General features: G+C 41.4%; 6 protein-coding genes, 4 long non-coding RNA genes, 1 other non-coding gene and 2 pseudogenes across 28 annotated transcripts in view; 7 read left to right on the top strand and 6 right to left on the bottom strand.

Annotated features, from left to right (window-relative positions):
• SYNPR (synaptoporin) overlaps positions 1-223,908 on the top strand; it is a 314,626-nt gene extending 90,718 nt beyond the window's left edge. The window contains exons 3-7 of one of the 2 annotated variants that reach the window (XR_014063914.1): positions 77,790-77,914; positions 157,677-157,875; positions 205,401-205,592; positions 216,260-216,354; positions 223,882-223,908. Coding sequence is in view for 1 of the 2 variants with exons in the window: in XM_081524531.1 (XP_081380657.1) it covers positions 77,790-77,914; positions 157,677-157,875; positions 205,401-205,592; positions 209,904-210,161 (774 nt within the window). In the remaining variant the exon portion in view is untranslated. Of the gene's footprint in view, positions 1-77,789; positions 77,915-157,676; positions 157,876-205,400; positions 205,593-209,903; positions 211,576-216,259; positions 216,355-223,881 lie in introns of those variants that run through there. The other variant, XM_081524531.1, reaches the window with a different exon arrangement.
• Positions 133,922-134,508, top strand: LOC145519791 (high mobility group protein B3 pseudogene; annotated as a pseudogene).
• A 4,011-nt stretch (positions 223,909-227,919) lies between the features above and the next one.
• Positions 227,920-242,335, top strand: SNTN (sentan, cilia apical structure protein). The gene is made up of 4 exons (XM_081524546.1): positions 227,920-228,029; positions 229,504-229,538; positions 237,839-237,978; positions 242,122-242,335. Exons 1-4 carry the CDS (start codon positions 227,920-227,922, stop codon positions 242,278-242,280), a joined length of 444 nt encoding a protein of 147 aa, XP_081380672.1. The 3' UTR covers positions 242,281-242,335.
• Positions 242,336-244,811: 2,476 nt separating this feature from the next.
• LOC145519795 (uncharacterized) lies at positions 244,812-311,367 on the top strand. 2 transcript variants are annotated; one of them, XR_014063922.1, is made up of 7 exons: positions 244,812-244,868; positions 255,010-255,094; positions 258,460-258,573; positions 276,151-276,327; positions 283,108-283,192; positions 284,706-284,864; positions 302,102-302,282. It is a non-coding gene; the product is annotated as an uncharacterized LOC145519795 (long non-coding RNA). The 2 variants fall into 2 exon arrangements; XR_014063921.1 differs by lacking the exons at positions 283,108-283,192; positions 284,706-284,864 and adding an exon at positions 311,315-311,367 and having other exon boundaries at positions 302,102-302,225.
• Positions 257,372-311,104, bottom strand: LOC145519796 (uncharacterized). Of its 4 annotated transcripts, XR_014063923.1 has the most exons (8): positions 310,915-311,104; positions 308,480-308,658; positions 299,776-299,868; positions 290,911-291,156; positions 288,891-288,910; positions 288,721-288,785; positions 287,245-287,331; positions 285,682-286,165 (listed from the first exon to the last, which is right to left on the bottom strand). It is a non-coding gene; the product is annotated as an uncharacterized LOC145519796 (long non-coding RNA). The 4 variants fall into 4 exon arrangements; XR_014063924.1 differs by lacking the exon at positions 285,682-286,165 and adding an exon at positions 257,372-257,477 and having other exon boundaries at positions 287,245-288,785; XR_014063925.1 differs by lacking the exons at positions 290,911-291,156; positions 310,915-311,104 and adding an exon at positions 309,944-310,084 and having other exon boundaries at positions 287,245-288,785.
• Positions 311,368-331,284: 19,917 nt separating the features above from the next.
• Positions 331,285-368,498, top strand: C9H3orf49 (chromosome 9 C3orf49 homolog). Its single transcript, XM_081524532.1, is given in 6 exon segments — positions 331,285-331,371; positions 356,035-356,218; positions 358,281-358,594; positions 362,339-362,463; positions 365,863-365,976; positions 366,428-368,498. Coding segments are annotated over 5 exon segments (876 nt in total). The 5' UTR covers positions 331,285-331,371; positions 356,035-356,093; the 3' UTR covers positions 366,626-368,498.
• On the bottom strand, positions 338,128-338,945 carry LOC145519789 (large ribosomal subunit protein uL30 pseudogene; annotated as a pseudogene). Its single transcript, XR_014063915.1, has one exon. The product of XR_014063915.1 is annotated as a large ribosomal subunit protein uL30 pseudogene (transcript).
• On the bottom strand, positions 367,591-387,409 carry THOC7 (THO complex subunit 7). 9 transcript variants are annotated; one of them, XM_081524537.1, is made up of 9 exons: positions 386,951-387,050; positions 381,363-381,431; positions 373,024-373,141; positions 372,165-372,292; positions 371,662-371,748; positions 370,041-370,098; positions 368,692-368,758; positions 368,536-368,605; positions 367,591-367,922 (listed from the first exon to the last, which is right to left on the bottom strand). In XM_081524537.1, the coding sequence occupies exons 2-9, from the start codon at positions 381,367-381,369 to the stop codon at positions 367,855-367,857; spliced, it is 603 nt and encodes a 200-aa protein (XP_081380663.1). In that variant the 5' UTR covers positions 381,370-381,431; positions 386,951-387,050; the 3' UTR covers positions 367,591-367,854. The 9 variants fall into 9 exon arrangements, with proteins under 9 accessions (XP_081380663.1, XP_081380666.1, XP_081380667.1 ...); XM_081524540.1 differs by having other exon boundaries at positions 381,363-381,475; positions 386,951-387,030; XM_081524541.1 differs by having other exon boundaries at positions 381,363-381,394; positions 386,951-386,981.
• A 20,083-nt stretch (positions 387,410-407,492) lies between these two features.
• ATXN7 (ataxin 7) lies at positions 407,493-546,991 on the top strand. 2 transcript variants are annotated; one of them, XM_081524522.1, is made up of 25 exons: positions 428,358-428,437; positions 428,845-429,156; positions 429,379-429,447; positions 471,820-471,924; positions 500,084-500,333; positions 502,396-502,655; positions 503,123-503,205; positions 507,917-508,182; positions 509,640-509,838; positions 510,143-510,264; positions 514,323-515,313; positions 522,139-522,226; positions 522,313-522,347; positions 522,842-522,940; positions 523,486-523,638; positions 524,475-524,626; positions 526,617-526,687; positions 527,487-527,614; positions 542,503-542,593; positions 543,194-543,335; positions 543,632-543,751; positions 544,128-544,267; positions 545,310-545,539; positions 546,218-546,307; positions 546,421-546,991. In XM_081524522.1, the coding sequence occupies exons 2-14, from the start codon at positions 428,856-428,858 to the stop codon at positions 522,914-522,916; spliced, it is 2,844 nt and encodes a 947-aa protein (XP_081380648.1). In that variant the 5' UTR covers positions 428,358-428,437; positions 428,845-428,855; the 3' UTR covers positions 522,917-522,940; positions 523,486-523,638; positions 524,475-524,626; positions 526,617-526,687; positions 527,487-527,614; positions 542,503-542,593; positions 543,194-543,335; positions 543,632-543,751; positions 544,128-544,267; positions 545,310-545,539; positions 546,218-546,307; positions 546,421-546,991. The 2 variants fall into 2 exon arrangements, with proteins under 2 accessions (XP_081380649.1, XP_081380648.1); XM_081524523.1 differs by lacking the exons at positions 428,358-428,437; positions 522,139-522,226; positions 522,313-522,347; ... (10 more) ...; positions 546,218-546,307; positions 546,421-546,991 and adding exons at positions 407,493-407,670; positions 415,358-415,456 and having other exon boundaries at positions 428,845-428,890; positions 428,979-429,156; positions 514,323-520,398.
• Positions 421,824-427,236, bottom strand: LOC145519805 (uncharacterized). Its single transcript, XR_014063937.1, has 2 exons — positions 424,610-427,236; positions 421,824-422,216 (listed from the first exon to the last, which is right to left on the bottom strand). It is a non-coding gene; the product is annotated as an uncharacterized LOC145519805 (long non-coding RNA).
• On the bottom strand, positions 451,154-461,188 carry LOC145519801 (uncharacterized). Its single transcript, XR_014063933.1, has 4 exons — positions 461,094-461,188; positions 458,306-458,371; positions 454,786-454,944; positions 451,154-452,306 (listed from the first exon to the last, which is right to left on the bottom strand). It is a non-coding gene; the product is annotated as an uncharacterized LOC145519801 (long non-coding RNA).
• On the bottom strand, positions 544,628-562,194 carry PSMD6 (proteasome 26S subunit, non-ATPase 6). 3 transcript variants are annotated; one of them, XM_081524529.1, is made up of 8 exons: positions 561,638-562,194; positions 561,154-561,359; positions 558,320-558,465; positions 557,835-558,054; positions 557,617-557,725; positions 547,783-547,951; positions 544,987-545,064; positions 544,628-544,837 (listed from the first exon to the last, which is right to left on the bottom strand). In XM_081524529.1, the coding sequence occupies exons 2-8, from the start codon at positions 561,355-561,357 to the stop codon at positions 544,741-544,743; spliced, it is 1,023 nt and encodes a 340-aa protein (XP_081380655.1). In that variant the 5' UTR covers positions 561,358-561,359; positions 561,638-562,194; the 3' UTR covers positions 544,628-544,740. The 3 variants fall into 3 exon arrangements, with proteins under 3 accessions (XP_081380655.1, XP_081380653.1, XP_081380654.1); XM_081524527.1 differs by having other exon boundaries at positions 561,998-562,194; XM_081524528.1 differs by having other exon boundaries at positions 562,115-562,194.
• A 1,487-nt stretch (positions 562,195-563,681) lies between these two features.
• LOC145522123 (small nucleolar RNA SNORA58) lies at positions 563,682-563,816 on the top strand. Its single transcript, XR_014065935.1, has one exon. It is a non-coding gene; the product is annotated as a small nucleolar RNA SNORA58 (small nucleolar RNA).
• The last annotated feature ends 12,900 nt before the right edge of the window (positions 563,817-576,716 follow it).

Raw genomic sequence — 576,716 nt, 5'->3', positions numbered from 1 at the left:
TTCAACAGATATTTGCTGCAGACCTATCAGGTGTTGCATATCAAGAAAGAGGAGTAGGCAGTAATCCACACCGTTATTTGGTAGCTTTCCTAAGGAAAAGGACATACCGGCATTGGTATTAGTGGCTCTCTACCACAGCTACTGCAGTGTGGGTGATCCCTCACCTCTACCAGTTGAGAAATGTGGTTGACATACAGTGATGAAGAAGAGAAGCTCAGACCCTGTCCATGACCATCTATGGGAGGTCTTCAGAAACCAATGGGCACAATCAGTAGTCTACTAGAAGAAATACCTGAAACTATGGATCACATGGATGGTATGCAACAACGGTTAAGGAAACGTTCTGGGAAGAAATGAACTATTGACTGATAGGAAGGTGGTAACAAATTCAGGGGGCAAGAGTGAACATCTGATGCAGAGCCCTGAAGGCAAGAGTGTGGTACCCACCCAAGGAAGTGAAAACAGTTCTGTAAGGCTAGATCATAAAGGATGGAGGAGGTTTTGTTTAGTGTCACGTTCAGATAAGTTCAGGACCCTGTGAAAGCCAGGAGTTTTTCTCCAGAGCAATCAGAAGCAGATAAAGGGTGTTCAGCAAGAGTGAAGAGATCGGATTAACCTTTGAGGAGGCTCTTTCAGGCTGAGTGGTTTGGTAAGACCAAGATTGTCAGCAGGGAGAGTGGTTAGGTCATTCCTTCCTGTGAGATGCTGGGTAGAAGATAGGGGTGGCTGGCTCTGAGGGATAGAAAACAATAAATGGGATTTGAAGAGAGCTTTAAGTAACAGAAACCGCAAAACTTGGTTCACTATAGCTTGAATCCTGTGATACTGGGGAACATTTTGATGTGCTGAATTCAACAATAATAACCAAGTTAGGTGGCAGGGCTGGGGTTTAGGTGCTGGCAGTTTGACTCCAGAGCCCATGCCCTTGCTGGAAATAAATGGAGACCAATAATGGGATTCATATAACATCTGAGTCTTGAGGTATATGGGTTAATAGTGTTTTCTTTTGTTTTTTTTTTACTACCAATGCTCTGTACTTGTCAGGACCAATATCCTTGGGTTTTCAGTGAGATTTATTCCTTTTGCTGTGGAGAAAACATAGATTTAGGATGAGAAGGAGGAAAAGGGACAAAATCAATTATTTTACGGCATGCTCATGAGCTAGGTATCCAGTACTTTACCTGTGCCAGGTACTTTTCTAGGTGCTTCATTTTTATTCCTCACCCTGCCATTTGCAGGGGATATGTTATCTTTAATCTTCCAAGCAACTCTAGGAGGCAGACAGTGTGTGATGGATTCAGAACCTGAGATTGACCGTGATTTAGCTTTATGTGGTTTAGGTCTTTCCTCTTGGACAGGCCAGAGCCCAGCCTGGCACTTTTCTCTTTTCAGAGCATGCTGCTGCCTCTCAAGGAGAAAAGGAAGACAGATGTGCAAGGCAGGTAGATGGTGAGGCAAAAAGAAACAAGGATGCAAAAATCAGAGAAGAAAAGGAAAGCTTTATTGAGTGTAGAATTTGGAACTGGGCAGTCTCACAAGCAGGTATCATTAGAATAACAGAATTCTCCTTTCTTCAAGTTGGTGCCAAGTTCCTTGATAGGGGGGTAGTGTGTTCTGTAGCTTTAGTGCTCCGCTTTGAACTCTACAACAATTAAACGTCAGGACCAGTACAGAAGTTCCAGTCTAGATATTTTTACTGCTGGTAGAAATGGTTGGTGCCTTTGAATTGTTAAAGATCAGTCCTTGTTGAATAATTGAGAGTCCAAGGAATGTTAGCTCGCCTCTGAATTTCCTTGGAGTAGACGATATCTAGACTCAGTTCATCTGTTCCTAGTCCCAGGATCTTAAAATTGGAGGACTGAAGCACTGGCAGTTTAAATGGTTTATTTACTTATCAAGAGTTACACATGTCCCTGGTGGTCAAGCTTACACAAAGTTGTCTCTGTTGCATCTTGGCTTTCAATGGAGCAGTCACCAGAACTGTTCACAGCTGCAGCAGCAATAATCTATTGCAGCACAGACTAGGGTGGTTCATGAGTAGTAATGCTATGTCTGGATGGTTTCTTTATCCATGTGATTAATAGAAAGTATAATTTACAGTAAGCTCTGAAAAAAAAATGCTTGGGTGAATGAAAGGTAACAAAAATGAGGAGCAGTTTTTCCCTATATGGTAGAAAGGCGGTGGTCATCTAGTGCTCAAGCCTCTGGATGCTGAGGTCAGATTGTTTAAGTTCAGATCATCCCAGCTGCCAGTTTGGCAGTTAGCTCTCTTGACTTCAGTTTTCTCATCTCTAAAGTGGAGATAATACCATTGTAAGATATTCCACTCAAAGTGCTTAATAGGGCCTGATGTATGGTTAGTGCTCAATATGTTAGCTGTTACTTACTTGTCAGCTCTAACAACTTACAAACGAAATGCCTTACTTGGTAATTTTACACAATTTTGCAAAAATACCTTTGCTCAAGAGAAAAAAAAAAGGAATACACATGCATAAATCATTATTTTGAGAGGTGGATCCATAGCTGCAGTCTAGTCTTGTTGGGGAGCAAAACCAATGAAATGAGTAGAAGGGATGCCTTGCTCAGTCATGTCCAACTCTTTGCCACCCTGTAGATCAAAGTTTGCCACGCTCCTCTGACCATGGGATTCTCCAGGAAAGAACATAGGAGTAGGTTATCATTCCCTCCTCCAGGGAATCTTCCTGACCCAGGGATCAAACCCACGTTTCCTGCAGTTCCTGCATTGGCAGCAGATTCCTTACCGCTGAGCCACCTGGGTAGAAGGGGTACTCAGATGCTGAACTGTAATCCACAGTGGGTGTCTCCACTTTCTCAGCCAAATACAGATATTAGGGCTCTCCTGTCAACAGCACCTGGCTTTCAGAAGGTTAGAGTCCCCAGGTCATTCGAGGGTGTCCACTTGGGTTGGGGTCAGCAAAGACACTGGACATACTAAGGGTACCTTTCTGTTGAGTGATTCACAGGCATCTTTAGCAAACTGGCTAACTGGTCTTCTGAGAAAGGCGACGTGATACGCTCACGGGAGTTCATAGGCTTTGGCTTGACTCCCCCTTGGCTGCCCACAGAGAGCCTCTGCAGTCTCCCTGCTGACCCCATCAGCCTCTCCTCTTCATGGAGTCTCTCCTGTGTGACTCTGCCAACCTCCCTTAGAATTCTGAGCCCCTCTACTCTCTCATCTACCCCCTGGGGCTGAGTGACCCTTAGTTTGTCTCCCTACAGATGGATCAATCTGCAGCTCCCTTTTTTCTTGTTCAGATAAGGTCACAGCATAAACCCCATCTCCTTGCTTCGTTCCTCAGAGGCTTCCATTTTGATTCTCAAAAGCTCTTCTCTCAACAGCATTCCTTACATATCAAAAGTCATAGTTTCAGAGCTATTGTTTCTGATGTTAGCTTGAAGAACACATTTTGGAATTCAGAAACACTGAACATCAATTTTTTGTTGTTGTTGTTCTCTTTACATTTATGCTGTAACTACACCAGTTCTTCTTGAGGCATTGTGGTGCTTCAGATGGACATAATCAAGGGAGGGAATAAAAGCACAGTGACTGATGCCTCAAGATCATGTCTTGCTGTATTATATCCACTCATTCTGAGTCCCACTTTCAGGTTTCAGCAAGTTGCTTCCTGTCTTTGACTCTGTGCTGACATTGATCCCTGCGCTCTGCTGTGTTACCCTAATGAAGATGTAAAACAGGACCAGGGTAATGGCAGTTTCCTGAAGTTCACACTCATTCTTTTCAACATCTTTTGGTCCTTATTTTACAGATGAGGAAACTGAGATTCAGAAAAGTCAAAGCCATCATTTTTGCTGTTTATCATATATTTTTCAGCTCCCCTTTTAAGTGCTGTTCTGCTCCCTTGGTATTAAGTGTATTTACATAGTTTACTTTAGTAAATAAATTATGAGAAGTGGTACATGTTATGTATGGGTGGAAGCTCTGAGAGCCAATGCACAATTCACCATGCTTTCTTTCTTTGTGCTTCAGCATCATTCCAGGTGATGGAAACTTGATTCAGTTAAATGCTAGAATAAGGATGACGTAGAGCACAGCCCTGTCTAACCTTCAGTGGACAGGTAGCAACATGCAAGAAAGAAAACTTCCTTATTTTAAGCCATTGGGTTTTCAGGTTGTTTGTTAACCGAACTTGACCTTAATCATCCTGATTCATATAGATGTCATTCATTCATGCACTTATTTATCCAACAAATAATTAGTGAATATCTACTTTGCCAGATGATGGGCTAGATATTGCAAAAGCAAATCATGGTCCTTATTGTTATAACCTCTGATACTTTGTCCACCAAAGTCATGCAGTTAATAAAATGAGTAAGTTGGGTTTCATACTTAAACCATTGGATTCCAGAGTTTGTGCTCTGAAATGCTGCATTCTACTATCTTAAATAGAAATTTCTAGAGTAGTTTGCAACTGACTTTAAAAAACGTCTTTCAGGGGCTAGATCTTGTCTATCTTAGCATAGTAGGCTGAATTCCTCATGTGTTGTCAGTTGAGTTGTACTGGACAAAGTAAATAGACTTACCATCAAACAGAGACTGAACAAGATGCTGAAATTTTGGCCTTGTTTTAGGGGAATGGCATCCGTCCTGTTTTCTGGGTGTCTAGCATCTTTTAAATTTGCTATTATGTTTACAGGATTTTCCCACTTGCTGGTTCTGTGCAACAAGTATATAGAAACATATCACAATTCTCCACCAAGCACATTCACCCCCTCTAGACTGTAATTCAGAAATGAGCAATCAGAGGGAAAAGGCTTACTGTGGAATCTGCTTAGCTGATGAGGGGAAAGAGAGAGCTCCCTGGTGTTGAGAGCAGGGCTAGCGGGGCTGAGTGCCTGCCATTTGTGTCACATCTGTAATGAGGCTGCAGTGTTGAAAGTGGCTCATTCCATAGTACCGGTGCTAGGGGGAGCAGCGTTCTTCTCATCAGGCTAGTTCTGGAACATGATTTGAGACATTATTCCTAGAAATTTGGCTTTAAGCCCAGTTCTCTAAACGTCCCAATAATTCTGTGAGCTAGCCGCTATCCTTTAATGAACTTGTTTTCTGCTTAATCAGCCACAATCAGCTTCTGCTTCTTGCAGGGAAGAACCCCAACTGATGCTGTGTGGAAGCTGAGTCAGAAAAGTTTCAAGCCAGATCCTGGGGAAGGAAAGCAGCAAATGACTAACCTAAAGATGTGTGGGTGGATAGAGAATTAAAGTCTAGGAAATCTGAGATCAAAGGTGGGAAGATTGAAAAGGAGGTGAGCCTCAGGTTCCCCATGCACAAATTGGGGTGAACAGCATCCTTCTCCAGGCCTATGGCTCTTAGACCTGTTCATTCAGTCATTGAACAAATATTTATGGAACACATACTGTGTGCTTGACCCCTTCTCTGGATGGTGGAAGATGTAATGGTGGATAAACAGCATAATCCCAATAGTTTTGTGTAATGGAAAAGCTGGCCCTAATCAAATGATCACACTAATGAGCAGATACATAATTACAAAAGGATAATAAAATAATGTGATACTGCATGCAAATAATAGGATGATATGAGCAAGTGTGGGAGAGTAGAGAGCCTTCCCGAGGAAGTGATTTTGGAACTGAGATCAGAAGAGTAGGGACAAGCAGTGGGTGGGACACAGCAGAAGAACATTCCAGGAGATGTAAGCAGCATGTGCCAGAGACAGGCTGAACATGGTCTATCTGAAGCACTATAAAGCTGATGAGATTGAAGGGAACAGAAAAGGTGATAATGGAGTGAGATAAAGCTGAGTTAGGGAGGACACTGTAGAGTTCAAAAGCTCAGTTAAAGATTTTGATCTTTTCCCTGAAATCAATAGGAGGCTGTTGAAGAGTTTTAGGCTGTGGGCTAACACTGTCAGATTTGCATTCTGAAATGCCATGCTGATTATAGTAGGGATAGTATATGTGGTCCGAGAGTGGCTTGAATATGAGAAAGTGAATTAGGAGCCTATTGCAATCATCTAGGCATGAGCGGGTTACTAGATCTGGCTGGGGCATTGGCAAGAGAGAGGGAAAAAGGTAGAGTAATGAGAGAGATGGAGAAGAGGAGAATCAATGAGCTACACAATGAACTAACATAATGTAATTTGTGGATCTCAGCTTCTCTGACTTGGACAATTTATGAAGAACCGTTGGAATGACATAAGTTTTGGCCACAAAAGAGCAGGGACAGTACATGCTGAGATAGGGGTGTCTTTGTAACATTCAAGGGAGGACAGGAAGTACATAGATCGTTGAATATGCAAATCTGAAACTTTGTGAAGAGTTTTGCACCAGAGATATCTCTCTACTCATCTTAAAGTCAGAATGTTCTGTTAGTCCCATATCCCTAATTTGTCTCCCCTTCCCTCTGTTTGCTTTTTTGTGTCTGAGTCTATTTCTGGTTTGCATATACATTCATATGTATTAATTTTTAGATTCTACAAATATGTGATACCATATAGTGTTTGTCTTTCTCGGTCTGCCTTATTTCACTAAGCAAAATACTCTCTAGGTTCATCCAAATTGCTGCAAATGTCAATGTTTCATTCCTTTTACAGCTGAGTAATTTTTAAAATATTCCATCGTATATATTTATGACACATTTTCTTATCCTATATATATATAAAGTAGATAAGGGATAAGCATATACTATATAGTACGGGGAATTATACCTATTATCATGTAATAATCTGTAATGGAATATAATTTGTAAAAATACTGAATCACTATACTGTATACCTGAAACTAGCATAATATCATAAATAAATTATACTTCAATTAAAGGTAAATGAATAAAACTTTAAAAACCACACAAAACTGGGGAGAAAAAAAAAACAGAATCTTCTGAAGCTACCATCTGACTATATCCAGACTGAAAAACCCATTTATTTGATGCAGGGGTTTTTTTGTATTTATTTATTAATTTGGCTGCACCAGGTTCTAGCAGTGGCATGCAGGATCTAGTTCCTGACCAGGAATCAAGCCCCTGCATTGGGAGCATGGAGTCCTAGCCACTGAACCCCCAGGGAAGTCCCTATTCAAGCCTGTCTCATCGAGCATAGACCTAGCACCAAGTGTGGGCATAAAGGGAAAGAAAGAGTACACGCTGACTTAGAGGAGCGTATAGTGTAGTTGAGAATTAGAAGGGTCAAGACGCAAGCATAATAAAATGTAAGCAATGGAGGTATGGATAGAAGTCTTTGAAAAGACACATTTGGAGGTGTATTTTAGGGTTCACGTATAGGTATGAGTAGTATTCTGGGAACTGGGGACAGTGCTGCAAATGCTTAGAGACATCTGACAGTACATTGTTCTTAAGGAATCACCAGTATTATTAGGTAAGGCTGAAGTAAGGGAATTGGGGACTGGGCAGTAGTAGAAGCTAAGGCTAGAGATTTAGGCAGAATCCTGGTATCAACCACCCTATAAACATTTATAATTGTAACCTAAAGATTGCCAGTTGTCACAGAATCATTTCAAGTATGGGATAATGGAATCAGATTTGTGTCTTACATAGATTACTCAGCCAAAGTCTTGGTGGACGGCTTTAGCAAGAGATCGATCTGGAATATGCAGACTTGCTCTCCACCTCTTTTTGATAGAGGATTTTGTATTTATTCATGCCTTTAGGGTTCCAAGTGTCTATATCATTATCTTATCTCATTTGAATCATAGCAATGAGAAAATGCTGCAAATCAATGTACTATTATACTTCATCTTTTTCGTGGTTAAATTAGATAGTGATCACAAAATGACATTGACTTGCTCACTTGTTAGAAGCCATAAAATAACCTTCCTCATTAAACAACCATTTTCTCATCACAAAGGAAATTTGTAACAAGGTACAGTGTGTCTTTAATCTCTCCTTAATTGATGTGTATTACCTTCTATCATATCCCATGATTCACGATGTCTTGACTGTAGGTGACAACTATAAAGGCCCTTTATCTTTCTGCCACAATTTGCCAAAGGTTTAGAGGGTAGCTTTTGGAGGTAAACGTTTGGATTTGTTTGGGCTTAATTTAAATAATGAGTAAATAATTGAGAACAAATTCTAAGAAGGAGTCCCTGAAAGCTTCTGTAATGTCTTATTGGACCCACCAATAAAGCAAGATAGAAAATTAAGTTTTGTTATTTACACAAAAGCCAGTTTCTATTCCTTCACTGACACAGGCAATGAGGACAAAAATTAAGACAAGATTCTTGGAACAAATAGAACCCAAGTACCACTTCAACAGAGAACAGCTTTGCTAAACTAGAACTTCCAAGAGCAATACTATGGATGTTTCTGGCTTATGCTGTTCAAATCACTATGAGCTCTTGTCTTGTGTATGTTGTTACCTGTTAAGTTGCTGGCAGTTGCTGCTCACAGAAATTTCTGCTTGGGAAAGAGCTAAGGATCTAAGGGACTGGGATCAACACCAAGTGTGTTTTCCACTCTGCTCTGATGCTAATGGTTCTAGTGCTATGGAAGTTACGGGGGACTTGAACATCAACAAAGAAATGATCTTTTAAAAGCAAGGCGCTGCAGTATCATCAAATAAAGACATTTCTTACTTTATTCTTTTTTAGTGACAATTGAAGGTGAGAATAAATTCCAAGAAAAAAACAAAACAAAACATATGTATCTCAGAAATAAAAACAAAGACCCATTGGTAACTTGAGTCTTTTGATTGACAACCTCTCTTATGAAGCCGATATTGTGAATAAAATAATGATTCTTATGTGGGAAGAAAAACAAAGGAGGCTTACAGTGACTTAATAACAGCTTTCTACTGGCTAAATAGCTGAAAAAATATAGTTGACAGGAATTAGTCTTGTGTATCTTTTTCTTAAAAACATTAAACATTCAATACCTTAAAAATAAAAACATGCACACAATAGAAACCCATCTGATGAATTCTTTAGTCTTTGGAGTTTCATTAAGCTATGAATGTTTCACCTCAGCCTGGGTTCTAAGTCTGTTGAACTGGAAGAAGTGTAAAAGGAGACTTTGCTTGGCAAATCTGCCAAGTGCCTTCATCATGGGAACAATGACAATAAGATGTCAGCAATGCTGGAGTGAGGGGAGGGAAACAAAAAACACAAAACCCATTTCTGCCTCTTCATTATTGCAATTTAGAAATATTGTGAATATTCAAGGTGATTACAGAAACTTTCAAAACCGTCTACTACTAATGAAAAACTGGAAAATTTATTCACTAAGTATTTTGATTGCAGCCATGAAATTAAAAGATGCTTACTCCTTGGAAGGAAGGTTATGACCAACCTAGATAGCATATTTAAAAGCAGAGACATTACTTTGCCAACAAAGGTCTGTCTAGTCAAGGCTATGGTTTTTCCAGTGGTCATGTATGGATGTGAGAGTTGAACAGTGAAGAAAGATGGGTGCCAAAGAATTGATGCTTTTGAACTGTGGTGTTGGAGAAGACTCTTGAGAGTCCCTTGGACTGCAAGGAGATCCAACCAGTCCATCCTAAAGGAGATCAGTCTTGGGTGTTCATTGGAAGGACTGATGTTGAAGCTTAAACTCCAATACTTTGGCCACCTCATGTGAAGAGTTGACTCATTGGAAAAGACCCTGATGCTGGGAAGGATTGGGGGCAGGAGGAGAAGGGGATGATGGAGGATGAGATGGCTGGATGGCATCACCGACTCGATGGACATGGGTTTGAGTGGACTCCGGGAGTTGGTGATGGACAGGGAGGCCTGGCATGCTGCGATTCATGGGATCGCAAAGAGTCGGAGACAACTGAGCGACTGAACTGAACTGAAGTATTTTGAAACAATCAAGATCAAATCCACATGCTATTGAGGTGGGTTGTTTTTTGAAGTTAAAAGAAAATGTTTTTTGGGTGGAGAATATGAGAGTCTGGTTGCTGAATGTATAAACAGCAGCTTTTCAGGTAAGATATATGGTAATTCAAGCAGTAACATTTGCACATGACGTTATTTAGCCAACATGTTCATGCTTCACTCTTCCCTTATATATAGGTGTATAATTTGAAATTTACCACTTGCTAACTGACAGTAAGGTAGTTAAGTATTTTCTTTTCTCTCTAAGCAGTGAATATTTCCTAAACTCAGTGGTGTGTGCAGGAGTCTTGTTCTGGTTCCCAGGAGCCAATGGTCAAATTTTCAGAGACTTTGTGAGCTGGTTGTTATTTTTAAACATGGTCATTTTTTTTTAATTAAATCATACAGACTTAGAATTGAATAAGTTATATTGGATGGGAGGGGAGTTTGTGGGAGAATTGATATATGTATGTGTATGGCTGAGTCCTTTTGCTGTTCACCTGAAACTGTCACAACATTGTTTGTTAATTGGCTATACCCCGATAACAAAATAAAGAGTTTGTTGTTGTTCAGTCTCTAAGTCACGTCCAACTCTTTGTGACCCCCTGAACTGCAGCACGCCAGGCTTTCCTGTCCTTCACTATCTCCTGGAGTTTGCTCAAACTCACATCCATTGAGTCAGTGATTCTATCCAACCATCTCATCATCTGTTGCCCCCTGTCTTTCCCAGCATCTGGGTCTTTTCCAATGAGTTGGCTCTTTGCATCAGGTGGCCAAAGTATTGAAGCTCTAGCGTCAGTCTTTCCAATGAATATTCAGGGTTGATTTCCTGTATGATTGACTGGTTTGATCTCCTAGCTGTCCAAGGGCCACTCAAGAGTCTTCTCCAGCACAACAGTTGAAAAACATCAATTCTTTGGTGCTCAGCCTTCTTTATGGTTCAAGTCTCATGTCCATACATGGCTACTGGAAAAACCATAGCTTTGCCTATGGAGGCCTTTTTTGGGAAAGTGATATCTCTGCTTTTTAACACACTGTCTGGGTTTGTCATAACTTTCCTTCCAAGGAACAAGCATCTTTTAATTTTGTGGCTGCAGTCACTATCCATTTAAGACATAACAACAATAAATAAAAATCTATTATGTCAAAAAAAAGAATTGAATAGGTTATATTAGAAAAAGAATAAACACTTAAAAGTCACCATTTTCTAATTATTTCACTACATCTCACTGTAATCTATACTCTTAGAGTTATTCTTGTGTGTTGTTATTATTACATTTCAGTTCACATGACTCTATGTAGTAAGAAGCTTGGCATGATATTATACTTCATTCTGCTTTATATGAGTATGTGTATGTCTCGCTGCATAGACACACTCATATTCAGGATATGTATTAAACATGCCTAAAGTATGAATGTTGTCACTGTTCTCAGTCTTTCCACCCAATAATCTGGAAAATCTTATTTGCCCAGATTTTAGGCCCATGATCCACTAAGATTTAATGAAATAGTTGGTTTAATAGCACCTTAATAGCTTGTATTCATGTTTTAGGACTTTTTTTTTTGACATCAATCATTTTTAAAGCCTTTATTGAATTTGTTACAGTATTACTTCTGTTTTATGTTTCGGTTTTTTGGATGCAAAGCATTTGGGATCTTAGCTTCCCCACCAGAGATCAAACTTGCACCGCTTGCATTGGAAGGCGAAGTCTTAACCTCTGGACTGCCAGGGAAGTCCCTTTGTATATATTTTACATTTTGTCTTGAAGGGCAATGTTTATGTACCTGTACATTCTTTCTACTTTGTCTAGAGTTCCTCCATATGCATCCTGAAAAGGAATTGTACCTCAGTAGTATGTCGCCAGTCAAACTCTTATTTATTGGAGCCTTTATGGGAGGGGTCCTAGCCTGCCCCTCGGAGGCTCTGTAAATAATTAGACGGTGTAAGTAGTGGAAAGCCTACTGGATGTGGACTCAGCCCATCTAAGTTCTAGGTTCAGTCCTTTCTCTAGGTCACTGAGTCAACCTGGACTAGACGTTTCGCTGCCTTAACCTCAAAATTGCTAAAACCATCAAAACATAAGTAGGACTAGACAAACTCTGAGATCACTTACAGCTCACACTCTGTGATGTCAGATATTTAGAGCTAGAAAGTAATTCCCAGGCACATTTTTTACTGCCCTGCCTACTCTCATGGGCTAAAGGAGTGTGGTGCAAGGGAAGAGAGTTAAACTGAGAGTCTTGTGGGGACAGAGCCACCCCAGAGGTTGAAAACTGGCAGCCCTCATGTTGTATCAGGTCTCAAGCCTGGTAGTTTGTCCTATACAATGTTTAGTATTTTTAAATATTATTTACCAATGTTTAAAAGTCAAAATTTCATTTCAAAGTTTGGATTGCCAAGTTTTCTTGAAAAATGAAAAGATTTAACAACCTTAGTCTCCACATTTCCTGATTTCAATGAGATCAGACATGTAGGAATAGCTGCCCCAGTTCAGCAGGTCAGGGACTTTATAGGATATCTATACTTTGAATACCGACTATACAAGATGATTTTCCAGGAAAGACATATGGAATTCTCATATAAGGATCACAACAATCTACTTGCTAAACGCAAGATAGAGAAAAGATCTTTGTAGACATCAGTTTATTAATAGTACTAGGAGTAGGTTCATTTGCTTTGTTGAAAGCAGTCCACTTGGTGAAATTCCAGTTTCTTCACATTAAAACTTTCCTAGGGAAATAGCTGTAATGGTTTGCATAAAATTTTAAGATCATATCTACATAGGAATAAATCTAACAAAGGAAGTATAAGATCTTTATGGGAAAAAATGCAAAATGTTATTAAGACATCTAAAAGAAGACAAGAAAAATTGGTTAGATTTTTAAAAATGCCCATGGGTGAGAAGACTCAATATTGTAAAGATGCAAATTTCTCCAAATTGGTCTATAAATTCAGTGTAATTCAAATACAAAAAATGCATCAACTGCTTTTAGGTAAATTTATTCTCCATTTTATCTGAAGAAGTAAAATCCAGGAAAGGCCAAGATAATTCTGAAAGAGAGGGTGAAAGAGAAGCAAATGTTATAAATGTCATATGAAGCTTATTGCAAAGATACTATAATTAAAACAGTATCTTATTGGTTCATTAATAATCAAATATACCAGTGCATCAGAATAGAAAGCTTAAAAATAGACCCATGTTTATATGGGAATTGCTTATCTGACACTGAAAATCAGTGGAATAAAGATGAACTATTTGATAAGTAGAGTTAAGGAAATTGGCTTTCTTTAGAGAAAAAATTATTCTATTCCTATCTTCCTTCATACAAAAATAAACTCCAAAAATATTAAAGATGTTAATGGGAAAAACAAAACTCTAAAACTCTCATAAAAGATTAGGAGAACATCTTTTTAACAGGTCTGGTAGGGGTTTCTTAAAACAAGTAACAAAAACAAACTTTAAGATAAATAAAGCTGTCATTCTCTGTGATGTGGTCTCTGCTGCTGCTGCTAAGTCGCTTCAGTAGTGTCCGACTCTGTGCAACCCCATAGACGGCAGCCCACCAGGCTCCCCCGTCCCTGGGATTCTCCAGGCAAGAACACTGGAGTGGGTTGCCATTTCCTTCTCCAATGCATGAAAGGGAAAAGTGAAAGTGAAGTCGCTCAGTCACGTCCGACTCTTCGCAACCCCATGGACTGCAGCCTACCAGGCCCCTCCGTCCATGGGATTTTCCAGGCAAGAGTACTGGAGTGGGTTGCCATTGCCTTCTCGGGATGTGATCTCTACAACACTGCAATTTGGTTCTTCTTGTCTGCTTTTTCCAATCTCTGTAACTTCTTTCTCTTTACTTGGGCTTTATTAAAATTTACATTTTATACGACAAAGGATATCTTAAAGGAGACAGTTAAGGAGAAGGAAAGGAGAAAGTAAAAGGACAAAGTTAAAGGGGGACAGTCACCTTCAAAAAGACATTTTCAACATGTATAACGATAAGCAAAGAACCTGCATTCAGAATATATCAAGAACTTTTACAAATCAGTGAGGGAAAAAAACGTGAAATAACCCAATAGAAAAAACACAGAAGATAGTGGGCAATAAAATATGCAAAGATAATCACTCTAACCAGTAATCAAGAAAATTCCAATTAAAATAAGATAAATAAAAACATATTTCCACTTGTGGTTTTATTTGTAATTGCCCCCCAAAATGAAAACTATCCAAATGTCTCTTAATGTATAGACAAAAGGTGGTACATCCATCCACTGAATAGAGGGGAACTAAGTATTGAAATACAACAAAATGAGTGAATCTGAAATATTATTATGCTGAGTGAAAATCCAGACCCAAAAGAGCAAACATATATGGAATGATTCCATTAATTTTAAAAAGATCTAGAAAATGCAAACTAATCTATGGTAAAATAAAGCAAATCAACCTGATATATTCCTTTTCCATTACTGCAACACATTTATTATGTCACAGTTCTCATGGGATAGCAATTAGCTGGGTTATCTGCTTAAGCTGGAATCAGAGCTGCAAACTCTTTTGAGGCTCTGGGTCCTCTTTCAAGCTCTCTGGTTGCTGGCAGAATTCAGTCCTTGCAGCTATAGGATTGAGCCCCTAAACTCTGTAGGGAAGCTGTCATTCTCTGTGATGTGGTCTCTGCTGCTGCTGCTAAGTCGCTTCAGTAGTGTCCGACTCTGTGCAACCCCATAGACGGCAGCCCACCAGGCTCCCCCGTCCCTGGGATTCTCCAGGCAAGAACACTGGAGTGGGTTGCCATTTCCTTCTCCAATGCATGAGAGGGAAAAGTGAAAGTGAAGTCGCTCAGTCATGTCCGACTCTTCGCAACCCCATGGACTGCAGCATACCAGGCCCCTCCGTCCATGGGATTTTCCAGGCAAGAGTACTGGAGTGGGTTGCCATTGCCTTCTCGGGATGTGATCTCTACAACACTGCAATTTGGTTCTTCTTGTCTGCTTTTTCCAATCTCTGTAACTTCTTTCTCTAATCTTTTGAACCTCTTGCAAAAGACTCACATGATTAGATCAGACCCAACTGGGATGACCAACTTAATCAAGTAAATCAACTTGATTGGAGCCCTTAAGTCAACTGATGAGGAACCTTAATTATATTTTCAAAATCTCTTCACTTTTGCCGCATAGGTAATCACTGGAGTGCTGTTCCATCTTGTACACAGGTCCCATTCACATTCAAGGTAAGAGGATTACACAGCATATGTACCAGGATTGGGGAAATGAGAGCCATCTTAGAATTTTATTACATGATGGTGATGAGGGAAGTGCAGAAGTTGATACGTGGAAAAAGGTACATATTATTCCATTTTACTATAACTATTTTATTCTTATTTCCTCAGATGTGTTTGTAAAAGGTAAGAAAACCAAAGTATCGAGAATCCGTATTTATTTATTTATTTTTAAGCAAGCTTGAATTGTCTCAGTTTAATACACCAGTAGCCCAGGACAGTTTAAATTGTCTCAATTTAACACACCAGTGGCCCAGGACAGGTTTATAATCCCCCTATTCAGTTCAGTTCAGTCTCTCAGATGTGTCCGACTCTTTGCGACCCCATGAATTGCAGCATGCCAGGCCTCCCTGTCCATCAGCAACTCCCGGAGTCTACCCAGACCCATGTCCACTGAGTCAGTGATGCCATCCAGCCATCTCATACTCTGTCATCCCCTTCTCCTCCTGCCCCCAATCCTTCCCAGCATTAGGGTCTTTTTCAGTGAGTCAACTCTTCACATGAGGTGGCCAAAGTATTGGAGTTTCAGCTTCAACATCAGTCCTTCCAATGAACACCCAAGACTGATCTCCTTTAGGATGGACTGGTTGGATCTTCTTGCAGTCCAAGGGACTCTCAAGAGTCTTCTCCAACACCACAGTTCAAAAGCATCAATTCTTCGGTGCTCAGCTTTCTTCACCATCCAAATCTCACATCCATACATGACCACTGGAAAAACCATAGCCTTGACTAGACAGACCTTTGTTGGCAAAGTAATTGTCTCTGCTTTTAAATATGCTATCTAGGTTGGCCATAACCTTCCTTCTAAGGAGTAAGCGTCTTTTAATTTCACGGCTGCAATCACCATCAGCAGTGATTTTGGAGCCCAAAAAAATAAAGTCAGCCACTGTTTCCACTGTTTCCCCATCTATTTCCCATGAAGTGATGGGACCAGATGCCATTATCTTAGTTTTCTGAATGCTGAGCTTTAAGCCAACTTTTTCACTCTCCTCTTTCACTGTTATCAAGAGGCTCTTTAGTTCTTCTTTGTTTTCTGCCATAAGGGTGGGGTTATCCGCATATCTGAGGTTATTGATATTTCTCCTGGCAATCTTGATTTCAGCTTGTGTTTCTTTCAGCCCAATGTTTCTCATGACATACTCTGCATGTAAGTTAAATAAGCAGGGTGACAATATACAGCCTTGACGTACTCCTTTTCCTATTTGGAACCAGTCTGTTGTTCCATGTCCAGTTCTAACTGTTGCTTCCTGACCTGGATACAGGTTTCTCAAGAGACAGGTCAGATGGTCTGGTATTCCCATTTCTTTAAGAAATTTCCACAGAATAATCCCCCTATTGACAAACAAAAAAAACCGTACACAGTGGTAACAGTCCTTTTGACAATATGAGACTCTGGAGAGTAAAGGGATATCCTAAGGTATACTAGACATTATGCTTATGATGGAGAATTTTCTCTCCCACTCTTCATAAATCCAAAGCCAAATGTCATTATACCATCCTCTATCCAGTGAGAGAGATCAAAGGAAAAAATGTATATGCTGGTATCTTCTTCCTTCAGCCGAATTGAAGGAGGGAACCAAGGAGAAAGCAAGAGCCCTGGGTATAAATATTTAATAACACAGTGATATTTCTTACTAGTGTATGTGCAGGATCCCAGTCACATTAGCTCCATCCTCTTAGGAGGGAGGAGAGGGAAAAAGCAGAGTCTGCCTGCCTCTCTCTGTGGTTCATCTATAAAATGAAATGATGTGCCATTGGAAAGTCCTGCTTTCACAGGCTAGTACATGGGATGGGGGGATACTTAGGATATATATAACCATCAGAAGGGGAAGGCAGGATTAAATCCTATTTTCAGGGTAATCTACCTTTTGGTTAAAAAAAAAAAGAAGTAAATATTTATTTGCATAGAAGAAAGGCTAGAAGAAACAACTCTTCACCAAAAGAGTAGTCATCTTAATGGTGGAATTCAGTGAATACTCTTCTGCATTTTTCAGACTATAATAGACATAATTTGAAAGAGAATGAAAAGAGACAGGTGTAAGTTAATTTATTATTATAGGTATTTGCACTAGGAATCATTAAAGGCAAACATGAAGGTAGCTTACAGCTCTAGCAGAGGCCTCACCACATAAATAATTCATATCAAGGTACTCCTCTGACAATTAGAACCACCATTTTTGAACTCTTACTGTGTCCAGGAACATTTCCAAGCACTTGGTAGAGAATATCTTATTTATTCTTTGTAGCAACTTCATAAAGACCTATTCACTCTGGCCTAGTTACTACATGCTTAGGTTCCAGAATCATCCTGCCTAGTTTCAAATTCAGGCTTATCCCTCACTGCTCATATGACCTAGATGAGTTAACCCCTCTGAGCCTCAGTACCTGCAATTGTAAAGTGGGAATAATAATAGCCCTTGCAGCATAGAGTTATAGTAAGTAATAGATGAAATAACGGAAACAGAGTCCATAAAATATCTCGACATATGGTAAACAAGTGTGCTGCAGTTATTCCCATTATATAGATGAAGACATTAGGGCTCAGAGAAGCTGAGTTTTTTTCCAAGGCCACTTGCCTCTAAGGAGAGAAGCCTTCAAACACTTGTCTTCTCAAGTGTTAAGCGTTTAATCATTATAGTAGGATTTACTTTCTTTGGTGAGTCCATGGAGCTTAACACTTTGCAGATAATTAACTTAGGCTGTAAGTTTTCCTTTTGTCTTGTAAATAATTTGACTTGCTTTGAGCTGGAAGTCAACTTCCAAATCAATTTAAAATAATGTTTTAAACAACTCTAAAACCCCATCGAACTTTCTAGGTCTACCAAAATAAGTATTATTGTTGTGATGTCTATCTCAACAGCTGCATTTCTTAAGGAAACCACATGACAAAAGAATGTCTTCCCAAGCCTCAAATTTGGAAGACCAAACAAATCTTATGTTATTTGTTTGAAAGGATAAGTCATATGGAGCAGTAAGCTCTTTATCTTAAAACAAAAAAAAAGTATTACAAAGTTTCAAAGAGACAATAAAATTTAAAAGAATTTGTTATCTTGATTTTATTTACTGCTTTAAAAAAAAAAAAACCCCAAAACACTGAGCTCTATGTTGATATATAAGATAAACCAGTTCTTGATATATTTCAACTTGTCTGAAAGTCAGTTACTTTGGTTGCAGTTCCCAGAATATATTCTCAGTGAAGAATAAAAGATATATTCAGATTAATCATTTCCCTAGTGTATAATGTTATGTATCAGCAAGGATGAGGTAGAGACTGGCCTTGGGAAGAAAAGTAAGTGCTTAGAGCAAGAGTCTCAGCAGATTTCTGTCCTTTGATCAACTCAAGATTACTCTCCCAGTTGTAAGACATATGAAACAGTGGCTAAGAAGTCCTAAGGCATGAGTTCCAATCCCAGCTCAGCCATTGCTTGACTCCTTCAGGAAATTTGAGCTTCTTCTTTCATTTTTTTTTTGGTCTTAATCTTCCACCTGAAAAATGAGGAGGAGGTGGATAATAAGGCAGTGGTCCCCCAAACTGGCTGTATAGCAGAATCACACCAGCAAAATCTTAAAATTTATAGATTCTTGGGCCCAACTCCAGACCTGCTGCATCAAAATTTATGGCTTTCTGGCTCTTGAGAATCTGCATATTAAATAAGTTCATTGGCTTACTCTTGTACACCCACTTAGTTTTCAGCAGGCACTGATGTTTGGAAACCATGATGCTGGTGATTTCTGATTTACAAGCTCCAGGACAGTTTGACTGTTGTAGAACACTGATTGTTGCAGTGCTTCCTCATCTCAAAAATAGCTATATAGATGGAATGAATGGAAGCTGAGTAAAACCATAATTCCCTGTAAGCACTGGTTTCCTCAGATCGATTGTTGTCTATCTGCTTATTTATATTTAATGTATGATATTGTGATATCACAAGAAATATATGTTCTGGTCTTTATCTTCACTTCCTTATGCAGATCCTAAAACCTTGTAAATTTCCGAGTGATGGAGTGATCAGATTGTCTTACACAGAGCTCCTAAATGCCTTGCGGTTCCCTGACTGATAGGAATGACTTTTGTTCTCATGAGGCATTTTGGCAGGCTCTGAGATAGCTTTGGGTTGGGGGCTGGTCACCAGAAAAATCAAATCTTAATGAGAAGCTTGAAACTTTCAGCCCCTCTCCCCAACCTCCAGGAACTGGAAAAGGACTAAAGATTTGAGTTAATAATTCATCATGCCTGTGTGATGAAACCTCCATAAAAACCCCTAAATGATGGGATTTAAAGAACTCCTGGGTTTGTGGCTGCATCTACATGCTGGAAGAATAGCATACTCGAACTCCCTAGGAATAGAAGTACCTGTACTCAGCATCTTCCCAGACCTTGCCCTATGTACCTCTTCATCTGGCTGTTCACTTACATCCTTGTTAATATCCTTTACAATAAACAGTAATGGCAAGTGTTTCTCTAAGTTCTGTGAGCTATTACAGCAAATTAGAAGACCAGTAACATGTGCTCATTGTGCTGCATCATTGCCTCTCCTAAGTAATGGTAGACAACTTAAATATCCAGTAATAGAGGAAATATTTAAAGAAATCTTTGTATATCCATTATATAAAATATCAGAGGACCATTAAAAAGCATGAGTTATAACATGATTACTACTAGATCAACTCTGTGCATGCACATTTTGTCAGCTATTTCTGCATAACAAACTACATAAAACTCAGTGCTTAAAACAGTAGACGTTTACTATTTCTCATTGATCTGTGGCTAAACAGGCTTGCTGGTGATCAGCTGGGCTTGCTCTTGTGACTATTGCCAGCTGTCAAGTCAGCCAGAGACTCACAAGTCTAGAACTACTTCATGGCCAAATTTAGTGGTCAGCTGGCTTTTGGCTGGGCAATGGGAGTAACTAGACCATGGTCTTTTCCAGATCATTCATCAAGTGATCCCAGCATTATTCACATGCTTGCTTGGAAAACTTCCAAGAGAGTGGAAACTGAGACCAGGCACAACTTCACTCTACCACGTTCTATTGGCTACAGCAAGTTACTGGTGAACCCAGATTCACACAGTCCAGAAATGCACTCTATTTCTTACATAAGAAGAGCTGCAAAATCTCATTGAAGGAGTGTGGGTGAAAGGAATAAGCATCACTTTTTTGGCATCAGTGTACCACAGATATGAACAAGAACTGGACAACCTATTTTAAAAAGGCAAAGAACTAAGGTTGACAAGTTAGGGATGTGGGCTTTTATTCCTTTTCCTTTATATCTTTGTTATTTCATGTAGGAAGTTACAACATTGTTGAAAAGCAAAAACACAGTAAGGAGAGCCAAAGTGAAAGTAAGATAAACCATTTCATTACTCACTATACTGAGAGAATTGGGTCCATACTTTGCATATCACAAGCCAATCAATAAAGCTTTCTGTAATGTCTGCAAGTGCGTAACAATGGAAAGATCCTGAAATTGCCAAAGCAAAGTAGCTCTCTAAGATATATCCAATGGCCTTAATCTCAAGTAGTATTTAGCTATGAACTTTCCAATTATTCTTAGCACTTCTGCACACTCTGTATATTACCAGGGCTGGCACCATCTCAGATCTGTAGCAATCTCCGGAACCCCTAGGGAAGTATTCTTTCTTAATTGCTCTGATTTCTGATAGTTGAAGTTTTGCCTGTTTAAGAACCAAAATTTTGGTTCCTTTTTTTAAAAAAAGACTATTTTGAACAGAAGTCTTTAGAAGTATAAGTTGTTCATGTCCCGTTTTAAAATAGAGTTAATAAAAACCGTTTGAACATAACATAGTTTTTGACAGTATTGTTCTTTGCTGTAACGCAATGACATCTTCAGAGCTTTGTGGAGCAAAGTAGGGTTTCTTTGCCCTTATATAAAATATTCTGAGAATATTATGCTTTCAAGTTCTCGTTTATGCTCTTTTTATTGTTTCTGTTCTGTCTCTTGCTCCCATGGGTTCTAAGTGTGCCTGCCTTTGACAGTTTGTTCCATTTTACTTGGCTTCTTCTAATATGCTGGCATCTTAGAAAAACCCACTTTATTAAGATTGTTTGTAGAATAAGAGTAATTATGCTCTGAGCAAGGATCGGGAAACCTCTAACCTGAGTAAGGCACATGAACTTTAGTGTACAGAAGCTTGGTGACATGTCCTTGGCTGCTTTTCTTGGTCTTGCCTCTAACCAAGAAAAGACAAGAGCCAGATCTGAGAATCCAAGGCACATTGTATCCAAAGCACATTATCAGGTGCCAAGGAGGTAAAGATATGAGTGACCTGAATGAATAAATAAAATACATCTAGATGGGCTCACAGTGCTTAGGATATTAGCATTCCACAACCCTATTTTGCCAAAGGCTAGTTTGTCACATAAATTATGAACTTTTTCAAAGCATTGTGAAATATTAAGGCAAGTATCATACAGACATTTCAGTCACTATAGAAGAAGAGAAAATGGAGATGAGAAAAGATCCCACTAGATCAATGTGTCCCTGTAAAATGTGGTGGATAATATCTAACTGACAGGTTTATTGTGAGGGTTCATTATAACCCTCAGTTAGGACATGTAAACTGAAAGCTTATTATGAAAAGAATTATATATAGGGCAAGGCTTGGATTCAAATCTTGATTTCATCACATATTAAGTAGGTTTTTGCTTATCCCTATTTTCTTTTCTGGAGAATAAGGCTAAAGCCTGCCTTGCAGTTTTGTTGGAAGAATAAAATAAAAGAACCTAAGTGCTCCGCACAGTGCCTGGAAATAGTAAAGTGAAGGTGAAAGTGAAATCGTTCAGCCATTTTCGACTCTTTGGGACTCCATGGATTGCCTGCCAGGCTCCTCTGTCCATGGGGTTTTCCAGGCAAGAATACTGGAGTGGGTTGCCATTTCCTTCTCCAGGGGATCTTCCTGACCCAGAGATTGAACGCAGGTCTCCTGCACTGCAGGCAGACTCTTAACCATCTGAGCCACTTAGGAAGCTCCTGAAATAGTGAGTGCTCCACAAATACCAGCTTCTTTCTCTTTTTCCTCTCCACCTAAGGGGTGACAAATAAGCTAGGTTTTGAAGGATGAGTAGGAGTTCACAAACCAAACCAAATAGCCAATCCCCAATAGGGAAAGAGGCTTTTTAATAAAGAATATGGGAAGATTTGCTTCTGGAAGTAGTGGGTGATAAATAAAGATGTTGTCCTTCTTGGCAGAGCCAACAGTGGTTCTTTTATTTCTTACTGTGTCTTCAGTGATGCTAGTTCCCTCACTAGTGGATCTGTCACCTCATCTATATCACCTCCCTAGTGAAACATTACTTGAGCCCTCATTGCAATCAGACAGTATTGGGCCTTTATGAAGGACAGAGAGGAAGATGCTAGAAATCCATAACACTGAATGAACTAACAGAATTTTGAAATTGTACAAAGAGGAACAGTATATCCCTTCCACTATCATATGCCCAGGGTCTGAAGGCAAAGCATAGGGAAGAAGCTTGAAATCACTTTATAGGCATTTAGTGAGCACTCATCACTTGTAAAATGTTGGTTTAAAAGGGAAAGACAAACGTGAAGATGGCTAACTGTGAATTAGACCAAAGGAAATAAAGACTATCAATGAAAAAAAGTAAAATGGGTAGCAGAGGCAATTGCATTGGTCTCTGAAGAGCACATAGGGTTGTGTTTATCCAAGAGGAAAAGTGATGGCATTTTATTGGAGGCAACAGCACAAGCAAAGGGACAAGGCATTAAAGCAAACACTTGACAAGAGAAGCTTAGTCAGGTCCATAAATCACCAAGCCCCTTGAAAACCAAACATAAATTAAAAAACCATGCAGGAAAAACAGACCCAGAACCAGCATAGTCTTTCTTTGATTCCCTCATAGAAGAGTCATGGTTTCCTTCTTCCCTTTTATTTCCTTTCCTGCTGGTGACTCAGTCCTTTCAAAGATCCCGTGCAGGCTCTGGAGCAGTCAGTGTCAAGCCCACACCCTATCCACGGGCATTCACTGCTCCAACACAGGCCCTTGGCATCCTCCTTCAAGGACCCAGCTTCTCAGCCTGAGGGCTTCAGCCCCTCCAGTGGGATTGGCAGGGGATTTAATGCTTGCGGGAGCTGGAAACGGGTTGGAAAATAACCAGGCCAGCCTCCTGCACCTCATTAATGCACTCTTTGCTAGCTACCTTCACCTCCCCAACTCAGTCCCTCCTTGTCTTTCCTGGAATCACCTTCTGAATAAACTTCTTGCACTTAGAGCATTGCCTCAGTAGAAAGCTTGATGGAGAGGGCAGCTGAAGACAGCTTGTTCTGGAGAGGGTTGGGCCTATTTGATGGGAGTGGGCAGGATCCAGGCTGATTCTGGGAAATGGCTCAAGGCTCATTTTTGTTGATGGGGGACTTTTTTTTTTTTAAGTTAGCTGTATTTTAAGAAGGACAAAATGAGTTAATTCATATGGAGTGTTCAGACCAGGGCCTGGCACATAAGTATCTGCCTTGGTCATTGTTGTCATTACCTTTGTATTGTTTCCCCCCCTTGTCTTTTTGGGTGAGAGTGTGCTTACTGAAAGAGGAAAACTTAAGACAGAAAAGAGGTATGAGGAATCCCATTCCCACCTCCATGACACAGATTCCAGAGGCAGATTTTCATTCTGGAGGTGAGACTCCTCTTCCTTCTCAGAGTCGTGTTGAATATGGATCTTGCCTCGTGGAACAAGCACCATGGCTGATGATAATTTACTCCAAACACTGGCTTCATCCACTGTACAGGGGTTGCTAACACCCATGCCTTATCAAATTCCCACTGGGGAGAAGGAGATGGGGACCCTTCTGATTTGTGATTCAGGAGGTCTGATTTTGAAACAGGTAATTCCTCTTGTCACCTGAGCTGCTTGAGTCCAAATGTGCAGCTGGGTTTAAGAACCACACTTCTCAGTGGCTTTGATCCCCAGGATCCACATCCCAGAGTATTGTGGTAAGGCAACGGCACCCCACTCCAGTACTCTTGCCTGGAAATTCCCATGAATGGAGGAGCCTGGTGGGCTGCCGTCCATGGGGTCGCTGAGAGTTGGACATGACTGAGCGACTTCACTTTTACTTTTCACTTTCATGCATTGGAGAAGGAAATGGGAACCCACTCCAGTGTTCTTGCCTGGAGAATCCCAGGGACGGGGGAGCCTGGTGGGCTGCCATCTATGGTGTCGCACAGAGTTGGACACGACTGAAACGACTTAGCAGCAGCAGCAGCAGCAACAGAAAGAGTAGACTCTTTTTTTTCAAACAGAATATAAGGCTGACTTCCGCTATACTACTACAGCTAATGTCAGAACAAGTTGTGTTTCTCATCTCTTACAGGGAGTTTCTGTGCTGACACTTCCATAGAGCTGGGAGGAAAAGGGCTGCTCTTAGAGTTGTGATAAGTGACATTCTGGAAATATCAGAATGTCCTGTTCTTCAGCTCCACTCTCTTAATTTGTATCATTTAACAACTCAGGGATGGTTTACGAAGAAACTAACATTTTAAGAGAGACATTGGTAAATCAGTCTATTTTAAAAATAGATGCACAGCTGAAAAAGAAAACTGGTTTCTCTCTGTGTGCCTGCACATGGCATGTTGCATTGTTCTAAGCCGGCTTGCAATAATAAATAATCAAGTAATACAGGAAGTATGGTTGTGTATTATGTTTCTGGAGGCAGACATTGAGCACAGACAGTTAAGAGTTACTCTGTATAGTGTTGTAAATTTCAGTTCTCAGAGTATTTTCACCAAAGAAGTCTTGTGTTGGCATCACAGCTGCCCTGTGGGATAGCCAAGGCTGCAACATCTTTCATGGTAGTCCTGAATCCAAGGATTTGGGTAAAATATAAATGAAGATTGCAGGAAGCATCCCCAGAGAGGGGGATCTTTTTGGTCTGTAAAATTTTAAGAGATTGGCCAAAAGAATTGGCCAAAAAGACCATTTGTTTTAAGTCAAATGGCCAAATTGCATATCATAGTAATCCAGAGACACTTCTGGCAGAAGACATGCTCAGGCCAAAGAGAGAGGTTTTTCGAAAATTTCAGAAGCCCTTAAATTGAAGTAATGCCTCAGGTCTCTTTGATGGACCCCATTCTCTTGCTGTTCCTCATGTAACCAGTCACATCGCCAAATTGGGGCGGGGTTGGGAAGGTGGGAGCAGAGTGGGGGGAATAGTTTCAGATAGAATCATAGGCAGATAGCCCATGACTAGAATTTTTGGAACTTCTTGGCTCTCATGTTACAAATTCTACATTTTGTAAAATACATGGAGTAGACGCAGATGTCGTTCTCTTTCCTACCAATGCCGTATTTTATTAAGAGTTGGAATTTGGTGTAGATTTTGGAGGCATGTTTGCTGGGAAGGAAAGGAAAACCAGGAAGCCGTTTTGCAGGCATTAAATTCTTAAATCTCTTTGGCCTTAAGCATTTGCAGCAAGAGAGAGTACATGACACTTGTGTTGTTATAATTACCATCCAGGCTTCCTTCCCTGTTACTTATAACATGCTAGTATCATCACTATTATTCCCATTTTACAGGTGAAGAAATTGAAGTTTAGAAAGACTAAAAGGGGCCCACAAGTGTACACACTTGGCCATGACGCCTCTCTTTGTGGGGAACCCATCAATGAAGTCATGTGGCTCATGACCTGGTTTACTATCCATTTCTCAGTGGACTGTGCAAGAATATTGAAAATGATCTCCATGTTTTTAATTCCCTCCCTCTTATGACATTACCAACAAGACTCATGTAAAAATTGGACCTCAGGGATTCTTTCTGATATAAAGTCTTAATCCTTAATCATAGCAACAGCTATCCATCTTGTGGATCCACACGAGGCTTTAAGTAATATGTGTCAGGAACAGCCAAACTTGTAAGCTGATGGAGCTCTATTATTTATAAAAATGGTAGGAAGACATAGAGCTGAGTCTTTGCTCTCTCTGGTTAGAATTATGGACGTGGGCTTAAGGAAGTTTATTCACTTTCTCTTCTTGATTTAGCAAAGATGTATTTAGTACCTATAGCAGTAAAGAATCCACTTGCAACGCAGGAGACACTGGAGATGCAGGTTCAATCCCTGGGTTGGGAAGATCCCCTGGAGCAGGAAATGGCAACCCACTCTGGTATTCTTCCCTGAAAAATTCCATTGACAGAGGAGCCTAGCAGGCTAAAGTCCATGGGGTCACAAAGAGGTGGACATGAGTGGGCATGGGTGCACACACAGGCAAAGCAGTATTGGGTACTATGCAATAATTAGCAGGAAGAATGATTCTGCTGTCTAGAGGTTTCTGGTGAGACTATTTTTAAACATCTACACCAGAACAGCTTCCCTTGTGGCTCAGCTGGTAAAGAATCCGCCTGCAGTGAGGGAGACCTGGGTTCGATCTCTGGGTTGGGAAGATTCCCTGGAGAAGGGAAAGGCTACCCACTTCAGTATTCTGGTCTGGAGAATTCCATGGACAGTATAGTCTGTGGGGTTGCAAAGAGTCAGACATGACTGAGCGACTTTCACTTTCACACAAGAACAGCAGGTATTATGATCAGAAATTATGCCATTAAACTACATCATCACTTTTGTTTTCCAGTAAATATAAGCTCAGTCAGAGAAATGATGGTCAGCTACCCACTCTGTTCAGTTCAGTTCAGTTGCTCAGTCGTGTCTGACTCTTTGCAACCCCATGAACCGCAGCATACCAGGCCTCCCTGTCCATCACCAACTCCCAGAGTTTACCCACACTCATGTCCATTGAGTCAGTGATTCCATCCAGCCATCTCATCCTCTGTCATCCCCTTCTCCTCCTGCCTTCAATCTTTTCCAACATCAGGGTCTTTTCAAATGAGTCAGCTCTTCGAATCAGGTGGCCAAAGGATTGGAGTTTCAGCTTCAGCATCAGTCCTTCCAATGAACACCCAGGACTGATCTCCTTTAGGATGGACTGGTTGGATCTCCTTGCACTCCAAGGGACTCTCAAGAGTCTTCTCCAACACCACAGTTCAAAAGCATCAATTCTTTGGCACTCAGCTTTCTTTGTAGTCCAACTCTCACATCCATACATGACTACTGGAAAAAACATAGTCTTGACTAGACAGACCTTTGTTGACAAAGTTATGTCTCTGCTTTTTAATATGCTCTCTAGGTTGGTCCAAATATGGCTTCTCCTAGAATAGTTTTCTTTCTAGCTCTCTTTGATCACTAGATCCATTAAGTTTTCTTTCCTTTTTATGTGGACTATTCCATTCAAAATTATTATACAGTTCTGGTCTTTAACTGTCCTGTGTCAAACCCATCAATTCGGATACAGATAGATATAAATGTGATGACTTTATCTCCCCGTGCACTGCGGGTGGCCTGCCAGGCATCCCCTGATGTGCGCTGCAGCGATGCAGAAGGCAAGAGGAGATGAGACCTACTTCCAGAGGAGCAGTCTGTTCTGCACTCATCTCACATGCTAGTAAAGTAATGCTCAAAATTCTCCAAGCCAGGCTTCAGCAATACGTGAACCATGAACTTCCAGATGTTCAAGGTGGTTTTAGAAAAGGCAGAGGAACCAGAGATCAAATTGCCAATATCCGCTGGATCATCGAAAAAGCAAGAGAGTTCCAGAAAAACATCTATTTCTGCTTTATTGACTATGCCAAAGCCTTTGACTGTGTGGATCACAATAAACTGTGGAAAATTCTGAAAGAGATGGGAATACCAGATGATCTGACCTGTCTCTTGAGAAACCTGTATGCAGCTCAGGAAGCAACAGTTAGAACTGGACATGGAACAACAGACTGGTTCCAAATAGGAAAAGGAGTACGTCAAGGCTGTATATTGTCACCCTGCTTGTTTAACTTATATGCAGAGTACATCATGAGAAATGCTGGGCTGGAAGAAACACAAGCTGGAATCAAGATTGCCGGGAGAAATATCAATAACCTCAGATATGCAGATGACACCACCCTTATGGCAGAGAGTGAAGAAGAACTAAAAAGCCTCTTGATGAAGGTGAAGGAGGAGAGTGAAAAAGTTGGCTTAAAGCTCAACGTTCAGAAAACTAAGATCATGGCATCTGGTCCCATCACTCCATGGGAAATAGATGGGGAAACAGTGGAAACAGTGTCAGACTTTATTTTTGGGGGCTCCAGAATCACTGCTGATGGTGATTGCAGCCATGAAATTAAAAGACGCTTACTCCTTGGAAGGAAGGTTATGGCCAACCTAGATAGCATGTTTAAAAGCAGAGACATTACTTTGCCAACAAAAGTCCGTCTAGTCAAGGCTATGGTTTTTCCAGTGGTCATGTATGGATGTGAGAGTTGGACGGTGAAGAAAGCTGAGCGCCGCAGAATTGATGCTTTTGAGCTGTGGTGTTGGAGAAGACTCTTGAGAGTCCCTTGGACTGCAAGGAGATCCAATCAATTCATCCTAAAAGAGATCAATCCTGGGTGTTTATTGGAAGGTCTGATGTTGAAGCTGAAACTCCAATACTTTGGCCACCTGATGCGAAGAGTTGACTCATTGGAAAAGACCCTAATACTGGGTAGGATTGGGGGCGGGAGGAGAAGGGGACGACAGAGGATGAGATGGTTGGATGGCATCACTGACTCGATGAACATGGGTTTGGGTAGACTCCGGGAGTTGGTGATGGACAGGGAGGCCTGGCATGCTGCAATTCATGGGTCGCAAAGAGTCGGACACGACTGAGCGACTGAACTGAACTGAACTAGGTTGGTCATAACTTTCCTTCCAAGGAGTAAGCATCTTTTAATTTCATGGCTGCAATCACCATCAGCATTATTTTGGAGCCCCAAAAAATGTCAGCCACTGTTTCCACTGTTTCCCCATCTATTTGCTATGAAGTGATGGGACCGGATGCCATGATCTTAGTTTACTGAATGTTAAGATTTAGGCCAACTTTTTCACTCTCCTCTTTCACTTTCATCAAGAGGCTCTTTAGTTCTTCTTCACTTTCTGCCATAAGGATGGTGTCATCTGCATATCTGAGGTTATTGATATTTCTCCCGGCAATCTTGATTCCAGCTTGTGTTTCTTCCAGCCCAGCATTTCTCATGATGTACTCTGCATATAGGTTAAATAAGCAAGGTGACAATATACAGCCTTGACGTACTCCTTTTCCTATTTGGAACCAGTCTGTTGTTCCATGTCCAGTTCTAACTGTTGCTTCCTGACCTTCATACAGGTTTCTCAAGAGGCAGGTCAGGTGGTCTGGTATTCCCATCTCTTTCAGAATTTTCCACAGTTTATTGTGATCCACACAGTCAAAGGCTTTGGCATAGTCAATAAAGCAGAAATAGATGTTTTTCTGGAACTCTCTCACTTTTTTGATGATCCAGCGGATATTGGCAATTTGATCTCTGGTTCCTCTGCCTTTTCTAAAACCACCTTGAACATCTGGAAGTTCACAGTTCACGTATTGCTGAAGCCTGGCTTGGAGAATTTTGAGCATTATTTTACTACCGTGTGAGATGAGTGCAGTTGTCAGGTAGTGATTATTCTTTGGCATTGCCTTTCTTTGGGATTGGAACGAAAACTGACCTTTTCCGGTCCTGTGGCTACTGCTGAGTTTTCCAAATTTGCTGGCATATTGAGTGCAGCACTTTCACAGCATCGTCTTTCAGGATTTGAAATAGCTCAACTGGAATTCCATCACCTCCACTAGCTCTGTTCGTAGTGATACTTCCTAAGGCCCACTTGACTTCACATTTCAGGATGTCTGGCTCTAGGTGAGTGATCACACCATTGTGATTATCTGGGTCATGAAGATCCTTTTTGTACAGTTCTTCTGTGTATTCTTGCCACCTCTTTTTAATATCTTCTGCTTCTGTTAGGTCCATTCCATTTCTGTCCTTTATTGAGCCTATCTTTGCATGAAATGCTCTGTTGGTATCTCTAATTTTCTTGACGAGATCTCTAGTCTTTCCTATTCTATTGTTTTGCTCTATTTCTTTGCATTGATCGCTGAGGAAGGCTTTCTTATCTCTCCTTGCTATTCTTTGGAACTCTGCATTCAAATGGGTATATCTTTCCTTTTCTCCTTTGCTTTTTGCTTTTCTTCGTTTCACAGCTATTTGTAAGGCCTCTTCAGACAGCCATTTTGCTTTTTTACATTTCTTTTTCTCAGGGATCGTCTTGACCCATGTCTTCTGTACAGTGTCACGAACCTCCGTCCATAGTTCATCAGGCACTCTGTCTATCAGATCTAGTCCCTTAAATCTATTTCTCCCTTCCACTATATAATCATAAGGGATTTGATTTAGGTCATACCTGAATGGTCTAGTGGTTTTCCCCACTTTCTTCAATTTAAGTCTGAATTTTGTATGTATATACTAAAATATACCCGCTTTGTATGTATATGCTAAAACTGCACACATTAGCAATGCTGGTAGTAAGATTTACAGCTGGAACTTCTGAGTCAGACAGACTCGGTTCAAACCCTACTTCTAACAGTTTTTAGCTTTGCCTATTTGGATAAGTTCTGAACTGTACTAAACTTTAGCTTCCTCATTGATAAAATGAAAATTACAATACATTCTAGGTCAGAGAGGTGAAAGGTAATCAATCATATGAGATCAGGTATCTGTTGTGTTTATTACCATCATGGCTGGTATCTGGTAGCTTAATAGGAAGAAAACAAATATAAAGTTGCATTGTTACAACATCTCCGCCCCTCAGTCTCACTTGATCCAGATACAGTAAGTCCTCTATATACAAATGAGTTCTGTTCCAAGAGCACATTTATAAGTTCATTTTGTTTATAAGTCCAACAAAGTTAGCCTAGGTATCCAACTAACCCAATTGGCTATATACTGCTGCTTTCCTTTTTGCTTCCAGACATACTGAGCTTCGGTAAAGACACTGTAATGCTGTACTCTATACAGTTGTTGCTGAGTCACTCAGTCATGTCTGACTTTTTTACGACCCTATGGACTGAAGCCCACCAGGCTCCTCTGTCCATGGGATTTTCCAGGCAAGAATACCGGAGTGGGTTGCCATTTCCTTCTCCAAGGTTCCTGACTTACGCAGATAAATCAGAAAGATCCTCAGAACCTATTGGCAGGGACCATGTTTATCTTTTTCACCACTTTATCCACAGAACTTGGGCTTCCCTGGTGGCTCAGTGTTAAAGAATCTGCCTGCCAATGCAGGAAACCTGAGTTTGATCCCTGGATTTGAAGATCCCCTGGAGAAGGAAATGGCAACCCACCCTAGTATTCTTGCCTGGGAAATCCCATGGACAGAGAATCCTTGTAGGCTACAGACCATGGGATCACAAAAGAGTTGGACACAACTTAGCGACTAAACAACAACAATCCACAGAATTTAGCACATGCCTGGCATATAGCACTCACCACATGAACAATTGTTGAACTGAAATTTTTAGAATGTTGAATAATTGTCCTTCCTTTGGGAAAATATCAAAGTTCTCATTGATTTGAGATTATTCTTTTCTATTGAAAACATGAGCCCTGACTAGGCTTTAGCTGTGCTATATAGAACCTGAGTCCCCTTCCCTCCAGAGTTAGTTTTTCTGGGATATTGAAGAAGTTTCTAAAGGTACTCAATCCCTCTATTGGCTTGAAGTATTTGATTAGAGTAGGAATGCAAGCAGAAATTACCTAGCTTATAATAACACTGGAGTTATTGCCTAAGGTCCAGGAGATCATGGTTGAATATTGGGGAATTCCTAGTATGCCCCCCATGAAGTGTCAGTAGGAAGCAACTCTCCAAAGACCTGCTCTGTAGACTGAGTAGATTGACCCATTTCCTATGAATATTCAGAAATGCAGACACTCGAAGCCAGTTCAACAAATACTTACTTACTTTAAACTTTATGCCTGAGTTTCATTCCTATACCTCCCTCATATTCCAGAGAGGAAAATCTGGTTAAGTCTTTCTGAACATGGCATGGGCTGTCCTTTCCTTTCTGAAATGTGACAAGCTCTTCCCTCTAGAGGAAAAATGAAAGAGCCAGGCAATCATCTCTATAAAGCAAACAGAAGCTGGCAAAGAGTATCAAGATGTAAGTGTCTCCACATTGTTAGATATCATATATTTGCTTGTATTTAAACTCTGCATGCAGTAGTTTATAAACACTTGATCTTATAGGTGATGGAGAGTGAAAACAGTATGTGGAGTAAGGAACTCTGATCCCCCACCTGTTTGTATAGTGAGGTTCTAGGTAGGAAAGAGCTGGCGCACTCAAACTAGGTGATTAAGGAGAGTTTTGTTTTTTAAAGGAGGAAGTTTTATATATATATATATATATATATATATATATATATTTAAACAGGAGTAGGCAGAACTTAACTAAAGCGAAAAGCAGTGGTGTCTAAGCAGCACCTTGAGGATAGAAACTGAAAGGAGCTGTTAGCATCCCAGGCCTGAAGGATCAAGTGGGTGTAGGGACGGGAGGGGAGAGACAGAAAGAGAGACAGAGGAAGTGTGTGGAGAAGGCACCTTCACAGCACCTGTAGTGTTTGCCAGAGAGGTAGAAGCAACTTAGATGCACATCAATAGGGACCAAGAGAATAACTGCCCAGACCTCAGTTTCCTCTCACCGTCTGACTTCCTGGCAGTGCTTCCCATTGACTGCCCCTCCATTGGGAAGCCTCAGAGATGAGCACTGATGTGGTCTAGTGGTCCATGGAGACGTGGTCCAGTTAGGTGGACACCGAATGGGTGGGAAAAGGGAGCTGTAGGGACATACAGAAGCTGTCCAGTACAGTGTCTGTCCCCAGATCCTGTGTCTTCCTGCATTCAACAAATTGTCTTTGCTTGGCTATTCTGTGCCAGGCATTTTGCTTTGGAGGATACAGAGATGAATATGATGTGATCCTGCTTAGATGCACAGTCTTCAGAGACTGTGTCAACCTTTTTTCACTTGCTATTTTTTGTTTTGTTTTATTATTTTTAAAATTTATTTTTATCGAAGTACAGTTGATTTACAATGTTTAAGGTGTGCAGTAACTTTAGTTATATATATGTGTGTGTATATACATATATACATATATGTGTATATATATGTATATATATATATATATATATATATAGAGAGAGAGAGAGAGAGAGAGAGAGAGAGAGACCTACTCAGATTCTTTTCCATTATAGGTTATTATAAGATACTGACTATAGTTTCCTATGCCATACAGTAGGTTTCTGCTGTTTATCTATTTTATATATACTAGTGTGTATCTGTTAATCCCAAATTGCTTATTTATCCCTCTTCCTCCTTTTCCCCTTTGGTAACCAGAAGTTTGTTTTCTCTGTCTGTTTCACTTGCAGTTTTCACTATCATGTGTGGCCCTTATCCTCCCACTATCATTTGAGGCTACACTTCCACCCAAACATCCAAACGCTCCTCAAACCTTATTCTACTATATTTCTTAGCTTTTTTTTGTTTCCACACACTTTTCATCTGTGTCAACTTCTTTCTGTTTGCCAGCCTTAAACTTGACTGAGGAAAGCTAGTAACCTAATAAATGTTCAAATGTTACTGATATTATTTTATTACACTAGGTATTTGAAAAAGAAAAAAGATAAAGTTGGAGGAAATTACTCTTTTTCCTTCAAGAAAAATTTTAAAAAAGAGGTCTAGAAATTTCTCCCCTGATCCTCTCTACATCCACATTAGAATAAATAAGTAAATAACTGCATTTTACTCCTGCTAGGAGCTGTTTGCAGTCAGAGTAAGGAAGGCACAATTAAAGATTTCAAGGCTGTTCCATGAGTGGATTGGATGTAAGTGCTCTCATTGCTATGGCTCAAAAGATTTGAAATTGTTTTGGGAGCTAAATGGAAGAAACTTAGCTAACACCCTCGGCCATTTATTTGTGTGGCCAGAGTAGCCTTCTTGTCTTTGATTACCTTGCTCCTCCTACAGCAGCGGAGGGAGAGATTCTCATGGTGCTGGAATTTTCCTCTCAGTGTTTGCTAAATGCTTAGAAAGCTAGACCTCCCACTGTCTAAACTTGAAGCAAACAGGCCTGAAAGGACCCCTTCTGAGAAGCCAGATGTTTGGACATAGAAGCTGTAAGGAAAAAGAACTGTTGCATTTGCCAGGAGGCATGTCCACCAAAAGGGAGACTAGCATTTCAGGTCAGGAAAAAAAAAAAAATTCATCTGAAGTTGTCTGAAGGCCACACTCAGTTGAAAGATCAGAGTTGAAGACCTGACCATATTGGAAATTAGCATTGCTAATGATGTTTGCAGAGAATCACGGATTGTTTTCATCTATTTTACTTTCTCTATAGACACCTAACTTAGAGAACACTGGACTATTTTGAATAGTCTAATAATGATAAATGTTATTTTTAAGGCAGTAGTGACAATAGTAATATCATTTTTTTCAAAATAAAAACTATCAAACAATGGCGTATTGCTTTCTTCTTGTCAGTTCCAGTGGCATATTGGAGAAGGTGGTAGCCGACCATCTCAGCTGTCTGCTAGAATGGAGGGAAGGGCAGTCTAAGTGGCTGGCTCTCAGGACTGTTTGTTTTCTGATGACAGTCAGGTATGCAAATATCCATGTGAGTCTAGAAGAATTGAACCCTGGGCACCCACGCTTCTATAGAACATCTGCTCAGAATGGTTTACAGAAGGAGCTCTCCACTATCTTTGACATGGCCTCCATTTAAATCAACATAATACAGAAGTCCACAACCTTTCAAGAAGATTCCCCAAATGAGGAAGTACAAACAGTCTGTGTCCATTAATATGAGTGAATCAGTCACCTCTGTTCACCTGCATTACATTTCAAGGCTAAGCTCTTTCGAGAAGCAGGTTTCTTTGCCTCTGTGTCAACGCTGAGCTGTTCTTGTGTTGATTAATCGATTCATGCATGAGATGTTATTAAATGTCTACTATGTGCCACACATTCTCTTAAACACTGAGAATATGGTATTATGCAAAACAAACATACTTCCTGTTTTCTCAGAGGTTATCTCATAGTAAAAGAAGATAATCAATAATTAAACAAACAAGTAAATAAGAACAAATCAGGCAATAAGAAGTACAAAAACCCGTATTTCACACACACACCCCAACACCACCATCACCACTACAACAAAAATAAAGGGCAATGTGAAAGGGAGTGATGGGGAGATAGAAAGGATGTTTTTAGGTGTGGTGGTTAGGGAAGAAGGACCCTCTGGAGCAGTGGTCCCCAACCTTTTTGGTACTAGGGACCAATTTTGTGAAAGAAAAACTTTCCATGGAGTGAGCTGGAGCAGGGATGGTTTCTAGATGATTGGAGCACATTACATTTATTGTGCACTTTATTTCTATTATTATCACATCAGCTCCACATCAGATCATCAGGCACTAGATTGCAGAGGTTGAGGACCCCTGCTCTAAAGAGTGGACAGTAGAACCCACTATCCAGTGACAAAGGAAGAGAGCAGGCAAAGATCTGAGGAAAGAATGTTCCAGGCAAAAGAAACAGCAAGTGAGAAGGCAGTAAAGGCTAGTGTGACTGAAGAGTAGGGAAGGAAAGGGTTGGAAAATAGATAAAAAGGCAGGTGGTAGCCAGGTCACATCAGGATTTGAAGACACAATAAAGAGTTTGAGTTTTACTTGAAGCCTATTGGACAACAATGGAAATTTTTTTTTTCAAATGAGCGATCTAATCTATATTCTTAGTAGCTCAATCTGGACAACATGGAGAATGATTCCGTGGGATAGGAGTAAAGACAGGGAGGTCAGTTGGGGATCTATTGCAGTAGCCCAGCTGAGAGATAAGGGGAGAGAAGAGGTGTCAGGAGAGCCAGAGAGAGTGTTGATGTTTTATCTTGAACAAAATAGGAGGCATGAAGAGCTCACCCCAGCAGCAGGATAGAATCAAGCCCTTAGTCTTAGAATTTTATCTAGTCAACGTTGACCCAGAAAGCCCTTTAGAGACTTCAGTGGAAACCCTTCCATTTAACTTGAGAAAACCTGAAAGATGGGTAAATGAAGGGACATACCCAGGGTCACTGGACAGGCCACTGGCAATCCCAAAGCTGGCCCTTGCACTGCCCATCTACCAGGGGTTAAATAAGGTCAAGTCCACACAGAATGCAGGAGAGCCCAGATTGGGGCTTTGGCAGCTTGGTAGACCTTCTTTCTATTCCTGGGCTTCCCAGTCTCTGTGATATGAATCCATGTACTAGGGAGAGTTGTGGAGTCATTTCAGGGTCCAGGAATCCATGTGTGGATTCTGCACACCCTAGACCCTGAGTAAATGAAAGTGTAAATGCCACAATGTGGTGTCTATAACAGAGAGGTTAATGCCTTGGCACCTGGCATTCAGCTGGCTTTGAACTGTGACTTTATGTTATTGACTGTCGCCTTTGGACTTAATTCTTTGCATCTTGGTTTCCTCTTTTTAAACCAGAGTGAAAATTGTTTCGTGAGGCCCACCCATGATAACCGCTTATACAGAACAACAACAGAAACTTAGACAAGTTGCTGACACAAGCAGATACTTAGGAAATATTTGGCATTGTTATATGGAAGACAGAACTTTTTTTTCTTTTCCTGGAAGTAGGGCTCTTAATATTCAAAACGCTGATAAAAATGACTCACCTGTCCACCTGAAGAAACTGTAAAGTGTGCTTGTGCCCCACAGGTGGGTGGCTGTAACTGCGTGTCTTTAACTTACTGGAACACTGCTGATCACCAGCTGCCTGGCAGGAGCTGTGGCCTTTAGCAAAGGGGCCTTATTCCTTCAGTCAGCCTTTCATTCATTTATTCCACAAATGCTTACTGAAAGCTAATGGAAATGCCAGGTGGTTCTCAGTCTTTGGGGTTTTTTTGCTTGCTTTTTCTGTGTTCATTTGCTTAATTTACTCCCCTGTGTAACTTCTCTTCTTGAAATGCAGTGGTTTTTCAGTTGCCAGGTGAGGTGCGGCAGTGAGGATTGTACAGGTAGGGGGTGGAATGAGTTTCCTATCAGAATTTCAAAGGGGCCACCTACAGGCTGAAGCTTTCATGCGTCTCCTGGAGGGCGACCTGTGAGGAGCAGGAACATCACAGGAAGAGGTGGAGACAGGCGGCTGGAGGATGCTGAGCCCAAGTTGTACCTGAGTTGAAATATTGTAGCCATTTTTCATTTACTCCCCACCCCTCTCCACTAACAGCTCTGTGAGGTGTTAGTGTGCCCATTTCAAAAAGGGTAAACTGAGGCTTGGAGACCTCAGATACTTCCCAAGTTACAGAACGAGGCAATGGAAGACTGAGGCTGGAACCCTGACTCCTCATCAGGTTTGGTTGGTTTGGTTGGTCCCCTGACCTCCTCGAGCTGTTATTGTGTGTTTAGAAGAGGAAAAACAGGAGGAAGGAGATGATGACTGTCACGATGCTTGTCGTGCTGGTGCTAGTGTGTGTGAGACAGAGAAAGGGACCCAAGGAAAGACTCAGGACGGATTCTGAATTAATAACCACCAATAAAAAGTCTAGCCAGCTGAAGGGAGCTTCAGTCGGGCCATGACTGATCGCACAAAAGATGAAGCAGAGGTGCCTGGGCCAGCCTCACACTGTTCTTGTCCCCAGAGGAATCCTGAAGTAGGGAGCTTGCCGGGAAAGAGGCCTGTGGGTTTCTCCCTCCTTTGCTGTGGTGCAGACCCCCGAGAGAAGGGCCCCAGGAAGCTGGCGTGGAGAACATCTAACCTTTGGGAGCCTCCCCACGAATTCACTACCCATACCCCCCAAATACGCTGTCTTGGGATGACGTGGATGCTTTCAGGGTCACCTCCCTCCCACAGAGGCCCATTTGTAGATAAAGCAGACCCAGGTCACACAGAAACCTTTCAAAACCTGCCAGGGAGACTCTAAGTCACGCTCCTGGGACAGATAAGCCACCAAGTCATCATTTGTCCCTTTCCCCAGTAGCCAGAGCCTGAAAAGCCTGTCTTCTGATGCCATCACCTTCCTCACTATTTAGGGTTATGGTATGAATTTCCCAAACAGGGATCAGGCATCACATCCAGACTTTTCCATAAAAACGTGGGCAATTTTTAAAACAAATACCTACCCATTTCCCTAATCTATGCAAATCTATTCATAAGGATTTTCTAAAACCACGCTTCCCCCATGCACCCCAGACACAATAAAATCCCAGCTCCTTTTGATTTCCCAGTTTGTTTTTAAGCACTGGGTGAAGGGAGGAGGGGGCTTGCAGAGTCTAGGGGGAGCCCGTGCTCCCGGGGTGATGCAGGCAGCTTACTGAAAGAAGCCAGTCCTGCATTTGCAGCTGGGAGCAAAAAGCCAAGTGTGGGACGGTAACCACCTCCCACAAAGCAGGCAGCCTCACACCAGAGGGAAGTATCAGGTTGCTGTACTTCGGCTGTGGGTTGTCACTGTCTAATAATATGACCGTTTTGCCATCTCTCTGCAAATAAGGCAGAAGCTGCTACCTGATTGGTATAACATCTCACTTACCCTCCTCATTGATTTTCTCGTTCTCCTCCTTTGCTTCATAAAAAGAGGGACCAGTGGCTTGTGCTGTGGACAGAGAAGCTTGATTTTTAGTATGAGACAGCCTCTATTTTGTTTCAGGAGAGGGAAGTTGGATTATCAATTCTTTTGTAAATGTGTATGGTGATATTTGCTCCGGTAAGTTTCTATCTCTCTTGATTTACAGCTGGCTGTGTGTGTTTGCATAGATTTAGACTGTACAGTCACTTATCTTTCTAAATATCATTTTTTGAAATCTTTAGTGATAATGTCTTTTTTTTTTTCTTACTTTGCTTGCTTGTATTCATCTGTTTAAACCAAAGAGCTGTGCTGTGTGGTAGTCTGATGCTTATCTTAGTTGTTCAAGAATGTGTTGGGTGTCTTTGAACATAGTAAGGAAACTATTAAAGCAAACTTATATCTGGCTTCATAAAAATGTAATGTCATTCTGCCTCCCACCAGGAGTGTTTAATGTCTTAAGTATATTCGTTGTGCCATAACCTGCCTGCATACTTTTTAATTAAAGTTTCTTCCTTAGTGTCAGAGCAAGAATTTCTTAAACTCCATAAATAGCTGATAAATATTGTGTGCTGTGCAAAAAGGGGTATGCTGATTTCATGAGGTCTTAAGCCAGAGTAGGATGGATGAGTTTTCTCTTAAGATCAGGTACATGCACCTTGAAAAGAACTGAATTTATGGAAGTGTTCAGATCATTACTCCAGAATTCTGTGAAAAGATCTAATCATAAGTGGCTGTTGCTTCTCTTCTGTCTTTCTTTGCACTGTGTATTTGTGCCACCATCTGTCAAATGTCCAGCCCTGGCTCTCCTGTTTCTATATCTGATGCTGATCAAGAGAAAAGTTGCTGTTATTAAATTCATATTAGTGCAAACCCATGATCTGCTCACCACTGCTGGTTATGGTTTTTAAAAGGCATTACCTGGTTAACTGCTTAACTGCTTTTTTTTTTTCCTTTTTTCCAGAAAGTGTTAAAGGATCTGAATTCTTTGTTGTTAATTCAGAAGTCTGAGAGAAAGTCTATCAATATAATTATCCTAGACAGAGATGATAAGATGATTAAGTAATTGCTCTAATGGAAACAAACTGAGGCTTTCATCTTCTCTTTTTGTTACACAGACAACAAATCTGCATTGTCTTTTTTTCATTGTGAAATGGATTAGAGAATATATTTATAATGAAAGTTAAAGCATCGTTGAATAAGAAGCAAGAGGGGTGGTTCTGTTTTTCAGAAATTCTGAAAGTAAAATTGGGAATGTCATTTGTGCATAGACCTCTTAGGCATAGAATCTTTTCCATGAGAGCCATGATTCAGATCCTGAGTTAGTCTAGGAGCAGCTCATGGAAATATAGTGTCTAGGAATCTGGAAATGTGGTCCTCACATCTCCTTCTTTTGAGCATTCAGCCCCTCACACACTCTTTGCAAGCTGGAATGAAACTACTCATTCTGACAAACAGAGTTTTAAACTTAGGTTAATTGTGTTCCACCTCAAAAATCCTCCAATAATTAAAAAAAAAAAAAAGCTATTGTATATTTTTAAAAAATCCTCCAAACCCATATGAACTTACATTGCCTCTTATTAGTCGAATAGGCATGTTCCTAATGCCAACAGCATTAGATGGCATAAACCCTCACTGGAACCAAGTGTTCCTTAGCTGTTAATTTGTTGAAAAAAGAAAGCTTTAATCCTTAGGCTGTTGGCATTTAGTGCTAAGTAAACTCAACAGCACAGAACATCTGTCTTCATCTTCCCAACACCCACTCTCCCAATGGATCCCTTAATATTTTTGTCATCTTTCTCTTTATGTGGCTGTCGTAACAGGTTATGTACAAAATTGTTAGGTGTAAAAAGAGTTGATTGTCTTCTGAAGCTGTTCAGTAATAGAAATGAATGCAGATGTGAGGGGGTGGCACCCTGCAGGTGAGAGCATCTTGTCCTCCAGGTTGCCGGTTGACAAAACTGTTAGGGCTCCAAGCAGGCTCACATCCACTGACAGAGGAAGAGCAATGGGGCATCTGTGTCTTGAAGACATCAAGACCTTTTGTGTGACTGAGGATTAGTGTGCCTGGTCTTAAAAGTATCCCTTTGGAGAAGTCCAGAATGCCATAGCCCCCCAGTAATGTTGTAATCTCTTCCAATGAATAGAAATCTGTGCCACATTGGAAATAACAAAGGGAATTTTTATTTCACAATGAGACCATTTATTCTGTTTAGCAAGATAAACAATGCAGCCGTCATTTCCATTCAGTAAGTGCCTACTGTATGCTTGGCACTGTGCTAAACACTTTGCATGGCTTCTTTCCTTGAATCTTCACAGCCGTCCCAGGATGGAGATCACATTACCTCCCCGTTTTACAGATAAGAAAACAGAGACAGAGGGCGAATTTGAGGCACAAACACAGTGATAATGATGAAACTCAGAGCCAGGCAGACTCATTCCGGAGTCGAGCTCTTCATCGTTACCCTCAGTCATAGTTTCACTTCCTCAGTACAATCTACGGCCAGCTCCTAGTCTGCAGTGATTTGCAGGGGCTTACAATAACACACCATATTTTATTAGTGCTTTTCTCTCTTCTAAAACTGCATAGCCTCCTTCTCAGGCTGTGCTTTTGTGACTACAGCAAATTATGTATTTGTAACTGGAGAATGTGTATTGTATTTCCACTCAACTACAAAGATGTGGATGTGATGAAAGGGAGCCAGCCTAGGGAGAGCTATATGCAGTAGTGGCTAAATTAAGGTAGCTTTTTAAATTGATCATAAGAAATCCATCCCTTTGCTTTTCAGTCTTTCGAACATAGAATCAAAATAAAGATGCAATGATAACATACATATCAATACTTCAAGGCATCTGGTTTGTCACCAATGGAAAATATAAAAAGCAGTTACTGCTGAATTGATGTATTTGTGGAGGATTTGTAGAATTCTCGCCTTTTTTAAACTCACCCTCAGCATTATTTTTGTGCATTTTGTGGTCAGCTGAAAAGCACTGAGGTGGCTCTTCAGGTAGAATATTGCAAAGCATCTATACCACCTGAGTAATTAAAAAATGAAAACAGCTGCCAGTAAGAATGATGAGAAGCGTGACAAAGTTGAAATTCAGAGGTCCCAGATGCGTTCTTTTGCATCTGAGCACTGAACCCCCTATTTGAAATACATTTAAGCCAATAAAATTCAAATGGATCTTTTGGGAGGAAAATGCAACTGACATAGAATCAATGTGTTTGAAATTTCTCCCCCACTGGCAGTTTTCAGGCTAGAGGCAGGGCACACCTTTCATAAGGTGAACCTGTGAAATGCTGCATTTTTTTCCCACAATGAGAGAGAAAGGATTGTGATGGATGAAAATGTTGCTAGAAGAGAGAGAACTGAGCTTAGGACACTCTTGCTCTGTTTCACCCCAAACCAGAGGGATCTAAAAACACAAACAAACAAATAAACAAAAACAACCCATCCCAAACTGGGAGGATTAAAAGTCCAGTTTTGAATTGTTGACGCAATATTGACTTCTTGGTGTGGCCTACTGCATCTACTAGTGATAGCTTTTGAGTTACTTTTAGTGAATTAAGAGTTCAGAGTACAGTACCCAATAAGATGTTTCCAGAATGATAGTCATTTTTTTCAGAGGCAAGGTTAGTAACTATCAGTTCTCTATTACCTCTTTTCCTTGCTCTTAAAAACTAATAATTGTGTGGTTGGTTAATCGGGGTGTTGTATTACAGCCAGTGAGGAAAAAGAAATTTAAATCAATCTGCTTTTTCCAACAGCATTTATGAGTTTTAAATATATGAACAATCATCACATGAGCACTTTTAAAGACATAACGTTGTTTGCATCCACAGTGCTCATCAGATATAGCCTTACCCCTTCAAACTAGAGACAGTTTTATTAAGTGTTATCATATGTCAGTCTTCATCCTCAAGATAGATGTTTCTTCCCAGAGGTGACCAAATCTAATATAAATCACATAGAGATTGTATTTCATCTTACCTATGTTCCCTTCTGCCTTTTCTTTGGCTGTGGATGTGTGTACTTAATCATGTTGATCCTTGAGAGCTTAAAAACGATCTATTAAGTATGGAGGAAGCATCTGGTGTTAAGACATAATGAGTGTTGGATGAGGCTTGAATTTGTCATCAAACATACTAAGCTAGTGTACAAACAGAGCTGGTGGTCCTGTTCCATACTTGTCTAAGAAAATGGAATCAGGGAGAATTTTGAGCCTGAAAGGAACACATGAACTATTCTGTCTTTCAGGAGAAACTCTTGGTCATTGGTGTGCCTTTAAATGTTTAAAGATTAAGGTTGAATCGAAAATGGAAACACCTCAGTCTCTCTACTCTGCAGACTAATGGATCTGCATAATTAATATATTTTACAGTGATCATTTTTTAACACAGATTCTAGCCAAAAGCCTTAATGGGAAATGGTTCCTGGGAAACTTCAAACGCATTCTCCTTTGGCTTCTGGAAAGCTTATTCCCAACACAGGGCAGTCAGTTCACTAGGAAGCTCTGGGTTGGCCAATATAAGTGTGTAATCATGTCATTAGGGTTTTTTGGGGGGACTGGAAGGTTGGGGGTAAAAAGTTTCTATTGATAGTCACCATGTGACTTCCTCAGCCCTGCTTACAGAATCTTTAAATCCTCCCAAAGTACCACGCATTGTCTCCGTGTAGGCTTTCTGGCAAAGACATGACAAATATTTTAGGCTTGTTTTATTTCTGGTAAAACATGGCCTTAAGAACATTCATGCCCAATATAGATTATTATTGTGAGGACTGTGTAAGTCGCCATGTTGATGTCCACACCTCAAAGATGAACCCATATATCTTTATCTAGTTTTGGATAAAAGAAGAAAAGGGATGTAATTTTTCAAAACCTATGACATTCAATTTGCCTTCCTATAAAATTGAATGGCTGAGACCAAAAATATTTTTTTTAATTGAGGGCAGATTTGAGGGAAGGCTTGGAGTGTGACTTCACCAGGCTATTCTTACATTCAGCTAATATTTAAGGATGCCTGCCACATGCCAGGTAGCCTGCTAGGCATGGGAGATGCGGTGATGAACAGATAGACAAAATATCTGTGCTCCTAGAACTAAATGCCTTCATTTTCCACTTTCTCATCTAAACCTAGTTTCTCTTTCATGGCCCAGGATGTGTCTTTCTAAAAGCATAATTGAACTGTTCTAGTAAAACGTTTGCAGGAAAGATGTGCTTTTGGTCCTATCTGTTCAGGCTCGGTGAAGGAATGAGGGTGAATCCATTTATTTAGTGATGTGATTACTGTCTGGCTGAAATGGAGTGCTCTGAAGGAGGTAGTTGAGGAAGGCCTTCAGTTGTGCCTTCTAAGCATTATTTATCGCTCCCAGGTATCCTCAGATTTGATAGGCTATTCTTACTCTTACCTGACTTTGGAAGAGAAAAGAAAGAAGCTCTGACAGAACAGAAAAGTAAAGAAGCTAGAGGAGTAGATAGAGAGGGTGCCTAGAGGATATAAGATTTTCACTGGCAGTATCAATTAGTTCTGTCTGGCATTATCGAGTTCTCTGTGGGTGTTCATTCATGTTCATTCATTCAGAAAACATGTATATATATTGGGTGTCTACTTTATGCCACGTACAGCTCTAGGTGCTAGAACACAGAAATACATAAGATACACTACCTTCTAAAACTCACGCAGGATTTCTCAACTTTGACACTGTTAATATTTTTGGCCCAGATAATTCATTGATGTGAGGGCTGTTATATGCATTATAGGGTGTTTAGCTATATCTCTTGGCTCTACCCACTAGATGTCAGTAGCCAGCTGCCCCCCAATACACCACCAAGTTGTGAGAACCAAACTTACTTCCAGGCAATGCCAAGTAACCTCTTAAAAGAAACTGAGTACTCACCACCAGTTTTGATGGAACCTTCCCTGAACGTATCTACTTTTCTGACTTTCAGATACTCTGCTGCATGGTTTACTCTAAGATTCTTAAGTGGTTTTCCCCAAATACTCTGTGCAACTTGTCTAACAAAGATAAATAAGGCATCTCTAAGTCTTTGTTTTTACTACCATATTCATTTTTTCTGTATAGCACTTTACCACCATGCTCACTTGCCTTACATTGTCTTACTGAATTTCAGAAATCAACAAAAGAGGAAATGGAAAATATCATAACCTTTTAATAGATGAACAAATGAACATTTAAAATCGTTCTATGCCCAAATGCTTGCAACTGATAATGGACAGAACCTAGATTCACACTCATATGTCCTGAATCAAAAATCTAGAGTTTGTCTATTGATAAAGTTTAGTGAGAAAATAAAGATAGGTATGTCTAAAGCACACAGGTTCTGTTTGAGGTTGTTTGGGAAATAATGGCAGTGTAGCAGCAGATGGAGGTCCACAGGCTTGACTTCTTACGCACTCTTTGTTAATTGGGTGGTTTGCACTCAGTGCACATAGTAAATAGCAGCATCCCTCCCTCATCCTTATCCTCAGTTGCTCACGGAGTGTGGAGTGATACATGGCAAAAGCCACAGGAAGCCTTAGAGATCAGTCTAGCAGAGTGGTTGGAGCACAGGTTTTGAAGTCAGATATACCTACTTTGTGAGTCAGCATCCCAGCAGGAAGAGATGACATCCTCAAACCATCTGACAGTGACAGTAAAATATTAAACCTTAATTTCTTTAAGTCAGAAAATTGAAGCCCTGTAAGGTGAGTTGCGTTTCTCCAGGCCCAATGGTGAATTCAGTGCAGAAAGATGATAACAGCAGAGCTCAGTTGTACTTCCAGCCCAGTGAGCTGAAGAATCATTTCAGATGGAGAAAGGCCGGTTTATGGACCTGGGACATATGAGAAATACATGTGTTCTGAGTTATTACCAAGTGTCTGGGTGCCTGAGATTGGACCCTAGTTTTCTAATTGGGTATGCCCAAGAATTTAGGGGGTTAGTTTAACCATATTTCAGCCTCTTTAGAGGCTACAGGAAACATTGAGCCCCTGAATGGATCTAAAAAGTGTCATAGACATGGAGAACACATTAAAGACAGGTAGTAGTTTGCAGTGGTGCTCTTCACATTTACTCACGAGCTTGGATTGATGTAGGGCTTTCCCAGATGAGGGAACCTGGACCCACATCCTTGATCATCTGATGACTAACTGTTAAAAGATATCTGTCACTAGTGAGACCTTTGTCACTTTTGCCAAGATAAAAGGCATTCCAAGCATATTGTCCTAGTAGAATGCCCATCAGGAAAGCTGTCTTCTGCCTACATTGTCTTAAAGAACTGAACTTAGAAGGAGAGGAAGTATTATAGATCCAAATCCTGGCTCTGCCACTTTTAAGTATGCTTGGTCTTAGACAATGCATTAGCCTTCTCTGGGCCTCAGTTCTCTTCATCTGTGAAATGGGAATAATAGGTCCCTTCTCCAGGGTTCTGCAGAGGATCGCTTTCATATATGCTGTGAGAAAACCCTTTTGAGACCACACAGACTGGACAGTAGGATCACTGTTTCCTTCCCTCTCTAATCCAAGTCCGCGCTGCTGTCCGTTTTCACTCAGTGCCCTTGATGAGTGCAAGAGGTGAGGGGGAATGTTTTCCCTAGTCTACCAAGAAAATGACTGCAGTAATGGGATGGGTCTAAAGCAGTCTAGAAATGGTTCCCTGGGTAATTCCATCTCAAGGGGAGATTTATGTCCATATTATAAATTGCAGAGACAGAGTATCTTCAGTGAAGAATAACCATAATAAAACCAAATGCAATATGGATAAAGCAATTCCCTATGATCAGCTCAGCTCAAAGAATTCTTTTGTATTTCCCTTTCTACTTCCTCGAAACCCTTTCCCTGCCATCTGTTCTGGCATAACCCATTCATTGTGAGAGGTTGGAAAAAGGGGCGTTCACACAACCTCTGACGTAATAATTGTGTGGCCTTAACCCTCTCGTCCCTCCACATGATCCCAAAAGTCCCTCGGACAAACTGCCAGATCCCAGTTTTTTTCCTCCGTGAAGATCAAAGTTCAGGAAAGCCTCTTGCTGCCTTCTCTGAGTTTCTCATTGGCCCCTGATGTATGAAGTCAAAGGCTTCTCATTTATCATATTTTATTTCATTTTAAAAAATTTTATTGGAGTATAGTTGCTTTACAATGTGTGTTAGTTTCTGCTGTATAGCAAAGTGATTCAGCTATACGTATACATATATCCCCTTTTTTGGATTTCCTTCCCATTTAGGTCACCACAGAGCATTGATTAGAGTTCCCTAATCAATACACTATTGATTAGAGTACTATATACTAGGCTCTCATTCATTATCTATTTTATACATAGTCTCATATTTTATTTACCTCAATGCATCTCTGGACGTATTTTATCTGAAAACTCGGTTAACTCATACTTTTTCCGGGAACATGCTCTGACTGATATTTATAAATTCCTCATTCTTTCATGCACTGGAGAAGGAAATGGCAACCCACTCCAGTGTTCTTGCCTGGAGAATCCCAGGGACGGGGCAGCCTGTTGGGCTGACGTCTATGGGGTCGCACAGAGTCGGACACGACTGACGCGACTTAGCAGCAGCAGCAGCAGCAGCAGCATTCTCCAAGGAATTTGGAAGACACCCCCTGCAAACCTCCCCCAGACCAGTTTCCCAATATGGTTGCCTTTTCTCTCTCCCACTGCTTCTATGCTCTAAGAGAGTGTTTCTCAATCCTTTCCCCTCCCTGTGGATCTCTTCAAGAAGGCAAGAATGTTTTCTCTATCATTCCCTCTTTCATTTGTTCATACACTCCTTCATTTATGTTTCTGTTGTATTTATTGAGCAGCAACTGTGTGCCAGGTGTGGTGTTAAGATGCAGGATACAGAGGTGACTAAAGCAGATGTCATCCCTACTTTCCTAAGATTCGGTGTCTAATGGGGAAGAGGTAATTTAAAAGCCCCTCAAAAGTGACTTAATTATAATTGTAGTAAGTGCTAAAAATAAAAGCTAAGCCATCTTGGGTGCTAATTATGTGACAGGCACGACTCCAAGTGTTTCATGAATATTAATTCATTTAATCCTTATAATGTCTCTTTAAGGAAGTTCACAGAGGGAAGGATTAGAGCCCATAAAATCCTGAAGGGTATGGACTCCTTTCATAAGACTAGGAATATCAGAATGAGGGTCACACAGCAGTATGCTAAGAGTTCACGTATCTGACAATTAGACAGCACTTACTGTTCCCCAGGCATTGTGCTCTGGATCTCACACAGTCTAATCCTTCCCAGCAGCATCCTGAGGGATCACTATTAGTATTTTCAGGATAGGGTAAAGGAGATGTAGATGTAGCTACTTATTCAAGATCACACATTTTATAAGTGGTGATTCTGAAACTATAAGTTGGGTGTTTTGGACCCCAACCTGGGCTCTTAAACACAGATAACCCGTGAAAGCCTGATTAGGACATTCCTCATTTAGTTCATATTCTTGAAAATACTCAACAATAGGGACAGAGTAAGAAATACAGTGATCCTTCTTGGAGTAAATTAGAGCTTGTGGGACCAGGAGTGTTGCATCCTTAAATATGCTAAAATCCTTGGGCATGTTTCAAGAGGGACAACTAGCTGCTTCTGCAGCTTCCTATTCAAAGGATGGGATGAGGACAGCAAGCATTGGTATTGCCTAGGAGCTTGTTAGAAATGCAGAATCTCCAGTTGCACTCCATACTACTGAATATCACAATCCACATTTTTATGATCTCCACATGGTTCACGTGTACACTTACAAGGTCAGCTCTAGAACAAGTTAAAAAACTGGGCTTCCAGCTGTGGTTGTGATGTGAACTGACCAGTTGTTTGATCTCCCCGATTTTCATTGTTCTGTGTCTTCAGTGGGGATGACTCCAACCCTCCACATGGATGGAATCGAGGGTCACCCCATAGAAAAGCTTGGAGCTATTAAGAAGGAAGGTTCTCTAGAAGCTCTAAGTCTCTCTTTTATCTCCAGGATTGTTTTTTTCTAGGCATTGACCACCTACATCAGAATCACCTGAGAAATTTATTTTAAGTGATGCTTAGATTAAAGGTAGACTCCTCAAAACAGCAATAAATGCGAAAATATATGATGTAACAATGTCTTCAAACACCAAGAGAAAACAACTGTCTAATTAACACTGAGTATCTTTCCTAAGGTATTTATCCAGAACAAGGATGCGGTAAAGACATTGCCAGATAAACATTAAATCACATTTAATTTTTACATTTAATTAATCTTCTTTGGGGAGAAACTATCTCTGTGGAATGGTCCATCTGAACCCTGGTTTCAAATTCTGGCTCCCAATCCCCACTAGCTGTGTAACTTTTAATTAAGTGACCTATTTCTGTTTGTGAGGAAAGAAGTGAGGAAAGAATTCTCAGGGGGATTGGCAGGGGGATGGAGGTGCTATTTTGAGGTTCTCAATAGTATATATAAGTGTGTGACATACAGTACTACACTAAATAAAATGTAATTATTATTGTTAGTTGTTGAGTGAAATTTTGTGAGATCACTACCCTAAAATTATCTATATAATCATGACATAATTATGAAACTAAAGGCTAGTTGTTATAAAGGAAAAGCTACTTTGAATATTTTAGAAGTGATGTTTAGATGGTTAGATAGCATCACCAACTCAATAGGTATGAGTTTGAGCAAACTCTGGGAGATAGTGAGGGACAGGGGAGCCTGCTGTGCTGCCATCCATGGGGTCACAAAGAGTTTGACATGGCTTAGCGACTGAGCAACAGCAATGGTCACTTCTCACAACACTCATTCATATATTTATTCATTCAACAAACATTTAAGATTCTACTAAGTGTGAGTAACTTCCACAGACCCTGGAAATGCAGCAGCCTGATGTGTCACTCAGTGAGATGGAGATGGGGGACAGACAGGAAAGGAAAGAAAATGGTAGGTCATGGAAAGAGCCGTGGAGAAATATAGATCAGGTGGAGAGGATGAACTGTTCTTTCTAACCGTATTTTTATGAATCAAACTAAACAATAAATATATCAAGGGAAACCTCCAGAAATGTTTTAGAAGTGTATGTAACTATTTTTCATATTTGTGAATTTTAGGATTTTTCTCTTTAGGTTTTCTTAAAAATGAAGAGTCAGCCTGTTGGAAAATCTCAAATCAGTTCAAGACTTGATGACCAGTGGTACCACCTTTCCATCTTCCTAAAACTTGACAAAGTCATGCATCATTTCATGTGGTACTAACAGTAACCCCAGGAAATAAATACGTTAGCTATATATTGAGTTTTCTATCAAGGTAGGGAAACTATGGCCCAGAAAAACCATTTCAATTGACTAGAGATTTACCTCTGGTACATGAAGATACACAGATCCTCTCTCCTCGAATTCAACGTGGACTCTACAATAAGACCTCTCCTTATTTGACAATCTCTGCAAAACCTTGTAAAATAAAGGTCAGGGCTCTAGGATATTTAATGCAGTGTAGGGACTTGTTGAGGCTATTTTAAGTTTAAGGTCTTACCATTATCTAAATATGAAGGTGCTGAGAATGAAGATGGAATAAATAATATAATGGCAAATGGAATTGATGAGGCATGGAACATCAGCTTCAAAACAGTTTAGAACAAAACGCATTTGTCAAAGCAACTTAAGTTTTAAAATGGGCTTTTAAAGCATTTTATTCCTAATACCTCTCCCTTAACATTTTCTGATTAAAATTCAGAAACAGTTTATTTTTACTGACTCGAAATTGTAGTTACATCCTAATGAATTCTACCAGCTGAACATGCAAATGTGCCTTGAAGATATAACATCCCTCCTTCTCATTCTGTTGCTAATTCACAGACAATGCTACAAGAACTGTAGTAATAAAATATTAGACATAATATATTAAAAGAGAAATATATTAGAAATGGATCTAACTTTTATGTAAACTGTTTCAGCTTAGAAAACAGTTGGGCTCCATTGGAGCCCTATTCACCTCTGGACTGTAGAACAGCCTCATTAATTTTCTCATCTTATAACACTGAGGTTAAAATTCACGTTACACTGTTCAAACTCTGCTTGCAGCTATTTCTCTAATGAAACAATGAAATTTTCTACAGTCATAATTGGTTATGTTTTTGTTACTCACACACACAGTTCTACATTTTCCCCCAACTACACACAGAATATGATTCAGGAAACAATAGGAAACACCCAGCGTATTCAGCCGTCCTTGATGGCAGAACGATATAGTACGCAAGGTTTGCTAATGTGTGTGGCCCCGAAGTCCTGGCAGTGCAAATATTTATCCAGAAATGTGTCAACTTAAGTATAAGATAAGATAGTCAGTTAAAAAGAAATTGGTTCATAAATAATGCGGTGTGATTGAAGGGCAATTTTCCTCATAATAATGATTTTAAAGACAGTAATGTTCTGAAAGCTCTTTAGCCTCTTTCTTCCAGCTCCTCACAGAAAAGAGCTATATAGTTCATCATGGTGAGCCTTGATGTCTGCCATGTGCAGATGGGCTGGTGGTAGAAATTAGAACATATCAACAGTAGAGAGACCTGGGCATAAGGTTTTTGTCAAGTTAGGTGAATAAACTCTATAGAGGGGCTGTGCAACATTGCACCATGGTCACCCGTAATATATTGTACACTTAAAAATTTATTAAGAAGGTAGAGCTCATATTAAGTGCTCTATCCAAAATTTAAAAATAGAGTAGAGGGACCTAATGGTGTTAGAAAATGCTAATATTTTATATTTTGCAAACACAGTAGAAACTCTTAAAAGAAACTCACTCATTGCACTTGTAGGATTTATCACTGTTCTTTATTCCCTCTTTAAAAAAAAAAAAAGTGTTAATTCCTGTACATGTTGAATTTTTGTGGTAAGTTGGTACAGCCACGCTCTGCTGAACCCACTAACTGATTTGTGTATTTATTCACACAGTAAGCTAGTTGTATGCTATGCTATGCTAAGTCGCTTCAGTCGTGTCCGACTCTGTGCGACCCCAGAGACGGCAGCTCACCAGGCTCCGCCGTCCCTAGGATTCTCCAGGCAAGAATACTGGAGTGGGTTGCCATTTCTTTCTCCAGTGCATGAAAGGGAAAAGTGAAAGTGAAGTCGCTCAGTCGTGTCCGACTCTTAGCGACCTCATGGACTGTAGCCTACCAGGCTCCTCCGTCCATGGGATTTTCCAGGCAAGAGTACTGGAGTGGGGTGCCATTGCCTTCTCCAAAGCTAGTTGTACTAAACCTCAAAAAACATGCCCCCATTTTTTTCTTATTTTGTTTTGTATATAGTTATGTGTGTGTGTGTGTGCATGTGCCTGTGTCTGTATCTTCAAATAATGTCAATATTAAATGCCAGTTGTTTTATCCTATTCCCATTTAATTGTTTACTCTGAAATAGATGTTGAATATCAAGGCCCTGTTCTTTTTACTGTCACTCCCTCATGTCTGAGTCATGATGCTTGGCCACGAGTAGACCCTCAGTAAATGTTTGTTGAATGAATAAGAGACAACCATGTAGAATTTGCTTTCTCAGCAGGTACATTCTGTCACATCAGTACTTTTACAACTCCTCAGGTGAACCCGCTCTCCAGCCCGCTGATTGCTCTTTGTTCTTGTGTGTGTGTGTGTGTGTGTGTGTGTGTTTGGATTGGTTTGCCTTGTTTATCTGTTTAACCGTGTTTATTTTTTATTGAAGTATAGTTGATTTACAATATTATATTAGTTTTAGGTATACAGCATTGTAATTCAGTATTTTACAGGTTATTCTCCATTAAGTTATTATGAGATAATGGCAATACTTTCCTGTGTTATACAATAAATCCTGTTGCTTATCTCTTTTATACATAGTAGTTTGTATCTCTTATTCCCATACCCCATATTTGCCCCTCCCTCTTTCCCTCTCCGGTTGGTAGCCACTTCTCGCTTTGGTTTTGTTGGTTTGTTTTCCTCTGCCTTGAGGTCCTTTTCCTCAAGTCCATCCTGAAACCCCTCTCAGCTCTTATAAGATTGGGACTGTCTGTCCACCCCAGATGAGGACCAAACACAAATACTGACCAATACTGCCTTGGATTTTCTGCCAAAACTGGAAGACCCAGGTGAGCTTCCCTCTTTGCTGGGGGGCACCTCAGCAGCAGTCTCCTCTGGGTTGCGTTGCACAGCCAGCCCAGCTTGGGGTTCAGTCAGTACTGTTTATTGCCCTGGGCCTTTGCTCATTTTCCTTATCTGCAGTTGTCATTCTCCAAGCTAAAGATGCCTTCTCTAGCTCGCCTCAGAGTACCTTTCCGGGAGTTACCTGAGGCTCTGATACGCACCCAAGCTTTCTTGTTTTCCTTCTCCGAGGACAAGAATTAGCCTCCTGAGATACTCCTCAGTGTTTTCTCTTTATCCAAACTCTGACTTGCCGAGGGTAATGTGGAATTCCAGTGAGGTTTTTTTTTTTTTTATTCTAGTCACTTCATTCTCTTGAATTGATATTTCCACTTAAAATGGTTCTTTTTTTATTATTTCATTTTTCTTCCTTAAAGTCCTAATAGGTCATTGTTTTTCCCCTAAGAACTTAAGGACATGTGAGAACTCACCAGATCATAGCAGGAGAAACCCAGAAGGCTCATTTTAATGAGTTGTGCAGTGAAGTTTCTTACATCTGCTAAAATAAATTAGGTCAAAATAAGATTGAAGAGAGCTTCAAGTGCCCCGGCATCTAACAAACTGACTTGATTAGCTAGAAAACAGGAAGAAGTAGAAAGAGCTTGTAGAATAAGAAAGTCATTAAACTCCTGCACTTAATAAAGGGTCCAAAATCTCAGTGGAGCAAATTCGAATTTGCATTACCTTAGAAAGAGAGAAAAGGTTCCCTGAGAAATTACACAAGCCCACAGAGCTCAAACCCGTTTATGGGCACATTGACTATCTGACTAGTATTAGTCCAGGAAAGGTGAAGTCTTTACTCCCTTGGTAGTGTTCATGCCTGGCAAATGGAAGGTTACATAATTAGATGCTTTAGGTATTACTAAGCACAATAAATGTTGTATTCACTTGACTGTCTTCTCTTTGTTTACTCTAAGTGGAAGAAATTTCAACAAACTTCTTATGAATCATTCTCTCCTTTCAAGACCCTCAATATTATTCTCACCTGGTCTACTCCTAATCCTAGTTGTGCATGCACCTTTTGTGAAAATCATGGTATTTGGGGCCCTAAAACTTTGTTTTTGATATATGATAAGGTAGTTGAGTTGTTACATTAATAATGCTGCATAAAATCTACTAACAAGTTTCAATCCTCCTTGAATTTTTGTGATTAACTTACATAGCACTCCCCTCTATTTTTGTCTTTCTTCTCTCTCTCTCTCTCCTCCTCTCTCCTCCCTCCATCATAGAATTTACGTATCAGTTAGTTTTTGCTGCATAACAAACCACCCCAGAACTTCATGGCTTGAATCCTCACTGTTTATGTAGTTCATGATTCTGTGGGGTCAGCAAGCTGACCTGAGCTCAGCTGAGTAGTATGTCTACTGGTCTAGACCAGCTCATTCATCATGCATCTGTGGCCATTGTCTAGTTAACAAGCTGATTCTCTTTCTAGAGAACCCTTCATCCACTTTTATACCTTCTTCAGTCAACTCTATCTTGGGGGTGATTTAATTGATGTTCACTCTTCCATCAAACTGTAAGGTCCTTGAAGACAGAAAGCCTCTACTTTTGTTCTTCAGTGCATTTACTAAACATAAGAGTGTCTGGTGCATGTTAAACACTCAATAAATAATATATTTGAAGGAGAAAATGGATGAAAAAAATGCCTGAATGAATGAATGAATGACCATGTATTTTCTAGACCTGTGCTCATGCATAAATATGCAATAGATGTGGTTTCTGCCTTTAAGTATTTAAATCCTTATTAGGAGGAGGTATTGATATATAAATTATAAAGTATAAAGAGTCCAATAGAAGCTTAAAGATAGAAGGGACAATTTTCCCTTGTAGTGGAGGGAAAGAAGGACAGGGAATGTGTACTAGTTTCCTGCTGCCACAATGACCACAAATTACCACAGACTTTATGACAAAATAACAGAAGTTTATCTTAGAGTTCTAGAGGTGAGAAATCCTTAAAATCAAGGTGTCTTTGGGCCGCATTCCTTCTGGAGTCTCTAGGGAAGAATTATCTTTCTTTGCTTTTTCCCAACTTATAGAGTCTTCTCCTGCATTTCTTGTGGCCCCTTCTTCTAGCTTCAAACCCAGTAGCCTGGTTCAGCCATCTTCACATTCTCTCTGTCTCCCTCTCTCACCTCTGCTTTTGTCATCACATCATCTCCTCTAACCTGACCTACCTGTCTCTCTCTTATAAGGAGAGGGAGCTTGTGCTTGCATTGAACCCACCCAGATAATCCAGTATAATCTCCCCGTATCAGGGTCCTTAATTTAATTATATTTGCCAACACTTTTTTTATCGTGTATGATAATTATGTGGTAGGAGATTAGTATGTGGATATCTTTTGCAGGGGGTGGGGGGTCGTTATTCTGTCTACCGCAAAATTATAAAGGAGTGCTATAGAGATTTCCCTGTCGGTCCAGTGGTTAAGACTCAGTACTTCCAATGCCGAGGGCAGAAGTTCGATCCCTGATGGGCCGCATTCCGCATAGCATAGCCAATCAATCAGTAAAGGAGTGATACAAGAATAGCTTCATGGAGACAGTGGCACTTGAACTGAGTCTTTAACATAAAAATAATGAAGGTACTGTAGGAAAAGACAGACATATGTGAAGGCTTATAGGCAAAGAATGGCTAATAATTCGGTACTGTGGGTTGTAAGTAATTTTTTGTTCACAGGAAATAATAAGAGATGAGGCCAGAGAGGGAGGCACAGGCCTGAAGACAGAAGGCCTTGCCTACTTTATCTGGTATGCAAAGGCAGGCCATTCAGTGGTGATAATGGGAAAAGGGAGGCAAGTCAAACTTGCATTGTGGAAAGATAGGCCTTGCAGCAGAATAGAGCCTAGACATCCTAGGGTGAGATTCGAAGCAGGTACAGTTGATAGGTGATCACACCATTACTCTGAGCCAGTGGTGATGGTGGCCTGGACCAAAGCAATAGCAAGTGAATAGAGAAGCTCTGGTCAATATCAGGAATGCAGAACCGACAAAGCCAGGTGACTGAACCGATGAGATGAAGGAGGAATACAGGAGGGTTCTCAGGTTTTTTACTTTGATGATGGGACAGAAGGAGGTACCATGGGCTGAGATGGAAGATATCTCAGAGGAGACCGTTCCCGTGGATTTTTGGAGTCATCTTAAAAGGAACACAGCCTTTAAATACTCATTAAACCCAGAGTCTTATTGCCCTACCAGGTAAATGGATTTGTTATTTCATTCCCAGTGTTTCACTGAACGTATAGCATTAAGAAATGAGAACATTATGATAATCATGATCATTAGATATCTGCTTCCCATGAAGCAAGCTCTCTATTATCCAGTTCTTTCTATTAACACTTCCCTCTGGCATTTGTTGACCACTTCTTTCCAGGGAACATAAACACATCAGCCGATAAAAGCCATATGCCACAGCTTCCTCCTTTTACTTGAGCAAGTCTGACACCTTTTTACATCTTTGTTCTGACCTTTTTCTGGGCTTGTGTCAAAACATCGCTTCTCATCCTTTGGTGAGAACCCCACAGACCATTGGTTCTCTTAGGATTTTGTATTCCATCCCAGCATCTGCCAGATATGATAGTAAGGTTCAGTGAGATCAAAAGAGCCTGGGTGCCTCCAGGTTCTCATCCAAGGACAGTTTCTGCTTGTCTTTGATAGCTTCAAGGTAGAGATGAAGTTCAAAAGGAGAATGTCCCTGGATTTGGCTAAGAATTCATCTCAGACAGTCTGGGGTTTGACCCATGGCTTTACTAGGTACTCTCTGTATAATATAAAAATTCCCATGTTATGACCCTCAGTTTCTCCATTGCAGAACGAGGATAGTACCTACCTTGCAGGCATGTTGGGGTGATCATTTGAGATAATGCATGGAAAGCACTTTGTCCAAGTCTGGATGCAGGAAATAAATTACTTGGAATAAATAAAAAGCAGATGTCATACGGTAAATGCAGACTCCTAATGAAGACCTGCCTGGTCCTGCCTCAAGCCTCATGTCATACTATTCCTCACACAAGACAGCTGCAACAGCTTCATTTCATTCTTCCAATATGCCAGGCTCTGATCCTTATAATCTTCTGCCTGGGATGCTCCCTCCATCTATCTGTAACTGCTCCCAAGGTGAGCTTCTATTTAGTCTTTAGGGCTTGAGTGTTCTCTCCTTAAAGAAGCCTTCCCTGTTCACCTTATCACCTAAGGAAGCTCCACAGTTATTCCATCACTGTATCTTCTCATGTCTTCATTTCCTTTATTACAATTTTAGATGAGTTTATTCATTTATTGCATGTTGCTCCCATCGTAGTTTAACCTCCAGGAGAACAGCATCAATACTATCAAGATGTGTCTATCTCTCTGTCTATCTATGTATCTCTAGCACCTATACACCTGGCACTTAGTAGGTAGACAATAAATGTTAAATTTAGATTTTTTTTTTTTTTTAAGGAAAAAATTCACAGACTTCTGATAAAATTGCCTTGGATAAAAGACGGCTCCAAGAAAAGCCATATTTCAAATAAAACCTCCAGTTCAGTGCTGTGAATTTATACTCATTAACATCTAATTTAGGTTGCTGAGTTACCCTTTTTTCCCAGATCATAGGGAACCACCTTCCTTAGAGTCATTGGTAACAGAGGTCACTAAGCTACCCTTCCTGAACTGTGTGTTGATGGGAAATGAGCTGGGACTTGTCTCTTTCAAATAATGATATCCTCTCACATCTATTATGACCAGGAAGAGATGAAAACATGAGACTGGGAAAGGATATTTCTTGCATACTTCAGTGTGCATCCATTAAAATATGCATTTCCAACCAATCTCTGCTGAGGAAGCCAAACACTGTAAGGTACGAGGTTCTCCCATTGGCCTCTCAGGCATGCCTTTCAGTTTCCTGTAAGGGAAAATGTGCTGGTGGGCAGCATCCAGATCCAGTGCCATCAGGGAAGTGGGTGGAGGTCATGGTCTGCTATTCCTGCTGGGATCCTCTGCTCTGCAGACACAAAAGTTCTGCTGCCACAGCCACTGCTAACCACATTCCTCAGAGATCAGGTTATTCCATTAGAAATCAATTCCATGCCACACAGAGTCACCGAGGTCTCCTGTGTGCCAGTAGGTTTCCCGAAAGGTTCTGCCTCTTCTAGAGTTGAGGGAATAAGAGGAAGCTGCTGGTTACTGTGGAGCATCGTATACTTTACCTTTACAGTGAACTGATTTTCTTTCAGGTTAAGCCCCCTTTTAAGAAGCAGCCTGTCCCCCTCCCCCCTGCCTCAAATAAGTCTAGATCCAGCATTTTCATAGTAGTCAGATTTCTGGTGCATATGGAATTAGATAAAGACATAATTCTAAAAGAAGTGATTTATGATGAGTGTTGGGGAAATTTGGAAGAAGTGGAATCAGAAACCTCAGTTGGCAGGGGACAGGGGAAGGGGGGTGCCTTGGAAGGAGTACTTTTCTGAAAGACAACTGTTGAAAGAATGTGAAGGCCAGGTTTTAGTAGGAGGTATAGATGATCTGTCACCAGCTGTGGCACCTGGTAAGTTGTGCTTCTCTTTAAGAGCCTGAGATCCTTATCATTGGATTTGGTTTATTAGGGAGCCTCCAAGGGTCTCTGAATGCACAGATTCTATACGGTAATTTTTAAATACATTTGGAGATGAGAATTTCCCTGCAAAGTAAGTCCATCACCTTCAGTAGGTTCCCAAAGAGTAAACAGAGGTCCAACACTGCTCCCCAGGTATTCCCCCAGGTCATCCCATCAGGTGACCTTAGATGACCACTATCACCTTTTTCCCAAAACAGAATGGGAAATTATCTTATTCCAGCTTCCAAGATGATCCCACACCTCAGAATGTTGTCATTTAATTATTATAACTCTTAATCTATTTTTGTCATAGTTTCTGCTTTCTTTCCCATATCGCTTCAAATTTGGTGTGGATGGCTTTTTTTCTAAGTTCTAGTTCTACTTATTTCTCATCAGACTCTTACTTAAACCCCTTCTGGTGGACACCCCCCTCCCAACCAGGTGCTTTAATATAAACTTGTGGGCTCTGCTCTGATTGGAGGGAGATGAGGGGTGTATTTCCATTTGTCAGTAAATTACTCTGAAATGCCTACTATGACCTAAGTATTGTGTTTACGCTGATGACAGTTCTGACATGTTGGTCTTTACCTTTATCAAAGAACTTTGACTCTGCTATTCTGTCCTCCTTTTTTAGCTTCTTTCTGTGTGTATCTGATATGTCCCAGAGGTGTGCTCTGGGTGTACTTGCACGAATTGAGGAGATTATTTAATTTACAGACATGATGTGAGTACTGCTACAGTATAAGGGATGCAAAGACAACCAAGAGATAGCCTCTGCCCTCAGAGGGCTTCCCCTTGCCAAGCAAGGCAAGTAGCACCATGGCATTGTGCCCTTTTTTAATTCTCATTTCATTTTTAGTTCATTTCTTTCTACCTCTTCAGTAGGTAGTCAAACTTCCTTTCCTAGTTCCTCAAATTCCTAATCTCCTCCTTTACTTCCCTTCATTATTTGCTTTCACTTACTTATCCATCTTCTACGTAGGTCTGCTCACCTTTCCTCCTTTCCAATTCAGTGTGATTCCCTGGAGCCCCTCCAGTGTGTACTTCCTGTCTCTTAGAGGAAGAACTATCCCTCACACTCATAAAATGCATGTTTATTGGGCATCTACTACTGGCAAAGCAGTTTTTACTTACATTTCTATTCCCACATCTTCCAGTTTTCTCTAGCCCATGAAAATTTCTTCTTTTAGAATTGTGTCACTTTTTTTTTTTTTCCTGGCATAACCATCTTTGCATCCCATGAACACATAAGATGACTGTCTGCTGGTATTTTACCCTTGCTAGATGTGTTAAAAAGTAATTTAAGTTCAACTTGGGAGCCAGAAGCTAAAATGTTTAGAAAAGGTCACTCTGTCTTTCAGTTCCACAGTCACTACATGGCTACATATTTGCAGTGCTGGAGTTGGGATAATATCTCTTTTTGTACTTATGGGTGTGGTCTGTATGAACTCCACTTAACAACATTAGTACTCACAAACTAAAGCCAATCTATTGAATATTATGTACATAATATTTTATATATTTTATTACTTTTTGAATTTAATCAGTAGAAAGACATTATTGAATGATGTTGGGAATTTTTGTCTTGTTGTCTAGGAAATAATGTCCTTTACATGGAATGTATAGTCTTTTAGGCTGTGGTGATCTTTTGTCTCATTAAAACAATGAGATAAAGCTGCTCTCTCATAATGGGGCAGAACTAAATGGATTCTTGGAATAATCGATAAAAGATTATTAAGAAAGAAAAGAGAATATATTTTCCTCTAAGTCCTGCAGTATCATAATAATAAAATGGAATGAGACTTCCTTACTTTTAAAATTGATCCTCTCAGAAATTTTAAGATTATTCTTAAATACCCTTTAAAAAAACCTTGAAAACTGTTAAGGTATATGTTAGATTTTTAAAACTATTGAATTTTGACTATACATCAACATGTATATTTAGTTTATAATATGGTTTCAGTTTGTAAAAATTTTTAATAATGCAAAATTTGAAACATATAAAAAAACAAGAATAATATAATCAGCCTCCTTTTCCTTATCATTTGAACTCATAAGTAACAGTATTCCTTTTATACCCCCAATAATTACCCTCTCCCCAATCATCAGATCATTTAACATATAATAAATTGGTGTGTATCTCTCAAAGGTATTGAAAATAAAAACGCTAAATACTGTTTCACCTATCTAAAAAATGAGCAATAGTTCAATGTCATCAAAGATCTATAAATTTCCAAATATCTTAATCTCATGATTTTTTTAAGTTTCCTGAAATCTGGATTTTTGATATATCTATGAAGACCTTTTAACCCATAAGCTCTTCTCTGTACATTTTTGTAATTTGTTGCTGTTATTCTTGAACAAATGGATGTTTTCACCTGAAGAGTTTCTCAGGGTCTGGATTTTGCTCATTTCATCCTTGTGATGTCGTCTTACACGTGTCCTTCCCTTGCCTGTATTTTTTATAAATTGGCAGTTGGACATAGAAACTTGATCAAATCCAGGTGGGCTTTTTTGTTGTTGTTGTTGTTGTTTTTGCAAAATACTTCAAAATTGGTGAGATCCTCTCCCGTGAGAGACACATAATATCTAGCTGCCTCTCTTTTGTGTTATCAGTTATCAGTGCTTAGATTAATTCACTAAGGGTTGTGTCTTAGCTTGGGCTGCTATAACAAAGTACCACAGATTGGGTGACTTAAAAATTAGAAATTCGTTTCTCACAGTTCTGAAGGCTGACAAGTCCGAGATCAACATGCTTGCAAGGTAGATTTCATTCTCAGGCTTCTTCTCTTGACTGTACGTGGCTGCCACCTTGCTGTGTGCTCATATGATCTTTCCTAAGCCCAAAATGTGATTTTTATTTATTTTTTTAATTTTTTAATTGAAGGATAATTGCTTTATAGAATTTTGTGGTTTTCTGTCATATGTCAACAAGAATCAGCCATAGGTATGCCCGTATCCCTTCCCTCCCCAACCTACCTCCCATCTCCCTCGCCACCCCACCATTCAGCCTGTCACAGAGCCCCTGTTTGAGTTCCCTGAGTCATACAGCAAATTCCCATTGGCTATCTATTTTACATATGGTATGGTAAATTTCTATGTTACGCTCTCCATACATCTCCTTTTCTCCCTCCTCCCTTCCCCCCATGTCCATAGATCTGTTCTCTCTGTCTGATTCTTCATTGCTGGTGTTTCTTCTTTTAAGAACAGTAATCCTATGGGATCAGAGTCCCACCCTTAACCTCATTTAACTCAAATTACTTCCTTAGAGGCAACAACCCCCAATACAGCCGTACTGGGGGTTAGGTATTCAACATATGAATGCTGCTGCTGCTGCTGCTAAGTCGCTTTAGTCGTTTACGACCCTGCGCGACCCCAGAGACGACAGCCCACCAGACTCCTCCGTCCCTGGGATTCTCCAGGCAAGAATACTGGAGTGGGTTGCCAGTTCCTTCTCCAATGCATGCATGCATGCTAAGTCGCTTCAGTCGTGTCCGACCTGTGCAACCCTATGGACAGCAGCCCACCAGGCTCCTCTGTCCACAGGATTCTCTAGGCAAGAATACTGGAGTGGGATGCCATGTCCTTCTCCTGACATATGAATGGGGTGTGTGTAAATAGTCAGTCCATAATAGGTTGCAAAATGGTGATATCCTAATTCTATTACCCCTTCTTCATTATTAGGTGAATAGTTCTATGAAAGGAAACTTCCTCTTCTCTACTGTTAATAAGGTCACATACTAGTAGCATTCTTTTTAAATATTATTTATTTTTAATTAGAGGATAATTGCTTTCCAATGTTGTGTTGGTTTCTGCTGTACAACAACATGAATCAGCTATAAATGTGCATATATCCCCTCCCTCTTGAGTCTCCTTCCCACCCTTCTCAGTCATTACAGAGCCCCGAGCTGAGGTCCCTGTGCTATACAGCAGATTCCCACTAGCTACTATTTTACACATGATAGTGTATATATGCCAATCCTACTCTCTCAATTCATCCCCCTCTCCTTCCCTTGCTGTGTCCACAAATCTGTTCTCTGTGTGTGTGTCTCTATTCATGCCCTGCTAACATTCTTAAAGAAAAGGCAAGATAAAAGATTGATGCTTCCCTCTTTCAGTGACTAGTTTTCTTAAGTAGATTTGCTCACTAGTATCCTCTAACAGTGACCAATTAGATTTTTATGATTAATTGTCCTTTTACTATAGTTTTGAACTCATGGATGCAAACTGTTATTCTCTATGTAGCCTTGGATGAGTCATTTAACCACTCTGAGCCATGGTTTACCCAGCTCTGAAATGGGGCTGATGGTGATACCTACCTCACAGAGTTATGAGATTTTAATAAAATAATGTCTGCAAAGCATATTGTAGTCATTAAAGACAAATCTATTGCTGGACACAGATAAAAGCCCCTAGATAGCAGCAGCAGTTGTGTTGTTATGATTAGGACTATAATGGGAAAGTATTACTTTAGAATATACTTCCAACTGTTCCTCTAGAACGTCTCCTCCAGTATTTTGGGTATTTTTCAAATTAATATATGCTCCCTTTCAACTGCCTATTTCAAGCTTGCTTCTTCATATATAATCAAAATAATACATGGTAGCAAGTTCCCTGTTATTCCAGAGGTGATTTGATGATTATGCATTTTGTTTGGGAGATCAGACATTGATTCCCAGGTCAAGGATCAGAACCATCAGAACTTCACAAATATCTTGAAATATGAACAGGAGAGAGTTGCAACTTGTAAGTGAGATGTGCAAAGCAAGTAAAATGTAGAAAGACCATCAAATCTTTCAACATAGTTATTTGCATGTTTTAAAATTCTGGCAATAAAAGGTTTTATGACTGTTCTGGGTTTCTACGTTTTAGTTCCTGAACTTAAATATGATGCCTGTTTATATTCTTGGCTTGTACTTTGTAAGCCCTGGATTTTATTTAAAATAGCCACAAGCACAAAACATGCAAAACAAACAAGAAAGATCAACTCTCACTGTCCTTTTTATGGGACCCTGTGCTTGTCTTTTCATTAAAGTTTAAGACAAATTTTTTTGTTGTTTTAATTTAAGGAGAGGGGATGAGAGAAACTTTGAGCCATGCAGTCTAATGAAAAGAATTGATTGAATGTGACCAGTTGGTTATGGATCAAGATTTTTCTTCCCCCCTCAAAATCCTGCATTATTCTAATTTGCTTGATGGATATAAATATAACTGTAGTTCTTGAAATGTTCAGTTTTTAAAGAAGACACATCAAATACACTGAATTCATTCAGAACAGAATCCAAACTTGACTTTTAGTTTATATTTAGAGACCTGGTAACTAAAACCTCCTCTTAAAAAGAAAAATGCACTTAAAGGATTGCCACTTTAGGTTGTTTTTTTTCTTTTTTTTTTAATGCTAAATATTCTACATTATCATGAAAGCATGGCTTCTGGCAAGGAATCATTCATGCCAGCATGTTCTATACATGTTATTGAATTGCAGAGCAGTGACAGTGTTCCATGCGTTTATCTTGCTCTAATTTTCCTATCAAGCAAAAATGTGGAATTAAGGTATCTATCAGTGATTTCTTCAGTGATTTAAGATCAGATTTCTCCAGAAAAATGTCAAGTTCAAATACACTACAATAGGCAAGAAATTAATTCATAAGACTCTCAAATCAGCTGTCAGAGAAATGGTTTAATTCTAGGTGAAAAGCTCTAGGGACTTTTTATTTTTTCTTGTTATTCTATTATGATGGATTATGAGAGAATTAGAGTTGATTCCTTTAAACACAGTGACCATCACTGAATCTGATGAAAGATGAGTTAACACTTTTACTCAGTAAAGTTTGACACATATGTAAACCATATGTTCCCATGGCATATTTTGAAATATTCTTACCTTGATTGTAGACAGTGATTTTTTCAAAATATTTTAATCAGTGAGCAAGTAAAAAATGTGATTCCACTTACATTTTCTGTAAAAGTAAATAACTTTTTAATAAAAGATTCTTTAAATTCTAAGATACTTTATAATTTTCAAGTTTCACATATAGCATTTCATACAATCCCATAATCATTCTTTCTCCACCTACCCTTATATTGCCCCCCAAAATATAAATAACTTGAAGGTATTATTGAAGATAATTCTGAAGGAGAGTGAATTTTCTTTGATTTTACATTTTTTTCATCAAAATGAATGTTAAAAACAGCATAGCCATCTAATGATAGGCCTGAATTTACTTTGCTCAAGTTATCCAGAGGCTGTCTAAATTTACAGTTTTAATAAAATCTTATTTTTGATTGAAGTGTATTGATTAATAATATTATGTTAGTTTCAAGTGTACAGCAAAGTGATTCAGTTGCATATATTTTTTCAGATTATTTTCCTTTATAGGTTTTTGCAAGATATTGAATATAATTCCCTGTGCTATACAGTAAATCCTCATTGCTTATCTATTTTATGTATAGTAGTTTGTGTATGTTAATCACATACTCCTAATTTGTCCTTCCCACCCCTTCTCCCCTTTGGTAATGGTGAGTTTGCTTTAATAAAATTTTTTTTTTTTTAATACATTTATTTATTTTAGTTGGGGGCTAATTACTTTACAATATTGTAATAGTTTTTGCCATACATTGACATGAATCAGCCATGGGTTTACATGTGTTCCCCTTCCTGGACCCCCCACCCACCTCCCTCCCCATCCCATCCCTCTGGGTCATCCCATTGCCCCGGCCCTGAGCCCTTGTCTCATGCATCGAACATGGAATGGTGTTCTGTTTCACATATGATAATATACATGTTTCAATGCTATTCTCCCAGAACGTCTCACCCTCACCTTCTCCCTCAGAGTCCATAAAATTGTTCTACGCATCTGTGTCTCTTATTCTGTCTCGCATATAGGGTTATCGTTACCATCTTTCAAATTCCATATATATGCATTAGTATACTGTATTGTTGTTTTTCTTTCTGGCTTACTTCACTCTGTATAATGGGCTCCAGTTTCATCCATCTCAGTAGAACCGATTCAAATGTATTTTTTTAATGGCTGAGTAATATTCCATTGTGTATATGTACCACAGCTTCCTTATCCATTCGTCTGCTGATGGACATCTAGGTTGCTTCCATGTCCTGGCTATTGTAAACAGTGTTTTTTTAGTTATAAAAGTTACACATGCTTATTAGAAGAAATTGAAGCAATGTAAAAAGAATTAAAAATGATATTCTGCTTCCATCATTCACTCCTCAGTGTTAACAACTGATGATACTACAGCACAACCTTTCAAAACCTTTTCATATCCATTACAAATGTGCATATGTATAAATACTTCCTTTTACAAAAATGCGATGCACATGTGTCATACTTGGCAGTTTGCCTTTTTTTTTTGCCTTCCATGAGATTACATATAACTTTCTATATGTATACTTTTCAACTATTACATAATAGTTCATTGAATACCTAAAAACTTTATTTGGTTAAATTGTTAACAGGCATGAAGATTGTTTCCAATTTATTTTCACTATTTCAGTCATGTGTTTTACTTTAAAGATTTGGGTACGTCTTTATGTGAGAAAATACAATTCTGACAGAAATTTATATTTCATTTCATGGACAAGTGTTAAATTTAGCTTATAAGACACACAGAAAGAACTCTCTGGGTACTGTCCAGGGAAAAGGAAATGACTGGATGCTGAATGGGCTTGACTATGCTATCTTGCCTTTATAAAATGTCATGAATGCTTGTTTTACTTCTGCATTTTTCTCCTATTAATTTCTGGAGCAGACAGTGGTGACTGGCTGACTAAACAACCATGCCCAGCCATTGTACCATTGCCGACCTCCCCTCTGCAGCCGAGGAAAGCTAAATATTCACTTCCTAGGTTCCCATGTAGCTAAGGATGTTCTGGAAATGCAGCAGCCAATTTTTGGTGATGAGGCAGAGACCACAGGAAATAGAGATGTTGGCTCAGACATCATCATACAAATAGCCACCTAGTTCTGGACTTCTCAATACCTATGAAAAACAAAGTCCTTTTTGTTTAAGCCACTATACATCAAGATTTCTGTTACCTGTGTGCAAATACTGTACTAACTGATCCATCTCCAGGTTGCAGGTTTATGCTAATGAAGGTGGAAACTTCTTCTGCTATATTGATAATTTTGGATTCTCCTGCAGGGAGACTGGGAAATTTCATGAACAGAGGAGCCTGGCAGGCTACAATCCATAGGATCACGAAGAGTCGGACACAACTGAACGCATGTACACACACACACACACTTCTGCAGGGCCTGGTCAGAATTCCTCAGGTGATAGTATGAAATACCAGTTTTATGAGGCTACCTTTGCTTGGGAAGATTTCATATAAATCACAAAACAGCTAGAAGGGCATAGTATCCAATTTTTGATATGTAGCCTGAAATGGAAAGCAGCATGGAAGGTATTGGAGCTGGTTAAGAACACAGATAGTTATATACAATGACAAGAAAAAGCATACAGCTCTATAGGAGAGAGCTTTTTGACAATGGTTTTCAGTGCTTCCAAATAAGATAGAATTATATTGTCTTCCAGGGATGACCTGCAGTTTTTATCTTCACAGGAAGGTCTCTTCTGAGGTTTTACAGGGCTGTTCACAAAAACCTTCTGGGTCAGAGTGTTGCAGTAACCATAAACCGATGACCAGAGTAGGTACTTGGTCAATTTCTTTGGAAAAATCCAATTATCAGCAGAAGAAGAAACACTAAAAGAAAGAAGAATTGGGTCAAAATGAGTAGAAATGGAACATTAAGTTTTAGAGGTGTTCCATCAGTCAGCTAAGGGCCGCCTGGGCAGCCCATGGGGTATGAGGGAAGCCACAGTTAATCAAACACTCTTTCTATACCAGAAAATATCCTGACAGTATGTATTCTTTGCTTTTTCAGGGCTACTAGAGAGTAATCAGCTCCTTTAAACAACTGTGTTCTCGGAAGTGCTCCTCAGGGGTGCTAAGGACCAGTGGCTCATCAACCCAAGACAGGTCATAAAAGGAGAAGGGACAAGAGGGAGGGGTTCATCAGAGGAAGTTGGAGAGGCAGGAACTGGGTGTCTTTAACTTAAAAGCTGCTGAATGATGGACAGGAGTGTGAGGGACTTCCCACCCACCGTGAGTAGCTGACAATTAGGAGGAAAGTCTTGTTAAATGTAATTGGCAGAACTACTCCTGGAAGGCTTCTCCAGCATTCTTACCATCCAAGATTCTCAGTCCTTCCCCCATGATGACCTGTGATGCTGCAGAACAAAGTCTTGTAATGTCGAGGCAAGATCTGTGAGCTACCACTGGCATCCATTTGTATGATCAGGGCTTTGTCTTATAAATGCTTCATTTAGTCCTCCCTTGGCTTTCTGAGCATTGTTGGCTGTAACTAGCCCATGATTGATTTTAGTCTTTCTATAGTCTGCTCCAGCCAAGTGAGACACCCTTCATAGCCCTGGGAGAACTGGGACGGATGAAGATAAATTTTAGAGAAAGGCAGATCCAAGTTCAAACCATGACTACTTCACGTACCAATAACCCATGTAATCTTGGCATGCTGTTTGACCCAGTTTCCTCAAGCGTAAAATGAGGGATTATGTTTCTTTCCACTTCAGAGGGGGTTGTTGAGAGGATTAAATGAGTTCATATAAATAATGTATTTACTGAAGGGACTGGCCTAGAGGATCAAGTGTGGTTGATTTTTTATTACTATCATCATCATTTTCGTGGCAATCATCATCACCATCACGATGTTTATTACTCTGGGCTTCAGTGTCAGGGTACACATTTCCAAGTCCTTCATCCTCTCATCTTCTCTTGTGCCTTCACTGTGTGTTCATTCACTTGACAGCATTCATGAGCCACCTACCATGTTTTGGCACAAACGTACACAGAAAGTTGAGCAGTAGTCCTGCTGGCATAGCGTTTGCAAGTTTTCTGGGGATGTAAGCCAGTTATTCATCTTCTAGCACCTAGATTTGCTCTCTCTCCATCCACACCCTCAAGTCCAACCAGTGTGGCCTTTCTGAAATTTCTATTGGTCATACCCCTCCCTGGCCAATAACCCAGCCCCCTCCTAAAACCCCGGTTTCTCCTGGGTTTCTGTAAGGGCCAGATAGTAAATAGGTTTGCCTTTCAGACCATAGGGTCTCTTATTTCAATACTCAGTTCTCTCATTGAAACCTGAAAGCAACCATAGACTGCATGTGTGAATGAATATATGTGGCTTGACATGGCCCAGGGGCCATAGTTTTGAGATCCTTGCTACATCAGACCTGGCATATCCCTGCCGCCTCCTGAATAGAGTCTCAGCTTTCTTCTCATCTTACAGTGTCTGTTCCTGTCCTGTCAGCCGCACGGCTCAGATATGCCTTACTCGTTCACTTGAGTGTCATTGATTTGCTTCTCTCTCTGCCTGAAACACTCATTTTCTCCCTCTTACCCAGCTAAACCTGGCATGCTTGCCTGGCGTCTGCTTAGCTGTCCATTCCTCGAGATTCCACTCCTCATGTCTCTCCACTCCTCTGCAAACAGACTCCACATTTTCCTCCGGGGCTCCAGTGACTGCCACCACCAAAAAGCATGGTCACCATACCTGTTCATCCACTTGTCCGCATTCCCAAATAGATAGCAAGTTCCCTGGAGGTGACGGTGTGCTTACTTGCTAAGTTGCTTCAGTCATGTCCAACTCTTCGCGACCCTATGGACTGTAGGCTGCCGGGCTCACTGTCTATGGGATTCTCCAGGCAAGAATACTGGAGTGGGTTGACATTTCCTTCTCCAGGGGATTTTCCTGACCCAGGGATCAAACCTGCATCTCCTGTGTCTCCTGCATTGCAGGGAGATTCTTTACCACTAGCCACCGGGAAAGCCCAGAGGTGGCAGAGGGAAATATATTTATATATTTTAGTCAACAAGTGTTTAGGGAGCACCCACTTAGTGCCAAGAGCTGAGATTCATCAGTAAAGACGTGGGTGTTACCTTTCCTCAGAGAAGTGGCCAGGCAAAACATAAACAGGTGAATGCATAGTGCCAAACACAGATTTTTAAATGTCTGCTCAGGTAAATAGCAACAGAAGTGAATAATGAGAGTGAGAGTGGGGGTGGGCTGGGGTCAGGTGCCCTCCTCTAGACAGCGTAGTCCAAGAAGACTTTCTGTTTGCAGAAGATCTCCGCTTATTTGGAAAAAGCTACAGAGATGAGAGTGTGTCTAGCTGTAAGCTGAGGGGCACGAGCTAAGGTGTGCTGAGTGGTACCCATCCTTTCATTAATACAGTCCTAGGGCCATTGCAGTGTGTGGAGAACAATTGGTACTTGGTCAGTGTTTAGTAACTATCTCAGTTGCATTTCCCAAAAGCAGATCCTGAGACTTGCTTTTGGGAAATGCAAGAATGTAGGCTCAACAAGGTGACCTGAGAGATGATGCCAGGAAGCACAATGATGAGAGAGGAAAAGGAAGACTCCAACCACAGGTGTCATTCATGAGCAGCTTTGCTATAGGCAGTAGGGCTCAATCCCATCGGAAGAAACTGGATTAAAACACACCTCAGAATTTCCCCACAGACAGAGAAGGACACTTGGGGGATTTGTCCACCAATTTCCATCCCACATTGTTTGGAAACTGACGTGAAGTTGGTCCCTGGAACCTTGCACCATGCCCCAGTCACAGGCTGTGTCCCTGCTGCCTGAGATAGCCCTCAACAGAGAGAATTGAATGTTTAGGGAGGAACTTTTGATGCATATGAGGACTGTCCCCCTGACACTGCAGGTGGCCTGTAGTGAGTGCGGAGGAGATCCTAAGCAAAGTATCAACAGCTTTTCTTACAATAACTAAATCAGTAAGTAAATAATAAGTGATTGAATGTATACAACAAATGAATGAATGAATAATTGAAGTGAAATCAGTCAAATAAACCCAAGGTGAGTGATATGAAATAAGAGGAAATATGAGATATGGAATAAGAGGAAATGTGAAATAAGAGAAGTGAACCATTGAAATCAGCCCCGGGTTCTTGCTCCAGGGGAGAGTCAAGGAAAGTCCTTTGGTTGCTGTGGTGTGCTCAAGTGCAGCTGACTCTGCGGTTCTCTTCCCAGTCAAGTTTCAGAGATGTTATTTTGGTGACTTAGAATTGGCCAAGGTGGAAGTATTTACACCAGGGAAATTGGCAAATGCTGTATAAGTCAAAGCTGTATCTGTGGAGCTCTGATTGCCAGCACACACAGCTTGGTGTTAAGAAAAATACCACTACTTGGTCCCAATCACCCAGTCTCTTTCTAGCCAGGCTCCTTACTCTCACTTATTTCTTCCAAGGGATCTTTCTTGCCAGAGATTGGGCATCAGACCTTGGAAGGTGTCCCCTCCCTGACTTCACTGAAGACCACAGTCCCCATGAGAGTCATTAATCAGTCTGATTTCCTGTCCTCCTCCAACCTATTGCTTTCCACTATGCCTTGCAAATTAACCAGAAGGATTAATAGCAGCTTTCACTGATATTCCTTGTGTGGTGCAATTAATTCAGAGGAGGTAGCTGCTTGCCCTCTTTCCAGGAGAAAACCTTTGGTATTTTAACTGTGTGAAGGTATTCCTGTTATGAGGAATTTTGGTTTGTGGATGCTTATTAAGCCAGAAAGTGCATGGCAGTGCTTCTGTTCTCTTTCACCTGGATGCATTCCTTATTAACTGCATGCAAGGGAAATCTCTGCTGGCTAATTTCATTCATTTAGAGAGTAACTTTTGTTGTTAGGAACAGAGCCATAGATCATCCAGGACAGCAGTGAAATGAAAGTTCATCGTAGGAGATTTATTTTACTCTCCTGGACTTCCCTGGTGGCTCAGAGGTTAAAGCGTCTGCCTCCAATGCAGGAGACCCGGGTTCGATCCATGGGTCGGGAAGATCCCCTGGAGAAGGAAATGGCAACCCACTCCAGTATTCTTGCCTGGAGAATCCCATGGACGGAGGAGCCTGGTAGGCCACAGTCCATGGGGTCGCAAAGAGTCGGACACGACTGAGCGACTTCACTCTAGTGGGAAAGCTTTGAGTTTCTCACCAGTAAGTTTGATGTTAGCTATTTGAACTAGAGGGAAGTGAGTGATTGGGCCAGTGGTTATGATATTGATTATCTGAGGTTGTGCCGGAGGCTGAAGTGTCTGCTCCATTTGAGGAGAATTGGAAAGATGGCAACACAGAACTATTTTTTTCTTTTTTTAATTTTTATTGAAATATAGTTGATTTACAATATTGTGTTAGTATCAGTTATACAGCAAAATGACTCAGTTACCTATGTGTTGAAAAAAAAATATATATATATATAACGTATAAGTTTTTAGATTCTTTTCCACTGTAGGTTATTACAGGATATTGAATAGAGTTCCCTGGCTGAGTAATATACACATACATACAATGGAATATTACTCATATATAAATAATATCTTCTTTATCTATCCTTCTGTTGATGGACATTTAGGTTGCTTCCATATTCTGGCTATTGCAAATAGTGCTTTGATGAATATTGGGTTACATATATCTTTTCCAGTTGTGGTTTTCTCCAGATATCTGCCTAGAAATACACCCGCTAGATAATACACTAACTCTGTTTTTAATTTTTTAAGGAACCTCCTCATTCTTCTTTATAGTGGCTACACCTGTTTACATTCCCACCAACAGTGTAGAATGGTTCCCCTTTCTCCACCTCCCCGGCATTTGTTATTTGTAGACTTTTTGATGATGGCCATTCTGAGTGAACTTTTATAATTTCACTTGATTTGGGTAAATGAACTTTTGCCCCTGGACTGTGCCCTTGATGTCTAGGAAGGTGAGTAAGTACACCACATTACCAAAAAGAAGGCACAGGTTTGGTTGAGGATGAACACAGAGCCCGGAGCTTATAGAAGCTCACGCACGTACACATGCATACACGGAAACACAGTGTCATTAATCTGTCATCATGCTGCATATAGCCTAGAGAGCTGGCCTCAGATGGAGTTTTTCTCTCAGACTCTTCTCCCTCCTGAGCCTTCCAGGACCCACCCTCAACTCTCCCTCCACCCTGGCTGCATAACACCAAGTTTTTCCATCTCTTCCATCTCCCAAGAGAGGATATCATCTGTCTTAGGAATCAGCATTAGTCTCTCAGTCTAACATCTACAAGACATAGGGACCATCCTCTCGCTAATATCCATGGCCTCTCTAAGCAACACTTGTCAAGCTGAGAAAGTCTATGTCCCTTTACAACATCTTCCACAATTCTAAAATCCCCCACCCCACCAAGAGTGAAAAGAGGAAAGAAGGGAGGGAGAGAAGAGAGAAGGAAGGGAAGGAGGAAAGGGAAGAAAGAAGGAAAGGAGAAAGAGAGAGTATATTACCCCTCCTCCTTAGCAGTAGGTTTGCAGTATGTGTTTGTGAGTCACTGATGAGCAACATGGAAAACCTCAGGCCACTGCAGCACCACGATGCATCTCTGGTCAAAGAAGTATGGACCATTTGACAATCCTTCTATCCATGTGGTCAAAAATTGTTCTTCCTGTTATTCTAGAGCTAATTAGAAGACTGGTGACAGAGGGAATTTACAGACCAGGATTCCAGTTCCAGCTCTGCTCTTGCTGAGTTTAAGACAAATGGATTTTCTTCTCTAGTTCTTAATTTCTTCAATAGTGTGGTGATAGGGGAGGGTAGGGGAAGGAGAAGGAAGAGGAGGGACACACTTTAATGATTTATTGAGAGCTGAGCCTGATGCTTTGTGTGTGTTCTCTCAGTTGACGTACACAAATCCACATGAGGTAAATTACTGTCAACCTCAATTCACCATCCAGCTGCCACATTGGCTTTCCATTGGCTCCTTAAACTTGTCAAGCCTTTCCTTCCTTAGCGCTTTCACTTAAGCTGTGCCCTCCGTACCCAGGGCTTCTCTCCACACCACCCTCCATTGCCTGTGGCTTTCTCACTTTCATCTTCAAGGTCTTAGCATAAATGTGACATCCTCAAATATAACACCCTGGTCTGGAAGATGTCCCCCAGAACACAATTTGTAATTATGTTATTTGTATGTTCTTTTAATTCTGTCCCAACCCCCATCCAGCATTAAACTTCAGAGTAGGCAGGGACCTACTTTTTCTTTGTCTTTTCTCTAACTTTTTACCTTTCTGTTTCCCACCATCTGGCACCTGGTAAATACACCATTAAACAGCTGCTGAATGAGCCGGTGAATTAGTCCTGATTTAGTGGATATAGGAATGAGGTTGGGAGAAGTTAAATATCTTGCTTGGTGTCAGGCAGCTAGAAGCTGGACTCAGGCTCAGGTCTGCCTGACTCTGGAACTGCTCCCATCTACCACCTAGGGTGGAGTTATTGGGTGGACTTCCAACTTCCAAGATTTCCAAAGTTCCATCTGACTCCACATTTCTCTACAACACTAAGAGAATTTCAGATCCCTAAAGGACTTCCATTTCCCTCTCCTCACTCTGTCCTGATGTATCCTAATTACAGGACCAGGTTCCTGGCTGATATACTGTGAAAGAGTTAATCTCACTCTCCCAGATATTTCACTTTCCAAACTATCCCTATAATGTTATTCACTCAGCAGGACCTGACTCTTCCTGTGTTGTACAGACGTTATCTGTTTAATCCTCACCAAACCCACGTGAGTTTCATATCAGTCACACAGTGTGATTTCTCTTTAATCAGTGAGGACTGTGGGGAATGCAAGGTAACCAGAAAGCCCATAGTTAACATATTTAACTCAAGTTCAATGTCTTATGTTTTCAGAGCTCATAGACGTTAAAAGAAAAAGTAGTTGTGTGTGTGGTTTCAATACTCTGATGCCTTCCTCTACACATCAAATATTTTGAGCTAAATATGTAATTTTAATACAAAATTATCTTTCCGTCTTAAGTTCACTGCATGGTAGTATTAATAATATTTTACTGTATGTAAGGTGCTTTAATATAAGATGAAAAGCCAAAAGTAGTTTCTTTGCAGCCATTAAGCACTGAATTTGAAGGATTTATCTTTGGGTTTTTTACCTCTAAATCACTCCAGTTTAATGTTACAGGGGATTTTAAAGAATACTACTGCTTGAAATCCTTATGCTATCCTGCCACACTTTTAATATAGGATTATTAAGCTTCACACACAAACTGTCGTTGTCAAAAGGAAATATGATTACATATGTTAAGTGCTGGACATGATAGCTAGCCCATTGTGGGTACTTAATAAAGCCAACAACAGATAATTTCTCCTAACCTTTTCACGTACAAGTGTTGATTACGCACTGAGGACTCTTGCCCAAGAGAAGTACACATGTGTAAATACCGCACAAATCTGCATAGATTCAGAGAAGACTGCACATAAATACATACTCTATCTCATTTTCTTCTCTCAGTGATTTGGGAGGACACAGAGGATATTGCTGTTGTACAGATGAGGAAAGGGCGATCTCCACATCCTACCACAGGGCTCTGGACCCTGCTACTCCATTCTTTCCTTTGGAAGAAACCAACCGTACTAAAGATGCTATCATGACATGGCACAAAGGACTATGCCATCCAGTATTGTATGATGAAACCTAGATTTAAGCATTGAACAATTAAAATCATGTCCTCCTTATTCCTACCAATACTAAGAGCTGACAGAAAGAGAACATTTGGTCATGAACAAATCCATATCGCAGGGATACAGATCTGAGTCCTGTCAGCCTTGGTGTTCTGTGCGTATCACTCTCAGATTTCATGATGGGTTGGAGTACCTTCTAAATGTCTCCTCAAGTCCTATCAGTGATATAAACTAGGAAGGAAACCTAACAAAGGAAAAAAGATAAGATTTTTTGAAATGCTTGTGTGTTGGTTCACTGGGGCTGATGGTCATATAGATTTACCTAGGGAGGAAGTCTAAACTTCTTGTTTTATGTCCTGCAAGATCTTACCAAAATCTCATACACATTTATTTACAGTAATAGCTCTTGTCCGCATTTATTGAGTGCTTTTTCTGTGCCAGGATCTGTTCTAAGTACTTTACACACATTAACACAGATAAACACATTTTGCTTTTACTACATCTATGATATCATTTGGTCAAGTTGTTTGTATTTTAAATTACTGGATTTAAAAACCAATAACTTGGTGGATTCTGGATCAAGATGGCAGAGTAGGAAAATCCTGAGCTCATCTCCTTCCACAGACACACAAAATCTAGGACTACCTACAGAACAACTGTCACTGAGAATAACCTGCAGACTAGTAGAACAGGTTTTCTTAAACTAAGAATCTATAAGGAAAAGGCCACATCAAGTTGGGTCAAAAGAACAGAAGCATGATCTAGTGAGAACCTACCCACAGAGGGAGGAATATCACAGCCATGGCAGTTTCCTCTGTGGAGCAAGGGCTTTGAGCCCCACATTGGGCTCCCCAGCTTGGTCACCTGCACCAGGAAGACGAGCCTCTGTAACATCTGACTTTAGAGGGGCTTATGTCCAGGAAAGCTGGAGGCCTGTCAGAAACTGAGACTGTGTTCTTAGAGAGTGTACACACACACGCTCACTGCTCAAAGTCTCAGCACAGAGACAGCAGCTTAAAAAGCACCCGTGTCATAGGGAAAGAGATTCACTGACTAAATTTAGGGCATGTGCTGGAGGGATGGAGATCTGGTGGAGCTTTCTCCAGAACAGAAACACTGGCAGGTGCCATTTAAAAAAAAAAAAAAAAAACCTCTCCCTCTTCCTAGTGGGCACAACCGTGGTGTGTACCACTTCTGTCACTCTCCATCAACTGAACTAATACCATGTGCGCCAACCTGGTATATCCCTGAGGACCTACCCTGCCTGTCCCACCTGCCCCAGCTGGCTCCTCCAAAGCAGCTGCAGTCACGTTCCACCAACAGGCAATCCCATCTGACACTGGCACCCCTCCAAGGTGGCTCCTGCTCCAGGGGTCCAGTCCCACATACCAGCAGACCCACAATAGCCTCACTTGGGCCTTGAAGCCACTTCAGAGTTAAAGATACACACAGAAAATGAAAGAATAGGAGAAGATACTCTATGCAAGTGGAAACAGAAAGAACGCTGGAGTATCCATACTTATATCAGATGAAATAGACTTTAAAACAAAGATTGCAAAAGGGGACAAAGAAAAGCATTACCTAATAATAAAAAAGACCAAAAATAAAGCAAATATTAACAGACAAAAAAAGGAGAAATTGACAGCAATACAATAATTGTAGGGGACTTTAACACCCCATTTATGTCAATGGAGAGATCATCCAGGCAGAAAATCAATAAGAAAACATTGGCCTTAAATGACACATTATAGCATATTGATTTAATATATAAATACAGATTATTCCATCCCAAAAGAACAGGATACACACTTTTCTCATATACACTTAAGAATATTCTTCAGGATAGATCGCATGTTAGACTACAAAACCCTTACACAGTAATTCCTCTCACTACACAAAGTGAGCTGGTGTTGCTAATGGGAACCCAAGCTACTATAAGAAGGTGAATTCCAAAGTTAAAATAACTTGAGGTATTACAGAAATGAGCAGGACATTCTTTTGAATTTAGCCAAACTAAGTGGGCAAAGTTTGGTATTTGTTTTCTTCCCATCTTAGGGCATCACCCTCCCAGATATATCTTCTTTCTCTGGAAGACTTCTTAGAGTTCCTGCTTCTAATTTTCACTGCCTGATTACCATAGATGCATGTTTTATGCTAGGATAGACTGACATTAGTTGGTCATCAGTTGAACCTTTTAATAGTTGACTCTAGAAAGAGCAAGTAAAACAGGGATGAAACCACCAAGGATGCTTTGAGGTTGACATATACTTAGATGTTGTGCTCTGGAATAGCACATTTTAGGTAATCTCCACTTCCTCCACCCATCAACCCTAAAATTCTTTGTGCATTTTTAAAAATCTGTATTATTCCAAAAGACAAAACATATGTTTTGCAGAAAATACAGATAACCAAAAAGAAGGAAGCAAGAAAATATCTGAAATTCTTCCCATTTGGAGATAGCCATCATTAATCCCTCAGTGTGTAGCTTTGCAGACACTTTGATGTAAGATTACATCTCTACCTTCTGAAGTATGACAGTTCTTTACACAGATGCTGTTGTTCAGTCACTAAGTTGTGTCTGACTCTTTGCAACCCCATGGACTGCAGCAGACCAGGCTTTCCTGTCCTTCACTAGCTCCCAAAGATTGCTCAAGTTCATGTCCGTTGAGTCGGTGATGCTGGCTAACCATCTTTACACAGATATTTGATCTCAAATGCAGATATTTTGTTCTTGTATTTAATTTTTCCGCGAGCAAAATTACTCCAGCTTTCCAGGCAATTTTTCACACCCCACCATCCCACTCTCCATCATCATCCTGGCCTTCATTCCAGCTTAAATCAAATATGATGCCATACTTAGACGGCCATACTTGCCATTTTAACCTCTCCAGTGTAGACACTAACCTCCTATTGACATATTTCATGAGATCAACACCATTCTAATAGCTGCTTTCTCTATTCTTTCTTTATTCTCCCCAGCTTTTTGCAATCTTTGCATTTGCAACATGCGGTGGCTATTCTGGAGGCCTGCGGCTGAGTGTGGACTGTGCCAACAAGACGGAAAGTGACCTTAGCATTGACGTGGCGTTTGCCTATCCATTCAGGTAAGGAATGGTGCCTTCTCACAGAGAGGCAGGGAACTTTCTTCCTTCTGTGGTTTCTTTTAAAAAAAGGGGCAATCTCCCAGGAATTTCTGGGTAAAAAGAAAGGATTTTCTCTGAGCCTGCAAAATGCCCAAATAAGTAAAATGCCCATCCAGCACTCTACCCTGGGAAAAGTTACTCTCTGAGAGTTGTAGCTTCAAACCAGAATGAACTCTTCTCCCCAACCCAAACTGCTACAAATGGCCCAGTGTTGGAGTCTTATCAATATGGAGACCTCAGTTAGACAATTCCTTCCTCCCCATCCATAGTTTCATGAGTTCTCTCAAATTTTCTCTAAAATTGTGTGGTCACCTTTCATTTCATTTCAACTATGCAATCCTGGCTGATAATATGTTTAATAGTATTAATAGCTAATAGTGTTTCCATGTGCTAGACATTGTGCTTATCTTTTCACCTGTTTAATCTCATTAAGTCATCACAGTGACCTTGTAAGGGGAGTACAGGTATCATCACCATTTCAAATGAGGAAACTGAGGTACAGGTACATTTGCCCACATTCCCTTGGTCGGTAAGTGGCAGAGTCAGTGTTTGAGCCTACCCAGGGTATGCCCAGAGCTCACATCTCTATGCCTATACTTAAGTTGCTTGAGATAATTCTTTCAACCTTTTTATAAATTCTTGATGAAAGATAAGACCTGTCTATAAAATAATGGCTATATATATATACCCACCAAGATTTTTCCCAAGTCAGACATCTTGTGGTTATGATCCAAAGTGGATTAACTGAAATAAAAATTTAAATGATTTGTTTCTGTAAAACTACCAAATGCTTGGTACCAGAAAACTGGTGTGATTTTTGAGAACAACTTTCAACATAATATCTTGGCTTCTTATTAATATACTCTCCTGTGTGTACTTCAATTTAGCAAACATTTGTCAAACAGTCATTTTGTGCCAGACACAGTGCTGGCTCTGGAAATACAGAGAAAGGTAGAAATTTGCTCCTAAAAACTTTTCTTAAATAGGTAAGTACAGTGTTTTCCAAAATCTTTCCCATGGAGCCCTAGATATTTAATATTTCTAAAAAGAAAGGAAGAGAGGAAGAAAGTAAGAGGAAAGGGATGGAGAATAGGAGGGAGTGGGGATAAAGAGCTGGAGAATCATTAAATGATTTGATAAAATAAGTTTAAGAAATACTTCTTAGCACTTTGCCCTTTTAATACACATTTTGAATCATCAAGAACACAATGTTTCTCCAAATGTATTTCACCACAGAAAGCCTTTCTCACTGAGCATCTCAGAAGATAAATATATAATGGAACACATCCTTAATATATCGATCTAGTGAACTTTTCCTAGTCTAAAACAAAAATGTCTCAGTTCACAGGCAATGAATCACACAGACGTGGCATTTATACCAATGTATTAAACGGTTTTTAAGAATTGTACAATAATACAAGTTACAAATACCTCTGCTCAAGTAGATACTCTCCTAATAAACTAATAAGAGACTCCAAAGCAGAGAAATACTAAGCATAGGATGCCTGGTAAATTAGTAATAAGAGTTTCCTATGCCAGTGGTAGTTGGGGTAGGAATGTCTGACATGTCTGAAGGTTCTGGAGGAACTCCGTGGCTTTAGTGTTGAATGACTCAGGCGATGTGTGCATACTGCTCAACAAAGGGGATCTAGGAGAAGAGAGGAGAATTGCCACTGGTCGTGACTGAATGGGGGAAGGAGTTAAGGAAAGACAGAGAAAATAATAAGGAAAATTGTTTTAAAGTGAAGACAATAAATTTGGGTTTGATGATGCCAGGTTTGAGGTATTTTCTATCAAGAGGTTTCATGCTGAAATCCCGTATAAGGAGTGAGAGGGGAGCCTGCAAATGCGGCTTCAAGAGTCATAATCATGGAGTGAAAAATAGGTCCTGAACAAAAATAGGTCATCAAGAGAAATAGAAGAGTAGGCACACAGGGCTAAGCAATGGATGATGTCCACATGTAGAAGAAATGAAGAAGGAGAGGAATAACTGAGGGAGAAGAAGAGCCAAAAGGAAAAGAGAGAGGACCACGGGGCAAGCATAGGCTTCGTGAAAAATAGGGATATGTCATGCATGAGTGATACCACTCAGCACTTCAGAGAAGTCCAGAAGTGAAAACTAAAAGGCCAGTGGATGGAACAAATGGGAGTCATTGAGGAGTTTCATGAGATATTTCAGTAGGAAAGAAAGCATGCCAGACTGTTGGAGAATGGAAAATAGAATTTGGTATTTTTCCCTCAAACAAGTAAAATGCAAAATGCTAAGGATCAAACCATTTTTCCTTAAGCCTGTATGAGATGATGTTTGTGAAGAAAGAGAGCAAGGTTATTAATGACCTCTTTGTAGAGAAGGTGTTCATCTCTGCTTCTGGAAAGTCATCAGCTATTGAGTGGCATGGTGATAAACTTGCCACCTTGGCTAGACAGCAATAAAGGTTTCCATAATAAAGGTATGAAAATCTTCCATCATTTGAGAACAACTGAATATAGAGAATAATAGCAGATTCATCATAAAAATAAATTAAGTTGTTATGTCACTTTTATGTCTGGAGACACCCATCAGAATAAAAAATAATAAAGTTTTCTATCAATTTCAAGCATTCTTATAGATACGGGATTGGTACTCCTTGCTTTAGATAATTAACAAAATTGTCCTTGATTAATTTATCCTAAGGCACCAGAGATACAGAGAAAACAATGTGTATGAAAGTATTTATTGTTGAATTATTCTGAGTACTTCAAAATTAGAAATAACTTCTGTGTCCAAAAATAAGAAATCAGTTAAATAAAATGTGATAGGCAACCACTAAAAGTCATTTTTTCAAATACCATGTAAGGACATGAAATGCTCCTAGCATTTTATTAAGAGAAAAGCAGAATACAGAACTATATATATACATATATGTATATATATACACATACACACATATATGTATATAATGTATATATGTGTGTATATAATGATTCCAATTTTGTTTTAGTTTCTACTAGCTGACCGTAAGACTATAGCATATATATAGACTATATATATGAATATATATACATGTATATATGTGTATGTATATATATATAATGATTCCAATTTTGTTTTAGTTTATACTGGCTGACTACAGGACTATAGCTTATATATAGACTATATATATATATATATATACACATATATATGTGTATGTGTGTGTATATATATATAATGACTCCAATTTTTAGTTTATACTGGCTGACTATAGGCCTATAGCACATACTGACATTGCCCATACGTATCAGTTACTCACAATTCACACCTACACCTACACTTTTTATTGTAAGCCCATGTGGCTGTTAAAGGGCTTTCTCTAGTCACAGGAACCCGTTTGGTTGGTATGCAGGGCAGGCCAGAAATGCTGGGGAGTTAATGACTCCTTGAGCTGCTCTCATCCAATGACAAGTGTGAGCTGGAGGATAAATATCCCAAATTCCTCACCTCTCTTGGGCTACCACACTAAGCCCTCTCTCAGAAGTGCCCAACAGGATAGCTCCACCCACAGTGGAAATGTGTTCATTAACACACCTTTTCTTATCTGTTTTCCCTTTCCTCTCTCTGTCCACTGCCCTATTGGTGTTTCCAAAGATGAATCTTCCAAAAACAAGTTGCACTCAAACCTTGATCTCAGGGTCTGCTTCCCAGTAATCTATCTAAGACAGTACCATTATGTGAATTATTTGAATGGATGAATGGGTGGGTGGGTAGATAGATAGGTAGGAAGTAAAGATAGATGATAGATAGATCCCTATTTCCTCCCACTGTAAATCATGTTGAACACTGCTTCAAATTGGTCAGAAACTAAAACCTTAGTCCAGAACATCTCCTTTAGTGCTTTTCAGTTCAGGTTTCAAAGTTGAAGACACCTTTGGTTTTCTTCATTCATGGTATCTTATCACGCATGATAGGTCTTTTCCAAATGACAATCATAGTACATATACTTCAGCCTTAGCTTATGAAAATTAAATGATTGCTGAAAGTTGGGAGGTGATCCATTGAGGTCCCCCAAATTAATTTTGCTTAAGAGGTACTCTATAATCAGTCTACTGCATTTGTAATAGACTCAAATATTCTCCACATTTGGTGATTAGTCACATAACTTTTCATTTGGGATAACAACAAAAGCTATGTCGTATTTATAGAGATTCTGTCATGATCACTGTATTAAAATGTTCACTTATTTCCATTTCTAGGTGGTGAGATTATGAGTACTTCAAATATTCTTTGTATACTTGTCCACATTTTCCAGATTTTCTGCAACAAGCTTTATGATTTTTTATACTGTGAATCTACTGAAGAAACATAATGTAGCTTGAACTATAGAGATGAAACTTTGGAATTTACTTACTGTCTTTTTTGAGAGTATTACTCTCTTTCCTTATCTATAAAACAGAGACAGTGTTACCTGTTTCATAGTGGTGTTGCATTAAATGAATCATATATAGGAAATGGTGTAAGCAAGGCCTGGCACTCACAAAGTTCTCTTTTAGTGTATTGTTTTTACTTTCATTATCAAGAAAAGGTAATTAAAAATAGAGAGCTGAGGAAGATAATTATTCTAGTTAATTTGCAAAATTACCCTCAAGATAATATGTTGGTTATATTTTACCCAGAATGGAAGCTTCCCCATCTCTCTCTCTCCAAATATGCAGACATTAAAAGAGTGAGTACATATTGAACTATTTCACATTTATTAACTGGCTTTAACTCCTTGAAGCTTATTTGGGTTGCCCTGGAAGGTATTCTTATCCATCCTCCTTTTTTTTTTTTCTCTTTCATTAAACTAATGGGAGCATGAAAGCCTTCGAAAGTACAGAACAATGGAAAAGGCTCACTGGCACAAGCATGATTTTCCCAGGGTTATTTGGTGTGAGTAGAAGGGAGAATGAGACTGTGAATCTGATCTTTGTGATCCTTGAGACAGAATCTGATGGTGGGTCTTCCATGTTGAAGGAAAGGGTCGCTGGGACTGTTTGCTGGCCACTGGCTGCCCAGCACTGTATGGAGAACAGAAACACTCTTTATGACTCTGGCCACTTGCTCTGACTCGCACACTTCTTTGTGGAACATAGAGTCAGATGGAGGTTAATGCCAAGAAAGCTGTGAAGTTTAGGCCATTATCTGGTAATGCTGGCTCTGTCATGGGGAAAAGCATTTTTTCCCTAAGATCTTCACCCTAGAGCAATGGTGATAAACTTTCTTTTTTACCATGAGGGCAAAATTGGGAAAAATAAAAATGTTAAGAACTGTATTTTTTTTATATCTTGTGTTTAGGAAATGCTGCATTTGCAATTACATTTAAAAATGTGTTTATTGTTTCTCATTACCAGCTGGTTTCACTCTTTTTTGACTAAGATTTCAGAAACTTGAGCTTCCCCGATGGTTCAGCTGGTAAAGAATCTGCCTGCAGTGCAGGAGATACAGGAGATGTGGGTTCAATCCCTGGGTGGGGAAGAGCCCCTGGAGGAGGAAATGGCAGCCCACTCCAGTGTTCTGGAGAATTCCATGGACAGAAGAGCCTGGAGGGGTCTTCTTTGCAGCCCATGAGGTTGCAAAGAGTCGGACACAACTGAGCGACTTACACACACACGCTTCAGAAACTTTATAACTATAGTATCTCATGTTAATTTTGTGCCTTACAGTAAATTGTGGATGTGATGAGACCTGGGGGGTCTCTGGGACAGAGAGTTGGGGAGATTAAAAGATGGAGTAGCCAAAGAATTAATGGTGGATCTCTGGCCACACCCCTGGCTTCACATTCAGACTCTGCCACCCAGCAGATGCAGCAAGTGATAGTCTCCCTGGGCCCAGGGTTCCAAACTCTAAGAAAGAAATAAGAGTACTTTCCTTGTAGTATGGTTGTGACCATTTAATTAGGTCATACAAGTTGTATAACAGACTCTGGTGCACATCAGGTATTCACTGATTTGTGTCTTGTCCTTGTTAATTTTATCAGTAGAACTTGGTGTAAGGAACAGGCCCAGAGTACAGTTATAGACCAGGGACAAGGACAGTCCTATTTGGAGATATCTGCAGTAAAGAGAGGAGCTATCATTTATAGGGAATGTCTGTCTGCAGAATTCACAGAAAATGTGGCACACTGACTGCTGCCATGGACCCGGTTAAATTAAAACATCAGAGAATTCATTCACACACACACACACCCAATCCCATCCCACGATTCCCCTGGCAACCTGCTGCTGCTGCTGCTAAGTCGCTTCAGTTGTGTCCCACTCTGTGCGACCCCATAGACAGCAGCCCACCAGGCTCCCCTGTCCCTGAGATTCTCCAGGCAAGAACACTGGAATGGGTTGCCATTTCCTTCTCCAATGCATGAAAGTGAAAAGTGAAAGTGAAGTCGCTCAGTCGTGTCTGACTGTTCGCAACCCCATGAACTGCAGCCTACCAGGCTTCTCCGTCCATGGGATTTTCCAGGCAAGAGTACTGGAGTGGGGTGCCATCGCCTTCTCTGCCTGGCAACCTGAGCAACTGCTAGATGGGAACGTTTTTGTTGCAACACTTCTCCAAAAGGACAGTGGTGAGGGATTCCATAGAAGGATATGTTAGTTTGGGTTCTCCCAAAAGCACATGGTGAGACACGGATTTGTAGTTTTCTTGGCAGGTGACCCCTGGAAACACCAGTAAGTCATGGGGTAGTGAGACAAGGAAGAGAAAGAGGTCAGTGAACACTGGATTAATGAGCAAGTTACCCCGGTGGTCATCGGGCACAACAGAGACTTGAAAGAAACCATGAATAACATGCTTCACTCTGGCAAGTGGTAAACCTGGGGGTGGTTATCTAACAACTCCTGTTGGCCATCTAAAGCTGCTCCTGTAGGCATTAACTCCCTGGCACTGCATGCAGACCAAGCATGCACTTGCAGCCCATGAAAGCCTTCAGGGAGGGGTCATGATACTTACTTTAGAAAGCCATCATCATATACAGAAACGGTGAGTACCAGAGAGATGTGGGTGGGCAACCAATGCTCTCTTATACAGTAGGGCCATCTCCTCTCTCCTAGGTCTGTGACTGATCCCACATTGGATCATTTATTCATTTCCCCCATAAATAGTTACTTGAGCACTTTCAGTGTACAAGGCCCTGAAGTGTATATGCACTTGATTTGTATTGGTTGGTAAAGTGGGCATAACCCCTTCCCTCATGAAATTGACAATCATCTGGGAATGGGAGAAAGTAAAGAGGTAGAGAGAGAATGCACATTCACACTCAAACACACACACACACACACACACACACACATACAGTAGAGGCGGTGTATAAGAAAAAGTGAACATTGTACAAAAAATGTGAAATAGAGAGGGCTAAAGGACACCTACCTATATAGGATGATCTAGAAGGACCTCCCTGAGGAAATGGCATTTAAGCCAGTCAAAAAAGAAGAGGAAGGGGAGTGGCAAGGGAAGGATTTGGGTTTAGCAGATGCAAACTATTATATGTACAATGGATAAACAGCAAAGTTCTACTGTATAGCACAAGGGACTATATTCAACATCCTGTGATAAACCATAATGGAAAAGAATATATATGTATAACTGAGTCAGTTTGCTGTCCTGAAGAAATTAAACCCAACATTGTAATATTTTTTTTTTAATTTTAAAAGGCTCACAGAATGGAGAGGAAGAATGTTCTAAGCCAAGGGAACAGCGTGGGCCATGCTGAAGTCATAAGATGATGAAGTGGACTGAAGAAGAAGCTGAGCTATGTTACATTAGCTGGTTAGGGAAACTCTCTCCAAAAAGTGACAGAGGAGTGCAAACCTGCAAGAATTAAAAGAGGAAGAGACGAGTGTGCACTCCCTGGAGATCCCCAAGGGTGTATTCCAGGGACAGGGAGAGCCAGTGCAGGGGCCTGACATCTGAGCTTGGGGCGAGTCTGGGAAGCAGCGAGGATACCAGCACTGCTAGGTTGGAAGGAGCAGAGGAAGGGAGGCAGGAGATAGGGTTGAAGAAGTGGGCAGCAGCTGGATCACACAGGGTCTGGAGAGATAACATGACAAATTGGGATTTTATAGTGTGTAAGATGGGAGGCCATTGGTGGTTTTGAGCAGTGGAGCCATGGGATTTATATTTTTAAAAGACCTGGCTTGCAGCTTTGAAAATAGTCTTAAGGGAGTGTGTGGCAGGGGTGGGAGTCAGGGAGGCTGGTTAGGAGGCAGCCGCAGGCAATCAGAGAAGGGACAGTGGGGGTTTAGACACAGGTGGAAGCAGTGGGGAAGGTCCTGTGTGGTATATAACACATCAGATTTGCATGGTCATCCGTGCCTTAGCTGTTATGGAAATTTGCATCTACAAGCCAGCCTAGTTTGTCAGCTTTTCGCAGCTTTTTTCGTCACTTCTGTCAGGGATGTTGGACAGCATTTGGTCAGTAGGAGGATCAACTTTAACATTTTTAGTTTCTTGCTCCCAACATTAGCTTGAGCAACCCCTTGGGAGGGGTCACTTGTTTTACAACACTGCATGTCATCCAGGATAGTCAAAACACAGGTAGACAGCCAGCAGAGTTAACTTGAATGGAAGCTTACACAATGCATTTCTGAAAGCAATAAGAAATACATGAAGCAGATAACAATTCCACTTATGGAATACAGTTTGAAACAAGTTATTGCCCATATACAGTCAGGAAAAGAGACCTTGTGCTAAGTGATTCCGTTTTTTTAAGTTAATATAGGGAACTAGGGAGGCAGGGCTTTTATGATCATATCAGGAGGCAATTCACAGATTAGAGGATTAGGAATTCACCACAACCCCTAAGACTAGAGCGTGGGTGGCAAAGTTAGGCCCTTGAGCCAAATCCAGCCAGCCTACAGCCTGCTTTTACTTAGTTCTTGAGCTAAGAATGGTTTTTATATTTTTTAATGATTACATTTTAAACATTGTATGTGTACGGTACCTACAAAATATCTTTGGTTTTCCCTGTTGGCCCATAAAGCCTGAAGGATTTACTGTCTGTCCCTTTGAAAAGTTTACTCACCCCTGGGCAAGAGGCTATAATGGGAGAAGTTGGTCTTATTAGAGCACAAGATGGGTTACCTGAGCAGGCAAAAGCTGGGACCACAGATGGAGGAGGTGTTCAGAGGAGCATGAATGAACCAAGGTGGCGATACAGCTACTCTGGACATGCTACCCAAAGCAGCAGGAGAAAGCGGGGGTCGGGGGGGTGGATGTTAGGTGTTAGGAATGTTAGGTTTCTGCTCCAGGGTCCCATTAACCTCCATTTTTGCTTCCTTCTGTTTGGAACCAGAGGAATGTAAGAGCATTCTTTGCATCCCCCAGAGCTGTCAAGCAGGTGGCCAGATATTCTGGCTTCTCCCTTGCTCCTGTCCTCTAGCCTCCCACCAGAGCTTCCCATTGGCCCAAACTAACTGGAAGCCAGTTCGAAAGGAAATCAAGGCCCCTGAGAATCAGAGCAGAGCAGGGGAGGAGCAGGTCACGGAACTGAGAACAAACAGGCAATGGCCAGCGCAGAGTTCCCCTCTGAAGGTCAGTTTCCTCGTCTACAAAAGGTGCAAATTGGATTGAAGCTTTCTTAAGAGAGTTAGTTAGACCTCTGACTCTGTGAGAGCAGAAACATACTTTCCTAACTTCCATCCCAGAGGAATGGTTGTGCTTAACCTCAGCCAAGAACCTGCGTACACCCCAGCCACTGCTGCTTCAAAAATTCAACAAAATTACTCTATGAGTCTTTTTCTTTCAGTCTCACGCGGCTTGTTCTGATATTTGTCCTATTCCCATAAAACCTGAACAGGGCTTTTTAAAACCTAGATTTGGGCACGTATTGAAAATAATTGTAGGTTATGTAATGAAGGCTGTTGTTTCTGTTGAGCTCCCACAGGGAGGTGGCAAGTGGCAGAGATTAAATCAGTGTATGCTGGGTGAGCCTTTTATGTAGCTCTCGGTCTCCCTGTGTGTCGTTTTACAGAGCAGGCATGGGGGAGTGTGGTGGGCAGAGCCTCATTACCTGGGACAAGCCCTGCTCCCTAGAAGAACGCACACATTGCTTCTTTCCAAAGTTGCAAAAAACAAGTTCCAGTTCTTCCTTTCAGCTGCTTCCTTTCCTAGGATTGGAGGCAGGACTTGGGGGATTGGGGTTGAGTTGCCTAGAAAAGGATAAGGGAATTTAGCTACAGCAGTAGCTTAGGAATGTCAGAAGGAAACATCCCACTCATACGTCTCTGTATGTTTATCGGGAATGTTAGATGTCTGCTCCAGAGTCCCATTAACCTCCATCTCTGCTTCCTTCTATTTGGAACCAGAGGAATGTAAGAGCATTCTTTGCCTCCTCCAGAGCTATCAAGTGGGCGGCCAGAAGTCTCACAGTATACTTGAGGATGTTCACCTGGTGTCAGTCCCTAGCCCCACCCATCCACCCCTAAAAGAATGGCATCTTACGAGCCAGGAGAGGAACTGAATTCTCTAGGGACCACAGGGTCAAACAAAAAGGAGGCAGGTGCTCAACTGCGTTGCTTGCCAGATGCTGGGCAAACAGAGCTGAAAAGTAAATGCACCGGAGCCTGGGGCTGCAAATGGTGACATCTGTGAGGCTAGCATTTGGATTCCTGATTCCTCTTCCAGGACCCAGCTGTGGGACTTCAGAGGCCTGAACGTGGGTCAGGACTGCAGACTGTCTCTCAAAGTCAGGTTCACTTTTCTAGATTCCACATATAAGCAATATTATACGATGTTTGTTTTTCTCTTTCTGACTTACTTCACTCTATATGACAATCTCTAGGTCCATCCATGTGTCTGCAAATGGTACTATTTCAATATTGAAATATTAATATATGCACTACTACATAGCTTCCCTGATGGCTCAGTAGTAAAGAATCCACCTGCCAATGCAGGAGAAGCAGATTTAGTCCCTAGGGTGGGAAGATACCCTGGAGAAGGAAATGGCAACTCACTCCAGTATTCTTTGCCTGGAAAATCCCATGGACAGAGGACCTTGTGGGCTACAGTCCATGGGGTCACAAGGATTTGCACACCACTTAGCGACTAAGCAAAAACAGCAACAACATTACTATAAATAAAATAGATAACTAAAGAGAACCTACGTTATAGCACAGGGAACTCTACTCCATGCTCTGTGGTGATCTAAGTGAGGAGGAAACTTTTAAAAGAGTGATTATGTGTATACATATAACTGCATCAATTTGCCATAGAGCAGTTACTAACGCAACCTTGTAAAGCAACTATACTCCAAAAAAAAATAGGTTCAGAGACCTCCCCCCACCCCTTCAGTCTGCATTCATATCATGTAGAAATCTTAAAATAGAGATTCCAAGATCCTACCCCAGGCCTACTTAATCAGCATGACTGCTGGTACTCCCCAAATGAGTCTTAGACACACAGAAATTGGAGAACTGCTGATACAAGGAGAGATAAATAGGTGGAACTTCAGTTTGCAATTGCCTCACATTTTATGATAGTTAAAAAAAATGTTTTGTATTTACACTTTGGTTTAAGCAATACTTGCCTTATTTATTATACTTAACAGGATAAAATAGAAAAAAGGAAAGTACCATGACTAAGCAAATGGATGTTTCTGTTTTCTGTTATTCCCAAATTTTCTGTTGTGACATATATTACTCTTAGAATGAAAAACAATGTGACAAAAAAGCAAACAGTAAGATAAATTTGGTAGTAATGGGCAAACCAGGAATTTCACTACCTATTCCCCCATAATGTATTTTTGAGCATGTCCTCCCAAAAGAGGGCTGAAGTCCTAGTTAATTTTCCTCCCTAGGCCAAGTAGCAATTACAAAGTAGTAGTGTGTTTTATATATGTGTGCATGTGTATATACACACACCTCCGCATGTATATATATTTCCATATATATAAAATGATTGAAAATATTAGTAGGGTCATTATCCCCTTGACTGTCCCAATGGCACTGTAATGGAGGCAGAGCTAGAGTATTATTTTTCCCCCTATTTGCAGGTCAGCATACAGAGACTTAAAACTTCATTCAAGATCACACAACTAGTAAAACCAAACCTGGAAACCTGTCCAAGTCTTGTGACTTCCACAGGTGTCTCAGTGGAGACACCTACTTGTAGGTGTCTGTTACCAACTACTTGAACCTCTCTTTAACAACAATGATGATGGAGATTATCAACATCATTATCATCAAACAAAAGCCACTACTTTTTGATCATTTTACCCTATGTGAGAAACTATACAGAACTCATCACACGTATTGTATGCTTTAGTGCTAACAACATCCCGATGAGGTGGCTAGCTGAACTCCACTTGACAGGTTCACTTCAGTTCAGTTCAGTAGCTCAGTCATGTCCAACTCTTTGCGACCCCATGAACTGCAGCACGCCAGGCCGCCCTGTCCATCACCAACTCCCTGAGTCCACCCAAACCCATGTCCATTGAGTTGGTGATGCCATCCAGCCATCTCATCCTCTGTCGTCCCCTTCTCCTCCTGCCCCCAATCCTTCCCAGCATCAGGGTCTTTTCCAATGAGTCAGCTCTTCACATCAGGTGGCCAAAGGATTGGAGTTTCAGCTTCAACATCAGTCCTTCCAATGAACACCCAGGACTGATCTGCTTTAGGATGGACTGGTTGGAACTCCTTGCAGTCCAAGTGACTCTAAAGAGTCTTCTCCAACACCATAGTTCAAAAGCATCAATTCTTTGGTGCTCAGCTTTCTTTATAGTCCAACTCTCACATCCATACATGACCACTGGAAAAACCATAGCCTTGACTAGACCGACCTTTGTTGGCAAAGTCATGTCTCTGCTTTTTAATATGCTATCTAGATTGGTCATAACTTTCCTTCCAAGGAGTAAGTATCTTTTAATTTCATGGCTACAGTCATCATCTGCAGTGATTTTGGAGCCCCAAAAAATAAAGTCTGCCACTGTTTCCACTGTTTCCCCATCTATTTGCTATGAAGTGATGGGACCGGATGCCATGATCTTAGTTTTCTGAATGTTGAGCTTTAAGCCAACATTTTCACTCTCCTCTTTCACTTTCATCAAGAGGCTCTTTAGTTCTTCCTCACTTTCTGCCATAAGGGTGGTATCATCTGCATATCTGAGGTTATTGATATTTCTCCCAGCAATCTTGATTCCAGCTTGTGCTTCCTCCAGCCCAGGGTTTCTCATGATGTACTCTGCATATAAGTTAAATAAGCAGGGTGACAACATACAGCCTTGACGTACTTCTTTTCCTATTTGGAACCAGTCTGTTGTTCCATGTCCAGTTCTAACTGTTGCTCCCTGACCTGCATACAGATTTCTCAAGAGACAGGTCAGGTGGTCTGGTATTCCCATCTCTTTCAGAATTTTCCACAGTTTATTGTGATCCACAGTCAAAGGCTTTGGCATAGTCAATAAAGCAGAAATAGATGATTTTCTGGTAGTCTCTTGCCTTTTCGATGATCCAGCTGATGTTGGCAATTTGATCTTTGTTTCCTCTGCCTTTTTTAAACCATCTTGAACATCTGGAAGTTCATGGTTCACGTATTGCTGAAGCCTGGCTTGGAGAATTTTAAGCATTACTTTACTAGCATGTGAGATGAGTGCAGTTGTGCGGTAGTTTGATCATTCTTTTCTATTGCCATTCTTTGGGATTGGAATGAAAACTGACCTTTTCCAGTCCTGTGGCCACAGCTGAGTTTTCCATATTTGTTGGCATATTGAGTACAGCACTTTCACAGCATCATCTTTCAGGATTTGAAATAGCTCAACTGGAATTCCATCACCTCCACTAGCTTTGTTCGTAGTGACGCTTCCTAAGGCCCACTTGACTTCACATTCCAGAATGTCTGACTCTAGGTGAGTGATCACACCATCGTGATTATCTGGGTCGTGAAGAACTTTTTTGTTCAATTCTGTGTATTCTTGCCACCTCTTCTTAATATCTTCTGCTTCTGTTAGTTCCCTACCATTTCTGTCCTTTAATGAGCCCATCTTTGCATGAAATGTTCCCTTGGTGTCTCTAATTTTCTTGAAAAGATCTTTAGACTTTCCCATTCTATTGTTTTCCTCTGTTTCTTTGCATTGATCACTGAGGAAGGCTTTCTTATCTCTCCTTGCTATTCTTTAGATCTCTGCATTCAAATGAGTATATCTTTCCTTTTCTCCTTTGCTTTTCACTTTCACAGCTATTTGTAAGGCCTCTTCAGACAGCCATTTTGCTTTTTTGCATTTCTTTTCCATGGGGATGGTCTTGATTCCTGTCTCCTGTACAATGTCAGGAACCTCCATCCATAGTTCATCAGGTATTATGTCTATCAGATCTAGTCCTTTAAATCTATTTCTCACTTCTACTGTATAGTCATAAGGGATTTGATTTACATCATACCTGAATAGTCTAGTGGTTTTCTCCACTTTCTTCAATTTCAGTCTGAATTTGGCAATAAGCAGTTCATGATCTGAGCCACAGTCAGCTCCTGGTCTTGTTTTTGCTGACTATATAGAGCTTCTCCATCTTTGGCAGCAAAGAATATAATCAATCTGATTTCGGTGTTGACCATCTGGTGATGTCCATGTGTAGAGTCTTCTCTTGTGTTGTTGGAAGAGGGTGTTTGCTATGACCAGTGTGTTCTCTTGGCAGAACTCTATTAGCCTTTGCCCTGCTTCATTCTGTACTCCAAGGCCAAATTTGCCTGTTATTCCAGGTGTTTCTTGACTTCCTACTTTTGCATTCCAGTCCCCTATAATGAAAAGGACATCTTTTTTGTGTGTTAGTTCTAAAAGGTCTTGTAGGTCTTCATAGAACTGTTCAACTTCAGCTTTTTCGGCGTTACTGGTCGGGGCATAGACTTGAATTACCGTGATATTGAATGGTTTGCCTTTGAAACGAACAGAGATCATTCTGTCATTTTTGAGACTGCATCCAAGTACTGCATTTCAGACTCTTTTGTTGACCATGATGGCTACTCCATTTCTTCTAAGGGATTCCTGCCCACAGTAGTAGATATAATGGTCATCTGATTTAAATTCACCCATTCCAGTCCATCTTAGTTCACTGATTCCTAGAATGTCGATATTCACTCTTGTCATCTCCTGTTTGACCACTTCCAATTTGCCCTGATTCATGGACCTCACATTCCAGGTTCCTATGCAATATTGCTCTTTACATCATTGAAAGAAAACTAAAGCTCATTGAGGTTGAATAACTTGCCTAAAGCCACACACCTGGGAAGTGGCATAACCAGACATGAGGGGTTTGGCTTCCCTCAAAGGTCAGACTCTTCCCCATTCACACTGTGGGGAGCACCAGAGATGTCCTTGAGGTGACAGACCACCGCATTAGTGAAGCTTCTTCCCTCACTCCTAAATTTTGAGCCTGCTCCCCACCAGCCCACAAGTTGAGCAGGCAAGAAGGATGTAAGGAATGATTGTCAGGGATACCATATTCCTTGGGACTCAGAATTACCAGCCTTTTTTTCCCTGTTGATTTTCCAAGCCCAGGAATAAACTCTGAAGGCAGAACAATCCCATGCTGGGGCTATCATGATCACCCTTTTTCCTTTTGTAGCTGGGTAGAATTTGAAAGAAATGAGCTGTTGCTCATACCATTTGTAGAATGTTTTACTTTTTAATTTGAAAAACTGGATGCCAAAGTAGCAGCTGTCACTGGGAGACTGTTAAGGAATCACATAAATGACAAGGTTTTCTAAGAATGCAGTTACACTGAAGAGTTTAATGCTACAGCAAGCAGATTCTTGTCTCCCTGCAAAGGCTTGGAAGCAGGAGTTGGGGAGTGGAGATTTCCCAGATATGATCAAGGGAGTTGGACATCTTTGATCACAGTGAAGGAGCGTTAGTTACAATGCTCCTTAAACCTAGTACTGAGAAACCAGAAATAAGGAGAAAGTGCAGAGAACCATTCTTATTAAGGGCAGAGTTGAGATTTTCTCCAAGATGGACTTGCTCTGGGTTTCTTTAGAAATCAGCTGAGAATTATGCTCAACAACCTCTACATAAATAAAGCAGGGAGTTCATTTTCCACCCATTCTTCCACCATTTGATAATTCATCATCTGACACTTACATTCTGTTATTTATAACCACATTTTTAAATAGCTTTTTTTATTAGAAAAAGGAGCACATTATTGTTCGTATTTTAAAAATCCCATAGTACAGAAATTAATGAAGTAGAATATCAGAATTCTTGTTAATGTAACTTCTCAGAGAGAATCACTTTCAAGAGTTTCCTTTCATGTGTATCATTTGAGACTTTTTCTTTGCATGTACTCATTTTCATGCAAGCTGATTTTGGTGTAAATATTATTTGCAAATTTTTATATAAAAAAAATTGTAATATCCTCCCACATCAGCTTTTATGGATCTACCACATTATTTGGCCTCATAGCCATACCATAATTTATTAAGCCAAACACTTACTGTTGGATATTTAGATTGCTCTAGTTTTTCACTGATGCAATGTGCAATTAACAGAGTTTTAGAACTTCATTAGCAAAATAAGTTCCTGGGACATAAAGGTAGATAAGCCTTAGATTTTCAGAAATTTTGCCAAACTCCTCTCCAGAAAGCAGTTTAGATGTTCACCAGGAGGATATGGTTCTTTGCATTCTCACCAACAATGGAATCCTATAAAAGTACGAACTTAATTATTAGTGAAGATAAACACATTGTTATATAATTATTAGACATTTATATTCTTGGCAAATATTTTTGAAGAGTCGTATACTCACCTTTCTTTATATCTGATATCGCCCTAGCATGTGTACCTGATTCCACCCCCTGACCCCTTTTGCCCCATGAAATCAGCATCCCTCACTGCACATTGATGAGGTTTGCTAATCCATGCAACACTCACTATGGCCCAGGCATGGTGCTGGACAATGATGGAAATTTAAAAATGAGAAGAGAAGACTTTCTTTTTCTGTGGAGCTTAGGCTCTTAAAAGGGTACTTGACATGGATGAAATCAAGACACAGATTACATGGCTTGTCAGTACCCATAGCAAGTCCCTGATTTTATAAGAATCTGCACTAATGTCCCTGAAATCCTTCCCCAATATCACCTTCACACAGAGTCACAGTGCAGATAATTAGAATTAAGGCCCTATTAATCCTTACTAGTGAGAATGGGGTCCCGAACAAATTGCCTAAATTGACAAGTTAATATTTACACAGTGTGATTGAGTTTTTTAATAATTTATATATCAAATTAATTTATGGCATGGTGCTCATCTTAACCAACCCTCATTAAATGTTGGTATTGAAAACAGTCTGCCCAAAAGTGATTGCAGAGAACTCGTTTGCCAAGCCCTGTTCCCTCACAGATACAAAAATACCATAAGAGATTTTGTCCTCAGGGTTAATTTTTAAGAATTTAGTCTTATTTATCTGTGTGTTTAGTTTATTGCTTGTCAAAATGAGAAATGACTGGTTTCTCTGATCTTTTTACCAGTCATCATAAGCAATTGTTAAGAGAGAGTGAATGCTGTCAGTTGTACCCCATTAAATATGATTTTTTGTCACTTAAGTCATCGTCTTAGACTGACTTTAACTTTAGCATTTTGAAACCTGAAATTACTACTATGATAACCATGGTCTTTAGAAAGGGAATTTGGTCTCTGCAGAGTGAGTATTCTCTGAAAAAAAAAAAAAAAAAGAAGTTTAAATTTTAGCATTTCCTTTATGCAGATTTTAAAAAGTAAAGCATAAATATTCCATATTGGAACAAACAGTGCCATAGAAGAAAATGAATGTAAATGCCTTATGTTGCACAAGACTAAATGAAAATGTGAATCAATTTCTAGCTCAGGCTCATCACTAGTGCCCAGACTGTATTTCTGTAGTTTTAAAAAATCACTTCAATTTTCAGCCAAATGCTACTAGCCAAATAAACAGTGTGTCTCTATCACTTTTTACAATGCTTCCTGGAAGAGAGATACAGACAATATGGGGAAAACAGTAAAGCATACTCAGCTCATCTTTCAGAATCTCGCTGTGCATCACCAGGAGTCCTCAGAGACTTGTTGAACTTTTGAACTTGTCCGTTTACTCATCTGATCAGTCAGTATAAGCCAGACATGAATGAACATGATGAGTATACAGTGCTTGTCTTCTGCTGCAGATCCAGCCCAGACTCAGCTATGTTTAGGCCCTAGGGGCCCCACCCATCCCAGCTAAATGGATGAGGAGTAGGCACCAAGTTATTAGTTGATCAACAATCTATAAATAGGTGCTGCAACAAAGAGAGACTCATTCATTCATTTAGCACATCTTAAAATTTTAACTTTTATTTTATATTGGAGTATGGTTGATTTGCAATATTGTGTTAGTTTCAGGTCTATAGCAAAATAATTCAGTTATATATATATCCATTCTTTTACAGATTCTTTTCCCCATAGGCAATTATATATAGAATATTGAATAGAGTTCCCTGTTACAATAGGTCTTTATTATCTCTTTTACATATAGTAGTGTATATATGTTAATCCAAAACTCCTAATTTAGCCCATAAGTTTGTCTTCAAATCTGTTTCCGTTTTATAAATAAGTTCATTTGTATCATTTATTTTTAGATTCTACATGTAAGCAGTATCATATGATATTTGTCAACTTTCTCTATCTGACTTACTTCACTTAAAATATAATCTCTAGGTCCATCCAGGTGCTGCAAATGGCATTATTTCATTATTTTATATGGCTGAGTAATATTCCATTGTAAATGCATATGCAACATCTTCTTTATCCATTCCTCTGTCGGTGGACATTTAGGTTGCTTCCATGTCTTAACTGTTGTAAAAAGTGCTGCAGCGAACATTGGGTTGCCTGTATCTTTTCAAATTATGGTTTTCTCTAGATATGTAGCACATTTTTGAATGCCTACACTATGCCAGGAACTATTCTTGGTGCTGGAGAGCAAGTTACATTGGGTCTTTCTTCTCCTGGAGCTTAACATTGTAGTGACGGCAAGGACTAGAGAAAAGAAACATGCAAACAAGCAAAAGATCAAGATCATGTAGGACAAGCACAGTGACAAAAATTAAACAGAGTGATACAGTGGATAATAACTGGGACTGGAGTTGGCAAGGTCTCTCTTGTGAGGGGACATTTAAGCTGAGATGTGAGTGACAAGAAGGGTAAACCCTGGGAAGATCTAGGTGAAGATGTAACAGCAAGTACAAAGGCAGGAGGGAACCGGATGCAGTAGAGGAACAGGTAGAAGAACAGTGCAGGGAGAACACAGTGGACAAAGAGGAGGGTGGGCTACAGTGATTCATGCAGGGATCAGCAAGAAATAGGGCCTCATGGGCCATGTAAGACATTTGAATTTTATTCTGGATGTAGTGGGAATCCTTTGCTTAAGACTAAAGGAGTGACATGATGTAATTTATATATTTTAAGAATTATTTTAGCTGCTGTGTGCAAAATATATTTTTCATTTAACATACACAAGAGATGATGGTGGCTTCAATAGAGTTTTAGTGATTAAGAGGGAAAAAGCTGGAAAGATTTGGGGTATATTTTAAGAGATGGTACATAGAACTAACTTTGAGAAATAATATGTGGGGAGAGGCAAGGCAAAGAAGGAATCAAGGCTTGGGGTCCCAAAATGGGGAGGATCGTACTGGGAGATTGGTGGGACATGGATCAGTTGTTCCATTTTGGACATGTAAAGTTGAGATACCTATTAGATGCAATAGTTGTTGTTTTAAAACATATGAGTGGCTTGTTATAGAAAGCTATGGTAGACCAATCAGATTCCCTATTTGCGGTGTTTGCACTGAGAAACTGGAGAGAGGAAGGGAGTAACAGATGAGTCAAAGCCAGAGAGGCCATGGAGAGCTCTCTCTGAGCCAAAGCTCTAAGGAAGCAGAAAGTGAATCAAAAAAGAAAGCCAGTTGGAGGAAGGAAAATATCCTATCAAAAGCGTTAAATACATCTTGAGGCATCAACAGGGTGCCTCACCCCAGAGGGAGATGTGAATTGGGCTGTTGCTCCCTAGACCTGCCTCTGTCTTTCTGACTTTCTAGTTCTGGCCATAGGTTCGGTTCAGTTCAGTTCAGTTCAGTTCAGTCGCTCAGTCCTGTCCGACTCTTTGCGACACCATGGACGGCAGCACGCCAGGCCTCCCTGTCCATCGCCAACTCCTGGAGTTTACTCAAACTCATGTCCCTTGAGTCAGTGATGCCATCCAACCCTCTCATCCTCTATTATCCCCTTCTTCTCCTGCCCTCAATCTTTCCCAGCAACAGGGTCTTTTCCAATGAGTCAACTCTTTGCATCAGGTGGCCAGAGTATCAGAGTTTTAGCTTCAACATCAGTCCTTCCAATGAACACCCAGGACTGATCTCCTTTAGGATGGACTGGTTGGATCTCCTTGCAGACCAAGGGACTCTCAAGAGTCTTCTCCAACACCACAGTTCAAAAGCATTAGTTATTCAGTGCTCAGCTTTCTTTATAGTCCAACTCTCACATCCATACATGACCACTGGAAAAACCATAGCCTTGACAACACGGACCTTTGTTGGCAAAGTCATGTCTCTGCTTTTAAATATGCTGTCTAGGTTGGTCATAACCTTCCTTCCAAGGAGTAAGCGTCTTTTAATTTCCTGGCTGCAATCACCATCAGCAGTGATTTTGGAGCCTAGAAAAATAAAGTCTCTCACTATTTCCACTGTTTGCCCATCTATTTGCTATGAAGTGATGGGACCGGATGCCATGATCTTAGTTTTCTGAATGTTGAGCTTTAAGCCAACTTTTTCACTCTCCTCTTTCACTTTCATCAAGAGGCTCTTTAGTTCTTCTTCACTTTCTGCCATAAGTGTGGTGTCATCTGCATATCTGAGGTTATTGATATTTCTCCCAGCAATCTTGATTCCAGCTTGTGCTTCCTCCAGCCCAGCGTTTCTCATGATTCACTCTGCATATAAGTTAAATAAGCAGGGTGACAATATACAGCCTTGACGTACTCCTTTCCTGATTTGGGACCAGTCTGTATGTGCCTTCCCCAAAATAGGCTGTTTTCTTGATGTAATTCAGATGGATTGCTGTTTCTTTCTAATAAACTAACCTAGTTGAAATGAATAACTCAACACACTGAGAACCAAAAAGATAAGTCAGATAAAATCATTCTCCTCAGTGAGTTCACAGCCCAGTAAAGATGATAGTAATATAAAGAATTGTTATATAAGGTCCAAATGGAATGCTAAGAGTGTTAAAATGTTATTCATCTGACATTTAGTATTACATGTTTCTTTAAGCAAGCAAAAAATTCAGTACAAGTTGTCTGTTGGAATCTGCATCAAGTAATAGAAACTCTAAATAATGATTTATATTAGGAAATTTATGGCACTGTATAAAGTGGAAGTTTCTTATATTTTTATCATGGGTTTTCCCAAATGTACATCCCACCTGCGACTATTATTTGCTTAATGTTTTCATGTAATTAAATTCACTTTTGTAACTGAAATACATACTGTTGCATCATCCTAAGCTACTATGCAGTTCTGGGTGAATCAGTCTCTTTTTCTTTCAGCAGTAAAATGAGTGTAGACATTCCCTGCCCATCTTACAAAGTGATTATATGGATCATATAAGCCAGAGTATGTTGAAATGCTTTGCGAAAGACAAGTACCTAACACATTGCAGTGCTTATTAAGAATGTAGTTGTGGACTACAATGATTATACCTATGGGTTCTTAATGTAAGTGCCACTTGGGCAGTGGTGGCATTTAAAAACCAAAAAGTATCTTTTCTCCTTTAAGCTGTGATCCAGAATCTTCCAACCCTTTATATCTGTTTTCACTTATTATCAGGACCCCACAATTTGAACTGCACTCAAAATCATTTCCAATTATTTCCAGCAAGCAGGCCTTGTCTTCCCAAGTGTATACGGAAACCTCCAGAGAAGGCACCTTCTTTTATCAAATGAGTTCATTGTAAACAGACTATACATTATAGTATATAGCATGGCATAAAAAAAGATTTAGTGGCACTTCTTGGCTACAGTCTTTGAAGCTCTGAATCTATTTCCTAACTTGTAAAGTGGAAATAATAATACCTGTTTTGTAAAGGTTTTGTGAATTTTAATGACAGTTAATTGCTTAATATAGTGCCTGAGCCATAGCAAGCTCTAAATAAATAATCAGTCACTATTATTTTTACTGCATGAAAGATGAGAATTGCTATTCACATTGGTGACACCTATATTAGGAGTCTATGGTTCCAAGTATCATAGTACCTACTTTGTAGGGTTATTATGAGAAATAAATCAAGAGTTCTCACATATAAACAATGTGTAATGTTGTGGTCCTTTAATGGACCGGAACTTGGGGGTACAGAGTTGACCGATAAGAAAAGAAGGAAGAAAAGAGGCTGATATTTCCTGGTTTACACAGTATGCCAATATAACTCTAGGACAAAGAGCTAGCACCGTCTACGTAGGCTCAGGGCACCCTCTCGAAGAGGTCTTGAAAGCCCAGGCAAATAAGTAGACACAGTGGACACCTGTGCTCCGTGGAAGCAGCCTGAAACAGAGAGAGGGAGAGAGCGAGAGGGAGAGAGTGAGAGAGAGAGAAAATGAAGAAAGACACGGTGACCAGTGCTCTGGTGGAACAAAGGCATTTATTCAACATATTGTGGGCATATATATACTCTCTTACCAGATAGCCCTTTTTAGCAGAGATAGGGATCAAAAGTATAACAAGTCATCTAGAAAGCCAGAGGTTAGAATTATTCTCTAGAGAGGGGGTTGTAACAGTTACTTTACATATCAGAAAGGAGGAGACTTGTAAATGGCTGCTGTTCACCATATGGAATTTCCATATGAATGAGATACATGAATTTCTATTATCCCCAAAAGCCGGCTTGCCAGCTCTCTGGCACCTGTATTCAGGTGCTGTTAAGGAACATAGAATTCATACAAGACTGAAAACAGCACACAGGAAGCCTCCTATTAAATGTATCCTGACAGTGTAACACATGTAAGTTGCTTAATAAATGTGAGCCTTTGCTGTCCTCATCAGCTTCTGTTAGCTCAGTGTTTATTACACTACATCTTAGTTTAGATAAAACAGAGTATGATGACAGGATTCTTAGTTGCAGACAATTCAGTGTTAAATCAGATTGATTGTTGATGTTGTCATCTCTATTCCTTTGTTCAAAAAATACTATAGGAGTTTAACATAGCCTTAGAAAATAATAGATGTTCAAAAGATACTATGTGATAAACAGGAAAGATGAGCATCATCTCATTGATTTGAATACCTGAAACTTTTTATTAATAAAATTTTAGACTTGTGCTATTATACACTTACTGCCTGTGGCCACAGACCCTTGAAATGTGGCTAGTCTGAATGGAGATATGCTGTAAAATATGAAATGCATACCAGATTTCAAAGGCTTAGTATGAAAAAATAGTTAAAATTTCATTAATAATATTTTATATTGATTAGACATTAGCATAGTAATATTTGGGGTATATTGGTTTAAATAGATTATTTTAATCAACTTTACTTGTCTCTTTTTACTTTTATAAGGAGGCTATTAGAAAATTTAAAATTAAACCTGTGGCTCCCATTGTTGTTTGCATTTTATTTCTGTTGGAGGGCGCTAATCCAAGCCACTTCTTAGTTCAAATGTTGACAAAATATGGCTCATCTTACATTAGCAATGTTTTTTTCAGAATTTCAATGTAAATTATTTTTGTGCTATTAATAGTATTTTTGTACTAATAGTTTTTATCTGTTGAAGTCACTTTCTAAACATTGTTTTGTAGCAGGCCGTGATTTTAAGTGGGTAGAATTGATCATCTAGTTCTGTTACTTGCTTAGATCTTATTCTAGAGTATTTAAAATATATTATTTTGTGACATCCCCTGGAGGAGAGCATGGCTGCTGCTGCTGCTGCTGCTGCTAAGTTGCTTCAGTCGTGTCTGACTCTGTGCGACCCCATAGACAGCAGCCCACCAGGCTCCCCCGTCCCTGGGATTCTCCAGGCAAGAACACTGGAGTGGGTTGCCATTTCCTTACCCAATACATAAAAGTGAAAAGCGAAAGGGAAGTCGCTCAGTTGTGTCCGGCCCTTCGAGACCCCATGGACTGCAGCCTACCAGGCTCCTCCGTTCATGGGATTTTCCAGGCAAGAGGACTGGAGTGGGGTGCCATTGCCTTCTCTGGAGAGCATGGCTACCCACTCATTATTCTTGCCTGGAGAATCCCATGGCTGGAGGAACCTGGCAGGCTACAATAGGGTTGCAAAGAGTCAGACACAAATGAAGCGACTTAGCACACACACATTTTGTGACATAAAATCCAAAACAGTTGTTTCCACTGAATGAAAGATCTGAAAAAGTGACAGTTTATCTTAAAACTAACAAAATAACAAACACAAAAGTGACTAATGTTATAATTATATAAATAATCTCGAAGGGGTGTCAGTGGCTGAAATTAGGTGATGAGTCTGAAAACAGTGGTGGATTGTTCAGATATCGATAGTATTTTGATTAATTTGTAATAGGAAAATATTGCTTTCAGTAGTTCCATTATGGGCTTCCCAGGTGGCTCAGTGGTAAAGAAGTCCCCGGCCAAGCGAGAGACGCAGATTCAATCCTTGGGTTGGGAAGATCCCCTGGAGAAGGAAATGGCAACCCATTCCAGTATTCTTGCCTGGGAAATCCCATGAACAGAGGAGCCTGGCGGGCTACAGTCCATAGGGTCAGAAAAGAGTCGGACGTGACTTAGCAACTAAACAAGTCCCATTATCCCCAGCAATACTGTAGATTATAAATGATTACCATGTCCTACACAATATTTCATATTAATTTGCGAATACAGTGGGTTTTTACTGAAAATAATCTTGTATAACATGCAGATCCCAAAGTTCTATCAAGTATACAGTACGCATATGACAGGGAGACCTTTTAATGAGTTAATTTAGTTCACTTTTAAAATGAAAATGTTTTATAAAGTAATATGTTGATAACATTTAAAATCTCATATGAATCTACCAACTTTAGGCCTGGGTATTCAAGCTGTAGGAAGGGTTCTAAAATGAAAAACCCTTGTCAGTGAAGAGCAGAGAGAAACTGTTTTGCTTTATGGAGATCTTCTTAACAATATTCTAGAAACTTTCTGAAGCATCCAAAATAATGTTCTAGAAAGAGGTTTAACTTAGAATTCACAATTCACAAAATAAATGGGATATCGCAGTCTCTGTACTCCAGTCCCCTGCACCTTCTTCCTTTGTTCTACGGATTTTAATAACATGTGCATCTTCAAATTTACAAATGATTTGTTTTCCCAAAGTTTCTCTCCAATCAGTCATCCTCTTGCAATATAGAGAGTGTTGGATTCCAATTCTAGTTCACTAAAGCCACATGCATAGCTAACATGATACACATTTACAATGGCCACAGCAGATGCAAAATAATTAATTAAAAGAGATTGATATAGAACTAAAGAACATCTTTAAAAAGTGTCTTGAAGATCCATGCATGAAGAGAAGTAGTTTTTAATTAGCAACTGAAAAATGAATAGGAGAGAGACTTCCGTGGACATCTTGAAAACTGCATTGGCAATGTTGAGGGACCATAGACTTCACTGCAAAGGTTCTGGAATCATCAAATAGTATTTCTACATGTTATCTGTTCATGGACGGGAGTACATCCCCCTCCTGGCTCTTCCACTCAGCCATGGTGAGCTGCTCTCGTGGTGTAGGGAGAGAGAAGGTTGTGGGGGAAAGGACAGAAAAAGAGTGGGATAGCATAAAGAGATTTCTATGGTTGAGATGGTTGAGAAAGAGGTGAAAGGTGAAAAGGGGGCATTATTTAAAGAAATTAAGTGTGAGTGAAAGATAGTAACAGAACTGGGGAAGAAGTTGGAAGAGAGAATGTGGGCTTCACTTTGTGCTCAGTGGTAACAGCTCGTTTTCTGAGCTCCAGCACTCTTCCAGGACTGTGCCATGTGCTTGACACACATGCAGTTGTCACAACTAAAGGCACCATTAGTCCCATTTATAAATGAGGAAACCAAGGCTCAGAGTCTTAGATGTTACATTGAATTCTATGAAATCGCCAGTATTTTGCTTGGCATGTGGCAGTTTCATACGGTTCAACCTAATACCTTTCCCAGGGATACAGAATTAGTAAATTGGAATGTGGTTGCAAATGCAGCTCCACCTGGCCCCCAAGCACTTCATCTTTCCCCCACTTTCCACACATCTACACAACAACATTGAAGGGAAGAGCAAACATGTTATGGGGGATCTTGCTTCAGACAGGACCCTCCTCTCACCATGAGGGTGCTGACACCATGTGGGGGGGCGGTGACTGGGAGCTTCTCACAGCAAGGCTGGGGGTTAGGTATAGAGCAGACCAGTCATCTGAATGCGCAGATTATTTGTATGTCTGCTATTTGTAGCTTGAAAGTTGTCAATGTTAAATAGTTTGTATCTGTAGAAAAAAGTTAATCCACAGAGTGAAGGCCATTTTTACAATAGCTTATATTACAACATGTTTTAGATACTGGACAGGCATTGTAATCTCCCCCTCAGAGTACAAAAGCGTGGTTTTATCAGTTCTCAATAGCTTGCATCTTACGCAAGTTACTGCATTCCAACTGGCTGTACCTTTCAGTGAACAGCATTCCACAGCTAGAGGAGTTCAATCGATGATGATAATATCTTGTGAGGGACTTTCTTTGTAGACCTTTCTATTGATTTTTATATTTTCACTTCCCCGAAGATTTCATCCCTGAGTCGAAACCTCTACCTGTCAATAAATGCACCTCCATCTGTTGTTCTGGGCTTAACTTGTCATTCTTTCTGGCTGTTAACCCAGCACAGAGATTATTCATGTGCACATTGTTTCCTGAGACTTAGGATTTAGACCTTCCTTCCTTCCTTCCTTCTTCTCTCCCTGCCTCCCTCCCTTTCTTTCTTCTCTCCTTTCCTGCCTTCCTCCTTCCCTCTGTGTTTTTTCTTCTTCCTGATTGACCCTTGTAGAGCAAATCTGTGGAGGAATTGATGACTGGACATGGGTCCGGTACCCGGAGGAGGCGGTGGGATAGGCTTGAGGTGACTGAGGGAGGGCACCTGCTTCTTTCCGAGTTTGCAGTTCCTGCTTCTCAACGGTGTGCCGCCAAAGCAAGTATTTGCCAGTGGAATGCTACAGAATGTCCCAAATGATTTTCTGAAATATTTTGAGAAAAACTTTTTTGTCTCAGTAGGTGTATAAGGTTGGCCAGTGATCCCCAAAGGGATTTCTGAGAAACATTAGTCCTATGAAATGCTCTTAAAGGTAGGATTCACACTGTCTCCAAGAGATATCTGCCCTTCATGTTCATTGCCCCATTACTCATAATAGCTGACGTGGCAACATCAATGAATGAATGTACAAAGAAACAAATCATATACATATATATATGTATATAATATTCATATATATATCTACTTATATATCACATTTTATATAGTATGTGTACATGTGTATTTATGTGTGTGTGTGCTTAGTTGCTCAGTCATGTCCGACTCTTTGCAACCCCATGCACTGTGGCCCACTGGGCTCCTCTGTCCATGGGATTTTCCAGGCAAGAATACTGAAGTGGGTTGCCATTTCCTTCTCCAGGGGATCTTCCTGATCTAGGGATCAAAAGCCAGTGTCTCTTGCACCTCCTGCACTGGCAGGCAGACTCTTTATATGTATTTATGTATGCAAATATTATTCATCATGTCCGACTCTGTGCCACCCTATGACTGTAGCCGACCAGGCTCTTCTGTCCATGGGATTCTTCAGGTAGGAATACTGGAGTGGGTTGCCATGCCCTCCTCTAGGGACAAAAAGAAAGAAGTCTTGCCATCTGTAACAATATAAGTGGCCCTTGAGGGCATTATGCTAAGGAAAATAAGTCAGACAGTGAAAGAAAGATATTATATGATCTCACTGAAGTATGGAATCTAAAAAAGCCAAATTCAGAAACAGAGTTAGGATGATGGCTGCCTGGCGATGGGGGTCCGGTAAGGGAGAAGATACTAATCAAAGAGTACGAACTTCCAGTTGTAAGATCAGTAAGTTCTGGGGAATCTAATGCAGATCATGGTAACTATAGTCAACAGTACTGGTAATCATTTTGAAATTTATGCTTGCATCAAATCATCACATTGTACACCTTAAATGTACACAATGTTTTATATAAATTATTATATCTCAATAAGTCTAGAAAAATAAATAAATAATAATGGAAGACTGGGAGGAAAATAATTTAAATGCTGTTAAGAGCACCATTTACTGGCCCCCTCACAGTGTATGCTGAAATAGTGAAGGCTCTGAAAAGTCCTGCAAAAGAGAAGCCTGTTAACTCTGCTAACCCAGCATTTCCCTAACTCATTTGATCATAGAAACTTGTCTTTAAATTCAACATCTAGTAACATCACATAACTAGCCTTACACAGAACACACTTTAGAAATGTTGAGTTAGACATTAGTGAAGTTTTATTCCAAATGCAAAAGAAGAGCTATATCTCTTAAAAGGATCATTTAAAAATAAAAGTTAGAAGTTTCCATGTTGTGTCAGGCCCATACTCTTCCCAGTTTATGAATCTGTCTTTGATGGTGGTGGAAATGATGTTTTATGAGTTCAGTTCAGTCACTCAGTCATGTCCAACTCTTTGCGACCCCACGGACTGCAGCACTCCAGGCCTCCCTGTCCATCTCCAACTCCCAGAGTTTACTCAAACTCATGTCCATTGAGTCGGTGATTCCATCCAACCATCTCATCCTCTGTCGTCCCCTTCTCCTCCTGCCTTCAGTCTTTCCCAACATCAGGGCCTTTTCAAATGAGTCAGTGTTTCGCATAAGGTGGCCAAAGTATTGGAGTTTCAGCTTCAGCATCAGCCCTTCCAATGAATATTAGGACTGGTTTTCTTTAGGATGGATTGGTTGGATCTCCTTGTAGTCCAAGGGACTCTCAAGAGTCTTCTCCAACCCCACAGTTCAAAAGCATCAATTCTTAGGCACTCAGTTTTCTTTATAGTCCAACTCTCACATCCGTACATGACCACTGGAAAAACCATAGCCTTGACGAGATGGACCTTTGTTGACAAAGTAATGTCTCTGCTTTTTAATATGCTGTCTAGGTTGGTCGTAACTTGCCTTCCAAGGAGTAAGCGTCTTTTAATTTTATGGCTGCAGTCACCATCTGCAGTGATTTTGGAGCCCAAAAAAATAAAGTCTGCCACTGTTTCCACTGTTTCCCCCATCTGTTTGCCATGAAGTGATGGGATTAGATGCCATGATCTTAGTTTTCTGAATGCTGAGTTTTAAGCCAACTTTTTCACTCTCCTCTTTCACTTTCATCAAGAGGCTGTTTAGTTCTTCACTTTCTGCCATAAGTGTGGTGTCATCTGCATATCTGAGGTTATTGATTTTTCTCCCGGCAATCTTGATTCCAGCTTGTGCTTCCTCCAGCCCAGCATTTCTCATGATGTACTCTGCATGTAAGTTAAATAAGCAGGGTGACAATATACAGCCTTGACATACTCCTTTTCCTATTTGGAACCAGTCTGTTGTTCCATGTCCAGTTCTAACTGTTGCTTCCTGACCTGCATACAGATTTCTCAGGAGGCAGGTCAGGTGGTCTGGTATTCCCATCTCTTTCAGAATTTTACACAGTTTATCATGATCCACACAGTCAAAGGCTTTGGCATAGTCAATAAAGCAGAAATAGATGTTTTTCTGGAACTCTCTTGCTCTTTTGGTGATCCGGCAGATGCTGGCAATTCAATCTCTAGTTCCTCTGCCTTTTCTAAATCCTGCTTGAACATCTGGAAGTTCACAGTTCACGTACTGTTGAAACCTGGCTTGGAGAATTTTGAGCATTACTTTACTAGTGAGTGAGATGAGTGCAATTGTGTGGTAGTTTGATCATTCTTTGGCATTGCCTTTCTTTGGGATTGGAATGAAAACTGACCTTTTCCAGTCTTTTTGGTGAGTTAACATTTTCAAATATATGTTGTCCATTTATTAGTCAATGTGTTATATTGAGCACTAACTCTGCTGGCCTGACTTAGTGACAATGCTGAAAGTGATTGATGGAGATCTAAAGATGAAGTGTTTAATTTGACTAAAGTGTCAATCAAATGCAAATGGAGGGGGAAGACTATCAAGACATCAAGGATGTTGCCTCTGATTTTATCTTGGGTGGCCAAGTTTATACATTAGAGGTGTGTCTTAATCATGCCTCATTTTCCTTGATTGTAAATAGATAGTTCATGAGTATATGGTCAGACAAAATTTACTGATGAGTGGTGGTCCCAGTCTTATACCCCAGCACCTCATCCATGAAAAAGCACTAGACTTTACCACCTTTGTCCTCCTTTCCCCTACCCTCTGAAGAAAGAAAGTGTAGAAACTGAATTGTGACCAATATAGATGAACTTGAGCTCTTCTTTGCAGTCAAATAAATGTCTCCCAAGAATAAGAGCACGCTGGGATTTGTATCAGGAGTTGCTGTTGTAGAACCCACTGAATATTTAAATTATTCACATCAATGATTGTAAGTCTAAGTAAGCTACACTCTATTATATATGACAGTTCATGAACACTGGGCTAAGAGAACCTCAGCTTCATAGATAATGAGCCTGTTTCAAGGAGGCTGCAAACTCAAATACCAGCAGTGCCAGGCAAGTACCATCAGTGATGAAGTGGACAGGGTGGGACAACATCACAGAGCAAAAGAAATGGAGAAATAACCGCCACCACTCAGGTCTAAGAACCTCAGAAATGATGGGATCCTCACTGACAACTGCTAAAAACAGGGCAGGGAGGTTCGAGGAGAAACTGAATATATTCACAATTTTAAGTATCTCTCCTAAGAGATTTATAAATTACAAAGGGAAAAATAATAAACTTTACAGTGGAGAAACCCAGTAGACACCACCTTAACCAAGGTTAACATCACCAGAAATACAATAGCATGGACCCCGTGGTGAGTTCACAAAATTGCTTCTGTGGCCCTTCTTTACACAAATGCATAGCTTCAATCTAATCATGAGAAAAAAGGAGGCAAACTCAAAATGAGACATCCTGTGAAATAATTGACTAGTAATTATCAAAAGTGCCACAGTCGTAAGACTGGGAAGAAAGAGGAGCTGTCATCAGTTGAAGGAGACTAAAGAGGCATAATAACGAAGTACAGTGTGGGATCCTCTGCTCCAGAACAGAAGAAGGATATTAAGAGAAAAATGGTTGAAATTTGAATAATCTCTGTAGATGAGTTACAAATATGAGATATTAACATTAGGGGAAAGTGAGGAAAAGATATACGTGAATTTTCTATGCTTTTTTTTGCAAAATTTCTGTCAGTCTAAAATTAGTTTAAAAGAAATAGGTAGAGCAGAAAAACAAAGAAAAAGGAATGGTGATATTCAGAAACCCCCAACACAGCACTAACCTGTAGAAATACAGTGGGAGACATGAATATGAGTCACACATGTCATTTTAAATTTTCCAGTAGCAAATTAAAGTAAGAAAAGATTGGTGAGATTAATTTTAGCAATTTAACCCACTATGTCAAAAATATTATCATTTCAACATGTAATCAGTATGGAAAATTACTGAGATATTTTATATTCTTTCCTGTTCTAAGTCTTCAAGATCCAGTCTCAGTTGAGACTAGCCACTTTACCAGTTCTCAATAACCTCATGTGGCTAGCGGCTACCATATTGGACAGCACATTTACCACCATCAAGGCACAGTCTGTTTGCATCTTTTATTATATTTCTGCTTCTTTCTATGAGGGTTTTGTTCTTTCCTACTATAGACTCCTCTTCTTTCCCTCACTTTATGAGCATGTATCTGTTTCAGGCATTGTTCTATGCACAAAACTGACAAAAACTTCCAATTTTCTGGAGGAAATTTCCATTCTTGAGGAAATGATTGACTTAAACAGTAGATACAGTGTATAAGTAAATTATAGAGTAATTAGAAAATAGTAAGTGCTATGGAGTGGGAGTCTGGGGGGCATGGAGCTGGGTAAAGGGACTCCGGTATGCTGGGGGTAGAAAAAGCTAAAAGAGGCAGGATCTAAACCAAACCCAGATCACCTATGGCTTCATTCTGGTATTTTCCATTGTTTAGTTTCAACAGACAGTTTTGAATGGAGGGATTAATGGAAAAGTTAAAAAAAAAAAAGTGTTCTACTTTGACTAATTTAGGACTTAATAAGGTCAAATCCTTAATCATAAAGAGCAACACCTGACTACCATTTTCAATGTCCGGTTTAAAGAAGTTGACAATGTCCCAAACGGCCAGCTCTCCAACTAAACGAAGCAGAAATATGCAGGAGCTACCCTGTAAGGACTAGGATATCTCAGAAAACAGAGGGGTTTGAAATTATGGTCTTCCCTTATAGCTCAGTTGGTAAAGAATCCACCTGCAATGCAGGAGACCCTGGTTCGATTCCTGGGTTGGGCAGATCCACTGGAGAAGGGATAGGCTACCCACTCCAGTATTCTTGGGCTTCCCTTGTGGTTCAGCTGGTAAAGAATCTGGCAGCAATGCAGGAGACCTGGGTTCAGTCCCTAGGTTGGGAAGATCCCCTGGAGAAGGGAAAGACTACCCACTCCAGCATTCTGGCTTGGAGAATTCCATGGACTGTATAGTCCATGGGGTTGCAAAGAGTCAGACAAAACTGAGTGACTTTCACTTTTTGAAATTATGCAGCCCACTACAATTTCTTGACATGAGTCCAGAAAGCTTTGATCAATAGTTTGATTCTTTCTTGCCCTGAAATTTGAATATTTATAGCCTGGTGAATTTAGCATATTCAAAAAATTGATTTCTTATCTCTAGAGGATTGTGAATTTTACTTACTCTCCTTGTGATATAGTAGGAGGTTCACTGTTTGTTTTTGTTTTTTTTTTTTCAACTTTTGGTCTGTAAGAGTTACTCATTGAAATACCTCCCAATTGCAGTTGTTTCTGTTCTGGGATATGAGAAGAGAGTGGCTGCAAGAAGTATGTGTTAGGAATCCTGCAACCTCTGCTTTTCCAAGTCTGAGATACCTAAAAAAGTAAAAAGGCAGGAGTTGCAACAGAAAGAAAAAGATTGTATCATGTGTATGTTTGTCCTGTGTCTGATTATGTGAGGAGCTTGTTGGAATATAGAATTTGGGGCCTAGGCCCAAATCTGTAGATTCCAGATCTTTGGAAGATGGAGCCTGAGAATCTGGGTGGTTCATAAGGTTCCTGAGTAATTCTTATGCCCACTGAGTTTTGAGAACCATGGGTCCTGGTGTCAGAAAGGTCTAGATTTTAATGCTGGTGCCTCTGCTCATTGGCTGGGATTTTAAGAGGGTCTGTTCTAAGGAAAGGACACTGAAATGCCTCCTGCGTGTTGGGTTCTCAGTCCATCAGGCTGTGTAACAAGAAGACCAGGGAATTTGGATCCAGCATACTAACCCCTACTGTGCTGGGTCCAGCAGGAAAATTCTTCAGAGCTCTTAATTGTGATATTTTAACAAACGATTTTGTTCCTGTTGTTTAATGCAACTGGTGTCAAGGCTGCTTTTATTGCTTTGTTTTGCTAAGGGGAATGCAGGCATTTGTTTCTGCTTCTTTTCTTTTCACTAGGTGTACTATATTGCACGTATTTATAGTCTGAGGAGGCAAGAAAGAGAGCTAGTGCAGAGCTGTGCTTTCAAGGCCTGCCATGTGGACCTGGGGAGGGACATGTCAGGCCTCCAAAAATGAGCCAGCAAGTTCTTTGTTTGCACTCTGAACATAGCCCTTTTACATCTGTGGTTCCCATCTAAATAGCTCTTCTTAAAGGATAAAGCATGTTATCAGGGCCTAAGAAGTAACTTGTAATTATGAGCTCTCAAATGGACTCAGGTACTGTGTAAAAGCACCAAATGAAAGAGAAACTTAGAAGGTTTGTGCTCTTTCACTAGACCTTGGAGCCCTGGATAAACTTACTTTTTATGTTACAGTCTCTTGTTTTTACTTCATTTTTAAAATTACAAAAGTAATAGCTGCCCATTGTACAATATTCAAATAATACAGATATACTAAAGAAAAAATGAGAGCTATCACACACCAGTCAATCTGGTTCTATCCTGTGCTGTTCTTTCAAGACTTTGCTAGACATATGCAAATATCTGAGATCTTTAGATTGCAAATGACACCAGCCAAATTCAAAAAAAAAAATGAAAAATAGGAGGAATCTCTTGACTTATATAATCATACTTACCTGACTTTTACTAGCTTCAGGAATGGCTGGATCCAGGGTCTCCAGTAGGTTAGTCTTTGTTTCTCTCATCTCTTGCTCAGATTGTCCTCTTTCTGTGTGTCTGTCCCCTCAGTTGGCTTTCCCCATGTGTTGGGAAGGCTAACTATCTGCAGACCTGGATTTGCTCCAGATTCAAGACAAAATAATGTCCTATCTCCCTTCAAAAATATGTAAATCCTAATCCTCAGAACCTGTCAATATGTTGTCTGTCATAGCAAAGGAGAATTAAAATTGCAGATGGTATTAAAGTTGTTCATCAGCTGACCTATTGGCTTCACTGGCCGCTTGGAGGGTAAAGAGTCTGCCTGCAATGAGGGAGACCTGGGTTTGATCCCTGGGTCGGAAAGATCCCCTGGAGAAGGAAATGGCAACCCACTCCAGTATTCTTGCCTGGAGAATCCCATGGACAGAGGAGCCTGGTAGACTACAGTCCATGGGGTCACAGAGTCAGACACAACTGAGCGACTTCACTCACTCAGTCATCAGCTGAACTTAAAACAGTGATATTATCCTGCATTATTAAGGTGGACCCAAAGTAATCACAAGGGTCCTTAAAAATGAAAGAGGGGTTAAGAAGAGTTAGAGTCAGATGAGATGTGACCATGAAAGTGAGATCAGACAGAGAAAAAAATGTGAGAAACCTCACCCAAACATCTATTGCTGGATTTATAAATGGAAAAATGGGACCATGAACCAAACAAGTGGATGCCTCTGGAGGCTGGAAAAGGTAAGGAAATGGATCCCCCTCATCGCCCCAAGAATCTCCAGAAGGGAACACAGCCATATTGATATGATGAGACTTTTGTCATATGTCTGATCTACATAATGATAAGATAATAAAGCTGTGTTCTTTTAAGCCACCAAGTATTTGATGATCGGTCCTAGTAGTCATAGAAACCTAATATAGGGCCCAAAAGTCAAGATTTTGTTTCTCCTTAAAATCAAAATTGTTAAAAATCTGTGGAAGGCTTCTGACTAGCCTAGCTTGGTTTTCAGCCAAACTCCATCCCTGTCACAATGGTCAGCAGAACAGGATACTGTGATTATCAAGATCTGATTATTCTTTATGGCGGGGAAAAGGGATCAACACTGGCAGCCCATCTCCTCAGAACTGCGTAACTGGCATGGGAACAGAGAAATTCCCCGAAAGGAAGCTTGTGTGGGTTTGTTGTTTATAGCTTGTTTTTCAGAATGGACTTGTGAGATGTATTTTGTTCTATAATTTTGTTAATTCTCTTTACAACATATTTTGGAGATATTTCCATTTCAATTTATTTAAATCCTACTTTGTTGTCTTTAGTTAGCTGCCTGTTATTCCACTGGGTAGATGAGCCAAACTGATTTAACCTAGTTTCCTGTTGATGGACATTTAAGATGTTTCTAATCTTTGCTTCCAAAGAGGACTGAATGTAGTGTCCTTCAGTGTATCTCTGTGCCTGTTACAGGACTTACTTTGTTGTTTTTTTTTTTCTCTCACCATTGGTAATGTGAGAATGTGATGAAGAATTGAACAAGGATAGGTGTTAGAGAGTAGAATAGTGCCCCCCCCCCCTGCCAAATATGTGCAAGCCTGAATCCTCAGTATTTGTGAATGTGAACTTATTTGGAAATAGAGTCTTTGCAGATGTAATTAAGCATCTTGAGATGAGATCATTCTAGATTTAGGGTGGGCCCTAAATCCTGTGATGAGTGTCCTTATTAAGTACAGAAAAGGAGAACACACAGAGACCACCAGAAGGACACGTGAAGACAGAGGCAGAAGCTGGAATGATGCCTCTACAAGCCAAGGGACGCTAAGAACTGCCAGCAGCCACCAGAAGCTGGGGGAGAGGCAGCATTCTCTCACAGAGCCTCTAGAAGGAGCCAGTCCTGCTGACACCTGACTTCTGATTTCTGACCCTCCAAATTGTGACAGAATGAATTTCTGTGGTTTTAACCCACCCAGTCAGTTCAGTTCAGTCGCTCAGTCGTGTCCGACTCTTTGTGACCCCATGAATTGCAGCACGCCAGGCCTCTCTGTCCATCACCAACTCCCAGAGTCTACCCAAACCCATGTCCATCGAGTCGGTGATGCCATCCAACCATCTCATCCTCTGTCGTCCCCTTCTCCTCCCGCCCCCAATCCTACCCAGCATTAGGGTCTTAACCCACCCAGTTAGTGGTAATTTATTATGGTAGCCTTAGGAAACTAAAACACAGGTTGTGAAGGCAACTGGTTCTCCTGCCCTCCTTTGTTTGGCTTGTGGGCAGCTGTCAATCACCTGGGAAGAGAGAGGAATGATAGGTCAGATCCCAAAAGCCATAAAGCACACAGGGATTATTTCAATGTCTATTTCTTGTGAATGTGCTTTGTGATTTTTATCTTCCAATACCATTTTGTTTAAATTATGAAATTAGTTTACACTTCAGAGTCAGCTTCCAATGAATGTTATCAAAGAGAGACAGACCCAGTGTGAAATGAGTAGCAAAGAAAAGTAAAGGCTTAGGCAGAATCCTCTCAGGTGATCTATAGATTTTTAGTGGTTTTGCATAAGGGGAATGAGTAAATAGATAGAAGGAAAGGAGGGAGAGAAGGAGGGAGGAGAAAAAGACAGATAAAGTAGACCATGATGAGGACTAGTTGAGACCTTTGAATGCCCCGCTTGTGTTAAAGTTAAGCCCTTTATATTTAATTCACAAGCATGGCTAAAAATGCTCATAATGTGCTTGGCGTCCACTCTGGTGACACAAGCTGGCCATGCCTCCACTCTCACTAACCCCACTATTTCAAATCAGATATTGAAATGTAATGAGCAATATCCCAGGAAAAGAGCTAGGAACCTGATTCTTTTTGATCAGTAAAGCACTAAAGCCAAAACAAAACAACAACAAAAAAAGTCAATAAGGCATACAGGTGTAATCACAGTAGACAGGTGTGTTTACTGCACTGAACCGACATATGGGAATTACCATTGGGCAAGGAAGCTTCTGCTTGGTAATTGTCAGCTGTATTTTAAACTGCAGTCTTAAATGTTTTAGGGGAAAAGAAAGAAAGGGCAGATGTTGATATGCCTGTTTGGGGACTGTGTAGTGTATCACTGCCTGTCCTTAATCCTGCTGAAGGAGACAGAATAAGTCATGGAAAATGGAACAACTCTAAGAAATCTCTGCCTGTGCTACCTGCCAGACTGGACATAACACCTGTCTTTGACTTGGCTTTTCAGCACATACATGGCCTTGGCTCCTTCCACTGCCTCTTCTGACTTTTCCTCCCCTCATCAAGGCCCATTGCAAATTCTCCCTGCCGCCTCCCCCCACCTCCCTGGATATATCTTCAAGGGAACAGATCATAAATCTTATTAAATTGTAATAACTGATATTTATTGTAGGATAAGGCCACTAGGGACCAGTAATTGAATGAAGATGTAAACCAGTCTTAGTAAGAATCAACCAACCAAGAATTGCAGCATCCCAAATAAGCATTTTTCTATTTTAGCATTTCCTTGAGCTTCTGATGAATAACTTTCTGCTCTTAGGATGCCTGAGACTTGCTCTTTTTATAGCCTCTGATGTGCTTGTTTTCTCAGTGCATTTAAATTGGGTCACAGGGCAGGAGCTGGCATTGGTCTAAAGCTTCCTCCAAGAATGTGCATCTGTGATTGTGTTTATAATGTTTTCCCTGGTACAGAGATAAATGTCACCAGGGATTCTGATTGGCAGGCCCAGTATCTAATGCTTTTGGAATTATGTGAGTCCCAGGGTCACAAGGATGATTCTGCATTCAAATATTTAGAAAGCATAATTAAATGGATTAATGATGTAAGGTTCTAGAAACAATGTAGTGGTATTGAATTTTCCTGCAGCTTTCTACTAGTTTCATCATTCTTTTCCTCCTCCCTTCTCTATTTTTTCAATTTATGATTTTTGCTTTCCACCCTCAAAACCTCTATGAGCTTCTGATATCTCAGGCTCTGCATTGAACTTCTCATTTGGCCCCTCTTGTTACTGCCCCCTCTGTTAATTTCTTCTCCTCAGTATCCAAAGGCCCCCTCATGCTTCTTAGATTAAATCCTCCACTGTTGTCATTGTCCCCCATACTTTGCTTAATTAGATAATATCTGAGACAGCTTTGAAGATGCGAGGTGCTGTCCCAGTGCTAAGTGGGATGGTTCTAATTATTCTCTTGAAGCCTCACATCACCATAATCAGCTTTTTCTCTCCCATTCTTTTCTCTCTCTTAATCATCCGGATATGAATAATGAATGCAATCTTTCTTTAAATGGAAGAATGGAAATATAGCTGAGCTCTTTTTCCCAGGTTTCCTGTTAGCAGAAATTGAGGTATATCCAAGTGCTTTTGGCCTGGGAAAATAAACAGGGAAAGTTGAGACACTAGAATGTGAACTGTGAATGAGCACAGTCTTAAAGATTTTTTAAATGATTTCAGTTTTTATTAGCAAGCCAACAAAAAATGCTGCAGAGGATTTGGATAATTCAGATATATCCATGTGCTTTTGGCCTGGGAAAGAAAACAGGGGAGGCTGAGACACTATAATGTGTATCGTGAAAGATCATAGTCTTAGAGATTTTTTAAATGACTTCTGTTTTTATTACCAAACCAACACAAAAAAATTGTTGCAGACAATTTGGATAATTCAGAGAATTGGATAATTTGGATAATTCGGAATTTGGATAATTTTTGCACACAGATGAGAAGACATATGACATGTGTTTTCATATTCCAAATTTTGTGTGAAAATATATTCATATTAATCTATTTTCACACACAAAATAAACTCAACCTGAGCATAATGTTTTCTAACTTATGCTTAAATTTAATGCACTGTGAAGGCAATGGTAACCCACTCCAGTGCTCTTGCCTAGAAAATCCCATGGACAGAGGAGCCTGGTGGGCTGCCATCCATGGGGTCGCTGAGAGTCAGACACGACTGAACGACTTCACTTCCACTTTTCACTTTCATGCGTTGGAAAAGGAAATGGCAACCCACTCCATTGTTCTTGCCTGGAGAATCCCAGGGACGGGGCAGCCTGGTGGGCTGCCGTCTATGGGGTCGCACAGAGTCGGACACAACTGAAGCAACTTAGCAGCAGCAGCAGAACATTTAAATCGGAGAAGGCAATGGCACCCCACTCCAGTATTCTTGCCTGGAGAATCCTAGGGACGGCAGAGCCTGGTGGGCTGCCGTCTATGGAGTCACACAGAGTCGGACACGACTGAAGCGACTTAGCAGCAGCAGCAACAGAACATTTAAATTATATTTTCTTCACATCATCATGACTGTATAGGACCCCCTCTTACACACATGGACCATATAGCTTGCTTAACCAGTTCCCACAGGTGAACAATGAGTTGGTTTCCAATCAACAACTAGTCCAATAATTAATTGGACTAAAGTAAACAGTGCTGAAATCAACATACTTTACACATTGCCAGCATAGTTTTTTTTAAATAATTATTTATTCAATGGAAATTTCTAAAGTTGGATTTGCTGCTCAAAGGATATGACAGTTTAGTTTAGCACTGGATATTTAGAAAGACATCAAGAAGATGAAACTAACTCATGCTGCCTATCTTGGATGGGTTAGAAAAAGACATCCCATTTCAAAGCATCTCTTTCCTGGGCTTCCTAGGTGGCATTAGTGGTAAAGAATCCACCTGCCAGCACAGGAGACATGGGTTCGATCCCTGGGTTGGGAAAATTCCCTGGAGCAGGAAATGGCAACCCATTCCAGTATTCTTGCCTGAAAAATCCCATGGACAGAGGAGTCTGGTGGGCTGCAGTCCAATAAGGTCACGAAGAGTCGGACACGACCGAGTGACTGAGCATGCACACATGATCAGAGTATTTCTTTCCTGTCTTTCCTTAGCTTGGACAGCTAACACTGGATTGGTCTTTCTGGATGGACATGCTTTGGAAATGTCAGTTGGATTCTTAGAGTGGTTCTAAAGAATGATCCAGGGCTCCTTGCGTCACTCATCAGCAAGGTCCTGTATCCCTGGGAAGTCAGTTGTATCAGAGGCACATTCATGTTTAAAGAACTGCCCACTGGAGGCAGTGACTCTGGCTCTATGACAAGTTAGAAGAGAAATTCTGAAGAAGGAAGAAGGAATATTAATGCTTAGTGACCACCTATACAGTGCTGACTTTGCTCTTGACAATCCTATAAGGTAGTGAAGTTTCACTTTCATTTTATAGTTGAGCCAGATTCAAATCCATCTCTACCTGATGCCAAAGAACATGGTCTTTCCTCCCCTCTGTAACTCACTTTTGTAGTTTAACTGCTCAGAGCACAGTTCCAAAAGCCATGAAAAGTCTGCCTCTCACTTAGCTCTACTTATCATCCGTCAATTTTTTTCTTTTTCTTTAAATATCAGTTTGGCGCACATTTGGCTTTCCTGGTGTTAGAAAGCAACATTTCTCTTGTTTTGTATGTAGGTCATGTTTTCATTAGAATCCTTGATGTGTTAGAGTACTCTTTTTCTCTTTGCCCAAAAATGTAATATGTATTCATGAAGGCTTTGAATAGTGTTATATATGGGATGTCATTTAACCTGCCTGGCAAAGTCTGTGTATAAAAGCAGGACCTACTTTTTGGAGGATATTAACATCCTGAGTTAAAGGGAACATAAACTATGAGCTTTAGAGTCATCTTTCTATCTATGTATTGACTTAAGGAAAATTCTGACATCTCTAGCTGCAGATGTTTTGTAAACCAAACAGCAAACTAAACAAGCTTGTATCCATAAGCTGAGGACTCTAGCAAAGATGAGGACTATATAGCATGGGGTTTTCAGCACAGATTGGCAGCTTTAGGACTGATCTTACCTCTAAGTCTCAGTTTCCTTTGCTGTATTACAGAGGATAATAAGATTTACTTGGAGAATCACCCTAAAGGTTAAATGAGTTAATGTACTTTCAAATACTTAGGGTGCTTGGTACCTGGTTTCGGTCTTCATGGATCATCAAAAAGGAAAAGATATTTTAAGAAGCAGAAAAAAAAAAATCATACACTAATTGAATTTTTACTGGAAAAGAATTAAAGGGATGTAAAAATGGACTCTCTTTATGTAGAGGTCAAAATATACCATCCCCTTTTTCTTCATTATTAAAAGTGCTAGGAAGAGCTCAGAATTACTTCATAAATGTAATTTGTTTAATTATAGGAGAAATTCTTTACTTCTTTTGGAACCATTTTCCCTCCATCCCCTCCCCAGTTTGAGAATGTGATGAAACTGTGAATTCTCCTTCAAAACATGAACATTCACATCACATTTTGCAACTTCAGGGGCACCCATGTATTCTAGGTTAAGACTGCCCCCCAAACATAGAAGTTATAGGATGCATTTTCATTTATCTGAGTAGGGTCAGGAGAAAGAGGTCTCTAGTTGGGAATACTCAACCCCAAAGCCAAAGATTCTAATCATTGCTGTGTGCTGGGTACATTCCATGCCCTTGAGTAGAAAAGAAGACAACAGGGAATGAATGAGTGCAGTGCAGTGTGGCAAGGGTGACAGTAAAGTGTATACTGAAAAGAATGATTTCATGATGCAGATGGGGGAGGGAAGGGGTGAAAACAGTATGAGAACAGTGTTTCCTTAGGCTGATTTCACAGATGCAGCAGTGGCCCAGGGTCTTTCAGAATCTTGGGAAATTCTATGGACCATGTGGCATATATTTCATCAAAATCAAAGTCCCAGATCACAGGTAACTCAAAGAATCCCCCATGTCCTCTCCCATTAAGAGTGATTCCCTTCTCTGGACCATAGTGCCTGCTCTCTGCTGGGCTCTCTAAGCCTCTGCCTCCACATGGTTACCCAATTTGCTCTTTTCAGTCTCTGCTTATATATTACCTCCTTAGAGAGGCCCTCCCTGACCTCTTTATCAAAATAGTACCATGATTCCTCTCCATCTCTTTGCCCTGCTTCATTTGCTTCATAGCTTTTCAGTTCAGTTCAGTTCAGTCACTCAGTGGTGTCCGACTCCTTGCAATCCCACGGACTGCAGCACTCCAGGCTTCCCTGTCCGTCACCAACTCCCGGAGTTTACCCAAACTCATGTCCATCGAGTCGGTGATGCCATCCAACCATCTTATCCTCTGTTGTCACCTTCTTCTCCCACCTTCAATCTTTCCCAGGCATCAGGGTCTTTTCCAGTGAGTCAGTTCTTCACATCAGGTGGCCAAAGAATTGGAGTTTCAGCTTCAACATCAGTCCCTCCAATGAATATTCAGGACTGATTTCCTTTAGGATTGATTGGTTGGATCTCCTTGCAGTCCAAGGGACTCTCAAGAGTCTTCTCCAGCACCACAGTTCAAAAGCATCAATTCTTCTGAGCTCAGCTTTCTTTATAGTCCAACTCTCACATCCATACATGACTCCTGAAAAAAAACCATAGCTTTGACTAGACGGACCTTTGTTGGCAAAGTAATGTCTCTGCTTTTTAATATATCATAACTTTTCTTCATAGCTTTTAGTATGGTATATTTACTGTTCATTTTCCATTTTCCCTAATAGAGTGTGAGCCCATAGAGGTGGGACCGTGTCTCTCTTGCTGATTGTCATGTCCCAGCTGCTAGTCCAGTGCCTGATAGAAAGTGGATACTCAATAAATATTTGTCAAATAATAAATTTAATAAGGTTTTATTCTCACTGTATTCATAGGTATGTTTATCTTGTATTAAGGGCAAGTAGTACCAGACTTCTTTTTTAATTTATTTATTTTTTATTGAAGGATAATTGCTTTACAGAATTTTCCTGTTTTCTGTCAAACCTCAACATGAATCAGCCATAGGTATACATATATCCCCTCCTTTTTGAAACTCACTCCCATCTCCCTCCCCACCCCACCCCTCTAGGTTGATACAGAGCCCTTGTTTGAGTTTCCTGACCCATACAGCAAATTCCTGTTGGCTATCTATTTTACATATGGTAATATAAGTTTCCATGTTACTCTTTCCATATATTTCACCCTCTCCTCCCCTCTCCCCATGTCCATATGTCTATTCTCTATGTCTCTTTCTCCATTCTTGCCCTGTAAATAAATTCTTCAGTACCATTTTTCTAGATTCTGTATATATGCATTAGAATATGGTATTTATCTTTCTCTTTCTGACTCACTTCACTCTGTATAATAGGTTCTAGGTTCATCCACCTCATTAGAACTGACTTAAATGCATTCCTTTTTATGGCTGAGTAATATTCCATTGTGTATATGGAATATACACAATGTATATGTACCACAACTTCTTTATCCATTCATCTGTTGATGGACATATAGGTTGCTTAATTGTTCTAGCTAATGTAAATAGTGCTGCAATGAGCAATGGGATTCATGTGTCTCTTTCAATTTTGGTTTCCTCAGGGTATATGCCTAGGAGTGGGATTGCTGGGTCATATGGTCGTTTTATTCCTAGTTTTTTAAGGATCCTCCATACCATCTTCCATAGTGGCTGTATCAATTTACATTCCCACCAACAGTGCAAGAGCGTTCCCTTTTCTCCACACCCTCTCCAGCATTTATTTGTAGACTTTTTGATGAGGGCCATTCTGACTGGTGTGAGGTGATATCTCACTGTAGTTTTGATTTACATTTCTGTAATAATGAGCGATGTTGAGCATCTTTTCATGTGTTTGTTAGCCATCTGTATGTCTTCTTTGGAGAAATGTCTGTTTAGGTCTTTTTCCCACTTTTTGACTGGGTTGTTTGTTTTTCTGGTATTGAGTTGTATGAGCTACTTGCATATTTTGGAAATGAATCCTTTGTCCGTTGTTTCATTTGCTGTTATTTTCTTCCACTCTGAGGGTTGTCTTTTCACCTTGCTTATAGTTTCCTTTGCTGTGCAAAAGCTTTTAAGTTTAATCAGGTCCCACTTGTTTACTTTTGTTTTTATTTCCATTACTCTAGGAGGTGGATCATAGAGGATCTTGCTTTGATTTATGTCATTGAGTGTTCTGCCTATGTTTTCCTCTAAGAGTTTTATAGTTTCTGGTCTTACATTTATGTCTTTAATCCATTTTGAGTTTATCTTTGTGTATGGTGTTAGAAAGTGTTCTAATTTAATTCTTTTGCATGTAGCTGTCCAGTTTACCCAGCACCATTTATTGAAGAGGCTGTCTTTGCCCCATTGATTTTCTTGCCTCCTATGTCAAAAATAAGGTACCCATAGGTGCATGGGTTTATTTCTGCATTTTCTATCTTGTTCCATTGGTCTATATTTCTATTTTTGTGCCAGTACCATACTGTCTTGATGACTGTAGCTTTGTAGTCTAATCTGAAGTCAGGAAGGTGGATTCCTCCGGTTCCATTCTTCTTTCTCAAGACTACTTTGGCTATTTAGGGTCTTTTATGTTTCCATATGAATTGTGAAATTTTTTATTCTAGTTCTGTGGAAAATGCCATTGGTAATTTCATAGGGATCACATTGAATTTGTAGATTGCATTTGGTAGTATAGTCATTTTCACAATATTGATTCTTCCTACCCAAGAACATGGAGTATCTCTCCATCTGTTTATGTCATCTTTGATTTCATTCATCAGTGTCTTATAATTTTCTGTGTCCAATGCTTTTGTCTCCTAAGGTAAGTTTATTCCTAGATATTTAATTCTTTTTGTTGCAATAGTAAATGGGATTGATTCCTTAATTGCTCTTTCTGATTTTTCATTGTTAATATATAGAAATACAAGTGATTTCTGTGTATTGAGTTTGTATCCTGCAACTGTGCTAAATTCACCGATTAGCTCTAGTAATTTTCTGATACTATCTTTAAGGTTTTCTATGTACAGTATTATGTCATCTGCAAACATTCAGAGCTTTACTTCTTCTTTTCCAAACCGGATTCCTTTTATTTCTTTTTCTTCTCTGATTGCTATAGCTAGGATTTCCAGAACTATGTTGAATAATAATGGTGAAAGTGGACACCCTTGTCTTGTTCCTGATCTTAGGGAGAATGCTTTCAGTTTCTCACCATTGAGAATAATGTTTGCTGTAGGCTTATCATATATGGCCTCCAAGCCAGGCTTCAGCAATACGTGAAACATGAACTTCCAGATGTTCAAGCTGGTTTTAGAAAAGGCAGAGGAACCAGAGATCAAATTGCTAGCATCCGCTGGATCATCGAAAAAGCAAGAGAGTTCCAGAAAAACATCTATTTCTGCTTTATTGACTATGCCAAAGCCTTTGACTGTGTGGATCACAATAAACTGTGGAAAATTCTGAAAGAGATGGGCATACTAGACCACCTGACCTGCCTCTTGAGAAACCTGTATGCAGGTCAGGAAGCAACAGTTAGAACTGGACATGGAACAACAGACTGGTTCCAAATAGGAAAAGGAGTACGTCAAGGCTGTATATTGTCACCCTGCTTATTTAACTTCTATTCAGAGTACATCATGAGAAATGCTGGGCTGGAAGAAGCACAAGCTGGAATCAAGATTGCCAGGAGAAATGTCAGTAACCTCAGATATGCAGATGACACCACTCTTATGGCAGAAAGTGAAGAAGAACTAAAAAGCTTCTTGATGAAAGGGAAAGAGGAAAGTGAAAAAGTTTGCTTAAAGCTCAACATTCAGAAAACTAAGATCATGGCATCTGGTCCCATCACTTCATGGCAAATAGATGGGGAAACAGTGTCAGACTTTATTTTGGGGGGCTCCAAAATCACTGCAGATGGTGATTGCAGCCATGAAATTAAAAGACGCTTACTCCTTGGAAGGAAAGTTATGACCAACCTAGATAGCATATTAAAAAGCAGGAACATTACTTTGCCAACAAAGGTCCATCTAGTCAAGGCTATGGTTTTTCCAGTGGTCATGTATGGTTTTGAGAGTTGGACTGTGAAGAAAGCTGAGCTCTGAAGAATTGATGCTTTAGAACTGTGGTGTTGGAGAAGACTCTCGAGAGTCCCTTGGACTGCAAGGAAATCCAACCAGTCCATCCTAAAGCAGATCAGTCCTGGATGTTCATTGGAGGGACTGATGTTGAAGCTGAAACTCCAATCCTTTGGCCACCTGATGCAAAAGAGTTGACTCATTGGAAAAGACCCTGATGCTGGGAAGGATTGGGGGCAGGAGGAGAAGGGGACGACAGAGGATGAGATGACTGGATGGCATCACCGACTTGATGGATATGAATTTGGGTAAACTCCGGGAGTTGGTGATGGAGAGGGAGGCCTGGCATGCTGTGATTCATGGGGTCGCAAAGAGTTGGACACGACTGAGCGACTGAACTGAACTGAACTGAACTGATGTTGAGGTAGGTTCCTTCTGTGCCCATTTTTTGAAGAGTTTTAATCATAAATGGGTGCTGAATTTTGTTAAAGGCTTTTTCTGCATCTATTGAGATTATTATATGGTTTTTATCTTTCAATTTGTTAATATGGTGTATCACATTGATTGATTTCTGTATATTGAAGAATCCTTGCATTCCTGGAATAAACCCAATTTGATCATGGTATATAAGCTTTTTGATGTGTTGCTGAATTCTGTTTGCTAAAATTTTGTTGAGGATTTTTGCATCTATGTTCATCAGTGATATTGGCCTGTAGTTTTCTTTTTTTGTGTTGTCTTTGTCTGGTTTTGGTATCAGGATGATGGTGGTCTCATAGAATGAGTTTGGAAGTGTTCTTTCCTCTGCAATTATTTTAAAGAGTTTTAGAAGGATAGGCATTAGCTCTTCTCTAAATGTTTGATAGAATTCTCCTGTGAAGCCATCTGGTCCTGGGCTTTTGTTTTTTGGGAGATTTTTGATCACAGCTTCAGTTTCAATGCTTGTAATTGGGTTGTTCATAATTTCTATTTTTTCATGGTTCAGTTGGGAAGATTGAAGTTTTCTCAGATTCTGTTTCTTCCAGGTTATCTATTTTATTGCCATATAGTCATTCATAATAGTCTCTTATGATACTAAACTTTTAATTCAAGATAAATGGTCTGCTTTTTAAATGAGTTGGTATCAGGAAAAGGGAAATCAATGCAAAGAATGATATTAAGTAAATGAAAGCATAAGTGGTTTACAGATGTGATGTGACTCATGAGAGTGATGCCAGTGACTCGTGTTTGGGAAATACTGGTCTAGAAACAGATCAGGAAACAAAGAAAGAAGCACCAAGCCTGGAAGTAAGGGGAATATTATCTTAAATTCACATCAGCATACTGAATGATAAACTTTGCCTGCCCACAATTGTAGTCTCTCTTGCAGTGTTGAGGTACTGTTCATCTGGCATTTACTGAATATCAGCTATGAGCTCAGTGTGGTGGGGAGTAAGTGTGATGAAAAATCCCATCCCATCTTCAAAAGTGAACCTCGGAGATAGAGACATGGACACCATGATCGTAGAAATCAAAATGTGATCAATACTATAATAAAGGTACAAAGAAGCCATGGAAAAGTAGCATTTGTTCCTCTGAAGGTAATCAGGAAACCCTTTTCTGAAAACAAGAAATATGAACAGGGCCTTGAAGAATGGGTAAGATTTCAATCAGCAGAAATGGGGGCCAAGGCACTTCCATGGTGGTCTAGTGGTCAAGACTCTGCAGTTCCAATGCAGGGGGTGCTGGTTCAATCCTTGGTTGGAGAACTAAGATCCCACATGCCGTGCAGTGTGGCCAAACAATTTTTTAAAAAAGAAATGGGAGACAAGGCATTCTGGACAAAGGGGACTGCTAAAATAAAGCCAGTCAGAATGGCAGCAAATAATATGGGGACATGAGCTCACGGGGCACTGTGAAAAATGTATCTATGGACTTCAGAGGAAAACTGTCGTTAGCACTTCCAGTCTAGCTGCTTTCATCTCTTTTTGAATAGCTGATGCCTAATACATTGTCTGAAAAGAATTTCAGGTGATTGTGTCCATGTCTTCACAGAAAGGAGCTTCATGGCTCCCCTGGTGGCTCAGTGGTAAAGAATCCTCCTGCCAATGCAGGAGACCTGAGTTTGATCTCTGATCCAGGGATATCTTCCATGCCTCAGAGCAACTAAGCCTGTGGTGCACCACAGCTATTGAACCTGTGTTCTAGAGCCCAGGAACCACAACTACTGAATCCTCTGGCAGCAGCTTCTAAAGCCCACACACCCTAGGGCCCATGCTCCACAACAAGAGAAGCCATTGCAATGAGAAGCCCGCACACCACAACTACAGAGTATCCCCTGCACACCACAACTAGAGAAATGCCCATGCAGCAACGAAGACCCAGTACAACCAAAAATAAATAAAATCAAATTACTTTTAAAAAGAAGAAAGGAACTTCAAGAAAGCATCTCTACTTCCAAATAACCAACCTCAAATCCCTTCTTTTCTGAAAAGAAAATACCCAGGAAACCCCATCCTTTGTTTCTGTTGTAACCATGCAGGTAGTGATCAATCATGGCTCTGGATTTGCACTAAAGGGATGCCTGTCCTTGACTAGAAACTCCAGAAAATGGGGGCATCACTTGCCAGAACCCTGAGAAGCTCTGTGGACCAGGAGCTGTCTCCATCAGCACCAGGAATCCAAATAAATCTGCCCATGAAACTTTCAAGAGTCCACACCAAGCACAAAAGCTCTTAATGAAGTCCTTCATCTCAAAGGGGAAAAGAATCCTTGAAAAGAGATTTCTCTAGTAGCCAAATGCATAAGCCTCCACCTCCCTCTCCCTAGAAACCCCTGTTGGGTAATTAATGTCTTTTGCATTGCTTTATCCTGCTACTTTGCAATACCACACCACCCATGTGTCAAGCTCGTGACCTTAGTGATCATTTTTAAAAGTTAATATGATCTAATCTGCCACTTTATCTTCCCATTGTGCTTCAGCACTAACATCCTACTTAATTTTATCAGAGGTCTTTGTCTCGAGTTATAGCATGGAACAGAAGATTCTAGGAAGGACGTTATGATATTAAATAATGCATAAAGAAATGAGCCACTCTTCCCAGTGGTTCAGAAGCTCATGCTGATTCCTAGCTCTTGCCACATGCTAATATCTCATTTTGAGAAAACTTCCACTTAGAAGAATAACCGCAGGAGAGAAAGCTCTCTCTCTCTCTTTTTCTTTGTCTCTCTACCTCTGTCTCTCTCTCAATTAAAAAGCAATCCATGAAGTGAATCTCTCTCTTGATCTCTTTGTCATTAACATCTCATTTTAAACCAGAGTGCCCTTCACAGAATGTTAATGGCTGTTACACAATGTTAATTCAGAGTCAAATAAACTTTAGGGAAAACTGAGTTAAACCAAGTTGAGTAGGTATATTTACTGAGGTCATGGGATGAAGCCTTTAATAGGTGCTCTCCACCACTAATGTTCAAGAGGGCTGTGTAATTTGCAGCATTTCGCAAAATGAGCGTTTCCATGGAACCCTTTTTGATAGAGTATCTGGAGAGACACACGTTCATCCACTAAGTGTTAAACTAGTGGAAGAAAAAGAAAGCCTATGTCGAAAACAGATGCTCAGATGTCCCCCTGAAATTCCAGCTTCCTGGGCAGATACCATTGTTGCCTGAGAAACTGCTGGGTAGGCCAAGTAAGCATTGTGTTGAACTGAGCAGAGAGGTGGAAATATGGGAATACACCCTGCATTTTCCAGTCTAGCTTCCCTCCAATCTTCTCATCCATGTAATAGGGTAATACCTTCCTCACAGAACTGCTAATAGAATTGTCAAAATGACTAATCTGGAATAATGTAAATAAAAACACTCAGCTAAGTAGCTGATGTGAAATATACGTTCAGTGAATGTATGGTATACTGGTATGTCAAAGTCCTCTAGGGTCTGCTTCTCCAGTGTTACTATCTATGCAGTCTCACAGGAGCTTGTTAAATGCAGATTCTGATTTTGGTATGAGATAGGTGCTAAGATTCTCTGACTTTATTCTCCTAATTTGAGAACTGTATTTTGAGAAGCAAGCATCTCAGAGATATAAAAGGAACCAAACAGAGTCTCAACTTTTAAAGAGTTATAATAAATAACTATATAATAAATAAAGCTACCTAAATGGCAAGCAGAGTTCTGGTACAAATGATTCACTTTGGAAGACACTGTTATTCTCACTCCCTTCAGAATGATGGGTGACTATTCCCTTTGAACTGACTTTGAATGATGAGTAGACTTTGTGCAGACTTAGGGGTCACAGGTTCTGGCTGTGCCAGGAAGGTGGCACACTCCCAGAGGTGGGAGAGCATATGGGGAACTTAGGAGATGATCAGGGAGTGGTGAGAAGGAGGCAGGTATAAAGTGGACCATAAGTTTCTTAGTCACAAGTATCAATAATACACAGTCTTAGTGAGTTCTGAGCAAATGTATGAGTTTCTCAGGGCTGCTATAACAAAGTACCACAATCTGCGTGGCTTAAAACAACAGAAATGTATCATTTCACAGTACTGGAGTCTAGAAGTCTAAGATCAGACTGTCGATAGGAAATTCTTTTTAAAGTGTCTACGGGTCCGTGCTCCCTCTGAAACTTGCAGGAGAATCCTTCCTGGCCTCTTCCTGACTCCTGGCAGTTTGCCGGCCATCCTTGGCATTCCTTGGCTTTTGGCTGTATAACTCAGTCTCTGCCTTAGTCGTCATGTGGCATTCTCCCTGTGTCTCCGTCTTCATATGGCCATCCTCTTATAAGGGTACCAATCATATTAGATCAGGGGCTCACCCTACTCCAGCATGGCCTCATTTTAATTGATTACATCTGCAGTGACCCTTTTTCCAAATAAGGTCACAGTCTAAGGTACTGGGGGTTAAGAATTAAGTATATCATTTGTAGAGGATTCAATTCAACTCATAATAACAAATACATTTGTACTCATTGGGCCCCAGCAATCTCCTGTGCCCTGTCAGATGAAATTCAGAAGTAGCTCTTTTTCCACTGAGCACTGGAAACAAAGGAAGGGCCATAGGGCTGAAGACCTCTGCCTTTTCTGTCTTCACCTCTTCCCAAGTAGGAAAAGGGCTTCAGGACATCCCAGGGGTCATTGAACTAAGCTGGAAATTCAAGTCCCTGAGGCTGGGAAAATCAGGGCAGCATTAGAATTCCCACTGAAGCCTTATTTCTCTTTTCTGCCAACTTCTGCAGTGATGTTATATCATTCCCAAGGAGCTTCTGGTAGTGCAAGCCCTAGAAGCACCCTCCCTAATGTGTTTACACAGCAGGGTCCAATAAAATAATGATGTTACAAAATCTTTCTCCCTGGACTCTGTGAGAAGCAATGGCCAACTGTTCTCTTGGTTTTTTTTTTTACCCCCTTTGCTCTTGTCCAATGGAAGTCTAGTGAGAATACTGTCCACAATGTGAAGTTTGTAGGTAGGTGAAAGTGGGTACAGGGCTTCTTATTTTATCAAATTTAAATGTTGTCTTGAAAAAAGGGATCTTTAAAGAAAAGAAGTGACTTTATCTCTTTCAATTATATACTTTCTGACTTCGTAGATGAATTCATTGTCACCAAGTTATACAACATTTTGTAGTCCAAATAGCACTGCTTCCTAATGTCTTTGAGGTTAGCAGCATGAAAGGGGCATTTCACATAAAACCCCTGCCAGTATGGCGATGAGCAGCAATAAGTTTTTCAAGCCTGTTCTGTCAGGTCGATTGTCCATCCCAGATTTATTCAGAGCATTCGTTCTCTGTTAAAATGAGAACGTTGGCTGCATTATGTGGACAGAAGAAAGCAATAAAAAGACGTGAAAGTAATATCTGTTTTCAAGGCAGCTGAGAACAAGTTGCAGGCTTGGTGTAGCCACTGTCCCCATTTGAAGAAAATAAGCCCAAGTGGCTATGTGGAGGTGGTAGTTCATTTTAAGCCATATTTAAAGACTGCTTAGAAACATACTGGCCCCGATCCAGACCGTGGTCTGTCATCTCTTGGTCCCACCAACTAAAATGAGGCAGACCCCAGGCCCCAGACATATTGAGCACAGACCAGCAAGGTTTGACATCCTTATGTTCTCAGTCCCTCTCCTAAGCAATTTAGTACATTTCCCAAGAAGGCATAAACCTTGCAAACTGTAATATGCCATGGTAAGAGAAAATAAACGATCCTCTGCGGGCTGGGCTTAATTTTGCAAACTCCATTTCCTGGAGATAATTGGCCACTGGACACTTGCAGGAGGATTAGTTGGCTGGAAGTTTCATCTCCTCCCCTGAAATCTTCCCCAATCCTTCCAGCCTGAATTAATCTTCCCTCTGTTGTGCTCCTGTAGCCCTTGGTCTCCACCTCAATTGTAACTCTTATCACAGCCTCTGTTGGCATTAGCACTATTTCTGTGTGTCTTATCTCTCCTACTAGACTCTAGGCTCTCCAAGGAATAAGACTCAATCCTAGTAATTCTTGTGTTTACAATATCTAGAACAGGGCAGGTATGTCCTCATTAGATATTTATTGAAAAACTGAAGGATGGATGGGAAGAGGATTTCGTGGTTTTCTCCATCATTATCAAATGTCACTTTCTCCTATCACACGTGGTTTCAATCAAATCCATTGGAGGAGAGGTCTGGAACACTTGAGAGATTCTGAAACTTTAAAGGAATAGGAGATCGAGAATGGACTTGTGGACACAGTGGGGAAGGGATAGAGTGAGGCAGATGGAGAAAGTAGCATCAGCATATATACGCTATCATGTGTAAAATGGACAGCTGCTGAGAAGTTTCTGTATAACACAGGGAGCCCAGTCTGGCACTCTGTGATGTCCTAGAGGGGTGGAGTGGGGGCAGGGGAGGAAGGCTCAGGAAGGAGGGGATATATGTATAATTATGGCTGATCACGTTGTTGTACAGCAGAAACCAACACAACATTGTAAAAAAAAAAAAAAATTAAGTGGGAAAAAAAGGAATAAGAGAATTTCAAGGGAGTTTATGATGAGTCTTTTTGAAGATTAAAGGAGTTAACAGAAACTGGCTGTAAGTAGCCCTACTTCTTTTGGAAGGTCCGGGGGTGCACAGGGGCTGGAGGCAGACTATGTATGCCTAGGAGTTTGGAGGTTGCAAGTAACACGATTTGCCTTTGAGCAGCAAGTGAAGTAATTTATTGGAAGATGTTAGGCAAGTTCACATAATGAAAGGAAATACCGAGGAACTGGGCTCCAGAAAATACAGGAAATGGGGCAACTCAAGACACATATATGGTTGAAACTAAGGAATGACTTTTAATTTATAGTCAAATCTGTGCATTACTATGGAAATGATTCAATTCAACCCCTCATCCCGTTCTTATATAATACCACTCAAGGGCCTAAATCCAGAAAAATAGTCTATTATAGTTGTCTAAGTTGGACCACACACACACACTCTTGGCTTAGAAATGTTCCTTTTGAGGAAGAAATGCTGTCTCTCAAAGAGATGTGATTCCCCAAAAGAAACCAAGGTGCTACTAATAAGAGAAAGAAGAATAAGTGCTTGTCAACCAAATCACAGCTAATGCCCATTAGAGTTTACCTTGGAAAATATGCAAATCAGAAAACCACTATAAGGGATGAAACTCCCTTAGAGCTAATGGGAAAGATGAAACACTAGAAAACTTCTGTTTATTAAGTAAATTAGACTTGAAATTCCAGTACAAGACATTTGGACAAGTGCTTTCAAATAGTTTATTCATCATTTGTGTTGCCCACATATTTCAGGAGATTTTTTTTTAACCTATTACATTTCTTAGGAAGCCTTTTTTTATAGAAAGATGAAAGGACCAACCTTGAAAGAAGTCATCAAATAATGAATAAATCAGACATTAGAATTGATGGGAGCATTAAAGTAACTGAAAGTCTGTCAATGTTTTTCTGTTTTCCATGTGGGTTTGGGACCAAGTTATAGCTAGGAAGAAAGATGAACAAGCTGATTTTATTTAGTGAAATGGAACTTTAGGAATTGCATTATTCCATTTCCAATTTCTTTAATTGACACGTGAAAATTACATTTTGTCAACAGATACTCATAGTGTATCACCTACTAATATTCTCATGGTAAAAGTAAATAGAAAAAGCTAACATCTAAGACTTTGAAGTACTTCTGTATAACAGATACTCTACTCAGACCTTTACATGCATCTCTCATTTAATGTTTATAAGAATTCAGTGAAAAGAGGTACTCTTAGTGTTAGGAAAATAGGAATCAGAGAAATTATATAACTTTCCCAAGATTACACGACTAAGTGGCAGAAAATAAAGTAATAAAATCAGAAAATACTGATGAAGAAAATGAATACACTACACATACATTAATACATATAATTATAAACATGATTATTAACTGCAGAAATTATTTTCAGAATTGTTTAGATGAAATATACTTACAATATGCTACTTATGTGAAATACCTAGAATATGTACATTTCTAGAAACAAAGTATATTAATAGTTTCCAGGGGCAAAAGAATGGGAGGATGGAGTGTCGACAACTCATAGGTAGGAGACTTCTTTGGGGGGTGATGAAGATGTTCTGAAATTAGACAGTGGTATAGGTTGCTCTGTGAATATACTTAAGGCTATAAAAATACTGAAAGCCAGGATGAATTTTGTGGTAGTATATTATGGTTAATTATGTTTCAGTCAAGCTGATGCTTAAACATAAAAACCACGATCAGTCATTATCACCCTGAGATGGTAAGTTTGTAGAGTGACTTGTAGTTCCTCAAACTTATTATTTTCATGCATTTCTATAACTTTACCCTTTGTCTACAAAATTCTTCCCACTTTCCCACCCAACCCCTTTCCTGCCTTATAAATTTCTTATTCCTCTTTCATGAACTGACTTAGATTTCATCTCTATTAGGAAGTCTCCCTGAATCCCTAGTTCAACTATGAGCTGCATTTATCTGAAGGTTCACATTTTCTTTCCAGCAAAGATCATATTCCATGGTAATTATTTGTTTACGTGCCTGTGTCCCCACTAGTGTATAAGCTCCTTAGGTATTTGTGTTTTGAGGCATGCTACAATGTTTGGCAGGTAATGGGTACTTAGAAATGCTTACTGAATAAATAAATGCATGAATGTTTAAAGATAGAAAATCTAATGTTTCCAGGTTGAAGGATTCTATGATATCAAGGTATTTTCTGATATCAAAAAATGTCTTGGATTTAAACCTGAAATACTTGGTATGATGAACTGAGATTACCTATGGAGATCCATGCTACAATGAATAATTATTTGCCTCATAAATGTGAGATGCTAGCTCAGTCCTCACATGTCCCAGGATAAGCTGAGCTCCCTAAGAGAAACAAATAAGTCTTCCTACCTCATGGAACGTGTATGTGCTCAGTCACTCAGTCGTGTCTAACTATTTTGCAGCCCTGTGGACTGTAGCCTGCCAGCCTCCTCTGTCCATGGGATTTTCCAGGCAAGAATACTGGAATGGGTTGCCATTTCCTTCTCCAGAAGATCTTCCCGACCCAGGGATCAAACCCACATCTCTTGTATTGCAGGCAGATTCTTTGCCACTGAGCCACCTGGGAAACACACCACATGGAAAATTCTTGTACAATTACAAACTATGTTGCAGGACCCTAAAATACTTTGTTGGAGTATTTAGACTTGGTTGTCAGTAATCCAAGATATTTGAAGCTTTGAATCCTGGGTCTCTTGTGGTGGGAAATAGACCCTTTGGTGAATAAATTTTATCCAGATTACTGTCCTTCCAGAACAATGTTTCAGTGCTCTGCTACTGAAACACACTGTGGTTTGAAACATTTGAACAAAGTTATCTCATCAACAAATGTATTAAGAGTGTACATACAGACTAGCGAACAATACAGTCAAGATGGCTAAAGGTGATCCCAAGAAACCAAAGGGGAGATGTCTGCTTATGCCTTCTTTGTGCAGATGTGCAGAGAGGAACATAAGAAGAAAAACCTGGAGGCCCCTGTCAATTTTGCTGAATTTTCCAAGAAATGCTTTGAGAGGTGGAAGACCATGTCTGGGAAAGAGAAGTCTAAATTTGATGAAATGGCAAAGGCGGATAAAGTGCACTATGATCGGGAAATTAAGGGTTACAGACCAGCTAAGGGAGGCAAGAAGGAGGACCCTAATGCCCCCAAGAGACCACCGTCTGGATTTTTCCTATTCTGCTCTGAATTCGGCCCAAAGATCAAGTCTGCAAACCCTGGCATCTCATTGGAGATGTGGCAAAGAAGCTGGCCGAGATGTGGAATAACTTAAGAGACAGTGAGAAGCAGCTATACATCAACAAGGCAGTGAAGCTGAAGAAGTATGAGAAGGATATTGCAGACTCTAAGGCTAGAGGGAACTTTGACGGCACCAAGGGTCCTGCTAAAGTTGCCCGGAAAAAAGGTGGAAGAGGAAGATGAAGAGGATGAGGAGGAAGAGGGGGAGGAGGAGGATGAATAAAAATACTGTTGATCTTTCACCTTGTGAATACCTTAGAGTAGGGAGCGCCGTGATTGACACACCTCTCACCCAAGCTGTGTCTGTTGCCATCATTAGGTTTAACTACCCAGCTGGCTCACGATCATATTGTAGTCTCTCAAAGTGCTCTAGCAATTGTCAGTGGTTTACATGAAGTGGCCATGGGTGTCCAAAGCACCTGGAAACTGTATCAAAGTTGTACATATTTCCAAACGTTTTTAAAATGAAAAGGCTCTCATGTTCTCCTCACTCTGTGCACTTTGCTGTGGTGTGGCAAGGCATTTAAAGGTGTTCTGGCATTTTTTTTTTTTTTAATTTGTAAGGTGGTGTGTTAATTCTATGGCCATTGGCTAGAAACCCCAAGTTCTCAACTGTACATATCTATAGTTTGTAAAAAGAACAAAGCAACCAAGACACACTCTTGATTCTCCTTGCTTGGTGTGGAAGCTGTCAGGGTGATGCCTTCCGGAGGGGCCGTAGCTCAGGGCATGCACTGTGGGGCTGGACCCGTGGACACTGCAGTGGGCATGCATTTAGCTTCAGGTTGTCTTGTTTTTGTATGTAGTGACATAGCATCCCGCTGCCATTCTTAGCTGTGGAAAAGGGGGGCAGTCAGCTGGCATGAGAAGTATTTTGGATCCTTTTTTAGTTGAAGTGTGGTAGTTTTAAACTGCTTTTCTTTGTACAAACCATAGAACTCTTCATTGTCAGCAAAGCCAGGAGCCACTGCACCAATGAAAGTACAAGAAACTTTTGTACTAAGCATGATCTGCAAAGTTCTGTTTTGTTTTTTTTTTTTGTATGTTTAGAATGTTGAGATGTTTCTGAAGTTAAATAAACAGTATTACATTTTTAAAAAAAGAGTAAACATACAATGAATTTTGATCAATAAGATTTTTGAACTCAAATCTCATTATATAAGCAGCTGGTGGTATCTGAGAGATAAGAGATCACCATCAGTAAAGAAAATAGACCCTAAAAACGCCTTCATGGAGTTTACATTATAGAAGTGGAAGAAATGTAAGGGGAAATAATTTCAAGCAGAGAGAATAATTAGGATAAAGGTGATGTTTGGTAAGTCAAAGGATAATAGGATAACCAGGGCATAATGAACATGAGAAAGCAGTGTGATCATTAATATTATTCCTCATGACAGACAGACTTACTGGTCATAATTCTTTGTCCCTTTCCCAAAACTAGTTTTTGCAATGTCAGTCACCATGGTCACATGAGACAGAGTATGTTTCCCTGCCCATTGATGTTTAACTTGTTAGATGACTTGCTTTGGCCAATGGAAGGTGAGCAGCATGGTGTGACATTGTCCAGATGAATTCTTAACAGACATGGCATATTCTGGTTTGCCTTCCTGTGCCTCTGCCATCAGCAAGAAAAGCTCTCCAGGTAGACACGCTCCCCTTCATCCTGAGTGCCAGAATTAACATGAATCATGAAGCAGAGCTACTCCAGCCAACCCAGAAACACAAGGGCAGAAGTAGGAGGTGGTTGTTATAAGCCTCTGAATTTGGACCTGATTTATTATGTAAACCTTACAGTGGCAATGGTTACCTCATGCAGTCTTCAATACTAACTTTACACATCATTAGTATACCTTTGTTTCTATTTTTTCACTTTTAAAAAAACAGTATTTATTATGAGAAGGGGGCAACAGAGGATGAGATGGTTGGATGGCATAATCATCTCAATGGACATCATGAGTTTGAGCAAACTCCGGGAAATAGAGAACAGAGAAGCCTGGCGTGCTGCAGTCCATGGGGTCACAAAGAGTTGGACATGACTGAGTGACTGAACAAGAACAATTTATTGTTCATATAATCTACAGTTGCCTAAACATTTCTGAAAATGGCAGTGTTTGTAAGTCATAAATAGAACAAACATGAGCCTAGCTATTTTATTGCAAAGAATAAATCTCATCTGACTAGACCCCTCATTTCTCCTAGCCATTTGTTTAGTAGAAGGAAAACAAAGGCCTTTTCTCTTTTGTCCACTTCTGTTTATACCTCTGCCCCAGGACATCTGCTTTTTCAGTTTCAGAGTTTGACAGATTTCCATTACTTAAGAAAAAATACACAGCTCCAGTTTGTAGTGTATATTTTGACATCTTTGTATGTTTGTACTAGTCACTCAGTAGATCAGTGATCCCTCAACAAAGTAAAATCCACCACACAAGTGTGAAGTTATTGTTATAAATAAACCCAGTTTATGGCTCATTTTCACAAGTTATAGTTCCTAGGCTAAATTTTCCAAAAGGTGGTCAAGCTTTCATACCTATGTATCCCAAACTTGAACCATATCAGGAATACAAAAAGAAAATCAAACCCATCAGCTCTGGTGAGAAAATCACAGGACTTCCTTGTCTTGAATCTAAATACTAAAAATTATCTCACAATATATCAGTTATTCATCAAGGAATTCTGTGGTGTAAGTTCACAATACATGTCTAGCTATAGAGATGTGAGAGGTTTGGGATAGGCAAAATGAGTGAAGGTAGTCAAAAGTTACAAACTTCCAGTTATAAGCAAGTGCTGGGGATATAATGTACAGCGTGGTGACTGTAGTTAACAGTGCTGTACAGTATTCCGTATTTGCTAAAAAGCTTTCATCACAGCTTTATTAGCCCCCAACTAAAATAAATAAATTTATTAAAAAAATAAAAAAATAAAAAATAAAAAAGAAAGAAAAAAATAGTGACTGTATGTGGTCATGGATGTTGACTGAACCTATTATGGTAATAATTTTGCAATATATACGTAAATCAAATCAGTATATTTTACACCCTGAAACAAAGTTATATGTCAATTACATCTCAATTAAAAGAAAAAGAATTTGACCTCTGTTTTAAGTAGATATACCCTGAGAAATGATAGCTTCCCAGGTGGGACTAATGGTAAAGAACCCAACTGCCAATGCAGGAGACGCAAGAGAGGAGGATTCGGTCCCTACATTGGGGAGATCCCCTGCAGGAGGAAATGGCAACCCACTCCAGTATTCTTGCCTGGAGAATCCCATGGACAAAGGAGCCTGGTGGGCTACAGTCCATGGGGTCACAAAGAGCTGGACGCAACTGTAGTAACTTAGCACGCACACCCTGAGAAATGACTTTGACAGTTGAAACTGCTGGGAGCTGTCTTACTTTGGGCTCCCCCCAAGGCAGGCCTTTTGACAGACTTGGGCACAGGGAGCTCCTGTGTGAGGTGATCCCAAGAAGCACAAGTGAAAGAGTGAAGAAAGTGAGCAGATAAGGGGGACAAGCTAAAAAAATTTGCCTGCTGTATTTAAAATGGATAAGCAACAAGGACTTGCTGTATAGCAACCGAGAACCCTGATCAATGTTATATGGCAGCCTCGATGGGAGGGGAGTTTAAGGGAGAATGGATACATGTGTATGTAGGGCTGAGTCCCTTTGCTGTCCACCTGAAACTATCACAACACTGTTAATCAGCTATCAGTTCAGTTCAGTTCAGTCGCTCAGTCGTGTCTGACTCTTTGCGACCCCATGAATCAGAGCACGCCAGGCCTCCCTCTCCATCACCAACTCCCGGAGTTTACCCAAACCCATGTCCATTGAGTCGGTGATGCCATCCAACCATCTCATCCTCTGTCATCCCCTTCTCCTCCTGTCCCCAATCTTACCCAGCATTAGGGTCTTTTCCAATGAGTCAACTCTTCGCATGAGGTGACCAAAGGATTGGAGTTTCAGCTTCAACATCAGTCCTTCCAATGAATACCCAGGACTGATCTCCTTTAGGATGGACTGTTTGGTTCTCCTTGCTGTCCAAGGGACTTTCAAGAGTCTTCTCCAACACCACAGTTCAAAAGCATCAATTCTTCGGCACTCAGCTTTCTTCACCATCCAACTCTCACATCCATACATGACTACTGGAAAAACCATGGCCTTGACTAGACAGACCTTTGTTGGCAAAGTAATGTCTCTGCTTTTAAACATGCTATCTAGGTTGGTCATAATCTTCCTTCCAGGGAGTAAGCGTCTTTTAATTTCATGGCTGCAATCACCATCAGCAGTGACTTTGGAGCCCCCCAAAATAAAATCTGACACTGTTTCCACTGTTTCCCCATCTATGTCCCATGAAGTGATGGGACCAGATGCCATGATCTTAGTTTTCTGAATGCTGAGCTTTAAGCAAACTTTTTCACTCTCCTCTTTCACTTTCATCAAGAGGCTCTTTAGTTCTTCTTCACTTTCTGCCATAAGGGTGGTGTCATCTGCATATCTGAGGTTATTGATATTTCTCCTGGCAATCTTGATTCCAGCTTGTGTTTCTTCCAGCCCAGCGTTTCTCATGATGTACTCTGCATGTAAGTTAAATAAGCAGGGTGACAATATACAGCCTTGATGTACTCCTTTTCCTATTTGGAACTAGTCTGTTGTTCCATGTCCAGTTCTAACTGTTGCTTCCTGACCTGCATACAAGTTTCTCAAGAGGCAGGTCAGATGGTCTGGTATTTCCATCTCTTTCAGAATTTTCTACAGTTTATTGTGATCCACACAGTCAAAGGCTTTGGCATAGTCAATAAAGCAGAAATAGATGTTTTTCTGGAACTCTCTTGCTTTTTCAACGATCCATTGGATGTTGGCAAATTGTCCAATACAAAATAAAGTTTTTAAAAATTAAAAAAAATTGCATTAGTGTGTAGGTTACCACTATGGGCAACTCGAACCCAGTCCTGCTGGGACCCTCTGAGAAACTGTGTGGAACACACCCAAGAATCCTAAGACTAGGCACTGGGGAGGCTGGGACTTCTATCCCCCAGTGCTTAAAAGCTGCATACAAGAGGATTTACCTTGCACCTTCTACTTTCGACTACCCTTGCTTGCAGCAGAAAAGGCTTTCTCAGGCCAAGGGAGGCTCTCAGTCGGAGAAGAAAGCATAAGGTAAGAGGTTTATCAGCATCTACAGCAGCTGCCTGAACTCAGATAGGCCAAGGAGACATAGTACAGTGCACCACATTTGTCTGCTACAGGGCACACAGCGATTTGATCCATCAGCTAGAATAGTATTCAGTATTTCCTGAGCACTTACTCTGTATCAGGCACAGTGCTGAAGACCTGTGTATCATCTCATTTAATCCTTGCATCAACCTCTGAGAAGTAGGTACTGTGATTCACACCCACTATGCTACTGCTGCTGCTAAGTCATGTCAGTCGTGTCCAACTCTGTGTGACCCCAGAGACGGCTGCCCACCAGGCTCCCCCGTCCCTGGGATTCTCCAGGCAAGAACACTGGAGTGGGTTGCCATTACCTCTGCAATGCATGAAAATGAAAAGTGAAAGTGAAGTCGCTCAGTCATGTCTGACTCTTAGCGGCCCCATGGACTGCAGCCTACCAGGCTCCTCTGTCCATGGGATTTTCCAGGCAAGAGGACTGGAGTGGGGTGCCATTGCCTTCCCCACACACCCTCTATAGACAAAACAATTAAGAAATTTGCCAAGATGACAAAGCAAGTAAATGGTGGAGGTTTAAACATGGGTAGCCTGAGTCTAGGGGCCTTTACTCATGAAGGGCTAAGTGCAGAAATCAGAAGCATGGGTAACTCAAAGATGGGAAAATAGTGAGGCATGTAATCCTCAGAAAAGTCTTCATTGTGGAAATAGACTTGAGGAGTACTTTAAGTAGTAGTTTAAGTGGGAAAGCGCAGAAAAAGAAATGAGCTTGTATATGATAAGAATAAGGAAAGATGAAGGTAGAAGGGGCTATAACGTGATGAGCATGAGTTCAGAAAAATATCCTCATTGGAGAGTACACAGAGTTGATCCTTATTACGGAGTGAGGCACATGTAATGTTACATGTAATTCTTTATTCATTCAACAAATATGTATTGAGCATCTGCTTAATACTGGCCATTGGAGGTACAGAGATTTTTTTTTAAACCCAGACATGCTCTGCTAAGGAAAATACCCATGCAGTAGATATTTGTTATTTCTGTTTTTTAGTACTGGAACTCTGTCTTTCAGTGAATAACCCATTCATGAAGGTCACATGAAGTTCTACGCCATCTCCTTTTCCCCCCTACACACACACACACACACACACACACACACACACACAGGGCACATGATTGTAGCCTGGCCAATTAGAGCACCCAGCCTCTTGGCTTCAGTGATTGTATTAGAGATAGACTGTGTTGTGCTGTGCTCAGTTGCTCAGTCATGTATGACTCTTTACAACCCCATGAACTGTATCCCACAAGCCCACCAGGCTTCTCTGTCTGTGGAATTTTCCAAGCAAGAATATTGGAGTGGGTTGCCATTTCATACTTAAGGGAATCTTCCCAACCCGGCATCAAACCCACTTCTGTTGTGTCTCCTGCATTGGCAGGCAGATTCTTTACCACTGTGCCACCTGGAAAGCCCATTAGAGATGGACACATGACTTAATTTATATTTTTCATCTGGAGCAAGGAGGGATGTTGCTTCTGGTGATCAGGGTTAATGAGTTGATGAGATATGGGTATGAAGCTGCCATTTTGCCCACCACTAGGAAAAAGAGTAAAGTCAAGCAGAGTCGAGATTTGAGGACTGGTGAGTCTGTGCCCTGCCAATTTGTGTGTGTGTGTGTGTGTGTGTGTATGTGTGTATGCTCTTGGACTCAGTGATAATAGTAAACAAAAGATAAAGCTCATCTCAAATTTCTCAAAACAAGCCCTGCTAGTCCCATAGAAGAAGGGAATTTGGTTGGTAAGCTTTTCTTTACATGTCTTCTTATTCAGTTCAGTTCAGTCGGTCACTTGTGTCTGACTCTTTGCGACACCATGAGCCACAGCACGCCAGGCCTCCCTGTCCATCACCAACTCTCGGAGTTTACCCAAACTCATGTCCATAGAGTCGGTGATGCCATCCAACCATCTCATCCTCTGTCATCCCCTTCTCCTCCTGCCTTCAATCTTTCCCAGCATCAGGGTCTTTTCCAGTGAGTCAGTTCTTCACATCAGATGGCCAAAATATTGGAGTTTCAGCTTCAGCATCAGTCCTTCCAATGAATATTCAGTACTGATTTTCTTTAGGATGGACTGGTTGGATCTCCTTGCAGTCCAAGGGACTCTCAAGAGTCTTCTCCAACACCACAGTTCAAAAGCATCAATTCTTTGGTGCTCAGCTTTCTTTATAGTCCAACTCTCATATTCATACATGACTGCTGGAAAAACCATAGCATAGTTTTCTTATTAAATTCAACCAATTGAAGATGCCAAATTAAAGTACACTGGCCCACTCATCACAGACCATTAGACCCACTGAATATTTATATATGTGGGATTCTGAAATAATTGTCTAGATTTTAGATGGAAATCTAAACTTTAGGTTAAGTTTTCCTTGATTGAAGGAGCCAAATTGAGTACTGAATCCTGATTATAATTCTCCTTTTATTAAAAGTCTTTCTTTTCTCACTCACTTTGGTTCATGTTTGTTGGCTTGATATCCAGACTATTAGGGTTATCATAGGTTGGCCATGTGTGGAGTTTCTTTCACAAAATTTAAGAAATCAGAGAAACTAAACAGAGAAATGCAGAACTAAAAGTACTTTCAGAAAAGAATGTTCTTGAATCATGGGACATACCCTGATTTAAAACAACTACTTTCTCAAGAGGACACTTGGAATGAAAATAAAAATCTAGAGAAGTAGTGCAGGGTAGCGCAAAGAGAGAGGTTCAATATTAGAGAGAAAAAATGGATTTTATCAGACTTTGAGATGCCAGCAGGTATTTCTGCAGTTGATGCCTATTCAGGATAAAGGGTTAAATGGTTTTATTTATTAAAAGATTTTTATCTGAGATGCTTCAATCATTTGTAAAGAAGCTAGATTAAAGTCAATTGAATCAATATTTTTGAGCACCTACTATGTGCCAAGGAATGCTAGGAACACAATCTAGCATTCCCTAAATCTAGGGGACTAGAATCCTTTTCTCTTTCTCCACATGTTTTCTTCTGTATTGGCTGCATTGTTTTCAAGTAGGATCCAATATGTCTGTCTTAGGTCTTTAAGTCCAGAGGATGAAATGTGACAATTGATCAAGTCTACATCTGACATTCTCACCTGAAAAATCAAGAAACTATTCAGAAAAGGAAGAATAGGTGTTAGGTAAGTATCTTATTTCTGCTTTATTGACTATGCCAAAGCCTTTGACTATGTGGATCACAATAAACTGTGGAAAATTCTTCAAGAGATGGGAATACCAGACCACCTGACCTGCCTCTTGAGAAACTTGTATGCAGGTCAGGAAGCAACAGTTAGAACTGGACATGGAACAACAGACTAGTTCCAAATAGGAAAAAGTACATCAAGGCTGTATGTTGTCACCTTGCTTATTTAACTTATATGCAGAGTACATCATGAAAAACGCTGGGCTGGAGGAAGCACAAGCTGGAATCAATATTGCCAGGAGAAATATCAATAACCTCAGATATGCAGATGACACCACCCTTATGGCAGAAAGCGAAGAACTAAAGAGCCTTTTGATGAAAGTGAAAGAGGAGAGTGAAAAAGTTTGCTTAAAGCTCAGCATTCAGAAAACAAAGATCATGGCATCTAGTCCCATCATTTCATGGCAAATACATGGGGAAACAGTGGAAACAGTGTAAGACTTTATTTTGGGGGGCTCCAAAATCACTGCAGATGGTGACTGCAGCCATGAAATTAAAAGACACTTACTCCTTGGAAGGAAAGTTATGACCAAGCTAGATAGTTTATTAAAAAGCAGAAACATTACTTTGCCAACAAAGGTCTGTCTAGTGAAGGCGATGGTTTTTCCAGTAGTCTGGTATGGATGTGAGAGTTGGACTACAAAGAAAGCTGAGCACCAAAGAATTGGTGCTTTTGAACTGTGGTGTTGGAGAAGACTCTTGAGAGTCTCTTGGACTACAAGGAGTTCCAACCAGTCCATCTTAAAGGAGATCAGTCCTGGGTGTTCATTGGAGGGACTGATGTTGAATCTGAAACTCCAATCCTTTGGCCACCTGATGTGAAGAGCTGACTCCTTGGAAAAGACCCTGATGCTGGATAAGATTGAAGGTGGGAAGAGAAGGGGACGATAGAGGATGAGATGGTTTGATGGTATCACCGACTCAGTGGACATGAGTTTGCATAAACTCCGGAATTGGTGATGGACAGGGAGGGAGGCCTGGCGTGCTGCAGTTCATGGGGTCGCCAAGAGTCAGACATGACTGAGTGACTGAACTTAACTGAAGCAAAAACATCAGATGTCTACTCCCTGGGGATACCAAAATAAATAACTTTTTATCTCATGTTGCAAATGTCCCCATCTTGAGGCCTCAGTCTGTGACTCACTTTCAGGGAAGAGATAAAGGATGGGCAGGGAGTGAGTGCATTGGATAATCATCAGAGTGGAACATCTAAGTCTAACCTCTCTTTTCCTACCTGTAGCCTAAGAGGCCGTTTGAGGTAGGATGAAAATGAAATGTCAAAAACCAGGGAGTATTCACAATCTGAGATAAAAGCATATGCCCTCTAGGTGAGGCATGGACAGTCAGTGGGATAGAGGGTATCAAGGTAGTATCATCTGTAGTTCTCATACAAGAGCCCCTTATTGAGTATTTGCCAAGAACAGGAAGCTGATACATACTCTACACACTCATTGGCTGATGACAATACAAACAATTGCTTAGTGTGATGACATGCATATGATAGGTACTCAATATCAGGCCATGCATGTCCATATAACTTGAATATCAAAAATGGACATAAGAAAAATGGAAATTTGGGGGAAAGTAAAAAATTATCATTTAGAGCAGCCATTCTCAAACATTAAGTCCCAGACCCCTCTACATTCTTATAAATGATTGAGGACTACAAAGAGCTTTTCATTTGTGTGGAATATGTCTGTGGATATTTAGAAGATTACCAAATTAGAAATCAAAGCTAAGAAATGTATAAAATACAAAAATATGCATTTTACTAGCCATCAGAACAACAGCTACATCCTATAGCAGTTTTCCTTCTGAAAAACTCTATCATATACTTGCAAGAGAATGAGATTGAAAGTGACAAATAACATGTTAGTATTATTGTGAAAATAGTTTTGATCTCATGAACCCCCTGGAAGGGTTTCATATATCCTCAGGGGTCTTTGAGTCACAGTTTGAGGAGTTCCGATCTAGAATTTTCGTAAACATTAAGTATTTCCAGGGAGCTAAATAGAAATATTGAATATGAAATTACTTGCAAGAATTATTTGCAGCATATGTTCACATCGTTTAGACCTTGATTTCTAATTATCAGGGGAAGAAGCAGGATTTCACTTCTGTTCTCTTCCATTTAAACATTCTGTGAATCGAGGGAAAAAAACACACACACACATAGAAGGGTTTTGGGTTTGGTTTTGTTTGAAATCTTTCCAATGACTAATTACTATTTTTTTTCTTTTTGAAGACTTTTTGGACCCTTCAACGAATAGTTTATTATCACTGGCCTCATTAAAATATTCAAAGTTTTTCTGGTAGAATCTTTGCAAGATGTTACATACAATGGTCTTTCATGGGAGATTGGTTCAAACTGAGGTGACATATTTGGGAACAGATGTTCTGGAGGATGGCTTGGATAAGCAGGAAGGGATTAAGCAGGACATAGTCAAGGATTCCCTGAGACCGCAAACATGAATGTGGGCTAGAATGGGTGAGGAGAGGAAGCTACCTCATGCCTTTTCCTGGGCAGTGTGAAAAATGGTCTCTTTTTCACTGTTAACTTCAGAGGCACCAAATCGTCCCCAAGAATTCTTTTCCAGGGACAGACAGTGTGGGGTCACCCTGAGCGTCTCTCCATTCATTCCCATTAGAACTAAATATGCAAGAAAGCCATTTTCCTTGCATGTGTTTTGCCCTAGATTTGACCTGCTGCTCCATCATAGGTAGCGAAAATAAACAGGATCCCTGCCTTCATGCTACTTAGAGCCTAGGAGGAGAGACAGGCAAAACACAGGTTTACAAATAAGCAGTGTGACTTCAGACAGGCACTAGAGCAATAAACAAAATAAATTAAGTAGTGAGGTGGGATAATGGGATGGACAGGCCCTTTAGATTAGGTGGTCAAGGGAGGTGTCTCAGTGGTGGTGATACTTGGCTTGAGAATCTGAATGAAGAGAGAAAGCTGAAGGTGGGCAGCCTGAAGGCAGGGGAGTTGTCTCCAGGAAGAGAAAGTATCAAGTGGGTGTGATGATAGCAAACAAGTGGGGAAGATCCAAATGATGTCAGACCTGTAAGCCATGATGAGGTGTTTGCATCTGGCCCTGAGTGGGAGGGGAAGCCTTAAAGGAGAGCTTTACGCCACGGAGTGACATGCTCTGATTTATGTAAGAGATTTCTGGTTGCTGTGTGGAAAATGAATTCTTAGATGTCATGTTTCAAACGCAACTTGAAAAAAGTATGATTAATCCCCTGTTGCTGGCAAAGCATCAGGAACATGGATGACATTATATTTGCTGACAATGAAGAGCAGTTTCCATCCTGAGCTGATAAATTTATTGAACAAACTGTGTTTAGTTAACTAAGATGAACAGTGTTTTCTTATGCCTTAGCCTCTTTTTTTTTTTCCCAAAAAAGAATTTGTGTATTTGTGGCAATATTAACAACCTGAAGAACTGGAAATTTACAACTTCACGGCCACTTGACAGGGCAATAGCTTTTCAGTGGTTTAAAGGAGATTGCATTTTGTTCTATATGTATAAACGATTCCTGCTTATTTTATTATAATCTGGCAGATATATTGAATTTCCTTCCCAGCAAGGATTCTGTTAGTTTCCCTATCCTGAACATTCAACAAGGTTGTTATTATGTGAAGAATGAAATGACAGCAGGCAGAAGAAGAAAATGACCAAATAACTGCCTGATAGGGTGACTTTTTGGCAGAGCAGTATAGTAATAGGACGCACTGGATTTCTAGGTCTTGGAATTCTTCTTTTTGAAAGCATTTGGATTTTTAAAAAATCAACTTTAGTAATTAAACTTCTGTCTTGAATTTTGAGCGTTGGAAATGGTTTGCAATTTACCTAGTAGTAGCAACTGCAATTGCCAATTACATGCAAGCATCACAATAAAGCTTCCCTGGTGGCTCAGACGGTAAAGCATCTGCCTACAATGCGGGAGACCCAGGTTCAATCCCTGTGTCAGGAAGATCTCCTGGAAAAGGAAATGGCAATAATCCTCTCCAGTATTCTTGCCTGGAAAATCCCATGGATGGAGTAACCTGGTAGGCTACAGTCCATGGGGTCGCAAAGAGTCGGACACAACTGAGCGACTTCACTTTCTTTCTTTATATTACAATAAATGTAATATAATATCTCATAATGTGAGTGTGTCTAAACCAGTCAGTTGAAGATGTGATGAGCAAAAACTGAGATTTCTTGTACAAAAAAGGTGGGGGTGGGGTGGGGGAGAAATTCTGCCTTCAGACTGCAACGTAGAAATTCTGCTTTTCCAGGCTTTGGACTCAAGTTCATGACATCAACTCTTACCTAGATCTCCAGGCTGCTGGCCTGCCCTGTGCATTTCAGACTTGCCAGCCCCCACACTCACATGAGCTAATTCCTTAAAATAGATTCCTTAAATTCCTTATAATATGTATCCTATTAGTACTGTTTCCCTGGAGAACCCTGACTAATAAACTCCTTTCCCCAGCAGTTCTGCTTCTAGAAATTTATCCAAAGAACATACAGATATCCAAAGATACATGTACAAGGCATTGTTTCAGTGTTTAAAGATGGGAAATAAAATTTCCACCACTGGAGGACCGTTAAGAAAATTATTATGTGGTGTGCGCTAATATAGAACATTCTGTACAATATAATAATTCATATATCCTCTAGGTATATTGGGCTTCCCTGGTGGCTCAGATGGTAAAGAATCCGCCTGCAATGTGGAAGACCTGGGCTCAATCTCTGGGTTGGGATGATTCAACCCAGGGATCTTTAGGTATATTATAAGACTTAAGAATATTGTAGATCTTCTTTAAAAATAAGGTATTTGCTGGTCATCTTATTAGGTAATAAACAGCAGTTTAAAGACCCTGTTTTATTTCCATCTTTTAAGTTATTAATATAAATGAAATTATGAGAAACCTTACATTTTCCTTCTCTAATCATTTCTGTATTGATTGAACTTTTATACATAGCATATTTTGACTGTTAATAAATCAAATCAGTTTGACCTAAACTCTAAACAAAAGGTCAGCTCAGACAGATTTCTGCAGTCCTCTCCCACGTGACCTGTATGTGTTCCAAATATAAAAATCTTTTAGTTGAAGCCTTTAAACTGTCTATTTGCGAAACATTTCTATACTAACTAGATAAAAGGGACAGTGTGAGGCAGTTGCCTGGACATTCAAGTGTAAAAAAAGACAAACAAAACTATGAGACTTGTTTGTTTTGTAATTCACTTGAGTATAGCACCATAGTTCAGGGAAGGCAAACAAAAAGGGAAAAAAAAAATTTCCCTGAAATATACAGATAACGACCTCATTATCTATTTTAATTTGACAATGTAGAGGCAGTCTGAGTTACCTATGACTCAAACTCTATTTGAAGAAACTAAAATTAATAAATCATAGCTTATGAGAATGGCAGTGCCTCTTTGCAAGTCATTATATGGTTTCAGAGAGTTTTTCTTCTTTCAGTCCTACCCCAGGCCATGTCCTGGCTTCCACAAATCCATTTCTTTTTAATCACCTTGGAGTCTACCTTTTTACTTTGAAATGTTTATCTATACAGATGCAAACTTGTGGAGGGGGGATTAAATTTGAAAAGATCCTTCTAGTATAGTGCACTTTCAGTAAATTGGACAAACATCTTTGTGGCCCATGGAACTAACATGCACATACTAGGGGGGAAAGCCAGTCATTTTCCAGCCTTATCTTCATATGAACAAGCCCAGCAAATTGCATAGAGAAGAGTATTTTTTGCAATGACCTTAATTGCATTTTCCAATGTCTAGCTCAGTTCTCTCTGCACAATATTCTCCTTAAGAAAAAAATTATCTTCCCTAATGGTAAGGTAAAGAACAGAAAAAAGTAATAGAAAGTTCCTCCCATGGAAACCAATAAGCTTTAGTTCATTTAATACAGAATCACATCAAGGAGATAAGCCCTTGTGTTTAAGAGCAGAAATATATACAGTGTTTTTTCTTTCCCTTAGTTTTGTTTCCTTCTTTTAGGAAAATATTTTTAGTGAATACCTGATGTGCTTTGTTGCAAGTCTTGGAGATGAAGCTGGTTTTGATTCAAACTTAGGGCAAAAACATCTGCAAAAGTGATTCTGGCTGCCTAAGCAATGCCTTTTACCTGAAAATAAGGAAGCTGGAAATCAGCTCTCAGGTCTAGCAGATAGGAGTGTAGGTACCACCTCCAGGTTCACTACCTTCCTGGTAATGGAGGGCATCATTAAAAATCCCTGAGGTGCTCCTCAAAGGATATTTGTAACCTGGATTGTTTTTATTTTGCTTTCTTTGACATCAGTTAGAATCTAGTAATGACCCCTTTTGTCTACAGAGGAATTCCAGGTAAATGGATCCTTTTCAGCTTCTGATCAGTGAGTCCTGTGTCTCAGACAGAGTCTCTCCAGGTTCCTTTGCAGGATGAGGACTTCAAACTTGTGTCCAGCTTTAGCAACCAGAGAGCAGGTGCTGGAGCCTTCTCTCAGCTCTCAACTGCAATTGGCATGTTTCCCAAGACTCTTCTCAGTCCTCACACTGTCCCCATCTTCTGCCTTTTCCACCCTGAAGAGATCCTGTACCTAAGGCTCCATGAAGTCAGACATTCCCCAGATTTTGACCACAGCATTAAAATATGCTTTAAGAGATGCTGGAGGCATAAAGGAAATCCTTGCTGTAATCAATGTGTGAGTTTTGAGAAACAGTTTGAAACCACCCATGAGCCCAGGAAACATGGAACAAAATATCACAGATCCCAGACACTCCAACATTCAGCCTATGACCACTCTCCTGCTAAGAAACAACCTAATGTGAAGATTGATAGAGAGAGGGAAAGTGAAAAGTGAAAGTCGCTCATTCGTGTCCGACTCTTTCCAACCCTGTGGACTGTAACCAGCCAGGCTCCTCTGTCCATGGAATTCTCCAGGCAAGAATACTGGAGTGGGTAGCCATTTCCTCCTTCAGGGGATCTTCCCGACCCAGGGATTCAGCTCAAGTCTCCTGCATTGCAGGCAGATTCTCTACCATCTGAGCCATGCCTGACTGCAAGAAGTCTCTCAGAAAGGGCAGCCTTGCTGTAGGAAGTCAGTAAATAGGTGAATGATAAAAAAACAATGAATAGTATTAAATACTATATTTTTTTCATGTGGGAGGTTAAGAGTAAAAGCTTTGGGGTCATATACACTCTGTTTTGGGCTTCCCAGGTGGCGCCAGTGGTAAAGAACCCACCTGCCAATACAGGAGACGTACGAGACTCAGGTTTGATCCCTGGGTCGGGAAGATTCCCTGGAGGATGGCAGTATGGATCCCGGTATTCTTGCTGGAGAATCCCATGGACAGAGGAGCCTGGCGGGCTAAAGTCCATGGGGTTGCAGAGAGTTGAACACTACTGAAGCAATGCAGCACACACACAGCCTCTGTTTGAAAGCCTTTGCTTCAATAAGTTGAATTACCACTGTGCTCCTCACTTTTCTCTCCACTAAAAAGAAGGGAAATAGTACCCACTGTATCTAGTTTGAAGGTATGAGATAATACCAAAGGTATGAAAGCCTTTGGCTTGGTGCCTGGCCTAGTATGCGCTCAAAAAATTGTCAGTTGGTGATCAGCACCCAGCAGTAGCAGAGGTGGGCTCACCATCACTGTCCTAAGTAGCGTCACCAAATGCCATGCTTCAGGTTCAGTAAGAAAACCAGGGGAAATGGCAGTCAGAGGGGACTTGTCCCTTTCAACCTTCTGTATAATCTTCATTCCCATTCCTCACAACTCATTGCTATCCCGTCTTCGCTTCTCTAATGACTGATGCATGGGGCTCAATAAATCCCTCGTGAGTGAATAAAGGACTTGAGCATAGCAGACTTTTGCCTTTTCTCTTTACCATCTGGGTGATCTTCAGTGATTCTTTCAAGTTGTCTGACCTCCAGCTTTCTCGTCTATAAACAAAGAAGGTTGCTGGGAAGAAAAAATGAGATGTGTTTAAAAGTGTATGTAAACTCACAGGATCTTGTACTCATTTATGTTGCACATCATACAGGCTTAGCAAGTAGAGGTGTATGCAAATGCACACACAAATGCAGTCATTATACACACACATACACACATATGACTAGCAAAGGAAAAGACAATCTAAAAGCCAGACTAATGCCAGTATTTCCTGGTGGGAAGAGAGAAAGAGGTAGAGCAAGAGGATCTGAGTCTTTATGACTGGTGCAAAGATTGAAACAGGGGCTACAGTAAATTATCTGGTGAGGAGAAGCGTGCTCAGCACCACGATTTGCTAGTTGCCCTCTGATCGCCGCTTGGCCACTTTAATCCCAGCTGTCAGAAATTCTGTGGCAGCAACTTTCTCTGCAATACCTTATTGCTTCCTGCATTTACTCCTGGGTGGGGTCACCACCCTTGGGATGTGTCATTACTCTCTTGCACTGAACCACCCCCAGGTATAATGTTAGGAGCTTAAGTCCTATTTTGTTCCGCACCTGGTGAAACATACTGTCCACAATTTCAGAAGTCTTATGACCAGATACCCTTACTGGCACAGTGCTATTTGAAGATGAATCTGTGCTGTCCTTTACTCTCCTCCTGTGAAGAACCACAGATGCTATGATGATCACAGTTTCAGTACCTGAGGCAGTCAGGCTCATTGCCCTCTGCTTACTTATAAAGCAAATGTTAGGATAACCCAGGACGAAATTTGGAAACTCTGGTGCTTTTAATGACTTCCTATTGGTCGGCCTAAAGGGATTCAACTCCGTCATTGCTGGGTACCTTGAACGATGCCTAATTCAAGTGCTTCGAGGTGGAAGCAGAATGAATGTTGGTTTAGAATCTTACTCAGTGTAAGCTCTCCGTCTACCATTAGATTAGATGGCATGGGAAAGCTGGCTCAGTCATTTTTATACAAATATTTGGCTGGAAATCTAAGGATGCTGTAATTTTTGAAGCAGAGAGGCAAGAAAGTGTCATACTTACTAGTATAGCTCCTCCTAATCTGCTTGCGGAGAAGGCAATGGCACCCCACTCCAGTACTCTTGCCTGGAAAATCCTATGGACAGAGGAGCCTGGTAGGCTGCAGTCCATGGGTTCGCTAAGGGTCGGACATGACTGAGCGACTTCATTTTCACTTTTCCCTTTCATGCACTGGAGAAGGAAATGGCAACCCACTCCAGTATTCTTGCCTGGAGAATCCTAGGGACGGCGGAGCCTGGTGGGCTGCCGTCTATAGGGTCGCACAGAGTCGGACACGACTGAAGCGACTTAGCAGCAGCAGTAGCAGTAACAATCTGCTTGCATCCAAGACTCACTTCTGCCCTTCACCACCTATTTGACCTCCAGTAAGCTCACTACCTACCTCAAGCCTCAGTTTCCTTATCTGTGTAATGGGGGCAGATAGTACCTACCTGAGAAGGCTGTTATTATCTTTAAGTGAGACACGAGCAGTAAAGAAGCTAGTACAATGCCTGGAGGTTGAAATATGTTGTTGGTGGTTGTCATAAATGTTTTTATTAATAAAGTAACACCAGCTTGCTTAATACTTTTTCAGACCCTACAAATAGAACTAAAAACTGTGGGTGCCCAGCAGTTCCTTTAGTTTAATTGAAGCAGGCGTGAAATGTTTACAAGGTTCTGTTTAAGTGTTGGTAAATTTTTAAAAAGAAAAAGGAAAAATCTACTCTCACATGGAGGTTTTTTGTGGATAGGCACAATGTAGTAAAACCCGATGAAATTCAAGTACCTCTTGATTGAGTCAGGCCAGCCGAAAAGGGCACTATACATTTGAAATCAACAAATTGGATTTGGTCCTTTTGCAGTCTCAGCGATTGCTCCCTGACTAGTCCCTCACAAGAACAGAGGTAGGCCCATCAGCTTCCAGATTCCATCAACTGACACTATCTGTACAGAAGAGTTTTCCCCTTGTTTAGGCTCTGAATGAATGATATTTGCTTCCAAAGTTATTATAGCCGATAAACACATGATGACTCTAAAATCTCTTCAAAATAAAGCATACAAATTTATGCGTATATATGTAACTGTTGCCTAGAAGAACCTTTCTGGTAAAATATATATGTTTAGTAATAAATGCCATCCCATAGCGTTCAAAGTGTTTAGTGACATGAATTATTACGCTCAGACCATTTTCAGCTGACACGCTCTTTCTTTATATATGATGCCCATTCCCTTCCACGGAACAGGCACCAGCATACAGCTTCACTTCTGTTTCCCCTTGGTCCTGATTTTACCCATGTGGCTTCAAGCTAAGTACCAAGCTATAGATAATTGATATTAATCAGCACAGCGAATTTGTTAGTGATTTTTTTTTTTTGGCCTTGTGCTTAAGCACCATTAACATTTACTGTAAATCAATACAATAAGTTAGCAATGAGGAAAATGTTGGTAGTCAGCTGATTGCATAGAAAAAAATTATTTTATTCTCCCCCTCCCTGCTGTGTACTTAAAAACTGCAGACCCAATCTGTCCATGTGAGCTGGGGGATCTGATGTGTTAGAAGCGTTGCAGATCCTGACACCTGGACAGGGGGTGCGCATGTTTCTAAATAGTCGCCACAGGTGACGTGGTCCTGCCTGTTGTTTTTGTTTTACATGTTGTTTATTATAAGGAAATCTTTCCAATCTTGGTCTTCAGATAAAGATTCACTCCTGAGTATGTATCCAAAGAAAATAGTAATACAAATAGAAAAGATATATGCACCCTTATATTCACTGCATCATTATTTACAATAGCCAAGATATGGAAGCAACCGAAGTGCACATTAATAGATGAAAGGATAAAGAACATGTGTGTGTAATGGAAAGTTAGCCAAAAAAGAAATGAAGTCTTGCCATTTTCGACAACATGGATGAACCTAAAGGGTGTTATGCTTAGTGAAATAAGCCAGACAGAGAAAGACAAACACTGCATGATTTCCGCTTACATGTGGAATCTAAAACACAAAACATGCTCAAACATAACAAAACAGAAACAGAGTTATAGATACAGAGAACAAGAGAACAATCAGGTGATTGCCAGAGGAAAGGAGGGTGGGAGGAGGAGAGAACTAAATGAGCGAGATTAAGAGGTTGCAAAAAAAATGAATGACAAGATATGAAATGTACAGTGTGGGGAATATAGACAATAACTATGTAATATCTTCATATGATAATACCATGACTAGACTTATCATGGTGACTATTTTGAAATGTGTAGAAATATCAAATCACTTTGTTGTACAATGGGAACTAATACAGTTCTGTAGGTTACTTACACTTCAAAATGAACAAACAGATTCATAGAAAAAAACAATCAGATTTGTGGTTACTGGGAGTGAAGGAGGAATTGTATGAAGACATTCAGAAGGTGCAAATTTCCAATTATAAAATAAATAAATACTAGCGACATAATGTAAAATATAATAAACATGCTATATGCTATATATGAAAGTTAAAGAAATAAACCCTAAAGTTGTCATCACTAGGAAAAATAAAAAAGATAAAAGACCTGAGTCTATAATCTGACCCACAGGACCCAGCACTGAGGGTCTCTGGCTACTTTTCTATCTCATCCTACAACATTCATATTCTTTCCTGCCATATTCCAGTTTCAAGCCATATTTCATCATTTCACATGTGCTGTGCCCCTTGCTTTTGCAGAATCTTGATACATGCTCTTTCATCTCTATTTTTTAACAGTTTTATTGAAATATAATTCACATATCATACCATTCATTCATGTAAAATGTACTGTCAAATGACTTGTAATGTTTAACAGCATAAGGCTCCATCACCACAGTCAATTCTAAAGTGTTTTTGTTACCCCCAAAAGAAATCCTGTACCACTTAGCCATCATCCCCAATTCTCACCAACCAGCCCTTGGTGAACACTAGCCTGCTTTTTGTTGCCATAAATTTGCCTATTCTGAACATTCCCTTTACATGGAATCATGCAATCTATAGTCTTTTGTGACAGGCTTCTTTCACTTAGCATAATGTTTTCAAGGATCATCCATGCTGTAACATGCATCAGTACTTATTCCTTGTTATTGATAAATAATATTCCACCCTATGGGTATATACCACATTTTATTTATCCATTCATCAGCTGAAAATGTTTGATTGTTTCCACTTCGGGGCTATCACGAATAATGCTGATATGAACATTCTAGTACAAGTTTAGTACAGACAAATGTTACCATTTCTTTTGGATATGTAGTATGTAGGAGTGGAATTGCTGGACTATGCCATAGCTCTATGTTTACCACTTGAAGAACTGCAAGACTGTTTTCCAAATTATGGAATTTCCTGCTTTCTAATTGGAATTTACTATTCTAATCCTATCTTGTTATTCCAGTCTAATCTTGCTAACTCATTCCAATTTTATAATCATTTTGATTATAACCATCCTACTGGGTCTGAAGTCATATTTCGTTGTACTTTTTTCTCAACTTTTGGTCTGGACAGTTTTCTACTCACTTTTCAAGTTGCAGCTTAAATAATCACTTCTGCAAGGAATCTTACCTTGATTACCTCACCCCCAAACTAGTCTTGGGCTCCTCTCAGAAAAGCCATTTTTTCCTCTCTAAACTCAAAGTTTGACATGCGCAGGGACCAGCCCATATGTCTTTGTTCCCTACTTTATCCCAAGAATCTAGACATTGTGTGAACTACAGAGCTTCTTGTTAAGTCAGTTGAATGAATGATGCATTACATAACAAAAAAAGGGGGGGGCTTATTATCTGAAAATCACCTCTATCAGAATAATTGGCATGGTTACCTTTCAAACCTATTTCATTTTTCAGCATTCCTACAGACTCAACTATTGAGAAATATTTTAATATGTCTGGGCAAGGGAAAGAAAGAGTCTCTACAGTATAACCATGATGAATGGTTCTATTTCCCTGAGTTTTACTGCAGCTGTACACTTTTCTGGTTTATAAGAAACAGGAGGAGCCTCAGTATAAATAAGCAAAATCAAGTGGACAGTGTAAACAGTTTTGTTTTTTTTAAGTCAGACAGTAAATGAAGAAGAATAGATTTCTGAGACATAAGACGGACTGGCGTTTCCTGTTTTGGTTGTCAATTAGGCTACGCTTCTAACAATTTCAATTCAGTAGCTCTGGGACAGACCCCAGAATAAACATTTTTAGCAGGACTTATAGTTATGCTAGTTGTCCATGGGCTCCACTTTTTAAAAAATTCATCCTAGTTAATATTTCAGTAATTAACAGAAGCAAATTAACACAACACTTTAAAATTTTCTGGCCCTATTTACTAGCACTGTGGTTTAGCACAAATCATTTAATCTTTTTAAGCCTGTATGTTCATGTATAAAGGGGGAAGGGGCAATTAAGTGCCTATATCATAAGGCTTTTTGTGAACATCAAATGAAATAATACATAATAAAACATAGTATCTGGCACATAAATGCTTGGGTATGTTAGTTGTATTGGTATTACTCTTTTATTATTTTGTATTATCTAAGAGAATGTACACAACAAATCTGTTTAAAGGAATTAACTTTTGCTTAGTAAGAGAAATACTCCTTAAACTTAAGTTGGGAGTTTATCAGGTTCATCAATGGTTCTATTATCATTGTTACTTTTGTAGGTAATTTTTCCAGATGGTCCTTTACTGATATTGCTAAGGCTTGTTCATTTCTATTTCCAAGTTCCTTCCAATACTCAAGAAATGATTTAGGCATTTCTGAAGAAACCTAATCTTGGCTGCTATACTACTACCCTCCAAAATCTTATTTTTCTCTAGTAAGTAATAGAGAAAGGGGAGGACAAGAGGGCAACAGAGGATGAGATGGTTGAATGGCATCACCAACTCAGTGGACATGAGTTAGAGCAAACTCGGGGAGACAGTGAAGGATGGGGAAGCCTGGCGTGCTGCAGTCCATGGAGTTGCAAAAAGCTGGACATGACTTAGCGACTGAACAAGAACAATAAGTTGCTATGACCCCGAATGCTATCCTGATAGATCTTATTCTCTAAAATAGAAATTCTCAAAGTTCAGTCAAACTAGGGACTATCAGTCATCTTAATCAAAAATGTTCGTTTACTTATCCAAGTCCTGTTTACTGAGTGTCTAACCAGTGTCAGGAATTCGTGACTTACAGAGAAGAAAATCAAGATCCCAAATCGAGGGGAGACAGAAAAAACAAAAACAAACAAGAAAATACATCACCAAGGCAATGTAGCTGGTATTGAGTCCTATGAATGACATTGAACAGGTTGATGTCTTAGAAATGTCTAAGGGAAAGGAGCTATTTTAGATTAATAGTCAGGAAAAGACTCTCCCAGGAGATGACATTTTGAGTTGTCACTTGAATGCTGCAAAGGAACCAGCCATGGGCAATGTCAGGGAACAGAGTGATTGAGGAAAAGAGAAGAGTCAATAAAAAGACCCTAAACCAGGACCTGATGGGTCATGTTTAGGAGTTAGCATATGAGTCCAAGTATGGTGAGAAAGCACTGGAGAATTTCAGGGAGAGGATGTCATAATCTAATCCGTCATGGATTTCAGGTTCGCTTTCCCCTTCCCTTCTCCCTGTCTTTAATGTAACTAGCTACTGTGAAGCCCAGTGGAATGATGTTTAACTGTAGTATCCACTGCCACAATTCCAACTGCAACCTCTATAAGTTCTCAGTGTCACAGAGGCATGCCTTGTAAGGTCCCAGATCAAATCTCACTTTAAGATTTCTTGATATGAACCATTTTTAAAGCCTTTATTGAATTCGTTAAAACATTACTTCTGTTTTGTTTTGCGTTTTTTTTTTTTTTTTTTTTTTTTTGGCCCTGAAGCATGTGGGATCTTAAGTCCCCAACCAGGGATCAACCCCCTGCATTGGAAGATGAAGTCTTAACCACTGGGCCACCAGAAGAGTCCTCAGCTCTCACTTACTGGCGTTTTTGCTTTCTCTCCATGGCATGTTAGTGATTCCCCTCTCTGGTATCTCTGACACTTTAGGTTACACCAGGTGACCTTTGAGGTGCCCACCTGCGAGGGGAAGGAGCGACAGAAGGTGGCCCTGATCGGGGACTCCTCGTCCTCGGCAGAATTCTTCGTCACCGTCGCCGTCTTCGCCTTCCTCTACTCCTTGGCCGCCACTGTCGTTTACATTTTCTTCCAGAACAAGTATCGAGAGAACAACCGGGGTCCACTCATCGTAAGTGGTTTGCTTTGTGAAATAATTTTTTCTGTCCTTTCTAATTTCTTTCTTCCAGTGCTTAAAGGGCTTACTTGAGTCCTCAGGACAGGTATTTGAAAAGCAATCACATTCTTTTTCATCCAGATCCCTTAGCTCTAAAACGAAAATATGATGCCTGTCCTTCTTTTGTGCCCCTGTACTGGAGAAGTATCATTAGAGATGCTAGAAATTCTTCTGAAATAAATGGTTGAAAATCTCATGAGGTCATGGAAAGAGTAGTGAGGCTTGCTGCAGATTTATTGGTAATTCCAGTATTATGAAGTTAATCGACCATTTTTTTCTCACTGATTGTTTAGACAGTGTGACTTGTACTTACTTGAAATGTGTTGTTCCTCTAATATATGATAGACTGGTCATAGAGTGGTTTAGTTTGAAGATGTAGCTCTCCGCCTCTGAATTTCAATCTCTCTCTCTCTCTCCCATCTTATCTCTTTCCACCACCAACCCTGGTGACTCAGATGGTAGAGAATCTGCCTGCAATGCAGGAAACACCCTGGTTTGATTCCTGGGTCAGAAAGATCACCTGGGGGAGAGCATGGTAATGCAGTCGAGTATTCTTGCCTGGAGAATCCCATAGACAGAGGAGCCTGGCAGACTACAGCTCATAGGTTTGCAAAGAGTTCGACATGACTGAAACAATTTAGCGTGCACATACCACCAACCCAACCCTACTTCCTGTTTCCTTACACAGTAGTTCAAGGACTCACCTGGGTGAAACCAAGCTATCAGGTGAGAGACACATAGAAACCTAGGGGGATGCAGCAACTCCTGGAGGGGTACATAGTGTAGATAACTTGAAAGAAATGTATTTCTCAGCCTTCACATGTACATTTGCCTAAAATTTTTCTTACTGAGAATGCCCTGCTTCTGAAAATATCTTTCTTAATCACCTACTCCCCTTCTATAAAAGAAAAGTATTCTTCTTTTCATTTCAGTTCAGTTCAGTCACTCAATCATGTCCGACTCTTTACGACCCTATGGACTGCAGCACGCCAGGCCTCCCTGTCCATCACCAATTCCCAGAGCTTACTCAAACTCATGCCCATTGAGTTGGTGATGCTATCCAACCATCTCATCCTCTGTCATCCCCTTCTCCTCCCACCATCAATCTCATCCAGCATCAGGGTCTTTTCAGATGAGTCAGCTCTTCGCATCAAATAGCCAAAGAATTGGAGTTTCAGCTTCAACATCAGTCCTTCCAATGAGTATTCAGGACTAATTTCCTTTAGGATGGACTGGTTTGATCTCCTTGCGGTCCAAGGGACTCTCAAGAGTCTTCTCCAACACCACAGTTCAAAAGCATCAATTCTTTGGTGCTCATCTTTCTTTATAGTCCAACTCTCACATCCATGCATGACTACTGGAAAAACCATAGCCTTGACTAGACAGACCTTTGTTGACAAAGTAATGTCTCTGCTTTTTAATATGCTGTCTAGGTTGGTCATAACTTGCCTTCCAAGGAGTAAGCATCTTTTAATTTCATGGCTGCAATCACCATCTGCAGTGATTTTTGAGCCCAAAAAAATAAAGTCTGCCCCTGTTTCCACTGTTTACCCATCTATTTCCCATGAAGTGATGGGACCAGATGCCATGATCTTAGTTTTCTGAATGTTGAGCTTTAAGCCAACTTTTTCACTCTCCTCTTTCACTTTCATCAAGAGGCTCTTTAGTTCTTCATTTTCTGCCATAAGGGTGGTGTCATCTGCTTATCTGAGGTTATTGATATTTCTCCCGGCAATCTTGATTCCAGCTTGTGCTTCATCCAGCCCAGCGTTTCTCCTGATGTACTCTGCATATAAGTTAAATAAGCAGGGTGACAATATACAGCCTTGACGTACTCCTTTCCCAATTTGGAACCAGTCTGCTGTTCTATGCGCAGTTCTAACTATTGCTTCCTGACCTGCATACAAATTTCTCAAGAGGCAGGTCAGGTGGTCTGGTATTCCCATCTCTTTCAGAATTTTCCACAGTTTATTGTGATCCACACAGTCAAAGGCTTTGGCATAGTCAATAAAGCAGAAATAGATGTTTTCCTGGAACTTTCTCTCTTTTCCAATGATCTAGCAGATGTTGGCAATTTGATCTCTGGTTCCTCTGAATTTTCTAAAACCACCTTGAACATCTGAAGTTCATGGTTCACATATTGCTGAAGCCTGGCTTGGAGAATTTTGAGCATTGCTTTACTAGCATGTGAGATGAGTGCAATTGTGTGGTAGTTTGAGCATTCTATGGCATTGCCTTTCTTTGGGATTGGAACGAAAACTGACCTTTTCCAGTCCTGTGGCCACTGCTGAGTTTTCCAAATTTGCTGGCATATTGAGTGCAGCACTTTCACAGCATCATCTTTTAGGAATTGAAATAGCTCAGCTGGAATTCCATCACCTCCACTAGCTTTGTTCGCAGTGATGCTTTCTAAGGCCCACTTGACTTCACATTCCAGGATGTCTGGCTCTAGGTGAGGGGTCACACCATCATGATTATCTGGGTCATGAAGATCTTTTTTGTACAGTTCTTCTGTGTATTCTTGCCACCTCTTTTTAATATCTTCTGCTTGTGTTAGGTCCATACCATTTCTGTCCTTTATTGAGCCCATCTTTGCATGAAATGTTCCCTTGGGATCTCTAATTTTCTTGAAGACATCTCTAGTCTTTCCCATTCTATTGTTTTCCTTTATTTCTTTGCACTGATCACTGAAAATAAGAAATTATCTCTTCTTGCTATTCTTTGGAACTCTGTATTCATATAGGTATATCTTTCCTTTTCTCCTTTTCTTTTTGCTTCTCTTCTTTTCACAGCTATTTGTAAGGCCTCCTCAGACAGCCATTTTGCTTTTTTGAATTTCTTTTTCTTGGGGATGGTCTTGCTCCCTGTCTCCTGTACAGTGTCATGAACCTCTATCCATAGTTCATCAGGCATAGTTCATAGTTCATATAGAGCTTCTCCATCTTTGGCTGCAAAGAATATAATCAGTCTGATTTCAGTGTTGACCATCTGGTGATGTCCATGTGTAGAGTCTTCTCTTGTGTTGTTGGAAGAGGGTGTTTGCTACCACTAGTGCGTTCTCTTGGCAAAGCTCTATTAGCCTTTGGCCTGCTTCATTCTGTACTCCAAGCCCAAATTTGCCTGTTATCCAGGTGTTTCTTGACTTCCTACTTTTGCATTCTAGTCCTCTATACTGAAAAGGATATCTTTTTTGCATGTTAGTTGTAGAAGGTCTTGTAGGTCTTCATAGAACCGTTCAACTTCAGCTTCTTCAGCATTACTGGTCAGGGCATAGACTTGGATTACCGTGGTATTGAATGGTTTGCCTTGGAAATGAACAGAAATCATTCTGTCATTTCTGAGACTGCATCCAAGTACTGCATTTCAGACTCTTTTGTTGACTATGATGGCTACTCCATTTCTTCTAAGGGACTCCTGCCCACAGTAGTAGATATAATGGTCATCTGAGTTAAATTCACCCATTCCAGTCCATTTTAGTTTGCTGATTCCTAAAAGGTCAACGTTCACTCTTGCTATCTCCTGTTTGACCACTTCCAATTTGCCTTGATTCATGGACCTAACATTCCGCATTCCTATGCAAAATTGCTCTTTACAGCATCAGACCTTGCTTCCATCACCAGTCACATCCACAACTGGGTGTTGTTTTTGCTTTGGCTCTGTCTCTTCATTCTTTCTGAAGTTATTTCTCCCCTGATCTCCAGTAGCATATTGGGCACCTACCGACCTGGGGAGTTCATCTTTCAGTGCCCTATATTTTTGCCTTTTCACACTGTTCATGGGGTTCTCAAGGCAAGAATACTGAAGTGGTTTGCCATCCCTTCTCCAGTGGACCACAGTTTGTCAGAACTCTCCACCATGACCCATCTGTCTTGGGTGGCCCTCCACGGCATGGCTCATAGTTTCACTGAGTTAGACAAGGCTGTGGGCCATGTGATTAGATTGGTTAGCTTTCTGTGACTGTGGTTTTCAGGCTGTCTGCCCTCTGATGGAGAAGGATATTTTAAGCTTATTTAAGCTTCCTGATGGGAAGGACTGACTGAGGGGGAAACTGGGTCTTGTTCTGATGGGCGGGGCCATGCTCAGTAAATCTTTAATCCAATTTTCTGTTGATGGGTGGAGCTGTGTTCCCTACCTGCTATTTACCTGGGGCCAAACTATGGCAGAGGTAATGAAGATAGTGGTGACCTCCCTCAAAAGATCGCATGCAGGCACTGCTACACTCAGTGCCCCCAACCCTGCAGCAGGCCACCACCAACCCACGTCTCTGCCAGAGACTCCCAGACACCCACAGGCAAGTCCGGGACAGTCTCCTGTGGGGTCATTACTTCTTTGTCCTGGGTCCTGGTGCATAAGGTTCTGTTGTGCCCTCCAAGAGTCTGTTTCCCAGTCCTGTGTAAGTTCTGGCAGCTCTATAGTAGGATTAATGGCGACCTCCTCCAAGAGGGCTTATGCCATACCCAAGACTGCTGCACCCAGAGCCCCTGTCCCTGCAGCAGGCCACCGCCCACCCGTACCTCCACAGGAGACGCTCAAACACAGTTCTGGCTCAGTCTCTGTGGGGTCTCTGGGTCCTGGTGCCCACAAGGTTTGTTTGAGCCCTCTGAGTGTCTCTGGCAGGAATGGGGCTTGATTCTAAATGTGAATTTGCCCCTCCTACCGTCTTGCAGGGGCTTCTCCTTTGCCCTTGCATGTGGGGTTTCTCCACAGGGCCAGTCCAGCGAAGCGCAGCCACCACTCCTGACCTTGAATGTGGAGTATCTCCTCCTGGCTGCTGCTCCTGACCTTGGACCTTTTACATCCCAAATTTTACATCCTTCTTTTACATCCCAAATATTTCTACATGGTACATTGTTAGGTTGCAAAACATTGGAGGCACTGAAAAAAAAATGGACAATTTGAAGTATTGGTGTTGGTATTGACAAAAGTGACTGATTCAAATGCCAAGGTTATGTATCCTTTTGCATGTAAGAAGGATTCCAATTTTTTCCTTTCAATAAAATAGAAAGTCTTAATCTACTGATCAGAAAGATCATTAAAAAATAGTTTTTGATGACAGATCACTATGTGATCTTTAACATATTATTCAGAATAAATTCAGAGAAACTAATGGCATCTCTATAATAAAACCCCATTCATTCTCATCTACTCATTTATGCCAGCAAGCCTTCTCAACACATCGATACAACAAAAATTAGAAATAAAATTTATGCTGAATCATGTCCTATTTTAGAAGTAAATAATATGAGTCCCTCAAAAATGCATAAACTAAAAAAAAAAATGCATAAGCTAGTCGAAGAAAAATAATCCCATCTAATTCTAGTAAAAATTTTACTTTTAAAATTTAATAATTATTAACGTTTATAATACATTTATGTTGTTTTGGATTATTATGTGCATTAATAATATTTTTAGTGATTGCCCAACTCAAAAGAAATTTTTGATACTTAAAGCATTAGGGTTATGGGTAATCAAAAAGTAATTTAAATTTAGATATGTATTTTTGTTGCAAAGAAATATAACAGGATGATTGATAAAATCCTTCCCAAGATAAAAAAAAAAAAATGTTATATGAGGCTGTGAATCAGTGTAGGAAGTATAATGGAAATACAAGTTCAAAGAGAACACAAAGAAATGTAAAACTTCCAACTGTTAAAGAGGAATTTGTTTATTAAATTTTAAATGGGTAATAAAGAGTATCAACTAACAATTTATCTAAAAATGGATACAATAGAGGATATTTTTAAATATCATTATTTCTGCCAAAAATTGCATTCTTGCAACTGTTTAGACTTTTAATAAAAAGAAAATTATATGTCAACTTCATACAAATAGGAGTTTTTACAAATTCTTTTAAGGAGTATGTGAGTGAAATAAATTTTACAGATCTCTCATCTATATATTCAGAGAAGGCAATGGCACCCCACTCCAGTACTCTTGCCTGGAAAATCCCATGGATGGAGGAGCCTGGTAGGCTACAGTCCATGGGGTGGCTAAGAGTTGGACACGACTGAGCAATTTCACTTTCACTTTTCACTTTCATGCATTGGAGAAGGAAATGGCAACCCACTCCAGTGTTCTTGCCTGGAGAATCCCAGGGACGGGGGAGCCTGGTGGGCTGCCGTCTTTGGGGTCGCACAGAGTCAAACACGACTGAAGTGGCTTAGCAGCAGCAGCATCTATATATTAGGGCTTCCCAGGTGGTACAGTGTTAAAGAATTCACCTGCCAATGCAGGAGACACAGGTTTAATCCCTGGATCGGGAAGATCCCCTGGAGTAGAAAATGGCAACCAACTCCAGTATTCTTGCCTGGAAAATTCCATGGACAGAGGAGCCTAGCAGGCTACAGTCCATGGGGTCACAAAATAGTCAGATACAACTTAGCAACTAAGCAACAAGAATCCATATATTATGGAGACCAAAGCCTTAAAATAAATATGTTTTGAAGGGTCACTAGGAGAAACCCTTATTTGTAAAACGTCTTGATTAAGTTTAAAGGACTGGGGGAAAGATCAGTTTTATAGCACTTCAGTATGTTACTGTGGAAAAAGAAGAATAAATCAGCAGAACTTGAGCCCCTGGACAAATGTCTCACCATACCCAAATTGGAGCTACTGGTCTTAATGATTTTAAAATATCTCTGACAGTATCACCCACCTTGGGCTTATTCCTCCCTGATGTCTAGGTAGATACACCAAAGAGGTTGAGGTATGTGTGTGTGTGTGCGTGTGTGTGTGTGTGTGTGCACCATAAAACTAACATGCATGCAACCATTCCTGGATACATGGAGACACTCTCAAAGAATTCTAAAGTCTAAGGAAATACTCTTGACGTCCAGAGAGAAGAAACTGACTCAGCTGGTTTGCCTGTAAAGTGGGGAAAGATCTGTTTTGTTATATAAAACTACATTCTCCTCATACGAAGTGATCTTGGTGAAGCCATGCTATTTTATCTCTGTGTAAATAGTCTTTCCCATCAAGCAGGATGTAATGAAATCCTGAATTGTGTACTATATTGAGTAGGCTTTGTTTTATTAGATCATAGAAGAAGGGGAGGAGTGGAGAGATAATTCTAGTAATAAAAGGAAAAGGCTCCTAGGTGAAACTTCAGTGATATTAAAAAACCAATATGCTCATTACTTAGCAGATGAAAGTTAATTTAAAAGTTAGCCCAAATCCTAAGAGTCACAGAGACAAAATGAATGTAGACTGTCAGCATGACCATTTGCAGCTGCAAATGGCAAGCCTTTCCATTTCTAATCCCACCACAACAGGGCCTCACCCTTAACTCCTCACCCTTAGCTGATTAAGGCCAATCCACAGTGTGAGCAGACTCTCAACAGGGTGGTTCATACCTAAGAAAACCTTCAAATACTGAGCTAACAGTAATTGTACTTTTTAAAAAGCCGACTCTGTTTATTCAAAAAGATAGTTACTGATCAATACTTGTTCGTCTCTGATCTCGGTGCTATTTTTTGTTGTTGTTGCTTTGTTTTCTACAAAACACATTTTTTTCCCCTTTATTCTGTAGTTTGGGATTCTCTATAATCCTCTAGGACATGACAGGACACATCATGCATAGATAAGATTGGTGTGGAGGAAAGTGATGGGGGTGGTAATGGAGTTTATAATAACAATACTATCAACTGGTATTGATTTAGTTTTTTATACTGTTTAAAGTTGCTTTAATACTCAAAGCAACTGGTTTGTATTGTTGTCCACTTTTATAGATGAGGAGAGGGAAGCTTGGAGAAGTTACCTAATTAAACTCTCCCAGCTCACTCACTAATAGTCAGAGGGTAGTTTGAACCCAGGTCTCCGCAGATCTAGGGTCCAAATTCATAACCATTGTACAAGAGGGTCCCAAATCCTAATAGGCAATGTGCTACCAATTTAGAGGGGCATAGGTGGGTAAGACAAATTGGGATATACACCTGGACAGTTCCTGTTATTTTCTTGCTCTGGCTGCAGAGAAACCAAACCCTAGATGCCCTAGAATTGTCTGCTCATTTGACTGTCATAGAGGATTTTTACAGTTTGCCTTCAGACTCCATGTGGAGTTACAGAATAACTTCCATGATGCAAGGATCACTAGAGTGTTCTGCTGTTTATCTCTGCTGTACATGGAGTCTGTCAATAATAGGAAACAAGCATTAAAATGCCAAGATCAATGGCTGTTATAAATCAGAGACTATCAGGACTGATTCCTTTACATTTGCAAGCAGTTGTGAGCAATTTCAGGCAGACTGGAGCCAAGTTGCCAATGGCTGTTTTTTAAGGTATTTTTTTCTACTGAATATGCTTGACAAGATTGTCCACCTTGAAGTGAAAATGAGAATATGAATATCTTTAGAAGAAACATAATTGTTAATGACACAAAAGCAAGAAAATCAGACCAAAAGAACCAGCCAGCTACTGTACGTCGCTACAGTAAGTGCCTTCTTGTACAGATGAATAAATACCATTCTCAGAAAGCAGAAGTGGCCACCTGCATGGTGCATGATTGTGGAATTGAAATGTCACCTCTGGTTATATCATTTTGTCATATTTCTTACAGTACAGTTTTAAAGACAATCTCCTGCCTAGATTTCTGAGACAGGATGTTCTGAACCATTTTCAGATCTCATGTCAAATAGTGACAATGTGAGGCTTTAGGGTTTTTTTGTTTTTGTTTTTAATATTAATATTAAGTCAGTTAAAAAAACAACTTAACCTTACAGGGCTGACAAAGTGCTCTCGGAACGAGCACCTAATAAACACCACCCCACACTTTGGTGACTCCTTATCACGAGAGATTCGGTTTAATGTTAAGGAGAATCAATATTCACCTAAAGATTTTGCGAAAAGGGAAGAAACTGTGTCGTTCAAGGTCTCCTTTTCCCATGAAGGAGACCAGGTTGACTGGAGGTGGTTGATGGGACTAGAAATGTTTGCTGGCATGCAAACCGTGACTCACATTTGTTTTATGCCTGATGCATTTCTAATGTTTTCATATTTCCCATCCAGCCCCCAAAGAATCCTGGGAGAGAAGTGGCAAGATTACACTCAGCCTCATTCTACAGATTCCATTTAACTCCTCTTTATGTAGCACCGGGCATAGGAAAATAAGTCTCTGGGAGATTAGGGACCTTGCCAGTGGTCAGGCAAGTTCATGGAAGAGCAAGGACTCAAATTCTTAAGCCAGTGATCTTGAGGGTAGTGGCTAAACTACAGCGTCCTAGATTTTAATTCCCCTGAATGACCTACTATTGATCAGTTGAAAGCCTAGAACTGTATCTATCAGTTCAGTTCAGTTCAGTCGCTCGGTCGTGTCCGACTCTTTGCGACCCTATGAATTGCAGCACGCCAGGCCTCTCTGTCCATCACCAACTCCCGGAGTCTACCCAAACCCATGTCCATCGAGTCAGTGATGCCATCCAACCATCTCATCCTCTGTCATCCCCTTCTCCTCTTGCCCCCAATCCTACCCAGCATTAGGGTCTTTTCCAATGAGTCAACTGTTTGCATGAGGTGGCCAAAGTATTGGAGTTTCAGTTTCAACATCAGTCCTTCCAATGAACACCCAGGATTGATCTCCTTTAGGATGGATTGATGGGATCTCCTTGCTGTCCAAGGGACTCTCAAGAGTCTTCTCCAACACCACAGTTCAAAAGCATCAATTCTGCGGCTCTCAGCTTTCTTCACCATCCAACTCTCACATCCATACATGACCACTGGAAAAACCATAGCCTTAACTAGATGGACTTTTGTTGGCAAAGTAATGTCTCTGCTTTTAAATATGCTATCTAGGTTGGACATAACCCTCCTTCCAAGGAGTAAGCGTCTTTTAATTTCATGGCTGCAATCACCATCAGCAGTGATTTTGGAGCCCAAAAAAATAAAGTCTGACACTGTTTCCACTGTTTCCTCATCTATTTCCCATGAAGTGATGGGACCAGATGCCATGATCTTAGTTTTCTGAACACTGAGCTTCAAGCCAACTTTTTCACTCTCCTCTTTCACTTTCATCAAAAGGCTCTTTAGTTCTTCTTCACTTTCTGCCATAAGAGTGGTGTCATCTGCATATCTGAGGTTATTGATATTTCTCCCGGCAACCTTGATTCCAGCTTGTGTTTCTTCCAGCCCAGCGTTTCTCATGATGTCCTCTGCATATAAGTTAAATAAGCAGGGTGACAATATACAGCCTTGACGTACTTCTTTTCCTATTTGGAACCAGTCTGTTGTTCCATGTCCAGCTCTAACTGTTCCTTCGTGACCTGCATACAGGTTTCTCAAGAGACAGGTCAGATGGTCTGGTATTCCCATCTCTTTCAGAATTTTCCACAGTTTATTGTGATCCACACAGTCAAAGGCTTTGGCATAGTCAATAAAGCAGAAATAGATGTTTTTCTGGAACTCTCTTGCTTTTTCGATGATCCAGCGGATATTGGCAATTTGATCTCTGGTTCCTCTGCCTTTTCTAAAACCAGCTTGACCATCTGGAAGTTCACGGTTCATGTATTGCTGAAGCCTGGCTTGGAGAATTTTGAGCATTACTTTACTAGCATGTGAGATGAGTGCAATTGTGCGGTAGTTTGAGCATTCTTTGGCATTGCCTTTCTTTGGGATTGGAACGAAAACTGACCTTTTCCAGTCCTGTGGCCACTGCTGAGTTTTCCAAATTTGCTGGCATATTGAGTGCAGCACTTTCACAGCATCATCTTTCAGGATTTGAAATAGCTCAACTGGAATTCCATCACCTCCACTAGCTTAGTTAGTAGTGATGCTTTCTAAGGCCCACTTGACTTCACATTCCAGGATGTCTGGCTCTAGGTGAGTGATCACACCATCGTGATTATCTGGGTCGTGAAGATCTTTTTTGTACAGTTCTTCTGTGTATTCTTGCCACCTCTTCTTAATATCTTCTGCTTCTGTTAGGTCCATACCATTTCTGTCCTTTATTGAGCCTATCTTTGCATGAAAAGTTCCTTTGGTATCTCTAATGTTCTTGAAGAGATCTCTAGTCTTTCCCAATCTGTTGTTTTCCTCTATTTCTTTGCATTGGTCACTGAGGAAGGCTTTCTTATCTCTCCTTGCTATTCTTTGGAACTCTGCATTGAGATGGGAATATCTTTCCTTTTCTCCTTTGCTTTTCGCTTCTCTTCTCTTCCCAGCTATCTGTAAGGCCTCCTCAGACAGCCATTTTGCTTTTTTGCATTTTTTTTCCATGGGGATGGTCTTGATCCCTATCTCCTGTACAATGTCACGAACCTCTGTCCATAGTTCATCAGGCACTCTATCAGATCTAGTCCCTTAAATCTATTTGTCGCTTCTACTGTATACTCATAAGGGATTTGATCTAGGTCATACCTGAATGGTCTAGTGGTTTTCCCTACTTTCTTCAATTTAAGTTTGAATTTGGCAATAAGCAGTTCATGATCTGAGCCACAGTCTGCTCCCGGTCTTGTTTTTGCTGACTGTATAGAGCTTCTCCATCTTTGGCTGCAAAGAATATAATCAATCTGATTTCATTGTTGACCATCTGATGATGTCCACGTGTAGAGTCTTCTCTTGTGTTGTTGGAAGAGGGTGTTTGCTATTACCAGTGTGTTCTCTTGACATAACTCTATTAGCCTTTGCCCTGCTTCATTCTGTACTCCAAGGCCTAATTTGCCTGTTACGCCAGGTGTTGCTTGACTTCCTACTTTTGCATTCCAGTCCCCTATAACGAAAAGGACATCTTTTTTGTGTGTTAGTTCTAAAAGGTCTTGTAGGTCTTCATAGAACCGTTCAACTTCAGCTTCTTCAGTGTTACTGGTCAGGGCATAGACTTGGATTACTGTGATATTGAATGGTTTACCTTGGAAACGAACAGAGATCATTCTATCATTTTTGAGATTGCATCCAAGTACTGCCTTTCGGACTCTTTTGTTGACCATGATGGCTACTCCATTTCTTCTAAGAGATTCTTGCCCACAGTAGTAGATATAATGGTCATCTGAGTTAAATTCACCCATTCCAGTCCATCTTCGCTGATTCCTAGAATGTCGACGTTCATTCTTGCCATCTCCTGTTTGACCACTTCCAATTTGCCTTGATTCATGGACCTAACATTCCAGGTTCCTATGCAGTATTGCTCTTTACAGCATCGGACTTTGCTTCTATCACCAGTCACATCCACAGCTGGGTATCGTTTTTGCTTTGGCTCCATCCCATCATTATTTCTGGAGTTATTTCTCCACTGTATCTGTAGGATGACGTTAATAATAATACAAGTCACAGGGCTGCTGTAAGAAAGGCAAGAGTTAATGCCTGCAAAGCTCTCTGCAAAGGGAGAGGCACACCAATGCGTGATGGATCCATGGTATCTAACTGCAGCACTGTTGTTAGCCTTCATTTTAATTTTTCTCCTGACCATTACTAAGTAGTACCTTAGCCTCATAAAGGGGGATTACAAACACCTTCCTTTCATGGCTTGAAGTCCTCACAGTTCTTTCCTTCAGTCCCCCTACCCCAGGCACTTTCTTCTCCCCCAAGTCTCATAGGATCACAGTTGAATTAGGACTATGTCTAAGATGCAACTGCTAGGTTGAGCCATCCAGTTAACCTTTCTGTTTCTGGAACTCCACTCTATTGGATGATTGGAAGATTTATTTTTTTTAAAACCTCCAAACAAAATAAGGTTCTTCTTTGTGGGCTTCCCTTGTGGCTCAGCTGGTAAAGAATTCACCTCCAATACAGGAGACCTGGCTTTGATCCCTGGGTTGGGAAGGTTCCCTGGAGAAAGGAAAGACTACCCACTTCAGTATTCTGGCTTGGAGAATTCCAAGGGGTCGCAACCAGTCAGACATGACTGAGTGACTTTCAGTTTTTTGTCAAATACAGGCTGAGGACATCACTGAGAGAATAGGAGGCAGGCACAGAGCTGGATGCTTAGAGTATCCAGCACAGATTCCCACCATCAACTTCAGCTTTCTTGGCCATCATCAGAGATGAAAATCATAATTACAGTCTCCGAGCTACTCAGAAATTGTGGAGAAACCCCTGTCTCCTCTCCTCTTTTCTCTCCTCCCATTTCCCCTGCCTTTTTCCTCTTTTCCCCTCTCCTTTCTTCCCTTTCTCTTCTCTCATCATATTATTAATTAATATGTATATTAATTATGCTTCATGTCTAAGTGTATTTCACTTAAATATTAATAGTATCTTCAACAGGCCAAGCACTATGCATATACGGGTGAACTAAAAGCATTCAGTCTGGTGAGGAAAATTACTTAACAATTATGATTCTTCTACTGATGACCTCCTAGAGATTATGTAGATGGGCTCTAGTGACCTAGAGGAGGAAGCAAACCTCCACTTAGAAGCCAAGGTACCCTCTCCCAGTTGGGCTGGGCTAATATTAGAGACAATTACAGATCATTGGATGCTTGTTGAGAGGATAAAAGGAGATTGTTTTTGAAGTTCCACTCTAAGAATAATGTATATGATGCAAAAAAGAACAACATCATTTGAAGCCCCCCAAATGTGTAACTTGTTAGGGGTTCTCTGATAGCTCAGTTGGTAAAGAATCCGCCTGCAATGCAGGAGACCCCGGTTCGATTCCTGGATTGGGAAGATACCCTGGAGAAGGGAATGGCTACCCACTCCAGTATTCTGGCCCGGAGAATTCCATGGACTGTATAGTCCATGGGGTTGCAAAGAGTCGGACACTACAGAGCGACTTTCACTTTCACTATACCTGTCAGAATCTGACACTGGCTTGTAAGATGTGTGTGTGTGTGTGTGTGTGTGTGTGTCTAGTTTTCACTTCTCATTCTTTGAACCAAGAAGTGTTGGCAATACCAAAAGGCATGGACCTAACCTTAAGTGGAAAGTGAAAGTGAAGTCGCTCAGTCGTGTCCGACTCTTTGCAACCCCATGGACTGCAGCCTACCAGGCTCCTCCATCCATGGGATTTTCCAGGCAAGAGTACTGGAGTGGGTTGCCATTGAACTGCTAACCTAAACTACTGTGTATTTTGCATCACAAATATACTGTTCCAGAATTAGCACCACAGATGAAGGCAGATAAATTAAACCACTTTAAATGTTCCCAGCACACAGTGTACATGTTTGATCAGATTTTACACCCTCAAGTCTTTCCCACCTTTCTTATGATTAGTGGATTCTTAATTACAATTTAGATGAAGGTTAATTCCCACCATATTCGGAATACATTTCTCCAATTAACTAATTAAACGAAGAGATGAGCTGTAGTCCAATAGCCTTAAAAAGGGCAGTGAACTGCTAATAGAATTAGAGTGATTATTCAAGGGTCCAGAGCTCTTCTATCCTGTGTTGGAGCCAGTGACTTCAGAGGGCTAGCAGAGAGTGTTTGTCCAAACCCTGTCCTTTTTTGTCAGATTTCCTTGCATTCCAGGGAGCTCATCAATCGGGAAAATCAGGACCTAGTGGAAACTTGACAAAGCCCCAAATGTGTCTTTCCTGTGTGCTTCTTTTTTTACATTTAAAACAACATGAAATGGGAACTATGTCTGCTCCGTGGCCCAGGATACCCAGAGGAAACTGTGCACAGTTGGTCTTCTTGTGTCCGCTCTCTCGGCTGCCCCCAGCACACACACACATAGACACACACACAATCTGAACATCACAATTTTGTAGCCTTTTTCTCCAAGCTCTGCCTTCTGCCTAGCTGACATACTGGAAAGGAAAATTGTGCCAATGCCCAATTCTTTAACCAGTTTTAGATGTTACCTCTGAAAGAATGCTTGTATTTTCCCAGAAGACCTCAGGTGCTTTTATACGGCTCCTGAATCCACCTCTAACTGTGACATTAGAGCCAGTTTAAATGTTTCCAGGCACCTCAGGGCACTAGTTTCAACTCAGGGCTACGAATAATTTCAGCAAGACTCCCAAAATAGTACAAAATCAGGAAGAAAGTGGGCTAAGATATTTCCCTATTCATTTGAGAGCTATCTACATTAAAAAAAAAAAAGTTTTTCCTGTTCTAATTTTCCTTCTAGTATGCTCAGATATTACTGGGTTTTAGTTTTTGTTCTTCCATTCAGGCCAAAGGTCATTTGGTTTTTCCTTTTTGATTACAAGGCAAAGCTCTTCCTTGGATTCGAGAATAGTGACCATGGCTACCTAGGTCCCGCTGGGTCCCAGCCACCAAGGACCCGTGGGGAGTAAGACTTAGCTCCCGGCCCCAGGCTCCCGCTCAATCCTGTCACCCTTCTCGTGGAAGGACAGTAGGGGACCAGCAGTTAAGAATTCAGGCTCTGTACCGAGACTACTCGTGTCCTCATCTCAGCACCACCGTCTGTCACCTGCGTGACTTTGGATGAGTCATAGAACCTCTCTGTACCTGCCTTTCTTGACCTGTGAAATACAGATAACTCGGTTCCCAGCCTGTAAAGCCGTTGATCAGATTAAATGCATGATTGCACACAAAGCAGTTAGAACAAGATCAGGTGCTCATAAATCAAGCCATTATTTTCATCATCTACCCTGGTGTCCAGACTGTGTTTTCTGTGTAGCTAGAGTTCATTACATTTCAGTGGACTGATTGGCTGAAAAACAAGTGATGAGTACAAACTCCACTGACGATCACCTTGAGAAATGCTTTGGAAGGCTTCTTGTTTCGCTGTTGACATCAAACACTCTTCTGTATTGTTTTGCTCTTTAGAGCCTCCAGATTCAGCATAAGCTGCTGTCATTAGAGACAGATGCAGTAAGCTCTGAGATGGGTCACTCTGTCATTGCTCAGTGCCCCTCCCTTCAGCTCTCCCCCCACACCTTGCCCCCCAGCACTCAGATCTCATACTTTAGGGAAAGAAGGGAAAGAACACAGTTCCATTAAATAAACCAGGCTCCAGAGAACAAGCACTTGAATCCCTTATTAGCTGGCAAGTCTGAAAATAGCAGAGTGTGAAGAGCACAATAGTGTAACAGGAAGAAACTTGGAAAATTTGATTGTTTGGGAGCATCCAACCGAAAAACTAGGTTCAGACTTTTACCCTCCTCCTATCATTTTTGGAAAGTGGTGAAATATTGCCCACCTCACCCCACCCCCATGATGGCAAAAATATCCTCCTCTTTGCTAAGTTTATATCTTTGATTCTAGAACAAGCAGACTCTCACACATGCAGCTCTGGATTCACTGGGGTTTTCAACAGTTCAAGAATGTCTTGTACTAATACCCACAGTTCATTAAACTTTCAAATAATTGGCACAAAGTCCAGAGCTTGGATTTTTTTTGCAGCCCTTTTAGCCCTTTCTCTCAGCTGGGCATCTTCATTTCCATTGCTTATTAGCAGGACTCTAATCAAAGCCACAGAGCCATGCAAGGCTCTGTGCTTCAAAAGTGCTTCAAAATTTGCCCTGGGAACACAAACGATGTGATTCAAGGTAAAACTGGCTTGGATCCCTTATGAGGGACATGATAAATTGAAAATACCTGAGAGCTTGGCTAAGCTGTGAGTCCCCCTTCACTCAAACACCTACTTATCTGATATGTGCAACTTAGAATCTGTCTCCATTTATTCTGAAATGTCCAAGAAACAGCTAATTGATCCATATACTGTTTCAACCACAGCTCAGCCTGTACTGCAGTAAGTTTTATTTATGACCCAGTAGGTCCACTACACAATTGACCAGCCATACCTATAGGCAGAAAAGTATGTAGATAATGACAACCCAGAAATTACAAGACCAAAAAAAAAAAAATTATTATGATGGAAAAAGAACTTGGAAAAATTGTAGTTTAGGCTAGGGAGATGAAGGCTAAAATGCCACTATATGAGCTGCCACTTACTCCTGAGCACTTTCCAGAGGCCAGAAATTAAATAAGACAGTAGTTGCTGCTGCTGCTGCTGCTGCTAAGTCGCTTCAGTCGTGTCCAACTCTGTGCGACCCCATAGACGGCAGCTCACCAGGATCCGCCATGCCTAGGATTCTCCAGGCAAGAATACTGGAGTGGGTTGCCATTTCCTTCTCCAGTGCATGAAAGGGAAAAGTGAAAGTGAAGTCGCTCAGTCGTGTCCAACTCTTAGCGACCCCATGGGCTGTAGCCTACCAGGCTCCTCCGTCCATGGGATTTTCCAGGCAAGAGTACCGGAGTGGGGTGCCATTGCCCTCTCCGAAGACAGTAGTTACCTTGTTTAATTCACCAAACACTTTTAAGGCAGGTATTACTGTGCCCATTTTACAGATGCTGGATCATATTTACAGAGGTTAAGTAACTTATACCACGATGCACAGAAAGTGAGGCTTCAGAGACACACTCTTGACCATGGCATGCTGCTACCACCCTGGTTTTGCCTGAAAGTAAGAAAATGAAAATCCAAAAAAATCTATCAGCCTAGTCAGCATCCACTATGTTCAAGATCTATGGGGAATGTAGTGATATGAAATACACAAGCCCTCATTGTGGTGGAACTGACGGTCAAGTCAGTAAGACAGGACAAAGATGCACCGTGATAAAAGCACAAGAGACGTGTGTTTTACTATTGCCAGTGATAGAGACGTCACGTAGGAATCAATGGGAAAGAACAAGTGCTATTTATTGGCTTGAGTGATCAAAAAAGGTTTATGGAGTCTGTGAGACTTGACAAAGAATAGAGCCTAGCTGGATGGAAGGGAGGACTTTTTGACTAGGGGAATGGCTTGAGCAAAAATGTAAGGATAAATAATAAGGTAGTTTTGTTGGCCTTCCAGCTTCCTTCGTTAACTCATACAGCCGTACTGAACTGTCAATCGTGGTGCCTCCGCTGATAACATAAAATGGTCAAGGGACTCAACCCAGGCAGTCAGAGTCTCCTCTGGGATTTACCTGTTAAATTCTTCCTCTGGAATTGCTAGGCTGGAAAGATGTGAGTCTAGTTGATAGTGGTCACATTGCCCACAACATGGAAGAAATATGTGAAAAGAATAAAGTTGAGTAGAGATAAGCAGATCCTAGATATGGAGAGAAAGAAAGGTGGAGAGAGACAGAGTGACTGGACCAAAAACAATGAAGAGCTGGATTTAGCCATACCTGAAGCCATCACACTCTAGAATTTGCCTTTGTGCTTGCTAGTTTTGGATTTTTCATACTTGCCAATGAAATAATCTTGACCTATACATAATTTGTGCATCCTCTATTAAAAGAAAAAAAGTTTTAAGAACCTGTATGTCAAAGATATTGACTAAGATTAAACAACAAATGTCTAGTATGATGGTTAAGGTGCTAAGCACATAGTAAATGCTTTAAAATAGTATGTTTATTCATAGGACCAAGAAATAATAATATAGAATAACTCTGACAGTACTTTAATATTCATCATTAGTTAACTCATTATTTCCGTTTGTAATGGCTGCATAATATTCCATTATCTGGAGATAATATGAACTATTTAACTAACCTCTTATTGTTGGATTTTGAATTATTCACGGCTTTGAATTTTTCCTCTTTTAAGCAATGCTGTGATAATCAGCTGTGATTGATTGTACTTCAATCTTGACATGTATTTTAAATCATTTCTTTAGGATAAAAACCCAGAAATGGATTGTTTTCCTGACCTCTATGGCAAAAGTTTCTATATTTTAAGTCCATATAAAATATATCCCTAAGAACCTCTGATCTGAGTGAAAAATTTAGATTCCAGATTTTAATTTTGCCATAGACCCAGCAGTCTCATGCTATTGGAAAAGAGCTCTCCCAAAAGGATTTACAAAGAGAATATTCTCTTCTAAAAAAATAAATCAAAGAACAATTTGCCCTAAGGAGGCTGCCACTGAAATATTTGCTTTGAAACTTGGGATACTAAAAGAACAGAAAAAATTCAATTCAAGCCAAGTTTAAGTATGCAGAAGCTCAGGCTTTAATTACTGGGGAGAATCCCCACAATGGACATTAACCTGCATGGCAGCATAAGCCTGGCCCCAGAGCTGGGCTCTGCGTACCTTTCACTTTGGCAGTCTCCTTTCTCACTGAGGCTCAGTAAGTGAAATTTAAGATCATTAACTGCTCCTCTGGCCACAGATGGAAGAAGAAAACAAACATACAGAAGTCACATGTGATGATTTTTTAAAATAATGAAATGCTTTATAGTTTCATCCTGGCATGTCTCTTATGCCTGCAGTTCTGTGTGTGGCAAGACAGCAGATGGTCGGGGAGCAGCAGGATCAGCAGGCGTCTGCGTCCATCCCTGCCGGCTGCAGTCCCTCCCAAGAGTTCCTGCATAAATTTGGTGGCTTCTTTCAAGCCCCAATTAAGCTGTATCCCACAGCCTTCCTTCCCTTTCCACCCCCACCCCCATTCTGTAAATTGTTGATTCAGGATTGAAAAAAAAACAAGGCCAAACTATATGGGATTCATGTCCCTGGTTAGAAGATCTGGCTGCTGAAAATTCTATTCTGAGCTCTACAAAACCCTCAGACCAAGAGGACTGGCAGAGTTATAGGGAACAGGTGGTGGGGGAGGGGGTTAGGTGAAGGGCTATGGAAAGGAGAGAATTGATTTGTATTAGGTGGTATATGTGGAGACTCTCCATGAAGTGGTCCTCTACCTCCTGACTTCCGTTCTTCCAACCATCACTCCAACACAGCTGTGTTGAAGCCATGGGCCATCTCTGGCTCATAGAAAGACTGTCTTCTCACTCCAGCATTCAAGACCCTCCTAAGCCATGACCATTCACCTGTTCTCCAAAACCATCTCCTACCATTCCATATATCCCATGGTTTTGCCAAACTGGACGACTCACCATTCCCTAAACATGCTGTTTACAGGCCTATTTCTGAATAGTTAGTGAAAACTTGCCCCCTAGAAGGTTCTCCTCTCCTCTTCCATCTCAGTGTACCAAAATCTGACTCATCCTCAAAGATCTGGCTCCAACACACTCTGTTCCCTGCAGTATTTCTTCATCATTCCCATCCTTCCTCCAGCAGCTATCTGAGTTCTCCTTCCTCACACCTCCATACTTCTACGTGAAATCTTCCTCTGTATGGAAAGCATTACTGCTTCGTATGTGAATTAGATGTTGTTTTGTCGAATTCCACAACTAAACATCAAATATCTGAAGGGCATAGGCTATTTCTAACGTAGCTGTAGTTCTCTAAAGTTGGTATGAAAGTGAGATTAATGATCTTGCAAGCTGGTCATCAAGAATAGGATCTATTGTGTGCATTCCTTCAATACATATTCATTGAGAATCCCTACTGTGTGCCAGGAATTGTAGTTAGTAATGGCTGCACACAGAAAATATGTATTTCAAGAGAAACACAGGAAGAACTGCCAGAAATATAGAATATGCACTATTGAGATCTGGGTCCCTAGATATTGGAGGTATCTATTGGGACTGTTTTACACTTCAACAGAATTTCAGAAATCACAATAAGCATCATTGTTATTAAGATAGTCCCTCAGCTCAGAAGAAACTGAGCTAGTTGTTTCAAAATATTGGACCCTAGCTCTTCTCAGATTCCACCTGCAACATGCATACTACAATGTACAGGAAGTCTGCCCAACCAAAGGATCTTAAGGTATCTCTGCCATTTATTTTCCTCTGATTAGGCATTTTGTAATGGAATCAAAATATTGTACCCTAGCATCTCTATCATCTTGTTCCTTTCTGAAAATGTTAGATTTGGCCTTAATTCATACCACTCATTTAAAGGCAGTATTTATCATTGTGCTTCATCAAGGCAAATTCAAATTTATCAATGTTTGAAACATCCTTTCTGCCGCTGGTTACCAATGCCTATCTGCTTTGTGCTTGTGGAGCATTATTTGGGAAATTTGTAATCGGAAAACTAAAGAATTGCTCTTGAATAATAGCAATACTCTTAAAGAGTCAGATACAAAGTTTCTCCACACAAGAAGTAGAGAACTGGTAATATTCTATCTTCAGAATTCAAATTGTTTCCAAATGCTTGTAAAATAAAAGAAGTGTCTTGTCTGTTATGCCTTACAAGATAAAGCTAATTCACCAAGACTTTATAATCTTGCTGATGTAAAGTAATTCAGTGATAGAATATATATAAAAGGATTACTGGGGTCAGTGGCAATGAAGTCAACTTATTTCTCTGAAACAAATGAAATTCCCTGGAAGAGAACTTTTTCCTGTCTGGACAGGGAGACCCTGTCCACATCTCTGATCCCAGGACAATGCCACATTTTCAGTTGTTTGCTGCTGTGTAAGTTTCCTATGTTTCTTGAAGGTAGGACTGAGTTTGTTATCTCTGAAGAACCAGCATTAACTGGGACAGAGCAGGAATTTAGTAAATGCTTATTAAATGAATGAACTCCAAGTTCTGATGTGTGTTTTCATGGTCCTTTAACTAGGATACCGACCCCCATAGCCACTTGTCTGTCACTTTAAGGCAACCATACATCTATCTGAAAGTTCTCCGTGTTACCATAGGTCCTCGGTTAGCAGAACAAATGACTCTTGCTATCGTAATTCAACTCTTTCAGTCTTTCCAGTTGGTTACTGAACCAAATCACTCTAACAGGCCTTCGCTTTCATCAGAATTCCATTTCTAACTATGCTTTCTTTGTATGTGCTCTTGACTGCCTCATTGCTCTGAGATTATTCAGCCTTCTCTCCTATCTTACACATTGTTCTTGCAACAAAGATTAGTGTCTGCTGACTTTGAGTAAAACATCATGCTGGCACCATCACCTAAGCCTATGTCTCTCCATCCTCCTGTGGCCTCCCAGTTAATAGTTTATCTCTCCAAAACAGAAATACTTTCCTTCCCTAAAGCTCTCGAATTAGAGAAAGAGGTCAGAAATTAAATGCTATCTCATCACTCTTGTTTAGACTCAAAGAATCCTATTGGTTTGTGACAGTGGAAAATAAGAACACATTTTTCCCATCTAAAAATGAACAACAGCTAAGTAGAAGTGAAGGGATAGATTTAAATTAGGAAGACTATATTAAATCAGCCTAAATCAAAGCTGATTTGACTCCAGGAACTGTATGCATGAAAAGGTGTAATTATAAAAATTTGATATTCTGCTGCCTTTATGCATATTCAGTTTATGAACTTAGACCTCCAGAAACCTCCTAGGACTGCTTCCCCATTTTTAATAAATATTGAGGATGAGGCACTTCCTGAAGGAATTAAAGGAGGGAGGAGGTTTTTTTTTTAAGCTTAGCAGCAACATTAAAACAAAAACCAGCAGCTCTTCTGCTGGGTTTTGTATATGCTTTAAGAATGCTATGAATAAAATGACCCTCTGGAGAGTCAGCAAATAACTTATGGTTTTCCCTTTAGGTGGACAACCAATTCCTCTGGGTGGGGGAGTAGAATACTATTAATTGCAGTTTCTAAATAGCATCAGTGGGTCTCCTTGTAGTCGCTGGGAATATTTACGTTGGGAGAAGGAAGAGGTTTCAGAAAATTCCTAGAGATTTGTTAGCCAAAAGTCCATGGCTACCAGCTGGATCCTGTTCTGGTCCATGGGCGCCATATGGTCAACTCAAAACCAACGAGGAGAGAGCCAGGAGCTTGCTCTGACTGACCAAGTCCTAGTGCCCATTTATTCTCTGTGGCTGCCATCTTCAGAGCTCTGTTCCATAAGGTTTCATCAGATGTCACATCACTGTATTTTAATTTATTTTTATTTGATATTCAATTATAGTTGATTTACAATATTGTGTTAGTTTCAGCTGTATAGCAAAGTGATTCAGTCAAACATATACATATATCCAATCTTTTCCATATCCTTTTTCCATGCAGGTTATTACAGAATGTTGAGTAGAGTTCCCTGTGCTATACAATAAGACCTTGTTTATTGTTTGATGTATAGTAGTATGTATATTTTAATCCCAAACTCCTAGTTTTCCCTCCCTATTGCCTTTTTCCCTTTGGTAACTGTAAGTTTGTTTTTGAAGTCTGTGAGACTGTTTCTGTTTTGTAAATAAGTTCATTCATATCATTTTTTTTGTTTCACATATAAGTGATATCATATGATATTTGTCTTTTTCCAAATTACTTATGGTAATCTCTAGGTCCATTGTGTTGCTGCAAATGGCATTATTTCATTCTTTTTATGCTGAGTAATATTCCATTGTTGGAGAAGGAAGTGGCAACCCACTCCAGTATTCTTGCCTGGAGAATCCCATGGACAGAAGAGCCTGGTGGGCCCCAGTCCATAGGGTCTCAAAGAGTCAGACACTACTGAAGTGACTTAGCACAAATGCAGTATTCCACTGTATATATGTACCACACCTTCTTTATCCATCCATGTGACGATGGATATTTAGATTGCTTCCACGTTTTGTCTGTTGTAAACAGTACTGCAGTGAACACTGAGGTGCATGCATCGTTTCAAAGTATGGTTTTCTCCAGATGTATGCCAAAGAGTGGGATTGCTGGTTCATATGGTAGCTCTATTTTTAAATTTTAAGAAATCTCCGTACTGCTCTCCATAGTGGCTGCACCAATTTACATTCCCACCAACAGTGTAGGAGGGTTCTGTTTTCCCCACACCCTCTCCAACATTGTAGATTTTTTAATGATGGCCATTCTGACCAGTATGAGATGGTATCTCACTGCAGTTTTGATATCACAAAACTGTTCTTAAGAAAGGGTGTCAGGACAGTTGATAGGCTGACTTTTGTTTGACATTTCTTCCCCACCCCAAAAAGTCAAAATTAATGCTGTGAACCTCTCAATTCCATTCATCTTTAAGGATGTAAAAGTATAAATGTAATCTTAATGAGTCCTGTGAGCAGCTTTGAAATCACTGATTTCTGTGCCCTCTGTCTTAACAATAGAGGCTCAGAGAAGTTGTCACTTGCCTGGAGTCACATAGCTTGTTCTGGAAAGCTCCATTGTTGTTCAGTATGTCCAAGTCCATGAAAACAGGCCAACATATGGATCAAGCTTGTCTTGCAGATCAGCTGTGCTGTCCCATTATTGCATGTCAGTCTGGGTGAGGGGAGACGCTGTGTGAAAGAAATATGTGGGTTGTACTGTGTTTTTGTTTTTTTTTGTCCTCATTTACATCAAAACAATAGCCAACTGGGGGACAAATGCCTCAACCAAAGTTGGGACAGATTTAACTGTATTTTGCAAAGAACATTTTCTTTGAAGATGCACTTGGTTTCAAGCTGCCAGGTGGGTGCGTCAGTTAATAAAGTCATTAGTTGAATGTCAGGGCTTATTTTTCCCCTTCTTGGAATCTGGGTTCTTTCCTCTCCCTGCTGCAGCTGCTGCTGCTATGCTGCGGAGTCGCGTCAGTCGTGTCTGACTCTGTGAGACCCCATAGACGGCAGCCCACCAGGCTTGCCCATCCCTGGGATTCTCCAGGCAAGAACACTGGAGTGGGTTGCCATTGCCTGCTGTGGCTGATGAAATCTAAAATATTTATATGGCTTTATAATGACTATTTAGCATTTAATGCACCTGATATTTGCTCAAGTGCTTGACAATCAACATTTATTAACAGGAAAATAACTGCTTGAAGATCTGTACTGTGACATTTAGGGAGCCAGTCCCTTTGGGACTACATAAGGTGTTTCTGGGGACAGTGTTGGTGCCGATGATTGAGTGAAATTCATTGGTCAAATTCTGCCCAAGGTCTCATCCCTAAACACTCTCTAGCTTACTAGACTTCATTCCAAGAATCCTGAAGGGTGGTGTGGTGTTGTGCATTCTGCTCACTCATCAAGCCCTTATTATGGATTAAAGGGATGTTGAGGATGAAAAATTAATAAGACTCTGCCCGAGACTGAGTTACGTACTCCTCCCATTTAGGAGTAGGCTTAATGGAATGAGTGATTCTCAAAGGTGGGGGCTGGGGTGGGAGGGGACAGGGAAGCTAAAGGGGGTATGAAATCTGGCAATGTCTGATGATATTTTTGGTTGTCACTATTGGAAGGGGTGCTGCCAGTGTCTAGCAGTTGAGGGCCCAGGAGAACATCCTAGAATGCACAAGACACTGTGACTCAACTAAGAATTATCTGGTCCAAAATGTCAATAAGGTAGAGGGACCTGTGCTGAGCCTTCTGTCTCTGGTTTGTAATAGTTCAGTTACATATCAAATATATCAGTCTCCTTCATCATACTGTAGGAACTCTGAGGGCAGAAACCACTTCTTATTTCTCACTGTATCCCAGCACCTGACACATGTAAACCAGAACTCTGTATGTAGTGTTGAATGTGTTAATAGAAACAGTATCCTATTCCTAAAAAGAGCCTATGATCTCTGAAGTGGAGATCAGCAGACAATTCAGGGATACAATGTGTCTGATCTTCAAAGTAGTCAGATAAGAGAGCTATTTGGTGTGACCTTACAAGTTATCCTCCAAGCAGATACACTTTTGAGAATGGAAGGGAGCACTTTCAAACATTTGAGTCAGGGTGACAGGTGAAACTCTTCATCAGGCCTACCCTACAACATCTGGTACCTTCATGGGAAACACTAGCTATAGCCCACGTGTACTGAGAACCCACCAGGAAGCAGGTACTGATGCTTCACAGAATCTGCAACCACATACCTGAGTGAGGGATGCAACCTATGGAAGATGCTGTGAGTTGCTCGAGATGTTTACATTGCATGTCACACAAGCAAAAGTTAATACAAATAAATAAATAAAAACTTTATCAGAGGCTTGGTCTTCATTCCAGGCCCCCATTTCTTGCCCACCCTCTGCCGGGTGCTCTGAGTCCAGCACCTGTCTCCTACATTTCTTGAACCTCCCCTACCAGCCTCCCCAGCCTTCCACAATTCCCCCTGGTCCCCTTTTTATCACAATCATGTAGCTGTCTCTCAGCTTGCATCCACACACCCATTAGCCTTGCTCAGTCACCGAGGGGTCCTCTCTGCACAGAAACCCATTGGAGATCATAAATAAAAGTAACCTTTCCTATTGTGGGAGGGGGGAGAGAAATTAGGAGATTGGGATTAACATACACACAGTACTATATAAAACAGATAATCAACAAGGACCTACTGTATAGCACAGGGAACTCAGTACTCTGAAATAGCCTATATGGAGGGCTTTCTTTGTGGCTCAGGTGGTAAAGAATCTGCCTTCAATGCAGGAGACATGGGTTTGATCCCTGGGTAAGGAAGATCCCCTGGAGAAGGGAATGGCAACCCACTCCAGTATTCTTGCCTGGAGAACTCCATGTACAGAGGAGCCTGGTAGGCTACAATCCTTGGGGTCACAAAGACTTGGACATGACTGAGCAACTAATATACACATACACACAGCCCATTTGGGGAAAGAATCTGAAAAAGAGTAGATATATGTATATGTATAACTGAATCAAGTGGCTAAACACCCAAAACAAACAACGTTTATGACGTTGTTAATAAACTATACTCTAATATAAAATGAATTTTTTTTTAAAGTAACCTTTCCCAGATAAGATGTGGTTCTCATGGCTCCAAGATACAGTTGGGGTTTCTGCCATACTGTGGTTATGGACAGAAGGGCAAGGTTAACACTAGCTAGGATTGAGCTGGTGAGGGGAGGGAGCTTTAGAGAAGATACAATGTTCAAAAGATCCCTTAGAGTAAGAAATGGAAACCCACTATTCTTACCTGGGAAATCCCATGGACAGAGGAGCCTGGCAGGCTACAGTCCATAGGTTTGCAAAAGAGTGGGATATAGCTTAGCAACTAAACAACAACAATAATGTTCAAACAGACTCTGTTGTCAGTTTACTCAAAGAAAATTTAATCATCAGACCGACCCATGGAAACATGACAAAAGATCTGGGCCTCCTGCTTTGTGGGTGAGTAGTGTTATCTTGAGCCATAAGCATTCTTTGTTGAGAGATCAGGAAGATTTTATGTACAAACTTGCTAAAGAGCAAAGTAAATAATGAGTTTAGTTTGTGATTTCTCAAAGCTTAAGCTTTGAAAGAAAGACACTGAGGCTTCCCATTAAATTTTTATTTTGGTTTTATAGTAAACTCTGGTTCAATCAAAACCAATTGTTTATAATTTTTAGTGCAGTAATTATGAAAGTGAGCACCTACTTTATTATGTTCCAAAGTGTCATAATAAACATCAGAGCAAATATTAGGGACAATAAAGTTACTATCTCTAGGACATTCCTGGCAGTCAAGTGGCTGAGGCTTCACCTTCCAATGTAGGGGGTGCATGTTTGACCCTTGGTTGGAGAACTAAGATCCCACATACCTCACAGCCAAAAACTAAAGTGTAAAACAGAAACAATGTTATAACAAATTCAATTAAAAAAAAAAAAACTTTAAAAATGGTCCACACCCAAAAAACAAACAAACAAAAAAATCTTAAAGAAAAAGTTACTATCTCTAACTTTAGGTGAAATCACTTCCTTTATTCTGTAGTCCATCTGATATACGACTGTGGTAGAGAAATCCCTACCTGAGACTGTAATGCGTTGCCTCTTCCTACCTTAGATTAAAAAGATTCTCCTTGACACAAAATCAACAGCAGCCATCATCCTTGTACAGATTTAGAGATTTCACAACTTTGTATCAGGTGGACCTTTCAGAATAAAATGTTACTGGCAGTTGATATCCTCTATTCCAGTTGGCTTTCCTGAGTACATGAAACAAACACCAACTGGTAATTTGTATAAAGATAAGGGAATTGGTGCTAATTTTAGAAAGTTCTTGGCCATTTCTCTCACCCAAAATTAGGAAGGGAATTCTCAGTTGAAATGACTTTCCAAGTTTCAAAAAGCAGCTGTCTGATTTTCTTAAAGCTGTGCTATCATTATGCCCAACAGTATGTCAGGCCAGATCGTAGTATTCCATGCATAGAAAACATGGCATGTAAATTTTCTTCCCAATCATTAATAAACATATTGACCAAGACAGTGGTGCGCTTCAGAAACCTGTGACCAGTTTGCACGTCCCTCTGTCCCTAACCAATACCCTTTTTTTAGAGAGTCAAACTGGATGAACCAGTTTTTAATCTCTAGTCTAAAGTGTCAGGTGGCAAATATCACCAGACAGGCTCACTGGTGGGGAACTAAATGTAAGGTGTAGTGATGCAAAGACTGGGTGAATCCAGGCCTGTTGGCAACATGTAAGACAGATGGCTATGCAAATAGGATTCTCACACTCAGTTGTAAGGTAAACTGTGAACCAGGGAGCAGCAGGTGGCTGGGGAAACGGCAGTGCTTAAATGCTGTCTGGATGTTTACATTTAGCTCTTAGAAGCTGAAATCTTCCTAAATGAATTCAACAAACAGTTATTGGGAAATCGTTATATGCAAAACATTGTGCTAGGTTCTGAGAAAGCTGAAGTATAGAGAATCCTGGCTTTAAGGCTCTTTGGTTCACTCTGCCAAGGGCTCTGATAAGGAGAAAGTAAATGAAGGAAAAGCAATGGATAAGAAAGAACAAACAAGGGATTGATTTCAACCAGACAAACTTAGGAAGTTGTCTTTGAGAAGTGGGTCAAAGCAGGGAACAAAGGTTGGCTTCCATGAGTGAATACAATGGGAAGCTTCTTCCATGAGGAGACAAGTGGAGTGAGGGACCAGACACAGAAAAGAGTAGCCAGGAGTGTGTACGTGTGAGGGTGAGTATATTTAAAAGTGTGGGTTAGTAGGATATGAGGTTATCAGAAGTAGGATGAGCCTAATTGTGGAGCCTAGATTTACAGTCTATAAAAGAACTCTCCCCTCCCCAACTTCCCCAAAGGTAGAATGAATTCTCATACACTTATCTGTGCAATTGAAACTTTTCAGTTGGAGAAAGGGATTAGCAAACCGTGTTTTAAAAAAGTTTACGTAGGGAATTTTCTGGTGGTGCAATGGTTGGGACGCCATGCTTTCAATGTCAAGTTCCCAGGTTCGATCCCTGGTCAGGGAACTAAGATCCCACACGCCATACAGGAAGGCCAAAAAAAATAAAATAAAATAATATAAGTTAAAAATTTGTAAAGGAAAAAAAAGTGTATGTTAACAATTGAATAGCAATAAGAGTCTAAACATAACATCAACTCTTTCCTGAGCAACTTTCCTTGAGTACCATACCTAAAATCAAGGGCTTCACATTCATGATTCATTTAAAGCTCACAGAAATCCTGAGCTAAGTGGTTTTATTCCCATGTCGAGAGAGACCCAAGGGTAGTAACATGGCAGGTAAATGGCTGAGCCAGGAGTGAAACCAGGTCTGTCTGATCCAAGGCCTGGGCTGGCAGTCCCCAACCCCACACCATCTAAGGAAGCCAGGAGGGTTGGTTAGGGAGGAGGAGCTTAAGAAGGCTCCATGTAACAGGAGATTCTGCCTTCAGCCAAGCTGGTACCTGCAGATGGAGAAGTAGGTTTAGAGAAAGAGACTTGAACTTCATCTTTCAGCCAATTAAATTGGAGGAGTGTAAGACATCCATCTGTGGAGAGTAGCAAAGAAATGGGATGTGGATCTGAAATTCAGGGGAGGTCATGACAGTGGATGAGAATGTGGGGAGTGAGAAGAGACGTTATGGCCTTACAAACTCCCTTATTTTAAGGATAAACAAGAAAAGGGTTCTCAAAGAGAACTCTCAAGAACTTAAGGTAACAGAAATGACCATCAGAAGATTTCCCATCTTAAAGATTTTGAAATGAATAAATAAGAGATTTTTCTGAACCATCCCTATTCAAAGAGAACATTTAGAAGACACAGTGATACTTTTTCATGTACTTTTTATGGGGTAGACCAAGCCCAAACCTGTGTCTTGATTAAATGACCATCCAAGAGCCTGACTTCCCTGCACCCCTGAACTTACTGAGTCCAGCAGGGTAGGTCCACCAAGCCAATGTACTGAGCTGGTAGAATTTGCTATTGTGAAATAGCCTGGAGTTAGAGATTCTCAGGGTTGAATCCCCAATAAATGGACTTCTCATCTTCCCAGCCTGAAACCTGGCTATCTTCTATGACACTTTCTCTCTACCTCCAAATCAAATCCCATTAAATCCATCTCCATTAAATCTATCTCCTGAATATCTCTTGCTTGACTCCAGCTGCCACTCCCCTAATCCAGACTTAGGTTAGTCTCTCAGCCACGTCCAACTCTTTTGTGTCCTTTGGACTTCAGCTGGCCAGGCTCCTATGTCCATAGGATTTTTCAGGCAAGGATACTTGAGCAGTTTACCATTTCCTTCTCCAGGGGATCTTCCCAACCCAGGAATTGAACCCACATCTCCTGCATCACAAGTGGATTCTTTAGCCACTGAGCCATCAGAGACTGTTGTCACTGTTTTTGAAATTGTGACCACAATCTCCTATTCCTCTTCCTCACCCTTCCTCCAGGTCCAGTCTTCCTGGAGCTATCTATGTACATTTGTCATCACATCCTTATAAAAGGTCTCTGACCCTGAAGAGGTAAAGAAACAATGTTTAAGTCATTTCAAGCAGATGAGTGGGAGTTTTCATTTATCTAGATTGATAAACCCACCAGGCTCTCTCCCTTCTTTGAGCCCTTGTGCCTGCTCTTCTCTCTGCTTAGAAGGTTCTACCCAGATGTCCACATGCCTGGTTCTCTTACTCCCTTCAGGCTTTTACTTGTAGCCTCCTTTCGTAATAAGACTTCCCTGGCCATCCCTGCTAGAATTTCAGCATCTACTTTCCCATCACATCCTTTTTTTCCCTTCTTTCCTGCATTATTTTTTCTCCAATAACACCATTATCCAAATTACTACATAACTTCACTTACCTTTTTCATCGTTTCCTCCACAAGAAAGCACACTCTACAAAAATAGATATTTTTGTCTGCTTTTGTCCACTCCTGTATTGCCAGGATCTAGAAGCCCACTCTACACATGGTGGCAAGTAAATGAATAATCAGTGATGTTTACTGATTTTTTTTTTTTGGTTCTTTTATTCATTTATTGTCCTGGATTATTTAGCTTTAGTTAATTTTCCTAGTTCTCATTTGAAACGAATAAATAATTTCAAATTATTTTTGCAGTTGTTTTCTCATATCTACCTACAAAAACAAATGGAGAATAGCATTGAAACATGTATATTATCATATGTGAAACAGAACACCATTCCATGTTCGATGCATGAGACAAATGTTCAGGGCCGGGGCAATGGGATGACCCAGAGGGATGGGATGGGGAGGGAGGTGGGTGGGGGGTCCAGGAGGGGGAACACATGTAAACCCATGGCTGATTCATGTCAATATATGGCAAAAACTATTACAATATTGTAAAGTAATTAGCCCCCAACTAAAATAAATAAATTTATAAAAAAAAAACAAACAAATGGAGCATTTATCTGTTGTTGTAAGGAAGAACACTGTGCTATTTCTCTTTAGTTTTGAATGCCAAACCTGGTTGGCATGAGGTAGGGTTGAAGACTGTTGCATTTAAAGTTATGGAAAATGAATTAGGAGCTTTCATTTGCAAGATCTTCCCATTTATTAAATTCATAAGTAACTATTATATGACCCAATGGAGGTAGGTGATCTTGAATAACAGGTGAAATTAGTCCTCACACCCATTTTGTATTTAGAAATGAAGAAACTGGTGAATATTAGAAAAAGAAATCTATGTCATTACTTCTTTATGAGCCGAGTTCATCAAATCCTCTTTAGGACAGAACTCACAGTTGTGAGAATCTTCACCTCGTGAAAAGTATGTATATTGATAAAATGCAAGTAGTTTAGCAAACACAACAGTATCTGTAAGAAAGATTGCATTTCTTCCCCAGATTCATGGAATTAAGTGCCATGGGGCAACTGATAATGTGACTCAGAAAAATAATAACTATTCTTTGCTCGTAGCATTGCAAATCCTAATTCAGGCATGGCCTGCAGGGAGTTAAAAGGCAGGGCTGTTCTCAGTATAAGATGGAAAGAAATAACCACAAAAGCCAGGCACATGGTGCTGTGCAGGCATCTCTGAGGGAGGAACTCAGCTGGGCGTAAGCTGCTCATCATCCAAAAAACCGAAGCCAATGTCAGCCTTTTCATTCAGGTGGTGTCACAGACTTCCCTGGCAGTCGAGTGGTTAAGACTCTGCGCTTCTACTGCATGGGCCACGGGTTCTATCCCTGGTTGGGAAACTAAGATCCCATATGCTACAGTACAGGCTAAAAATAAAAATAAAGTGGTATCAAAACTAATTGGATTTACTTAACACTCAATAGTCTCTAGTCTTGAAAGCCAATGGGTGGCTCTAATTCTGGTTAAGTGGGTTGGCATCAAGCATCCACAATCCCACTTCCAAAATTCATTCTTGACAAGTGGGTCTCCTTGTCAAACAATTCTAGCCTGTGTCTAGTTTACCTGGAAGGGATAATTCTAAGAGTTAATCTTTTTTGAGTAGCTACAGAAAGTCAGGCATCCTATGATGAGTGTTTCATGTGTGACATCTCTTTCAATCCTCACTAAAGTTTTGCTAGATAGGTATTGTCCCATTTTACAGATGCAAAAACTGAGGTTGAGGAGATTCAGGGATCTTGACTAAAGTCACACAGTGAATCAGCCATGAAGAATCCAGAACTGACTTCAGAACTATGGCAATTAACCCGTACTCTCTCCTGCCCTTTTAAAGAATGAAAGCTAAGGAGATGCGGAAATGGTTAAAAATGACCTCTAAGGTCACTTGGCTCCAAGCTGACACTGCACACCTGCTTCAAGGGAGCACTAAGTTGAGATTTTGAAACCTTTGGGTAAGGTAGGGGTAGTGGGTTGTCACTATAACAGAATCAAACAACAACAAAAAAGACCTGATGGCCATTCCAAGCCCAAAACATAGTGGAGAGCACTGTTTGTGCACTTGACATATGATCATTCCGTGATCAATTTTTTGAAAAGGCAAAAACTAACAAAATATGTGCCCATATATAAGAAAGATATATAAAAACATAGAACATTTCCAACCTGTAGACACTTAGTCTGCCTTTCAACCAGAAAACATCAACACAGCAATATACTGCACCTCACTCCCTCCTGGTCCTCAGTGAGAGCTTCTCCCTGAACTGAAGCAATTCCAGGGCTCACATGTTTCATACATGCCCGCCAAACACAAGCCCACAATCTTATGCATACACAGCAGCGAGGACACTGCTCAGTGTGGGAGACTTGAAAGGTTTATCAAAGATTATTTCTACTCTTGGTGATTTTCTTATTACAGAAAAAAACCTTAGACCTCATCTCCAGTTGTGCATGATTCAACTATCATATTTCCAACGCATTTTAAAAAGTTAGTATTGCAACTATGAATTTCTCTTTACCTTCAGCTGCACATAGTTACTTTAACAGGTACTGTAATTTTCCTTTCAGTCTCTCTCCAAATCATCAATCAAAGTACTTGTAAAATGTTTGTTTACCAAGAGTTTTCCACTAGGTTCAATACTGTTTGCCATGGAGTATAAATGGAATGAGGGTGGTTCCTGAAAATGTGGAACCAGGGCATCATATACTTACCTCTAAAACAGAGTGCAGCTTCTTTGTGCTCAAAAAAAGGACTCTGTTTGGTTTCATTTTTGTAATAGTGAAGAGGAGGTTTTCCTTTTAAAAAAGAAATGATATTATGAGTGGCACTTGGGACAGCTCTGCAAACTGGTATGAGATTATTATATCTTCAGCTAATTTCTGCACCGTTGTCTGCAAAGGGTCCTCTTTGTGACTAAGAATATCTTATGTAGAACCTTCACTTTTTTAATAGCTCATTTCTTCCTCTCATCAACAGGATACAATATGGCATATAATGAGATCTCATTATAACAGATTTTAATATACTACAGGTCAAATGGTGCCCACATAGCTAACTGCTCAAGACCAGATTCTAATAATATGCAGTTTTAGCTAAATGCCTATTATTGGACTTTTGTCTGATAATGTTAGTCCTAATCCCCTGATACTCAGGTCCACAGGCTTCATTAAGCAGTCAGTGTGGGGAGAAAAAAAGGGAAAAAGAGCATATGTGTTTCTTCTTTATTTGTATAATAGATTTTGCTCTCTCTGCTTGCATCTATTAAAAAGAACACTGGACTCGGTGAAGCAGTAGTTATAAAAATATATTCAACAGTTTCAGTAAGACATAATCTAGGCAGAACTATAATGATTGAGGGTCCAGGCTCTGGAGCCGAGGTTGCTGGGTGACACTGGGTGATTTATTCACCTCACTGTGCCTCTATAGCCTCACTTACTAATTGATAGAAATAATGTGTGCTGTGCTGTGCTAAGTCACTTCAGTCATATCTGACTCTGCAGCCATATGGACTTTAGCCCACCAGACTTCTCTGTCCTTGGGATTCTCCAGACAAGAATAATGGAGGGGGTTGCCATGCCCTCCTCCAGGGTACCTTCTTCGACCCAAGTTGAACCCACGTCTCTCTTATGTCTCCTGCATTGGCAAGTGAGTTCTTTACCACTCTTGCCACCTGGGAAGCCCGATGGGAATAATAGTACCTACCTTATCACTGAGAATTGAATGAGATTAACACTCAGCACAGTGCCTACCAGATAGAAATTAATAAATGCTAGAAGAGAGAAAATAAGAAAGTTATCTTAAAATCGAATTGGGAAAATGAGACCTACCCATGAAAATGCGACAGGGTGGCAATGTGTGCAAAATAGTGTGGGAAAGCCCTTGAGAGCAGGAGTGGAGAGCAGTGGATGCTGGAGTGGACTGGGAAGCTTTTATGGGGGAAATTTCCACACAGGCTAGGGTCTTCCTTCTCAAAGTTTGTCTCTGGACCAGCAGCCCTGGTACCACATGAAAGCTTGTTACAAGAACAGACCCTCAGACCTACTCCAGACCATCTGAACCAGAATCTGCAGTTCAGCTAGATGCCCAAGTGATACACGGCACCTCAGGTGAAGAAGCCCTTCTCCCAGACACATCTTGCTTCTCAGAGCTTTCAGTCTTGTGTGCTCTTTTCTCATACACATTGGCACTTAGAACAGAATAGCACCAGGGAAAAGGGAAACTCTCCTCTCCAAAACTCCCGCTGCTAAAATCTTCAAGTATTACATTCTAAGAATTCCATGTCGGGAATATGACAGAACTGACAAAAATAAGTAGAATCAGCTAAATAAAACAAGAAACATAAGTTATGATCCATTAATATTTATGCCTCAACAGGGCACAAATCACAAATATTTATTTCCTCCAGACTGGAAAAAACAAAAACCAAGAAAATATATGATGACTCTTTGAGGGAGGGTTTGGGCAGAAGTTCATGGTCCCCTCAAGTTTACAAAAAGATCGGAGATTCCTGCAGAAGGCAATGACATTTCAGTTCCATGCATCTCCCTTTTCATTCTCCTCAGACACACCCCAAACAACACTGTGTTTCCACAAGTTACACTATGCACGTAGCACACATTGTGGACAGACACACAGACACATTCTCAGGCTCATCTACACCTTGCCACTTTCTCGTGTTTGCCTTCCTTCTGTCCTGAGGCACCTGCTCAAATCTTTCTTGCCAGAGACACAGACTCTTCAATCTGGAATAAACTTATGGGAAATAGGATAAGAGCAGAAGGAAGAACCGGTGGTAAAAATACCTGTGATTTATTGGGTACCTAGTTGTGCATGATATTGTCTCACCAATTAGTTATTCTTTTTTCAGTTCTTACAATAATTCCCTAAGACAGGCCATTAACTGTCTACTATTTCAGCTGAGGAAATAAAGACCCACAAGGGCAAATAATCAGCCAAAGGCTATGCAACCGAGAACCAGCATGACCAAGACTCGAATCCAGGTCTGTCTTCCTCCCAACTGACACAGTGAAGCCAACATTGATGAATCCAGTAACCATCTTTTGAAGAAATGGCTTCTAATTTGTAATGCAAATGTAATATTTTCCTTAGCTTCCATTTTGTATGATGAGCAGGCAAGTGGCAAAGGAATTTTCTAAAGTCAGGCTGAATTTAAGCTGTGGATGGTGAAGTGCAGGATAATTTCCTCGCTGGTATTTTAGAAGTTCTTCGTTTTAACCATCTGTTGCAGGCTGACAGATGGGTTGATATGTGACAGAATAATAGGTCTTCAATTCTAGGAAGGCAGAAGGAATGCTTGAAAAATAGCAGCTCTTTTCATGAACCTAACTGTGCTAACACCGCTTGCTCACTTGCAAAAAAAAAGAAAAATGTCGGTGGGAGGGAAGTGTGAAATATAATCATAATCATTCCCCTAAACAGAAAGTTTCTCACGGTTGCCAAAGGTCAAATCCAATAAAATATGCCTATTCTAAAATGATGCTAAAAGTTTTCAAATTCAGTTATTTAAAAGGGTATACAGGAGGATAGATATAAAGAAAAATAGTAAAAAACAAACCCCCAAATCTTTCTTCCAGTCATTTAATTTTTTATATGCAGCCAGTGTTTTGAGTTTCTTATACCTTTGAAATAATTTATGAACTGTGAGATTTTTGAAATCCGAATGATTTCCACTCTGCCAAATGTGAAGCCCCTGTCTTCTTGTCTTCAGTGGATATAGAAGAGAAATCATGCCAGACGTTTGGCTAGGCACTGGGACACAGGTGGTTAAGATTGTTCCTCCCCAAGGAACTTACATTCCAGTGAATGAGGTCAACATATGAACAGAATTTAAATAGCTCGTATTATGTGCCTTCTGAGAATGTAGCAAAGACCAGCGTGTCCATCAATCATAGCAGTGGCTCATTCTCCAGGCAGAACTTCTTTAGATGGCCTTACATGTCTTAACACAATTATCCCAGTTCTTTCCAATCATGCATTCTCACCAGATGAAATGCCCCGCCCCCCCCCACGTTCCTGGATGTTACCAAATAGGTTTGATGCTCTCCCGGCAAAGAACCACTGGCCCAAAGTTTAGACTGCATTAACGAAAAATTTCGGCTATATGAATTTAACCTCAACAGGATGAATCTATTTTTAAAAGAACACCAGAATATAGAGTAAAAAAAAAAAAGCAAGTCATACTCATTGTCAACTGTCATTGATCATGACAAAATCAGGCCATGTCTCTTGAAGGTTACATCCTCTTATCCAAGGTCACTATCTCAACTGTTAATGCATCAGTGAAACTACTGCAGTCCCCATGATTAACATTTGTATTTATAACCCTCACACCAATCTTGTAAGTCAGGCACTCCTCTTCCATGTTACAGATGTAAACACTGAAGCCTAGAGAATTTTTAAATCTGTGATTAGGTTTTCTTCACTGTATTATTTCCAGGCATGCATATCATGTCCTATCTGGAAATTTCAGTAGTGTAGAATAGTAAGTTAATAATAGGATTATGTTTTCAAAGGAGTATTTGACAGCCTGGATTTATCTCGTCGGCAGTGTCTTCCCACTCTTAACATTATGTAATTCTGGAGAAGGAAGGTATGCACGTCTTTCCAGCTTCAAGAAAAGTGATAGCAAGAGAACACGGAGCAGAGTTCAAAGAGGAACCTGAAGGGTTCAGAAAGTGGCCCCTAAAAGGTCTATTGTCACAGTTTCTCAGTGTAGCTTACTTGAAATGATTTTCTATAAAATGCATCCATTTTTAAATATAGGTTGGGGGGGGGAGCAACTTAAATTTACTTAGACCAATTAGGAAATTTCTTTGGATTGCCTGGTATTTTAAATATTCATGTCTCTACTGTTTGTCATTGTATGGAGGAAAAAACGTAGTTGTGTGTTATCTGTTTTTTAAAAAGTGTGGGTGGTGTGTGTGCATGCATACAGATAGAGAGAGAGAGATCTAGCTATCTATGTGCGTGCATGCTCAGTCATTCAGTCTTGCCTGACTCTTTGCTACCACATGGACGGTAGCCCACCAGGCTTCTCTGTCCATAGAATGTTCCAGGCAAGAATACTGGAGTAGGTAGCCATTCCTTCATCCAGGAGGTATTCCTGACCCAGGAATCGAACCCATACCTCTTGCCTCTCCTGCATTGGCAGGCAGATTCTTTACCACTGTGCCACCTGGGAGGCATCTATGGTATATACATTTATATGTATAATTGTGATGGAGTAGTTTTGTTCCTACAGTGTAAGAACATTGTAGCCCAGGGTACACGTGAGTGGTAAAGTTCAAATATGGCTTCTCTTGACTTCTAGCCTCCCGCCATATCTCCTATATACTGTGTTTCCTCCAGATGTCTCATCTATATGCTGCCTGACATCTGTTGTTTTCCAGAAATGTTTACAGTACCCATATGTTTATTGTCAAGTAAACAAAACTGGTGGTTAATTGTCTAAACCTTAGACAAATTTCATCTAGCTAGTTCAATGACAGGTCAAAAAATATTTTAGAAATGCTAGATAATACAGAAAAATTTATTTTAAAAATTTGGCAAGATGTTCAATAAGCATCATTTCCAAATTTCCAGACTCATCCTTGACTAACTCTACAGATGTGATTTTTCCCAATTATTTTTAAGACATCTAAATTGATTTCAACAGTTGCCTCATCTGCAGCCTAAGACTTAGGCATCTTACTTGTTTCTGTACTTATTGGTAGATGTGTCAAAACCAGTATCCAACTATTTGGAAAGAGTGTCATTTTCTGCATAAGCTAGCAACTCACCTAGAAACAGTAACAGCCCTGGTTGTTTCCCTAGGCTTATAACCCTGTAGAGTGCAAGGGTCCAGACAGGCAGGACTACTCTTCTGCCAACATTTAGATATACAAACAGACCCATCTCAGATCTCTTTACCCCAGGTCTCACTCTTTTTATTGCTTGGCTTTCTTAGAGGGAGAGAGTTACAAGTGCAGAGAGTTGATAGCCTCAGCAGACATGTGGGTCCCCAAAGTCCTCAATAAACAAGCTTCTTTCCCTCACACTTCAACTTTCCTCTTGGTCCTGATCAGTGTCATTGTGCATCCTTCTTGGGCCTGGATTAAGCAGGTAGTAGAGAGAAGCCCAAAGCTTCCTCTGCATGCCAATTCATAGGCCTTCCAGATAAGTCATTTCACAGTGTGTTTATTATTCAACATGAGTCTGCTTTGAGAACCACCCAAGGGACAAACCTGGCAGAATTCTGGATATGACCAGGTCTGTGTAGCTTTCCTTGTCCCTGGCTAAACTGGTCAATGCCCCACATGCATTTTTGTTTGTTTTAAAAATACCAGGTCCCTTTCCTGAAAATCCATTATCATCATTATCAATTAAAATTCTTCTGTGGTTATGTAAGTTTTCTCTCCTCCAAAAGAATGGATACTAGGATGATGTCTGTTTTTGTTAACTATTGTATTCCTGAGACCTGGCATCTAGTCAGTTCTTACTAGAGATTTGTTGAATAAGTGAATGAACCACCTGATTTATTTGACCATCAAAACCCACTGGATAATACCAGTGGACTTTTCTAGACTGTTACATATTCAATTATTACATATAGAATATGTTTGTATAAATTCATTGAGGGCTTACTGTGTGTCGAGTACTGAGCAAAGCATTTTATTGAATTAACTCATTTACTCTTGACAAAAACCCTGTGAAAATATATGTCACTGTTGTCCCTTTTTACAGATGGGAAAACTGAGGCTTAATAAGGTCCCAGAGCTACTTAGAAAGAGTTGAGATTTGAACCCAGGGCTACCTGATTCCAAAGACTGTAGACTGTACTACTAGGTGATACTTTTTTCTGTAAAAGTCTATATATAAGACCTACCTCACAAATCCTTGGTAAAGATTAAGTGGAATAATGTTTGTAAAGGTCTTAGCATGGGGCCTGACTTACAGTAGGCACTAGATCAATAGCATCTATTACTAGTAATGTTACTATTATTTCTAGTAATTTATTTAAAACAGTCGTTAATTTTCTTATATTATTATTAACTTGTTCGGAAATGTTCATGCTATTTGTAATGAAAAGCTTAGGCTGAATCGATTGGAAACCAGAGCAGGTTGTAAGGAGTGTTGTTAGCATATGATTTACAACAGCATTGCAGCAAGCTACTGAAGACCTTGTTTCCATTCCAAAAATGCCAAACAGCCAAGAACACCTCCTTCTTACAACCAGATTATGAAATCAATTTTCTATGACTGAGCTATAGGGAGGGGTGCAGGAGATCTTTTTAATTTTTTATTTTTTTTTCTTTTCATAAGAAACTTTTGAAACAAGAAGAAGAAGGAAGCCTCAGTTCCACATCTGAGCAACCACAAATCAATGGATAAAGTTCTCTGGGAACAGACTGGAAAAGTGCAGTATGTCAATCATAATCAAATTTAACTTAAGAGAAAAAGAAATGAAATCCTACACTGATTCTCCAGCATAAGCCAGATTCTTCACACATGGAACCAGATGATTGATTGTTACCTACCTTCCATAATAGAACATCCCCACCCTCTGCAGCTTTCTTTCTGCACAGTTCTGATTAGCTGACAGTGTGGCGATAGTGTATTGTCACAGTAGTAATGTAAAATAACCCAGATAGTGCAGAGCAGGCAAAGATTCAAACCACTGGTGGGCCAAGAACAGGTCTTTAGCTGTTGTGGAGCCTGGCGGGCTACAGTGAAAAGGGCCACAAAGAGTCGGACGTGACTGTGCCACACACACACACACACACACACACACACACACACTCCATTTTTAGAACAGAACCCAGCCCAGAGTTGGAAAATAATAAGTATTGAACAGATGATTTGAAGAAAGTACAAGTTAAATGATGGACAAATGAATGAATCCATTGAATTTGGAGTTAGATCTGAGTTTGGGGCCCAACTCCTCTAATTACTTACCTTCTCTAAGCTTCTGTAAAATGGAAAAGCTGATGCTACTTCATAAGGTTGTAGTAAGAATGAACTGAGGTAAAACATGTGAAGCACATCAACAGCATGCCTGACACATGGTGAGCCCCCCATCAAAGCTGGTTTGAAATATAATGAGGTTCAACTTCCAGTAAGAAACACAGACTTTGAAGCTCAACAAACTATAGTCACAAGCAAAACTTAGCCAACTTAGTGCCTGTGAGATCTCCAGCAACTTACTTGATCTCTCTGAACCTCAATTTTCTCATTTGTCAAGTGGAGTCAATAATAGCCACCTTGAAGTGTTATTATGAGAACTAAATGAGTTATACATGGGATACACAGTGTCTGTTACATAGTAACTGCTCTCTAAATGATAACCATAAGTATGAATCAGTTCAGTTCAGTTCTGTCAGTCAGTCGTGTCCGACTCTTTGCGACCCCATGAATCGCAGCACACCAGGCCTCCCTGTCTATCACCAACTCCCGGAGTTTACCGAAACCCATGTCCATCGAGTTGCTGATGCCATCCAGCCATCTCATCCTCTGTGGTCCCCTTCTCCTCCTGCCCCCAATCCTTCCCAGCATTAGGGTCTTTTCCAGTGAGTCAACTCTTCACATGAGGTGGCCCAAGTATTGGAGTTTCAGCTTCAACATCTGTCCTTCCAGTGAACACCCAGGACTGATCTCCTTTAGGATGGACTGGTTGGATCTTCTTGCAGTCCAAGGGACTCTCAAGAGTCTTCTCCAACGCCACAGTTCAAAAGCCTCAATTCTTCGGCACTCAGCTTTCTTTATAGTCCAACTCTCACATCCATACATGACTACTGGAAAAACCATAGCCTTGACTAGACGGACCTTTGTTGGCAAAGTAATGTCTCTGCTTTTAAATATGCTATCTAGGTTGGGCATAACCTTCCTTCCAAGGAGTAAGCGTCTTCTAATTTCATGGCTGCAGTCACCATCTGCAGTGATTTTGGAGCCCCCCAAAATAAAGTCTGACACTGTTTCCACTGTTTCCCATCTTTTTCCCATGAAGTGATGGGACCAGATGCCATGATCTTAGTTTTCTGAATGTTGAGCTTTAAGCAAACTTTTTCACTTTCCTCTTTCATTTTCATCAAGAGGCTTTTTAGTTCTTCACTTTCTGCCTTAAGGGTGGTGTCATCTGCATATCTGAGGTTATTGATATTTCTCCCAGCAATCTTGATTCCAGCTTGTGTTTCTTCCAGCCCAGCATTTTTCATGATGTACTCTGCATAGAAGTTAAATAAGCAGGGTGACAATATACAGCCTTGACGTACTCCTTTTCCTATTTGGAACAAGTCTGTTGTTCCATGTCCAGTTCTAACTGTTGCTTCCTGACCTGCATACAGGTTTCTCAAGAGGCAGGTCAGGTGGTCTGGTATTCCCATCTCTTTCAGGATTTTCCACATGCTGCAACTTAATTTTTATTATGAGTCAATAAAATCATTGGCCTTTAAAAGCAACAGAGTGCTTTTATAATAGATTAGGAACATAGATTCTGGAGCCAAACTCCTTGGGTCTGAATCTTGGCTCTGCATCTTTCAAGCTGGGCTTAAGTAATATAATCCCATCTATAAAATGGGACTCCTTGTGTCATCCCATTTCACCAGCTACCATCTTGGCGCATGTCTTGAGAATAGAAGGGTCACATCAAACTTTGCCCCTACAGTGAAGCTGAAACGTAGCTCCCATTTGGCAGGGCTGTTCCCATGGTCCATCTCTTCCCTTGACTGCCAGTATCAAAACCCTAAGGCTCCCTTTGGTCATTGGTCTGCCTTCAGCCCTCCAGCAGACCACTGAGCCAATGTTTCAGACCGTCATATCAATCCATGTAAGAAATCCTACAGGCCAGGACAGATGCAAAAGGCATGCTGGCCTTGTAAAAGCTAAGCTAAAAAATGGCTTCCAGTGCCATCTCAGGCTCAAGTTCCAAGAAAAATTGTGACATCAGTGACCCAAAACAAGACAAAAGGCATCACTATCAGTGGAGCCTGAATGTAAATGTGCTTCCACTTGTTAATTGTAGACTGGAGTTAAACTGTCCCATTGCACATTGACTGTTGAACACTTGAAATGTGGCTGACACCAAAGTAAGATGTACTGTAGGTATCCATTATACACCAGATTTCAAAGACTTAATACCAAAAAAAGTAAAATGTCTTATCTATAATTTTATAATATATGAAATAATAGTATTTTTAAATATTGAGCTATATAATATTAATACATATAATGTATTCAGCAATCTTTTAATTTCACCAATCTTTTTTTGCTTTAAAAAAAAAATATGGTCACTATTAAACATAAAATTACATATGTGACTCCCAACTCTGGCTCACGTTCTATTTCTATGAGACAGCACTGGGTTAGAATCTCAGTGTTTCCAGCCCAGGATGGGGCCAGACAGTTCTTTCAAAACCTCGGGCATTCTCTGCCCTGCCTCTGTCATGTGGGCCATAAGTTATTTACTGTTGTTCTTTAAATTAAATTATTTTTTAACTTCAGTAAAATCTATTTTTGAAGAAAACTCTGTACCACTCCTGAATATAGAAGTCTAGTGTTATTTGACATAATTAGAAGGTAAACCCAGAAATGAATCAATGGAAAATAAAGAGTACTGTATTCCAGCCAGGTACCATTGTTTGCCTGAAGGCTCTGAGCCTGGGGCTGATTTTCTTTGATAGGTGGATATTAAGTTTATTAAATAGGTATTAGTCACATATTAGCAGCCATCTGAGACTTTCTCCTTTACTATCCATATAGAAAGAGAATTGTGAAGGAGGAATCTTTTTTTTCTTTGTAACTTAGTGATTTCTTGCTGTATCTGTGTTCCCACAATTAGGTAGCCCAAACTTCAGAACAGCTGGGCATAATGGAAAGCTACTCACTTTCATGGAGCCCAGATTCAAATCTCAGTTACTTATGACAATTTGGACACATCATTTAACCTCCCTAGATCTATAAATGGGTATAATTATCTTCACCATCACTCAGTGATTATGAAGATCAAATGATCTTCTGCCATGAATGAAAGTCGCTCAGTTGTGTCCAACTCTTTGTGACCCCATGAACTATACAGTCCATGGAATTCTCCAGGCCAGAATGCTGGAGTGGGTAGCCTTTCCCTTCTTCAGGGAATCTTCCCACCCCGGGATCGAACCCAGGTCTCCCACATTGCAGGCAGATTCTTCACCAGCTGAGCCACAAGCGTCTTCTGCCATAGCATGTTAAAAACTAGACATTCTCCAGAAGTTAGATGTCATTTTTATTAGTGTTTCAAATGAAATAATGAAATAAACCTGTGAGAGAACAGAAGGTTATCCCATTCAGCCCACTGCTCAGCAATTCTGTCTTCAAAGACAAGTCCAAAGCTCTTCCCTGAACGGAGCTTCTCTCATGCTGTTTGATTTTTGTCTTTCCTAATTCACAGCTTCATCCTGGGACTCCTGAAAGCTGACTTAGAAAAGTGAATCCAGCTACACTGAGGATGAGGGTGACTCACTGGATTGCCCAGTTTCTAGTGTAGACTCTCGATGTAGGTGTCAGCCATGGTAAAAAGAGCAATGCTATCAAATAGGATAGATAATTATGTCATTGGAGTTGACATATTGTGAATATTTGCTAATAGAAATGTGAAATTGACTATGTTTACCAATATCCAGTGGAGCTGCAGTGTAACATCATCAGGGAGAAATGGAGATAGGTTTTTGTTGTTGATTGTTGTTTAGTCCCTAAGTCATGTCCAACTCTTTGCGACCCCACCGACTTTAGCCTGCCAGGCTCCTCTGTCCTTGGCATTCTCCAGGCAGGAATACTGGAGTGAGTTGCCATTTCCTTCTGCAGGGGATCTTCCAAACCCAGGGTTCAAACCTACATTTTCTGTGTTGCAGGAGGATTCTTTACCACTGACCCACCAGACAGGTTTACCTGGTTCTAAAATACCAAGTATTCTGTCACCAAAGATGACTCCCTCTTGTATTCCCCAGACTGATCCAGGACAAGCATCTTTAATATATTAAATTACATTCAAGTAAAAATGAGCATGCTAACAGTAAATTAGGAGAACTGGGGGCAACAAAAACACACCCAACCAACAAAATGGAAACAAACCACCCAGGCAGCATGAAGCCAGGCTGCTCCCTCTGCTGAGGAAGCTGTTTTCTTGGATCATTGAGCAGATTCTTAACACATACTGCAGAACCACAACCACATAGCGTGTCCACGTTCTTTTGGAACAGTGAGACCAGTAGCTCAGAGCAAAGTTTATAAACCATTTAATGGACCATGGGCACATCATTCAGCCTTCATGGTCACAGTTTCTGCATCTACAGTAGGGAGCTAGTAATGTCTGCTCTGGCTACATTTTGGGGTCTTATGGGGGCCACATACATACACTGAGAGTTTGGGGAAAACATTAAAGCACCTTTTGAATGGCAGGCCTCTCCTTTCTATGAGAGGAAATAGCACAAGCAAAGCTAGCAGAAGGTACTTTTTATGTGCATCCTGGTAACTTAATGATAAATGTTACAAATTTATGTCTTGAGTTTCTTCCATGCATACTTTAATCTCTGTTAGACAAAGGAGGTGTAGCATTTGTAAAAACTGGGTCCTCGCCTGCACCATCACAAGAAAGTCACTTCTCAAGTACAAGGCATTTACCTCTCCTGGCACAGAAGGTTATTTTAGGTGGACCATTAACATGATATTAAGTAAGATGAGTGAAAAGTTGCTCCATATTTAGTGTAAGCCTTCTAATTAGGTCATGCTAGTATTTCTTTAATATCCTTTTAACACTCATGAATCTCCTTTTTAACAGAGATCCTAGACCCCAAAGCCTTGTGCAAACATCCGCAGCTAGAATTTAAAGTATTTTCACTATATAGCCTTTATGTTTGCAGTTTTCTTCTATCTATAACAAGTTGGTTGGTTTAACATTTATTGTACACATGTAATTTCCTTCTAAGATAACCATATTTATGTAAAAAGGGTAATTTGCTTTGAATGAAATGTTGAACGATAACACAAGAGGTATGTGCATAGAATCAGAATTGTTCAGGTAGCCAATCCTGGCTCCCCCACTTACTAACTCTTGACTCTGAGAATTTTATTTAACTTTTTGGGCCCCAGTTTCCTCAACTGTAAAATGAGGACAGAATTAACATCTATTTCATAGGTCTGTTGTCAGGATTAAATGAATTGATACATGTACACTTGTAATTAATACATGTAAACTTGGAATCACATGATAAGTGCTCAGTAAATTTTAGGTGGTATTACTGTTATTTTAATACATAAGTCTAAAAACTTTATTATTTTCTTCAATTTCCAACTGTGAGTTTTCACATGACTCTGTTCTTTAGCATTTCCCCATCCTAAAAGCCTTCTTAAAAGTCTGTTTCTTGCATAGCACAGGGAGCTCAACTCGGTGCTCTGTGATGACCTAGACTGGTGGGATGAGATGGGGGTAGGAGGTTCAAGAGGGATGGAATATATGCATACATATGGCTGATTCACTTCATTGTACACCAGAAACTAACACAGCATTGTAAAGCAATTATACTCCAAGAAAACTCTATTTCTATTTATGATGAGCATAATGCCAGCTACTGTCTTAGAATTACAGAGTATCTATGACCACTAATAAATATGTAATCTCAAGAGAGCAAAGTCCATATTTTACATTTGTAAACCCTTGTAAGACCTGGTGCATTGCTCAAAAATTATTGTCTGAATAAATGGAGGAGTAATTGAATAAAGGTACCAGATTGAACATGAATAGAAAGTTGTATTTGATACAGTCAATCTGGCTTATTTATTTATAACCATTCCTCCAATTTCTAATTCAAACCCCAACACTTGGGTTTCTCTATTCCAAATGTTCTTTCTGATTTGAAACAGCTATAGATACTGTATTTGTTTGCCTTTTTGTTTTATACCCCCATCTCTTTCCAGAAACAACTTCAAATGACTTAAAAGGACATACGAAACTCAGGATGAAATTAATTAAAAATGAGAAGGAAAGAAGACAGGAAAGGCAGGATAGGTATATAAAACACAGTTCAGAATAGGGTTAAAATAGCCAGGCTTTATTAAAATAAAAAAAAAGCACATTATAAGTGGGTAACAAATTGGCCCTAAGTTTTCTAAAGGCAACATGAAATGGTCAATTGGTGAGTTACATAATTTACAATGACCCCTGGATGGAAAGAGACCAGTTGTTCAGAAGATTCAGTCTTAGCAGTGGGCCCTCTCCAAAAGTCACACCTAACAAATATCCACAACAGCATCTTTAGAGTGTAAGTGCTCCTTAGGATCTTGATGAAAGTAATTCAGTCACAGCATGAGGGAAGGTTAACCAGAGTAAGTGATATCACCATGGCCTCAGATAGGAAAGAAACAGGTTTTCTACTTGAGGCATTTATCATTTAAAATAATTCCTGTTGCTATATTAAATATACTATTTTCCTTTCCAGATCAGTGTTTTGTTATCTAGGTAAATCGGATGCAACATCTTTCTAGCAGTCAAACGTAAATACAGTAAATCTGAACAATTATCTTATGTTAGAACATGATATGCTGAAGTCTTGGGAATGCCTCCCAGTCCCACCCTCTTTAGAGAGGAAAGGTTACAAGGAAGGTTATGACAAGTAGCCCCCCCATCATCAGAAACACAGTAATCATTCATTAATGTTACTATTATTGTTTATTTTCTAGAAATAAAAATTAATATCACAAAACTATTATTCATTTTTCAAAATGGTTCCAATGCTATGGGATCTTGGAATTTTTCAAAAGGCAAACCAATTGATTTGTTTCTAGAACTCACTTTTCTCTTCCTATTTTATCTTTCTGTTTGTTCCTGTAGGACTTCATCGTCACTGTAGTCTTTTCGTTCTTGTGGTTGGTGGGTTCATCAGCTTGGGCAAAAGGACTGTCTGATGTCAAGGTCGCTACAGATCCCAAAGAAGTATTGTTACTGATGTCAGCTTGCAAACAGCCATCCAACAAATGCACAGCTGTCCACAGTCCTGTGATGTCCAGCCTAAACACTTCTGTGGTATGTTTCCCTCTCAGATCTTTGTTTGCCAATCATGGGAATCAGAAAAGTGTCCCAGGAGTCATCTGGGAAATGTTTTGCCTCTGAATGAAGTCCAGTCTAAAAGGTGATAGTTCACTCTATGAGCTAGATGATCCTTTGGCCTTCAAGTTTTCTATTGTCAGAACCCATAGACTTTAATGTGTCCAATTACAGAGTTCTTAACAAGATCCCAGCAGGTTTGGGCAGCTTTTGCTTGGATGACGGTCAAGTCAGAATTCTAAGGCAGAAGCAGATATAAAATCTGAACTTTAAGACTAAAGTCTGCCAGAAGTTAAAAAGAATATTTGATAGCTTAGAGGTTTCCTGGGGAAAAAACATCGTTCAAGCCACACATAGAATATACCCAGTTGATTGTCTAGAGAAAAATACACAGACACAGTAGGGTACAGATAGAAATCATAGAATAAAACATATCTGTAATAGTTATGGTAATTTTTTAATCTTCTCCATGCTCTTGGTTTAGTTGCTTGATAACTTCAGAAAAGCAGAGCTATATTAGTTGAACGAAGTCCAGTATTATCATCAAATATGTAACTCTTACCGGGAGACAGGACATCTGACAGATAGCAGAGCCACTAAATTGGATTCTTATTTCATGAGTGTAAAAATTTGTGTTATTCCAAAGAAGGAAACTATATCTGAGAGACAGAAGCTATAATGGCAGCAAAAAGTAGTCGTTACCAAAGAATAGAAGAGCCAGCAGTGTTCAATGAAGGATCGACATTCTTTAGCAACCTTTAAAAAATAATTATCTTTCCTTCAAGGTTAACTTATGTTTCTACAGCTTTCTGGAATTTAAGAAGGCATATGAAAAGGGAAATAGATTGGCTCATCAGCTGCTGCTGTTTTGACTGTAAATCTTGCCTTAGTAATAAGATAATAACATTGAAATAAACTATGTATTAGGATCTCACAGTAATTTTTACTTATTTCTAGCCACACCTGTCGATGAATACTTTGAGGTATACATTAAAATATACTCTACTGCTTCTATAGTTTGTTTACAGGCAGTACTTAATGAAAATTATTATAACCCTGATCTCGGAATCTAAGAGAGCAAAGATGAAATCGTTCAGTATGTTTGTTAGTTCTTTTAATAAATGATGACATCCTCCATAGTCCATTCAATCCCGCTTCTGATGTCTCTTCCAACAAGGCGTTGGAAGTTTTGAATGAGAAACAGTGTGACATATGTCTTAAAAACCAAAAGAAGAATAGATGGAAAGCAAATCATGTCATGTGTGTGGAGGGGTGGGTCTGGTGCTGTTGTAAGTTATGGATCCATGTCAGTGTCCTCCAGTTCCTAATGGCAGAAAACTCCACCTAAACGGCTAAAACAAAACAATCTCCTTATCTGTAAAGTCTGTTCTTTGTAGCCAAATTCTGGGACCAGTGTCTATATGTAATGATTGGGTTGCAAGTAACAGAAAGTGACAAATCATCCATAATTTCTCCTTCTGTTTCTCCACCAATGCAGTCTTGATACATCTTCTCAGATCATCTAAATGTCCTCTCGCATTCTTTCTCATACTATGTACTGTCCCTTTCAGCCTCTCTTTCTGTTGTCCCACATCTAGGCTAGAATAAAAATACTGACTCTGATTTCAGTTGCAACAAAATGGCAAGGAAAGATTCAAGGGCCCATGTGCCCCTAAAATGTGCCAGCCAAGAAGTCTGTGATACCTCTGTGATGACAAAAGAGTAAGACACCTATTACAATAGCGATAGATGTCTGCCTCTATGACGTAAGAGTAAGACATCACCACTCCTTAAATAGGCCCATGGCAACGGCTTGTTTACATTCTTATTTTAAAGTTGCATTCCCCTGATTTTTAGGTTCTTTTCAAGCATCCCTTTTTCAGAAATGAAGTAGCATCAGGGGAAAGGGAGCGATCAAGGAATAGAAAACAGATAAAAGTATAGTCCTGGGTAGAACCATCCCTTCATATCTGAAAAGATTCCACGATAGGTTTTTCTACTCATATCAACCTATACTTTCAGAGGTGTAATTTAATCAAGCTCTCCCCCTTGAGGGAAAATACCCTAGTTATTGTACACATGGTTAAAAGGTCCTGTGTGTAAATTAGAGTTGTGTCAGTGATTACCTAATTCATTTTGATATAAGTACCTTATTTATGTTTTGTATCTCCCTTAGCAAGGAGCCTAGAGCATGGCACGCAATTTTAAATAAATCTCAGTTAGCATTAAAGGAAGAAAAAAAGGATGGGATGGGGAGAGAGATGGAGGGAGGGGAGGAGGGTGAGAGGGTGAGAGGAAAGTAAGGAAGTCTGGATAAACTGATTTTCAGTGAGATCTTTTAGGAGTCTAGTGATGTCTTTTGTTTTGTTTTGTTTTTTAAGGTTTGACTGTCTAATCATATTTTTAAAATAGTGCTATCAGTTTATTTTATTTCATTTTTGGCCATGCCACACAGCACTTGGGATCTTCGTTCCCTGACCAGGAATCGAACCCACAACCCCCTGTAGTGGAAGCACTGGAAATGAGGAGTCCTAACTACTGGACTGCCAGAGAAGTCCCTAGATGCTCAGTTTTGATCTTGACACCTCAAGAACGTGGCCTCACTATCAGAAATCCTGCTTCAGTTTATGTCTCAGGAAAAGTCAAATGAATACAATTCATGGAAATATTTTAGAAAGTAATTCAAAGTATAATTTACAGATCAGTGTCCAGCACTGTCTAGCTGCTTTACACATGCCCTATTTGATCCTCACAGCTGTTCACCAAGGAAGGAATAATTGTCTTCATTTCATAGAATTTTATAAATGCTGAAGTTCAGAGGCTAACTGCCTTGTCCAAAGTCATAAAGCAAAAAGTTGTAGAGCCCAGGCCATTCAGATTCTGAAACTGGAAGGGATAGCTCCAAGGCTGAGATTCAGATAATATGCCCTGATCCACCTGCTGCTAAAATCGAGAAGCTTGGAGCTGGTGTTCCAAGCTCCCAGGATCCCTCATCTTGACTCCCTAACCCGCCACTCCCATCCCCAGGTCAGCAATTAAGGGATAAATTATTTTGACACAGCAAGGAACTTCTAGAAGCCCACTCCAGAGCTGTGACTGCTGCCCAAGTTCATTCTGATTGGTCAGCATCCTGCTGGAGTGACTACTCAATATACTGCAATGTTATCACAGTTTTGTGTCACACATTCTCATTGTCCGTCTCTAAGAGGGGGCTGCTAAAACTGGCTGTGCTTAATTCGCAGTCAACTGATCCACTTTGGAAGAGGCTGCAAAACAACTGTTCTCTTTGGGCCTCTTACAGTAGCGAACAGCTCAGTTTCCATAAAACACTTAGGGCCCAGGGAATTGACACCCAGTCCTCTGGCTCACCAAGGACATGCTTCTGGAGAGTGAGAGGAGTTTCCATAGCCAAGTCTCACATTCAGTTGTTGAGAAAACATTTCATACTTCTCTGAAACCTGGACTTCAGAGTACTGTTTGGGCATTCTGAGGCACAGAATATACAACTATTCAAAGAAGCACAACCTCTGTGTACACTACCATGCGTGTGCTTGTCTGTGCACCACCTATACCATTGCTTCCTCCATCCTTTTTAAGTTGACCCATTTTATTTCTGTCACTTCAATAAATGGGAAAGTAGTATCTCTAGCATTAAAGTGAGTAACCTTATAAGTTAATGATTGATCATTAAAATGAAAATAACCCCACGTCTCCTAAAGATATTTTACACCATGAGGGTTACCTCATTTGGGGAGATGGTGGATTAAGTAGAGGCTCAGACTGTGGAGTCAGGTGGAACAGGGCTTATCCCAGGTCTGCTACTAACCAGTCATGTGGCCATAAATAAGCTCCTTATCTTTGCTGAACCTGTTTTCACATCTTTAATATGAGTGTAATAGCACCTTCCATGACTAAATGAATAGATACACATAAAGCCCTTCTGTTGTTGTTATTCACTCACTAAGTTGTGTCCAACTCTTTGTGACCCCATGGACTGCAGCATGCCAGGCTTCCCTGTCCTTCACTATCTCATAAAGTTTGCTCACACTCATGTCCACAGAGTCAGTGATGCCATCCAACCATCTCATCCTCTGTCTGCGTAACACATAGTAAGCCTTCATGAAAAGTCATATATTCTAAATGTAACAGTGACTTCACACCAGAAACTAGAAGAAGCCTCTGCACGGAGGTGAAAAGTGACCTTTTGCGTTTGAAGGATTTTTCTGAAATTGAGATTTTTCTGAGCTTTCTCTCCAGTCTGTCCACTCACTTGCTTTGATCCTCCTTCAGGTCTTTGGATTCTTGAACTTTATCCTCTGGGCTGGAAACATCTGGTTTGTTTTCAAGGAGACCGGCTGGCATTCCTCAAGCCAGAGATATCTTTCAGACCCCATGGAGAAGCACTCCAGTAGCTACAACCAAGGCGGGTACAACCAAGACAGCTATGGGTCGAGCAGTGGGTACAACCAGCAGGCGAGTTTGGGGCCATCCTCGGATGAATTTGGCCAACAGTCTGCTGGCCCTGCTTCTTTTACCAATCAGATGTAACAGGGTAGTTTTGGCATTCTTCCGAAGATCGTTTCTCCCCATTCTATGTCAGTGGCAGGAGAATTTTTTAAGGGTTTCCATCAATTATTAATGTGGAGAGTATTGAATGTAAATAAGAGATCTGTCATCCTCATTAAAGCAGAAAGGCCTGGGTCATGATAAATGGTACTTAAAGATGACATGAGGAGATATATTATTCATTACAGATGGCTAATTGGAGAGTACCTTGTTATATACACATACTTTTATGGTTGTTTTGTATGCGTGTTGAGATAGTGGAACCATTTTATAGCTTAAAGTCTCTAGTATGTAATATGCATAAAGTAAATTAAATAACATTGAATTTTCTTATGCTTTTTGATGTGAAAGACGTTTTAATGATGTCTCTAAGACAATTTGACACATCACAATGTGCATGTATTATTATTTTTTAGTTACAGGCTCTGTAGGATTGTGAAGTCTCTAAGTATTGGTTTCAGACAATTACTCTGTATTTTTTTTTAATTTGATGAATCAGTGCTCATATGATTTAGTGCATGAAAGCATTTTCTCACAAAATGAACATTTGAACTGTATGAAAATTTTCCAGTTTGCATCACGAGTTTGTTAAATGAACATTTAAAGAAATATATTCACTACTTTGTGTGTTTGCAGGTTTGTCTCTCTGGGTTTATCTAACCCTGAATGCATTGTGAGTAAGGTTTGGAGTTTTTTTCCTCCCTGATTAGTAGATATTCAGTGTTGTAGATGGTAATTGCCTGATATTTATTCTATTTAGTTAGCTAACTATTTACATTCTTGTAACTTTCTATGGTGTTTTGTGGCTTTTATCCTATGGGCCATGAATAATGGGCCCAATAGCTGTGAGTGTTGGTGGAGTGTTGTTTCATTAGAATGATGGAGATGTGAGTGTCAGACACCGCAGTCAAGATATTGTGCTGACATATTAGTTTATCAAGGATATTCTGGAGAACGTACACCACCAGCTAAATGTTTAAATCCTATTTATTTGTAAAGTTAATTAAGTCCTAGATCCAATTACTAAAAATTCTCAAGTCTCAGCTCAACTTACAAAGTCTGATTTGTATGTTACCCATAAATTAAAAATGACTTCCATGAAGCAGTCTGTCATCTCATTAAATATTCCCCAGGATGTATTCATTATCAATCTTTGCCTCTTTGTTTTAACTCAATAGAAACACCAAGGCCCCACAGTGAAGGCAAGCTGAGCATCTGTATCTCCAGATAAAAGTCGTTATCGATATATAAACTCATTGTGTGATCTGTGATGTTGGAAACATTTTAGTCCAAAAGAGCCATGTGTCTTAGATGATATCTGTAAACTGTTTCTGGATCCTGTTGGATAAATCTGTATGTGATATCTCTTTGACCTTAATAAAGTTATTGCGTACAATGCTGGCTGGAAAATGGAGAATTACAGCAGTAGAACCTGCTGAACTTGAACAATGAGAGAACAAAGGGTAAATGCACAGTCTGTCCAGTCTCTCACCCTGTCCTTATTTTGTGAGCTCAGGGCTGTTCATTCATTGATTCCGTCGTTTTAGGACCTCCTGTGTACCCTCTGCTATGCAAAGCATCCGGGATAGGATAGAAATGCAGAATCATGCCCCAATTCAGGAAGCTTACACTCTGTTTGGAGTGTAAATAAAGTAAAATAATCACACAGAGAGTGTATGATTATGATAATCACACAGAGAGTGTGTAATCACACAGAGAGTAAAATAATCACACCCCATCTACACTGTATGTGAGAAAGAAAGGCTCAGGATTCCATGAGAATGCTTATCAGAGGGACTTGAGCTGCTTAGGGGAAAGTGAAGAAGCTTGAATCTGCCTCAAGACGGGTAAAGTTTCATGAGGACAAGGTGCGAGGAAGAGTATCCCAGGCAGAGAGTAGCCTTAGAGAACTCTCCGATGGCAGGAGGCAGGATGGACTTGTAGAGCGTGACATGCAAGGGGGGCTTGGAGAGGGGTGTAGCTGCTGATGGGTAGGAGGCAGCGGGAAATCCCACTTGGGGGCCATGATCAAGAATTCTGTCTTTATCCTAAAGAAGCTAAAGGAAAGCACTGAAGGATTTAAGCAGAGGAAGGACACAAGGAGATTTTTTTTTTAATTGGGGTTTAGTTGCTTTACAATTTATTTAGTCTCTGTGCTCAACTCTTTGCAACTCTTTGGACTGTAGTCTGCCAGGCTCCTCCGTTTATGGGATTTCTCAGGCAAGAATACTGGAGTGGGTAGCCATTTCCTCCTCCAGCGGATCTTCCCGACCCAGGGATCCAACCTGCATCTCCTGTGTCTCCTGCATTGCAGGGATATTCTTGACCTGCTATTGTGTTAGTTCCTGCTGTACAGCAAAGTGAATCAGTTATATGTATACACATATCCCCTCTTTGTTAGCACAGAGCATTGAGTAGAGTTCCCTATGCTATACAGTAGGTTCTCATTAGAACCTATTTTTTACAAAATAGTGTATATGTGTGTATATTAGAACCTATTATTTACCCAGTAGTGTATATATGTCAATCCCAGTCTTGGTTGCTGTAGGATAGAGCAGAGGACATCCTGGAGATAGGAAATAGCCTTGACCTAGCACCCATTAGGCAGTGGGCTAAGAGAATGGCATGAGTTCTCCCCACATCCACCTCTGATTTCCTGGAAGAGCAGCTCAATTGGACTGCTTTCTTCAGCTCTGTCCAGAGGGACAGAGTGACCTCTGATTCTTACATTTCCATGAATTCTCCAAAGTGGAGAAATCCTCAGAATGAGCCTTTGTTGTTCCTGTTGTTTTACCAACCTTAACAGTCCCAAAATACATTGGGGCACTGATAAATGGAAAGCACTGCCTGGCCTGGTCCAGGTAGAGACATGCTTCCAGAGTCCACTGCAGATTTATAGGAAAATGCTGCTGTAATCCAATGGGGATTTCATTAAGCTGATTTTATTCCTTCTGGCTTTAAGAAAAGAGCAGTTAGATCTGGCCTTTTAAAAGGAGAGTAATCAGTGTGGTAGGAGACCTCAGATCTGTGTGTCCAGTAGAGCTCATTTGGCATAGCAGTGTCTCTGCTCACTAGCTGTATTTCAAGATGTGACTGCACATTCCTGAACCTTCATTTCCTTGGGAGGAGGTAATGAATCCAAGTAAAAAGGCTGGGCTCTGAGATCCCGCCACCTGCTGTCTACTCACCTATCCTTTTCTTCTGCGCCTTCTCCAAAGCCTGAGGACTTATCTGAAGCCACAGCCTGAAGGGATGCGCTTCATTTGACCCTCCATAGAGATGCTGAGTCTCTTATAGATATAAGGGTAGCTTTTGGCAGAATCATTTACCGATATGAATAAAATCAACTGAATTCATTGAATAAGTTAATTAAGTCATGAAAAACTGTGAATAGTCCAGTTGAATGAAGAATTATTTTTTAACATGCTTGACTTGCGGTCTAAGACTTTGCTGGCTTTTCAATCTTAGTTGAATGCTCTTCAGAGCCCATTGGCAGCAGGCACTTCTAAGAACAGCCCTGGTTCCTCCTGACCCCCTGAACCTCCATGAATCATGGATTGCTGTGCTGTTAGTTGCTCCGCTCAGTCGTGTCTGACTCTTTGTGACTCCCATGGACTCTAGCCCACCAGGCTCCTCTGTCCATGGGATTCTCCAGGCAAGAATACATGAGTGGGTTGCCAGTTCCTTCTCCAGGGGATCTTCCCCAACCCAGGGATTGAACCTGGGTGTCCCACATTGCAGGTAGATTCTTTACCATCTGAGCCACCAGAGATGCCATGGACTTTGGACATTAAAAGGCCAAGATGAAAATAAAAGACTTCCTGAAAGTCCTGTATTCCTGTGGAAAATATTTTAAGTCAAGTGGAGTATTTTCCTTAAAGGGCCAGGCCCCCTACTTTATCAAACAAAACTCTTGATGGAGGTTGTAATGAGTTAGATACATTTCCTGGTGGCTGAAAAAGGATTTGCCTTTGAGCCTCTGCTATTTTATTCATATTTTCATTACCTGACCTCTTGGGGCTTCAGAGTCTAATTGGCTTATGCTGTGAACTAAACTCACTGGCTCATACGAATTCAAGTCATCTTCCTGCTTACTAGGAACAATTTCATGTAACATTGCTTGTTTTGGTGAATGAGACAAAAACAAAAATACAAACTCAGTAGTTCTCCTTATTTTGAGTATTTTCCCTTCTTGCCTGTGAACTGACATTTCTCCTGGATATTTTCTCCCCTGGTCTCTTCAGACTTTCAAGTCTCTTCTGATTGATTTCCACTGTCATGTTCCTTCTAGAACATGATACATACCTTACATGTTGTCCTGAGTGGTGCTGCTCTTTTTTTTTTTACAAGTTGGTTGTTAATTTTGCAGTCTCCGAGGTCTTAAACCTTCTGTGAAAATTTCACAGTGAGTAATGACATCTGTTTCCACAGACCTTGGCAGCGTGGAGCCGCACACTCACTAGGAAAGTGTTTTCAAGCACAACTGTCTCAAATGAGACCCTAGGTTCATATCTGTGTCTTAGAAGCTAAGACCTAGGTCTCTTCTTAGGCACAGATAGATGTTGTCATTGGTTTTATCAATGTTATTTGATTGTGTAAACTCCAGCAGCAAGTGTGAGCATCAGTTTGTAGTCAGATAGACCCGGATTCCTTTCTTGGTTCCATCACTGAAACCAGGCTATGTGATCCTGGGAAAGTGCCCCAACATCTCTGAGCCTCAGACTGTGATCCCTACAACTGGAGATAAGGATATCTATCTATATTTGTTTTTTCTGAAGGCTGAAACAAATTACCACAACTTAGTAGCGTAAAAAACACAAATTTATTATCATTCTGTTCCGAAGGATAGAGAAACCCAATAGAGGTCTCCTTGAGCTAAAATCAAAAGGTTGACAGGATTCTGTTCCCTGCTGGAGACCCCAGGAGAGAGCTCATTTCCTGTCTCTTCCATCTCTTAGAAGCCATTGCTGATGGTCCTCTTTCTCCATCTTCAGAGCCAGTGGAAGCAGGTCAAGTTCTTTGCACATTGCATCACTCTGACCTCCTCTTGGCGTCCCTCTCTTTCACTTTTAAGAAAGTTTGTGATTACATTGGACCATCCTGGGTAATCCAGGATAATCTCCTGACTTTAAGGTCAACTGATTAGCAAACATGTTTCCATCAGCAACCTCAGTTCCCTTTGCCACAAAAGCTAACATGTCCATAGGTTCCAGGGATTAGAATGTGGGCATCTTGGGGGCAGTGAGGGGGAATAGCATTCTACCTACCACACTGTGCCACCAGTATAGAGTAAAATGATATAATGTAAGCAAATTTCATAGCAGATCTGCCTAGTCAGAGTGCTCAGAAGCTGATAATGATGATTAAAAATGATAGTTGTTCCAATCAATAGCATTAATTGTGAGAAAATGACCCAACCTGTAGCATTTATATGGAGTGAACAATGGCTTGTCAGTGCTCATGTATAGAGACACCAACTTTGACAGGACTCTCAGTCAGGTAAACAATATTTATCACATTTCCTGCTAAAGTGCTCGAGGAAATTAAAATGCATCATTTACAGATGGAATCTTGAGGTACCAAAGGTTCTTTCAGTCCAGCGGATGACTGGAGAAACAACTGAATAAATACAGTGCGCCTCAATGTACTTACAGTCCAGTGGGAAAGATTGCATAAAGACCTGAAATTACATTATATATTCATTTGTTTACTTATACTTTAAATCTCTCCCACTCTAATATAAACTTCATTAAGGGCTGAAACTTTGTTTACTAGATTGTGCCCACCTGTGTCTTCAACACCTGGAACAGTGGCTGGAACATACTGGGCACTCAATAAATACTGGTTGAATATATATAATGTGATAAGCTATACAGACTCTTATGTTAAAGATTGTTCATAAAATATGTAAACTTACAGATGATAGAACATATCGACTTGCCAGGGATGAAAAAGAATCTTAACTCTCCTTTGAAAAATGCCCAGCATGTTTACAGATAGCTCACAGTGAGCCCCAGAAATGGCTCCCTGAAACCCTTGAGCTGCATTGACTCATGTTACCCTGTTTGTACCACCCCCAGATCACAAGCCGGGAAAGGCCTGAAGCCCACATGTGAAGGACTATCCATTGCATCATCCTGTCCCTCTGCAGCTCTTGCCCCCGATTAAGTAACAAGTAAGCAAATTGCAGGTATTGATAAGCCATGGAGGAGATGAAAATGAGGGATGGAATAGGGGATTCCTAGAAGGGTGAGACATTTATCAATATATGAAAACTATAGGTGATCACCAAAGGCCCATTGAAGCATATTTTGTTAGGGAGATTAGAACCCTCCAAATAGATTCTTCAGTGTATTAATATCTTCTGGGCTCAACATTGGTTATCTCTGTTTACAACTTGGTTATCTTTATTTGTATGCATCCAATTTCAAACATGCTACTTGGAAGCAAGAATCTCTTCTAATTCATGCAACTATAAAGAAATGGTTCCCAAATGTGTTCCTTTCAAAAAGTAACACTTGTCCTAAATTATATATTTGAAAAGAAGCAATCTCAGAGAATATGAAGAGATGGGAATTCTTGCTGATCAGTGGTATTGGTGATGGTCAGGTGGAAGTTAACGGAGGTTTCAGCTCATTTTTATTGGGTATTATTTTTAGGTCTACTCTGTGCTCTGTGAATCCTACAAAGGGCCTAGCAACTTAAAATTGGTAGTGGGATTTTCTCAAGCAGAGGTGCCATATAAAAATTTATCATCATGACAGGTGTTAGGAGTTCAAGGCAACTTGCTGATGCCCCACTTCCCAAAGTCAGAGCCAGGAGGAAATAGATTTTGTTACAGAAATTAGAACCCTCCAAATAGATTCTTCAGTGTATTAATATCTTTGCTGGGCTCAAGACTGGCTATTTCTGTTTACAAGTTGGTTATGCTAATTTGTATCTGTACAATTTCAAACATGCCACTAGGAAAATATATTGCCGGCTGTTTCAAGTTTTTAAAAGGAAGTTTTATCAGAACCATATATTTAAATCCATATACACACTACAGTGAGAATGTAATCTAAAATAGAATAAAACAAAAGTGCTAAAAGGAAATAGATCTTGCTGGGATTCTGTGAACCCATGTCTCTCCAGGTTATATCACATTCTCTTCAACACAGAAGCAGCAGTGGAGATTTATATCATATTCTATTTTACTTCTTCAGTGCAGATTAGTCTCAAACTCTGACAGCAGGCTAGAAAAAAACTTCCACTGAATTTGAAAAGTCACGTGCTGGAGACATAAGCTAAGAAAAATAAAGGTCTGAATGAAGGCCAAGCCCTCTAGTTCCTTAGGGGAAGACAGGAGTAGATAAGTAAGCTATTATAGATAAAATGGATAAACACTAAGGTCCTACTATATAGCACAGAAAACTGATATCCTGGGATAAACTATGATGAAAAAGAATACTTAAAAAGAATGTGTGTGTGTGTACATATATATATATATATATATACTGATAACTGAATCACTTTGCTGTACAGCAGAAATTGACACAACCAGGACATTAGCAAAGGCTCAAAACACTCCCATTTATTGAGCTGAGCAGTTTTATGACTTCTCCCACTCTCAGAAACACAGAAAGTGGCTCGTTAGAAATCAGGCAGCACACAGCCTCCAAACAATCCACAGTAGGGAGAGAAGGGGGAAAACATCAATCTATCATGTCTCCCCTGGGTCCCTGGTTTTATAGTTCAGGATTTATGTCCTCGTTTATTCTGTAGCTGGTCCTCTAAAGGATGTGAGACAGTCTCAATTCTCTATGAGAACCGCGCATGCAATTTTTCTGAAACAAACAAACAAAAATTCAGACTTTCTAACTAATTCAGATGGAGGTGGCTATAAGGGAAAGGAAGAAAAAACACAGGGTAAATGTGGCACAGAAATAGCAAGGAAAATTTCACTATGTGCCTTTTGTATATTTAGTTTAAAGCCTGAAAATGTGATATTTGTTCAAAAATAAGTTAAAAGTTTGAATGCATATCATTAAACACTTTGAGATGACTTCAAAAGCCAGCATTTTCCTCGCATAAGCTACCATCTCAGGAAAATGCAAGCAAGCAAGCTTTTCGTCTTCAGGGTGAACAATCCTTCAATCTTTCTGTCAAACCTCTTGAAGCATATTTTCTGGAGCTGAGCCTTCTCTCCTGATTTCTTCCCCCTGTGGGCATTAAAATCCTAAATTAAGAACCCAAGGATTAACCAAAGAGGTTAGAGACCCTCTTCATCAGTGAGGGATTTCCAACAATCACAGAGCTTAAAATCTTGTTTAATTAAAATCTGTGTTAATTGACAGGATAATAAGAATTGATTTTACATGTGTGTGTCAGCCACATCTCAGCAATTACCTGGCATGTTTTATTCATGTGGGGGCCACAGACTGCTCCAGTGACCACCAGAACCAATCCCCCCGCCCCCGCCTTAAGCACACATCAGGAAGGTCTGCAAAATGAGTCTCCAGTGGAAAATGAAAGGCTCTCGCTTTTTCTCCCATTACATTGTAAGATAATTAAAGCCCAGACCAATAAAATGTCCAGCATTCTTATTCTGAAATTCAATTTCCACTACATCAGAACAGGCAGTTAAATGCTTTAAGCCATCTGCTGGCAGCTTCACCAGCCAGGCCCATAGCAAAGCCACACTTTTTTTTTTTTTTTTCATGTGGTTTTGCCAACAGTGACCAGCCAAAGAGAGGAAAAGGGTCTGACAAGGGAGCCCCTTGTACTGCCAGCAGTCTAGGGGCCCCAGTGCCTGCTGGCTTCTGGATAACAAATCCAAAAGAACCATTTGATTGAAAACAAACCGAAAAGATAATCATGTAAAATATATAGCATGTGAGGGTCAAATTCTGCTATGTACTAATAGTATTTTCAGGAAGCCTGAATCTCTCCCCATCTGTGGGAGTGTGTGCTGGCTGTCAGCATGAAGGTTTAGTAGCAAGATCCCATTAGAAAGATAGGACCATCCCAATGCAGACCATTATGAGATTGCAACAGCATGGACATACGAAAAAAAAAATTTAACAAAGTGTAGATACAAAAGTTATTAGACAGGCAAGATAAATGAGGACCCATCTACACAGTATGTGGAAGCAGCAGGGATACTGACCAGAATGCATGGAATTCCATCAGTGTGGGTGCTATTATAGGCTGGGAAGCATGGTGAGGGTGTGTAAACTGTATGTTTCAAGTCTGAGAACAGGATTTACAGCAAGTTACTTAACCTCTCTGAGCCTGTTCATAATTAGACTGCAGGTATTAAAATTAGCTGATGTTTCTAAAATTACTCAGGGACTTCCATTTCTGGAAGGATAGAGTTGACATATCTTCCCTAATCCTCCTGCTTAGTACAACTGAAAACCCTGGACACTATACATAAAACAAACAAGTCTAAAAAATGGGCAGAAGACAGACTGTGAGGGACTTCAGGACTCAAACCACAAGCCACTGAATTCCCTAGGGTTTCTTTTTCCCTCACATATCCCACACTAGGTACCACCCACCCAAAACACCAAGGGCATAGACAATAAGAGCCCCAACAAAAGCTTACCCTCTCTATACACAAAGGGACAGGGAAAAGACAGCCTAGCAGGACAGAAAACATTTACAAAATAACTGTTATTCTGCAGCCGGACACCATTACAACTGTGCCCCACTCACACCCACACCCATACCAACAAAGATCAAGTGATGAACTTAGACTCCCTCCCTATCCAGGCTGTAATGAGGGTCCCCCAACCACCGCATCAGGGGATGTCAGAGAATGCTGAAGAGTAGGCCAGGATCTTGATCTTCCACAGGCTGTAATAACTCCTCTTACCTGCCATGGTGTTGGTTGAGACAGCGTAGGAACCCTGGGCTTGTACCTCACCTGGTGGTACTGAGGCACCCTCCCCATGCCTACTAAGAGAATTTGTTGCCAGCAGATCTGCTTTGAAAAAAAGAGTTAAAGGAAGCTCTCTAAACATAATGTATTCTGTATTTGACATTTTTATCTTATTTATTGTGTGTTTCCCTACTAGAATGTGTGCTGTTAGGAGGGCAGGGCTCTTTGTTATGTTTTTTCACTCTTGTGTCTTCATTACTTTTAATAGTGTCAAAATAACAAAAGTGCTCAGTAAATATTTGGGGAATGAATTGCAAGTTAATTTTTCTGTGTGTATTGCACGGTGCTTAGTTATAAAGGTAAGTTAATGACACTTCTATTCCATATTATTATGAAGATTGTATTGAGTATATACACAGCTTTCCTAGGATATATAAAGAACTCCTACAATGCAAAAAAGAGAGAGAGAGAAAGACAACAACCACCCGACTTAAAGTTAAACAAAGAACTAGAATAAATACCTCTAAGAAAATATGCAGATGCCCAATAGACACATGAAAAGGCGTTTAACATCACATACTTAGGGAAATGCAAACTGAAACCACAATGAGATAAACTTCATTAAAATGACTACTATCAAAAAAAAAAAGTGGGAAGGAGAAGAAAAGAAAGTATTAGCAAGGATGTGGAGAAGTAGAAACACTTGTGCACTGTTGGTAGAAATGTAAAATGGTGCAGCTGTCATGAAAAACAGTATGGCATTTCCTCAGAAAGAGTCTGGCGGCTTCTCAAAAGAGTGAACATGGAATTACCATATGCTCCAACAGTTTCACTCCTGGTTATAAATCCCTAAACAATTGAAAATGAGGGTTGAGGCATGTATTTGTACACCATATTCAAAGCAGCATTATTCACAACAGCCTTCAGGGAGAAGCCCCTCAAGCATCTTACCCATCCAAGGTGGGTGGACAGGTAAATGAAAGGTGGTATATACTTACAGTGAGGGAAAGGGGAAGTGGGCAGTTACTGCCCAAGGGGTACAGAGTTTCATGTTGCAAGATGAAAAGCATTCTGGAGATGGATGGTGGTGATGGTTGCGTAAGAATGTAAATACACTTCATGCCACTAAACTGTATGTTGTAAATGATTAACATGGTGAATTTTATGTTAGTGTATTTTACCATAATTTTATAAAATAAAAACATACATCTGTAGATAACTAATGAGAACCTGCTGTATAGCACAGGGAACTCTACTCAGTGCTCTGTGGTGACTTAATGGGAAGGAAATCCAAAAAAGAGCGGTTATATGTATACACAGCTAATTCACTTTGCTATACATCAAAAACTAGCACAGCATTGTAGAGCTGCTATACTGCATTAACATTTTTTAAAGAAATAAGTGAGATAGATTAAATTTTAAAATAAATAAAAATGTACCTTACACCATATCAACAACATAGTAAAGATTCATTAAATGATAGAATACAGAGATGGAATATAACATTTATAGCAGAACCACCTTGTGTTTCTTGTCTATAATTATGGCTAACAAAACAAGATCTGGCTGTAGACGTAGGTCTCTCAGTTTTTTTGTACCAGCTTGGCAAATTCAACCAAGGAAAAGGAGGGTGTCAAAGGCTGCAATGATTTTTCCATCTCAAAGTTAGATTGCTATTGCCTGGCTACATAACACACTGTCTCAGCAGGAAAGAAAGTAAGTTGCTGGTCTCCTTTTACTGCAGAAAGAACAGAGCTAGCTATAGAATAACAGAATTGGAGTAGGCCTTGGAAAAAAATCAATACCTGTTATCCCAGTGCCCGGGGCCTAACTCTGTAGTTTATGTAACAGAGTTTGTGACAACAAAATTGAAGAAGAACTCAGTAAACTTAATTATTCCCAGCAAGTTCCTATTGAAAAGCAAAGGAGCATCTTTACTAACAGAATTGATGACACATTTAGTTGAAGGAGTGAGTTCTTAAGAACGAGAGTATTCTTGCCTAGTGGGAGAAGTGACAGCGCTGGAAGAGAAGAGCTGAGCACCAGCGCTCAATGTCAATGCTCCCTTAGCGGGGGGGACCGCAGTGGTGGGTGAATAAGAGCACCGTCAACGCCCTTCTCGATAGTGGCTGCAAACAGAGGTGATCCAAGTTTCCTGAACTTCATCTTTCTTGAATAACTCGTTTACCAATCATTTTAATAAACTTTATTATAGTAGAATTTTGTTTATGTATACACCCAGGTGACTCCCTCCCAGATCAAGACATTAAACATTTTCATTATCCCCAAAAGTCCCCTCATGCTATTTCACAACCACTGTCCCTTCCAGAGGGTAGCCACTATTTTATTTGTTAAATAAACAATTATCTTTTTTTCCCAATTTTTGTATTTTTATATAATTTTTAAAAGCCACTTTCCATTTATAGCTATTACAAAATATTGGCTATATTCCCCCTGTTGTACAATACATCCTTGAGCCTGTCTTACTGCCATTAGTTTGTGCCTCCTACTCCCCCACACATATATTTTAACTCCTGTCACCATAGATTTGTTTTTCTTGTTCTTGAGCTTCATACAAATGGAATCCTACAGCATGTATGTTCTTTTTGTGTCTGGCTTCTTTATTCAGTATGTGGTTCTTATGCATATCTGTAGTTTGTTCTCTTTTTATTAATGAGTAGTATTCCAAAGAAGAAAATCCAATAGCCAGTAAGCACTCAGTAGTATTAGTCATCAAGGAAATGCAAATTGAAAGTTGCAAAAGAAATAAATTTTAAAAAGACTGGCTATGCCAGGTGTTGTTGAGGATGTAGAAAAACCGAAACTCTAATACATGGTGGTGGAAGTATAAAATGAAACAAGTTCTTTGGAAAACTATTGGGTAGTTTCTAAGAAAATTAATCTACCCTATGACTAGGAATTCTACTCATACTTGGAGGAATGAGTGTGTATGTGCACAAAAATACTCTTATAAAAATGTTTATGATAGCCAGGACATGGAAGCAACCTAGATGTCCATCAGCAGACGAATGGATAAGGAAGCTGTGGTACATATACACAATGGAATATTACTCAGCCATTAAAAAAATACATTTGAATCGGTTCTATTGAGATGGATGAAACTGGAGCCCATTATACAGAGTGAAGTAAGCCAGAAAGAAAAACACCAATACAGTATACTAATGCATATATATGGAATTTGAAAGATGGTAATGATAACCCTATACGCGAGACAGAATAAGAGACACAGATGCATAGAACAGTCTTATGGACTCTGAGGGAGAAGGTGAGGGTGGGACGTTCTGGGAGAATAGCATTGAAACATGTATATTATCATATGTGAAACAGAACACCATTCCATGTTCGATGCATGAGACAAATGCTCAGGGCTGGGGCAATGGGATGACCCAGAGGGATGGGATGGGGAGGGAGGTGGGAGGGGGGTCCAGGAAGGGGAACACATGTAAACCCATGGCTGATTCATGTCAATGTATGGCAAAAACTACTATAATATTGTAAAGTATTTAGCTCCCAACTAAAATAAATAAATAATTTAAAAATAAATAAATAAATAAATAAAAATAAAATCACACTATCTTTCAAAAAAAAATTATTAAAAGACAAGAAATAGGCTCTTAAAAAAAATGTTTATGACAGCTTTATTCATAATGGTCCAAGACTGGAAACAACCCAGATACTCATCAGTTGGACAAATTGTGGTATACACCAATGAATCATTTTTAAGGGCCTAATATGTGCAAAACACACTCTGTCTTTGTCATTTCTTCTTTCAGTGGCCCTGACACCTTCTCCTTGGGGATTTCATTTGATTCTCAGGTTCCTGAGAATGAAGCAAGGAGGGAGCAGGGGACACTGTGGACCTCCCAGTACCAGACACCTACCAGCTTTCCCCAGCAGATATCACATTTCAGATTCTGGGTCATACAGTCATCAAGAGTTGTCCAATTTCATAAACATTTCCTAAACATGATACTAGACCCTGAGAAGTAGATACAAAGATAATTAAGACATAGTCCCTGTCCAGGGGAGAGTGGTGGGGAGCATGATTCTTGGGGAGTCAAAAAGACTTGTGCTTAACCCAGTTCTTATTAGCTGCGTGCTCTCAGCAAGCCCTGATCTCCTCATCCATGTAAGGCATTGCACAATGCAAGCCATAATCTGCTGAAGAACATTCTGAGAGATGCATGGGAAGTGCATAGCACAATTTCTGGCACTTACAAGGTTTTAAATCAATGTTATTTATTACTATTATTGTTCTATTGTACTATTATTACATTTGTTCACAATTTAGTGAGGAGGAGAGACATCAACTAATTACAAAGACCATTAGAGACATTTGAGCAGAGGTAAACTGAGCTTTGGGGATACAGAGAGAAAGAAGCTAATATGTGCTAGAAAATTCTGGTAAGATGTCTTATAGGATTTATAGAGAGTTGGGTGTCAGCTCAGGAAACAAGATCTGCAGCTCTAACATTAATGATGAAATAATACAGTGAGAGGCAACATGATGTAATAAAAAGAACATCAAGATTGAAACCCACCTGCCTTAAGTTTGAATCTAGGCCCATCCATTTATTAACCAGAGGATTTTGGACAAGTCATTTAACCCCTCTAAGCTTCAATTCTGTCTCTTGTAAATGATGACAATTCCTATTTCTAATGGTTGTTGAGGATAAAAAATATATTTATCACACACTTAGGGCAATACCTGTTACTCACTACACAAATTTTAACAGTCACATTAACTGAGTGAGAAATTAAAGTCCCATACACTGCTCTTATTGGAGTGAGGCTTTGAGTTCATTTCAAAAAGGCAACAGCAATGACCACCCTGGGGCATTTGCTTATTGTCATGACTTGTACAGTGGTTATGAGACTCAGCGACTCTAGCAACCTGTTCAGCCAGGAAAATGCATACCTGCATAAAAAATGTGCATGATCCAAGAGGTTCTGAAACTCCACAGAATGTAATCCCTGCAGTTGCTGAATTTCCAGAACCCCCAGTGAAGAAGTGAGCCCCTGAAAAGACCATAAGCCAAACCATCCAAGGCAAATGTCCTAGAACCTGACTTGTATGACTCCCTATTTAATTGGGGCTCAATAAGGAAAAGCAGAATGGAACAAAGAGTGAGAGCAAACCTGGTTTAAAAAAAAAAAAAAAAAAACACACTCTCCGGTGATTACATTTTTTCTCACTCAGGCAGTTTACCAAGCGTCAGCACCATTTATAACGTGGTAATCTTCTGCTGCCTCAGCCTCAGAGCCCCGTGGCCACAGCCATCAAGCAGGTGCTCTGGTGTGCCTCTCACTAGGTCCGCGTGGAGTCGTTGGCCAAACTCCTGCTTACCAGGCACACTTTTCCTTTCCTCAAGCTGTACCAACCTCAGCACACTCAAATGCCATCCTTGTATATCAAAAGGTCCGACTGGCCATGGGATGTTTTTTAAATGTTTTTTTTTTCTCTAGATGCTTTGACACCATGTGCAAATAGCCTAAATGCTCCATGATATTGTGAGATTCTAGCCTAAGGAAAGATGATATCTTATCGCCTGAACTGTCTGTAGATACTGCTACGTTTTGTTTTGTTTTGAGAATCCTAAGTTTGATTCAGTCCTGAGGAGAAAGTTATCAATAAGCCTGATTCCCAGTATTTTGCCTCCATCAGCACCATTGTTGTGGTCATTGTCATCATGTTTCTTGCCCATTCATTTGCCCTTCCCTCCTATTCCAGTCTCTGCCCTTCTGTCTGCTCCCAGGAGGCTGAATCCTCAGACTCCACCTCCCAGGCTTCCTTCCTGCTGGTTTTCTGATTGGTTTGGTCACTGGGAGACAGAAGCTGGAGATGAGAGAGTGGAGTGGGGGTGGGGGGATATTTCTTCCCTGTTCTCTCCCTGGTTTGCCTGATTTGCAGCCATGGCTGCCTCCCTTCAACCAAGCATTCTGTCCAATGGCCCCTGCTCCAGGAATCTGGCTCTGCCTGGGCTCCATCATCCTGTGTTCCTCTCTTTGCCCCTGTAAGATAAGGGTGGTAAGCCTCCCATTGTTTCTAGTCTCTGAGTGATACCCATGTTTATCTTCCTAACCAAGTCATCCCTTCATGGGTGTCTCTGGTCCTGCCAAGACCCTGATGACACATCATCTTCATGTCATCTTCTCTTCGACTATTATTTATGGATTGTTCCTCATGTATCAGACACTGCTCTATTCAAGAGGCAAGTATTATTTTAAAAATGAGAAGATAGACTTAGCCATCTGAAAGATCTTATCCCAGGTAACACAGCTAGTAAGTGGCAGAGTCAGAATTCAAACTGTTCTAGAGTCTCTTTTTAAACCACTGCCAACAGTTCTCCAATACAGTCCACGTCAGAATCCTCTGGTGTGTTTGCTACAAATCCAGATTCTCAGAAACCTTCTCAGAACTCTCTGCTGAGGAAACCAGCTGCCTGTTTGAATGTGGGCAGTGAAGCTGGTGTGGGGTCATCACCCAAACCAAGGGAGCTAATTGCATAGGTTAACTGACAACCAATGGAGCAAGCTGGCATTAAAACTCTGAGCAGCAAGGGCAACAGTAATCAGGGAGGCCAATCAAACTCTCTCTCCCTCCGCTCTTTAAATGAAAAATGCTAAGCAAATTAGTCAAGAGGTAGAGGAAGGAGAGAGAAAGAAAACCATAAAGAGAAGCAGGCAGCGAGTGAGTGGCATGGCCATATGGTGGAGCAGTGACATATGGTGGAGTAATGACAGCAGTGTCCCTGGAGCCAAGTGGAAGCAGTAACAATGACTATTCTTAGCCTCTTTTGAGATCTATCTCCTCTCACCCATCAACTCACCAGTGATCTCAGTAATTGTTGGTCATGTCTTCCCTGACCCAGACTCATTTGACTGAGTTGACATCCTCCAGCTTTTACAGAAGGAGGTCTAAGCTAACACAAGTGAAATAGCCTCCCTACTGAGCTTCCTGAATTGACTCTGTTCGTTTCTCTAAACCATTATGCACAATGAAGCCAGAATGATGTGTCCAAAATGTAAATCTAAGTTTATCAGCCTCTGCTTAAAGCTCACAAAGGGTTTCCTAGTTTCTTGACATAAGGTGAAAATTCCCTACCGTGATCTGTCAGTTCCTGTGTAATCTAGCAACCATGCCTCTCTTCATCCTTACCTGGAGTCTCTCTCCCCATCAGCTTCTTTGGTACAGCCATTGTGGCATTTGTTCAGTCCTTCCTGATCACCACCATCATTCCTGCCAGTGGGTTTAGCACAGGCTCCCCCATCTGTCTATAGCGTGGATCCCCTGCCTTTCACCTACTTCACTCCTACTTGTGCTGTGTTTAGTCACTCAGATGTGTCCGACTCTTTGGGACCCCATGGACTTGTAGCCTGCCAGGCTCCTCTGTCTATGGGGTTTCTCCAGGCAAAAATACTGGAGTGGGCTACCATGTCCTGCTCCTCACTCCTACTTGGCATCAATCATCAACTGCCCAGGGCTGCCTCCCCGACTTCCCTGACTGATGCCAATCTCATAGCATGTTGGATGCACAGTATTATCATACGTGTGACTTCTTGTGTGTTACCTGGTTAATATCAGTCTTTCCCACTAAGCTCCCTAAGATCAAGATCCATGTCTGAATTTTCTCTCTGTTGGGTCCCCAGCACCTTGCAGGGTGGCTGGCCTACTGCAAGCACTCAAATATTTGTTGACTGCATGCATGGTTTAATGTCTGCCTACAAATAAACAATAGAATACAGCTATTCTGCAGGAGCCACTGTTTAGTTGTCATGGACTGAATGGTACTGGTAACAGTGGGCAAGCAACTGTTGCTTAAGAAGGGCCGACACACAACAAGAGACCAGAGTATGTGTGGCTGTGTGCACAGTACTCAGGACCAAGCACTCCACTTGGAAGGGGAGCCCAATCCTCCTGCAGCCCCAGCATCTACTTTAGCACCTAAGAACATGCCCAAAAGGTCAGTTGACTCTCCTTTATTGAGTTTCATTTAGGCTTGCAGGTATATTTCCAAAGAGTTATATCCATGACCTGGTAGCCAAGATCGTGCAAGCGTGGTGCTTATTACCCACTTCAATACATCTGTAAATTGAGTTGGAAAATTAAAGAGAACAAATTTGCAGCTTTGGTTGCAAACTGAAAAGGTAATAAAATTAACACAAATGTCTTTGATTGCCTCTTGAAAAACATTCGTAAATCAAAATTGGTAATGATTTTGCAGTATGACATATTGTTTCAAGTATCGATGAGAGAAGGAAATGATTTCAGATCATTCAAATGTGTGGAATTACGGCTACCAAATGAAAAATATCTTCCTTATGTAATTCCCTTTAGGGAACCTACTTTAGTTGAAAAAAAATTTGAACACTTAATAGGTGCCAGGTATTCCGCAGGGCCAAGGGTAGAAGATATGGAGAATCTGCAGAACTCTTGTTTTCAAGGGCCTCACAGACTGATGGAGGAGATCGTGGCAAAAAAAATACTAACACGAGCCATATTGCAAGTATATGTTGTACAAAGCGTACATAGGATGAAGGTCACATTATCTTATGAAGGGGATAATGATGGTGCAGGGTTTTTAGAAAATCAAGAGTAGAAAATATTGGAGGGTCTTCTTTGGTGGTCCAGCAGTTGAGACTTTGCCTTTCAATGCAGGGGGTGCCAGTTTGACCTGCGGTCAGGGGGCTAAGATCCCACAAGTCTTGTGGCCCAAAAAACCAAAACATAAAATAGAAATGATATTATAACCAATTCAATAAAGATTTCAAAAATTGTCCACACTAAAAGAAATTATTAAAAAAAAAAAAAAAAGAAGAGTATCTCATAGAGAAGACCATAAAAACTCCAAGATATCAGAGTCCAGCTTCCTAACTTTATAAGTCAGAAAATTGAGGCCCCGAGGGTCACAGTCTCTTGATTAGTTAGTGCCAAAACCAAATTCCTTTCAAATCCTTAGGTTTTACAGAAAAGAAGTTATATTTTTTTTCTTTTTCATGTGACGGTTCAGAGTAGGAATTCCAAGTCTGTGGCAGTTTTACTCCATGCCACCATGGAGGGCCCGAGGCTGATGGGGCTTCAGGATGAAGCTTCCAAGGTGCTCCTGATAATTTCTGTGTTAATTGGCTAGAAACAGGAAAGGGCACAGAAGAGCCTAAATAGAAGGTGGTCAGTTCTCTTTTTCCATTAGAGGTTATTTGCTCACATGCTCACAAGACTACACAGAAGACTAGTATACATAGGCCAGCCATTGTCAAGTACTTCTTAACCATATGACAAGGGAGAAAGGATTTTGTAAGACAGGCAGGTGCTCCATCAGAACACTCAGTCCAAATTTACTGAAAATAATCTTTAAATCATTGTATTACCTTACTTTTGATGCTGATATCAATACCCAAACTCCCTGAATCATTATGTTTCTTTCGTTTTGTTGGCAGCATTTCAATATCCAAACAGCTGGCTTCAATAAAAGGTAAGGCCTGGGGTGATGGAGATGTATGTGTTGCTTCTCTACCAGGAGAGCATGCCAAGAGTTAAAAGTAATAGGGCAGTGATATAAGAAAACTTATGGATAAATCATCAAACATTTATAATGTCCTTTGTAAACATTTGGGAACTGAGGTCCAGTGACAGGAATTAACTCACCCAAATTTAAAGGCTGAGCTATAACAGGTGTATGGATCCCTGACTCCTAATTCAGTGTTCATCCCACGTGGCCAGATGGCCCTCTATAGGTGGCATCCACAGTGTGTCCAGAGCGAGCCCATCAGCATCTGATGCATGAATGTTCAGTGGTACTCAGGACGAAGTCAATCCCCAACTGCCTCTGTTGATTGAGCAAAATATAGTGTGCCAAACTCCTGAAGTGTAAACATTTGCCTTTAGAATTTCACTTTATAGGTAAAGTATCTTTAGAGAGAACAATATTTTCATGGAAATAACAATGAAAGAAAAGATGCACTCATGTACTTGGATCATTATCTTACTCCAAAACATGTGGCTTGTTTACAGAGTAACAAGTACAGCTGGATTCCACTATATTGTAGTTATTTTCCCTCTTAGATGGCTGGTCTATGTCTTCAAAGGAGACACTTAATATTTTTATTTAAATAAATCTTCATCTTGACAAAAACATTATTTTTACACCATTGTAGCACAAGTTATCCATGATTTCTGTTTCACAACTTCAGGCATTTTTTGACAATTGTCAGTGACAAAATATCATGTCCACGACATGATGAATATACATGACATTTCTCACATAACAACCCCCTTTGGGAGGTTGAGGGGGGATCATAATTCTATCATCCCTTACCTTAGACCGTTGGGTCACATTTATTCTCATGCCTTAAGAAAACGCAGGGTAAATCAGGCTCATCTTGCCAGAATTTGTTTTATTCATTGGTAATTTTAAGTTTTATTCAGTGAAATCAGACAGGGCTAGATCATGGAATAGAAGTCAGTACCAATCCACATTTTCTCTTCCTGCTACTTATGCCCTTGACCTTTTGGGGGAGGTGGATGGAATGAGGATAGAATACCTCTAGCCTCTAGCATACAAAGTAGATTTATAGTCGAAAATTTGAGAAGTGCTGGAGTACTGGGAAAACTATTGATCTGGCAAGAAAAGAGCAGAGATCAGTTTTTAGTTCTGCCATATACAACTGATGCAAACTTGTACAAGCCACTTTTCTCCTGTAGATCTTCTTCATTTGAAAAATAAGTAATATTAGGGGTTCTAAACTAAGGTCATTCTGATCCCTTATAGAAATGAGAGTTGTGTTTCTACTACACTAAAATATTCAGTTCAGTTCAGTTCAGTCACTCAGTCGTGTCCGACTCTTTGCAGCCTCATGAACCGCAGCACGCCAGGCCTCCTTGTCCATCACTAACTCCCTGAGTCCACCCAAACCCATGTCCATCGAGTCAGTGATACCATTCAGCCATCTCATCCTCTGTCGTCCCCTTCTCCTCCTGCCCTCAATCTTTCCCATTATCAGGGTCTTTTCCAATGAGTCAGCTCTTTGCATCAGGTGGCCAAAGTATTGGAGTTTCAGCTTCAACATCAGTCCTTCCAATGAACACCCAGGACTGATCTCCTTTAGGATGGACTGGTTGGATCTCCTTGCAGTCCAAGGGACTCTCAAGAGTCTTCTCCAACACCACAGTTCAAAAGCATCAATTCTTCTGTGCTCAGCTTTCTTTATAGCCCAACTCTCACATCCATACATGACCACTGGAAAAACCATCATCTTGACTAGACGGACCTTTGTTGACAAAGTTATGTCTCTGCTTTTTAATCTGCTGTCTAGGTTGGTCATAACTTGCTTTCCAAGGAGTAAGCATCTTTTAATTTCATGGCTGCAGTCACTATCTGCAATATGAGGAACTCACTAAATGAAATATTTCATGTTTAGGGTTCCACGTTCCAGAGCACCTGAGGCGAAAGAGGCAGGGATGGTTCTCAAGTTCAAGTCAGTTCAGTCCAGCACACAACATGCTAGGGCCTGGGAATGAATGCAAAGATGAATAAGATGCAGGGACTTCCCTCAGGGAACATATACTCTAGAGCTGCACTGTCCAATATGGTACCCACTAGCCACCTGGATATGGAACATTTAAAATGCAATTAGTTTGAATAGAAATGTGCTATAAGTGTAAAATACATATCAGACGTAAGAGACTTAGTAGGGGAAAAAAGTGTAACATTTGAATACTTTGTTCATGTTGATCACAGGCTGAAGTTATATTTTGACATATTGGGTTAAATAATATATTTTTAAAATAATTTTATCTGTTTTATCGTAATGTTTTTAATGTAGCTACTTAGAAAATTTTTAATTATAATTGGGGCTTGTATTATATTTCTTTTGGACAGCACTGATGTAGAAGGAAATTGAGACAAGTAAACAGAGTGTTTCAATGTGAAGGTTATGACAAGTTTATGTTTAGGGAAGTAGAGCACAAAGCAGGAACATGTAGCCCAATTCCAGAGTTTGAGAATACACTGTCTGAAAAACAACGTCTAGAGACTGTATGCATCATGGTGAGGGGCCAGACTGCCTGTGTGACCTGGAGCAAGCTGCTTAACCTCTCTGTGCTTCAGTTTCCTCATGTATAAAGCAGAGATGATACTGGGACCGCCTGAGAGGACGGACAGATGTAAAGATTAAATGATTCGAATCACATATGTCCCATAAAGGAGTGGCTGGCTTATAGAGCATGGAATCCATAATCATTCATTACTATTGTCCTTCAGAACTCAAACTCCAGGATTGTTCTCTTAATATTGCTTATTGCTCTCTCCCCAGAACTAGGACAGAGCCCGGCGATAAGAACTTGTTGGGAAGATAGGGTTATAAGAAACTACAGACAGATTAGTATCATTAAATGGTAAAAAGTGAGATAGAAACTAACAGGAGAGATGGACATGAAGTGCCTAGTGTAACACCCTCTCCACCACCTCCACTCCAAAGGCAAGAGCTGATAAACGACGCCAAAAAACAAACATCGAGCCTTTGCATTTTTAATAGCACTTCACTCTTCACGATATGCTTTCACGTATTCGCTCACAACTCCATGAGGCAGACAGGTCAGGAATTAGGAGGCAACACGCTGAGTTTTACTAAGGGAAGAACTCAAACATAAAAACAGGAAACCAGAACGCCTTGCAAAGTATCACCAGTATCGGTAGGATAACCGGAGCTCCTTGTTATCTTTTATTTTTAATGTTTTTCTTGTTCTGTTTTTAACACAAGCATATGTTATTTTACAGTTGGGGGAAAATCCATGCTGTGTTTAAAAGAATGGAGGAGAAGGGAAAGAAGTGGGCTAGTCCAGATGGAGTCTCCGTCTCAAATGCAGGCAGACCTGAACTTCATCAGAGGATAGGGAAGTGTCTGGTTTCCACAGCCTCCATGGAGATGCTCTTAGAAGGACTTATTCCAAACTGGCAGATCTTTCTGTGGCCTTTGAAGGCAGACAGACTGAAATCCCGCCCCTGCCACTCCTGAGCCGTGTGGCCTTAAGATTCTTAATCTCTCCACGTGTCATTGTCCAATATGCAAAGCTGAGACACAAAGAGCACCCACCTTTCTGGCTTTACAAAGCGTTAAACAGGATTATGTTAGAAAGGCACCTGGCACATAGTAAACAAGAAAAGTGCCCGTCCTTATGTTCAAGCTCACTCACACCTTGGAAATTCACCCACTCCCTGCCAGAAGGGCATGTTCAGGAGAGGAAGAGGTTATGGTGTCCCCTGAGAAGTCTCAGACCCAGTAGAACAGCTCATATTAAAGCCCTCTCTAGTTATTACAAGTCATTAATAAAAAAACTGGCAAAAATTACAGAAAGGATATTTACCTCTTAAGGAATTCAGACATTTCCTCTAAACAATTTGTTTGTTGAAAACAAGACTATTTATACACAAAGTTTATTTTTTAGCCACTTAAATTCAAGGGTACATCGTACAGCTCCCCACCCACTCAAACACATACATGGCTGCTGAGGAAAGGCAGACATGAGCTACAAGAAATAGGCCATCTCCTTTGTGTTTTGATGAGCAGGAAAATCTTGGGTAACTGAAGACAATCTGAGTTTTAATACGGGTTTCAAGATGTGGCAGAAGTGAAGGGAAGAGGTGAATAAGGATGGGAGGAGAACGAGCTCAACAAAGAACCCAAAGACACAGAGAACTTTCTGAGGCTGGAATAGTAGGCTAGATGAAGGGCCAGCCACTGGATGAGCAGACAGAAGCCATAGGTCAGAATGAGACTGAGGATTAGTAGCCAAAGAGGCAATCAAGGCGGAAGAGGCGGAGGATACAGATTCCATAGACATTTATTGAATAAATGTTTGTGAAGCATTTCCTGTATGCTAGGCACTTCTCTAAGTGCTGAAGATTCCACGGGCAAAATATCCCTGTCTTCATGAGGCTTATGTTTTAGCTTGAAATCGGATTCAAGCCCTGTCGCTTGTTAGTGTGTCCTCAGCAAGAGCAGATCCTATCTTCATCTATAAAACAGTATAATGAATGGAAAGACACACTGTGCTCATGGGTTGGAACCGTCAACCTCATGAAGACATCAGTTCTCCCCAAGTTGCTCTGTAAGTTCAATGAAATACCACAAAATTCAGGTTTTTTTTGAAAACAGATAAGCTTATTCTAAACTTTATGTGGAAAAGAGGAAGCCCTAAAATAGCCAAAATAATTTTGGAAAAGAAGACAGTGGGGGGAATCTTCAGTGTCAAGGCTTACGAGATAGCTACAGGAATCAAAATAGTATGAGGCTGACAGAGGAATAAATATATAGTTAAGTGAAACAGAATAAGGGACCTGGAAATTGGCTCACACTAATATGCTCAACTGATTTTCGACCAAAATGCAAAACTAATTCAACAGAGTAAGGATAGAATTTTTTAGAGTTGGTACTGACACAATTGGTCATCCACAGGTTACAAAAAATATACCGCTATCCAAGTCTCATATCTTACACACAAATTAACTGAACATGGATCATGGATTTAAACGTAGAACACAAAATTATAAAATGTTTAATTATACCTAGGGCAAATCTTTCATAAGAGGAAAAATTGATAAATTTTTCATGATAAAAATAAAAAAACTTCTTCACAAAAGACCCCATTGGAGAATAAAAACACAATATAAAGACAGGGAGAAAATATTTGCACATCACATATCCTAAAAAAGACTTGTATCTTGAAAAATTTAGAACTCTCAAACCTCAAAAAAGTTTTTAATTCAGTTAGAAACTTAGCAAAATCCATGAATAGATCTGAACAGATAAATGTTTCACTGAGGAAGATATACAGATGGCAAATAAGCACATGAAAAGACATTCAGCATCATTAGCCATTAGGAAATACAATTTAAAACCACAGTAAGATGTCACTATGCACATATCAGCATGGCTAAAATAATAAATAGTGACAGCCCTGAATGCTGGCAAAGGTAAAGGAAAACTGGATCTCTCATACATTGCTGTGTATGTGCTTAGTCGCTCAGTTTTGTCTGACTCTTTGTGACTGCATGGACTATATATAGACCACTAGACTCCTCTGTCCATGGGGATCCTCTAGCGGATCTTCCCAACCCAGGGATCAAACCCAGGTCTCCCACATTGCAGGTGGATTCTTTACCATCTGAGCCACCAGGGAAGCCCATTGGCCTGTAAAATGGTATAGCCACTATGGAAAACAGTTTATGGTTTCTTAAAAACAAGAAATGCACTTACCATATGACCCAGCAATTGTATTCTTGGGCATTTTTTCCAAAGAAATAGAAATCATGTCTATATAGTAACTTACATACAAATGCTCTTACAAGCTTTATTTATAGCCCCAAACTGAAAACATCCAAGATATTCTGCAATGGAGGCCAACACCTTGATTAGAATGCTTTGGCAGATATTTATGGACAGAAATTATAGCCTCACCATTTGGTCTGAGTTCTGTTCAGAGATACAGTGAAAACTGAGAATGTCCACACACTCTTTCCCTTCACCTATTCCTCTTGACTGTTGTCCTTCCATTTAACTTTGATTGGGAAAAAAAAAAAAACAAACCTTAATTCTTCAATGCCGTCTCTTTAACCATTGAAGAAAATCCTGATTCCTTTCCATCACCTAGGAGTTCAGCATGGTCTATCCCCTGCCCACTTTTCTAATCAAACACTTTCAGCTTCTAGACTCCAGCCGCAACTGTCCTTTCAGCTCCTCCAGTGTGCCATACTCCTGACCTGAGCCTTCTTATATGGGGCTTCCTGAGCCTGGAACTCTGAACACCACCCTTATCTCAGGCTGATTCATTCCACCCTTTACTGACAGGTGCTTCCTCTCATATTGGTCTTAGCTTAAATAATAATCTACCTAGAGATGCCTCCAAGACCACCTATATCAGTACTTTTTCTCCCAGACCCACTCTGTAATTTTCTATTTTTTTCTGTCTTTATACCTTCTTTGCCTCATACATCATGTGTTGTACATGTGCATCATATATGTGTATATAGAGAAACAATTTTATATATATATATATAAAATAAACCCATATGTATGCATCCATATCCTCTTGATTACTGTTTCTTATCCCACTAGATTATGATCAATGAGGGCAGAGGCCACTTCTGGTTGTGTATGAGCAGCTTAGGAATTACCAGGAACACAGTAAGTGCTCCATACAGAAGTCAGTGTTCAGACTGATCATCTTTCTTTGAATCCACGATTGTTGCACATTAACATTACCTGGGCAGAAAGCTATTGGATTTTCTTTTTCTCTTCTTTTCTTCCTGTTCATTCATTCAACAGTGTTTAATGAGACCTGCAAAGAAGACTCTTGAGAGTCCCTTGGACTGTAAGAAGATCAAACCAGTCAATCCTAAAGAAAATCAGTCCTGAATATTCATTGGAAGGACCGATGCTGAAGCTGAAATTTCAGTACTTTGGCCACCTGATGCAAAGAACTGACTCATTTGAAAAGACTCTGATGCTGGGAGAGATTGAGGGCAGGAGGAGAAGGAAACGACAGAGGATGAGATGGTTGGATGGCATAACCAACTCAATGGACATGAGTTTGAGTAAACTCCAGGAGTTGATGATGGAAGGGAGGCCTGGCGTGCTGCAGTCCATTGGGTCACAAAGAGTCAGACATGACTGAGCAACTGAATTGAACTGAACTGATACTGAAGCTGAAGCTCCAATACTTTGGCCACCTGATGTGAAGAGCCAACTCATTGGAAAAGACAATGATGCTAGGAAAGATTGAAGGAGGAGGAGGGGGCAACAAAGGATGAGATCGTTGGATGGCATCACCAACGCAATGGAGTTTGAGCAAACTCTGAGAGTGGAGGATGGGGAAGCCTGGTGTGCTGGAGTCCATGGGATTACAAAGAGTTGAACGTGACTTAACGACTGAACAACAACTACATAGCAGGCATTTTTGCTGGTCACTGGGAGTATAGTGATTAAAAAAAAATATGATCTGTAGCCTCATGGAGCTTGCATTCCAGTTTGAGAGAAAGGTGATCAAACATGCAATAAGTATAAAGTGGGAGAAGTTCTATAATAGGGGATGTACTGAGGGCTGAGGGAGCAGAGAGGCTAAGAGTTTTCTTCACTGAACCTTGTGTAGTTCTCAGGTGTCACTGTGTGTTCCCCACTGGAAAGGACTGAGTTAGCACCATACTTTAAACCAGAGAAACCAGCTGGGAGATCACTGTGACTGAGGACATGATTCAAAGAGATCCCTTATCTATTGTGATATCAGAGGACTTGTCCTGGATGTCATTCTCCTTTACCACACTGGCCTGTGTGATGCTCTGACACAGAATATAAACTCCACAAGAGAAGGACTTTGTCTTACTCAATGAAGTGTCTTAATGCCAGGGACTGAGCCAAGCACATAGTAGATGCTCTGTAAATATTTGTTGACTAAATGAAATTACACATCAGAAAACCAAGGCTTAGAGAGGTCAGGGGTTTTCCCAAGGTCATATGGCAAGCAGGGGCTAAATCTCATCCTGATTCTACTAATTGTATTTGCTACTGAAGGAACTTTTGTTCTCCATTGTTTAAAGGTCCAGGATCAAACACTGGATGTGTTCCACCCTCAGATAGGTGGCAAAAAGCCAAAGGTCAAGATCACATTGACACACACCTTCCAGTGCTGCTCCCCAGGTTCCCCTGGAAGGAGGAGCCTGATGGTTGGGAGGGTCATTTCTAACCTAGGCTACACGGTTGTACATTTCTTCTCTCACAGCTCTGCGCAAGGGCTCAGATCTGGAAAAAGCCATTGCCACCGCCGCTCTGGTTTTCGGAAACTCTTCTGACCCTGATGGTAAACTTGGAAAAGCCACTGCGAAAAATCTGCTGCAAACCCAATTTAAGAATTTCACAGAGGTAAGACAGTTAACAGGCAGCAAGAAATGTGAGCCACACCATAGCAACTGGCATGAAAATGTAAAACAGAGGGACCATTTTGGGCTTGGTAGTCAAAAAAGAGCTCCTGGAAAATTAAGGTATAGCTGTGATCTGAAAAATGAGATTAAAAAGGGGTGGGGGCTGGGGGGGAGTGGTGGCATTCCAAGTAGAGAATCTGATGTAAAGCATGTCAAAGACCTGTGAGGTCCAGTAAGTATTAGTGAGAAGGGGGAGGGAAGTAAGAGCAGTGAGGGAGGAAGCCAGGCAGGTCGTGAGAAGTCTTGTCTTACAGAGGCATAGCCTGTGGGCAGGAGGAAGCCAGGGATGGTTTCTCAATTCCTGAGGAAGAAATTACACCAGCTGCAGTAGGAGATGAGACTCCATGAGGGTGGGGAGTGAGGCAAGGAAGAGAGGAACTGTGGGGAAGGAATCCAAACACAAGAAGACATTGGTTTGGACTAAGGTGGCAAGTATAAGGGGCCTTTGGAAGGTGGAATGAACAGGATCTGCTGTGAGGGTTGAAGAATGAGGGGGGAGCAAATAATGATATGTCAGTTCTGATTGTGGGAAGAAATGGGTGGTGAATCCATTTTCAGAGAAGAGAAAGACTGGAGAAGAATCAGATTGGAGATGGGGTGGGAGGTGGGGGCAGGTGATGAGTTCTGTCAGCTTGAGTCAAGCTTAAGGTGTCCTTGAAATTTTAAAGTTGATAAACTCAGACAGCAATAGGATATGTGAGCAGAAAGGTCTGAATAGAGATCTGTATTAAGTGAGTGATCAGAGGGAATGACCTAAATCATCTAGCGGCATCTTTCTCAAACCTCAGCCACTTGAATACTATCTTCAGTATTTTTTTTTTAAGTATTTATTTATTTATTTGGCTGCACCAGGTCTTAGTTGCAGCATGTGGGATCTAGTTTCCTGACCAGAGATTGAACCTAGGCCCTGTGCATTGTAAGTACGGAGTCTTAGCCACTGGACCACCAGGAAAGTCCCCTATCTTCAGTATTTTTCCTGTATCTGCCTATAGTCTGTATTAAAATTTACTTAGAACTTTTTAAGTTAACACTCTACTTAAAATTATTTTATAAAGAAACTTGATCACTATTCTAAATGTAAATTCAGTGAGTGGAAGTGGAAGATAGTAAAAAACATAGATGACTGTACATTCTTATCTAATATTTATTCTCACATCAGCTAAAATCACATTACATTCTACCAGCAGTATGTGTTCAAACCTCAGAAAATAGTAGCCTTGGGACAACAGGTAAGAAGAAAAGAGGGCCTCATGCTGAACCTAAACCATCAACATTTAATGGTAGGCAGAGAGAGAAAAAACTTAAAAGGAAACAGTCTCTCAGGTTCTATGTGTATTCTGAAATACATAAAAGAGAAGTTCCTTTAAAATATAAATATGTATATGGTTTTAGCGTACTACAGTTACATATATGGTTTTACATACTACAGTTACATAAGGTGCCATCCACTGGGGAGTCTGGGTCAAAGGTACAGCTTCCTAGGATTATTTCCAAAGAGTATGTGTGAAGTGTTTTTTGTTTGGTTTTTTTTTTATTCCACAAATAAGTGATTTTTTTAAAAGCCTGTTTCACAGAAACAGTGAATAAAATGGTGGTTGCCAGGAGCTGGGGGAAAGGGGTGATTTAAGTCAAAGGGTACACATTTCCAGCTATAAGAATAAGTTCCAAAGCTCTAATCCACAGCGTGATGACTATAGTTAGTAATGAGGTACTGCATACTTGAGCGTCTCTGAGAGTAAGTCTTAAGCATTGTTACCACACACATACACACACGTTAATTCTGTGTGAGGTGATGGATATGTTAATTATCTTGATCTTGGTAATCATTCCACAATGCATATGTATCAAATCATCACATTGTACACTTTAAATATATACAGTTATATTTGTCATTGTTCCATAATAAAGTAAAAAAATAGCTTGTGCATATGTGTGTGTGAAAGAGAGAGACAGAGACTACCATGTGAGACACAGAAAAATGACTGAAAAGAATTGTTAATAATAGTTAGCTATCTTTAGGTAAAGAGTTATTTTTACATTCTTCCATTTTTTTCTGTATGTCAAATATTAAACATGTATTGTTTTTGCAATATATTTTTTTAAAGCTATCTTTTTCTGCCAGAAACATCAGATAAGATTTGACAAGAGATCCAAAGTTCTGGGGAATCTTTACAGAGAGGGTGGGAGAGCAAATCCTATATCTTCAGTTTGCATCAGGGGCCAAAAGAAATGACAAATCTCAGAGAAAAAAACAACACTGCATGTACTTGGCAAGTTTTGACAAGTGTGAGAATGAGGACCTAGTGGATGAGTCTCATTCTGATGTGATCCACTATCCCTCTGAGAACATCAGAGGAAAAGAATTAAAACCAAAGTCACCAGGAAAGACATCTCAGCCTCATGCCCCTCAGTGTAGACTAAACCCAGGAAAGGTAGATGATTCCAGGCTCTCTAGCAGCAGACTCAGCCAGATCACAGGGCAATCCCACCCTCTCCTCCAGAAGAGACGTAGTACTGCAGGGGCTTGGGGGGACTGCTCATCCCTACCCGCCTCAGTCTCAGTGGTCCCACTGAGCAGCCCCACTGCCAGACACGCAGCATCATGGCAGAATGCTGTCTTGGACCAACTTCCCTGCTCTGCCCTGTGAGAGTGCCAAAGGCAGGTACAGCATAAGAGTCTCCGTAACCAACTGGGCTTCCTCCTAAATCTTCACACAGGGTTCTCTGGGAAACTGAGCTGGACCTTCTGGCTGAGTCCAGGGTCTGAAACATGTCCTTCCTCATAAGCCTAAACATAATTTGGGGGATCTTATTTATCCCCCTGTAGTCAGTCAGAGATAATAAAACTGAGCACCTAAATGCACTGCTAAGAAGATATAAAAGCAAGATGGCAGGTCAGGCCCCCCAAAAGACTGGACCTCCATCAGCTCCGTGCTCTTAAAATGCACAGCAAAAAGAGAGGAGATAGACCTCCAGCCATCTCTGACATGGGGGTAAACAGTGTGCTTCACACTAGTCAAGGGCTGCTGGCTCTGAGGGAGGCAGACGTAGGTCCTTCCGCCTTCACTGGTAAGTGTTGCCTCTTGAGGAGCAGCCTGGAAGACGTGAAAGTTCTTAAGCCTGTGAGAGGGATGTATCATCACTCCTGAAGTGCCTTAGTCATTGCTGCAATGAGCTTTTTTATAGCCAGCACATGGGTGAGGGTTTGGGGTTAAACTAAATGCAGTGAATCAAATGACCTTAATGTTTTTTTTTTTATGCCACTTGGGAAGATATTTCACAGGCTGTGCTTGGAACTGAAAAGTTTCACCATTTATATGCTTTTCACAGGTTTTTCTTCAGTCTGTTTCTGAGGTTTGATGAACTTTGGTTTGATTTATGATCAAGCTAAGCGCTGAACAATCTTTCAAAGCACATACTTTCTTTTAACATATTTGACTTCATTTTTCTGGATAATCAAACTCAGTAGATCACATAGTGGATACCCCCAATAACAAAGGGATTATAATTTGAAAATCAGAAAGCATAACAGTAACTGTATTTGTAGAGAAGTAATATAGCTTAGCAGTTGAGTGAGGACTCCAGAATCAGGTAGCCAATCCAATGAATCCTGGTTCATAGATGTCTGTGATGATGTGGTGTTAGTTGTTCAGTCATGTCTGACTCTTCGTGACCCCAATAACTGTAGCCTACCAGGCTATTCTGTCCATGAATTTCTCCAGGCAAGAATACTGTAGTGGATAGCCATTCACTTCTGCACGGGATCTTCCTGACACAGGGCTAGAAGCTAGGTCTCCTGCATTGCAGGGAGATTCTCTTACCATCTGAGCCACCAGGGAAGTTTGGGGCAAATTACTTTATTCTCCCTGAGTCTCTGGCCTTGCATTGTAGGATGGGAAAATAATACATATTCAATAAGGTCACTGTGAGCACTCAGATAACCCATGAAAAGATTTAACACATTGCTTTACTAGTAGTGCTGGTAGCAACTTGACATGTTGTTAATAACATGTTTACTACTGGTTATTATCTATAGAACCAAGGCAGCACAATGAATTAGGCTTTTTGCTTTTCATTCTTACAGGGACAAGAAACCAAAGCAAGGTACAAAGACCTCCTTTCTGAACTTGATGAACACACAGAGAATAAGCTGGATTTTGAGGATTTCATGGTCTTACTGTTAAGCATCACTATAATGTCAGATTTGCTCCAAAATATATGGAGTGTAAAAATTACACAATAATCAGCTTTAAATGTATAGTTAGGCAAATTAATGGTAAAAGACAATGTTAAATGATTTAAAATTCTTTCATTTTATTTTTGATCAATTGAAGGTACTGATCATGCACCTGGGGTTGCCTAGGGTGGGTGTGATTGCTAATATTTAGTCCCATTGTCACTACAGAAATCTATGCACATACTTCAGGAATGTTTAAATGACATTATATAATCTCTGATGCTTTATAATATAATAGGTTTGATACCACCAAATATTGCATTGCTTTTGCTGTGTCAGTAGTGTCTTAGAGCACTTCCCTTATAGTCACTGAGCCCCTCATTCATTCATTCATCAAACAATGTGTATTGAGCTTCTACTTGATAGTATTGCTAAGGACAAAATAATGAACCAGCCAATCTCTGCCCTCAGACATGCCTGCCAGTCTTAGCAGAAGAGACAGACTGTGAACATTTTATCAATCAATTTCTTATACAGAATAATTATAATTGTGATAAGGGCTACAGGTTGCTGAAAGAGTTGTTATCACGTGATTTGGGATCAAAGGTCAGAGAAGCTCTACTGGCCTTCTGCAAAAGGCAAAACTGTCAGAGGAAGAAAACAGAACAGTGGCTGCAAGGACTGGGGCTAGGACATGGAATTATCAAAGATGGGCATGAAAGCACTTTTAGGGGGATGGAGACGTTCCATAGCTTGATTGCGGTGATGGGTACATGACTGCACACATTTGTCAAACTCTTAGAACCGCACACGCAAAAGAGGGGTGAATCTTACTTTATGTGAATTCTGCCTATATATGACTTAAACCCCCATAAACCCCAATATCTTTCTAATTTATGGCCATGATTTAACCAACAGTTCCTTGAGAATATGATCTAAAAATGGTCATGTCCTCAGGACACACATTCCCTGTGGATATACCTGAATTCCTGAGTTTAAAATATACACACACATCAATCAATGCCTAAGTCTTTGAGATAGACTTTCACCAAGACTTTATTTCATTCCAGAATTATTGTAGCTTCCTAACTTACCTCTCTCACCTCCCCTTTTTCTTCCAACCCAACACTGTAAGCCTCAGAGGCACATGTTAAGGGACCCTTTCCAAAGGAGAACCTCCACCCCTGGTCTGGAGAAGTGTTATCTCATCCTGTGTGTGTGTGTGTGTGTGTGTATGTGTATGTGTGTGTGTGTGTGCACGTGTCTGTGTGTGCTCAGTCATGTCTGACTCTTTGCAACCGCATAGTCCACCAGGTTCCTCTGTCCATGAAATTCTACAGGCAAGAATACTGGAGTGTGTTGCCATTTCCTCCTCCAGGAGATCTTTCCGACCCAGGGATCAAACCCATGTCTCTTGTGTCTCCTGCATTGGCAAGCAGATTCCTTACCAGTGCACCACCTAGGTAGCCTGTTATCCCATCCTGTAGTGTTCCAAATCCACCAAAACCAGATTCCTTAGCCCTCCTTACTTTCCAAACCTTCGTCTAAGTTCAAAAGTCTACACTTTTTCCCTATCAGGGAAAGCCCCAGATTTTACCCTCTGTCACCATTTTCATAGAAGGAATTTGCATTCAACAGGACTCAACTCATGTGCCAGGCACTTCATAAATATTAACTCAACTCCCATCATAACCCTCTGAGGTTGGTATTAGTATTATCATCTCACAGATGAGGAAACCGAAGCACTGAGGTTTTGATTTTTCCAAAGTCACACAGCAAGCAGATTGCTGAGTTCTCTGCCCTCCTTGTGGGCATTGTCAATTTTGTTTTAATATTAGACTTCATCGTGAGCAATAATATTACAATTCAACAAAAATAACTGTGCACATTTCAGGCACTGTGTGTGAGAGAGTGTGGCTCTCCAGCTGGGGCCTGGAGAGCCATTTGGCATCCCTCAAATAGAATCTGTGGGATGCACTCCATCCAAGCCCTTTGTATCTTAGTCAAAAGTAGCTGAATATGGCAACCTTGGTGACCCATCAAAAGGTCAAATTCACACCTTTCAGAGAAGGAAAAAAGAGACCCTGGCCAGTGCTGTGAGGAAGAATCTTGGAGCCATTCCAACCCCGGGGCTCCCCGTAAGGATGGGAAGTTACTATCCTCTGAGGGGAAAATCATTTTTAGAACCTGTTTTAGCCCAATGCAAAGAATGAAAGCAGAGCAAAACCTTGAGAAGCATCAGTGACAGACAAATTGATGAGCATTACCCTAAGACACTGGAAGGACTGAAGCTGAAGCTGAGGCTCCAATACTTTGGCCACCTAATGGGAGCAGCCAACTCTTTGGAAAACACCTTGAGGCTGGGAAAGATTGAGAGCATGAGGAGAAGGGGAAGAGAGAGGATGAGATGGCTGGATGGCGTCACTGACTCAATGGACATGAGTATGAGCAAACTCCAGGTCAGAGTAAGGGACAGGAAAGCCTGGCATGCTGCAGTCCATGGGATCACAAAGAGATGACACAACTTAGCAACTGAACAACAGTGCTAAGACACTAGATCCACAGAAACCTCACCTCTTGGTTCTAGTTCCAGAACCATGATCTCTACTCTTCAAACAAAGGTTCCATCTTGAAAATGTTACTGGTCATCACAGGTGAGATTATGGACGCAATTCTTTCATGAGATCCCTTGATTGCAAACAACAAAGCCCATGGGAATTACATACACACATACATGCACACACACACAAAGGAAAATAGCACAGGTTATATTTATCTACAAAGTCCAGTGGCAAATAAAGAAAGGGCAGAGAAGTCTCTCCCTCATCTCTACCTCTACCTCTGTTTGTATCTCTGCTTCTTGACTAGCCTTTTTTCCTGATTCTTGGCCCAAAAGCCAAACACAAAGTTCCCATCACTGACTTGACTTCTCTCTTTAAGTGAGTGAAGTCGCTCAGTCGTGTCCAACTCTTTGTGACCCTATGGACTGTAGCCTGCTGGGCTCCTCCATCCATGGGATTCTCCAGGCAAGAATACTGGAGTGGGTTGCCATTTCCTTCTCCAGGGGATCTTCCCAACCCAGGGATTGAACCCGGGTCTCCCACATTGCAGGCAGACGCTTTAACCTCTGAGCCACCAGGGAAGCTCTTTAAATGTTCAGCCAACACTCAGTAGCATCTCAGAAACCCAATTCCAGTCCCCAGGAACAAGAACTTGATTGGCTGAATTCAAGTAGGGGCCACTGCAGATCAAGTTGTTTGTGGCCAGGGATGAAAGTCATGTGCCTACTCAGCAGGGCCTGTGGGAACTCTCCCTGCAAAGTGTATGGACAGGTTCTCAAAGAAGGTACAAAGGACCTGGGGATGAAATGACTGACAGAGGAAATTATAAGAATCTCTGATACAAAATCCATAACTTGGATGAACAGGGCAGTGTTATTTGCTTCTCAGGCACAGGCTCAGCAAACATGAGAACTGATGGAATTATCTCCCTTGTTATTCCAAGTGAAGCCTTTCTTGCATTGTCACTGTGTAAAAGGAGGTAACCTGAGCCTCCCTGGGAAGTTTCCTGTGATTAAATATAGTTAAGATCTTCCTGTACAAGAGCTGTGAGCACGCTTGCAACTTGGTGAGCATGACAGAAACATACCCAGTCCTAGAACCCCTAATTTTCTTTATTTCAGCATCTAAAAAAGGGTGCCAGTGTGAGATCAGGAATGTGCTTTAAACAGTCCTTTGTGAGAAAGGGGGAAAGGGCTGGAAGGAAACCAACAGAAGTCCTGCACATCAGTTGACCTTTGGCGCTGGTAGAGCTGAAGAGAGTTCTTAGCTGAATTCTGAGCTCTGAGAAGGGCCGGGAAGGCCAATTTCCAGAATCTGGCAAAGGTCAATCCAGCCCATGGACAAGGGGCAACCATAACCCAGCTAATTCAGGCCTGAAAGACATTGTGCCAGTTTTCTCTAATTTCAATCTAGGACACATGGCTTCAGATCTCTTTGATCCTTTGGTGGGGGAGAGGGGTTGCAGTTTTGAAATAAGCGAAGCCTAGTGTAAAGTGGCGGAGAAGGCAATGGCACCCCACTCCAGTACTCTTGCCTGGAAAATCCCACGGACAGAGGAACCTGGTAGGCTGCAGTCCATGGGGTTGCTAAGAGTCCGACACGACTGAGCAACTTCACTTTCACTTTTACCTTTCATGCACTGGAGAAGGAAATGGCAACCCACTCCAGTATTCTTGCCTGGAGAATCCCAGGGACGGCGGAGCCTGGTGGGCTGCCGTCTATGGGGTCGCACAGAGTCAGACACGACTGAAGCGACTTAGCAGACTTAGCAGCAGTGTAAAGTGGGCTCTCAGCGTGGTTTCCATTCCTGTGCACGAGGACTCCATTCTTGCCCCATGTGTTCAACACTTCATCCACAATTCTGAATCTAAGAACCAGGAACGCTAAAGTTTTTCATACTCGTTTGGTGACAAAACATGAACTGTAACTAACTAGAGGCTGTTCGTGGTTTTGATTTTTTCCACTTCACATGAGCATTCAGATGGTATGGGTGGGAGCTCTATGCCACTGGAGGAACCACTAGCCTGGAGAAGAGAACCAGGCAGAGGGCTGGACTCTGGTCCCAGCTTTGCCATCACCAGCCCTGGGGCCCTGAGAAAGCCCTCCACCTTTTCTGAGTGAGCCTCATGTTTTCTCAGATCTAAAGTTGGGATCAGAATGGGGCCTGTTTTCTTAAACAAGTCACTGTGAGAGTTAAGGAAGCCCATAAATCAGGAATATAAAGTGGGCCTGTGTACATGTCTCGTATCCATTCTAATTTGTCTCATTCTGGACGGATGGTCATAATCATTATTCTTGACCATGGCTGCCCCTAATAGAGCATTTGCTACACTCAAATATTTCTAGATGGCCTTTTACTTAATTCCCTAAATAACTTTAAGAGATTGGTATTATTATCTCCATTTCACCAAAGAGGATGAACTTTAGAGAGGTCGAGTGACTTACCAGGGTCACAGAGCAGTAAGTGGCAGATAAAACCCAGGTTTCCAACCCGCATCTCTCTTGTGCAGCAGTCTGGCTCCCTTCTGTAATGACGAGTGGATAGAAAACTACCCAAAGGAGAGCATCGCCGTGACTTAAGGCTTATACGTGATCACAGTACGTTATTCTCCAAAATAAGGAGCAAGAGGAGGTAGAGGAAGAGAAGCAGCAGCAGCTCACATTTCCGGAATCCACGGGGAATCAAGAAGCATTAGGGGGGAAGCAGCAACAATATAGCTTGCTTTTCCTTGCCTTTCTGTGTCATTCAAGAAGGGAATTTTTCCTTTGGGGGATGACAGTGGGATTTTAAAACCTCTGTGACCTTTAGCTCGTGGTTTTGCTTGAAGAAAGTATAAATGACGGAAGGGAGGCCATGGAAGGGAGAGGGGCTGTCCCCAACAGGCACATGTAGGTGGAGGAATGGGGATGCTGATGTGGAGGATAGAACCCTGAGTTTTCCTCCCAGGTCTGCTCCTGCTCACCTCCTTCCATGTCTCAGATTCTTCCTTACCTAGTAAAAGGGCTCTGTGACTAGATGTTCCTCAAATCCCTTCCCGTTCTGAAATAATCTTTTGTATTAACCAAGACTTAAAGAAAATCATAACAAGTGCCAGTGAGTATATGCACAAAGTTTAATCACGTAAAATCCTATCTCTTCTACTCCTCTTTTCTAACTTTGACCTTGGCAGTCTGTGGTATAAGCCCAATACACAGAGGGCTAAATGTTGGTAAGCAGGAGGCATCCTAGAGAGTAAGAAAAGAAGAAAAAAGAAACACTGATGATTTCTCAGTGCTTTGTAGATTTAAAATCTGTAGCTACGATTTATATCAGTTTTGAAAGTGTTACATAAGTCACACAATTCACGTGGCCATTTACTGGCTTGTCAGTAATATCTTTAAAAGCAAGAGCCCTGCCTGTCTTGTACAGTATCCTCAACACCTGGAATAGCACCGAGGCGGTGCTTGATGAATATGAAATGAACGAATTAATGAATGAATGAGTCCTTCTCAAACAGAAGAGGTGGAAAAGGGGAACATTAAGATGTTTGCTTGGATGCAGGTTAATGTCTTGATGAAGAAAAGAAAACATGATGTACTTTCCTGGCAGATGAGCAAACTGGGTCTTATTACAAAGACTGTGCTTCTTTTACTAATAAAAATTGATCAGAACGAAGATCTACACTCAGTTTAAGATTGCTTTTGCTTTAATTTAGCTCAGAACCAGCAAATCAGCCATGCAGAGAATACTCTCAAGATCAAAGACAGAGAGTGAAGCATCCCCACTATCTTGGAGCCAGTGGACCCCACATGGAGTGGACAGTCTGACAAGACAGAGGAGCTCAGACCTCGGAGCCACCTCCAGCTGTGACTATCTGGGGGCAGAGCCACAAAGTGTACTCCAGCCCCTTCTATGTCTTACTGACTTGGGAACCTCAGCCATTTATGTGCATGCTGAGTTACTTTAGTCATGTCAAACTTTTTGCAACCCTATGGACTGTAGCCCACCAGGCTCCTCTGTCCATAGGATTCTCGAGGCAAGAATACTGGAGTGGGTTGCCATTCCCTTCTCTAAGGGATCTTCCTGACGCAGGGATCAAACCCAGGTCTCCGGTGTCTCTTGCATTGCAGGTGGATTCTTTACCGCTGAGCCACCAGGAAGCCTTTTTTTTTTTTTTTAATAAGATAAAGCATTTTCAAAATTCAATGATTTATGTTTATATTCTTAGCAATTTTACTTGCCTCATCTGCTTTGCATTATAGTTTCCTGTTCTTTTTTTACTGAAAGGCTATTCTTTGACCTCAAGCAGATTTTCAGTCCACAGTGGGACAGCTTAAAGGCTTCCCTGGTGACTCAGATGGTAAAGAGTCTGCCTGCAATGCAGGAGACCCAGATTTGATCCCTGGGTCAGGAAGATCCCTTGGAAAAGGGAATGACAACCCACTCCAGTATTCCTGCCTGGAGAATCCCATGGACAGAGGAGTCTGGCGGGCTATAGTCCATAGGGTCACAAAGAGTTGGATATGACTGAATGACTAAACAACAGGTTAATCCCAAGAAACCTTTGCCCCCTTCACTGGGTAAAGAGCAGAGGACCTCAGGAGCAGGACAGTCATGAGGCAGCAGCATCTCTCGCAGTCTCTGAAAGCTGGAAACTGGCTGCTTTCTCTAAATCTCTCTCTTTGAAGGGAAGAAGGCTGGAGGTACCGGGGGCCTCTGAAGGGGCTTAATGAAAATCAATAATGAAATTAAAAGTGAGAAAAGGAGAACTTCGATTTTCCTGACACTCTGGTCTTCAATGGAGGAGCTCTGACTGCCCCCTGAAGAGCATGTGTGGAACAGTGAAAACATTAAATGCCAGAGTAGTGTGGCTCATCACTCATGAACTGTCCATGCTGGACTTCCTCCACCCATGTCCTCCCTGAAGTCAGAAAGGGAGGAGAGGTGAAGAACGGAAATCACTTCTAATCTCTGGGGGAGCATGTAAGAATGAACTGGGAACCTGACTCTGGAAACCCCTCTGGAATTAAGCTAGAGGCAGGTGATTGGGCTCAGAAGAAAGGGAGGCTTTTGTCAGCACCTTGAGCCTACACACAAAGCCAGCTTGCTCACGATGTCAGTTCTGATCTTCATTTCAATGGGCCTGAGCTGCCCCCAGGCTGATGCCAAAAATCTGAAAGAGGATGTCATCACAGAAACCCTATTAGCTGTACCTGGAGTACCTCAGCCTGAGAAGTGAGGCTCTTACTCATGTCCGTATCCTAGGAAGCTGCGTTGATTGCAAATGTACACAACCCATGTTCACAACCAGCATCTATGCCCATTGATCTATGCAAATGCCGTATGAGTTATAGACTTAGAGTGTCACGCTACAGAGTGAAAAGTGAGAAGGCATGTATCTTCTCAGTACACATCAGTTCTTCTGTCACCTTAGGGGACAGTAACATCATTAAGAATATAGTGGAATCAGAAATTGAAAAAAAACTTGAGCTAAGTAGGGGAGACTTGAGAAAAATTAGGCTGGGAAGTTGGGTAGAAGCCAGATTTAAAAAAAAAAAAAAAAAGCCTTGAAGGCCATATTAAGAAGGCATGTCTACATTTACTATAGGACTTCTCAGAGCCTTTAATTGGTAGATATCTTAGTTTGAGTTCCCTCGGAAGCACAACCTAAAGATAAGAATTAGAATAGAATGAGTTCCTTTGGGAGGTGATTTCAAAGAACTCCACTTGGGAAAGTGAGGCCCATCAGTAAAGTGTACATTCATGAACAGGTTGACCCCTGTGGACAGTGGGGATTTGGTCCCACAGATGAGCTCTGGGATTCAGTGTAGATCATGTCTCAAGAGTTTTCACAACAATAGGCAAGGAAGCTGAGAAATTCTATCCCTTGTATTGTCCATCGTTGGCTGAAGTCTGCTTTCAAGGGCATTAATTCTCCAGTACTCCCAGTTTGTCCTGCTCCCTGAGTCAGGAGGCAAAGAAAACTAATAACAAGAACCTAGAACAAGAGCCACAGGTGTGTACAGAAGTCAGAGTGTGCAGTGCTTGTGGGCACAGTGTGGACAGGGGCTGTTGCAGTAGGGTGTTGGGGTTTGTGAAGTTCTAAGAGGGGAGATAAGGTTCATGCATTTTCCCAATGTATTTGACCACAACATCCTTTTGGATAGAGAATCCTGGAAGGCTAGTAGCACCCACATAATACGTTGTGAGTGTTCCTTGTCTAGGTCAGTGATCGATACATCTTGTCTATAAAGGCCCAGACAATAAATATGTTTGGACTTGCAGGCCATATGGTCTGTGACAGCATCTTCACTCTTGTACCTTGAAAGCAGCCATAGACAATATGAAAATGAATGGCCATGGCTACCGTCCAGTGAAACTTCATCTACAAAACCAGGCAGCTGGCCAGATTTGGTCCTTGACTATGGTTTGCTGACCCCCAGTCTAGATCATTCGTACAGCTCCATCCAGCTCTAATGGCCATCCTGCTGAGCAGAAAGGTCTGATTGAGTGATATTAGCAAAGCCTTCGCTCCCTCCTCCCCATGTGGATCCACAGTAAATGTGACTTACATCATTGTGTCTAGTCCCTCTGGAACCCATTCCAACCAGCCCTCTGTAGCAGCCTCTTCATCCAGTTTTGCCCACAGCCTCTCTGCTGGGGAAAATCAACTGAGCCTGAATTTAATTATTCTGCTGGGGAAATAAAAATAGTGCTGCCCTGAGGCTGCCTGATGCCAAGAATTTTCCATGGCACAGGAAGAGAAAAAAAATAAATAGCAGCTTGAAATAAACAAGTCCTACCCATACTTGATCAAGGGCCTAGAGAGGTGTGAAGACTGGGGGAAGAAGGGGAGTGGTCCTGGTGGCAAGACCCTACTCCCCCTTCTTTACTTTTGAAATTGAAAGTGGTAGGACAATAGTCCCTCCTGATATGCCCACTTAACCTGAATTTATTGACCACCTAATGAATGCCAGGCATTCATTCTTTCATTCAGTGAGCATATTTTAAATGCCTACTTTGCTCATTGATTATTAAGAATTCTCAATAATTATTAAGGATTTCAAAATGGTGATAGCAGAGCATTAAACTAAGTAAGGAATCCTTCTAAGTATTACGCGCTGAGTATGTCACACCCATGAAGCCAGCCTTAGTACTTGATGCTGATGTTATAAAAATACATGTTTGCAGCCCAAGCTCTAGGAGGGCAGAAACCAGGTCTGTCTTGCTCACTATTGCTTCTTTAGACCTGCAGTCTAACACCCAAGCAACTGATACATATACAATTGATGGATGGACAAAAGGAAGGATGGATGGATGGGATTGGTGGCCTCTGAATGTTGCCATTAGGAAAGTATCTTGACCTTGACTTTCTAGCATCTGTTTGGATAAAATCTTTCATTCATCCTCCTATGATGTTTCTCAGGTTCTTATTTTGTTCTACAGCTGAGTTTCAGAAGTCTCATTTCACACAGTAATTAATAGAGTCATATTTCTTCTGAAAAAGTTGGAATCTCTGAGGCTGTGTGTGCTCTTGGCACAAAAGAGGATGCCGACAAGAGGATGCAGTTGCCAAAAAAGAAAAAAAAAAAAAAGGAAATTATGAGAGGCATTTTGCAGAGTAAACATCGTTAGGAGGAAGGAATGATGAAGCTAAAATAAATGTTTCCTGTGGACGCCTACTTTGTACTACAAATCATGAAGGGGCTTGATTGCATCGCCTACTGGTGATAAATAGCCTGTAATTCATTTCTTTCTCCTGCTGACTTTTGGCCAACACACTGCAAGATTCATGCAACTGTTATTTGACAACCCCTTTCTACATGCTGGGAGGAGATGAGGCAGGGCTCTGCCCAGAGAAACACCTGGTTTGGGGGACCAACTCTACTGCACACTCCCCACCACTGGACATGCTGTTGTACTAATCAAGGCCCACATATGGCACAACTAACACGCACAAGCAGACTAGCTGAGGAGGCATTAACAAAGGAACCATTTACGGAAGTGTGGACAGGGTAAGAGAAACCAACAAGGGGTGATGTAGCACCCTGGATCTAGTGATAGTAGAAGCTGCTGGTACCACTTCTAGAGCAGACAGACTGTCCACAGTATACAAGTGAGAAAATTGAAGTTGACTTTCCCAACCAGGTGGTCCAAAGGCTCAAAGAAGAAAACGTAAGTGACAGCATTTGGAAAACTGGAATTATCTAAACATACTATTGCATCATTCCCATGATCTGATTTTTTGTTTGTTTTTCACTTACTTTTTTTAATTTCAGTTTTTGCTCTTATGATTACAGACAGATCTCATTTTACTGTACTTTGCTGTATTGCTGTTTGTAGTGCAGGGGATTTAGTAACAGCGGATTCTGTTACTCAAGTACAAGGAATGAATGGATTCTGGGAGACAGCTCACAAAGTCTGCCACAGATTCATGCACTAGATATTTGCTTTAGGGATGCTATGTTTGTGGTGTGTTTGTCTTTGTGCTCAGTTCAGTTCAGTTCAGTCTCTCAGTCTTTGGAACCCCATGAATTGCAGCACGACAGGCCTCTCTGTCCATCACCAACTCCCGGAATCTACCTAAACCCATGTCCATCAAGTCAGTGATGCCATCCCACCATCTCATCCTCTGTCATCCCATTCTCCTCCTGCCCCCAATCCTACCCAGCATCAGGGTCTTTTCCAGTGAGTCAACTCTTCTCATGAGGTGGCCAAAGTATTGGAGCTTCAGCTTCAACATCAGTCCTTCCAATGAACACCCAGGACTGATCTCCTTTAGGATGGATCGATTGGATCTCTTTGTAGTCCAAGGGACTCTCAAGAGTCTTCTCCAACACCACAGTTCAAAAGTATCAATTCTGCAGTGCTCAGCTTTCTTCACTGTCCAACTCTCACATCCATACATGACCACTGGAAAAACCATAGCCTTGACTAGATGGACTTTTGTTAGCAAAGTAATGTCTCTGCTTTTAAATATGCTATCTAGGTTGGCCATAACCTTCCTTCTAAGGAGTAAGTATCTTTTAATTTCATGGCTGCAATCACCATCAGCAGTGATTTTGGAGCCCAAAAAAATAAAGTCTGACACTGTTTCCACTGTTTCCCCATCTATTTGCCATGAAGTGATGGGACCAGATGCCATGAACTTAGTTTTCTGAACGTTGAGCTTTAAGCCAACTTTTTCACTCTCCTCTTTCACTTTCATCAAGAGGCTCTTTAGTTCTTCTTCACTTTCTGCCATAAGGGTGGACTGTCATCTGCATATCTGAGGTTATTGATATTTCTCCGGGCAATCTTGATTCCAGCTTGTGTTTCTTCCAGCCCAGCATTTCTCATGATGCATTCTGCATGTAAGTTAAATAAGCAGGGTGACAATATACAGCCTTGACGTACTCCTTTTCCTATTTGGAACCAGTCTGTTGTTCCATGTCCAGTTCTAACTGTTGCTTCCTGACCTGCATACAGGTTTCTCAAGAGACAGGTCAGATGGTCTGGTATTCCCATCTCTTTCAGAATTTTCCACAGTTTATTGTGATCCACACAGTCAAAGGCTTTGGCATAGTCAATAAAGCAGAAATAGATGTTTTCCTGGAACTCTCTTGCTTTTTCGATGATCCAGCGAACATTGGCAATTTGATCTCTGGTTCCTCTGCCTTTTCTAAAACCAGCTTGAACACTGTTTTTCTAATAGTCTTCCATTGCACTCGGTGTTTGTACTGTTGAAGCAACAAGTGCCATTTTGTAATTCTCCAAAGCGCATGATTAAGGGATACGCTTCTTGAGGGGAGGGTGACGGGAAGACTTGTGTTGTTCCCAAGTAGAAAATTTCTAGCCTCAGTAAGAGTGTGAAGAAGATCATACAGAAATCTAAGCCCAGGAGAAATAGGACCACAAAATGCCTAAAGGACCCACACAAGTTCCCAGATGAGCTAGTTAACCAAGGATGCCAATTTAAACTGAAAAAACTAAAATGTGAGGATAGGAGAGTATGTTTTTATGTATTTATAATTTTTTGTATACTTATATGTCACATATGTGTGTATGTGTGGTATATGTATATGATGTATGTAATTATATCCCATGCTTTCTCTTGCTATATATATGTATTCTAAACCAAATAAGTGTTTGAACTAAAAACAGCCTTCAGCAAAACCTATCCCAGTTTGTTTGTCGTTGTTCCTTATATATCTTGTCACACTAATAATATTCAAAAAGTTTTAGATTGTTCTCACATGACTCTGTTCTTAACAGTGATTTTCCTACCTCTTCAAGTGCTCTGTCAGGCAGTCAGCAGATTGGTGACGAGTCTGTTGTTCCAACTGTGCATTTCTCAAAGGTAATTATGGGCCCTATGACACGGTGCTGCAACAATCGCTCTAGAATCTTTTGGAAGTGCCAACTGCTTCATTAATCTCCCACCTGTTGTTTCACACTTTCTGATGCAATGCCACTGTCCAACTTTATCATTCAGACCTGAACATGCAGAGCCTAACACTGGGTTTACATGCAGATTTACCATCCAGGTTGTCAAACAAACTAAACATGGTTAAATGTCAACGACCTGATATTAAATTGCAAACAGCTCTGGCTTTATTTGGGTGAGTGGGTTGAGCTAAATGGAACCTGAAGCTCTGAAATATGATTCACCCACTGTTTCTGCTTAGCAATTATGCCAGCTAGTTTTTCCCTTGAAGACTGGAGGCTGCTTATGGAAATCGCATTTGTGTCTCTTCTAAATATGCAGACTCATACTCCAACCTCTCACTTGTGATTCTATGATTAACAAAAAAAGAAGAAGAAGAAGCTGAAACAAGGGAAGACAACATTCGCATTTCTGAACTTAATTTGAAGTTGGCTTAACACACTCTGAGCTACAGATAAGACTAAAAGCAGTTCCTTCCTACATACCAATTAGAACAAACCTCTCTTACCATGATGGCATGGAAGCTGGGGGGATCTGGTTATTTAGATGAATTGGTTTATTAAGAGTCAGTGTTTAGGGCGAGGGTGAGAGCTGTTTACCCCATGAAATTTTGGACAAATTTTTTCTAGCTCAATGTATAACAATATCTAGCATTTACTGGAAACATGTTAAATGCCAGGTACACTGTTAAACTCTTCATTTATTCCTTTAAAAACATTCCTCTAAATTATATGTCATTTCCATTTATACAGATTAAGAAGCAGAGGCTCAGAGAGGTTAAGTAATTTTTCCAAGCCACAGAGCTTCCCATTCGACTTCAGTTTGAACTCTGATGAGCCCGATCTACTTACATTTTCTTAATTTTCCTTTTAGAACTTTGAAACATCTTTAACCCATCTGGAATTTATTTTGGAACATGACATGAAATGAGACATCAATATTTTGTTTGCTACAAATGTACAAATATGCATTTTCTGCAAATGTAGCCAACTAAGCCTGCCACAGCTTAAAAAAAAAATTTTTTTTTAGCAATTTAATGACAAGGGGAAATGCTTATGATGAAAGTTAAGTAGAGGAAAAGGAGGAACACTAAGCTGTATATACAGTGTGTCTGCGAGTTAAGTCACTTCAGTCATGTCTCACTCTTTGTGACCCTTTGGACTGTAGCCTGCCAGGCTCCTCTGTCCATGGGATTCTCCAGGCATCAACGTAAACATATATATGGCCATTAATATAATATCTGTTGAACAATGACATGGAAATACTACCCTGAATGGTGTTGAAGAGTTTAAGATATGGCTTCAGACTACTTGGGTGGCTCTAAATCCCTCATCTACCTCTTACTCCCTCTGAGCAGCCTCCTGTAAATTACTTAACTTCTCTGTCCCCATTCTCTCACCTATAAGATGTGGATAATAATATTATTATTACTAGATAATAATACTACTCATCCCCTGAGGTGACTGAAAGGATTGAATATGCCAACCATGTATCCGTGGGTAGTGCTTGGCACCAAAAAAAATTACAAATATAAATATGTCAAATCCTATATTGATAGTGCTGTCATCGTATACATTTTAAGTTTTTTAAGTTGTCTATGTTTTGTAGGCTATATCCAAAAAAAAGTTTAACTTTTTAGGAATCCTGAGTTTTCAGAATTCCACAAATGCCAAAATACTCTGAAATCAAAAAAAGTGGGCCCCTTACAAATTCTCTTTTGAGATGCACCCTTACTGGAAGAACCCTATGTCCCCTTAGCAGAAAACAAGCTCCTTATTTCCATAAGCTGATAACACAGGGAGCTTTGGCACAAGGATTCAGTTTTTTTAAATCCTTAAATAATAAATAGGAGGTATTTGGCATTACGAAAATAAGAAGCAATAAATGTAAATAACTCCCAGGCAAATCATCTCTGCAAGTCCTTGAGGTGCTGTGAGACCTGAGAATAGGTTGCATTGCATTATGATTTGTAGTTGGATCTGAAAGTCTCTTCTATAATAGGTCTAGTAACAGGGGTAGGAATTAATCCTCCATTCACACTGCATTACATTGCTGGGAACATCGCTGAACTGAACTCCACGTGAGGCAGACTTCCCTGTATATAAATCAGAGACAGACACAGGAATCTAATGCAGGTACTTGCTTCCACGCAGGGAAATGCTAAGGCAGAAAGCTGATTACTCAAAATCACGCAGTTCTCGGGCTAAACTTCTCCAGGCTTCAGATGAAGCTAATGAGGTAGAGATTTATCTGTGTTTCTTTCAAGATGATTGATGGAAAAATCAGCTGCAAATAACTGGGGAAACAATTGGGAAAAAAGCTTAATATGTTTCCTCCAGCAACGAGCCTGTCACGGCTATGTAAGTGCTATTGTTCAGAAATTCAATGTATAGAAGAAAAGGCTAGGCAACTAGTCCTGGCAACCTGTTATTCTTCTGGGAAATGGTGGCTAAACATTTCCTTCCAGGTGGTTAACCCCCAACCCCACCCCCACCTTTGCCTTTCCACAGAGTCCTTAGAAGTCTGAGAATGCTAAACAGTAGTTGTGTGACTTTGAGCTCATTTCTTGACCTCTCTGAACTTCATTTTCACCATCTGTCCAGTAAGAATACTTACCTTGCAGTTCTGTGAGGACTCCAGACAATTCATTTAAAGTGTTTCCCTGGTGCTAAGATGGTAAAGAATCTGCCTGCTATAGAGGAGACCCAGGTTCGATCCCTGGGTTGGGAAGATCCCCTTGAGAAGGCAATGGCTACCCACTCCAGTATTCCTGTCTGGAGAATTCCATGAACAGAGGAGCCTGGTGGGCTACAAGAGTTGGACACGACTGAACAACCAACACTAGAACCTGACACTTGGTGGGCACACAGTAAGTGTCTGTATAACACCTGGGGTTCTGATTTCAAGAGAATTGGAAGAGTCTCTGGGTCACCTTCTCCCCCAGCCAATATGTTCATGTTTGAATCCCTTTAAGGGGAGAATTGGCTTTTATTCCATGATTATACATCAGGCTTAACTGTAAATATCTAGGAGGAATAACATGCATTTAAATTTATACTAAGCTAGAAACAATCCAGATCAGATTCTATCAGGTTCTGAAGGGCTAGAAGAAAGACAGAAAATGCATTGCTTACTCATTAAGCATTTATTTAGCACCAACTACATGCTAGGTTTGCACTGATCACTGGAGGACAGAGGACAGACAAGCCTATGGACATTGAAAGTGCTCCTCTCTCTCCTAGCTCCTGTTTCTCATTCTTCCTGTCTGCTCGGTTTAGGTGCACTTCTCAGCTAATACAGACACTCAGATCCTGCAGTATGGAATCCAACATTTCACCTTCTCTCACAGGATCCTTTGTAGAACGTGATGGTCTTAGCCCCCATGCTCAAAGGTAGGATATTGATGTTTCTTTGTTTTACTCAAACTCCTGACCCCCTCCAGGCTGGGTAGAGATTCCATCTCAGTCACCATTGAGCATTTACCTCTCTGGGAGTCACTTTAGAATCCAGGAGACCTCTGTGGTACCCAGAAGATAGAAAAAGGACCCCAAACTTCCCATCCCCCATGGCCATCACCAGCATCCTCAGGGTCCATGCTGGCAGTGGTCCCTTTCACTCTCAGAAGTTCTCAGCTTCTTTGAAAGCCAAGAACTGGAGTGTTTTCAGTCCTGCCACCCCATCAATGTCTGGTTGCCCTGGGAGGTACAGCCACTCTGCCAGGGAAACATCCCACTGTTCCCACCCTCCAACACTGGACTCAGATCTCTTCATGAGTCCAAGCAGCTCCTTCCGAGGCTCTGCAAACGATTTCTGCAGATGGCCAGACAGGAAGTACTATCAGCTTTGCAGGCTGTGCCATGTCGGTCACAACACTTAGCTCTATCTTAGCATTAAAACAGCCCTGAAAAGTGAAAGTGAAATGGAAAGTTCTTTGCAATCCCATGGACTATAGAGTCCATGGAATTCTCCAGGCCAGAATACTGGAGTGGGTAGCCATTCCCTTCTCCAGGGGATCTTCCCAACCCATGGATCAAACGGGGTCTCCTGCATTGCAGGTGGATTCTTTACCAGCTGAGCTGTCAGGGAAGCAGCCCTGGACAAGGCATAAATGGATGAAAGGGGCTTCGTCCCCATGACCTTTTACTTATGGACTCTCAAACTTCATTTTCACAAAGTGTTCATATGTTGCATAATTTTATTCTTCATTTGATTTTTTAAATGAATTTTGAAAAACCATTCTTAGTGTTCAGGACATTAAGAAAAAGCAAAAACAAATACACAGACAGCAGGCCAGCTTTTGTGCACGGCCATTAGCTAGCCAACTCCTGTTCTAGCCTCTTGTCCTCAAAGAAGCTTAACACAATCTCTTCAGTGAGGCTGGACTTTTGGAAAACAGAAACCCTTTATGCATTCGTTTGTTTGTTTGGCAAAGATTTGTAGAGTGACCAGCCATCCCAGATTCCTTGGAATTGAGGTTTCCAAGATGTGGGATTTTTAGTACTACAACTTGGAAAATTCCAGGCAAGCTAAGACAGTTGATCTCCCAACCTAATAGGTGCCAGGCAATGAGGGTTCCAAAGTGAAGAAAACAAAATCTTTGTTTTTATGAGGCTGGGATGCTCTTCAGGAAGAGGGGTGACTTGACCCGTAACTCTTGTTCTTGACTTAGGGTCCACACTATCACCCACCCACCTTTACCGCCACCCCTGGGCAGAGGATACAAAGTGGCCTGCAAAAGGGCAACCAGAGAAAATGCTTGGGGTAAAAAAACCCAAGCTATCAATTCAACAGATTTGCCTAAAAACAGTGAAGTAGATAGTGTTAAAAAACAAAATTCAACTGAGTAAATTTTCAGGATCTCATTGACTTTATTCAGTAATTCATGAATCAAGCAACATCAAATCTAACAGAAAGTCAAAAGATTTTATAGGCAGAAGGGAGCAGGAACAGGGAAGCTGTACTAGGCAAAAAGCTATGGCAGGGTTTCTTTCCTATAGGGGAGCGTAGGAGTGTACAGGCAGATGACCTAACTGAAACTGATCTGGCAATTTCTAATTGACTGGTTTAAGATTCCATTTCTGAGAGAGACAAACTGAATTAAATGAAGTCTTGGTTTGGTGAATGGGAGCTTAGCATAAGTGACTCCATTTTTGGCCTGTTGTCTGTAACAGTAGTGTTGGTTCCAGGGTCAAAGAAAGAGTACAAATAGTCAACAGGGCAAATTTCACTCTAATGCAATGTGAGTACACCCAACACCTAACCACACCCCTACCCATTTTGCAGGATGGAACTCGGACTGGCCATCTAAGCCTGGGGAGCCTTCCAGAGAGGCTCAAACCTCTTTCACACCTAGAGGAGTCTGTTGTACTAGAAAATGGAAACTTCCCCAAACCACATTATAAAGACTGTGAACTATCTTATTGTCCAATTCTGTGCTATATTTAGATACTCAACTGGACTTCATGAAAAAAGTCTAAACTTGAGGCCCTTTGGAAATGTGAGGTCCAGGCAAAAAAATTCTCCTCTTCTCCCTCACCTCCACCTCCAAATCCATTTTCCTCCATGATCGAGTTTGACAAAAGTAATACAGCCTCATCAGAGCCCCTGTGAGCCTGTTCAGAGCCTTTATTTAGTGTAGAAAGTTTCCCAATCTGGGACTACAAGCCAGAGTGGCGAGTGATGCACAGACTGGAGCCCCTATTGCCCCCCGCACCAGGCAGCCTTGTGCAGTGTACAACCTGTGCCACCATACAAAGCCACCCTAAGACAACTGTCTGACCCTTCAGGGAAAAAACCAGACCCTTTGTCTGAAGTTGAAGGGATAAAAGAGAGGGTGGATCTAATTGCATCAGATATCTTAGGCCCCTCTGTGCCATGTGTCCAGGATAACTGGGATCCAAATCATCTCTGACTCAAGAGCAGGAACTTGCCTCTTAAAGGAAGTGATTTCTGTCTTCCAATCACTTGTGTTTTTAAAAACTGGCTGTTTCTTGCCTTTTGTGTCTTCCTATAGCTGTATTTACAGAATAAGCCCACAAAGGATGGGCTGAGGCTGGGTTGGGAAAGCTTTTGAAAGCAAGCCAGGCGGAAACTTGAAGACAAAAGGTCTTCAAGCAGATATTATTTGCAGTCTTGGGTTAAGCAGCTGCTGAGGGTGGGGAAAGACAGTGAGAAGTGTGCCCTAAATGAAGCTTCAAAGGGGGACTTGTTTAGCTTGGTGGGGTGGGGAGGTTGAAGGAGGCCATAGGACAAGGTCTTTTTTTTAAATCTGCCACTCCCCTCCCCAAGCTGAGAATTGTTAATCAGGTATAGGTGGTAAAGTTCCCTAAATGTGCAGCCTGACAACACTGCCTGACAGCTGGTAGTCAGGTTGCCATGTCAACAAGGAAGAGACCCTATTGGGGTTTGTATTTACTCATCACCAAGTTCTCTGAGTAGTTCTTTTTTTAAAGATTTATTTATTTGACTGTAGTGGGTCTTTGTTGCTGCACCTGGGCTTTCTCTAGATGTGGTGAACGGGGGCTACTCCTCGTTGCAGTGCTTGGGCTTTTCATTGCGGTGGCTTCTCTTGTTGTGGAGCTTGAGCTCTAGAGCACAGGCTCAGTAGTTGTGGCTTAGTTGCTACACAGTGTGAGGGATCTTCTCAGACCAGGGATCAAACTGGTGTCCCATGTATTGCAAGGCAGATTCTTAACCACTGGACCACGAGGGAAGCCCCTGTATGAGTAGCTGTTACCTATGGATAAAGCTAAAATAGCGGATCTCTGACTCCCAGATTGCTTCCCTAGGCAATGGAATTATTTTGACTGCAGTGGGGAAGACTGGGATCCTACAGAGGCACCCAGGGTATGCCAAAGAGGGGTGGGAGTGGAAGAGGGATGGAGTTCCCATGAGCATTCTGTTTCCCTGAGAGGGAAATTCACATTTATGGTGTATCTCCTGTGTGTCTGAAATTCTACTATAAGCTGCACAGATTAGGTTTTAGTTTATTCTCACAGCTGTCCTATAGTATTGCTATTAGTATTCCCATTTTACAGATAAGCAAAGAGAGGCTAAATGGCCAAACAGCAGAGCAGTAGTTAAGTGAAGATAGGTCCACAAGATGGACTATTATGCAGCTATTTAAAAATCATCTTTCTGAATATGTTTCTTGATACATTCTCAAAACTGTACAATACAGCCTATCTATATGATAAAATACACATGATGAATAAATATCCATAGGAAAAGATATGGATAATAATATTGCTGTTGTTTACTCACTCAGTCGTGTCCAACTCTTTGTGACCCTATGAAATGCAGCACGCCAGGCTTCCCTGTCCTTCACTATCTCTCAGAGCTTGCTTAAACTCATGTCCATTGAGTCGGTGATGCCATCCAACCATCTCATCCTCTATCATCCCCTTCTCCTCCTGCCTTCAGCCTTTCCCAGTATCAAGGTCTTTTGTAATGATTCAGTTCTTTGCATCAGGTGGCCAAAGTATTGGAGCTTTAGCTTCAGCATCAGTCCTTCCAATCAATATTCAGGATTGATTTCCTTTAGGATTGACTCGTTTGATCTTGCTACAGTCCAAGGTACTCTCAAGAGTCTTCTCCAATGCCTTCAAAAGCATCAGTTCTTCAGTGCTCAGCCTTCTTTATGGTCCAACTCTCACATCCATACATGACTACTGGAAAAACCATAGCTTGGACTATATGGACCTTTGTTCGCAAAGTAATGTCTCTACTTTTTAATATACCATCTAGGTTTGTCATAGCTTTTCTTCCAAGGAGCAAACATCTTTTAGTTTCATGGCTCCAATCACCATCTGCCGTGATTTTGGAGCCCAAGAAAATAAAGTCTGTCTCTGTCCTATTGTTTCCCCATCTATTTGACATGAAGTGATGGGACCAGATGCCATGATCTTCATTTTTTGAATGTTGAGTTTTATGCCAGCTTTTTCACTCTCCTCTTTCACCTTCAACAAGAGGCTCTTTAGTTCTTCTTCACTTTCTGCCATAAGGGTGGTATCATCTGCATATCTGAGGTTATTGATATTTCTCCTGCCAATCTTGATTCTGGTTTGTCTTCATCCAACCTGGTGTTTCATGTTATGTACTCTGCTATAAGTTAAATAAGCAGGGTGACAATATACAGCCTTGACGTACTCCTTTCCCAATTTTGAACCAGTCCATTGTTCCATGTCCATTTCTAACTGTTGCTTCTTGACCTGGAAGCAACAGGTGTGGAAATCACCAAAAGCCACCCAACCGTGAACAAGCTAAAACTACATATTCAGAGTTCGCTGTGCAAGGGAGTTGGCCACCATCATTTGCATGTGGTAGAGATTGAAAAGCAGGCAAAAGAAATGAAAACTTTGTAGTTGAAAAAAGGAGCACTATAGGCATGTCTGATTAGAGGCCATTGGCACAGGGAAGATAGAAATAAGGCTGCCTAGGAGCAGGACATCCTGTGTGATTACTTAAGTACCATTTTTGGCTTTCTCTGATTGATCCTAAGATCCAATTACATGCTGCCTACAAAACACACTTTAAATATAAAGATCCAAATAGATTAAAAGTGTGTGTTTAGTCAGTCATGTCCAACTGTGCAGTGCCAATAATAGCATATAAAGGGTTGCTGCTGCTGTTTAGTTGCTTAGCTATGTCCAACTATTTGTGACCCCATGAACTGTAGCCCCCCAGGCTCCTCTTCCCATGGGACTTCCCAAGCAAGAATACTGAAGTGCGTTTCCAACTCCTTCTCCAGGCGGTCTTCCTGATCCAGGGATTGAACCTGCATTTCCTACTTGGCAGGTGGATTCTTTACCACTGAGCCACCAGGGAAGCCCCCATAAAAAGGTAGAGTAGCCATATTAATAATAGATTAAAAATCATTCAATATAAACAATATTATGAAAGATAAAGAGGGATGCTTCATAATGATCAAAGGAATTTGATTCATTATCAAGAAGACACAATAATCATGAATATGCTAACAACAGAACTTCATAATAAACTAAGTATAAAGTATGGCAGAGTCCCTGCATATACAGTTTTTCTGTGGCCTTGGTGTGAGCTGAGGATATTTCCCTATACTTTGACTTTGGCCATCTGATTTGCTTTGGCCAATGGCATGAAGATAGAAGAGGCAGTGTGCCAATTCCAACCTCAGACCTTAAAAGGCATAGCAACTTTCTGTTTGTTTTCTTGTGCTTCTGCCTAATCCAGGAGAGGAAAATGCCCCAGCTGGCCTACTGGTCCTAATATGATGACAGACACATAATTAAGAATTACCTGACCAATCAGCAGACTTGCAGCCTGGACCCTCTCAGCCTAACTCAGAATTAGACAATATGATGAACAATTTTGTGGCTTCCCCAGTGGCTCAGTGGTAAAGAACCCTCCTGCCAATGCAGGAGACATGGGTTTGATCCCTGGGTTGGGAATATCCCCTGGAGAAGAAATGACAATCCACTCCAATACTCTTGCCTGGAAAATCCAGTGGACAGAGGAGCCTGCGGGCTACAGTCCCTAGGGTCACAGAGTCGGACGTGACTGAACATGCATGTACTACTACTACATGAACAACTGTACGTCAACATAGAAACTAGATTTAGGAACACTGCACTCCGTAACAATAAATTCCCATTGTCCAGGACATTGAAACTGGCTACTGCAAAGAGGAATGTTTATGGAGAACTCTGAGAGGTACCACCACCAAGGTTTCTCCAGACAATGTTTTTATATATGAATCCCAATTTCAGGAGACCCTCTAAATTGGCCACACTGCTAGCTCAGAAAAAGTGAGACAAAGTATGTAATATAAACGTTTCCAATTGAGATAGGTGCTTCTTTTCCTTCTGAAAATTAAATACAGCCTCAGGAATCCCTTCACTGTAAGTGGGGAGACCAGTGATGTGGGTAGAGGAGTGGGGGAGTGAGACAGGGAATGGAAGATAGCAGATGAGGGGTGTGTTATCAAGCAGGTATTACTATGGAGAGTGGAACTCAGTGCTGCTAGGGGGCCATGGGAGACTGCGTCACAGGTGCTTCGGTCATCCCAGCTGCGGGGTGAAGAAGCTGGAGTGTCCCCCACAGGCTTCCTGTCCAGCACTGATTGAGAATCCCTCTTGAGACATTAGCTTGATGGTTCTGTTGGCTTGTTCAGGACAGGAAAAAACCCTCAGGCAGAGACTCCAGACACTCAAAACAGTCAGGATTGTTCTGTGTGTAGAGATGACTGCTGAGAAATAATGGGGGGCAGGGGAAGGAGGGCAGGTACCGAGAGCATCCGCTCCAACCTTGAATGAAGAATAGGATTCTAATACACTTAAAGAAGCAAACAATAGAAATTTGAAATTTGTTGTGTTTTTTATTTCATTAGAAGTTCAGAATATCTAGAAAAAACCCAAGTCTATTTCATTTTTGAGCCAATATAATTCCTTGTCGGGAGGCCTTTTTCAAGATCCCAGAGCAGAATGATCTGGTAAAGAAAAGCTGGTGATGCCTCCCGGTCACCCTTACATTCTTTGCTGGAGGTAAAATGAGGCAACCTACGTTCAGATCCCCAGTGCACCCCACTCTAACCCTGGCATAGTCACCCATCCCACCAAACCTCGGTTTCTTTATCTGTGAAATGGGTACGATGTCTGCATGCCTTCTAACTCTGAATAATGGTTACTCATTCCGTTTTACCTGCCTTCACTAATCAAGGTCATTGCATGCCCTCCAAATAGCACATAGCCTTAACAGTATTTGCCTGAGTTATTTTCCAGAAACTTAGAGTCAGCTATGTCTAATTTCAGTTGAGCTGGTTAAGAATGGATAGGACCACTGACCCTCCAACTGGGCATGTGGCAGTGCTCACTACGTGTGTGACCTTTTGGCATCAGAGGGCTGAAAACTTCACCATCCTATCGTTCTAAGTGCCTCTAATTGCCTGTGCAGAGGCCTGTGGTAGAATGAGGATTCCTGGATTGTTTCCCAATCACTTTTCCCATGCCATACCTCAGATCCCACCCTGCTGCTTCATTCCTCATCCTATAAATAACGTCCTCCTCCCAGCTCCTTGCCTTCCAGTGGGATGGGGGTGGAGATTTATTCTATGGTCTCTACCCATGGTCGCTTTACAAAAAGTATCTCTGCCACAAACATTAGCATCTCACCATTTGGCTTGGTGAGCATCAGGCAAAATGAACCTGGTTCAGCAACATGTCTCTCTGTAAAGCTTTTTCACAAGTCCTGACTACCTGTGGTACAGCTAGGAATAAGATAACCGAGATAAAGTCCTTGTTTGAAAAGTTCTTCCTATCTAGTAGAGAAGACAAGTAAGTAGGGATTACAATACAGTGGGAATGGTGTTATAGCCTCAGGCGATTGCCTAAGGCTAAGAGAGCAACAGAAAGAAATTGGCTGGGAAAGAAAGAGACTACACAAGCTTGATCTCAGTGGTGGTCCTGCAAACGTCCCTTGCAGACAGACCTCCGCTAGAGGGAGGGTAGCTGCAGCTGCTGATGCTCTGAAACCAATCCCAGCACAGAGACCAAGGCCACACTCCACAGGCCTTTGACTCCCCATGGCCGCTGAGTCTTTCTTAGACAAGGTGGCGGTTCAGTTGCTTCCATTCAGCCTTCTCTCCCTGTCTCTTTGCTTTGTGGTCAGACATCTCTCCCAATTTTTTCCAACTTCTCCCAATTTCTTTTCATTTGGACATTTCTCCTTACAAAAAAAAATTCTTGAATATTTAACTCTCTATTCACATCAGCTTCTTGGAGGAGCCAAACTCATTGTCTTGAAGGATAAATAGGAGTAGAAAGGAAGTCAGAGGCAAGGGCATGAACACAGGCAAGGAGGCAAGAAGCTTACAAGTAGAGGAAATGGAAACACATACAGAACCTGATGGGGCAGGAAGGAAGGAGGTGGAAGGGCAATTCCTTCCTGAGTGTATTCCTGAGAGGGGACTGACTGGGAGGTCAGAGAGAAGACCACTGCTCGGAGGTCAGTGAGCAATTATTAGGGCCTCCCCTGGAGAGGGTTAAGTGATGGAGAAGAGAGAAGAGATAGATGCAAGGGGTATGCACAAGGTAGTATTGTTATTAATAGAAGTTGGACACTAAATATGGAAGGTGGCTGAAAGCAAAGAGTGGAGGAAAATACCCAGATTTCTAGTGGGAGCAGTATATTTTATAGAAGCCACCAGTTCACTGAAAACAAACTTGTCAAGAAGCACACACACATGCATTCGTGAAGCTCTATGACATTCACAGCTTGGAATTCACGTGAAATTTAAAAACACAAATAAGCTGTCCTTCCCCAAAATAAGCCCCCTAAATCCTCAAAAGCCACTGAAAGTGTCTCATGCAACACACATTGTTAGAAATGTGGTTTCATCAAATCAATCTGGCCAACCAGTCATGTCATGGAGAGCACCGGGGACGTTGGAGGTCCCTGGAGTCTGGGTGGAGCTATGCCCCAACCATAAAAGGACATGAAGGTTTGGAAGTCTTTGGTATACAGGTAGAAACTGAAGTCAGGAGGCTTTCAGTGGGTGAGCATGCTCTGAAAAGGAACAGCAGGAGCCAGTTTATGGGTTTTTTATTGCCACTATAACAAAGGACCACAGTCATGGTGGCTTAAAGCAACATGAATGTATTGTAACCGTTGGTTTTTGAGGTCAGAAGTCCAAAACAGGCCTGACAAGGTTAAAATCAAAGTGTGGGCAGAGATGCGTTGTTTTTAGAAATTTTAGGGCAGCGGTCCCCAAACTTTTTGGCACCAGAGACCAGTTTCGTGGAAGACAGTTGTTCCACGGAATGGGTTGGGGGGTAGGGATCTGGTTTCAGGATGATACAAGCACATTGCATTTATTGTGCACTTATTTGTATTATTATTACATCAGCTCCACCTCTCATCATCAGGCATTAGATCCCAGAGGTTGGAGACCGCTGCTCTAGGTGAAAATCTGTCTGCCCCTTGCCTTTTCTTGCTTCTACAACTGCCCAATCCCTTAGCTCATGGCTGCTCCCCAGCACTGGCCTGACTTCCCTCTTTTTTTCACTCATTATAGTTTGTTCTCTGACTCTGACCTTCTTGCCTCCCTCTTTCACTCATAAGGACCCTTGTGATTTCATCAGTCCTGCTCAAATAATCCAGGAAAATCCCTCCATCTCCAGAACAGTAACATAATCACATCTGCAAAGACCCTTTTGCCATTAAGGTAATATATTCCAGGCTCTGAGGATTAGGCCGTGGATATTTTTGGAGAGCATTGTTCTGCCTCTCACAGCCAGGGACTAAATCCTGGAAAACGTGACTATTTATGGAACAGAAAAGACCTTGGAACAAGTTGGATAAAGAACTAAAAGCAGGGATAACTTCCAGGCAGCCAGTTACCAGTGATACCTTCAATTCCAATTTATCTCCTAGTTAAAGTTGTTGTGTTGAGAAGTAAGATTTAGTGTTTTTCGTTTGTTTGTTTGTTTTTCCTCTATCTCTCTATTCCTGCCTGTGACCTCCTTCAACAACTCAAAAGTAAAAAGCTCTTTGGCATAGAATATAAGCCCTTCAGACAGCACTCAGGTATGCACAGTAAGCATTACAGGCCCAGAGTACGATCATCATTATTATTATTGGTATTATTATTACTATTTACTTATTTATTTATTTGGCTGTGCTGGGTCTTAGTTGCAGCATGCTAGATCTTTTTGTTGTGGCACGTGGGATCTAATTCCCTGACCAGAGATCAAACCCAGGCCCCCTAAATTAGGGGCACAGAGTCTTAATCACTGGACCACCAAGGAAGTCCTTCTCATTATTTTGAAGCTACTCCTCACCAAAGGGAAATAGGCCTCTTCTGAGAAGGGCTGGTTCCATTCATTGAAAGAACTGTGGTGTTATGGGGTTATTCCCGATTGTGGGGTAAATCTGAGCTCTCTGGAGATCCCCAGAAGCCCGTGAAGCTCCTAGCTCAGTCCCTCTCTGCCTTTGAGAGGTCACTTCTCCATCTCTGATTATGCAGTGGCCCTATGGCAAAGGCAAGATGTCACAACCTCCTTCTGACTCAGGGTTGAAATAAGCAGCCTCTCACTAACTGTTTGCTTGGAAGATGCAGTGTTAAAGGGTCACCCTGAATTTTCTCCTCTCCCAGCCTCAAGTAGGGTATCTGGCCCTTGGGATTCCCTTGCCTTAAGAATTTTCTGTCGCATATGACAGCATAATTCAACAATGTGATGATGCCAGAGATCACGGGTTGTCATAGGTCAAATTCCCCAGAAGCAAACCCTGAGACAAGGATTCATATGCAAGTGATGTACTAAGCGCTCCCAGGAGCGCTGGAGGAGGGAACAGGGAAAGCAAGAGAGGAAAGAGAAAAGGCTAATTAGGCTGCAGTATCGGGCAAAGGTGCAGCCTCAGCCTGATCCCTTAGGAAGCCCTGGAGGGTAGAATACACCTTGGAGTCTATCCTGCTAAAAGCAAGGGAGCTGGGCATCCCTAAAGCAGCACTGTTTGGGCACTGACTATGGGCAACCTCTGCTTCCAGCTCTCTGCACATCCCCTGAGCAGAAACAATGCCCAGCACAGAGGAGGTGTGATTCTATCATGGGACACCAAGCTGCTAACTAACCTCTCAGCCTAAAAGTTCAGGAACACTCAGCACTCTACAAACCCAGAGAATCTGGAGGGCTTTCAGGGGATAACAAATTCTTCTCTTACTAGAACAAACTTGTGACAAATCTAATTGAACGCAGGGAGCTGCCTGATAGTTTGTGATTTGCCTAGGATGAATGGCTCTGCTTGTCTTCATTTCAAAAACCATCACTTCTTGCCTGTGACACATGGCTCTAGAGAATGCGCATTCTTTCCCCAGAAAATCAGCAAAATCTAATTTCCGAAATATTTCCTACAATCCTCCAACACAAGCTCAGCCAAATGTAATTAAATTCTACCTTTTCTTGAAGGTGAGTCCTTTTTTCAGCATGAGCAATAGAGTCATGTTTCATTTCAAATCCCCAAACACTGAGGCTATTGATCTTGTTAAATGTGAAGATTAATGTTTCTGAAGTGTCTACATGAAGGGAAATATCCAGACAATTACAAGTAACATCCAATAAAGAAACATAATAAATATTGAACAAGTTGAAGGAACTACCAATACAGGAGAAGAGTTAGATCAGAATGTGTGCATGTTTGTGTGGAGAGAGACAGAGACAGAGCAATTACTACTTACTACTCTCTCTCAACTTATATTTTTATCAGGACAAGGTCAAGTCCAGTCCTAGCCCCAGAGTTTGTACCTCTCTTCCTAGTCTCTTCTATTAAAACTTAAAATTCAAACATATGATGAGAAATAAGGATGGAACACCTGAATTTTCAGCGAAAACCATGGCCCTAGGAGCCAGCAATGTGTTATCAAGAAGATCTTCATTCTAGAATATCTACAGAAAATAGGGAGGCAAAATCAGATTAGAGCTGCTGATGTTCATACCCTCTGAAATGCAGCAAGTACCCAGGAAGGGAAGGAGGATGAGGTGCGGGAGATGATGAAGCAGAACAAGGCCAGGAGCCTGGAAGACTGAGAACCTCGTGGAGCCAGAGTTGGTACCCAAGCCATGGGTGCCCTGCCTCCTGTGACTGGCAGCCAAACATGACGATTAACTTGGATAGATCTTGATTCTGCTTTAGAGAAATTTGGAAATGTTGCACATGGTTAGGAAAGAAGTTCATGTGACTTAAAAGGTTAAAAATAGGCATACAAAAAAATATTGATAGATTCGTTGTTCAGTCACTGAGTCGTATCTGGCTCTTGAAACCCCATGGACTATAACTGTACAGGTTCCTCTCTCCATGAGATTATCCAGGCAAGAATACTGGAGTGGGTAGCCATTCCCTTCTCCAGGAGGTCTTCCCAACCCAGGGATCAAACCCATGTCTCCTGCACTGGCAGGCAGATTCTTTTACCACTGAGCCACCAGGGAAACCCAAGGTTAGAAACAGGCATATGAAAAACATCGATAGAGTAACAAATTTATTTAACCTGCCAAAGAGAAAAGTCATGGAAGATTATGCCAAATTGCTCTGTTTTTCAAAGAGGTGAGACAAAACTCCAATCCTACAAAAAATGAGACATCCTCACATACCTGGATACAAAATACTTTCGTTCTTACTTAAAGTAGCCCATTCATTATTTTATATTACCTAACAGTAGTCATGTATGGATGTGAGAGTTGGACTATAAAGAAAGCTGAGCGCCGAAGAATTGATGCTTTTGAACTGTGGTGTTGGAGAAGACTCTTGAAAGTCCCTTGGGCTGCAAGGAGATCCAACCAGTCCATCCTAAAGGAGATCGGTCCTAGGTGTTCATTGGAAGGATTGATGTTGAAGCTGAAACTCCAATCCTTTGGCCACCTGATGCGAAGAGCTGACTCATTGGAAAAGACCCTGATGCTGGGAAAGGTTGAGGGCAGGAGGAGAAGGGGAGGACAGAGGATGAGATGGCTGGATGGCATCACCGACTCGATGGACATGAGTTTGGGTGGACTTAGGGAGCTAGTGATGGACAGGGAGGCCTGGCGTGCTGCGGTTCATAGGGTCGCAAAGAGTCGGACACAACTGAGCAACTGAACTGAACTGAACTGAACATGCATTAACAAATAGCAGCCCTATGAGTTATGTCCTGTTATTACTTCCTCTTTATAAGTGAAAATCAAGGCTCTGAAATGATGCTGCTCGCTAGACTATTTGAATTTAAATCTAAATTTAAAATAAAAACTCTCTTCCTCAGTTGCACTGGCCCAAAAGACAACACGGGGCTAGTGGCCACCACACTGAACAGCACAGATCTAGAATATTTTCATCATTACAGAAAGTTCCAATCACTGAAAGTGCCCTAATGGGTGAAGTAATTTACCCAAGATTCTATGACTATTAAGAACTTAAGGAGGATCCCAGGTTCCACCTTACAGAGTGTTCATCCTCTCCCGAGACAGCACATTAAGTTCCTGTTGCTATTGTAACAAATTACTGCAAACTTAGTGGCTTCTACCACACAAATTTATTACCTTACAGTTCTGGAGGTCACACATCTGAAATGGGTCTCACTAGTCTGTATCTCTTCTTGAAGCTCCCAAGAAGAATGCATTTTATTGCCTTTTTCTGCTTCTACAGGCTATTCCGTCCCTCAGCCAGCATCTCCTTTCTCGATCTTCAAAGCCAGAAACGTCAGTCTGAGCCCACCCCCGGCTGCCTCCCACTGCCCTCTCTCTGGCTCTCCCTGGCTCTCCCTCTTCTGCCTCTCTCTTTCCTCCACTCATAAGAACACGTGATTACATTGGGCCAACCCAGACAATCCAGGATAATATCTCCTTGTTGTGGTTTCGTCGCTCAGTTGTGTCCGACTCTTTGCAACCCCATGAACTGCAGCACGCCAGGCTTCCCTGTCCTTCACTATCTCCCAGAGTTTGCTCAAACTCATGCCCATTACATTTAACCCATGTCCTTTTCAGGATCTTTTTTTGGGAGTAGGTAAAGCATCCAGCCAGAGTCTTTGAGAGGACAGAATCACAATAATGCCAAGGACACTATGACAGAGATAAATGGACTTAAACTCAAAAGAAATCTGGGACCCTCCAAGGAGGACAGATGAAAAATAAAACCACATTTTCCCAGTGTGATTTATCTGAAGTCATTTATGATAAGAAATTTCAGGGCAAACAGGCCACATCAGAGGTGCAGATCTCTCAGGGAAATTCAACCGCCAAAGACGACGAGATTGTTTCTGTCCAGCAAAGCCTTTAAATGCCAGCCAACTGCTTCATCTGTGGCTAAACACGAGAAGGGGGAAAATTGCTTTGTAGCTTTTTGGACTGAGATACTACTGAGTACACACAGAGTCATGGTTTTTTGACTCTTTATTGATGATTTAAAGGATTTTCAAGGGGTGATTTTGACCTACACAGTTTCTGCCTTTTGTGCCAACTTTAAACCCTAACTCCCACATAAGATACAACTCTCCTCTTAAGTCTTTTAGCACCTGCGGGCTCAAGAATCATTCATATTACATGAGTTTCTTGAAAGGCTCTCTGATTCTAATCGAAACTGGTCCCACTAAATCCTAGTGTTCATGTTTGCTTTTAAACAACTCACACCTTGCTGTAAAGTGTAGGAGCTTTTCCCCATCTCCTCTGGGGCACTGGGAGCACCAGCCCCAAGGAGCTTAGGGTCAGATGGGCTTTGCAGTTAATTATTAAAGCAGGAATTATACAAGTAAGAAGAGTGAAATTGGAAATGAATCCAGCAGCTGATGGTGGGTTGAGTTTGAGAGGACTGAGAGTCACAGACACAACAAAGCAATCAACCCAGGGTTTGCACAGCCAAATGACAAGTAGCATCATGTGCTTTAGGAAATAACTAAATGGACTTTTCTCTGGATTATTTCCATCTTTGTATCAAAAGAGTGAATGTATTTCTAAAACACTGCCTGGCCTCTGGGAGAGAGAGGGTGACCCTAGAAGAAGGCAGACCTCGGCTTCAGACAAATCTTTCAGACCAGCACCTGGGAGACCTTGGCAAATGACTTCATTTTCTTATTTAGAAAGAGAAGTGGTGTTCCATGAAACACCACTTGTGAACAGTGTTCCATTGTGTAAAACGATTCTGCAGTCAAGTAAGTCCAGCTTGGCAAGTTTCCCTTGTCATATGCCCCCTCTTGGAAATTTACAGTGTACATGAGCAAATTAAAGTCTCTGAGAAGTCCTATAGTAAAGAAACTCTACTTGAATTCAATCTGTCCCAAACATTCTTGAGCATAGATAATATTTTTGGTAAAATATGAAAGTGTGTTCCAAGGAACCCACATTGAGAGAACTCAGAAATTTCATGTAAACTCTGACAGAGTAAAAGCAGGTCTACTTGTGCACCTTGCTCCTGGTACAGAGTAAACTAGGGGCTGCCAAACTGTGGCCAGTTTGCCAAATCCAGTCCATGAGCTACATATGTTTTCACATGTTAAGTGATTGAAAAAAATTAAAAGAAGACAAGTGAAAATTATATGAAATTCAAATTTCAGCATTCACAAAATTTTAGAGTATAGCCATAGCCACTTGTTTCTTATCCTCTATAACTGCTTTTGAACCACAAGGGCAGAGTTGAACAGTTGTGCCAAAGACTGCAATGGCCCGCAAAGCTTAAGATACCTCCCTCTCTGGCCCTTACGGTACTGATTCCCAACCTTTTAGGCACCAGGGAACAGTTTTGTGATAGATGGTTTTTCCACAGACCAGGGTGGCGGGGGGGGGGGGGGATGGTTTCAGGATTATTCAAGCACGAAACATTGATTGTGCACACTTATTTCTATTATTATTAAATCACCTATACCTCAGATCATCAGACATTAGATCCTAGAGGTTGGAGATCCCTGCTTTATAAGAAAGGTGTGCAAAGCTCTGCAGTAGACAATTAAATTGTGCAAATAAATGAAAGTCTGTTCTTGCCATTCTCCATACAAGCTGCCTCATTTTCTGGGGAGAGGATTAAAGTTATAACAAGCTTTAGAATGAGATCTTCAGTTTTTTTTTTTAATAGTCTTAATTATCTTTTTTTTCTGGTCTCTGCTATAGCTTAGCAATGACTTGAGCTGAGCCACCACCACTCAGATTCCAGGTCTTTCCATCACTCAATTTGTCCATAGTTTGCTTCACATGAGTCTTTCCCACATAATAGTTATACTCAGGTGGCGATTCAGGAAAAAGATGAGGAAAGAAGAAACATAACATTTAAAGTTTGGCTGACTTTGACTAGGATACTACTATTTGCTAAAGCATCATCCACCATTTTTGTAGGGAGGAGAAAGGGCTGAACGTGGGCAAAAGGAGGGAGGATAGGAAGGGGCACTTTGCAATTATTTGTAAACATTCTGATGAAGCATAGTGGAAGTCAGCCTCTGAGAAGACAGGAAACATGGATTCAATCCAAGAAGCAACACGGGCACTGGAGTTATTAAGATCATGATTTGAATTCTGGCCCTGACACTTGGTTTCCATGTTGCCATACTCCACCCTAGGCAACAAGCTTAACTCACGGAGAAAATGGGCAGAATAGAGTCATGGTGAGAATTAAATAAGATGTTTTTTATTTAACAACCACCATTGCAAGAATAAGGTCTCTTAATCCTCACCACAACCCTGAGGAAGGAGCTATTGTTGTCATTCCTATTTCACAGATGGGAAGATTGAGACACGGGTCACATGGCAGAGCTTAGATTTAAACCCAGGAAGTCTGGTTATAGCTTCTTTGCTCATGCTCAGTGGATACCAGTGACTGGCACATGTTAAACATTTGATGAATGTCAGTTTTAAAAGGCCTCTTAAAATGAAAAAAAAAAAAACAAACTTGTTATTGGCCTGCTGTTTCTCAATTTGTGTATGGACTTCCCAGGTGACACTAGTGGTACAAAGCTGCCTGCCAATGCAGGAGATGTAAGAGATGCCAGTTCAATCCCTGGGTTGGGAAGATCCCCTAGAGGAGGAAATAGCAATCCACTCCAGTATTCTTACCTGGAGAATCCCATGGACAAAGGAGCTCGGTGGGCTACAGTCCAGTCCATAGGGTCACAAAGAGTTGGACATGACTAAAGCAACTGATCACACACACATATAAACAGCAGGGGCCTCTGGAGTTAGACCAACCTTTATGGGAAGATTAAGCATGTTACTTAACAGAGAACATTAAAATTTAGGGGTGCAGTAACATGCTGAATCCTGAAGGAAATCTCCAAAATGATGGAAGTCATAGATGTCATTTTAAAAGTTCTTGCAGCATATTTTTAAAAAGTGAAAAGCAGATAAAATTAATTGTACTAATATATTTAATTTAACCCTACATCCAAAATGTTACCATTTCAACATGTTATCAATATAAAAAAAAAAATTGCTGAAGGTACACTTCAGATTTTTTTCATGATAAGTCTTCAAAATCTCGTGTTTTTTTTATAGCTACAGCACAACCCAGTTTGAACCGGCCACATCTCAACTTCAGTAGCAATGTGTGTCTCGTGGCAGTCATCATAGACAGCTCAGCTGTAAGCAGTAAACTCCCTGAGGGCACAGAACCATAACAGCCTTACTGCTCTATCCACAGCACCAGACTATGCTTGACTCAAAGTAAGCCAAGTAAGTATTTGATATTACAAAAAAAAAAAAAAATTTAAGGAATAATTGTACAGAAGAAGAAAGGGAAGCCCAGAGAGAGGAAGGGATTGACCCCAAGGTCACAGCACTAATTAATAGGAAGCCACTGCCAGCCCTAATGTGGAGCTGTACAGCCCCAGAACCTCCTGGAAACTGTAGGCATCACTCAGGCCAATCTTCCCCACTGGGTACATATATGCTCCACAAGGTGAGCCCAAAGCATTTTTCTCTAAAACTTGACCTTAAAAGACAAAGTTTGATTTTGTGAGAGAAGTTTTCTTTCTATTCCCTTGTAAATCCTATAGATGGATAGGTATTATGTAAGCGGCATTAACGTGCAAGGCACTAACTGCTGGAGATGGTATTTTGAAGTCCTCTGAACAGCTGTTATATTATCAGTGGAGATTTCCTTCAAGATTCAGCCTTCAATTTCTCCAGGCAAAGCTGTGAAGTGAGTCAGAGTTAGCACTCCATCCCCAGGTTCAACTGGAGGGTCAGGGGAGGCAGAAGTAGGGAACTCATGGGCAGGATTAGTGTCCTCCTAAGAAAAATCTCCCTCCCTCGGAAGTTTTCATTGTAAATGAAAGGACAGTAATCACCAAGAAAAGAGAAAAGAAAGAGTGGAGATGCAGAAAATATTGGCTCAGCCTTTATTTATAAGCAGAACAAAGAGAGTTACATGATATCACAATATCCTATTTTCATTATGAAATTCATATTTTATCTATTTATAAGATGGATCTGGAAGATTACTTTTCAAAATCTTAATTACAATTATTACTAGTAGTAAAATTACAAGTGATGTTTCTTTTCTCTACTCTTGGTTGATCTATAATTTTTAATTTTCTTCAATGGCTATTTAGTATTTGGGTAAGAGTGAAAAAATGAAAACTTAAATAAGTTTATGCACATATACATACATTCACCTATGATCTCAAATGTTTCAACAATATTTAGGTACTAATAACTTCTGGAGGTTCCCATGAAACCCGTATTTTTAGTTTTTAAGTAAATGATTTTGCCCTTCTCATGCTCAAATTAACCCAAGAGACACAAAACCAACGATATCAAAGGGCCTTAGGAATGCAGCCTCCCTCAGTGTATAAACAAACTGATACCCACCTACAGGTTACCTGGAGTGAGAAGCTATTCAAGGAACAGAGTGAGGGAGTCAGAGGCTGGGTCTGAGATTTGGCACAGCAGGCTTGTCTGAAACTCAACCTGTTAACTAGAAAACAGGGGAGTCACCCATCTTTCTTCTGGCTTGGTGATGACTTAGTCAAAGAGCCGTTGCCCCCTCTCTCCTGAGGAAAGAACTCAGGTTGGCAATCAAGGCCCACAGAGAAGGAGTCATTTGAAATGTGCAGCAAAAGATGAGATGATTAGAGAGCATCACCGGCTCAATGGACATGAACTTGAGCAAACCCCGGGAGATGGTGGAGGACAGGGAAGCCCGGCGTGCTGCAGTCCATGGAGTCACAAAGAGTTGGACACGACTGAGTGACTGAACAACAACAAGGGTTTCATGTCCCTTATCTGGAGGCTGCTTCCTAAGGTAGAACTCTGAGACCAGTGGTTCTCAACCAGGTAGACTGTGTTCCCTGGGAGCCATTTGGAAATGTCTGATGACACCTTCATCTGTCACAACTGGTGGGAGGTGGCTATTGGTGGCATTTAGTGAGTGAAGCCAAGGATGCTGCTAAACATCTTACAAGCACAGGAAAGGCCCCTACAACAAAGAATTACCCAGCCCCTAACATTAATAGTGCCACAGTTGAGAAACCCTGTCTCAGACAAGGAAGGATGTTATTTGAATGCTTTGAAGGAAGGCATGAGTTTTTGCTGAAATGAATCAGATCAGCAATAACTAGCTGTATCCTCCATATCCTGAGGCCAAAGAAGGATTTGAACTTGCCTGTTTTTAAGGAATTATTGGAATGTTCTGAGTATCTTGATTGTATCACCAGTGAACCCTGGCCTTAGGAAGGACAGACATGGAAAATGGACTTAATTCCACATGCCAGCTCTAATCTAGTGATGGTGACTGCCAGGTTGGGGTTTCTGGAAACAGACTCTGAAACCTTGAGAGTCTGGAGTATGAGATGTTTATTAGGGATTGACATCTGTGAGGAGAAGGGAAAGAAGCAGGATTAGGCAGAGGAAGAAAATAAAGCACAAAGCAAGCCTGAGAAAGCCTCAGCCAACTTCCAGTTGGAGATGAGCAGTGCTCTGGAGCTGGCATTTTCCATCAGAGTTGACCAACAGAGCACTGGAATGGCTAGGCCTTTATGACCACACTGCCTTCCCTCCCCTATCCACTCATATGGCTCAGTCGCTAGGTGAAAGCTGTTCTGGGAAGAACTAGACTTCCAAGCAGGGGATACTCTGCAGCTGAAGCTAACCTCAAAAATGCTAACAGCTGGAGTGTCTGCTGACCAGACTCCCTGCAGCTGGATGGCAGATCCTTCCTTGAAAGGGAATCTAGATGGCACATCTCCGTGTCTGTCATGGAGTGCATCCATGCTCAACAAAAATGCAGTGCTGCAATCCATTAGCGATGTCTGCCATGGTCCATCTGCAGAACAGCAGTATATTTGCCAAATATGTGAGGCATATTAGTAATAGGGGCGATAGGTAAGGCCTATAATTGCAAATCATGGTGATACCCCAAAATACACTGGATGTGGAAGAAAACCCCAAAATGGAAACTGCCTGCTTTGTAGTTAACTATCAATTGACCCAGACTGAAAAATTCTTTTGTTTTCTGATAAGAAATCTCACCTCCCTCTGTTTATTCCACATGCACTTATTAAATACCCACTGTGCCAAGCATATTGCTTAATGCTAGAACACAACAGAGAAGAGCTAGCCATAAGTAATGGATGATTTTAACCCCTAAGTCGTCAAGCTTACACTTCTTGCTTGCTGACTTTGGCTTTTATCCAATTAATTGTTTGTGCCATCAGCCCATGGGTTTCTTTAGTCTCTACAGCCTGAGCTAGGAGAGCACTACTGTAACAGGGCCTTTGGGATTTGTCCTGGCCCTCTTCACCAAGTTTCCACAAGCTTTTGACCTCTGAAGTCAGCTAAAAAGGTTTACTGTATAGTGAAGTTATTTCTTGGACTAGATTAAAACAGCCCAGTTCTGTCTGGAAAGAAGAGAATGCATTGCGTGGGGAAGAGTTTGAGGATCCAGTATATTGTGTGAGGATCTAGAAAGTTCACAAAGCTAAGAAAAATCACAATACTACTGGTTAGTAATAGTTATTATAATAAATATTCAATACAATTGAGGTCTTTTCTCAAACACTGTACATTAGATAGTTTGTGGGTGTGTGGTCAGTCACTCAGTCATGTCCAACTCTTTGTACCCCGTGGACTGTAGCCTGCCAGGCACCTCTGCCCAAGGAATTTTCCGGGTAAGAACACTGAAGTGGGTTACCATGCCCTCCTCCAGGGGATCATCCCGACTCAAGTATCAAACCCATGTCTCTTATATCTCCTGTATTGGCAGGCGGCTTCTTTATCACTAGCATCATTTTACTGATCATTTGATATAAATTGAAAAGAGACTTTCATATTGACTTCTTCCAAAAGGATGAGTGAGAGAGAGAACTCAGCTGATTGTCTCTGCCTTTGAGCCTTACTTACATTCAGGCAGGTTGGTGAATATTAAGATACTGTGCAACATCAAATAGGAACTGTTTAAATCTAATGCTATTTCTCACTACAGTAAACACAAATTAAATTTGTTTTCAGTCCAACAGAGTGTCTGGACTGGCCCCATAACTGTATGTACTAGTAAGCAATGTTTGCAATACATCAAGAACACAATAAAAATGTCAATTTTTCCTATTTAAAGACATCTATAGAGAGTTAAGATGATGAGCTAACAAAATGAGATGCTGTTAATTACATTTGTAGGTAATTTCAATCCAAAAGGGATCATGTTGCTTTTTCCAACTGAAAGTAAATCATTTATTATAGATGAAGCAGTGTAATTTTGGAGCTGGATGGAATTTAAGGTAACAATGCTAAATGGAAGCTATTATGCAGCTGTTCTGATCCATAGCAGCTCCTTTATCAGTTGGTGAAAATATGCCCATTTTATCTGAGGGGGCTTCTTAATGAGGGAAAAACTCCTGTTTTTTAATTATTTAGATTTCACACTGTCAACTAGATTTCTTGTTTGCTGCAACACAATAAGTCTAATAATGATTGTTGTGCCACAAAAGAAAGAGCTGTTAGGTAGTGAGTTCCCTGTCAGGAAGATAGTTAAGCAGACCCAGGACCAACAATGGAAATACGGTGGGGGAAATTCTTCTTAATTAGTCTCTCAGATAAGGATTCCGCTGGGACTGTTTCAAGGGTGATTTATTTAATAAAGGTTTTTGGCCCCTTTAGCCATTCCCTTCTCCAGGGGATCTTCCCAACCCAGGGATTGAACCTGGGTCCCCTACATTGCAGGCAGATTCTTTACCATCTGAGCCCCCAGGGAAACCTTCTCTTGTTTCAGGGGCTATGAAACAGAACTTTGGTCGTAGCCCCCTATAGTCAAACAAAATAAGTTCAGTATTTTTTTTAAGTCCAGTATTTTTAACTCTGAGTTTCTACAACTTCCTCTTAGTGCATTTATATCAGATCTCTTTTCCACCTGTTAAATATGTTCTTTGTTTTTTTTTTTTTTAACAACACACATTTGTTGACTTTTTAAAAAATAAAAATATGAAAGCATCCCACCTCTTTCTGGAATCAGTAAGCTGTAGCTGTATAACAAACCAATGGCTTTGATCAACTCTCATTGACTGTTGCAGTTCTCATGTCTGAGGATGGATTAAAGGTTAGGCAATCTAGGCTGGCCTTAACTGGGCAGTTCTGCTCCTTTAACATAGTCTCATGCACCTGTAGAACTGCTGGGGATCTTGCTTGAGGCTGGGCTTGGGCTGGGTGGGGCAGCTACGGGTAGTGTGTGGGTAAGGCATGGAGGAAGTAATTGAAAGTCAGCCAAGATGTTCTCCCCTTCAAACCAGAAGAGAGCCACAGGACACGCAGAGGGGAGCCTCACTGTATGGATCTGAAAGGGAAGATTTCACTTTTGGAGCTAAAGCTCATTGGACACCACCCACCCGCCACCACAAGAGAGAATGAGACATTAACCAATAAAGACATGCCATGTCTCCCTGACCCCCAAAGACCTATGGAAGCATTGACAAGGTCTAAAGGAAGGTCCTCTGTCTCTGGAACAAAGGAAGCCCTGTTGTCATGAGAGGTCTGAACACCTGCTTCAGCAGTACCATCAGCCTAGCCGGGAGAGAGAGCAGTGGCTCCACCATGGTCTCAGAAAATTCCATAGCAACTTGAACTCAGCCTCAAAGCAAATAGAGAAAAATGACAAGCCCAAGGGACCCAAGAGCCCCAGGAAACCAGGAACCTTAAGGAAGAAGATATATTCAGAGCATACCTCTACTGAAATAGACAACTGCAGCATAAACAGATAATAAGGTGACTTGGGTTCCATGAATAATGTGCATGTGTGCACATCTGCCCTACACACACACACATACATACACCCCTTTCAGGAACTAAAAATATGATTTTGAAGCTTTTACAATTCAGTATATTAGCTGAAACTGAGTGGTCACTGGTGAGACCCAAGTGACCCAGAAGATAAGTGAAAAAAAAATCTCTGAAAGAGCAGAGCAATAATTCAGTGTGTTAGAAATCATAAGCGGAAAAGAAGAGATTAGCTGCTAAATCCTGGAGACCTAACAGAAGAATAATCAATTTCACAAGTAGAAAAAGGCAGACAGAAGAGCAACAATAATTATACAAATCAAGGAAGAAAATATCCCAGGCAATAAGAAAGATCCAAGCCTAGTTTCAAGCTGATTGGAAAGAAAAGCCTCAGACTTCTTATAAAACTCCAGAACAAAGTATTAAAAAATGAAATGAACGTCCTAAGTTCTCACCACCAGATAATACCTACTTACATTATTTAAAAAATAAAAATAACATGCACAAGGTTAGAAAATTCAGTGGTTCATAAAACTATAAAACTAAGATATTTCCTTCATCCTCTGCATTTCCTTCCACCAGACTTTCTCTAAAACAAACAAACACTATTCAGAGTTCCCTGTGATTTGTCACTGCCCCCTAAAGTTTTGGGGCTTCCCAGATGGTGCTAGTGGTAAAGAATGTGCCTGCCAGTGCAGGAGATGCAGGAGGCACAGGTTTGATCCCTGGAGCAGGAAGATCCCCTGGAGTAGGAAATGGCAGCCCACCAAAATAGGTATCTATACAGATGCTTATTTTTTACATATGTGTGTTAATAAGAATTCTGTAATTTGCCCAACTTTATCATTTTATATATCTTCCATATCAGTATAGGCCTATTTCTTTTTACAGTCACAACATACACTCTGTAATATGAATTTGAATACGACATGGTTTTCCCAGACAATCCCTTTTGAATGGACACTTTGATATTATTTGTATTTCTCTTACACACAATGCTACCAGCTGCCATCTCAAAAAAATTTTTTTGTAGATCTTTTGTAAGCGTATCTATAAGAAAATTCCAATCAGTAAAAACTACCTGGTTAAAGGCATCTGCATTTTTATTGATTAAAGGCTTTGAAACAATCCTGGCATACAGTAGGTACTCAAATATTTTTTAAAGTACAATAGTCATACTGTTCACCAGAAAGAGTGTATCAGTTTATATACACTGTATTAAAGACTTAAAATTATTGTCTTTTGTAGAATGAGAACCCTCAAAGACATTTGTCCATGTTCTAATCCTCAGAAACTTTGAAGATGACCTTATTTGACAAAAGTCTTTCCAGATGTGAGTAAGTTAAGGATCTAGGGATGAGGCGATCAGCCTGGATTATCTGGCCGGGCCCTATATCCAATAACAAATGTGCTCAGAACAGTGAGTCTGGACAGAGTAGCACTAACATATGTTACTACCATATGTACAATAGATAGCTAGTAGGAAGCTGCTATATAGCACAGGGAGTTCAGCTCAGTGCTCTGTGATGACTTAGAAGGGTGGGATGTGGGCGGCATGGGAGGGAGGCTCACAAGGGAAGGGATGTATGTATGCATAGAGCTGGGTTCACATTGTTGTACAGCAGAAACAACACAAGAGCGTAAAGCGATTATCCTGCAATTAAAAAAAAAAAGTGAGGCAGAAGGAAATTTGACAGATAACAAGAAGAGAAAGCAATGTGAAGGCAGGCTCAGAGAGGAGAGAGCTGCAGCCACAAACCCAGGAAGGCCAGGGCAGCCTCTAGAAGCTGGAAGAGGCAAGAAAAGAGGAGCCTCCAGAGAGAAGAGGGCACCACCAGCACTTCAATTTTAGAATTTTAGCTTCCAGAACTGTGAGAGAATCAAGTTCTGTTGTTTCAAGCCACTGTTTATTGGCGATTTGCTATGGCAGCCTTCAGCAAACTAATACAACCATTATTAAACTGCAGGAAAAAAGAACATCTCAAGTTTGGAGGCAAGTTGATCTTGATCCAATAGAGAGATCAGGTTCTGGAGTCGTGCCTCCTCAAAGCAGCCCTCTTTAGCTTCCTCCCTTGCTTATGGTCACCAACTCAGACATTCTTTCTTGGCCATGTCTGAGTAGTAAACAATTTGCCTACAGTGCAGGAGACCTGGGTTCGATCCCTGGGTCGGGAAGATCCCCAGGAGACGGAAATAGCAACCCACTCCAGTATTCTTGCCTGGAGAATCCCATGGACAGAGGAGCCTGGCGGGCACAGTCCATGGGGTTGTCGAAGAGTCGGACACAACTTAGTGACCAAACAACAGCTACCAGTCTGAAACCCAAAACAGCTCAGCAGAAGAAATTAAAGACTCAGCTACCATGTTCCAATTTTTCTTGGTTTGGGCAGAGACGGACTAAGTACTAACTGATCCATTCCACACTTTGAAAAGGAAGTTTATAAATGCTTCTTTTTTTTTCTTCAAAAACTCAGGTGATGGCAGATAGAGACTCACATATCTACTTCCATCTGAGCATAATTGATCCAGTGAGAGCCTTGCTGGAGAGGGGATGGCATTTTCCCAGACAATCTTTGGTCTCTCCCCTGGTGAAGAATTATCATGCCATCTGGAACAAGGCAATATATTCCTTTCACAGAAGTTGTGAAGCTAATTATCAACCAATTCCAACATAGACTGGCTTAGAAACATGAAATGACCATCTCTGTATTCCAAGTCACTGCTCTCTGAGCAGCCAATTTTGACTTAATGAAACGATTCCTATTTTATACTTAAATAGTGCTTACAGCTCAAAAAGAGCTGCCAAATTTAGAATCTCAACTGTTTCATGTTGTTTCTCACAACAGAACTATGAGATTGAAATGGGCCAGGAATGACAGTATACATTTTCTAAAAGAAGAAAAGCAAATTAGTAGGAGGAGATGTGACTTGTCCAAGCTCCAGACTTCACATCCACTGTAGTCTTCCACACCAGCACCTCCTGAGGATCAACCCATTTGAGCTATGTGAGTAAAATATGAGCCTGTTTATCTTCAGGTGCTCTCTCTTGTTGAGAAGTGAGGTATTCTTGTGCTGGAAAGAAATCTTATGTGTGCACACGTGCAAAGGGGCATAAATACATATGAAGGCTGATATTTCTGATCATTCAAGCACCCATTATCCTCTGACTCAAATATGTATTAGTCCTTTGCTCATGGGGGCTTCCCTGGTGGCTCAGATGGTGAAGAATCCATCTACAATGCAGGAGATCCAGGTTCGATCCCTAGGTGAGGAAGATCCCCTGGAGAAAGGACTGGCTACCCATCCCAGTATTCTTGCCTGGGGAATTCCATGGACAGAGGAGCCTGGCAGGCTACAGTCCATGGGGTCTCAAAAAACTGGACACTGAGTGACTAACACTTGCACTTTCTTTTGCTCTTGGTGTGCAATGAGATTTGTTTTAAAACAGTTATCCCAACTTGAACTCTATTTTGGGTTCAATCTTTTCATCTGCCATTATGTCTTCTACAACTAAGGAGGCTCATCAGAGAGTTCCTAGTGTCTAAGAACGACCTGTCTAAGTGCATAGCTCACAAATGACTGGATGCCAACAGTTCTTTGGCAAGTTATTAATAAGTAAAGTTTTCAGATGGTCATTCTCCAGAGTGCTATAAAAAGAAAATTAAAAGCAAGATCAATTGTGCTTTTTAAAAATGCTGAGAAAAATCCTGCATTTTTTATGACTTCAGAAACCAGGAAAGTTCTTTTCTAAAGATAATTCCCATTTCTTTTCCATAGTCATAGGAGAAACAAGTAATGTGAAGTATACACAAGAGATCTGAATTTACGTATTCAAATGTATTTATTCACCATGTATTCATAGAGGCCCCACTGTGTGCCAAGCATATGCTGGAGCTAAGCAGTGAGCCAAACAAAGTCTCTAGTCATATAAACAAGCATATCTTCCACTGGGCAAAGTCAGACAATGAACATGTATCAGTTTAGTCTCTAATTTCAGCAAAACGTACTCAGAGACTCAAGGTTGACACCACCCTCCCTCGCTGCTGCCCTCATTCAGCACTGAACTGGAAGAGTGCAGAGGGTTATAAACACAGATACCAAAAAAGCAATCATTCAGAGACACAGGAGAATGCTGCCCTTGCATAGGAATATTTAAGAATGAAGACTCCTCAGAAGGGTGGGCCTCTGGGAGGCAGTATGTGTTTGCCAAGGGCCTCTCCTGGTGCCTGGGGGGGCTTCTTCCACTTTCTCACACCTGTTCTGCTGTTATATTCATACGCATTCCCAGAAACTGTGGGGAGAAGGACTGCAAACAGAGAAAGTGAATGACAATGAACTCGCAAAGCATTTATTCATCCCACAAAGTCTTTACTGAGCTTTTGCTCTATAGCCAACCTAGTGATGAGTTGCTCATCTTCTCAAGTTTTGCTTTGTTACCAAAAGGAGAATTAGAAGGAAAACGTGAAGCAGCATGTGATTCCATATGCATTAAACATTGCCTCTTTTGCACAAGAGAGCACTTTTGTGGTGAAGGAACAATTCTTTATCTTGACTATGGTCATAGTTAGTTGAATCTATATTGGTGATTAAATGTCATAGAACTATACACAGAGACATATAAAAAAATAGCTAGTGTCTCATGTGTCTCAGAGAAGGCAATGGCACCCCACTCCAGTACTCTTGCCTGGAAAATCCCATGGACGGAGGAGCCTGGTAGGCTACAGTCCATGGGGTCTCTGGGAGTCGGACCCGACTCAGCAACTTCACTTTCACTTTTCCCTTTCATGCACTGGAGAAGGAAATGGCAACCCACTCCAGTATTCTTGCCTGGAGAATCCCAGGAATGGCGGAGCTTGGTGGGCTGCCGTCTATGGGGTCGCACAGAGTCAGACACGACTGAAGTGACTTAGCAGCAGCAGCAGCAGCAGTGTCTCATGAATTTCAGTTGGGAAAGATGAAAAAAAAAAATTCTGGATATGGATAGTGGTGCTGATTGCACAACAGTGTGAATGTACTTAATACCACAGAAATGTACACTTAAAAATAGTTAAAATGGAAAATTTTATGTATATTTAACAGAATAAAAAATAGGCAGCTTAATAATTACAAAGTTCTTAAGAACAAGCCTGATACACTGAAAGTGCTAAAATAGGTGTTTGTTAAATAATATTAATACCATTTTTAAAGATTTTAGGTGGAAAGAAGAATTGGCATATAGTAATTTTTTATTATTTTTAGTGATAATAATTAAAGGAACAGAAGAAGAACCCAGAGGTCTGTTGCAGACCACTCTGCCATTCTTGCACCTAGAGGTCTGGTACACAACCCTCCACCCACTGTGGGCACATGACAGTCTTTCCACTGTTCTTGTAGCCAAGTACCCACCTGTCTCCATCCATCTGCCTCTGTTCTACCACAGTTAAGATTCAGTCTCTGTTCCAAAAGCTCCAACAACTTTTCTCCTTCCTTTCTCTGAAAGGAGAGAAAGCTGTGTGAACCTTAACATATTCCCTAACCTCTCTGAGCCTCTGTTTCAATGTGCATAAAATGGATATACTACTTTGATGGAGTCAAGTAATAACCATGTCCCCCAAGTATCAGTTGCTATTGATGATTGAACTTACTGTCTTAGGAGGCCCCTTTAAGTCATTTATTTTACCTGCCTGGCCCTTGAATGATTTGCTTTAGGATAGAGTCCCATTATGCAAAGCCTAATGAATAAGTAATTCGTTCACACAGTTTTATATCCAAATAGACAAAATGGGCTACACTCAAAAGATACTCAAGCACCATACCTGGATCAGCAGTCTCATACACTGTGGTTTCCTTTTAAAAAGCACAAAAGGTTAGCAATAAAGTCAACTTAATGAAATTAGTTTTGACATATATTGAGAACTTTGAGCAGATGATTAAATTACCTTATCTCTCTAGCATATAGAGGGCTAGCAGCCTAGGATCCCCAAACTCCTTGCTATTCTTGTCTTCTCCCAGCCCCAAATCCCACTCAGTCTGCCCACCACACTCTCCCTGAACTCAGGTCTTTGTATTGATGCGAAGTCTCTTACTTGGATAGGAGGTGCTACAGGCCAAGTTGGATTCTCCTAAATTTCACATGTTCAAGCCCTAACCCCTAGTACATCAGAATGTGGGGGCAGGACCTTAAAGAGGTGATTAAAGAAAAATGAGGCGACGTGGATGAGGCTTAATCCAATATGATTGGTGTTGTTATAAGAACAGGAGAATAGGACACAGACAACACAGATTAGGAAGAATAAAATGAAGACACAGGAAGAAAGCACTATTTGCAAGCCAAGGAGAGACACCTTGAAAGACACTAAACCTGCCAACACCTTCATCTTGGACTTCTAACCCCCAGAACTGAGAGAAGATAAATGTCTGCTGTGGAAGCCACCCAGCGTGAGGTACTTTATCATGGCAGCCTGAGTGAGCTCATACAGGAGATCAGCTATAGATTTCACCATCTGCTAAGGAACGCCAGGGTTGAAGAACACACACAGCTCTATGACATAAATAACCTATTTTCAAATCTAGCTCTTATTTTTAAGAAATGGTGGATAAGGCTGGATTTCCATTTGTCTAGAGTTGTTTTTGCTGAATACACATAAAATGTGTATAGCAAATTTTGACCAAAGCCAAATTCTAAGACTGGATCTGAAATCCCAGGTTTTTAATTCGCAGAAATCCAGCAGAAACAGATGAATTGAAAGGATTGTATCTTGTTTTTATGATGCCTGAGTAGATTGACCATACGTTAATATGGAAGAACTTTCCATTGAGCCATGATTACAGAGACAATGTAGTGCTCTTTCTTCTGGGCAGGGATCACAAAAATGTACTTACTGTTAATACTTCTAGTTTTTTATTTCTGTTTCCAGTAACAACCATTTCCTTTTGATTTCTATCTCCTATTCAAAAAGTAAATAAATAAAGGATGGTTATCAGACAAATGGCTTTTTTTAGAAGCACACAATTCAAAATAATCTTGTGACAGCTAGCAAGCCAGATCTTACCTGCCATATACTTTATTTCTCTGTAGAAAAAGAAAATTTGACAAAACATCAGCTTCATTATGCTAATACGTGGCAAAAAAAGAAAGAATTTCAACTTTGCGCAGCACATGACTATTACCCAGTCTTCTCCCACTCCCATTTTTTAAAAAATGCTCTACAGGGAATAATAAACAGGTCTCATTAACCATCACTACCCCCGACATACACTCTGAATCATAAATTGTCTCTACTTATCTAATAAAAATTCATATCCAACTCTATTTTTGAACCCATGGCATTCTGCACCCTGAAGAACTATTTTCAGATGATGATGAAAGCAGCTGCATTTGTTATCCATTTCTTTGACCCCTCTGCTCAGCTTCACATAGATTCAAAACAAGTGTAGAGAGGGTACCTGGCTTTATCACCTGCCTCTGGGCTAGTTCCCAGTGGTTGTCAAACACTGCTCATGTATCAGAATAATCTGGGGAGTCATTGGGTTTGTCTGCTCATAAACTGATTTGTTTAAAATCTATTCTCATGGAAAATCTATTTCAGATGCTCTGAGATAGAAACCGAGACTATATGATTGGTGCTTTTTACAGAAAGCTCTCCAACTGTTTCTGAGTATAGGTTTGAGCAATGGTGAAAGGGACCATCGAGTTTTATACCCCAAATACTTTCTCTGTGTCCTTCAAAATTTGCAAAATTAGGCAGAAGCTTTTAGAGTAAGATTGCCAATCCCCAGATGATTCAACTCTTGACCACAGAAGCTTAGAAAGAAAAATCATCTACATGGGTTTGGTCATAGAGACTTCCTTGGCCATTTTCTGACTGCATTGTATAGCATCTCCATATCTCCAAAGCAGGAAACATATCCAGGAAACTAACCCAGCGAAGAAAATAGCCATCAGACTGAAGATGAAAGGAATGTACCAGTCAGTGCATTTGTATGTGTTGATAGCTGTGTACACAATGGTCAGAACTTTTCTTTGCTGGAAAAATTATTTCAGAGAAAATGGAGCATTAGCCTCAGTTTTTAGAGAGCATCTATTTATACATAATAGGATCAGTATAGAGTGATGGTCGTACAGACAGTAGGGTATTGACTCAGACACAAGGAATTTTTAAATACCACAGGCGATAGTATGAAAGACACATGCCTGGAGATAGCACCAATTTAAGCATCTAAAGACTTGAACTCAACACAATGGCTGCTCTGCAAACTTGAATAAAACCATCCCTCCTCTTTGACCTCAGTTTTCTCATCTGTAAAGTCAAGGAGTTGAACTAAATGACACCTGAGGTTCTTTATTGCCTCTGTTACCCTCTGGATGCAGAATAAACCCTTTTGTGCAGTGTGAGAGAACATGTTTTCCTGAAAATCAAATATCCTGGTGGAAAGATTTATCATCCATGTTGTTCTTAAAAATGCCTCTATTTCAAAGGCTAGAAGACAGTAAAATATACTAACCATAAAGTCTTCTGAACAGACTTTATCCTTAGGTGACTCAGAAATCATTCTGGAGTTCTGCAGAGGCTTTATGTATCTATTTTTTGAAACAACAAACTACTGAAGGGTCTGTTCAACTTCATGGGGTTAAATTAAAGATTAGATGAAACAAAGAATATAAGCCCTGGAGCACAGTGCCTGGCACAGGACTGGTGTCCATTACTGTAAAAGACATGGCCCTAGAGAATAATGTTTGAAAGTGCCCAGTGAGAGAGGTGTTTAACTGAGAGAATTCATTGACAAGTGGGTCTTTCTGGTGGGCAGAACTCTTGGATCATTTAGATGCAATCAGTTGCATCCTTATGCTTCCCCTGTAATGAAACAAATTCTCTCTCCCCTACACAGTGGATTCTCAGAGTTACACATTCTAAAATGTGGCCTGGTGGCTGGATAGGGTGGTGCCCAGGTGAAAAGGCCTAAGGATGAAGGTACTGCCTGAGTAGCCTTTTAGCCTTTTTAGATGAAAGTTGAATTTGCAATAGGACATTTCCCACACACAAAGCCAAATTAAATTCCATAACTCCTTACTTCAAAGCTGGTGGTTGGAGGAGGTGGCACATTGGCCCTTGTCACATAAATATCTGTAACAGTGGCGCCTGGCTTGGGCTTGGTGGCTTTGCCATTATTTCAGGTTGTCATCAATTATGTGCACTACAAGATGGTACTGCCGCTGCAGTTTAGCTCCAGATTCAAAGTTAAAAGGATTCTTCACAATTAATTTCAGAGTATTAGAACCCCGAGTTGCATCAAATCCAAAATGATTGTTCACATTTCCTTTAAAAGGGAGAAGTCGAAAATTAGAAGTATTTTAAGGTACATTGAAAGGTTTTCTCAGGCTACCTTACACAGCTTTTTAAACACGGTAAATGTAAGTAAATATAAATTTTATTATTTTCTGATTCCTTATACATGTATAAGGCTTACAGTAAAATGTAAATCAAGTAAGCAGAAAATTCAGTTGGCTGGAAAAAAATTTGTTCTAAAGGTTAAGATCCTGAGTCTGATCCCGATGTGTGGTCAGCAAGCTTCACACTATTATCAAATTATTCTGCCGAAATGTGTCCCCTTCCTTCATCTCCTCTTCATCAGAAGATTTTATTCCCACTTTCAGGGTAGTGTGGCTCAATATCAAATAGGCCAGTCAGACCACAAATATCTGTTGAGTTCCTAAATTTTACGTCAGATTTCAGTGGCCCTGGAGACTGTGTTGTTAAGAAGAGGCACACTAGCGAGAGGAGCAGACACTAAACCAGCCTGTATAGTTATTTGGGAACATGAACTCACGTCCATGGCTCCATTCTTTCAATTGCATGACAGCAGGTCTGACCTTCATACTTTAAATACTTTTTCTTATACCATCTCATGATACCCAGCAGTTTTCCTTTATAAAACTTGCCATGCTTTACTGTTTTATAACTGTTGATGTTACTACTAGCTTAATGAACCATGAATTCCATGAATACAAGGTCCACATCTGTCTTGTACAATACTGTGTTTCTTCCATATGTCCCAAGATATGACTGAAGTTGACATGGATCTGTGAAAATCCAATAATAATGCAACAATAGAAAACATCTATCCTAGTGTATCTGTATTAGCATCACATGGGAACTGGCTGTTATTTTCAGCCAGTACCATGAACAGAAGACCTAGTTACTTGTAACTTCATCTTGCTGATCCAAAGTCCCTTCATTATCGAGTATCATTGAAGTCATAGATTGTTCCACCATAGGAGGAATTAGATAGGACATATGGAAGTGTAAATGATTCCTTGAGGACACCTAGCAGCATAGTAGGTAATAGTTTAATCTTTGTAAACATAGTTATTTCTAAGATTATGTTATTTATGTCAAAGAGGTTTTATCAATTCGACACATGCTCACGATTTTGTTTGTTTGTTTGTTTGTTTTATTTCTCTTAACTTTATTTTTTTTATTTTTTTTATAAATTTATTTATTTTAGTTGGGGGCTAATTACGAAGAATAAAATGATTCACTAGAAACCATCTCAAAGCGCATTTCAAAATCCTGTGAATCTGTCATGACAGTTTAGTTGGAAACTGTTGACGTTTGTCCCAGCAACAACATTGTCAAAAATGACTGCCTGGTATACAGAAGGTGTCCAGACAGGAGCTTCCTCATTCTCGTCTAAGAGTCAACCGTGACCTGTCAGCAATGAGGGAGGAAGAAGCAGCACATCCACGTCACGTGACTATTTATCCACAGAATCAGCAAGAAGCATCTGGTTAGAGACAGATCATTTAGAATTATTAAATAAAGAGTCTAGGAGTTGGAATTTGAAGAAATGTTCCTGCAGATGTGCGTTCTGGCTGCCAATCAACTAGTCAGTCACCTTATTATTCCTGGGTCAACTGTGACATTCAGTGTGGCCATTAGGGAGAGTTTTGGGGCTTGTTGGAAGAACCAGTGGAAAGCTCATGAGTTACATAAATGGTAAGAAAAGGAAAGCTGGAGAATGATGCCTCTAAAAATTGTAATCCCTTGAATCTTTTAACTATCTATGCTTAATGGCAAATATAGCCTAAAAGGAGAAGCTTCCTCCTTCTCAACTTAGGGGCCTCCTCGCACCATTCTCTCAGGCACAGTATATTTTTTAGTAACAAGATGATTACTTCAAAATATGCTCTGACCTTAATTAGGGGCCGTTATCAACCTTTTTTCTTAATTAAAATACCATGAACTGGGAAACTGTGATTTACATGGGAAAAGATCAAAATATCAAGAATTTTAAAATGTCAGTGATCAAATGCCAGTGAGCCTAGAAAGGTTATCTGCCCACCTCTTAGATGAGTAATAACTTTCTCAGCAACATTCACAGAAGATTCTCTAGGGTGCTCCTATTTGCAAGCACTACCTTTTAAAAATGTTTTATGAAATGTTTTAACAACACAGCTAAATTTCCGGGGAACAATTCATTTTTAATGCTACTTCTATAGGTTGAATAAAGCTGTGTGTTCTATTTAATCTGATTTTAGGAAGATTGCTGTGTTATAACGCAAACAGCACAGAACCTGGAATCAGAACTCTTTATAAAAACTTTGGGCCTTCTGACAGTCAGATCTTTTGTTTGATACAAGGGACTAAATGTCATTTTGCTCATCTGCAAAAGGGAGAGCTCCGTTCCTCCACTCCTAGAATGGTTGGGAGGATAAATTCATCCATTCAATGGATATTTATTTAACATTAAGTGCTAAGCACTGGACTAAACACAGAATATACAAAGGTAAATCAAAGTTCCTCTCTATCGCAATCGATATTCTAAAGGAGGAGGTAAAGCAATAAACAAGTCAACAAAACTGTATGGCAGGCACTGCATATGGAAATTGGTGCTCTGCAGTTAAGGAGATAAGAGAATAAGCCCAGTCCACTGCTTTATTACAGCATTCTCATAAATGTCCTGTTTATTTGAGATTTTTCAAAGAAATTCCTTTCAGCACCCATCACGATAGTTTTATTTATACTCTTTATATCTTTTCAAAATGTTTCAAACTTGTCTTACATGCGCTGATGTACATGATTCCCTAAGCAACAGACTACCAACCCAGATTATATCACCGCAAACCAAAATGGTATTGATTTTACGTCTATAACAATTTCCTTCACTTGTTAATGTCTTTTCAGTGATTATAGCATCTGTGGGAAAAAAAAATGTTTTCAGTTCTAGAGAAAAGTATACTCCTAAGCATGAAATTGATTTATTTCATTGACTTCTAAAAAGAAAAAAAAGAGATAGCAAATAGTTGATGGAACTATTTTAATAGAAGAAAGTCATGAAAGAAAAGCTTTCTTTGAACTCTCTATTTTCTTCCTCCTCCCCTATATTGGATACATGTCCTTAGTAAGAACATGTTCTTGCAGCATGTTAGTCTTTGGTTACATGATTTTGATTTGCACAAATGATATTGTGCTATAGATCTCTCCTGTTTCCTACTTTTCTCATTCAGTGCCATATTTTGCTTTTTCCATGTTGCTCCTTGTGGAATCAATTTACTATTTCTTTTTTTAGCGGGGGGGAGATCTGGTCTTTTTTTTTTTTTTTTTTTACTTATTTATTTATTTTTGGTTGCACCAGGTCTTTGTTGCTGCATATCAGCTTTTCTCTAGTTGAGGTGAGCAGGGACTACTCTTCATTGCAGTGCATGGGCTTCTCACTGCAGTGGCTTCTCTTGTGGCAGAGCACAGGCTCTCAGCACAAGGGCTCAGTACTTGCAGCTAGAGGGCTTAGCTGCTCTAAGGCATGTGGACCAGAGATTGAACCCCTGAGCCCTGCATTGTGAGCAAGCTCAGTTCAGTTCAGTTCAGTCGCTCAGTCGTGTCCAACTCTTTGCGACCCCATGAATTGCAGCACGCCAGGCCTCCCTGTCCATCACCAACTCCCGGAGTTTACCCAAACCCATGTCCATTGAGTCAGTGATGCCATCTAACCATCTCATCCTCTGTTGTCCCCTTCTCCTCCTGCCCCCAATCCTTCCCAGCTTTAGGATCTTTTCCAATGAGTCAACTCTTCACATGAGGTGGCCCAAGTATTGGAGTTTCAGCTTCAACATCAGTCCTTCCAATGAACACCCAGGACTGATCTCCTTTAGGATGGACTGGTTGGATCTCCTTGCAGTCCAAGGGACTCTCAAGAGTCTTCTCCAACACCACAGACCCAGGACTGATCTCCTTTAGGATGGACTGGTTGGATCTCCTTGCAGTCCAAGGGACTCTCAAGAGTCTTCTCCAACACCACAGTTCAAAAGCATCAATTCTTCGATGTTCAGCTTTCTTTATAGTCCAACTCTCGCATCCATACATGACCACTGGAAAAACCATAACCTTGACTAGATGGACCTTTGTTGGCAAAGTAATGTCTCTGCTTTTTAATATGCTATCTAGATTGGTAATAACTTTCCTTCCAAGGAGTAAGCATCTTTTAATTTCATGGCTGCAATCACCATCTGCAGTGATTTTGGAGCCCAGAAAAATAAAGTCAGCCACTGTTCCCACTGTTTCCCCATCTATTTGCCATGAAGTGATGGGACTGGATGACATGATCTTAGTTTTCTGAATGTTGAGCTTTAAGCCAACTTTTTCACTCTCCTCTTTCACTTTCATCAAGAGGCTCTTTAGTTCCTCTTCATCTTCACTTTCTGCCATAAGGGTGGTGTCATCTGCATATCTGAGGTTATTGATATTTCTCCCGGCAATCTTGATTCCAGCTTGTGCTTCTTCCAGCCCAGCATTTCTCATGATGTACTCTGCATAGAAGTTAAATAAGCAGGGTGACAATATACAGCCTTGACGTACTCCTTTTCCTATTTGGAACCAGTCTGTTGTTCCATGTCCAGTTCTAACTATTGCTTCCTGACCTGCACACAGATTTCTCAAGAGGCAGGTCAGGTGGTCTGGTATTCCCATCTCTTTCAGAATTTTCCACAGTTTATTGTGATCCACACAGTCAAAGGCTTTGGCATAGTCAATAAAGCAGAAATAGATGTTTTTCTGGAACTCTCTTGCTTTTTTGAAGATCCAGCGAATGTTGGCAATTTGATCTCTGGTTCCTCTGCCTTTTCTAAAACCAGCTTGGACATCTGGAGGTTCACAGTTCACATATTGCTGAAGCCTGGCTTGGAGAATTTTAAGCATTACTTTACTAGCTTGTGAGATGAGTTTGAGTTTCCACCCATCAGAGCAAGACCCAGGTTCCCCAACAGGCAGTCTCTCCCATCAGGAAGCTTCCATAAGCCTCTTATCCTTCTCCATCAGAGGGCAGACAGATTGAAAACCACAATCACAGAAAATAAATGTTCACTGTTGCTTTATTCTCGTTTTCTGTAGTTTTCATTACTGGGCACACTTTTAGTAATAGATAACTGATACAATGGGGTCTCCCCTGGTGGCTCAGTGGTAAAAAATCCCCCACAATGCTTGAGATGTGGGTTTGATTCCTGGTCGGGGTGATCTCCTGGTGGAGAAAATGGCAACCCATTCCAGTATTCTTGTCTGGAGAATCCTATGAACAAAGGAGCCTGAAGGGGTATAGTCCATGGGGTTGCAAAGGAGTCAGATACGATGACTAGGCTTGCCACACAATGACTGGGCTTAACAACATGTATTATCTGGGACATTTGGGTTGCTGATAACCAAGAATGAAAATTAGGATGATGAAGTCATTTCATGTGCTGTCCCCACCCCCTTCAACCTCATGGGTTCTTTCTCTGTTTGCAACTTTGTTTACCAAGATTCATCAGTCTCTGAAAATGTGTCATTAAGCAGGCAATGAACATGACTCAGAATACCAAGAACAGAGAAAACACATTTGTGAAAAGGGACTTAATATTTCATTATGACAAGTCCAAAATATAAAAAGTCCAACCTACTGTTTGTGTGAAAGCATCACTATTAGAGAAGGGTGTTGTAACTGATAGAGGACCATGTAAAATAGGTTACAGATGACCTTGCCATCTCCAGCTTACATTGCTGGGCAAAGAGGGTGCCATTTTCACATTTAACACCTGGCAAAGTATAATGGGAAGCTTATTCTTTTATAGGTGAAAAATTAACCTTTCAGTAAAACTAAAAGCTATCTTGAGCATTTTTAGCTAAGTTTAAAATAGAGAAATTATGAAACCATAACTCTGCCAAACTTCCTCATCACAAAACTACTAGAAATCAAACATATTTTTCTTCATGACTTGCAATCCAGGTGATTTAATTTTCATGTGTTTTCTCCTCAGTCATTTCTGATAGTTCTGATAAAAGATTTTTTTTTTTTTTTGCCTATGCCTCCATCTCTCCAGAATCTTTTTATCTATGAGAGGTTCAGGTATTCATTACATATCAGAATTTTTTTTTTTTACTTTAAAGATGATAGACTCTCATAATTTTTTCAAGCTGGAAAACTTCATGTAGTCCTCAAGGCACACTCAAATCCTCTGTGCTAATCAACACAGCATGAAAAAAGACCTCCACAGTAATAGATTTTTTAATATCCTCAAGGTCTACAGGCTAAATGTTTGATATTCTGAGATGAGTTGGTTTTCAAGTAGTATTAACTTTCCAATTTCCTCCTTTAAAGCAAATTGCCACTGAGTTCTGAAGATTTTATCTCCTCTAATGGGTATCGCCTCAAAACACTAACCCTCTCCTAATTTTATTTACCATGGTAGGGAAGATCAAGGGATGATTTTAAAAATCAAGGAAAAGGTTCTAGCACATTGTAGGCACTCAATGAATTTTAGTGGTTGTTTTTATTATTATTATTATTGGCAATGCTGTCTGACTACTGTTATGTATGTATCATGTAGTTTACATACCTACAATGATCAGTTTTTCATCATCTCAACTCCATGATGTAATTATTACAATCTCCATTCTACCAATGAGAACTCAAACGCACTCGTAAGTTATGGGACTAGCCTGAAGTCATTTAACTGATAGTGGCTGATGCAGAATTTGAATCCAGTTCTGTTTGACTCTGATAGTCATGGTATTTCTATTAAATCATGTTGCTTTCTTATGAAGACCTAGAAGTCTTCTCTCTGGTGGAGCAGGTCAGAAGCCAGCTATTTGGAGAGTAGTACACATAGGAACTACTCATTTATCTTTTTGTATGAACTCTCAGCACTTGTTTTCAGACTTCTGGAGACCTCAGTCATCAAAATCCATCCCCAAAAGCAGCCTGGAATACTAAACAGAGAACTGGACCAGGAATTTGGAAGTCTGCATTCAGCTATCATCTCTGCCACTCACTAGCTGTGTGACCCAATTCTCTCTCCAGCCCCAGTTTTTCTCATAATAAAACAAAGAGTTTGAATTTTTCCAGCCCTCCCAAATCAGTGATGCTGTAATTGAAAAACCTAAATCCTTCTCCTCAGCCATCATTAAGGTATTAAATTTTCCGTAAGAAAATGTAGAAGTGTTCAATATATTTAGGAAGTTTTACCTTCAAAATATACAATTACATTTCAGAAAAACTTTGGATAGTTGGAAGAGAAACTGACATAAAACAGTTGATTCCCATAAAGCAACTGTATTTTTTTTCTTTTGAATTTTTATTTTGTATTGGGATATAGCCCATTAACAATGTTGTGATAGTTTCAGACTAACAGAGAAGGGACTCAGCCATACATATACATGTATCCATTCTCCCCCAAACTCCACTCCCATCCAGGCTGCCACATAACACTGAGCAGAGAAGAAACTGTATTTTTAAATGCCAGTCTTAAAAGGCAAAACTATAGAGAATGCTAAAAAAGAGCAGAGGTTTTCAGGGTTTAGGGGAAAGGGAAGAATGACTAGTGCATAATACTAATGGGGCAGAGAAACTATTCTGTGTGATACCATAATGGTGGATACATGTCATGATATGTTTGTTCAAACCCATGGAATGTACAACGCCAACCATGGTCTTTAGTGTACACTCTGGACTTTGGGTGATAATGATGTGTCAATGCAGGTTCAAATGTAGTAAGTGTATCACTCTGGTGGGGCATACTGATGGTGAAGGAGTCTATGCCTGTATGAGGGCGGAGGGTATATGGGAAATCTCTTTAACTTCTGCTTAATTTTGCTGTCAACCTAAACTGCACTAAACTACAGTCTATTTTTTTAAAAATGCAAGTCTCTATTTTAAAATCTAGATTGATTGTCATTAACTTTGAAGGATTATGGAATGTGTTTGATGATCTCATGAAGGCTATGGATCTTTTCCCTCAGGGACCCTCAAAGCCATTGTTCAGACCCTCTGGTCCAGATTCACAATTTATAAGCTAATAGATAATGAAAGAATTATCAACTATTTAGCTTCTGCATAAAGACCCGTCGTAATGTTTCATTAACTCTAGACCTCCCTAGAGCTAGAAGGCCACCACAGAATGGGAGAATGCAAAGGGAGGAAAGAAATTATGATAATGAGCCTCCCTTATTGCTCAGAAATCAATACTTCAGTACTTTTGGAAAAAAGAGCAAAAGTCCATGGTGGGGAAACCAGGATCAATCCTGTGATAGTTTTATATGCAATTTTTTCTGAAATTGTCTGGTCATATATTGTAAGATGCAACTGTGTTATATTCCAGAACTAGAGTATAAATAAGTGTGCATTTATTTTACAGAGAGGTTAAAGACTTGTCCAAAACTCCATGGTGAACACAAAGAACTGAAATCTAAACATGTGGGTTTTTTATTTCCTAATCTCACCTCAAAACAACTGTCTAATGAATGTATTTGCCTGCCAAGGAAATAAACTGATTTGAAGTAGTGTGGGTTCCACCCAGTGATATGCTGGCAGATGTTTAACAATCAGCTCTCTGAGGAAAAAAAAGAATAGAATGTGAAGTGTTGTTAAGTGTATCTGTGAATATATATTCACATAAATACAGGGACCTCTTACCTCCTGAAGTTTCTGGAATGGAGAATGAATAGTGCACAGCTTTGAATACAGGGTTGAAATCACTGGCAGGAGCAGTTTCTACAATGATCGTCACTGTTAATGAAAAATTAAACAGTAAATACATGCTTTGCAGTGGTGGTGGCTTTATTCTAGACACTAGTTAAATGTGCCCCCAGGAACAAGCTTAGGGGAGGATTTGAAATTATGGAGGGATGCTCTCTGCTCCTAGTTGATTCCTGTTTCCAGACTCTGCATTCTCAAGGAACATAAATGAGTTCTAGGCTAACCAAAGCAATTAGTTAAAGGTATATAATGTGCTGCATGGCATATTTTATTTTATACAATAATGATATATATATATAATATGAATGTTTAATTATACATTTTATTCAAGAGAGTTTATTATATCTTTCATGTGTATGATTTCTTCCATTAGTGTTTGTTTGGGTGTTACTTTCAACCCAGCATATGACTTTCTACACTCTGCATTTAATATATCCTAGAAGGTGAAATGCAAAAAGACTCAGAAAACCCATGTCCAAAAATTGGTTATGATATATGCTGAGTGGCCTTGAACTAGCTTAACTTCTCAGAGGCCCAGATTCTTCATCAGTTTCAATCTTCTATTTTCTAGTGTATAAAAATGAGATCATGCCCAAGATTTTTTCCCTATAAGAGGTTAGTGAAATGTAGTTATTTTATTCCTCTCACGCAGATGTTTGTATATTGCAGGTTATAGAAAAAGAATTCTATTTTTCAGACCAAGCTCAAACTAACCTATCAGAAAGTTGTCAAAGAAGAAGAAAATATTCAAATACAAAAGCAAGTAAATTTCAAACCGGGAGAGTTTTAGCATTAAAAATAAAGTAATATTAGCAGTGCAAGGTGCTGACTCAGCAATAGTGTTAATGTCTCCATTTTACAGAAGAGAAAACTAAGGTTCACAGAGTCATGTTCTTTGCCAAAGGTCACAAAACTAGTAAGTCACTGAGCAGGTATTGGATCGACTTGAGTCTGCCAACATCTCCCAAAATGTCTCTTCTGACATGCTAATATACCAAATGTAAAATGCCAAGTTAAACAAATATTAAAAGGTTTCCTTATGGCAAAACTTCTTAGGACTTTTGATATGTCATGTTGTATTTTGAATCTCTGTCTATGCATGGCTTCTGTAGACTAAAAAAAAAAAGTGTACAACATGAAAATTGTGAGGTAAGTTTTATTTGGGGCAGAATGAGGACTACAGCCTAGGAAACAGCATATCAGATAGCTCTGAGAGACTGCTCCAAAGAGGCAGGGGCAAGGTCAGTATAAATGTGATTTTGGTGAAGGGGGAGTACATGCAATCAAGCACATTTTTTTTTTCAGAAGGTTTCTGCTAGTCTTGTGAAGCGTTTGCTAGTCCCAAGGAATGGTTGTCACCATGAAAGATTTTAATGCTCTTCTAGATATGAGGAAATATAAGAATTGGGTTCATAAAATCAGCTCCTGAAAATATCTATCTAAAGACTGTCTTGCAGTTTTTCCCTGAGCACAGAGTGCCTCATTTCTGCTCTCCACCCTGAACTCGTTTCAGGCCATGTTGAAAATAAGCTTTAATCCTTATAGAGGTAAATGGCAGCTGCCAATGGCAAGTGCCAATTTGTAGTTGACACTTCCCAAATGTACTTGATCATGGAGTTTTTTTCTAGTTGATCATCTTGTAGAAAGAATGCTTGTATCTTGTCTCTCTTGAAAGTCTATGCCATGCATTTTCAAACAAGAAAATTTAATCTGGGACCCATAGAATCTTGATTTCAGAGAATCTGTATCATTCTTTATATTTGGTATATATTATGTGTATTTTCCTAGGTATAGGGTCTATAGCTTTCTCAGCATCTCAAAGGTATGTATGACCACCAAGAAGGAGTAAGAAGCCCTTTTGCGTGGAGACAGGTGGTTTATGTGAGAGCCTCTATATTTCCCTCAATAAACTCCATTTATGTACCATAAGAGCAGATGCCACTTATAGCTTCGCCATGCTATGATTTTTATTGCACCCATAAAGACTCAAAATTGTGCTAATTGATTGGCCTATAAAAATAGACTGAACCACATGTGGGGTGTTACAAGCATTATTTATGAGCAGCTGCTGGGAATATACTGGAGTGTGGGGACCAGAGAGGATGTGGATTTATTACCACGAGAGATTTCTTTTTTCTCTTCTTGGAAAAAGGCTCAACTCTGGCGAAAAGGGCAGATTTCTATTTTGATTTGTGAGGCCATCAGGATGAGTAACTACAAGAAAAAGCATTTTTCCTAAAAGGTTTGTTGGGCTATGTTACAGGCTTTTGCATGAACCAGTGAAACTCCACCAGTGGGGAGCAGAGAAGACCTGAGAAAACTTCTGGGCATACTGTCATGCTGTGTCCCTGTCCTGTACAGATCATTTATCCACATAGTTGGATCACGTAAGTCTACAAATGACATTTGTAAACTGAATCCTATTAAAACTCTTACATCAGGGAGTCAAGAGGGATTTAAAGAGCTCTAGACCTGTTGCTGAAAGTTCAGCAATAAATTTCTTTTGGTTGCAAAACATATGGATGCTGCCATGATTCCACCTGCTTAATTCCATAACACAGTACTCTTTGCACTGCTTTCAGATGCAACCTCAGAATCCTTCTCAATTCAATGATCCAGGCAACCACCACTGATTGCTTAGAGATGGCACAAGAGATAAAACATGAAACACAAGTACTGTCCCTATTCCAGGCTCTCTCGTAGCAAGCATTGATATTCTACTAGTAACCCTGTGTTCTCCACCCAAACACTCACTTCTTTTTGGACATCTTTGATGCCAACCCACCTCCTACATCACTTATTATCATACTTTCCATATAAAGTAGACGGTGGTCATTAATAATAGACGTATCTGGAAACTTTTTTGCAACCTTATTTTCACAACTACCTCTACAGCTACCAATTCACTCTTAAATGTGGTAATATGTTGTTGAACACATAAATGACCCATTGAACCATTTAATGCATGTTCTCATTTGTACAACAATTAGCAGAGAAGCAGGTGTCTGGTGATTGGCTAAGCTCATTTCACCAGCTAGGCACTCTGCTCTGACTCCACAGTACACAATTTAAATCTGTGCCCGAGGGTGTTTTACAATTAACAAAACCAGGACTGTTAAATCCACAAATGTCAAGGGACTCACAAAGGGAATGGGCTGTGGAATCTGGCACTGTCCCACCGTTTGCATTAAAAATGGCTCTACCTGTATCATGTAAAATAATGATACAGGTAACCACCCCCCCAAAAAATCCTATTACTCATATGTGTGGACTACATGTGACCCAATAACTGGATCTTTCAAAATAAGAGGTGTTTTGCATTACCAAATGCTATGAACTGAATATTTATGTTCCTCCAAAATTTATATACTAAAACCTATTCTCCCACTGTGATGGTATTAGGATGTAGAGGGTCTTTGGTATGATGACAGATCATAAGGGTGGAACCCTCATGATGGGATTAACGCTCTTACAAAGACACCCCAGAGAGTCTCTCTTGCCTATTCTGCCATGTGAAGTCACAGTGAGAAGACAAGCACCTAAGAGCAGGATGCAGACCCTCTACAGACACCAAGTCTGACAGTGCTTTGATATGGACTTGCCAGGCTCCAGAACAGTGAGAAAAATTTTTCTGTTATGTGTAACTCACCCAGTCTGAAGTGGACTGAGACACTACTGACAAAATTGTTTCAGTAAGAAGCATGCGGATTGGGCTCTGTGTGTCCCTGACACATCCCACTTCCAGCTCCAAGGATCTCTAGCCAGAGTTGCATTTAAGAACTGTGTTTTGCATAAGGTGTACTAAGAGATGAACAACAATTGCAGACCTAATAACTTCCAACATGAATCTAAGTCTCCCCTTTCTCCTTTGTCTAGTTTAACACAACTGTCCCAAATATAATGAATTTTTACATTTTAAAATCTTAAGTACACAGTCTAAAGAAAAGGCACTTAATGCTCCATGAAATTTATCAAGCTTACCTGTACGGGAGAGGTGTAAGTCATTAAACACTGAAATTGTCATTTCATAGATATGGCCAGCTAGAACTATGTCTGGGTCCTCATAATCCAATTCTTTTACAACCTTGTAGAACAACATTATTTCAGAGAAAATGACTGACTTTTTGTTTAATGTACATATTTTAAGTAATAGATCATTCCGGAAAATGAAAGGACATAACCATTTTCGTTTAATAATGATAGCATTAGAATATTCTTGAGACTGGTCAAAACTGACACACAGAAGTAAGCATTTTGGTGGAATAGAGAGACATCTTTGATCTCCCAGAATAGCTTATTTTTTGTTTTTTTTTCGTTTTTTTTTTTAATTAGTTTATTTATCTATTTTTTAACTCCACAATATTGTATTTGTTTTTTCATACATTGACATGAATCCACCATGGGTGTACATGTTTTCCCCTTCCAGAACCCCCATCCCATCTCCCTCCTTATCCCATCCCTCCTGGTCATCCCGGTGCACCAGCCCCAAGCACCCTGTATCATGCATCGAACCTGGACTGGCGATTCATTTCACATATGATAATTTACATGCTTCAATGCCATTCTCCCATATCATCCCGCCCTTGCCCTCTCCCATAGAGTCCATAATACTGTTCTATTTATCTGTGTCTCTTTTGATGTCTCGCATACAGGGTTATCTTTACCGGTTGACTAAATACCATATATATATGTTAGTATACTGTATTGGTGTTTTTCTTTCTGGCTTACTTCACTCTGTATAATAGGCTCCAGTTTCATCCACCTCATTAGAACTGATTCGAATGTATTCTTTTTAATGGCTGAGTAATATTCCATTGTGTATATGTACCACAGCTTCCTTATCCATTTGTCTGCCGATGGGCATCTAGGCTGCTTCCATGTCTTGGCTATTATAAACAGTGCTGCGATGAACATTGGGGTACACGTGTCTCTTTTAATTCTGATTTCCTCAGTGTGTATGCCCAGCGGTGAGATTGCTGGGTCATATGGCAGTTCTATTTCCGGTTTTTTGAGGAATCCCCACACTGTTCTCCATAGTGGCTATACTAGTTTGCATTCCCACCAACAGTGTAAAAGGGTTCCCTTTTCTCCACACCCTCTCCAGCATTTATTGCTTGTAGTCTTTTGGACAGCAGCCATAGAATAGCTTATTTTTGGAGAAAGCATCCTAGCATAGTAGAAGGAAAGCATGGGTCATAGCCTGTGTTCATTGCATGCTAATTGTATGATCTTGAGCAAAATATTTTAAGAGAAAATGTTTTGAAAGTACTTTGGAAGTGATAAAGCATACTAATAAATATAACTACTCCTATTATGACAAGTCAGTCACCATTTTAAAAATATTTACTGAGTATTAATTAAGTGCCAAGTACAGTTGTAGGTATTAGGGATATAGCAATAAACAATATAATCCCACAACAGAGACTTGAAGACAGTCCTCATGTAATAATACTGGCACAAATCTCAGTTGGCATTAATTAGAATTGGCCAACATGACATCAAGCAACCAGGTGTTCAAGACCCAGGTTAAAAATGTTTTAACTACATTTTTAAGCTGAGTATCTCATTCATTAAATCATTCATTCATTCATTAAGTTATACTGTGTACCCACTATGCACCAAGCACTATGGAAGGTATTGAAAAACAGAAATAAACCACTCAAAAACATATGTAAGAGAACTTAGCCCGTTAAGATAGTAAAAAAAAAGCTTTCAGGAATAAATGACATTTAAGACCCAAAGGATAATTATGAAAATATAGAAATTAATTAGAGGTGGGCAACAGGTGGAAGGAGTTGTTCAGAAGCAGAGCAAGCATATGGAAAGGCTCAAATGTTAGTTAGCATTGTGTTTACAAAACTGCCATCTTTCTCCAAACTCCTTTTTAAAATGACAGTTTTGCATTGCATTTCAAAATGAAGATCAACTCAGGAAATCTCTTGGCTCAGTGGCTAATCTTACAAATTTACAACATATGCAAATACTCAGCTTGTAATTTGTGGAGTTTTCCAGAAAATTCAGGGTGGTTTGGACCAAAAAATGAGAAAGCTCATCAGTGGCTTTCTCAGTCATGTCTTTTGGCTGAGAAGGAGTGTTTGGTGATGCTTTGGTTAAGGGACAATTATGCCAACCTAACAGGGATCAGTATTTTTTTTTTTAGGGGTTGGAACTTTGGGAAAAAAAAAATAATAGTAGACCTGTGGAAACTAGAAGTTAGAAGAAGGATTCTCCCAAAGCACAATTCGATCTTGCAAAGGGGGAAAAAAAAATTACCATGTCCTCCCTCTGCCAGTGGAAAGTTTATGACCTCTTAAGGGTGGAGAAAGGAGCTGATCTCTTAACTCCCAATGCCAGAAGGATAAGCCATCATCACACATGTAGTCAAACAGACTTATCTTTGAGAAAATCAGCATCTTTTTACCCTCTGATTCATTTCCCCAACTAAACAGAAAGTCAATTATTTTTTGCTCATGATGAGGAGATGATGGTGTCCGATAGCAAAATACTGAAGGACTTGCCTGACTGCCTTCCAGACCCTTCTCTGCTGTGTCCCACCTTCCACTGCCAAATGCAACCACACCTGCCACATTGTGGCCATTAAATGACTCCATCTCCCCGGGAAAAATCCCTGGAGAAACAGCACCTGGTGCTCACCTGGATGAAATTTCCAGCAGTTGGCACTTGCTCAAAGAGTTGTCCAGAACCAATTGGCCCCAAGCTCGGAGCATAATGGAGTGTATCGGGAGGTTCATCAAGGTCATGACACTGGGGTTTTGCAACTACTGTGTTTTTTGTAATCATCTCTTGGCCTGTGTATCTGTTCTATCTTTTAAGGAAGGGGGGAAATGCTTTAGATGGATAGTCTTAAAAGGTAATACTTTCCTCATAAACATCCACTAGTTCAGATAATGTACATGTGTGACAGCTTTACTTATCCTGACGATTCTGCTTTGGAGCATCATCTGGGAGTCATTTCCCGAAAGGTGCTTTGAATGTGGTCTGACTTAGCTTGTTTTCTGGGAGTATTTCTTTTCTCCACCCATATAGGTACTTGTTTGGAAGGCTATCAAGAACATCACCTCAGTGGAGAAGGCGTGAGTTGGAATCAGATAATTCTTGAACATTGTCCCAGTCTAGAGCATCTACATGGTGTGGTCAAGAGGCACAGCCTTTACCCAGTAGATACACTGGACTTATTTCCATCTCTGTAAAGTCTCCCAAGTCTTCACTGGGATCACTCTGCCCCAAATGCTCACTGTTAAGCCTTCACCCTCTAAAACCCTAGTCATTCTTCAAAGACTCAGGTGGATCTCACCCCTTCAGGAAGCTCCCCCGAACGCTCTAGTCCCGCATATTCTTCTTTTAACAAGGAAAGCACCACACATATAACTTAATAGTAAATTTTTTTTTTTTTTTTGCTTTATATGTATTCATCATATCATCATAACAAGGGACAACCTTCTTATAGCTAAAGACCATAGGGAATACTCCTATCATCTCCAGGGGCTATAGGACTGGATTCATCATAGTGTAGGTATTTGATTAATTAACGATAATCCTGGGGAAATGGGGTGGAAAAGAAGGAGAAACAAAAGGAAAAGGAAGGTATCACTTAGTGACTGCCAACCTCTCTAGAGAACAAATTCTAAGCATTGCTATGAGGTAGGTGCAGTTATCATCTTCATTTGAAAGGTAGAGTAATTGGGGCCCAAACAAAACCACATGAGTAGTAATTAGCAGAAACTAGGCTATATTTATCATTAGATAATCAGAGATAAAGTTTAGGAAACAGGAGGTGAGCTGGGGGGCAGCTGTCTTACATGTAGTTGAGAGTTTGATTGGAATAGGGGAGGGGAGACAAAGAAAGTCGCAGAATTGTAGGTTTGGAAACTGAGCTTCATATGATAAAAATAGCCATACTGACAGAAACCCAACCCCATAATCCCATATCCAAACTCCAAAAGCCCGAAACAAGATTTTCTCATAATTTACTGAGATCATCAAAACTTGACCTAACCTGACAGGCCAGATCTTTCTTTGTTCCACTTAGTGTGAGTATTTCTGTGTTTCACAGCAGAGATATTCATGAATTTGAATAGGGGATAATTGCATAATATATGGTAGTCACGCCATATTACCTTTCTAAAATTCAAAAAGTCTTTGTCTTGAAATACAGCCAGAGTGAAAGGTTTTCAAATAAGGGATTATGAAACTGTGATAAACAGCATTTATGAAATTCACACCACATGCTCAGCACTATGCTGAGAATGTTATATAAATTATCCCATTTATTCTAAAGAGTACCCACCCTAAAGAGTAAGTACTATTGTCATCCCATTTTATAAAGAAAGAAATTCAATATCAGAAGGTTTCAATAAATTACCCAAGATCACAGAGCTCTTGTGTGATAGAACCAGGAATCCAAGCCAGGTCTGTGACTGCAAAACTTAAGCTTTTAACAACTTACTGTCAGATCCAGGAAACCTGGATTTCAACAAGTCATTTCTGAGAACCAGAATATGAGACTCAATAAGCATCAATGTGATGATCAACCATGGGTCTGGTTGAGCCAATAAACATAGCAATACCTCTGTTCTCCACTCACTTGAAATTCTTACCCCAGCCACCCATCTCAGCTCACCTAATCAGATACTGATCATAGAAAGGTCCATTGTCATTAATGCCATGGATGTAGATAGTCACCAGAATGGCTGCACACTGCCAGGCACCATCGCAAGCCTTGATTGGAGAAGGACTGACCACGTGCAAATTCAGCTGTCTCCACATCAAGGCGAGAAGCGGTAACCACTGTTCCACGCTCTGAAACAAGACAGTGCATCTTGCTAAATATTGGCCCTTGCTGTCGTTTTCAAAATTACTTTATTACATAGCGGTGGAAAAAATAAAGTGTGAATTATGCCCCATTCATTAGAATTAAGAAGCTGATTCAAAATGTAGACACAGTGTATAATTGTTTATCACCAAAATATCCTCATTATTCTATTAGCAAGTCACAAAACAAAATTGTTTTTGGCTTAGGGCAACAGGGAAGACTTTCTAGAAGGGGTGGTCCTTATTTTAGGTCTTGAAGAATATGTCAGATAAGGAAAGGATGGCAAATGGAGATCATTCCCAGCAGAGAGAGCATCATACATGAAAACACCGTAAGGAGATCATAACTCATCAGACTTCCTTCCACCCAGTCCATCCATCCATTCATTCAATTTGAACAAGCATATATGGAATGCCAACTATGTGTTGGAAACTGTCTTGAATACTGGATGAAGCACAATTAAATCCCTTCTTTTATAGAATTTACAATCTGGGCTGAGAGGCCAACACTAAGCAAGTATAAACAAGAAAAGAATTTCAAATAGACTTTCTTAAAGAAATGAAAAAGAATAGGACACAACTTAGTGACGGAACAACAAAACAACAAGGAAATGAAAACTGTGATGTGATTAAAAATAATGTCTAAGAGTGAGGTCCTGAAAAATGCTAGGTCAGAGATCCTAAGGCAGTCAGTCATTTGGCCTTAGTCATTTGGCTGTAGTGTAATAGACGAAGGAAGACAAGGAACAGGATGAGGTTGGAGGGAGAGGCGGGGCCAGAGAAAGCAATGTCTTGGGGATGAGATCAGAAGTCTGCATTGCATTCCATGGGCAAAGGAAAAGTACAGGATAAATTTATATAGATCTAATTTGACTTTTTCTTTTTCCTTCTTTTTTTTTTTTTTGGCTGTGCTGCGGAACCTTCCTGACCAGGAATTGAACCTGCACCCCCTGTAGGGGATGTCCAGCATCTTAACTACTGGACTGCCAGGGAAGTCCCCAGCTTGACTTTTAAACAAATTCACTCTAGCAACTCTCTTCAGCAGAAGCCCAGTTAAGATATCTATGCAGAAATTCAGGTTGGAGGGGATGATGCTTGCCCTGATTAGGGTGCCCCCAAGAATAGAACCCAAGATGAGAATTTGAGTGCAAGTAGTTTGTGTGGGAGCAGATCTGGGGCACTGGGGTATGAGAGAAGTGAGACAGGAAAGGAAAGGCTGCCAATAAAAAAAGTGCAGTCATTACCAAGCAGGTTACCCCTGTGGGGAACTTACAGTTTAATACCACTGGGGAACTCTGGAAGCCAGTGAGAAGCATGCACTCAAAATTTTCCCTCCAGGGACTTCCCTGGTGGTCCAGTAGTTAAGACTTCACCTTCCAATGCAAGAGGTGTGGGTTTGATCCCTGGTGGGGAAGCCGAGATCCCACATGGCTTGTGACCAATAAACCAAAACATAAAATAGAAGCAACATTGTAACAAATTCAATAAAAACTTTAAAAATGATCCACATCAGGAAGAAAAAGAAAGAAAGAAAGAATTGTCTCTCCAAGGGCAAAAAGCTGGAGTATTTGTACACCAGTTCTCTTTAGTCATTGGTTGAAAGCTTGTAGGGATAGGTAGTGTTTTTCAAACATTTCCAACCTGCTCTTTGCAGAGGAGGGGAAAGGCAGACCCCAAATAATCCCTCAAGCAAAGAAATGCAGATCCTGGCAGTTGGAAGTCAAGCCACAAAAATGTTAAGGCCTGAAGAAACACAGACAGCATCTGCTACAATGGCTTAAGCTTGCAGATGTGCTAAAGAGACCACCTTTGTTGTCTGTTCAGCCCCCAAAGAAGTCTTACATTCCACATAACTTGATCTACCCCCAACATAATTGGGCAAGAAGAGAGGGATGGATTCTAGAAAGTCCAAAGAGATTCTCTCTCACAAAAATGTGAACATGGAGCAGAGAGAGAAGTGATTTAGGCCTTAAGATGTGTTAAAAGATCGAAAGAGTGGAGAGCTATCCTTCTGTAGCAGCCATGAAGGCCAACAAATTAGCTCATGAGTGGACAAAAGACAAGGTTTTGCCAAAAGTTATGCAAGATATACATATTAAGATCTACCATGTGCTTCTTTAGGGGTTCTGAAAATGCAGACAATCTGTTATCTACCCTCAAGGAATTCAGTCTTGCAAAGGAGACATAATACAAATGATAATAGTAGAAAATAAGGGAGAGAATTTGAGAACACTCTCAACTTACCTTTGTCAACTGCAAAGTACGCATTCCTTGGATCTACTTCAAAGGTTAAGTCACCCAAGTAATCTTCTTCGGTTGCCTGGCAACCATTTTCCCAGTTGAAATTTCTTCATCCAGTGTGATGTTGACTTCATTGTGCAGAGTTGAATTTGCAGAGGTAACACTCAAAATAGCATTTTCCATATTGAATGATCTTGATTTAAAACAGAAGACTATCAGAGTGGCAATGGCTTGGTGTGTGTTGTTTTCCACTTGTTCTGGTGGTAGAGGGGTTGAGGCTAGAGATAGTATGTTGAGAGTGGAAAGTATGGACCTTGGAGTTAGCCCATTTACTGAATATTTGCCTAGAGCTTAGACTCAATGCTAAGCACTTTCCTTGTGTTTTCTCATTTATTCCTCACAGCAGTCCCAGGAAGTAGGTACAGTTTTACAGATGTGGAAACAGATTTTAAGAAAGTAAGTAACTTTCAGAAATAAATACCAAGGTGTCTCAGAGAGGATTTGACCCCAAGGCTATCTGGCTCTAGAGACTATGCTGAACCACTGAACTCTTAGCTCCCTAGTGTAAGCAGTAGTTTCTTAGAAATGCTGTCCCTTCAATGTGGTTTTATAAACTCCTTGGTGATAATTAGCACCAGAATTTTCCTTGAGAGCAATAACAGAGAATTCAGCCCATCAGATATTAAGAATATATTGCATTAATACCTAATTCTACTGCCATTTCAATATGTTTTATACTTTAAAAAACTACTTTGCTTTCAGTTGTTAAGAAAGCTTTTTCTTTGCAAACTTAAGAGATTGTTTACATCTGACTTTTTTTTCTTTTTTCTTTTCCTTCTCAGGGGAGAAAGAGAAGATAAGCTATTTCATTCTAATGGAAATTTCACTAATGAATTTCAGAGACTACATTTTCATGTTCAATTTTCAAGACCAATTTAAAAGAATACATTTTATTTCCTTACCTGCAGGTAAGAGTGGGGTCCTTATTGTTGACATTGATGAGGAAAATCTTTAGATTCCCAGGATCAACCACTTTAATAACTAGTGAGAAACTGAAAGGATAGCCACAGGAAAGACAGCTAAGATTTTATAGTAACTGACAGGCTTTCACAGAAATAGAATTTGATGGGCTTTAACTGACCAGTGAAAACAATTGATTCATTTAGTTAAAATGTCAGTCAAACCAGTTATTTTAACAGTTGGCAATGGTTAAGAATCAAATTAGTCAAATCCATTGAAAGGACAGGCAGGAATTTAGAGAAGTCTGTTAATCCCCATCAATAATAAAAAATTGAAGGGAATTCCTTAGTGTGGTAGAGCAGACAGAGCTATGGGTATGGGCTCTTACCTTTAAACACTGACTTTTCATCATGGAAAACTGACCAACAAATACAAAGAAGATGCTAAAAACACTTCAAAGCAACATAATGATTATGAGAAAAGAGTAGGCAGGTTAGATGATTCAAAGGTTTTTATCTCAGCAGAAATATTTATGGATTTGAAGAATGAAAGTATGAAATGTATCCTAATGGAAAGATGAATGTTCACATCCATAGTCTGTGTTCTACAGTCACCAATGGTCTCAGCTTGCCCAGGACTATCCCCTGAAGGAGGAAATGACAACCCACTCCAGTGTTCTTGCAGGGAAAATCCCATGGACAGAAGAGCCTGGAAGGCTACAGTCTGTGGGTTCAGATATAATTGAGTTACTGAGCATGCAAGATCCAGTGTAGCATGGAAAGTCCTACACACACACCCCAGAAACTTCCCAAGCAAACCAAGACTGTTGGTCATCTTTCCAGGAAAAAAAAAACAACTATTCTAACTTGAAGTATGCTGACAATTGAAACCAAAATTACTACTTTCCGTTTATTTCTCCTAAAAATCAAAACAGTTCTTATTTCAAAATCTCTCCTACAATAAAATGATTATTTATGAGATAACTCAACAAAAATCATAAAGTCAATCCACTTATAAAAATAAAGATGTTTCTTTAATAATTCTAGAAAGAATCACTACAGGAATAGAAGGAATACGGTGTGGGCAGGATTTCATTTGGTCTAGCCATATGCTGAAGAGTTGAGTGCAAAGGAGTAAGGAAGAAATGAGCCTTGTTAACTCTTTTATACGGATTTGAATAACTGATTTCACAGCCCCTATATCTCCTTAAAGAGAGAGAATTGTTTAGATTCCTTTGCCAATAAGGCGTCCCGAAATTTCCTTTACTCTCATTTAAAGATCTGTTCAGTGACCCTGGAAACTCTGGAGGTTGGAAAACTAAGCAGTAGTCTGCTCTCCGTAGAGTTGTAGTGAAAATCTATTGCAAAACTTTAGCAAAAGAATTATTTATTCAGATTCTTCAAGCAGAGCCTAATTCTTTCAGTGCCAGATCCTCTGATATCAAAGATTCTGAGAAAAGGGAAAGCTTTAGTTTTCACTTTTTGTGAAAGAGTTGATTTCCTAAACTCTCATTAATAATTTTACTCCCATTTTTGACAAGTCTTGAGATTTTTAAGTATCTTGAATATACATAATTATTTTTCCATGAATATACCAGGCCAACAAAAGAAAAAATGGAATCTGGTACAGACATGATCCGTTATTCCAAAACTATTTATGTGATAAGTTAAACATGGGGGCAGAGAATTTTGAGAGTTTAAAGATTCTGGCAATTTCTACCTCCCAAATAATGATAAATACAAATTTAGGAGCATGCTTCTCCTGCTGACTTCAGTTACATCCCATTTTTAAACTTTTTTTTTTATATATATTGGAGTATAGCCAATTAACAATGCTGTTATAGTTTCAGGTAGATGGCAGAGGGACTCAGCCGTACATATACATGTATCCATTCTCCTCCAAACCCCTCTCCCATCCAGGCTGACACATAACATTGAGCAGAGTTCCCTATGCTATACAGTAGGTCCTTGTTGGTTATCCATTTTAAATATAGCAGTGTGTACTTGTTGATCCCAAACTCCCTAACCATCTCTCCCCCCACCCCACCCCCTGGCAACCAAGTCTGTGAATCTCTTTCTGTTTTTTAAGTTCATTTGTGTATATATATATGGGACAGTGACATCCCATTTTTGAATCCTCAGTCTGTTTTACTGAAGATGCTAACCCATGATATATTGCATCCTCAACTTTCATAATCATGAAGAATGTCTTTATGAGGTTCAGGAGCAAGATGACTAGAATGGTTTAAAAGTCTATTTCATTTCCCTGTAAAGCACTTTGATGTAGAACGTAAGATTGAAAAGGGTGGCCATAAAAACCATTATAAAAATAGAAATAAGAGCTGTGAACCGACCCTCTACAGCAGATGTGGAGGAAATCATGAGGAAATGTCAGTCCGTTAACTTTTCAGAGTTGGTGGATTACATTGGGAATGAATTCTGTGCCCCAGTCATCCAGGGAGAAGTCCCCACTGCCTTCTATGGCAGGTCACAAATGCCATCACTGAAATCACCTTGATGCCTGGCTTTGAAGAAAGTGGATGATGCAGAGAAAGGCCCTAATAGCCACAGCTAGTACCTAAACCAATAACCCTGCAATTACAGTTTAGATGATGATTTCATATCTAAGGCAATGCCAAAAGCACATTCATTTGGGAGCACATTGAAGCCAGACGGGGTGAAATCCTCTTGAAAAGGGAACTGTGGACTGAAGGGTAGACATTTTGAGTAAATGAAAAGCCACTAGCAGTATTCACCTTCTAGCTTCACTCTCAAAATCAAAAACTGCTGATGTAGAAATTATTCCGATGCTGTCGATTGTGAAGCCAGAGCCCTCCAGGGAAAGGAAGTACTGTTTATTGAACAGGAAGAGAAAGCAAAATATTGCAGAGACACTGAAATAACCAGATGACATGCACCTCCAAGAACCAGTCTTGAAATCTCTCTGTACTCTGGGCCACCCCCCTCCCACCCACCATATGTGAACATGCTCCCGTTTGCCTATGACAATGCTGATGGAATTGTACTCCATTCAACCAACTTCAAGCCAGTTCATTTGCCCTTAAATATTAAAAATGGATTTTCCTAATCTGTTATATTCAATATGTTATCTGAGCACGTATGTCTCACAACACTCCAACGAAAGCTAAAGTTAAATGAAAAGGAGTTACATTTAGAAAAGAATACTGATTGTTTAATGAGAACTTGACAGATTGTTTTCTGTTGACTTGATGCTGAAGATACACTTTTTAAGGGAGGGCTGAGAGGAGAGAGAGCTGTGGAGGGGGAAAACAGAAATATTGAGATGTCTGTTCATTTAATTTTATGTGTGTAGATACCACCAGGGGCTTTCCTGGTGGCTCAGACAGTAAAGAATCTGCCTGCAATGCAGGAGACCCAGGTTTGATCCCTGGATCAGAAAGATCCCCTGGAGAAGGGAATGGCTTCCCACTCCAGTATTCTTGCCTGGAGAATTCCATGGACAGAGGAGCCTGGCAGGCTATAGTCCTTGAGGTCACAAAGAGTTAAACATGACTGAGCGACTAAGCACACGCAACACACAGGTACAAGCAATAGTTTAAATTGTCTTTTTCCCTTGACTTTCATTTATATTATCTTCTAGTTTTCTGTTAAATGCTTCAAATGCATTGTGTTTTAATGATCATAACAATGCTGCCATAGGTACTGATATTATTCCCCATTTCACAGATAGGAGCTAAAGCTTAGAAAATTCAAGTGGCGTGCCTCCAGTCTAAGAGCTGAGCTTTTCATAACGCTTCTTTACTTACCACACTGCATCACTAAGACAGTTTGCTTGGGTTTGTGGGGTTTTGATTGTTGTTGTTTTGTTTTGTTTTGCCAAAGAGGGTAGGTGAGGTTCAAGTTTCTGGAATAGGTAAGAAATTATTAGAAAAAGCTCAGGCAAATAATCCATGGGAGAATTAATACCAGGAGTTAATTAAACCAAGCACTACTGGCTTAATAATTGTGTAGACTCGGAGATAATTTAAGAGAGAAGATTAAACCCAGAAGGATTGCAAAGCAGCCTAAAAATCATTTGGAGAAATTTGTGACCTTTTAATTTATTGATTTTCTGATGCATCACTATGTTCTGATTAATTTAAATTCATACCATCCATTTCTACACATATAAATAAGATAGAATTGAGTTCTGCTTTTGCTGTAGAACAATGTTGTAGAAATTAGCATTCAGGAACTGCAAAAGAATTCATCACCTATCTACTTTTAGGGCAAACACAGGAATAATGTTGCCTATTTCATGGTGGAAGGACAAAGGACGGCTGGTGGTTACACTACTTGAGGGGGCTCAAAAGCACTGGTTATATATTAAAAAAATATATGATTTTTTAAAAGACACCTACATTTATGTGCCTAACCACTCAAGAATTTGCAGTTCTCAATTCAGTTTCTGTATTAGAGTTGTCAACCACTGTTTGGGAACAACATATATTGGGAAGCTGCATTTTTATGAGGTTTAATTTTTCATAAAATGAGATAGTCTTTAAAAAAAAATTGATGGCACTGATATGAACAACTCCTGCCGCTGTTCAGAGAAGGTTGGAGCTGATGGTTGCTAGGCAGCCAGGGCCATCACTGGGAAAACCACCTAAATGAATGATCCCCAGAACAGGAAGGCAGTCCAAGGGATGAGAAATTAACTCTCTGTGGGACCAGGCAACTTAGATTCATTTTTCCCCATTTTATCTGTAATAACACCATCAACTAGTAAAGAAGTATCTTGGCCATAAGAATAACAATGGTAGCCTCACTCCTAAGTTGAGAATTATTTCCACAGCTCACAGGGGGCATTGTGGCAAGGGGAGCTTTATGTCTTTCTGGATGGACTTAGCTTCCAAATCCACTTTATTCTCTTCTCTGAAAGGCTTGTTCTTGACTATTTGCTTTCAAAGATGCTTGGGAATTAGAAGTGTCAGAGCCCAGATTGCAGGCCAAACCCAGCAAGGAGAGTTAGGGCTTCCATGCTTCAAGAGCAATGACAGGGTTCTTCTGGATTTCTCTGTGTTCATGGAAACAACAGTGATGGCTGCCCTCTACTCTGACTCAGATTCTGCACTTAGCCTTTTTCCCTGGACTGTCTCATTTAATCCTTAAAATGATGCTAAGAGATTGGTACTCTTCTCAGCCCCATCTTACAGATGAGGAAGCTGAGGCATACAAATGTGAAGGAAATGATCCACGAACACATAACTAGTCCATGGTTAACCTGAACCTCAAGCCCACACCTTTCTGACTTCATGTTATACTGCGTGTCTCCCATTGAGACTTCCCTGGTGGTCCAGTGCTTAAGACTTCGCCTTCCAATGCAGGGGTTGCACTTTCTATCACTGGTCGGGGAGCTAAGATCACTCATGCATTGTGGCCAAAAAACCAAAACATGAAATAGAAACTGCTGTTGCTAAGTCGCTTCAGTCGTGTCCGACTCTGTGCGACCCCATAGACGGCAGCCCACCAGGCTCCGCCGTCCCTGGGATTCTCCAGGCAAGAATACTGGAGTGGGTTGCCATTTCCTTCTCCAGTGCATGAAAGGGAAAAGTGAAAGTGAAGTCGCTCAGTCGTGTCCGACTCTTAGCGACCCCATGGACTGCAGCCTACCAGGCTCCTCCGTCCATGGGATTTCCCAGGCAAGAGTACTGGAGTGGGGTGCCATTGCCTTCCCCGGAAATAGAAACAGTATGGTAAAAAATTCAATAAAGACTTTAAAAATGGTCCACAACAACAAAATCTTAAAAAAAAAAAAAAAAAAACATTATATTTAAACTTGTTTTTAAATATTTAGGGTGGGGATTTAGAGTCTTTACGCAGATGAAGATACAGTGACAGTAGAGTTGGACCATGAAGAAAGCTGAGCACTGAAGAATTGATGCTTTCAAATTGTGGTGCTGGAGAAGACTCTTTAAAGTCCCTTGGACAGAAGAGAGATCAAACCAGTCAGTCCTAAAGGAAATTAACCCTGAATATTCATTGGAAGGACTGATGCTGGAGCTGAAGTTCCAATACTTTGGCCACCTGATGTGAAGAGCCACCTCTTTGGAAAAGACCCTAAGGCTGGGAAAGATTCCGGGCAGGAGGAGAAGGGAGCGACAGAGGATGAGATGGTTGGATGGCATCATCGACTCTGTGGACCTGAGTTTGAGCAAGCTCTGAGAGATAGTGAAAGACAGGGAAGCCTGGCGTGCTGGAGTCCATGCGGTCACAAAGAGTTGGACATGACTTAGCAACTGAATGGCAAGAACTCAGTGTTACTGTTTAGAGGGAAATGCAGGTGGGAGAGGAACAGAGGGCAAGGAAAGACTAAGATGAAGCCCAGGAAAACGTTTAACGTTGGAAGATCTAACAGAAGGAGGATGAACAGGGAGAGAAAATCACAGTAGGCAGAAAGATAAGAGAAAAGCCCAAAGAGTTTATTATCAAAGAAGAATTCTAACATTATCTATTATTGAATACTATCTGTCAAGCACAGTTCTAAGGCCTTTGCATGTATGACCTTATCTAATCTTCAGAATCACCCTGAAGTAAAGTGAAGTGAAGTCATTCAGTCGTGTCCGACTCTTTGCAACCCCATGGACTGTAGCCTACCAGGCTCCTCTGTCCATGGAATTTTCCAGGCAAGAGTACTGGAGTGGGTTGCCATTTCCTTCTCCAGGGGATCTTCCCAACCCAGGGATCAAACCCGGGTCTCCTGCACTGCAGGCAGATGCTTTACCATCTGAGCCACCAGGGGGAATCACCCTGAGGTAGATTCTATTATTAACTTCATTACGAATCAACTGAGGCACAGAGAGGTTAAGAGATTTGCCAAAGGTCACAAAGCCAAAAGACAGTAAAGCCTAAACATCCACCTAGGCTATCTGACATTAGAATCTGAGCTTGTTGCTGAAAGACTGTATAATTTGGTAGTTTGTCCTAAGATAATACTTTCTTGAAGGAAATGAGTACACAAGTATGATCTGTGATAAATATTTTCTACATAAGAAGACATTCTTGATGTTCTTAAAGCACAAATCCTGGCTAATCACAGATCACCTATGAAACCTTTTTATAGGAGAGACACATTTTCAGGAAAGTATTTTCGAACTATAAACATGGATCTAGACTAAACGTTAATTATGTTAGTATGTGTGTTAGTCCCTTCAGTCATGTCCGACTCTTTGCAACCCTGTGGACTGCAGCCCACCAGGCTCCTCTGCCCATAGGATTCTCCAGGCAAGAATACTGGAGTGGATTGCCATGTTCCCAACCAAGGGATCAAACCCACGTCTCTTATGTCTCCTGCATTGGCAGGTGGGTTCTTTACCACCAGTGTCACCTGGGATAACCCTGCATTTTAATCCTATTAGAGCATTCTGCTACATTCACTCTATAAACAATGGGAATAGTTTGCTACCTATACAGTTATACTGAGCAGTTAGTGCTATCATTCTTTCTAAAATAAAGCCTTATTAACCAAGTATAATACACTGTCTCAGTGGCTAGCTAAAGATTAAAGACCTTTAATCAAGCACTGATCATAGAATCTTTGCCTGCTGAACCTAGACAGCCTCAGAATCCTTCTTATCCATCAGAGAGGGTATGCAAGTTGAAACTGATTTACCATCCCTGACCAAGTCAGACTGTTGTAGTCACACGTTCTGGGAAACAAACTCACTCAGAAGGACAATGCAGATAGTGGAGTGCAGTTTATTACACTGGCGGGCCCAAGGCAGAGTCTCCTCTTAGCCAAGGACCTCAACCAGTTTTTGTGAAAACTAAAAATGATCGTCATGACCCAGATAATCATGATGGTGTGATCACTCACCTAGAGCCAGACATTCTGGAATGTGAAGTCAAGTGGGCCTTAGAAAGCATCACTACGAACAAAGCTACTGGAGGTGATGGAATTCCAGTTGAGATATTTCAAATCCTGAAAGACGATGCTGTGAAAGTGCTTCACTCAATATGTCAGCAAATTTGGAAAACTCAGCAGTGGCCATGGGACTGGAAAAGGTCAGTTTTCATTTCAATCCCAAAGAAAGGCAATGCCAAAGAATGCTGAAACTACCGCACAATTGTACTCATCTCACACGCTAGTAAATTAATCCTCAAAATTCTCCAAGCCAGGCTTCAGCAATGCGTGAACCGTGAACTTCCAGATGTTCAAGCTGGTTTTAGAAAAGGCAGAGGAACCAGAGATCAAATTGCCAACATCTGTTGGATCATCGAAAAAGCGAGAGAGTTCCAGAAAAACATCTATTTCTGCTTTATTGACTATGCCAAAACCTTTGACTGTGTGGATCACAATAAACTGTGGAAAATTCTGAAAGAGATGGGAATATCAGACCATCTGACCTGTCTCTTGAGAAACCTGTATGCAGGTCAGGAAGCAACAGTTAGAACTGGACATGGAACAACAGACTGGTTCCAAATAGGAAAAGGAGTACTTCAAGGCTGTATATTGTCACCCTACTTATTTAACTTATATGCAGAGTACATCATGAAAAACACTGGGCTGGAAGAACACAAGCTGGAATCAAGATTGCCGGGAGAAATATCAATAACCTCAGATATGCAGATGACACCACCCTTATGGCAGAAAGTGAAGATGAAGAGGAAGTAAAAAGCCTCTTGATGAAAGTGAAAGAGAAGAGTGAAAAAGTTGGCTTAAAGCTCAACATTCAGAAAACTAAGATTATGGCATCTGGTCCCATCACTTCATGAGAAATAGATGGGAAAACAGTGGAAACAGTGTCAGACTTTATTTTTCTGGGCTCCAAAATCACTGCAGATGGTGACTGCAGCCATGAAATTAAAAGACACTTACTCCTTGGAAGGAAAGTTATGACCAACCTAGATAGCATATTAAAAAACAGAGAAATTACTTTGCCAACAAAGGTCCATCTAGTCAAGGCTATGGTTTTTCCAGTGGTCGTATATGGATGTGAGAGTTAGACTGTGAAGAAAGCTGAGCGCTGAAGGATTGATGCTTTTGAACTGTGGTGTTGGAGAAGACTCTTGAGAGTCCCTTGGACTGCAAGGAGATCCAACCAGTCCATCCTAAAGGAGATCAGTCCTGGGTGTTCATTGGAAGGACTGATGTTGAAGCTAAAATTCCAATACTCTGGCCACCTGGTGCGAAGAGTTGACTCATTGGAAAAGACCCTAATGCTGGGAAGGATTGGGGGCAGGAGGAGAAGGGGATGACAGAGGATGAGATGGTTGGATGGCATCACTGACTCGATGGACATGAGTTTGGGTTAACTCCGGGAGTTGGTAATGGACAGGGGGGCCTGGCGTGCTGTAGTTCATGAGGTCACAAAGAGTCGGACACAACTGAGCGACTGAACTTGAACTTATATACCCTAAGTGTATGTGCTCAAACCCACCTCCCCAAGTTCCTTGAAACTAGTCTGGACAAAGTAAAAGAGAGATACAATCAAAGTTAACCCATGATTCATGTGTCATAAGCCTAGACAGTTAAACAGTGGACATTTATCAATAGGACTGTGGTCATACCCTGATAAGCATAATGGGATTTACAACTTTGTTCTGTTACAGAGTCAATTAGCATATTCTTTTAGGCGATGGAGAGTTGGGTACAAGTCCTGAGGCTCCTTCATCCGGGCGATCTGGTTTTCCGTTGGTATGTTGTTTCCATAGATACTAGGCATATAGCTCAAAGTCCACAGTCCGGCCCAAGATGGAGTCTTGCTTTCAAGATGGAGCCTGTTCTGTTTCCTCCTTCAAGACATTCCCAGTGGACTTAGCCAGGTATTTATTATATACCTGGGAGCAGTCACAGCATCTGAAAAGCTAACTTTACAACGAATCTGCAGTGTTTCTCACCCTGTGGCTTAGAGACCACCTACACGTTAAGAACCTCCATCCGTGAGTCAATTATTGAAGCAGAGATTCAGTGAGAATTCATTACACTGTTCTTTCTACTTTTATATACAGATGAAATTTCCATAATTGTTTATTAGATACACAGACATACTTGTTTCAGAATACGGAGGGCAGGGAGGCCTAGAAATGTGAATTTAAAGTAGAGTGACCAGAGGGAATTTTTGGTACTCTGAAGCTGGTTCTTTTAAGCTGTACAGTAGATTCACTTGGGGAGCTTGAAACATGCCAACATCCAGACCGCATCCCAGACTAATGAAATTATGATCACTAGGTATCACCTCAGCATCTATATTATACAAAACTGCTCGGAAAACTTCACAGTGCAACACATCTGAGATCTATTGATACAGCACACCCTACCTCTTCTCACACATCAGTAGTCTATTCAGGTCCCACACTTTTCATGGACTGAAAGATACAAAGTTTTCCAAGGGGATCTGGGAAGATCAGGGATATTATCTCATTGTTGTTGTCCAGTTGCTAAGTCGTGTCCAACTCTGCAGCCCCATGAACTGCATCATGCCAGACAACACCCCTGTCCTTCATTATCTCCCGGAGTTTCCTCAAACTCACGTCCATTGAGTCCATGATGCCATCCAACCGTCTCGTCTTCTGTCACCTCCTTCTCCTCCTGCCCTCAATCTTTCCCAGCATCAGGGTCTTTTTCCAATGAATTGGCTCTTTGCATCAGGTGGCCAAAGTATTGGAGTTTCAGCTTCAGTATCAGTCCTTCCAATGAATATTCAGGGTTAATTTCCTTTAGGATTATTATCTCATATTTGTCTGTAAATCTTCTCTTGTTACAGCAGCTGAAAACAGTTGTTGGGTTGACTTGTGCCAGAAAGCAGAGTTAATTACCGCACAAACTCTTCCACATGTTTCCACAAGATGGGCTAACTCTGCATGATGCAAAACCTGGTTTATAGAGCTGCTCCTAGAGCCTAGAGGTCTTAGGTTTCAGCCTCTGTTGCAGGGATTCCCCAGAAACTGACCCAGTAGTGAAATTTTCTGAGCCAGAGATTTATTAACTAAGTACTCAGGGAAACTAAGGTGGAAGTGAGGGAAACAGAAGAGAGAAGGCGAGGAAGCCAAGCAGATTGCTCCCTCCAAAGCCCACAGAGGCAGTCTCAGCCTGATCCCCTGCGGGAGCTGCCAAGGGAACCTCACACCTCTGAGCTTCACCCTCTCCAAGAAAGGGAGATGGAGCTTTCCTGCTCTCTCTCTCCCTCATTCTGTGGTTAAGGATTACCCCAGGGAGATGGAAATTTCCAGGCACTTCCTGCCCTTTGAAGTGCAAGAGAAGTCCAAGGACAGTCCTCCTCCTGTGGAAGGAAGCGAAAGCACATTGAAGTTGGCAGGAGCTGCAGAGCGTCAGGCGGAAGAGGTACAAGGTTTCCAAGGAGATATGGTAAGTGTATGGATATTATCTCCTACAGTCTCTGAAATGTCCTTTGTTACAAGTAGCTGAAAACAGTTTGGCTGACTCATGCTAGACAATGGAGTTAGTTACCACATTAAGAAACCCATCATCTTCCACGGAACAGCTCACTCTGTCCCATATCCTTTGATAACTCTGATGTCAAGTAGGATTCATATCAACTCTGAATTGATTGGCAAGAGCTTCCCAGAGCATTTTTAAGACTGTGAACTCTGGTTGGAAAAGTGCCATGTTTGATTAGTGATGCCTGCTGCAAGCAAATGAGAATGCAATTACAGTAGGTACTTTTTAAAAATGTTTTTAATGGTTTTGCTTACTTTAAAAAAATATTATTAATTTTTATTTCATTTGCTGCACCCAGCCTCATGTGTGGCACGCAGGAGTTTTAGTTGTGGCATGTGAACCCTTGGTTGCCCCTTGTGGGGTCTAGTTCCCTGGCCAGGGATCAAACCCAGTCCCCCTATATTGGGAGTACAGAGTCACCCACCGGACCAGCAGGGGAGTCCCTCCACACTAGGTACTGTCAGAGAACTTTAGCGTCTGAGGTATCACTGGAATGCCTGGGTAGGTTTTTTAAAAAATGCTGATTCCTAGATCCCACCTCCAGAAATTCTAATTTAATCTGAGGAGGGAACCTGACATCTGTTTCTTATTAAAGCATCCCAAGTGACCATATTATTTCCACAAAGGTAAAGAACCACAGTAATATTCAGATAAATCAACATGCTACTTCCCAGTAGTCCCAGGAAATGTTTTCAGGCATACTTTAAAATAATCAAATAAATTCTCCAAAAATGAAATATTTTATTCATAATTCCTTTCTTACTCTCATAAAAATGTCTTGTCAAACATGAATAGCAGAACACTTTTGTTTGTTTTGTCTTGAACCTTCAATACAGTGTGAACTTTGAATAGGCTCGTCATAGTCAGAACTTCATTTGCCTTTTATATGTGCTCCGTGCTAAGGTGCTCCAGTCGTATTTGACTGTTTGTGCCTCCGTGGAATGTAGCCCACCAGAGGTCCATGGGATTTCCCAGCTAAGAATACTAGAGTGGGTTGCCATTTCCTTCTCCAGAGGATCTTCCCAACCCATCGACTGAACCCATGATTCCCACCCACATCAGCAGACAGGTTCTTTACCAGTGAGCCACCAGGGAAGCCCATAGACTTAAGATATTGATTTCTATTCATGCGTATCTTTGAAAGGGAATGGTCTTTAGTTATAGAAAACATTGTTTGAATGTTTATATTTGCAATTTGTAAGGCAAAAAAAAAATAATAACTTATTCTGTAATGTGATTCACTGTTATTGCTTGTTACAAGATCATTTAGCAAAACCAAAACTACAGGCTAAAATATGTTAAAAACTTGCATGCCATCTTCTGGAGGATGGTGCAAGTGGTATAATTACAAAATACTCCCAAATAATATTTATTAAAAATATGATGGTGGTTTTCTCTAAATATCTGTCCTTCATGTGGAGAACTACAGATTTTTTTCTAGGTAATTAGAACTTTTCTTAAAATCACTTTTTCCCCAATTATATAAGTAAAATTATTCTTTAGCTTGAATAACCCAGATAATTGCCTTGACTCTCAAATTCATTTAGCATATGCCTAAACTAAATATTTCATCATATACAAGAACTTGACAAGAATGTCATAATGTAGGATTTAATTCTTTTCCCCCTTTCTCTTGGGGTCACAAAGAGGTGAATTTTAAGTTAGGATTAAAGACAAGGTCATTAGGCCAACTCAGAAATAAATCTTTTGGATATATACCCTGAAGTGAGATTGCTAAATCATATGGTAGTTTACGTTTAATTTTTTGAGGAACTCCTGTTGTTCTGTGACTCATGGGGTTGCAAAGAGCCGGACACGACTGAGCGACTGAACTGAACTGTTTCCCATAATGACCATGTCATTGTGCATTCCCATCAACAGCGTACGAGGTTTCAGTTTTTCTACATCCTTGCCAGCACTAGTTGTCTTTGGTGTTTTGTTTTAATAATAGCCACCCTGACTATTATTAGGTGATAATTGATTATGATTTTGATTTGCATTTCCCTGATAATTGGTGACATTGAGCATTTTGTTAAACATCTTTTGGCCATTTGTATGTCTTTTTTGGAGAGATGTCTGTTCAAGTACTTAGCCCATTTTTAAATTGCATTATTAAGGGGTTTTTGCTATTGAGTTGTAGAAGTTCCGTATATATTTTGGAGATTAACCACTTATCAAGTATGTAGTTTGCAAATCTTTTCTCCCATTCCATAGGCTGCCTTTTCACTTTGATTGTTTCCTTTGCTGTGTGGAAGATTTTTATTGATAGCTTGATGTAGTCCTCATTGTCTATTTTTGCTTTGTTGCTTATGTTTTTGGTGTCACATCTATGAAATCATTGCTAAGATCAATGTCATGAAACTTTTCTACTATGTTCTGGTAGGAGTTTTACCATTTCAGTTCTAACATTCAAGTCTTTAATCAGTTTTGAGTTGATTTTTGTGTATGCTGTAAGAGTCCAATTTCATTTTTCCCAGCATCATTTGTTGAAGAAGCTTTTCTTTCCCTGTTGTGTGTTCTTAGTACTCCTGTTGAGTATCAGTTGACTATCTATGAATAGATTTACTTCTGGGCTGTCTATTCTATTTTATTGGTCTACACATCAATGTTTATGCAGTACCATATTATTTTAATTTTCTTTGTAAAGAATTTTGAAATGAGGAAATGAGATACTTCTAGCTTCTATTCTTCTTCTCAAGGTTGTTTTGGCAATTCCTGGTCTTTTGTGGTTCCATATGAAATTTTAGAATTAATTTTTCCATTTTTATAAAAAGCACCATTGAGATCTTGATAATGATTCCACTGAATCTGTAAAACTGAAATCAAGATATCAAAGAGATATCATCACTCTCAAACTCCAGAATTATTCACAATAGCTGAGATATAGAAATAAGCTAAATATCCACTGACAGATAAAGAAAATGTGCTATATACATATAAAGGAAAATCATTTAATCTTTTAAAAGAAGAAAATCTGACAGTATACAACAACATAGATATAACCTAAAGGCATGATGCTAAGTGAAATTAGCCAGTCACAGAAGGAAAAATACTGCATGATTCCTGTTGGGTATCTAATCAAACTCATAAAAGCAGAGAGCGGGGTGGTGGTTACCAAGGATGGACAGGAGGGGAAAATAAAGAGTTGTTATTCCACGGTTTTAAAACTTCAGTCATACAAGATAAGTTCTAGAGAGGTATTATACACCCTTGTGTCTATAGTTAATGATATTGTATCGTACACTTAAAAGTCCATTAAAAGAGTAGATCTCATATTAAGTGTTCTTGCACAATGAAATGAAAATTTTAAAGCAATAAAATGAATTTGTCAAGTTATCCTGCAAAATTTTTGAAAGTCCTCATGAATCAAGAACAGCCACTGCCTGTTTATGTAAAAGAAAGACATAAATGCAGATAATATGAGTATTGATACATCTGAGCGACTGAACTGAACTGAACTGATACTACCACAAACCAGTTATACAAAAGTCAGTCATTCCCTTGCTATCTTATTAATAATTGACTTTGAGCAGCCAGAAAAAGTTAGTTTTTCTACTAGGTGCAAAAGTATTTCCATTTTAATGAATTTGGGCAGAGATCTGTATAGGATAGCCACTATCCAGATACAGTGATGTTAATTTCTGGTTAACTTTTCAAATATGAGCAGCAGGAGGGTTTTTTGTTTGTTTGTTTTATCTTGTTTTGTTGGATCTTCAGTATGGCAGCATTTTTTTTTTTTTTCTGTAAATAGCTGTAAATTAGAGAATCTCGGGTGCTGGCTCCTGGCATGGTGTCCCCTTCCCAATCTTTTGACAAGAACCACGGCAGGTTTTAGAGTTCCTCCTGCTTCCAAAATGACAGCCACCCTTTTCCTCCCCTTAGGAGGTACCCTACCTATTTGGTGTGTGCCCTCCTTCCACAGACATGAAACTTAAAAAATTGAAAGTGTGGGTGCCATTCAAAGGAAACATGGGCCTTTTCCCTAAAATAATTGTACTTAAAAATAGGCCATTAAAAGCAGAATTGCCACCCCAAATTATAAAGCAAAATTTACATATTCTGGTTTCTCACTCAATAGGCTCATCTTTTTCTCCTCTTGAATGTTTGTTTTTACGGCTGAGTTATAAAATAGCAGTATATAATTAAAATCCTCAGGTCCATAATTATAAACTCAACTGCAGTATAATTGTTGAATCTTTTGATAATTCCATCGCTAATTATGCCTCTTAGAATATCCAAATATCTATCATAAAAATCTGATCATCATCAGCTTTCAGTCGATATACTTGACTGAATGGAAAATATTGTTTATTTTCAGATAAAATCTGTGGCTTACAATGGTTCATTGCACGTGTTTTATCAAAGAGGGAAAAATAACAAAACCATAGAAACAGACTTCTATTTATCATTAAGTGGTATATATTTTATCTTTCAAGGGTTACCATGAAATATCCAGAAATTATTCTTTATTGGAATTTTTAAAAAATCTTCCCAGCAAGTTATCGGAATGCTGGTTTATGTTAGCAGATCATTTCCTTAGTCTATTACATAATGCCCAAAAGAAAATAAAAATTTACTAATGAAATGACAATATATATTTAAGATCTGTATTCTAAGAGTTGTTATTAACTTTGGCATGCCTTTTACATGTAGCTGTCCAGTTTTCCCAGCACGATTTATTGAAGAGACTATCTTTGCCCCATTGTATATTCTTGCCTCCTTTGTCAAAAATAAGGTACCCATAGGTGCATGGGTTTATTTCTGGGCTTTCTATCTTCTTCCATTTGTCTATATTTCTGTTTTTGTTCCAGCAGTCTCAAGACTGCTTTGGCTATTTGGGGTCTTTTGTGTTTCCATATGAATTGTGAAAATTTTTGTTCTAGTTCTGTGAAACATGCCACTGGTAATTTGATAGGGATCACATTGAATCTGTAGACTGTGTTTGGTAATATAGTCATTTTCACAATATTGATTCTTCCTACCCAGGAACATGGAATATCTCTCCATCTGTTTATGTCATCTTTGATTTATTTCATCAGTGTCTTATAATTTATAAAAATTATACAAAAGAACTGTATAAAAGTTCTTATACAAAAGAACTGTACAAGTTCTTTTGTTCCCTTAGGTAAGTTTGTTCCTAGATATTTAATTCTTTTTGTTGCAGTGGTGAATGGGCTCAACAAAATGTTAGCAAACAGAATTCAGCAACACATCAAAAAGCTCATAGGCCATGATCAAGTTGGGTTTATTCCGGGAATGCAAGGATTCTTCAATATATGCAAATCAATCAATGTGATATACCATATCAACAAATTGAAAGATAAAAACCATGTAATAATCTCAATAGATGCAGAAAAAGCCTTTGACAAAATTCAGCACCCATTTATGATTAAAACACTTCAAAAAATGGGCATAGAAGGAACCTACCTGAACATAGTAAAGGCCATATATGATAAGCCTACAGCAAACATTATTCCCAATGGTGAGAAACTGAAAGCATTCTCCCTAAGATCAGGAACAAGACAAGGGTGTCCACTTTCACCACTATTATTCAACATAGTTCTAGAAGTCCTAGCTACAGCAATCAGAGAAGAAAAAGAAATAAAAGGAATCCAGTTCAGAAAAGAAGTAAAGCTCTCACTGTTTGCAGATGACATAATACTGTACATAGAAAAACCCTAAAGATAGTATCAGAAAATTACTAGAGCTAATCAGTGAATTTAACAAAATTGTAGGATACAAACTCAATACACAGAAATCACTTGCATTTCTATATACTAACAATGAAGAATCAAAAAGAGAAATTAAGGAATCAATCCGATTCACCATTGGCATACCTTGACTGATACATTTTACATTCACATACAGTGATTAAACCTTATGTCATGAAAATAGTCCCATTTTATCTTTCATCCTTCTCACCCTTAACCCTTCACTCATCTCTCCCACAGTCCTATGGTTGCTTGTCCTCAAAGCTAGGACATATTTTTACAAGGTGCTAATTAACTGTTTTGATAGACAAGGCATAACATGCTACTTTGAAAAGTAACTATGAGGGAGTAAGTTCTTGAAGAAAGGAAAAGACAGAATAAATGTTGAGCAAGATAACTCTTCCTCCCCCACATGCTTCTTATTCATGACAGTCAGAGGCATCTACACAGTCCCAGAAAGTAGGATTCTTAAGGCAGAATTAAATTGATATACTCTACACAGATGTCTAAAACTGTCTTTCAGTGTATTAACAACAGAGAATGCCACATGCAACCCCCTTACCACCACTAGTCCCATCACCATGGAACCAGGAAGGTTAAGGTAGATGGTAGAGAAGTGGTAATTTGTGTGGGATGACATGGAGAGTTGGGGTAGACCTGAAACCCAGGAAAGCATTGGAAAGACCTCTGAGGTGAAGAGTAGGTCAGCTTTAAGTCACCCAGGGATCTCATTACTGTGGGGTGGGGAAGAAGGGGGATCTTCTATCTGCAGTCATTTTTTTAATCATCCCTAGACAGATCCTAAATATGGCTGAGTTTCCCTTTATGGACATTCCATAGATACCTACTCCCTATTTTCTGTTTGAAATTTATATAGCTGCTCCAGCTTTCCTGGTGGCTCAAGTGGTAAAGAATCTGCCTGCATCACAGGAGACCTGAGTTCAAACCCTGAATCAGGAAGATTCCCTGGAGGAAGGAATGGCAACCCACTCCAGTATTCTTGCCTGGATAACTCCATGGACAGAGGAGCCTGCGGGCTATAGTCCATGGCGTTGCAAAGAGTCGGACACAACTGGGCAACTAACACTTTCACTTTTTTTCACTCCAGCTTTACAGGGATTGATGTCAACATGGTATATTTTTTCCATTCCTTTTACTTTTAGCCTATTTTTGAGTTTTTATATTTAAAGTATGTTTCTTGCAGACATCATATATTAATAGTTGGGCCTTTTTTTTTAATCTACTCTGACAATCTGTGTCTTTGAATTGATGCATTCAGACCATTTATTTTAGTTGAATTAATATCACCCACATTTGTAACTATTTTCTGTTCATTGCAACTGTCCTTTTTTCCCCTCTTTAACTGAATTGAATGTTTTATATAATTCCATTTTGTCTCCTCTAGTAGCATATCAGTTTTATTTCTTCTTAATTTTTTTGTTGATGCCTCAGAGTTTTCAGTGTTTGTTTTGACTAATCTAAACATAGCTTCAAATAACATTATGTTGCTTTTTAGAGAGTATAGCAGTAACAGTATAGATAGTGTATAACAGAATAGTCCCAATTCTTCTCTTTTCCTACTTGTGATATTACTGATATTCATTTCACTTAACAATATACTGTAATCTTCTACTACATTGTTACTATTAAATAAAATTATTTTTTATGTCAATTAAAAGTAAAAATTACTTTACACTTAAGTGTTTCTTCTCTTGTGCTCTTCCTTTCTGGATGCAGATCTGAGTTTTTACCTATCTTATTTACCCTCTTGCTGATGAACTTTAACATTTCTTGCAGGTCAGGTATGCTGGTGATTCATTTCCTCAGTTTGTGTTAGGCTGAAGAAGTCTTTATTCCTCCCTAGTTTTGGAAGGGTAATTTCAATTAATGCAGACTTCCTGATATTTTTCTTTCAACTTTTAAAATTATTCTCTTTTTTTTTTGCATGGTTTCTAACGAGCAGCCTGCTTTATTTCTTATCCTTGTTCCTCTATAGGTATGATGGTTTATTTCCCTAGGCATCTCTCAAGATTTTGTCTATAGGTTTCTGAACCTTGAATATGATTTACATAGGGGCATGTGTGTAGGTGTCTGTATCTCAGATGAGGTAAGGTTCAGAAAAAGTCTTTTCCCCAAGGGTGTACGCTTTGTTAGCAGAAAGTTCTGGGTGTGTTTCACAAAGATTCTATTCTTTCTCTCACTCTCCCCGAGACACAGGGCGATCTTTTAGGAATCTTCGCTGTGAAAACCTGTGAGTTCCTGGTGGTAAAAACTACGAAAATATGGGATCCCCTTAAGACTGTGGCACCCAGCACTTTGTCTCAAAGTACTTCACATTCAGCTCCAGCAGTTCATCAAAATTACCATGGTACGTCTTTATACCCGCTTACACCTCTAGCAATTTCTGCTCCAAGTAAGCAGAACTTGGCTGTGACTCTCTGGATTCACCAGTCTGTCTGGATTTCGGAGGACTGGTTTGTCCTCATGGTAAGTAAAATCTTTGATTTTCAGCTTGTTCAGGATAAGTTTAACTTTTTCTTTCTCTAAGAATAACGCATGAACCAGAGTTTCCGGGATCTTTGAACATGTATAGTAACATTTGGGGTCAAGCATGAAAAATCTTAGTCCTGGAAATTAGTGGTCTAGATAAGGATAAAAATCAATTTTTGGCATATTATTAATTATGGGCCAGGACTTCATCTGGAATTTCATCTTTCATCATTGTAACAACCCCAGAGATATATGTCCAGTTTTATCAATCTAACAGTAGGAGCTAATATAATCTTTCTACCCTGTGGCATACTAGTTATGCATTACATGAAATGTTAACAGGTGTTACATTTCATATAAAAAGTGCTATGAACAAGCAATTATAACAAACCTGATTAAACAAACATCTCTCTATTAGATAACTCCTAAGGGAATTTAACAGAGAAGGCAATGGCACCCCACTCCAGTACTCTTGCCTGGAAAATCCCATGGACGGAGGAGCCTGGTAGGCTACAGTCCATGGGGTCGCTAAGAGTCGGACACGATTGAGTGACTTCACTTTCACTTTTCCCTTTCATGCGCTGGAGAAGGAAATGGCAATCCACTCCAGTATTCTTGCCTGGAGAATCCCAGAGACGGCGGAGCCTGATGGGCTACCGTCTATGGGGTCGCACAGAGTCGGACACGACTGAAGCGACTTAGCAGCAGTAGCAGCAGCAAGGGAATTTAATATGCTGGGTGTTGTGAGTTCAGAAGAGATAAGCAAACATCATTTCCCCAAATCATTTAATCACAGAATCTTTTATGTTTCTCTTGGAGCATCTGGTGGGACTTGTGTTTTATGGAATACACTTTGGTCAAGTTTTGATTTTATGAGAAGAAACACCCTGGCTTTAGAGCAAAAGGAACATGAGTTTGAATTTCAAGTACACTAATTATTCTTTAGGCAAATTGCTTAATCCTATTAGCCTAATGGGCTTCATCTGTAAATTAAAGGCATAATACATTAGTTTATTGATCCATTACTTAATATCATTGTAGGCAATAGCTTCTAGTTCAGCAATTAACATAGGGATTCAATGATAGAAGGTGTGTGCCTATCATCCAATAAAAACAGTTGTTTTTCTAAGCATATTTTTTTTTAATAAATTTATTTATTTTAGTTGGGGGCTAATTACTTTACAATATTGTAGTGGTTTTTGCCATACATTGACATGAATCTGCCATGGGTTTACATGTGTTCCCCATCCTGAACCCCCCTCCCACCTCCCTCCCCATCCCATCCCTCTGGGTCATCCCATTGCCCCAGCCCTGAGCATTTGTCTCATGCATCGAACATGGAATGGTGTTCTGTTTCACATATGATAATATACATGTTTCAATGCTATTCTCTCAGAAGGTCCCACCCTCACCTTCTCCCTCAGAGTCCATAAGACTGTTCTATGCATCTGTGTCTCTTATTCTGTCTCGCATATAGGGTTATCGTTACCATCTTTCAAATTCCATATATATGCATTAGTATACTGTATTGGTGTTTTTCTTTCTGGCTTACTTCACTCTGTATAATGGGCTCCAGTTTCATCCATCTCAATAGAACTGATTCAAATGTATTCTTTTTAATGGCTGAGTAATATTCCATTGTGTATATGTACCACAGCTTCCTTATCCATTCGTCTGCTGATGGACATCTAGGTTGCTTCCATGTCCTGGCTATTGTAAACAGTGCTGCGATGAACATTGGGGTACACGCGTCTCTTTCAATTCTGGTTTCCTCGGTGTGTATGCCCAGCAGTGGGATTGCTGGGTCATATGGCAGTTCTATAAGCATAATTTTTAAAACATATTTACTTCTTTTATTTTTGGCTGTGTTGGGTCTCTGTTGCTGTCCACAGGCTTTCCCTAGTTGTGGCGAGTGGGGGCTTCTCTCTAGTTGCTCAGCAGTTGTGGCACACATGTTTAGTTGCTCCATGGCACGTGGGGTTTTCCTGGACTAGGAACTGAACCCACATTCCCTGCATTGACAGGCGGATTCTTAGCCACTGGACCACCAGGGAAGTCCCTTAACAGTTATTAATGTCTTTATTATCATCATCCTACATCAGACTCCAAAACAGTGGTGAGCTCTTTCCCAGATTGCAACCAGTTTTTCTTTGAATCAACGTGAAGTCAAATACAAAAGAAAGTTGTTGCCCAGTCATGAATACTTGAATAACACATCTGGTCTGAACTCCTGTGTTAGATGGATGTGTGTAGGAGTGGATCTAAATGTAAGTTTCCACAGCCGGTATCAACACTGAAATGTCATTCCATGTTTGGTAAAATTCACAAAGAACATTTCATGAGACTTCCAAATATGGCCCAGGAACCAGTTCTCTTCTGAGAAAAGTATAGGGCCAGGACCAGAGACATTTAATCTCTATGAGCAAGCCTTTGGGAGTCTTTCCTTTGACATGAATTACTCGCATTAATTGGCTAGTAAGTCATTGTGGTTGCATATTAAAGTCACAGCTAAACCCTATTGGAACTGTGATGTGTTTTCCACCCTAAAAATGTCAACATGATGAGTGACCTGTCATGGAGAACAGCAAGGAAGCAATTGCGATATGATATCTGATACCCATGTGGTTAGAGTTGCTCAGTGCTGGATTCAATACTATAATCTTGAACATGTTGATTTGGAGCAGTATGCATGATTAGGTGGCTTAATTGCATGTTGTGCAGGAAGCTGTGACCTTTCCAGTCCCATCCTGGATGTGGTATTGTGCTCTGGGGAGAAAGAGAAGACAATGTGTGTGGGGGTGCTTGACAATAGCAGTGTTCATTCGTGTAATTACTTGCGTGTGTTCAATACCTTAAAAAAACCACATGGACGAGGCCTCATATACTAGTGGCCATCCACTGTTTAAAGACAATTTTATAAAAGTCAAGTCACCTTGGATAAAGACCCGGTAGTATCACTAGTACATTGTAAGTGTTGAAAGTACAGCATCAATATGGACAGTTCTCTAATTTTTCACCAATTTGGAAAAGTAATACAACATTAAAAATTAAAGGCCATGATATTCTTTTTTTTTCCCTCCATGCTCCAAGGCATGCAGGATTTTAGTCCCCCAACCAGGAATCACATGCCTCCTGCAGTAGAAGCACAGAGACTGAACCACTGGACCACTAGGAAAGTGCAACGCCATGATATTCTTGTCTGTCGATCCATTAGCTAAAAACAATAAAGCCGAATAATGTCATAAAGAGTCTGGTGATGGTGGTGGTTTAGTCGCTTCAGTCGTGTCTGACACTTTGTGACCCCATGGATTGTAGCCCACCAGGCTCCTTTGTCCATGGGATTTTCCAGGCAAGAATAGTGTAGTGGATTGCCATAACCAGTCTATATGGCATCAAAAATTAATACTGAAATATAAATCCTGTCATTTGCAAGATATTTCACAATGCAAAAACTACTTTTTAAGTCCGTTACAATATGAGAGAAAACAAAGCAGATACCCTTTCCCCAACTTTACAGCTGAAACATAGAAGCAAGCATGGTAAAAGACTTACAGCAGTAAAGCTGGGACTTAAATCCAAGCCTCTAGGGACTAAATCCACAGTTTCCTCCCCCTCCCACTCTCCCTATACCCAGAGAATACCTACTCTACATAAATGCATTCTTGGGGCCGTTATCAACCCTGAGGACCAGACCTAGCATTTTCAACTAGCATTTGAAATTAATTCTGCCAGGAAGTTGCAGTGTTTGTCAGCAGTATGTGTAGCCAAAGTCCCCAAGAATAAACTAAAACGCTTGGCACCTTTTGTCAAAAGTTACCTAAGGATTAGGATGGACCTGCATACACACAGTGGAATGTCCCAGAAAGGAAGCAATTGCCCAGACAACCCGGTTTTGAATCATCTTCACCTGCAGTGTCCTTATAATTGAGGCAATAGGTGTATCCAGAACCTGAATTGTGGATATAATTGACCTGATTATCTCCATGGCTTTATTTGTGAATGCAGTTGCACATAAAACCACCAGGCACTGACAGTCTCTGCCCTAAACCATAAATTACCTCCAAAACAGCATCCTCTGGATCCTTAGCCACCGCTCTGTAAATGACTGTGCCGGGGGCAGTGTCTTCTAGGATGTAAATCTCAGTAACTGCCAAAAAATGTAAAACAGATGTGCTTGAATGAGTGTCACCATTATAAGCCCAGAAACTCCTCATTCAACCCTTGATCTTAGATAAAACCAAGTATATTGTGCTTACTCTGTACAGATGTTTGTATAGGGTGATTCCCATTCATCATTATCATCATAATGCTAGACACCATTTATCAAGTGTCTGTCATGTATCGGGTATAGAGTTGATACATTTAGACAATAATGATATTGAACATTTCCTGAGTACTTTTAATTGCTAAGTACTCCAAATCATTGGTGACTAGTATTTCCATTTTACTGAGGATTAGAAAGAGAAACTAACTCAAGATTACACAGTTAATTACATTACTAGTGTCTGATTATTAATGCCTGTCCTTCCCTGCAGCCATGTATCATTACTTTTGTTATCATAATTCTCACTATCACTCTTAGAGCCATGATGCTATGAGAAGGCATGGCATCAACATACGTATGTCCACAGGGTCCTTCCTTCTCCAAGAGAAGAGCTCTGTACCTTGGTCTCCCTGAGCAAGGGATCCCATGAAGATGGGTGGTTCATTCACATCTTGAATCTGGATTAAAATGGTCTGTGATGCTGTTGCTTGTCTGTTATCTTTGGTATATATTACCAGGGAGTACAGAGCCACCATCTTGAAGTCCAGCTTGGGTACTCCAGTGGTGAATAACTAATTTTTTTTTAAATCCAGATAATGGAATGAATGACTGGCATCCTAAGGATGTAGACAGAATGTTTTATATTGATAATCCTCAATATGAATCAGCATTTTTAAAAAAGACATAAGAAATCTCGTATTTAAAAAGTGGAAGCAAGGTGATCTGATTTCTTAAAAAACCTGCGCGAACAGAGAATTCACATATATTGTATTAAATGGTTTCCCCTTCATTCAGCCTGCTTTCCCATGTTATTCTTTCAAATAACAAAGTTGATTGCATCCCTTCTCTAATTGGTTATGGTTTATCCTACAATTCAGTTAAGTTGCTCAGTTGGGTCTGACTCTTTGCGAACCCATGGACTACAGCACACCTGGCTTCCCTGTTCATCACCAACTCCTGGAGCTTACTCAAACTCTTGTCCATCAAATCAGTGATAACATCCAACCATCCCATCCTTTGTCATCCCCTTCTCCTCCCGACTTCAGCCTTTCGCAGCATCAGGGTCTTTTCAAATGAGTCAGCTCTTCATATCAGGTGGCCAAAGTATTGGGGTTTCAGCTTCAGCATCAGTCCTTCCAATGAATATTCAGGACTGATTTCCTTTAGGATGGACTGGTTGGATCTCCTTGCAGTCCAAGGGACTCTCAAGAGTCTTCTCCAACACCACAGTTCAAAAGCATCAATTCTTCTGCACTCAGCTTTCTTTATAGTCCAACTCTCACATCCATACATGACTACTGGAAAAACCATAGCTTTGACTAGACAGACCTTTGTCAGCAAAGTAATGTCTCTGCTTTTTAATATGCTAAGCGCTTTACAAATAGCTCATTCTGTCCTTGCTGTGGGTGCTATTTTTGGGTGCATTCTACAGATGCAGAAACTGAAGCTTGTAGAGGTTAAACAGATTGGCCACATTTTCACAGAGAGAAATACAGACCCCATCTGACTTCATGTTCCTGTTCTTAACCATTAGCCCAACTGCCTAGCACCTCAAAATGGATGAAAAACGAGCATAGGAGTCTTTTTCCTTCCCCCATTCAGTCACCCTGAGCCTCCTATTGTATTTTCCATAGTTGTTTCATGCTGGTTTTTGAACTGCTCTCTCTAGGGATCCCCTAAAGTTGAAAAACAAGAAAATTGGATTCAAATCCATGTCCACTAAGAAATGGCCCCAAGACTTCAACCACGACCCTTCAGGTCTCTAGCTTGAATTTCTTCACCCTCACATAAAAGTGTTGTATATTCTGTTGTTCATGTCCTTTCCATGTCTGGCATGGTGTGGGTTGGTTGGGTAATTCTTGTTTCTAAAGCTGTTCTTATTGGTAAATTTACAGGGGAAAAAGCGGTTTTATTGGGTAGCAAAACTCACTGGAAAGGCTGGCCACGTGTCTTTGGACATTCTATGTTAAACAATGAACCCCTTGCCCATAATGATGATGGATTCTAAGGCAATACTAATAACTTAGTGTACTGACCACTTACTCTGTACCAACTGCAAATATTTAATTTGAATCATTTAACCCTGAAGGAAAAGTGTTATTGATACTATTAGTATGCCCAGTGGACAGAGGAAGTAACTGAGGCTTAGGAGGTCACCAAGGAAAGAACAAAGGCAAGATGTGAACTCAGGCTTTTTGCACCAAAGTCCGTACTCTTTAACCACGCTGCTATATTTCCAGTGTGTCTGCCTTCCCAGTAAGCGAATAACCAACCCTCAGAAGAAAGGATCATCATACTATCCTGTCAGCCTCATGCTAAGAAGGGCTAACATTTATTGAGCACTTTTAATGCTCTTAGCTTCTTACATAATTTATTTTTTTTTCAATTTGTTTCAATTGTTTATTAACTGACCAGATTACAAAAATAATCCTGGTAGATACCTTAGTTCATCCTTCTAATAAGCCTGTTGATCTGGTCTTCCCTGTTGCCAGCATCTTCACCTTCTACAAAATGGGTGGTCTTTTTCTTCATTCCACCTCATGGAGAAGACAATTTAAAGGGCCACAGGAAGTTGTTTGCTTCTTTGAAATGTTTTCCAATAGTATAGATCTCATGAATCAGATCCTCCATGCAGATGATTCCGTATTTCCCAAGAGATCGAGCAATCAATGCGTTGTCTGTCAGGGCAATTGGCTTCTTGTTGATTTTGCCATAACCACGCTTATAGATCAATTCATTTACAGACTTCATATTTGGGTACCCCCATGCAATATATGGCTCCACAATTCTCAGCATGTTAATTGATGCCTTGTTGAGTTTCACAAAGGTGCCACTGAAGATCTGCCAGAGGCAAAGGAGCTGCAGCACCTTTCGAACCTTCGGGCTCACACTGTTGATACCTCTGATTCTGATGACAAATGCCAATTTGGGTTCCACGGGTACATAGAAGTTGCCAGCTTTTCATGCCATCCTAGCCTTTTGAATTTCAGTTCTGTACATCTGCCTGCATTCCTTGTGGTAATGCTTACCTTTTTCATAGATAAGCTTCCTCCTTGCCTTTAAAGCATCTTTTGGGCAAACTTCTTTCTCAGGTGCTTAATCTTAAGCTCTGCGAAATTCTTTCGCTTTTTCTTAAGGGTTTCTGGCACAGGAGGAACCTTCTTTTTCTTCTCTTCTGCACCCTCCATGGTTCCAGCCAGGAAAGAGGCGCTTCTTACATAATTTAAACATCAAAACAAATTCACGGGGAAGATAGTATCATTATCCCCATTTCACAGAAGAGGCAACTGAAGTTTGGACTATATAATACAGCTAGGAAAGTCATGCTGCTGAAAGAGGCAATACTTGGACCTGACCCCTGCCAGTGTACCCCAGAGCTCTTGCAGTGACCAACTCCACCTCTGGCAGTAACACCTGAATGTTTTCCTCCCACGATTTCCTCCCACTACCATGAGACATCAGTAATATATTCTTATTTGACACCACTCCTCTACTGAACACAAAGTGTCACAGGCTGGACACTTTATCCTGTCAGTTCTCACAGTTATTCCATGGCGCAAATGCTATCAACATCCTTATTCTACCAAAGAAGAAACTGAGGCTCTGAAGTTAAATGACCAAGGTAACATGGCTAGGAAGAGACAGAGCTAAGATGTAAAGCCAAATGTAAAGTCTTCCTGACTCTAAAACCTGTTTTGTTTTCCTCACACACTGATGCTTCCTGGTAAGTTAATACTTGATCTTGATTTGAAGATGCATAGGATTTTCAAGCTGCAATTAAGCACAGTCTTGTTCTCAAGGACTCTCTTAACCAAGAAACATAGCCCTAGGCTCAGGCTGGCCCTCATGGGGTGGTGCCCTTTGCCTTGGGAGCCCCACGGAGGCATCAACTCTGTCCTTCTTATGCCCTAGCTCCTTTCACAGTGTTAGGCTCTGTAACAAATACTTGCTGAATTTTTAAAAATGCAAATGGTATTCTTTACACTTCACAATGGAAGAAGACAGGAAAATGGTTTAAGTGTTCCTCTGGTTGATTACTCCTGTCCAGAGAATAGAAAGTGCACACACAAAGGCTAACTTGAATTCCTTTTGCCATCCTGCCTGTGTGACCCCACTTAGATTACTCAATGACAGGTAGCAATTTGAAGATTACATAACTGGAGAACACCTTGTCTCACTTCATTGATGTATCTATGTAATCAGGTCACTTCAAGCTTTGCTATTGTTTCTTCAGGAGACTAGTTTGGCACTGGATTTTTTTTTTCTTCTTTTTTCTCTCTCTTTTGGTTTGACTGCCTGCCCAGTTACCCCTCCCAAGCTCAGTCTTTAGCAAACCAAACAAGTATATATTCTGCAAGAAAGGAAGTTCAACAAAGAATAATGATATGCTTAACTTGTAAAAGAACAGTATATGCCTTCTTATACAGTGATATTGTCAAGATAGATATTAACTCATTTAGTTGTGTCTTTCTCTGTAGATTTACTTCCATGCTATGAAACATTTCATGATTGAAATGTTTCTAAAGCTACCTAGAGCTGGTCTATGACATGATTATGATAATATGACCACCTTTCTTATAGCTTTTTATTCTCTGTAATTTAATTACACTACTGCTGAATGTTGAAGTATATTTATTTTAGTAACATCTCCAGTGTGTAAATTGCTCCTTATGCTCAAGCACTAAACGACATTTTTCATTTATCATCTCATACAATCTTCTTACCAACTCCTGAGTGAGGTGGTATTATTATTATTAATCTCTTTGTACAGAATAGAGAAAGTGCAGAAAAGTCAAGTAACTTTCCCAAGGTCATATTGCTATTAACTAGAGGTACTGCAATTCAAACCTAGTATTCTCAGATCACAAAACCTATGCTGAGAACAGCTATGGTTCCTCTGATGTAGTGCCCTTTTCCTTGAGTTCTTTGGGAGGAATGTTAGTGCCTTAACAGAGCCTCCTCCTTGCTTTCTCAGTTTGGATTTCTATGTTAGCAGGTCTTTGTGTCAACCTCTATCTAGCCCGGATCATCATTATAAAAGCTTAACTAATACTGATACAGAACTGACTGACTACCAGGCACTGTTTAAGCGCTTAATGGATTTAATACTGCCCACGAGGCAGCTGTTGTTCTTATCCATATTTTACAGATGACAAAAATCAGAACAGACAAGTTAATTCATTTTCCCAGAGTGATACAAAATCAGGATCTGAACACATGCAGTTTGGCTCCACAGTCTGCAATCTTACCCACTATTTCATTTTGCCTTTCCTGATTCACCACAGCTGCCCATTTAGCCATGTCTTCCCCCTACTGGTTTTCTGGCTCTGGTGGTAAAGAACCTGCCTGCCAATGCAGGAGACATAAAGGGATGCAGGTTCAGTCCCTGGGTCTGGAAGATCCCTTGGAGAAGGGCATGACAACCCACTCCAGTATTCTTGCCTGGGGAATTCCATGGACAGAGGAGCCTGGTGGGCTACAGTCCATAGGGTCACACAGAGTTGGACACGACTGAAGTGACTTAGCCCAGCACTCTCTTTATTGGTTTCAGAATCTCTTAAAGCCTGGAGCCAGTGCAGATTCCCCTACATAAGGCTCTTGGGTGGAAATCACACATTGCTATTTAGGTCTTTATTACCCCCAGCCCAGCAAACAGTGTGTGGTTCATGCTTTCATATGGGCTCTCAAGTCCCATGGGAGCAATGGCAGGGAGGGTAGGGCAGGGGGGCAGGGAGCAGGTGAATGGTGTGTGTGCAGTGGGTTTGCATCATATTTGAGGAATCTTGAGCTTATCTTATTATCTTGTAAGTCTGCTTGAACTTTGCCCCAGAGGGGGATATTGGCTTTATTATACTGGATGGTAAGTAAGACTTGATAACACAGCTCACAGACCCTGCAGGATCTAGCCCCCTACCCCCACCTCCTTTATAATCTACTCTCTCTCTCCACTCCCCCTTCAGCTCCTGCCACTTGAGTCACCTCCCAGGCCCTTCTCTTCACTGTATTCTTTTTTGCCACAGAGCCTTTGCACACGCTGTTCTGTCTACCAGGAGTCCTCTCTCTCTCTCCATCTATTTAGAAGATTGCTTCTCATGCTTCCTCAGGGAAGCCTGATTCAGTCAAATGTCCCATTTAAGTGCTTTCACAGACCTGTGGGCCTGTCCTCCATGACTCCTATTATATTTGCCATGTTACATGTATGTGAGTATTTACTTGACTAGTATCTCTCTACAAACCAGTAAAGACTATGAAGGCAAGGACCATATTGCGTGAGAGCCCCACTGCCCTGCCCTGTGTCTGAGGAGGTCCTCAATAGGTAACTGTGAGATAAATGCATCTTGATGCCCACCAGGATTTTTAGAGCATCTGACACATAATGGGATCCCAAGGAGTAGATGCTAGGTTAATAAGATACAGTGGAAGGTAAGAACGGAAATGGTGATGGTTTCCTTTTAGAACTCTTGTGGTACCAAGTGATGATAGTTTGCCTGTATACTTACTTCCCACTGATACGTAAGTCTGTAAGACAGCACAAACGTGTTGATGTTGACTGGATCTCCTATCAGAGAAGTGTGGGGTGAGACAGACACAATAATTATGGCAACCCATGTATGTTCAGAAGCATTTTCTGGAAGAGGGCTGGCATTTTTGATGGCAAAATTTGGAAAGGCTAGAACACCTTAGAGAAAACACAAAATTGGATTTTTTCTTATAAGGATTTCTGCAGCGCTTCCCAACTTCTTTCATATTTTAAAACCACAAAGGAAAAAATAAATAAATACTTACGGCTCCCTTTTTTATGAGAAGTCCTAAAATCAGCTTTTCATTCCAATCTCCTGTGTTGAAAAGGATATCTCTTTGTTTTGGTTTTAGTTCTAGAAGGTCTTGTAGGTCTTCATAGAACCAGTCAACTTCAGCTTCTTTGGCATTAGTGGTTGGGGCATAGACTTGGATTACTGTGATGGTGAATGGTTTGCCTTGGAAATGAACAGAGATCATTGTGTCATTCTTGAGATTGCACCCAAGTAATGCATTTTGGACTCTTGTTGACTATCAGAACTACTCCATTTCTTCTAAGGGATTCTTGCCCATGTAGTGGATATAATGGTCATCTGAATTAAATTCACAGATTCCTGTTCATTTTAGTTCACTGATTCCTACAATGTCAGTGTTCACTCTTGCCATCTCCTGCTTGACCACATGTAATTTACCTTGATTCATGGACCTAATGTTCCAGGTTCCTATGTGATATTGCTCTTTACAGCATCCATCAGACTTTACTTTCATCACCAGACACATCCTCAACTGAGCATCGTTCCCACTTTGGCCCAGCCACTTCCTTCTTTATGGAGCTATTAGTAATTGCCCTCTGCTCTTCCCCAGTAACATATTGGTTAGGTAGCATATCACTTAGGTAGACATGGTAGGATCATTAAGAACCATGAAGAATCTGAGAACTTAACCCTTCTTCCCACATGACAAGTTAAATCTGCCAGTTTCACAAATGCTGGCAGAAGACTCAAGACTCCTACGTCAGGGACTGTGATGGTTAATGTAATGTGTCAATTTGACTGGGCCACAAGGTGCCCAACATTTGACCAAACATTAATCTGTATGTGTCTGAGTGAGATGAACATTTGAATTAGGGCTCTTGAATTAGGGCATAATGCTATGGACTGAATTGTGTGCTCCCAAAATTCGTATGTTGTAACTCCAATGTGACTACATCTGGATACAGGATCTTTAGGATGTAATTAAGGTTAGTGAGGTCATAAGGGCAGGGGCCCATATCCAAGAGGACCATGGCCTTATCAGAAGAGGAAGAGATCTCTCTGTCTCTCTTTCTGACACATGAGGCCAGGAAGAGAGCCTTCCCTAGAACCTGACCATGCTGACACCCTGGTCTCAGATTTTCAGCCTTCACAACTGTAAGAAAATCAGTGTCTGGCATTGAAGCCACCCACTCTATGGTACTTTGAGGTGGCAGCCTGAGCTGACTAATACAGAGATGTAGGACTTTGCTATCGATGGTACAACAAGCAGCATGCACTTAATGTTCGCATCCATTTCCCTGGTTCCTGAAGCCCCAGAGGGCAGCAAAGAGGGATCCAGGTGGACATGGATGTGCACTAGGCTTATGACACAGTTGAGAAACCTTGTGCTCAGGGAACCCTAATCTTTAGAATGAGCCATAAGCCTGGCGATCATTGCCCTAGAGGGAGAAAATAGCTTTATTTTAGTCCATGATAAACATTCTCTGCTCCACAGAAAGACACTGTCTGTACCACTGCTTAAACATCCTTGAGGAATGGTGAAACAGTCCATTCCTGGGATCAGAGAGAAATGCAGAAATGATGTCACCTGGATTTTTTCTGCCTGTGAATGTTGCCAGTCAGTGCCTGTGCTCTGTTTTGGGTTATGAACGTTGGGGTTACCACCTGCATTAGGAGAAAATTGTGGCTTTCCTGGCATCTTGTTCCAAGGTACTCTGGTTCTGTCTTTCAACCAAGAAAACAGACTTGTGGTGTTTCTTCTATTGAACTTTTAACAGTCTCTTTAGTAAGTACAGGTAGCTGAATGATTGTTCCAAAGAGCAACAGATGACAAGCTTCTTTTCTAGAAATAAGGCCTTTTTTGACAATTTTTCCATGTATAACAGATCTTTTGGGGTTTTTTTGTTGTTGTTATTGTTGTTGTTGTTGTTTTTTCCCTTGTGTTCTTCCAAACTTCTGGTTAGAGAAAAAGAAGGAAAAAAGGAGGGAATGTATCTGAAGTCCATTAGTGTTAACTCCCTGTGACAGGGATGAAGGAAAATACTTTAATATTTCAAAAAAACAATAATGCTGAAAGTTGTCCATGAGAGACTGAATGTAAAAGTAAAAAGTGTACATGGTTGTTTTTAAAAAAGGAATTTTTGAATATGTTTATTTTCTATGCACTTTTTAAATTTAAGTGATAGTTTAATGAATAAACATGTCAAGCTTATTGCTGCAAGAAAACTTAAATAAACATCGTTGAAAACATAGTGCAGACGCAGGCAGCACCTTCACTCACAAGATGTACAACAATGAGAGGGGTTGTGGAGAATCATCTACTAGGCAGGGTTGCTATTTGTGTTTCTTTCTTTTTGCTTTCAAACTTGTTTAGAAATGTTCACAGATGCTAAGGGTCCTGCCTCCATTCGGTTCATACCCACCTCTCTATGCACAGGGCTACTTACTGAGAGCATTTTTAGCTCTGCCAGGTTGTCAGCATGGCCCAAATTCAGGGTGACACAGAGGGCCAGAGCGTTCATGCTCCTGGAAGCAGCCCTCCACCAACGGCCAACAGGGACCTGGTGGTTAAACAGCTCAACCTCCCCATCCTCAGTAACTCAAACTGTTCCTCTCCATTGGAGACCCGAGTCCCAGCGGGGTTGAGCCCCAGTCGCCCTCACTGCTCACATGCTTGATTACATGGCTTTTACTGGCTGGCTCCATTCCCTATTTCCTTATCCCCTTATTGGTGTTTTTCTGGGATCATCTCCCAAATAAACCTGCTTGCACTGGAACCCTTCTGTTGGGTGCTGCTTCCAGGAAAATCCAAACTAAGACCATATGATATAATCACTTTTTATAACATACATCAAAATGTAAAGATTATTGCAATGGCCGTTTTCTGTAAGAAAAGAGCATGAGGGCCCAGCACAGAGGGACCTGGGAGGGTGCTGTGCTTGCACCGGTCTTATACTGAAAAGTGCAAAGTGAAAGTGTTAGTCACTTGGTTGTGCCCAACTCTTTGCAACCCCAAGGACTGTAGCCTGCCAGGCTCCTCTGTCCATGGGATTTCCCAGGCAAGAATACTGGAGTGGGTAGCCATTCCCTTCTTCAGGGGATCTTGCCAACCGAGGGATCAAACCCAGGTCTCCTGCATTCCTCACAGATTCTTTACCATCTGAGCCACCAGATCTCATATTACATTTGAACAACTCTCCTTACATTCTCTGTTCAAGTTATCCTGACCTGCTTTCCATTTCTCTTGACCATCTCTGGACAATTATATAAATTGTTTCTGAAATGTTTTTTAATTCCCTAACATTCTACCCATCCTTTGGTTGCCCCCTAACTATTACTTCCTTCAGAAAGCCTGCCCTGACCTACCTAGGCTGGATTAGATGCTTATTCTCAGTGTTTCCATGCCACCCCATCACAACACTAGACACATTATGTTTTAATTTCCTTTCACTTGTGTGACTCCCCTTGCGCTTAAAGTTTGCAGAAAAGTGCAAGGAATGTATCTATTCAGGATGCTAAATAAGAATACCTGACAGTATTTGTTCAATGAATAATAAATAATATTAATGACCATTTATAGGACACTCCTTCATAGAAATTTTTTAAGTCTTTCTTGAATTTGTTACAGTATTGCTTCTGTTGTTTATGTTCTGCATTTTTGGCTGCCAGGCATGCAGAATCTCAGCTCTCCAACCAGGGATTGCCTCCAGTATTGGAAGGCAAAGTCCCATGCACTGGACCCCAGGGAAGTCCCCATATGATTCTTTTTGTTTAATCCTCGCAACAGCGCTAGAGCAAGGGGTAGGATTATCATCACTTCCATGCGCACACAAGAAAACTAAGTCACAGAGAGACCAGCTGGCCTAAAAGTACACAGCTAATAAACAGGAGTATAAAGATTGGAACCCCAAATTATGATGGAAACAAATCATATATTTTTAAATGATAGAGATAAGTTCATGATTCAGAGTAAAGTTCTTTGGGGTAGAAATTGGGAAAGACAAAAGTCCTCAAATTTCAAGTTTTGAGAAGGCCCTCACCAAAAAGCTCTAGTTCTAGGGAGAAAGGAGAAGGGACCACATCAGGAACAGACTTTTAAACCAAGCAGACAGACCTTGACTCACATCCCAGGTCTGCCTCTTAACTGGGCACGTGACCACTGGGCAAGCAACTCATCTTCTCTGAAGCTAGAAGCCAACTGCTGTTTGATAAGAAGCTTCTTTGGCTAAACTAAGTCAGGGAGCAGATCACTGTATTTAAGAGATAAGTGATTTATTCTGTAAAACAAGTATCCATCAATAAAAAATAAATTAATTAAAAAAATAAAGAACAAGGACAAGATCAAAAAAAGAGAGAGAGAAGTAATTTAGATTATTGACAAAGATTTGCCATTCATTCATGGGAGATGTAGGATTTCTTTCTATATCGATTCATTATAAGTTTTATTAGACATGATTCATGAAATGTGAACAAAAATTGTTTCCTAAATGACATTGTTTCAGATGACTTCTATCTAACCCCGCAGCGCCAGGAAATTACTCAGTGCTCGAAATCACAATACATTCAGAAACAAACGTCATTATACGCCCTACTGGGCTGACCTACTTCAGCTCCGTTTTTCTATCTTTCCTTCTTTCCCTCTGCCCTGTGTGTTTTCTGCTGCCCTTGAATTTCGGCTGGGTCTCGTCTTTATGGTGAAGATTTTAGCTAAGGTAGACTAAGGATAGCCCCTGGAGGAGGGTTTGGCAACCCACTCCAGTATTCTTGTCTGGAGAATCCCATGGACAAAGGAGCCTGGTGGGCTACAGTCCATAGGGTCACACAGAGTCGAAATGACTGAAGCGACTTAGCACGCACGCATGCAGACTAAGGCTAGACTCTCCAACATTTTGCAAAGAACAAAGAAGACAGTGCCCTGAATTCAGGTCCTGTTGCCTCCCCACTCTCAAATTAAAATTCTATTGCAGTTTTTACTTGGTCATTAATTATTAAGTGCTTTGACTTCCCTGGTGGCTCAGAGGTTAAAGCGTCTGCCTCCAATGCAGGAGACCTGGGTTCGATCCCTGGGTCGGGAAGATCCCCTGGAGAAGGAAATGGCAACCCACTCCAGTATTCTTGCCTGGAGAATCCCATGGACGGAGGAGCCTGGTAGGCTACAGTCCATGGGGTCGCAAAGAGTCGGACACGACTGAGCGACTTCACTTTCACTTTCACTTTAGCACAATTATTAAGTGCTAAGGAGGCAGGCCAGGTACTGTTGTAGATAATTTGCAATGAGCAATAAAACTTAAAGGATATTCCGGTGGCCATTCACAGTAAGATAATATGTATATATTATCTTATGTATATATATATATATATATATATATATATATGCTCCTACACAGTGATGAATAGGGCCTTTTAACAGTTCTTCACTATCACCCCAGGCACTCTCAGCCAAATAGAAGGTCGATGTTTCCAGGTGGAGGAAGGAAGCAGTTTCCATGCCCTGCCCAAGTTTCTTGGTCCCTTCTCACCATTTCAGTGCATGCAAGCCTAATTCCATCCGTCAGCCCCTGCACCTTGTCTGATGGTGCCCTCTAGCGCCAAAGTGCTGGAGAATTCGTATTTCTTTCTTTTGTTTTCTTCTTCTTTTTTTTAAATCTCCATCCAAGGAGACTTTCTTTACTCAGTTATTTCATGAACCTGTTTCTAAATATGTTCGCAGGCTTCCCTCCAGTCATTGATATTCCTCTATCTTCTTTCCTATATTGACAAATTCTCTTCTGCTTTCAAAGGTGTCCTTCAGGCCACAATATAGGCCTCCCATCTAAGAAATGATCTGAAAGTTTCTGAACCCTGAAATTTGTCAATGGAAAATTTTAATTTCTGTTCATCGATTTCCCTCTGAAAGAGCATGTCAAAGTCTTACTCAGAATTTTTTCTCCATAGCTGAAATTTGCACTCCATGAGGGATATATGTGTATCCTGGGATGGGGGACTGTGGTTGCCTAGCAAAGTGCAATGCTTGGGGTCTGTGATAAAATAATGGCCCCACCCCACAGATATCCATTTCCTGATATCCAGAACCTCTGAATATGTTACGTTACATAGCAAAAGCGGTTATATTGCCAACATGATTAAGTTATGGACCTAGAGATAGGGAGATGGTCCTGGGTTATCTGGTTGAGATCCATGTAAGCACAAGGATCCTTGAAAGTAGCAGAGGGAGGCAGAAAAAGAGAATCAGGAGATAGGGTGAATGGTCAGAAAGATGCAAAGTTGCTGGCTTTAACGTGGAGGAAGGGAGTGACCAGCAGAGGAAGGGGGTGGACTCTAGACACTAGAAAGGGTAAGGAAATGGGTACAGCCCTTGAGAATCCAGAGGAAAATCCAGTCCTGCCAATACTTTAATTTTAGCGCAATGAGACCCATGCCAGACTTCTAACTGCAGAACTGTAAGGTCATATATCTGTGCTGTCTTAAGGCACCTCCAAATTTGTGATAATTTGTTACAGCAGTCATGCTAATTCAGGGGTTCTTTGGGTTATGTTAGAAAATGTCAACACGTACCTTTTACATGATTGAGCAACTCGAAGTGGAGGTGACAACAAGCTAAAACTGAAGTCAGGCAACACCATGCTTTTTCGCAAAATCCTATGACAGCTTTTCATCTCATACAGAGTGAAAGCCACGTTTATATGCTGGCCTCCAAGCCCCACACGATAGATGAGTCTTCCTTCATCTTTCTGGCCTCATATTCCTCCACTCTTGCCCTTACTCCCTCTGCTTGAGCCACACAAGCCTTTCTGTGCCTTAAACACATCAAGCAGGTCCTGCCTCAGGGCCTTTGCCTTGACCTCACTCCCTGTCCAAATGCATCTTCCCTGGATTAACACATCTCCTGTGTACTCGTTTCCTTTTAGGACTCTGATATAATGTCCTCGTATCAGAGAGGTCTTCCCAGGCCAGCCTTGCACAAAAATAGCATTATATCCTACCCCTGCAGGTGAAAAGTTTTAAATTTTATATATTATTTCCTTATTTTTTTGTCATATTATACATTTACTTTCTGCCTCCTCTCCCCCCACCTCAAATACAGGCTGCATGAAATTGGGGATTTTCATCTGTTAGATCCCTGCTGTGTCACCAGGAAAAAGAACAGTGCCTGGCCATGGTAGGCACTTAAGAAATATTTGCTGAATGAATAAGTGAATAAATGTCTGAAGAAAATGATTCAGAATTTGGATAATTAAATTTTAAATTCTTGAGTTTGATTTCTTAGTTTAATGTAATACATGCTCACTTTTAAAAAAAAGAAACAATATAAAGTATATAAAATGAACATCTTTAAATCTCCTAGTTATTCCTCCTCACGTCTGCTGCTCTATCACCATTTTTAGCCCCAATCTCCAAAAATACACACTGTTAACTCTTTGGTGCATATTCTTCCAGTATGTCCTATGCCAGCTTGCATGTAAATATAGTGTTTTTTAAAGAATCTTCTTGTATTCACAGTTCTAGAACATCCTGTCTCCACTCCATTGTACACTGTGAATTATCTTTTTATTTGCACATCAGAACAAACAGATCTGCCTCCTTCTTTTCATGGCTCCAATGGCCATATTATGTCTTTGTCTACAGACATAGTGTTTACTCTTCTATTGATGGCCATGTAGGCTGCCTCTAGTTTTTGCTCTTACAAATAAACCTACATATATCTTTACATCATTCTATGAGTATTTCTGTAGAATGAATTCCCAGAAGTAACACACTGGTTCTGAGACAATACACACATCACATGCTGGTAGATGTTGCCAAACTGCCCTCCAAAGAACTTGTACCAGTCTACACTGATCTCAACTGCATCTGAGAGGACATTTTAACTGAAACATCGACTTTCTAGTGGGGCACAGCCTAGAGTACTTGACAACTTCGAAAGAGTTCAAGTTATTAAAGACAGTCAAAGCAAACCAAATGTTTGTCCTCAGAGGTACACAATGAGTCTAAAGTTACAGATACTCACCTGGGGCAGAAATCAATACAAAAAGCAACTGAAAAAAAAAGACATCCTTCCTTGAAAAGCCTCTTGCCACTTCAGAGACACTATGCCCCAGCCTCAGCCTTCCCCGACTGCCAGGGAGTGGCACCCTCTTGGTAACGAGTCCTTGGGTGAAGCATTCTGTATCTGGATGCCCGGTGTACACTTCCTCGTGGAACAATACTTGCTAAGTGACCTGTAAAGTGTTACCTTCTTCTCTTAAGAGGGCAAAAGCTCCAGTAAGGAGATGTGCTCATGCAAAAAGGAAAATGTCTCCAATTCATATTTCTCTACATGCAAAGACCTCCTAACCCCTGGTCAGTCCTGGGTGAGTTGAGTGAGTGAGGACTCTTCATATTACTAGAGGCATTCATTTTCAAAGGGATTCCATTTTTAAATGACTCCACTAAGATAGAGGCTTCCCTCATACCTCAGTCAGTAAAGAATCTGCCTGCAATGCAGGAGACCCAGGTTCAATCCCTGGGCATGATGATCCCCTAGAGGAGGGCATGGCAACCCACTCCAGTATTCTTGCCTGGGAAATCCCATGGACAGAGGAGCCTGGTGGGCTACAGTCCATGGGGTTGCAAGAGTGGAACACTACTTAGCGACTAAACCACACCGCCACTAAAGTATATCATCCTGCCTGTTCTACGTGTTTCAGTTCAATTCAGTTCAGTCACTCAGTTGTATCTGACTCGTGCGACTCCATGGACTGCAGCACACCAGGCTCCCTGTCCATCACCAACTCCTGGAGCTTGCTCAAACTCATGTCCATCGAGTCAGTGATGTCATCCAATCATCTCATCCTCTGTCATCCCCTTCTCTCGCAATCTTTCCCAGCATCAGGGTCTTTTCAAATGAGTCAGTTCATCAGGTGGCCAAAGTACTGGAGCTTCAGCTACAGCATCAGTCGTTCCAATGAATATTCAGGACTAATTTCTTTTAGGATCAACTGGTTTGATCTCCTTGCTGTCCAAGAGACTCTCAAAAGTCTATGTGTTTATCACCCCCAAATTTGAAGTAAGACCTGGAATCTCTGCATACAAAGTTTTTGAGAACTTACACATTCATAGATAAGGTTAGTACAAAACCAGATAGAGATGAGATGCAAAAACAATGTAATAACTAGCCCAAAGGCAAAAGAATGCAAATTAATACATTTAAGTTAAAATTTGGAAGGGGAAAAAAAAAAACTTGGAGGGGGATGGGAATCAGCTTTGGGACCACAGATAGGAAAGATCTGCCTGACTGAATGCAGAGTTTACATAAAAAGACCTTTGGGGTCAGCAAATAGGTGACCCACAAGCTAAATAAGACTTGCAGACCACATTTTTAAATGCTGGAAGAGCCTTAACAATTTGAAGTTCATTAGCATTTGATTGGTCCAGCATTCCACAATTTACCAAAGTTGCTTCCCCTCCTTGCTACACCCTGCAGCTTCTCACATTTACCTGCCTGGCCACACAAGCATTCTCATTTGCAACTGTTGTTATGGTTACCTAAAGAGGATTCTGTGATCTTGGATCTGTTGGAAGGATAATGTTAAGAACAAGGGAGATTGTGTTTTGACCAGGCTTTGCCCTGCTCTGGCTTTTAAAAGGGACATTTACCAGTGTCCAGGGAGTGATCCTATGGGTTTGATGCCAAGCCATATCCCAAGGAGGGTTGGGAAGAAAAGTAGACTTACGGGGGACTCTTGAATCAGTTCACTTCTCTCTACCTCCATTACCCCAATTTAGTTAAACCACTTCAGAAACTTACCTGGCAGTCTAGTGGTTCAGACTCCATGCTTCCAAGGCAACGGATGCAGGTTCGATCCCTGGTTGGGGGACTGTAGATCCCACATGCTGCACAGCACGGCCAAAACAATTTTTTTAAAAGCCACTCCAGTCTCAGACTTGAGCTACTGCAACAAGCTAACTTCCCAGTCTAGATGCGCATTGCAAGTGGCACACAGCAATCTTTTCTTTCTTCTTCTTCTTCTTTTTTTTTTTTTAAACTTACTGGCCATGCCACGTGGCAGGCAGAATCTCAGCTCCCCAACAAAGGATCAAACCTGCACCCTTGCCTTGAAATTTCTGAGTCTTAACCACTGGACGGCCAGGGAAGTCCCAGCAACGTTTGAAAAGCACAAACATAACTTTGCCTTCCTTTGTCATCTGTATTGCCACCACCGTGGTCTCCTTCCTGCCCTCTAATTTGACCTAGTGCCCACCCACCTCAGAACTTTTGCTCTGGTCATTTTTCATCTTTGGAATACTTTGCTTTAGAACACAGATCTGACCATAGTTTATGTCCTTTCCAATGTGAAATGTCTCACCTCAACTATCACTTCCTTGAGAGGTCTTTTTTGATCGCCCTGGTAGAAGCACTCACTTGCTACAGTGTTCTCCTAGTTTTATCCTAGCATTCCTTATTGGTGTCTGAACACTGTATCAGTTTACTAACAAGTTTGGTATCTGTGCCCTCCACTAGAGTGTAAATATTAGACAGGTTTCCAGTTGTTTTGTTCAACGCTGGATCCTCATTGCACAGAATAAATACATATTGACTAGCTCCTGTAATGCAGCAGGATCCTCTGAGGCCTTCCCAGAATAGTCCCCAAGCCACATCCTCCACCTGCCTTTTGTCTGTAGAAAAGCTTTAGTCAAAGAGTAAGTTTAATCACAGAAGTAAGAAAAATGCAGAAAGAAAGGAAAACAGTCAAGGCAGACAAAATAATAATACATTAGCCATTAAACAAAGTCAGGGACCTTTATTTCTTCCCCAAGGGCTATCGATAATATTCTTAGCTTAATCATTTGAACTGTTTTGCAGATATGGAAACCTCCACCAGAAGTTAATTATATGCTGCCCACAAGCACATAGACCCCAGACTGGTTGGAACCAGAGGTTGATGATGCTGATTCCCAGTTACCTCACCACCAACCCTTCAGAAGAATGTCCAGGAACTGATAATACCCTGTTGCTTTAACACTGCAAGACTCCTCTCTACCCACTCCAGGGTGGGACAGTCTTATGGGTACTAGCTTGCTGTGGCCTCCTTTGCTGGGCAGAGCAATAGAGAGCTCTTCTCTCCTACTTCACCCAAAATTCTATCTCCGAGATTCAATTCAGCATTGGTACAGAGAGGCAGGGTTTCAGTATCACTCCTTAAAAAGTGTCATCAAATTCATAGAGACAGGGTGCAGCCATCTCTTGGACTGGATGTAGCAATAACATCTTTTTCATTATTGAGAGCTGTTGAATTCAGTCATTATCCCAAGAACTAAAAAGAGTTGGTTCTGAATTCAATTCAGAAATCAAAAGTTTTGAAATTTACCCCCAAACAAAACAGAATTCTCATTTGGCTTTATTTTTGCCCTTCAGTTACCGGTTGGATGAATAAAGCATACAAAGCTACAGGCTTTCTACCTAACTTCTGGGCTTGCATTAAAATACTGTTCACCCTCATACCCTTCTCCTTAGCCCTTCCTATTTCTTTTCCACTCTTCTTCTGTACTGCAGATTTTTCTCACTATTATACAAAGAAGTTGGGATATATATTTTCATGGTAATTCATTTCTGGAATTTTGTCATTTAAGTAGTGACTTCTTCCAAGATATTTTTTTCCAATTAAGAAAAATTCATAGAGACAGGAAAGTTATTAAGAGTTATTGTTTAATGGGTTTTCAATTTCAGTTTTGCAAGATAAAGTTCTGAAGATGCTGGTGGAGATGTTTGCACAATAATATGAACACACTTAAAAATGGTAAATTTTATATAATATATTGGAGAAGGAAATGCCAACCCAGTCCAGTTTTCTTGCCTGGAGAACCCTGTGGACAGAGGAGCCTGGTGGGCTGCTGTACATGGGGTCGCACAGAGTCGGACACGACTGAAGCAACTTAGCATGCATGCATGCATTGGAGAAGGAAATGACAACCCACTCCAGTTTTCTTGCCTGGAGAATCCCAGGGATGAAGGAGCCTGATGGGCTGCTGTCTATGGGGTTGCACAGAGTTGGACACGACTGAAGTGACTTAGCAGCAGCAGCAGCGTATATCTTAACACAATTAAAAAATTTTTAAATTTGTGTTTAATTTTAATGATTTAAAAAACCCTCATACTGCTGCTGCTAAGTCGCTTCAGTCGTGTCTCACTCTGTGCGACCCCATAGATGGCAGCCCACCAGGCTCCGCCGTCCCTGGGATTCTCCAGGCAAGAATACTGGAGTGGGTTGCCATTTCCTTCTCCAGTGCATGAAAGGGAAAAGTGAAAGCGAAGTCGCTCAATCGTGTCCGACTCTTAGCGACCCCATGGACTGTAGCCCACCAGGCTCCTCCGTCCATGGGATTTTCCAGGCAGGAGTACTGGAGTGGGGTGCCATTGCCTTCTCCATAACTTTCCATTATTCTGAAGATCCAAAATAATGGTACAACTTTCTGTAGGATGGTACAGTTGTTCTGTAGGATCCAGCCGGCTTGGCCCTGCCTGTCTCTCCAGCTTATCACATACATTGCTTCTTCGCTGCAGCCACCCTGACTAAGTTTTCAAAGACATCAGACTCCTTCCACCTCAGGGCTCTGGTGCCTGCTGATTAATCTTCCAGGAGCAGACCAATCCTCATGCAAGTAACCCTTTTTTATTTTGTTGAGCTCTCTGGCCCAATGACCTCATCAGGGAGAACTGCTGCATCGAAATCTGCATTTGAAAAAGATCCCCAGGTAATTTGTGTGCACATGAAAGTTTGAGAGTCCAGCTCCAGATGACTGATGAGTACAAACACAGAAAATAATAATCATTATATCCCCCAACACTTCTCTGGAGTTTTCCTTCTTAGCTTCTAGTTAGTTCAGACTGAAAAACTCAAAGCACCAGAAAGGGATGGGAATAAACCCTAGTGTCTGCTGCCACCTTGTGGCAAGAAGTTCCAACCCAGTCAGAATTTGCTCTCCTCCAGGAAATAAACCAAATGTCGAAAGGGAGGGGTGGGCTCAACTTGCTCAGCCATGTGTTTTGAGAGATCGTTACAAAATAGCCCGTGGGGTGTACTGTGAGAAAGCCAAGTAAAAACTGGACAGAGGGCATTCATCAGTTCCACATGAAAAGTCTAACAAAAGTTGGGATCATTGGAATTGGTGTTGGTGGTCTTGGTTCTTCCCTCTTTGGAATGCAGACGTGCACATTTGAATGTGATGATCAGTTGGTGTGTGATTATTTTATTACCAACCCAAATGGCAGTGGTTAGACAAGCAGGTCACCTATTCACATCTGCCTTGCCCTGGAGTCCGCAACACGACAGGGAATTTCCCACTGCTCTGTCAACTGCATCATTGATGACCTCTGTAAAGTGGTAAACAGGGCCAGTCCCACAAATGATGTCTCTAACACCTGGAAGGGCATAAGGAAGCAATTCCAAAAATTTTCTACATAGTTTACCCCCGAACAGCCTAGGAGTTAAAAGCGCCTCAGTCACTGGATGATTTTGTTTTGTAGTTCGTGAGCCTAAGAGCTAAAGAAATTAACAACAGCTACTGCAAGTGAGGTTGACAGCAATGGACCGCCCTCACCTGTATACTCCATAGCGCTTTACGGTTGCTTACGAAAGAGCTGGCCAGTACAGAAGATTTCAGCAACCCAGAAAGAGAAGCGGCTCATTCAAAAGGAAAGGCATTGAAAGGTAGGAAACTGGGACTCATTTTCTTCTCTCTTGAGTGAGATGCTTTGGATTTTGCATTAAACAATATTCACTGTGCTGATTAGAAAAAAGTAGCATATGTTTTTAAGCATTGCATTTAGAAATGAAGGCTCCATGTGGATTAGAGGGAGCAGAGACAGCATATATAGACAGCATATATACATTAGATCAGGGAATCTAGTGCCACAATGGACGCCTCCTTTTGTGATCAGAAAAGTCTTCATTGTAATGGGAAAACCTTTCCTTTCTACCTGAACTTGAGATTTAATGTCACATATGATATTAAAATTAGTAGATACCAAGTTGATATTTCAGTCTCACAGTTTTAGACAACAAATACTATTATTTTGAAAAATCAATAGTGCATTTTTCAACATAAGTCCATTATCAGTGCTCTTTCCATTCCCCTTTCCAGCAATTTGGGCTGTTGTAATGTGTACTAATTATATTTTACCCAAGTGCTTGCTCTTTAATGTAACCTAAAAACTGTCTTATACTTCATATTTCTTGCCAGTGGCAAAACCATGAAGACAAGCATGGAATACTCCAAATGTGATACATTTTAATTTGGAAAGGTAGTGAGATGATTATTTTCCAATTTGGGGAGTATTCTTTTAGCTCAGATAGGTAGAAAAGAGTTATTTTCATGAGGCCTGAAGTATCAAAGACCAGACTTCTGAACTTCCATGGGCAAAATGAAATTTTGCAGAGATTTCCAGTTCCAATAAAAACTAGGGGTTAAAAGGAGAGGCAATACAACCAAATAAATTCACAACCAACCAAGATACTTAAAAGGTTAGGAGAGAAAGGATTCTTTTCATAACAGCAATGGTAGCAGTTCTATTCCTAGGCTTTGGAGCAAAATCATCTTATTAATTATGTTATAAATAGTTTGGGAATGAGGGTGAGGGGATGGGACTAGGAGATGCATTTTAGAGATTCAGAAACTTCTTAGAGCTGGGCTTTTTACTTGATGGGGGTTGCATGGATGACCTTGGGGGTTCCTGAGCCTCCTACGTTGTATTCCCATGTGTGTGTGTATTTATGGTAGTAGAAACTGATGGTTTTATTGAATGATTCTCCTAGGGGCCCATGGGAGATTAGTCCTAGCCCATAAATGATTTTTTATCTCAAAATAGAAGACTAATTTTTTTAAAATCCCTGGAATTTTAAGGATATTATTGCTTTGGATGAAACTAACATAAAAATAGTCAATCAAGGAAGAATATTAGGTAAATAAGGGTATCATGGAACAGGTGATACCCACTTATCACAGAATCTAATAGAATAGACTTTGGGGTCAGACTATCTGGGTATAAGTTATTTAAGCTTTCCAAGTTTTAATTTCCTCATTTGTAAAATGGAGATGATAGTAGGAGGATTAAAATATGTAATACATATGAAAGAACTTAGATGAGTGTTTAGCACATAAAAGTCTACTAAGAAATGTTACCTATTTTATTACTAAAATGATGAAGATATTATTTATTTGGAATTTTGGAAATATGCATTTATAATTACTCTCTCTAAATCAGCATTTTGCATAAAATGCAGCATTTATAGGACCTTGGAGAATATATTTTTTATTAACTACCCTAGCAGAAACTCTCATGTCTCATCACACTTGGAACCACATTTTGAAGTCCAGCAAAAAAATATCTCAAACTGTGATTGAAATGAGATCACCAACTGCCAATATGAGGTAATATAGTCTAACAGTCACAAACCAAGATTAAAATCTGCATTCTATGCTCCATCAATTAAATTAATCTCTCTGTGTCTCAGCTTACTCATTAGTAAACTGAAGATAATAATATAAACTACAGACTCTGAGGATTAAATGAGATAGTGGCCAGAATGCACTTCTAGAGTTTAACAACAAAATATCAAGTGGTTGCTTTGGCTTTGGATTTGATGCTTGGTCTTCAGTTTTCTTTTTTGGAACTGTATAATTGGTTCACATTTGCAGTTGATTTTCATGATTCCAATGATTCATTTTTAACTTTCCAATTTCCTTGACACAAATTATTTTTCCTTTGTTCAGATGGCATAGAGCTATGTCTACCAGCTTAGTAAAACAAAATGTATTGGTCCCTAAAGAGGAGTCCTCCAGTGATAGTGACATGGAATTTCACAAGAGCCAGCAAAATCAGAAGAAAAATTTGGTGAAGACTGTTTTGGGGAGGATGCTGTCACACACGTACAGAAGCAAGCCAGCAAGTGTCAATGAAGAGGATGCCCCTAACCGCAAGGAAACCCTCCTCCCAAATACACAGAGCCTTCTTCCTAGAATTGTCAAGGAGCTTCCATCACCCAAGTTATTTACCAAACCAAGAATGAGAAAGCTCTCCCAGAATGGTAATCCAAGTCAACATATGGTCCAGTGTCAAGGCCAAGAGAGAAGATGAAATAGGACAGCTTTTGTTGCTACCCACAGAATAGCATTTCTAGGGAGCTTGTCTGAAATGCAGACGTTAAGGCCCCACCCACAGCTACTGAGTCAGAATCTGCTTTTTAGAAAGATGCCCAGGTGACGTGTGTGTGTGTGTGTATACATCTTCAAAAGCTCTGAATTAGATTACATTTGAGGTCACTCCCAGTCCAATTAATCAGTGGTCTCATCAGTCTAAAACTATTTTTCATTTAAATATTAGATGTGTACTGCTGCTGCTAAGTCACGTCAGTCATGTCCGACTCTGTGCGACCCCATAGACGGCAGCCCACCAGGCTCCTCCGTCCCTGGGATTCTCCAGGCAAGAATACTGAAATGGGTTGCCATTTCCTCCTCTGGTGCATGAAAGTGAAAAGTGAAAGTGAAGTCGCTCAGTTGTGTCCGACTCTTCGAGACCCCATGGACTGTAGCCTACCAGGCTCCTCCGTCCATGCGGTTTCCCAGGCAAGAGTACTGGAGTGGGGTGCCATTACCTTCTCCGTAGGTGTATATATATGTATATGCATATACACATACATATATATTAGAAAATCAAACCAAAGTGGGATTTTCTGGTTTTGTTTCTGGAGAAAGAAGTGAGGCAGATTTTCAAATGGCTGCTTCCAACAGAGAAGGTGTAGTGAAAATTCTATTTTAAAAATGTATGATTGGTAAGTCGTAAAGCAAATTTTATTTAATTATATCTACTTCCCACATACTTTGTGAAAAATTGGTGTTTGAACTGTTGACAATTTCTTTTGTGACATGGTAATGACATTTGGTGGGGGGTGGGGGGTCTTGTGAGTGATGACTACTATTTGCGTTCTCCTTTTTAAAATTGATAGACTTTTTTGTAGAGCAGTTTTAGGTAAACTGGAAAAATTGAGTGGAAAATACAGAAATTTCCTCTATACCCTCCTCTCCTTACCCCACCCACACAGTTTCCCCTACTATTAACTTCTTGCCTTAATATAGTACACTTATTTGTTGATGAGCCAATATTAACATATTATTATTAACACTAGTCCATAGTTTATGCTGTGCTTCCCTGGAGGCTAAGTTAATAAAGAATCCACCTGCGATGCAGGAGACCCAGGTTTGATCCCTAACTTGGAGAAGAAATGGCAACCCACTCCAATATTCTTGCCTGGAGGCTCCCATGGACAGAAGAGTCTGACAGGCTACAGTCCATGGTGTCAAAAGAGTTAGACATGACTTAGCGAGTAAACAACCCCCATAGTTTACATTAGGATTCACTGTTTGCCCCACACAGTTCCGTGGGTTTGAAAAACCCACCATGTAATGTGTCTCTCATTACAATAGCATACAGAAGAGCTTCAGTGCCATAAATACCCTTTGTAGGTTTCTAGTGCCCTTTACAGTATAGCATTCAGAAATATATAGAATACTTAGGTATATGTAGGTGATTCACACATATCTGCAAATTTCACATCATGATAAGGCCGCACACCTGGTAGATACTTTTTCCAGAAAAAAACAAAAACTGATGGCCTCCAGCTGACACATTGCCCTTTCAAACACTCTCTTCTGGAAAAAGACAACTAATACAAGCATCCAAGCATCTAGCAATTACCTGGTATAGATTGACCTGCCTGTTTCTATTGAAAACAACAAAGAGGACACACTTCTCTACTGATGGGGCTGGAGTTGGAGAGTCCAGCAGAAAACGGAGGACCAGAATCTTCTACCACATCCCATGCATTGGCTTATTTTTATCATAGCTGAAATAACAAATCTCTACACTAAGATTTCTCCAAGAAGCTTGCCCATCTTTCAGGCTGCAGCTCAAACATTCTGATTCTCAACTGTGGCCAAAAGACAGTTGCACATCCCTGTTGATCCTTATTAGACTTTAAAACAAATATGTAGTAAATACTTATTATGTGGCAGCCACACAGTAAGGGATAGAGCAGCAGACAGTACAGGCATGGTCTCTACCCTCCTTGAGTTACAGAGGGCATAGAGGGGCATTTCAACATTATGTAGATATTTAACTCTGATGCAAAGAAGAAGCACAGGATGGGGTGGGCACATGTCATGGATGCTGAGTTTAGGGGAGGGGGCTCGAGAAAGCCTCCCTAAGAACGGACAACTCAGGTGAGATCTGAAGGACAACTAGAGTTAGATATGGAAAAAGTGGTGGGAAAAGTTTTCCAGGAAGACGGTAGAGCATGTTCAAGTTCCAACGTCAAGAGAGCACTGGGCATAATTAAGGAATGAAAGTAATCCAACCAGGGAGAGTCTGCTGAATAAGGAGATAAGGGTGTTTGTAAACCATGTTAAGAAATTTTAACTTTTCCTAAGGGTGATAAGATACTTTCAAGCTGGCGATTTTTATGATCTGAAGGGGATTTTTTAAAGGTAGCTCAGACTGCAGGGTAGAGACTGGATTGGAGGAGGGTAAGATCTGATGCAGAAGGAATGATAAACAGGCTCTTGCATTCATCCAAGGCAATGGATAATATTAGCTGGGGCTGGTCATAGCAGTGGGGGTGGTGAGGTTGAAGAGAATGTTCACTGGCAGGAGTTGCAAGGTTTGGGCAAGAGCTGACAGTGGTGGGTGGGGGAGAAAGAAGCATCCGTGGGTTGAGCATCCTCTTTGAAGGTAGAGCCACCAGTCCCTGAGCTGAGGAGCCATCGTTCCTCAATGCAGTTATCAAGTGACCTGAAGCAGATTAAATTGATTTTAGGTGCTGTGCACAGCATGAAAACACTGAAACATAGACCACGCTGCACACCCTGCTTTTCCAGTGCCTTTTTTGACCCCTTTCACTACATCAAGGAAAAAGTCTCATCTCCTTCCCTTTTTCTATCTTAATAACAAAGAGCGTAACCTCAAGGTTACTTACTGCCTTCTACTGCCTTCTGTTGTCAATAACATGATTTTGGTTTTACCATACTAGTCTCAGTGTCTATGTTTATGATACTGGTTTTTGATTTATGATAGTGTTTTAAGTTTCCTTTATAAGTATGTTTATGGTGTTAAGAACTGATTTTTTTTTTTTTTTTTTTTTGTAATGAGGATGCTTTTTTTCCTTATCTTTTGGCTGTGCCATATGGCCTATGGGATCTTAGTTCCCTGAGCAGGGATAGAACCTGAACCGCCTGCATTGGCAGCGAGGGCTCATAACACTGGACCACCAGAGAAGTCCCAAGAACTGAACTGATAGAGAAAAATATTAAGGACTCTAGGATTCACAGGGCTCCTAGAATGTGGGAGAAACTGCTAAGATGGTGTGTGAATGACTGAGCCTTGAGCCACTTTGCTGCAGAGTACACTTAAACTTGTCTTCAGTCAACAGCAAATAGTCGTTGGATTGGCTTGTACGTTAGAGGGTGCTTTTTCTAATTCCACAAGAGTTACAGGGAAAAACAACAGAGGGCAAAAGTGAAGTCTCAAAGGCGGTTATCAACCACCTTGTCAAGGTGGGCTGGTGACTATGGAGGTCATGACCACAAGAAAAGGCCAAGTATTCAAGAGAAAATGTGAGATTCAGCAAAGCAAGTCCATTTTCAGTTTTAACCCCAAAGAAAAAAAGCCACTGAAACCACATGTGATGCTTGCTTTTCAGGAGACTTTCTAATAGAAAACATATGTTTATTATTGTGATCCTTCAAGACTGTTTTTTTCCCCCCTCACTGCCTCTAAGCAACTATACAACTTGATGTTGTCGAAGCAGAGACAGAGGCGATAATGCAAGGAAATATACTCCTCCGGGCCAGGAGAACCACCAAGCGTTTATCTGTGACATCACTTCCTTCAGGAATGCAAAAGGTAAAATGCTAAAACAAACTTGTGTCTAAAGACTTACATGGAAGTCAATGTTCAGGACTGTTGTAAAAACCAAGTTCTCTCCCATTTAAAGCTGCGCTTTGTGTCTCCACTCCTAGAATTCAGGGTACAACAAGTGGACTTGCTAGGTCTGATTCCTCTACTTCTGAGCCCAAATTGTTCAGCTTCTGCTATAATCTGGGCAACAGTAGGGTTTGCAGCTTTATATTGACTTGGTCAGCTGTTCAAATATCAAGTTGGTATATTAGCATCTGGCATATCATGCATGCTCTGTGGAGAGATATTCTCCAGACCAACCCCACAGAATTTCTGCAAGGATGCAAATGTACATTTGTCCAAAAAAGTAGCCATTAGCATGCGTACTTTTAAGCCTTTGCATATGGCCGGTTGTTGCTGTTCAGTCCCTCAGTCGTGTCCAACTCTTTGCAACCCTATGGACTGCAGCATGCCAGGCTCCTCTGTCCTTCACTGTCTCTGGGAGATTGCTCAAATTTATGTCCATTGAGTCCAGGATGCTACATAACCATCTCATCCTCTGTCACCCCCTTCTCCTTTTGCCTTCAGTCTTTCCCACCTGATGTGGCTGTACAACTGAGAAATTGAATTTTAAATTTCATTTCATTATAATTGAGATTAAAATACAAATAGAACGTGTGTATAGTATAGACAGTGCAGCACTTGATGATCCAGGACTTGGATCCAAAGCTTGTACTTACCTGTACTTAGATAAAGTTTGTGCCTAAATTGCCCATGCTATTTTTTAATAGAATCTGAAGTATTATTTCTTTAGACATAATAAGCATTTATTAAAGCTGACTATATGCCAAACCCTCTTCTAAGTGCTTTAAAAATATCAACTCAGATATTCCTTACAACAGCCCTATAAAGTAGATAGCAATGTTGCTGCTGCTGCTGCTGCTGCTAAGTCGCTTCAGTCGTGTCCGACTCTGTGCGACCCCATGGGCGGCAGCCCACCAGGCTCCCCCGTCCCTGGGATTCTCCAGGCAAGAACACTGGAGTGGGTTGCCATTTCCTTCTCCAGTGCATGAAAGTGAAAAGTGAAAGTGAAGTCGCTCAGTCGTGTCCGACTCTTAGCGACCCCATGGACTGCAGCCTACCAGGCTCCTCTGTCCATGGGCTTTTCTAGGCAAGAGTACTGGAGTGGGTTGCCAATGCCTTCTCCGAGATAGCAATAGTTTACTACAATAAGTAGGATGTTATTTGAGGAATGGCAATCAGAGATGAAGTAATTGGCCCAGATAATCGGAAGAGCCAGGCTCTAAACCCAGGAAGATTTGACTCTACGATGCTGACTCCTAATTACTATGCTGTTCCTGCTGTGCTCAGTCGTGCTGACTCTTTCCGACCCCATGGACTGCAGCCCGCCAGGTTCCTCTGTCCATGGAATTCTCCAGGCAAGAATACTGGAGTGGGTTGTTATTTCCTTCTTCAGGGGATCTGCCCAACCCAGGGATTGAACCCGGGTCTCCTGTGTTTCTGCATTGCAGGCAGACTCTTTACCACTGAGCCGTCTGGGGAGCCCGCTAATTACTATGCTAGGTACTAATCGTACTGTCCATTATGGTAGCCAATAGTCACACGTGACTGTTTACATTAATTAAAACTAAATAAAAAGAACAGTCCATTCCCTTCACTGCGCTAGCTACATTTCAGGTGCTCAGGTAACACATATGGCCAGTGGCTGTTGTATTTGACAGCACAGATAAAGAACACTTTCATTTTTGTAGGAAGTTCTATTAAACAGTGCTGCTCTAGTGCGCTGCCAGAGTGTACCACTATGAGTTTTGAATGTTGCCTCTCGAGTGCTAGGTTCGTATTTATCATATTCCTAATATGTGCTGGGCAGTTTCTACATTTGAGGGCTATAAAGGTAATCCAATGCCCTTGTCCTGCTTGCGTAGAACGTATATTTTGATGGAGGAGATGGACGTTAAACCGTGGCACTGTTAGCTCTCAGAAGGTTCTCATATGCTCTCATATGCTCTCATATATTTGAATCAGTTGTCCACGTTTCGAAATTAGGATCGTTCAAACAAAAGTCTGGATTTTCAACTTCCTTTTGAAAAATAGGAGGATTTGGCAACACGGAGCCTGCAGTTCCTCCGGCAACAGCAGGAGCTACACAGAGGCCACCGCCTTTGCAGGAGGCCCGTTCTCTCCAGTCCATGCCAGCCCCAACTGAGCCTGTTTTTCAAAACCTGCCTGACCCTTCAAGACATTTGACTTTTTAATAACAGTGTTCAACACACAGAAATAACTTAAGTAATTACCAAGTTAAGTGCTTAGTAGGAAAAAAAAAACAAAAAACAAAGGCCGGGTTTTATGAGAGAGAAACAAGAGGAGTTGTGCTCTGGTTAGATTGAGGAAGGTTCTGCAAGTGACATTGGAGCTGGGGTGAGCTGGCAGGGCTTCCCAGGTGGCTCAGCGATAAAGAATCTGCCTGCCAATGCAGGAGATGCAAGTTCCATCCCTGGGTCGGGAAGAACCCCTGGAGGAGGAACAGCAACCCACTCCAGTATTTTTGCCTGGGAAATCCCAAGGACAGAGGAGCCTGGCGGGCTATAGCCCATGGGGTCACAAAAGAGTCAGACACGACTGAGTGACTGAGCATGCACGCAGGAGCCGGCAGGGCAGGGCAGAGGTTCCACAGACTCACTTGTAAACTTGGGCAAAGGGCAAGACCCAAACGTGATTGCACATCCCACTTTGTGTAGGTCTCACAGTAGTCCTCATGGTAATTACTAAACACAAGGGGAAGGAAGAGTGAACCTAGCAAGACTAAAAAGGCCATATTAGCCAGGAGCCATGACCTAGGGATGAGGTTTAATAGCACAGGTACTTGTAACCAGCAAGCCAGGGACCATGGGAAGGGGATCAGGCATGCAATTAAAAGAACCCAGAGCTTTCTTTTTTATGTTTGGAAACGTGTCTGCCATGAAAATAAGGAAACCTGCAGAAAAGAGACCAGATTAGCAACTGGATCCAGTGATAATGAGCTTTCTGGGGCACTCGTCTACAGCAGCCCCACACTCTGGCTGTGCTCAGCGGCTACAGAGGCAATTTCTTCTTCTTCCCCTTACGAATGACCTGCTTTTTTTCCTGACACTGTATATTCTTTCAGAACCAGACAATCTCGTTTCTCTGCACCCTACAGATCTCTTCAAAGAGAGCTGTGGGCACAAAGGAGATGCATGGGGCGTGGAGAATAATATGAATACGGCCTCCAATCCGATGTTGTTATGTGGCAAATATTCAGTTTAAAAGAGGATGTCGCAAGGGTGAGAGTGTGCACTGAAGCACCGTCACAGAAATAATGGTGGCACTTCTTAATCTGATGTGTTTTTTACATTTTTATGATAGGTTCCATATTCATCAAAAAAGAGACCACACTTTCCAGTATTTAAAAGAAAGAAACACAGCATGGAAAACATTCTCCGGAAATCAGATTTGACAGTGGGAGAGCTTCAAATGCAGGTAGTGGACAAAGGTTTTTACTTTGTGTTTCACAAGCATCAGAGGCCTGGGCTCAACTGAACGCACAGCCCTGCTAGACAGCATGGCTGTGGGATGAAACTAATGATTAGCATGAAGGCATCCTGTTAGTGGGGGGCATTTGAGAGTGGCTACAGGATTGCTGAGGGCACTGAGGATGATGCTGTGTGCCCACTAAATGTTCCAGTGAATTCAATTAAAATGAAGGCACATACACACATGGGTTTGAGAAGAAATGAGACTGTCTTTAGCACTGGGTGGTAAATGCATGTTTTCAAGCTCTGTTGGCTATGACTTGAGTTAGAATAATACTTTGGGACTTGCAGATGTCCACCAGTCCCTGAACTCATCTCTCAGGAAAAACAGCTCTCCCTTGGGTGTGGACAAGGCTTTCTAACACACGGCTTCGTTTCTTTGTCTTGGGTTGTCATAGGTGAATGACCTCATAGAAACAGTGACAGATAAATCCATGAAGTTATTGGCCCAAAGACATGCTGAAATTCAACAGTGTAAGTTTCTAGGGGATGAAATTCTTCAGTCTTCTAAGCAATTCCAGAGGATGTCCAAGCGAACCGTGAGAAAGTATAAATTGAAAAATGTGTGTTTCCCATGTACCTGGTGCTGCTTCTGATTCTGTTTCTGAGGGCATAAAAGTTATGTTCATAGGGATTCTTATCTCTTGGTACATAATCCTGAATAAATTTCTCTTAATCAGTTGGGGGGAGTGAGTTTAAAAATATTCTGCCCAACAGTCCTTATAAAAATTTTCTGCCCAATAGTCCTTTTGCAAAAACTGATTTTTAATTCTGAGTCAATATAAGCAAATTTTTGCTTCATAATTTTTACTAACAATGGAAAATAGAAATATATACCAGGGCTACAAAGAAATTTCTTCCATGATTTGCCAGATGAAATTAGAGGAAGCACTAAAAGGTATTTTGACACATTCACTGTGACTATTATTGAGCTAACTTTAAACCTTTGTTTTTAAAGAGAAGAGTTCTTATTAAAATTACAAAAATGTAACATTATTAAGGTATGATTCATGCAAAGTGTCATGTTTCTGAATTAAAATGAATGGATAAGGGTGGAACCTAGCAAGTATTAGACATGTAATTCAATCCTTAAGTATATGTGATTCAGACTTAGTTTAAATTTTTAAAAAGATCATGAAATCCTTTCTTGCAAGATTCTTGAAAATGACTCCTACAGAAGAAAACAATAGAAAATGTTTCACCAAAACATTTACCAACCATATATCTCAAGTATTAAGGACAGAGATCTAGAAAATAATACATATTGATTGACTTTGCATCTTATAATTACCTCTTAGCCCAGTGATTCTTCTTATCACAGAACCTCTCTCACAGTAAGCATACACCACAGATATTCTGTACGTAATTTCACAAGTTCACAGCCCTCCTGAGAGCCTGTACATGGTCCTCATTTTCAAAAGTGGTAACAATTTCCAGAAACTAACTAATTTTCTCATGTGCATCCCAGAAATGCCACCTTCTCACTATCTTCCATTTATTTTGTGAGCAAATCAATGTTACCAATTAAAAACTATCTAGAATGCCAATGAGGACAAACATATTTGGCTTAAAAACATTTTATTCAACAGTTTTGGATGTTGCTTCCCACCTTTTAAATACAAAAAAGACATTTCAGTAAAAACAAATATGTTATGAAGTCATCTTCCTTTATGTGAAGAAATATGAATGAACTCTGCATTAACATTTAAAAGCAAAACAGTTCACTGCCAAAACTTTACATATCTCGAGAGCACAACAAATTCGAAACACACTGAGATCACATTGCTACTTCAACATTCTTGGGAATGGAGAGTGATTACTTGGTCTATGGTTTAGGATCAGTTTCCATGCTTGCTTCTTGAGCTTCCTCTACCTCTGAGAGCTTTTCATCATCTGCAGTTGAGAAAGAAACATAAAACTCTAATCAAATTTTGCTTAAACTATATGTTTGATGAATATATGAAAACATTTTTGTCCTTTATAAGTGAATATATTTAAAGCAAAAATGGCAAAATGGCAGCCTATGATGGCAACTGACCCACACAAGGGGTTTGGTTTTTAAAAGTCCTGCTTTGGTTGTTGTTATTAGTTGAATTCCTGGAGGAGGGAATGGCGGCCTGCTTCAGGGTTCTTGCCTGGAGGGTCCCATGGACAGGGGAGCCTGGTGGGCTACAGTTTATGGGATCACAAAGAGTCAGACATGACTGAGTGACTAAGCACACATTAGGTGACTCAAAATGCAAAATTTATGTGATAGACTTCAATATAAAAAAAAGTGCCCCTGGTCATTAAAATATCTACAAAGGGACTTCCCTGGTGGTCCAGTGGCTAAGACTCTGTGGTCCCAATTCAGGGGAACTGGGTTTGATCCTTGGTTAGGGAACTAGATCCCTCATGCTGCTACTAAGAGTTGGCATGTTACAACTAAGACCTGGTGCAGCCAAATAAATTAATCTTTAAAAAATAAAATCTACACGAACATTCATCTTACAGTCATGCTACTTACTTTCCAGTGTTTGCTGAAGTTCATGGATGGTACTAAGAAGAACATGAAATTGTTTCCTTCTCAATTCCAGCTGTGTTAGTAAGAAAAAAAATTAATACAGAATGATCTATAAACCAATACAGAACACGAAGACTAATACATATCACATGCAAATACCTTATCTTCAACACTTTCTTTAATATGTGAAAGATGTTCTAATTCTTTCCCCAGAGCCTCTAGTTCTCTGAAAAAAATGAAAGTGTTATATTTTGCTAATTGGGAGAAAAGAATTCATAATTAATATCTAACTTTTTAGTTACTAAATAATAATATTTATTATAAAGGATAAGGAGTCCTAACCTCCATTATGATGCGACTTTTAAAACTAAGGGTGATTCCTTAACTTCTAAATATGTACTAATTTTCATTAAAATTAAATTTTAGATAATTTTTAAAGTATAGGAAAACTTGACAAAAGGATATCAAACCCTTTTAACATTTTGTCGTAACTCAAAACTTTGTTATTTTTTTGGTAAATGTGGTAAATTGCAGAATAATTAAATACCCTTTGAACTTTAACCCCTGGTCCTCTGAACCAGGCCTTTTTCCCTCCTCTACTTTCCATTCAGGCAATCCTTATATGATACCAATCCTTTTTTATGCATATATTTGTATCTCAATGATATACAGCATCAGTATATAATATTTGGAGGACTCTAAGTTTTATAAATGGTTATTATTCTGTATGTATTTCAGAAACTTAGTAATAATTTAAAGTTCATTATATATATCTTCTGTTTTTCTTTTCACTGATTATTTTTTAAATTGGTGTTTGCTGCTGCTGCTGCTGCTAAGTCGCTTTAGTCATGTCCAACTCTGTGCGACCCCACAGACGGCAGCCCCCCAGGCTCCTCTGTCCCTGGGATTCTCCAGGCAAGAACACTGGAGTGGGTTGCCATTTCCTTCTTCAAAGCATGCATGCATGCTACGTCGCTTCAGTCATGTCCGACTCTGTGCGACACTATGGACAGCAGCCCTCCAGGCTCCTCCGTCCACAGGATTCTCCAAGCAAGAATACTGGAGTGGGTTGCCATTTCCTTCTCCCAAATTGGTGTTTGGAAAGTGTTTATTTCCAAATTCTCTGTAACTCCTATTTAGTATTCTATATGAGTAGACCATATTCTATTCATCTGTTTTTGTATTGATACATATTACATGCATTTATTTTATTTTATTTATTTTTTTAATAAATTTATTTATTTTAGTTGGGGGCTAATTACTTTACAATATTGTAATAGTTTTTGCCATACATTGACATGAATCAGCCATGGGTTTACATGTGTATAGGCAGTAAGGTTGGCAGAAGGAAAAATCTAATCAAGTGGTATTAGAATCTGTAATTTTTAAGGTTTTCCCCTCCTTTTTGAAACATATGATATATTCCCATAGAAATGGAATGTGTAGACTAGTATGTAAACATTTATGTATAAAGATTAGTTCTTTTCAAAGTAAAGTTCTAAACTTACTTTAATGTTTCATGCCTGTCTGGATGATGCTGGATCACTTTTGCCAGTGCATCATATTCTGAAAGATACAAAAATATTTACCAAAATAAGATATTTTGAACCTGGATATCAAAACAAAATGTCTAACATCACAAATCTCTCCTAATTATTTTCCTAGTAGATAAAGAAGTGGAAACATTGAAGGATATGTAGAGTATTGCCAGCTTCCTTTCATTCAATTATAACTGCAACAATTCATGACTTCAAAAGTATGTTCCAAACAAGGATTTTAGCTCCTACTCTGTCTTTCCATTTACGTATCCTTGGGTAGAATACAAGGGGCTAGCATAAGAGTAAGTGAATTTAAGTCATTCTTGATCATCAAGTAGACTGATTCTGAACATAAGAGAATCTTATTATTTGCCCAGCAAATAGAAGACCAACAAGGTGATCTATAATTAATTAACAAGGTATCCTATAATTAATTTAAAATCTTAGACAACAGCAAATTATACTTCTCACTCATTTCAAAGGTAAAGATCTCATAAACTTAGAAAAGATTTATAATTCAGGAACTTTGTTTCTGCTCCACTGAGACCTCCAAGATAAGTCATGTATCTCTTGTTAACTTTTCCTATGAAATGATATATGGCAGCATTTACTTAAAAGCCTCATTAATCTACCAAAACACTGTAAATTTTTTTTAATGATTTTAGAATTGATATTAATTCTTAAATAAGTTGGTATATCCTGCTCTAAATTGGCCACTGCAACCTGACCACATGTATTTGAGACTGAATTAAAAAACCACCTTTTAAAAATAAGGAATTAAACATCATCTTAATTAACTCATTAAAAAGTAAAATTGTTTACTGACAGTGTATTAATTCAGTGTGATTTTTAATAAAATATTTTTGGATTACAAAATAATACATGTTCAATATAAACAACAACAACAACAAAACCTAAATGGTAAAACCCCACAACTCCAAAATAATCATTAACATTTTCTATATCCTTCATGTATATGTCACAGCTGTGACTTTACATTATATTTTTAATCTTCCTTTCAATTTACATTATAGGAAGATCAATGCCTCTGCCATTAAAGTTATTTTGAACTAGTTGATATGAACTAAAATAAGGCAGATCTTAATTAAGAACAAAAGAGATGATAAGAAAACTAAACTTTAACCTTCCTTTTCTAATAAAATTCAGGCAGATTGTAAATGTTTGCTTGCATAGTCCTTAATAAAAAAAAGTCACTGGACTTATAGTCTTTTTTTTTTTTAATGTAGTTCCATTAAACACACATAAAACACAAAGTCCTAAATCTAATGTACTTGTAAAGCATTATTTCAGCAAAGGGGTATGAGGACAGTAAAAAAAAAAAAAAAAAAAACTTAGAAAAATACTTGTTTAATCAGCACAATCCAACAGCTTTTTTTTTTTTTTACCATGGCCTTGCTTCTCTGCTATTTTAAATAATAATATAGTTTTAAAGAATTAAGTTTGTCTCCTAATTCTTTTTTATAATTTAGGTTTATTCCAGCTGAAGGTTTCATCTCACCACGTTAAAAGCTGCATGAAAGTACTAGTCAGTAATGAAGTATTTGCACACTACATCCCACAAAACCCTTACCTTGCCGGTTTTTTCGTATTCGTTTTGCTTGAAGAATTTGCTTTTTGCACTCAGCAATTTTTTCATGGGCTCCAGCAATGCTACATTCTACATAAAAAGTTTTTTTTTAAGGTACTTATAATAACATGTATAATCTCCATTTTCAATTTTAAAATGTTTTTAAATTAGTTTCATTGCTAATAAAACAGATGCTGGCATTTAAAACACAGCTGTAACTCAAAGTATAATATCATATTAGAATATATTCTTTCTATTAATGTTATTATTTTACCAGTAACCAAAGAAAAATGTTAGTAAATATTGTTTCCCTTAGCCCATAAATGGCAACCCACTCCGGTACTCTTGCCTGGACAATCCCATGGACGGAGGAGCCTGGTAGGCTGCAATCCATGGGGTTGCTAAGAGTCGGACAGTCGGACACGACTGAGGGTCTTCACTTTCACTTTTACTTTAGCCCATTAAAATTATAATTACAGACAGAAACAATTACTTTGTTTCCTTACCTATCTCTTTGTAAATTTTTTCATAATTTTCCATTTCTCTGAGATTCATATCATATACCAGCAAAGTTTTGCCCATTGAAAATTCACATTGGGACAGTGTGCTCAGCATACGCTGGTACTGGCTGTATCTAACATAAAAGAGGGAGAAAGAGAATAAACATTTTGTGGATTTCCAGCTGAATCATTATAATGCAGGCACACCTTTGCTAAGTAAATTATGCCAGGTTCTGAGAGAATATGCTTTATTTAAAAATAATTTTAAATATCTGTCTCTTAGGTTTTCTTTTTCCAAATGTGGTTTACTTGAATTTATAAACTGTATTAGTTATAGACATAAAGATGGGACTGTAATTGTTAGCAATATAAGTTTAATTCAAGCAACTATTTGTTGAATTTTGCTTAATATCCTTTTTAAAATGTTTTAAGATGGTTTTTATTGTCACAATTCTGTTCTCAATTTTTTCACTCTATATAATTATCTATGTGAAAAGCTATTCAAATGATGAAAAAACTCTTTAAGTTAGAAATTTATCAAATATATAAAACCTTGCAGCAACTTTATTAGTACATTTTAAAAAAATAGAGGAAATTTCATTTAGGTATTTTGTCTTACTACACACTTATCTGCTTTTAAAAGAGACCAAAGTAATAAGTCTGAATTTAACCCTCATTTCTTACCACTGCACCTTCTGTACATTTTAATAAACATAAAAGTAGCCTTTGAAGGGAAGGCCAGAAAAGCCTACTCTGGACTCGGTTAATGAGTGAAAATATGAAAAACTGACAGCACTATATATATGGTATAAAAAAAAAAATCACACCAGGACATTAGTAGAGAAACGGGAGAAACATGAAATACCCCTCTTCCTGAGATCCTGAGTTGCACCATTTAATGAAACTTTTCACCAGCAGATTAATTCTCCGATCATCTCCAGCACCATCTCCATCGATTAGGAGACGCTTCCGTATGACTTCGTCTGGAGGACAGAATAATGTGAATTAAAATGACTGTCTGGTTCCTGTTCACTTTCAGGGACAAATAAGCAACACCACTACACATTCATTTATCTAGAAGAAAACTACTGAAATGTAAATGTACTTGATGCCACTGAACTGTACATAAAATACTGTACTTAAAAGAATTAAAATGGTCAATTTTATGTTAGGTAGGTTTTAATATAATTTCCATATATAGTTTCCATGTATATATATATGGAAAGTTATTAAGTGTCTCATGTCAGGCACTGTTTTAGGGGCTGGGGTTATAGCAGGGAAAAGCCTTGCCCTCACAGAACTGACATTTTATTGCCAAGCTGTAGAGTAAAAATGATTTTCAGGTACTACCAGAGAAGTAAGTCAATAATTCTTGGAGAGACTTTTTGGGCAAAACCTGTTCAGACAGAAGAAAGCCTGAAGCATTCATATCGTTGAGTACTGTAAGGTACTGGTAAAAGGAACAGAGAGAAAAGAAGATGGAAAGACATAGTGGGAGACTAGAAAAAGAGAATGAGACGTGCCAGAGAAAAAGGAATTTTTTTGGGGGGGAGTTTAGTAATTGTATCTGTAATGTTTCTTTCCTCATGAGGACTTCTTTTTTTTTTTTCAATGTCTGTCTCCCTTTTGCTCCAAGGAAACGAAAAAGAGAAAAAAGAATAGAAAAGCAAAGCAGATGACAATGCTGAGTAACAAGTAGGGCCCCAGTGGGCTTGCTTGGCAGCCCTGAGCTACTGTTCTTCCTGGACAAAATAATGCTGGATCATAACAAGAGATGTGCAAGTTGCAACCACAATAAGATATCATTTTCATCTTTCAGATTGGTAAAGATCAGAAGGCCTGATAATAAGTGATGGTAAGTGTGTTGAGAAATCACACTTACATACACTGATAGAATGTAAGTGGTGTGCTCTTTGCAAGGCAGCTGCACAATCAGATAATATTCCAAATGCATATACCTTTTTGACCCAATTAGTGGATCACAATAAACTGTGGAAAATTCTGAAGGAAATGGGAATACCAGACCATCTGACCTGCCTCTTGAGAAACCTGTATGCATGTCAGAAAGCAATAGTTAGAACTGGACATGGAACAATAGACTGGTTCCAAATAGGAAATGGAGAACGTCAAGGCTATATATTGTCACCCTGCTTATTTAACTTATATGCAGAGTACATCATGAGAAACGCTGGGCTGGATGAACACAAGCTGGAATCAAGATTGCCGGGAGAAATATCAATAACCTCAGATATGCAGATGACACCACCCTTATGGCAGAAAGTGAAGAAGAACTAAAGAGCCTCTTGATGAACATGAAAGAGGAGAGAGTGAAAAAGTTGGCTTAAAGGTCAACATTCAGAAAACTAAGATCACGGCATCTGGTCCCATCACTTCATGGCAAATAGACGGGGAAACAGTGGGAACAGTGGCTGACTTTATTTTTCTGGGCTCCAAAATCACTGCAGATGGTGATTGCAGCCATGAAATTAAAAGATGCTTACTCCTTGGAAGGAAAGTTATGACCAACCTAGACAGCATATTAAAAAGCAGAGACATCACTTTGTCAACAAAGGTCTGTCTAGTCAAGGCTATAGTTTTTCCAGTGGTCATGTATGGATGTGAGAGTTGGACTATAAAGAAAGCTGAGCGCTGAAGAATTGATGCTTTTAACTGTGGTGTTGGAGAAGACTCTTGAGAGTCCCTTGGACTGCAAGGAGATCCAACCAGTCCATCCTAAAGGAGATCAATCCTGGGTGTTCATTGGAAGGACTGATGTTGAAGCTGAAACTCCAATACTTTGGCCATCTGATGCAAAGAGCTGAGTCATTTGAGAAGACCCTGATGCTGGAAAAGATTGAGGGCAGGAGGAGATGACAGAGGATGAGATGGTTGGATGGCATCACTGACTCAATGGACATGGGTTTGGGTAGACTCTGGCAGTTGGTGATGGACAGAGAAGCCTGGCGCACTGTAGTTCATGGGGTTGCAGAGTCGGGCACGACTGAGCGACTGAACTGAACTGAGTCCAGTTCTAGGAAATCATCCTATAGATGCATGTGCACCCACGCACAAAGATAAATGTAAAAGGATTGTTCTTAACAGTGCTGCTTGTAGTAGGAAGATGGCAAACCTAAACACTCACCAGGAAGAGACTGGCTAAATATAAAACAGTTGTTAAGTGTAATAATATGCACGGACTTCCCCGGTGGTTCAGTGGTTAAGATTCCATGCTACCATTGCAGGGGGCATGGGTTCAGTTTCTGGTTGGGGAACTAAGATCCCACATGCCTCACAAGGGGGCCAATAAAGAAAGAGACATACATGCATAAATCGATAATTGCTGAATCTCATGTTTTTAAAAAGCGGTAGTAAGATTCAGCCAAAAAAATAGTGTGGATGTATATATTAATATCTCCTTAGGTATGTTAAGTAAAATGAAAATAACACAGGTGCAGAGAAGCACATAGTTTGCTGCCATTCATGTAGAAAACAAGGAGGCCGTCTGTGTATGTATGCGCCCATCACGTGTGTGTTTGTGTATCCAGCAAATATCTTTGGAGGGGTTCATAAGAAACTGGTAATCGTGACTATTTCTGATGAGAGGTATTACAAAGGATGAGATTTAATTGTTATGATTTTATAGGATTGTCTTTTCTTTAACCATATGCAGACATTTAAAAAATAGTTTTTAAGGTGTGAATAATTCCTAGATAACCTGCATGATGAATCAACAGCAAAATCTTTAAACAATAGTTCCTGTGTGTAGGCAGAAGTATTTTTGAGTGCAGGTGCAGCAGAGATAAACTTTGGAAGGCAGATGGCTCCAGTTTTTTGTTTTTTTTTCCCAGTTTTAAAATCTGTTTTGTGACAACATCAGATAAACATGTTTAGAATTGGGTTTTGTTCTCAGAGTCATGGCTGTGACAGATGGCTCAAGCTACGGATTCATCAAGTGTTTTAATTTTACTCTGAAAGATATAAACTAATGGTTTCCTCTTTTAACCACCAATAATGTTATTTGAGGAGACTGAGACAAAACACAGTCCTGGCAGAGATTAAAATTCAGAAAATGAAATTGATTTTTTTATAAAGTCACAATCATGTTTTAACTTTGTTAAAAGTAAACATTCGTGGGTGAGCCGTCCAGTGGTCAACTGATGCTATTTAGTTTATTTTTGATCTTCCTACCTCTACTCTTTCAAGCCCCCAAGAAACCCCATCTTCCTCCCAGATAACTAGGAACCCTCCTTTATGGAGGATGATGGATTTCAAATGTAAATGAATGTAGGAAACAGGGAGCAGGGAAATTGAGGATTGAGTACCTAAAGCGAGAGGTTATTACCAGATCTGGTTTTTCAAGGGATTTTTAAAGTTTGGTGACTAACTGAAAATGTTTACAGAACATTTTGTGATCTTTTCAGCTGTATACTTAAGATCTGTGCCCTTGTTTACATATGTATGTAATATCCCAATTACAAAAAATTTTGGAAAATGTTTAAAGTATTATACAGGCCAAATAAACTTGGGGAAAAGGTTCATCAGGGCCCATCCTATGTCCTGTTCATTCTGTTTCCTTTCCAGTCTCTCATACTGTGTCTTTACATTTCTGATGCTTAATAAATATTTTAAAATTGGATTTGTGGTGCCTGCCTGGGAACATCTGCCCTCCAAACAGCTTTGTCTCAATAAAACACTAACAAGGACTAACATGGAACCATCTTATCTTCAGGTCCATAGCAGAGATTTCTCTTTCTGGACAAAAGACATGAATATCTGATCAATGACCAGCAGTGTCCATAGGTGCCAGACTAACCTCTTGAGGACATGAAGTAAAGACATGAGTTCCTTCGCTCTAGCTGGAGACATAACACAATGTGAATGCACACACACAGAGGAGGCTGAGATTGCTAAGTAAGTGACACAGCAGGAGATTAGGAGCAGAGCTTCCTTGAGCTTGGGGGAACAGGGAAAGAGGATTTGAAGCTGCTTTCTTCCCCCTTTTGTTGGCCCTGCCCCTTGGCTTGTGGGATCTTAGTTCCCTGACCAGGGACTGAACACATGCCCTGGAAGCATGGAGTCTTAACCACTAGACCACCAGGGAAGTCCCTAAGACTGCTCTTCTGATACTTGACCATCACTGGTCAAAAAAAGAAAAAGCTAAAAGGCATTTTAACAGTATCTATGGCAATTTCAAATATGTACTCTTTGACACCAAAAATCCTAGATATACTTGCCCATATGCAATATGACATGCTCATTGGCAGCAGATTAAGATATATAAATTTTGGTAAAAGAATATAATAAAATAATATCAAGTTATAAAAAACAAAGAATGAGGAAAACTGTGTATACTGAAAGGAAGACCACTTAATACAACTTGTTAAAAGAGCAAGGTGAAGAATCCTATTTATGGCATGTTTCTTTTCATATAAAAGTAGGGAAATAAATATATTTATATGTGTTGATGTTCACATAGATATACTGGAATGATATACAAGAAACTAATATAAGGAGTTACCAAAGAATCAGGCAGTGTAAGTTGGGTAGCTGGAGGACAGGCTGGAAGATGTCTTATATTACTTGATTTTTGAACCATATGTCTTATATTTTTGAAAATGTCTTATATTACTTGATTTTTGAACCATATGGTACTCAAAATTTGTTAGTTGATGTTTGCAAAAGAAAGCAAGCTATGACTGTGGTGATGGTATCATAGGTGTTTGTATCTGATAGCTCAGCTGGTAAAGAATCTGCCTGCAATGCAGGAGACCCCAGTTCGATTCCTGGGTCAGGAAGATCCCCTGAAGGAAGGCATGGCAACCCACTCCAGTAATCTTGCCTGAAGAATCCCCATGGGCAGAGGAGCCTGGCAGGCTACAGTCCATAGGGTTGCAAAGGGTCGGGCACGACTGAGTGGCTAAGCACAGCACACAACTGTATCAAATTATACACAACACATGTAGTTCTTAGTGTATCAATTATACAAAAGTGGAAGGAAGGGAAAGAAAGAAAGCAACCTAAAATTGCGTGTCTCCCCACCTCACCTGCAACAGGCAGGGAGAAAGCTGTGAGCTAAGGCAGAGGTGGGGATTGCAAGGCTGGGTCTGGGATGTGAGCACTCTTCTAGGACACTAGGAAGTCTGGGGGCCTGGAGCCCGATGTCAAGACCCAAGCACATACAGGCAGTCAGAGGTCAGATTGTGGAAGTCCACAGTAGTTAATGCCACACTGGTAGACTCAGATTCTTTTGGCAGGCAACAAATTGGAGTTGCTGGAGATTTGTGATGGGACTTTCTAGGAGGATCAAGTGTACAAAATGGGGTGCAACTGTGAAGCACCCACAGGCAGGGAGGCTAGTTAGGAGGCTCCCAAAGCATATGCCCACTGAAGGAGCTAAAAGGGTGTGAATTAAAGCAGAGATCAGAGTCACAGGTCCTGGAAGGCAAAGGAGGACTCAACAGAGACTTGGTTAGGAAAAGGCAAGAGCCAGGACCAACTGGCAGGCACGAGCAGTGCAGGCTGATCAGTTCTGTAGCACAGGGGACGTGCTGTCCAGGCCCTCAAGGTCTTTCTCCTGCTTGAGCCTGATCCCTCTTTCACCTGCAGAGCATTTCTTCACAGCCAAACCCCAAGTCAAAAACTGGGGCCAGTGTTCTGGTTAGTCCGCAGTATTTACTTGGTGTGCGTGACCCACTTTTAATTTCATCTGTAAAAATGGGAATAAAACAATCCACTTCATAGGACTGCTGTGAAACCTTATGGAAATAAAATTATACAAGTGCCTGTTCACTATAGGAAAGCAAAAAAGAAAAAAGCAAAGTTATTCTTATCTTCATGTTAAATTTAATTCCCAAAGTAATGTGAAACAGTGAATAAATGCAGGAGCTATATCTATAGCTACATCTATATACTGATATAGAAGATGCAAAGAAAGTTTTGCTCAGTTACGATTTGTCACAAATTTGCTTGTCTCAAGCTTCATGCTGTAAGGTCATTGTATTTCTAGCTTAAACAACATAGGTAGTTGCTGCCTAGGAATGTCTGTGGGGATGAGGAGGACTTAAATAATACACACACACACACATATAAGTACAGAGCACAGCTCCAACAGCAACAAATTAAAAGGGTAAATTGCCTGTCTGAAATTTCTCTGCTCTTTTTAAATCTAAAGATGGCCAGCTGCTGATGGTTCCTGGCATGTATGACACAAGCATTGTTTATTTTTAATTGTACCTCATCAATTAGCTCCTGACTGGACACACCTAAACATGTTCTGTTTACTATATGCATTGACTTCATCAATTATTATCATGCTTAAAGCTCTCTGTAAGCAATCTGAATAATAATATTACATCAGGAGGCCCTTGGTCTACCTGTAAAAATAGTGAAGTTGGCTTAGTAATTATTTCAGCGATGCTATCAACGTCATTCCTTAGTTGTCACAATCACTCTCTTTACTGAGTACGAGGATCAAAACCACCTCAGAAAAGCCTTTAACCCAAAATACCTAATGCCTGCTCTGAGAATGGTGGCTTTCTACCAGGTTTTAGGCTTGTACGAACATTTCTTACTGGATTCAGTTATATGGGTACCATAAGTATACCCTATAAAATGTGTGCCACTCAAAATCACTTTCAAATCACTTATGACACAAGCATGATGATAAGCAAATATTTATTTGAAAAACTGGGATGCATTTTTTTAGACCCTTTCCTGTCTTATATGCCATCCTCTAGAATACAAAACTGCTTAACATGCTAAATAGGTCTCAGGAAAGCCATTTTAAAGGGTTAGATTTTAATACCTAACTTTTCATAAACAGGCTGGAAGAAATGACTCCTTTACAGTTATTAAGCCAATTCTCCATTTCTAAGCCTCTGGTTGGTTGACATAGCCATTGCAGTTGTTTTCTCATTTTAGTGTGGAAAGGACAATCTCTCATAAACCCACACTAACACCGCTTTCACAAACTAATTGTTATTCCCTCAAAGTGGCTGTTAAAACCTTGATTACAGAACAAGTTTTCATAGCCTCTTGGAGCAGATGTTCAAAAAAGGAAAGAGAAGAACAATTTGGAAGATAATAGTGGGCTAAGTTCCAAAACTCTTACTTTAGGGACAGGTCAAGGCTTGACAACAGGTAAGAGCCTGTCATGTAACTTCCTCCTAGGCTTAAGCTACTGTCAAATGTGCCTCCCAGTCTGCTAGACCTCACAGCTCCCAATCTCACCTGCTTTTCAGAAATAGAAATTCCGTGATCTCTCAGTGAGGATCAGCATTTCCTGTCTAAAGGCTCTTTAGTAAGATACTCTGAAAGTACACAAATGAACTGCTGGCTTTTTCTTAGTGTTCCTAAACACTCTGGATCCAAACCGAAAACCACAGGAAGGGATAACTGGAGATAAGATTACAGAGGAAAAAACAGCTGGCTACTAGGAAACCAGTGTAGCAATTTGTATTAAAAATACAGATACTTTTGGCCTGTCTTCTAGAAGTGATTCGCACTGTGTACAAAGACAACTATGCAAATATCTCCACTGTCATACTATTTATAAAAGTCAAAAAAAAAAAAGGAAAATAACAAAAAACATTTAGAAGGAGATTGATTAAAAAACTAGTAGAATATCACAAAAGAATAAGGTAGGAGGAGCCCCAAAAGGTATTAGAAAGAACTCAAAGATATATCATTAATTATGGAAGTATAGTTCAGAACAGCATGTAAATATTTGTGTAAAACTATACATATGCATACTGGTACACCAACTAACGTGTGTGTGTGTGTGTGTGCGCGCGCGCGCGCTGGTACACCAACTAACGTGTGTGTGTGTGTGTGTGTGTGTGTGTGTAATGCTTACAATATGCTCATTTAGTCTCACAAGAGCCCAGTAAAGTGGATATTATTACCCCAATTTTACCAATGAAGGGACTGGAAGTTATTTGTGCAAATTAAATGCCAAAAGAAGTAGGAGTGGAGCTGGGACACCAAAGAAGGTGCTTTTTACCTTTGATGGCATTTGATAATCATTCTGGAAGGATACACAAAAGACACCTTACAGTAACTGCCACTGGGGGCTGGGCCGAGCCGGGGAAGGTGAAGAGGGGAAGGTTTTCACTGTCCCTTGGGGCATTTCTTCCTGAATTTCCTGACATGTACCACTTTTCTTCCTCACAGTATTAAGAGTCGTTATTTGGATAGAAAACTTACTGCTCATTTTGAGGTATTTTTCTTCATTTTTTCTGTATTGAAAATTCTCATCAGTGTTCTTTAGTAAATCTGTGACGTGTTAACAACAAAAAAGAAAACTGGTTTGACTTGACCTATTAACAAGAGGAGGGACTAAGGCCACGTCAAAACAACGTGTGTGCAGATTCCTGTTACGTTCATCACTAGATCACCACGGCTTATGGATTATTAAGCTGAATTACATATATCCCACTGTGTTGGATTCCTCCTGGTAAAATAATACTGAGCCCCTCCTTTCAAGAAGCTTAAAATCATTAAAACAACTATTAAGGCCACCAGTGTTAAGACACAAAAAAGTCAGGTGGAAAGAGAAAGGTGCTTTGATTCATCCATGTAAACAGGGATCTCTCCGGAGATACTTAGGCCCGGTCTAAATAAATTGCTGATACCAAAGTAAATGACAAGAACCAAAATTACATTAAAAATTAAAAAAGAAAAGCTGAAAAATCAATGTTGAGGTCCTTTGTTTTTCTCTGTTGCTATTCTGTCGCCAAGTTGTGTCCAACTCTTTGCAACCCCATGGGCTGCAGCATGCCAGGCTTCCCTGTCCCTCACCATCTCTGGTTTTTCTCTAAATTTATTTAAATGTTTGAGTATGACCCTAATCAAGTCAAGGTTGAAACTCCAACCACACTTTGAGATGCCTTTTATCTTGGCTAAAGAAATATTATTTAATATTTGAACTGCTTCAGTAACCCCTGTGCTGGGACCACAGAGAGAACAAAGTGGGCAAATCCATTGATACTTGTGAAAAAAAGAAAAGTCAAACAAACCCTTTGGCTACAAATGTGTAATTAACATTGGATCAACAACTGAAATCGGAACAGCAGCAGACACAGTGTTTGTACACTCTTATTTGATGACCATACCTCCTGCTTCCTTTTACTCTGAAAAGTGTCCTGGTTTGGACAATCAATTAAATGGCCACTCAACTTTGAAGTGCTTTACATATATTAATCACACTTCATCCGTGGAAAAACCCAATAAAGTATGTATTATTATCTTCCTTTTACAGATGAAAAGTGTCATCTCTGTATTTAGAGGAAAATATACACAATTACATTATTAGAAAGTCACAGTGGCGTTCCATTATTCTGTCACATTGTTCACGGGCATGTTAAAAACCATTATTTCAAGTTTTAACAGGCATATTATCCATGCATTAAACTTTCTAATTAAAAAAAAAAGAAAAGCAACACTGTGAAAACCAACAAGCTCTATTAAATGGAGTGTACAGCCACATCCTGCTCCCTACTGCCCTTCTTATCATCAATCTGTTGCTCTGGCAGATCAAGACATATACCTAATGTTCTCTGTACTGCAAAAAGTGCTTCTGAAATGCTTTCTATCAGGGTACTAACACTGTTTAACACCCTTTAAATTAACATACAAAATACAAACTGTGAACATACTTTAAATTAACAGTGACAACATCTAAACTGTTTTTCCAGTCAGCCGAAATGCTGGGGTGGCAACAAGGAAGGCGAGAGAATGGCTTTGTCAATAACTAGCATTGTGACAATAAGCCACTAACTTCCCAGGACTTCCACTTGTCCATGCAAAGATGATGCTTCTAGTGATAGCATTTACAGTTCAGTTGTTGCTGTTCAGTCACTAAGTTGTGTCCAGCTCTTTGCAACCCGGTGGCAGCAGCACGCCAGGCTTCCCTGTTCTTCAGTCTCCCAGAGCTCGCTCCAATTCATGTTCATTGAGTTGGTGATGCCATCTAAGTTCAGTATCTATAGATAACAATATAGTGTCTCTCTCCTTCCCTTAGAGGAGGGCAGATTATTCCTCCAATTAACCATTGTGTCCTTGCACAGGATATAGAGTTTCTCCTCCAAGAGCTCCTAGTCCAGTTGGATAGGCAAACCCGGATGTAAGGATTACATGAAAACACAGCACCTGACCAGGCACTCAGATTGGCAAGAGGACATCTGCCCTCCTCAAGTCCCCAGAAACAGGTACTGGAACTTCTCCAAGAACCCTTCAGGAGGCTGAGGATGTGGAGGCCACCCACTCCTCAGTCTTCCCCACTGCCATCATCCTAATCAGAGCCCACCTGGCTTCTCACTTTGACCACTTCTCCTTGGCCTCCCTGCTTCCATTCTTGCCTTCCTACAACTCACTCTCTACACAGAAACCCGGAATGATCCAAAAGATGACCACTGGAAACTCTCTGATCACTTCCCAGGGCCACCTTGTGAGGCATGTGGGATCTTAGTTCCCCAACCAGGGATCGAACCTGTGCCCCCTGCATTGGAAGTGTGGAATCTTAACCACCTGACTGCCAGGGAAGACCCTATCATCCATTTATTTTAATGTTTTCTCATTATAATTAGCTGCTTTAAATATTTTCTGGAACACGCCATATAAGTAAATTAAGTATATTGAGGGGTACAGCAGAAATATAATAAGATAATATGGTTAACAGGTGAAAGATCAAATGGTTTTCAAAAAGAGCAGAGGAGAATATTTGATATGGGTCCTGAAGAATAAATGGACAGTCACCAGGCAGAAAAGGCAGGAAGGGGAAATCTGCGCAGATAAAGAACGGGAGAAGGCACAGTCCTCATCAAAGGAAAGTGGAAGAGAGGCAAGTAAACCAACTCTGACATTTAACAGTAGTTACTGGACATTACTGTGTATCAGCCTCAGTGCAAAGCACTTCACAAGCTTTGCTGCATCTAATTCTCAAAACCAGCCTATGAAGTAGATTTTAGTATCCCCATTTACAAGGGATGAAACTGAGGCTCCAAGAGGTTAATTAACCTGCACAAGGTCAGACTGCTTATGAACGGCAGAGTGGGGATTCTCATGGTCTCTTTGGATATAGTGGGCACTTGACTGCAATCAGTGCATTAGAACTCATCTTCCTCTTTACCTCCCTCTGACAAAACCTCTCTCTCCGTTGTCATTCTCTACCTCGATGAATAAAGCCGCAGGGCTAATAAGCACATAGACACTCCAATCAGAAACCTGGAATAACCCTTGGGTCTTCCCCTCACATCCACTCAATCTCCTGACATTAGACCTCATCAGTTTCTTTTCCACCTGTCTGCTTCTCTGCCATTCCTCTTGGTCTCAGTCCCCATCCTTTCTCTCTAGGAACCATGGCAGCTGGTCCTTTGGCTTTGAGCTCAGGTTCTATAACTTGCTACCTGTGCAACCCAGGGTTAAGTTAACCTCCTTGTGTTCCAGTGTCATCTGAAAAGTGGGGATGGTAATTAGAACATGCTTGGCATGCTATCAATATGCTATAGATGTTAGAAAGGAGAGAGGCGAATTACTTAACGCCTCACTTTCCCTTCCCTTCATTATTATTCAGAGTAGAGTGTGGTTGTTTTTAATGCCATCTGATAACATCACACCAATGCTAAAATCTTTTAATGGTGTCCCATAACTGTCAAAAATGTCTGGCTCATAACTTTCTAACTTCTAGCCAATACTTATCATCTTTGAGTTTTCCAAAACTTTGTGACCTTTGGTTCACAAAGGTTCTCCTTCAAAAATGAGATTAAGAGTAACCGTTTCAGGGAGGTTTTCTGATCTCTGAGAATGGATAAATAATCTTTGTTATGTGCTTCTACAATTCCCAACGTTCTACTTCCTCTGTAGTAACATTTTCCACCATGAAAACTTATTATCTCATGTGTCTTTCCCACCAGACTGTGACCTCAGAGAAGGAAGAGGTCTTGCCTGTTGGCGGGGGCTATAATCCCAAGACTTAGCCCAGATGGGATACATACCTAGTGAAAAAAATTAACTGGAGTGAACTAAGCTTTAACTGGACCTTGAAGAGCCTCCACCTAACTACTCCCTGTCATGATCACAAATTTGGGCCTGTTACTCTTCCGCCCACGGCCTGGTCCTTTCATGTGGAGACCTTGTCTACCTCCAACTTTTCAGAAATGGCTTCTCTATAGGCATCTACTGGCCACTCTTCAAACAGACCCAGTGCCCCTAGATCTCCCCTTCCCAAATGTCAACGGACTTCTTTACTCCCTAACTAGATAGCTTCTTTGGTTCTCCCTCCAGCTGCCCATCATGCTTATGGCTGTCCACCTTCCCCAAGGTGTCACTCTGATTCTGCTCTCCATCTGTAGACTACCTCCCAGGCCCCTCCTGACATGGGTCCACCTTCCTAAACTGACCTCACAACTTGCCAGAAACTCAGTCCCTCCCTCTTCCTCCCCACTCCATTCCAGGGGACAAACCACCCTCCCCAAGACATGCACACACAAATGAGTCTTCCAGTGATCTACCCGAGCTCGCCCCATCCCTATACTGGCTCTTCTTTGATCTCCCAGGCACAGTCCTTGACTGTCTTCCAGACACTCCGTCCGCTTCCACTCTTTTTTGATATTATCCCCAGCTCCCTCTCCCTAACCCCAATCCAGGGCTAGCTCTCAGGCTGCCGTGCGATCCACTGTCTAGGGGACCTTCCCAGACACTTTCCAGGTGTCACTCTCTGTACACCGACACCCCTGCACTACTGTCCGGAGACCTCTCCCTTCTTTCCGACCTGGCGCGATCTCCACCCCCACCCCCACCTCCTGGCCACCTCGTCGGAGTTCGCAGTCTCTTCTAGCCCCTCAGGTCCTCCGGACCCCCAACGGCAAGGCCTCCAGCCCTTCCTTCCCTTCACCGCCCCTCGGACCCCAGCGCCCCCACCCAGTGCTCCCTCACCACATCCTCCGACTGCCTGGACCCCTTCCGGGTACCACCCACCCGCGCATCGCTGGCTGCCAGCCTGCTCAGGCCCCCACGTGTGCTCGCGGCCCCTAGACGATCCTCCCGGCGCACCCGCCCCACGCCCCGCGCGATCTCGGGAGAGCCGGCCGGGGAGCCCGAGGGGCTCCGAGGGGCGACAGGGAGGGCTCCGGGGAGAGGCTGAAGAGCTCGGGGGAAGCGGCCGGGAAAGCCCGGGTCTCCAAGGGACCCGATCGGGGAAGCCGAGGGGCTCCCGGAAGCGGCGGGGGAGGCCGGGGGTCTCGAGGGAGGCGGCGGCGGGGGCCGGGGAGGCCGCGCGGCTCTCGAGAGCTGGCCGGGGCGGCGGCGAGCGGGCCTCACCGTCAGTCACGGCTCCCATGGCGTGCGCGGCGGCGGCGGCGGCGGCGCAAGCTGAGGCGGCGGTTGGCGGCGGCGGAGGTCAAACTCCCACAATGCAGCCGGGTAAACAGCCATGGAGGAGGAGGCGGCGGCGCCCGCGGCCGCCCGCTCCGCCGCCTGAGCCGCGCTGCGCCGCCGCCGCCGCCGCGGGACCCAAGCTCCCCGCACTCCCCGGGGGCGGCCACGGCCAGCGCGTGTGTGGCGAGGCCAGGCGGGCGGCGGCGGCCCTGGTGCAACCCCGGCCCCCGCAGCCTGCCCCCCGCCCCCTGTCGCCCCCGCCCGGCCCACGCCCAGAGGCCGCCCGGGAGGCCGCCGCCAGACGCCAGGTGAGCTCGCCCGGGCGCCGCTGGGGCGGCTGGAGCCACGCGGGGTCCAAACCCCCAGCGCTTCCTGGGGGACAGCGACCGCGGCCCCCGCCGACCCATTCCCTCCGTCACCGATGGGGCTGGGTTCGCTCTCCTCGGGGGCGGCGCGGGCAGAGGGGGCGCCCGGCCCGGGTTGAGCCCGAGAGTCGGGGGACCCGGGGCACAGAGGGGGCACCTCGCGGGGGCTCCCCGCGAACTTTAGCGCCCACGCGCGCTTGGGCGGGTCTCGCATGCGGGCACTCGCGCGAGGCGCGGTCCTCGAGCGAAAAAGGCCCCGGGTTCCAGGTGGCGCGGATCCGGCCCAGGCGGCCGCCCCCTTCCCCTCGGGGCTCGGGCGGGTGCTGGAAAACGGGGACGGAGAAACTTAGCGACCTGCGGGCGGAGTTCGCTTAGCGCCAGGGTGCGGGGTGCCCGCCTTCTCCCCGGGCGCCGGAATCCCCGTCGGCTACCGGGATGGGATGCTCTTATTTATTTCTCTCTCTCAGATTTTCAAAAACTGTCCCCATCTTAAGGGGAAGTCGAAAGTGAAGTGAGAGGGAGGTGCTCAATATGAAACGTTGACTAGCATGTAGTGAGACATTTCCGGAGCACACTGCCGGAGATACTGGCATCTCTTCCCCAAAGTCACTTTGATTCAACTTCGATGAGTTTCTCGCCAATGGCAACATTTCGATGGTGAGGGGCGAGAGGAAACGGGCAGCAGTCCGGCTGATTTGATCTTCACTGGGGTGGATTCAGTGAGCCCCAGGAAGTGGGTCTGAGTTTTCAATCCAGGTTTGATATTATTGAGTTATTTTCCAGTATTTCTGCCCCCCCACCCCAAGTACCCTGCTTCTTGGGGATGAAGCTCTTATGGAAGACGAATTTGGTTGTTTCAGTTTCCTTAGTTTGAGTTCTTTCTCCTGGTTTTCTCTTGTTTCTGAGAGGAAGAGCTGTACATGCAAATATGTGACAGTGAAGGGTGTATCACCTCTAGCTAGAAATCAGTATGCATAAAATTTTATTCGCATATATGAAGTAAAAACTTCAATAATGCTCTTCAACAGTGCTCTAAAGAGTTAGCACCTGTGACTTTTAACACAAAGGCCCAAAAAAAAAAAAAGGAAGCAAGTTACTTTGAGTGAATATTTTGAGGTATAACTTGCTCTCCCCTACAGTGCGAAATCTCTCCTGGCTTTAAAATAACTCTGGCATAAATTCTGGCTGTGCATGAGTTCGTTCATTTTCTTGGTTTAGAGGGAGAGAAGACACTAACCAAAAGAGGAATTACTTTAAATCTTAAGTGCCTGTAAATTTCAGGCATCAATTACTTGTCTGTCTCAGGTGGCGTTTTGGTGATAATCATTGTTTAAAAAGTAACTGTCAAGCGGTGAAATGATGTTCTTTTTGAGTTACTTATTATTTGGCTTTATCATCATAATACTGATTTGGAAACAGTATCAAGTGACTTGAAGTAATCTTAACTGTTGTTTATGGGAAGTATCTCTGTCCCCTGTAACTTAAATTTTCAGGAGTCAGTGTATCCTTCAGTCATAGATGGAGTCCTGGCCAAACACTTATTAAGTTCATTTTGTATTTTGTTGGGCAGTGTCAGAAATTTTCTGAATCAATCAGACCAAGAAAGATGGAAAGACTTTAAAGTTTGAGGTATACCTGAAACTAAACATTCCTGAACATTCTTGTCTCAGGTGGTGCTACTAAGCCTTTTTGAACTTCATGAGGCTGATGAAGCAGATTTTTTAACTTAACTGGCAGTTGCATTGACACAGATCTTTTGTGTTGAACATTTAAGAATTATTTTAATCAACTTTTTTTCATCTCGTATATAGTGAGAGAACATCATTTAATAAATCTTACAAGTGGTCTTCTTTTTTACAATTTGTTATAAGTTAACATATTCATGAATGCTAAAGTCGAAGACACTCAAGCTCTAGTCCATACTAACATTTCCTCCTTTCCTAGGAAAATCTCTATGAACAGAAAGAAATTGTATATTTTAAACTCTAACAAAACTAACGTGGACTTTGAACATATATGACTTTAGGTTTGGGGCTTTACTCGAGTTATTAGGTTCGTTTTTTTGAGAGTATGAGAGTCTAGTTAAGAAAGTTTCTTTGAGTATTTATTTAATATTAGCCTCTGAAACTCTAAAAGATGATGAGAGAGCTAGCTATGTGGTCTGTACCCTGATCCTGTAAAATAGGCATTTCTGTGTTTTGCTTTTAGAGCAAGGATTATCCTGGGGTCTGTGAACCTCAAGGGGTCGTGAATAGGCTTCAAGGTATTCCAGAACCCCCTAGAATTGTGACTTAAACTTTTTTGTGTATGTGTATTTTTCTGAGGAGGGGGCTAGAGTTGTTTTATAAGAGAGATCCTGAGTCCCCTAATTATAGATATGTGTTTTTATTAAATAAAATGGGAGCTAGAAGAATTAAGAGAAGAAATAAGAAAAAAAGTAGATCTTTCTGCTTAATACTTGCCTTTTAAGTTGCCTTTAACCTAGTCATGTGGTCTTAGAGGTACAAAAGCACTGCCATTTTGTTCCCACAGCAAAGTGTTGTCTGTCAATTGATAAACCATGTACCGCAGAAAGGGCTTGACAGTGCTAGTCCTGGGTGCATTGTGGCTGTTTTTAAATTATGTTTAAACATTTAGACCAAATAGATGAATGGTGGGTAAGCAGAGGCTTGAGCTCGACAACCAGCTCCTGGGGAGAGTGGTTCATTCAGCCCCACTCTCTTACTGCTCTCAAGCAAAGATTTTGGAAGAAATGAATTGTATTTTTTTCTTTAAACATTGATGGAAGAGAGAATATTATGGGGGCGGGTGAATAAAAATGCTCAATGACATAAAAAGGAACTTGCTTCCACTGTTCCTGTGGTTGTTCCCTTTTCCTCTCATTTAGTCCTGGTGAGCATTTTTGTCCTGTGCTTTCAAGTTGGAGAGTGGTTGGAAACAGGCTTTAGAGTGGAACCTGGATTTGATTCCCATTTCCTGAGCCAACCAGCCTCTTTTAGTCTAGAGAAGATGACCATTCAGTGAGATAATAAAAGCAAAAGGCTTTGCTCCTAGTAAGTGCTCGAAGGTGGTAGCCATTTTGAGGATGGTTTTCTTCTCATCTGTAAGAGATAGCTAATATATTCGTTCAAAGAGGAAATCTTTAATCATACTCATTCCCACATAAACCTTCTGGGACCATCCTACTTTCAACTCAGGAAAGCCTTGCAAATCTTTCTGGTTACCGTGGGCAGTTACCTCTGCATCTGTAGGACCTATTAGACCTGTCTGCTGTTCTTAACAATGGGATTGCATTGTCTGTTAGGCTGGCAGGTTATGTCTAAATCCTGGGTATGTCACAGCCAAACTAATAGGCGTGCACCAATGTTTAGAGCTGTGAACCATTCAGAAGTGACTGGACTTTATAGCCTTGAACAGATATCAACAAACTTTTTGTAAAGGATGAGACAGAAGATGTTGCTGGCCACCCGGGTGCCTGTCATACCTACCACCTCCATCAGTTCATAGAGAAAGCAGCCACAGAAAAAAATGAGTGGGCATGACTGTGTTCCGGTAAAACTTTGTAGACACTGATGTTTGAGTTTCGTATAATTTTATATGCCATGAAATATTTTTTAAAATTTTCAACCGCTTAAATATGTTGTGTACTGGCAGTGGCTAATGGCATGTACAGGCAGAGGCTGGATTTGACCCGTACATGGGCCATAGTCTCCTGACCCCTTGCCTAGAAGAATGTTAGACCTGTAAGTCCTGTAGTTTTATGGCGTCACCAAGCAGCCCTCCCCTCTGCCATTTGCTTTCTCAAGAATTTAGTCCTTTTGACATGGAGGCTTTATCTCCTGCCCTCATTGGCCTCATTAGCAAGAGACTCCAATAGGTTAGTTGTTATTAGTTACCGTGTTTGGCCTTCCCTCCTTAGCACACACATTGTATTCATCAGTAAATTATTTATTGCTAAAAATGTTCTCACCTTGCCCAGTTTTCTGTAGAAATTGATTGAGCCCTGTCTAGTGTGATGATTTTGACGGGAATCAGTGTTTTTGGAGCTGTCTTAAGCCTCAAGTTCCCGTCACCCTCTCTGTGCCCTGGTTGTTGTTCTTCAGTCACTAAGTTGTATCTGAGTCTTTGCCACGCCATGGACTGCAGCATGCCAGGTTTCCCTGTCCCTCACCATCTCCTGGAGTTTGCTCAACCTCATGTCTGTTGAGTCTGTGACGCTATCCAAACATTTCATCCTCTGTCACCCCCTTTTTCTGCCCTCAATTTTTCCCAGTATCAGGGTCTTTTCCGATGAGTCCACTTTCTTTGGAAAAGAGCAGAATGTGCCCTGGATGGGAAGTAATTGATTCTAGGCCCTCAGGCTGCTTAGGTGACACCCTTACCTGTAGGCCTGCCCAGCTCTCCTCTGCATGATGTTTGGTTAAATCAAGCACACAAAGATTCCTCTTGTGTTCTAACCCCTGGAGACTAGCTCCAGGATTGGTGTGTTCTGAGCGTTTAGATGTATATGTCTGTGTGTAATTTCATCTGGCCGGCCCTGAAGCTCCGAGAGTTGCTTCTTCTAGTTTTTGCCTTTTCTCTCTCTTGACCCTTTTCCCTGGGCATTTGTATAGGATGCAGAATTGGTGAACTGGTGGCTGCTGTAATTGATTTTTTTTTTTTTTTTTGCTTCTCTTCCTGCCTTTTTTAGAATTCTCTACTAATTACTTCTTTTACAGCAAATACATTATTTCGGAGTTTAACTTTTCAAAACAACATTATACTGAAAATAAAAACCACATATTAGTTACTTTAGTGTTTTCCCCCTCCAGATGTAAACCTAATGCAATTTGATCAGAGACATGAATTGACATTTTAGACATTTAGAGATAAATTGCAGTTTTAAAGTTTCTTGGCCATTCAATCTGAATATTAGAAATTTTACATTATTATTCTTAACATAAGAGTTTCCTTCTTTTAAAAAAAAGGTTAATTTGGTACGTATTTTCTGGATGACACTTGGGGCAATGTAAATCCAGAGTCATGGATTGGGAAGCTGAAGTGTAGGAATTTATCTTAAACAGTCAAAGGTGCATAGATGTTTTTGTAATAGCAAAACATAGAAAGTAATCTGAATGCCTATTAATAAAGGCTTGATTAAGTCAATTAGAGCCTACCCATACAGTAAAATACTGAGCAGTCTTTAAATAGGATGATGTGGGTTGATATTTATTGACATGGGAATGATGTTTAAGAGAACACAGAATAGCACAAAAATATGTTTAATGTGTAATTTTTAAGGTGGACAAAAGCCCTGTGGATAGAAACGTAAAAGGATCTGTAAACACCAAATACTGATAGGAGCTGATTATCTCTAGGGAGTAATAATTGTGATCTCTTTCCTTTATGTTTTTGTCATTTTTTTTTTTTTTCGGCTATCATGTGCTGCTTTTATAATTAGGAAAAAATGATAACATTATTATTAAAGAATAAACATGCAGGTTAAAAACATCTCGTACTTGTGGCTGATTAGGCCTCACTCCCCAAGATAACCATTCCCCTGTTGTATTGAATGAGAAGTGAAATAGGCTTTCTAATATGCCTTTAAAAATGTTTTCTACATTAGTAATAAGCAAGAATATTTTCAGACTCTTCCAACAGGAAAGAAAAAAAAATTCCTTACAGGACAAAATAAATATCAATTTCATGAGTAAGTCATATGTATGGAGGGAATATAGGCTAGTGGTTACAAGCATGAGCCTCAGCACTTAGTGTGTTGCCTTTTTCTAGTTAGACCTCAGTCTCTTCATCTGTAAAATGTGCTAATACCTTGATAAGCTGTTGTGAAGGTTAAATGAGGTAAGTGCTTAGCAGAGTGCCAGATACCTAGCAGTAACTAAGGAGGAAGACGTGGTGGGAGCAGTGAGGTATAACAATCACAGGTATGACAGTGATAATAGTGCCGCTGAAAATGATAATATTAGCTACTAGTATTTCCCCCTTCTGGATATAGGTTTGCACGAGGGAAGAGCCTTGTTTGCCACATTCAGCAGCCTAAACCCTCTAACCAGACCAGGTACTTTGACCAAGACAGGTGTGTGGTCTAGTTTCACCCAGTCATGCTCCCTTTACCCTCGTATCACTATCAAAAAAAGAAGAAGGAAAAAAAAAAAGTGCTCAGAGGCTCATGGGCATCGAGTTGGTCCTGTGTAAATATCAGTAGGTGCTGAATGGATGGTGACCTAAAGCAAGCATTTTCTCTAGATGGTGTGTGGTGAACTTTTAAAGAAAGGTTTTGAAGTACGTGTGTGATGAAGGTACCTTTCAAGTATGTGGAAGACAGACCCAGGCACCAACACTGGTAAAGGGAGACTATGTCTTGAGTTCTCTAGTTTTTAAATGTAGCCATTTTGCTTCATCTTTCTTCTCTTAGTCACCTTCATTTGCTGTGTCCTTGTGGTGTACCTATGATAATTTGAGAAAATTTTCACATTATTTTCACTGGAGTCTGCTTGGCTATGGAGTATATTCTGCCTCCTGCCTGAACCTCTGTGTTCCAGCTGAGGTGCATTTCATTGTTTCTGTGGAATCAGAAACGCGGACCTGACTGCAAAATATGTAAGAAGTGTAAAACCACATCTAACTGTGACACGGTTATTTGGAAACACTAGAGTGTTGAGTTCCTTTCTAGGAAACTTTAAGCTATGCATGGAATAAAAGAATGTAGACATACTATGATTTATCTATTGCTGAGTAATAACAACCTACTCCAAAACTTGGTGGCTTAAAACAGTGATCATTGTTTTGCTCACATTTAAGGGCTTCTTCCACAGGTCTTGCTTGGCCTGAGGTCAGATCCTGAAAGTTAAAGCAAGTTAATCTCTATACCAGTGCTGCTTAAACCTCCTTGCTAAAGAAATTTTCATGGGACAGGGAGAGAGTGAGAAGTGGGAAGAGGCGCATTTTTAAAAATTTCAAAAGAAAAACCCAGCATCTTTAATTTCTGCATGAATTTTGTTTTCTACTCCATGATTATGCCTTTGTTTTACCATAACATTAATAGTCTAAATTACTTGCCAGTCAAATTTTCTCTCGCAAATCTTTGAGCGAATTGATTCTTCTCAACTCAGAATAATAACTGATCAGCTTAAAATCCTTGGCTGTAAGCAACAGAAACTAAATCTGGCCACTATAAGAAAAAAAGGAGTTTGCTGGAGGATGCAGTGTAGCTCCCAGCATTGACAGTAGAGCTGAAGAACCAGGCCTTAGAATGGATCAGACCCAGGGCAGCCTCAGGGATTTAGGCAGCAGAAAGACTCAGTGGAGAGTGTCCTTAGGGTGCCAGGCTTCATAACTTCTCCAATTGTTTTTAACCCATCTCTCTACTAAGTGTATTGCTCAGGCTCAGACTGTGCTAGCAGGTGCCTTGGTTCCTGCCTCACCAGGAAAGTGCCAATTGGGCCAGTTGTCATTCCTCAGCAGGGGGATTGGATGCAGGGCTGGGAAAACCACGGATGTCCACAGTCTGAACATTTGTGGGTCTCTCTGTGGGTTACTTTGTGCATTATCTATCACATTTAATATGTGCAACGCTTCTCTTCCTCCCAACCCCATATGCCTCTTAAACCTCAGTTTGAGACCCAGTCTTGTGGCTTCACACCACCAACTTCTACTTCAGCTACTCAGCACTTACCTCTCTCTATAAGTGCGGTAGTAAATGTATCTATCCATTTCTTATGTGGTGGTCTTTTGTGAAACATGCATTTCGCTTGTGTTTTAGAAGGAAAGCACATGGACTGTCACTAAACCGTTTTTTGGTAACAGAGTCCCTGTTAAGAACATTTTTACCCAGCGCATAGCAATCCCTTTAGGACACAGTGAGATGCATACTGTTATTCGCCTCTGCACTAAATGTTTCACACTGTCCTGTGTTTGTTTCTCTTCTTGAAGTGTCCAGCTGCTTTCACTGCATCCTTGCAAATACCTTAAACATTTTAGACCTTCCAGATAAGTTGAAGGCTCACCCTACAGTTATATATCCTTTAGAATATGAGTTAAACCATGCTTCAATCAGTAAAGTGTGCAATACAAGGTGATTTTATTCAGAGCATTTTCACATATTTTTCTGTTTTATACTGTAATATTTTGAAGGCAGAGAAGAGCATATGTCCCCCGATTTTTTTATGAGGATATGGTTTAGCAAAGGTAAGCAGTTACCCCTGCTGTGTATGACAGTTTTGCCAAGAGGACCCCTGTGTGCTTTGACTACCTGTGCCTTTGTGGAGGGTAGTGCTAGAATGGTGGTTTACCAACTACAGAAGCCCTTTTTCTGGTTTTCCAAGGTTCCAGGCTGACCTGGAGATGGTGAACCTATGAGTACCCTTTGTTTTACTGTGGGGACACTGGTGTGTGATGGAGGTACCTAATAGTCACCTTGCTCCTTTGTAGCTGCTTTTGTTTACTTTTGCTTTGGAGTCCCAGTATCTTTTTATTTCCCCATAGATAACCAGTCGAGGAGCCGATTTACCCCACCTCTTCTTCCCATGATTAGCTGGTTTTGAAGTAGCTCTTGGAGCCCTTCAGTCTGGCCTTTTTTACTTCCTCAGGGTGTAATTACCACCTTTGGTGTAGTCACTTGTCCTCCTCCCAACCCCTGGACTCTTCTTTTAAATGATCTGCTTTGTTTTCTGCTGTTCAGGTCCATCACTACATGAAATTGTGAGAGGAGCCCTTGACCCTTTCATTAAATTAAGGTCTCCAGACTGTGTTTTGTTTACAGTTGGGCTGTATGTTAGGCCCTTTTCCCCTCAGTATTAAAGTTTCATTGTCATCTGAACCATCAACATGATCATAATGGCAATACGGTTTTGTTTGGCCGGACCTTGTAAACTGAGAAATCACAAGACTTTCTGTGGCTTTAAAATCTCATTTTAGCATTTAACACTAGTTTTTAAATTGTCTCTCTTTTTCCAATTTGTTTCAGGCACTGATTTCTATAACTTCTAAACATACTCTGTTAACACTAGTCAAAAATGTAATTTGTCTCATGGTTTCATTTTTGCAGACATTTTGAACCTTTAGAATCCTTGAACTTAATCGTAAAGACTGCTAGCAGAGTAATGCATTGGAAAAAATGTATTATTTTTCATTTCTTTGTATTTTATTCACTTTAAAAAAAAAGTTTTAATATACTGAACACAAAAGGAGATTAAATATCCCCTCTTAGCTACTCTTAGTTGCTCTAAGAGGAGATATTTAAAACTCTATTCTCTTCTCCCTCCACTCCTCATCCTGTTGACTATTATTATCCTGGTAGTTATAACTATAAATCACTTGGAAATCGAAGTTAGAAAAGAGACCATTTACCATAACATCAGGACAGTTTAAAAGGAATCACTTGTTCAAATTTACTAGCTTCCTGAAGCTAGTAAAGATGTTTATGGTTTCCAAGATTCCTTGTTAATTTATTTCAACCCTACAAAACACTGAATAACACGTTTAGCCATTGTAGATTATGAGAAAGGTAGCGCCCCGAAAAGCTAGTACATACTCTAGGTTTCTGTTTACAACTGTAAGTGGCACTGAGTTGAAAAATCAGTTGTCACAGTGAACAGCGGTCATGATGCAGTAGTAGGCAGGTTTCTGAGTGTGTCTGTTGCTTTAGCTAACTGCCAGCAATGATTAGCTTTCTTTTCCAGAGATCTGGTGTCAAGTATTAATCAGCTGTAGACTGGAAAGTTTTTATTGGCTAGCATTTGTGGTGGAAGAAACACCAGTCTGTTTTTTATCTGTAGTCTCTTAGCCATATCATTGCATATGATATCGTCTGTATGGTATTCTTACAAAAAGAAACAGTTCCATTTTTCATCTGTATTAGGAGCACCACGGAGTATGAAAATAGTGAATTTTGAACTTGAAAAATCTAAATTATCTCAAGTTGTTATGTGTCCCCCCAAAAAATTTGCATGTTAAACCCAATTTCACATGCTGGTGTTTACGTTGTGAACCAGTTCTTCATTTAAAAACATGGTTCATAAAATGATTGTACTGTTGAAAATCTTAAAATACACAAAAGCCCAGAAACATCATTTGGATTTTGAGTTTCAAGAATTACATAAACTTGATTCTTATGGAAAACTAAAGTTCCAGAATCCATACAGGGTTTTCATTTAATAATTTTTTTCAAGATTGCAGGAATCATAGGTGTTTGTAGAAATTTGGGAAATTTCTCAAATACATGGAAGGACATAGAAGTTACTCACATTTCTGCTATCTAGAGATACCACTGTTAACATTTGATGTGTAGCCACACAGCTGCGTAGAGAGTTTTCCAATAAAATGTTCTCTGACATGAACACCTAAGAGTAACAAATATTAGCAATGGATATATGTGGTGAGAAGCAAGTTTTTTTCATCTCACTGCATTTCAGTGTTACTCTCAGGCTGAAGAGAGGGGCTTCCCCACTGGAATGGGCCATGAGAACTATCTTGCTCTTTGGCCAGCCTGTCTTGAGGGGTACCAGAGCATCTTTTCCACAGTCTGTAGTGTATCTCCCTGTCTTTATCTTAGTAATTCTTGCCACCAGCTCTGAATGCCTGCTGGTTGCAGAGGGAGATGTTTGGAGTCTGTTGAAGTGGCTTGTTGACATAAGCCCATGGGTTCTTATCAACCTCTTAGAAGGATTCTTGAAATCAACTCTTGATTGATCAAAAGAACGCCCCAATGTTTAGAAATACAATAACTTCCAGGGTACTCATGCCAAGTGAAAGCAAGGTGGTGTGTTTAGAGGCTCTCAGGTGATTTCAATTAACATCTAACCTCAAATCCAGTCGCCTTGGTAAAAGAAAAATCCGAAGGAGCTCAGAGCAGATTATGGTATGAGCCTGTGCCTGTCCTCTCCATTGGAAAAGAAAAGTGCTAATCTGGTCAGATCTGTTAAAGAGACAGGCAAGGCTGAGCAAAGCAGAATGTTCTCATCCTGCTCGTCTTTTGCCTAGTGCAGAAGAAAGATTTATCCTATGAAAGAAAGAAGGAAAGGTCACAGGCAGGTGGCTAGTATTACAAGGTGGTTGGCTTTCTGTGTGCCTTGGCGAGTGGTAAAGCAGATCCTTCGGTCTGAGAAACTAGCAAAGTGAAGTGACACACAGGTCAGCTTCCCCCGGCAGTGATACAACTTCTAGGTATTTGGCGTGAAAATGCAGTGCTGACTTTGATTCCACACCCTCATGGAGAGGAAACCCAGGGAGAAATAGGAGGAAGCAGCATCTCTTTGTAAACATTTTATTTTTGACATGCAGCACGGTCCTACCTAGAGAATGGTAAAGTGTCACCCCTCCAGTCAGCCCAGCTGTTTTCCAAGAGCACCCTCCCGTGTTCTTCTGCACTGACCAGTTTAAAAGGTGTCATCTCTGCCTAAGAAACATAAGAGCTTACAGATAGTGCCTGGTGTGAAGGAATTGCTCTGGAAAATGAGTAACCTTTGTGATAACTGCTCACATGCAGAGGAGGGAAATTGCTGGTTTTACGATTCTGTGGTTTGAATTCTTAGTTCTGGCAGAAAGTTGTCCAATTCTAATGGTTACGAAGGGCTTATTTTCAGAGAGCGGAAAGAGTTAAGGGTGACAAGAGGTTCCCATCACACAGAAATGATAACAGCAATGGGAAGCAGTTATCACTGCTAGGTCCAGAGGAGCAAAGAGAAGACATAGCATTCATTCCTGGAGTCCAGTGAGGGAGCTGGAGCCAAAGAGGAGGAGGGGCTGTCTGACAGGGGCTATAGTCCCGGAGGGATTCAGTCACTGCCAGAAAATGCATCCCAGACTAGGGAGGGAAGAGAGAAGCAATACTCCCCTCCCCCACATTCTTTCCTCCTTCTTTGATCTCCTTCCAGTGCCTACTATTGGCCAAACCCACCTGGAAGCCTGCCTGCATGAACCCAGTGATGCTACCCATAGAGGTCAGCCTTTGGGGCACAGAGCAGGGTCAGAATGGTGGAAAATTTGTCTGAGGATGGAAAGAGGATCAAAGAGAAAATTACTAGCACACCCTAGTAGCATATTCATAATCCCAGTTTCATCATTTTATCATATCATCCTCATCCCCTGAAATCCCCAAATAAACCCTCAAGTATATAGACTATTGATTATGACTCAGTTCTGTTTTTTAATATAAATAGCCTAAACAGTTACCCTACCCTTATTAGAGTAATTAAATATTCAGAGAGAGAATCTGAAGAATTTTCAGAAGAATTGGCAAATCACTGAAAGACCTTCTGTTGGGGCATTTTGTTCTTGGTTAAAATTAAACTAAGTTTTTTTTTTTTTTTTAAATGCATGTGAACTGTACAAGTGATTTATCCTAAAATATAAGAATTGTACTTTTAATCACACAGTAACAAAATGGATTTTTGATATTAAAATTATGCTTCAAAAGGAAAGCAGAACTTTTTTTTTCTTTTTTTAAGTCCTGACAATTATCTCTTCAGGTCTATTTCACTAACGTAGGATGAAGATTCTTACTCAGGCAATCGAGAAATGCAAGAGGAAATTTTTGGCCGTTAAAAGAGGATCTGTTTCAGTCCATAACTGTTGATCATTTGGCTTTGAGAGATAGAAAAATAAATATTTACTCTGCTTTCCAGAAACTTATGGCCAGACAATGAAAAGAGATACACACGCATTTATGATAATCAGTGATAAGAACTTTAATAGAAGCATCAGCTGGGAATTAGAGGGAGAAATGGTTTGTCTTTACCAAAAATTCTCTCATATGACTCACAAATATTTATAAGAAGTATACTTGCTGTGACCTAGAAGTACAGACCATAAAAGGATACCAAATGACCCTGACATCTGGGAGCTGGGGTTAGAATAAGCATTTTACTACTGTTTCATTACAGGCACCCAATCTTTTGGTGCCTTCCCATTGCTTCATTGATGGATGACATCCAGTATCCTTACCATGTCCTGCTGTGGTCCTCTGATCTCGCCCCCGCCTACCTCGCCAGCCTTTGCTTGTGCTCTGGCATCTTAGTTCCTCGAATATGCTTCCTCAAAATCTTTTCTCTCGCCACCTCTTCATTTCATGGAACCTTTCTCTGACCTTCCAGACAAATTCCAGGGATCTTGTGACTTGGGGTCAAACCCATATGTATTCAGGCCCCCTGCTCTTCTCCTTCGAGCACCTTTCCACTTACTTGTGTAAAGCTTCCGTGGCTGTCTTCCCTACCAGAAGGTAAGCATCAAGAGAGCAGGTACCTGTCCGTCTGTTTCACAGTTAATGCCCTTATCGCCAAGCATGGTGCTTGAAATTGATGCTCAGCAGAGTTGGAAGGAAAAAGAACTGGTTTCAAGCCTGCCCCCTACCATTCACCAGCTCTGTGACCTTTGGTGAAGACCTCTGTGACTTGGAGCCTCAATTACTGATCTGTAGCGTGGGAACAACGGTGATGGTGGCACTTTGTCTGTGCTAGGCGCTGCGCTTTACTGCTCTCATCTCCTCCATTAATCCTGAATCGGGAGAGGTGAACTGACTTGCTTGAGGTCACACAGTTTGTAAGTAGAAAACTGGATTTAAATCCTGGTCTGATTCCTAAAACTGCTCATCTCCACCTCTGTGGTTGTCCTAGGAGTAATTCCAGGAGGAAGGAGCCCTGGATACTAAGTAGCTGGGATGCTGACATCAATGAGGAAGCCAGCTGGAGTGCTTTTACACCAGTTTAGGGAATCAGTGGTGGGATTAACTCCATTTGGATGAAGAGGTAGTGACTTCTGAACTAAGCCCTGAAGAAGCTAGCTGGATACAGAAGCAGGCCTGAATGTGTGAATGCTCTGAGGCCATCTCTGGGGCCAAAGAGTGAAGAGCCTTGTGAGCTGGGCTGGGGAGCGGCTACTTTCTGTAAAATGCTGTAGGGAGACTTCATTGGGTTTTCCTTATTGACCACATTTTGGAAGCAGGAAGTCTCAGTTTGGAGTCTTTTTGAGAGCAGAAGTGTCCGAAGCCCTCTTACTTTGGATCTCTGTAGCAAAGATACATTTTAGCTGATTCTTTCATTCCACTGTAGCACCCAGTGCAACAGTGTTTGAAAAGGGTAAGGCACAGAAGTTTATGTTCAGTTGTTTGATATCATACTGTTGTTGTTTGTTGTTGTTGTTTTTTTTTTTTTTTGTGAAAGTAGGTTGTCTAGCCCAGATACATGGCACCCATACACGAGTTCCTTCACCTCTCTAGCCTCAGTTTCTCATTTGGAAATGGTTGTTCTGTTGCTAAGTGGTATCTGACTTTTTGGAATTAGGGACAGTTAAAATAACTATTCCATAGGCCTGTTGTGCTACATCTACATAGTATCTGGCACAAAATAAGCTTTCAGGCAATGTTAGCTGTTATTGTTATTAATATTTCCTGTCATTCTGGTCCATGCCTCTTGAATGAATGGGCATTGTTTATTTATCAAAGACCGGTTAACTGTGGCATAGGGAATTGACTTTTTTTTTAAGATCACGATTTTAGGGTTACAAAGATAGTAAAATTGGCAATGAAAAAAGGTAATGGAACCCTTCAGTTGGGCAGTCCTACTGTGTTTCTTAGATGTGAGTATGATGAAATGTGAAGCATGAACACGAGCCAGATCTTACAGAATCCATTGTGTGATCTTGGGCTGTGCTTCCCATGCATTCTCCCTGAGAAGTAGGTTTGGTTATATCTGTTTTACAGATGGGAAGTTATGATCTTTTCTAAGATGTTATCAGACAACTGCAGAAGTAGATGCTAAGCCATGTGCTCTCCAAACCATTTTGCGCCTTCAGTATTGTTAAGACCTGACTTATTTTTCAACAGCTTCAGCAGCTCAGCTGAGAGGGAATAGTGGGAACAGAGCTCTTAATTTTTTTTTTTAATCCATTGGATTAATTGGAAGCACTAGGCATAGTGTGCTGTGTAGTGCACAGAAGAGGCTCAAGAAATGTTTGCTGAATATAAATCTTAATCAGATAGAGTTAGAAAATGATGACAGAGAAAAATCAGTATTAGGTCCTGGTACCAATCTATTTTCTATTTAAAAAAAGGGGGGGGGTGAGGTCACCAGAGATTTTATTCACCTAGTCTATTTACACAGACTGATGGTTGGAGTCAGAGGTGAAGAATTTTCCTGTGTGTGTTGCATGGGATTAACTCCAGTTTGCATGGTTCAGTTTTCAATGGAAATCTGTTTGCTTCCCACTAGGCGCCCCCACTACAGAGTTCCTGGGTCTGTCCTTGTGTTCCACTGATTAGTCTCAACAAAGATAAACTAAGTGTAACATTAAAGTATTCAGACCATAAATAGGAAGGTGTAGCTGCTGTCATAGGTCATCATCGATGTATTTCATAGCTAGATCTGATATTTGTGTTTTCCTTTAACTCAGGTAATTAAGAGCTGACACAAAGGAAGTAGCATTTAATGGTAATGAGGGCGAAAAGGAGGAGACCTTGCATAGAACAGCAAGCATGCCACATTTAATTCTAGATTTTTGTTCCCTGCCCCCAACCATGGAAAACAAACAACTCTATTCTCTTTCTTTCTCCACCTCTCCCACCCTCCAGGAACTTCATTATAATAAATCATTTATTGTCATATCAAATCTGAAAGTTTGGCCAGTCAGATGGCAGTTTGATTACTAAGCATCCCCTTCATGATTTAGCATGTTATGCCACAAAATGGAGGTATTAATATTTAATGAGATAATTGTGTTGATTTACTATACAAGTAGTTCATGTAGAAATTTAAAAGCATCAAACTTGAACAGACTTTGATAAGCCCCAATTCCCAGATCTTGATTTCTAATACCATTTTCCAATAAGAGGAACCAGACATAACTTAATTCTACAGCTGGGGAAGGTAATAAGCAAGATGAGCCTGGAGCATATTTTAATGCCAGGAGGCAAGGAGTAATAAACAAAAAGCCCACACAAATGTATAACACACATTGATGGGGTGTGTCAAAGGAGCACAGGAACCTAGAAGGGCTCCCGGTGGCCACAGCTGGGATGACTGAACTAAATAATAGTTTTAAATTATAACCCAAGATATAAAGTAAAGATAAATAAGATATACAATATACATATAATATATTCTAGTGAAATAAGTAAATAATAAGTAACATAGCAAAATAATAGTATAATTATATAGCAAAATAATAATATAAAACACCCCTAAGTCCATACTGATATAAATAAATGATGAATAATAAGCAAATAAAAGAGACTAAATTTTCGATGTGGAAGAGTTCCAAACAATTTTTGTTAAAAATCTCCAGAAAGGAAGTGAAACATAACTGCCCATTCCTTAAATGTGGGCTTTGCACAGTGACTTCCTTCCCCAGAATACAGTATGGAAAAGGGGGGGAGAACCTTTACAGTAGAGAAACCTGACAGATACTACGTCTGCCAAATGAGCAAGTGAACACAACCAGTGACAAATGTACACTTGATGTGAAGTAATGAGGGTTGTACTTCAGCTCTGTGGTCTGCCTCCCCCAATTCAATAATCTCATAATCATGAGAAAAACTTTGGACAAGCAATTCAACTCTTTCTCCAAAATTCTTCACCGATACTCCTCAAAACTTTTGTCAAGGTTATCAGAAAAGGAAAGTCTGAGAAACTGTCACAGTCTAGAGGAGTGCAGAAAACAGGACAACTAAATGTGATGTGATATGGATGGGATTCTGGAGCAGGTAAAGAGCATTAGGCAAGAACTAAGGAAATCTGAATGAAATATGGACTTCAGTTAATAATGATGTGTCAATATTGATTCATTCGTTGTGACAAATGTGACGGTAAGAGATGAACGATGGGGAAACGGGCTGTGGGGGTATATAGGGATTTTCTGTTTAGTCTTTACAACTTCTCTGTAAACTTAAAATCACTCTAAAATTAATAGTTTCTTTTTAAAAAAAAGACTGTTGCAAAGATGAATCTATGGTTCAAGTTTAATTTTCATCATGCTGGGACCCTGAAGTAAATGAAACAGCCTATAGTGTCCTAGGCTGATAAGAGTGGAAAGTGGAGCAACTTCCTTGCTGTTGTCTTGTGAAGCCATGACAGTTTGTTTGCAGAATCAGAGAATGAAATATTTCTAAATGTTCTCTTGTGGAATTTCCTACCGACATGACTTTTTCCCCCTTTGCTTCTGCCCAGTAGCAGTCCCTTGAGTGGCATTTGCTGTCCTAGTTAATCAGAGGGTAGGAGAAATGAAAAACTCTCCTCTTCCCCCTCCTACGAAGTTTCAATGGGCACTGGAAATGTAGGTCAAATTGCATCACTGTAGGAAGGAGCGAACAGGAAGGTATTTATGAAGTGCTGCCAACCTCTCTTTAGATTCCGAGTCATGATGAACCAGTGTTGAGCCAGCTTAGGTGTGAGATACAGGGAATCAGGGAGTCGTGTTTTTGATGTAGTCCCAGAATGTTACATTTTAATCAGTGATAAAAAGATCCCTGTCTAAAGCCTAGTGAAAATAACTGACAGTGGCTTCGTTTAACTTGGATCTCCCACCTTCTGGAATTCTTTTTGTCTCTTATTTATTATTGGCATATCACGGCAATTTATATTAATTTAGCCAGAGAGATGTTTGAATTGTAGAAATGATTGCCTTGTGTACATAAAAAATAAATCTCATATTTGGTAATCACATATGTCTAAGAATGCATTGTGCAAATTACATATAATCATACACTCAATAGGATCTTGATTAGCATACAGAAATCACAAAATAGGTTAAGTTATACTTGAAGTATTCTATTTGCTGGCTGTCTCTCTGTTTTTATTTTGTTGTTGTTGTTTGTGGCAGAATCTTACAGATTTTAAAATAAGTCTTTAAATACATGTCCTTATTTTTTATATATTGTATACTACCTGCCCTTTGTAAGATACCTGGATGTTGGCTCTCAGCGTGGTTCATGTTACTGACATTGACCTGAACAGTAAGCATCCTGACAGCAACACCAATTCTAAAACCTACTCCATTGTCACTCTCTCCTAGGTTTTGTCAAGATAATTGGTAGTTCATTTGTATGCAGAATGGAAAATTAAATGATGAAATATATTTTCATAGGCTTGGGCATTATGTAATCTTTTAAGGTGAATAAATTGCTCTATGAAATATATTTAACTCCAACATTTAACTTTGTTTTTTAAACAAGGTTTATTTATTTATTTTTTCACTGTGCTGGGTCTTCATTTCTGTGAGGACTTTTCTTTAGTTGGGATGAGCGGGGATTATTCTTTGCTGCAGTGTGCAGACTTCTTCTTGGGCTGGCTTCTCTTGTTGCAGACCACGGACTCCAGGGCTTTTGGGCTTTGGTAGTTGCAGCTCCTGGCTATAGAGCACAGACTCTATAGTTGTGGCTCACGGGCTTAGCAGTATGGGGGATCTTCCTGGATCAGGGATCAAACCCATGTCCCCTGCATTGGCAGGTGGATTCTTTATCGCTGAACCACCAAGGAAGCTCTAGCTGTTTTTCTTGTTTATTTGTTGTAACTTGTAATTTTGGAATAATCCAAGGTTCACAGGAAACTGTGAAGATAGTACAGAGAGGTCCTTGTTGCTCTCCACCCAATTTCTCCCATTGATTACATCTTATCTAACTATAGTATGGTAGCAAAGCCAGGAAATTGACATTGGTATATAAAGTATGGGTATAGTTGTGTGCTGGTTTATCACATGCAGAAACATGTACCCACTGTAGAAATCAAGGTATAAAACTATCCCATCACTGCAAAAATCTCCCCTGTTCTGCTTCTTTACAGTCACAGTCATTCCTGTTATCCTCACAATCACTAACTCCTAGCAACTACTAATCTGTTCTTCAACTCTATAATTTTGTCATTTTGGGAATGTTACTTATATGTGATCTTTTGAGACTGGTTTTTTTTTTTTTTTTTGGTCAGTTTTTTTTTATGCTTATAACTTTTATGGGTTTTTTTTTAGTTAATTATTTTAATTGGAGGCTAATTACAGTATTGTAGCGGTTTTTGCCATACATTGACATGAATCAGCCATGAGTGTACATGTGTGCCCCATCATGAACCCCCCTCCCACCTCCCTCCCCATCCCATCCCTCAGGGTTGTCCCAGTGCACTGGCTTTGAGTGCCCTGTTTCATGCATTGAACTTGGACTAGTGATCTATTTCACATATGGTAATATACATGTTTCAATGCTGTTCTCTCAAATTATCCCATCCTTGCCTTCTCCCACAGAGTCCAAAAGTCTGTTCTTTATATCTGTGTCTCTTTTGCTGTCTCGCATATAAGGTCATCGTTACCATCTTTCTAAATTCCATATATATGCATTAATATACTGTATTGGTGTTTTTCTTTCTGTCGGTCAGTATTTTAAAAAGAATATACATGTTAAACATCTTAAAGAAATATTTATTTTTAAAACAACTTGTGGGCTTCCCTTGTGGCTCAACTGGTAAAGAATCCGCCTGCAATGTGGGAGACCTGGGTTCTATCCCTGGGTTGGGAAGATCCCCTGGAGAAGGGAAAGGCTACCCACTCCAGTATTCTGGCCTGGAGAATTCCATGAACTGTACAGTTCATGGGGTCACAAAGAGTCAGACCAAAAAAATAGAAAAAAATAAAATAAAACAACTTGTTATCCAGAGTTTGATTCACTAATTTTCAAACCTGTGTTTTTCTAGCTTGGATGTTCTATACTCTGTGTTGCTATATTTGAACAGCGGCTAAAGTCACATGTGCCAACCTAATAGCTGATTATAGCATTAACCTTATTGCCTACCCTTAAGGACGATACCGTGAAGTTAAAGGGAGAATTACGCCAGGAAAATCCCATTTCATTGACAAAGTAAATATTACAGTTGATTACTGAGCGAGAGTAAGAAGCCCAAATATATACTTGATTTGTACCAAATAAAGTTAGTGACCCACATCCATATTCCATTTGATCCTGAAAGAACTCTTTAAAGAAGAGAGACTTTTTGAAACAGGATATTTAAATGAACAACAGTTGAACTCTTCACATTAATTACCTAATGTAAAGATTGTGGTACAGAATTTTACTGTATGTGGTTAATGTGAGATGTCACCATAAGAAAGTCAGTGTCTGCATAATTTTAATAAGATTCTTTGGAAATGGATTCCTGTGTGTGAATGAAGGTGGGAACAAATAGCCTCAGAAGGAAGAAATCTTCCTCAGATGCCAATGTGTTGTTTTCTAACAAAATGTAAAAAAAAAAAAACAAAAAACAACAAACCTCTGGGAGCTGTAGGAGGACAGCTTAGTGTTTGGCTACAGCTAACCATACCATGGCTCTAGGGAACCCCACGTGGGGACTTACAGAACTGTAACTGAGCAGATAGAAGGAGGGTCCCAGGGCACCATTCTGAGCTCACCTTTGGTTAAGGAGTGAGCCCTACTCCTCTGCTTGCATAGAGGTCCTGCTCCTGCACAGATGTTTACAAATGGGATACTCATGTAACTGGCATTTGGTCTCCATTTGACTATAGCTCCTGGCGTTTTAGACAGTCTTCCTCCCAGATAGGAAAATATCCTTTGTAATTAAAATCAGCTTCTATTTACTGACGTTTTTCTTTTTTTCTTTTTTCCTTCAAGCAGCATATGACCCTACTTAAAGTAGCTGTTGGGATGGAAGAGGGAAACAATCATTTCTTGACCATTGAATGTATGCCAGCCACTGTGCTATGTATGTACAGTCACATATGGAATTACAGTATGGAAAAACTGCATTCATGATACTCATTGTGTGATGGGTCTGAAATAAGCAACATACGAGGTAACTCTTCAGAGCATATAAGCCTGTTTTTTCGGTCAGGTACATTTAAGAGGCTGTGGCCGGTTTTCTCGGTCAAGTACGTTTAAGAGGCAGTGGCCTGAAATACTATATATATATATATAATACATATATATATACATACACACACACACACACTTACACACACACACATATATATACACATACATATATATGTAAAACTTCATATATATATATATAACTTCGTATATATAAATATAAAATATAAATATTTTATGGATATAAAATATATATCCACTCCAGTCTTCTTGCCTGGAGAATTCCATGGATAGAGGAGTCTGGCAAGCTACAGTCCATGGGTCACAAAGAATCAGACATGACTAACATTTTGACTTTTTCACTTTTACACACATTATATAGAGAGGTAATTTAAAGAATATATATCTATTAATTAACTTAAATATTTATACAAAGTATGAAGTGATAAAGAATTTAGAGATGCAAGATCTAACCTTCCTTTTAGCAGTTTTCTATCCAGATGAGGAAAATAAGTTACAAGTACAAGAAAAACCAACCAAGTACAGGAGTGAAAATTACTTAACCTATCAATACAATGTGTATAATAAGGCAATCTATAATTAATTACTTAATCTTTCAGATTGTAAATGCTGTAATTGTTCAGGGGACATGATTATTGATCTCTGACCCTTGATTTTGTTACCTGTAACATGCATATAATACCTACGTCATAGTGAGAAATGAATAAAATAGGCATGTATTGCCCATTACTTAATGTGTGAAAGTGGTCATTGCTCAGTTGTATCTGACTTTTTGCGACCCCGTGGACTGTAGTCTGCCAGGCTCCTCTGTCCATGGAATTCTCCAGGCCAGAGTACTAGAGTGGGTAGCCATTACCTTCTCCAGGTGATCTTCCCCACCTGGGAATCAAACCTGGGTCTCCTGCATTGCAGGCATATTCTTTACCATCTGAACCACCAAGAAAGCCCATTACTTAGTGTACTTTAAATAAAGTATAGCTGTGCCATTGGCAAGGAAAATGCTGATGATATAGTGACAACAATAATACTGTATTAGTGTAGGTTGACTGCTGTCACTGCCCAAAACCGCAGTAGTTTAACACAATCCATGTTTATTTCTCACTCAAGTCACAGCTCTGTGTGTGTTGGCAAGGAGGCTCTCACTTTTCCCAGTCACTCAGGGGTGAAATTTTGTGGCTTTGCTCACTTCTGGGTGCTTGGAACCATCTCCATTTGACCAGCAGAGGGTATGAGAGATTGAGGATTAAGAAAAGAAGGTTTCTATGGGCCAAGCCTAGAAGTGGCATCCAACATTTCTGTTCACATTTTAGGACTCAGTCATACGGTTATACCTTACTACAAGGTGTATTGGGAAATTTAGTCTAACTGTGTGCTCAGGAGGAGGAGAATGTGAGTATAGGTGAGCACTGGCAATCTATCATAGATAATAATTAGAGGGGCTTAATAGAAGAGGAGGGATTTTTTTTCTGGATCTTTTAAAGAGAAATTTCTAATAGACTATTCAGCCTGCCTTTAGGTAGCATTATTTCAAGAGGAAGGATAGAACTTAAAAAGCCTGCAAGCACTGTTCATAAAGATTACACTTTTGTCCCATTAGCCACTGTCTTTATTGTAAGCCATTTTGTAGTGACCTTGGACAAGCCATCTAACTACTTTAGACCCGTATTTCCTTCCTTATTAATATTGTTCATAGGACTTCAGTGAAAATCAAAGAAGACTGGGCCTATCAAATGCTTAGCACTGGGTCTAGCCCATAGTAGACAATGAAAGTTATTATTATTGATAATGTTAATATGTATGACCCCAGAGCTAAATAGTTGCTAGCCGTTCGTTTATCTTTCCTAAAGGACCACCTCGAGTAGCAAAGAATGACTTGACTGAGTTTATTTATATGAAGTTTAGAATTCTGGAACCCCACTTTGGTGATAGGAGATTAATGTTCCCCTGGCAGAATATTAGAGGAGAAACCCTCTCTGTCCCCCCAGGCTTGCACCCTTCCATTCGACTTCACAGACTTTTTATTCCTCTAGGAAGAGGATAACAGGAGTATTGGGCTGTAATTTACCCCTCCTCCCTCCTTCCCAGAATTTCCTCAGCTCCATCGTGAATTTGTCCAGGAACAGTGAGGTTCATGTCAGGAGAGCTACTTTTTGCTCAGGCCTGGTGGCAGGTTCTTAGCAAAGGAAGAACATCCCTCCCAGGTCCATGTTACTTTGAGTGAAGGGGCAATTGTCAGAGCCTGTGGTTCCATTTAACCCAGTTCTATTCAGCAGGCATTTATTAACAGCCCTGGGGAAACAAGATTGAAATGTTGCAGACCTCACCTCTAAGAAACCCCCTTAGGGAGGTGAGTTTCTTGAAAGGTAGGAAGAAAGGAATTCAAGGTGGCAGGAAGAGCAGGTGTGAAAGAATAGAGGTGGGAAGGAATGATACAAGGTCACCTCATGGATGCACCTGCCTCAGGTCTGCCCCTTATTGGCCTCTCCTCCCAAGCCTCAGTTTTCTCTCTGTTAAAGGAGTAGAGTACAAGTTCCAACATCATAGACCTGGGAGGATCAAGTTAGATGACACACATAGAGGGTTAGTGTGAAAGTGTAACTCGTGTCCGAGTCTTTGCCCGCCAGGCTCCTCTGTCCGTGAAATTCTCCAGGCAAGAATACTGGCATGGGTAGCCATTTCCTTCCGCAGGGGAATCTTCCCAACCCAGGGATTCAACCCAGGTCCTCCCGCATTACAGGCAGATTCTTTACCATCTGAGCCACCAGGCAAGTTAACGATGTGTTAATAGTACTGGGCACATAGTAAGTGCTTAGTACGTGACAGCTGCTACTATTGTTACTGTTTTTGTGTGTTTCTGTAAATCAACCTGTAAACCCACTGACTTGACCAAGGATTTTGCACAGACAAATCAGGGCACTGGGAATTCTATTACACTTTTGGTTCTCTCTTAGGGTTCTGGTAAAATAGTGTACTGTAGTCACAGTTGATGGGAAAATGGCATGCTGACCCCTGAGCTAAAAGTATAGAGAATCCAGTATATCTCAGAGAAGTCTGGGAGAGTTGGGACTTGAGATGGAAGAGCCATGAGACCTGAAAGGGCAAAGGGAGTGAGGAATGACTGTGTTGAACCCTTTGGGGAAGAGGGGAGCTGAATGTGGGTGTATAGATAGAAGCTGTCAGAAAACAGAGGCACCTTTAAAAATGTTAAGACTCCACGTAAGGAGTTTCATGGAGGGTTAGGAAAGCCCACGGCTGACTACAGGGCACTAAGATGTATCCTTGAAACCTAGGCAGAGGTGCTGGTGTCCTTCCTAGCAAGGGCCTTCAGCTCCTTCATTACCAGTTCTGTTTTCAGGCTGTTTTGGTGTTCACTGGAGTGACCCTAGAGCAGTCCCTGTGGCTCAGGAGTTACAGAAACTTGACGGTGTCCGTGGTGGATTGGGTCCAGGATTGCACTGTGGACCATCCAGTCCCATGGTATCCACTGGTTCTGCATCCACAGTTTCAACTGCAGATTATAAACATAGTGTCCAATCAGATCAGCGATGGTTGAATCCATGGATGAGGAACCTGCGGATGAGATGGTCAACTGTGTAGAGTTTCATTCTTAAATTTGTTTTGCCAGGGAGAAAACTGGTCAGGGTAAAAGCGATGAGCTTGGGTAGGAGGACAGTGAGTAAACTAAGGACCCCGTTTAAATCATGTTTTTGGAGAATACGCCCACAGTTGACAACCAGCTTTAAAAATTTTGGTTTATGGTTTTTCAATTGGGAGACAGGAAAGCAACAAAAGCTCAGAGTCACAAGCTTGGCTTCTGACAGGAGACAAGCCTGGAAGGAAAATCAGTGATGTAGCCAAGCTGCGTACTTTGGGAGGTACATGCTCAGTGATGAGAGGCAGCACATGAAAGCATGAGCCCCACGCAGGAGAGCTAGCCTTAGTGGCCACACGTTTGGAAGAGAAAGTAGAAATATGGAATCTTAAGTGGGTTTCCCCACTTTTTAAATATTACCAACAAATCCCTCCCCACCCTTTTCCTGTAAGATCACTAAACAAACAGACAAAACAGTGAACTATTTTAGGCCCATGGTCTTTGCAGTGAGAACTGAAGAATGGAGAGAAAAATGTGTAACCTAGGAGGTGGCTCAGCTGAATACACTCCTGGATCCTGTGCTTTTGGGGCACATCACTGGGCACAAGGCATATGCTCCACACATTTTCACTGAATAAATAAACCTGCTGGGGTAGCCCTCTCCTGAGACATGGAGAGAGAGGAGTCGACCTTCCCTCACCTCCAGCTTAGAAGATAGAATCAAGTCAGAACCTTTGTGGTCCTTCTTGTTGGGCCTGCCTTTGCAGCCCTTTCTCTTCTCTTTCACAGCCTCTCTGCAAGCACCTGGGGTAATTCTTACACTAAAGCTCCAGAGTTTGCCTGGAAGTGAAGAAAGTTGAAGAAATAAAAAGAAAGTGTATACTGTCATGCTTAAAAACAGGACCAACTCAGTGTAGCCTGTATTTCCTTTCGTCTATCAAGGTTAGTGCAGTTTTGCTTAATTTTGATAGACTCAATTATATAACAAGAAGTGATCCAGATTATGCCTTAAATTGCAACAAGGCTCTCAGAGTCTTTAAAGGACATAGAAATGTTACTCGTAGAAAATGAGTTCTTTTCTTTAAAACTGATAAGATGCTGCCCATGTAACAGTGTGGGCTTTTTGCTATTTAAAGTTAATGAGAAGACTTTTCTGAACCCTTGGGCATTCCACAAGATCTTCTTTTATATCAAATTCTGCTGATATCTGCCCATTTATTGATTTAGTAGTATGAAAATATTACTGTCTTTTCTGCAAGATTATTTTTGTTGAGGTTATCAGAAATCAATTCCAAAAATTTAAGCTCAGGTTAGGGGGCCATTTACCCTGCAGGTCCAGGGGATTCTTAAAACCCTGCAGAGGGATGTGCTTGGATCTGCTGGGAGACTGTATGTGGGACAAGAAAGCCCTGGAACCCCTTGGGCAGAAGCCAGTTCCTTTTTTGTCCCCTGGGGCTCCGGAGCCTCCTGGGGCTGGTTTACTCTGAGCAGCATCTTCTCACGTCGGTCTTTGCTCTCTGGTCTTTTCCTAGACACTGAGAGCACACGGGGGAGCCTGCAGCATAAACGAGGGTAGACCCTGTTCATCCCAGTCTCTAGTTCTCAGGAGAACGAATTGAATGTCTCAGTTTGGGTCATGTGCCCAGCTTTGGCCGAAACGAGAGGAGTTTGGAGTCCCACAGTACGAACATGACTTGGCATCGGGTAATATGGTGCTTACAGAATCACCATGGGCTCCGCAGCCACTCTAGACAAAAGGGATCATCTATAATCTCCACCCCCACCCCCCAACCAAAAGAAAGAGAAAGTAAATCTATGCCTCTCAGAACTTCGGAGAACATTCAAATTATGTCTTTTCTTCTTGTTTCATCTCCTCTCCCACCTGTAATGGGCTGTCACTTTTAAAAAATCTTTAAAAATTGTATTTATTGAATGCTTGTTACATAGTAGGTGGTGAATGAGTAAAAGCTATCAAGTTTTATGTTTCTATTGTTCGGAAATATTCTCCAGTCTTCCTTTTAAATTATCTCTGTTTCTCTTTGCAAAAGAAAATAAAGCGACTGTTTAGACAGTTTGGTATACTGAAAATCAGAGAACTAAATAGCACCAAAGGCCTCCGTTCTGGTTCTAGTTTCAAACCATTTATTTGCTGGGTAATCTTGAGCAAATTATGACCGCTCAGTTTGTTTCCTCACTAGTAAAATGGAGATCATAATAACAGCTCTTTTGAACACAGTGTTATTGTGAAGAAAAAATGAAAGAACATATACAAATATGTGATAATTTTTTTTTCTTTTTTCCTATTGAAGAAAGATTTCTGACCCCTATTCTGAGAAAAGTTACTATTTTTAAATTCTTATTTTTAGTAGCTGCCACTACCATTTTTCTCCAAGAATAGGGTTTCTCTTAAAGCATTTTTACAGTATTCAGGCAAGCAAATGGTGAATTCTTTTAAAGGCAAACACTATCTTGGGGGAGATTTTACAGCACTCAAGATCTGATGACTTCCTTGAATACTTGGAGATATAGCTGAAGTATCCTGATGAAAAACTGAAAACTAGCTTGACCTGGAGAAGTAAGGTCAAGCACAGATGATGCCAGTGTTATTCTGTCCGCATCTCCAGCCTACCTTGAAGGAATAACCATCAGGGAGGTGGCTCTCTGTAACATAACATCTTAGTAGCTGCTTCTATCCTGGGAATTTGTAGGTTCCCTTGGAGTGATTTGGCATAGCTGTAAAATGTTTAGGATGCAAAGAAATGAATTTTGGCTCAGGACAGACATGTTAAACAGGATAGTGTTTTTTATTGGAAATAAGGCAGAAAAGAAACACTAAAATGGAAATCAGAGAAAATTTTTTAAAAGGTACGAGACTGAGATGCAGTTAGAAATCCGAGAAACAGCTGGCTTATAAAGATTGTAGGAATGATTACATTGCTGAATAATATTTTGTGAGTGACTAAAACAAACTGTTTAAAAAGGGAGAGGGGAGGGATATGATCCAGGAGCAACTTAAAAACCAATAAAGGTAATTACGAATAAATGTTCAAACATGGCATAGAATTTCAGCCACTGAGTTTGGCAGAAGCTTTATTAGCACCTGAAACCTTAGAAATATTTGGCTTGCCATCTTCGAGTGTATGATAATAAATATGAGTTGAGGAAAGCAGTATCCCTGCCTCCTGACCTTGATGAATAGCCAGTAAGGATTATAGGAAGAGAAGAGTATTGCTGGTGAATTTTTCGTATGAAAGCGGCCTACCTTGTGCTTTATACTTGGACGGCAGCTGTGCCATAGTTGTGCCGTTGCCCATATTTGCTGTTCTTTCTCTCCTGCTGCCTGTCAATCTTGGACACCAGCTTAATTTCTCACTCTGGCTTGTTAATCTCTGTCCCTTGATTCTGGACCTCAGTGCTCCCCCCAAATTAATTTGAATAGCACCCACATTCTACTTTAAATGTGCATGTATGCACAAGTATAAAAATACATAGATAAGGGAGTGGGTTTTGTGTGTGTGTGTGTGTGTGTGTGTGTGTGTGCGCGTGCTTTTTAGAAAGATGGTTTAACTGAGCTTTTGTTTCCTGTCTGTACTATTATAAATTGCTTTTATAAACTGCTGAATGATAAATGACAGAGAGAGTTCTCCAAATAATATTCTCACTCAGTGTGTTGAGTGTGTGTGTTTAAATCTATGATTCTGACAGGTTTCAGAGGAGCAGGCTTCCTGAATAGCCATTTTAAAAATTAAGTGAAAACTCATTAGTGGCAAATTACACACAATGATTTTAAGCCCCAGGAGGCTGACTCTATGTACATATTGAGTAGTCATTTGTTCTTAGTTTATTGTATAAATATAGCCAATTACATTCATTGTAAAAAAAAAATTGAATTGTGTTTGTTGTAAAACTGGTACAGTGCCTCGAATTTTAACACTTTGACATTTTAAAGCACATATAATAATTTAGGGACATCTGGCAACTAATGAGACTGTAGATTTCTGATTCATTTTATCCATTGTTTGATCGCTTTGCCTGTTTTCTTTTTTTTTTTTTGTAGATCTGAACAAAATTAAGAAGAAAGAGCTTCTACAATCACAGCAGATGAAGATCCACTAGTAAATTGATCAAGATTTTTGGCCAGCCCTCCAAAGAAAAGGTAACTTGCTCTTTCACCATAGCAGGGCTGAATAAATGCTGCAGTGCCTCTGATTATAAGAGTTTGAGTTCTACCAAAGGATGGTAATTTTTAAAATGTAGGGTATCTGAGTAAGATCTTCAATTTTAAGCATAACTCTGAATATGATCGTATTAATGTGAAATGATAGTGAATTTTAGAGTACAGTATTTTTAGATGTTTGTCAGAATAAAATCTTCAAAATAACCCTCCCTCCCCCAAATTCAGTAAAATTTTTGGAATACTTTGGAGATAGGAAGTCCCCACCCCAGCCCCCATCTGTAGTCACCTTTTCTTGCGAAGCTGTCTAAAGATGTGCCCTTGTGTTTTGTCCTGTTTCACTTTGCCAAACTCCTGTTTTCTCCTCTCTTCAAGTGATGTAGACCCAGCTGCCCGGGGCAGGGGAGAGCTTAAGGAAATTGGAAAACAGGCAGGAGGACTTCAGGTGCACTTTCTGGGCCCAGTGCCTTTGCCCAGCCTGCTAGCAAGCCCTCTGCTCATGAGCAGTCCCAGGTCTTCACCATTGATTGAGTTTCTCACTTACACGATCGCGATTTTACATTTACTATCTGGGGAGGAGGGTGGTAAGTTTCATATAATGTGAAAAAGGAGAAAAATTGCTGGAGGAATTTTTCTTATTTAAAAGAAAAAAAAGATCTATGCTCCCATCTACTCTTGAAAGAAATGAGGGGGCTTCCAAGTTAAGATGCAGTTTAAGATGAGTCATTGAAGAATAAAACTGCAAAGAGTCCAAACAGGAAAGACCAAAGGAGCTTCAGCCTCTGAAACTGATCAGCTTACATATTTAGATGACAAATTGCAGTGCTTCCATCAGGTTGTAGGCATCTGTAGCAAAGACAGAACCGTTTTGGACAACATGAACATGCAACTTGACCATGACCAAGCAGAAACGGGAGCTTCTAGAAGGATGTGGCAGTTTTGTTAAGGTGTTTAGAAGAACACAAGACTGGGTAGCTACGCAGTCTCAACCTTCAAAATAGGCCCTTAAAATTTTCCGGCCCAAAGCTGAAAGGCCAGTAGTGCAGAAGTGTCTTTCAGTGATCATCACAGTCATCACCGAGGATCGCATTCTCTGTGGAATGTCTGAAAAGTGCCAAAGAAGAGAGAAGCAGGGCTTTCCTAGATGGTGAGCAGCAGCTGGCAGGGGTGGGATATGAAGAGGTGAGAGGAGAGGGCAGAGAGAAAACATATCTGACAGAAATGCCAAAGGAGCTTGTTAGTCCATAACTGTTTACTGAGCTTCTACTGTGTGCAGGATCGTCCCTGAGGAGGAAAAGAGAGCAATAGGAGGTGATTCCCACAGACTACTATTCTGATGAAAAATAAAATACAGTAGGATTGTTACTGTTCAGTTGCTAAGTCATGTCTGACTCTTTGCAACCCCATGGACTGCAGCATGCCAGGCTCCTCTGTCCTCCACTGTCTCCTGGAGTTTTCTCAGATTCATGTCCATTGAGTTGGTGATGCCATCCAACCATCTCATTCTCTGCTGTGCTCTTCTCCTTTTGCCTTCAGTCTTTCTCAGCATCAGGGTCTTTTCCAGTGAATCAGCTCTTTGCATTTGGTGGCCAAAGTATTGGAGCTTCAGCTTCAGCATCAGTTCTTCCAATGAATATTCAGGGTTGATTTCCTTTAGGATTGACTGGTTTGATCTTGCAGTCCAAGGGACTCTCAAGAGTCTTCTCCAGCACCACAATTGAAAAGCATTAATTCTTTGGTGCTCAGCCTCCTTTATGGTCCAACTCTCTATACTGAACTTTGTTGGCAAAGTAATGTCTCTGCTTTTTAATACAGTCTAGGTTTGTCATAGCTTTTCTTCCAAGGAGCAAGCGTCTTTTAGTTTTATGGCCGCAGTCACTGTCTACAGTGGTTTTGGAGCCCAAGAAAATAAAATCTGTCACTGCTTAGACTTTTTCCCCTTCTGTTTGCCATGAGGTGATGGGACCAGATGCCATGATCTTATTTTTAATGTTGAGTTTCAAGCTTTTTCACTCTCCTCTTTGACCCTCATTAAAAGGCTCCTTAGTTCCTCTTCACTTTCTGCCATCAAAGTGGTACATACAATAGGATACCAGGAAGCCAGTGACAAGGGGTCAAAGAAGTATCACAGACTCAAGTCTGCAGGGATCAGATGTGTGGAGGAATGAAATGCACCAGGTGAAGCTATGAGAAACTATTAGATTCATGACCAGTCTCAAAGGGCTTACCTTTTCAGTACCAGCTGACTGTAGGCCCCAAAATCCATTCAGCAAGTATTAATGGAGTGCCTGCTTACATGCTATGCTCTTCTGGGCACTGAGTATTAATTAGTAAATGAAAGGAACACAAGCCCCTGCCATTGTGCCACTTACCTTTTAATAAAAAGGAACAGATAACAGCAAATATAATAAGTAAATACAGTGATCTGCCTTTTGTTTTAATAGAACCACTCTGGCCACTCTATGTATCCAGTTAGGGTATAGAGAGCAAGGGTAAAAACAGTGAGAGCAGTTGAAAAAACAGTGAGAGTTAAAAAAACAGTGAGAGCAGTTAAAACTATGGTTACTGAAATAACCTAGACCTACCAAAATGTTAAGAAAATGGAATTCTTAACCTTAATGAATTTTCTTGATTGTTTTCAAAGTTAGCAATGTAAGAAAAGAATTTGAGTCAACCTAAATAAGTCTGTGGGATTCTGCCATATGGTGACACTTTGCTACTTTGGCTATAGAAGTGATAAAGGAAGTCAGAGAAAGGTGAGGACTTTGGGCCAAGGCTAGCTTGGGAAAGATCAGAGTGGATTTGAACCTCACATGAAAGCTTGATTTTGATTAGCGCATGAAGCTGAACAAAGGGAAAAAATAATGGCGTGCAACTAGTCACAGAAGTAAAAAGGTGGAAAGAACCTGAACGTCCATCAACTGATGAATGGATCAGTAAACGATGGTATATCCACACACAGTGGGATTTTATTCAGCCATAAAGTAGAAAAAGTTACAGATATGTGCTCCAACCTGGGTGAACCTTGAACTGTATGCTAACTGAAAGAAATCAGACACAAGAGGTCACATACTGTATTGTTCCAACATTGTGAAATATCCAAAATAGGCAGGTCTATTGAGAAAGAAAACATGTGGTTTCTAGGGGCTGGGGGAGGGATGGGAGATGGGGAGTGACTGCTTAATGGGTACAGGGTTTCCTTTCAGGGTGATGACATGTTCCAGACAAAGCTGTGAGTATGATTGCAGCACATTGTGAGTGTACTCAGTGTCGCTAAGTTGCACATTTAAAATGGTTAAAATGGTGAATTTTATTTTATGTGAATATGACCTCAATTTTTTAAAAACAGGATGGCATGTGGAAAAGTATTTGAAGGATATGTGTTTTACATCTTGTCTAGCTAGAGTGGAGTCTTTGTAAGGGGGTGTGACAGATGATAAAGCTAGAAGAAAAAAAAAGGATGTTGAGTCAGATAGTGAAAGTTGTTGACTGCCAGGCAAGCAGTTTAGATCTTCTTCTGTTGGCAGCTGTAAAACCCAGCAGTGTCTGCTCCACAAGTTCTTAAGAAGGAAACTGAAGCAAGGTTGGTGCTTTGGGAACTGCAGCCTCTGGGTTGCAAAGCAAAGCAAGCAGTCCCTGGCTTTATCAGTCTAGAATATTTCTGCTCACCTCATAGAATTTTATGATACTCTCATGGAAGTCTCAAACAAAATTAATTTAGAATTTCCTCATCTTTTAAAAAACATGCTTATTATAGTTCCTAATTATGAATGTTTGCTATTAAAAAATATTAGGTAACTTATGTGAGGTGGCTGATATGTCAGCTAATCTTGATTGTGGTAATTGTTTGGAGATGCATGTGTGCAAGCTTAGTCACTCAGTTGTGTCCAACTCTTTGTGGCCCCCTAGATTGTAGCCCACCAGGCTCCTCTGCCCATGGCATTTCCCAGGCAAGAACACTGGAGTGGGGGGCCGCTTCCTACTCCAAGGGATTTTCCCGACCCAGGGGTAGAACCTGCATCTCTGTGTCTCCTACTTTGGCAGGTAGGTGGGTTCTTTACCACTGGCACCACCTGTGAAGCCCTGTGTATCCATATCTGTGTATCTTTCTCAAGTATCTCAAATCATCACACTGTACACCTTAAACATACATAATCCTTTGTGTCAATTCTATTTCAGTAAAGCTGGGAAAAATGTAAACATTATATAAACCCTAATAAAAAGCCCCTTTAATTACATTCCTTCCCTCTCTACTACCCGTAAGTCCAGAGTTATCTACTGTTTTCTATACATAGATTTATTGTTATGATATTTATTTTCACAAAGGTGGCACATATTATGCATAGTATTTTGTATGTCCCTTAAAAATATCTATATCTTGGCTATCTTCCTACTTCTTTCTTTTGGATTGCTATATTACACACTAGACCTCCATTTGTAAAGACAACAACAACAAAAAACTGAAAAGCAAATGCCATTTACCTCTTATTACAAAGAAAATGCAGTATCATAAAATGTGCAAGTAACTAACACTTGATGAGCACTTACTATTTGCCAGGCATTCTTCTAACCATATTAATTTGCTAACTCCTTGTAACAACCTGATGAGATAGATATGGTTTGATCCTCCTTTTGCAGAGAAGTTAACCGAGGCAAAGACAAAATGTGTCCTGTTACATTTTGGTAACAGGTTGATGGATCGTCAGTGGCAGAAATGGGCTCCAAGACCAGCCTCAGTTCCAACTTCTTCAACTCCATCTTGTTATGAGGACCTTCTGGTCAATGGTATGAGATCATAGAGATTTTTCAAGAGAAGTCAATCTGAAATTTTGTGTGAAATTTTCCAAATTTTAATGTTGGCTTTAAACAATAGCTTTATTGAGATGTAATTTAAATGCCACAAATCTACCATTTGAATCATTTTTAGTACATTGACAATATTGTGCAGGCAGCACCTCTATATAGGTCTAAAACTATTTCATCACTCCCAAAGGAGACATTGTTTCCATAAAGCAGTCACTTTCCATCCTTCCCTCTAACCAGATCCTGGAAGCTGCTCATCTGCTTTGTTTCTATGAATTTACCTATTTTGGATATTTCACATAAATGAAATCATGCAATATGTGACTTTTTGTGTCTGACTTCTTTTACTTTGCTTGATTTTGAGGTTTATCTGTATTGTAGCATGTATCAGTATTTCATTCCTTTTAATGGGTGAATAATACTCTGTTGTGTGGCTATACCATATTTTATTTAGGCATTCTTCAGCTGGTGGACACCTGAGTTGCTTCCACCTTTTGGCTTTGTGAAAAATGCCCTTATGAACGTTGGTGTACAGGTATCTCTTTTGAGTCCCTGCTTTCAGTTCTTTGAGTGAACATCTAGAAGTGGAATTGCTGGATCATATTGTAATTCTTTAACCTTTTAAAGGACTTGTCAAACTGTTTTCTGCAGTTTGACACAGGGGCTGTTTTCCACAGGGACTGCACCATTTTACTTTCTCACGTTGATTCCTCCACATCCTTACCAACACTTGTCATTTTCTGTTTTTGTTTGTTTTTATTTCCTTACTGGCCATCCTAGAAGGTGTGGTGTGATATCTCATTGTATCTTTGGTTTGTGTTTATCTTATGACAAAAGATGTTGAGCATCTTTTCATGTGCTTGTTGGTCATTTGTATTATCTTTTTTGGAGAAATGTCTATTGAGAACTTTTCGAATTGTGAAAATTGGATTATATATCCTTTTTAGTTTTAGATGTAAGAGCTCTTTATACATTCTACATACAAGTCCCTTATTAGGTAAAGGATTTGCAAAAATTTTCTCCATTCTCTGGGTTCTTTTCACTTCCTTCAAGGTATCCTTTGAAGCACAAAAGTTTCATAATTTCGATGAAGTCCAGTTTATCTATTGGCCTTGTTTTGTAAGAAATACTTAGTAAGTTGGATTGCAGCCTTCTAACCATCCACTTGTGACTGCAGCTGTGCTGCCCCTCTCCCCAGAAACTGACGGGGAAAAATGTTCTGTGAAAAGACCTGTCTCCTGGAGTGAAGACGAGAAGCTCTGGAAAGCGGCAAAGGTCGAGTCTCACTAGTGGTGGTTTTGTTTTGGTTCACTTTTTCTGCTCCTGAGGTTCCTTCACTTAGAGCAGTTGGGTGGAGAGGAGGATGCAGTAGAAAGTGGAGAGCAGGATCAAGGTCTGTGGGTCCTGCAGATTTTATGCTGGTCAGAAGCATAAAACTGGTTAAAATAAAAGGTTGAAACTTTGCCTTGAGTCATAGATGGTGCCATTTAAAATCAAAGTTGCCATGAGAATGAAGTAATTGTGTCTTTCTGGGAAAAAAGGTTTAGGGACCATGATATCTAGAAAGTCATTTGGGTTCAGGTCTCCCCCTTTGTATGAGGAAATATTTGTGTGGGTTGGGGATTGAAGATAGGGACCTGTCTGTATTCATTTGCAGCCATTCATTCACATGTTTGTGAAATGTAGCTAAATCTGCATGCCATCTCTCTCTACCAAGGAAAGGAATGTTTTACATTAGAGGTGGAAAAGAATGCAAACCTTTGTGGAACAGTCTGTCTTTGGGGAAGCAGTTCAAACCCAGATGGGTTCCTGAATCAGGGTGTGGCAAAATTAGGGGGATTATGTTTGCTGGATCTATGCCTTTGTTTAGGGCTGAAACTTTGCTGCAGAAAAAGGGAAAAACAGAGCTGTGTTGTTCCTTCCTTCTTGCACTAGCACACTTTCAGTTAGTCCTAGAGTTCAGCCCTAAGGCATTTTGCTGACCAGCTTGGGGACCAGGCCACCATACATCTTACAGTTTGTGAGGAGGTGGTTTCCATGTTCCAAATGACACTCTTATGTTGGGAATGCAAACTGTTAATCCATGGGAGACTAAACATATATCTCATTGCCACCATGATTTCAGGACATATACTACCCGTAACCTCAGTCCAGGAGGTCCAATTTAGATTTAGAGGTGTATGAGATCCTGTGAGCTTAGTGTGAGAGATCAGGAAAGATTTTGTTAAGGAAATAGAACTTGTGTGTGGGGGGGGGGATGTGACTGTAGGATTTTAGCCAAAGGAGGCTAGTTTTATAGATGGTGTGATCCATGTGAACAAAGACTTGAGAGCTGGGATGTGGAGGGGGAGCTTACTCAGTGCTATGATTTGGTCATTTTGGCTGGACAGTAGGGTACCTGCAAGAGGGAACGCTGTAGATGTGGTGGAGCTGGGCCTGAGGCCGACTGTGGAAGACCTGAAGTGCTATGAAAGGAGTGGTTATGAGTTGAGGGATCAGTGCTGAGCCCCCAAAAGTGTTGGGGCAAAGACTAACATAACTGACACCATGCTTTACCCTGCAAGAATGACAATAGCATAGCATGGCTAGATTAGAACTGGGGCTTTCTATGTGACAGGCGAGGTGCTAGTAATAATAGCTGTAGAGTATGGTGCGGTGTGTGTGTGCTCAGTCCTTTCTGACTCTTTGTGACCCTTTGGATTGCAGCCGCCAGGTTCCTCTGTCCATGGAATTTTCTAGGCAAGAAAACTGGAGTGGGTTGCCATTTCCTTCTTCAGGAGATCTTCCCGATCCAAGGATCCAACTCATGTCTTCAGCATTGGCAGGCAGATTCTTTACCTCTGTGCCATCTGGGAAGCCCGTAGGGTAGGGTACTTTTGTACTGTTAACTTTCTTAATACTCCTCATAAAGTAGATACTCTTGTTTTACATCATTTTATAAATGAGGAAACAGGCCGAGAGAAGTTCAACTTTCCCCAGAGTTATACAGTAACTAAGTGGTAGAGCTGGGATTCAGCTTGGGTGTATTGGCTGTAGAACACATCCTCTTAACTGCTGGGCCCAAAAGATGGTGACAGTTACTGTCTCTTCAGTGAAAACTGATTGGTACAAAGGTGACATAGGGAATTATTTTTAACAGTGTGTTTAATCTTTGCATTTTATTGCATCTGAGGCAGTGTACTAGAACTATGACTGTACAGTCAGCCTCTTTTTATAGCTAAACATTAGTCCAATTTTTCCATTCCATTTCTATAACTTAATCCTTTTCCTCTATTTTTAAAAGAACTCTTTAACCTTAAGGCTCTAAATAAAGATTTTAAATGAAATTTGTGAATCATTTAAAATTACAGGCTAGTATCAAATTCCTAGAAACATATGGGTGTTATTCGGTTTATGTGTTAATACCTTCTCTGTGTGTATTAAATTTTCTCTCTTTCAAAGCAGTTTACTATTATTGGTGAATGATTCTTTGGGAGAATTTGTACGTAGTTGCACACGTATGACTAAGAAAACAGACCAAAAATTTAAAGCTTTGAACTTTTGGGCAAATGACATAGTTTATAGAATGAATACAGGTTAAGTCTTTTATAGATAATTTTTAGTTAGTTAGTTAGTTTTGGCTGTGCTGAGTTTTTGTTGCCGCAGGCAGGCTTTCACTGGTTGTAATGAGCCAGGGCTACTCTCTTGTTGTGTAGCATGGGCTGTAGGGCACATGGGCTTCAGTAGTTGTGGCTCAAGAGCATGGGTTCTGTAATTGTGGTGCATAGGCTTAGTTATTCTCCAGCATGTGGGATCTTCACAGACCAAGGATGGAACCAGTGTCACCTGCGCTGCAAGGCAGATTTCCAATCACTAGACCACTGGGGAAGCCAAGGCTAAGTCTTTAAAAAGATAATTACCTTCATCTTTAAGTCTCCACTTTTTCAACTGTCTTTATTATTCCTAATTTTGCACTTGATTTTCAGCAGTTGCAGCCGCTGAGCTGATGAATTCAATTTTTTCCACTGTTCTCCCCCTACTGGAATACTCATGTACCCATAACAGGCCAGAAGGTATTTCATTAGAGGGAGCACAGTTAAGAGAGGCCTGGCCTGGGCATACCCCATATGCAGAAGAGAGCCCTGGCTCTGTCTGGAGAAGAAAAAAGGAAAGAGAGATGTGGTCAGAGGAGAGAGCAAGGATGCAAACAAAGGCACAGCCAACTTTAGGAGGGAAGAAACCCACGGCAACACATTCCTAATTCAGTAGTTCCGAGTTTCTTGTTACTCAAATGATTGCAGTCCTTTGGGGTTGATGATGGAGAATCTCTGTTATCAACCCTGTAATTTGCACACATAAATACACTGTAGTTGCTGGTTTTCAGGTTTATTAAAATGTTGTATTGGGACTAGTGGTTCTTTCCAAACAAAAAGACTGGTCATGTGGGGTCTTGCATCTTAGAACTAAGTTTTAGACAGTTTCAGCCATTTTACGTTAAACTGGATTTAAAGATTGTTTTGTTTTGCATTTAGTGATGCCTTTGGCCTTTGAACAAAGCATTTTACAAGTGTATCTGCTGTGCAGAGAATCCTTTTTGTAAAGAGAGACCTTGTTACCCTTGGCACCTACTGGGAACATCCCTAAATTTGGATGGTGAAGTAAGGCCACCTTTTAAATACATCCCTGGAAGGGATGAAATGCTCAAAACTTGGCAGTGTTTCACTTCTGACGGCCTAGTTCTTAAGCCACATACAGTCTAATTGGTGGTGACAGCTTTTTCCATAAGAGCATTTTGATGAATTAAAAAAACGTCTCCTCATGTCCTCAGTGCAATTACTGTGTTGTGTTCAACCTGGTGCCTAACAGAGTGCCTGATACGTGGTAGGTAAGCAGAACCTGTTAGATGAGTTGAATCTTCATTACTCAAACCTTATAAAACCTATCATTTATCTGTGCAGACAGATACTGAAGATCTTCAGAACTATAAGACAGCATCAGAAGTATACTGGTAGGAGAACTGATTGATAGCATACAAGGAACACTGTTATATGAAAATAATAATAATAAATGAATGTAAATCATACTGCCCATGGTTTTACATATTTTTTGGGTGCAGAAGAGGGGTGTTTAGATAAGAAGTCATCAGGTCATCCTTATTATCAAACCAAGTTTTTGAATTTCTGTTGTAATCTTGGTAATAGGGAGCGTCCTTGATGTAAGAAAACTTTTTAAATGTTGCCTAAATTTGAGTTTCTGAACACTGTACTTTTCTCAGCAGTTTTGGCTTTTGTTGGTTACTCATTCAAACTATTGGAAAACCCAAACCAACTCTGGATATCAGAAACTGCATGTTCTAGAAGGAGTTAGGACTTTTCATGGGTGAAGAGAATGTGGCAAAAGGCATTGGCTGAAGGAGAAGGGAGATGGCCAGGAATTGCCTGTCATTCTCTTGGTGCTCACATCTTCAGCTTGGTAATGCAGTTCTCAGATAAGAATTTATCTGAATTGCTCAGTGTGATATAAGATACTTGTTTATAGAGTTTGTTTTGTCTTCTTTTGTGCTTTCCATGTATCTTTTCATGCAGTCCTTAGAAGGAACCTGGCTTTATCTGTTTTACAGGTTAGGAAACTAATGGGCCAAGTAAGTTAGGTGACTGGCTTACGTTACACAGTTTGTAAGTGAAAGAGCCACTGTATGAACCCAGAAAAAATTCATAGGGACTGGCTCCAGAGCCCTCCCTCATTGTCCTCATCTGTAAATAGTAAGTAATACAACTCCTGCCTTACACAGTTGTGAATATTAATAGAGATAATGCAAAAAGGTACCTCCAACAATGCTTGGCACCTAGTAGGTACCCAATAATTGATAGCTGCTATTAGTAACAATTTCTCTTAATAACTATCATAATGCTAAGAGGATATTTAGTATTTTTTTCTTTTAAGCCCTGTTGTGTTTTCTTTATGAAACCAGTCAGAAAGAGGGGGAACGTATGAACCTGGAATAAGGATGGAAGTTGAAGTATTACAAATTGCTATATTGATCCTCATTGCCTTGAAGTCATATTAGTGAATCTTGAAGTATTTTCACATGTAAAAAGGGGGGAATCAAGCAGTATCTTGAGGAAGTAGGGCTGTACTTCATGTTTGCCACTCTTCCCCTTATTTTTGTTTTCATCCTGTACTCTCAGAGATCAGAAGGGCTGAACTCAATAGGCAAACTCTCTTTGGAACCTACATACCTGGCTGGCCCTAAGCTTTTCATTTTAATGGCAGCTCCAAATGCCATAAAATTAATTTTTTTGTTTTTCTTAAATGTAGAATATTGCAAAGTACAAAATAATCCATAAATTGTGTGCTTTAGTCACAGAAAATCATTAAGTTAGGGTTTTTATGTTTTTCTATAATTCTACAGATTTTTCAGTGATTTGGATGAATGAAAAATTGAAGGTCTACATTGGTGACATCAAGATTGAGGTCCTTTGTTACAAGTTAGGGACCGAACTACTAAGGAAATTATGGTTTACCTACGCATTTTTTCTCATTGATCCTCTTCTGTTGGAAGTTAAAACTTTAGAAATGATTTTTTATCCTACCAGTCATTTCTACTATTTTTGGTTATTCTTTTTTTTTTTCTTCTGCTTCTTAGATAAGGACAGGAAGCATCCATAACTTCACTTTTGGGAACTATTGTTTGCATGTCATCGGAAAAAATTTAGACACTTATTTCTAAACATTTAAAAAATACATTCATATACATATGTAATTAAAAATTTTTTTTCCATTAAACCTTTAAATTTTGAATCTAAAATAAGCACTTTCCACAGAAGCCCTGGGTTGAGTTTAGGATGCAATAACGTTTCATTATTTTTTACTGTTCTTTAAATATTTTTATATTTCTGAGAGTTGGACTTTGTTTCTTTTGCAGATAAGTTGGTCACCTCTGTGACATCAGATGTTCCAGATTTAAAAAAAAAAAAAAACAGGAATAATAATTTTAAAAAATGAATAAGCCTGCTTTTTCCCCATCTAAAGAAAGCCCCTCTAAGTAAGCAGCTATGACACGCGTGCCTCAGGAGTGCGGATATTACTGCTATGTGAAACATGCTGATTAAAATCATTGTTTCTGTCTCAGGTTGCAGATTTTTCACATCAGTTTGAAGTAACACTAATGCTAAGAACACTTAATTAAAAGCGCTTGATGTGGTCTGCTACTGTTACAAGTACTTCAGGTGCTTCAGTTCATTAAGTAGCCCTTTATTTTACCATCTTTACCCATCACTTGAGCAAAAGCTTTGCGCGCAATGTGTGTATTGTGGAAGGGTGCTAAGTTTTGTGGGCCAGTGCTTAATTGAATGAACAATACCTAACAGAAAACAGTATTTTCTAGGAATGCTGTAGATTCATCTAAGCCCTAGCTTCTCGCCCAGCCCAGGCAAAGAAATCATAAAGAGGGAGGGAGAGACCAACAGCTTGAATTAAAACTAATTAGACTTGGGGGTGGTGAGGAGGGGATGGGGGTGGTAGTGAGTGAATCACTTCCAGGAGCACTGGAAAGGGAAATAGAGAAATTTGGAGTCGTGTCTCTAAAACATGTAAACGGATTCGCCTCGGTCTCTCTCTCCTCCGCTGCATCTTACGCTGATTTCATGGTCTCCTCTTTGCTGAACGAGCTCAAGTAACCCTGGAGCACGCGCTGATCTCCCGTGGTGGGCTTCGGGCCGACACCTGGGACAGCACCTGGGCAGCATTTCTTTCCTGCCAGTGGTTTCCTCCGCGCTAGGCGTCCGCTCAGCGGCGGCTTCCCATTCATGCTTTTGACAGCCGCGCGGCCGCTCGCAGGCTGAGAGCGAAGAGCTCCTTGAACCCGCCCCTGCTCTCCGGATCGGACCCGCGCGGGAAGGCCCGACAGCTACGCCGCCCGCTGGTGCCCCGGGGCCGGCCGGCCGGCCGGTTCCTCCATAGGTGGCTGCGTTTCCGACTTCGCCCTGGCTCCACTCCGGGGGCTTGACGTGCAAACTTCGCCCGAGCGAGCTGAGAGGGAGGGACCGGCGAGGGGGAGGAGGCGGCGGGAGGCGCCTCCGCTTAAGGGAGCCGGCCGGGCGCCGCCGCTCGGACGGACGCGCGGACGGAAGGAAGGAGCGGGGCCGCCGGGCCCGGCCCGGGGATGCGAGCGGCCTCAGGGTGGGCAGCCTGGGGGCCGGGGGTGCGTCTCGGGCCTCCCCGCCGTGGGCCGCCGCGGCGAGGCTCGGGGCTGAGGCGGGGGCAGCTCAGGGCGCCGGCCTCCGCGCCGGGTCTCCGCGGCGGAGGCAGTCTGGGGACCCTACGCCGCGGTGGCGGGCCGCCGGCTCTCGTCCCCTCCCCCGAGGGGCACTGGAGTCGAAAGCGAAAGCGAGCCCGCGCCGCGGACTTTGCGCCCAAGGCGGGGGGTGGGGGGGTTGGAGGAGGAGAGCTGGGGGTCTGGGCGGCCGGGGGCGCTGTCAGCTCGCCCCACCCGGCCCGCGGGCCGCGCACGCCGCCGGAACTCCCCGGCGCCTCCTTAAAAGCAGCCCCCGCGCGACTCTTTTCCCCCTTTTTTTGTTACATTGTAGGAGCGGAAAGAATGTCGGAGCGGGCCGCGGATGACGTCAGGGGGGAGCCGCGCCGAGCGGCGGCGGCGGCGGGCGGAGCAGCGGCCGCGGCCGCCCGGCAGCAGCAGCAGCAGCCTCCGCAGCCCCAGCGGCAGCCGCCGCCGCCGCCGCGGCGCCTACGGCCGGAGGACGGTGGCCCTGGCGCCGCCTCCACTTCGGCCGCCGCCGCAATGGCGACCGTCGGGGAACGCCGGCCTCTGCCGAGTCCCGAAGCGATGCTGGGACAGTCGTGGAATCTGTGGGTCGAAGCTTCCAAACTTCCTGGGAAGGACGGTGAGTGTCCACGCCCTCCTCTTCCCCGCGCAGCCCCCATTACCCATCCTCAGACCCCTCTCCCCTCCCCCGTCCCGTGGCCCGCCCCCTCGGGGGTCAGAGATGCTATCACCAGGTTGGGGAACGCGGAGGTGCCCGCACCTACTCTGTGCGTGCGTGAGCGTGCGTCACACTCTCGGCAGCTGACCTGCCTCTCCCCTCCTGTGTGTGTGTATCTCCTAGGGACGGAATTGGACGAAAGTTTCAAGGAGTTTGGGAAAAACCGCGAAGTCATGGGACTCTGTCGCGAAGGTGAGTCCAGCCCCCTGATGGAGTTTGTGCAAGTCGAAGGAAAGTATCCTGGCCGCTTGACCAGGGCGGTAGCTTGAGCCCACCTGAGCCACTCCGCTCCTCCCACGCGAGGATGCTGTCTGATGAAGAAAGGGGAGGATGGAGCGTTTGGAAAATCCGGTTTCCGGGGGCTTCGTGTATCCGGGAGCATCCGGAGTCTTTCAGTGGAGGCCTGGCTGGGTGCAGTTTAAGCAGCATTGCTCAATGATGAACGCTGGGACCAGCAGTGAGTTTAACCCAAATCTCTTCAGGTCTGACCCCTTATGGAGAAACGCGAGGAGTGGAGGGAGGAATTGTCAGCTTCCAAAAGCGTCTCCACGAATGTCTTAGGGGGTTCTGGAAAGGACACTTTGCCGCCTGTAATTGTCTGCCAGCAATAAAAATGAATTTTAAAAAAGACAGCACTTTACCTGTACATCCTGTTTCCATAGGATTTATGTTACAAAGGTTCATCAAAAGGATCATCACAACCAAGGAGCTGTTGGTCGATTTTTTTTTCTTTTTTGTATTTTTATGAAGGTGCCAAAATCAGCCCGGGGAGGGGGTGTCACAGAATTTTATCTGGTGAAACAAGCCTTTGGTGCTCTTACATAGTGAAATCAGAGTCTAATTACTGGTCAGTTTTTAATAAGAACCGTGTGGTAGGAGGAAATAACTGTAACTAAACGTGGATCTCTAAATGAAAGATAATCTAGGAACTGTCAGACTTTTACTTCAGGTTTTCTTTTTCTTTAAATAGTCCCCTTTGCTGTCTAAGGCCTCTGTCGCTCCTGGGCACATGGTGGTCAGAAAGGACTAAAGGAATCCAGTCATCTCTAGACTGAGTTCAAGCTGTTCCTTCAATAGTAGTATGGACAAGGACTTGACTAAGGTTTGATATCCAAAATATTGAGTTTATATTCCCAGTGCAACTTTATTTCTCAGTGTGGGCATTTGTTTTGGCATTGTTATTGTCAAGGGCCCAAGAATAGGTACAGCTTTGGCAAGTGAAACATTTTAAAGTCCAAAGTTGGCCCATTGTTACTCTGTCTCCACACTTCTTGTTTTTAGTGCCTGTCTTGTCTTCATGTTCACAGTTTTGGTTTTTTTGAACTAGCTTTTTGTTGGCCTTTTGGCATTAGGAGGAAGAGTAATACCAGTGGCAACTTTCTGAGAGCTTCCAATTGGAACAGATTAGAGAGCAAATTAGTTGATTTTGCAAATGAGAATTGCTGTTTGAGAGCAAAGGAAAGAGGGAAAGCACAGGATTGCTGGCGATGTTGCAATAGGAAAAATCAGTTGTTAGTCCGGTTTTAGTGTTGAATTGGCAGCCTGCCTGGGCTTAAAAAATTAAAATCACTAGGTGGTAACTCTTCTTGGAAGCAGTTGGAGTAGAGCTTTAGAGGACCTGACCCACTCCTGTTCTTAGTTTTTCTTCTCTGGATGTGGATATATTTCCCATAAAGAGTTTCTAAATCTGTGTGAAAACAGGGTGCTAATTATTGGTAATTCCCCTATAGAGGTTGAGTAAGTATATTTGTATTTCATTGCACTACTTGGTCTGGATTGAGACCCAACCAAATGTAGTTGCCTGGACCCACTTTTTGCTGTATTTATTATTTTCTCTTTGGGCATAGTCATTAGTGTATTTTACCAAAAAAGATCTAGGACCTCTTAATTACTGTCTTGAGGCACAAAGGGATCATAAATTTGGTTCTCTGTGCTTCTGACCTATCAAATTATTAGTGGCTATTAGCGGTACCATTTTTTCCTAAGCTGCTCTAACCGTTCAGAAGATGCTAAAGCAGTCAGGATGGCTGAATTTCTGCCTCCCAGTTTTAAGTAGAGACTGAAGTTTCTAATTCAGTCAATTTTCGATTCATTTGTGACTTTGTGGATTTTCTGGGATAAGTATAAGGATGTCCAGCACTTTAGACAGTGGGCCTTTGTTTTTCTAACAAATAGTTCATGTCAGGCTGTTTAAGCATGAAAATACATTTTAAATTATCAGACACTTATCCTTTGTCTTTGATTGAGATTATCTCCTATCAAGTAAAAAGTGTTTTGGAGTTAAATTCTTACTAATTCTTCTTGTCAACAAAGTTAAATTGAAAAGAAATATGTAGATAAATTGATACTATGAATGAAGCACTAAGTCAGAAACTCCTTGTCTTGGAAGATATTTAGGAATATTGACCAGACTTTGAATTCTCCAGTTTATAATTTGCACCTAAGAGTGAGAAACCTGGGTTTGAAGTTGCTAAACATTGCATTTCACCTTTCAGAATATAAATTCCTCTTTGTTAAAGCAGATGATAATACCTACTTCCCATGGAGTTTGTAAGGGTTGAAATTAAATTAGATAATGGAAAATTACTCCATACATACTACTTCCTTTCAACCCTTTCAACTGCTGATAATCTTAGGCCTTATCTCCTAATTTGGTATTTATCTAGGTAAGAAATTTTTAACCTGGGGCTTGAATTGGCTTCAGGGGGTTATGATTGCCCTGAAATTGTATGCAAAATTGTATGTTACGTCCACTTATGAGGCCAGTGTCCCCAGCTTTTCTTGGGCTCTCAAGGATTGTTCACTTATCTCTACCTTCAAAATTTCTAAGTTAGACTCTCTCTTTTTTTTCTTTTCCTCTCTTTTTGCTCTTATATTTTATTTTGTTCAATTCCTTGATGATGAGACTGCCCAAGAGTTAATGCTGTGGGAGAGGTGGGAACTGTTGATTTAGGTGGAACTGAGATTATCTGTGGTTTAGCAACTGTTATCATCCCCTTGTTTTCCTATTAGCACAGGTAGATAAATGTTAGGATAAAATATCAGTTATCTTTTAGAGATCAGCTTGTTTTTCATTTATATAATCAAATTATTATTGCCTTGCTTGTTTTGTTCTGTAATATGTAATTTTATGGCACAGTTGGTTTTACTGGTAAAAGATGGATAATACATTTTTAACTTTCAAAAGACTAAACACAGAAAATTACCTTTTTCTTAAAGATGAGTTTTGAAATTGTATAAGTAACATTATGTTTAGATGAAGTTAATTGGTATGAGTAACTGATTAAGGTTTTCATATTGGTACCTAAGCTTGGTACCTAAGTCCGAAAGTGTGAAAACATGAAATGCCTTCACTTGACAGCAAATTACAAATAAACAAAACATTGTAGGAGTCGACAGTGAAAATAGGATGTTTTCTTTGGAAAGTCATTCCTAACTTTTCTACGCCCACCTCTTGTACAGTATCAAAGTACCCCATATTTTTGCTTTGTCTGAACTCTCTTCCTATCACCATATGAAGGTGTGTGTTATGTGATGGCTCTTTTATTAGAGTGCAGGCTGCTAGAGGACAGGGTTGTTATTGACCAAGATATATTTAGCTCCTGCACACTGCTTGTGTTCAGTGAAGATTTGCCCCCAAAATAAATGAACTGGGCTACTAGGAAGATTGAAAAGTTCAAGTGACCAACTTTCCATTGTGTTGTGACTCAAAAAAAGGTACCTGTTCTGTGGGAGGATGCACTTTCTGGCCAGGGACTGTTGCTGAGCATTTCCTGTGTCTCTGACTTGAGTTTAGCACTCCATTTACACTTTTCCAGAAAGAGGGCAGGCAAGACACTGCCTTTTTTTTATCACTGATATTTAGGCAAGTGAGTAGGAGGGTGACCGCAAGTGATATCCACAGTTGATGACAGCTGACCTCCCTGTCAAAATAACAGGGACCTAATTGAGCCTGGGTCAAGATGGAAGAGAGGTTGGTTGACACCTGCAGGGAGCTAGGTACCAAAGGAAAAAGAGAAACTAGGAAGATAGGTAGCTTTAATCAACACAGATTGAGTCAACGTACCACCTTTTTCTTTCCTGGGGGTAGAAATTATTCATAGTCAGGTAACTGAAAACAAACCTCTCTGAAATAAAGAGCATCTCTTTTTTTCTCTAGGATTTCTCTTAAATGTCCCCCCCCACTCCAACTTTTCTGATGCACAATTTCAAATACACAGAAGTAGAGATAGTATTTTAATGAGCCTCCTGATGTCTTTCCCACAGCTCTTGAGTCCCTGCCCAATCTTGTTTCATCTCTGCCACACTCCCCACACTGAAACATGTCTCAGACACCATATTTCTTTTGGTTTTCTTTTTAATGCTTGCATGGACTTCAGCTTGTCTCCTGGCAAAATGGAGCCTTCCTGCACTCCGCACCTTCTTATGAGGCAAGGCACGCTTCCATGAGCCTGTAAGGGTTCTGCAGGCAGTAGTGCTTGCAGTCTGCTGACACCTTAAGTAGAGACCCAAAGTAAGCCTCAGACAGGAATCAGTGTGATCCGGGTTCACTGTCTCCGAATTGCACTCACACACATTCAAGGAGAGTGGGTGATGGCGTTGGAGCGCCCACACTTGACGCTGCGTGAATGAGCACTGTGGCTCCAGGAGACAGTGTCCTTGCTCACACTTCCTGCTTGTAACTCTGCCTGTGAAGTCTGCACTAACTCAGGAGTGAGAGGGCCTGGGTAGACCTAGAGACACTCCTAAAGAAGGAATCTTTCCCCTGACCTGAGTATGGCTCCTTAGCTACGTCACTGCAGACTGCAGCCTAGCTAAGAATGCTTTTTTTTTTCTTTTTAAAGGAGTTTTATTACTTATACTTATTTTTGCTGTGCTGGGTCTTCGTTGCTGTGCAGGCTTTTCTCTAGTTGTGTTGAGTGGAGGCTACTCTAGTTGCGGTAATGTGGGCTACTCAATACGGTGGCATCTCTTGCTGTGGAGCATGGGCTCTAGGGCATGCAAGTTTCAGTAGTTGCGGCTCCCGGGCTGTAGAGTGCAGGCTCAATAGATGTGGCACACAGGCTTAGATGCTCCGTGGCATGTGGGATCTTCCTGGATTAGAGACCTGTGTCTCCTGCACTGGCAGGTGAATTCTTTACTACTGAGCCACAAGGGTAGCCTCTGAGAATGCTTTTTATATTGTTGAGTGGTTGACATAAAAAATCTAAAAAGGAGATGTTTAGTTCCTGATTTGTGGGAAAATATGTGAAATTCAGATGTCAGAGTCCATGAGTAAAGTTTCACTGGAACATAGCCACAGCCGTTCATGCACTTACTTTTTCTTTGCAGCTTTTTTCTCTATGCAGTGACCTGTGGAGTTGAGGGGGTGTGACTGAGGCCATATAGCCCACCAAGGCCAAAATTAACCATCTGGCTCTTTACAGAAAAAGTTTGCCATCCTTGTTCTAATGGGTTTCTTGGTTAATGAAGGGAAACCTTTTCTGCAGAGTGTGATTCTATTACTCCTTGAATGTTCTGATTTGAGGGGAAGAATCTTAAAAATAGTAAAAAAAAAAAAAAACAAAAAAACAAAAAACCATTCAACCAAAAGTTATTTCAACATTGAAGAAATATGTTGAGCCAGAAAGACAGATGCATGTGAAGATGTAAGGTTTTGTGTAAGAAGGTTCCTATTTTTGTCACTTTTGTCACTCCCTGCCACTTTTCTAGGGCATAGACCTGTGTCTGGGCAATGCAAATATAGGACATCAACAGAGCTGTTACTGTCTCAGCTTTACAGAGCCTTGGGTGTGAGGATGGGGCCTGGCTTCTGTTAAGCTCCTGGATAGTATCTACATCCTTGGGAGAAGGAATCTGGAACTTTCATGGGATTTTCAAAAAGGGACCTGGCACAGATTCTTGACAATTTCTGCCCTTGAGCTGACTTTGGGAAGCTGAAGCACTGTGAGAGGCCTTGGAACTTGACTTATAAGGCAGATTTGCCAGGAAACATATCTACATTTTGATTAATGAGGAGGGCATCCCACATCCTTCCATCTCACAGCTTTGATTTTGTGCTTGCTGAGAAGTGTCACACCTGGCACAGTCCATGTTGAATTCCTCAACCCACAAGACTTCACAGTAAAGGAAACTGTGCATGTTTTCTATATAGGATGAGGCTTCCAAGCTGAATGTACTCCTTTTAAAGTTTTGGTTAGTTCTTGGTGAACTCTGATCTCAGGAGGGAAGCATAGGAAATTTATGCCTCATTATTGAGTATGACCTATTTGTTATGTGGTCAAGTGTTTCCCTTATAACAGCATCTTGCTTCCTCCTATCCACATCTTACAGTGTTCCTACATGTATGATAACAATTCAGGTTCAGTGAGAACTTTTACTCAGTCCCAGTACAGCTTTTACCTTATGTATTTTTCACATCTGTTCTGTGATGCAGGTATTACTATTACCCCCTTTTACAGATGAGGAAACTGAGGCCCAGGGAAGTGAGATACCTCACCAAGACCCCAAAGCGTGCAAGAGACCTTGGGACTCACATATGTCTAACTCCAAAGCTCACCTGCTTAACCCTCTGCTGTGTTGTTGGGAAGATCCCCTGGAGAAGGAAATGGCAACCCACTCCAGTACTCTTGCCTGGAAAATTCCATGGACGGAGGAGCCTGGTAAGCTACAGTCCATGGAATCGCAAAGAGTCGCTGTGCTGAGCCCATTCCAGGATGTGCATCCACAGCACAGGCTGCTGTGACCTTTGTTTTCCTTATCTTTAGCTAGAAATACTGACTTTTATCCCAAAGAGGGAAACTTTTTTTTTTTTTTTTTTTGGTAAGTAAAGCTATCAAGCCCTTCCTTTGGTGTGTTTTACAGCACTCTCTATGCTGTGTTTAGCAGTTCTTTTTTAAAATCTTTTCTTTGAGGGGGAGGGAAGGTATGCACAGTTTGCATTAGAAATAATTGGATTTAAAAAAAGATTAGGTGAAAGCTAAAGTTGCAGCAGATAGCAAACACAATCATCTGGGATTTTTACCATTTTTAAAAAATCCTTTAAAAAAAGGAGAAGTGAAATTTCACTGTTTAAATAGCATTTCAGTGCAAGATTGCTTTTAATCACATTGATATTCACAGTTTATGGTGGTATTTCTAATAAATGTACCCATCTGATTATTAAAGTATTTTTGATTGAAGTTCTAAGAAGAAAAAGAAGCCCGTTAGTAGACTTAACAGTTGGAGTTACTATACTTTTGAGAGGAAGGCAGAGGATTACATTTATATTCATCTTGTACAGCAGGGATCATATAAATGAGCTGAAGAATGATTTTTGCATTTCAGGCATTCATAACATAAAACTGGATTAAATATTCTTGTTCTTCTTTGTAATAAAGACCCTGCTAACATGAAATACTTTTCCTCTTATATGTAAACTTATGGCAGGGAGAAAGTAATAGTTCATTATCAATTAGATTCGTAATCTTAAACATATAAAATATTCCCATCCCAGGTGATACTGATGTTTTCTATAGTCCTAAATTCCAGTAATGCAATTAGAAAAAAGGAATGCTTTTAACCAGTGGTCCCGGGCTTTTATATATCAAACCAGAAAGAGTAAAATACATTGGGGCTCAAACAAAGAGTTGCTAGCATTTTAGAATATATAAAATTAGACATTATAACATATATAATTCTTACTATCATAAAAGTGTGAGGGCTATTGTTCTGGAATAAAGGACAGTTCTTCAAATTTGAGGAAAATTTAGGTTTAGGAAAAACTCATTGCATTTTATTTCTTTTTCATGTTTTCTTGTGGACTTTTTGAAGATCACTGTGTATTTTGATATTTGATAATCATTGCTTTAAATTAGCTTCTCTAAGTGTCTGTATTGTAGCCCTGCTTCTGTGTGCGTTATTAGTAGGTGTTATGAAGAAAATAGGATTCCATGTGGTAAACCTGCAAATGGTAGCTTTAAATAGAGGCTATACTGAGAACTCCAGTTCAAGAGTTAAACCAACCTGGGTTCAAATCTCAGCTCCACTAGAGGAGTCACTTGAGAAAAATTTACATAGCTTTGCTCAGCCTCAGTTGACTTACCTGTGAAGTGGGAATCGTAGCAGCACTTCATAGTGACTGGGAGGATGAAATGATGTAATAGGGTTTCAGCCTTTTGTATGTTATCTGGCAGAGAAACTGTTCAATAAACATTACTTGCTAATGTAGTTATTTTTATCAATCATGAAAGCACAGTGTTGTGAGCATGCCTCAAATCAAGTGGTTAGCCAGGACTCAGGAGAGCAGCAGGAAGTGAAATGCCAGTTTTCCATTTGCAGGCATTCTGTAGGCAGTGAGAAGAAACCTCAGGGTGCTCAGGACAACAGAGTGAGCGTAGCAAATGAACCCCAGTTCCCAGCTTTCATGAACATGAGTGAAAATGAGAAGTGGACACTGACATTGCTTGTTTCCGCTGTTGGTCATCTCTTTTTGGACTGCAGAGAGAAGCCCGATGTGGGGTTTGACTTTGCTCTGTTGTATAAAACTGTGCTTGCTTCTTTCCTGGAAGCCTGTAGTTGCTGTCTCTTCTTGGAATGTTTTGCATAGTTCTTTCTGTGGGCAAGAAAGGTAAGTTACAACCACCAGAATAAAGTCATCCTAGGTTGGGAAATGGGTCAGAGATAACTGAGGCTACTACTTTTAAGATTTTATGTGTGCTTAGTGGTAGTCATGGGATTTTCTGTCTGATGAGGGAATTTTAAAATTGCCTTTTCAATTCTTGAAAATTTCCGTTTAAATTTGAAGCAGTTCTCCATTTAAATGACCTTGTTCTCTGGAAACTATATCTGCAGATATGTTTTAATGGAGGGGGGGGAGTATTATTGAAGTAAATGCATATTCATTGTACAGATTTTACTAATAGTTTTACTAATTTTTTTCCATACTAATGATAGTATGAAATATGAAAGCCATCATTCTCTGTAATCACATTCTAGGCCAATTTTTAAATCTTCAGTTATAGGATTTGGACTTGGGACAGTTCATACCTGATCAAGGACATCTGTGTAACTACTTAGGGCCCTTGCTGACAGGCAGGGCTCCTGTTTGCCAGCCAAGTCATCTCACTTCCTGTCAGAGTGGGCAGGCCTCAGGATATCTTGTCCAGCTGTGATTCCTGCCTTGAGAATCCTGTGGCTGTTTTGCCTTCGTTCATTTTCTTTATCCCTCAGACATTTGACAGGCACATTCTCTGTGCCTCTTAATGGGGTTAGAGTCTGAGGGTGTAACTTGGTGAAATGAAGGCACAGTCCTGACTGGCAGGCAGTTGCTTAGCAAGTGGTGATGGAATTAACCTGCTGACTTCTCTCCTGGGAATTGGGGTAGAGTGACACACATTGGAAAGAGCCCCTAACCTTGAGTAAAGCAAGACCCAGTCAATACACAAGTGTTTTACAAGGAGAATGAGTGCTGTGACGTCAATAAAGGAGGCTAGTGCATTGATGGCGGAGGAGGGGGTTCAGGCTAACATGATCAGAGACAGCTTATCTGAGCTTTAACATTGGAGCTGAGGTGGGAATGGTGAGAAGAAAGTGGCCACTGAGTCATCTGGAAGGAGGAGCAAGAAAAAGCAGGTATGTGGCCTCTCCGAGATGAGCATGGAGCACAGTGGAGGGAAATGAGAGTAACAAAGGTCAGATCACAGAGGCCAGGGTCAGAAATTTGAATTTATCTGAACTTTAGTGAGAGACTACTGGGGGCGGGGCAATAGCTTCATCCGGGTAGTGGGCGGATCTAGTTGGATGGTGAGTGGATTGGGGAGAGGGTGTAGGGACCAGTCAACTAGGCGAGAGGTGATAGGGGCTTAGATCCTGGTGATGGTGCTGGCGAGGCAGAAAGGTTGTCCTTTTACGGACTTGTTTTGGAGCTGGAGTTGATGATTTAGTGAAGAATCAAATGTGGCTGAGGGAGGGAAATGAAGATGGGGATCTGAGATGTGAGCAGCTGCATGGTAGCATCTAATGAGCTGAGGAACGGTGAAAAATGGGGAGACTCAGGGTCAGGAGCTGGTTTTGGCCACAATGTGTGAGGTTGTCGGCAGCTGTATACTCAACTGCCGTGCAGCAGTTGATTATACAGCCCAGAGCTGGAGGAGCAGCCTGGGCTGAAGCCGCTGGGTGAAATCTGTCATCATTGTGCAGACAGGGAGAGCTGGGTGACAGGCGAGTTCTCTCGGGTTCAAGGGTCAGTAAAGCATGGAAGAGGGCCAGCAGCTCAGCCCTCAGTAAGGGGATGTGAGGGTAAGGAGGGGTCAGCAGGAGTGGTGAGGAATCTCCAGTGAGACAGGGAGGGAAGCCAGGTGAATGTAAAGTGTGTAGGCTTCCAGAGAACAGATAAGTGAGGAGTGATGGCCCGGGTCCCCTGCTGTTGGGAAGTAGATTATAGGCAGGCCAGGGAGTTGATCTCTGGCTGGGTCAGTGTGGAGGTTAGTGCCCCTAATCAGGAGAGTCGGGGAGCCAGATGCCTTTTTGGAGGGGGGTTAGATGACCAGAGCTGGAGGAGTTGAGAGGGCAAGTGTGCGCAGGTCTTCAGATGGTTTTGCTTTAAAGAGAATGGAGGAATAAGTTAATAGCAGGATGGAGACATAGATAAAGGCAGAAAAGGGAAGGTTTGTTTTATTTTGTTTCGTGTTATTTATTTTGGATAGTATTAGGGCACATTTGTGTGCCACTGGAAATTATCCGGGAGTGAACGGTAATTGATAACGTGAAAAAATGGATCATCATGAAGATAATACCTTGAGATGGGAAAAGGCAATGAACGGGATCACAGCCTAAGTGATTCAGTTCTGGGTCGAATCACAGACTTATTCCTGTTGTAATGAGAGAAGGAGCAGGTGGATCAATTGCAGGTAAGAATGTGGAAAGTTGGGAAGATAAGGTAGGGAATTCTTTCCTGTCATTTTATGGAGTAAAAGAGAAGATAGGAGGTTATCAGTTGAGAACGGGTAGGAAGAAGAATTTTGTTGTCTTGTTCTCAAAGTATCTAGACTGGGCTGGTGGGGAGGTGTTAGCCAAGTAAACGGGCAGTTACATAACCTTTAGAAGCCTCTTTCTGTGGGCTTCCCAGGTGGTTCAGCGGTATAGAATCTACCTTCCAATGCAGGAGACACAGGAGACACGGGTTCCATCCCTGGGTCAGGAACATCCCCTGGAGGAGGAAATGGCAACTCAATCCAGTATTCTTGCCAGGAAAAATCCCGTGGACAGAGGAGCCTGGTGGGCTACAGTCCGTAGGATCACAAAGAGTTGGACACAACTGAATGACTGAGCATGCATGTGCACACACACAACACACACACACTGCATTTAGAAGAAAAGAGCTTTGCACTTTGTCCGGAGGGTGAGCTCAGAAAGGTTATCATGGTCATAGTATGGATGGTGAGTTAGCAGTGGCTGAAGTACAAGTTGGGGGCCATGGGCCCTGTAGCGTCCCTCCTTAATGTGAAATCCTCAAGGGTCTAGGTAATCATAAACTGAGGAAATGAGGTTTTAAAATGTAGCTTTCAAATGTAAAGTGGGTCATTTCTCCATCATGAAACTCTTCAGTGGTTTCTCTTTGTATTCATTCATTCATTGAGTCAGTGTGTATTTATTGAGCACCTACATTGAGCTAGGTATGGTTCTACTTTTCAGAAAAATAGTAAACATTCTATAACTGCCCTCACAGAGTTTCTACTTTAGTGCAGGAGATAGACAACGATTTTTTTTTTTTAAGTGAAGTATATATATGTGTGTGTGTGTGTGTGTATATATATATATATATATATATGCTAGTTGGTGATGGGTGGTCTAGAGAAGGATTACGTTGGAGGTGTACAGTTTAAAGTAGGTTGGAAAAAAAATAGGGTGAGAAGGAGTTTTCTGAACAAGACTTTCAGGGTATGAAGGTTTGAGTCATGTGAACATGGTGGATGAGCCTAGGGCAGAAGAGAAGGAACAACGAATCCAAGGGCTGTGGTGAGAGAGGGTGCTGAGAGGCTGAAGAACAGCGGCGGGCAGGGTCGCTGGAGGAGCGTGAGCAGAGAGAGTGAGGCCATGGAAGTCAGCAGCTGAGGGCTCGGGAGGGAGTTGGGGAGGCAGGTCACTCAAGGGCCTCATAGCACATTGAAAATCCAGACCCCTTCACTTCAGCCCGCTGGCCCTGCTGGGTCACCAACTTCTGTTATCCCCTGGGCCCTATGTGCATGGCCTCCTTCCAGTTCTTGCACCCTGGGCTCTTCCCAGCTTCTGAACCTTTGCATGGGCTCTTTCCTCTCCCTTAGCCCTCACCCCTTCCTTAAGTCAGGTATCATCATCGTGAAGGAATCCTCTACGTCACTGTTGCTTTGTGACCCTTCTCAAAAACTGCATGTTAGTATCTTATATTGATCTAGAGTAAGCCATCATCACTACTAAGATGTGTCATTGCTGTTAGGTTTGGGGTATGAATGCTGGGTAGAAGGAATTATGGCCAGTTTTTATATAAGTCGTGGCTAAATTTGCAAATTTGACCTAAAGGGGAAAAACAGTATAGAATAACCACTAATGATATTCTTCAGCCTCTGGTTGGTAGTGTTCACTGCAATAACATTTCATTCCCCTGTTGATTATAAAGTTTGATAGACCATTGTTCGTCTTTATTCCCAGTGTTCCAGCACCCTCTTTTTGGTTGAGTAACAATATGCTGTGAAGAGAGAAATGGTTTTGGTTTTAGAATGACTGGTTGTGTATGAAGAAATGACAACGTGCCCAAATCCTCCTGTTACATCACTGGGGTTTTCTTTCCCAAGATAAACTCTGTGCTTTTTTCAGCCTCTGAATAGGAAATTTATTTTCTGCCTTCCCTTTATTCCTGTTTCTAGGCCTTTTTCTGTCTCTCTGAAGCACCACTGTACTGGGGACAGGCCCAGAGTTTACTGTAGACTTTGTGTGCTACACTTTCTATTCCTCTTATCTCACTAAGCCCATGTCTCATGAGCTTTTCATTGTTAACTGGCAGCTGCAGTGACTGTTCCTTTAAAAGATCTTGTGTTTGGTAGATGTTTTCTTAAAAGCTGGTGGCTGTTGCTGATAATAATCTGTGTTGTGTGAGTTTATAATCTATCCACAAATCATAATCTTCTCATTGAACAGAATTATGGCAGGGTAACAAGTAAAACAACTGATTTTTTTTTTTTTTTTAATCGTCTAAAAGCCAAACCCTCCAGATAGATTAGTAAAGTTGATAAGCTCTAGTATTCATTAAGTGCTGGGTAAAGTTAGGAAATACTAGTATTTATCAAGATCTTATAGAAATTTCACAGAGATTCTTGTTTCTTTTCACTAGTAATTCTGAAATAAAAACAGCTTCCATAAAAATAAGAATTCAATAGATGGCGCTTAAGATTTAAGAAAATATGTTGAATCCTGATAGCAATGGGGTTTGCATACCTATTTTATTTGAATGGGATTTGTAGAAAGTGTTAAGAGAACTTGAAAAACTCTTGAAAATTTGTCACTGATTTTTATTCTCCCTCTCACCAGACAATGTGCTGCTTGACATTAAGTCGCTCGGTTGATTGGTCTGAACTCTTTCTTTTTCTCCCCATCTCTGTTTGTCTTGATGGTGGTGCTTCCCCAAAAAGGGAAATAGGTTTCAACAACAAAACTTTGCGTCACTTATTTTTCTCTGCTCTGGTCGTATTGCATTACTGTGGCCTTGCCTCCATGTGTGCACAGTTGGCACACGGCAAATGGGAGTTGGCTCAAAGGCCGGCCAGCCTGCTCTTCCTGGCTGCGGAGCCTCTCACAGCATGCTGGCCGCTCTGCACACAGTGGGCTCATGCAGCCTGCTGTGGGTGAAGCACCTGAAATGTCGTGGAGAGATGACTGAGAGGCGTCCCATCCATCCAAAGAAAATGGGAATTACTGGCTCAAGAGCGTTTGGCAGGAATCATTTGAAATGGTTATGACTAAATTGAACGTAATTGGGTTTCTTTTTTTTTTCTACAGAAAAAAATAGGTCTTAATGTATATTTCAATGGTTTTCGAGGAGTGTGGGTCACTTGGAGAGGTCAGACTTCAGTGCCTCATTTTGGTAAAATTCAGCAGCCCCTGTTCAGAGACAGCTTTTCCTTCCGTTTAAAAAGATAACAAGTTTTTCTTTTTACTCTCAAATCCCCAAGAAATGTTTAAATGCTGTCAGCTTTATGAAAAGGTAATTAAGGAGTGAGTGGGGAATATGTCTTGCAAGCAGTTGGTTTGGCATCATCACTCAGGTTCTTATTTGCCTGATGAAAATGTCTCGTAATAAGATCCCTGTGTGTGCAGCCCCTCCACAGCTTTCCCTGGAAGTCCTCGGCCGTAATTACGTCTGTATGTGGGCACTGTCAAATGAAGAGAGGAGCCAGGGTAGAAGAATAGCCACTGGATCTTTATCAAACCCACAGTTTAAAATTAGGGGTGGTTCTAACATGCCCCTGTTGCTTTAGAACCTTTGTACCAACTTCTAAGGCCCCAGGCAGGTGGCTGCTTCTGTGGAGACATAGTAAAGGCTTGCTCGTAGATTTTGTTCAGTCTGGCTGTTGAGTGTCTTATGAGGCTCAGACAGTAGAGTGGTGCTGTTGCAAAGAACTGTGAGGCGTTAAAGTGAAGCAGAGGTCTAGAGAGCTTGGGAATCAATGGAATGCATGGTGGAAATTCTAACTTCTTGTTTCTACTGCTGATCTTCCTTATGAGCAACCTCTAAAAAAGGAGAGAAAAGTTGTAACTGAGCTCCGACAAAGGTTTGGTGAGCGGTACCTGTGGATACTCATGTGTAGGGTCAGTTTTTATCGGGTGTCTGGCCTTGATAAAAAGTCCCCTGAAGATAAGAGAGTGCACTCATGGGCTTTCTCTTGCTGCTGAAAACAAGCCTCTTCCCTGGCCTGTGAGGCCAGTGACAGACAGACCTGGTCAGGGTTCCTTCTTCCTTGAAGCCTTTTTGCCTGCTCTTCAGAAAAAATATACATCATTGCAATTTTTTTTTTTTTTTTTTTTTTGCTTTTGCTTTGTTTGCAATGCTCTTGGCTGTATATCTTCAGTTTAGGTAGTCTCCTTTGTGAAAATGTTAGTCGCTCAGTCACGTGCAACTCTTTGCAACCCCATAGACAGTATGTAGCCCGCCAGGCTCCTCTGTCCATGGAATTCTTCTGGCAAGAATACTGGAGTGCGTTGCCATCCCCTTCTCCAGGAGATCTTCCTGACCCAGGGATCGAACCCGGGTCTGCCACATTGCAGGCAGACTCTTTACCATCTGAGCCACCAGGGAAGCCCTTTGTATATCCATACCTTCTTTGAAATGCCCCCGTTCCCCTTTAAGTCTTATTTCAGGAAAATAATTCACATTAAATCTAGCTTTCTTTTAATGTCTCTCATCTTACATCATGATGTGTGTGCTGGATGTAAATAGTGACTGTAATAAGCCAATGTCAGGGAAGAAAAGCCTTGAGTGTAGAAGTGGAAATAGACACATGCAGAACTAATTTCTGGTCTTTGGAGTCAGAGATTCTCAAACAGGGCTTGTTTGAGCAGTGCACAGTCCTTGAACCCCTTCATACGTTTGTGCAGAATATCATCTGTAGTTGGATAAGTATCGTTTTCTAGAGAGACATGATATACATTTCAGCAGATGTTCAAAGACCTTCATGATCCACTAGTGTTGAGCATCAGCAATGAAAGTACCCAAGCTCATATAAATACCCAAGCTCATTTTATCAGATCTTAGAATGTCTCCATTATTATTTTCTTTGTAGTTAAAGCAGGTTTTGTGTTCCAGTTCCAATATTCAAGATACATAATTTTTAAAAAGTTCCCATTGAGTTTCTAAATGTTTTGTTTTGCTTAGTTAATGCTTTCACAGCAATATTGTTTTCTATTAATATAATTTTCCTTAGAAGCTTATGGTATTCTAGGTCTGATGTTGAAGCTGAAACTCCAATACTTTGGGCACCTCATGCCAAGGGTTGACTCATTGGAAAAGACCCTAATGCTGGGTAGGATTGGGGGCGGGAGGAGAAGGGGACGGCAGAGGATGAGATGGTTGGATGGCATCACCGACTCGATGGACATGGGTTTGGGTAGACTCCGGGAGTTGGTGATGGACAGAGAGGCCTGACGTGCTGCAATTCATGGGGTCGCAAAGAGTCGGACACGACTGAGCGACTGAACTGAACTGAACTGAAAGGTGAAGAGTCATAAGTGGGCCAGCCTGAGAAGATGCCCATTTCTTGTGGAGCTGCATTATTTCAGATAGACAGAGCGATGCAAATCCTGACTGAAGTCTTGTTCCTGAACCTGTTTGTAAATCAAGGATAAGTGTGGGAGAGACTAGAACATGAAGTGGCAGCCAGAGTGATCTGTGCGAAATTCACACCTAATAGTGTTCATTATGACTTAGATGATGGGCTCTTGAGTAACTGACTTCACTGATTCCTCTTGCTGTTAGTGTGAAGCCAGAACTATGTACTATGGCTGCTGGATAAGGTTCTGTTTGCCTGGGGTCAACCCAGCCACTCTCCTCCTCCCTCCAGATTCTGTGGTGTTTCTCTGTGGGGACACTGTCACCTTTGCCCAGACACCCTCCCCCTCTCGTTCTTCCTTGTTTCCCCTAACCCTCTTCCCCAACCGCAGGAAAACCGACCTTCATCTCTCAGGTTCAAGCTTCAGCATCAGTTCTTCCAGGAAACCTTCCTGGACCCCTGGCCTGGCTTTATGTCTGCCGTGTGCTTTTTGGGTTCATCCACAAGGACATCTCCCCATGTCATTGCATATAATTCTGCCTGGGTTTGTTTAAACTAGTGCATAGTATTTTGTATTATGAATATACTATGGTTGTGTGGTCAGTAAGTCAGTTCAGTCGCTCAGTCATGTCTGACTCTCTGCGACCCCATGAATCGCAGCATGCCAGGCCTCTCTGTCCATCACCAACTCCCAGAGTTAACCCAAACCCATGTCCATCGAGTCAGTGATGCCATCCAACCATCTCATCCTCTGTTGTCCCCTTCTCCTCCTGCCCTCAGTCCTTCCCAGCATTAGGGTCTTTTCCAATGAGTCAACTCTTCGAATGAGGTGGCCAAAGTACTGGAGTTTCAGCTTCAGCATCAGTACTTCCAATGAACACCCAGGACTGATCTCCTTTAGGATGGACTGGTTGGATCTCCTTGCAGTCCAAGGGACTCTCAAGGGTCTTCTCCAACACCACAGTTCAAAAGCATTTTCTTCGGCGCTCAGCTTTCTTTTAGTCCAACTCTCACATCCATGCATGACTACTGGAAAAACCATAGCTTTGACTAGACAGACCTTTATTGGTAAAGTAATGTCTTTGCTTTTTAATATGCTGTCTAGGTTGGTTATAACTTTCCTTCCAAGGAGTAAGCGTCTTATAATTTCATGGCTGCAGTCACCATCTGCGGTGATTTTGGAGCCCAGAAACATAAAGTCAGCCACTGTTTGTGCTGTTTCCCCATCTATTTGCCATGAAGCGATGGGACTGGATGCCATGATCTTAGTTTTCTGAACGTTGAGCTTTAAGCCAACTTTTTCACTCTCCTCTTTCACTTTCATCAAGAGGCTCTTTAGTTCTTCTTCACTTTCTGCCATAAGGGTGGTGTCATCTGTATATCTGAGGTTATTGATATTTCTCCTGGCAGTCTTGATTCCAGCTTGTGCTTCATCCAGCCCAGCGTTTCTCATGATGTATCCTGCATATAAGTTAAACAAGCAGGGTGGCAGTGTACAGGCTTGACATACTCCTTTCCCTGTTTGGAACCAGTCTGTTGTTCCACGTCTAGTTCTAACTGTTGCTTCTTAACCTGCATACAGATTTCTCAGGAGGCAGGTAAGGTGATCTGGTGTTCGCATCTCTTTAAGAATTCTCCACAGTTTGTCATGGTCCACACAGTCAAAGGCTTTGGCATAGTCAATAAAGCAGAAGTAGATGTTTTTTTGGAACTCTCATGAGTAGTATGAAAAGGCAAAAAGATATGACACTGAAAGATGAACTCCCCAGGTCGGTAGATGCCCAGTATGCTACTGGAGAAGCGTGGAGAAATAACTCCAGAAAGAATGAAGAGACAGAGCCAAAGCAAAAACAACGCCCAGTTGTGGATGTGACTGGTGATGGAAGTAAAGTCCAATGCTGTAAAGAATAGTATTGCATAGGAACCTGGATTGTTAGGTCCATGAATCAAGGCAAATTGAAAGTGGTCAAACAGGAGATGGCAAGCGTGAACATCGACATGTTAGGAATCAGTGAACTACCGTGGACTGGAATGGGCAAATTTAACTCAGATAACTATTATATCTACTACCGTTGGCAAGAATTCCTTGAAGAAGTCAACGAAAGAGTCCGAAATGCAATTCTTGGGTGCAATTTCAAAAATGACAGAATGATCTCTGTTTGTTTCCAAGGCAAACCATTCACTATCACAGTAATCCAAGTCTATGCCCCAACCAGTAATGCTGAAAAAGCTGAAGTTGAATGGTTCTGTGAAGACCTACAAGACCTTCTAGAACTAACACCCAAAAAAGATGTCCTCTTCATTATGGGGGACTGGAATGCAAAAGTAGGAAGCCAAGAGATACCTGGAGTAACAGGCAAATTTGGCCTTGGGGTAACAAAGGAGGGCAAAGGCTAACAGAATTTTGCCAAGAGAACGCACTGGTCATAGCAAACACCCTCTTCCAACAACACAAGAGAAGACTCTACACACGGACATCACCAGATCGTCAATACTGAAATCAGATTGATTATATTCTTTGCAGTCAAAGATGGAGAAGCTCTATACAGTCATCAAAAACAAGACCGGGAGCTGACTGTGGCTCAGATCATGAACTCCGTATTGCCAAATTCAGACTTAAATTGAAGAAAGTTTGGAAAACCTGTAGACCATTCAGGTATAACCTAAATCAAATCTGTTATGATTATACAGTGGAAGTGACAAATAGATTCAAGGGATTAGATCTGATAGAGTGCCTGAAGAACTATGATCAGAAGTTTGTGACATTGTACAGGAGGCAGTGATCAAGACCATCCCCAAGGAAAAGAAATCAAAAAGGCAAAATGGTTATCTGAGGAGGCCTTACAGGTAGCTGAGAAAAGAAGAGAACCTAAAGGCAAAGGAGAAAAGCAAAGATATACCCATTTGAATGCAGAGTTCCAGAGAACAGCAAGGAGAGATAAAGCCTTCCTCAGAGATCAGTGCAAAGAAATAGAGGAAAACAATAGAATGGTTGTGTAAATCCAACCTTTCTGGATGGACATTCCTGTTGACAGTTTTGCTGTTTTTGTTGGTAAAAACCAACAGTGCCACATTTGAAGTACTTCTACAAGCTTCTTAGCACTGGTCAAGTTTTTATTAGCTTGTTTTTTTTTAATAAATAGACAAATGGAGAGTATGTTTAAGTAGGTACTGCTGAAGTGCCTTCCAAGAAAGCTTTTCAGTTGTCAGTCCGTCTAGGTGAGAAGAGTATGTTGATAGCTTAGGGGTGCAGTTTCTTCTCTCAGAGTTTGTCTTTCCTTAAGGAGAGACATGTTTTGGGCTGTTGAAATTGCATTCTTCTGTCCTGTAGACATTTAGAGCTCTGATTTGAAAATGTGGTGTGACATTCAAAGTGTTGTTAAAGGAAGAATCAGTTGTAGGCTTCCAGTTAACAGTAAGGTTCATCATCTGAGATTGACGAAGTACTACCTAAGTTATTCATTCTTTATTCCACACAAAATCCAGGGTACAGATTTTGCCACATTACTGTAGACTTTCTTCATCTGCTCTGTAAGCCCTGGCCTCTGCAGTCTCAAACAAAGGCAAAAGCTGTTTTCTACCTCCCTTAAGAAAGTCCATGATTAGTGAATATCTCATAACGAGGTTTGGGGTTGAATACAGAACAGAATGTTAAGTGACTGTAGTCTAAACTATTTTTCTTTCACAGAAAAAGAGGAACTATAGTGTCCCTGTGATTGATAACCTCCCTTGTTCTCCCTCTTGATAAGGTGATATTCTTTATTGGGTATTGAAATAAATTTACACAAAGTAGTTGGTTAGATGACCTTTCCAGGGAGGGGGCAATGCTTGCTGCTGAGGGGATGATGAAGTCAGTGCCTCACACGTGCCCACTGGAGGGAGCGCCTAGTTGACTTTTTTTTTTCCTGTGTTTGACATATTACCATCAGTTTCCCTAAAACAAGGTTTTTAAAAAGTTTTTCATTAAATAAAAAAAAAAGGTTCAGAATTCTTTCATAGATTTAGTGCTTAAGAAGTTACTGATACTCATCTGTATTTTCAGAATCATCCATTGTCCTAACTCCTTTGCAGCCGGTGCTCAACACTAAATTCATATTGAGATGCCAAAGACTTAATTCCTCCAGGAGCTGAGAAAGCCTGAAAACCACCTTCTTGTGTCCTGTCCTTTCATATTGGCCTGCCAGGTGGTGGCTTCCCACCTCCCATAGCCTCTTCATTCCTGCCTACTCAGAGGCTATGATTGAGTCTGGCTTCTTTGGCTCTCACCCTTCTGGGAAGAGGGTTCACAGAGAGAAAGAATTGCCTGGTTCCCTGGGTTCTTGGGACCAGCGGATGTTTTTGTTTATGCTAATGGGAAGCACGCTGAGCAATGGAGAATGAGAGATCAGACAGTCATGGTACTCACACACCTCTGTCTAAAGATCAAGATGAGATGAGGGAGCACTGGCTGAGAGACAGTCTGTCTGTGTGAGGGGCAGAAAGGGAGTACTTTTGGATGGGGACTGCAGGAAGAGAGGGTGAGTGAGTATTATACCCTGGTGACTCAGGGTTTTAAGTACTTCTTCTCTGCATTTCTGTAATCACATCCAGAATTTTGCAGGGTGCTAATGCTTGTTGCACAGCATCGTATTTCCTGGGTTACAGTCCCTGTTCTGTAGCATCTCTGATGACCAAGTTCTGTAACACCTCCTGACTCAGTTGCCTCACAGGTGGGTATGGATCAGAATAGTGTTTCTCCCATAGGGTCGTTTTGAAGGTGCAGGGTTTCTCAGCTGACATATGGGGTCAGATCATTCTTTCTTGTAAGAGGATGTCCTGTGCCTTATAGGACATTTAGGAGCGTGTGGCCTCTACCGCCGAATGCCAGTAGCACTGCCCCCTCCAATTGTCACAAAGAACATCTCCAAACTTTGCCAGGGTCCCCACGGACCATCGCTCTAAAGCCCCTCATTCAGTGCTTGGCATATAGAAATGTTCCTCAGTGTTAATGCATAGGAGGTGTGTGATAAATGTGTGAACGTGTGAATGCGTGTTGGTGTTGCTGGTGTTATGGAATTGGAGGAGTGCTAGCTCCTGTAGAAACCACGTGGAGGAGGTTCCTTGGTGATTCTTGTGGCACTAGGGTAACTGAATTCTTTGGGGCCGGCTACCAGGAGGAGCCCTCCCTCCCCATCCTGCCTTTCACTCGTGTCGCACAGTGGCACCCACGAAGTGCCAGAGTAGCTCTTAATGTCTATCCTTGATTCCAAGATGCCTGTTTTTCTTGTGTTTCATTATTCCTGAAATCAGAATGGATTATGAAGTCATAGGGTACATTTTTTTATTCTTCCCCAAAGGCTGGCATTCCTACACACTTGATGGCAGCTTTGAAATTAAGGAATGTGGCATTTCTATGTGTGTATGGGCTTTGCAACTAGACTGGAACCTCTTTATGGGTAGAGGCTGTCTTACTTGCCATTTCTTCCAGTATGCAGCACGGTGCCTCAAACACACAGTCTCCAACGTTTGAACAGCCTGCACTTTCCACTGTTCTGTGATGATGCTCTTAGACTGCCTTTCATGTGGTTTTGGACCTTTACACAGTTCAAGACAAAACCATTGCAGCCTCAGTACCAACAGTGTTTTTGTTTGTTTGTCTTTATTTTTTTCAGTAGTGTCCTTTTCTCCCTGTTGTGTCCTTGCAGCAGTCTGAGTGGTTGAGGCTTTACTGTATTTTGCTTACTATAAGGATGAGTATACAGAACGAACTAGTTTTCTAACACTGGTGATAAGAAACAGATGTCTCAAACTTTTACAGGAAGGTTGCATCATGAGTGCTTCTAAGTTATGTGAATTCTACTATGTGATGGTACAAAAGAGAATAATGGCGTGGTGAATTTCACTAGTCATTCAGTGCATATTAACTTGAAATGTGTTTGAAGTAGGAGGTGTGAATCAGCACAGACATAAGTTCCATGAGAACAGGGTTTTGCTCACTGCTGTATCTTCAGCATCCTGAAAGAATGCTTTGAACATAGTAAACACAGAGAGAATTATGGAATATTGATTGCTTTCCTTTATCTGGTCACAGTTCCTGCAAGTGTCTCACAGTGTAAGCATCTCATTGTCCTGTGATTGTGGTGTTTAATTACTTGGATTTTTCCATACAAGAAGGTCCCTAAACACTAGCCAACTATTTAATCTGGTAGAAGCAGCCATCTGTTCTGACATCAGTGACATAACTGACTGTGTAGGACTTACTGGTCGGGCTCCATGTGGTGTCTGAGAAATTTTCAGGGATGATTTTTAAGTGACTTTAGAGACTAACCAACAGATTCCTCTCTTAAAATGAAACTCTCCACCATTGCAGTTGAGATAGATGATCACTAGGCATGCCAAAAATGACAACTCAGGTGGGCTTAAGCAGATCAAGGACTGTTGTGTTTACCTTAGAAGAGTCAGAACTCTGCCCTTGTAGACAGTCTTTCAGTGGTGATCCCTAATTAGAAATTCTGTGGCTTGTGGTGGTCAGTGGCAGATCCCACTGATCTCCTCTGTTTGACTTTCTCATGTATGGTTTTGGGTAGGAAAGAAGGGGACTGCGTGTGGTAGGTTCTAGGTAAATATTTGTTGACAGATGAACATCAGATTTCACATGATGAAAGAGATGAAGGTCTCTCTGGAATAGAGCTGACTATTTCTTCATTCACGATTCTGCTCAGCCCATACTTTGTGCCTTTGACTGATGGGTCAGTTTTCTCCTCTGCCCCTTTCATTCCCAATTGATGGTTCATGCTGAAATAGTGAAGAACAGAAACATCATCATTTTGTAGTGACCTTAATCTGATTTGCGAGTGTTTTGCACCTCAAACCCATGTAAAGAAAGGCAACAGGCCCTATGATAAGAAATCACAAGAAGGGTGGAAATTTTCTCTCTTTAGCTAGTGTAATTATTTTTGCTGTTCAGTTACACAGGCAGGCTGCCAGAGATAGGGGTACAAATTAATTAACCAACTGTTTGGAGAGATACGGCCATGTCATTACTGATAAGCGTAGATATAAGTAAGGCAGTGTGTCGGCTGTTTTTCTAAAATGTGGGAGGACAGAAATATGTTACCTCAAATAAAATAGACCAGATGCTTAGTGGGGGGAAAGCTATAGTTTCTGTTAGTTTCCATTTATGAGCACATATATTTCTTTCCCCTTGTTGTCTAAAGTGCTTCCTAATGCGCTGAATGCAGGGAGAAACCATGGATTGTCATGTTAGTCTTTTAAAAATACAGCTGAGTGCACTTTACCTCAATTGAACATATTTGGATTCCACCCCCAGCCCACTAAAATTATTTCCATTATAACTTTTACTCACCATAGTTTAGAGTAACTGGAATTTGTTAAACCAGTGGTGAATTTTAAGTAGTAGTGGGTATAAAGTATGTATTTGTATGTGAATAATCCAGACAAGTGTCTTAAAGGAAACAAGTCTCATGGTATAAGCAGTTCTGTCAGTTCTGTAAGGACTGATTCTGTTTGTTTCTTTTTTAATCTTCCTCAGAGGTGACTCTACTAGGACCCCCAGTTAATACTTGTTGGAGCAAGAACTGAAGCTCTGTGACCAGTGACATGTCGTTGCATGCTGGTTAGGGACTGTGCTCTGGAGTCAACTAGATTTAACCTTTAACCCCAGCCCCACCTCTTGCCAACTGTGTGATCTTGGGCCAGTTACTTAATCCTTCCACACAAATGTTTCCTCATTTGTAAACTTGGGCTAATAATAGTACCTGTACCACTGGGTTGTTGTGGGGATTATGTCATGTAAAGCATGTAGAGCACTTAGCACACTGTCTGGTCTAGTGACTTCTCCGTAATTGTGTGACAAGATGGCTATTGTTATTATGTTGTATTTTAAACATTTGCCTGACCTTTTACTTTAGAAGCTCTCTAGAAACCAAACACACAAACAACTGGGGAGACATGGGTGTTGAACTCGAGGCATCACTCTGAACTGTGGCTGCGCGCAGGGTGTTATCTGCCAACCACATCTGTTTGCATATGGTTTTGGCAAGTGAGCTTTGAGTTCTTTGTTCAGGTATGTTGACCAGTTTCCTCTGGAAGGACAAGGAGTGAAACTGTGAAGTCTGAAGAAGCAAAATTGAGATAAGAGAACGCATAAAACTTCCCTGTGAAAGTGTTGCCCATTAGGTCAGAAACAAGCTAACGGTGAAAACAAACTTGAAATACTTTAATACTTGTTTCCCAGTGGGAACAAACTGCACCTCATCTGTTTTAAACAGAACAAACCTTTGTAACATTAAGAGATATTAGGAGTAGAAAGAATTAACCAGCAGTCAACCCTTCCCTCTCCTCCCCTAGGGTGCCCTTCACATCTAACCCTGCCCAATTCTGACCAGAAAAAGCAGCTGTACAAGTGAATTTCGTGCTTGAAAGAGAGGCCTAACAGAAAGGATCACAGAACAAAAAAACTGTGATACTCAGACAAGCTGGTGTTGAGACCAGCACCAGTTCACACTGCAGGGACCTGGTCTGACCTATTCCCAGCTGTCTTCTAGGTCTGACCAAGTGCTGTCAAAGAGGAGGCAGTTAAGTATTTATGGAACGAGAGGAGACATGAATGAATCTGATTGATTTGTTTTCACAGGCATCAGTGAGAACGGTGAAATGATGTGTGCAAGAGGGCAACAATCTTTTTAATCACAGGGAAGATTTATCTTTATTTTTATTATAGCTTCTCTTTAAATAAAGCTGCCTTTGGGGAAGCTTTAATTTCTTTGCACATAAGCAATGAATAGTTTCAGACATTTGTGCATGGTTCTTACCATTCTTGGAACCATATTTTTAATTCCTTGGTGACATTGAATCATTGACATTTAGTATACAAGCCTTGCCTCCCCCCCCCCCTTCATATAGAGCAAATAATGTTTTAGGGGTTGATTTATAAAGCAATTCTCTAAAACTGGGGAGAGTTTTTAAGATGATGGCTTCCTTGTTATCTTCTTGGAAATCTCAGAGGCACCTGGATTTCCAATGTTGCCAGTGTATGTTCCTCATTCTCAAACCTGGCCTTCTTCCAGTCTCAGAGACTGGTCCCACCCATCCATCCTGTTCTACAAGACAGGAAGCTTGGCATCATTCACTGCACCACCCTTGTATCCAGGTCATTACCAAGTCAGGTCAGCAGTTCCTTCTAAATATCTGTGAATCACTTCTGTGCCATCTCACTGTGATCTCCAGGTCCAAGGTGCCCCAGATCTCTTACCTGTACTATTGCAAATGCAAATGACTGGCCCTCTCACTTTTAAAGCATGAACTTCCCTTCTCTGTTCTGGTCTTGAGTATGGTTGAAAATAACAAAAAGTCTGATAATGTTATCCTCCATTCCAGAGAACATTTCCAGGACTTCCCAAAATCTTTTCTCCTATAAAAATAGTGAGAACACTGGCAAGAATTGGCAAAATTAACTTTTTCAGAATTCTAAAATTAACGGCGTGCAAGATCTAATGAGCATTTATACAAAACAAAGAACTGAATCTCTGTAAATACAGGCAAACTCTGAGGTGTTTTACCTAACTCTGTTTTAATGCTGCCACACCCCATACCATGCCGAGCTCCACAGTAACTTTGAAAACCTGTAAACCTCACAACCGTGGTAGCTGTGAAAACCAGTAGTTTAGAACCTATCAGACTGGAAAGAATGGGTTTGAAGCTTCTCTAAAGCTATGTGCCCAGAAAATTGTCACTGTTTGAACTTTCTAGTAGGTCCCTAAAAATCTCCATTCTCACAATTTGTCTGTATCAGAGCTCATTCTGTACCCTATCCCTAGGGTATTTGTTAAAAGAAAAAAAAGTAGCAATCATTGTACATTGCAGTTGTCTGAGGTGGTGATATAAGTTGAGTCTAACCAAAAAACTAAATAGGAAACTCTGGGAAATAAGATGTCAATTGGGGTTTTTGAAGAGCCCCAACATTTTCAAGATTCCTGAGAATCTAGAAAACCATATGCATTAAATCAACTACGCTTCAATTTAAAAAAGAGACAAAAACAGCATGCATGTATAGGGCTAGCTGCATGTCCAGGAATGACCTGAGAAAACCTTAATCTCTCGCCCCTGGCTGATTTTGAGTTTCTATACAAGCAGGAAATGAAGCCTAAGGTAGAGCTGTACATTATTGCTAGAGCGCTGAAGACCTCCCAACATATGCACAGAGCCCCTCGGCAAAGCCTGGGAGACTCATTGGTTCAACATATTTAAGGAACTCCCTGCCCAATACTTGGCTAACTAAGCTCACACATAACAAAGAATACAGACTTTACACAATTAGACCAGGTAAATCGCTAAACAAACCAAAAAGGGAGGTGGATCTCATTTGTAGAATGCCACATTATATTATCTATATTGTCTAGTTTTCAACCAAAAATTACAAGATAGAGAAATGGCAAAATACTGCCTATATGTTGGGGGAGGGTTTTGGGGGGAGCACAAAATGAAGCCCTGTCTAAGCAGAGCATTAATAAAATTCTGTTGAAATTAAGTTGGTTTTATTCAAACTACATTATCTGAAGTTAAGATGTTAATTGTAATCCCCAGGAGAACTACTAAGAAAATAACTTGGGTAGAAGGTAGTAAAAGAGAAAAGGGGAAGCTCAAAAAAGTATGTTAGAATCTATCAGTTTAAACAAAAGGATGCAGTGACAAATAGGGGGATAACAACAACAAAAAGACGTGTGTATTAAACAGACTTAAATCCTACCTTATCAGTAATTGCGTTAAATGTGAATAGACTGAGCACTACTCAGCAAGCAGAAACTGTCAGATGGATTTAAAAAAATCGTGATTCGGTGATACGCTATCAACAGGAGACAGAGTTCAGATTCAAAGTTGGAAATATATTGAAAGTTAGTAGAAAGTATAACATACAAACAAATAGTAGTCAAAGAGACCTAACCTTGCTGTACAAATATTAGACAAAATAGATGTTTTTTAATAAAGTCATTAAAAACAGGATATTTTATAATCATGAATGAGTCAATTCATCTGGAAGAAATAGCAATTATAGAGATGCATGTGCCTAACAGAGCTTTGAAATATATGAAGCAAAAAACTTACACTGTGAAAGGAAAAAATGGACAATTTAATAGTAATAATTGGCGATTTCAATAACTCACTTTAAAGCCTGGATACAGCAACTAGGCAGAAGAGCAATATGGATGTGAAAGATTTGAAAAACATAAACCAGTTAGACACAACCAACATTCTTTTGGAAATAGTCCATTTGCATTCTTTTCAAGTGCAAATGGAATATTCTCAGGATCATATGTTAGGCCACAGTAGAATAAACCTAAATAATTGTGAAAGGACTGAAATCATACAGCATTCTTTAACCACAATGGAGAAAATTAGAAATTAAAACCTAAGGGAATTTTGGTAAATTCACAAGCATGTGAAAATTAAACAACACGTTCTTAAATAAGTAGTGGGTCAAGGAAGGAATCACAAGAGAAATTTTACTTTGAAATTAATGAACATGAAACACGGCATACCAAAACTGACATACTGCGGTTGAAGCACTACTTAAGGGAAAATTTAGAGCTGTAAATAGTTATGTTAAGAAGTAAGAACCTTCCTTCCTAAGAAACTAGAAACAGAACAAACGAAGCACAAAGCAAGCAGAGGAAAGAAGACAGTGAGCTATTAATGTGTGAACTAGACAACAGGAAAACAAAGGGTGAAAAGCACTGACACGAAAGGCTAGTATTTTGGCAAGATTTGAGTACTTTGATTATGATAAAATTGACAAACTTGTAGGTAGATCTCACCACATTATTCATATTACTAAAATCAGGAATTAAATAGGTAATGTCACTGCCCACCTGACACAAATAGGGTTATAAAGGAATACTGTGAGTGACTCTATGCCGGCACATTGAATTTACTAGATGAAACAGATACATTTGTAGAAAATACTGTCGAACCATCAAAAATAACTTGAGAAGTATTAGAAAATTTGAATAGACCTAGTACATGAATTTGAATTGGTAAGTCTAAGATTTCCCTACCCCCTACCTGCCTATGCGCACAAAAGGCCAGGCCCAGATGCCTTCACTGGTGAATTTTACTAAATACTGATAAATTCATTAGCACTCACCCTACACACATTTTTCTATAGAAATGTTTGAACTCTTCTCAATTCATTCTATAAGGCCAGTACCAAAACCAAAGACATCACAGTAACTGAAAACTACAGACTGATATACTCAGTATACATTATACTTGGGAAGCCCAAGAATACTGGAGTGTGTAGCCTATCCCTTCAGCGGATCTTCCCGACCCAGGAATTGAACTGGGGTCTTCTGCTTTGCAGGCAGATTCTTTACCAGCTGAGCTACCAGGGAAGCCCATACATTATACAGTGTATATTTATTATATTCTGTAATGTGCAAATACTAATTATAGTTAAGCAAAAATGTTCAATATGCCTTTGATAGATGGATGAATTGGAAAGAGTCTGCATAATATATGAATAATTTCTCCAATTTGGTCAGTTTTCAAGTTTCAGTCCAGATTAAATGATGTTTTGTTTTCTACACTTGTCAAACACGTATATAAGTCACGTGGGAATCTTGATAAAATGCGGATTCTGATTTTCTGGGTCTGGGTTGGGTCCTGAAATTCTCTAATTCTAACCAGGTTCTCAATGATACAGAAACAGTTGGGCTGTGAACTGTATTTTAAGTAGTGAGGCTTTATATTGAGGAGAAATATAGAGTTGAGTGTACCTTTCTTTTCATTGTGATCATTAGTATAGAAGATCTGAGAAGCATCTTCCCTCTGACTTCAAGAATCTGAAACAAACTCAAGACAGTTATTAACATTTTAGCTTTCTATTAAAAGTTGTACATCTTCTGAGGCATGCTTTTGGTAAGATATTTAGAGACTTTACAAATATGAGATAATTATAACATCCCTTTTAAGGAAGTTATGAAAGATATAGATTTCATCATAGCCACATGGCTGTTGGATAACACTCAGCTATGTCATAAAGCAAATAACTTGCTTACCATGCCAGCTGAAGGGTAGCCATTTGATTTTGGTTTTCATGTGTTCATTGTGAATATATAGAAATAAAGTTGATTTTTTTATGTTGGTCTTGTGCACAGATTGAATGTCTGTGTCCCGTTCTCCCCCCCAACCCCCACTCCAGACATAAAATTCATGTGTTGAAATCTAACCCCCAGTGTGATGATTTTTGGAGGGATGAGGCCTTTGGGGAAGTAGTTAGGTCATGAGGGTAGAGCTCGCATGAATGACATTAGTGCTCTTGTAAAGGAGGCTTCAGAGAGCTCCATCTCCTCTTCCTGTGTGGAGGACACCGTGAAAAGAGGACTCAGAACCAGAAAGCAAGCTCTCACCAGACACTCAATGCACTGGTGCCTTAATCTTGGATTTCCCAGCTCCCAGGACTGTTGAGAAATAAATGTTTGTTGTTTGTAAGCCACCCAGACTATATTATTTTATTAAAGCAGCCCAAATAGACTAAGAAATTTTGTGTCCTGTGATGTTGCTAAACTGGTAAATTCTGGGAGGTTTTTTGGTAGATTTTTTGTAGTTTTCTGCATAAGACCATCAAGTCATCTGCATATGGAGAAAATTGTATTTCTCCCTTTCGAATCTGGATGACTTTTGTTTCCTTTTCTTGCCTGATTTCTCTGGCAAAACCTTCAGTGCTTTGTTGAGAGAGAGGGTATCCTTGCCCTATTTCTGACCTTAGGAGGAAAGCATGCAGCCTTTCTCCATTAAGTATGATGCTAGTTGTGGGGGTTTTTGTAAATGTTCGTTATCAGGTTAAGGAAACCTCCTCTATTCTTGGGTCTCTGGATTTTTTTTTTAATCATGCATATTTTTTCTGCATCAACTATTATGATAATTTTTTTTTTCTTTAGCCTATAAATATCACAGGTTACATTCTTTGGTTATGGATTATTTGAAGTGTCTCATTTCTAAGTGTTTGTAAATTTTCTAGTGTCTTTCTGTTACTGGTTTCTGATTTGATTCCATGTGGTCAGAGAACATACTTTGTATGATTTCAATTTCTTTTAAATTTGTTGAGGTTGATTTTCTGGGTTAGGCTATGGTCTATATAAAGCTAACCACTTAAAAACAGACAGCTAAGTCAGTAGGTAATAGCATTCCATGGTTAATGCTGTTTTTATTTATATGAAGAGTTGTGGGTTTGTGTTTTCTGCATAGAAGATATTTGGCAGATGTTGTGTTGCTGTATTGACTGCCTTTTGAAGAAAAGAATTGTATTCTTAATTTATTCATGAGTTTGTAACTGTAACCTTAACAGTAATGATGATATTAACACTACTCTGTATTAAGTCTTTACATACACTCGCTTACTGTGTTGAGACAGATAGAGAACTAAGCCTTATACATGGGTTATCTCATTCAATCCAAAAATCTCCTGACATAGATAGCATTGTTTTCACTGATTTTCAAATGCAGGAACTACATTCTAGAAGTAAGTATCACTCTTGAGGTTATAATACCAACTAAGTGGTAAACTCTCTTATAGCCCATATCTTATAGTCTACAAGCTTAGCTGAAGGATAGTCATGCAGTAAAGATTCCCTAAGGGTTTTGGAAGGTGCTTCTAGATTTAGGACACATTTCAGGTTTGGTTTCTGATTGAAAAGTTAGAATTTGTTGGCAACATTTTGAGTAGCTAAAGGTACTCATGAGGTAACCTGTCATGTATGTCACCTCTGTAGCCCTGCCTGGCCTTCCCTAACCCAGGTCCCCTAGGATTTTGATATTTGCTGCTTCTCTTCTTTGCCAGGTACTGAATCGCATTTGCAGTACAAGTAGTGACAAAAGTAGTACTTACAACTTACCCATGGAAGGTCACTGTAAGGTTGGCCACTTTTAGCCAGGGATTAATAACTATTAGAGAGAACTGTTTTCTTCTCACTTTTTGGTCTTCTGGTCTTTGGTTGGTTGCTTTACATTTTGGCAGGTTGTCAACTGACGTTTTTGTGTGTGTGTATCTGATTGGTTCTATCATTTAATGTCTTATGGTCAAAGAAAGGTCAAGATCCCCTCTCAGAACAGAGAATACGAATTTGGAAGTTTGTGTAGAAGGTAGAAATAAAATTGTTTTATTTTTGCGCAGTTAAGATGTTAAAGCTCATGTAACAGCAATTAAAAACTTTTTTTATTATATCACTGACATTCCTTTTGATTATCCAGAATTGATAGTTACCATCTGAAATAAATTTGAAATTGAACACAATAAAAGCTCAGTTATGTGCAGATCAGCCTTCCAAGTCAATCCATCAGGTTACTTAGAAATGTTTTGGACACTAATGGGGCTGAGAGTCCTAGTATCTAAGGAAACCCTTGCGTAGCAGAGAATCAGACAGTCCGGAGGTAACATCAGATGTCTGATGTGCAATAGGATGTCTTGTTGACTCTGATTAGACAAGGCGGGAGAGGAGGGATGGCGCTGGGCAGTGCTGAGTATCTTGTGAGGTGGTGGGGAGCACGTACTTGAGAGTAGCCTACCTTCAGCTCTCCGCTCCTCCATATGCTGGCTCTGTGACTTAAGGCAGATAATCTTGTTCCTCACTTGCGTCATCTGTATGGTGCAGATAGTGACCCTGTAAGGTAGGTGGTATTGTGAAGAGGAAGTGAGCTAATAATATGGAGCACTGCATCTGGAACATAGGAAGTGCTTGGTAATTACAGACTCTTGTTATTTTTGTTGTATGTACTACTTCTCAGGTGTCTTTGCTGTTGTGATTTTATTGTTCACTGATGAACCTTAAATCACGTCTAAGCATAGACATTCAATACATGAATGAATGATAGAGTACTTGCTGTGATACCTAACATCCAGTGAGTACTTAATACACTGAGTGTACAAAAGATGGTAGCCGTAGACCAGCAAAGTTTAGAAACTGTGGCCAGTGTAACCCACTGACAGTAAAAATGGAAATATTCATAATCATAATAGGTAAGATGGTAAAGAATCCACCTGCAATGCAGGTGACCCTGATTTGATTCCTGGGTCGGGAAGATTCCCTGGAGAAGGGATAGGCTACCCACTCCAATATTCTTGCTTGGAGAAGCCCCATGGACAGAGGAGCCTGACAGGCTACAGTTCATAGGGTCGCAAAGAGTCGGACATGACTGAGCAACTAAGCACACAGCACAGCACCTGCTCTGTGCCAGACATAGTTCCAAGAACTTTGTATATACTAACTCATTTCATCCTCACAACTCCCCATTAAGGTAGCTACTATTATTATCCCCTTTTACAAACGAGGGTACTGAAGCTGAGGACTTGCCCAAGTTCATACTCCTAGTGAGTAATAGCATGGGAATTTGAACTCAGGAAGTTCGATCCAAAGGCCTTTATGAAATTCTTTTGTTGAGAACCTAGTGTGTGCCAGGCATTGTGCCATGCAGACCCAGCCACTGCCTCTGAGGGTTTATATCTTAGGGTTATAGCCAAAACACAAATTACAAATCACTAATGAGTGAAGAGAGAGAGAAATGTCTGAAGAGATAGGGTCCTGCTTTAAATTGAATGGTCAGGGAATGTCTCTTAATGGAATGTAAATCGTGATCTGAAGCTAGCCAGGCAAAGCATTCTGTACAGAGGGAACAGAATTAGCCAAGGCCGTGAGGTGGGAAAGTGCTTGGCTTTTGGGTATAACTGTCGAGGAGATAGAATTCTGGTGTGGATAAGGAGTGAACCATGTCTTATGGTTGTAGAGATCAGGCTGGGCCTTCTACGTATTGATTTTCATTCGGACTACATTGGAGTAGTTTACATAGTAAACTATTAAAGGGTTTAGTCAGAGTAGTGATATTTGTGATTTAAAAACATCACTGCTTACTGTATGTGTATGGGTGGGGGAGTTGGAATAGGCAGAGGAGAGAACAGCCACTATTTAGATCAAAGACCAGAAGACAGTTATTGGAAGATGATAAAAAAATGGCTCATGTTTACAAAGTATTTTGCATTGTTCCAAGCATCTTACTTCTGTTCATTAGTTCTTCCTACAACCTGTGAGATAGGTGCTCTTTCTTTTCCCATTTATAGATGAGGAAATGGAGGTAAAGGCTACCATGTGACAAGGCTGGAATTTGAATGCAGTCAGTGTGGTTCTAACAGCTGTGCCTTTAACTGCCAAGCTCTGTCCCCATAGCAGGCTGAGTTCTCCCATCTGTGTCTCCCACCATCCATGCAGCACATTAGCTGTAGTGAGCAGGGAGCAGACTGCAGCCCAGCTTTGGTTTCTTCCCCTCGGCCTTACCCCTTGGATGGCATGGTCTCCCTCCCCAGGTCTTCGTAGAGTTCTCCAGAGCATGTCTTCAGTCTCATCTCTCCCATCTTCATTACTACTTCCTGTCTTGCTCTGACTTATACATCAGCCCTTGGGGACCACCCTCCTACACCCTTACCTCTGTAGATCCACACTCATGCCAGAGTGACCTTTTGTATCATGTGGCTTCCCTCCTTAAAACTGTGGCTTCTTGCATGCTTGCAGGGTAGAGCTTAAGCTCCAGGACTTGGACTTGGATCTTCTTCATGGGATGAACCCACAAGTCTCATCCACCTCTCCTCTGCCTCTCATTGCTTACAGGGTGGAGCAGCAGGGACTGAGACCCCTGGAGAGTTAAGCTCACATTGTAAAATAGTTGCCATTTGGTGTGTATATCAATCTCCTTAGAGTTTCATCAGTGAGCACTGGGGCTCTTGCAGCACAACATGTTTAGTGTGTGTGATGTTGTGTGTTTTTGTTTATTTTGCCGAGTGTTCACTATGTATTCAGCACAGAACACTCTTCCACAGATTAGTTCATTTATCCTTACCATAAGAAGAGGTGGCAAGAATACACAGAAGAACTGTACAAAAAAGATCTTCATGACCCAGATAATCACGATGGTGTGATCACTCACCTAGAGCCAGATATCCTGGAGTGTGAAGTCAAGTGGGCCTTAGAAAGCATCACTACGAACAAAGCTGGTGGAGGTGATGGAATTCCAGTTGAGCTATTTCAAATCCTCAAAGGTGATGCTGTGAAAGTGCTGCACTCGATATGCCAACAAATTTGGAAAACTCAGCAGTGGCCAAAGGACTGGAAAAGGTCAGTTTTCATTCCAATCCCAAAGAAAGGCAATGCCAAAGAATGCTCAAACTACAGCACAATTGCACTCATCTCACATGCCAGTAAAGTAATGCTCAAAATTCTCCAAGCCAGGCTTCAGCAATACGTGAACCGTGAACTTCCAGATGTTCAAGCTGGTTTTAGAAAAGGCAGAGGAACCAGAGATCAAATTGCCAATATCTGCTGGATCATCGAAAAAGCAAGAGAGTTCCAGGAAAACATCTATTTCTGCTTTATTGACTATGCCAAAGCCTTTGACTGTGTGGATCACAATAAACTGTGGAAAATTCTGAAAGAGATGGGAATACCAGACCATCTGACCTGTCTCTTGAGAAACCTGTATGCAGGTCAGGAAGCAACAGTTAGAACTGGACATGGAACAACAGACTGGTTCCAAATAGGAAAAGGAGTACGTCAAGGCTGTATATTGTCACTCTGCTTATTTAACTTCTATGCAGAGTACATCATGAGAAACGCTGGGCTGGAAGAAACACAAGCTGGAATCAAGATTGCCGGGAGAAATATCAATAACCTCAGATATGCGGATGACACCACCCTTATGGCAGAAAGTGAAGAAGAACTAAAGAGCCTCTTGATGAATGTGAAAGAGGAGAGTGAAAAAGTTGGCTTAAAGGTCAACATTCAGAAAACTAAGATCATGGCATCTGGTCCCATCACTTCACGGGAAATAGATGGGGAAACAGTGTCAGACTTTATTTTTTTGGGCTCCAGAATCACTGCTGATGGTGACTGCAGCCATGAAATTAAAAGACACTTACTCCTTGGAAGGAAGGTTATGGCCAACCTAGATAGCATATTTAAAAGCAGAGACATTACTTTGCCAACAAAAGTCCGTCTAGTCAAGGCTATGGTTTTTCCAGTGGTCATGTATGGATGTGAGAGTTGGACAGTGAAGAAGGCTGAGCACCCAAGAATTGATGCTTTTGAACTGTGGTGTTGGAGAAGACTCTTGAGAGTCCCTTGGACTGCAAGGAAATCCAGTCAATCCATCCTAAAAGAAATCAATCCTGGGTGTTCATTGGAAGGTCTGATGTTGAAGCTGAAACTCCAATACTTTGGCCACCTCATGTGAAGGGTTGACTCATTGGAAAAGACCCTAATGCTGGGTAGGATTGGGGGCGGGAGAAGAAGGGGACGACAGAGGATGAGATGGTTGGATGGCATCACCGACTCGATGGACATGGGTTTGGGTAGACTCCGGGAGTTGGTGATGGACAGAGAGGCCTGGCGTGCTGCAATTCATAGGGTTGCAAAGAGTCGGACACGACTGAGCGACTGAACTGAACTGATAACACTGTGAAATGTAGGTCCTGTTAACTCTGTTTTACAGATGAGGAAACTGAAGTTCAGAGAGGTTAATAATTTAATGTTGTTCACATAGCTACTAAGAGAAAGAGTAGGGATTTTATCTCAGTTGTCTGACTCCAGAACTGCTTGGAGTTACTGTGCTGCACACACTAGCAAAAGAGAATTTTCCAGTGTGCATATTTGAGAATCAGACCCTGAAACACAAAATTCTACCAGAAAGTACCCCTAGAAATAGGATCATGTGTTCACGGGAAGCTTTCTCACCCTTGAACTTTTGTCTTACTGAGTGGACACCCCGTTCTAGTGGGTGACTGTGTGACATGTGATATAAAGGCACAATTATATCCTGGACTTGGGTGGCACCACAGAGACTACATCTAATATTTCAGTTACTGCCTATCCAATAATATTAGTGCATGCATTAGTTGTTTAAGCTTCATGGCTCAGATGTTAAAGAATCTGCCTGCAATGTAGAAGACCTGGGTTTAGTCCCTGGGTTGGGAAGATCCCCTGCAGAAGGGAATGGCTACCCACTCCAGTATTCTTGCCTAGAAAATTCCATGGACAGAGGAGCCTGGTGGACCACAGTCCATGGGGTTGCAAAGAGTTGGACATGACTAAGTGACTGACACCTTCACCCTTCATCCTTCAGGTTAGGCGTTGTTAAGCACTGTCACTGGAGCAGAAAACAAGACAAATGTGGAACTTAGTCTAGTGGGAGGAGATTAAGGCTCTCACAGTTAGATGGATAGTTACAAACGGGCATGGTGCTGTGTGGCAAGGCAGAGTCAGTGCTGTGAGAGCAGACGGGGGCCTGACCAGCCAAGTCTCCATGGATGTGACATTGAGGCTGAGACCAAATGAAGTAAAACAACCAGCCAGGTGAAGATCTGGAGGAAGGGGGTCCAAGCAGAGGGAACAGCAAGCACCATGCTGCTGTGACAGGAGACAGCATGGTGTGCATCAGGGACAGAATGAAGGCCATGTGCAGGGTGCCAGCCTTATCAGGGATCTTAGTTTTTATCCGAAGAGCAACTGGAAGCTTTGAGAAAGTTCCAGATGCCAGTCATTGCTTCACCATCACACAGAGAGAGCTCACTTCTCAGAATCTGCTAGGCAAGGCAAGGGATCTGCTGTCTTACAGAGCTACACAGTCATCCACGTACACATTATCTTCAAAGTCCTCCGTCAGTAAGTGACAGACCATGAAGGAGGTGTGAGTATGAGCATAGCTCTTGTTGAATAGTGGGGATTCCAGAAAGAAGAGAGGAAAACTTTCTGTGCTGCAGGCACAGTTGTGTCCACATAGGAGGACTGCAGAGAACAAGGTTCTGAGAAGACCCGCACAGCCGTGAGTCTAGAACAGGTTGACTTCGCCTGCAGAGATGTGAGGACTCAGGGTGCGAGGGCCATGCTTAAAGAGAAGTAGGCCAGGGGTCCAATCCCACTTGGCCGCTTGGGAGGCAGCAGAGGTGTTCAAGGAGAGGACTGACTTGATTACTCTGTAGGTCGGTGACTTTGGTGGCAGAGTGGAGGAGGCTGAAGAGGGAAGAAACTCAGGAACTCCGTCAGGAGCTCTGTACTGGTGTGCAGAGGCTGCAGGGCTCTGGCCTTGGGCACCGACAATGGGAGCACATGGAGGCGGCAGCTTCTGGCTGTTCCTGGGAGAACGCTGGGAAATGTCTGGGCTTTGGGGCCCAGCAGACCCGGGTTCAGATCTTGACTCTGCCACTTACTGGCTTGTGAAGTCTCAGTGTCTGGGTGCCTTAGTTGGTTGAGCAGTACGGTGAGGATGTGTGACTCCTACCTCCCAGGCTGTTGGGGGACATGAGTGAGCACTTCCTGGGGTCTTCTAAGGCCTTTCTACCCTGGGAGGCACCTGATGCGTTAGGGAATGTGATCATTACTGTTTGACATACGAAGAGACAAGTTCAGAGAGATTAGGGAACTTGCCCAAGATCACATTGGATTCAGAGTGCTGGGGAGTGGCCCACACTGTTAGCCACTCTGCTTACAAGGCCTGTGACTGAGAGTGATTGGGGAGGGGCTGGAGGTGAGATGATAGCTGAGCTGAGCCCTGATGTGTGAGAATGCACCAGGCATCTTGTGAAGAGCAAGGGCAGCGCCTGGCAGAGAAAAAGCTTTCGAAGGAGAGAATGGAGGTCAGTGTGCCTGGAGCAGAGAGGGCCAGGGGCTGAGAGGGCCAGGGGCTGAGGGGACAGGGAGTGGAGAGCGGGGAGGATAAACCTCTGGCCATGCCTTGGAGGTTATGGTAAAGGCTGGGATTTTATTCCATAGGAGTGGGAAGTTTCTTGGGAAATTTTAACAGTAGTCACATGATCTGTTGGAGAATTTCAGACTCACTCAGGCACCCAAGTGGAAGGGATTGTCAACCACATGGGAGATGTCTTAAACAGTCCACAGGAAAGGTGCTGGAGACAGGCTTTACAGTGGGGCCTAAACAAGGGAGAGAAGTGGTCAGAGGTGTTAGAGTGATCAGACCTGCTGGTGGTCTGAGTGTGATGAAGGAAAGAGGAGTCAGAGGTAATGTCCAGGGTTAGGGTCATTGACACAAAAGGGGGATGATCTGGGGGTGGGAGGCGGGAGACAGGGCAGGGTGGGAAGCTCTGCTCTCTGGGACGTGCTCGTTTGATCTGAGATGTATGAAAGGCATCCAGATGGCGGTGTCTGGTAGGCAGTTGGATATGAGAGTCTAGACAGAGCTCAGGAGCCGTCTGCGCTAGAGACAGAAATGTGGGAGTTGTTGGCATGTAGAAGTTTGGGTGCGTGGGAGAGGGGAGACGCACAGGGCGCTGCAGAGGTGAAATGTTTGGCTGCAGTGTCCATTTTGTTGTTGAGCGCAGTCCTCCCGTGAGAGTGGTGGCACTGAAGTAACTGGTCAGGACTGGCTTTGGTCAGAGGGCCTTCGTTCTGCACAGGACTGGGGAGGCTCTGCACACGTGTGCTCACGTGTCCACGGGACTGAACCCAGTCCTTCCTGCTTTGCCTGCCTGGGGTCTCCAAGTGTAGATGCATGATGGCCTAGATGTGGGTGCCGGGCCACTCAGTAATTAGAAGGTTGGGATGACCTGAATCCTGAGAAAACTTTAGGACCTACACACAATAAAGTCCATTCTTTCAAATTAGGTCAGAGTCCATGGGATCAAGTACGGTTTTAAAACTTTTCATTACATTTCATATAATGATTTAACTTGTATATTTAAAGACTATTTTGTAAACTTTTTTTTTAACTCAGTAGGAACTCATTTTAACTTGATAGGAACTCTTTTCTTTTCTGTCATAAATGAAGCTTTTTTTTTCCCTTCTTGCAAGCTCCATATGTTAACTTATAGATGGGCTGATTGTGAACTTACACTTTAAAAGTATTTGGAAACATACATACTGTCTCTCACAAAAATTATTTCATTTTCTCTGTTACCACAACATTTCACATGCTGTTCCTGTTGCTAAGGCCTCTGGAATGTCTCAGTGCAGAGAAAGGATATAGAACTCCTTTTTTTCCCCTGAAGAAGACATTTAAATTATTTTGTATCCTCTAGTTTACGTCTAAATATGGATATCTGGAAAAATTTAGAAAGCTAAAATTCAAGTTGCTTTAGGTTCAAAATTCAATTTGCTTTAGGTTCTTCTCACAGGAACTCAGTTTCATCCGGTGGCATGAACTGTACTTCAGCGTACCCTCGTTCTTTCCACAGGGATTGTGTGAGTGCACATGGATACACGTGCTGGCTTTTTAGGGAGATGTGCCGTGCTACTAAGAGATTAAGAACTGATTTCAGAGATGGTGAAAACCTAAGTTTGAGTCCTGGTTGTACTTTCTTGCTGGGTGATACTAGATGAGTTCTTGTCTCCATCAGTAAGATTAGGCTCATATTGTAGGATATACCTTATAAAAAGTGCTTAGTTCAGAACTTGGCACATAGTAGTCTCTCAGTAAATGTAAATATGATTATCATCATTATTGTCATCATCAGTTGCAAAAAATTGTAAGTTATTGAAGACATTGAACTTTTTACAGAAGTGTAGATTTCCTGGTGCTCACAGAGTAACCCCTTACTCACTTAGTGTTTCCGAGTCTAACAAAAGGATGAAAGGAATCAGAACAGAAAAAGAACAGTTTTCTACATAAGCCTCATTGTGGCCAGCCATATTCTTATTATTTGAAAGGATTGATACAGTATTTTTGTTCTTTTTTTTTTTTACAATTGCCTTATTTATAAAAGGGGTGGGGGCTAATTCCCAGCAGTATCTGCTTCTCTGGCAAAGTGACACATCGTAAACGCATAGCTTGACATAGAGTGCTGCGAGGCACCACGCAATCGAGGCCCATTGCAGGGGCCCAAGTCTAAACTGAATTCAGTCTCAACTGAAACCACTTAATTTATTGTTTTAATTGGAGGATAATTGCTTTACATTGCTGTGTTGGTTTCTGCCATGCAACAGTGCAAATCAGCCATAATTATATATATATATTCCCTCCCTCTAGAGCCTCCCTTCTACCCCCCAACCATCCCACTCCTCTAGGTCATCACAGAGCGCCAGGGTGGGTGAGATCACTTAATTTAATGCTTTAACTACTGTTTAATTAATAAAACTAATTAAGTTGATTTCATGAATGAAACTATTGATTTGATATTTATAGACGTTTCACATTTTTCAGCTGTAAGTTATGAAAGTTATACCATTTCTGTAATTCAGCTTTTCCATCTTAATTGTCCTGTATCAGGGTCATTTAACCTAGGGATATATGGAACCTAAGGTAAACTACTAGTCTAATTTTTTTTGAATGAAATGTCATGTCAAATGTAGCCATGGAAAGTAGCTTATCCACATGTGGATCACTACATGGATTTAACCTTTCCCCTCTCCCACGTGTACTATTTTTAACTCAATGTGGGCTTGCTTTCGAGGAAAAGAGCACATTGTTTGACTCTTACTTTTCATGAAATTGTTAAGCTTAGTCACAGAAATCAGCAATCAGTTAGAACCTTCTTATGTTCTTTTATCAGTTTATGTGGGCAACCCTGACAGTCAACTTATTGGAGTTGGCATCTGGAATTTCTAGAAATTGTATTCCTCTGGTCTTAAAGGAACCAAATTCAAGCCACTGTTATGAGTCAGAATGAAATCTCAGGTATTGACTTAGACAAAGTAGTTCACCTTTCTATGAATCAGTTTCCTTCTCTCCACAGCAGGGTTATAATGGTATCTGCCTTAGTAATTGCAAAGGTAAAATGAGATTGTAGCACGTAGAACGTGTTCGGTGCCACTCCTGGATCCCAGAATCCTGTCGCTCCCTGGTATGTTTCAGATTCAAAAGCTGTCTGTGCAGTTCAGTGTAAATAGAAACTGTCTAAGAAAATCTGAGCTATAGCCACGTGAAGATATTAGATCAGGAATTTGATATTTTAGAGATTATCATCACTTTACATCACCTCAGGGCATTTTCTGTTTCCTTTAAAACCACCCAGTTTACCCAGGGTGGAAAAGGGTGAAATTAAATCTTACAGGAAAGAAAGCAGATGCTAATCAGCTTTTTAGATCTTTTTCCTCCCTTTAAGGACTTCCCTTCCCTGGTGGCTCAGACAGTAAAGCGTCTGCCTACAATGCGGGAGACCCGGGTTCAATCCCTGGGTCAGGAAAATCTCCTGGAGAAGGAAATGGCAACCCACTCCAGTATTCTTGCCTGGAAAATCCCATGGATGGAGGAACCTGGTAGGCTACAGTCTGTGGGGTCGCAAAGAGTTGGACACGACTGAGTGACTTCACTTTCACTTTCCTCCCTTTAAACTTGGTATTTGGTCTACTAAAATATTTGCCCAATTGAAATGTGCTAATTATCCATTCATTGCAGATATTCTAAGTAGTGCATCTAGTGTAAAATACCAATTTTGAAATATTTAAAAGAGTTAAGATTCTGGATTTGAAATGTTCGCTCTGTTCCCTTGGTTGTTGCAATTATTACTAATTGTCCACAGTTAGGATTTTTTGGTTAACCATGTATTATCAGGTATCAAGTTACTGTACTTTCAATTTACATATATATGCAGGTAGACTAGTTTTATGTTTAATCAAGTTCTCACTATAAAAAAATCCAACTTGTATTTTGCCCTGTTCCAGTAATTGAACTGAGATTAATGTGTGCAGTGTTATGCTTGTACTGAAGTTTTTTCTCTCCAGTGGCATCAGTATGTAAACAAAAGGACTGGAGGTTAGTTGTGACCTGAAAAAAAAAGTATGAAAATAGTTTTCTTTGTATTACGTGTTGACGAAACCAGCAATTTTACTCTTAAGGGAAACCTCTGCTTCCTTTCTTAACTGTTCCATAGAACTCAGAGACTTGATGGCTGGAATAGAATGCATAGTTAAAAAAAACCTTTAGATGGTACTGCTTTGTAAATTCCTAGGCATTTTCTGTGGTTGCAGATTCTTCCTCATAAGCATTATTAGACTTCTCCTTAAGTTTCTTTATTGTGTGAGGGGATTCATGGATTGCATTTTAATAAGTTGGTCTGTTTTACCTCATACTAATGATTTCTTGTGCATTTTATTTTAACCCTTTATAATGGCGTTTCTGTAAGCCTGGTTTGATTTCTCTCTTCATAGTCATGGTGCATCACATCAGTTACTTTTAAACTGGAATAACTTTTATCCTGTGCACTTTATCATAAGGCAGCTCTTTTAGGAAATATCACCACCCCAGATGGTTTCCTATTAACGAGAACCACGTGAGTGAGTGATACTCTCTGTCTTTATTGCAGACATGCCAATATTTGGTCTCTGTCCAGCCCACGATGATTTCTACTTGGTGGTGTGTAACGACTGTAATCAGGTTGTCAAACCACAGGCATTTCAATCACATTATGGTAAGTGCTTAACCATTTAAAAATCATCATTAGAGGGTAAAAAGGTAGAGCAGGATTAAGCTGTGACAGCATGGGTGGGGTATACTACTCCTCCCCTCTGTCAGGAAGTAGGTCTTCTAATTCATTGAATGGGTTAATGCCTATCAGATGTTAGGTGTTTTCTGAATTTTCTTGAAAGGAATGTGTATTTTTCTGATTTTTATTAAAATTAGGGGGAAAATGTATTTCATAAAATCTTTGTTGAAATACGGCATCAGTGGAGTAAAATATTTGTTTTCTTCTAGGTCCCATGGTTGTGAATTTAGTGGGTAGTAAAATTATATATAGACACAGAGTATAGAGACATGGCTCTTTTTAAAAGAACTGTGATTTTGAAATGTCCAAGTTTGGTAGTTCTAAATCTATCTGATGTTCTAATTTGTGAATATGATGGAACTATGCTGTCTTCCCCCATCAAAATGTGCATGTACTTAAAATGAGGCATTGTGACTTCAGGGGTTTCATGAACCTCTGAGCCTTCCCTGGGCTATGAGACTCCAGGCCTGTTGTTAACTGGGTGTCAATCATGGGAGAATCCAAATAAGGTTGTTTTGCATTGTCATAGTGGTAAAAAAAAAAAAAAAAAAAAAGTTCTGATCATGAAGTTTAATTTTATACCCAGTTAGAGTCAGTAGCAACTCAGAAGTATTTGGGTGCTCATCTTGTTTCAGGCACGGGGATGTGGTTATCATTTCTACCTCCATGGGGTTCAAAGTCTCACTGGAGAGAAAGGCAAAACTAACTGGACGTATTTTTTTTTTTTAATAACTGCAAGTTGTTTCATTGTTGTCCTCACGACTACAAATACAGACTTGAGACAGAGAATAGTACCAGGGTCTTTCTGTAATAGAGCGTTCAAGCAAGGCCTCTAAGGCGGTGACCCTGGTGACCCGAGCCTTAAGTGATGAGAGGGGGTCACCCCTGCGGGGATCTGGAGTAAAAGTGTGCGACAGAGGGGAGTAGCGGTGTGCAGACCTGCAGAAAGCTCGTGAAGTTAGGGAAGTGGAGACATGGGAGTCAGCCTTCTGGGCGGGGCCATTGTTCATGTACAGGCTTGTAGGCCCCAGGAGGAAGCTGCCTGGGCGCACTGGAAGGTTTCTGTAAGGGAGGAACCCAGAACCATCTCTCTCACTAGGGCAGACTGTGGGAGGAGGGTGGAGGCAGGAGAGCAGTTCAGAGTAAGGCTACGGGAGCAGCAGGGCCGGAGGCACAGTCCAGCTTGGAACCTGCAGGGCTTTCTGTCGGGCTGGACTGCTGTTGTTCGAAGTCACACCTTCACGATCACATCGCATCTTTTTTCCCCAAGGAATCTTTTCTGTAATCATAAAAAGTTCCTTTGAGTTTCTGCTTCTGGGTGAGGCCCCAGAGTAGGCACCAGAATGAGCACCAAGCTGAATAAAATATTGTCTCCCTGCTTAAGATTCTAAGCGGCTGGTATTGGAAAAGACAGTTAGCCAGTTGCCGAGTGCTCTGGAGGTACGGGTTTTGAAGCCAGACCAGACTAGATTCACATCTAAACTTGCAAGAACCACAGGTTAGTTGTTCACCTTGAGCAAATTTTCCGACCTCAGCTTCTTTTTTGTAACGTGGGGACGATGATAGCAGCCTCGTTGGCTCCCAGGGAGGATGCAGTGCCGCGGTATGGGATAGCCCCTTGTGCATACCTGACACGTGACAGGTTTGCGAGAGAGAAGAGGTGCCACTGTGGGTGCGGAAAGATGTGTGTTGAAACTCACACAGAGTCCAAAACCTTAAGAATACGGAGCAGCGCAGATTGCTTCTTGCACCATAACTCTGGGCAGGCTTCTTCACATCAGGCTATTCCGAAGAGTAGAATGGATTGTTTTTCCCATGTGCAAATTGTCCCCGTCAGTTTTTAGATGTGGAATACATGTCCATTGTGGAAAAGGCAGAAAATACTTAAAAAAAAAAAATCACCTGCGATCCTCTAAAATGGGAAGTGTTTTGATGGGGATGGACAGGGCCGTCACAGTAGCACAGTTTGTGCCACTGCACAGCCATATTTGGTGGCGCCAGGTTGGCCACAGGGCTGATGGGAGCAAGCGCGGAGGCAGGAAATTCCAGGCTGTCTGGAATGTACTCCACAGAGTCTCCATTGGCTGGAGCTGATGTACCCCGTGGGGAAGAGCTGTGTGCCAGGACAAGGCTGGGGCTGTTCAGAGAGATTCAGTGCCATCAGACACCCCGGGCTTGATATGTCAGTGGGAACCTGTTGCAGGATTTTTAACACCTGAGTGATTTGGCTTAGTGATGAAGTGTGAAAATAGCTACTGTTTGTTTGCATCAAGCCCACTTAAAGGCGTTCCTTCTTCCAGGCCTTCCGTAGTCAGGAGGCGGCCCTCTTGGTCCCCTCTTCTAGAAGCACTTCACTCGGTTACAGCACGTTTCTTGGAGCTAATTTTCTTTATCTGTATGTCTGTATATTGGGGGTGAGGTAGGGGAAGGGGGGAGTGTCTTGAAATCATAGTTCTTCTCTTTTTCTCTATCAGTCTGTAGCATACATAGTGTCTTCTAATAAGATACGTGTTCAATGACAAAGGAATTCTGCTGACTTCCAAAGTAGAAGAAGGTGTGCTGTGAATGCAAGACTCAGTACATATTCCAGTGCCTTCTGAAGGCAGGCAGGAAGTGCAGCTGACACAGGCCACTGGGTGGGGGCTTTGGTCCCTCTAGTGGCAAGGGAGCTATTCAAGCTGTAAGAGTCAAGAGGGTCTCTGGTGGAAAGAGGAGGGCCAGGTGCCGACAGGGATTCAGTTGGGAAATGTAGAAGGAGGTTCCTCTTTGGGGGCAGCAGCAAAGGGAAGGCTGATGGAATAAACAGGAGGTTTGGAGATGGCTAAGTGTATGGACTTGGGGGCAACTTCACAAAGTGGAGGAAGGCGCCATGTGATGTCCCTGGCCTGGTTCAGGAGTGATAGCTCATTCATCTGGAAAAAGAGGTGGTCAGGGGGCCAGGACTGAAAACCATTTCCAACGTTGCCAGTGTGTCTTCTGTCTTTGGGGTGAGGGGTTGTAGCAGGAAGAAATATTTGCAACCCATTCTCCTTTGTTGTAATTCCAGAGGCCTATTGCTACATGTTTGTTTTCCAGAGTTAAAAGCAAGTGTTTTTGAAATTCAAGAAATTTTCTAAGTAGCCATTGCAAGCTGTTTATTCCTGTATTAGGAAGAACTTGGACCTGCCAAAGGAGAGATTCTACTGTCTTATCTTCTGATGAACCTGGTGAAAATATGTGGGCAGTCTTCTGTGAATTCCTGTCTTACTGATACTCATCTGTGACTTTTATGAACAAATGAGCAGTTGCTATAAAATTTAGCAGACAGTTCCTTTACAACCACTGCTGCCTGGCAGTGACGGGGAGGAAGCTACAGTAGCAGCAAGGCTTATCACTCAGCTCATGTTGGTAATGTTATTCTGAATTTGTGAGCAGGTTGTTACCCAACATAGTGAGAGACCTGCAGACATACCTCACTTCTTGCATTTTGATTTATTGTTCTTCAAAGAGAGTGTGTCTTTTACAGACTGAAAGTTGGGGGCAACTCTGTGTCAAGCAAACTCCTTGACTCCATTTTTCCAACAGCATCTACTGGCTTCATGTCTTTGTCACATTTTGTGAATTCTTGAAACATTTCAGACTTTTTCATTGTTACTGTGTTATTGTGATTTTTGATCACTGATTTTTGTTGCTACTTCAACTTGGTAAAGTCTCAGATGATGGTTAGCGTTTTTCAGAAACAAAGTGAAAGTTGCTCAGTTGTGTCCGATTCTTTGCGACTCTGTGGACTACACAGTTCATGGAATTCTCCAGGCCAGAATACTGGAGTGGGTAGCTTTTCCCTTCTCCAGGGGATCTTCCCAACCCAGGGATCAAACCCAGGTCTCCCACATTGCAGGTGGATTCTTTACCTGCTGAGCCACAAGGGAAGCACAAGAATACTGGAGTGGGCAGCCTACTCCTTCTCCAGTGAATGTTCCCAACCCAGGAAACAAACCAGGGTCTCCTGCATTGCAGGTGGATTCTTTACCAACTGAGCTATGAGGGAAGCTCTTTAGAAACAAAGTTTTATTTTTTTAAATTAAGGTATGTATGTTCTTCCCTGGTAGCTCAGCTGGTAAAGAATCTGTCTGCAATGCAGGAGACCGCTGTTCGATTCCTAGGTTGGGAAGATCCCCTGGAGAACGGATAGGCTACCCACTATAGTATTCTTGGGCTTCCCTGGTGGCTTAGATGGTAAAGAATCCACCTGCAATGCAGGAAACCTGGGTTCGATCCCTGGGTTGGGAATATCCCCTGGAGGGGAGGGCACGGCAACCCGCTCCAGTATTCTTGCTTGGAGAATCTCCATGGACAAGAGGAGCCTGGTGGGCTACAGTCCATGGGGTCGCAAAGAGTCAGACACGACTGAGCAGCTAAGCACATGTATGTTCTTTTAGGGGCTTCCTTGGTGGCTCAGATGGTAAAGAGTCTCTCTGCAACGCAGGAGACCTGGGTTCGATCCCTGGGTCGGGAAGATCCCCTGGAGAAGGAAATGGCAACCCACTCCAGTTCTTTTAAGTCATAATGCTTTTACACACTTAATAAGCTACGGTATGGCATAAACATAACTTTAACTATTGGGAAACCAAAGGATTTGTGTGACCTGCTCTACTGAGTATTTACTATATTGCACTGGTGTGGAGCCACACCGCAATGTTATGTCTGTACTTTTTTGCTAGCCAAGCTGTCTTTTCATGAGTTAACTGTTCACCAGGATTTCTACTGGGTCAATGATGGCGAGTGATTGTAGTGTCATTCTGGCATTTCCATTTTGTAGTCTGATCACTCTTGTCGTATAGATGACTCTCTTGGAAACTGTATAGTAATACCATGCTTTTTAGTTGTTGTTGTAATGTTTTGAAATAGTCCCTGCTGCCTTGTACTTCTCTTTAGTTATTCAGTATTTTTAGGAGTGAGATGTTTCTTACTGCTAATTTCAGATTTTCAACATACAGTTGAATCAGTGGATCCAAAACCTCCTGTGCTTCCAAATCAAAGGGAAGCTGCCTAAGTGGCCCCTTCCTCCTACCCACTGCAGACTGGCGGTCTGGGAGGAGCCAGAAAGAAGACCTAGGAGTCTGCATTCCACCCGGCTCCCTCGGCTGACTGTGACCCAAGGGCTGGCCAGGATGCGTTCACATCCGATCCCCTCCCTCCATGGGGCTGCTGCTTTGTATTCCTGTGCTTGGCATAGGGACTGACGCATATCGGTGCTCAGAGATTTGTTGAGTCTAGCAAGGATGGCATGATAGGAGGCCCCTGCTTTTTTTAAACTGATTTTTAACTTTTTGTATCATGTCCTGGAAATCTTACAGTAATTGCCTCTGAAACCTTAAGTATGAAAGAGGACTAAGATGGTGACATTCCCTGTGGCCAGAAGCACCTTTCTTTTGAGATTGTGTTAGCCAGGTTGGGGATCTGAGTAGATACTTTCGTTCATAATAAGTGTATTGGCCCTAAATTCACTACTGAATAGCGTAAATTGTGTATTCCCATTTATATACATTTACTGTGGATCTGAACAGGTAGGGTCAGCTAATGACTTGTGGGGGGCCTCTGGGGTTCTGTGCTGAAAGAGCTTTGCAGGTGATTCTGAGAAGCTGTGTGCTGCACTGCTTTGCACCCTGCCACTTCTATTTGAATTTGCTTGTGAAGAACACCGTAACTTCTGTCAACCTGTCTTAGGCAGACATGGGCTGATCCTACCTAGGTGAAATACATGAGTGATGTTAATTCAGCTCGGACAGGTCGTCTGTTTAGCATCTCTATAATTAATGGAAGCTCTGCATGAATGTCAGCTGCTGAAGTATTTTGCCTCAGATGAGTTAGGCTGACCCACTTTTTCACCTTGTGGCTCAGCCCCGAGTCCGAGCACATGTACTTCAGCCACCTTTTCCCCAGTTGTGCTCCATCAGATTCCATCTTTATGATTAATTTACTTCCATTTAATTTTTTTTTTCTTAAAATCAAACCACTTCTATTTAAATCTTTCACAAAGAAAACCTCACTAGAGTCATCAGTGGGAAAACTCTGTCCTTTGCCATAGGTGATAAGTGTGAAAATAAATGTAGTGAAAAGATTCAGTCCTTTGTTGCTACTCTTGCCAACACCAGCACTGAGCCCCGAGGCCTGCTTCCTTAGTTAGAGGGAGACTAGCACGTTTTAGGCAAGTATCATCCACAGAGTGGCATGTTGTTATCACAAAAAGTAAAGGAGATTTAGGAAGGGAGTAAGTTTTCACTTGAGATTTAATGTTGTTAATGCTGGAGAGCGATACCTACTCCATGTTTGGGAAAACACCAGCTCAAGCTGTCAGATTTGGTTTCCTCTGCTATTCAGGGAACTGTCTCTGGAGGCCAGTCCTAGTCTAGGAAATGTCTTACCTAGGGAGCAGAATTCTCAAATCTCATGTTGATCTGCAAAAGGATCCCAGATAAATACCCTTTGCCATTTATCCATTGATGCTACGTGTTGTGCGCCTCCCCATTGCTGTAAGTGACATGCGAGTCTGGGCTTGGGGTAAAACATGTGCCCCTCAGACTCTCTTCACAGATGGGGATGTCATAAATCTGGCTTTTTCATGAAAGTATCTTTAGCTGACACTCCTCTGCAATCTTAGAGCTTTCTCCACTTATAGATATTACAAATCCTGTAAAGTTAACAGCCACATACATAGTTGGGACTTAATAAATGCACTAAGGTGGTGGATTTTTTTAGGTGCTAACATAAATTATATTTTTCTGAAAAGTCATTTTCATCAGAAGATGAATAAATAGGAATTACTGAGTTTTTTGAGCTAATTAATTGGATTCAAAGAACATGACTGTGCGAGCAAAACAAATCTTACTGTATGACATCCCATGGGCTGTCTCTGGCAAAAATGCCAATCCCATTGTTGACAACAATTTAACATAGTTGTGACCAATGATTGTTATTGTGTAATTAAGTGAATCTGCATCACAGAGTAGAGGTTTTGCTGTTCAATAAAGAACACTTTCTCCCTCTTGTGATCTGATGGAGTTAGGTGTAGAAAGTAACAGATACAGGAATTTTAAATGCGTTGTTTTATTTGGCTATTAAGTAACTTTGTTCTTAGATAAAGAAAAAAATGTTTCTTTTTTTCTCTTCAGTTGTTTGAGTCTTATTCTACTTTGAAACTTTCAGTGATAACTTGATCTTTTTAGGATTGATATAAAAGTCCACAGACTAATGATAATTTGTAGTAGGACTTGATTCACAAAGTGTTTTTGTATTATCTTATTTCCTGTTCTTAGCGACCCACTGAATGGATGGTTTTATTCCCAGTTTACAGATCAAACTCCTAAATTAAATGTCATTCACACAAATAAAATGTCTCAGGCTGAGTTTTCTGTCTACTTAACATCTGTTTCTATAAAGAAAGCTGAGCGTCGAAGAATTGATGCTTTTGAACTGTGGTGTTGGGGAAGACTCTTGAGAGTCCTTTGGACTGCAAGGGGATCCAACCAGTCCATCCTAAAGGAAATCAGTCCTAGATATTCATTGGAAGGACTAATGTTGAAGCTGAAACGCCAATACTTTGGCCACCTGATGCAAAGAACTGACTCATTTGAAAAGACCCTGATGCTGGGAAAGATTGAAGGCAGGAGGAGAAGGGGATGACAGAGGATGAGATGGTTGGGTGGCATCATGTCCGACACAATGTACATGAGTTTGAGTAAACTCTGGGAGTTGGTTGATGGACAGGGAGGCCTGGCGTGCTGCAGTCCACAGGGTCGCAAAGAGTCGGACACGACTGAGTGACTGAACTGAATATCTGTTTCTTCTGCATATAATAAGGATGTATAGAGTTAAAGGAAAATCTAAAGATGTAATGAATTCCACATGTCACAAAACTGTCATTAATGACATGTTGTAGCTCAGGTAGAATTGAAAGTTTGCCTAGAGTGACTGGGTCAGCAGTGTAAACCCGTTACCTCAGAGAGCACATTTCGTCATTTGAAGACGTAATGGTAGAAGGTAGATACTTGATTTAGCATAGTCATTGCTAAGTGGCTTCAGTCATGTCCGACTCCGTGCGACCCCATAGACATTGGAGTTCTCTTAGGCCTGTCCCACTTTATTTAACCCTAAATCATAGTAAATATCCAAAGCCAAGCTCCTCCTCTTTTTGTTCCAGCCTTATGACATTTTGTAGCTTCTCTAGCGAATTGGTTGGCATATTTTTGCAGTCAGTATAAAGACTGAAATTTGTTGCAGAGCCAAAAATACTTCACTCTTTTGCTTCAAAGACATATGCCGGGCCTTTCTCCAGCAGTCAAGGGCTGAACCGGGGAAGGGAGCAAACCAGAGCAGGCACATCAAAATGTGAGCAGTGTCAGGGTAGATGTTACTTTAATTCTTGAAGGAAATTCCAAGTTGACTGTTTGATCTAAGCTTCCTGTCACTGAAGAGTATGATGTAAAATTAATGCAGTAAATTCAGTTTTTCTCTACTACCAGCCAAACACTGCAAATTAAAATTTTCAAGTAACTTCAGTAGCATTAGATAAAGGATCACTTTGTCTCTAACTAATATAAGTTTATCTTTTTTCTTCTTGGTTATATAATCAACGGGTATATTTTAAATGGTATTGTTTATGCCATTTGTAGGAGCTACATTTTTATTTCTAGTTATAAAATGCATTGATTTTTCTTTATACTGAAATATGTGCCTTTATTAATATCTGTGCCTTTGGGGCTTTTTTAAAAAGCCATAAATTGGCGAGGATACTGTTCACTCATTTAGCAAATATTTATTGAGTACGTCCTGTCTAGGCATTTCTCTCCAATGAAATAGGAAAGCAGTGTCTTTGATTTCATGCAGCTTATGTTCTGTTTAAGGAGGATAGAGTGAGTAGGATGAAGTTAAGTAAAATAAGATGATTTCAGGTAGTGATAAAGGCTTGGCAGAGAAAAAATGTGGCAAGACACTTCAGGTAAGGCTTAGTCAAAGCCATTCAGAGGAGGTGATGTGGAAGGTGTGTGATGAAAAAGATCCAGCCGTGCGAAGATCTGGAGGAGCAGTGTTCCAAACAGAGAAACTGGCAGGTGCAGAGATCCTGCAGCAAGGCCAGAGAGGAAGTGGAAAAGTAATGTGCAGGGAGGAGAGGGGGCCAGGTTAAAGTTGGAGAAGGGGGTGCTGGGGCCAAATGAAAGGAATCTGGATTGGCCAGTGCAGACTGTGCAGTCACTGGAGGATCCTGAGTCAGAAAGGGTCTTGACCTGATTTGTGGTTGCTCTTTGAAATGGAGGACAAGAGCGGAAGCAGGGAGAGGGTTAGTGGGCTGCGCTGCACTAGACTAGGTGAGGGCGGGATCTGGAGAGAATGCTTGGGCTAACGGGGCAGCAGCAGCAGCAGAGGCTGAGTTTGTGGCTGGAATAGGAATCAGCACAGAGGTAGGAGGCCAGCAGGGCCAGCCGATGAACTGGAAAAGAAGGGACAGGGAATGGCTCACAAGCAGCTGGATGGATTTACTTAGCTTGTGGATCATGGGGTTGTTATTTCAATTTGTATATGGGCTTTTTTTGTTTGTTTTTTTATTTCAATGAAATGTAATGACCTGAACAAAAAGTCATGATGTGTTATATGCATTAAGTCTTTAGACATTTTCTAAAGATTGTAGAGATAGAAAATAGTTATTGCAGTGATGCAAAACTTTGGAGTCATTTATTCTTTTTGGGCTTTTGTTGCCTTTTTAAGGTGGAACAGTAATTTAGTTGTGTAAACCTGGAAACAAAAGGATCCTCTCATTTGGGTAGTAGAAACTTTCTAATTAAAAAGGAAAAACACATGCATTTGAGTTTTTTCTTTTTCTTTTCATCATTAACATGGTAATGCACATCATATAAGAAAAATATGAACCAACAGCAGAGGACAAATATGCAGTCAGAATAAGTAAATAAATCTCTTCCGTCTTACTTTCCAGGGACACAGATTGACATAAACACTTGGAACGTGTCTAGACCCTGGACAAAGCAATATTTGGCTATATGTGTCTTGTTCCCTCACACACATGAAAAATTAGATTTATTATAAGATCACTTTTTTAGACTTAGTGAACTAGCTTATTTTTCCATGTTAATGCACATTACTTCCTTCTTTTTAAAGATTGCCTATTATTTCACTTCCTTAATGTATTTAACTTAACCTGTCCCCTATTGGTAGACATTTAGATTGTTAGTGTTACATTATCACATGCATTCTTCTTTGAGAATGTCTGTCAGTATATCAGTAGATTGATTTTCCACCTGGAGGCTGATCAGAGCTGCCCTCCAGGTTAGTGCTACTCTGATTTAATGAACAACATAACAGTTCTGATTTGTGTCACCAGAATGAGGCAATGAAAATGTGAGTGTCCAGCAGCATAAATCAATCAATAAATTATTAATATTCAGCAGTGCCACTCTTGACTTGTCTGCTACATGTAGAAATCATTAGAATGGCTGTGGTTCAGATTTTGAAGGGGACATTTCAGGATATAAATCCATATTTTAGTTCTATTTGCTAAAAGATGTTTCTCCTGACAATCATTGTTTCACAAGGCCATTTTGTGTGTTGAAATACGCACACACCTGCTGTACTGGCCCTGTTAAGCCTGTGGTCTTATGTTTGACCAGAAGAGGGAGTTTTTAGCACTTCTGTATGCTGTAGCACCTACTGCCTAACTGTGGTAATGCCTCCCATGCCGTGTTCAGCCCCCTACAACTGGTTTGGGGCAGTAGGCAAAGTTTGAATTCAGCTGTTTCCTTCCTTATTGCTTATTGTGTGTATAGAAATTCCAGTATTTAGGTTTACTTCTGTGTTTTGCTTTTAAGTCAGCAGTTCTCAAATTGAACTTCAAAGAAATTGTATAGCTTTTCCTCTTGTGTGTTCGAAAGTTAATGAAAAGAGATCAAGGAAGTAATTATCTCATTTAAAATAAGCAGTCACCCCCTTATCACACATGATGTAGTTCTTGATTTGTACTTTCCTAGGGTAAAAAATAAACTCCAGTATGAACTTTATTTCATTACTTCTTAGGCTTGATAGTTTTAAAAGATTGTTAAAACTCCTGCTATAGAAGATTTGTAGTGAGCTTTAGAAAATTAAGGCATTGTTTCACAAGAGTGGCTAATAGGCCTTTTTCCCAGGTGGTGGTAGTGGTAATGAATCTGCCTGCCAGTGCAGGAGACATAAGAGACAAGAGTTCGATCCCTGGGTTGGGAAGATCCCCTGGAGAAGGGCATAGCAACCCACTCTAGTATTCTTGCCTGGAAAATCCCATGCACAGAGGAGCCTTGCAGGCTACAGTCCATAGGTTCACAAAGAGTCAGACATGACTGAAGTGGCTTAGCATGCACACCCTGTGTGATTCTTACTGTGCTTTGTCATGTTACTGGAATGAATCCTTGTCTGAAATGGGTACCATAGTCAGGACATAGTGCTGTGATTTAATACCAGAGTTTCATGCTGTTTAAATTTTTCTTCTGCTTTCTTCACAGTGCATTTTTTATAACAAAAACTTGAGTCAGTTCCTTTATGGATTTTTTTGATTGACACCTGAATATATGAGGTGCATTCATCTGTCATATATATTTATGTAGATACCCAAGTGTAATAATCTCAAACATGCTATTTTCAGTATAGCCTACTGCCTTCTTATCTCATTGGCTCTTTCTGCTTCCCAGCCTTCTCCAACTGTACTGGTCCTCTCCACTCTGTAATCCATCTATGTAACTTGGTACATTCTTCATATGTAACTTAGTATGCTGCTGCTGCTGCTGCTAAGTCGCTTCAGTCGTGTCCGACTCTGTGCGACCCCATAGACGGCAGCCCACCAGGCTCCACCGTCCCTGGGACTCTCCAGGCAATAACACTGGAGTGGGTTGCCATTTCCTTCTCCAATGCATGAAAGTGAAAAGTGAAAGTGAAGTTGCTCAGTCGTGTCCGACTCTTCGTGACCCCATGGACTGCAGCCTACCAGGCTCCTCCTTCCACGGGATTTTCCAGGCAAGAGTACTGGAGTGGGTTGCCATTGCCTTCTCCGGTAACTTAGTATACATCCTTCTATATTTTTATCATGCTCATAACTCTTTACAGGCGCATGTAATCCCATGTTTCATTAGCAGGGGCTACAGGTCATAGTTTTTACCTAAAGATGGATCCTTTTAATAAGCACACTTCTGCTGCTCCTCTATTCGGCAAAACCACATAGAAATCCATTCACATCCCAGGATAACACAAATCCCCTTTTTTAATGATTGCTTACTGTTTAAGGTGCGGCTGTGTGGTAGCATCCTCAGCCAGGCCCTCTTGTCTGTGGACATTCACTTTGTTTCCTGCCTTTTACCTTTATGAAGAAAGCAGCAGTAGCCACCCTGCTAAACTCTACATGCATCCTTAACTACTCATGATTTTGTTTCTATGGGATAAAAGTCTCAGGAATGTATTCCGGATCTAAAAAGATACTTATTTGCCTTGTTTATAGCTGTTACTAGATTGTTTTCCCAGAAGTCTGTTAGTGTTTTGTATCTCTGCTAGCCACATAGGAGAGTACTACCACCAGGAGTAGGTATTTTATTTATTTTTATAAGCTTCCAGGTTTTTTCTAAAGCCTCTTAGGATGTTTTACACATTTATTCACAAATGTGATTAACTGTAATTTGACTTTGAAGTCCATTTCTCAAACAAGAGCAAACTTTTTTACTACCAGTGTCGCATGTGTCTTCACCGTGTGATACTTTATGATATGAGGCAAAAGGTTTTTCAAAACGAGTGATGATTTTTCAAGTATTCATTTAAACAACTACAGACGGTTTTCCTGGCATTTATGGGAGATTTCTCTTCACTCTGATTGGAATTTACCTTAGGGCAGAAATCTAGTTCTGTTAGGTTGAGATTCCTCTGCAAAATGTGTAGACTTGTAGAAGACAACAATTTCTGTTGAGATCAGTTGTGGGGCCAGTGAAAAACTATTGTCAGTTTTATTTCTGATCTCATTAGCCTCCTTGAATTTGGTGTGATTGGTCACCTTTTAACAGTGTTCACTTTGTGTCTCAAATAATGACTGGGCTGAGGTCAGACTGTGGTTCACACAAAGCCTATGTAAATCAGGCCATGAGGTTATACTTTATTTGGCTGCCTTTGAACAATCTGAACAGCTGAAAAGGGACACACACACCCCAAGTGTGGCTGAGCCCTGAAGGCGCGTCCACCAAACTGAGCAGACGGTGCCAACCGGAGGAAGGCTGTGTGCCATGAGCCCCCAGAGTGAATGATCCCATTTAAGCTCCCATCTCCCACCTCTCCTACTCTGGCGGGAGCACCTAATGAGCGCGGGATAATAACACAGCAGCAGTTTCTTGGTGAAGCTAATCTGATCGTGGACAGCAGGCGTCCCGGCCCACAGCTGAATGAATTGCTTGGTATTTCCAAGTTTGAAAATACTTTCTTCCTCTTTCAAGTGCTCCTTGGCAGCAGGTAAGGAATGTTAAAGCTCCTGTAAGTGCCAATTAAGGCCAATTATAACTCGCCCGGCCTGCTGAGACGCTGAAGTGGGGTGAGCGGAGGCTTGTTGTGCTCCTGTAAACTGGAGAACTGGCTGCCGCTGGTGACAGGAACTCAGGATTTCCCAACTGCCGACAGCTTGTTTGTTGCCCTGCAGAACACCAAATGACATCGCCGCTGGCTTCTCAGGGGTAGATTTAGGAAATCCCAAGATTTGTCGGGGACCTCACTAATTTTCATCACAGAAACCTCTGTCTTTATATCAGTTTTCCTTTATTTCAAGTGACGTCCACCATCCAATTTCTCCTTCTTCCTGATCTAATAGCCAACATTTATGGAGCATTTCAGAGGTGCTAGGTACCGCATCACATGTGTCACCTCCTTTACTCCTCATCAAGGCCTCAGTAGTGCTCCCCAGGGGAGGACACAGACCCCCCACAGGGGCAGAGGTCCCTTGCCCAAGACTACACAACGAAAAGTGCTGAGGCCGCGGCCGGCCAAACCCAAGCCCTCCCAGCCCCTCCCAGCTGCTGCTGGTTTGCTTGTTCGCTGCGAGCAGGCTAATTCACAGAAGAATTTGTGTCAGTTCAGGACTCCCTTTGTGCAACCAGAGTAAAGCTGATGAGTGCACACCATCCACACCACAGCCAGTACCTATAATTGTTGGTCTGTAAGGCATGGATGCTATTCTATTAAAATGGTATTTTAGTCTGTAGTCTTTTTTTAGTCTGTAGTCTGTTTATTTTTTTTCACAAGAAAGAAGAAATGTGACCATGTCCCTTGAATGAGCCATCATAGGGAAATGTAATATCAATATAAACTTTATTTGGTTAGGGCTCGAAGAAGAGTAATAATGCTTTCCAAGCAGAACAGGGTGGCATTAGGTTAAACATTTTTAATTAGGGCATTAAGAGAGGTGTGTGTTTAAAAGTTCAGTCTGAGCTTTAGATGCTCAGTTTTTGTGTATTTGTGTATATTCTTATTGTGTCAATTTTTATTTTTCTGGTTTGCACTATCATTCATCCCCCTTTTGATACAGATCAGAACAAATTTGGACACTTTCTTCTTGTTTATATATGAAAATGTTGGTATATTTAAGAATACTTTGTAATTCTTAAGAACATTTGTAGTGTGTAGTATTTAAGAACATTTGCTGAAGTTCACCCTGAAATTTGTCAGGGTTACAGAAAGACTTTGTTCCCCAAATTGTCTTACTTTGGTTGGTTCTCATAAGAATTGTTTTCCCCACTAGCACCAACACCATCTACAAAAGGGAACTTTAGAAATGTGAGTATTTGTGCTGGGAGACCGGCAAGGAGTCTGGTGTCCAGGCTTCCGAGTGCAGTGATGTGGAGCTGAGACTTAGTCTGAATAGGTCCTCTTCCCTCAGTTTAGTTGTGCCACTGACAACATCAGGGAGACTCCTCAGCTCCCCTTGGCGGGGGGAAGGGGGCAGTGGGTGCAGTGAAATGATGCTAAGACTTGTTGCAGTCAGGTTGTACAGCAGTAGAATGTTTCTGTTTTGTTTTTCTGCTAGCTTAACAAACCCTTCAGTGAATTAACCTGTCTTATTTTTGCGTATTAACTTTGGAAGGATTTGCTCATTCTGTGCTTCTACTTCCTGCTGATGGCTCTTTCCTAGTGTCCTTCTGATTTCTTTTAAGAACCACCCTAGTTTTGCATTGTTAGAATCAGAAATCTTGGGGGGATGGGGAACAGTTTCAGAAGCCCTGTAGATCCTGATATTGCTGCCATGGTTAGGATATGAATGCTTGCTGTAAAAACAAAGCAATGTGGCCACTACTCTTTTGTTTTACAGTAAATTTAGAATTTGTGTCTGTTCTAACAGAAGCCATTTCCTATGCCTCAAAACTCTTTCCCACCCCTTCCAGGCCAAATCTTTTCCACACATGTAATTCATGACTTTTTGCCAAATAGTCTGTGTTGGGTGATGGTATTTTGTAGAGGAATTTCCCCCCTCCTTTTGACATTTAAAAGTGTTCATTCTGAACTATCAGGCATCTGAGTCTGTTTATGTGTGCAGCCTTTATTATCATAAAACTCATATCAGTTGGCTGCTTTTTTCCATGTCTGTTTGATAGTAAGATTTGGCGATTAACAGGACGAGGAGTAGTGATGCGGAAAGTGTAATACGGCAGAGACAGGCAACCAGTTTAACCAGGAAGACATGGTTTTCAAGGATCCACTTAGAGAAGTTTTTGAATTAAAAGCCTAAAAGGTCCCCAGCTTTTGTCAGTTATCCAGCTATTGAACTATGGATAATAATGTGTATATTTTTCTGAAATTAGACGTATTTTACAAATAGGCACAGAAAACGGGTGAAGAGTTTTCTTACTAGATTTAAGGAAAGCTATTCTTAGATATAATAAACTTTTGTTTGTTTAAAGTATAGATACTGGAGAAATAGAATGTGGAAAAAGACTGCTGATATTTGTAAAAATGTATAATATTAAAAACTTTAAGGTCTGTCAACCCTTAAAGTATAGATATATAATGAATCATGTAAATTTTCTAATTTACCTGGTAGTAGTTGTCAGTTTAAAGTTATGCAGGAAAATCAGGTGTGAGTAATTCACATTCTAGTAGGTTAAATTCATAAATTCCATCTTCCTCCAGTTTTGGCCAGCAGCCTTTCCAAAAGAAGGATTAATTTACACCAGCCAGGACGCCTTCTATGACCATATTAGATGAAATTAGACTCCACCCCTTGTTTTCTGTTGATCTGCCAGGACCTTTGTAATTCAAGTGCTTTTTACAGTAGTAGCAAATGTTACATAAGACCAAACATGGAGCATATTTGGAGTTGGTGGGCAGACCCAAATCATGATGCAAGCCTGCAGTAGCAAGTGTGCAATGAAGCACAATCAAATTATGTGAATGGAAGGTGACAAGAAGCCTCCTCAGAGCAGCCCTTCCTCCGCACAGGGGCTGAAAGCTTTACCGGGTAAGTTTTCCGAGGCAGTTCTCAGAGGCTGGGCTTGGCTGGGGGCCCGGTCCTAGATGAGCATGCGGAAGGTGGGCTAGGTCTTTGGGAGCAGGACGGAGCCCCACGCAGAGCAGAGCAGAGCGGGGCGAGCTGGCACAGGCCCCCCTCCCCCGTCCTCTGGCGGCTGTCCCGCCCTGCCGGCAGGCCCGGAGCACTTTGGGCTGAGCGGTGGTGAGTGCGCCCTGCAGTCCGGCTGAGCAGGGGGGTGATCGCAACAGGAGGGATTAGCTGCCGCCCCGCCGGCCGGCCAGCCACAGTAGCCATGCTGAAATGTCATTCGAGTGATCTGGCCAAAGGTCAGGCACAGGCTGGAGTTGAGTTTGCTATTAACTCCCACAAAATGCTGAGGTTTGCACCCAACGGTTCCCATATCTCCAAACAGAGAGAGCAGTGGTTACGTCGCTCTCTAAAAATGGAGGAACGTTGTAACACGCTTTTGACTGTTTGTTTTTTATCTCACTTGCGGTGAGTGAGGTTTCATGACAGGCAGTTCACAGTGTTTCCTGTAGAATGTGTTTGAAAGCCGTTTTGTCGGATTCTTCAATTCCACAGCAAAGATGCAAGCAGAACATTGTGTCAAGAGGAAGAACAACTTCAAAATACAAACAGTAACCCTGGGAAGTCATTCAGTAACTTAAATTGAGTGTATAAAAATTTAATTACTGACTGCCTGCCAGAAAAGACTATTTTTTTTCCCTTCAGTTGTGTTATTAAGGTAGCCAGTACAGCCAAGCTGATTCTGCTCGGGTGGGTTAGGCAGCTGTTCTCAAAGTTACCTTAACTCTCTCATGCCTCCTCTGCAAGCAGGAAGCGAGGTGACAGTTGAGATCTTTAGTTTTCACTGGATTCACATTTCATGCCTCCTGCAACTATGTGCTTGACCGGATGGTTTTAATTGAGGATGAACTTTAGCTACTGGTTTTCAGGACTTGAAATACAAACAGGATTGTAAACCTTTATTCAAACTGCCGTTCATTAAAACAAACCAAAACACAAAACTCTTACTTCTCGTCAGGCAGTTTTACAGTTGCTGTTTTCTGGTTTCGTTTTTGAATATCGCTTTGGTGTTGATTAGTGGACAGCCCGGCCTGTAGGTGGGGCAGATGCTGTTTTCTGTCTTCAGGGGGGGAAAAAAAAACACGTGCTGCAAACTCATCAAAACATTGGCATTGTTCAGTCGTGAATCACCCATTCCTCATTAACAGAGCGCATTTAATGAGGAGGCTATAAAGGCTGTGTTGTGATTTTGAGGTTGTTGTTATTCCCAGGTTCATGGTCTTCTCACCCCTTCCTCTCCTTCCTCCCCAATAAAGTGGAATGTAAAGGCCACAAAACTAGTGGGAAACAGAAGTAAAGATGTGGCTTCCCAACTTAGTGCGGCATTCTGCAGCAGATGGTGCCGTCATTCTGTTGCACCTTGGACTTGCTGCTCCTTTCTGGCCTCAGAGGACAGTGTTCCCTAAGGGGATTCCCGCACAGAAGTTTTCGTTTAAAAAAAAAAACAAGACTCCTCTACTTGAAGTTCTGCCAGGTTGTTTTAATTTTTTCTCTCTCCCCTACGCTTTGTGTTTGTGTGTAAAAACTGGATTGGAGTAGTAAAGACATAGCTTGTTTTTCTTAATTCTTTGTGCATTTTGATGTTAGCCTTGAATCTCTCATTAGAGAAAAACTGGAACCCAGACCTGACTATAGACTAGACGTGACTACAGAGGTGTTTGCATAAGCACTGAGGGTGTTGCCGCTTGGCCCGCACTTGGTGTTAGCACGTTAGAAGGCTAAATTTACAATGATAGTTCACTGAACGTATAGGATGCTTTTCCCCCAACAGATAAGATTAAACCAAAAGTAGCTGAAGACTGGTGGATTTCTTTTCTTGGCTTTTTGTTCCTTGTCACACATTGATACCTGAGGCAGGCAGACCTGTCAATTCAGTGAATGGGAGGGAGACCAAGGGGTGCATTCAGGGAATGCTGTGCATAATTCAGACCTTGAAATCGGGTTTGTTTCAGGTGGGGTGAGTGCTTGCTGTACTCTGTCAGTATCATTTGCTTGACACCGTGCATCCTGAGGACAGCAGAGAGAGGTGCTTATGACTGTTAGCAAAGTAGAAGTGTCAGCCAGCATGTGGCTCACTGCATGATATCCCTGCCGTAGTCTGAAACGGTGACAGCAGCGTTGCAGAGGTGGCGTCGTTGGGTGGCTGCATTTTGCTCAGAGCAGTGACGGCCTTTTCCCCAAAGTTACATATGCTGAGAAACATCTGTGTGTGTTTGTCTGAGATCATGATGATAACTCTCAGTTCAAAGTCTGCACCTTAAGCAGGAGCATAGGAAGGGCCCCCTGAAGGAAGTGAACTGGTTTTTCAGACCATTCAGTTTTCCTTAAGCAAGATGTCTTAAGAAAACAATGATGAGGAACTGATACTATTTTCCCAGCTGAGGCAATCAGTAGTTATACCATTCAGTCTCCCCTCTTTTTCTTTTATCATTCCATCTCCTTTAATAAAGTATTTGGAATTTTGGAAGGCCTTTTTTTTTTTTCCCCTAATGTTTGCACAGAGCTACAAGTTAAGATGGCAGGGGAGGGCTACCTCCAGATATTCAATAAGTTCTTCATATTTCTCACATACTTGAAAGCAAAGTTCAGAAAGAACAGCCCCCCTGGGAAGAATTCCTGGCAAGAGGATTATCTTAGGTTGCCATATTTGTGGTCCTTTCTTAGCAACATTATTTGCAATCCATTCACGCCTATCCCTTCCCCCTCCAGAGTTGGGGAGTTGGGAGTCGTTCTCCCTTGTAATCTGCCCTTTGTGATCTGTTTTCTTTCATCAGCCAGTGTGAATGGGAATGCTGCAGGGCTGCCCTGCCCAGAGACGTGGAAATGCCAAGGGACCTGGAATACTTTAGTGGGCCTTTTATTTCCGTCATAAAGCACTGACTTCAAGAGCTTGATAATTTGATTATAGACCTTGGCTAAAAGTTGTTTCAAGTGGCCCAAGTGCTGTAAATGACTCTCATTTCTGCACTTTCCCCCTGTGTTTGAATTTTAAAACACCTCTGCATTAGGGGGAGGAAAAATGCATTTGGCAGAAGTCGCAGTTCGAGACTAATTTGTTAGGGCAGCCAGTGTTGAAATCATCCTTTTCAGTTAAGTCTCTCTAGTGGAAATGATGCCGCAGGCTTTGTGGTAAAGACTTTTCCTTCCTCGCTGTTTTCCAGTGCCGTTGGTAACCCACCTAAGCATCCTCTGAGGGGGCCTCCTGGCTCCAGTTTTGGCTCTTGGCTCACTGCCCTTTGAGGTGCTGCACATCAGAGGTCAGCACTGGATCCCCCAGCTTGAGATTTGAACATTCCAGGCACAGTCCCACCGATTTGCTTCCTTTTTAGCATCAGACTATGCACTGGTTGCTCTGGAGTATTCCAATCAAGTCCTTGGGGACCCTCCAGAAACTGGATCAAAGAAAAAGCAGATTTACGATTAAAAAGAGTATGTAAGGACGGGAGTAGAATTGGATTGTGTTTGTTGGTCAGGCATGTGAGACTGCTTCTAGAAAAGAACAAGAATGTTTACAGGGAGAAGTTGACGGTGAGAGCAGTGATGAGATGTTGTTAAATGTGTTATGTCCACATATAGTCCGTGATGTGACTTTAAAAGTGTGCTAATTTTTTTGTTAAATAGTTACTAGGGCAAAAAATAGCTATGTCAAACCCAAAGTCATGGTTTCACAGATACTGCTTAGGATGTTGCTAAATTGGGTATGCCTGGTCAGTTGCTGTAATATGTATATAATATATATTATGCAGGCTTAGATATAGTCTGCCTCAAGTCCTGATCTTAGATGTTTCATAGGGGTCATACTCCTTATGAAACACAGTGATGCCAGTTTGACCCCTTGTAAGTTGTGTTTGGTGGCCCCAAAACTGAAATATGACGGTTACTTTGGGTTAATTAGGACCTATGAGTAGCACATAGCAGTTATTTCCAACCTGAATGTCAAATAAGCAATTTAATTTTTTGAAAGGGCTGCTTAATGAATGACCCAGCATTTCTAAACTGAGCTTTTGGTGTATGCAGTTATTACTTGCTATGTCTGGCCAAAGAATCTGTGCTTTACATTTTATAGCCACATGAAAGCTTGATTATTAAAAATCCTTGCTTTCAGTGGGAGTAGTTATAGAGTATTAGTGGAATGGGACTGTCAGAGACACCATGAAATCATATATTCCTTGACCTGTGGGTTGGTAGTTCTCATAAGGCCTTTCTAGGACGTCCCTAATGGTCCAATCATTAAGACTCCACACCTCCACTGCATGGGGCATGGGTTCAGTCCCTGGTTGGGAAACTTAAGATCCTGCAAGCTGTATGGCTTGGCCAAGAAAAGAAGGAAAACAAGGTCTTTCTGTAACAGACTATTCATTCTATTTAATCTCACCTGACCTAACCCATCCAAAATTGTGAGTTTCACTTAGAGAAAAATTTGGGGGTTTGGGGAATCATTGCTTAGATAATCTACATAAAATTGCCACCTTTGGATCCATAAACTTGATCATCACTTTCTTTCTTTTCACCTGCAGTTCTTCCTAAGTGATTCAATTCTCTTAGGAAAATGGGCCAACTTTTTAATTATGAAGTAATTTTAGCTTGAATGGATGTCTTTTTTGGTTGGTGTATGAATGTATTCATTTTTAATGAATTGTAAAAGTTGCAAACTCTCCACTGAAATGAACTTAATATCTTCCTAGACTGACATGTAAACTAAATCTATAAACTTAAGTTTCTACCACACTGGAGAAGGTGCAGTGGGTTTGCTTTGTTCTTTGGTGATTTCTGCCAGCTTGAATAATCAGCAGGCCTTTCCCGCTTGGTGTCTATAATTGTCACCACCTGAACTTAACAGGGAGCCTCTGTCCTCCTTGCTATGGAGTTCCCAGTCCCTGGTCCACAGTGGGCTTTACAACTCTGTTACTTAATCCCTGCAGCCCTGCAAGGTAGGCTTGACAGATGAAGAGTCTGCTAAAGTAGGTAGAGTTAGGTCTTTGCCCAGGGTGTCACCCAGCTAGTTAGTGACAGAGCAAGGATTTGAACCCACGTGTCTCTGACTCCAAAGTTCTTGCTGTTTCAAGTGATCTACTAAAAAAAAGATGACTTTTTTTGTTTTAGTTTTACTTTGGATTCTATTCAAACCGGTCAATTAATCGAGACTGTGTCCAACAAACTCTGTCAGGAAGACGACCAGGAGCAGAGCGAGACTGCAAGCATGTCTAATGGTGCTGGTCAGTGGGGGGCCAGTCTCACCCTGTGAAACAGGTGTTTGCTACTCCTCCTCGTGGGTTCTTTGTAGCGCATAAGCGTCTGGGAACTTTGTAAGTGATTCTTTTTAGCCAAGCCAGAAAGGCAGCCTGACAAGCACTTTCTAGAAAAAAAATCATTCTTAAAACCATCTTAAATGATTCCCTGAGGGGTGGGGAATGAATGCAACACTGACGGAGACCATAGCTAACCTTTAGGTTAGCAACTTCCAAAATAGAGATTAAATCCACAACAATCTGATCTTCCCTTGAACAGATTGTGGCTCCCCACCCCAAATTTACCAAAGCTTTGTCTTACAATTGTTGTATGTTCTGACTGTGCAGCCCTCTGTGCAGCCCAAATAATTGCCTCCACTTGCTGAGCACTTGGAAAGAGGATATATGACCCGCCATCACCCTTCCCTTCCGCCTGCCTTTTGGACTGTGCATCACGGTCTGCTCATAACGCCACTTAAGGGCAGGTGGATTGTCCTGGCTCCAGCCTGGGCACTGGAGTCAGCCTTCCTGGGCTTGCATGCTGATCCTGCCTCTGGGTTAGCTGGGTGATGTTGGGCAACCAACTTGAGTCCTTTAAAGCCTTGGCTTTCTCATCTGGAAAGAGGGGATCATGGCAGTGTCTGCTCTGTAGGAAGATGATTAGGGCTAAATGACATAGTCCCTGTAAAATTTTGTAGCATGGTGCCTGTTATGTGCAGTCTCTGCCCGATAAACGGTAGTAACTCCTGTTGCTGCTATTGTTGAATGTGAGACTTACATTAATCAGTTGTTCAGCACATAAAAGATAAGCAATAGGTTTAATAAGATACCAGAAAAGGGCCTTGAGTAAAAATAGTTTTATGGGGTTTTCTGAGCTGTTCACCTCTGTGCCTGCTCTTGCATGATGCTTGTGAAGAGTGAGACAAATTGATACCATGCTTGGGAGTGATAATAGGCCTTGCTTTATTTTGGCATGTGTGGAATTGAGGCCAGAAAACCAACTGATCTCTCTTTTTTAAAAGTATGTGTTTGATAAACAAGTAAACCATATTTGTTGTAGAAAAACAACATGCAAAAGTTTTTCAAAAATAGACCTGTAGGCCAAGGGATGACCATTTAACAAATGACAGATATTTTTGTAGATTTTTTTTTCAAGCATGAGTGATTTGAAGTTACAGTGTTTTTTGACTGCCGTTTAGGTTTGTATCCTAACTTTGACAGTTGTACATCATAAGTTATTTTTAGGTTTGTTTTTGTTTTTTTTTCTTCAGAGCAATATATATGGCTTTTAAAGATCTAATTATTTGCTTTGAACTCCTTTTTGGTTTGTACCTAAGTGTCAACACTTACATATGCATTTTTTTTTTGAACCTCAGCATGAATCCACAATTAATTATAAGCTCAGTATTCTTGGTTACTTTCTGTTTTGGAAGAGTTAAAGTTGTCCTATCCCCTACCCATCCCAATCTTACCCTGGCCTGCAGTGGTGTCACATGTTCAAGTCACAAGAGAAAGAAAGGCCGATGCACTCATCTCATGCTCTCTCTCTTGCTCCCTCTGTCTCTACATCTATTCGTCTGTGTGATCACCCCTGACCCACCACTGCTACATAGACACTGCACCCTCACCCACCCATGTCTGTTTTTCTGTCTATCCTCTGTCTTTTCACTGTATCTGTGTCTGTCTGTCTGCCTGTCTTTCCTGCTTGCTGGAGCCCTTCACAGGGCCCTCCTCACTTAGGGAGAGAGTATGCTTTTTCTGGGCCAGTGCTAGGCCCTGGAGAGAGGAGTGCTTTGAAAATCAACTTGGACTCTTCACCAAACCACACTGCAGTTACGCTTAGCATCTGGCCACCAGTTTGTCCACTTAGTATAAGGTCCCTAACCCTACTCATAAGTTGCCCATTTCCCTTTTGATCTAGAAACAAAACACTTCTTAAAATCTTAAGACAATTAAGGGCCCAGCTTGAAAGGTTGGGGAGAGTCCAACACAAGTTAATTTGGTTTTTTCATCTTTATTTTCTCGTGAAGGGAAAGCCAGATGCCACCCTTTCCAGTGAATAAGTTAGCAGACCATGATGTGAAGGAACAGCTTAATTCAGCAGCGTGACGAGGGTTTGAGCTGGCACTTTTCAGCCAGAATCACATTTATATACACACACACACAGTCTGTTTCAAGTTTTAGTGAATGAAAGAAATTCACATGATAGATTGCCATTCTAAGTTTTTAAACAGCTTTTATTGTTGCCGTAGGAAATATAACTTTTTTGATAAGCTATTGGTACATCAGCTGACTTTTAGGGTTAGAAAGCTTTGAATCTTGATTTTTCTAATGCAAAATCCCATATCAAGAGTTAATAGACAAGAAAAAAAAAAGGATTAACTGAAGAAAAGGGGAGAGTGGACTATAATGAGAATAGAAAACTGAAAGAGCAGGAACTTCCTTGGGGTCCAGTAGTTAGAACTCTGTGCCCCTCTGCCAGGGGCACGGGTTCATTCCTGGCTGGGGAACTAAGACCTCACATGCCATGCGGTATGGCCAAAAAAGAAAAAAAGAAAATCGAAAGAACAAACTGAAATTGCAGTCAGTTCTACAACAAAACACGCATTCCTAAAAAATTACTGCACTGTGCAAAGTTGTGCAATAAAACCCACAAGAGACTCATTAGAAAAATGGGATAATGGGCACAAACACTCAAAACTTAATCAGTGACACTGAGAAAGATAGGAACCTAACAAGAATGGTAGCACAGTTGCATGTGTATTAAATGCTTTGAAAAATACATAAATATTGTAATATGAGTTTTCCTTGAAGACAGCCTGGCATGTGCTTCTGAAGGTAGGGGTCAACAGAGTTTCAGGTTGTGAGCTGATCTGAAATGGTGGAAGGAAGGGTATCTGAAATGGAGGGAAAGCTGTCACACCAGCTGTGGATGACGTGGCTCCTCACGTCCATGGTGAACTGGGGTGGATGGTGCATGTTTGGTGGAGGTGAGCAGATTGAGAGTGTGTGCTTTTATTTTCATGTGGCTTAGTTCAACCAGGTATAGTTTTCAGTGTTCACCTAGTGCTTCTTACAGAGGAAATCTCACAAAAGCAAATGCAAAAATTCTTTATGCTGAAATTCTTCCCTAGTAGATCAGTGGCTTCAGAAATACTTTCTGTCTTCAGGGTGATCATTATAGAAGATTAATTAGATTGATAATTTCATTTACATCGCTTGATATGAGAAAATACATCACTTTTCACTCAGAGACACTTGAGAATTCTGATACGTGTCAAATTGTAAAAGGAATGTATTTCCTAGAAGTCAAAGTTCTGGTTGGAAGTTTTTCCCCCTCTTTGTGTTACAGATATGGTGGTATTCCTTTAGTACTCTTCCACTGGGGGGACACAGGATGATTTTTGTGGCAGTATATGGATGAATATTGTAATATTTAATGTATATCAGAAGTGTAATGTATATTGTAGACTTTTAAAACTTATTATTTTACACATGCTATTGTTTTGGGAAAGTATCTCTCTACTGAGTGATACCTTATTTCACGCTGGGCCATCTGAAAATAGATTGGGAGGGGCAGTTTTGATTGGGGGGTAGTTTTAGGCTGTCCTTGGTGGAGTGGTACCACTTACTGGTGATGAGGGGCTTGGGAAACAGGAATTCTAACCACTCTGAGGTCCTGTTTGAGAATTATTGTGTCCAAAATACCAGTGATATCCCCACGAGAGACTGGTGAATATTGAATTAGAGAGAAACAGTGGAGTTGATTATTTAAATAGAAATGTTGAGTGAAAAATAGTATTTTATGTGGCAGATGTGGACTTACTCAGTTGTGGTTAATGGTCCTGGAGACATTAGCCTGGTCTTAGGCAATCTCTCACCATTGGCTGCACAGTGGAATCACACAGAACTTGTAAGCATCTGAATGCCCAGGCCACAGAAAAATCAGAATCAGAATCTGAGAGTGGAAGTGAAGCATCAGTATTTGTTTTAGCTTATTACATTATGTCAGTGAGTAGCCAAGGTTGAGAAGTACTGGTCTGGGACCATGTGAGAGTCACTCTCTTCACAAGAAGAGCTGCGCCAATCAGGCCAATGTTAACTGAAGGCCTACTCTGTGCCAGGCTCTCAGGGGCAGCTGACCGAGACAATAAGCTCCGTCATCCAAGGGAGTCAGGGAATGGAAACAGATTTTCACAGTGCTGGCTGACAATGCTGATGCTTGAAAGTATATTCAGAGTATTTGGGGATCACAGAAGAGAAGGAAAGTTAATTTTTTTTTTTTTTTTTAATTTTATAGAAAGCCTCAGATGCCAAATTAGCTTATTTTGGCTTTCCCTTCCTTACACACAACTGTCATATCTGGGGAAGAAAGCAGCAGGCACTTATAAATGACTACCAGTTGAGCCTTCCTAACTTGGTTGTAGCCTCTGTGTGTTCTAGTTGGAGAATTTGAATTCTGTTTATAGATAATGTAATAATTTTGTCCTGGTGTAGAGCAGGCTCTTAGTACCTCATAAAGCATCAGTGACCTGATGTCCTTCTGGGAATAACTCAGCACAGCTTCACTGGTTAAAAAAGACATTTGGAAATAAACTATTTATGTGATAGGGAAACAATGGAAACAGTGACAGTTTATTTTCTTGGGCTCCAAAATCACTGCAGATGGTGACTGCAGCCATGAAATTAAAAGATGCTAGTACCTTGGAAGAAAAGCTATGACTAACCTAGACAGCATATTAAAAAACAGAGACATAACTTTGCCGGTAAAGGTCCATTTAGTCAAAGCTGTGGTTTTTCCTTGGACCATAAAGGAGGCCGAATGCCAAAGTATTGATGCTTTTGAACTGTGGTGCTGGAGAAGACTCTTGAGAGTCTCTTGGATTGCAAGGAGATCAAACCAGTCAATCCTAAAGGAAATCAGTCCTGAATATTCATTAGAGGCACTGACGCTGAAGCTCCAATACTTTGGCCACCTGATGTTAAGAACGGACTCATTAGAAAAGAACCTAATGCTGGGAAAGATTGAAGGCAGGAGGAGAAGGGGACGACAGAGGATGAGATGGTTGGTGGCATCACTGACTCAATGGACTTAAGTTTGAGCTAGCTCCGGGAGTTGGTGATGGACAGGGAAGCCTGGTGTGCTGCAGTCCATGGAGTGGCAAAGAGTTGGACACTACTGAGTGACTGAACTGAACTGTAGTCAAATTGATTCTAATATACTGAATTTTTAAAATATTCATACAACTTCCATGTTGTGATAAATAAATGTTGAGTCACATACATTTTTAAACCTAAGAGTTAAGCAAACATGCCATTTTAAAGTACAAGTTTAACTGAAAGTAATTACTAAGCTACCAGCATAAGGTGCTTAAGTAGATAAAGTTACTAAATAATTTACTTGTTTCTGATGGTAACATTCTTCAGCTCGCATTTATTTAGTATGCATTGCCTTACTCTGAGAAAACCTGATTCTCTAGTGGATAGACTAACTTTCAGTTAAACCTGTGTAGTTCTTGTTTAACCATGAATTACTTCCTGGTTTATAAAACAGGCGAAGCTATTTGTGGTATTTTTGTCTTGCGCCTTTGGCATCTTAGTGGTGTGAACCAGAGCTGTGCCATCTGTAGTCAAGTAAGATTATTTTAAAAGTGGGGGAGGGGTTGGGGGTGGGGAGTGAAGTGATTCACTGGTAAATTTCAGCACAGATTCGTAAGGAATGATAAGATAACCCTAGAAACATTCTTATTTGGTGTCATATGCTGGTGGGTAGTGACAAAAAAATAAAATGAAAGTACAACTTGTTTCTTAACACTTTGCTGTTTTGAAAATTAGAGATGTCCCTCACTAGAAAGAAAGACAAAATTCTGTGTGGTGTCAATGAACAGAGCTCTGGAGATGAATGAATAATTTTCCCCTCTCTGACTACAAATTGGAGTCAGTGAGGTTTATTTCTAAAATGCAAAAACCAGTATTCTCAGGTTTAAAGTGGCTATTTAATTTCCTAGTGGTTATCTATGTATGATAAACCTCTTTACGGTGAAATGTTTTCTTAAGCAGAAGAACCAGTTCCTAGAATCCAGAATAAGTCTGTAGGGCCTAGATAAGCCATTTCTGAAAGCTGGTGAGTTTAATATATTTTCACTTAGTGACACATTTTTTGAACCTAAATGTGTTGATTTCAGGGGACTCCTCCAGGGTTCTATTGAAGACTTGCCTCAAACAGTGTTTTCTCCCCCCCCCCCAACTTTGTTTTCCTTTTCAGAAAGAAGACATAGCTCATCCAGCAAGCCTTCTTTGGCCGTTCCTCCCACTTCAGTATTTTCCTTCTTCCCTTCTCTGTCCAAAAGCAAAGGAGGCAGTGGAAGTGGAAGCAGCCGTTCTTCCAGCGGAGGTGTTCTGAGCACATCCTCGTTAAGTTCCAAGTTGTTGAAATCGCCCAAAGAGAAACTGCAGCTCAGGGGGAACAGGCCCATGCATCCCATTCAGCAAAATAGAGTCCCCCATGGTAGAATGTGAGTATGGCTCAGAAGGTTCTTAAAGCTCACCAGCCGGAAGTGGAACTGTGTACACAAGTAGCCTGTGAGAGTGTCTGTGGATAATGTAAAGGAAAGCCCACTTTGGGGGAAATCCAGATATACGTTGTTGTTTCTTTTTGTTTCCCTATTACAGCTTGGGAAACTTTGCAGAGTCATGATAGCAGCACTAATAATAATAATAGTCAGGTTAATGATACTTATCTATTGATCCTTTCTTGTGTGCCAGCTGTTGAGATTTAGTTGTGTGTATTGTCATTTTCTTATCACAACAATCCTATGAAATAGATATTGTGGTTATCTCCTTTATGTGCACAATGAGAGGGAAGCGTGAAAAGATTTAGCCATGGGACTCTCAAGTCGAACAGGCCTGAGGGTCATATCCCACCCCTGTCACTTCCTAGCTGAGGGGCCTTAGCCAAGGCCCTGTTTTATTCAGAGTTTAAAGACCATAGCCCCTGTGCAGGGTCGCTGGGATGGTAGGATTCATGTGTTAAGAGCCAAGGACCTGGCTAGTGTCAGCCCCACAAGAGACTGTGCAGGAAGGGGTACTGGTGCTGCTGCCATTGATGATAACAGTGAGGATAAAAAACCAGAGAGATCCCCAGAAGCTGTTCTAGGGTTTTCTGAGGCTTGCAATGCAAATAGGGAAGCAGTGCTTCCTCCCACCCCCTGACTTGGGTTCACATCAGAGCACTGATGAGGGGAGGCTGAAAGAGGTTCCCACCACGAGCACAGGCCTTGGCGAGTTTCCGCGGTGGATCCATAGGCTGGCAGGCTCTGTGTGGTCACATGAAGAGCAGCCGTGCCCTCTCATGGAAACACATCCTGCCGGCTCATGGCATCCCTCAGCCTTGGTGGCGGGTGGCTTTTCCCTGGCCCGCCTCCCCTGTGCAGGGTATGCCATACGTCTCAGTCCCAAGGTCTGATAACCTGGTTAATCTTTGGGCAGCGGGCAGCACCTGCTCTTGTGCACAGACCTTGCCAGCTTGGAGAGGCCGTGGCATCTTGTGGTGTCTCCGCCGCTGTCGGGCTTCTCCAGGTACAGCTGTTTGGTGCTGTTTGTCCCGGTTGCTAAGCCCCCAGCCTCCACTCATCTGTCAGAAGCGCAAGTACAGCGGGCTTGGCTTTCGTTCCTGGAGCTGTCAGAGCGCCAAAGAAAATGCCAGTGCAGCGTGTAAGTCACTCGCCAGCTTAACAGCTGTTAGAGCACTGACTGCGCTGGACAAAATGTACAAAACCTCACCAGTCCAAATTTTCTGTATCTGTAGCTGGGCTTTAGATGGGGACCAGGCCAGCTGTTAGCTTCAAAGCAGTGTTTGCCACCCAAGTGACAGTATCGGTAAGACGCCAAGAAAAATCAGTTCTTGGTTAGTGATCCAGGTATTCAGTGCTCACGAGCTGGGTGCCAGGCACTTAGATTCCAGGCTCCTGTCAGGGAAGCCTTCTTCAGGGTCTGGAGAATTACCGCTTCAGTGACACGTCATGTCCTAATTAAACCTGAATCTTCCTCGTTGACAGGGGCAGAGAGGCTCTTCTTGGAGATAAACTGTTAGGCACTTTTCAGTTTTTCTAAGTCCATAGTGACCTTTCTTGGAAATGTCCTCTAATTTCAGTTGCTCTCTCCTCTACTCACTCATTTTACTTCATTTTGATGGATCATTTCTTAAAAATGACAGTTCTCAAAGGATATCCTTATGGGATCCTGCAGTAATCTCTGGTCCTTTGAGACCTTTTCATATTCTGCTGCTTGCAGGAGTTGTATTGGGTAACAGGCTCATGTGTAAGATTGTTCTGGAATGATGAAAGGCCAGGTAAATGTGATGGTTCCTCTGGAGCTCTCTGCCTCTCCAGAAAGGCTTATGGATAAAGGTTCGCTGAGTTTTCTGCATAGTCCTAACAGATTTTCCCAAGGTGTCTTTGGGAGCCTAGCTCTGCACAGCACATAGGTAGACCTAGGTTCTGCCTCATTCCTCTGGTTTACCAGTCTCCTGGGGTGCAGGGCACTCAGGAGCTGGTGTTCTCACTTCCCCTACGACAGCATGACGCCCTCTATCAAAGTGGAAAAGATTCATCCGAAGATGGATGGCACACTACTGAAATCCGCGGTGGGGCCCACCTGTCCTGCTCCTGTGAGCTCCTCAGTCAAGCCTGGCCTTAACTGCCCCTCAATACCAAAGCCAACCTTGCCTTCACCTGGACACATTCTGAATGGCAAAGGGCTTCCTGCACCGCCTATTCTGGAAAAGAAGTCAGAGGATTACTCCAATAACAGGAAGTTTTTAAATAAGAGATTATCAGGTAACTTCATATTTTTTCTCTCAGTATTTCTTTTTGTATTAACTGGGCACTTCTGGGGGAGCAAATCAACTATTACTAGAAGTCCTCCTTTTAAAACTAGCAAACTTCAGCTTTCATATGAAGTTCCCTAAGTTGTGTCCTTGACCTCCTCCTCCTTGGTTTTAAAGTGCATGTGTGTGTGTAGGTGACATAAAAGTAACTTTGTAGTGGCGTGTTCTTGAATGGAGTAGTGAGGAATGCTGCCTCACATAGTCAATCTCCTTCGTCTGGTGACTAGCGTGCCCACCCTCAGTGATGTCGTGACTTTTTTGTCAGTGCTCAAACATTTTATTTCTTACATTTATTGAAAATGTGGTAGATTTGCTTCAAGTTATAATTTGCCTGAAATAAGAGTATCTCAGATTTCTATTTTCAGAATAAATGAAGGAGTGTTTGAACCCATTGTAATGTCTGTGTGCTTTTGACAGAAAGAGAGTTTGATCCTGACATCCACTGTGGGGTCATCGATCTCGACACCAAGAAGCCCTGCACCCGGTCTTTGACATGCAAGGTAGGGAAGGGGCCCTGGGGAGAGCCCAGTGCTCCGGGAAGCGAGAGGACCGGGGCTGCACAGCGCTGCTCCCCAGGTCTCTCTCACCCACAGGGCCTCTGTTTTGATGACTTTCCTGGATTTTTAAGGGAGGTGTTGACTCTGTTTTGATGGAGAACACCTCAAACTCAGAAAACTTGGGACCTGTTGTTATAAACTGATGTTCTAAACTGCCCCCAGTGAACACTTGTTTCCAGGAGGACAGTGATTTTTCCTAATTAGTCTGTTATCTTCAATGCCTTTAATTTGAGAGGCTCCCCTTCACTGTGTTTTAAAGTGTACTGATGTAGGATACATCCAGAAATTTCCTTTGCATATATGGGTAGATTCTTAAAATGTTTGTATGATTCTTAAAATGTTTGTGTAATCTCTGGATCTTAATTTTACAGCTATTTAAAAAATCTGTGACTTTGAGATAGTGTTATTTTTTTAGTTTTAAAAAACCTAGGTCACACATAATCCTACATCTGTACACACACACACATACACACACGTATGTATGTCTGTGTGTGTATACATATATATCAGTTTGTCCAGTTGCTCATTTGTGTCCAACTCTTTGTGACCCCATGGACTGCAGCACACCAGGCTTCCCTGTCCATCACCATATCCCTCCTGGAGCTTGCTCAAACTCATGTCCATTGAGTCAGTGGTGCCATCCAACCATCTCATCCTCTGTTATCCCTTTCTCCTCTTGCCTTCAGTTTTTGCCAGCATCAGAGTCTTTTCCATTGAGTTAGTTCTTTGCATCAGGTGGTCAAAGTATTGGGGTTTCAGCTTCAGCATCAGTCCTTCCAATGAATATTCAGGACTGATTTCCTTTAGGATGGACTGGTTGGATCTCCTTGCAGTCCAAGGGACTCTCAAGAGTCTTCTCCAACACCACCCTTCAAAAGCATCAATCACACACACTATGAAAATGTAAAGATTCCCGCTTTCTTCCCTGAGTTTTCCTTAGAAAACTCAGCCAGTGTGCTCATGAGAAGGTGGTGTATTTACTATAAAATTAGTATGGATGTGGGGGTGGCTTCAGTAGACCCTCTATATAAATGAGCATATATGGGTAGGATTGGGGGCAGGAGGAGAAGGGGACGACAGAGGATGAGATGGTTGGATGGCATTACTGACTCGATGGACATGGGTTTGGGTAGACTCCGGGAGTTGGTGATGGACAGAGAGGCCTGGTGTGCTGCAATTCATGGGGTCGCAAGGAGTCGGACACGACTGAGCGACTGAGCTGAACTGAACTAATATGCTTATGTCCCCAGCTACCCTGCAGACGGGTTCAAAAAGTATTCAGAATCATTGCCTTGAAGTAATTTTAAAGCCATTGTTTGGAGAAGGTTAAAAATTATAAAAGTTAGTGGTGTTCACTACAAATTAAAAAGTGTTTAATGTATTATAGTAAATTTTACCAAGGATTATGTTTGAATAAAGACATTCAGGTTCCACTTCATCCACTAAATAGTGGAAAAATATTAAGATCTTCAGAAATGAGAAATGCTATTTTTAGATAGTTCTTATTAATATTTAATTTTAGTGTGTGGGTTTTGTCTTACAACAAGGTCCTGAATATTTTGAGGAAATTGGTTGGTCAAGAGCACCTTTAAATATCTAATTTTTAAAGAATTATGGGTCCTTTTCTCAGAGGAAAACATACTCACACATGCATGTTCTGAATTTTGCATTTTATCACAGAGGTCATTCCACTTCAAATTCACCTTTGAATCTCCCAGTTAAAAATTCCTCAGGACAAATTGCTTTGCTTTCTATAATATTAATTGAACCCTTTGAGTGGTGTGTTGTTGACGGTAGCCATTTGAGCTCTGTTACACTTGTGTCCCATTCAACGTGAGCGAGTGCCTCAGCCCTGCTCCACACTGTATCACACTTGCCAACCTCTCTTCGCTCTCTCCTTGCCTACCTGACTCTCAGCCACATAGATTTCTGTGTTATGATAACTATGGTTAGTGAAGGATGCTTACTTTACCCAGGATGCTCTTCTTTAATTATCTATGAGGCATGCTGATGAACCAAAAGCTTTATCAACTCCATTTCTGCAAGGAATTTGACCAGTATTCTTCCTGAACCTTCAGTGGCTTTATGTGGATCCTGCCTTTTTCTCCCATCTTTCCAAGTTGTGCTTGCCCTTCATGTGTTCTGTTAAGGGGTCTTGACCATCTAGCAGGGTGCTAAGCCTATCTTTGCATTAGTATATATCTTCACCCAGGTGGGGCGTGAGTTCAGCATAGAACTGGCAGAAGATACAGCATGGCGACTGGCCTGTCCTTGCACAGACACCCATACTTTGCTTTTGTGGTCTGTCAGTGCTTCTGTGTTTCCCTTCCTCTCTTAAGCTGTGGGGCTAAACACACTTGAGTGCCCCAGTTCAGTGTCCCCCATGCTGCTGTCCAGGTCTCTGTTAGACTGAGGACATTGTCTGGTCTCTTGGCTGTCAGGGCATCTGCCGCTGTCCACTCCTGTCATTCTGTCGTCTGCCTGCCACCCTCACTATCCCCTCCTCACTTCCTAATCTGTCCAGTGTTCTGTTCTGTGTCCTTGCACTTCCATACAGGTAGACTTGGGCTCCTTTCCATGTAGAAACATATTCTGCACACACATGTGGGCACAGACCTCCCTCTGGGCCTCAGAGGATACAGGCTTGAACAAAATCAAGGCCTGGCTCCTACCCTTAATGGTAAAAGTTACCTCTGATGGATAATAAAAAAGAAAGGCCAGGGCAGTCACAGTCTTCACTAGGGGAACTGAGTCGGGGAGGCTCCTTCACCTTAGGACTACTAGGCTGAACTTCTTGGGGTTTGTCTGGGCAGAAAGGGGTGGAATAGACAGCGGAGACAGTCAGTGTGAAGGCTGTGGGAGGAGGGCAGAGCGAACAGCTCAGGGTCCAAAGGGCAGCCTGGAGGTGGGCAGGAGACGGAGGGAGCAGCACCTGGTGCCGCAGGAGTGGGGGGCAGGGAGCGCAGGTGTTAGGGCAGCGGGCCCCGGGCCGCCTTCCAGTGGGTCTTTATCTGTGGGCTTCAGACAGTTCCCACGAGCTCTGATGGGCAGCATCAGAACTGTTGTAATCAGACGGTTCTTCAGAGCCCAGTGGAAATGCTATTTACTCTTCAAACGAAGCTTGGGAAATATCCCTCATCCCTGCCTACTTTCTTCACTCAGTCTTGCCATACTGGGCACCCGGGGACACTCAGAGATGAGGATTGGCTTCTCCATCATCTATCTGGAGAGACGGGCAGGTGGACCAGTGACACTGTACATTCATTTGTTCTTTCAGCACGTATTGGAGGGCCATTATTTGTATCTGCTTTTTGTTTGAGGCATTGATGGTGTGCCAGGTGCTGTCCTGGGTGTTTGTACAGCACAGATCAAGACAGAGGTTCTTGGCTTCATTTGGGTTACTTTTGGATATACTACATATTAAAGAAAAACAAGTAAAAAAAATTTTTTTAAAGCCCTACTCATGTTTCTAACTATCTGTGCCAGGTTACATTTGAGCAGACATAGTTGCAGTGTGACTGATAAGGACTAGGTTATGTTACTGAATTGCAAAACAGCATAAGAAGTCTAACTCTCCTTAAATCCTTTACACTGTAGCAGACATGTAAGCCTGTAGAGCAGTGCATTTGTATAACGTGTGGATAATGAGCACACAAGAACTATCATTTGTAGTACTGCTGTGACATCAGTGAGGGAAGGACTTGAACTCACTCATATTGGGGAGGTGTTACTTGGGCTGCTGTGGTTAGTGGCACCTTGCTTTTTTTTTTTTTTTTTTTAAATACAGACAGAGGTCCTGACAGTAAGGAGTAGTCAGGTTTACTTGACATTTCTTCTTCTCAAGAGTAATACCAAATTTCTAAAGGATGTGACCAATTTTGATTCTGAGATTACACATTGTCTCCAATTCCAAAAATGCTGTCTGTCCCATTTTCTTGATTTCCATAGTGAGTGCATGTTCACGGGGTTTCACGCTGCTGTGCATCTTTTCCTGTTCACAGTCTGTCTTCTCTTGTATTCGCACTCTTTTATTTCCCAAATCTCCCTCTGCCGCATCAGCCCCTGTTTCTAGGATATCTTGAGCTGCTTCCTCTCTCCTTATGGCATTGTCACTGGAATAAAGAAGCAATTGTATTTAATTTTTACTCTCTGGCAGTTACTGAAAGAAGACTTTCTGATATGTGTTTTATGGGATTTATCATCCCATAAAAGGGAAGTGTTTCTTCCCTTTTAACACTGCAAACTCTTAAGTGGCCCAAAGAGAGACTTTCTAACGCAGTTGGTGACAGTCCTGATCAATGAATTGCTCCAGTGACACAGAACTTAAGGACCTGTCACCTGTTTCTATCGACTGTTTGCCCCTCAGTTACATACCAGGTGGCATGCTTGCTGTTTTTTTCTTTCTTCTGGTGGAAGTGACATCACCATATTCTTACACATTTGGAGCCTGGAATATCTGCTTCTAGCTTTAAAAAAAATAAAATTCATACTCTTTAAGATGTTTCCCTTATCAAATGCTGAGCAGCCTTTGATTGTGCTAACAGTCTAGATTGCTTTTTTTATTGACATTGGTGTTTTTTTGATATATGACAGAAAAAATTATTACTGACATTCCTCCATTTCTGTTTGTTTTGTTGTTGTTTCTGGTGTGTAGACACATTCCTTAACCCAGCGGAGGGCTGTCCAGGGTAGAAGAAAACGATTCGACGTGTTGTTAGCCGAGCACAAAAACAAAACCAGGGAAAAGGAATCGATTCGCCATCCGGACTCTCAGCAACCAGCGCAGCCTCTCAGGGACCCACATCCCACCCCTCCTAGAACGTCACAGGAGCCACATCAGAACTCTCACGGAGTGATTCCCTCCGAATCAAAGCCTTTCATAGCTAGTAAACCTAAACCTCACACCCCCAGTCTTCCAAGGTAAGCCGCGTCCTGCAGCTCTCCCCTCCTTCAGAGAACAGACATGCAGCCTGTACAGTCCTGTTGTGTTGTGCTGTTGAGGACAGGCTTCAGGCTCGTTGCGAGAAGAGGGCATGTTTTCTAATTGGGTTTTATTTTAAGAGGAAAAAAAAATTGTTCATCAGTGAGTTTCAACCAGGGCTCTTCGTGGCCAAACACAAGCAGCAGAGTAAAGCTAGAGTTACCTGCTCCACGTGGGTGTCTCCTGACCCCGCAGAGCAGGGCTGAAGCCTGGGTCCTGCCTGCAAGAGCGAGGGGGACACCTCACATGGCTTTGGCACCAATTTCCCATTCGTTTGTCTTGCTTCTTGCAAAATACAGCAGTAGGGATTCTTGGTAGGGATAGGCATTCAGCCTGAGTTTTTATAGCATCCGTTTACATGTATCTTCATTCATTCATCTGGGACTCTAGCCGGAGTGCACGTTAGGCTTTGGAGCTGTGCAGTGAGCAGCAGGTCAGAACGTGGCCACATCCCTCAGACACAGTGATGGTGGGCTGAGTATATGCCTGTGTGTGCTTGTATATTGAACCAAGTTCAAGTAAAGGACTTTGTATCCAGAGAGAAGGGAGAAAGGCACAGATAAGGAGGGTCTTGAGTCTGGACCGTCAGTAGTGAGGCGTTCTGCTTGGGAATGTGCCGACCCTCTGGCTGCTGTTGCTTAATTAACCTTTTCCCCTCACATGTCCGATTCTTGAAATGGTCACATGGGGGGGTGGAAGTGCCTCCCTGTGGAAACCTGAGTGTGTGCCTGAGCCTGCCCCCAGGTGAGCCCCTTGGTTCTGAACAGCACAGTGGAGGAGTGTTCCAAGTAGGTGCCCCAGAATGTGGCCAGGGCCAGGCCGCCCCGATCCTTAGCAATCCTTTCTTTGGCCACTTTTTCATTAAAGTGTTACCATCTAAAACAAAGTAGGCTTAACTCTAGAAACATCAGGCCTTTCTGTGCTGGCAAAGCACACTACTGTCCGTGAGTTACATAGTTCAGATTAGCCACAGCAACGCACCTTCTTTTGTCACCTCCTGTCCGTTATTTTAGAGCATCTTACCTGTAATTTCATTGATCGCCTTACTAACCCAGTTTCAAGTAAAATTTGAAGAGGAATCAAAGAAAGAATTCTCTTAAGTTCCACATACATCTCGCCTTTTTTGGGGAGAATAGGAGGAGGGCCAGGTGGGAAGGAGAATGGTTGTAAGTGACTTTGATTAGACCTGGCAAAGAGCTCTGTTTGACATCGTGTGGTTCAGGAGAGAGACCCCTTGGCTCCAGCGCCCTGGATCTGCGTCTGTGTCCCCAAGGGCTAGTGGTGGCACCCAGAGCTCCCCTGGTGGTTTTGGATACATGGTTGTATCTGAGTCGAGGCGGCTGATTCCCAGACATGTGGTGTGATCTGATCAGTGCTGCACTTTCTGCTCACCAAGGCCTCCAGGCTGCCCTGCTCAGCAAGGTGGGAGTGCCCCCATTGACCCTCCTCCAGTCCATGAGTCTCCACACCCTCCCCTGCCTGCCACTGAGCCAGCTTCTCGGTTATCCAGTGAGGAGGGAGAAGGCGATGACAAAGAAGAGTCTGTTGAAAAACTGGACTGTCATTATTCAGGTCATCATCCTCAGCCAGCATCTGTAAGTTCCACACCCGCCCCCATGCCAACCCTCCCTACGCAGCAGGGACAGGGCAGTGCAGGGGGGCGCGCCGGGGACCGCGGCATGCCCTCATCTGTGCGGGTCGCCCCGAGGTGGCATGCTCTCTGGCGGGCGCATCTGCTGCTGCTCCCAGGCTCTTCCATGACGCTCAGGGCTAGGCATTGTCACGTTCATGCTTCACAGCCCGTGGTCCTCACTCAGCGCTGTCTGTCTTGGCCGCTCCTTCCCGGGCTGCGCGCCCTCAGAGTCCACGAGCCCAAGCGTGTGCTTTCTCTCTTTGCAGTTTTGCACATTCGGGAGCCGGCAGATTGGAAGAGGCTATTACGTGTTTGACTCCAGGTGGAACCGGCTTCGCTGCGCCCTCAACCTCATGGTGGAGAAGCATCTGAATGCGCAGCTGTGGAAGTGAGTGCCCGTCCACCACCTCTGGGGCGAGTGGGGCCTCAGGCCTGTATCCTCTTCATTCCTTATGGGGCTGATTTAAGGAAGGTCATCTCTCTGATGAACACAAGGGCTTTGACCAGCCCTGGAGGAAGGGCCTTCATCATTCATCCATTCACTCCTGCAGCAAATGTGTCTCGTTCTTGATGCTGGGGTTTTAGGCCAAGGGGCTCCCAGATGGACGGAGCTCGGGTTCTATGTTGGGGAGTAATGTGAAAGCCAGTCAAGAGAAAACAGACATCATAGCTTGTCATAAGGGAGAATAACAGAAATGCTCATAATCTGTATCTCTTATTGAGATTACTGTAGGCCAGACACCATAGCAAATACAGTTTTCACAGCTCCAGGCCAGAGGGCTTCACAGAGAACCTGTGTGAAGGGGCCCTTGAGCTGGGATGAATGGTTGAGAAAGAGTAGTCGTGGGACAGGCAAGGAGAAATGGGTTCCATGCAAGGAGAACAGTACATATGAAGGTCTCGAGTCAGAAAAGAACGTGGCTTATTTGAGAACAAGCAAGGAATCTCTTGGAACAAGAGGAGATCCAAGAGGTTGGATGATACTGATGGAGAGCCCTGGGGAGAAGGGTTTCAGGTAAAGGAGCTGTTTGCTCTGGCTTTCAGTTGACAGTACGATGGTCATGTTGTGTGGCCTTACACATGCTCCTGTTTCCCCAATGTGATTTTAAGTTGAAGAGGAGTTCCGTGGCCCAAAAAGTTTATTAACCCAGTCTTTTTGAAAGGAAAGTTTTTGTTATTGCAGGACTTCTCAGAGCCTTTAATGAGTGCTGTCCATTGTAACTCTCAAAACGTAGGATGATATCATGTATAATGTGGACTGTCTGTCAGGCTCTTGTGACCTGGGAACCTCTTTTAGGGGAGCATCTGGGGAGACTAGTGTTGGGTAGAACCTACTTTGGGAAGCATTGAGCTTTGTTAAAGGGGGCTGTCCAGTAGTACATAGTCATCCCAAATCCTCCCTTCGGGCATCATTTGCCCTTAGTGCCTCCCTGAGTAGACTCTGCAAGTACATCTATTTGCCTCTCCGCTTGTGTTTCCTATTACAGTCAGAGGAAGTGGTCAGAGACCTTGGATAGTCCACGATCCAGAGGACCGTCTCTATGGTCATTAGTAGGGTTTGCATTTGTTCATAGTGAAGACCAGCCCCACGGCAGCGTTACTCTGCTTTATTTCATGTTTGTTCCTAGTTCTTACTAGATAAGAACTCTAATGAAGTAACAGTGGTCTGACCCAGAGACAGACTTGGGCGGTGGTTTGTTGGGATTTTTGGGGGGAGGGAGGTGGTAGCCTCAGATCAGACAACTTTAAGATGCATGAAATGTCAGTTTCTTACATGGTGGGACCTGGAGAGCTCACTGAGGTTACAGATCTGTGGGTTTAACGTGCTCATCAGGGTTTATTTAGGAGGGTCTTGGGGATTTCTATCCCCATTACATTGATGAGTGGTTTACGGCCAGGGTTTGGGTGAGAGACTTTCAGTTGGTTCTTGGTGGCTCCTGTGGAGAGATAGCTGCATTGTGACATCTGAAGAAGCAGGGTCCTCGGCTGACTGCTGTTTCGTCTCTCTGCTGTGTTGCAGTCTGCCTGCCTTATCTGAGGAGGAAACTTTCTTTCCGTTACCATGACCTTTGGTTTTAAAAAATCAGTTCAGCAGAGACAGACGGGCTGCTCAGTGATGAGCTGGCACACGGGCCTGGGGCGGGTAGGAGCTTGGAGAGAGGTGCCAGGCCAGATACTTGAGGAAATAAGTGTCCTCGACATGGGAGTGAGGGGGGCTGGCACAGGCAGCCCCTGGGATTTGCCAGGAGCAGTTCAGCACTTCTCAGCGGAGAACTCCTCTTGAGGTGGCATCTTTGAGGCACTCAAGGAACCTCTTGATGCGTTCCAGGTCCCATCCCCTCGCACAGCTGAAAGGCCTCCCTCTCACGAGGAGCCCCACCAGCACTGTCCTGAGCTCCTCATGCTTCAGTTACTGTGGTTAACTTGAGGGTATGTGGAGTGGGTGTGAGCCTGGCAGTAACTCAGTCATCCACAGCGTGTGGAGTCTCGACAGCAGTGAGGGTAGACTAGCTCTTGCTCTGACTCAGAAGGCTGTGTGTTCTGTCTACTGTCTGTATGCTTTGATCGGGGACCACTATGGCACTAAGGACTGGCTGGGATGGTTATCAGGTTTTCATGTGAGTTTTCTTTTTTTTTTTAATTTTGAAGATTGGCTAAAAAAGGAAAAATGGATACAAAGAGGCACATAGTAAAAAGTTTTACTTCCCCTGATCCGCATGCTCCTGTTTTCCACCCACTTCTCACAGATAGTTTTATTAGTTGCTTGTATGTCTTTGGGTTTATTCATGCAAACATAGGTCAGTATGACTGCCTATTCTTTTTTTTGTGTGTGTCTCTTCTTTATGCAAAAGGTAGGAAACGACTTGAAAGAGCTTTTTAAAGAGAAACTAGTAATGTCATCCAGAGAGTCCACATTCCTGCCCCTATGGAAGCCTTTCCTTTTGCCCGGGTTTGGTTCCAGCAGCCTGGCCTTGAGGCTCCGTCGTCCTAAGCCACCTGGTGGCCATGAGACGCCACTGCACGCAGGGAGCAGGGGCCGCTGCACTGAGTTTCAGTCAGGGCTTCTCGCAGGTGCCAGTGCCCTGGGGGTCTTGCTGAAATACACAGTCTGATGAAGGAGCTCTAGGGTGGGGCCCAGGGACTCAGCATTTCCGGTAAGCCTCTCCTGTAATGTCAGTGCTTATCCTTCGTGAGTAACATGGGGACAGAAGCCTAGCTTCTCAATCAACCTCAGCATCTGGAGAGAGCTAGAAGTTACTAGTGCCTGGACCTCGCCCCTGTGATCCTGGTGTGGCCTGAATGCCACGGATGATTGTGACGTGCAGCCACATTGGGAAGCATAGACTTAGAGTAGGAGCCACACTCTTGCTGGAGGAGGGTTTTAAGGCTGGTGTGAACACTTGCAGTTATTTAATTCCTTTCATGAATAGCTGTAGTTCTTCTCAAAAAGCATCAAGAGAGGTTTGGCAGCGATCTAGGCCAACTCTCTCACTTGAAGGTTGAGGAGCACTGCTGGCAGTTGGATCGGCCAGAGCTGCCCCGTGAAGTTTGGGGCAGGGCAGTCTTGGCAGTTGACTTCCAGTCAGGCCATTTGCTGTTTTGCTATCTAAGTGTTAATTATGCTATAGGGTTTTTTGATATTTTGGTGCTGTCAGATTTTAAAAGTCATAGCTAAAATAAAAGTGGGAAGGGTGCCTTGTTTGACTGTTTGAATAGATACCCAGATAGTATTATCAGAATCCACTGTCAGAACACTGACCAGAAATCCCCTGAGATCTGGGGGCTTCCCAGCTCTTCAGGTAGCATCTGGGACCTAGAGGTTGTTGCTAACTAGCTGTGTCATTCCTTTTTCCCCATTTGTTCTGAGTTCTCTTAGTGTTTGAGTGCCTTTGTGTTCTAGGCACTGTGCTGGATGGACAGTAGTAAATCAGCTGTGAATTGCTGTATCTGCAGAGACACTGGACAGTGATCCTTAGTCACACTTTTTAAAACTACCAGAGCCTTCCCAAGTCTAGAAATGGGACAGAGTGGGAACTAAGCAAGTTAGGAAGGTCGTATTTCCTAAGAAAGTGATGATGGGCCAAAACTAAAGGATGAGCAGAAGTGGGGGTGACAGTGTCTTAGGCAGAACATACATGAGGTCTAGCGTCATGACCTGGTTTAGGAACTGAAGGAAGACCAGTAGCCAGAATCAGGACACTCGGGGTGCTGGATGGAAGGGTATGGTGTGAACCTGTGGCCCCAGCCCATGGCCTTACAGGGCAGTGTTCTCAGAGCACAGGAAAGCATGAAGAATTTGAAGGGACACTCCCTGTGGCTCAGCATCTTGGAGCGATCCCTCTGACCAAGGGGTGTATTCACTGCCAGGGGCGAAGGAGGTCTCCTTCTGAAAGTTTCCACGAAGGGCCATGGTGGACGTGGCTCACGCCCTCTTCTGTTTTGCAGGAAGATCCCGCCCGTTCCCAGTACCACATCGCCCGTGTCCACACGTGTTCCTCACCGGACAAACTCTGTGCCGACGTCACACTGTGGAGTTAGCTACCTGGCAGCAGCCACCGTGTCACCTTCCCCCGTCCCGCTCTCGTCTACCTGTGTCTCCCCCAGCAGTAAGTCGGTCCCAGCTCACGGAACCACACTGAACGCGCAGCCCGCCGCCTCCGGGGCCGTGGACCCTGTGAGCAGTATGCAGTCCAGACAAGTGTCCTCCTCCTCCTCCTCCCCCTCCACGCCCTCCGGCCTGTCCTCCGTGCCCTCCTCCCCCATGGCCCGGAAACCTCAGAAGCTGAAATCCAGCAAGTCTTTGCGGCCCAAGGATTCTTCTGGTAACAGCATGAACTGTCACAACGCCAGTAGCAGTGCCGGCGGCGGCTCAGGAAAGAAACGCAAAAACAGCTCCCCGCTGTTAGTTCCCTCGTCCTCCTCCTCGTCATCCTCGTCCTCTTCTTCTCATTCCATGGAATCTTTTAGGAAAAACTGTGTGGCTCACTCTGGACCTCCCCACCCTGCAGCAGTAGCCTCTGCCCCGGGCCTCAGCCTCAACTGCGTGGCCAGCCGAGCGAACTCTGTGGGGGGCCGGCACGAGCAGCCGGGGTACCGGGGCACCCCCAGTGGGAGCCCCTGCGAGTCCATCAAGAGGATGAGCGTGATGGTCAACAGCGGCGATTCCACACTCTCCCTCGGCCCCTTCGTGCACCAGGCCGGCTGCGAGCTACCCGTCAACTCCCACGGCGCCTACCCGCACTCGCACACTCCTCTGGACAAACTCCTAGGAAAGAAAAGAAAGTGCTCACCTGGCTCGAGCGGCGTCAACAGCAGCGGCGGCAGCAGCAAGCCCACCAAGGTGGCCAAACTGCCGGCCGTGAACAACGTCCACGCAAAACACGCGGGCCCCAGCCCGGGGGCACCGGGGCTGACGAACAGTTCCCTCCTCCATCAGGTAGGACAGGGCCTGGGGGCCCCGTGGGGAGGCCCGTGGCCTCTCCCTTGAGATGGTTGATCAACTCAGAGATCTGTGCGGTCGGTTTGGTGGGTTTGCCTAAAAGCAAGTGTCCGGCTTCATGGTGTCTTTTAAGAAAAGGCCAAGCTGAAGGCCAGATGAAGGTCACACAGGCGCCTCTCTGCCGGACTCTCTGATGACTCGGAAGATGCTCCTGGCTAAGGAGGCCACACCAAGTGCATTTCAGCATGGGGCGGTGGACACCGTCCTGCGTGACGGTGGGGCCCTCCCTGTCCTGGAGCGCGGTCCTCTCATACGTTTTTCTGAAGAAACTTGGGCGAAAATCAAGCTGATGTAGAAACGGATGATTTAAATTTGAAAAAGGCTGTTAATACTTTTCCCATCAAAGAATTTCAGGTTTTCTTGTTAATTCCCTCCCTCTGTGTTCTCCTCCCTGTTTTCCAAGGAGGCAGGGAAACAGAATTTAACTATGGCAGAGCAGAAGACTAATATCTTGTTGAAGTTAACAGATTGAAAAGAAACCTGAATGTGACCCATTTCTAGAAAAGGGCTTGTCGGGCGTCGGGTTCATTACTGCCCGTGGTTTCTCTGGCTGGGTCTTGTCTCTTCCGCACTCCTTCTCCGGCTGCGGTTTGCTCCTGTGGCCAGTTCCTCCACCTTCCTCTTTCTTCTATCCAGCCCCTCTCTCATCTTGTCATTTCATTCAGCAGGGTACTTTCTGTCTTTGCTTACAAGCAGGAATGTCAGCAGTGTCCCCCTCAGAGCTCTGCTTTAAAATGGGAGGCTCTTTTTCTTTTGTTTTGTTTTGTTTTCCCTTCCTCGTCTTCAAAACTGAACATAAATGTCAGACTAGAACTTGTCCAGAAAATACCAAGAAGTTTCTTCATGAGACAGAAGTTTCCCTTCAGTATATGTGTGAATGAAAACTCAGCGCCAAAGGTGTGGGAAAAATAATGACGCATGAATTTCAGTAGCAAATGCTTTAGTTCTTCTCTTTGAGCCACAAATACATATGGGCTATTTGTGTGTCATTTGGGCCTTTGAACAAGATTCCTGGACAAGTGAAAACTTATTTGTAGTTTAATGGTTAAGCATAAAAATGCACTGCAAACACTGTAAGAATCCATCCCTTAGTAACACCCTTCTGAGCGTAGTTTCCCGATTCATGTGAATTCTGGGAGGGAAGTCCCACTGCACGCACCCCTGTCACGGAGCAGGCTGTCTTCACGCAGAAGCCGCTGCAGACCTGACCGCCCCCAGTGTCGGGGCAAGGTGGAGACTGGGCGGGCGTAGCCGAGGGTGACTATCTGTGGAGAACTGGGGAGTGGGCGCCTCATCTGCACAGAGCAGCGACTCCCAGAAACTTGTTCTAATTTCAAAGAGAAACTGTGCATCTGAACCTTCATGAGAAATTTCACCATTTTCCAAAGCTCTGTAGTTTTTTTCATTTTGTCTTGATCTGGTGACGTCCACATGTGTGTCAGCTAAGTTTGGCTCAGGAGCTACCAGTTTGCCACCTCTCATTTCCACCATCTGAGGAGGACTACATCCCCCTTGGACAAACAGCCTATGTTTGGGTTCTTTTCCTTAAAAGCAGTTTCATGTCATGTTTGTATTTGAGAAAGGTTTTCTCTGTGCAGTGGAATACTGTCTGTTATGCTACACAAATGCGGGGGGTGTGGGTCATGGCTGTAGATCGCAGGATGGATGAACTGCCCAAAAAAGTATTGCATATTTTTACATCCCTGATCATTTAGCTGCAAGAGGGAACCAGTAGCTTTCTTCAGACTTTCAAAGGGACCCATGCCTCCAAAATGCTGTACAGAAGTCTGCTCTTAGACCAATAGGGGCCTGAGCTCGCTCTTCTCCATGGATCAGATTTTAGAGCAGAGATAACTGGGCTGGTTTGAGTCCCTGCAACAACAGAATCAGGGGGAACTGCTGGGGAGCCTGGGAGGTATTGCTGAGTGCCCACCCAGCCCCTGAGTCAACTTGTAGGCTCTGCCACTAAGGATTTGTGGGCTCTGCCACCAAGGACCTAAAAATAGCTCACTGCAGGCCAGCGAAGGCCAGAGTTCCCTCTCCCTGCCTCCCCTTTGCCTTGGGTGTGAGCTTTCACACCTGTGTGCTGGCCCATTTGACCTTATTCACGTCTCAGTTGACAACCTGGAAAAGCCTCAAGGAAGCGGCATCCGTAAATAGAACCAAAAGGCAAACATGTGAGCCTTTTCTCTAAGCTGGAAACCCAGGCTGCATCTCTTCTGGACTGTTTTCTGAGAGCCAGTCTCCTAGAAGGATTGTGTCCAAGGTCGTTGGAGACTGTTGAAAGCTAAAACCAAGTTCTCTAGCTGCCTGCTCCTGGCACGGCCTGGGCAGTGGAGACATGAGTGGTGCGTGGCCTTCGGAATACCTTGTTTAGAATCAGGTCAGGGCTGGGGACAGCCGCTTACTTACCTTTCGATGTCTCCCCAGCCCCCTCTTTTTTGAAAGCCAAAGGCCTGTCCCTGACAGCTGGAAATAGCACGGGGAGGAATAATGTGGACACTTTTGATGACAAGTTACACCTCCACTCAGCACTCTGGATTCCACGACACCTTTGAGTCTGTTTTCCCAGCCTCCTGTGGGCCTCGAGGGTAGAAATCTGCTGGGCTGTTGTTTTAACGAGGATGCCCCTGAAGCTTTGTCTGTAGCAGTGAGTACTCACTCGTTAAAGGACACTGGATCAAGTCCAGCCACCAGGTTGCTTTTATCAGTGTTAGAGTGGTCTGGACAGCTTGCTGCCATCTGTGAGAAATTTCTGTCTCGTTGTTGAACCTGCAGTATATTACCCAGCCGCTCTTGGAGGAGGTTGGCTGGTGCAAGTGTCTTGGCTAGAGCGTGACTGTAGTCTTTTCTCCCTCCCTCCCTCCCTCTCCCTGCCTAGGTCTTCCTTCACCCTGGCATCTGTGGGTCCCAGGTCCCTCTCCAGCAGTCAGATACCATAACTGGAGACACCTCTGGGCACAAGCAGAGCTGCACCCCAAGCAGCCCCCTGGAGAAGGGAGTCTGTGGCTAGGTGTTCATATCAGGGGCCCGGAACGGAGTGTGGACGTTAGCGTGAGGCGCCATGATAAAAGAGCCTCCTGTGTTTTCACCCACCTTTTGTAAGCAATTTGGGATCAGAAGCCGTCAGAAGTTTTTCATGTACGAACTGGTTTAAAAACCACTGATGGCCAGAGAGCAAGGATACACCAGTTTAGGGGCTTACTTTCCATGGTACAAAAGCAATTCTGTGTGAATTAAAAAAAAAAAATGCAGACAATTTTGATAACGGAAAGCCAAATTTTGGTGAGGGGGGGCAGGTAAAAATCACTGTGGGGGGAAATTTTCCACAGTTTCCAAAGAGATTGATTTTTTTTTTTAACCTTTGTTTTCATGTTAAACAATACGATTAGGCCAGTTGTCCCGCCCAGGCGCCTGTTTTTAAAAATTACCTTTGTGACATGAACTAACTGGGATGCAGCATAATCTGTCACGCACCAAGTCACTGGAATACTTAAGTGTTTCCAAGGCACTCTGTGTTACCCTTAACCTCTTTGGATACTGTCCTGGGACTAAGTGTAAATTTCTGCTTGGAGCACTCCCAATGTTGTGTGTATCTGCACACCACATTCTGCCACTGCACACGTTTCTGTGGATGCCATTGAGGTGGGCAGCAGGCACCCAGGGAGGGGTGCAGGTGACGGTACCACTGCCCATGCGGAGGTGGTAGGGTGCTCGTTGACATACCTCTTTTCTTGGGATGAATGCCTGTGATCTTCCTGAGGGTTTCAGAGACCACCCACCCACCCACCGCCCACCCAGAATGTTTTTTCTAGTACTTAACCCCCAGAGAAAGAGTTTGATAGGTTAAGGCATCTCTGCCTGAGAAGGTGCCATTGAATTTGAGGGGATGAGCTGGAGCTTTTCAATAGTTGATTCCACCGGCAGCTCCTGAAAGGAGAACCAGGCAATTTCACTTAGAGGAACACAGGAAGTTGCCAACCACAGGGTAAATTTCCCAAGGCTCCGATCATGGCCGCAGGCAGAGCCGGGACAGAGCCCATCAGTGCATCTGTTTTCCTTACAATTCTTGGGTTACAAACTTCAGATTCAGGGAATTTTCAGTCAACAACATGTAGAATGAATAAATACTTGGTTACCAGCCTAATAATGTGAATTGCTACAGAATTATTATGTAAGATAACAAAGTTTATGGAGATACTTTAGCTATAACTTGATGTAAAATATTGATTCTTTTTTTTTAAAGGAAGGGGAGAACAGTATTTTGTTCAGTTATTATGCAATCAATTAGTAATGTTTTTAAAATGATACTGTAAGAGAGCTTGTAAGAATAGTGCACAGATGGGCCCATTTGGTGTAGTTAGGAGAGGTCGGTCTGGTTTTTCATCCCAGGAGAGGGAGAGAAGGAGGTAAGAGGAAATCAGAACATACCTAGCTGTTTCCTCAGTGACAAGTGCAATGGGGGATGGGTAGAATTTATTTTCAGAGCCAAGGGGACTTGATGGTTATAAATAAAGTTGCTTTTAGTGATGGAATTGTAGACAGATCATGTTGTTCCAGAAGATGTGAATAGGACCCATGATAGAAAGTTGACTCAGAATAATGTAGATATTTAGATAAGCGAGTCTTGATCCTTTGATTTCTTAGATTGAGGTTTTAATTTCATTGTCGTCTCCCGATAGTACACAGAGCATCGGGATTAGGAAATTAGCCATTTTGGACTCTGCCTGCCACAAACAGACCTATTCTAAACAGTGCTATTAAATTTTAGACTGTTGTTCAAATATTTTTATTTTCTCCTACAACTGCTTTTTATTATAATGAACAAGTAAGACCATATAAAACACGGGAGTACAAGTATTTTTTTGAACTAAATTAACTTGCAGAAACCAAATTTGCAGTGGTTGGGTTGTTTCTAGACAAACTTTGGTATCAATTTAAAACCAAGATAATTTTTATATTCTTTCCGATAGAATTTCATGACAACTCCTGCAGTTTTCTTAACCTACAAAAAAAGAAAAAGTGCTGCAATGATGAACAAAGAATTATACAAAAACCTACTTTTGTATCTTTATTTTGGAATTTCTTGTTCTATTATAAATATGGAAGTATCCCTATTTGAGAAGACATATTTTGTTAAAAATGAATTGTACATATTTAAATATGTATTTTTGCACAGGTCTTTTTTTCTGATATCCTGTTTTGGTACAATTGAGATCATCTAGTATTTATTTATTAATTAATAAAAGTAAATACCTTTTTATAATTTGAAGTGGTTCACTGCCAAGCCAATAGTTCTAGGACCTGCCTCCTTTACCATGTAAGGGACGCCTCTGTTCTGTGAAAGTCTTTTGTCCCTTTCAGTGTCTCGGGAGTGGATTCATGCAGATGAAGTGGGCATTGCTTCTCCCTAGTTGCTTGATTTCCCTGTAGACGACATGTAACAAGTGACACACTGCTTTTCTTTTGTTATGTGTGAGAGTGAGTGTGTGTGTGCGCCCCGAGCACACGGGTGTTAGTATGTGACGTGATTAAAACTAATGGGAAAAACACAAAACTGAAAGTGCCTGAACCTAGTTTTAAGCTTAGACAGATTCTTTAAAAAGACTTGAATGTTCAGTTGAATTTTTTTGGAGTTTGCTTTTTCCACCTAAATATTGTTACTTAAATTTTAGGGGAGGAGTTGAAAACCACCAAATGCTGGTAATTTTATAAGATATTTTAAAATCAAGACCTTTTGGTTCACAGGAATTCAACTGGCAATGAATTGCCCAGTGGCACCAAGGGTTACAAATCTTCTGTCAGCCAGCAACTTACACAGCGTGTCCGTTTTGTTATTCACTCATGAAATGCAGAGTTTAAAATAGAATATTTAAAATATTTTGTATTCCAAAAATATAATACAGAGTACCTCTGAGAACATTGAAAAAAATGTATAATTTGAAAAAATGTAACTTATAAAGGCAGCTGTCTTCCTGCAAGAGTTCTGTTGCCAAGGAATTTCTTAATGTCTCTCATTCTGTCCTGCGGTGGGGGGAAAAGTTGGGCTTTGGAAAAATGATTGTTCAAAGTTTCATTATGTTTAGCAGAAAAATAATCATTTTTACATTTTGTGTAAAACCTTTTACATTTTCAGATCACTTAAATGAGCACTACATACTGTCAGTGTGAGTGTAGGGCCTTGAAAGCATTTTGCCGGTTTCTTTTTTTTTTTTTTCCCTTTGAGCTTGGTTATAAAAGCAATCTCCTGTTTAAAATGTGTGAATAGTTTGATCATTTGTACACATAATCAAGAGCATCTCAGCTGGACTTTTTGTTGGCTGCTGTATAGAACATGAACAAATGTCAAGGGATAGAAGATTACTTTGGATATTTAAAAGAGAAGAAATATATAGTCTATTTGTTTTGTAACAAGTTCTGTAAATAAAATAATTTATACTATTTATAAGAAAAGTTGTGCTTTGCTTTATGAGAAATTAGTTTGTGGAACAAACATGTTAACGGGCAATAAAACTAGGATTTCTCAATAAATAAGGTTGGCTGCATGAAATATTTTACATGTTTCTGCCTCATTGTGATCCTGAACCTCTTCCGATCTAGTCTGACACTTCTTCATTTTTAACATCAGACACCCTTGTAAAGTCCCTTCCTTCAGCTTCCCTTCCATGCAAGCTACAAACTTTAAGAGCTTAAGATGTTTCCCTTCTTGGGCAAATTAATAACTGGGTAAACAGTGAACACAACTGTATTCTTGCCCTGTAGGTTTGTCAGCAGAAGGAAATCGATAGGTTGAGAAATGCATTCATTCTATTTGTATTATTTGATGGCATGTGGTCAGTTTTGATTACAGGTAAGTCTGTGTATGTGTGTGTGTGTGTATTTAATTTTTATTTTATATTAGAGTATAGTTGATTAACAATGTTGTGTTTGTTTCAGGTGTACAGCAAAGTGATTCAGTTATATGTATACAGGTATCCTTTTTCAAATTCTTTTCCCATTTAGGTTATTACGGAATATTGAGGAGAGAGGTAAGTTTGTATCCCAAGTGGGTCTGGTTTCTTTCTTTCTTTCTTTTTTTTTTTTTAACCTACTTTCCTCTCTGGCAATACAAGTGTATTAGTATTAGGCACAGCATAATCTTTCATTTCTAGAAATTTGCCCATTTTTACCATTTGCAAACCATTCTTACAAATTCCAAATATTACTTAAAAGACTAAGGGAAGCAATGGATTTGTGGACTGGAATAAAGGTGAGTAATTACAGGAAGGAGTCAGGCTGGCTTCAGTCCCCACTGCCCTGCTCCCTGGACTTCCGTTCCATCCTTAGATCAGCTGACTACTCAAACTCATTCTTAATAAATTCCCTATAGATAACTCCTTTCACTTTGGATGTCCCCCTTAAACGTCCCAGGAGAAGGTTCAGTCACTCATCCCCTCATGCTTTTTTCACTTCTGTTCTCTTGCAGGTAACCTGCCGGGGACAGCAGAAGACTATCCCAGTTCACCGAGCGGAAGATTGGCAGTTTTGGATCTTGACCTGAGGGAATCGACGGGCAGAAAGGCAGGTGAGGTCATTCTAGGCAGAGGGAGCAAAGGGGGCCAGCACAGGTGTGAAGACACATAGACTGGAGGATGGCTCTGGGTGAAGCTGGCTGAAAGGGCAGGGGGCCGACAGGGTTGGAGAAGATGGCACCAGATTCCTCAGGACCTTGCATGTCAGGGGGCCTTCATCCTTAGGAGCATGCAATTTAACCAGATGTCACTGTCAGAGCCCAGAGATTTTCACAGCCCAATCCTAGCACATTGTAGCTGCCAAAGGTAAAAGCCATTCACATCTGTACTGGCAACTGTGGAAAATCAAAGAAGCACTTAAACCTCTTTCCCTTTTTCTCATATTTTCACTCTTGCCTAATCTCTATCTTTAGCCTTTACTCTCCACCCCTCAAGTCCTCTTCATAAAACTCGGCCCTAAATCAGACTTCAGGTCCTCCGCCTTCTGACTCCACTGTCTGCTTTCTCGGTTCTCTTTCTCGTAAGAAACTCTTGCTCCTATTGCGAGTGGGACTTATTAAATGAGTCTAATGTGTATATTTTAATCTCTGCCACACAGGACCCTCCCAGGTCAGAAGGGGCAGGTGAGGACCTTGGGACAAAAATAATTGATAAAGCTGTTGTAGTGATCCAGGTAACAGCTATTAAGTTTCTCAACTAAGACAGTGACCATGTGGATAAAGTGGAAACTTATTCCAGAGATCTTTTAAAGGTAACACTAACAGATTTTGAGGTCTCATATGGGGAAGAGGGAAGCTGAGGTAATTTAGAGATTTCTGGCTTGGCCAGGTTGGTTGAGCGTTAAATGAAATACATGCTGTGCTGATAGAGAAGAAAAACACTGCAATGAATCTGAGTTGCCTGTGTAATACCCAGTGGCTATATATGTACAGTCTGGAGGTTAAGAGACAGATTTGAGCATAAAATAGAATTGGAGGGTTGCCTTTCACTAAGAGTGGATGAGTTCACCTAGGAGAAATAGGTAGCAATCTGACTTGTTATTAGTTAGTTAAAATAATGCTCATCAAGTTGGAGGCCTGATGCCCCAGATGTGGTGGTGAGCACTTCGCATCCCTTCTCTCTCTCAAAACCCCTAACAAAGTACGTATTTCAGTGCTGCTGTGCCTACTGAGGAGCAGCTTCTTAAAAGCCAAGTGTCTCTGTCCCACAGTGCCAGCCTTGGAATTCAGGTCTGTCAGATCAGCAGTTCTTAATCTTTTTTTTTTCTTTCTATGGATTCTCAGGATCACATGAAAGAAACCATAGCTTCTCTCTGACAGAGGCACGAGCACCCCACCTTCTATGTTCTTTTTCCAAGATTTCACAAACTTGAAGCCCATGCTCCATGGCCAGAGAGAGAAGACAGCCCAAAATGAAACCCTGGAAAAGAGAGTGTTTTGGTGAAGACAAACAGAGGCAGTACCAGAGACATTAGGGAAGGCAGAGAAGGATGCAGTTGAGTTGGTTTAATTAGAAGTTTAGACAGTTATCTTATTTATCAACCCTATCCACCCACTTAGGTGGTGTTTTTTTTTTTTTTTTTTTTAGTTCTGCTGCTTTCTCCAGGATAACTGGAATCAGTATTGAGATGAAAAGTTAGACCCTGGCCTGGGCAGGGAGACTGCTGAAGAATTAAAAACATGAGTGTGCCTAAGTGACGGCCTCATCTGGGTATTCAAGGAAGAACGGGGAGCTGCCATGTAAGTCCATGCAGGCCCCCTAAAGATGTTGTATTTGCACTTTCCCTCTTGTTATGTCTTATGATCCTCCTTCCAGATAACTTGTCTACGATCAGACCAGTTAAGTGATTCATTCAGAGTTACAGAGCACAGTCCATGTTCAGTTTTATATGGCCAGTAATGAAGAAGGGCTCTCTGTGTCCAAGACAGATCCAGAATTAGCACAGTGACACACGACTAGGTCAGGAAACAAAGGAGTAGGACAGTAGGGTCCAAGCGGCAGTCCAGGTTTCATTTTCAAAAGCAGGGCTGTTCAGAGGTGTTTGTGATTCCTGCGTCCTGAGTGAGACCCTGAGGGTGGATAGAAGTGGCGTGGAGGAAAATAGCACTGGAGTGACGGCTCGGGAGGTGAGCTGGCACTGTACAGGTTGTCTTTCCCAGAGGCGTTAGAGTTGAGAGGGAGTCAGAGCCAGCTGCTCAGGTTTGGAATGAACGGGACTTGGTGGCTTAGAGTTCTCAGGGTGCTGAGCACAGTGACTGCTGGGTAGTGAGCAGCTTCACAGAGAAGGCATTTTGAAAGAGGGGGGAAGCTTAACGGCCAGCAGAGAAGCAAGGCGGTAGGGAACCGTGGACATCATCGTGGCCCCAAGTTCCTGAGGTATAGATGAAAGAAGAGCCTTGAAGCCAGAGGATTTCAAGAAAAGTCGAGTCCTCAAAAACCTAGTATAGAGTTTTACCAGTACCCACCTGACCTGCCTCCTGAGAAACCTGTATGCAGGTCAGGAAGCAACAGTTAGAACTGGACATGGAACAACAGACTGGTTCCAAATAGGAGAAGGAGTACGTCAAGGCTGTATATTGTCACCCTGCTTATTTAACTTATATGCAGAGTACATCATGAGAAACGCTGGGCTGGATGAAGCACAAGCTGGAATCAAGATTTCCAGGAGAAATATCAATAACCTCAGATATGCAGATGACACCACCCTTATGGCAGAAAGTGAAGAAGAACTAAAGAGCCTCTTGATGAAAGTGAAAGAGGAGAGTGAAAAAGTTGGCTTAAAGCTCAACATTCAGAAAACTAAGATCATGTCATCTGGTCCCATCACTTCATGGCAAATAGATGGGGAAACAGTGGCTGACTTTATTTTTTTGTGCTTCAAAATCACTGCAGATGGTGACTGCAGCCATGAAATTAAAAGATGCTTACTCCTTGGAAGGGAAGTTATGACCAACCTAGACAGCACATTAAAAAGCAGAGACATTACTTTGTCAACAAAGGTCCGTCTAGTCAACGCTGTGGTTTTTCCAATGGTCATGTATGGATGTGAGATTTGTACTATAAAGAAAGCTAAGCACCAAAGAATTAATGCTTTTGAACTGTGGTGTTGGAGAAGACTCTTGAGAATCCCTTGGACTGCAAGGAGATCCAACCAGTCCATCCTAAAGGAGATCAGTCCTGGGTATTCATTGGAAAGACTGATGTTGAAGCTGAAACTCCAATACTTTGGCCACCTGATGGAAAGAGCTGACTCATTTGAACGAGCTGACTCATCAGCATCCCCTGATGCTGGGAAAGATTGAGGGCAGGAGGAGAAGGGGACGACAGAAGATGAGATGGTTGGATGGCATCACCGACTCAATGGACATGGGTTTGGGTGGACTCTGGGAGTTGGTGATGGACAGGGAGGCCTGACGTGCTGTGGTTCATGGTGTCACAAAGAGTTGGACACGACTGAGCCACTGAACTGAACTGAACTGAGAGTCCTCAAAAACCTAGTATAGAGTTTTACCAGTACTAATAATCCACTGATGGCAGAGACTCTTGGGAAAAGCAGATCTCTGGTAACTTCCTAAAGAGAGGGTTGGTACAGTTGTCAGGGCGCCACCTATTGGTAGTGTTGACTAAGTGATCACTTCCACAAGGCAGTGTCGGGATTTGATAGGTAATTGCTGGAATGAAGGCTGACTCATTCACTAGCTAGTCGTACCTTTTGTTTCTTACACCCAGTCTACACAGGGAGGAGGATGCCATTACAAGAGATCTCTGAGTGACAGGACGTCACCCTCCCTCCTGACCAGGTACTTCAAGGTTATAATGGCCTGGATTAAACTGACATGCATTCTGTATATTTTTTTATCACTCTTCTTCAAAGCATTTTTAATTGAAGGATAATTGCTTTACAATGTTCTGTTGATTTCTGCCATATATCAACATGAATCAGCCAAAGGTATACATATGTCCCTTCCCTCTTGGACCTCCCTCCCACCCCATCCCACCCCTCTAGGTTGTCACAGACCACAAGCTTGAGTTCCCCGCATTATACAGCAAATTCCCACCGGCTCTCTCTTTTACATATGCTAACGTATATGTTTCAGTACTGCTCTCTCGATCCGTCCCCCCCTCTTCTTCCCGCACTGTGTCCACAAGTCTGTTCTCTATGTCTGCATCTCCATTGCTGCCCAAATAGGTTCATCAGTACTATCTTTCTAGATTTCACATATATGCATTAATATATGCTATTTGTTTTTCTCTTTCTGACTCACTACTGTATGTCATAGGCTCTACATTCATCCACGTCACTAGAACTGACCCAAATGCATTCCCTTTTATGACTGAGTAATATCCCATTGTATGTATGTGCCACCCCTTCTTTATCCATTGGGACATCTAGGTTGCTTCCATGTCCTGGCTATTGTAAATAGTGCTGTAATGAACATTGGGGTCTTCTCAGAGTATATGCCCAGTAGTGAGATTTCTTGGTCATATGGTAGTTTTATTCCTAGTTTTTAAAGGTCTCTCCATATTGTTCCCCATAGTGGCTGTATCAGTTTATGTTCCCACCAACAGCGTGTCACACATTCCTCATATCGTTTGTAGGTCTTCAAAAACGGAAGAATAGTGTACGCCTGTGACTCTCTGCCTTCAAAACCAAAACCAGTGATTATTGGAGCATTTCATGTTTTCACACAGGAATGTAACTTCATTTCCCCATAGCTGCTTTGAAGGTAAGAGGTTTGTTATTAACAACTGTGAGTTTTTGGAGCATTACGAACATGCAGGATTATAACAGCCCCCTGTCTTTTTATCCTGAAATCAAGGACCAATGTCAAGTGTCAACTCTTAATCATCATCAAAAACATCATCCCCACCTTTTTTTTGTTCAATAGTTTTATCTATAAATTGCACCTTTTTTTCCTTTTTTAAATTGAAGTATAGTACATTTACAGTGTTGTGCCAATCTCTCTGTGTAGCAGAGTGACTCAGTTTTACACATATACATTCTTTTTTAAGTAATCTTTTCTGTTTTGGTTTATCCTAGCAGACTGAATATAGTTCCCTGTGCTATACAATAGGATCTTGGAGTTTATTCATTCTGAATGTAATACTTTGCGTCTCCTAACCACAAGTCCTCACTACATCATCTCCCATCTCTCAACCTTGGCAACCGGAAACCTAATCTCTATGTCTGTGAGTCTGTTTCTGTTCTATAGATAGGGTCACTTGTGCCATATTATAGATTGCTCATGTGAATAATATAGTCTTTTACTTGTCTTTCTCATTCGGATTACTTCGCATAGTATGATCATCTCCAATAGCATTCATGTAGCTGCAAATGGGATTATTATATTCCTTTATAGGGCTTAGTCATACTCCATTGTATATATATACCACCATCTGAAGATGGACACTTTGGTTGGTTCTAGGTCTTGGCTAGTGTAAATACTGCTGCAGTGAATATTGTGGTGCATGTGGCTTTTCGAATTATGTTTTCTCTCCGCCGAGAGGCCCAGGAGTGAGATGACTGGATTATGTTGTAGCTCCATTTTTAGTTCTTTAAGGAAGCTCTATACTGTTACCCATCATAAGTAAGTAGAAGTGGAAGTCGGTCAGTCGTGTCTGACTCTGCGACCCATGGACTATGGGATCCTCCAGGCCAGAATACTGGAGTGGGTAGCCTTTCCCTTTTCCAGGAGATCTTCCCTGGGTTGGGAAGATCTTCCCTGGGTTGGGAAGATCTTCCCAACCCAGGGATCACACCCAAGTCTCCTGCATTGCAGACAGATTGTTTACCAGCTGAGCCATGAGGGAAGCCCGTTATCCATCATGGCTGTTACCAATCAACATTCTTTGAAATGGCAAAAGAGGGTTATCTTTTCTCCAGGCCATCTCTCACATTTCATATTGGTGGTCTTTTTGACGATGGCTAATCTGAGTGGTGGGAGGTGAAACTTTGTTACAGTTTTAATTTGCAGTTCTCCAAAGATAACTGACTTGGAGCCTCTTTTCCTATGCCTTCCAAATAAAAGGAAAGGAAAAAAAACAATCTGCAATAAATTGAACTCTTAAAGGTTCACCATCTTGTGCGCTGGTTTTCAGTTATCTACCCAAGGACATGCTTGAGGAAGGATGTCCGTCACACCCCATGTGCCCAGTTACTTCAGTAACGGCCAACTCTCTGTGACCCTGTGCACCGTAGCCCTGCAGACAAACAGACTAGAGTGGTTCGCCTGCTCTCCTGCAGGGGATCATCCTGACCCAGGAATGGAGCCCCCATCCCACGCATCTCGGGAATTGCAGGCGAATTCTTTACCCACTGAGCCACCAGGAAAACCCTTACACCCCAAAGGCCTTGCAGTCTGAAGTGCTACTAAACACTCGTGTTTAAGTTGTTCTTATGGGAAGGATAGACGAGGCAGCATAACTTTCTCAGGCCGCTTTCGGATTTCTTGGCCCCAGAACCCTAAAGAAAAGTCGTGTTCCTGGGTTGTAGATGAGTGTGGAACGTGCCAGGGCTCAGGCCTCCTTACATCTTCCTCCTTATCAGCCTCAGACAAAGCCCAAGCCTGCGCAGAAGGCAGTGCTGGGGAGGCCCTGGTAGTCAGGTGGGGAGATGCCGAGGTAGGAGGCTGAGGTGGGAACCCACCTCGGGGAGACTGGACACCACGTGCCTATGCAGAGCTCTCTCAGCTTAGAGGGTCCACTGTTTTTTGAACATACCATGCATACTGTGGTTGAGCTGTGGAACAGTCTGCCTGGATCTGGAGGGTGGGGTCCAATCCCCCACGGACCAGGCACTCCAGGTCCCAGGAGGGCTTCTTTTTGGTACATTGTCCCCAGCTCCCTCAGCTGCAGCTCAGTCTGGCCTTGGGTCCCAAGTCTGCTCAGGCTTCTGTGGTATGAAAGCAGCCCAGGTTCCCCAGGCCTGAGTGGAATACCATTCAATTTGATTTGTTTTGAAAGTTAATTTTTCTTGCATGGTGGATACAGTTCATTTCCAGTGTCGTGTTTGTTTTAGGTGTACAGCCACCTGATTCACTTATATCTATATGTTGTGTTCGTGGGATTCTTCTTACCTGTATGTAATTACAGGCTGTTTAGTAGAATTCCCTATGCTAAAGGCTAGGTCCCTGTGGATTATTTATTGTATGTATGTGACTCTCCATATGATAATCCCTACTTCCTAATTTACAAAACTGAATTTATAAGTATGTTCATTGGTATCAGTTTTTAGATTGTACCCAGTGGAGTTAAACAGCTGTCCTCTGACTGACTTGCCTTAGGATCATCATCAGCATGTCTGTTCATGTTGCTGGAAAAGACTTTTTTCATACTGTTGGATTGCTGCATCATATGCCAGTGAATATATATACATGAGTGTGTGTGTGTGTGTGTGTGTGTATGTGTGTGTACCATGTGTTTATCCATCTCTGAAAACAGACACTGTGTGTGCATGCAGTCTTCAGTTCAGTTCAGTTGCTCAGTTGTGTCCGACTCTTTGCGACCCCATGGACTGAAGCCCCCCAGGCTTCCCTGTCCATCACCAACTCCTGGAGCTTGCTCAAACTCATGTCCATCGAGTTGGTGATGCCATCCAACCATCTTATCCTCTGTCGTCTCCTTCTCCTCCTGCCTTCGATCTTTCCCAGCATCAGGGTCTTTTCAAATGAGTCAGTTCTTCACATCAGGTGGCCAGAGTACTGGAGTTGCAGCTTCAGCATCAGTGCTTTCAATGAGTATTCAGGATTGATTTCCTTTAGGATGGACTGGTTGGATCTCCTTGGTGTCCAAGGGACTCTCAAGAGTCTTCTCCAACACCACAGTTCAAAAGCATCAGTTCTTCAGCGCTCAGCTTGCTTTATAGCCCAACTCTCACATCCATACCTGACTACTGGAAAAACCATAGGTTTGCCTAGACGGACCTTTGTTGGCAAAGTAATGCAGTCCTGGGCTGTGATAAATATCGGTGCAGTGAACACTGGAGCATAGGTGTCTTATCAGATGGTCTGTTCTCCACCTGCAGAGGCCTAGCATTGAGAAGGCCAGAGATTATGGTAGCTCCTATTTAGTTTTTGAAGGAAGCTCCCTCCTGTGCTGTGTCCTGACTGTTTCCAGTTGTTGTTACCCAAAGAAAATGTGCAAGCGTCTGGTTTCTCCAGGCCCTCTGCAGCATTTATTATTGGTGCTGTTTTTGTGAATGACTGTTGTGAGTGGTAGGAGGTGGTACCTCATTATAGTTTTGATGTGCAGTTCTCCATTAATGAGCGATCTGGAGCTTGTTTCCTGTGCTTTAAAGTGACCTCTTGAGATTGTCTTCTTGAAGGTTCCCTTTGTTTTGATATGCTCTCCGATTACCCACCACAGCACATTGCTTGAGGAAAGGGATCCCTACAGCTCCACAAGCTTTGTGAATTTGAAGTGCTCCAAAACAGATTTCTAAGCTGTTGTTACCAGAAGTGCCCACAAGGCGGCAGCACTTTCTCAGGCCCCTTGGAAGGCCTGCCGCCTTGTGGACCACTTCCCTTATGGCTCAGCTGGTAAAGAATCTGCTTGCAATGCGGGAGACCTGGGTTTGATCCCTGGGTTGGGAATATCCCCTGGAAAAGGGAAAGGCTACCCACTCCAGTATTCTGGCCTGGAGAATTCCATGGACTGTATAGCCCATGGGGTCACAAAGAGTCAGTCATGACTGAGCAACTTTCACTGGCAACCAGAGCCCTAGAGACAAGTTGTGTTTCTGGGTTGTAGATGAGTGGAATGTGCCAGGGCCTGAGTCTCCTTACATCTTCCCCTTTATCTGTACCACCCCAGACAAATCCCAAGCCTGCAAAGAAGGCAATGCTGGGGATGCTGTGGTAGCTACTTAGGGACATGCCGAGGTAAGAGGCTGTGGTGGGAACCCCTCTCAGGGAGACTGGAACCAACAGCCTATTTGGCGCTCTCTTTGCCTAGAGGGTCCACCTTTTTTGTGGTGTACTAGGCTTGGTTGAGCTGTGGGACAGACTGCCTGGATCTCTAGCGTGGAGTCCCTTCCCCGTGGCCCAGGCACTCCAGGTTTGAGGAGGGCTTCCTTTTGGTACACTGTCCCCAGGTACCTCAGCTCCAGCCCAGTCCGGCCTTGGGTCCCAGGGGTGCTCAGGCTACTGGGCTGTGAGAGCCCAGGGGCCCCTGAACTGGGTAGAATACTGTTCATATTTGGTTTCTTTTGAAAGTTAATGCTTCTTGCATGGTGGATGCAGTTCGTTTGCAGTGTCCTGTTTCTTTTGGGTGTACAGCCACCAGATTCACTTGTGCATAAATGTCTTGCTCTTGGAACTGTTTTTCTGGGTAGGTAGATAGAGGCTGCAGAGTAGAAACCTGTGTGCAATATGCTAGGTCCTTGTGCATTTTTTATTGTATGTATGTGACTGTCCCTCTATCAATCCCAAGCTTGTAATTTATAAAACTTGGTTGATAAATGTGATCATTGGTATCAACTTTCTCACTGTACCCAGTGAAGTTTTCTTAGGCAATTGTTCCTTGTCTGACTAGCTACCATTAGGATCATCAGAACATCTGTTCATCTTGCTGGAAAAGGTATTTTGCATATTTTTTGATTGCTGTGTCATATGCCAGTGAATATGTGTATATGAATATGTGTGTGTATGTATTTGTATGTGTACCACGTGTTTAATCTAGCCATCTCTGAAAATGGACTCTGTGTGTGCTTGCAGTCTTGGGCTGTGATAAATATTGGTGCGGTGGACACTGGAGTGTAGGTATCTTATCGGATGATCTGTTCTCCACCTGCAGAGTCCCAGCGTGGAGAAGGATAGATAGTGTCGTAGCTCCTATTTACTGTCTGAAGGGAGCTCCCTCCGGTTCTTTGTCCTTGCGGTCCCCAGTTGATCTTTCCCGAAGCAAACATGGGAGGGTTCTGGTTTCTCCAGGCCCTCCTCAACACTTTTTGTCGGTAGTGGTTTTTTGAATGACCATTGTGAGTGGTGGGAGGTGGTACCTCATTATGATTTTGATGTGCAATTCTCTACTAATTAATGATCTGGAGCCTGTTTCTTGTTCTTTCCAAACAAACAAGCAAACAAACAAAAACACTATTGTGCCTTAAAGTGACCTCTTGAGATTGTCTTCTTGACGGTTCCCTTTGTTTTGATATGCTCTCCAATTATCCACTGCAAAACATTGTTTCAGGAGAGGTGTCCCTACAGCCCCACATTTCAAAATTTGTGAATTTGAAATGCTCCGAAGCATTTCTTCTTAAGCTGTTGTTACTAGAAGTGTCCACAAGGAGGCAGCACTTTGTCAGGACCATTTGATGTTTTCCTGGCACCCAGAGCCCTAGAGAAAAGTTATGTTCCTGGGTTGTGGATGAGTGGAATGGGCCAGGGCCTGGGTCTCTCTACATCTTCTCCTTATCTGCACCACCGCAGACAAATTCCAAGCCTGCACAGAACACGATGCTGGGCATGCTGTGGTAGTCAGGTGGGGAGATCCGAGGTGTAAGAGGCTGTGGTGGGTATCCACCTCGGGGAGACTGGAGACGAGGTGCCCATTCGGAGCTCTCTCTGCCAAGAGGGTCTACCTTTTTTGGGCGTACTAGACTTGGTTGAGCTGTGGGACGGCCCGCCTGGATCTGGAGCATGGGGGCCCATGCCCCATGGACCGGGGTGTCCAGGGGACTTCTTTTTGGTACATCCTCCCCAGCTGCCTCAGCTCCAGCCCAGTCCAGTCTTGGGTCCCAAGGCTACTCAGGCTCCGGGGCTGTGAGGGTGCCCAGGGACCCCAGGACTGAGTGGAAAACTGTTCACATTTGGTTTCTTTTGAAAGTTAATGTTTCTTGCCTGGTGGATACAGTTCGTTTCCAGTGTTGTGTTTGTTTTGGGTGTACAGCCACCTGATTCACTCACACATAGATGTCTTCCTCTTGGGGCTGTTTTGCCCTGTAGGTAGAGGCTGCTGAGTAGAATTCCCTCTGCTCTATGCTGGGTCCTTGCACATTTTTATTGTATGTATATGACTGTCACTCCTTTAATATCAAGCTTCTACTTTATAAAACTCAGTTGATAAATGTGGTCATAGGTATGAACTTTTAGATTGTACTCAATGTAAGTTTTGTTAGGCAGTTGTTCCTGCTCTGACTAGCTTTCCTTAAGATCATCAGCTTGTCCGTTCATGTTGCTGGAAAAGGCATTTTGCATGCTTTTTGATTGCTGTGTCATATGCCAGTGAATATATGAATAAGGATGTGTGTGTGTCTGTGTATGTTTGTGTGTGTGCCACATGTTTATCCATCCATCTCTGAAAATGGACACTGTCTGGGCATGCAGTCCTGGCCTGTGATAAATATTGGTGCAGTGAACACTGGAGTGTAGGTGTCTTTGTGGGTGATATGTTCTCCACCTGCAGAGTCCCAGCGTTGAGAAGAATACATAACATGGTAGGTCCTGTTAAATGTTTGACAGAAGCTCCCTCCTGTTCTGTCCCTCCTGGCTTTCTCCAGTTGACAATTCCCAAAGCAAATGTTGAGGATTGTGGTTTCTTCAGGTCCTCTCCAGCTTTGTCTGTAGTCTTTTAGTGAATGAGCATTCTGAGTCGTGGGAGGTGGTACCTGATTAATAGTTTTGGTGTGTGGTTCTCTGTTAATTAGCAATCTGGAGCCTGTATCCTGTGCTTTCCAAGCAAAAGAAAAAAAAAGAAACATTAATATGCCTTAAAGTGGTTTCTTGGGATTGTCTTCGTGAAGGATCCCTTTGTTTTGATAATCTCTCTGATTACCCACCCAGCACACTGCTTCAGGAGAGGGGTCCCTACAGCCCCCAGTTCATTTCAGTCGCTCAGCTGTGTCCAACTCTTTGCAACCCCATGGACTGCAGCATGGCAGGCTTCCCTGTCCATCGCCAATTCCCAGAGCCTGCTCAAGCTCATGTCCATCGAGTCACTGATGCCATCCAACCATCTCATCCTCCGCCGCCCCCTTCTCCTGCCTTCAATCTTTCCCAGCATCAGGATCTTTTCAGATGAGTCAGTTCTTCACATCAGGTGGCCAAAGTATTGGAGTTTCAGCTTCAGCATCCATCCTTCCAATGAATATTTAGGACTGATTTCCTTTAGGATGGACTGGTTGGATCTCCTTGCAGTCCAAGAGACTCTCAAGAGTCTTCTTGAACACCACAGTTCAAAAGTATCAATTCTTCGACGCTCAGCATTCTTTATGATCCGACTCTCACATCCATACCTGACTACTGGAAAAACCATAGCTTTAACTAACGGACCTTTGTTGGCAAAGTAATGTCTCTGCTTTTTAATATGCTGTCTAGGTTGGTCATAACTTTCCTTCCAAGGAGTAAGCATCTTTTAATTTCATGGCTGCAGTCACCATCTGCAGTGATTTTAGAGCCCAAGAAAATAAAGTCTGACACTGTTTCCATTGTTTCCCCATCTATTTGCCATGAAGTGATGGGACCAGATGCCATGATCTTGGTTTTCTGAATGTTGAGTTTTAAGCTAGCTTTTCCCTCTCCTCTTTCACTTTCATTAAGAGGCTCTTTAGTTCCTCTTCACTTTCTGCCATCAGGATGATGTCATCTGCATATCTGAGGTTATTGATATTTCTCCTGGCAATCTTGATTCCAGCTTGTGCTTCATCCACCCCGGCATTTCACATGATGTACTCTGCATATAAGTTAAATAAACAGGGTGATAATATATAGCCTTGATGTATTCCTTTCCCAATTTGGAACCAATCCATTGTTCCATGTCTGGTTCTAACTGTTGCTTCTTGACCTGCATACAGATTTCTCAGGAAGCATTAAGCAGTTAATGGTCTGGTATTCCCATTTCTTTAAGAATTGTCCACAGTTTGTTGTGATCCACCCAAAGGCATTGGCGTAGTCAATAACGCAGAAGTAGATGTTTTTCTTTAGTTCTCTTGCTTTTTCTATGATCCAACGGATGTTGGCAATTTGGTCTCTGGTTCCTCTGCCTTTTCTAAATCCAGCTTGAACATCTGGAATTTCTTGGTTCACATACTGTTGAAGCCTGGCTTGGAGAATTTTGAGCATTACTTGGTAGTGTGTGAGAGGAGTGCGTATTTGAAGTGCTGGAAAGCTTGGATTTTAAGCTGTTGTTATGAGAAGTGTCCACAAGGTGGCAGCACTTTCTCAGGCCCATTTGAGGTTTTCCTGGGAACCAGGGTCCTAGCGAAAAGTCGCATTCCCTGGTTATAAATGAGAGTGGAACTTGCTAGGGCTCGAATCTCTTTATGTCTTCCCCCTTATCTGCACACCCCAGTGAAATCCCAAGCCTACACAGAAGCAGTGCCTGGGATGAGTGGTAGTCAGGTGGGGAGAAGGCAATGGCACCCCACTCCAGTACTCTTGCCTGGAAAATCCCATGGACGGAGGAGCCTGGCAGGCTTCAGTGCATGGGGTCCCGAAGAGTAGGACACGACTGAGCGACTTCACTTTCACTTTTCACTCTCATGCACTGGAGAAGGAAATGGCAACCCACTCCAGTGTTCTTGCCTGGAGAATCCCAGGGACGGCGGAGCCTGGTGGGCTGCTGTCTATGGGGTCGCACAGAGTCGGACACGACTGAAGCGACTTAGCAGCAGCAGCTGGTGGGGAGATGCGGAGGTCAGAGGCTGTGGTGGGATCCCACATCCGGGAGACGGGACCACGTGCCTGTTCAGAGCGCTCTCTACCTAGAGGGTCCACCATTTTGGGGGCATATGAGGCTTGGTTGAGCTGTGGGACGGGCTGCCTGGATCTTGAGCGTGGGGTCCTGTCCTCCATGGGCCAGGCACTCCAGGTCTGAGGAGGGCTTCCTTTTGGTACGCCCTCCCCAGCTGCCTCAGCTCCAGCTCAGTCCTGCCTTGGGTCCCAAGGGTGCTCAGGCTCCTGGGCTAAGAGCGTGCCCAAGGGCCCCTGGACTGAGGGGACTAATGTTCGTCTTTGGTTTCTTTGAAAGTTGTCTTCTAGTGTGGTGGATACGAATCATTACCAGTGTTGCCTTTGGTTAGGATGTACAGACACCTGATTCCCTTATACATATGTGTCTTCTTGGGATTGTTTTGCCCTGTAGGTAGGTAGAGGCAGCTGAGTAAAATTCCCTCTGCTATACCTGAGGTCCTTGTGCATTATTTATTGGTATGTATATGAGTGTCCCCATGGTAATCCCAAGCTTCTAATTACAAAACTCGGTTGATAAATGGGTGTTGGTATCTGTTTTTAGATTGTAGCCAGTGGAGTTTACTGAGGCAATTGTTTCTTCTCTGAGTTGCTTCGCCTATCACCAGCATCTCTGTTCATGTTGCTGGAAAAGACATTTTGCATACTTTTTGACCGTGGTGCCATATGCCAGTGAATACGTGTATACGGATGTCTGTGTTATGTGTGTGTGTGTGTGTGTGCCACGTGTTTATCCTCCTCTCTGAAAATGGACTCTGTATGCATGCAGTCTTGGCCTGTGATAAATATTGTTGCAGTGAACACAGGGGTGTAGGTGTCTTTTTGGATGATATGTTTTCCAGCTGCAGAGTCCCAGCATTGCAAAGGCAAGATACTGTGGTAGCTCCTATTTAGGTTTTGAAGGAAGCTCCCTGCTGTTCTGTGTCCTGGCTGTTCCCAGTTGACATTACCCGAAGCAAGTGTGCGACCGTTCTGGTTTCTCCAGGCCCTCTGCAGCATTTATTGTCGGTAGTCTTTTTGTTTAATGACTGTTCTGAGTGGTGGGAGATGGTACCTCATAGTTTTGATTGCAGTTCTTTATTCATTAGCGATTTGAAGCCCTGTTTCCTGTCCTTTCGATAAAAAAAAAAAAGAAAAACCATACTCATGTGTCTTAAAGTAACCCCTTGAAATTGTCTTCTTGAAACTTCCCTGAGATTTGATATGCTCTCCAATTACCAACCCCAGCACATTGCTTAAGAGGTGTCCCAACAGCCCTGCAGACTTGGTGAATTTGAAATGCTCGAAAGCAGATTTCTAAGCTGTTGTTACCAGAAGTGTCCATAAGGGGGCAGCACTTTCTCAGGCTCATATGGGGTTTTCCTGGCGACCAGAGCGATAGAGAAAAGTCGTGTTTCCTGGATGTAGATGAGAGTGGAATGTGCTAGGGCTCAGGTGTCATTATATCTTCCCCCTTATCTGCACCACCCAGACAAATCCCAGGCCTCCAAAGAAGGCGATGCTGGGGATGCCATGGAAGTCAGGTGGGGAAATGCCGTGGTAAGAAACTGTTGTGGGAACCCATCTTGAGGAGACTGGAGACCAGATGCCTATTCAAAGCTCTCTCAGCGAGGAGGGTCCACTGTTCTCGGCGTACTGTGCTTGAGTGAGCTGTGGGGTAGCCCACCTGGATCTGGAGCATGGGGTCCCATCCCCCAGGGACCAGCCACTCCAGGTTCAAGCAGGGCTTTGTTTTGGTGCACCCTCCCCAGCTGCCTCAGCTCCAGTTCAGTACAGCCTTGAGTCCCAAGGGTGCTCAGGCTCCTGGGGTGTGGTTCAGTACAGCGTTGAGTCCCAAGGGTGCTCAGGCTCCTGGGGTGTGAGAGAGTCCAGTGACCCCAGGACTGAGGGGAATACTGTTAATATTTGGTTTTATTTGAAAGTTAATTTTTCTTGCATGGTGGATACAAGTCTTTTCCGGTGTCATGTTTGTTTTGGATATACAGCCACCTAATTCACTTGTACATTTATGTACTCCTCTTGGAATTGTTCTGCCCTGTAGGTAGTTAGAGACTGCTGAGTAGAATTCCTTCTGCTACATGGTAGGTCCTTGTGGATTATTTATTGTATGTATATGACGGTCCGTATGTTAATCCCAAGCTTCTAATGTACAAACTTGGTTGATACATGTGTGCATTGGTATCAGTTTTTAGATCATACCCAATGGAATTTTCTGAGGCAATTGTTCCTTCTCTGACATGCTTCACTTAGGATCAGCATGTCCATTCATTTGCTGCAAGGATGTATTGCATGCTGTTTGATTGCTGCATCATATGCCAGTGAATATATGTATATGGATGTGTATGTGTGTATACATGTATATGATTGTGTCTGTGTGTGTACCACGTATTTATCACCCATCTCTGAAGATGACCTCTAGGTGTGCATGTAGTCTCAGCTTGTGATCAATATTGGTGCAGAGAGCAATGTCTTTTTTGGATGATCTGTTCTCCACCTGCAGTCCCAGCACTGAGATGGCCAGATACTGTGGTAGCTCCTATTTAGTTTTTGAAGGAAGCTCCCTCCTGTTCTATGTTCTGGCTGTCCCCAGTTGACGTTACCTGAAGCAAATGTGGGAGGGTTCTGGTTTCTGAAGGCCCTCTCCATCATTTATTGTTGGTAGTGTTTTTGTGAATGACTGTTTTGAGTGGTGGGAGGTTTTACCTATTTATGGTTTTGATTAGCAGTTCTCTATTAAATAATTAGCAGTGTGGAGCCTGTTTCCTGTGCGGTCCAAATAAAATAAAAATTAAAAAAAAAAACAATGTGCCTTAAAGTGACCCTTGAGATTGTCTTCTTGAATGTTCCCTGTGTTTTGATATGCTCTCCGATTACCCACCCCAGCACACTGCTTGAGAGATGTCCCTACAACCCCACACAGGCTTTGTGAATTTCAAGTGCTCCGAAGCACTAGTTTTCAACTGTTGTTACCAGAAGTGTCCACAAGGCGGCAGCACTTTCTCAGCCCCACTTGAGGATTTCTTGGCATTCAGAGCCTTAGAGCAAAGTCGTTTTCCTGGGTTGTAGATGACAGTGGAATGTGCCAGAACTCGTTTTCCTTATATCTTCCCCTTTATCTGCACCACCCCAGACAAATCCCAAGCCAGCAACAAAGGTGATGCTGGGGATGCCGTGGTAGTCTGGTGTGGAGATGCCGAGGCAAGATGCTATGGTGGGAACCCGCATGGGGGAGACTGAAGAACAGGTGCCTATTCAGAGCTCTCAGCCTAGAGGGTCCACCTTTTTGGGGGGCCTACTCGGCTTGGTTGAGCTGTGGGGCAGCCTCCCTGCACTGGGGAGTGGGGTCCCATCCCTGTGGTCCAGGCCCTCTAGGCCCAAGGAGGGTGTGGTTTTGGTGCATCCTCTCAAGTTCCCTCCATTCAGCTTACTGGCCTTGAGTCCCAAGGCTGCTCAGGCTCCCGGGCTGTGAGAGTAGTCCGGGGACCCTAGGCCTGAGGGGAATACTCTTCACATTTGGTTTCTTTTGAAAGTTAATCTTTCTTGTGTGGTGGATACAGTTCATTTCCAGTGTCCATTTGTTTTGCGTGTAGTGTACAGCCATGTGATTCACTTCCACATCTATGTCTTCCTCTTGGAATTGTCCTGCCCTGAAGGTAGTTAAATGCTGCTGAGCAGAACTGCCTGTGCTATATGCTTGGTCTTTATGGATTATTTGTTGTACGTATATATCACCGTCCCTCTGTGAATCCCAAATTCCTAATTTACAAAACTCGGTTGAGAAATGTATTCATTGATATCAACATTTAGATACCAAATAGAGTTTTCTTAGGCTGTTGGTCCTCTCTGCCTGCCTTCCCTTAGGATATTCATCAGTATATCTGTTCTTGTTGCTGGAAAAGACAGTTTTCATGCTTTTTGATTTCCATGTTATTCCAGGGAGTATCTGTATATGCATGAGTGTGTATATGCATTTATATGTGTGATTATGTTTGTTTACTGTGTTTATCCACCCATCTGAAAATAGACACTTGAAGGTGCATGCGGTTTTGTTGTTGTTCCAGGAAGTGTCCACGAGGAGGCGGCATCACCTCAGGCCCTGCTCTTGTTCTTGACAACTGGACCCCTACAACCTACAAAAGTTCTGCACTTGTTAAGAGTGCAATGTGCCAGGGCTTCTGTCTCATTATCTTTCCCCTTATCCTGCACCCCATACACAGATTTGAAGGCTACCCGAAGTGCCACGCTGGGGATGCTGTGTTAGGTAGGGAGATGCTTAGGAGACTATCCGTGGGAACCCCACATGTTCTATGCGTAAGACTGTGCTGTTAATCCCAACCTTGTAATTTAGAAAACTCGGTTTGTAAATGTGTTCACTGGTACCCGTTTTTAGATTCTGCACATAGGAGTTTTCATAGGGTATCGGTCCTTCTCTGTCTGACTTCCTGTTCCTAAGATCATCACAGGATGGTCACTTACGATCATTCCCGTCATTGGAAAAGGCATTTTTCATGCTTTCTGATTGGTAGGTCATATTCCAGTGTGTATATATTTGTGTGTGTGTATGTATATATGTTCTGTACACACATGTGTCTTTACCATGTTTATCCGTACATCTCTGACCATGAACTCTGGGGGGCTTGCAGAGGGGGCTGGTGAGACACATCGCTGCAGTGGCTCTGTAGGTGTCATCTGGAATCACGTTTGTTAACTTGGAGAGACTCAAGAGAAACCAGGAGTGAGAAAGCCAGATTTTGTGGTAGACCCATGTTTAGTTTAAGAATCTCCATACTGTTTTTTTTTTTCCTTCTGTCAGCAGGTTACATTCCCTGAAAACAGGGTAGCAGCGTTTCTTTTTCTCCGTGCCCTCTTTGGCTTGACTGGTTGGCATGAGGTGAGATACCTCAGTGTTTTCATTTGTATTAGTCTAATAGTAATAATTAAGTCTTTTTTGTCCTCCACTCATTTTTCCTTTTGAGAAATGTTAAGGTTTGTCCTCGTTAGTTGTGTTGTTTTTGCTTTTTTAAAAAAACTTACTGGAGTATTGTTGCTTTACAACGTTGTGTTAGTTTTTCCACAACAGGGGAAGAGCTATAAGTCTACACATATCCCCTCCCTCCCCTCTCGGAAATCACCGAGCGCTGAGCTGAGCTCCCTGTTACACTGCAGCTCCCCGCGACCTGTGTTACACCCGGCAGACTTACGTGTGTCAGTGCTCCTGTCTCAGTTCGTTCCATCCTCCCCTCCCCTCGTTTTCACAAGCATGTTCTCTCCCTCTGCATCTCTATTCCTGCCATGCAAATAGTTTCACCAGAAAGTTAATAACAGTTTTTGACAGTATTTCCTTTCCTAAAAGACTAGTAGTAAGTTAAAATTTCATCTACAGCTCTTCTTTCTCAAAACATTTTTCTTAGTTATTCCATTGCAGTGTTATTCTAAGAAAGTCCGATGCCAAAATCTTCTATGCTATTGTATGGAAGATTAAATTTTACTGTTGTGTGGTAAGACTATTCAGTGACTGACTTTGTCATTGGAATCTGATACTCCAACACCAAGTCTACAATGTATTCGGAAGTCCAGGTGGGTGTCATGTCATTTTGATGTGAATTTGCTTTAAGACTCCATTTTGCAATAAACATCTTGAAAGTTAAATATTCGTAAGATTGTTCATCCCAGTGATGCATTTATTCTTGAAGAGTGCATTATGAATGAGATTATGGTTTATAAAAGTGAGAAGTTTCCAGGTTTGATTAAAAACATTGACCAAAAGGAAAACGCTTACCAGTATTGAAAAGGGACCAAACACAACTCTTCTATCCCTTAGCAAAGGAAACTATCATTTGATGATAATCTTATTTTTGTATTGGGATGTGTACCCTTGATGAGTAAAACCTCAAAATTAAGACTTTAATTCTTTGAATGGCTTTTCCTAGATTAACAGAATCTGCTTCCCATCAGCCCCAGGTATCCAATACAGACAGATGTATGACCTGGACAAGAAACTCCCAACAGCCGTGGGGCCAGGTAAGTAGTAGAAGCTAACAGGGCAGGCGGACAGGACCGAGCCCTCTGGAGCAGATGTAGCCATCTGCCTGGACTGGGAACGGGAGCCCAGCAGTACCCTGATCTGTATTACAGCAAAGCTAGATATGGCAACCATGCATTTTTTTCCCAAAAATTTATTGGGTGGAGGGAGGGAGTAGGTGACAGTTGTAGCCTGTAGTTGACCAGTCTGCAAGCTGGTAGCTTCTGGAAGCTTCCTTTGGCATGAGTTGCTTTGGGTTTCTGAGCCTTCAATCAAATTTAAAATAACTCTCACTGGTCAAAAACCAGAGAAGCAAGGCTCAAAATCATTCTGTGTAATCTTAGTACATAACAAACATAAGTGAAAAACATCAGTGAGGTCAAAAAATCCTCAGTTTGGAATATAAAATGTGACTTAAGTGGCCCAGGCAACTATGTGACGGTAGGTTTCTACTAACGCTTGTACTAATGCACTAAGAAATACATGTTTGAGTGTACCGCTTCACAGTTTGTAATGTTTTATGTAGATGAACTTCATAATAAGCTTGATTTTCTACTGCAGTGTACAACCATGGAGCTGAAGGAAGTCTTTTCTTTCAGCATCAGATACCAGCATGGAGCGAGCAGAGATCAGAGTTTGGATCTAGCTGCAGTGTCCGGGGCCATCTATCTGTCCTATACTGTATGGCCTCGAAAACCTGGACTCCCTCACATCAGAATCGTATTGCTTATGCATCCTAAGGCAAGTTCCCTAGACATTTACCTGCAGGCTTGGTGTTCAGCTTCCCCATCGTGCATCGTGCACTGGGAATGAATAGCATTTCTTTCTTTTTTATTTAGTGTCTCTTACCTGTTACCCTCCCTCTAATTTTAGGCGGCAGGGCTAAAATGGTTTAAAAAAAGAAGCCAACATTCAGCCTACATTTCAACTGAAATGCTGTGCTCTGTGATCAGTTCAGTCTAGGTGGTTTTACAGCGGGGAGTTGAGGGAAAGTTATTTTAAGAAACTGACATTTTAATGGTACTTTTCCCTTCTAGCATGAACTGCAGTGAGGTAACTGGCTGAAAACAGAATCCTACAGAAGGAACACAGTGAGTGATGCCTTTGTCGGACTTAACGGACAGCAATGATTCCTACGGTTATGGATTTTGTTAAGGGTACTTATATTCCCAGTTTCTTTAAGAAATTACAGTGATCACTGTTGGTAAGGTTTATAAGGAAGCATGTTAGTAACCTCGCAGTCAGCGGTCACTCTCCCACTATTGTGACTTCTAAGGCAATGCTTCTAATGCTTTGCCACTAAATACCTCACTTGTAAGAGGGTTTTGCTTTCCCAAATTGTACTCATAGCTTAACTCAAGTTTTCAATCAAGAATGACTGTTGAATTGTTTCAGAGTATTTTCAACAGATTATACATCCATTGAGATCATGTGTTTTCTAGTATGTTAGTAAATCATTCACATCAGCATGGAAATATGCTCTCTTCAGAAAAAGGAAGAAGACCTCATGCTTCTCTCCCCTTGCTTTTACAGTAAAAGGCCATTTCAATTCTCTTGCTCTAGCAAAACTGCTCTTATCAAGATGACCCTTGAGCAAGCCTGGATGCTCTCAGCGAATCCGGCTGTCTCCACAGGCAGAGTAGCCAGCTCTGCGCCCTGCTGACACTTACAAGGTAAGTCAGTCTGGCTGTTCCTCTGCCGAAAGCCTCACTGGAGAGGCTTCTATGACACCCGATAGCAGAGAGCTAGCTCTTCATGCCCTACTCATTCCACTGCCACCTTTACCGGGTTTTAGGTTTCTTTTTCCATAGCACTTAACCCCATCTGATTCACTAAGTTTATAACTGGGAAAAAAGATTCCATTTGCCTGTATGTTTTAATGTCATCGCTTACCTTTGTTTTATTGAAGAGTCGGGACTTGAACTCAAGTAGTCTCTGTAAGTATTATACCATAAACCAAAGATTCAAATGATGTAAATGTGACATTACTGGACACCATCCTTAACGCTGTATGTGTAAGAAAAAAGTAAGTCGAAAGAAACAATGCAGTATTTATTTTTTACACAGTTCAACTGGGCACAAAGTAAAGTAAGCTATCAAAATTCCCAATAATGATCTCTAAAGAAAATCCTTTGTGTATTTGGTTTTACATATTTATTACTCTAGAAAGTTTCTGAACTCTGTTTAATAGCAGATCTCCTTTCTTGATAGTTTCTTGGTACTGCCAGTTCTTGCTATCAGGTCTATAAATAAATTCAGGGAAAACATGAATTAGTTAGGGGTCACATTGCTCTGTAACAATAGCTGACCTATTTTAAAAAGAAGGCAGTCTTTTTTAAGAATGTCCTTTGTTATGGTAAGTATTACAAATGATACAGAAACTTAAGAGTACCTGTTGGTTTCCACTATTTCATTCACTTTATCTATTTTGCAGTGTAGCCTCCCAGCAGCAATAAACCTGGAGAGTTCCCTAATTGAGAAAGAAGGGAAAAGCATTTAGCATTAGCCTTATAGAGAATTCTTTTAGAAAAATGAAATCCTTAGATATCTATGCTCTATTTCTACACTCATTAAAAATATATTTGATTCAATCACTACAACAGCCATTCTTTCAACTGTTAGTTTTTGAATTATGTTACTGAGTGGCTTTAGGTAAACTGTAAAATTTTTTTTAAAAGCTCACTGGTTCTAAACTCACTTGTGTTCACTTTCCAGGTACTCACATAGTTGTATCTCCAGACTGCAGCTGCGAAAGCCATCTGCACCTATTTTTCTAGGACTGAGGTCCACAGGAAAAACTACACAAGCAGACATCCCAGCCTTGTGAGTCCTGCTAAGATCCACAGGGAAGCTGGGGAAACTCCTAAAGAGAAAGCTAGGAACAAGATGTAGAGAACAGCACTGCCCTGGGCATGAAAGCAGACTCAAGTGTGCCCTCTGCTGAGGTAAGACCTGCTGGGCAACTGCTTCTTGCCCTGCTCACTCACATCGGACCAGTTTGCCCTTCATTTACTCCCTAGACTCTCGGAGGAGACTCTAGACTTTAGCTTCAGATCCACCAAGGTTATCTGTCCCTGCTCATCACTGCGGCTCTGCACAGCACCACACCTTCCCTCCAGTAAGGCTGGCACACTCGCCAATCTGTCTGGGTTATTCCTGCCACCTTAAGTGTAAAAATCTTAAACATGCAATGACAGCCACTCTCAAGGCCCCGGAAAGCCCCCTGTGGTTGGTTATGCTGATTCTGAACTCAGTGCACTGACAGGCATCTCAGCACAGCCTCCTTTCTGATTCCAGCGACGAAGTTTACTCCTTCCTGCCCTAAACAGACGCCTAAGCCCCATTCCCTGGATCCAGACTATGTTTTTGTCACCTATGTGCTAATCAGACACACCCCAAGATGACTCATCTTCTCCAAGCCACCCAGACACGTGTCCAGTAAGAATGAGCCAAATATATGCTGGGTAAACAGAACCTAAAAACCAGAGTTGCATCCTAAGTTCCAAACAAAACACCTACCAACAAAATTAGGCACTACAGCCCATGGCTATGGTTTCTAACCTTACATATGTCAATAACAGTTGTGTCTATTCAAATAATGGCTTGGTCCTTTTCTCCACCAGGATCTTACTGAGTCTAAGGAAATGGAAAAACGAAGTACAAAAGTGTTCTTTAAACTTACAGAAAGATTTCAGCTAAACTCATTTTATCAGGTAAGAAACCTCCGCCTCTAAAGCTGGGTTGCAACATGAAGGGAAAAACTAAATAATTCAGATACCACTGTAATGACCTACAGCAGCGTGTCTAACAGTACTTCCTACTCCAGTGCGCCTGATCCACACTCAGCTGAGCCTCACCCTGCTCCCAAGGAGCAACGGCTTTCTCACCACCACACTGTTAACAGCAAAGAAAGAAGCCAGACCAACCCCCTCTTCTCATGCGCTGCTCGCCATGGTGAGCTCCTCCACACACGACCCCATGAGACGCAACTCCAGGGCCCCCACCACCAGGCTGAGTTTCACCAAGGAAACCAAGCCTCCCTGGAGAAGCCTGCCTTTGACTTTGGTATGGAGAAGAAACTACCCTCACTCCCTTTTTTCTTTCAAGAGAAGCGAATGAGGAAATTTCTGGCTCCATAATTTGGGTATACTTTGTGTGTTTTACTGATTGTAAATAATACTCTAAACCAACCCGTAAATATTTATGTGCATGCTAAGGTGACTGAGGAGGAAACGTACTGATGTCTGTAACTTTCTCTGAAGTCATTAAAAATAAGGTAAAGCAAATACAGTGTTAATAATGATAGAATCAAGGATATATAGGAATTTACTGTATAAATCTTTACAATTTCTCTATGTTTGAAATGTTCCATAATAAAACATTAGAAAAAAACAAAATGGCTAAACAGTATGGTCTTTTAAAAATGAAATGCATTAGAACTTCACTAGAAACTACTATATAACCACTGTGAGCCACTGTAGACTGATCCTCAAAGCTAACAGTCGAAGCTTGGAGAACCACTTCTAGTGAGATGCCGTGTGGACAGCTCACCCTCTGAATATCTACTTTGCCCCAGTTCACCCACTCCCGTCCCCTTGGTGTGTGAAGACACAGCCTGTTCCTTACCCCGAGGCGGAACATCCGCCAGTGGCTCCCACGGCACCGGGATGACATCAAGTCCCAGCTCCCCCCCAGGCCCCACACACCTATACACCTGCCTGCCTCCCACCAGGCTGCAGCTGTGTGTCTCTCTGTACCGTCTGATTATCGCTGCAGACTCACTTCTATCTGAAATGACACACACATTACTTGCCAACTCTCCCCAAAACTAGAATGAAACTCCATGAAGACAGACCTGGAATAATGCCAACCATACAGTAAGGACTTAGTACCTATCTGATGAACCTTTGAATCAAAGTCTTCGATTTTCAGCAACTGAAAAATTGAAGGCATTCTCAGAAGAGATAGGACCTAATGTGACCTAATGTGAAATGTAAGACAGTGAGCTAAGAGTCACTACTGTCACAGCAGAGTGGATCGCAAAGGTGTAACAGAGACCCCTTTGCTACCACAGCACCAAAGCAGAAATATACAATGAGAAAATGTGCAACTGGAGAAAGCGTACACGTTTATACATTCAAAGGTGTAACTGTAAAGAATAAATTAACACGACGTTGTTCAAACTTACTGATCAATGAACTCCACACCAACACCAAACGCCTCTGCCATGTAGCCCAGGGTTAGTGACCTGTACGATTCCAGCAGCTGGCTGTACGCGTGAATTCGCATTTCTCTTACATAGTATCGATAATGAGGTGCAAAAAGCCAGTCCTTTTTCATTTCCTGTTCCACAATAGCTGCAATGAATAAGATGACAAATTATAACAACCTCCCTTTGGATAAACTGGAGGGTGGATTTATAACATGATAAAAATTAACAGCCTTGATCTATAAAGTGTACATAGAATATTAATGAGCAATCCACAGAAGTACAATCATTTTCCTGAATAATAGTACCTATCACTGTTCTAAGTAACGAGGATATGGTAGGAAACCACAAGATAAGATCTCTGCTGCCACAGCAACTCAATTTCCAAAGGGAAGAAGAGAGAAATGGATAAACAAGGTAGGCTCCTAGAATAATAACAAGCTCTGTGGAGAACATAGAACTGTGATGTAAGCAGAGACCAGGAGGCCTTCCCCGAGACTGGAGTGGACAGGGCCGTGTTCTCTGAGGACCCAGCCGGGCAGAGAGCAGGAGACGCAGGGCAGCACAGACTCCGCAGGTAGAGCCTGGCTCAGCCCCGGAACAGGAAGGTGGGCAGGTTCAGAGAAGCAGGGGGACAGCTGTGCAGACAGGGACGGTGAGCAAGAACAGAGTCGAGCGTATACTTACTTCTGGCTAGAATAGATAAAAATCCTTGGAGAATTTCTCCTTTTTTAAGTTTTTGGGTGGAGTGAGGAGGGGTTCAAACATTACACTTGGCGAGGCGGAGATGGATTCTCTCATTAGATATCCGAGATCCCAAGGCTTGGGCCTGGTGCTAGCTGGCAGGTTGGGGCTGGAGACTCACATTTGGAAATCCCTGCCATCCATATGTGTTTGATGACAGACAGACTACAGGTAGAAATAAGGGCAATGACCACGCCTAGGCCAGTTAGCCACTGAAAGGCCTAACAAAGGATAAGGCACAGCCGAAGAAAATACAGAATTCAATACACTGACATACTAAGGTGCTGAAAAAAGGTTAACTGGCAGTTCCAAGGAGGTCCACCTATTAGATCCGCCACTATGTATACAGTGTCCAACGCATGAGAGCCACTTAAAAATACTGACCCAATGCCCAGCTGTTTGTATGGAGACATGAAGAAATACTCATTATATTTTAGGAAAAAAGCTACTTAAAAACCCTAAAAAGCTACTTAGAAACCTGCATATAAAATTCATCTTCGTGTTTTTAACAGTGCTTCGTGCCTGTGTCTCTGGACACAAATGCCCTTGGAACCTAAGCTCAGCAGTTGCGATCATGGAACAATTCTATGTAATTTGTAAAATGAATTTGGACATTAAGACTTTCTCAGCTCAGTTTATTTGTAAACTTCTGAAAACAAGGTTTTACCTAGAAAAGGATGTTATTTCCTCTTTCAAATAAAATATTTCAAAGTAACACAGTCTATGAATACTTAGCAAAGCAAAAAAGCTTATTACAAAGCCAAATACATGCTACGTATCTCACTACACAGGAGCAGACGGTAAATGATACAAATGATAACTGTTGTCAAAAGATTCATCTATCTGCCCTTTGCGTTTAAAATGCCTGGGAAATGGAGAGCAGTGCCAAGCCCGGTCCCCGCGTCCCAGGGGTGCCCAAGGGCTGCTCTACCTGCACCCCCGCTTGCAGGTGAGCAGGTAAGCAGACTGTGATACACACGCATCGAAATGCTACTCAGCAGGAAAAGACAATGAACCACTGCAAAGGAACGGCAGAAACGTGGACGTCAGGGCAAGAAACGTACCAGCTGTACTACAAGGCCAGCAGTCAGCAGTGTGGCACTGACACAGAACCACACAGACAGGTCAGTGGAACACAGAAGCAAGTCCAGAAACAGACACCTGACCGATTAATCTGTGACAAAGGAGGCAAGAATATACAACGGAGAAAAGACCGTCTCTTCAGTAAGTGGTGCTGGCCAGCTCCATGTGCCAGGCTGAAACTGGAACATTCCCTAACACCATACACAAAAATAAACTTGACATGAATCAAAGACCTAAATGTAGGAAAACACAGAACACCCTCTGATATAAATCACAGCAATGTCTTTTTTGATGACCTCCTAGAGTAAAAAATAAACAGGAGTTAATTAAAAGCTCCTTCACAGCAAATGAACCACAGAATGAAAAGACAACCCATAGAATGGGAGACATTTGCAAACAAAGCAACCTACAAGGAGTTAATCTCCACAGCACACAAACAGCTCACGCAGCTCGGTCAACAAAAACGGGCAGGATTCCCTGGGGGGGTGTCCGTGGTTAAGACTGTGCTCTCAATGTAGGGGCAAGCCTTTGACCCCTGGTCAGAGAAGATCCCACATGCCTAGCAGCCAAAAATGAAAAAAGTGGGGGCAGAAGATCTAAACAGACATTTCTCAGGGGAAGAAATACAGATGGCGAAGAGGCACATGAAACATCAGTAATTATCAGAGAAATGCAAATCAGAACTACAATAAGGCATCACCTCACATTGATCTGAACTGGCCATCATCAAAATGTCTACAATAAATGCTGAAGAGGGTGTGGAGGAAAGGGAACCTTTTTACACTGTCGGTGGGAATGTAAAGTAGTAACAGCCACTACGGAGCAGAATACGGGGTTCACTGAAAAACTAAACACAGAGTTACCATATAATCCAGCAGTTCCCCTCCTGAGCATATACATATCCGGAGAAAGCCATGATCCGAAAAGATACGTGCACCCCACTGCTCACAGCAGCACTATTCACAACAGGCAGGACAGGGAAGCAACCTCTCTGTCGTTAGAGGAACAGATAAATATGAGCACATACTCATAGTGGGATGTTACTTCAGCCACAAAAAAGGATGAACTAACGCCTTTGCCAGCAACGGGGATGATCACACTAAGTGAAGGAAGTCGGAGAAGGACAAACGTCCTATGATATCACTTATGGGCAGAATATCAAAGTCCATACAAAGGACCTCATTTACAAAACACAAAGACTCACAGACTTTGCTAGCCAGGACAAACTTCTGGTTCCCGAAGGAGAAAGGTGGGTTAGAGAGAGGGGAGGCATACAATGGGAGGCTGGGGTTTACACACACACAGTAATACATGTAAAGCAGAGGACTGACAGCGACCTACTGTAAACCACAGAGAACTCTACTCCACACTCTGATAACCAGATAGAAGAAGAATCTGAAGAAGTATACATACATGTATCGTAGAACTGAATCAGTTTGCTTAATACCAAACACACCACTGGGTAAATCAACTCTACTCCAGCATACAATGAATATTAAATTTAAAAAGAAAAGAGATGTCATCAGTATTACCTTCAGGCCTGGGTGACCTGGGATGCGGTCACATTCCTGGAGCCTGAGTAGCCTGTTGCCAAGGCAGGAGTGGGGTGGAGCTGAGGGAATGGGGGAGATGTGCCTGCAAAGGAGCCCCCCTCCCCTGGACCCTCAGTGCCTGGACCCCTGTGAGTCAGACCCCAATCTCCAGATCTAGGGGGGCCCTCCAAGAGCTCAGCCAAGCCTAGTACACCCGGGTTATGGTCGAGCCGCTGGGCAGGAAGAACTCTGACAGGTCACCTGGTTTCCAAGTCTCCCAGTGGTGAGGCTCCCACCAGCAGCTTCCCTCCTTGGAGTTGCACTACCCAAGTACTACAGCACCCTCAGCACAGTTCAGGGAGGTCTTGGGATTTTGGGGAGTGCAGGAGAAGGGGAAAATCGTCAAAAGACCCGAACCCTGGCACATTCCACTCTAATCTACAACCCTGGAACACAACTTTCTGTAGGGCTCCAATTGCCCAAGAACCTGGAGGGGAGCATGAAAGACTGCTGCCGCCTTGTGGACATTTCCTGTAACAACAACCTGAACACCTGCAAACAGATACCAACGGAGGCTTTCATGCAAAGATGGGCACAATCAAAGACAGAAACGGTATGGACCTAACAGAAGCAGAAGACATTAAGAAGAGGTGGCAAGAATACACAGAAGAACTGTACAAAAAGATCTTAATGACCCAGATAACCATGATAGTGAGATCACTCACCTAGAACCAGACGTCCTAGAGTGTGAACTCAAGTGGGCCTTAGGAAGCATCACTATGAACAGAGCTAGTGGAGGTGATGGAATTCCAACTGAGCTATTTCGAATCCTAAAAGATGCTGCTGTAAAAGTGCTACACTCAATACACCAGCAAATTTGGAAAACTCAGCAGTGGCCACAGGACTGGAAAAGGTCAGTTTTCATTCCAATCCCAAAGAAGGGCAATGTCAACGAATGCTCAAACTACCACACAATTGTACTCATTTCACATGCTAGTAAGGTTATGCTCAAATCCTTCAAAGTAGGCTTCAGCAATATGTGAACTGAGAACTTTCAGATGCACAAGCTGAGTTTAGAAAAGGCAGAGGAACCAGAAATCAAATTGCCAACATTCGCTGGATCATAGAGAAAGTAAGGGAATTCCAGAAAAACATCTACTTCTGCTTCATTGACTATGCTAAAGTCTCTGTGTGGATCACAAGAAACTGTGGAACATTCTTAAAGAGATGAGAGTACCAGACCACCTTAGCTTTTTCCTGAGAAACCTGTATGCAAATCACGAACAGAACCTTACATGGAACGACTGACTGGTTCAAAATTGGGAAAGGAGTATGACAAGGCTGTATACTGTCACCTGTTTATTTGACTTATATGCAGAGTACATCATGCGAAATGCTGGGCTGGATGAATCACCAGCGGGATCAAAACTTCCAGGAGAAATATAAATGACTTCAGATATGCAGATGATACCAATCTAATGGCAGAAAGTAAAGAGGAAGTAAAGAGCCTCCTGTTGAGGGTGAAAGAGCAGAGTGACAAAGATGGCTTAAAACTCAACATTTAAAAAAAACTACAACAATGGCATTGGGTCCCATCACTTCATGGCAAATAAAAGGGAGAAAAGTGGAAACGGTGACAGACTTTATTGACTTGGGCTCCAAAATCACTGTGGATGGTGACTGCAGCTATGAAATTAAAAGATGGTTGCTCCTTAGAAGGAAAGCTATGACAAACCTAGACAGCATATTAAAAATCACAGACATCACTTTGCCAACAAAGGTGTGTATAATCAAAGCTACGCTTTTTCCAGTAGTCTTGTATGGATGTGAAAGTTGGGACCATAAAGAAGGCTGAGCACCAACGAATTGATGCTTTAGAACTGTGGCGCTGGAGAAGACTCTGGAAGAGTCCTTTGGACAGCAAGGAGATTAAACCAGTCAATCCTATAGGAAACCAACTCTGAGTATTCATTGGAAGGACTAATATTGACGCTCTAATACTTTGGCCACCTGATGTGAAGAGCTGACTCATTGGAAAAGACCCTGATACTGGGAAAGACTGAAGACAGGAGAATGGCGTGGCAAAGGAGATGGTTGGATGGAATCACCAACTCAATGGACCTGAGTTTGAGCAAACTCCAGGAGATGGCGATGGACAGGGAAACGTGGTGTGGTGCAGTCCAAGGGGTGGCAAAGAGTCGCACATGATTGAGCAACTGAGCAACAATATATAAAACAGGTAATTCACAAGGACCTAATATATAACACAGGGAACTGTATTCAACACTCGATAATAACCTAGATAGGAAAAGAATCTCAAGAGGAATACATATATGTATCTCTGTAACTGAATCAGGTTGCTTAACACCAAAACCAAACATTACTGTGTAAATTAACTCTAGTATACAATAAAAATAAAATTTAAAAAGAAAACAACAAAAATATCAAGAGTATTCCCCTCAGGCCCGGGGACCTGGGCTGCGGGAGCTGGGGAGGATGTACCAGCAACTGAGCCCCCTGTGGACCCTGAGTGCCTGGTCCCCTGTGGATGGGACCCCAATTTCCAGATCCAGGCGGGCCCTCCTAGAGCTCAACCAAGCCTAGTGCACCCCAGAATGCTGGACCCTCTGGGCTGAAAGAGCTCTGAACATCACCTGGTCTCTAAGACTCCTGGGGGTTGGGTTCCCACCGCCAGCCTCCTTCCTGAGTTACCCCACCTAAGTACCATTGCACCCTCAGCAGGGCAGGTTGGGGAAGGCTTGGGATTTCTCTGGGGCGGGGGGGGGGAGGGGGGAGGGAGGGTGCAGGATAAGGTGGAAGAAGTCACGGTGTAAGAAGCAATGCACCAGAACTGTGGTGCACTGCACTCTAACCTACAACCCTGGACCATGACTTTCTCTAGGGCTCTGAGTGCCCAAGGAACCCGAGAGGGGCGTGAAGAAGTGCTGCCACCATGTGGACACTTCCCACAACAACAACCTGAAAACAAGTGAGAATGAAAGCCGCTCAGTTGTCTGAGTCTTTCCGACGCCATGGAATTCTCCAGGCTATACTGGAGTGGGTAGATGTTCCCTTCTCCAGGGGATCTTCCCAACCCAGGGATTAAACTCAGGTCTCCCACACTGCAGGTGGAGTCCTTACCAGCTGAGCCATCTGGTAAACCCAGTGCATAATGGCAACTCTTCAAATTCACAAGGCCAGTTGGGCTGTAAAGGACACCTGCCCTTTAAGCAATGTCCTAGGGGCAGGTAATCAAAAAACTGTTCAAACCATGCTGGACCTTCAACAAGTAATCTTAAGGGGTAAGCTTAAGGTACGCTGCCTTTCTGCACCCCCGCCCACCCTTTTCTGAAAGCACATGAAAATATGCTCCATAATGCTCATTATTCAAGAAATAATTAGCACCAGTCTGATTGGTCATCATCAAAAAGACTATGAACAGCAGTTTAGGGAAGAAGCATACATGTGTTCAGATGGCAGAGTTGCTCTACTGTGAACCTGAAACAATCACATCTTAGTCATCAGTTCAACTCCAAAATAAAGTAAAAAGCTTTAAAAAAAAAAAAGAACTACAAACAGTAAATGTGGGAGAGAGCATGGAAAATAGGGACCCTGCCTCTGCTTTTGGGGGACAATGTAAATTGGTAACAGTCACCAGAGGGGACGCTCTGGAGGTTCCTTAAAGCAACTAAACACAGGGCTGCCTCATGACCTGTCTCACTCCTGGGCCTCGAGGTGGAGAAGTTCCAGGGAAGACGGATGGATCAAGCCAGCGTTTCATACATGTACAATGAAGTATGCCTCAGCCACAGAAAAGGATGAATTAATGTCATTTCCAGCAGCATGCACAGACCTGGTGATGACCACACCAAGCGAAGAAGTCAGACAAAGAACGACAAAAAGCCTACGAGATCACTTACTGGTCTAATCTACAGACTGATAAAAATGAACTCATTTACAAAACAGAAGCAGACTCAAGAGACTTGGCATAGACACTTCTGGTTACCAAAGGAAAGGAGGGGTTGGGTAAATCAGGAGCTTGGGAAGAACACACACACTACTGTACACAACCCACAGGGGCCTACTGGAGAGCACAGGGAGCTCTGCTCAACATTCGTGATAACCTTTATGACAGAAGAGTAAAAACAGAATGAATACATGTATGTGTGTAACTGAATCACTCTGCTGTATCCCCTGAAACGAACACAACACTGGGAATCAACTACACTCCAATAAGTTTTGTTTTTTAAAAAATTTTTAAATATCTGGGAAATGAGTAAATTTGGTACATATCCCATCTGTCTCTTAAATTACAGACACTTCCATGAAGCACTCAATGACACACAGGCACTGTGCTCGTGTCAAGATCATAACAAAGAAAAAAAAAGTAAGGTCTGCTCCTAATAACTCTGGGTAGCAGTAGAGAAAAATTGTAATAAAGCATCAGAATAACAAACAGAATATTTGTTTTTGAAACAAGGCATATGTCCAATAAGCACATGAAAAGATATTCAAAACCATAATATATCACTGCACCCACTAAGATGCCTATAATCAAAAACCCACACAATTAACAAGTATTATGGTGGGGGCAGGGGGACGGGACTGGCACTCCCACACACTGTGGTGGTGATGTCAAATGGTGCAGCTGCTCTAGAGAACAGGTGGGCAGTTTCTCCAACAGTTTATCAAGTAGTTTCCATATGACCCAGCCATTCCATTACTAGGTATACCCCCAGGAGAAAACTTGTATATAAACATTCATTACAGCGCTGTTTATAATAATGTCCATCAGCTGATAAATGGAGAAATAAAACACTGTCTCTGCAGTGGTGTGTCACTCAGCTGTAAACCGAATGAAGCTCTGATATACGCCACAGCACAGATGGCAGTAAAAGCATTATGCCGGGCAGAAGGAGCTGAGCCCAAAAGGCTAGACGCTGTGTAAATCCATTTATGTGCCACGTCCAAAATAAGCAAATCCATGGGACAGAAAGACAAGGGGCTGCGAACAGGAATGGGGGGTGACTGCTAATGGGTACAGATCATCTTTTGGGTGATGAAGATGTTCTGCAACCAATGGTGTGCTTGCAGACCCTGTCAATAAATGGGGCGGAAAATAAGAGTTCCAGAAATGCAGAGGAAGGGTTTATTAGAAACCCCTTTGACTGAAGGAATAAGGGGAAAGCTCCACATCTGAGCGGAATATTGACCACAGGATGCACAGCCATAAAAAAGGGAGAAGGGCAATTCCACACTTCAATTGTCTGGGCAAACATGAGAAGACAGGACCACGCAGGTCCTTCCACACCTGAGGAGCCCTGTTCTGCGCTGCCTTTAGGGGACTAGTATGAATTCCCATGGGGTTTCCCAGGTGGCTCAGTGGTGAAGAATCCACCTGCCAATGCAGGAGATGCAGGTTTGATCCCTGGGTAGGGAAGATCCCGTGGAGGATGAAATCTCAACCTACTCCAGAATTCTTGCCTGAAAAATCCCATGGACAGAAAAAGCCTGGCAGGCAACAGTCCATGGAGTTGCAGAGAATCAGATATGACTGAGCACACACACGTGAATTCCCACAAGGCGGCCGAACTCTCTAGGCATGGAGAAAGCACGCCATAAACACCGGGCCAGCACCCACTACAAAAATAAAAGATCATCATTTGGAGTCCTCCTTTCCCAAGTTTTGTAAATGCTGCCTATTTATTAAACAAATGCCTTCTGAAACTTGGAGCAGGCAAGAGAATTACCAATGCCAAGTTGTTTAAGTTTTAGGAAGATCTGGGAAGGAACCCTGGGTGGAACACAAGCACATTCAACAGATTATTTTCTCAACCAACACCCCTTGAAAATGATTTGCAAATCAGCACGAAGACTCAGCTAATGCACAGATAATCCACTGTTGAATTCAAGGATCAATTAACATCAACTCAATCGAAAGGAGAGTCAAATTCCCACACGTCAGTCCCCAAAACACTCAATGCTTAGAACCATTTGCTTACTCCTGCTTTACACCTCCTAAGACTCGCCAAACCATGGCCATGAGATGTTAACTGCTGAAGATGGGTGTTAACTATTCTCTCCACTTGTATAAAGTGTAAAAAATACATCAAACGTGTCTAAACATATACTCATATTCAGGCATACTTCCTCGGCAAAGAACCGGACAACTGATCTTTCCAGCCGGTGAGAGCCACACAACTGTCATGTATTTTTCTTTGTTCTGTTTTGTTAAACAAACCTTAAAAAAAAAGTAAACATCAGTCTTACCTTGTGGACCACACTTGATCAAAGTCTAAACAAGAATGGGCAAAAGACTAGCCACGCTGACCAAAGAACAACAGCTATCTCTGCATACTGTATTTTTCATATATGTGAAAAATCATCTAAGGTTATCTACAGACAGAGTCAGGAATAAGATGAAGACAGCGCAAACAAGCAACCCTATCCTTACCTAATGACTGGAAGAAAACAGAGTAACGGCATTCGTAGAGCGAAAACAGATACTGGCGAACGGCTGGAAGACTGTGCAGCACTTCAAGAATCTCTGCTCCTTTAATTACCTAGGAATTTTTTTAAAAAACAAATGTATGCTTTAATGATTATGGTGTATTTATTTTGGAAAAGCATGGTGTCTTCTCTAAATATGAGTATGAAAGCTTCAGTCATTACCTTTTCCCTCAGATCCGGTCTTTCTAAGGCAATCATGCTGACATAGACGGTGTAAGTCACAAAGGTTTTATAATCCATGAGTTCATAGGATGTAAATGTTGAAACTGTGTCAAGGAAGAGTTCAGCTGCCTGTTTGAAATCACGAATAGCTACACAATAAAGACCTTGATATACTTTTAGGCGGTTCCTCCGGTCCCAATCTCCTCCTTCCTCTATCAGGCTATAGAATTAAAACAAAAGTCATAATCTGGACATAAACAGTGCTCCTTTTTGCAAGCTTTGTATTATTATGAAAGAGAAAAAAACTTGTAACAACTTAAACCAAAAAGTAATATTTAAAGAGAATAGTTTCTGAAATAAGTACATTAATTATTTGACCAAATGTACTAGTTGGAAACAAAAGAAAACAGACAAATTTCTTATATCAATTTCTTATTTATAGCATCGTAATTTAGAGGGAATATATCCCCACCACTAAAACGTACCTTTTGGCCTTTTCTGTATTTCGAGTGATGAGGTCATTATCCATGTAAAATAAGCCAATTCTAAGGAGATAGAACACAATATCCAGTCGGTGACCCAGCGCCACAGTTTTGTCATATGTCTTGCGAAATGCTGTCAGAGCACCTTCCTGTCAAGAGAACGAAGGGAACAGGTGAGAAAGGTTATACGTTTTGAAAGTTACAGCTGTCTAGGATTTTCTAAGCAAAGAGTAGGGGGAAGAGGTATGCGTGGAGATAGACAAGTATGACCGTGAGACGGTAACTGTTGAAGCTGGGTGGTAACTATTCTCTCCACTTGTATAAAGTGTAAGAAATACATTAAACTTATATTCTAGAAAAAAATAAAAGAAACACATTCATAACTTATTCACCATTGTTTCAGTATTCTTCTTTGTTCTATATATTCAATATTTTTCCTCTCACAATTACAATACACTACTTAAAAAGTACTTTACTGTAAATTATCAATCCTAACAACTAAAGGGTATTAAAAAATTTTATCTTAATCACTCTTAGAATGCAACTGATTATTTAAATATACAATTCTATCTCAAATCACTGGAATAAAATGTTTTCATTGCTTTAAAACTATGAATATGTGAGACTTCCCTGGTGGTCCAGTTAGGATTAAGACTCTGCACTCCCATTGCTGGGGTATGGGTTCGATCCCCAGTTGAGGAACTAAGATCCCACATGCTGCGTGATGTGGCCAAAAAAAAAACAGCAAAAAAGAAAAAAAGAAGAAAATGAGGTGAGCCTGTGACATCTTGTTTATGAGAAAATAGGAAAGACCAATGAGATCATGTCAAAAGGACAAAGAAACCGTCTTAAAGGAACTTACAGTAACAAATCTATAACAAACAGCACCAAAAAGAATAATGACTGTAATCAATACAGTACAGTGAGAAATAAAAATCCACCAAGTCGATTATTTAGTAAATAAAATAAAATATTAAAAACAAGAAAGTAGGGCTTCCCTGGTGGCGCAATGGATAAGAATCCACCTGCCAATGCTGGAGACACGGGTTCGATCCCTGGTCTGGGAGGATCCACATGTGCCGTGGAGCCACCAGACCAGTGCGACACAACTGCTGAGCTGGAGAGCCCTCGAGTCCACGCTCCTCAAGAGAAGTCACAACAAGAAGCAGCGCCTACTTGTTGCAACTAGAGAAAGCCCGCACACAGCAGCGAAGATGCAGCATAGCCAACAGTAAATAAAGATTAGAAAAACAATAAACTGGAGGAAAAAAGCTTTTAGAAGAATGCTATTCCATAAACATGGAATATATTATTAGAACATCACCAATGTACAAAATGTGGATTCAAGCATATCCTTATTGAAATTCAAGGCCTAAATCAAAAGCTTTACATTTCTCATTCATTCATAATACTGTATCCTGTTTAAGACCAAACCAAAGCAAACCACACTCACCACCTACAAAAGCCACAAACTATTAGCTATATTTTAAACTGTTCTGTGGTTTTCAACTTTTACAATAACTATGTCTTAAATCTATAGTCAACAGGGGAAAAAAATACTTGTTTTAAATTTAAGTTAAATAATGCTAGTTCAGATCATTTAACATTTCAGCACTTTGCCAAGATACTAGTCTAACTCCTCTGCCCCTGGGAACTATCATTATTCCTATTTAACAGCTGAGGAAACTCATCCAGTTGAGTAAATCATGATTACTGAAGCCAGAACCAGAACCCAGGCACTCTGACCCAAGAGTCCACAGTACTCAAATTTTAAAAATTAATGCCATATTATCCATTATCTAAATACTTCAGGATACACTGCTTAAAATTAAGGACATCCAAAGCCCATCCTCTTAACCACTATTATACAACTAGGTTAAAAAATTTAGAAGACCCAATACTTGCAGGTGCCCCTCTTGTGCCCTGATAGTATAAGTTAGGTTGGCTGCTGGGCCGAAGAACAGTCACAGATACTAAAATAAAAACTGTTCTCTGTCCCTGAGATTTCATCTCAGCATACACGCTGGAGAGACATAAACATATATGCACAAAGAGGCACACACAAGTGTATTTTTACAGCAGTAGCTTATCTTAGCAACAACAGCTGAAAACAACATACAGGTCCACCCCCTGAATAGCTAAATAAAGCATAGCATCGCCCTACTACGATGGAGTGCTAACTAGCAGTCAACCAGAATGAGCAAGAGGTAAGCGCACTAACAGGGCAGGTCACTCAGACATAATTTTGAGTAAATAGGGCAGCGTGAGTCCACTTTGATTCCGGTAATTTAAAACAACCCTTTTAAACCAATACTGCCTAATTTCTACAAGTACATACACGTGACTACAAATATACAATAAGAGAATGAAAAAGACAATCTCTGAGGAAGCAGAAAAAAAGGAAGATCAAACAGAACTTCAGCATTAACTCGAAGACTTGAGTTTCTTACAAGGAGACGATTACTTGTGTAAACAGTAATTTTTAAAACGCACCAGAACCAATGCTTCCCAATCAAGATAGGTCACAAAAATAAACTACGGAGAACGATCCAAGTTTGGCAAGATCAGCAGACAACCACGTCGGCACACGCACTTCATTGAATCACAGGGAGAGATGGGGAAGAATACACCCCTAGCTGCTGTGTGGGGGGCAGGTGAGAGAAACAGTGTAGCAAGAAAACTATTAACTTTTTATTCGTTCATTTCTGCACTGACTCACTAGTTCAGGCAAGCAGATTACCGCTACAGTTTTTGGAAGAAGGTAGTTAATGTTTAAAACGAGACCCTGAACAGTGCCCATTTCAGGCTACACAGACAGGAGAGACCACCTCACCCACCTTGTCGCCTATCCGGCAGAGGTACTCGGCCTTTGCCATCATCGCGTCTCGGATTTCGCTCTCCCCCAGATTCTTCTCTGCATCCTCCAGCTCCTCATCCAAACGTTTCAACTCGTCTTCATTTGCCTTCTTCATCTTGTTGAGCAGGTCGACGTCCATCTGCCACTCCAGGGACTTGCACAAGGCTTCGTAATAAGGAGCCATGTCTGAGGGAGAGCACGAGGGGTGTGACCTAGACGTGCCTATTCCACCCCCCTACAGAGCCTACCCCCATCTTCCTCCCACACAAGCTGTGAGGTCATCCGCCAGACCCCTACCCACTAGCAGGAAAGGGCTGGGCACCACGAGGTGCTCGCTACTGGGAGGCCAGCATCAGGACCAGGCCTGTCCCCGCCGCCCTCTGCTAGGGCCGGGGATAGGGCAAAACCCTCGGTCTGCCTCTCGGTGGCTGCTAGGGCGAGCTTGTTTACAGACACACACACACCTCAGACCCGTGCACTTAAGGGTGTAGAGCCCGCCGCCATCACTACTGGGAAGGGCAAAGGGAACCGATGCCAAGTTTCCCCTCCAGCGGCAATGCTAAGGTCTCCGAGACCAGTCGCTAATGACAATAAGCCCTGTCTCTAGCTCGGGGCTCCACACCTCGGGATCCCCTCAACCTGGTCCCAAGGCGGGAGGCGCCCAGAGCCGCACACCACTCTGAAAGCCTGGAGGTGCTGAGAAACGGGAAGCCCCGAGGTGTGGATAAGCCAGGTCTGATCTCGGGGTCCCTGTCGGGGTAAACCCCCTCAGCGCGGGGCCGCCAGGGCCTAGGCCGCTGACTCGGCGCTCCCGCCGGCCTCACTGTTATCGCGGACGGCTGCCATGAGCTCGTCGCGGACCGCCGCGTCCCCGCGGTGCTCGGGGAGGCTGAGCAGAAAGCGCAGCTGCGCGATGCGCAGGTCCGGGTTCTTGGGCAGACCCTCCTCTTCCAGGTTCTCCAGCGGCATCGCGGCGGCAACGGCAGCGGTTCCGAACAGACTGCAACTCACAGGCGAGAGCGGCGGCGGCGGAAGTTGAAGGAGACGCCGCCAGCCCGGCTTCCGGTCCCAGCTCCGGCTCCGCCCGCAGCGTCCCCTGCTGGACACTCCCGGATACGCTCAGCCGGCCCCGCGGTTTTCCCCTGACTCTCAGCGACTTAGCAGCAGTAGCAGCAGCTAGGAGAGTCCCAGGGAGGGTGGTACTCACCTCCAAAGTTGGATTTCCTGAACCTCTTTCTTCCTCCACTTTTTAGCTATTTCATTATCCAATCTGTTTGTAATTAATAGAGGCTGGAAATCTTTTGAGAATTTAGCAAATATAATAATAACAATAACAACAGTAGCAACCACAACAAAAAACACCCCCCACAGTTGTGTAGGCCTTACTCATTCCCCGGCTTTTACCTTTTTTCTTAAATGCATTTTTTAAAAAATACTGAAGGATAGTTGCTGTACAATATTATATAAGTTTTAAAGGTTATACTCCATTTATAGTGGGCTTCCCAGGTGGTTCAATGATAAAGAATCCACCTGCAATGCAGGAGATGTGGGTTTGATCCCTGGGTTGGGAAGATCCCCTGAAGGAGGAAATGGCAACTCACTCCAGTGTTCTTGCCTGGGAAATTCCAGGGACAGAGGAGCTTGGTGGCTACAGTCCATAGGGTGGCAAAAGAGTCAAAGGTGACTTAGCAACTAAATAACTCCATTTATAGTTATTATTTAAAAAATAAAAAGGTTGTATTCTCTGTGTTGTATGACAGATCCTTGTAGCTTATTTTATTGGAGAAGGCGATGGCACCCCACTCCAGTACTCTTGCCTGGAAAATCCCATGGACGGAGGAGCCTGGTAGGCTGCAGTCCATGGGGTCGCACAGAGTTGGACACGACTGAGCAACTTCACTTTCACTTTTCACTTTCATGCATTGGGGAAGGAAATGGCAACCCACTCCAGTGTTCTCGCCTGGAGAATCCCAGGGACGGGGGAGCCTGGTGGGCTGCCGTCTATGGGGTCGCACAGAGTTGGACACGACTGAAGCGACTTAGCAGCAGCAGCAGCTTATTTTATACCTAGTGGTTTGTACCTCTCACTCCCCTCTCCTGAAATGCCCTTCAGTTCTCTCTCCCCACTGGTAACCACTAGTTTGTTCTCTATATCTGTGAAGACTTTCACTTTTATGTGGAACTCATCTTAATTCTCTTAACACTAGGAGGTAGTACTATTACCCCATCTTGTAGATAAAAACGAAACACAAAGAAGTTAGGGAATATGATCAGCCAAGGTTATGCAACATTTACGTCTGAATAAAAACCTCTGTCTGCAGCTCTAAAATCCATGTTCCTTCCATGCTTCTCAGAAAATGGCTCCCAAAATTCCAGTCTTAATACCACAGCACCATCGTTTTGTTTATTCATAATTTAAATTGTTGCAAGCCTACATTTTCAGCCTCTTTTTGTTCATATTGCTACAGTCTTCAGTACTGGTGAAGGTTACATGAAATTCCACCCAGTGGGCATACTTGTAGACCTTGCCTGACTATCGCCATGGCCAGACAGGGGGGACAGTGTATGCAAGAGTAATATGGAGTTTGTGCTAGCTCTTGCCAGCTCATTAATGGCTGGATAAACTGCTGTTCTCCAACATTCTCTTGCTTCTCACCTTGTACAATGTGTCATGCCAATAATGAGTGGCACTGAGTAAAAAAAAAAAAAAAAAAAGAAATTCCACCCAGTGGATTTCCGTAATTTACTTTTACTCTTCCTTCCATTAGAAATGCCTTTAGTTGTCCAAGGTTGTTATCCTCCTATTATAAAAACCAAGGTGAACACCTTGGAATGCACAGGGTATTTTGTATTTTACGTTTTTTCCCCCTTAGTATAAATTCCCATGCAGGATTGACAGGCACAAAGAAGACACGCTTTGTGATTTTGGGATATTGAATATTAAATGGTTTTCAGAGAGAGTTAAACCATTTACACAGCCACTGAACCATTTGGAAGCATCATATTCTCACCAGCAGAAGGCATTACCATATGTTTTTCATATCGTATCTGTTTTTGGTAAAAAATAAATATTTTGAAGGCAACTCAAATGACAGAGAAAATGCTGAGCACAGAAAAAATCACCAACACTCCTCCATGTTAAACTTCTGGAGCTTCCCAGGTGGCGCAGTGGTAAAGAATCCGCCTGCCAGTGCAGGAGACGCAAGAGACATGGGTTCGATCCCTGATTTGGGAAAATCCCCTGGACTAGGAGATAGCAACCCACTCCAGTAGTCTTGCCTGGAAAATCTCAAGAACAGAGGAGCCTGGCAGGCTACAGCCCATTGGTTTGCAAAGAGTCAGACAAGACTGAGCGACTGAGCACCCTGAGCACAAAGAACCTTGTAAACCTCTTTCATTCATTCATTCATTCAACAAATATTATCGCATGGTTGCAAAGTATCAGGCAAGGACACAGCCTCTGGGAACACATCAGTGAAGAAAACGTGGGTCCTGTCTGCATGGAACTTACATTCTAGAGACATTTAGCTTCCCTGAAACTCCTCTAGATTCCATATTAACAGGCTCATTTTGAACTTGTACCTTATGAACTGCTTTGTTCACTCCCCATGTAGGGCAGATGTCTTTTCCATGCCAGTAAATATGGATTCACATCATCACTTCCAATGACTACACAGGAGTCCATTACTTGTATGCGTCAGCTTTCCCTCTTTCCATCCTTAACACCTACCACTCTGGATCCTGTTCATCTCCTCACTCGCAGTTTCAGACACCACCAAGTTGATCATCTATGTGCATATGTTTTCAGATTTGGTTTATTATCCCTTACCTCACATCCCTAGAAGCAAAACTGCTAACTAAGAGGGTCTGTACATTTTATATTTTGACATAGTAAAGATTATATAAGTTATTTTTCTACAAGTTAGATACCAACTTACATTCCCACCAACATTAAACAGAGAGCCTGTCTCCCTCTTTGCCAAGACCTTTTTTTCCACCCATTTTAATCTTCAGCAACAAAACATGTTTTGCTTTTCCATCACACTTCTCTTATTATTATGAGGTTGAATTACTGTTCATGTTCGTGCTGACTCTGTATTTTCCTGTTTGATGAAATGCCTACCTTGCTTTATCAATTCCTCTACATAATCTTCCTTATTGATCTCTGAGAACTCTTCATATCTTCAGGATATAACTGCTTGTCAAGAGCTGCAAAATTTCCTATACTCATTTTCAATATTTTTAATGAATTGTTTCAACACAAATATTTATAATGTTTATATAGTTAAATTTATGATTCTTTTCCTTTATGCTCCCTGATAGCATTATGAAGCCTTATTAGGACCTTTCGGACACCATGATTTAAAAAATACTCACCCATGTTTTTCTCTGGCATATCGATGCTTTTCTCTTTCTTTCTTTCTCGGTTTCTGCACTTAAATCTTTGATCCATCTGGAATGTTCATCTAAAGAGAAATGTATAGGTATATCATACGTAAAATATTTTTACAACTTACTTGGCAAAAAAATTTTCTAGCCCAGAATCTATTACTTGACCAAAGACTTGACAGCAAAGCATATTTCCAACTGCTGCTGCTGCTGCTGCTGCTAAGTCGCTTCAGTCGTGTCCGACTCTGTGCGACCCCACAGACGGCAGCCCACCAGGCTCCCCCGTCCCTGGGATTCTCCAGGCAAGAACACGGGAGTGGGTTGCCGTTGCCTTCTCCGATATTTCCAACTAGCTCTATCTGAATGAAATAAGCCTCTCCCCAAACGCCTCTCAGGAGCACCCCTCTGTCACGTGACCCAAAGCTGATCAGATGAAGCGAAGCTGAAGGAAATTGACACGCTGGCTGGCAGTCCATGATTCACTCGGCTTGTCTCAACTCGAGCTGGTTGGGCAAATTTTGTTTTCTTCTAGAGAACTTGAAGTGGAAAATTCCCTGAGGGTGTTCAGACAGTAGCAGTCAGGACAGCCACCACCTGAATAAGAGTCTAAGAAGAGAGAATAGTAAAAACTAAGAGAGATATTCTAGAACTGAAGCACATGGCATCTCTAGTTGGAAAGAATCCACTGAATAGCCAGCAATAAGGATTTAAAAAAAAAAAAAAACCCTCTCTCTGAAAACTTAGAACAATGAGCACAAAGAGAGAATTCCAAAGGTTTTCAAAGAAAAGAAAATGGGAATTCCCTGGTGGTCCAGGGGTCAAGGCTTGGCACTTTGACTACCGTGGCCCGGGGTTCAATCCTTGGTCGGGGAACTAAGATGCCACAAGCTGCAGTGAAGCCAGGAATAGAACAGAACAGGACAATGTACACCCATGGCAGATTCATGTCAGTGTATGGCAAAACCAATACAATAGTGTAAAGTAAAAAAATAGATAAATAAATGAATTTAAAAAAAGAAAAAGAATAGAACAGAATGGTCAACACTTGAAAAAAACAGTGAAATAAAAGGTCACTTAGAAAGGTGTAAGAATCAGAATGACTTGTATTTTCTGAAATGTGACTTTGTGGACCAGAAGACCGTGGAACAAGGCCTTCAAAGATCAAGACAAACAGATTTCCAGTCTAGAATCCCATCCTCGGCCTTGATTATGGAATGAATATCAGCATTTGAAGACCCACAAAACTCTCAAATGTACCTCCCACGCGCCTGTTCTCAGGAAGAAAGTCACAGAGGAGAAACTCTGCCCAGAAAATGGGGAATCCAACCGAGAGGAGAGGAACTCCTGGGATGGAACAGAGAGCATGCTCAGGATGACAAGCTCACCTAGCAAGACAGGAAGGCTGGAGCCGAAAGCGGGTTCTCCTTGATATCTCTTATTCTCTCTCCTTTCCTGTTCACATTCAGTTCACTAGGAAATCTGACTGTAACACTTCAGAATCTATCAGGAGTCTGACCACTTTCCATTTCTCCCGTGAACACCCTGGTCCATGCCAACACCCGCATCTCTGCGGTCTCCCCTAACTGGTCTCTCAGCATCTTTCCTTGCGCTCTTCTTGACAGAACAGCTAGTGTGGTGCGATCCTTTTCAAGTTCCAGTTCCCTGAATCGGGGTCATTTGTTGTGACGTGGATGGACCCAGAATCTGTCATACAGAGTGAAGTAAGTCAGAAAGAGAAAAACAAACATTGTCTATTCACACATATACGTGGAATCCAGAAAAATGGTGCAGATGAACCTATCTGCAGGGTGGGAACAGAGACTCAGATGCAGAGAACGGACATGTGGACATGGTGAGGGGAAGTGGAGGGTGGAATGAATTGGGAGAATAATACACTACTATGCGTAAAACAAATAGCTAGTGGGAACCTGCTAACGGCACAGGAAGCTCAGCTTGGGGGCTCTTCGATGTTCTAGAGGGGTGGGATGGTGGGGGGAGAGGTGGGAGGGAGGTCCCAGAGGGAGGTTATGTATGTATGTATAGCTGATTCATTTCATTGTACAGCGGAAACTATCACAACATTGTAAAGCAACTATACTCCAATAAAAATAAATTAAGTTCAAGTTCCCCACTACCTCGGCCCATGAGGCCCTGCGAGATGCTGCTTCCCAGTATCTCTGTGCTATCATCTGCGACAGTTCTCCCCTCGCTCACTCCGCTGCAGCTGTCAGCTCCTAGCTGTTGCCCTAACACACCAGGCATATTCTCTGTCACAGCCATTGCCTAACCCTTCCCTCTGCCTGGAACGTGCTTCCCTAGGACCCACTCATGCCTTCAAGGATGCTCAGATGTCACCCCTCTCAACCCCTTTGTTTATAATTTCATTATGCCCCTCTTCCTGCACTCCCAATCATCTCACCAAGCTTGATTTCTTTTCTCATACAATGTACCACTGTTTGAAATAATATTTTATATTATTTGTTGTCACTGAGTCGATAAGTTACATTCAACTCTTTTTTGACCCCATGGATGGCAGTCTGCCAGGCTCCTCTGTCCATGGGATTTCCCAGACAAGAATACTGGAGTGGGTGTCCATTTCCTTCTCCAGGGGATCTTTCTAACCCAAGGATTGAACCTGAATCTCCTGTGTTGGCAGGTGGATTCTTTACCACTGACCCACCAGGGAAGTCCATTTTTTATTATGCTTATTGCTTATTTCTGCCTCCTCTAACTCCAATGTAAACTCCAGGAAGATAAGAAATCTATCTTTCATGCACATCCAGTGCCTAGAAGATGGCCTGGTACCTAGCAGGCATTCACAAAAATTTTATGAATGAGTGAATTAGTGAATAAATAGAGTGGAGGCCTCTAAAAGGGAATCTCCAAAAAGAACAAACAGATCAAATAAACCATGAGGTTGAAAATACTGAGAACAGATTTATACTCTTGCCCGAGGGTCCAGGTCTGAGATAGGGATTGAGAAAACTATGCCTCAAACCACAGGACAGTTATTAACTCCAACTGCACCAAAGTTGTACAGGAAAAAAACCGTCATTCTGAAATAATCCATGGCTCAATTGTGAATACCATTTATGCCATCATAACAATGTAAACCCACTCCAGTATTCATGCCTGGAAAATTCCATAGACAGAGGAGCCTTGTGGGCTACAGTCCATGGGGAGAAACATCAACAACCTCAGATAGGAAGATTGACACCGCTCTAACGGCAGAAAGCAAAGAGGAACTAAAGAGCCTTTTGATGCGGGAGAAACAGGAGAGTGAAAGAGCTGGCTTAAAACTAAATGTTTAAAAAAAAAAACTAAGATCCTGGCATCTGGCCCCATTACTTCATGGCAAATAGAAGGAGAAAAGGTGGAAGTAGTGACAGAGTTCCTCTTCCTGGGCTCTAAAATTACTGCAGATGTGACTGCAGCCAGGAAATCAGAAGACAATTGCTTCTCAGCAGGAAAGCTGTGACAAACCTAGACAGTGTGCTGAAAAGCAGAGACATTACTCTGCCGACAAAGGTCCATACAGTCAAGGCTATGGTCTTCCCAGTGCTCACGACAGTTGTGAGAGCATAAAGAAGGCAGAGCCCCAAATAACTGATGCCTTAGAACTGGGGTGCTGGAGAAGACTCCTGAGAGTCCCTTGGGCAGAAAGGAGATCCAACCAGTCAATCTTAAGGGAAATCAACCCTGAATACTCATTGGAAGGACTGATGCTGAGGCTGAAATGCTAGTCTTTTGGTCACCTGATACAAACAGCCGACTCAGTGGAAAAGTCCCTGATGCTGGGAAAGATTGAAGGCAGAAGGGGACGAGGGCATCAGAGGGAGAAGATGGCTGGTTGGCATCACTGAAGCAATGGACATGAACTTGGGCAAACTTTGGGAGACAGTGAAGGACAGGGAAGCCTCTGCAGTGCATGGGGCTCAAAGAGTTGGACACGACTGTGTGACTGAATGACGCCACCACCAGTGTAATTGCAGGACACGGATGGAAGCAAAGGTTCGGACCCAAACAGACTGAGAAGGCGGAGAGTGCGTGCAGAATTAACGAGAGCAGGCTGGGGAGTCCATGGAAATGACAGGCCCAGCAATTCAGAATGGGGCCCTGACCACTGTGCTCTCCATCAGCACAAATTCCTCTGAAATTCATGTCCTAATTTGTTATTTTTTTCAGTCAGGACTAAAACTTTTTCAGAGGAGCTGAGAAAATGTGCATCTGCATGGAACTTTACTTTCCATGTAAAGCTGCACATGAAAGTTAGAAGGTTGACATGACTTCTCTCATATCAAAAGAAGTATCTAAAACTAGAAAAGAAGCAAAAGCAGTCTAAGCACATTTAGCAATGCAGGGGTCACACATAGGGGTCAACACAAGGTCAAAAGGGTTGCCCTCTGGATGTGGGATTCTACTCGGGAAGATGCAGGAATCCAGGGATGGCGGTTTTTCAAAATAAACCTTTAAAAACCATATACTACTTGAATGATTTGAAGAACACATTTAAATAGTTGAGAAAAGGAGTCAAGACCATGTATTTTCGTTTGAAGGCTCTGAATTTGAAATTGTAATTTTATAATTGTGAAGGACGGGAATCTGAAAGCCTTCCTGCCTCCTAAATACCTCTTCCTGGATACATGATGGGTGTGTCTTAAACCCATTACTCACTGTGGACACTTCTAGAAACAAAAATCTCTGGCAGAGATTTTCCATTTGAGGAATTACTTTAACCCCACAGACAAAAGGGTGAACTCTGATGGCCATGAACACTCTTGAATGAAAATAATAGACTGGTTACAAGGAACGCAAGAGAAACGTTGACTTTTATACTTGGGATGCTTTTAGTTGTCATTTATTTTTGTCACCTCACTTTTCACATTTTTATGTGAAGATAAATCTCTCAGGCAATTATGTGAAAATCTTCACTTCTGTCATCTGATTTATGATTTCAGGTGAGGCCCAGCTCTAAACAAATCCAGTATAAGTATTAGCCAGTGTTTTGAAACTTGGAGGTAAGATATGAAGTATTTCAATTCAAAGAAGGGGCAGGGGGAGACAAATTCATGTCCATCAGCAAGGAACCAAAGAATGCCTTCAACCTCCCAAAAATGATCATCAGAGACTGAGGTTTGTGATAAGAATTGGATATATGATCAAAACCTCGTTATTAGATTTAAGAGAAAACCTGTATACATAGTCATCAACGTAGAGAAGGCAGCTGCAATTACATGTGTGCATGCGTGCTATGCTGCTTTAGTCATGTTCGACTTTTGGTGACTCTCTGGATTGTAGCCCGCCAGGCTCCTCTGTCCATGGGATACTCCAGGCAAGAATAACAGAGTGGGTTGCCATGCCATGTCTTCCAGGAAATCTTCCCAACCCAGGGATTGAACCCAGGTCTCATACGTCTCCTGCATTGGTAGGCAGGTTCTTTACCACTAGTGCCACCTGGAAAGCCCTTTCAATTATATGTGACTGGCATTTTCGACCTTCCAATTCTTCCTACTATGGATTCATAACTCAACGTGGACTACAATTGTCCAAAGACTTAAATCATCAGGGATCCTGTGACTTGTCACCAGCCAGATGCCAACGCTCCTAGATGCCCTGGCCCAGGTCCTGTTGTCTGGCTCTCAGAGGAGACATATTTCCAGTAAGCTCTGTATTTTCCTTTACTTTTTAACACTGTCCCCACTAATTGCAGAGAAATCAATGGAACCCTGAACTGTTGCTAAGATTGACTTGATCAAAGTAGCTCTTTGTTCCATAATGACAGCTCATTATTGAACAGGAAATTGCCCATTCCATCAACCTCTCTGTAGCCATTAACTCAATTTGACTGGATTAACTAGTTCTACACAGAAGCTTCTAGAGAAGCGAAAAGTCTGGGGTCTTTGTTGTCTCATGGAGGAAAAACTAAACACGTCTCCTCTTTTAGGGTTCTGCCCCCTAGAAATTAAAATGCTGACTTGATACTGGCCTATGGTGAGGGCATGCATTGGAGAAGGAAATGGCAACCCACTCCAGTGTTCTTGCCTGGAGAATCCCAGGGACGGCGGAGCCTGGTGGGCTGCCATCTATGGGGTCACACATAGTCGGACACGACTGAGGTGACTTAGCAGTAGCAATAGCAGTATGGTGAGGGCTGGGCACGTGTGTCTTCTTCTTAAGTTCTGCTTCTAGGGTTTATTTTAAAATCACACATTCTTCATTTATGACGACTGTCACAATGAGCTCTTTTCTATTCGAGCCTGGTTTTGGCTAGAGATCCGACCAAGCGGGCCCTCCTCCTCCTCCTCAGCATTTGTGCTTTCCCTTTATGTGAGAGCATTTGGCTTTGAGAAGGATGTTCTGTTTCAGGGGACTGGAGTCTTTCTTTCTGAGCAGAACGCTGTCAGCTCCCTGTACACCGGGTCCCCAAGGGCTGCTGATGGGGATGACTACAGCCATGCCCGCCGCATTAAAGAAGGGTCCTCTTAGTGCATAATTAACTTTATCTGCTTGGCTGTGGTGCTCACTTTTAATTACATACACTTTCAGCTTTTTCACTGAATTTTCAAAGACACACTGTGTGAGGCGGCCTGATTACAGGTTCCCCAGGTAAGACTGAGATGGGTTTATGCCGGCGCAGTTACCTCAGCTGCTGCCAGGGTCCCTGCTGGTGGGCAGCTCAGAGGATGCTGACTTTACCAAGAGCATCAGCTCAGGACACACTACATTCCAGTGTTGCTGCCGCATAATGGTCAAACCACGTGGCATACTCGTTTCTCCCTCGCTAAATGGCACCTCTGCACAGGAGCGTTTTGGAGGAAGAAGAGAGCTCACAAGATGCTCTTATTCCTAGAGCTGGTTATCAGGTTTTGAGTAACTGATGTAACCAATATCAGTTTAATTTTTGATGACTAGAAGCCACCTGCCCACAGCAGGAAGTGTCAAATGTGTCACACGGCATGACACTTTTCACACAGCCTCCCCATTAGTATATTAATTTCTTGAACAAAAATTTATAAGCTCCTACCATGTGTCGAGCAGTGATCTGGGTGCCTTGCGAGCAGGGCAGGCCAGTAAATGCTACATTTATGGAGCTTCTGTTCTGGTGGGGAAGGAACGGGAAGGGCAAATCAACAACAAACCACTAAGTAAATTATTCAGGTCAGAATAGTGCAATAAACACATGCATGGGCTAGCTGGCAATGTGAAAGTGTTAGCCTCTCAGTCGTGTCTGGCTGCTTGCGACTCCATGGACTATAGCCACCAGGTTCCTCTGTCCACAGAATTCTCCAGGCAAGAAAACTAGAGTGGGTAGCCATTCCCTTCTCCAGGAGATCTTCCTGAGCCGGGGCTCGAACTTGGGTCTCCCACACTGCAGGCAGGTTCTTCACCATCTGAGCCACCAGGGAAGAGATGGTAAAGAAAGGCTTTTTTGGTGAACCGACGTTTAGGGTAAGATCAACATGAGGGGCTTGGTTTAGGACTATCCTTTAAGGAAGTTACCTTGTACCAACTTTCTTAGTTTCACTAGTAATCACCTTCCTTTATATATAATATAAGGAGTGATGAACCATGTGATAACTTTTTAATTTTCTCTTTTCAGCTTAAAAATAAGAATGTTGATAGGAAAAAGCAGAGATTTACAACTGGCCTGTGTAGTTGTTGAGAATATAATAGGTAAAGTCTTCAGAGTAGCCATACTCCCATTCCTGGTGAATTGCTCAATTATATCAATGCCAATCCTGTTTCCTGTCACATTTCTCATTCCACCCACAGCCCCTCTGGAGAGACTGCCCTAGGGAGACACAGGATATCCCATGTGAACTGCAGGTGGCCTAGGAGATGCCCTGGTGTGACCAGTTCTGTCCTGAAGGGAAGATTCAGAGCACCCAGAAACCACAGCATGAAATAGGCAGTGCGGGCAGAGTGGCCACAATCAGTCAGAAAGTTAAGCGTGAGCTGAAACCGTGGCCAGAAGGAGCAGGACGAAGGGTTGTATGTCCTACAGAGCCAAGGACTCGGATGCTGGTGTAAGAAGGGCAGACAGACAGGCAGGAGTGGTGTCACAAGCGAGGGCAGGTGCACCGGAGTGAACAGTCATCAGCCAGGCTGTGAAAGGACCAAGGTCAGCCTCAGTCCAGTGCTAAGTCGCTTCAGTCGTGTCCGACTCTTTGCGATCTTATGGACTGTAGCCCGCCAGGCTCCTCTGTCCATGGAATTCTCCAGGCAAGAATCCTGGAGTGGGTAGCCATGCCCTCCTCCAGGGGATCTTCCTGACCCAGGTCTCCTGCATTGCCGGCAGATTCTTTTCCATCGGAGCCACCAAGGAAGACTGCCACGTAGGTCCAGAACCAGTAGCAACTCTGTCTCTACAAGCTGAGTTGTGCTACCATTTCTATTCATCTCAAGAGGTCCATCCAGTGTATGCCTCCACTTCGCCAACCGGACTACTTTCCCAAGTCCTCAAGAGATAGAGCCACATGGTTAAAATGCCAGTATGTCCATTCTTACCCACCTACCTACCTTGCTTCCTCCTTCCCTCCCTTGCCCCCAGGTATGCTCACAACAAATCCTAGTCACTGACAGCCTCAGAGGGAGCCTCTGCCCCGGGGGGAGGACAGTCTGGTGACTCTGAACGAAACTACGCATACACTCACCCTCTGACCCTCATAAGCAATGCCACTCACAAAAAGCTACGCTGAAGATACACCTCCACTCATACGCAAACACAAACGCACAAGCTTATTCATGGCAGCATTATTTGAAATTGCACAATACTGCAAACAGTTTAAATGCCCAAATATAGGAAAGTGGTCAAAATAACAACAGCATGTTATACATGTTGAAGCAGTAGGCTGCGCTAAACAAGAATAAATAAATCTTTATGAGTCGATATGGAGTGATTTCCAGAAATCAAACGTTATCATTTAACAACAAAAACGGTCAACGGGACTAAGAGGAAAGCTGCTACAAAAAGGTATAAATTCACAGGCAACCACTAGGACGTGAAATATGGAAAGAGAAGAAAAGGGTGAGTTTCTGACTTTTGTTATCAGGAATCTAAGACAAACCACAGAGCACTGCTGAACGTCGTGCGACCAGTCTAGAACACACGGCATCTAAATTCCAATTTCTACTTGTGAAAACTTGGAAAACACCACACTGGACACATCGAAATGGCGCTGTATCCACAACCAGCCCATTCAGCAAAGCAGAGGTGGGAGAATATAAACTTTGGGAACGAAACAGTCAACATTTAAGTAAGTGTGGATTAGTCGCTCAGTCGTGTTCGACTGTTTCTGAACCCATGGACTGTAGCCTACCAGGTCCAAGGCTCCTCTGTCCATGGGATTCTCCAGGCAAGAATACTGAAGTCACCTGTCATTCCCTTCTCCAGGGAATCTTCCTGATCCAGGGATAGAACCCGGGTCTCCTGCACTGTAGGCAGATTCTTGACCATCTGAGCCACTAGCGAAGTCCCATTTAAACAAGAACTGTGGTATAATGGCAGGAAAAACCAGAACTGTGATGGACTTGCTATTGTTCATCTATATCACTTAGTACTTCTTTGATTTTGAACTTTTTTGTGTGTGTGTAGGGTTCAGGGTCGGGGTAAGGCAGGTTTCAGAGATCCTCCTCTGAGAAGCCCAGGTGATGTGAATGGAGAGCGGTGTTTTGCGTGGTCACCAGCAGAGGGCAGCAGTGCCCGCCAGGTCTCGCAAAGTCCAGGAGGCAGAGGAGCTCGGCTCCCGGGGCCCCAAGCCCACCTGGCGATCAGGAATTCCAGGCTGGGTGGGGAAGGTGGCATGCAGCTGGGCAAAGGAGATGTGGAGGTACTTGAAGTTAAACACAGCAAATCTGGGAGCCTTCTGAATTTTCCAGGAACAAAAATCATAGGAAAACCCACTATTTAGAGGCTGAATGTGCTGTGCTGTGCTTAGTCAGACTCCTTGCTACCCAATGGGCTGTAGCCCGCCAGGCTCCTCTGTCCACGGAATTCTCCAGGCAAGAACACTGGAGTCGGTTGCCATTTCCTTCTCCAGAGAATCTTCCCCACCCCGGGATAGAACCCGCATCCCTTACATCTCCTGCACTGGCAGGTGGTTTCTTTACCACAAGCTCCTGAAAGCAAAATATGACCTTCAAGACACAGCCCCTGATATTAGTTACAAGTGAAGCAAAAGATCTATTGAAATTCGTATTCCCAATTACAGACGTGGATGACTGGAAAGCATGAAGATAATTTATTATTTCCTTCATTTAGTCAACCACATGGTGATTCAACCCTTACTATGTGCTCGACTCAATATCACATGTCAGCAGGGAAAAGAAAATGCAGACTCAGCCAAGGAGACAATCTAAGTATCTTATTACAAAAAGTCCAAGTCAACAAATTTTCAAAAGTGAGTTACCATGATGCCAATCATGTACTTAAAAAATAACTTTTAACCAAAAAATGAATAATTAGCATTGACATGGAAGTTGGTATTCTTGGTTGACTCAAACCACAGAAAACAGATATTTGAGCCATATGGCTGCTTCTAAAACTCTGTAATTTCTTCATTTCTGATTTTCTTGGTAAACTATAATGTTCAAGCTTACAGGGAAACATTTATCTTGGTTTATATTTTAAATTAGCCTAATAACAATAATAGTAATGGCACCAAATTCTAACCAAGCATTTACATGAGCTCGGTGCTTCTTAGAGCACTCAAGAAATGCTAAGTCATTTAATCTATATAACAACCCAATGAAATAGATACTCTTATGACTCCCTATGTTAGAGGCTCAGAGAGGTTAAGCAGCTTGACCACGGCCACACAGCCACTATGTGACAGAGTGGGATTTGAACTCGAGACTCCAGGCCCCTAGCTATGGTATCACTCTTACTATTGTCCAGCACTGACTACAGCATAGTCCTCCAGGAGGACTGATCTTCTATACAGAATTAATTCCCTCTCACTCCCTGGATTGTCACCTTCCATCACTCTAGAGTGACTGATCACCCATCCTTACCTCTTTCCCTTCCCATGAAGGGCTGCATTATATGAACCGTGAAGTTTAAGAGAAGATAGAATTCTTTGTTCTTTAGTTTGGCTTTATCCTAAAAGAACATCACACCTCATACTGACTTTTTTCTTATATTCTGTGTTGATA

The sequence above is a fragment of the Giraffa tippelskirchi genome, chromosome 9 (assembly GCF_054371585.1).
Source record: "Giraffa tippelskirchi isolate mGirTip1 chromosome 9, T2T-mGirTip1v1.2.pri, whole genome shotgun sequence".
Taxonomy (NCBI): domain Eukaryota; kingdom Metazoa; phylum Chordata; class Mammalia; order Artiodactyla; family Giraffidae; genus Giraffa; species Giraffa tippelskirchi.
This window is presented reverse-complemented; position numbering and strand designations above follow the sequence as displayed.

Excerpts from the sequence above, each read along its gene's own strand:
- ATXN7 (XM_081524522.1), top strand. The coding sequence starts at position 428,856 with ATGTCGGAGCGGGCCGCGGATGACGTCAGGGGGGAGCCGCGCCGAGCG. Across the intron at positions 429,448-471,819 it reads CATGGGACTCTGTCGCGAAG|ACATGCCAATATTTGGTCTC; the intron begins GTGAGTCCAGCC and ends TCTTTATTGCAG. Across the intron at positions 500,334-502,395 it reads AGAGTCCCCCATGGTAGAAT|CATGACGCCCTCTATCAAAG; the intron begins GTGAGTATGGCT and ends CCCCTACGACAG.
- PSMD6 (XM_081524527.1), bottom strand. The coding sequence starts at position 562,142 with ATGCCGCTGGAGAACCTGGAAGAGGAGGGTCTGCCCAAGAACCCGGAC. Across the intron at positions 558,466-561,153 it reads TCTGCCGGATAGGCGACAAG|GAAGGTGCTCTGACAGCATT; the intron begins GTGGGTGAGGTG and ends TTCTCTTGACAG. Across the intron at positions 547,952-557,616 it reads TGTTTTCTTCCAGTCATTAG|CTATTGTGGAACAGGAAATG; the intron begins GTAAGGATAGGG and ends TATTCATTGCAG.
- THOC7 (XM_081524533.1), bottom strand. Across the intron at positions 368,759-370,040 it reads GACAGGCATGAAACATTAAA|AGAACTAGAGGCTCTGGGGA; the intron begins GTAAGTTTAGAA and ends CATTTTTTTCAG. Across the intron at positions 368,606-368,691 it reads AAGAAAGTGTTGAAGATAAG|CTGGAATTGAGAAGGAAACA; the intron begins GTATTTGCATGT and ends TTACTAACACAG.
- SNTN (XM_081524546.1), top strand. The coding sequence starts at position 227,920 with ATGTGTGGCTGTGTGCACAGTACTCAGGACCAAGCACTCCACTTGGAA. Across the intron at positions 228,030-229,503 it reads CCTAAGAACATGCCCAAAAG|CATTTCAATATCCAAACAGC; the intron begins GTCAGTTGACTC and ends TTTTGTTGGCAG. Across the intron at positions 229,539-237,838 it reads ACAGCTGGCTTCAATAAAAG|CTCTGCGCAAGGGCTCAGAT; the intron begins GTAAGGCCTGGG and ends CTTCTCTCACAG.